We start from the raw sequence: 576,716 nt of genomic DNA on the forward strand, positions 1-576,716 counted from the left end.
TGTATGAACTACATGGACATTGTGTAGCGTTTCTTTCAGATCTGCTACTGGTGTTACCTTTTGAATGTCTGTTGTACAGTTTCATTTAAAAATATAATTTGAACAGGTATCAGGCATTCTCTAAATAGCTTCCTTTCCCATTATTTGCCAATTTTTAGTTCCCCATACACTTTTCAAGTCAATCGTCTTCGGCCAATGTCCATAGCCTTATATATCCAACCAGGAAACAAAGAAATCAGAACAATCAATTTTGTATCAGTTAATAAGATATGCAATTTAAAATAATATGACTCTGCATTTTTAAAATTGTGCCCAGAAAAATATGCCACCTTTTCAGAGTATGTTTTCCAACTCCCCAATGGCGGAGTTGGACAATGTTACCATTGTGTGTAATTTAAAATAGTCTTTGGGGTACTTGCTCTGTGAATGTAATTATGTCCATAATAATGACAAAAGAAAATATCTCCACAATTTTCTTTTGATTGATAAGCATCTTCACTTTCAAATACAGTAAAATATTCTAATTCAGATAGCATAGAATCAACTACTTTTACATCCAAATCATCAGAAACAACTCTAGGTGTTAGTACATCATTCATGGACAGTTTAAATACATATGTAATTTGAATAACCTCCGTTGGACCACATATATCAAAGGGCACTTTATCCTAATCAATCCCATTAGGAATTGGTATGGCTGAAATCTTTACTAGGGAGAAGTCTCTGGGGACCTTATGGGAGGAAAAATGTGGTTTTAGTACTTCATCCACCAGTTCAAGTGTAGACCGTTCAGGAAGGTAATGACCATGTATTAGTAGGAAAAGGACGATGAACCAATCCAAAGAAGGAAGGCAAGTACAGTTAATAAGAGCCACAGATAGTTCCATGGAAGAACAAAATAATTAATTTTGAACCAATTTATCAGCTTACATGCTCTTGACAGTCTTGTTGCAGAAAGGGCAGAGGAGTCGGTGTAAGAATAATTGACATAGGCAAAGTATCCAGAAGCAGTTTGTGCAAAAGGTGGAGCAGTGTTTAGAAGAGGACAACTAGCAGAAGTCTCTCTTGGGGGTTCATAGTAGAGTATTCCATCTGTTTGTGTAGAATTTGAATAAAATCTCTCAATATTGTTGATGCTGCTTGTCGCAGAAAAAAAATAATAGGACTAATGAAAGATCATTTTCCACCCTCCCCAAGCTCGGAGAGGTGTCAGCATTGCTGCTCAAAACCTGTACATGAACATCCTGGTCTGTAGTGAGAGGGAGTTGGGTACTACTCAGGAGTCATCTAGGTCTGCTGTGCAGGATCGGCCATATGGTATAGCTTGACATTGTCGATGGAGACAAAGCGATTTTCTTTAGAACCAGGCAGTGGAGGTAGAATAACAGTTCTGGGACCATGTATTCACAGGATTGGAACCAGTGCATGATAAGAAGGACCAAACTCTTTTTTCATAGCAATCTTTTCAGGCAATAGATACCCAACTTTTGGAATTCAGCCTGTTGGCGTTATTGGTGCATCCCCTATTCCCAAGGAGGTGGCACCGGCAGATGTGTTTTCATCACTGAACTGTTGTAAGTTCTGCAAGACAGTGACACGTTCATCTATGTCAAAAGGTGTGTCTGCTGCCTCCGCGTGAGGACCATCAAGATCTGGAGCATACATTTGTGTTCTGAACAGGCATTCATATGGGGTACGCCCACCCAGGGACCTTCTGGGCAGATTATTAAATGCTCTCTGAACTCCATACAGAGGACTAAGCCAACTACGACCCGTGTATAATACTCTAGCTGTTAAGGATTGCTTTAAAACCCAGTTTATTTGCTCCACAACACTATCTCCCTCAAGATGTTATGGAGACGAATAATACAGTTGGACCCCTAACAAAGTCATGGTTTCCTTGAATGCCCTTGAGGTGAAAGAAGGGCCCTGGTCCAAGCGGAAAGCCACAACTTCATATGTGCCAATAAAGATTTGCAAATCTTTAATAATAGTTCAAGCGTCAGCCGAGCATTGTGGCCATACCCATAGAAATCTGGAGCATGAGTCAACAGCAAATAAGATATATTTGTATGCACTATCCGGTGTCAGGAGACCACAATGGTCCAAGTACACACATTGTAAGGGGTTGTTGGAAATTAGGAGGGGTGTCTGCGGTGTGCGTTCAACGGTGGACCCTTTTATTTGCTGACAGATGTTACAGCAAAAGACATACTACTTGGTCTGTTTGTATACACCTGGCCACCAGTAGCGTGCTTGTAACAGTGAAATAATAGCCACCACAACAGCATGGGCAGAAGCAACTCCCTCATGGTCTGCTTTAATCAACTCAGGTCTTTGGTATTGGTTGGGATCACATGATCACCCACCCCTGGTATTGTTACTAGGGCAGTATTGAGGCTAGATATGCGGTATGAATATTTATCAGGATACGCCTTTGGCATGGGCTTGCCTTCAGCCGAAGCTTTCACAGCAGCCAGTGTTACATCATCCAACCTCGTCCGTGAATGAGTTATTGCAGCAACAGAAGCCGTAGCTATTACTGACTTGGCCGCTTTACCAGCCAAGGTATTGCCAGCAACGTGTACTCCAACACACTGAGGTCCCAATGTATGAGCTACATGGACATTGGGTAGCGTTTCTTTCAGATCCGCTACTGGTGTTACCTTTTAAATCTCTGAAGCCATTCTGGCATCAGTAATGCAGATATTCATTGAAGGGCTAGACACAGTAATGCGAATCACAGACTATTCATGTTAACTGCCCTGGATCTGTGTGTTCCAGTGCCATCAACACAGCCTTAAGCTCTGCTAATAGTGCAGTGCAGTCCCCTAGGGTCTGCGTGTAAGTGTGTTGTGGATGGAATTCACCATCCTTCATATAGCCACTCACGACTGCGAAGGTGGCTGAATATTGATGTTTAGTGCCTACTCCGGGTTGGCCTTAGCATTAGAAACGCTGGCTTTGGTGACAGCTTCAAGGGCTGGAATCGGAGATTAAACAATGATGCTTTTCCCCTGAGCCACAGGCCTCTCTTTAATGACAGCCATCCGAACATCAGTCAGTATTGTTTCTGTGGGAACAAAGCATTGTTCAGTTGTGGAATACAAATGTGATTTGTATGCAATAGGAACGGTATCACTCTCATTGAACATTACATAGGTAAAACTGATGGCACTAGCAACTACTCTGATGCCCAAATGTGTTTTGTTGTCTCTTTTGCATAAGTGTTTAGCTGCAAGCATATTTGTTCAATGCTCTGAGAATACATGTGTGTTCAACTGTCCAATATTTGCTTGAAAATTCAGGATGCATTAAGTCATATAAGAGTTTAATGCGTTGTGCATAATCTGGAATGTAAGTTCTGCCAAAGTTTAAAAAGTCCAACAGCAACTGGAGCTTTTTGATAGTGTTTGGTGGCTGTAGTTGTGTGCATTTTTCTAAAAATTGGGGCATTAGGCACTTGCCTTCATCAGAATATTCGTATCCCAAAAATAGGACAGCAAGGAAGGTTATTTTTGTTTATTTGAAATTGAATTTTAAGTCTACTTCGGCAAATCCCACAATGCGGCCCACCCGTCTTACATGTTGAATGAGATCATCATCCGTAAGGTCGACATTGTCTACGTAGGACAATGCCTCAGGGTCAATGTCATGTAAAATAGGAGTAATATGAGTTGAGGACAATCCTGGAGTGTTTTTATAACCTTGTGGGAGTCGGCAATTTTAATTTCTGTGAGCCTAAAGTGCTGAAACTTGTTAAGCCCCTACTTTCAGGCACTATTGGCCCACATTTATGAAAAATGGCACACAACTGCGCTAATGCAGTTGTGAGTCATTTGTTTTAACGCCAGCTAATGCCATTCCCTAACGCTATCCGTGCGCCATATTTATAAAATGACGCACGATGGCGCTAAGGAATGGGTAGCGTCTCAAAAAAAGACGCTAGCCGATGAGGGATGGCGTTAGGGGAAATGGCGCTAGTGGGTCAGAAATGACATTAGGCTGGTTAGCGGCAAAATAGCTGTCGCTAGTCAGCCTAGAGTCATTTTTGACGCACAAGCAGCCCAAAAATGACTCCTTTCTAAGGTTAGACAGGAGTCATTACCCCTAGCCCAATGCCCACCACAGAGGACCAGTGTCCCCTGGGCAAGCCCTACAAGCCCAGTGCCACGCAGGGGGCCCCATGTAAAGGGGCCCTCAATGGCACACCACACACATACACAAACACTTACCTGCAACTTACCTGGGATGGGCTCACCCCTCCTGTATTGTCCCTGTGGTGTGGGTGGTGGTGTTGCTGAGGCTTGGAGAAGGCATCTCTGTGCCTAATCCATTGTGTTTCCCCATGGAAATGGGCCTACTTGCAGTGTAGCGAGCTTAGCATCCTTATTTAGGCCCGCCTCCCAGTTGCGTGTCATTTCTACGTCAGGAGTTAAAAATGGCGCTGGGGGCCTAGCGTAATTTTTAGGAAAGGAATGCCCACCTTGCATCTCCTTGATGCAAGGTGGTTTGGCACATTCGAAAAATAGCGCTAACTCCAATATTGTGACACTAGACGGGTCGAGGTTCAAAATATAAATATGGAGCTAGGTTTGCGCCGCTTTAGCATATAAAAAAAAAAGACTAAGGCAGCGCAAACATTTCATAAATATGGGCCTATATTTTTGCAGACCAAACCATTGGAAATATCCAATGTTTTTTTGTATTTTATGCACACTATATTATTAATAAGTCCTGTACTGTGAGCATTTTGAATTGCAAATGTGCAGGTATGACTGTTTCAATGTCTGTAGTCTAAGACTATTCTGTATGAATGGTCCGTTTTAGCTACGGGGAACAATGGATTCTTCATTGATGAGACACAGGGTTCAATTACGTCCTGGTACTCTAGCTGTGTGAGGATTTCCCTCACAGGTGCTCTAGCTTCATGCTTTATTGTGTATTGGGGCTAAAGGTTGAGGTTGGGATTTATTTGGTATTGTATGGTAGGGGGAATCTTTATCCCAACCTACATGATTGCGATATTTAAGGTGCCTACTCCTTTGCCCAATCAATGGCGTAATCCTCCCTGAGCTCTGAGGGAACAAGGGGGAAGAAAGAGGCTTAAATCACCTCTTCCCCATATGGGGCATTACGGACAAATTAATTTCAGCCAGTGAGATATCATGAATGGTAATTACGTGATCACAAAAGATAGCGTCTATTGTGCATTCAATGTCTCCTTCTAATTGTAACTTTAGTTTATATACTCTATCGGGTGTGGAGGCGCGTATGTCCGCAGTCTCGACTTGTAAAAAGTCAGCAGTTGGTTTCACCTTCAGATGCTCTTGAAGATTCTGGCAGACTATTGTGACCTCTGCCAAGCTGTCTAGCAGTGCCAGTGTCCACTTCCTGTTCTTCAGTAAAGCACTCATCCTGAGAGGCATTTCGTATAGAAATCGCTGCCACTTTTTTCTTTTTTGAATTGAGGTTTTTGTTGGGAAAGTTTATTTTCTTTCTTAACAGAAACGTGTGACTAGCGTTCTGACTCCTTTCTCAGTGACTCCTGAAAGGAATGAGATGGCGTGTATTGTTATATTGATATTTATCAGGCATTTTTATATTATCTCTATTTCTAAGATTATAGCAATTTTGAGGGGGCTCCAGATGCGGAGATTCTCCCCTTTCTCTTTTGAGTGTTTGTTTTTGTTTGTCCCAGCGTTTTTTAGAACCCTCAGGCGCCTGCTTGGTAGAATCCTTATTAGATTTAGGCCCTCATTCCAACCCTGGTGGTCGGTGTTAAAGCGGCGGTAATACCGCCAATAGGCCTGTGGTAAAACAAATGGAATCACAACCACAGCGGAAACCGCCAACACAGACAGCCACAAACACCGCGGTGGTAAAAGCCAACAGACAGGCAGAAGTCAATGTACCGCCCACCACATCACAACCCGCCCATCCGCCAGCTTTTCCGGGGCGGCACAGCGGAAACAGTACACGGAAGGGAAACCACTCACCTCTCGACACTCAACAAAGAACCAGGACGCCATGGAGCCCGAACTACAAGTGTTACCGATGTTGGTGTATCTTCTCATCTACCAGGAGTACGAACGTCGGCGGCGACGACGACCACAGTGAGTACTGCACCTAGCACACAGGGGAGGGTGGGAGGAAAAAGAGAGTGACACACACACGCAACACCCCCAACACCATACACACAAACACATGCAACAACATTACATATACACCCCGTAACCCACTGGAATAACGCAAGGACAAAAGGAATTGAGTCAAATGAGTGTCATATTAGAAATCGTCAGATATACATTACAAATTCAAAAACAGTATTTACAATATATACAATATGTACATAATGCAGTGCATTGTCCACACAAAATGTCTGTGGGCCACAGGGCCATATCACATAGGCCAAGCCCACACTTGACTCCTGCCTCAATACTGAGAGAACACTGCAGGGGCATCAGGTCGAAAACACACAGGCACCTCAGGGGGACAGGAAAGGGGGGTGCACCTCAGCCGGAAGATGGGACAACGCCACTGCTCCTGGAGGGTGCTCCATGCCCACAGCGATGTCCTGGGGAATGCAAGGCCACAGTCTCTCAAGTGGGTGGTTTGCCCACTGCCTGGTCCTGGGGAGTGCAAAGCCACAGTCTCTCCAGTCTCTCCAATGGATGGTTTGCCCACTGCCTGGTCCTGGGGAGTTCAAAGCCACAGTCTCTCAAGTGGGTGGTTTACCCACTGCCTGGTCCTGGGGAGTTCAAAGCCACAGTCTCTCAAGTCTCTCAAGGGGTGGTTTTCCCACTGCCTGGTCCTGGGGAGTGCAAGGCCACAGTCTCTCAAGTGGGTGACTTGCCCACTGGCTCTGGAGGGGGCAACATGCCATGTGCCTGGTCCTGGGGAGTGCAAGGCCACAGTCTCTGAAGTGGATGCCTTTATCCACTGGTTCTGGAGGGGGATTTGTGCCCAGTGTGCTTCATCCTGCCAAGCATAGGGTGAGTGGATGCCTTTCCCCACTGGTTCTGGAGGGGGTTTTGTGCCCAGTGTGCTTCATCCTGCTAAGGATAGGGTGAGTGGATGCCTTTTTCCACTGGTTCTTAGGGGGCTTTGTGCCCAGTGATGCAACACTTGGGGTGTGGCAGTTCACAGTCCCTCACCTGGGTGTCTGAGCCACAAGATTTGCAGTGAGCAGGATGCATGATAGTCCATGGATGCAGGGCAAGAGTCCTTCCAGCGGCAGATACAGCTGCACACCGGTGGTAGTGCCGGTGCCGGTGGGGGTGCTGCCAGTGGTGGAGGGAGGCTTCAGCCCTTCTCCTGCAGCCTCGGACGGCTACCCACTGGGGCTGCTGCTGCTGGCATTGGTGCTACTTTCAGCGGTGCAGGTGGCGGTGCTTGCGGCAGTGCAGTCGGTGGTGGTGGCTGCAGTGCAGGTGCCGGTGCTGCCAGTGGTGGGGGGAGGCCCCAACCCTTCTCCTGCAGCCTCAGACGGCTGTTCACTGGGTCTGCTGTTGCTGACAGTAGTGGTGCTTGCGGCGGTGCAGGTCACAGTGCAGGTGACAGTGCTTGCGGCTGTGCTAGCGGCAGGGCTGCTGGTGGTGCTGGCTGTTGATCTGCAGCCTCAGACGGCTGAAGGGCCTTGCCTGATTTTTGTGCCCCTTCCTCACTTTGGCAGATGGTGGTGTCTCCTTGGGCCTGGCAGCTGGAGTCTTGCTGGGTGGTTGTGGCTCCTTTCCCTTGCTGGATGCTGTCCCCTTCTTCACCTTGCCAGGTGGCGGAATGGATTTAGCCTTGGCAGGGTGTGGTGGCACACTGGCTGGACTGACAGGTGCCCCCTTTGATCCAGTGACAGCTGAAGGAACCACAGCAGACTTGGACTTGGTGGCTGAGGTGCTGGGCTGGGTTTTGGCCATCCTGGCCCGAGGGGATTCGAGGGGTAGGGAAGAGGTCAATGTTTGCCAGGAAAATTTTCTTAGGGATACTGGGGCAGGAAGAGGGAGAAGGTCTGGGAGTGGTTGAAGGAGGTGTCTGTCTGCTTCGTTTGGGTGCAGGTGCATGGGCTGGATGCTGTTGGGAGGTAGATGGCTGTTGGGTGGGAGGGTGCTTGCGTTTGTATACTTTGGGAGGAGGGGTCACTGACACACTGGGAGAGGACACAGGGGACATGTGCATGGATGTGGGGGTGGTGACAGCCAGTGAGGGGTGTGTAGTGATGGGCGTGTTGGCGATGGAGGTAGTGGAGGAGGATGTAGTGCATGCAGGTGTGAGTGGAGACACTACTGGGAGGGAAGTGGACGAGGAGGAGGGGACACAGTGGAGGCAGAGAATGTTGGTGTGTCTGCATGGTGATGGTGCTTGTGTGAGTGCCTGTGAGATGAAGTGTGGTGCTTGTGTTTGCCTGAGCTACTTTTGTGTGTTGATTTGGGTGAATGCTGGTCTGAAGGTGTGCTTGGGATGGGTTTAGGTTGAGGGGGTTGGGACTGGGTAGAGGAAGTTGGAGGTGGAGGCTAGAGATAGGGACAATGGCTGCCATCAGTGCAGAAGTCAGAGCCTGAAATGCTCTCTATTGGGCCGCCACGCCATAGTGAATGCCCTCCAGGTATGCATTTGTTTGTTGCCAATGCCTCTTGACACCCTGGATGGCATTCAGAATGGTTTACTGCCCAACAGTGAGGGATCTCAGGAGGTCAATAGCCTCCTCACTGAGGGCAGCAGGGCTGACTGGGGCAGGACCTGAGGTGCCTGGGGTGAAGGAGATGCCCACCCTCCTGGGTGAGCGGCACGGGAAACAAGCTGAGGGGCTGCTGGGAGGGTGGTGCTGGTAGGGGGGGTGGCGGCTGTACCTGTTGTTGGGGTGGGCACAGAGGTGTCCGCCACCGCCAAGGAGGAGGAGTCGCTGTTTGTGGTGTCCCCTCCTGTCCCCGTCCTGGTGCTCTCCTCACCCTCCATCCCACTGGTGCCCTCACCGTCAGTGGATTCGGCCTCCAGGCCCATGATGGATGCAACTCCCTCCGTTGCCTCTGCTCCTCTGCCAGATGATGCTAATACACATAAGGACAGGGTGACAAAACAAAAAGGGGGGAGGGCCAGGGGATACACTTGGTCAATGCCAGCAACAACACTACCGTTGGCGTACACAACTCACAGGGAACAGCCTTATGCACTAGGCCATGCATTAACAGTTACCATTTGCGGCAGTGGTTGCTCCGCCTGTCAAAGATCCCCAGGGTCCGCACCTCCTTGGTGATGGCATGCCAAATACCCTTTTTCTGATGGGCACTGACCTGCAGAAAAAGATACAGCAGAAAAGGGAATTAGTTAACCGTCTGGACCGTCACACTCATGGCCCACCATATCCCTCCCATACCCTGACGCACATACATTGACCACCGTACATGCAGCATTCTGGTCAGGACGCCTCAGCCCCCCCTACATGCGGCTTACAGACACCCACACAAGTCCGCCACACCAAAGGTCAGTGCTAAACTATCGATTTCCCTATCTATTTTCTCTATCTATTTCTCTATCTCTCCCCCCTCCCTCACCCCCTCTATTACCTATCTTCCTATCCTCTCACTCTACCTCTCACCCTCACCCACCTCTACAACCCCCCCTCCCCTATCTTCTCAACCCTACTCCTATCTTTCTCCCTTATCTCCTAAACCTCCTAACACTCCCCCCCTCCCCCAGCTCTTCTCACTCTACCTGTCCCCCCCTCCCTCGCGCTTTCCTGCTGCAACCTCCTGCACGCCCCCGCCCCCCAGCTCCCATTTGCCCCCACCTGACCCCTCCCCCCCTCCTACCTCATATGGCAGCCGCTGCGCGTCCGCGCAGCGGGCGTGCCACTGGCACGCCAGAGGCAAGCCCGTCTGCGCCTGTCCGCGCCTGGCCCGCGCCCAGCGCCACAACCCCTGGTCCCCAGCTCTCTCAAGCCCCGCTGACCCGCTACGACCCCACCACCCTCCACGCCCTCAACCCAGGACGCTCCAACACCTGCTTCCAAGCTCACACCAAACGCACCCATGGACCCTTCGCCTGCAACTCCTGCAAACGCACCTTCCACCACGCAACAACCACGACCACAGCCCACGCACCATCAACCACCTCAAGTGCATCCTAGTCAACGCTCGCTCCGTCCACAAACACGCCATTGAACTCTGGGACCTCCTGGACTCCATAGCACCGGACGTCGCCTTCATCACGGAGACCTGGATGAACGCCTCCTCGGCCCCTGACATCGCCACTGCCATCCCCGAAGGCTACAAGATCTCCAGAAAAGACCGCACCAACCAGGTAGGAGGAGGTATCTCCATCGTCTTCAAAGACTCCATCAGTGTCACCACCTCCACCGAAGACACCCCTCTCGCCGCTGAACACCTGCATTTTCAGATTCGCACCGATCCGAGGACCACCCTCAGAGGATCCCTCGTCTACCGTCCTCCCGGGCCACGCGCCCCTTTCAGCTACGCTATCGCCGACTTCATCTCCCCGCACGCCCTCGCCTCGCCGGACTACATCCTCCTAGGTGACCTCAACTTCCATCTGGAACAAAACAACGACCCCAACACCACCACCCTGCTCGACAACCTCGCCAACCTTGGCCTCAAACAACTGATGAACACCGCCACCCACATTGCCGGACACACACTTGACCCCATCTTCTCCGCCAGCAAACACGTCTTCTTCAGCCACGCCTCCGCCCTACACTGGACCGACCACAGCTGCGTCCACTTCACATTCCGACGCGAGACCCGCCACCTCCGCACCCAACCCATCCCTCGTCGACAGTGGAACAAGATCCCCGAAGAGCAACTCTTCTCCGCACTCGCCGCCAACCAACCCACCCTCACCACCGACCCCAACGACGCAGCCCTCAACCTCACAAACTGGATCTCCAACTGCGCAGACATCCTTGCTCCCCTCAAACGCACGCATCGACAGACCAACACCAAAAAACCTCTCTGGTTCTCTGACACCCTCAAAGAATCAAAGAAAACTTGTCGCGCCCTTGAGAAAGCCTGGCGCAAGGACCGCACCGCTGACAACATGACCGCCCTCAAGAACGCTACCCGCGAACACCACCACCTGATCCGCGCTGCCAAAAGGAACTTTTTCACCGACAGACTGGACAAAAACAGACACAACAGCAGAGAACTCTTCAGCATCGTCAAGGAGTTCTCCAACCCCAGCGCCAACGCCAACGCCGTCACGCCCTCACAGGATCTGTGTGAATCCCTCGCCACTTTCTTCCATCGCAAGATTAGCGACCTCCACGACAGCTTCGGACACCAGACCCAACCATACACCACCGAACCGGCATCCACGACCATCACCCTCAACAACTGGTCCCACATCAACACGGAAGAAACCAAATCCATCATGAACTCTATCCACTCCGGCGCCCCTTCGGACCCCTGCCCGCACTTCATCTTTAACAAAGCCGACGACATCATCGCCCCGCACCTCCAGACCGTCATCAACTCTTCTTTTTCTTCTGCTACCTTCCCCGAATGCTGGAAACACGCCAAAGTCAACGCCCTACTAAAGAAACCTACGGCTGACCCGAGCGACCTAAAAAACTTCCGCCCCATCTCCCTTCTGCCTTTCCCAGCCAAAGTAATAGAGAAGACCGTCAACAAACAGCTGACCACCTTCCTGGAAGACAACAACCTGCTCGACCCCTCACAAACCGGATTCCGAACCAACCACAGCACTGAAACCGCCCTCATCTCAGTCACTGACGACATCAGAACCCTGATGGACAACGGTGAAACAGTCGCCCTCATTCTGCTCGACCTCTCGGCTGCCTTTGACACCGTCTGTCACCGCACCCTAATCACCCGCCTCCGCTCCACCGGGATCCAAGGCCAGGCCCTGGACTGGATCGCCTCCTTCCTCTCAAACCGTTCCCAAAGAGTTTACCTCCCTCCGTTTCGCTCAGAACCCACCGAGATCATCTGCGGCGTACCCCAAGGCTCATCACTCAGCCCGACACTCTTCAATGTCTACATGAGCCCCCTCGCCAACATCGTACGCAAGCACGACATCATCATCACCTCCTACGCCGACGACACCCAACTTATACTCTCCCTCACCAAGGACCCCGCCAGCGCCAAGACCAACCTACAAGAGGGTATGAAGGACGTCGCAGATTGGATGAGGCTCAGCTGCCTAAAGCTGAACTCTGAAAAAACGTAAGTCCTCATCCTCGGCAACACCCCGTCCGCCTGGGACGACTCCTGGTGGCCCACGGCCCTCGGCACCGCACCGACCCCCACAGACCACGCCCACAACCTCGGCTTCATCTTGGACCCTCTTCTCACCATGACCAAGCAAGTCAACGCCGTGTCCTCCGCCTGCTTCCTCACCCTCCGCATGCTCCGCAAGATCTTCCGCTGGATCCCCGCCGACACCAGAAAAACCGTGACCCACGCCCTCGTCACGAGCCGCCTGGACTACGGCAACACCCTCTACGCCGGGACCACAGCCAAACTCCAAAATCGCCTGCAACGCATTCAAAACACCTCGGCCCGCCTCATCCTCGACATACCCCGCAGCAGCCACATCTCCGCACACCTAAGACACCTGCATTGGCTCCCTGTCAGCAAAAGGATCACCTTCCGACTTCTCATCCACGCACACAAAGCCCTCTACGACAAGGGACCGGAATACCTCAACAGACGCCTCAGCTTCTACGTCCCCACCCGCCTCCTCCGCTCCTCTGGCCTCGCACTCGCTGCTGTCCCTCGCATCCGCCGCTCCACGGCGGGTGGGAGATCTTTCTCCTTCCTGGCGGCCAAGACCTGGAACTCCCTCCCCACCAGCCTCAGGACCACCCAGGACCACTCCGCTTTCCGGAGACTCCTAAAGACCTGGCTGTTTGAACATCGATAACCCCCCCCTTTTTCCCCTAGCGCCTTGTGACCCGCACGGGTGAGTAGCGCGCTTTATAAATGTTAATGATTTGATTTGATAAACTGGCGGTATCAAAACCCACACCGTTACGCCAACAGGAATACACCCACACTATCACGACCCACGAATCAACGCAGCGGTCATTCAACTGCGGTAATCCATTGGCGGTACACACCGCCGTGCTCAAAATACACACACATTTACAAAACACAACCAAATTGAGCAATTCAAAATACACACACCTGATACACATACACACACCACACCCACACACACACACCACTATAAAACACCCACCCACATTACCCACAACCCCTTACAATAATATTTTTGGAAGAAGCAGAGAGACAGAAAAGCAAAGACAACACCAGAATCCAGAGGCACACAACACCATCACTCATACACCATCCACGCACCTCAATGAACACACCCCAACACATCACCCCACACATCACATCAACCATTACGTCACACATCACCCACACCAAATCATGGCACCTCAAAGTCACCCCAGGTTTTCTGAGGCTGCCTTCGACACAGTCTGCCACCGAACCCTAATATCCCACCTTCACTCCACCGGGATCCAAGGACAGGCCCTGGACTGGATCACCTCCTTCCTCTCCAACCGCTCCCAAAGAGTCTACCTCCCACCTTTCCGCTCAGACCCCACCGAGATCATCTGCGGCGTCCCACAAGGCTCCTCGCTCAGCCCAACTCTCTTCAATGTCTACATGAGCCCCCTCGCCGACATCGTACGCAAACACAACATCAACATCACCTCCTACACCAACGACACTCAGCTGATACTTTCCCTCACCAAGGACCCCACCAGCGCCAAGACCAACTTGCAAGATGGAATGAAAGACGTCGCAGAATGGATGAAACTCAGCCGTCTGAAACTGAACTCAGACAAAACGGAAGTCCTCATCCTCGGAAACACCATGTCCGCCTGGGACGACTCCTGGTGGCCCATGGCCCTTGGCACCGCACCAACCCCCTCAGACCACGCACGCAACCTCGGTTTCATCCTGGACCCACTTCTCACCATGACCAAACAAGTCAACGCTGTATCATCCTCCTGCTTCCTCACCCTCCGCATGCTCCGAAAGATCTTCCGTTGGATCCCCGCCGACACCAGAAAGACCGTGACCCACGCCCTCGTCACGAGCCGCCTGGACTACGGCAACACCCTTTACGCAGGAACCACCGCTAAACTCCAGAAACGTCTGCAACGAATTCAAAACGCCTCCGCCCGCCTCATCCTCGACATACCCCGCAACAGCCACATCTCCGTCCACATGAGACACCTGCACTGGCTTCCCGTCAACAAAAGGATCACCTTCCGACTCCTCACCCACGCACACAAAGCCCTCCACAACAAGGGACCCGAATACCTCAACCGCCGCCTCAGCTTCTACACCCCCACCCGTCAACTTCGCTCCACCAACCTCGCTCTCGCCGCCGTCCCCTGCATCCGCCGCACCACGGCAGGTGGGAAATCCTTCTCCTACCTGGCGGCCAAGACATGGAATTCCCTCCCCACCAACCTCAGGACCACCCAGGACCACCTCGCATTCCGGAGGCAACTCAAGACCTGGCTCTTCGACCAGCAGTAACCCCATCCCCCTAGCGCCTTGAGACCCGCACGGGTGAGTAGCGCGCTTTATAAATGCTTATGATTATGAGGAGGAGCTCAGGGTCATGGTGGAGGAAATTATCCGGGTAGAGCCACAGCTATTCGGATCACAGGTGCAGCACACCTCCATTGCAAGGAAGATGGAGCTTTAGCGGAGAATTGTCGACAGGGTCAACGCAGTGGGACAGCATCCAAGAACACGGGATGACATCAGGAAGAGGTGGAACGACCTACGGGGGAAGGTACGTTCTGTGGTATCCAAACACCAGGTAGCCATACAGAGGACTGGCGGTGGACCCCCACAACAACATGGGAGGAGTAAGTCTTGGCGATCATGCATCATGAGGGCCTTGCAGGAGTAGCAAGAGGACTGGACTCTGGTAAGTCATATCTTTACTACTATAACCCCACCCTACCTGCATGCCATCACAAACATCTACCCCTACCCTCACATCCATCACCCCAACACCTCACACATACCCTACTATCACAGCCCACACATCCCAATACCAAGCCCTGCATGTGAAAACAATGCATGGACACCCATCACAGACCTGCATTGACACCCATCACCACAGCATGTCCAAGGGAGAGACACACCCAGGGCACACAATCACCACTCACACAAGGGCCAAGGCGATAATGCAAGCACAGTAGTAGAGGGAAACACACCCATTGCACAAGATGTCACACACAGATACAATAACAATGCATTTACACCCCAACAGAACCCCTACACAACATCACCGGATGGTACCAGCCATACCCAGTCCCCCCACAGAAGAGGCCCACAGTGATGACAGCAGCTCTGCACGCCTGGATCAAGATGACCAGCCCGGCCCATCAGGGACCTCTGGACAGTCGGTTCCCCTGCCACAGTCCCAACCCACCACAGAACCTCCCCCACACAGGAAACACCAGCACAGTACCCACCCAGCGGGCCCATGCCACTGTCCCCAGGACACGTCAATCAGCAGTGTGTCCACCACTACAGGGACCCCAGGCAAACCGACTAACACAGGCCAATCAGGGACCTCGGGTCAGTGGGCACACGGTTCAGGGGACAGAGGCACAGGACAACAGGGAAACTGGGAGGACTGCTGTGCGACAGGGGGAGGACAGGCCCAGGGAACCCACTCTCCACGAGGCACTCTCAAACATCATGGGAGCATACAACCATTCCCAGGAGACCATGGGCACGGTACTGGCCACGTTTCAGGAGACTCAGCGGCTGCAGGAGGAACAGTACCTGGGGATCAAGGAGGACTTGAAGTCCATTAACACCACCCTTGTCACCCTTGCAGGTGTGCTGGCAGATATGGCCAACACCATGAGGGAGACAGTGGCATACCACCGGGCCTCTGACACCAGCCCGAACGATGAACAGCCTTCCACGTCCACCGGTGCTAGTGGACAGGAGGTCCCGCCACAGGAACAACAGGCCACCAGCACCCCACCCCCTGCAGAAGGAGAACCACCCCGCAAACAGTCCCTGCGATCCAGGCAGAAGCCAGAGAACATTGCCAAGACCCCTGCCAGGAAATAAGACTCTCCTGATTGTCACCCTTCTGTCCCACTATGTCACACTGTCCACCTTGAACTGACATTGCTCCACTTCCTATGCCCCACTGGACAATGCACCTGTGATACAAAGAGACTGGACTCTACCCTGGATATTCCTCCACCATCACCCCAGCCCATTGCACATCCCCTTCTACTTATTAGCACTTAAATAAACACCTTTGAATCACAAAACAATCTGGAGTCAGTCTGTACTTTCACACATGTATTATTACAACCTCTTAGACAAATATCAATGTAAATGTTCATTTGCACATACCAAAGTATGACAGTTGATGGGCAGCAGTAAACATAGCAGAAGGCAGAATGTGGTACCCAGATCTGTGAACAGGAAAGCCAAAGTGAACTGTCAGGGTCCATACACAGAGGTAAAAGCAAACTTATAAAATGTCCTACAGTAGTCAGATATGAGATGAGAAGTGCCAGTCTCTTACCTGTGTGTCCCTGGAAGTACTGCATGATGATGTTGTTTCGGTTGTCAATATCTTCTTCCTCTGTGTCCTCTTCGTCCCTGTCCACAGACTCAACAGCTGCCACAAGACCAACATGAGAGCCATCCTCCTGCAGAAAAGGCACCTGGCGTTGCAAAGCCAGATTGTGCAACATACAGCATGCCACAAAGATCTGGCACACCTTCTTGGGTGAGTAGTATAGGGAGCCACCTGTTAGATGGAGGCACCGGATTCTGGCCTTCAGGAGGCCGAAAGTCTGCTAAATAATCCTCCTAGTTCGCCCATGTGCCTCATTGTAGCATTCCTCTGCCCTTGTCCTGGCATTCCTCACTGGGGTCAGTAGCCATAAGAGGTTGGGGTAACCAAAGTCACCTGTAAATGTCGAGGGATATCTGTTAGACATACACCAACCCTTAGGGACTACCCCATACCTAGACACTAATTCATACTGTGTGGGGACCTTGGTCTCACCTATTAGCCACGCATGGTGCCTCTGGAGTTGGCCCATCACATAAGGGATGCTGCTATTCCTCAAAATGTAAGCGTTATGCACAGAGCCAGGATACTTGGCATTCACATGAGAGATGTACTGGTCTGCCAAACACACCATCTACACATTCATTGAATGGTAGCTTTTATGATTTCTGTACACCTGTTCATTCCTGTAGGGGGGACAAATGCCACATATGTACCATCAATGGCACCAATGATGTTGGGGATATGACCCGGAGCATAGAAGTCAGCTTTCACTGTGGGCAAATCCTCCACCTGGGGGAAAACGATGTAGCTGCGCATGTGTTTCAGTAGGGCAGATAACACTCTGGACAACACGTTAGAGAACATTGGCTGAGACATCCCTGATGCCATGGCCACGGTTGTTTGAAAGGAACCACTGGCCAGGAAATGGAGCACTGACAGGACCTGCACTAGATGGGGGATACCTGTGGGATGGCGGATAGCTGACATCAGGTCTGGCTCCACTTGGGCACACAGTTTGTGGATTGTGGCACGATCAAGTCTGTAGGTGATAATGATGTGTCTGTCTTCCATTGTCGAGAGGTCCACTAGGGGTCTGTACACCGGAGGATGATGCAATCTCATCATCTGCCCCAGCAGATGTGCCCTATGAGGAGAATGGTGAGCAGAGGGTCATGTACCACATAGGTTGCACCAGGGTTTTTTGCACTAATGTGATTAAATCGGTGTGTGGCGTTGTCTGTCCGTATTTGTGCCCAACTGTGCTGTGACACAGTTAGGTGCCCTGCCATGTGCCACCCTGAAATGGCAGCAGCCTGACCTGTAAGGAGGGACAAGGGGAAATGAGGTAACTGCGCTGGCGATGAGGTAACTGGTAATTCAGCATTGGTTATCATTGGGCCCTATGGGTTCCAGGAGCCAATGACGATGTACGCCGGCGGTGACGGTACGCATCGCTGTGGACGTGACCGTCATTTTCTAGCTGTTCACTCACTTGATACCTGACCTTCAACAGGAGAGGACCTACACTGAAAGTGCTGCTGTGACCTCAGTCTGGAAGCGACAATGGCTCGAGTGTCTTGAGAAAGGGCCACTGCCTTCACTGTGGAGGAGTTGGAGAGACTAGTGGATGGGGTCCTACCCCAGTACACGCTACTCTACGGTCCTCCAGACAAACAGGTGAGTAAACTGTGAGCATGATGCGTGGGACATGAATGTATGGAGTGGTGTGGATGGAAGATACATGTTGGGGGGGGCTGAGGCCTGCATGTGAGGATGGTGAGTGTATGTGTGTCAGGGCATGGGTGGGAACTGGTGGCCAATGAGTGTGACGAACCGGACAGGGGAGTAAGTTCCTTTCATACTTTACCTTTCCTCTAGGTCAGAGCTCACCAGAAAAAGGGTATTTGGCGTGCCATCGCCAAGGAAGTACGGACCCTGGGGCCTATCATAGACGGAGCACCCACTGCCGCAAAAATTGGGAGGACCTGCGCCACTGGAGCAAGAAGACGGCGGAGGCCCAGCTGGGGATGGCCTCCCAACGTGGAAGGGGTACCCGTCGCACCATGACCCCCCTGATGTTCCGGATCCTGGCGGTGACATATCCGGAGTTGGATGGGCGCTTGAGGGCATCACAGCAGCCACAAGGGGGTGAGTACAGTCTCATTCAGCTGACTCTGCATGCTTTACGAGGTGTCTGGGTGGGCGATGTGGGCTGTGGGTTCCCCTAGGCCAGGGCGAACTTGCTTGGTTAGGTCCTTTGTTAGGCAGGCTCTGTGGCACTCCAACCCCAATAGTGGTAGTGGCCATCTACAACCAGTCAGGCTCCTGTGGGTTCCAGGTGTGCAGCAAATGGGGTTAGGCATAGTCCCCCATGGACAGGTGATTTTCCTATGCACAGTTAGTGCATGGCCTAGTGCACAGGGCTGTGTGTTGTGTCTGCCAACGGTAGTGGTGTTGCTGGCACTGACCATGTGTCTCCTCTGTCTTTCCCCCCTTTTTCTTTTGTCACCCTGTCCTTGTGTCTATTAGCATCATCTGGCAGAGGAGCAGTGGCACCGGAGCAGGAGGGAGCTGCAACCCACATGGCCAGGAGGGTGAATGTAGTCACCAGTGGGACGGAGGGCGAGGGGAGCTCCACGATGGGGATAGGAGGGGACACCAGCGACTCCTCCTCTGATGGGGGCTCCCTTGCGGTAGCAGGCACCTCTGTGCCACCACAACAGCAGGTACAGCCGCCACCCCCCCCCCCAGCACCGCCCTCCCAGGAGCCCCTCAGCGTGTTTCACGTCCCCGCTCACCCAGGAGGGTGGGCATCTCCTTCACCCCAGGCACCTCAGGCCCTGCCCCAGTCAGCCCTGCTGCCCTCAGTGAGGTGGCTATTGACCTCCTGATATCCTTCACTGTTGGGCAGTCAACCATTTTGAATTCCATCCAGGGTGTCGAGAGGCATTTGCAGCAAACAAATGCATACCTGGAGGGCATTCTTTCTGGCGTGGCAGCCCATCAGAGAGCATTTCAGGCTCTGGACTCAGCACTGATCGCAGCCATTGTCCCTGTGTCCAGCCTCCCCCTCCAACACCCACTACCCAGACCCAATCCCCTCTACCTCAGCCTATACCAAGCACACCATCAGACCAGCATGCACACATTTCAACACACAAAAGTGGCTCAGGCTAACGGTTTGGGGGGGTGGGGTAATTTTAGGGGCTGGGTGGGGAGTTGAGGTTTAGGGGCAGGGTGGGGGGCTCGGAGTAGTTTTAGGGGTGGGGGTTGGGATACTTTAGGTTTCAGGGGTGGGGGTTGGGGTTGTTTTAGGTTTTGGGGGTAGGGTGGGGGTCAGTTTTAGGGGCGGGGTGGGGGGTTGGGGTTTTAGGTGTGGGTTTTGGGGGTCAGGTAATTTTAGGGGCAGGGGTTGGGGGGGTTTAGGTTTAGTGGCAGGGTGGGGGGGCTCGGAGTAGTTTTAGTGGTGGGGGTACTTTAGGTTTCAGGGATGGTGGGTTCAGAGTAGCCATTATGTAGCTGGGAAACTCGTATTGACCAGTGTTCAGCACATATATTAAAATGGCTGCTCTGTTCACTTACCATGTACCAGGTCTGGCATGGACACAGTGGGGGCATATTGCTCATGCAATTAGCTGTGACTTACCCACAACATATGCCGTGTAGGGTGGACAGGGCACACAGAGAGTGTCATGTCGAGTTTGTATTTTAGGTTTGCACCAGGACACTCAGACTGCTATGGCAGTGCTGGGAGCATCTGGATGCATGGCCCTAGAGGGTGGCAGAATCAGTGCTGCTGCCCTCAGGGGCTTACCCCTAGTACCCCATGCCCTCGGTACCTAAGTACCTTTTACTAGGGGACTTATAGTGGTAGCTTATGGTGTATCCAATTACTTTTACCATGTTTTAGGGAAAGAACACGGACACTGGGAACCTGGTTAGCAGGATCCCAGTGCACCCCAGTCCAAGTTGCATTCAAAAACCAGGCAAAACGTGGGGGGGTACTGCCACAAGGAGCCAATCTCTCACATTAACCCCATTCCATTCCCCCCGCCAACAGGCCAGGAGATTCAGCCAATATCTGGTAGAGTCTTCCTAGTCTGTCAGGCGAAGAAAAGAAGGGAGACAGGCTGGTTAGTTGCAGGTCCTACTCCGCCTTACATCCTACTGTTCAGGTCATTCCCTCTGTGGAAATGACCTACCTCAACAGCTATAGGACCCACTCTGAAATGTCCTATACCTGTACCACTAGTGTCTGCACTTTTCCCTTCTATCTTGGGTTCAGAGGTGTCACCTCTGCTATCTCTATCTTAGCCAGGGCAACCACTACCTTACCCAAAGAGCCGACGCATTACTGGAGTAACCCCAACATGACCAACAGGGTCAGGGGGCCTAACTTACTATTTGGTATAAAGTCAGACCACAATGCCAAGGACAGTGCAGCCATAAAGGCTAACAGCCAGCAGAGGCCACTGACACCTGTCAGTACCAGAACCACACCTTTAGCTCTTCACCTGCAAGGTAAGGGGCTAAGTTACAGGCTTTTTGGGGTTCAGGGTGCCTGTCTCCTGTAAGGGAGTGGGGGATCTCTACATCCTGCAGTGAACACCCTCCTTCCACTCTCTTTTCTGTCAGCTGAGGAGCAACCAACTCAGGCTGAGCAGGTACCTGACTAGCCAGGCTGTCTTGGGGTCAAGCTGGACTTCACCAGTTCCAACAGTGGAGTTCTTCCCTAGCGGAGTAGAAACTCCTTGCCTTTCTGGTGCCTTAGTTTAAGGTTGCCCATCTTTCCTTTTCTTTTGTTTTCCCTTTTTCTTCTGGGGCCTACTTGCTCTTACTGCAGGGGCAGAACCTCCAGGACCCTTGGGAGAGGCCTGGCACTGAACCAGTTCCTCTTTTGTGATCTGACCAACCTCTGGGTGGTTATTTCCAAGGAGACAGTCAAGGGGGAGGTCTGTACTGGCTACCACCATTCTCCAGCTAAGGGACCCATCTATCTCTATAGGCACTACAGCTACTGGCCTGTCAGTGACTTTTCCTGGGATAACCCTTACCCTGGCAATCTCTCCGGGGATATACTGGTTTGAGAGCACCAGCCTGTCATGCACAATTGTGTGACTGGCACAGGTGTCTCTAGGGGCAGTGGTTGGGATTTAATTCACCATTAGGTGGTGGAAGTGTCTACTCCCCTCTGGAATCTCCATCTCAACTGTGGGGCCCACTTTCCAGTTGAAGGCTATGAGTACCTCATCATCTGAGGAGTCATCCCCAATGGCTACATTGGCTACCCTAAGGGGTTTACTAGTGGGTTTGGTTTTGGGACAAGAAGTTTCCATGGTGTGGTGCCCTGTCTTTTGACAGTTGTGGTACCATGCCTTATTGGCATCCTAATTTTTACCTTGGTACCCACTTTTGTTTTGTGAGGTGTCTTTGGGCTCACCCTCCTGAACAGATGTTTGGGGGCCTAAGGACTCCTTTTCTTTATCTCTAGTGTGCTCCATCTTTTTCTCTTCGGGGGACTTCCCTGCCTCTTTCTTTTGGTCAGCCCCTCCAGTTCTAGTTTTGGACACCCTAGTTCTTACCCAATGATCAGCCTTCCTCCCAAACTCTTGGGAGGAGACTGGTGCCAAATCTGCTAGGTACTGGTGCAACTTTTCATGAACACAATTACTCAAAATGTGTTCTTTCATCATTAAAGTGTACAGCCCTTCATATTCATGTACCTTGTTGCCTTCTAACCAACTGCCTAGCATCTTTACTGAGAAGTCCACAAATTCTACCCAGGACTGACTGGGATTTTTGAGTCCCCCTGAATTTTATGCAGTATTCCTCAGTGGTAAATCAAAAGCCCTCAATCAGGGTACCCTTCATGAGGTCATAGGAGTTAGCGTCTGTTTCACTCAGTGTCAGGAGCCTATCCCTGTACTTTCCTGAGAACAATTCCCATAATAGAGTGCTCCAGTGCATCTTTTGGACATCCCTCCCAATGCAGGCTCTTTCAATGGAAATGAACCATTTCTGAATATCATCTCCTTCCTGGTATGGGGGACAACTCCTTTTGGGAATCTTCGGTTGAAAGCTTTTTCTTCCTCCTTATTTATAAGTATGCTGCCACCAGAGATAGGTCCTATGCCAAACTATTTTATTTGTTTTTTATTTCTAAGAGCTGCCTCTCTAAGGCCAGTCTCTTAGTCATCCTGGCAGGTTCAAGGTCTGCGCCTGTGAGTGCTTTAGAGCTGCTGAGTGAGGAGGAGCTACCCTCATCCCCATTCTCCGCAGGACCTTCATCCACCTTAGATGTATCCTCATCATCTGGGGGAAGATTTATTTCATACTGGGACACCAGAAACCTAGGTTTCTCTGTTTTGGGGCTTTTTCCAGTTTTATATAGTCTGCAGAGTCCCCTTAATTGGTCATAGGTATATGCCTCATAAGGTTTCAGGTTGAGCTTCTGGGTTCTGGCCTCTTTGTCAGACATTTTTATATTACTAAAGTTGGGACCTTTTTGGAATTTAGAGTTCCCCTTTTTGGATAACCAACTAAAACAAAGACTTTTAAACTTTTTCTAAAGATGTAGGGACCTAGCCAGGGCCCTAACAATTACTTTAAAAAATTTGTAAAAAATGTTAGTCAATTAGAAAAATCGAAAACAATTATCTAGAAGACAATTTGGAGAGTTATACATGTGTTAACACAATTGTAAAAGTGGTATCAGCAAACACAAAGTCTTTATCCCACCGCTGATACACCAAATGTTGGAGGCTTGCCCTCTATGCAGTGTACAAAACCAAGTACACTATGCAGAGGGTCCGGACAACCACATGTGAGTTTTTAGGGGTAAAAATTAGACCACATAATGCTCTAATTTTTAAGGTAGTTGGTCGAGCAGTTAGGCTAATCCAGGAAATGTGCTAAGTATTTGCTGTACTCACAAATTCAATCATGTACCAAACACACTCAATGAATAATTCAAGACCAGGATTTATAAAAATACTTCAGACTTTTATATACATTTTGAGACCACAATCTTTAGAATACGTTAAGTACTTTTTGAGTTATCACTTTTTGAAGTTTTAGCAAAGTTAGTCTTCCTGGGCGTAATTACGCACCATATGAGTCAACAGGTAGTCACTTTTAAAAATGCATTAAAAATCACACAGTTGTGTTACCAGTCTCTTCCTTTGCAAGGTGGTCACAGTAGTCGGTGGGCACCTCGTGCCAGCTGGAGAACTTTGGGCAGCTCCCGGTTTCGTCTGGAGCAGTGTTGGGGAAGTTCTTGGCACAGGCAAAGGGCCACCTGGAGGGGTCACTTGAAGAAGGGACTGGTTTGAAGATTTAAAGTTGGTGCCTGGTGGTCCCCTTGGGCTGTTGAGGTCACAACGGGGTGGGCCCTGGGGCACCTAGCAGATGCTGCAATGCAAGGCCCAGCGTGGCCAGGGGCAGGGCGAGTTGGAGGACCAGGAGCTGTGCGCAACGGAGTCCTTCGGAGGTGGAGGTGAACCACTTTGAGGGCTGCTTACATTACAACGGGGCACTCTGGTCAGAGGTCCAGGGTGTTCTTGAAGTCCCTCGACTGGGGCTTCCTCCTGATCTGTTTTCAGCTCAGGGGGAGCTGGTTTTCTGGTTGTCCGATATCAGCTGACCAGTACCCAGGGTATCGCTGTATCTCAGCCACTAGAGGGCGCAGTTGTAGGTCACATCTGGGTGGTCGTCGGTGTTTCGTCGGGTCTGGCTGCGACTTCTGGTCGTGGAGATATCGGCGATTTAGTGCAGTGACCTTTACTGGTTTCTTGGTCCTTTGCAGTTTTCTTGTAGCCTGGAGGTCCCCTTGGTTTCTTGGGGTCAGTCCAGTGTTCAGCTCCTCCACAGCGTTGATTTTCGGGTCCTGGGTGCAGCAGGCAGGGTTTGGCGCCGTCTCTTATGCAGCAGGTCCTCAGTTCTCTTGCTGTGGTCTTCTTTTGGTGCTGGTCTTCCTTTCTCCTTGAAATCCTTTTCAAATCTAAATTCTTCATCTAGAGACACCCACTCAATACTGAATTTACTGGGCGTTTTAGGGGGAACCTGGTAGTGTCCAATGGGACACTTACCCTTGGGTGGCTACACCCACTACAGTCACCACTTCCAGTGGGAAAGGTCACTTCCCTAAACCTGATTGGCTATTTTTCTTCACTCCAAGATGGAGAAAAATGAAATGAAGGGCCCACTTTGCCTGCAAGCCACGAGGGATGGTGCAGGCTCAGTGAGGCCACTCTGCCTACCCTTTGTCTGGTTTCCTGCCTTTGCTCCCTCCAAGAGTGGGGGGTTTGCTAAGGGGGAGGCCATCGCTGCTTGCAGCAGGCCTGGGGGTCGAGTTTCAAGGGCGGTGGCCCTTTGAAGCTCACTGCCAGGGCAGTGCACATTCCTGAGGGAGGGGAGTTAGCTCCTCCACCCAGGAAGGGCTTTGTTTCACAAACCAGAGAGTCAGGGCTCTCCCCCAGGGTTTGTGTATTGGCTGTCTGGATGTGGCAGGCTGGATGGGACCAGTCAGCAACCATGCCAGGATAGTTAGCTTTTCGGGGGGCACCTCTAAGGTGACCCCTGGGTACTCTTCATCATAAATCCAGTACTGGTACCAGTTTGGACTTATTATTCTGAGTTGTTTGATACCAAACAACCCAGGGGTCAGAGTAGCCATTATGTAGCTGGGAAACTCGTATTGACCAGTGTCCAGCACATATATTAAAATGGCTGCTCTATTCACTCACCATGTCCCTGGTCTGCAAGGACACAGTGGGGGCATATTGCTCATGCAATTAGGCCGTCACATATACTATGGTGCACCCTGCCTTAGAGCTGGAAGGCCTGCTAGAGGGGTGACTTACCCAAACGATATGCAGTGTAGGTTGGACAGGGCACACAGGGAGTGTGCCATTTCGAGTTTGTATTTTAGGTTTGCACCAGGACACTCAGACTGCTATGGCAGTGCTGGGTGCATAGCTCTTGAGGGTGGCACAATCAGTGCTGCTGCCCTCAGTAGCCTACCCATAGTACCCCATGCCCTCGGTACCTAAGTACCTTTTACTAGGGACATGTAGTGGTAGATAAATGTCTATCCAATTACTTTTACCATGTTTTAGGGAAAGAACACTGGCACTGGGAAGCTGGTTAGCAGGATCCCAGTGCACTCCAGTCTAAGTTGCATTCAAAAACCAGGCAAAACGTGTGGGGGGGGGGGGGGGTACTGCAACAAGGAGCCAGTCTCTCACAGCCCCAGAACTGGCGGGCTGCTCTAGAGTGAGATTTCTGGAGAAAGTGTTTTCCAGACCAACTTGAAGCCTGGAAGGAGTATTCATAAAGTGAGAAAGCTGCAGGAAAAACATATCAATCATAAATCAAATAATTTACACCTGCTTCTGGGAAGATGCTTAGTTTGATATTGCAAAATGCAAACAAAGTGCTCGAAATGCAGAACTAACGATGGCCCCTGGTTTTTATATAAAGGAATCCTTTATTTGTGATACCAATTGCGATATAATAACCAGGGACCAGATTTACAAAGAGAAGAGAGATTTCCAAACAGTGATTTTATCACAGTTGCTGTTTGCAAATCGCTATTCCTTAGGTATGAAACATTTTATTTCATAGTTGCGATTCCTACTAGTTCTCAAATAGACTTATCTCATGAATATTAATGAGGTAGGTCACAGTTTGCGACCCATTAGTAATCACTGCCCTCACAGGAATGGTGGCCTTCTGGTGTCAGCTGACCACCATGTCTGTGACAGCTTTTTAATAAATCAATCATTTCTATTTTAAACACAGCATGAAAAGGGGATGTGTTTAAAAAGAAAACGACGACACTGAAGTTTCATTTTTAAGAGTAGGCAGTGGTATGTGGGACCAGCGCCTGCTCTTAAAATATGTTTTTCCAACATTCACAAAGTGGAAGGGATCCCCGGGAGACCCCTTCCCGTTTGCGAACGCATTGTCACCAACTCTGAGTTGGTGGTAAAATATCAAGGTTTTGCAGCGGCGTTTTGGTCTCAAAACCTTGAGACACAACACTAAAAATGGCTATCTGGAAGGGACGTACTAAACACGCCCCTTCAAACAGCGATTCCTACAGCCAAAGGCGTGTCTGGCGAATCGCAGCTTGGGGTTTGTACATTTGGAAAACGCCGGGCTGTTTGCGACGGGAGAAATGCTTCGTACATACGGCCCAGGTGCCTTCGTTCCATCTGAACGGGATGTGCAACTTCAACCTGAGAAACAAGAAATTAACAACCCAGGGAAGGAGGCAAATAAACACCCACAGTTCTGAAAATGGAACCGAGAAAAAGGCGAATCACATCAAAACCTCAACAGAACAAACTGAATGGGAGCAGACAGGACATTATAACACATCTGACCTTGAATTAATAAAATATTACTAAACCTTATAAAAACAATCAAACAATCTGCATAAATCAAGAGAAATGGCTGTGAGTCAATTGGATATAAACATTAAAGTATAATCTCTAAAATTAAAAAAGACAGCTGTTACATTCTCTTTACATTTTATACATTGAGAGAAAGTCATGGAAAGAGGATCAGTCTGGTGAGCTCTGCATGGCGAGCGCTGTCTGCTGTGCTGAGAGTCTGCAGAAGTGCTCTGAGGCCAGTGCGTGGTGCTGAGCAGCCAACACAGTAATAAATACTGTAATCTCAATCTGTGGAGGGCAACTCAGCCTTTCATCCCAGTGAGGTTGATAAAATGAGTACCTGGTAACTGTGTAACATCAGTTATTTACAGCTTCATGAAACAGCGAGTGCTGCATAAATACACACATTATTATTCCACATTAGTGAGATAAAAACATGCAAGGCTACCATACATTCCAGCTAGACATTCACACTTAGAACCAAAATGATTCTACTGGACAATTGTGCTACAGAGAAATGCAAGGAGAACCCTGGGAAGCTTGCAAAACAAGCAAATAATGGAAGCGAAAAATATATCTCTGGAAAAATTAAAAGCATGTACCCCACCAAAGACAGAAGACTGGATGGCAGAGCTCAGAAATACTGAAGTAGAAAAATCATTGTGGTAAACAAACAGGTAGCAGATGACCTTGTCAGTACACCGTGATTCTATTCTACTTACAAGACACTAGCTTTGCATAAAAGATGCATATTGAGCCCACATGCCTCAGTCCCATGGTACCTTCCACAAAGATGTGCCTCAGTCCCATGGTACCTTCCACAAAGATGTGCCTCAGTCCCATGGTACCTTCTACAAAGATGTGCCCTCAGTCCCATGGTACCTTCTACAAAGATGTGCCCTCAGTCTCATGGTACCTTCCACAAAGAGGTACCCTCAATCCAATGGTACCTTCCACAAAGATCTGCCTCAGTCCCATGGTACCTTCCACAAAGATGTGCCCTCAGTCCCATGGTACCTTCCACAAAGATGTGCCCTCAGTCCCATGGTACCTTCCACAAAGATCTGCCTCAGTCCCATGGTACCTTCCACAAAGATGTGCCCTCAGTCCCCTGGTCCTTCCACAAAGATGTGCCCTCAGTCCCATGGTACCTTCCACAAAGATGTGCCCTCAGTCCCATGGTCCTTCCACAAAGATGTGCCCTCAGTCTCATGGTACCTTCCACAAAGATGTGCCCTCAGCCCCATGGTCCTTCCACAAAGATGTGCCCTCAGTCCCATGGTACCTTCCACAAAGATGTGCCTCATTCCCATGGCCCTTCCAGAAAGATGTACCTCAGTCCCATGGTACCTTCCACAAAGATGTGCCCTCAGCCCCATGGTCCTTCTACAAAGATGTGCCTCAGTCCCATGGTACCTTCCACAAAGATGTGCCCTCAGTCCCATGGTACATTCCACAAAGATGTGCCCTCAGTCCCATGGTCCTTCTACAAAGATGTGCTCTCGGTCCCATGGTACCTTCCACAAAGATGTGCCTCTCGTCCCAAACCAACCACTTTCCCCCTCAGACACCTTCTGTGGTTGGAGAGGTGTCTGGGATAAACCATTTTAAAGAGGGCAAAGATTCCAGTTTATGTTATGTATATTCTAAAACCTCTGGAAGTGTTCAGAAGAAATATATAACATTCTGGGTGAACATGGCTGACCTAACATGTAGCTAACAACGTAATGCATTTTTTATTTTGTTCAGAATATTTTTCTTTGTGTTCAAAAGTGAGTGACTAACGTTACTTATCATGTGTTGCCTGCGGTGGAATTATTTCTGCCTGATTGTCGAGATCTATGTGGAGCCTCCGGGTCTGGGTTTCTTCCTCCTGCCTGAACACTTTTCTTTCTTGCATCTGTAGTTCATGTTTTCACTGGTTCTTTTCAGTTGCACTAACCCTCGCGCTCACATACACATGTCTGAGGCTGCTTTGCGTGTATCGTGCTTGGCTGACCTCGGATCCCTGTGGTCCTCAGAGGGTGTGGGTGACAACCTCTGTATGTTTCAGCTGATGCTCACCTAGTTCTACGGTATTAGTTGCCTGGTTGAGCTGGGGTACCCGTGGGCCTCAGAGGGTGTGGGTGACAACCGCCGTGTGTTTCGGCTGATGCTCACCTAGTTCTATGGTTTTAGTTGCTTTGCTGACCTTGGGTCCCCGTGGGCCTCAGAGGATATGGATGACAACCACTGTGTGTTTCAGCTGATGCTCACCTAGTTCTACAGTATTAGTTGCTTGGTTGAGCTGGGGTCCCCGTGGGCCTCAGAGGGCGTGGGTGACAACCTCCCTGTGTTGCAGCTGATGCTCACCTAGTTCTACGGTATTAGTTGTTGGCTGACCTTGGTCCCCTGGGCCTCAGAGGGTGTGGGTGACAACCTCTGTATGTTTCAACTGATGCGCACCTAGTTCTACGGTATTAGTTGCCTGGTTGAGCTGGGGTCCCCGTGGGCCTTAGAGGGTGTGGGTGACAACATCTGTGTGTTTCAGCTGATGCTCACCTAGTTCTACTGTACTAGTTGCTTGGCTGAGCTCGGGTCCCCTGGGCCTCAGAGGGTGTGGATGACAACCTCCGTGTGTTTCAGCTCATGCTCACCTAGTTCTACGGTATTAGTTGCTTGGTTGAGCTGGGGTCCTGTGGGCCTCAGAGGGTGTGGGTGACAACCCCCATGTGTTTCAGCTGATGCTCACCTAGTTCTACTGTACTAGTTGCTTGGCTGAGCTCGGGTCCCCTGGGCCTCAGAGGATATGGATGACAACCACTGTGTGTTTCAGCTGATGCTCACCTAGTTCTACAGTATTAGTTGCTTGGTTGAGCTGGGGTCCCCGTGGGCCTCAGAGGGTGTGGATGACAACCTCCGTGTGTTTCAGCTGATGCTCACCTAGTTCTACGGTATTAGTTGTTGGCTGACCTCGGGTCCTCTGGGCCTCAGAGGGTGTGGATGACAACCTCTGTATGTTTCAGCTGATGCTCACCTAGTTTTACGGTATTAGTTGCTTGGTTGAGCTGGGGTCCCCTGGGCCTCAGAGGGTGTGGGTGACAACCTCCGTGTGTTTCAGGTGGGCCTCAGAGGGTGTGGGTGACAACCTCCGTGTGTTTCAGCTGATGCTCACCTAGTTCTATGGTATTAGTTGCATGGTTGAGCTCGGGTCCCCTGGGACTCAGAGGGTTTGGGTGACAACCTCTGTGTGTTTCAGCTGATGCTCACCTAGTTATACGGTATTAGTTGCCTGGCTGACCTCAGGTTCCCTGGGCCTCAGAGGGTGTGGGTGACAACCTCCGTATGTTTCAGCTGATGCTCACCTTGTTCTACGGTATTAGTTGCCTGGTTGAGCTCGGGTTCCCGTGGGCCTCAGAGGGTGTGGGTGACAACCTCCGTGTGTTTCAGCTGATGCTCACCTAGTTCTACGGTATTAGTTGCTTGGTTGAGCTGGGGTCCCCGTGGGCCTCAGAGAGTGTCAGTGACAACCTCCGTGTGTTTCAGCTGATGCTCACCTAGTTCTACGGTATTAGTTGCTTGGTTGAGCTGGGTTCCCCGTGGGCCTCAGAGGGTGTGGGTGACAACCCCGTGTGTTTCAGATGATGCTCACCTAGTTCTACGGTATTAGTTGCTTGGCTGACCTCGGATCCCCCGTGGGCCTCATAGGGTGTGGGTGACAACCTCCGTGTGTTTCAGCTGATGCTCTCGTAGTTCTACGTTATTAGTTTCTTGGTTGAGCTGGGGTCCTCGTGGGCCTCAGAGGGTGTGGGTGACAACCTCCGTGTGTTTCAGCTGATGCTCACCTAGTTCTACAGTATTAGTTGCTTGGTTGAGCTGGGGTCCCCGTGGGGATCAGAGGGTGTGGGTGACAACCTCTGTGTGTTTCAGTTGATGCTCACCTAGTTCTACTGTACTAGTTGCTTGGTTGAGTTGGGGTCCCCGTGGGCCTCACAGGGTGTGGGTGACAACGTCCGTGTATTTCAGCTGATGCTCACCTAGTTCTACGGTACTAGTTGCTTGGTTGAGCTCGGGTCCCCGTGGGCCTCAGAGGGTGTGGGTGACTACTTCCGTGTGTTTCAGCTGATGCTCACCTAGTTCTACTGTACTAGTTGCTTGGCTGAGCTGGGGTCCCCGTGGGCCTATGAGGGTGTGGGTGACAACCTCAGTGTGTTTCAGCTGATGCTCACCTAGTTCTGCTGTATTAGTTGCTTGGCTGACCTCGGGTCCCCTGGGCCTCAGAGGGTGTGGGTGAGAACCTCTGTATGTTTCAGCTGATGCTCATCTAGTTCTACGGTATTAGTTGCTTGGTTGAGCTTGGGTCCCTGTGGGCCTCAGAGTGTGTGGGTGACAACCTCCGTGTGTTTCAGCTGATGCTCACCTAATTTTACGGTATAAGTTGCTTTGTTGAGCTCGGGTCCCCGTGGGCCTCAGAGGGTATGGGTGACAACCTCCATGTGTTTCAGCTGATGCTCACCTAGTTCTACTGTACTAGTTGCTTGGCTGAGCTGGGGTCCCCGTGGGCCTCAGAGGGTGTGGGTGACAACCTCCATGTGTTTCAGCTGATGCTGATGCTGATGCATCAGCATCAGCTGATGCTCACCTAGTTCTACGGTTTTAGTTGCTTGGCTGACCTTGGGTCCCCGTGGGCCTCAGAGGATATGGATGACAACCACTGCGTGTTTCAGCTGATGCTCACCTAGTTCTACAGTATTAGTTGCTTGGTTGAGCTGGGGTCCCCGTGGGCCTCAGAGGGTGTGGGTGACAACCTCCGTGTGTTTCACCTGATGCTCACCTAGTTCTAAGGTATTAGTTGTTGGCTGACCTCGGGTCCCCTGGGCCTCAGAGGGTGTGGGTGACAACATCTGTATGTTTCAGCTGATGCTCACCTAGTTTTATGGGATTAGTTGTTGGCTGACCTCGGGTCCCAGTGGGCCTCAGAGGGAGTGGGTGACAACCTCAGTGTGTTTCAGCTGATGCTCACCTAGTTCTACGGTATTAGTTACCTGGTTGAGCTCGGGTCCCCTGGGCCTCAGAGGGTGTGGGTGACAACCTCCGTGTGTTTCAGCTGATGCTCACCTAGTTCTACTGTACTAGTTGCTTGGCTGAGCTGGGGTCCCCGTGGGCTTCAGAGGGTGTGGGTGACAACCTCCATGTGTTTCAGCTGATGCTCACCTAGTTCTACAGTTTTAGTTGCTTGGCTGACCTTGGGTCCCTGTGGGCCTCAGAGGATATGGATGACAACCACTGTGGGTTTCAGCTGATGCTCACCTAGTTCTACGGTATTAGTTGCCTGGTTGAGCTCGGGTCCCCTGGGCCTCAGAGGGTGTGGGTGACAACCTCCGTGTGTTTCAGCTGATGCTCACCTAGTTCTACGTTATTAGTTGCTTGGTTGAGCTGTGGTCCTCGTGGGCCTCAGAGGGTGTGGGTGATAACCTCCGTGTGTTTCAGCTGATGCTCACCTAGTTCTACAGTATTAGTTGCTTGGTTGAGCTGGGGTCCCCGTGGGGCTCAGAGGGTGTGGGTGACAACCTCCGTGTGTTTCAGTTGATGCTTACCTAGTTCTACTGTACTAGTTGCTTGGTTGAGCTGGGGTCCCCGTGGGCCTCACAGGGTGTGGGTGCCAACGTCCGTGTGTTTCAGCTGATGCTCACCTAGTTCTACGGTACTAGTTGCTTGGTTGAGCTCGGGTCCCCGTGGGCCTCAGAGGGTGTGGGTGACTACCTCCGTGTGTTTCAGCTGATGCTCACCTAGTTCTACTGTACTAGTTGCTTGGCTGAGCTGGGGTCCCCGTGGGCCTCAGGAGGGTGTGGGTGACAACCTCAGTGTGTTTCAGCTGATGCTCACCTAGTTCTGCTGTATTAGTTGCTTGGCTGACCTCGGGTCCCCTGGGCCTCAGAGGGTGTGGGTGAGAACCTCTGTATGTTTCAGCTGATGCTCACCTAGTTCTACGGTATTAGTTGTTTGGTTGAGCTTGGGTCCCTGTGAGCCTCAGAGGGTGTGGGTGACAACCTCCGTGTGTTTCAGCTGATGCTCACCTAGTTTTACGGTATATGTTGCTTGGTTGAGCTCGGGTCCCCGTGGGCCTCAGAGGGTGTGGGTGACAACCTCCGTGTGTTTCAGCTGATGCTCACCTAGTTCTACTGTACTAGTTGCTTGACTGATCTGGGGTCCACGTGGGCCTCAGAGGGTGTGGGTGACAACCTCCATGTGTTTCAGCTGATGCTCACCTAGTTCTACGGTTTTAGTTGCTTGGCTGACCTTGGGTCCCCGTGGGCCTCAGAGGATATGGATGACAACCACTGCGTGTTTCAGCTGATGCTCACCTAGTTCTACAGTATTAGTTGCTTGGTTGAGCTGGGGTCCCTGTGGGCCTCAGAGTGTGTGGGTGACAACCTCCGTGTGTTTCACCTGATGCTCACCTAGTTCTAAGGTATTAGTTGTTGGCTGACCTCGGGTCCCCTGGGCCTCAGAGGGTGTGGGTGACAATCTCTGTATGTTTCAGCTGATGCTCACCTAGTTTTACGGGATTAGTTGATGGCTGACCTCGGGTCCCCGTGGGCCTCAGAGGGTGTGGGTGACAACCTCAGTATGTTTCAGCTGATGCTCACCTAGTTCTACGGTATTAGTTACCTGGTTGAGCTCGGGTCCCCTGGGCCTCAGAGGGTGTGGGTGACAACCTCCGTGTGTTTTAGCTGATGCTCACCTAGTTCTACTGTACTAGTTGCTTGGCTGAGCTGGGGTCCCCGTGGGCTTCAGAGGGTGTGGGTGACAACCTCCATGTGTTTCAGCTGATGCTCACCTAGTTCTACGGTTTTAGTTGCTTGGCTGACCTTGGGTCCCTGTGGGCCTCAGAGGATATGGATGACAACCACTGTGGGTTTCAGCTGATGCTCACCTAGTTCTACGGTATTAGTTGCCTGGTTGAGCTCGGATCCCCTGGGCCTCAGAGGGTGTGGGTGACAACCTCCGTGTGTTTCAGCTGATGCTCACCTAGTTCTACAGTATTAGTTGCTTGGTTGAGCTGGGGTCCTCGTGGGCCTCAGAGGGTGTGGGTGATAACCTCCGTGTGTTTCAGCTGATGCTCACCTAGTTCTACAGTATTAGTTGCTTGGTTGAGCTGGGGTCCCCGTGGGGCTCAGAGGGTGTGGGTGACAAACTCCGTGTGTTTCAGTTGATGCTCACCTAGTTCTACTGTACTAGTTGCTTGGTTGAGTTGGGGTCCCCGTGGGCCTCACAGGGTGTGGGTGACAACCTCTGTGTGTTTCAGCTGATGCTCACCTAGTTTTACGGTATAAGTTGCTTTGTTGAGCTCGGGTCCCCGTGGGCCTCAGAGGGTGTGGGTGACAACCTCCATGTGTTTCAGCTGATGCTCACCTAGTTCTACTGTACTAGTTGCTTGGCTGAGCTGGGGTCCCCGTGGGCCTCAGAGGGTGTGGGTGACAACCTCCATGTGTTTCAGCTGATGCTCACCTAGTTCTACGCTTTTAGTTGCTTGGCTGACCTTGGGTCCCCGTGGGCCTCAGAGGATATGGATGACAACCACTGCGTGTTTCAGCTGATGCTCACCTAGTTCTACAGTATTAGTTTCTTGGTTGAGCTGGGGTCCCCGTGGGCCTCAGAGGGTGTGGGTGACAACCTCCGTGTGTTTCACTTGATGCTCACCTAGTTCTAAGGTATTAGTTGTTGGCTGACCTCGGGTCCCCTGGGTCTCAGAGGGTGTGGGTGACAACCTCCGTGTGTTTCAGCTGATGCTCACCTAGTTCTACTGTACTAGTTGCTTGGCTGAGCTGGGGTCCCCGTGGGCTTCAGAGGGTGTGGGTGACAACCTCCATGTGTTTCAGCTGATGCTCACCTAGTTCTACGGTTTTAGTTGCTTGGCTGACCTTGGGTCCCTGTGGGCCTCAGAGGATATGGATGACAACCACTGTGGGTTTCAGCTGATGCTCACCTAGTTCTACGGTATTAGTTGCCTGGTTGAGCTCGGGTCCCCTGGGCCTCAGAGGGTGTGGGTGACAACCTCTGTGTGTTTCAGCTGATGCTCACCTAGTTCTACGTTATTAGTTGCTTGGTTGAGCTGTGGTCCTCGTGGGCCTCAGAGGGTGTGGGTGATAACCTTCGTGTGTTTCAGCTGATGCTCACCTAGTTCTACAGTATAAGTTGCTTGGTTGAGCTGGGGTCCCCGTGGGGCTCAGAGGGTGTGGGTGACAACCTCCGTGTGTTTCGGTTGATGCTTACCTAGTTCTACTGTACTAGTTGCTTGGTTGAGCTGGGGTCCCCGTGGGCCTCACAGGGTGTGGGTGACAACGTCCGTGTGTTTCAGCTGATGCTCACCTAGTTCTACGGTACTAGTTGCTTGGTTGAGCTCGGGTCCCCGTGGGCCTCAGAGGGTGTGGGTGACTACCTCAGTGTGTTTCAGCTGATGCTCACCTAGTTCTACTGTATTAGTTGCTTGGCTGAGCTGGGGTCCCCTGGGCCTCAGAGGGTGTGGGTGAGAACCTCTGTATGTTTCAGCTGATGCTCACCTAGTTCTACGGTATTAGTTGCTTGGTTGAGCTTGGGTCCCTGTGGGCCTCAGAGGGTGTGGGTGACAACCTCCATGTGTTTCAGCTGATGCTCACCTAGTTTTACGGTATATGTTGCTTGGTTGAGCTCGGGTCCCCGTGGGCCTCAGAGGGTGTGGGTGACAACCTCTGTGTGTTTCAGCTGATGCTCACCTAGTTCTACTGTACTAGTTGCTTGGCTGAGCTGGGGTCCCCGTGGGCCTCAGAGGTGTGTGGGTGACAACCTCCATGTGTTTCAGCTGATGCTCACCTAGTTCTACGGTTTTAGTTGCTTGGCTGACCTTGGGTCCCCGTGGGCCTCAGAGGATATGGATGACAACCACTGCATGTTTCAGCTGATGCTCACCTAGTTCCACAGTATTAGTTGCTTGGTTGAGCTGGGGTCCCCGTGGGCCTCAGAGTGTGTGGGTGACAACGTCCGTGTGTTTCACCTGATGCTCACCTAGTTCTAAGGTATTAGTTGTTGGCTGACCTCGGGTCCCCTGGGCCTCAGAGGGTGTGGGTGACAATCTTTGTATGTTTCAGCTGATGCTCACCTAGTTTTACAGGATTAGTTGATGGCTGACCTCGGGTCCCCGTGAGCCTCAGAGGGTGTGGGTGACAACCTCAGTGTGTTTCAGCTGATGCTCACCTAGTTCTACGGTATTAGTTACCTGGTTGAGCTCGGTTCCCCTGGGCCTCAGAGGATGTGGGTGACAACCTCCGTGTGTTTCAGCTGATGCTCACCTAGTTCTACTGTACTAGTTGCTTGGTTGAGCTGGGGTCCCCGTGGGCCTCACAGGGTGTGGGTGACAACGTCCGTGTGTTTCAGCTGATGCTCACCTAGTTCTACGGTACTAGTTGCTTGGTTGAGCTCGGGTCCCCGTGGGGCTCAGCGGGTGTGGGTGACAACCTCCGTGTGTTTCAGTTGATGCTTACCTAGTTCTACTGTACTAGTTGCTTGGTTGAGCTGGGGTCCCCGTGGGCCTCACAGGGTGTGGGTGACAACGTCCGTGTGTTTCAGCTGATGCTCACCTAGTTCTACGGTACTAGTTGCTTGGTTGAGCTCGGGTCCCCGTGGGCCTCAGAGGGTGTGGGTGACTACCTCCGTGTGTTTCAGCTGATGCTCACCTAGTTCTACTGTACTAGTTGCTTGGCTGAGCTGGGGTCCCCGTGGGCCTCGGGAGGGTGTGGGTGACAACCTCAGTGTGTTTCAGCTGATGCTCACCTAGTTCTGCTGTATTAGTTGCTTGGCTGACCTCGGGTCCCCTGGGCCTCAGAGGGTGTGGGTGAGAACCTCTGTATGTTTCAGCTGATGCTCACCTAGTTCTACGGTATTAGTTGCTTGGTTGAGCTTGGGTCCCTGTGGGCCTCAGAGGGTGTGGGTGACAACCTCCGTGTGCTTCAGCTGATGCTCACCTAGTTTTACGGTATATGTTGCTTGGTTGAGCTCGGGTCCCCGTGGGCCTCAGAGGGTGTGGGTGACAACCTCTGTGTGCTTCAGCTGATGCTCACCTAGTTCTACTGTACTAGTTGCTTGGCTGAGCTGGGGTCCCCGTGGGCCTCAGAGGGTGTGGGTGAAAACCTCCATGTGTTTCAGCTGATGCTCACCTAGTTCTACGGTTTTAGTTGCTTGGCTGACCTTGGGTCCCCGTGGGCCTCAGAGGATATGGATGACAACCACTGCGTGTTTCAGCTGATGCTCACCTAGTTCTACAGTATTAGTTGCTTGGTTGAGCTGGGGTCCCCGTGAGCCTCAGAGTGTGTGGGTGACAACCTCCGTGTGTTTCACCTGATGCTCACCTAGTTCTAAGGTATTAGTTGTTGGCTGACCTCGGGTCCCCTGGGCCTCAGAGGGTGTGGGTGACAATCTCTGTATGTTTCAGCTGATGCTCACCTAGTTTTACGGGATTAGTTGATGGCTGACCTCGGGTCCCCGTGAGCCTCAGAGGGTGTTGAGGAAATTCGATTTTTAATACGATCGTATCGACCCGCCATTTTGTGGCCCGCCGCCATTTTATGTTGCCTTCACTCAGGCAGCACAGCGAACGAAGTCCATTCTGCCTTTTCTGCTTATTCTGCAACATGGTGTTCAAAACAGCCTTCTGCCTCTATCTTTACAAGGCTGGTATTAAGGTCTGACCGAGTACACTAATCCCTGTCTGGTTTTCTAATCCTTGTTTCAACTATCTGTAGGCTCACACTATTCTCCGCCGATCTTATCTTATCGTCTGGCCTTCGCTGTCCTTTGCTAGTATTCTCTCATTTCACAACTGTCCTCCAAACGCACACAAACTTATCGCACCACATGCAACTTCGTTGTGGATCGGTTAATGAATTAGTTCAAGGGAGGGGTGACAAACACAGCTGGAGGGGCGGCAACCTTAAGTCACTTGATACTTTGTTTTCCAATTCCTTCTATTGGTGCTGTCTTGTTTTCCGACATTTCTATTGGCTCTGTTCTATCTTTACATTATTCTTACTGGCTCCTTTCTATGTGTTCTGGGAGTGTATGTAGTTAATAAATGGTTTTTATACGGTATATAAGATTGTGCGCCACAAAGTAAAGTGGCAGTCTCCTGAGAACATACCTTGTGTACTTCTTGGACAACTGTACTAGCTGCAGCTAATAAAATCTGATCTTTTACGCCTGACAGAGTGTCCCGTGTCTCTGTTAGTTGAGGCAGGTGAATCCAAGGAGATTTCAGGCGTACCCTGCGCCGCCAGGCCCATAAGGTTCTGGTTCTTCAACTGGCGCCCAACGTGGGGCGGCTTCAGCGGTACCGGTTCTGCCTGAAGGTCGTGAGGAACCCCGCAAGAAAATTCTGGAGGAATCGCGAGCCACGTCAAGCGACCCCTGTATGTCGAAGTGGTCCGAAGGTCTTTTTCAGCGCGGTTACTCCTTCCTGACGGCTACTGACGACTGCTGCCCTGACTGCCGCCCTGCCTTGGCCCTTTCTTTGATGATGTATGGTAAAGCGAGACGATAGACGGGCCTCTGTTGGTGTAAGAAGACATCCTTAGTTAAGTATTTGGTGGGTCGCGCCCACAAATTTTGGTCTTTGTTTTGTCCTTAGGTCCTTAGATTTGGCCATTGCAGTGGCCAAAGCCGAGGGGTAAGTGCATTTGTGCTGTGTAAACTGAAAGTTTTACCCCCTTGATGTTTGTGAACAGCCAGTAAAAATCGTGAGATGTCTGGTCTGACTAAGTTTGGAAAACTTTGTTGCTTTGGTTGTAATAGGGACTCCCAGCTTGAGGACTCCTGTCCGATTCCTTCGGTTGGAACTCCCACATATGAGCTCTATTCTAAACATGGTGTTGGTCCTATTGCCTTTAATAAGACATGGACCCGATATACAAAGAAAGATGGTGTTTTAAAATGGCCAGAAAATGGTAGTTTCGAAACTGATGTGCTAGATAATTTAGAAGCAACGTTATTTAAAAGAAAAGCCCGGCCGGCAATGTTTGACTCTTTTCGCCTTTGGCGTAAGGAAGCCAAACAGAGAGAAATTAAACAAGCGAAACGAGATAGGAAAACACAGGGAATGACGATTATACAGGCTGCTCAGCAATTCAAAGATGATGAAATAGATAATGCAATGGACAGACAGCATCGAATGGCAATAGATAAATGCTATCCGACGTTGCCTATCTCTTCCCTTGATAAGAGAAAAGATTTTGAGGAAGATTCCTTAATGTCCCACTTATTGAAATTGCCTCCGCCCTATGTACAAGGTGCTAATGCACCCCCGATGTTACAGCCTGTTCAGCCGCCAGTTGTGCTTCCGCCTGCTCCAGCTTTTCCACATTTGCCTCCTCAAGTATTGCCTATGCCAGCTTTGCCTTTAACTCCTTTGCCTTCTGCTCCTTTGGCAATTCCTAATGCTCCTTTAGTTAATTCACCTAATACCTTGTCCCCTATCCTTATGTCAAATTCTCCATCTATGCGTAAGCGATTTGCAGATACTGTCTCTGGTCTCTTATCACCTTTCTTTGAAGCTTTAAATGTGTCTCCAGCTTTTTCTCGAAGACAGTCTCGTAGTCAATTCCCAGACTCCGAAGAGCGAGAAAAATTGGACTCACTTGCTTGTAGATGGATCAAGAAGGGTCCCCAATATAGTACGTCTGATATTATGTCCACCTTTCTGCAATGGAATGCACCTACGCAGAGATATGTTTTTAAAGTTATGTGCGATACTCTCGCTAAAGAATGGGAGGATATGAATTTGGGTTCGGTCCCACAGGATCTGTTAGATGTTCAGGCTGACTTTGACAAAGGACTTATTGTGGGTCCTAAGGTTGAAAACGCTGTCAGAACACTTATTTCTTTCAGATCCCTATTGTTCTCACAGACTTTTCCTGATTCTGATCCTTCAGTTAGGACAGCACTGAAAAACTATCCCATGAGAGAGGTTTCTCCAATATGGAAGGAAGAAGTTGCAGCAGCAGGTGCTAATCCAGCTATTCCTGCGCATTTTCAGCGCATATGGATACATGTCCCCTGGAAAAGGTCTGAAGTTTTAGCACTTAAACAGTCACTACCAGATTTACGCAAAAATCCTGCTGGTTACTATAAAGAGTTGTCGCAAACAGTTGATGCATGTACTATGAATCTAGCAGATATTGACATGTTGATGGGAAATGTAGTTCCACAGACAATATGGGCTAAAATTCGTAGAGAGGATCACGCTCAAGAATTAGGCGGCGATTGGAACGCTATTATTGCCGCAGATAGAGGTCAAGTAGGTGGTGCAAAGCCCGACGCTTTGATCTCAGAACTCCCTGGTAGGATTATTACATTAATGAAAACAATGATGCCTGCTTTGAGAGTTAATTGGGATAAGCTAGCAGCATGTAAACAAAAGAAAGATGAAAGTGTTTCCGATTTCTTTACCCGATTCGAGGAGACATTCATTGATCACAGTGGTCAAGATATGGCTACAGAAGGGGGACAGCGATTATTTGTGGATAAGTTCGTATATAACTTGCTTCCTGAACTATCACACAAGCTAAAAGACTCCGAGAGTTCATGGGCAGTTTCTTCTTCCGCCCAGATATTGGCTACTGCACAATATTATGAAAATAGAGACAAAGAAGAAAGGGAAAAACAAGAGAAAAAGACGAAAGAATTAAAAACTAAAGTTCTCTTGCAACAGGCTTATCCTCCTCGTTATGTTCAGCCTCAGTTTCAACAGCCTCCGCAGTTTCAGAGGTTGTATCAAAAGCCTGAACCATTCATTCCAAGACCTTTGCTAGGTCCCAATCAATGTGCTTATTGTAGGGAGGAAGGTCATTTTAAGAACAGTTGTCCGGCATTGTTGCAGCGTAATGGAGCAACATCTGCTTCACGAGGTCGTGGTGGTCTTCAGTCAGCAAATAGAGGTAGAGGTCGAGGTGTGTTAACCCAAGAGCAGCGTTCTTTTGTTCCTCCAAATTCCGGAAATTACTTTGACCAGCAAAATGTTAGGTCTACACAGTATTACAGTGAGGATCAGTATATTGAAGGAGGGAATGAAAGTCTTCATTTTGAATAGGACAGCCATGGACAAAGTAAGGGGGTTACGTCAATTCCAGTGGATCAGAATGGACCTTATGTTAATGTCACTACAATGGGTGTTTCAGAGCCATTTCTTTTAGATACTGGTGCCATGAGAAGCTCTATCATTCATTCTAAACTCCCTGGCGCACCTTTGTCTGGCTTAACGAATGTATCTGTAGGATTTTCTGGCGCCCCTGTTCGCAATCCAGTTTCTTGCCCTTTGCCTGTTTCAATAGGCCCTTATGATTTAGAAGCTCCGCTTCTTCTGACGAATGGTTGTGGTGAAAATCTGTTGGGTTTAGATCTATTAAAAAGAATGCATGCTACGATATATTGTTCACCTTCTGGTGTATACCTCACTCTAGGACAGAAAATGACTAGTCCAATGTACTTATCAAAAGATCAATTCCCACCTGAATTGCTTTCTCTTCCCGAAACGCTTTGGGCTACGGGTCCGAATGACGTTGGTTGTCTTGAGATCCCACCTTATGTTGTTACTCTTAAGCCCAATGCTGAAATGCCACGTATTCCGCAATACAGAATCTCTACTGAAGGTGAGAAAGCACTTCTGGAAATTGTCCATGATTTGATTCAGAAGGGTGTGGTTGAGGAAACGAGAGGAAATACATGTAACAGTCCTGTTCTTCCGGTTCTTAAACGCACTGATCCTTCTCAGCCTCCTTTTTATCGTTTTGTAATTGATCTTCGGGAGGTAAACAAGATTGTCGTACCGCAGTTTCCTGTAGTCCCAGATATCACTGCTCTGTTGACGATGATACCTTCTACAGCGACTTGGTTTTCAGTTATTGATCTAAAGAATGCTTTCTTTAGTATTCCCATCGCCGAAGAGAGTAGAGATATTTTTGGTTTTTCCCTCGGAGGCCGAAGCTTCCGGTTTAAACGCGCACCTCAAGGTTATTGTGAAAGTCCCTCTATTTACAGTCAAGCTCTAAAATGTCATCTTGATGCCTTTTCCTTACCGTCCGGTGCCGCTCTCATTCAGTACATGGATGACTTATTAGTTGCAGCTGATTCAGAGGAGATTTGCAAAAACGTGACCGTTGCACTGTTGCGTCATTTGTTTGATCTAAATCACAAGGTTTCTCCTTCTAAATTACAATATGTCTGTCGCGAGGTGACTTATTTGGGTCATCTCTTGTCAAAGGAGGGACGACGATTGACCCCCGAACGAATTCAGGCAATTGCACAAATGTCAGTGCCATCCACACAAAGAGAGGTACGTGCTTTTTTGGGCATTACTTCTTATTGTAGACAGTGGATTCCGAGTTTCTCTTTATTGGCTAAACCGCTGTTGGCGCTAACTTTAAAAGATACGCCTCAGCCTCTTCCGTGGACTGACGAGTGTCAGAAGAGTTTTACTGATTTGCGTATTGCTTTGTGTTCTGCTCCTGTATTGGGTACTCCTGATTACAGTAAGCCCTTTACGCTCTATGTCCACGAAAGAGAGGGTTGTGCATTGTCAGTCTTAACGCAGCGTTTTGGAGATCAACAGCGACCATGCGCATATTTCTCAGCTACGTTAGATCCAGTAGCTAAAACATTGCCTAGTTGTCTTAAGGCGACAGCGGCAGCAGCAATTTCTATTCGACAGTCTGCTGGAGTAGTGCTAGATAATACTCTCATTGTTATGGTGCCACATGCAGTGGATACTTTACTAAATAGGACAAAAACGCAGCATCTTACGAGTGCTCGGTTGTCCGGATATGAGCTGACGCTTTTGGCTAGTCACATACACATCAAACGATGTAATACCCTGAATCCAGCTACTTTGTTGCCTCTTCCAGAAGAGAGAGATGTCTCTGAACAGCATGATTGTTTTCTCCGTACTGAAGAAGAGACTAAGGGTAGAATTGACCTAAAAGACACGCCATTAGTGAATCCAGATGGAACACTATGGGTAGATGGTTCTTGTTTCAAGCTCCCGAATGGAGATACAGTTTCAGCCTACGCTATTACTACTTTGCATACGATTGTGGAGACAGCACGCATTAGACATAATTCAGCTCAGGCAGCTGAATTGATAGCCTTAACTAGAGCGTGTGTGTTATCCAAAGGAAAAAGAGTAAACGTGTACACTGATAGCCAATACGCTTTTGGTGTAGCGTTTAACTTTGGGCGTTTATGGAAGGAAAGAGGATTCTTTACTTCCCATGGTACTAAGATACAACATGGTCCATTAGTGACTGAACTTCTTGAGTCACTTACAATGCCTACTCAGATAGCGATCGTGAAGTGTAGTGCACACAAAAAGATTGTGGACGATGTTGGTCGAGGAAATGCATTTGCAGATGAGGTAGCGAAAAAGACAGCCAGAGACAACACAAGTCGAATGTATGTTGCAGGTCCGCAAACTGCGTAAGAGAAAAGGGAATGTGTGAAGATACAGTAGAGAGTGTGAAATCAATTCAAGGAGAGGCTACGGAGAATGAGTTGAGAAAGTGGAAGGAAAGTACAGGAATGTTAGATGAGATGGGATGTTGGGTTGAATTATCAGAACATCAACGTTGGCTGTTACCAGATGCTTATGTACTACCTGTAGTTACTATGGCACATGGTCCAGCTCACCTAAGTGCAAAAGGAATATGTAAACTTCTGGCTCCAGTGTGGCAAAATGAGGGGATCCCAAAGTGTGCAAACAATGTAGTAAAACATTGTATTGTTTGCTTGATGTACAATCCGGGAAAGGGAACCCCAACTCCAGCAGGTCATTTTGCTCCTCCAACATATCCATTTGAGGTGTTGCAGATCGATTATATTCACATGGAACGATGCAACAACCTCAAATATGTTCTGGTGGTAGTATGTGCTTTTTCTAGATGGGTAGAAGCCTACCCTCTGAAGGACAATACTGCTTTATCAACTGCCAAAATACTTTTGAAAGAATTCTTCCCTAGGTTTGGTTTGCCGCGCATTGTCTGGAGTGACAATGGGAGCGAATTTGTGGGTCAAGTCATGCAAAAAGTTTGTGCAGGTCTTGGCATAAAACAGAAGTTCCACGCGGCGAATCACCCACAGTCGGCTGGTTTAGTAGAATGCTACAATGGAACCTTGAAGCTTAAAATTGCTAAGGTGCAAGCTAGCACAGGACTTAATTGGTCTGATGCTTTACCATTGGCTCTTCTGTCCACCAGAACAGCAGTACACTCTCGTTTGGGGCTTACCCCTTACGAAGTGATATTTGGTCGCCCAGCTAATGTATGGGGAGTTCTTCGCGCTAAGAAATACTCAGACTTGCCATACCCGATGTTGATTGACTACTTGCATGACCTTACAACTAAATTGCGTGTTCTTCATCAACAGGTTCAGAGTGCTCTACCAGAGGCTTCCACAGACCCAGGTCATTCCATCCGACCAGGTGACTGGGTCTGCACGAAAAATTTCCAACGACAGAGAAATTTGGAGCCCAGATGGAGAGAGCCACGCCTGGTTCTTTTGACCACAAGAACAGCAGTTAAAGTCGAAGGAAAGAAAAACTGGGTGCATGCCGTGCACTGCAAGAAAGTGCCTTTGCCCTTGCCTTTCGATCAGTGGGTCCGTAGAGGCATCAGTGACTCTGAAAGTGAGAAAGTTCCGCAATTTGTACCATTCAGTGATGCGCGTCTAATTGGAACACTTTCTGAGAAAGAGGACGACGACATCCTTCAAGAAGCAATACCATCGCATCGTCGCTTGAACACGACAAATCCAGGAACATTGTTTCAAAACCAGACTGCCTCTGGACAGGAACGCTATAATTTGAGACCAAGACCAAAGAACTTGTAAATTTCTCTCCTATGTAGTACTCTATCCCGGTTGCAGGGTCACGGTAGGAGTCTTAGTTACGACCTGAGTAAGTGGCAATAGGCCTGCAGGACCTCACAGTGTCATAGGACGGTAGATAATCGTGACTACAGTGATTGAGGAAGATTGCCGTGAGCATCCACTTAGAAAGATGGAGGCTACATTAGATAAAAGAGAAAGTAAAAATGTAAAGAATAATTGTAAAGAAATATATAGTCGTTGTAGTATTGCTCTATGCGTCATTATATTGTCGTGTATTCTTTTGGCATCTGTAAACTGGATCATTATTACTCTGCAGCAAAAAGTTGTCTCTTCTCCTACCTCTACATCTTCTTCTACTATCTCTCCGCACCTATTTCACACTCTTCCCCAGCATGAACTCATCAGAAGAACTGAATACTTTAACAATTCCTTCGTCCAGTTGTTACATCAACATCAGTTAGTGATCAATACAACTGACTGTTGGGTGTGTGGACTCATACCACATACGGTAGAAAAAGGAATGCCATATTTAGTTCTTCCATTCTCCTATGAAGGTTCCGCTTGGGCTTATTTTGTCATTTTCAATAATGCATATCAAAGTAAAATTAAACAACCTGTCAGTTCACATAGTGTTGGTTCAAATTTCAGTCATAGTTTATTGATAAAGGGAATGGTAGCTATGGCTAAAATCATGGAAAAAAGTGAAGCTTCCATAGATGAAAGAAAAGCATATACCAATTGGAACATAACTAATTACATTTCCAGCCTCAATGATAAGGTTAAGCAAGGAAAATCTCCTCCGATACGGGTCATACCCCAACAAGGAAATTTCTGTCTGCAAATAAATGGTAGAACTCCAAACACCGGACAAAGAGAAAGTTTATGTTCCCATACATATGTTTATTCAGCCCTGAATTCACTGCCGTTAGTACCATCTCAAGGTACATACTTCGTTTGCCACGATAGGGCTTATACATGGTTGCCAGCTGATTTCTCTGGTACTTGTTATATAGCCTTTCTTCTTCCCCCTACATACACCGCTCCTGCGAACCATCATAAAATAGATATGGCAGAGGGATTGTGGATTCGAAAGACACAGCAGGACAAGAGGGAGGAGATTTCCTCAAAGGATTTCTTCCCTTCTGGGGTCCAATGGCCAACAGCAGAAATATAAGGCAATTGGTTCGTGTCGTAGAAACCACCATAGACATCACTGTAGGAGCTTTAAGTAACATTACAGCTGAACTACAGGCTGATCGTCTTATGACCTTGCAGAACCGTGTTGCCTTAGACTTTGTTCTTGCGGACCGTGGTGGAGTATGCAAATTGATCGGATCAAGTTGCTGTATTTTCATACCTAATGACGCTCCGACAGTATACCAAGCTATCTCTAAGTTACACATAATCTCCGAGTCGATTCATCAGGACGAAGGAGATTGGTCCTTTTCAGAGTGGTTTTGGGGAATACTGTCCAAATGGGGTTGGAAGGTATTGACATTCTTTGGAGTAATTTTAGCTTTTATATTCTCTTGTTGTCTTTGTATGCACTGCGGTCCTGCCATCTGCAACCTATGTGCTACTGCATGTATTCCCAAACCCAAGTCACAAAGAGCAGAGAATATCAAAATGATGGTACAGCAACAGCTTGATGACCTCATAGCCATAGACATCGACTCAGATTAACATGAGTTTGTGTATCTTGCCTGAGTTCTGGCAAAAGGAGGGTCTGAGGAAATTCGATTTTTAATACGATCGTATCGACCCGCCATTTTGTGGCCCGCCGCCATTTTATGTTGCCTTCACTCAGGCAGCACAGCGAACGAAGTCCATTCTGCCTTTTCTGCTTATTCTGCAACATGGTGTTCAAAACAGCCTTCTGCCTCTATCTTTACAAGGCTGGTATTAAGGTCTGACCGAGTACACTAATCCCTGTCTGGTTTTCTAATCCTTGTTTCAACTATCTGTAGGCTCACACTATTCTCCGCCGATCTTATCTTATCGTCTGGCCTTCGCTGTCCTTTGCTAGTATTCTCTCATTTCACAACTGTCCTCCAAACGCACACAAACTTATCGCACCACATGCAACTTCGTTGTGGATCGGTTAATGAATTAGTTCAAGGGAGGGGTGACAAACACAGCTGGAGGGGAGGCAACCTTAAGTCACTTGATACTTTGTTTTCCAATTCCTTCTATTGGTGCTGTCTTGTTTTCCGACATTTCTATTGGCTCTGTTCTATCTTTACATTATTCTTACTGGCTCCTTTCTATGTGTTCTGGGAGTGTATGTAGTTAATAAATGGTTTTTATACGGTATATAAGATTGTGCGCCACAAAGTAAAGTGGCAGTCTCCTGAGAACATACCTTGTGTACTTCTTGGACAACTGTACTAGCTGCAGCTAATAAAATCTGATCTTTTACGCCTGACAGAGTGTCCCGTGTCTCTGTTAGTTGAGGCAGGTGAATCCAAGGAGATTTCAGGCGTACCCTGCGCCGCCAGGCCCATAAGGTTCTGGTTCTTCAGTGTGGGTGACAACCTCAGTGTGTTTCAGCTGATGCTCACCTAGTTCTACTGTACTAGTTGCTTGGCTGAGCTGGGGTCCCCGTGGGCTTCAGAGGGTGTGGGTGACCACCTCCATGTGTTTCAGCTGATGCTCACCTAGTTCTACGGTTTTAGTTGCTTTGCTGACCTTGGGTCCCCGTGGGCCTCAGAGGATATGGATGACAACCACTGTGGGTTTCAGCTGATGCTCACCTAGTTCTACGGTATTAGTTGCCTGGTTGAGCTCGGGTCCCCTGGGCCTCAGAGGGTGTGGGTGACAACCTCCGTGTGTTTCAGCTGATGCTCACCTAGTTCTACGATATTAGTTGCCTGGTTGAGCTCGGGTCCCCTGGGCCTCAGAGGGTGTGAGTGACAACCTCTGTATGTTTCAGCTGATGCTCACCTAGTTTTACGGGATTAGTTGATGGCTGACCTCGGGTCCCCGTGGGCCTCAGAGGGTGTGGGTGACAACCTCAGTGTGTTTCAGCTGATGCTCACCTAGTTCTACGGTATTAGTTACCTGGTTGAGCTCGGGTCCCCTGGGCCTCAGAGGGTGTGGGTGACAACCTCCGTGTGTTTCAGCTGATGCTCACCTAGTTCTACTGTACTAGTTGCTTGGCTGAGCTGGGGTCCCCGTGGGCTTCAGAGGGTGTGGGTGACAACCTCCATGTGTTTCAGCTGATGCTCACCTAGTTCTACGGTTTTAGTTGCTTGGCTGACCTTGGGTCCCCGTGGGCCTCAGAGGATATGGATGACAACCACTGTGGGTTTCAGCTGATGCTCACCTAGTTCTACGGTATTAGTTGCCTGGTTGAGCTCGGGTCCCCTGGGCCTCAGAGGGTGTGGGTGACAACCTCCGTGTGTTTCAGCTGATGCTCACCTAGTTCTACGGTATTAGTTGCTTGGTTGAGCTGGGGTCCCCATGGGCCTCAGAGGGTGTGGGTGACAACCTCCGTGTGTTTAAGCTGATGCTCACCTAGTTCTACGGTATTAGATGCCTGGTTGAGCTCGGGTCCCCTGGGCCTCAGAGGGTGTGCGTGACAACCTCCGTGTGTTTCAGCTGATGCTCACCTAGTTCTACGGTATTAGTTTGTTGGTTGAGCTTGGGCCCCCTGGACCTCAGAGGGTGTGGGTGACAACCAGAGGGTGTGGGTGACAACCTCTGTGTGTTTCAGCTGATGCTCAACTAGTTCTGCGGTATTAGTTGCTTGGCTGACCTCGGGTCCCCTTGGTCCTCAGAGGGTGTGGAAGGGGTTCCCGGTGGGCCTCAGAGGGTGTGGAAGGGGTCCCCGGTTGGCCTCAGATGGTGTGGGTGGGGTCCTCGGTGGGCCTCAGAGGGTGTGGGTGACAACCTCCGTGTGTTTCAGCTGATGCTCACCTAGTTCCACGGTATTAGTTGCTTGGTTGAGCTGGGTTCCCCGGTGGGCCTCAGAGGGTGTGGGTGACAACCTCCGTGTGTGTCAGCTGATGCTCACCTAGTTCTGCGGTATTAGTTGCTTGGCTGACCTCGGGTCCCCTGGGCCTCAGAGGGTGTGGGTGGGGTCCCCGGTGGGCCTCAGAGGGTGTGGGTGGGGTCCCCGGTGGGCCTCAGAGGGTGTGGGTGACAACCTCCGTGTGTTTCAGCTGATGCTCACCTAGTTCTACAGTATTAGTTGCTTGGTTGAGCTGGGGTCCCCGGTGGGCCTCAGAGGGTGTGGGTGACAACCTCCGTGTGTTTTAGCTGATGCTCACCTAGTTCTGCGGTATTAGTTGCTTGGCTGACCTCGGGTCCCCTGGGCCTCAGAGGGTGTGGGTGGGGTCCCCGGTGGGCCTCAGAGGGTGTGGGTGACAACCTCCGTGTGTTTCAGCTGATGCTCACCTAGTTCTACGGTATTAGTGAAAGTCAGGCCGCAGTCACACGTGTGTGAGTTCATCCCCATGTGCTGCATGTGGTGCTTCTTCAGGTAGACGGAGCGGCTGAAGCTGACCCCACACTCTCGGCACACGTAGGGCTTCTCCCCCGTGTGCACCCGCTGATGGATCTTCAAGGATGAGGCGTCCCGGAAGCTCTTCCTGCACTCGATGCACATGTAGGGCTTCTCTCCCGTGTGTATGCGCTGGTGCTTGTGTAGCGTGGACAGCGCCCCGAAGCGTCTCCCACACTCGTCACAGGGAAAGGGCTTCTCTCCTGTGTGTATCTGCTGGTGACGGTTCAAGTGAGACGAGCGGCCAAAGTTCTTGCCGCATAATTCGCAGGCGTAGGGCTTGGCGCCGGTGTGAGAGAGCCGGTGCTTGGTGAGGGAGGACGCGTCGGCGAAGCTCTGGCCGCATTCGCCGCACACGTAGGGCAGCTCCCCCGTGTGCATCTTCAGGTGCCGGATCAGGTGGCAGGAGCGGCCAAAGCTCTTCCCACACTCAGTGCATGAGAAGGGCTTCTCCCCTGTGTGCGTCAGCTGATGCTTCAGCACCGAGGACATGTCACTGAAGGCCTTCCCGCACTCCTCGCACTTGTGGGGCTTCAGGCCTGCGTGGGTCTGCTCGTGCTTGATGCGTGTGGATGCGTGGGTGAAGCCTCTGCCGCACACTTTACAGAGGTGTGGTTTCTTTCCTGTGTGGATTTTCTGGTGTCTGAAAAGATAGCCTTTCACACTAAAGGTCTTTCCACATTCACTACATGAATAGGGTTTTTCTTCTGTGTGGATGAGTTGGTGTTTCCTGAGCAGTATTGTGTCTCTGAATGTCTTTCCACACTCACTACATGTAAATGGCCTTTCACCTGTATGTATTTTCAAGTGACTTATCAGCTTTGATTTAAGTGTAAAGCGTTTGTCACATTCGGTGCACGCATGTGGTTTCCTCAGTTTGACCTCCTCTGCGCTGAGATTTCTTTTTTCAGAACCAGGGTTGGCCTCTTGGGTGGTAAGTGCCTTTTCTGCATGTTCCTGCTGATGCATCGTCAGGCTCTGCAAGTCACAGAAAGTTTGCTCACAGCTCTGGCACTGATGCACCTCCTTCAGTTGGATCATGCCCGTGTGGCCTTCCTGGTGTTCACTTGGATGTGACGCAGAGCCGTCCTTCACCCCACATGTGCTACACCCGAAGATCGCCTCTTCTTTGTGTGTTTGCAGGTGAGTGACCAGTGCTGAGTCAGGAGCATCGCTTTCACCACGGTGGCTGCACAGGTTCGCTGCTGCACTAGGGTTACATTCCTCAAAGTTGACATGATTCCTTTCGGGCCTGGCATCGCCTTCCAGGGCTGTTGCGTGTTCTTGCTCATGGATTGCTAAACTCAAAGAGTCAAAGAAAATCATCTCACACCTGCAACACTGAAACATTTCCTCCTTCAGCTTTAACCCTGTGCTTAGTGTCTCCAAACTGGTTTTTGTTTTAGTTAATCCAGTGTGGATCTTCTGGTGTTCGATTAGATGGGGCGCAGACACACATTTCTTTCCACATTCGATGCATGTAAAGGGTTTCTCGCCTGCATGGATTTTCAAGTGACTTATCAGTGTTGCTTCAAGTTTAAAGCTTTTACCACATTCAGTACACAAATGTGGTTTTATGCCAAGGTTTAATTCCTCAAAGTTTACATTCGTTCTGTGTGAGCGAGTCTCCGCAAGCTTGGCTGTAATCTCCATCCCTGTGTGTTCCCGCTGGTGTATCTGTAGGCTCCTGGAGTCACAGAAAAGGTTTTCACACTTGAGGCACTGAAACACCTCCTCCTTCTGACTTGAACCTGGGAAAGCTACTGCCTCCAGATTCAGTTTGATTTTGGTGAATATATTGTGCGTTTTCTGGTGTTCCAAGAGATGGGATGCGGACTCACATTTCAACCCACATTCAACACACGGATAAGGATTCTCTACTGTGTGTATTTTTAGGTGACTGATTAGTGTTGATTCAAGTTTGAAACGCTTTCCACACTCACTACATGAGTGCGGTTTTTCACTCAGATCTAAATCCTCCATACTGTGATTTTTCTGTTCAGGACCAGTATGGTCATCTTGGGTTAGCCCAGAGTGGATTTTCTGGTGTTTGATGAGATGCAACTCAGAGACACATTTTTTCCCACATTCAGTGCATGGAAAAAGCTTCTCTCCTGTGTGTGCTTTCAGGTGACTTCTCAGCCTAGATTCAAGTTTAAACGTTTTACCACATTCACAACACACATGCGGTTTTGTGCTAAGGGTTAATTCTTCCGAATTTAGATTCTCTCCTTCAGGGCCAGTACTGTTGTGTTGGCTTATGTTTTCCATTTCTGTGTGCTCCTGCTGGTGTATGGTTAGGGATCCTGAGTTACAGAATCTTTCCTCACACATAAGGCACTGAAACGTTTCCTCCTCCAGATTTAAGCCTGTTTTAGACAGGGTACTGTGTATTTTAAGGTGTTCGAGGAGCTGAGATGCAGAATCACATTTCAGCCCACATTCAATACACGGATATGAGTTCTCTACTGTGTGTTTTTTCAGGTGACTCATTAGTGTTGACTCAAGCTTGAAACGACTTCCACATTCACTGCAAGAATGTGGTTTCACACTCAGATTTAAATCCCCCAAGGTCAAACTCTTTCCTATTGGACTTGTGCCTCCATGCTGGGTTGTCATTTCCATACCTGCATGCTCTTGCTGGTGTATGGTTAAGCTCCATGAATCACAAAAACATTGTTCACACTTTGGGCACTGAAAGACCCGGTCTTCCAAGGTTAATCCACTGTGGGTTTCTTGGTGTTGCGTTAGCTGAAGCGCAGATGCACATGGAACTCCACATTCATCAGACTGATAGATCATCTCTCCAGAGTGTATCTTCAGATCATTCGTCATTGTTGAGTTAAAACCCTCACCACATTCACTGTTCGAGTTCAGTCTTGTTTTCAGGTTTAATTCCTCAATGCTGAGATTTGCTTGTTCAGGGCTAGCGTCTGTGTGCTGGTTTGAGGTTTCCATTTCTGCATGTTCTTGTTGGTGTAGTCGTAGACTCAATGAGTCATGAAAACCTTTCTCACCAGTAATGCAATGATGAACTCCCTCCTCCTTGTTTAATCTTTTGTGGGTCTTCTCGTGCGTCAAGAGCCGGAGTGCAGAGGCACATTTTATGCCACATTCACTACATATATACTGTTTGTCTTTTCTGTGTGTTCCTTGGTGTATGAGAAGTGCTGAGGAAACAAAAAAACTCTCAGGGCACTGATCACATTTGTATGGTTTGTCTCCTGTGTAACTTCTCCTGTACACGTGTTGGCACACATGGGAGGAGGCACTGTCGAAGCATTTGCCACATTTATTGCAGATGTAAGTCATCAAAGATGGATGTGCTCCTTGCTCTTCACTGGAGTTGACTGATTTGGGCACATATTCAGACAAAGCGGGTTGATATTCTGCGTTCATCGGCACCAGCTTCTGAGCATTGCTAGTTTCCTCGTTTTCACTTGATACTGCATAAACCATCTTATCTGATCCTTGGTCACCGGTGCATCTTTCAGGACTCTCCAATTTATGTTTCTTTCTTGACGAGTTGTCTGCGTGAGAAAGAACAGATAGAAATCATTAGTTCAAATCAGTAATTGGTATTGATTGTTAAAAAGTGAACTAGATGAGATACAGTACAATGCACAGCTAATGCTGGACTGTGTGTGACTCCTCATTATGAGGCAAGTCTCCAAAGCACTCAGGCCATCATTTTGACTTTGATGTTTTTTTGCGAAGACCGCAGTCGAAGCAGGCGCCAAAAGAACACCAGTGTTGGCGGTCCAAAGACCACCATATTACGTGTCACCTATGGATTTCCACCCATAAACAGGCAGAAATCCGACACCGTCGGCCTCACAGACGACGGGTGAGAGGCGGTTCCACCGCCAGCACTGCCACTCCAGAAGGACTCCGCCCGCCATATTACGAGCAGTAATATGGCATGGCGCTCCTTGAATGGCAGTGCAGCATTGGTGGTGGAATCGCCAACACCCACCCCCTCCCAGATGACCACCTCGACATGGGCTGCTGCGCGGCCCAGACAGGTAGGTGGACCGACTGGAAAGGGGGTGTGTGTGTATGTGTGTGGTAGATGCTTGTGCATGGTGTGTGTATGTAAGTGTGTGAGTGTCGGAATGGGTGTGCATGCATGTGTGTGTGACTGCATGTGGGCGTGGTGATGTCTGTGTATGAATGCAGAGGGTGGAGGCATGCGTGAATGCGTGCGTGGTAGTGTGTGTGCATGAATGCGGAGGGTGGTGGTGTGTGTGTGTGCATGAATGCGGAGTGTGGGGTTGTCTAGGAAAGCAGAGGGGGGTGCGTATGCGTGCGGGCGAGTGGGGGTGCGTGTCTGATTGTGTGCGGTTGGGGGCGGGTGCTTGGATGTATGCATGCGGTCGGGTGGGAGTGTGTGTCAGGAAGTGTGTGGGTGAGTGGGGGTGTGTGTGGACATGTGCCGGCAACAGGAATGGAGATTCCAGTCCCTGGATGCGTTACCGCCAGGGTTTTCGTGGCGGGGTGGTTTGCTGCCTCGTAATATGGAGGTCTTAGGCATACTGCCGGGCGTGCCAGTCCGACGGGACTGGCGGCATTGTGGAGGTTTGGCTTCGGCCAAACTGCGACCTCGTAATGTGGCGGTCTTTACCGCTGGGACTGCAGCGGTAAGACCGTCACCTCGAGTGTGCACAGTGAGGGTCTCAGTTTGTAACACTGGTTTAGAAGTCCTTTAAAATATTATCTAGAAATGGCATTAAATATCCCTCTTGCTGACGCACCCACATGCATGTATACATACATTTATATCCGCGGACACGTCCACATGCATATGCACAGTCCCTCGCACCCATTACAACAGTAGCAACAGCTGCTTTGTAGTTTTACAATGAAAGGGAAATTTTTAGACTACAAATTAGGTTGTGCTATTTGACGATGTAACAATAAAAAAAACATATGCTATACTTTGTGCAGACTCAGCAAATGCGATAAAGACTGGTGAGAGGTGTAGCAATAATGTCAGATGAGGAATCCAAAACATCTTTTCGCCACGTCAACTCCCACAGGAAGTTCTGGGATCAGCTATGGAAATATCTGGCAAAGGTTAGCATGCTCAAGGGTCACCTTCAGAGGATGTTCAGTTCCTCGTGACACCTTTAGTGCAGACCGGTCACACAGCTCAAATGTTTTATGGGAAGGGACGAGTTCAAAACTTGTGGCATTTCAGTCTAATATTTGTTTTGCCATCACGAACTTTGTTTGCACAAAACTCTGAGCCAGCAGGACTAACATCACCAAACTAGCAGTCTGGCGGTGCGTCCGTCCTCTGATGCCTTTTCTTGATTTGGTGAGGCCAGAAGAATGTAATTACATGCGCAAGTGCTGCAAACCATGTAACACGTGTGTGACTGACGGAAAGATACGGATCATGACTCGCGAACAACAATATACGAGCATTGTGATTGTGCAGTAGGCACCCATAACATGCTGGCTTCAAAACTTCAGGTACACAAGAAAAACAAACAGAATGGAGGTGGATGCCACCATGGGGGCTGGCACTATATAATACCTAAGTGGGCAGGCTAGATACTTCCCACACACAAACAAAAAGAAAGAACACAGACACCGTCAATGTGTGCGGATTTAATGCACTGACACGTGCGGTTAAGTACACTAAGGCCAGCAGATAAAAGGGGCTATGGTTGAACAGAAGCCCCTGCTGCAGGACAATGCTGGCATTTGAGTGGAGGTGGAAGGATACACATAGCCAATGGCAGTGAGTGCGGGAGATAAATACTCCGCTTGGCTGAACCGAGGAGTGATTGACAAAGTCTCCAGCAAATGGCTGAAAGAGGCGGGTCGAAGTAAACCAGTGATTTACAGGAGTGGAACAAGGGGGTGGTGCACAGTCACCCTGGCTGAACATAGGTGGGGTATCTTGAAATAAATGCTTCACGGTCTTGCTGAGTGGCAAAGACACATTTCTGGTCCTATCCCCGGCGAGTGAAATCCAATCCACCTTGACCAATGGTGGGGATTTTTCTATTTTATTATCGCCAAGCCTGGCATACAAGCCAGAGGGTTATTAATGTCCAACCCTCCCACTTTGCCTAAGGTTTAGGTGGGTTACAAAAAAGTAAATGCACAGAGCAGATTCCAGCTGCCCTGGTGCCCAGAACACCCTGCCCCCTTTGTGTCCAAGTGGGTGAAGAGTTGCACCCTGGCATCAAAACAGTGTAGGGTGTGTGTGCATTTGAGGCCCAACCACCCCACCTTGCCCAAGGGATGATGTTTGTATTCTTCCCACCGCCATGTCCAAATGATGAGGGGTGAAGCAAAGACTACAACTTAAGGGACAGCGGCCGATGACTGACACACACTTGTGGCCAGGTCAGCAGGAGAGCTGTGAGCTGTGAAAGGCCTCCTACCCCTTCACAAAAATGAGGGTAAGGTAGGGTGCCACAATTTACACCCATCTCATTGGACTGTTTCCAAATGATAATACAATAAAAAAACAAGGACTGCCAAGTTTGTTTTTCTATGACAGGAGTTATGGCAGACAGATAAAACTTTATTATAAAGTATAAAAAAAGACTCTCACCTCTCTGGCCATCGGCAATGCATGGGTGGCATTCAACCATGGGGGAAATGGGCACAATCGGAATATAGCTGCAATTTTGCAACAAAAAGTTTCGTATTAGAATTGGAATTTCGGTAAAAATGCCTGTATGGCCTTGCCGAATTTGATTTTTGTTTCACAAAACATGTAAACATAAGAAGGGATTAAAATTAAAAGGTTCCGCGTGTCCTCATCATTACATGCTCACACACATATATAGCATCAGACAATCAATCAATCAAAAAAAATTATAGAGCGCGCTACTCACCCGTGAGGGTCTCAAGGCGCTGGGGGGGGGATGAAAAGGCGGGGGAGGGGGGCAGGGAGGGTCACTGTTCGTACAGCCATGTCTTGAGGCCCTTTCTGAAGAGCAGGAGGTCTTTGGTTTTGCGAAAGTTGGTGGGGAGGGAGTTCCAGGTTTTGGGGGCGAGGTAGGAGAAGGACTTGCCTCCTGTGGTGGTGCGTTGGATGCGGGGAACTGTGGCTAGGGCAAGGTCGGCTGATCGGAGGTTGCGTGTGGGAGTGTGGAAGTTCACTCTTTCGTTGAGGTAGGTTGGGCCGGTGTTGTGGAGGGATTTGTGTGCCTGGATGAGGATCTTGAATGTGATTCTCTTGTCTATGGGGAGCCAGTGAAGGGATTTGAGGTGTGGTGAGATATGTTCGTGGCGGGGGAGGCCAAGGACGAGGCGCGCAGCTGTTTTCTGGATTCTCTGGAGTTTGCGTTTGAGTTTGAGTGTGGTGCCGGCGTAGAGGGTGTTAACATAGTCTAGTCTGCTGCTAATGAGTGCATGGGTGACTGTCTTTCTGGTCTCTGGTGGAATCCATTTGAAGGAACCCAACTAACCATACAACAACCCAAATTCAAATGCCAACCATCATAATCCCACACAACCAACATCATGTGGCAACACGCAAACCAAAATACACACAGAGCCATCAATTCACACCAACACAACAACTGTCACACATTACCACAACCAAGATCAGAACTCAACACATGCACCTTCATACACCAGCATACCATTCATCACACATCCGCACAAATATCAGATGCCAACAAACCCACCATCATGCATCCAAAAAATCCACCATCAACGTTATAGTTAAAAAAAAGCACCATCATACCCCACCATCGTACACCAGCCAATCAACCATCACAGGTCCACACAACCACCATCACATGACAACACAACACCATCATATGTTCACACAACTAGCATCAAGGGGGTCATTATGACCCTGGCGGAAGGCGGAGAACCGGCGGTAAGACAACAGGCTGGCGGTCTTACATTGTGGAATTATGACCATGGCGGTTACCGCCATGGTCATCCGCCAGTTATCCATTGTAGGAGGCTGGCCTGGCTTGTAGTGGATACCAAGGGGTACTTACACTCTGTACCAGGACCAGTTATCCCTTATTAGTGTAGAAGAGGTGTTTCTAGCAGCTTAGGCTGATAGAAGGTAGCTATGGAGAGCAGCTTAGGCTGAACTAGGAGACATGCAAAGCTCCTACTATACCACTAGTGCCATATGCACAATATCATAAGAAAACACAATACACAGACATACTAAAAATAAAGGTTCTTTTTTTTAATGACAATATGCCAAAGTATCTCAGGGAGTACCCTCAGTATGAGGATAGCAAATATACAAATGATATATGTACACAATACAAAAAATAGGCAGTAATAGCAAAAGGAAGTATTGCAAGCAATGTATAGTCACAATAGATTGCAATGAGAACACATAGGTATAGGGGCAACACAAACCATATACTCTAGAAGTGGAATGCGAACCACAAATGGACCCCAAACCTATGTGAGCTTGTAGAGGGTCGCTGGGACTAGAAGAAAACAGTGAGGGTTAGAAAAATAGCCCACCCCAAGACCCTGAAAAGTAGGTGTAAAGTGCACCTATATTCCCCAGAGAGCACAGAAGTCGTGATAGGGGAATTCTGCAAGGAAGACCAACACCAGCAATGCAACAACGATGGATTTCCGGACAAGAGTACCTGTGGAACAAGGGGACCAAGTCCAAGAGTCGTGACAAAGTCGAGATTGGGCAGATGCCCAGGAAATTCCAGCTGAGGGTGCAAAGAAGCTGCCACCGGATGGTAGAAGCTGTCGATTCTGCAAGAACGAAGAGGACTAGGAACTTCCCCTTTGGAGGATGGATGTCCCACGTCGTGAAGAAGCTTGCAGAGGAGTTCCCAAGCAGAAAGACCGCAAACAAGCCGTGCTAGCTGCAAAGGTCGCGGTTAGGGTTTTTGGATGCTGCTGTGGCCCAGGAGGGACCAGGATGTCGCCAATTGCGCGAGGAGACAGAGGGGGCGCCCAGCAAGATAGGGAGCCCTCACAGAAGCAGGCAGCACCCGCAGAAGTGCCGGAACAGGCACTACGAAGAAGAGTGAACCGGAGCTCACCCGAAGTCACAAAAGGAGATCCCACGACACCGGAGGACAACTCAGGAGGTTGTGCACTGCAGGTTAGAGTGTCAGGGACCCAGGCTTGGCTGTGCAAAAAGGAAATCCTGGAAGAGTGCACAGGAGCCGGAGCAGCTGCAAATCACGCGGTACCCAGCAATGCAGTCTAGCGTGGGGAGGCAAGGACTTACCTCCACCAAACTTGGACTGAAGAGTCACTGGACTGTGGGAGTCACAGTTGCTGAGTTCCAGGGACCACGCTCGTCGTGCTGAGAGGGGACCCAGAGGACCGGCGATGCAGTTCTTTTGGTGCCTGCGGTTGCAGGGGGAGGATTCCGTCGTCCCACGGGAGATTTCTTCAGAGCTTCTAGTGCAGAGAGGAGGCAGACTACCCCCACAGCATGCACCACCAGGAAAACAGTCGAGAAGGCGGCAGGATCAGCGATACAAGGTTGCAGTAGTCGTCTTTGCTACTTTGTTGCGGTTTTGCAGGCTTCCTGAGCAGTCAGCGGTCGATTCCTTGGCAGAAGGTGAAGAGAGAGATGCAGAGGAACTCTGATGAGCTCTTGCATTCGTTATCTAAAGAATTCCCCAAAGCAGAGACACTAAATAGCCAGAAAAGGAGGTTTGGCTAATTAGGAAGGAGGATAGGCTAGCAACAGCTATCAGAAGGAGTCTCTGACGTCACCTGATGGCACTGGCCACTCAGAGCAGTCCAGTGTGCAAGCAGCACCTCTGTTTCCAAGATGGCAGAGGTCTGGAGCACACTGGAGGAGCTCTGGGCACCTCCCCTCGGAGGTGCAGGTCAGGGGAGTGGTCACTCCCCTTTCCTTTGTCCAGTTTCGCATCAGAGCAGGGCTGGGGGATCCCTGAACCGGTGTAGACTGGCTTATGTAGAGATGGGCACCATCTGTGTCCATCAAAGCATTTCCAGAGGCTGGGGGAGGCTACTCCTCCCCAGCCCTGACACCTTTTTCCAAAGGGAGAGGGTGTAAAACACCCTCTCTCTGAGGAAGTCCTTTGTTCTGCCTTCCTGGGCCAAGCCTGGCTGGACCCCAGGAGGGCAGAAACCTGTCTGAAGGGTTGGCAGCAGCAGCAGCTGCAGTGAAACCCCGGGAAAGGCAGTTTGGCAGTACCCGGGTCTGTGCTAGAGACTCGGGGGATCATGGAATTGTCTCCCCAATGCCAGGATGCCATTGGGGTGACAATTCCATGATCTTAGACATGTTACATGGCCATGTTCGGAGTTACCATTGTGACGCTGTACATAGGTAGTGACCTACGTCCAGTACACGCGTGTAATGGTGTCTCTGCACTCACAAAGTCCGGGGAATTTGCCCTGAACGATGTGGGGGCACCTTGGCTAGTGCCAGGGTGCCCACACACTAAGTAACTTAGCACCCAACCTTTACCAGGTAAAAGTTAGACATATAGGTGACTTATAGGTTACTGAAGTGCAGTGGTAAATGGCTGTAAAATAACGTGGACGTTATTTCACTCAGGCTGCAGTGGCAGGCCTGTGTAAGAATTGTCAGAGCTCCCTATGGGTGGCAAAAGAAATGCGGCAGCCCATCTCCTGGAACCCCAATACCCTGGGTACCTCAGTACCATATACTAGGGAATTATAAGGGTGTTCCAGTATGCCAATGTGAATTGGTGAAATTGGTCACTAGCCTGTTAGTGACAATTTAGAAAGTAAAGAGAGAGCATAACCACTGAGGTTCTGGTTAGCAGAGCCTCAGTGAGACAGTTAGTCATCGCACAGGGAACACATACAGGGCACACTTATGAGCACTGGGGCCCTGGCTGGCAGGGTCCCAGTGACACATACACTAAAACAAAATATATACATTGAAATATGGGGGTAACATGCCAGGCAAGATGGTACTTTCCTACACAACCCCCCCCCCCAAACAAAGGACAATAAGACTAGCAATGACCTGATGAGTCTTCATTGTCTAAGTGGAAATATCTGGAGAGTCCATCTGCATTGGAGTGGGTACTCCCAGGTCTATTTTCCACTGTATAGTCCATTCCCTGTAGAGATATGGACCACCTCAACAATTTAGGGTTTTCACCTTTCATTTGTTTTAGCCAAAGTAGAGGTTTGTGGTCTGTCTGAACAATGAAGTGAGTGGCAAACAGGTATGGCCTCAACTTCTTCAGTGCCCAGACCACAGCAAAGGCCTCCCTCTCTATGGCAGACCACCGCTTTTCTCTAGGGGTCAACCTCCTGCTGATAAAAGCAACAGGTTGATCCTGGCCCTCAGAATTGAGTTGTGATAAGACTGCCCCTACCCCTAATTCAGATGCATCAGTTTGGACAATGAACTTTTTGGAGTAACGGGGGCTTTTTAGGACAGGTGCAGAGCACATGGCCTGTTTCAGCTCCTCAAAAGCTTTCTGACAGTTAGCTGTCCACAATACCTTTTTAGGCATTTTCTTTGAAGTGAGGTCATTAAGAGGGGCTGCAATGGAGCCATAGTTCTTTATGAACCTCCTGTAATACCCAGTGAGGCCTAAGAAGGCTCTCACCTGGGTCTGAGTTGTAGGGGGAACCCAATCTATAATAGTTTGGATTTTCCCCTGAAGTGGTGCAATCTGTTCTCCACCTACAAGGTGTCCCAGATAAACCACTTTCCCCTGCCCTATCTGGCACTTTGAAGCCTTGATAGTAAGGCCTGCCTTCTGCAGGGCCTCCAAAACTTTCCATAGGTGGACCAGGTGATCATACCAGGTGGAGCTAAAGACAGCTGTATCATCTAGATATGCTGCACTAAAAGCCTCCAACCCTTGCAGGACTGTATTCACCAACCTCTGAAAAGTGGCAGGTGCATTTTTCAAACCAAAGGGCATTACTGTGAATTGGTAGTGCCCTCCAATAGTCGAAAATGCAGTTTTTGCTTTAGCATCCTCTGATAACTTGATCTGCCAATACCCTGCAGTCAAATCAAAGGTGCTTAGATACTTGGCAGATGCCAGTGTATCTATTAGCTCATCTGCCCTGGGTATAGGGTGAGCATCAGTTTTAGTTACCTGGTTGAGACCTCTGTAGTCTACACAAAATCTCATTTCCCTTTTCCCATCTTTGGAATTAGGCTTTGGTACAAGTACCACAGGAGAGGCCCATGGACTTTCAGAGTGCTCAACCACTCCCAGTTGCAGCATTTTCTGAACCTCTTGTTTTATGCAGTCTCTGACATGGTCAGGCTGCCTATAGATCTTACTTTTGACAGGCATGCTGTCTCCAGTATCTATAGTGTGCTCACACCAAGAAGTGGTGCCTGGCACAGTAGAAAAGAGTTCAGAAAACTGACCCAGGAGATTTATGCAGTGGTCTTTCTGCTCAGCAGTAAGACAATCTGCCAGAACTACACCTTCCATTAGAGCATCTTGTTCGGTTGAAGAGAAGAGATCAGGGAGAGGGTCACTCTCTTCTTCCTGTCCTTCATCTGTTGCCATAAGCAGGGTGAGATCAGCCCTGTCATAGTAGGGTTTTAGGCAATTGACATGGAGCACCCTAAGGGGACTCCTGGCAGTGCCCAAGTCAACCAAGTAGGTGACTTCTCCCTTTTTCTCAACAATAATGTGGGGACCACTCCATTTATCTTGGAGTGCTCTTGGGGGCACAGGCTCCAAGACCCACACCTTCTGTCCTGGTTGGTACTGAATCAGAACAGCCTTCTGGTCATGCTTTTGCTGGCCTTTTTCATATACTCAGCCATTCTGGATCTAAGGCCAAGTACATAGTCCACTATGTCTTGCTTAGGAGCTTTTAAAGGTTGTTCCCAACCCTCCTTTACAAGCGTTAGAGGACCTCTTACAGGGTGCCCAAATAGGAGTTCAAAGGGGCTGAAGCCCACTCCTTTTTGGGGTACCTCCCTGTAAGCAAAAAGGAGGCAAGGTAACAGGACATCCCATCTCCTCCTGAGTTTTTCAGGGAGTCCCATTATCATTCCATTGAGAGTTTTGTTAAACCTCTCAACCAGTCCATTTGTTTGTGGATGATAAGGTGTGGTGAATGAATTTGTACACCACATTCCTTCCACATGGCCTTCAAGTATGCAGACATAAAGTTGCTACCTCTGTCTGATACCACCTCTTTTGGGAAACCCACCCTGGAAAAGATTCCCAGGAGGGCTTTTGCCACTGCAGGATCTGTAGTGGTCCTTAGAGGAATTGCTTCAGGAAATCTTGTGGCATGGTCCACTACCACCAAGATAAACCTATTGCCTGAAGCAATAGGAGGGTCAAGGGGGCCAACTATGTCAACCCCTACCCTTTCAAAGGGAACCCCAACCACAGGTAGTGGAATAAGGGGAGCCTTTGGAGTGCCACCAGTCTTGCCACTGGCTTGACAGGTGACACAGGACTTACAAAATTATTTTGTGTCCTCTGACATTCTAGGCCAATGAAACAGGGGGACAAACCTATCCCATGTTTTTATCTGCCCCAAATGTCCAGCCAAGGGAATGTCGTGGGCTAGAGTTAGGAGGAACTCTCTGTATTGCAGGGGAATAACCAATCTCCTGGCAGCTCCAGGTTTTGGGTCCCTTGCCTCTGTATACAAGAGGTTGTCCTCCCAGTAAACTCTGTGAGAGTCATTGACATCCCCATTTTGCTGTTTGACAGCTTGCTATCTTAGACCCTCTAGTGTGGGACAGGTCTGCTGTGCCACACTCAGCTTCTCCCTGGCAGGCCCCCCTCCACCCAAAAGCTCAGCAGTGTCTGCTTCCAGCTCCTCTGATGAAGGTTCTGCACAGGGGGGAAATTCTTCTTCCTCGGAAGTTGAATCATCTGTAGAGGGAGGGATAGTAGGTAGTGATTTACATTTACTAACCCTAGCTTTAGGAGCACTTGGTCCATTGTTCCAGGATCCAAGTCACCCTGTCCTTTTTTGCTTTTTGGCCTGAGCCCTGGTTAAAGCAAAAATATACCCAGGAATGCCAAGCATTGCTGCTTGAGCCTCCAACTCCACTTCTGCCCAAGCTGATGTCTCTAAATCGTTCCCTAGTAGACAGTCTACAGGTAAATCTGAGGCAACCACAACTTTCTTTGGACCAGTAACCTCCCCCCTAACCCCCCCCCCCACCCAGTTGAGATTCACAACAGCCATGGGGTGGCTAAGAGTGTTGTTATGAGCATCAGTCACTTGGTACTGGTGACCAAGTAGGTGTTGTTCAGGGTGGACCAGTTTCTCTATTACCATGGTAAAACTGGCACCTGTGTCCCTGTAGGCCTGAACCTCAACACCATTTATTAGGGGAAGTTGCTTGTACTTATCCATATTAAGGGGACAAGCAATCAAGGTGGCCAAATCAATGGCACCTTCAGAGACTAACACAGCCTCTGTGGTCTCCCTAACAAGACCAACCCCAACTAAATTACCAAAAGTGAGCCCAGCTACTCCCTTGGTTTGGCTATTAGTAGGTTTGCTCCCACCACCACTGCTATTACTAGGGGCACTAGGTGTAGCAGTCGGGGTTGTGGTGGTGGGAGGCTTGGTGCTTTTCTTGGGACAACTGGCATCAGTTGTCCAATGGCCTTTTACTTTACATAAATAGCACCATGGTTTCTTTACTTGATTAGAAGAGGATTTGGACCCACCACCCCCACCAGAGTGTTTTTGTGGGCCTGATGAAGACTCATTTTTAGATTTCTCCCCACCCTTGTCTGAAGACTTACCATCCTTCTTCTTGCCATCCTTGTCACCCCCTGTATGAACTTTTCTGTTCACTCTTGTTCTGACCCATTTGTCTGCCTTCTTTCCCAGTTCTTGGGGAGAGGTCAGATCTGAGTCCACTAGATATTGGTGTAACAAATCAGACACACAGTTATTAAGAATATGCTCTCTCAGGATCAGATTATACAGGCTTTCATAGTCAGAAACTTTACTGCCATGTAACCACCCCTCCAAGGCATTCACTGAATGGTCAACAAAGTCTACCCAGTCTTGTGAAGACTCCTTTTTGGTTTCTCTGAACTTAATCCTGTATTGTTCAGTGGTTAAGCCATAACCATCCAGGAGTGCATTCTTTAAAACTGTAAAATTATTGGCATCACTTTCCTTCACAGTAAGGAGCCTATCCCTACCCTTTCCACTGAAAGATAGCCATAGGATAGCAGCCCACTGCCTTTGAGGGACCCCCTGTACAACACAGGCCCTCTCAAGTGCAGCAAACCACTTGTTAATGTCATCCCCCTCCTTGTAAGGGAGAACTATCTTATGCAGATTCCTAGAATCATGCTCTTTTACAGGATTACTATCTGTAATACTGCTGCTGCCACCATGGGGTCCAAACCCCAACCTCTGTCTTTCTTTTTCTAAGTCTAAAGATTCCCTGTCTAGAGCCAGCTGCTGCTTTTTCAGCTTCAGCCTGGACTCTTCCACTCTCAATCTATTGAGCTCCCTTTCTAACATTCTGTCATCAGGGTGGGTGGGTTGGGCATGCTTTGACACAGAAGAATGATGTGAATGAACAGAGGGTGAAATGTCCCTTACAGTTGGCACTCTCACAACCTGGCCTGCAGGAAGACCATCCCTACTGTGATGAGAACTCACATTAGTACCAGTTATGCTAGGTGGTCTGCTAAGGGGCATATTGGAAAGAATACCATCTAACAGTCTTATTGGGGCTGCCCCAGAATCAGAGTGTGAACCATCTGCTAACTTCTCAACTGATGTGCCAACTAAGGCCTTATCATTTTCAATGAGCATGTTAATCAACAATTCTCTAGAGGGATTCTTCCCTACCCCTAAACCTCTATCAATGCAGAGACTCCTTACACCTTTCCAGCTAAGGTGGTCATAAGCAGTGCTGGCCAGATCAAGAGCAGGACCTGTACCAGACATGATAGAAAAAGGTTTAAGGGACAGAAAAAGAAAGAAAAAGTTTCAGAACTGTTTAAGAAAACAGAAGAAAAAAAAAATTCAACTTTTTAGAAACTTTGTGAAAGTTTAGAGTTACTTTTCAGCACTTAGCAAATAGAGTAAGAGAAGAAAAGCAAATCTTTTTGGTTAGGTGTACATACACTGAACTTGTTTTGTATATTTTTCTCTTATGAAAAGTACAAAATGACAAAGTGGTAAGTAGTTACAAGTACACATCCCACCGCTGCACAACCAATGTAGGAGGCTGGCCTGGCTTGTAGTGGGTACCAAGGGGTACTTACACTCTGTACCAGGACCAGTTATTCCTTGTTAGTGTAGAAGAGATGTTTCTAGCAGCTTAAGCTGATAGAAGGTAGCTATGGAGAGCAGCTTAGGCTGAACTAGGAGACATGCAAAGCTCCTACTATACCACTAGTGTCATATGCACAATATCATAAGAAAACACAATACACAGATATACTAAAAATAAAGGCACTTTATTTTTATGACAATATGCCCAAGTATCTCACCGAGTACCCTCAGTATGAGGATAGCAAATATACACAAGATATATGTACACAATACCAAAAATATGCAGTAACATCAAAAGGAAGTAATGCAAGCAATGTATAGTCACAATAGATTGCAATGAGAACACATAGGTATAGGGGCAACACAAACCATATACTCTAGAAGTGGAATGCGAACCTTGAATGGACCCCAAACCTATGTGAGCTTGTAGAGGGTCGCTGGGACTGTAAGAAAACAGTGAGGGTTAGAAAAATTGCCCACCCCAAGACCCTGAAAAGTAGGTGTAAAGTGCACCTATATTCCCCAGAGAGCACAGAAGTCGTGATGGGGAATTCTGCAAGGAAGACCAACACCAGCAATGCAACAACGATGGATTTCCGGACGAGAGTACCTGTGGAACAAGGGGACCAAGTCCAAGAGTCGCGAAAAAGTCGAGATTGGCCAGATGCCCAGGAAATGCCAGCTGAGGGTGCAAAGAAGCTGCCACCGGATGGTAGAAGCTGTGGATTCTGCAAGAACGAAGAGGACTAGGAACTTCCCCTTAAGAGGATGGATGTCCCACGTCGTGAAGAAGCTTGCAGAGGTGTTCCCACGCAGAAAGAACGCAAACGAGCCTTGCAAGCTGCAAGGGTCGCGGTTAGGGTTTTTGGATGCTGCTGTGGCCCAGGAGGGACCAGGATGTCACCAATTGCATGAGGAGACAGAGGGGTCGCCCAGCAAGATAGGGAGCCCTCACAGAAGCAGGCAGCACCCGCAGACGTGCCGGAACAGGCACTACGAAGAAGAGTGAATTGGAGCTCACCCGAAGTCACAAAAGGAGATCCCACAACGCCGGAGGACAAATCAGGAGGTTGTGCACTGCAGGTTAGAGTGTCGGGGACCCAGGCTTGGCTGTGCACAAAGGAAATCCTGGAAGAGTGCACAGGAGCCGGAGCAGCTGCAAATCACGCAGTACCCAGCAATGCAGTCTAGCGTGGGGAGGCAAGGACTTACCTCCACCAAACTTGGACTGAAGAGTCATTGGACTGTGGGAGTCACTTGGACAGAGTTGCTGAGTTCCAGGGACCACGCTCGTCATGCTGAGAGGGGACCCAGAGGACCGGTGATGCAGTTCTTTTGGTGCCTGCGGTTGCAGGGGGAGGATTCCGTCATCCCACGGGAGATTTCTTCGGAGCTTCTAGTGCAGAGAGGAGGCAGACTACCCCCACAGCATGCACCACCAGGAAAACAGTCGAGAAGGCGGCAGGATCAGCGATACAAGGTTGCAGTAGTCGTCTTTGCTACTTTGTTGCGGTTTTGCAGGCTTCCTGAGCAGTCAGCGGTCGATTCCTTGGCAGAAGGTGAAGAGAGTGATGCAGAGGAACTCTGATGAGCTCTTGCATTCGTTATCTAAAGAATTCCCCAAAGCAGAGACCCTAAATAGCCAGAAAAAGGAGGTTTGGCTATCTAGGAAGGAGGATAGGCTAGCAACACAGGTAAGAGCCTATCAGGAGGAGTCTCTGACGTCACCTGCTGGCACTGGCCACTCAGAGCAGTCCAGTGTGCCAGCAGCACCTCTGTTTCAAAGATGACAGAGGTCTGGAGCACACTGGAGGAGCTCTGGGCACCTCCCCTGGGAGGTGCAGGTCAGGGGAGTGGTCACTCCCCTTTCCTCTGTCCAGTTTCGCGCCAGAGCAGGGCTGGGGGATCCCTGAACCGATGTAGACTGGCTTATGCAGAGATGGTCACCATCTGTGCCCATCAAAGCCTTTCCAGAGGCTGGGGGAGGCTACTCCTCCCCAGCCCTGACACCTTTTTCCAAAGGGAGAGGGTGTAACACCCTCTCTCTGAGGAAGTCCTTTGTTCTGCTTTCCTGGGCCAAGCCTGGCTGGACCCCAGGAGGGCAGAAACCTGTCTGAGTGGTTGGCAGCAGCAGCAGCTGCAGTGAAACCCCGGGATAGGCAGTTTGGCAGTACCTGGGTCTGTGCTAGAGACTCGGGGGATCATGGAATTGTCTCCCCAATGCCAGGATGGCATTGGGGTGACAATTCCATGATCTTAGACATGTTACATGGCCATGTTCGGAGTTACCATTGTGACGCTGTACATAGGTAGTGACCTATGTCCAGTGCACGCGTGCAATGGTGTCCCCACACTCACAAAGTCCGGGGAATTTGCCCTGAACGATGTGGGGGCACCTTGGCTAGTGCCAGGGTGCCCACACACTAAGTAAATTAGCACCCAACCTTTACCAGGTAAAGGTTAGACATATAGGTGACTTATAAGTTACTTAAGTGCAGTGGTGAATGGCTGTGAAATAACGTGGTCGTTATTTCACTCAGGCTGCAGTGGCAGGCCTGTGTAAGAATTGTCAGAGCTCCCTATGGGTGGCAAAAGAAATGCTGCAGCCCATAGGGATCTCCTGGAACCCCAATACCCTGGGTACCTCAGTACCATATACTAGGGAATTATAAGGGGTATGTAAGGGACACATACACTAAAACAACATATATACAGTGAAATATGGGGGTAACATGCCAGGCAAGATGGTACTTTCCTACATCTGTTCCGCTCGCCAGGGCGGAGATGACCGCCGGGCTGGAGACCTGGGTCTCCAGCCCGGCGGCCGTCACTATACCACCGGCGGTATTTGGACCCGGCTTACCGCCGTGGATTTCCAGCGGTTTGAACTGCCATGAAATCCATGGCGGTAAGCACTATTAGTGCCAGGGAATTCCTTCCCTGGCACTGATAGGGGTCTCCCCCACCCCCACCCCGACTCCCTCCCCTACCCCCCCACCACCCCTGCCACCCCCCAAAGGTGGCAGGGCCCCCCTCCCCACCCTGACCCCCAACATCACTTCACCCATACCCACATCCACTCTACCAACAACATATGCCAACACACCATCATACAGCCACAAAGCATATATGACTAGCCAACATATCCACTTGCGGGTGGAGTTCCCACTCAAGGACTTGTTGCTGCATCCTGCTGAGCAGGTCTGCAAAATTGTCGTCCACTTCCAGTAAGTATTCTGCCAGAAGATAGACAATATGATGGAGTGCCCACCGCCAAATGTAAAAGATTGGTGCTTCTCTACCACTACAGAGAGTGATGGGTGCTGGCCAGTGAATGAGCAATAGATCGTCCCAGTGACCCTCCTCTTGTGACCACTGTGCCACTAGGCACTCTTGAGGAGGGTGCATGTGCAATCTGGCACGAGGGACAATGGCAATACATGATGCCAACATGCAGAGAAGACGCATGACGTTCCTGACCGTTATCTTGCGATCTGCCTGAAAATGGGGCAGTAACGAATGCAGGGTTTGGATTCTTGCTGGGATAAGCTTTTCTGGTGACGGAGTTGGGAACTGCCCCAAGAAAGGGCTGGACCTGAAGAAGTTACAGGTTGAACTTTATTGTACTTACTTCCTGTGGGAATGGTCACTTCCCTAAACCTGATTAGCTATTTTCCTTCCATCTAAGATGGAGGAAAATGAAAAGGAGTGTCCCCCATTGCAAGCAACACCTTAGGGGTGGTGCATGCCAGGTGGGGCCACTCCTCCAACCCTTTGTGTGGTTTCCCGCCTTTGCTCCTGCCAAAAGTGGGGGATTGCAAAGGGTCGGACCATCTGCTGCAGCATCAGGCCTAGGGGTCGAGTTTTAAAGGTGGTAAGCCCACTGAAGCTCACCGCCAGGGCAGTGCACATTCTTGAGAGAGGGGGTGTTAGCTGCTCCACCCAGGAAGGGCATTGTTTTACATACCAGAGAGACAGGGCTCTCCCCTAAGGCTTGTATATTGGTTGTCTGGAGATGGCAGCTGGATAGAACCAGTCAGCAACCATGCCAGGGTAGTTAGCTTTTGCAGGGGGCACCTCTAAGGTGACCCCTGGGTACATTTTGGGAAACATCCAATACTGGTACCAGTTTGGATTTATCATTCTGAGTTGTTTGATATCAAACAACCCAGGGTTCAGAGTGGCCATCATGTAGCTGGGAAACCTGTGTTAACCAGCGTCCAGCACATGTATTCACCTCTTCGCTGCAAGGCCTTTTTTTGGCTATTTGGGGCAGTTTGCACTGAGGCCCTCATAACTTTTTGTCCACATAAGCTACCCACGCCAAATTTGAGTCCTTTTTATCCAACACCCTAGGGATTCTAGAGGTACCCAGAGTTTGTGGGTTACCCTGGAGGAGACCAAAAAAATTAGCCAAAATACAGCAACAATTTCGTTTATTGGTAAAAAATTGAAAGAAAGGGCTGCAGAAGAAGGCTTGTGTTTTTTCCCCTGAAAATGGCATCAACATAGGGTTTGCGGTGCTAAAATCACCATCTTCCCAGCTTTCATGAACAGGCAGACTTGAATCAGAAAACCACATTTTTCAACAAAATGTTGGCATTTTACTGGGACATACCCTATTTTTAATATTATTTGTGCTTTCAGCCTCCTTCCAGTTAGTGAAAGAAATGGATCTGAAACCATTGCTGGATCTCGGACAGCTAAACATTTCTGAAAAGTAGACACAATTCTGAATTCCGCAAGGGGTCATTTGTGTAGCTCCTTCAAGGTTTTCCTACAAAAAGTAACAGCTAAAATAAAGGAATATTCACATTGAAGTGAAAAAAACAGACATTTCCCTTCATGTTTTACTCTATAACTTTTTCCAGCTATGGCAGATGTTTTAAAGCAATATACTGTTACGTCTGCTGGACTCTTATGGTTGCGGGGATATCATCAAGAAACCTAGGTACCCAGAGCCAATAAATGACCTGCACCCTGCAGTGGGTTTTCATTCTATACCGGGTATACAGCAATTAATTTGCTGAAATATAAAAAGTGAAAAAATCAAGGAAACCTTTGTATTTCCCAAATGGGCACAAGATAAAGTGTTGAAAAGCAGTGGTTATTTTGCACATCTCTGAATTCCGGGGTCCCCATACTAGCATGTGAATTACAGGGCATTTATCAAATAGACATCTGTTTTACAGACTGTCTTACATTTGGAAGGAAAAAATGTAGAGAAAGACAAGGGCAATTACACTTGTTCTTCCATTCTGTGTTCTCCCAATAAAAATTGTACCTCATTTGTGTTGGAAGGCCTGATGCTCGCGACAGGATATGCAACATAGACACATCACATTTTTACATTGAAATCTGACTCGTTTTTTGGAAAGTGCCTAGCTGTGGATTTTGGCCTCTAGCTCAGCTGGCACCTAAGGAAACCTACCAAACCTATACATTTTTTTAAACTAGAGACCTAGGGGAATCCAAGACGGGGTGACTTGTGGGGCTCTCACCAGGTTCTGTTACCCAGAATCCTTTACAAACCTCAAAATTTGGCAAAAAAAACACTTTTTCCTCACATTTCGGTGATAGAAAGTTCAGGAATCTGAGAGGAGCCACAAATTTCCTTCCACCCAGCGTTCCCTCAAGTCTCCTGATAAAAATGGTATCTCACTTGTGTGGGTAGGCCTACTGCGCGTGACAGGAAATGCCCTAATACACAACGTGGACACATCACATTTTTCCTCAAAGGAAACTGACCTGTCTTTTGCAAAGTGCCTAGCTGTGAATTTTGGCCTCTAGCTCATGCGGCACCTAGGAAAATCTACTGAACCTGGACATTTCTGAAAACTAGACACCTAGGGGAACTCAGAATAGGGTAACTTGGTGCGCTCTCACCAGGTTCTGTTACCCAGAATTGTTTGCAAACCTCAAAATTTGACAAAAAAAACACACTTTTTCCCCACATTTTGGCACTGCAAAGTTCTGTAATCTGAGGGAAGCCACAAACTTTTTTCTACCCAGCATTTCCACACATCTCCTGATAAAAATGGTACCTCACTTGTGTGGATAGGCCTAGTGCCCGCGACAGGAAATGCCCCAAAACTCTACGTGGACACATCAAAATTATCAAATACAAACTACCTATTTTGCGGGGGAGGCACTGGAGTTTTTGGCCTTAGGCTCGGGCTCAGCAGCCATCCAGGGAAACCTACCAAACCCAAACATTTCTGAAAACTAGACACCTGAGGGAGTCCAGGGAGGTGTGACTTGCGTGGATCCCCCAGTGTTTTCTTACACAGAATTCTCAGCAAACCTCAAATTTGGCACATTGTTCCCATATTTCTGTGTGGGATCACCACACCGGCACAAATTTCCCACCACCCAACGTTTCCCTCAGTCTCCTGGTAAAAATGATAACTCGCTTGTGTAGGTGGGCCAAGTGCCTGTGACAGGGAAGAGCCAAAAACATGTAAAAAATGAGGGGGGACCAAAGCAGGTCCAAAAAGGGCAGTTTGAAAAACAACATTTTTAGGCTGACAAGTGTGGCAGAATCTTTATCTGTATAGATGCGACAATGCTGGGTGGTAGGAATTTTGTGGATTCCTGCAGATTCCGGAATGTTCCATCACGAAAATGTGGGAAAAATGTGTGGTTTCAAGCAAAGTTGGAGGTTTGAGGGCATTGTGGGGGAAGAAAATGTTGCAGGTGCGTGTAAAGCACAACCCTGGAATCACCCAGATGTTTAGTTTTCAGATGTGTCTAGGTCTCGTAGATTTTTCTACATGGGAGCGTCCCAAAGTCCATAAAGTGCAGCCCTCACCATTCCAAGTGGGGCGATTTTGAGAGTTAGACAAGTTCTCATGGCCCAAATGTAAAACCAAAACCCCAAATAATCATATGTCCTCTTGCTTGCTGTGGGATAAGATGTTTTAGTGTGCGGGCGCAAAGCAGAAAGACTGTTAACCCCTTCAGTTGGAGTGGGGGCATAACCAGGCCCATACTGGTTGGTAGCCACCTCCCCACTATTTTTTTTTATTTATTTTAATTCCCTGGCATCTACTAGGCTTTCTGCCCCCCCCAGGGAGTGGCTCGGGGGTAATTGCCCCATCTGCCCACCGGTGGGCAGAACAACTTTGACGCCATTTATTTGGGGTGGGGGTATGGCCATACCACCACCCTCTTTTTATGAAAAAAAAATCTTCCCTGGTCTCTGGTGGGCTTTCTGCCTACTTGGGGGCAGATGGGCTTTACAAAAATAGGCCGATGTGCCCTCAAGGGAGGCAGAAATGACCAACATTAATGGGCCCCCATGGGGAGCGACCCTTGCCCAAGGGGCTGCCCCCCCAAAAAAGACACACATACACGCACACCAATCCCTGGTGCCTACGTGGTTTCTGCCCCCCCTGGGGGCAGGTCGGCTTAATGGAAATAGGACGATCTGCTCCACCATAGTTGATTCATGCTTCATGGTACATGCAGCTGTACACGCTACTTGTTTATATTACAATCTTAAAATGTACTCAATACATCATTATGCAAAATGTATTATAGAATATGAGAAATGTCAAAATGTTAATAAACAGATTTAAACAAAATGAGTCTTAAGTTTCCAGACTGGGGTCGAGGAAACTTTGAAAGGGGTGACTCTTTTGAGGCCCTCCATGAAGGCTTTAAGGAGTTGGATGCTGAAAAGGGAGGAATGCTCCCTGTTTTACATATAAGCGGCTATGGCTGCTAAGTGGGACTGTATCGAGGTGTAGGCGATACATGACTTCTGTAGACTGAGCAGGCAGCAGATAATGCTATGGACTGAGAAGTTTAGGAGATCCAGGTGTTTGGGGATGCAGTAGTGGACAACTCTTTTCCATTTCGCTTCACGGCAGGTGAGCATTGTGGGCCTGTGGACCTCCTGTAGGTTGTCAATGCATTCTTGTGGAAGACACTGGTAGCCAAACTGAGGGACATCAGGTGCCAATTCGCTGGGTTGAGCTGTTTGGGGTCTAGGTGTCTGATCTGGCATCCTGGTGAGGAAGCCCAGCCTACTGGGGAGCTTCTCTTGGGGGCTACTTGATATCTCGAGTAGTGATGAGTACAATGTTGCCTGGATCTAGTAGGGGGCTACTAGGGTGAGAGTCTGAAAGGTTTGCTACATTTTCCAAACCATAAACGGAAATCGTGGCAGAGGTGGAAAAGCGTAAGCAACAATCCTTCACCAGTTCATCCACAGTACATTGCCCTTGGATTGTGTGTGTCGGTAAGCTGGAGGCAAAGTTAGGGCATTTAGGTGTCTGAGTGGAATACCCTACTCACTGGAAGCAATGAAGCAGTATTTGTTGGTGGAGTTCCCTCTCGTGGACTTGTTCATGCACCCTTCTGACAGGATTGACCAGTTTGTTGTACTCCACATGAGGTGAATGTGATAGAAGGAGCGCCACATGTTTTGCGCTAGTAAAGAAAGGGAGCAAGTGAGTGCCACCCCCACTTTTCTTTAGGTGGTGCATGGCTATCATATTGTCTGTTCTGAGAAGAACTATCTTCTCCTGGAGGAGGGGAAGTAAGGCTTTGAGGGCGAGGTGTATGGCAAGGAGCCTGAGGTAGATGGTGTGGTGCCCCTGGTTGAGAGGCACACACAGCTTGTATGGTCCAGTGCTCCAGTTGCTGCTCCAGCCGGCCTGAAAGGTGTCCGTGGTAATGGTAACTTGCAGAATAAGGTCTGCAGCAGATTGCTGCTGTTCCACCACTGCCGACAGTGATGGGCGCTACCAACATTTAGATCTTTCCATTGACCCTTCATTTGTGATCATTAGGCCGAGAGGCAATGTTTAACTGGCCACGTGTGAAGCCGAGCGTGGGGCACCTGGCAATACAGGAAGCCATCATGCCCAGCAAACACATACAGGTTCTGACTGAGAGTTGACAGTTAGACAAAACTGAGGTAAGAGATGTCGGAAGGCTGGCACTATCTGTGGGTTTGGGTAGGCCTTGCCTGTGACATGTTTTGCACTGCCCCTAGAAAGGGCTGACTTTGAAGTGGTTAAAGGTGGGATTTTGTGGCATTTATTGTGAACCCCAGGCTGTGTAGGAGAGGATGGTACACTAGGTGCCTGCAATGCACTGGTGCTTGCTTAAGGTCTTGATCAGCCAACAGTTGAGGTAGAAGAAGACACGGATACTCCTCTTCTCAGACGGGTGGTTACTACCGACAGGCACTTTGTGAAACACTATGGACAGTCGTGATGCCAAAGGAGACCAACTTGAATTGGTGGTGGTAACCACGTACTAAGAAGCAGTGGCAGCGCCAGTGGGCGAGATGGATGGCAATGTGGAAGAAGACATCCCTGAGCGCTAACGCCGTCACGTAATCACCTTGTTGAAGCAGCCGAATGACATCCTGGCGAATGACCATATTCGGAGAGAATGTAGCGATTGAAGGGATTAATGTCCAGGATAGGTTTTAGAGAGACATCTTTCTTGGGGATGAGGAAGTAAAGAGAGAGGAGCCACTTGTCTCGTTGTGAGGAGCATCGGCTCCAAGCCTCCCTTTTAAAGGAGCACTTGTACCTCTTGAGTGGAGTCATACGTGAGGAAGGTAGTAAGAATTTCACTTACATTTTTAAAAAACGTATAAATTCACTAAGAAAGCACTACCATTTAAAAACAATTTAAAAACAAAAAATCAGGCTGACATACTGACATAAGTATAACTTGCAGCGGTGTGATGCTCTCCTTATGGCTTTACATATTTCTTACATTTTCTAATACCGATGAGATGTGAACTCTATGGCAGGTAGGCAAAATATATCAGCACTCCTGTACGCCAGTAAGTGACATAGGGAAGATCTGCTCCAGAAATCACAAGCGGGGGCACAAATAAGTGCCTCCAAGAAGTGCTGACGTCAGTTCCTTCATAGTCACGCCTTACGGTGTGGATCCAGAGCTCTACTCCTCTTGCCTCGGACAAGTTTTTTTTTTCCAGCATTCTCTTTTTTAACAGTGTGCAAGGGATTTAAAATTGCATGTACTGTTGGAAACCAATATCTGTCACAGAGTCCCCCCACCGCTTGCCCCCACAGGATTTGCCTGCGGTGCCTGGGGTCAGAAAATGACACATGGTGTCTCTAAACAGTGTGACTTCATTGCCCAGTACACACAGGGCCCCAGGAGGCGGTCCCTGCAAAGGTCCACAGATGCTTTCTGTCTGATCGGCGCTATACAGCGTGACCTGAAGGAACACCACACCCGGTTGAGGCCTGAGCAAAGGGCGGGCCCGTCCGGCACCCGTCAGCGACAGGAAGAGGCAGGGGATGGCCACCCCCTTGGCTCTTCATTGCTAAGCATTCCCCCTAGTAGCATCTGTAAGTATTGGATCCTATTTACCACTCCTCATTACGGACAGTAAATCGTTATAGGGAAAAGGAAAATGATGGATAATGTCACTTGGCCACGTGGGGAAGCACGCCAAAGACACGCTGCGGAAAACTGCACTCTGGATGCAATAAATGTGTTAATTGAGGAGGTGGGTGGTATCCTGGGCGAAGAGCCATCCTGGATTGAGAGAGTCAACGCTAGACCTAATATTACTAACTACTTCAAAGGAAACAGCAAGAACGTTCTGGCCTCCAAGGTGAGATGTTATAGCGCAGCTGTCACTGGAGCTGATCTGTCCGCTCCCCCCATTGATTCTAGCTCGCCAATGCTAGCCATGCAGCAACCCCTGCCCTTCTGACAACAGGTGTGGAACTCTCACCCAACATCTCTTGTTTACCCCCTGACCAGTCTGGGAGAGGAAAATGACAAATATAGCGGGGGACAAAGTGTCAGTAGAGGCTGAAGACCTGGAGCAAGCGTCTGCTCCTACAGAGACTAAAATCTGTAAGAGTGAGCGTGAAGCCCTGATGGAGACTGTGCAATCCTTGTGGACCATGTTAAGGAGCACCATAAAATCAACTAGGAAATATTAGAGAAACCAAAGGCCATTCCTAGCGTGCAGTAAGAGAGTCATGTAAGTCAACCATGGTGCCACCTGTGTGGTTGCCACTGTAGGCAAGAGGGACTGGGGGAACAAATTATCCAGTATCATCTACCCATCAAAACATTGCAAATCTCACTAAACCCCTCACCGACTTGGGTGACTGAAGCTCCTTGTCCACCCTTATAGGGGTGAATGGCGTTGATTGTCTTCTGGCCCCTAGTGGAGCAAACATGTCAATCTTTATCCCCCCCTCCAATTTAGAACATAGTAATCACCAGGGCTTGCTAACCAAGAGGAACTTTGAGCACTCACAGTCAATGGCATCTAGCTCCCATCTATCACCAACATCACACGCTAAATTAGAAGTCTGCCCTTAATGATCCTTCCTGGTATTCCAGGCGGCATACTGTGGGCCTGTCCAAACCCCACCAGGGAGGAACCATGTACATGAGCAAGGTCTCAAAACTAGCACCAGGCCAGTGAGAATCAACAGAATTCTTAATCAATAAAGCAACACATTGGATCTGCCATAAACACAACTGTCTCTTCCTCATCCGTTCAGACATCATTTTTACTCAATGCGTGCAATCAAGTGTATGCCCTTGTGACAGTACTGAGCTGGTTACAAGAGCTCAAACCATAATGTATGGACTCTTGGCTATGGAAACTCAGTTGTCCGCCCCCTCACCCCACGCCCTCCTCCGAGCTCACAATTTAAAGTGTCCTCAGAGCCAATGAGTAGCGAGGGTATCCTAGGAGATGCTAAAAGATTAATGCAAACTAAAAGGGGCAATGAATCACCTCAACCTGCAGCCCTGGGCAGAAGCTCTCTAAGTAATACTAGGAGCTGTGCACCAACCTTGCTCCAGGAACCTAGTAATCGACCAAACTGTTCTTCCGCAGGCCCCATAGGAGAAGGAAGTCAAGACTGACATGCCACATTACACCCCCCAATGCAGAGGTTCTTCTACCATCCCCGTTAAAGGATATTGATTGACTGTCCAGAAGCCGCCAGGGTGCATGGGCTGCCAATAATCCAAATAATGTGGGCAAGCCCGATTCCTACAAGGAGGAAGTAGTCAAATATAGCAAAGATCGGCAAGCAGTTAACACAAATCCATCTTTGAGGCCAGACCACAAGGGCATACGGAGCATTCTCTTCTGGAATTTATCTGGCCTCAAGACAAAACATATTGATCCACAGTGGGGGTTGTTTGCTGACAATCATGAAGTGTGTGTCTTTCAAGAAACACAGTGCACAGAACCTCATTTCAGATGTGGCTATTTGACCTTTTTTCCCTGCGTTGGTTCAAGCGAGAGGTCGGCCTGTTGGACATTCTTGGCCTCTTGCTAAGAAAAGTCAATATCTGTGTATACCTATATAATATTTACAATAGGCCCCTGCAATCAAATAGGGAATCCCCAACTCTTGCACACCTAGATGATCAGCTCAGTGCCCTCCCTGCTGAAACTCTAGTTGATGAGGACTTTAACTCAACGCTTGAACTGCTGGCTAATAGCGATTCAACTCTAACTGATGAGGAAGACGTGCAATGGCTAATTCCCAAGATGGGTATTTCCCAAACTAAGAAAGAAAGGCTCTGTATTAGTGCTCCAGTTATCGGGTATTACAATTAGATCTGGGCTTACAGCCTGCAATAGGAGGTCCATGCCTGACCAAGATGGTGCCCCAAAGTTTAATCGCCCTACTGCACGAGCAGAATTGATTATATTCCTTTCCCTGCATATGACTGTGGCAACTTAGGAAATATATGGCTGTATTAGAAAGGGGGGGCAGTGACCACAATGATTTAAAATTAGAATTTATCAGTTTGATTGCTCCTGGCCCTGTAGTGGTTAATCTTAGTCCTCTGGGGAATGTAACTCCATCAAACAATAGAAAGGCCCTAAAATGGTAATTTGAAGAGGCACATCCGGATCTCCTAAGTAAAGTATACTCAAAAGTGAGCGAGGCCCTAGAAAAGATGGGCCGGTTGTTGGCTGAAGGTGCAGCCCCTGACCTCATAATAAAGGCTTGTGACTATTTATTTGAAAACTTGAGGGAGATACTTTCTAAAGAATCCTGGAGAGCCCAAAAGAGAAGCTATAATCTTCATCCTTGGTACAATGCTCAATGTAGGACAGCAAAATCTTCACTCCTGGACCTCATTAAAGCTAAAGACCTGAAGTGCATTGCGTCGGCCCTCAGGAATTATAAAGTAGCGTTAATGCAAGAAAAATCCCACTGGGAAGATGAGACTTGCCAAGACTTGGTGCTAGCAGCTAAAACCAGAGACTCCAGAGCTTTCTGGGGTATGATAGCACATAGTAGTTGCTTCTCAGCCGCATAGGTAGGCAGACCACTTTGAAAAGTTGTATTCTACCACAAGTGTTGGGAAGGTAACAAGGCGGATGATGGACCCGGTCCTATTAGCACCCTTAATCAAAGTGAGGTCCTTGAGGTATTATTTCATAGACCCCTAGAGCAAATAAATCAAGCATAGCCAGAACAGCTCCAAGCCCAGATTGTATTCCAGGTGACTGTTATGTGTCAGAAACCAATAGTTGGGCTACCTACTTAAGCCTGCTATCGAGGGCAATTCTAAAAGGGGGCCCCATACCAAAGTATTGACGCAAGGCTGAGATTGTCCCGGTCTACACGAAAGAGTGGCAGGATGAACCAGGGAATTACAGAACAATAAACGTAATTGATGGGTACCGAAAATCTTTTGCAGGCAAGTCCTGGATAAATTGATTGATTAAGCAAACACAAATTCTATTTTCGTGGAACTGCAAGCAGGCTTTACAGTAAAAACCAGCACCCTGGACCAAATCGTGAGGTTCAGTATTACCTACTGGAAAACTGTAGTCATTGGAAAAGGCCATCTTTATGTAGCTTTTCTAGATTTAGAATCTGCAATTGATACTGTGCCTCGCAACAAACTGTGGGATGTCCTGGGTTCCATGGGAGTTCTAGTTAATTTTTAAACATTCTCGCATGACTCCATTAAAATAACCATGCTAGTGTCAGATACAGGAAAAGTGGGGAGCAGTCAGGTTCTTTTGGGATAGAGGGGGGTGCGGCAGGGCTGAGTCTTAGCCCGGACTCTCTTCTCCCTCTTCATCAATGACTTGGCGTAAGCCCTCTTCTTCTGTAACAACAATGCTCCCAAGATAGGCCCTAAGAAAGGACCTGCACTAATATATACTGACAATACTTTACTGATCTCGAAAACATCAGGCGACCTCCAGGCAATCCTAGACCACTTTTTGCTGTTTTGTGTGAACGTCGGCAAAATGAAATATATGGTGTTTAATCCCTAGAGGTCTACCAAGGTTAGAATTCAGCTTAACAACACCGCCCTCAAACTAGTAAATGATTCTGTCTACCTGGGGGTGACATTGTCTCATAATCTTAGCTGGAAGGCCAAAGTAAACAAGAGTCAGCTTTAACTGCAGCAGGAAATGGGGGAATTTTAAATATGGCTAAAAAGATAAAAGCTAGAAATATAACCCCTGCTCTAGAGCTCTATATAATAAAGGGAAGAAGTGGTGCCCTCTACGGTGCCCAACTCTGGTGCCACACAAATATTAACGAGCTGAACGTGGCAGAAAAAAGATTTCTTATACATCTAACTAGTCTCCTGCAGAGCACTCCTACCCTTCCCCTGCTTCAAGACGTGGGCCTGTATCCAACTCTCGTACAATCAGGCTAAGACCATCAGTGTTCTGGCATAGGCTGCAGTCACCTCCAGAGTTAGAACCCTACAGGCAGGCCCTCGGGGAGCTGATAAACACACCCAGCCATCAAACGATTCCCGAGCTGACATATAAAGAATATGCTCTATGCCTTGTCCCTCAAAACCTTGTGGGGGAACCCCGAGGAGGCTGCCCGGGTTCCGCCACAAATGATTAAGGACCCATGTAGGGACTGACTATGTGGTGAAATGATTAAACACTGCAACCCAGGTACCCTTACAGAAAACATTTGACCACAAGATTATGCCATTGTATGAACCCTCATTAGACGCCATGCAAGGCTCTTTCAAGAGGCAGCTTTATCTGAAGTTTAGCTACAGGATGTTTGTTGGAAGGTGGGTCATTAGTTGAGAGGCGTGCACAAGTAATGGGTCTGCACGTGACCACCACTGGGAACCAAACACCCCGTTGTAGCGCTTGACTCTCATAGGGTAGCGTTGCTGAGTAGTTCACGGCTCACTAAAGGGAGGTGGTGTGGGCTAATAATCCCCAGTCACAAGCACACAAGAATATTGTTCAATAAATGATTGTCCAGTCTGTGCTTTTCTTTTGATAAAGTAAAAGTACTTTTATTACACACACTACTCAATACTACACAACAATTTACAAATATACACAAGTTGATGGAATTGCTTTTGGATGACATGGCGTAATCATTCGAGTCTCCCCCTGAGGGGACATATAATCCAACCACCCACATGGCAAAACATTTACTTGTATCCCAATGCAATATTTGACTGTAACTTGGAGTGAGAGCACCTAAATCTTACAATAAAGCACATCTTATTTGATCAGTGGTGGCTGTCACTCTCATTACCCAAATACGCCTAAACAAGAACATGTAGAGGCATTTTGGAATGATTTGGCTGTTAGGAGTACTCTCAGATTACTTTCAGACTACTCACAGATTACTTTTAGATTACTCTTGATTATCATTGTGTAACACCATCCTACACCCCTAGAGAGTGGCTTGTCATATGACCTTTCCAAAGCCATACCATTGGCCCCAATACTAGGATCACACATTTTCAAAATACCTTTAGCATAACATTCTACTATTTCCACCATTGTTGTACAGACACTTGCAATTACAGCTCTTCCACCCCTGGAGGGTGCAGTTCTCCAAATGAAGAACAAAAGTTGTGCTTAACACATGCTTTGGAACCCTTGGAGGGTTATGCTTCTTTTGTCCCACCCAAACTATGGTGGGGACACAAACCTTTATATTGGGGGTAGATTGCACTGCTCCTGCAGCTCCCCCTGTCCATTTATTCTCTGTTGGTGGCAACCCCATCTTTCTGGGGCCACCACAAGCTGGTGAGTAGCCAAAAGCAATTGTGGTGCCCCGCAAGGCACTGAGGGGCAGAGTGCATACAAGATGAGCGGCTCTCCTGCTCCGCTGGGGACAGCTGCAATGCCGCTGCATTTCTTCTGCACCTCCGGTGGTTGGCCAGTCCCACCTGGACACCCCCACACCAGGTATGTGGTCCCACGTAGGGGAGAGGTGCAGGGAGCCCACCCCTCTCAGCTCCAGCCGGCTCCCCGCACGGCCAGCACCTCCTGGTGCTGCCGCTGGACCTTCATTTGGTGTCTTTCTGCTCCTGCGAGCAGACGCATGCTGCAGAGCTGTGGCCGGGTGGGCCGCCAGGTGGGAGTGCGACGGCACTCCCCCCATCTCTCTTGCCACATTTAGGCCCCTCCTCACCTTACTGGGGAGCGTGACGACGCTCCCCGCTCACCTCCTCTTCACAGGGTCCCGGGATCGGGTCCGGGGCCCCTCTGCGTGGCTTCATGGGGGAAAGGGGACGCAATGGCACCCTGATTCCATCTTCTGTGTGGGGTCCTGGGATAGGGCCAGGGCCCCGTGGGGTATTTTCACAGGGAGCGCGACGGTGCCCACGGCTTCACTTCTTTTTGGGGGCAGCCCCCGGGCCGTGGTCCTCCCCGGGGGCACAGTCTGGAGCAGCGGTGGAGCCCCACATGCTTCGCTGCTCACTCAGAAAAGGTCAAAGGTCACAGACCTTCTCCTAGTGATGTCTCCTCTGTGGGCCAATTTAGACAACCTTGGTGTCGTTTCACTCCTGGTGGCGAGCCCTTGCCACCAGGAGCCCTTTCGTTAGGCCTCCTGGCCTAGAAGGATTCCAGATTGTAGGGAGCCAGGTTCAATGATTCCCTGTGCCAGCCTTTTTTCTGGGGGCCTTCCTTTTTTCTGGGCAGCGCGCTCTCCTTGCAACAGCCCAGTTTTTCCCCCAATTAGTCCACAGTGGGAGTAAGGGAGCCAGCTTACCTGGCCCTGGTATGCGGCTCCCTGGGCCTTAAGTCCTTCAGCAGCACAGTCCCTGCCCCAGGGGGCTGTCAGGGGGTTCTTCCTTCCAGTTCTCCATGATGCCCAACTGCAGTCCCAGTGTCCAGCAGTGAAGCACAGCCAAGAGAGAGAGCTCTCCCCTGTGCAAGATCTTTTAAGTGGGGGCGGAAGTGTGCAGCAGGCCTGCACCTCTGGCCTATCCAGATGTGCGACATCTCTTCTGTGCCCCTGTCTCCTCCTTCCTGCACAGTCTTCTGGCATAGCTCTAAATGGCGTTGTGGAGCTAGTGCTCTGAAAGTCTCAGCCCCTCCTCCCTGACATTCCTTCCAGGGCCTCTACGCCCATTTTCTGGCACAGGATGACAGCTGGCTGAGTGATGCAAGGCCTTGCTCAGGCAGCTAGACAGGGCAGTAATTGGCCCTAATCCTGAGCTGAGTCAGAGAAAGATGACATTCCTGGATGACCCACAAGTTGTGGAACTATGGCTTTGTAACCTATTGCATTATTCTTTTCATACAAGTTACAATGTACAGTTGTATGACTCTGGTCCCTGTAGACCCTAGGGGGCCTGAGTTGCGCCCTAGGCCATCCATTCCCATTTAATGGAGTGTCCCCTCAGGGAAAAGACAGTAAGCACACTGACACTGACATTTAATGTAGTGTCCATACAATGAAAATACAGTAAGCACACAGACTATCCCTCACATCTGCACACCCATCTCACGAGGCCTACTCGTGGTCACCACCCACTCTGCATAGTTTCTTCTGCGCCAGGCTACCTAAGTTCAGTTCTTGGGCTGCGCACGCCAGCAATCCTCCACGCGCAGCCCTCACATTTGTAACCAGCCTGGGGCCTCCTACTCTTGCTGCGCCACAGCAGCCTTGCAGTCCAGACGCGCAGTCCATTTTACCGAGAGTTTACTGTGGGTGAGTCCCCAACTGTGAGGCTCCTTCACAGTAAAAGGTCAAAACATAGGTGACCAAAAAATCAGGGCGGACCAGATAGTCAGAACCGTCCTCTCACAACGTTACCAATCTTTGAGTACACCACCAATGGGCAGACCACGATAGGTCCAACAACCACTGTCCTGCGTGCAATTGCACCACTGAATCCACATCCCATCTCTTATTTTTTTGTGCTGCTTATTGATCGCGATGTAACAAGTGGTTTATTCCATTGTGTGAACTTCTAGGTCTTGGGCCCCTAGAGATAGCTCTTAGAATCTTGAAGTCAGACACATGGGAAGTGATCGTGGTTGGCATGGCCAAATGTTTCCATGCTGCCTGTCTCAACTGTAAGCGAGCGGGTGATCTGACAATGCCTGCTTGAGCCCCCGGAAATGGGCTTATAAAACTAACTAGACTACGCAACCAGCAGCTGTGCTCTTCCATTTGGCTATCAGTTAGCATTGCTATCACAAGTCCATCCTAGGGTGCTGGGCAAGCAGTACCAGGAATTTAATACACTCTAAACCGGCTTTTGTTGGAGCGGTTGTTGATTATTTCTCTTTAACCCGTTCTGTGCCGCAGACGTAATGGTTACGTCCTGCGGCACAGTGCTGCTGTGCCGAGGACGTAACCATTACGTCCTCGGCACACAGCCCAGAGGGAGCGCTCTCGCTCCCTCTGTGTGCTTCCCCCCACCCCCCAAAGTCAGGGATGGAAGGGGAAGCCCAGCGCGATTGCGCGCTGACTTCATTATGGGGATCTCGCCGCACAGGAAGCCATTTGCCCACTTTATTAGTCTAATGATTTTGACTTGCGGGGAGCGGCCCCTTGGGCAAGGGTCGCTCCCCTTGTGGGGGCAATTATTTACGGCCATTTATGCCCCCCTTGGGGGCAGATTGGCCTACTTTTTAGGCAGATCTGCCCCCAAGGGGGGCAGAAAACACTAGATCACCAGGGATTTTTATATATTTGTGTATTTATGTGGGGGGGGGTGCCCCCTTGGGCAAGGGGTGCCCCCCCCCAAGGGGGCATAGAACTGTTGGCCTTTTCTGCCCCCCTTGGGGGCAGATCGGCCTTCTTTTTTTTAGGTCCCTCTGCCCCCAAGGGGGGCAGAAGCCACTTAGGCACCAGGGATTGTGTGTGTAGTGGATGGGGGGGGCGGCCCCTTGGGCAAGGGTCGCTCCCCTTTGGGGCGCATGTCTTTTAGGGCCATTTCTGCCCCCCTTGGGGGCAGATCAGCCTATTATTTTTAGGCTGATCTCCCCCAACGGGGGCAGAAACCACTAGAACGCCAGGGATTTTTTTGATGTGTTGATTTTTGTGGGGGGGCGTCCCCTTGGGCACGGGGCACCCCCCCAAGGGCCTCTGGGGGCAGATGGGCCTATTGTTTTAGGCCCACCTGCCCCCAAGGGGGGCAGAAGCCACTTAGACACCAGGGATAGGGTGTGTGTGTGTTAGTGGATGGGGGGGAGGGCCTTGGGCAAGGGTCGCCCCCCACTTTGGGGGCACATGTACCGAGGCCATTTCTGCACCCCTTGGAGACAGATCAGCCTATTAGTTTTAGGCTGATCTGCCCCCAAGGGGGGCAGAAGCCACTTAGGCACCAGGGATAGTGTTGTGTGTGTTTTTTTGTTTGAGGGCTGTCCCCTTTGGCAAGGGTCGCTTTCAATGGGGACACACTAATAAAGGTATTTTCTGGCTTCCTTGGGGCATACAGGCCTATTTTTTTAGTAGGCCTATCTGCCCCTATGGCAGAATCCACTTAGGCACCAATTTCTAAATGTTTGATGGTGGGGTGTTTGTCAACTGATGAAGTCTTTGCATTTGTGATAAAAAATGTTTTCCTCCTTTTTGCTCTAGTTCAAAGCTTTTGCTTTATTTGCTGTGGCTCCTTGCGGTTTTGGCGGTGGTTGACCTGCAGTTTGCACAGTTGCATGTTTTAGGTAAGTAAAAACAATTTACTCCAAACAGAATTGTTGCCATGCATGAATGACATGTTTGTAGGGGGTGTACTAAATGCAGGATTGTGTGTGAAATTGTCCTTAGGTTTGTGCACAATGATATTTGTTTTGTCTTATTTCTAATTTGCCTTTCTTTCTTTCTTTTTAGTGTGATATCATTGGTGATTGCTGTGTAGTTGCTGGTGAATCAAGCTTTTTCAGGCAAGTGAGCGGTATAGTTTTTGAGTTTATAACTCTTACTAACAAAACTTACTTGTCTTACACAGTGCTGGTTGTTGGTGGTGAATTTGTCCAGTTAATTTTAGCAGGAGAGATCATGGCTAGCCGCAGGATGACCGCTCAGCAGGTGGTTGGTATGCTTTTTGAGTCACAGTCTGATCATGACTATGAGACGGACTCTGCATCTGAGGCAGAGGAGGAAGTCAGAGATTCTGGCAGTGATGTTTCTGTTGGAGGGGAATCTTCTGATGATGAAGCCACACTCAGTGCAGATGAAGGGCCTGTTTTAGAGGAGGACACTGATGTGCCAATAGTGCAGCAACCTGGGGCTGAAAGGTTTCCCCTTATAAGACCTGATGTCTGGGTTTCCCGTTATAAGACCAGATGTCTGGGTTGCCCCAAACATGTAGCAGCCAGAGTTGCCTGCCTTTACTGGTCTCCCAGGGTGTAACGCCAATACAGAGAACTTTTTGCCTATCAATTTCTTTGAGTTATTCATGGATGATATGTTTTTGGAAGAGATTGTTGAGCAGACTAATTTGTATGCGGAGCAGCATTTGAGGGACAACGCTGCTAGACTTAGGCCACACTCTAGAGCTGCCCAGTGGATTCCCACAAATTTGGAGGAGATAAAAAAGTTTTTGGGTTTGACTTTTTTGATGGGGTTGATAAGGAAGCCGTCACTGGCTTCTTATTGGTCTACTAGTCCCTTGATGGCAACAGCTATATTTCCTGCGACCATGAGTTGTAATCGGTATTTGCTTCTTCTTAGGATGCTGCATTTTGTTGACAATGCATTAGCCTTGCCACGAGATCACCCAGATTCTGACCGTCTTTTTAAGATTAGGCCTGTCCTTGATCATTTTGTAGATCGGTTTCCAGAGGTCTATGTTCCAGGCAAAGAGATAAGTGTGGACGAGTCTTTGGTCCTCTTCAAGGGTCGTTTGGTTTTTAGGCAGTACATTCCTAGCAAAAGGGCACGATATGGAAATAAATTGTATATGCTGTCTGAAAGTAGGACAGGATATGTGTATAGTTTCAGAGTGTACACTGGTAAGGATTCCAATATTGAACCCCCTGGTTGTCCTCCCACTTTTGGAGTTACTGAGAAAATTGTGTGGGATCTTGGTAGACGACTGTTCAACAAAGGTCACCATTTGTATGTAGATAACTTCTACACTGGTGTGCAGTTGTTCAAGGAATTGTTTAGAGTGGACACAGTTGCTTGTGGCACAATCTGTTCTAACCGGAAAGGCTATCCAAGGGAGCTTGTCTGTAAAAAACTTGAGAGGGGACAGTGCTGTGCCTTGCGGAACGAGGAGCTGCTAGCTTTGAAATTTTCAGACAAGAGGGATGTTTACATGCTAAGTACCATCCATGATGAGAGTACTTCCCCGTGACTGTTTGGGGCCAGGTTGCTGAAGTGCGCAAACCTGTGTGCATTTTAGATTATAATAAGCACATGGGAGGTCTAGATAGAGTTGACCAGAGGTTGGAACCTTATACTGCTATTCGTAAGTCTTACGTTTGGTATAAGAAGTTAGCACTTCACCTCTTCCACTTAGCAACCTTCAATGCTTTTATTGTGTTTAGGGATAGGTCTCCAGAGTCAAAGATGACATTTGTGAAATTTCAGGAGTCAGTGATAGAGAGCCTTATTGTGGTGGAACAGGCCAGAGTTCCTAGAGAAGCAGTGGTGGAGGATGTGGCTAGATTGAAAGATCGCCACTTTGCTGAGCACATTCCTCCCACACCCAAAAAATACTTTCCAGCTAAGAAATGTAGAGTGTGTTTTCGAAGAGGTATCCGGAGGGAGACTCGAATGTACTGCCCAGATTGTCCTTCAAAGCCTGGGCTGTGTGTCGGTGGTTGTTTTAAGAATTACCACACCCAGAAGAATTTCTGGGAACAACCATGAGTGTAAACTCATGTCTGTTTTGTATTTTCATGTATTCAGTTTCATGGTTAGCATTTCTGTCATGTTCTTAGTTAGAGCTTTTGTGTTTGTAGTTTTGTAATTCTTTCTACTTAGTTAGGGGTTCCTCGGTTTAAAAAAAAAGAAAATGATGCCATTGTGTGTAGAGTGGGGCTTGGCTGAGAGTGTACATATTGACTTGCTGTTGGCTACTGCAACACACTGCCAGCCAAACACCAATCCACACACTCCCATCAGCTGGTGTGATTGTTGTATCAGGCATGTGGGTGTATGTAAGTGATGGGCCCTTGAGTGGCGCTGTCTGTCGATGTGAGTGTTGTAATGTGCTGGGCCCGTGGCTGGAGGTGTGAATGGTCTTGTGTGTGTCATGTATGAAAGTTGTGTGAATGGACTGTAAAGCGGTTGGTGCCTTGTCGCGGCTTTACAGCTCACGAGCTGTGAGTCATTGGTTCAGTTTTTTGCCTTTCAGTTATTAACAGTGCATTCATTTCATTTTTGTGAAAGCTCTTGTTAGTAAAATTTGATCCATTGAACCATCACTCACCCTCGTGCCAAATCCAACCAGTATGTGTGGTAAAAATGACAAAACCTGCTCCGCTGTAATCAGGCGTCGCAGCACACCTGTGACACGCTAGGTGCCTCAGGTGGGACCCCGATGATGAAGCATGCCACCACTTGGTTGGTGGGTGAGGGGTCTTTTTCACATAACCTAAGTGCGTTTCTTTTCAAAACTTTTGTGTTTGGCACATCACGGACGTATGTGGACACATCAAAACGATATATTACAAAACTACCTGTGTTTGGGGGGGAGAGGGCACCTATGTTTTTGTCCTGTGTGCGGCCTTCATCTAGGGAAACCTACCAAACCCAGACATTTTTTAAAACTAGACACCCCAAGGAGTCCAGGGAGGTGTGGCTTGCGTGGATCCCCCAACATTTTCTTACCCAGACTCCTCTGTAAACCTCAAAATTTGCTTAAAAAAGCATATTTTCCTGACTTTTCTTCGTAGGATCACCACTCCAGCACAAAATTCCTACTCCCCAGTGTTCCCCTCAGTCTCCCAAGTAAAATGACACCTCACTTATGTGGGTCTCCAAAGCAGAGTCAGTCTAAAGATATATAAAAGAATATGTCCTTATAAACTCACTGTGCTATCCCCTCTATCTCTACAAGTTTTGGGCCTTATTCTGTTGCAGGCACCTGGCCCACCCACACAAGTGAGGTATCATTTTTATCGGGAGACTTGGGGGAACGCTGGGTGGAAGGAAATTTGTGGCTCCTCTCAGATTCCAGAACTTTCTGTCACCGAAATGTGTGGAAAATGCATTTTTTTAGCCAAAATTTGAGGTTTGCAAAGGATTCTGGGTAACAGAACCTGGTCAGAGCCCCGCAAGTCACCCCATCTTGGATTCCCCTAGGTCTCTAGTTTTCAAAAATGCACAGGTTTGGTAGGTTTCCCTAGGTGCCGGCTTAGCTAGAGGCCAAAATCTACAGGTAGGCACTGTTTTCAATGAAAAAATGTGATGTGTCCACGTTGTGTTTTGGGGCGTATCCTGTTGTGGCCGCTAGGCCTACCCACACAAGTGAGGTATCATTTTTATCGGGAGACTTGGGGGAACGTTGGGTGGAAGGAAATTTGTGGCTCCTCTCAGATTCCAGAACTTTCTGCCACAGAAATGTGAGGAACATGTGTTCTTTTAGCCAAATTTGGAGGTTTGCAAAGGATTCTGGGTAACAGAACCTGGTCCGAGCCACACAAGTCACCCCATCTTGGATTCCCCTAGGTCTCTAGTTTTCAGAAATGCACAGGTTTGGTAGGTTTCCCTAGGTGCCGGCTGAGCTACAGGCCAAAATCTACAGGTAGGCACTTTGCAAAAAACACCTCTGTTTTCTTTCAAAAATTTGGATGTGTCCACGTTGCACTTTGGGGCGTTTCCTGTAGCGGGCGCTAGGCCTACCCACACAAGTGAAGTATCATTTTTATCGGGAGACTTGGGGGAACGCCGGGTGGAAGGAAATTTGTGGCTCCTTTCAGATTCCAGAACTTTCTGCCACAGAAATGTGAGGAACATGTGTTTTTTTTAGCCAACTTTTGAGGTTTGCAAAGGATTCTGGGTAACAGAACCTGGTCCGAGCCACACAAGTCACCCCATCTTGTATTCCCCTAGGTCTCTAGTTTTCAGAAATGCACAGGTTTGGTAGGTTTCCCTAGGTGCCGGCTGAGCTAGAGGCCAAAATCTACAGGTAGGCACTTTGCAAAAAACACCTCTGTTTTCTTTCAAAAAATTGGATGTGTCCACGTTGCGCTTTGGGGCGTTTCCTGTCGCGGGCGCTAGGCCTACCCACACAAGTGAGGTATCATTTTTATCGGGAGACTTAGGGGAACGCTGAGTGGAAGGAAATTTGTGGCTCCTCTCAGATTCCAGAACTTTCTGCCACAGAAATGTGAGGAACATGTGTTTTTTTAGCCAAATTTTGAGGTTTGTAAAGGATTCTGGGTAACAGAACCTGGTCCGAGCCACACAAGTCACCCCATCTTGGATTCCCCTAGGTCTCTAGTTTTCAGAAATGCACAGGTTTGGTAGCTTTCCCTAGGTGCCGGCTGAGCTAGAGGCCAAAATCTACAGGTAGGCACTTTGCAAAAAACACCTCTGTTTTCTTTAAAAAAATTGGATGTGTCCACGTTGCGCTTTGGGGCGTTTCCTGTCGCGGGCCCTAGGCCTACCCACACAAGTGAGGTATCATTTTTATCAGGAGACTTGGGGGAACGCTGGGTGGAAGGAAATTTGTGGCTCCTCTCAGATTCCAGAACTTTCTGCCACAGAAATGTGAGGAACATGTGTTTTTTTAGACAACTTTTGAGGTTTGCAAAGGATTCTGGGTAACAGAACCTGGTCCGAGCCACACAAGTCACCCCATCTTGGATTCCCCTAGGTCTCTAGTTTTCAGAAATGCACAGGTTTGGTAGGTTTCCCTAGGTGCCGGCTGAGCTACAGGCCAAAATCTACAGGCAGGCACTTTGCAAAAAAAACCTCTGTTTTCTTTCAAAAATTTGGATGTGTCCACGTTGCGCTTTAGGGCGTTTCCTGTCGCGGGCCCTAGGCCTACCCACACAAGTGAGGTATCATTTTTATCAGGAGACTTGGGGGAACGCCGGGTGGAAGGAAATTTGTGGCTCCTCTCAGATTCCAGAACTTTCTGCCACAGAAATGTGAGGAACATGTGTTTTTTTAGACAACTTTTGAGGTTTGCAAAGGATTCTGGGTAACAGAACCTGGTCCGAGCCACACAAGTCACCCCATCTTGGATTCCCCTAGGTCTCTAGTTTTCAGAAATGCACAGGTTTGGTAGGTTTCCCTAGGTGCCGGCTGAGCTACAGGCCAAAATCTACAGGCAGGCACTTTGCAAAAAACACCTCTGTTTTCTTTCAAAAATTTGGATGTGTCCACGTTGCGCTTTGGGGCGTTTCGTGTCGCGGGCGCTAGCCCTACCCACACAAGTGAGGTATCATTTTTATCAGGAGACTTGGGGGAACGCTGGGTGGAAGGAAATTTGTGGTTCCTCACAGATTCCAGAACTTTCTGCCACAGAAATGTGAGGAACATGTGTTTTTTTTAGCCAAAATTTGAGGTTTGGAAAGGATTCTGTGTAACAGAACCTGGTCAGAGCCCCACAAGTCACCCCATCTTGGATTCCCCTAGGTCTCTAGTTTTCAGAAATGCACAGGTTTGGTAGGTTTCCCTAGCTGCCGGCTGAGCTAGAGGCCAAATTCTACAGGTAGGCACTTTGCAAAAAACAGCTCTGTTTTCTTTAAAAAAATGGGATGTGTCCACGTTGCGTTTTGGGGCGTCTCCTGTCGCGGCCGCTCGGCCTACCCACACAAGTGAGGTATCATTTTTATCGGGAGACTTGGGGGAACGCTGGGTGGAAGGAAATTTGTGGCTCCTCACAGATTCCAGAACTTTCTGCCACAGAAATGTGAGGAACATGTGTTTTTTTAGCCAAATTTTGAGGTTTGCAAAGGATTCTGGGTAACAGAACCTGGTCCGAGCCACACAAGTCACCCCATCTTGTATTCCCCTAGGTCTCTAGTTTTCAGAAATGCACAGGTTTGGTAGGTTTCCCTTCTGAGCTACAGGCCAAAATCTACAGGTAGGCACTTTGCAAAAAACAGCTCTGTTTTCTTTAAAAAAATGGGATGTGTCCACGTTGCGTTTTGGGCCACCTCCTGTCGCGGCCGCTAGGCCTACCCACACAAGTGAGGTATCATTTTTATCGGGAGACTTGGGGGAACGCTGGGTGGAAGGAAATTTGTGGCTCCTCACAGATTCCAGAACTTTCTGCCACAGAAATGTGAGGAACATGTGTTTTTTTAGCCAAATTTTGAGGTTTGCAAAGGATTCTGGGTAACAGAACCTGGTCCGAGCCACACAAGTCACCCCATCTTGGATTCCCCTAGGTCTCTAGTTTTCAGAAATGCACAGGTTTGGTAGGTTTCCCTAGGTGCCGGCTGAGCTACAGGCCAAAATCTACAGGTAGGCACTTTGCTAAAAACAGCTCTGTTTTCTGTGATGTGTCCACGTTGTGTTTTGCGGCATATCCTGTCGCGGGCGCTAGGCCTACCCACACAAGTGAGGTATCATTTTTATCGGGAGACTTGGGGGAACATAGAATAGCAAAACAAGTGTTATTGCCCCTTGTCTGTCTCTACATTTTTCCCTTCCAAATGTAAGACAGTGTGTAAAAAAAGACTTCTATTTGAGAAATACCCTGTAATTCACATGCTAGTATGGGCACCCCGTAATTCAGAGATGTGCAAATAACCACTGCTTCTCAACACCTTATCTTGTGCCCATTTTGGAAATACAAAGGTTTTCTTGATAGCTATTTTTTACTCTTTATATTTCAGCAAATGAATTGCTGTATACCCGGCATAGAATGAAAACCCACTGCAGGGTGCAGGTCATTTATTGGCTCTTGGTACCTAGAGTTCTTGATGAACCTACAAGCCCTATATGTCCCCGCAACCAGAAGAGTCCAGCAGACGTAACGGTATATTGCTTTCGAAAATCTGACATTGCAGGAAAAAGTTACAGAGTAAAATGTAGAGAAAAATTGATGTGTTTTTCACCTCAATTTCAATATTTTTCTTTTTCAGTTGTTAATTTCTGTAGGAAACCCTTGTAGGATCTACACGGTTTCTTGGATCCAGCGTTGGTTTCATGCCCATTTCTGTCGCTGACTGGAAAGAGGCTGAAAGCACAAAAAATCGTAAAAATGGGGTATGTCCCAGTAAAACGCCAAAATTGTGTTGAAAAATTGGGTTTTCTGATTCAAGTCTGCCTGTTCCTGAAAGCTAGGAAGATGGTGATTTTAGCACTGCAAACCCTTTGTTGATGCCCTTTTCAGGGAAAAAACCACAAGCCTTCTTCTGCAGCCCCTTTTCCAATTTTTTTGAAAAAAACGAAATTTCCACTGTATTTTGGCTAATTTCTTGGCCTCTTTCTGGGGAACCCACAAAGTCTGGGTACCTCTAGAATCCCTATGATGTTGGAAAAAAAGGACGCAAATTTGGCGTGGGTAGCGTATGTGAACAAAAAGTTATTAAGGCCTAAGCGCGAACTGCTCCAAATAGCTAAAAAAAGGCTCGGCACAGGAGGGGAAAAGGCCTGGCAGCAAAGGGGTTAATGGAACCCATTAACGCTGGATTTGCACTAAACAGAAAGGATTTAGCAGGATTTCTTGTATCTCTCCCCTTACAGCGCGTAGGGCACAATCAATATGACTCTGCTTGTAATTATTTTAGCACATAAGCAAACATCCCGATATTGCTGCTATGAGTTAAAACGTCACACTATATTGCTTGCTCTGAGGATCAGGACTGTCATCGAACAGAAAACACCTTGGCAAAAACTCTAGCTAATAGATGTATCTTTAACTTTACGTGTAGCTGATGTACAAATAATTGATTTAATCTAATTGTTTTTGGATGTTGTCTGTATTTTGTATTTTCATTGTTACTAGGCAATTCGCTGTATTTATTGTGTGTTTTATGGATATGTAATCCGAAACAAACCTTATTATTGATTGATTGACTGGGTGGCTTGCGACGACCGAGCCCAGATGAACCCGAAGGCCATATGGGACGTGGAGGTGAAACTCTTCTGTTAGAAGACCCCACTCTGTGACCAGTCTCAGTCTAGAGGGAGCTCCTAGTTAGGAAGGTCCCACTTTTGCTCCTGTAGTCACTTCTGTGGCGATCCTCATAGCAGCCGAAGTCTTTGGGTAAGTTGAAGAAAAAGCACTAGAAGTCCAAGGCAGACGAGGCCCCTCCCCGGCACTCCTGAACTTTAGAAAGGGTGCAACGGTGTCAACATGCCTTTCAGTTTTGCTCCTCAACTCCTGAAAATACTTTTTTGAATTTGGTCCTGATGAAACATCAATTTCCGGGTCAGCTGGTAATGTAGCAAATGAAGGCATTCCGGGAGGCCATGCTGTGGCACGTGGTACACTTCCGCTTCCTTGCGGCATGCCGTAGGTCACCAAGGATCTGAGGCTTCCAATCAAAGACAAGTCAGTGATTCACCTGCACTGTCCTCTGTGCCACTATCCCACTTTGGGTTCCACACCAGTTTAGGCTCCAGCGCCACTCTCTGACCTGGTTCTCTTAACATAAAAGCCATTGCCGATGCCACTAGAAGAGGACAGACCACCTTTAGTTGTTTTCAACTCCAGGCAGACCTCATCTCAACCTCAAGTAAGGCCACGTTCTGATCCCAACGGATCGTCTGACTTTTAGCTATGGGAGCCTTTACCACACAACTGAACTCCTAGTTTACACCAGCTATTTGGCTCTGTTTCTACCAATAACAACTATGATGAAGGAGACAAATTCAGTATGATGAGGACAACTGGTACGTAGAATTACAGGATGCCAGAGGCCTAGACACATCTACAGACACTCGACTTGTCTCTCCTTCAGTTCCTGCCACAGAAGAAAGTGCTTCTTTTACCATGGTCATGCACCAACTGTAGAGGTTGTTGACCTGCAGATTCCTACCATGGAGGAGGAGCCCTTGAGTGCCTCCTTCTTGGCCAGGACGTACCATAATTTGATGAAGAGAACAACACAGCAACACGCAGGCCTGTTCTGGCTGCCTTGCCATTCTTGTGTCCCAAAAATCCACGAAAGAGCAGGTCATCCAACCTGTGTTCCCTGATTCTCTCCAAGCAGAAGTTAAGAGCATACAGTGGCTCCCAACAAACTAGCCATAGTGGTCATGCAGCCAATAAGGATATGAATAGCTTTCTCTGAAGAAAAGGAGGGAAGCGTTGAGGGCCATTTGAATTACCTGCAGCTTAATTTGATAGATGGTACCTTCAGGGGACAAAAGGCTCTGAATCTTCACAAATCACCATGTCATCCAGGTGGAGAGTGAGGCGGTGTCATTCAAAACCTTTGCCCCTGCCAGAAGAGGACAGAATGGCCTAACACGGGTCAGATTATCTGGGACCAAGCACCACTGCAGAGAGCAGAATGTTGTCTCTGAGTTTGCTTCAGTTTGCCCCAGTTCTGCACCAACTGAAAGAGAAGGCATCTTTTAAGAACACAAGAAAGCCCTAACACATGCAAGAAGAGAAGAATGTAGAAGGCCAAAAGACACAATAGACTTAAGACCATAAGGGCTGGAAGACGAGACCCGCTCCAAAGCATGACATTATATTCCAGATGTCCTGGACTTGGCGTGGAATGGAAAGCCCTCAGAACAGTGGGCCCAAGGTCACCTGATATTCAGCAAGTTAGAGTATTTGACAGAAAACTCCAGGTTGAGAAGCTGAGAAATCTTGCTCTGGATTTGAAGTTGGGCTCCCTAAGGTGCAACACCTGTGGTGAGTTCAACTTCAAAAAACATTTGTCGAGGTATAGGAACATATGACAGGATGAGCTGGACTGCGTGCACTGTGGCACATCTGTTTAAAATGCTTCAGCATTGAGTCCACTTTGTTGGCAAAATAAATGAGCTGTCAGACAGCATGCCCAGAATGCACACATAGACATCACCAGAACAGCCAGGGCTGCTGAATGGCGATACCTGTGCCTGTGGACCAGGCCACGGAGTCGGCTTTATGCAGCCCAGCTTTCATTATTGCTTGGCTAGGTCTGACCATCTTTAACCTACTCCGCACACATTTCAGCACTCTACTTGTCTCATACTGCATTTAAGTAGTGTACTAACAAGCAAGTGGCATTGGTAGAAGGAGACCATTCCCCCAAAGCATCAACGAACATTGATAAAGTGAAAATTTCAGGAAGTCGTAAGCCCCAGCAGATGTAATGCCATCAAGGCTGGAAGACAAGCCTCCATTTGAAACACCAGTTATACCCTGAGTTGCATGGACTCACTCAGCAGGAGGAAGGCCTTAAAAGCAATGTTTGTCAAAACTGCCCCAGTGAAAGCATGACACTGAGCAGCCTGGAAGCGAAACCTGGTGTAGTTAACAGAAAACACCAGGTTGAATAGCAGAGAAAAATTAGCTACATGCCTTTGTTAATGATGCTTCTGCTGGGTAGTTTATTCAAACACAGATTCCTCAACTTTTGAACACTCCCCAGACACCAGACTGGATCTGGAAAACTTCACAGCAGTGCTCCTGAATGCCGCAGGTGATGCGATCTTGGCTCTACACCCCTCCGGAAGTGATGGAGCAGACCAGAAATAGTGTTACTGAAGGAAAGTAACTGGTTCTTCCAATTAATACTTCTAATTACAGATTGCTCACTTTTTTTAATAGATACCAAAGCAGTCCCTCCACAACGTGTCAGTTTTCTGGAGTGGGCTAAAACCAAAAGGTTCTGCAAGACTGAGAGGGCGATGCGACCTGGCTGTCCAGGCAAGAGTGCTTGGTGAACGCATGTACCGACACCCATGACGCAGTTTGGCTCTATGTCATGAGCGGGTATTCCCCATAGGGCTTGGGTGGATTGAGTTCTTAGGTCCTCTGGGGTTTGCATCTTGGCCAGGGTGCAGCAGAGTTTGACCCCAAGGACTATCCATGTTAACAAGGTACTCTTCTGCCCTACCCGTCTTTGCACCAGGACACCCAGGAAAGAGCCGCTTGTCCATCCGATGTTCCTTCATGCAATTCAAGTAAAAACTCAAACCTCACTTCAAGTCAAGGCGATGAAGTCTCTCCTCCCCTTTCGTGGGACGTAGCAACAAAAATAAAGCTGGTAATGTCATTGCCAACATGGAAGTGTCATGACTTCTGGAAGGAAGGTGCCATGATTCTCAACACCAACCTATTTGGAAAAAAGGTGGCATGAAGAGGAAAGGCCAACAATGCCTGCAATTCGCTTGCCCTGCACACTGACATAATGGCAACACCAAAAATATAATTGTGACCATCAGTTTTACGAAGCGGATGCACGTCATGAAAGTTAAGACAATGGTGAGGTCTCAATGTGGCATGGCAATATGTGTCAAACCTTTTATAAAACCCACCACCATTGGTGGCAAGTAACCTTTTACCATTGCAACTAAAAGGCTACACAAAAGTGCAAACAAAAGGACTTGAGAAAATCTAGCCTGCAAGGGACCAGGAAACAAATTTTTCTTGCGCCCAGAGTAGATGGACTTAGTCGAAGATCACCTGGCAGCAAGGACGACATCCCGCATTTTGGAAGGCAGGTCGAACACATTTAACTACCACCACTCAATCTCCACACGTGGAGCTGTAAGTTGGTGAGCCTCATACAGAGGAACCTCCTCTCTTTTTGAGGCAGGAAGTGCTCCCAATGAAAAAGCCTGACCGAAGAGTGAAACTCAGGCTCAGAAGCTCTGGTTACCACACTCTCCTGGCCCAGTTCGGGGCAACCTTTTCTGTGGAAGATGAGTTCATAGTTTCTACGCTCTATGCTTGTGTCACTGCAGGGGAGTAAGCAAAGATACATTTTTTGTAATTTTTATCTTAGAAACTCTAATAGACGTTACAAGAGGTGTAATACCTCATGCACTGACATATATGCAGACCATGAGCAACATAGTCTTCACACAAGGATCCCTTCTGGTCGTTGTAGGAAGCTGCCTCTCTATATAGTGTACGAAAATGATGTGCACTGTGCAGAGTCCAAGAAACCCTTCTTTGGTATCCACCTTATGCTCTGGTTTTGTGGTAGTGTGGGCTGATCCTGGAGATGTGGCAAGCATTTGTTGTACTCACAGTATCAATAAATGTGGACACACACTTACTAAGTCAACTTACTCAAGACCAATTTACAAAAATACTTCAGGTTTTTATTTTTACAAAATGTTGCAGACCATGATCATCAATATATGGTAAGTACTTCTTTTATTATGATTTTTCAAAGTTTAGATGCTTTTTGTGCATAATTACGCACCATAGGAATGAATGGGAAAATCGTAAAAAATGCATATGAAATCAGGCAATGCTCTTACAAGTATTACCTTCTATTTTTAGGTCGAGGTCGTCAAGAAGTCCTGTGGGCCAGCCAGAGACGTTCGAACAGATCCGGGTTTAAGTGGGAGCAGCGTCTGAAAGTCTTGGAGCTGGTGCACACGGAGAAGGGGACCACTTGGAAACACACTGCACAGGTGGACTTAAAGGTAAGCCCAGTGGGTTTCCTTCGAGGGTAAAGGTCACAAGGGGTTAGGGACCTCTAGAGCACCCTGATTTGACTTTGCAGGGGCCAGGGAGGCTCGGTGCAGTGCAGACAGGTTAGGCAGGAGTAGTGGTTCAGGGAGTCCTTGGAGCCAGTAGCAGGTCACTTGGAAGGCAGATTGCAGGTCAGCAGAGCCACTCTGGGTGGTTGTTCTTGGTGGCCCTGAAGTCTCTTGACTGGTGCTTGCTTCTGGGCTTTGGAGAGTCCAGAGTGAACTTTGCTTCTGGGTGTCCAACGTTGGACGTCTAGTATTCTGGGCAATAGGACATTCCAGGTCGTGAAAGTCACAGTGCCACCAAACGTGGCACCCTGGAAAGTTTTGTCCTTCTGGTCTGTCGTGTGGATTTTGGTCAGGCTGCTAGGATCTGGTTCATTGGTCAGCGGCTAGGCAGTAAACTTGACTTCACTGGTTCCTTGCTTGTGGGTTGCAGGAGAGTGACAACTTCACTCTGAGGGAGGTTCTTGGCAATTTTCAGAAGGCTGGAGGTGTGCTGGGGTTTTGAAGAGTCCTTCAGGTTTCCATGCAACACTTCATTGGCGATTGTTGAGTTCTAGGAGCAGCAGGCAGATGTTGGCACCTTTTTCATTGTGCAGCAGGACTTCTGTTCTCGTGTCTTGGGTCTTGTGTGTTCCTGGTATTCTTGTGTCCATCAAATTTGATCTGTTGGTCTAGGGATGCCCTCTAAATACTGCATTTAGCGGGCGATAGGGAGAGCACCTGGTAGTAGCCAATGGGCCACCTACCTTAGGGTGACTACACCCACTAAGTGACCACTTCTTGTGGGAAAGGGTCACATCCCTAACCCTGATTGGCTATTTTCCTACCATGAAAGATGGAGAAATATGCAATGGAGTGGTCACCTCGCTTGCCACACGTGAGGGGTGGTGCAGGCTGAGGGGAGTCATTCCTCCTACTCTGGCTAAGTTTACTCGCCGGTTATCCCTCTCAAAGTGGGAGAAAAAATGTTGGGTGACCATCTGCAGCAAGCAGCAGAGGCGAGGGTCAGATTTCAAAGGTGATAACGCCTTTGAAGCTGACTGCTGGGCCTGGGTGCCTGCCTGGGGAAGGAGGTTTACCACCTCCCCACCCAGGAAAGGCTTTGTGTTCTGGTTCCGGAAAGCAAAATGCTCTCACCTCAGGAGTCCATAATCATGTCTGGTTGTGGCATGGTACTGTAGGAGGCTGGCCTGGTTTGAAGTGGGTACCAGTGGTACTTACACCTTATACCAGGTCCAGTTATCCCTTATTAGTAGAGTGTAGAAGTGTTCTAGCAGCTTAGGCTGATAGAGATAGCTATAGCAGAGCATCCAAGGCTGAACTAGGAGACATGCAAAGCTCCTGCAATACCACTATATCATATAGGTATTACATCATAAAAACAACCATACTCAGAGTTACTAAAGATAAAGGTACTTTATTTTAGTGACAATGTGCCAAAAATATCTCAGGGGATATACTCCTTTGGGAGGTAAGTAACATACACAAAATATACACAAATAACCAAATCAGGTAAGTAAAACAGTCAGAAAGTAGTGCAAATACTGTAAAACACAATAGAATGCAGTAGGCCTAGGGGCAACACAAACCATATACTAAGTAAGTGGAATGCGTACCACGAATGCACCCCTAGGCAAGTGTAGTGCGCAAAGGGTTGCTGGGAGTGTAAGAAAACACCAAGGGTGTAGAGGAGACCCCACCCCAGGACCCAGGAAAGCAGGAGTAAAGTACTACTATTTCCCCAAAAACACACTAAAGTCGTGATAAAGGATTTTGCAAGGACCGCACCAGACTGCAAAGCACTGAAGACGGATTCCTGGACCTGAAGACCTGTAAAGCAAGGGGACTAAGTTCAAGAGTCGCTAAAGTGTCCAGGGGGGGCAGGAGCCCACTAAACCCCAGATGAAGGTGCAAACTGGCTGCCTCCGGATGGAAGAAGATGCTGGTATTGCACCAATGAAATGAGGTAAGAGGTTCTGCTTTGTGCAGAAGATGTCCCACTGCGTGCTGGTGGATGCAGGGTGGTTTCCTCGGCAAAATAACACAAACAAGCATTGCTACACTCAAGAGTCGCAGTTGAAGAAAAAGGTTGCTGCCCAGGTCCAGGAAGGACCAGGATGTCGCCAATCAGGAGGGGAGACAGAGGGGGCCCTCAGCAATGTAGAGAGCCCACTAAAAGGAGGGAAGCACCCACAGGAGTCCTTGAACACGGGTTCAAGAAGACTGAACACGGTAGTCGTCTCAACACTGCAAAGAGAGGTCCCACGACACCGGAGGTCAACTAAGGGAGATGAGCATCGCAGGACGGAGTGATGGGGACCTAGGCTCGCTGTGAATGCAGGATTTCTTGGAAATGTGCACTGAAGCCCTTGTAGCTGCAGATCATACGGTGCACAGGATTACTGTCTGGGGAGGGAAGGCAGGGACTTACCTCCTCCAAATTCAGACAGTTGGACCTCTGGACAGTCGGGGTCACTTGGGTCCACCACCTGTGTTCGAGGGGCCACACTCGTCAGGATGAGAGGGGACCCAGAGTACCAGTGAGGCTGTAGTTTGGTGCCTGCATGAGCAGGGGGAAGATTCTGTCAACCCACAGGAGATTTCTGTAGGAAGGTAGCCTCTTTCTAGCCTTGTTACTCCCACTTTTGGCCTGTTTGTGAGTATATGTCAGGGTGATTTTACTGTCTCACTGGGATCCTGCTAGCCAGGGCCCAGTGGTCATAGTGAAGACCCTATGTTGACAGTGTGTTTGATATGTGTCACTGGGATTCTGCTAGCCAGGACCCTAGTGCTCATAAGTTTGTGGCCCATATGTGTTCCATGTGTGGTGCCTAACTGTATAACTGAGGCTCTGCTAACCAGAACCTCAGTGTTTATGCTCTCTCTGCTTTTAAAATTGTCACTGCAGGCTAGTGACTAATTTTACCAATTCTGATTGGCACACTGGAACACCCTTATAATTCCCTAGTATATGGTACCTAGGAACCCAGGGTATTGGGGTTCCAGGAGATCCCTATGGGCTGCAGCATTTTTTTTGCCACCCATAGGGAGCTCAGACAATTCTTACACAGGACTGCCACTGCAGCCTGAGTGAAATAACGTCCACGTTATTTCACAGCCATTTTACACTGCACTTAAGTAACTTATAAGTCACCTATATGTCTAACCCTCACTTAGTGAAGGTTAGGTGCAAAGTTATTTAGGCCCTCATTACAACCCTGGCGGTCGGCGGAGAAGCGGCGGTCTTACCGACAACAGGCTGGCGGTAAAAAATTTGGAATTATGACCATGGCGGATACCACCATGGTCATCCGCCACTTCTCCGATCCGACCGCTGGGATGGAGACCTGGGTCTCCAGCCCGGCGGTCGTCACAACACCGCCAGCGGTATCATGACCCGGCGGACCGCCTTGGATTTCATGGAGTTTGGAACTGCCATGAAATCCATGGCGGTGAGCACTATCAGTGCCAGGGAATACCTTCCCTGGCACTGATAGGGGTCTCCCCCACCCCGAGTCCTTCCCCTACACCCCCCACCACCCCTGCCACCCCCAAAGGTGCATACAGACAGACACGCACTCATTTCCAAACACACAACACCCCCGCAAGCATACACGCACTCACACACCCCTCTACATACACACACAACACACAACACTCCCCCACACCCCTCCCCTAACGGACGATCAACTTACCTGGTCCGTTGATCCTCCGGGAGGGGACGGGATCCATGGGGGCTGCTCCGTCGCCACCACACCGTCAACAGAACACCGCCACGCCGAATCACAGAACGTAATTCAGTCGGCGGTGTTCTGTTGACGTGGCAGTGGAGGCGGAGCAACCACCACTTCCCCGCCGCCCGCCAGTATGGCTGCTGGCAGCTCTCCGTCCGAAAAAGGACGGAGGGCTGCCAGCAGTCATAATACGCCGAGCGGAAAAACGCCACCACTGGCGGTCTTCAGCACGGCGGTCCCTCAGCGGTCTTGTCAAAAGACCGCTGAGGTCGAAATGACCCCCTTAGTGTGTGGGCACCATGGCACTAGCCAAGGTGCCCCCACATTGTTCAGGGCAAATTCCCCGGACTTTGTGAGTGCGGGGGCACCATTACACATGTGCACTACATATAGGTCAATACCTATATGTAGCGTCACCATGGTAACTCCGAATATGGCCATGTAACATGTCTATGATCATGTAACATGTTTAGGTTCATGGAATTGTCACCCCAATACCATTCTGGTAGTGGGGGGACAATTCCATGCCTCCCCGGGTCTCCAGCATAGAGCCTGGGTACTGCCAAACTAACTTTCCGGGGTCTCCTTTGCAGCTACTACTGCTGCCAACCCCTCAGACAGGTTTCTGCCCCCCTGGAGCCTGATCAGCCCAGTCCCAGGAAGGCAGAACAAAGGATTTCCTCTGAGAGAGGGTGTTACACCCTCTCCCTTTGGAAATAGGTGTGAAGGGCCTGGGAGGAGTAGACTCTCCTGGCCTCTGGAAATGCTTTGAAGGGCACAGATGGTGCCCTCCTTGCATAAGCCAGTCCACACCGGTTCAGGGATCCCCCCATCCCTGCTCTGGCGCGAAACTGGACAAAAGAAAGGGGAGGGACCACTCCCCTGACCAGCACCTCCCAGCGGAGGTGCCCAGAGCTCCTCCAATGTGTCCCAGACCTCTGCCATCTTGGATGCAGAGGTGTGAGGGCACAATGGACAGCTCTGAGTGGCCAGTGCCAGCAGGTGACGTCAGAGACCCTTCCTGATAGGTGCTTACCTTTCTCAGTAGCTAATCCTCCTCTGTAGGCTATTTAGGGTCTCTCCTGTGGTTATCTCACCAGATAACGAATGCAAGAGCTCACCAGAGTTCCTCTGCACTTCCCTCTTCGACTTCTGCCAAGGTTCGACCGCTGACTGCCCCAGGACGCCTGCATAACCGCAACAAAGTAGCAAGAAGACTACCAGCAACATTGTAGCGCCTCATCCTGCCGGCTTTCTCGACTGTTTCCTGGTGGTGCATGCTCTGAGGGCTGTCTGCCTTCACCCTGCACTGGAAGCCAAGAAGAAATCTCCCATGGGTCAACTGAATCTTCCCCCTGCTAACGCAGGCACCAAACTTCTGCATCACCCGTCCTCTGGGTCCCCTCTCATACTGACGAGCATGGTCCCTGGAACACAGGAGCTGGGTCCAAGTGTCTTCGACAGTCCATTGGCCCTTCTGTCCAAATTTGTTGGAGGTAAGTCCTTGCCTCCCCACGCCAGACAGCAATCCTGTGTACTGCGTGAACTGCAGCTGCTCGGGCTTCTGTGCACTTCTGCAAGACTTCCTTTGTGCACAGCCTAGCCCAGGTCCCCAGCACTCCATCCTGCATTGCCCAACTCACTGAGGTGGACTCTGACATCGTGGGACCCTCCTTTGTTGCTCTGAGTCGACCGTCGTCCTCAGATCTTCTAAGTGTCTGTTCAGGTGTTTCTGCGGGTGCTGCCTGCTTCTGAGTGGGCTCTCCGTGTTGCTGAGCGCCCCCTTATGATATAGTGCTAAGTGATATAAGTGGTATAGTAGGAGTTTTGCATATCTCCTAGTTCAGCCCAAGCTGCTCTGCTATAGCTACCTCTATCAGCCTAAGCTGCTAGAACACCTCTATTCTACTAATAAGGGATACCTGGACCTGGCACAAGGTGTAAGTACCACAAGGTACCCACTATAAGTCAGGCCAGCCTCCTACAATTTCTTCATGGCTTCCAGTGCAGGGTGAAGGCAGGCAGCTCCCAGAGCATGCATCACCAGGAAACAGTTGAGAAAGACGGCAGGATTAGGCCCTACAATGTCGCTGGTAGTCTTCTGGCTACTTTGTTGCAGTTTTGCAGGTGCCCTGGAGCTGTCAGCGGTCGATCCTTGGCAGAAGTTGAAGAGAGAAGTGCAGAGGAGTCCTGGTGGATTTTTGCAAGTTGTAACCTGAAGAGAAGCCCACAGGAGAGACCCTAAATAGCACTGAGAGGAGGATTGTCTACCTACCCAGGTATGCACCTATCAGGAGGAGTCTCTGACGTCACCTGCTGGCACTGGCCACTCAGAGGCCTCCAGAGTGTCCCCACACCTCTGAAAACAAGATGGCAGAGGTCTGGGACACACTGGAGGAGCTCTGGGCACCACCCCTGGGGTGGTGATGGACAGGAGACTGGTCACTCCCCTTTCCTTTGTCCAGTTTCGTGCCAGAGCAGGGACTGGGGGTCCCTAAGCCAGTGCAGACTGGCTTATGCAAGGAGGGCACCATCTGTGCCCTTAAAACCATTTCCAGAGGCTGAGGGAGGCTATCCCTCCCCAGCCTGTAACACCTATTTCCAGAGGGAGAGGGTTTAACACCCTGCTCTCAGAGGAAATGCATTGTTCTGCCTTCCTGGGACTGAGCTGCTCAGACCCCAGGAGGGCAGAACCCTGTCTGTGAGGTGGCAGCAGCTGTAGCTGCAGTGCAAGCCTCAGAGAGCTGGTTTGGCAGTACTTAGGGTCCATAGTGGAGCCCCCAGGATGCATGGAATTGGCTCCCCAATACCAGATTTGGAACGGGGGGGACAATTCCACGATCTTAGACATGTTACATGGCCATATTCGGCCATATTCTGAGTTACCATTGTGAAGCTACATATAGGTATTGGCCTATATGTAGTGCACACGTGTAATGGTGTCCCCGCACTCACAAAGTCCGGGGAAATGGTCCTCAACTATGTGGGGGCACCTTTGCTAGTGCCAGGGGGCCCTCACACTTAGTAACTTTGCACCTAACCTTCAGCAAGTGAAGGTTAGACATGTAGGTGAGGTATAAATTACTTAAGTGCAGTGAACATGGCTGTGAAATAGTGTGTGCACTATTTCACTCAGGCTGTAGTCTCAGTCCTGTGTAAGGGTTTGTCTGAACTCTATGGGTGGCAGAACAAATGCTGCAGGCCATATGGATCTCCTGGAACCCCAATGCCCTGGGTACCTAGGTACCATATACTAGGGACGTATAAGGGGAGGTTCATTGTGGCAATTGAAAATGGTAAATGTAGTCACTAGCCTATAGTGACAAATTTAAAGGCAGAGAGAGCACGATCACTGAGGTTCTGATTAGCAGAGCCTCAGTGATACAGTTAGGCACCACACAGGGAACACATACAGGCCACAAACTATGAGCACTGGGTTCCTGGCTAGCAGGATCCCAGTGAGACAGGCAAAAACATACTGACATACATGTAAAATTGAGGGTAACATGCCAAGAAAGATGGTACTTTCCTACAGGTAGGTTTTATAATAAATCCAACACTGGCATCAGTGTGGGTTTATTATTCTAATTTGTTTGATGCCAAAAGACCTTGGGTTCAGACAGGCCATCATGTAGCTGGGGAACTCGTAATGACCAGTGTCCAGCATATGTATTTGTTATGGCTTCCCTGTAGACTTACTATTTCTAAGAATTAGCAAAGACACAGTAGGGGCATAGTTGCTCATGCACACGTTCCCTCACATGCATTATAGTGCACCCTGCCTTTAGGGCTGCAGGGCCTGGAAGAGGGGTGACTTACCTGTATTGCATGTTAGTGTGCATGGCACTCTTGGTGAGTGCCATGCCGAGTTTGTAACTTTGGATACACCTTGTCATGCACTTGCAATGGCAGTCTACATGAGGCTGGTAAGGGGCCTCTTGGAGTGGCAACATTGGTGCTGCAGTTCTGGGGGGCTCTCTTCAGTACCTATGCTCTAGGTACCAGGGGTACCATTTACTAGGGATTTACAAGGATGGCTGAAGGGCCAAACTTAGTACAGTTTTGGGGCAAGAGATCTGGCCTTGGGTACTTGTTTAGCAGGGGCCCAGGACACTTACTGTTTGAAACCACATCATTTTCCAAGCAACCAGCGGGGGCTACCATGTCAAAAAGAGGCCCTTTCTCAAACTCGTCACAGGATAAACCTCAAGTATAATGTAACAATCCTAAGGTTAAGAGAGTTTTGAATCTTCAAAAACAGCTCACGCTTATTTCCACCACACAACCTAGACTCTTCTAGAATACTTCTCTGAATTTCTAGTTACTTCAAATATTTCCAAAGGAGTCCTAGACCCATGTAACAAGGGCCGGGATGCAGCAACATCGTGTCACAACTTGTGAGAAGGTAGCCTCTTTCTAGCCTTGTTACCCCCACTTTTGGCCTGTTTGTGAGTGTATGTCAGGGTGTTTGTCACTGTTTTCACTGTCTCACTGAGATCCTGATAGCCAGGCCTCGGTGCTCATAGTGAAAACACTATGTTTTCAGTATGTTTGTTATGTGTCACTGGGATCCTGCCTGTCAGGACCCCAGTACTCATAGGTTTGTGGCCTATATGTATGTGTCACTGGGACCCTGTCACACAGGGCCCCAGTGCTCATAGGTGTGCATGTATATGTTCCCTGTGTGGTGCCTAACTGTCTCACTGAGGCTCTGCTAACCAGAACCTCAGTGGTTATGCTCTCTCATTACTTTCAAATTGTCACTAACAGGCTAGTGACCAATTTTACCAATTTACATTGGCTTACTGGAACACCCTTATAATTCCCTAGTATATGGTACTGAGGTACCCAGGGTATTGGGGTCCCAGGAGATCCCTATGGGCTGCAGCATTTCTTTTGCCACCCATAGGGAGCTCTGACAATTCTTACACAGGCCTGCCACTGCAGCCTGAGTGAAATAACGTCCACGTTATTTCACAGCCATTTTACACTGCACTTAAGTAACTTATAAGTCACCTATATGTCTAACCTTTACCTGGTAAAGGTTAGGTGCAAAGTTACTTAGTGTGAGGGCACCCTGGCACTAGCCAAGGTGCCCCCACATTGTTCAGAGCCAATTCCCTGAACTTTGTGAGTGCGGGGACACCATTACACGCGTGCACTACATATAGGTCACTACCTATATGTAGCTTCACCATGGTAACTCCGAATATGGCCATGTAACATGTCTATGATCATAGAATTGCCCCCTCTATACCATCCTGGCATAGTTGGCACAATCCCATGATCCCAGTGGTCTGTAGCACAAACCCTGGTACTGCCAAACTGCCCTTCCTGGGGTTTCACTGCAGCTGCTGCTGCTGCCAACCCCTCAGACAGGCAGCTGCCCTCCTGGGGTCCAGCCAGGCCTGGCCCAGGATGGCAGAACAAAGAACTTCCTCTGAGAGAGGGTGTGACACCCTCTCCCTTTGGAAAATGGTGTGAAGGCAGGGGAGGAGTAGCCTCCCCCAGCCTCTGGAAATGCTTTGTTGGGCACAGAGGTGCCCAATTCTGCATAAGCCAGTCTACACCAGTTCAGGGACCCCTTAGCCCCTGCTCTGGCGCGAAACTGGACAAAGGAAAGGGGAGTGACCACTCCCCTGACCTGCACCTCCCCTGGGAGGTGTCCAGAGCTCCACCAGTGTGCTCCAGACCTCTGCCATCTTGGAAACAGAGGTGCTGCTGGCACACTGGACTGCTCTGAGTGGCCAGTGCCACCAGGTGACGTCAGAGACTCCTTGTGATAGGCTCCTTCAGGTGTTAGTAGCCTTTCCTCTCTCCTAGGTAGCCAAACCCTCTTTTCTGGCTATTTAGGGTCTCTGTCTCTGGGGAAACTTTAGATAACGAATGCATGAGCTCAGCCGAGTTCCTCTGCATCTCCCTCTTCACCTTCTGATAAGGAATCGACCGCTGACCGCGCTGGAAGCCTGCAAACCTGCAACATAGTAGCAAAGACGACTACTGCAACTCTGTAACGCTGATCCTGCCGCCTTCTCGACTGTTTTCCTGCTTGTGCACGCTGTGGGGGTAGTCTGCCTCCTCTCTGCACCAGAAGCTCCGAAGAAATCTCCCGTGGGTCGACGGAATCTTCCCCCTGCAACCGCAGGCACCAAAAAGCTGCATTACCGGTCCCTTGGGTCTCCTCTCAGCACGACGAGCGAGGTCCCTCGAATCCAGCGACACCGTCCAAGTGACCCCCACAGTCCAGTGACTCTTCAGCCCAAGTTTGGTGGAGGTAAGTCCTTGCCTCACCTCGCTGGGCTGCATTGCTGGGAACCGCGACTTTGCAAGCTACTCCGGCCCCTGTGCACTTCCGGCGGAAATCCTTCGTGCACAGCCAAGCCTGGGTCCACGGCACTCTAACCTGCATTGCACGACTTTCTAAGTTGGTCTCCGGCGACGTGGGACTCCTTTGTGCAACTTCGGCGAGCACCGTTTCACGCATCCTCGTAGTGCCTGTTTCTGGCACTTCTCCGGGTGCTACCTGCTTCAGTGAGGGCTCTTTGTCTTGCTCGACGTCCCCTCTCTCTGCAGGTCCAATTTGCGACCTTCTGGTCCCTCCTGGGCCCCAGCAGCGTCCAAAAACGCCAAACGCACGATTTGCGTGTAGCAAGGCTTGTTGGCGTCCATCCGGCGGGAAAACACTTCTGCACGAATCTCCAAGGTGTGGGGGATCCATCCTCCAAAGGGGAAGTCTCTAGCCCTTGTCGTTCCTGCAGTATTCACAGTTCTTCAGCCTAGTAAGAGCTTCTTTGCACCAACCGCTGGCCTTTCCTGGGCATCTGCCCATCTCCGAGCTGCTTGTGACTTTTGGACTTGGTCCCCTTGTTCCACAGGTACCCTCAGACAGGAATCCATCGTTGTTGCATTGCTGATTTGTGTTTTCCTTGCATTCTCCCTCTAACACGACTATTTTGTCCTTAGGGGAACTTTGGTGCACTTTGCACTCACTTTTCAGGGTCTTGGGGAGGGTTATTTTGCTAACTCTCACTATTTTCTAATAGTCCCAGCGACCCTCTACAAGGTCACATAGGTTTGGGATCCATTCGTGGTTCGCATTCCACTTCTGGAGTATATGGTTTGTGTTGCCCCTATCCCTATGTTTCCCCATTGCATCCTATTGTAACTATACATTGTTTGCACTGTTTTCTAAGACTATACTGCATATTTTTGCTATTGTGTATATATATCTTGTGTATATTTCCTATCCTCTCACCGAGGGTACACTCTAAGATACTTTGGCATATTGTCATAAAAATAAAGTACCTTTATTTTTAGTATAACTGTGTATTGTGTTTTCTTATGATATTGTGCATATGACACTAAGTGGTACTGTAGTAGCTTCACACGTCTCCTAGTTCAGCCTGAGCTGCTTTGCTAAGCTACCATTATCTATCAGCCTAAGCTGCTAGACACCCTATACACTAATAAGGGATAACTGGGCCTGGTGCAAGGTGCAAGTACCCCTTGGTACTCACTACAAGCCAGTCCAGCCTCCTACATTGGTTGTGCAGCGGTGGGATAAGTGCTTTGAGACTACTTACCACTCTTGTCATTGTACTTTTCATAAGAGAAAAATATACAAAACAAGGTCAGTGTATATACACATAGCCAAAAAGTTTTGCATTTCCTCTTTTCACTCTTTTCTAAGTGCTGAAAAGTACTTCTAAACTATCAAAAAGTTCTTAAAAGTTTAAAAAGTTTTTTCTGTCTTTCCAAAAAGTTCTGAAAACTTTTTTCTCTTTTTCTATCACTTTAACTCTCTCTAAAAAATGTCTGGCACAGGAAAAAATGTTGAACTGTCCAAACTTGCATATGATCACCTTAGCTGGAAAGGAGCAAGAAGTCTCTGCATAGAGAGAGGTTTGAGTGTAGGGAAGAATCCTTCTTTAGAACTGTTAATTAATATGCTTAGAGTACAGGATAAGGCCATAAGTGCCCAATCTGTAGAAAAAGTAGCTAATGGTTCTCAATCTGATCCAGGGACTCCCCCAGGAAAAGGTTCAGGAAAGAAACTTCTCAGCCTGCCCATTACTAGACAGTCTAGCATAGTTGGTACAGAGGTTGAATCACATCATACTAATGGTGTGCTCTCACATTATACTGGTAGCCAAGCTGTTAGGGTGCCCTCTGTAAGGGACAGGTCTCCTTCTGTTCATTCCCATCATACCTCTGTATCTAGAAATGTCCCTCCCACCCACCCTGATGACAGATTGTTAGAAAGGGAGCTCAATAGATTGAGAGTGGAACAAACCAGACTGAAGCTCAAGAAGCAACAGCTGGATTTGGATAGACAGTCTTTAGAAATAGAGAGGGAAAGACAGAAGTTGGGTTTAGATACCCATGGTGGCAGCAGCAGTATTCCCCATAGTCATCCTGCAAAAGAGCATGATTCCAGGAATCTGCACAAGATAGTTCCCCCTTATAAGGAGGGGGATGACATTAACAAGTGGTTTGCTGCACTTGAGAGGGCCTGTGCTGTACAGGATGTCCCTCAAAAGCAGTGGGCTGCTATCCTATGGCTATCATTTAGTGGAAAAGGTAGGGATAGGCTCCTTACAGTGAAAGAAAATGATGCCAATAATTTCCAAGTTCTTAAGAATGCACTCCTGGATGGTTATGGCTTAACCACTGAACAGTACAGGATAAAGTTCAGAGAGACCAAAAAGGAGTCTTCACAAGACTGGGTTGATTTCATTGACCATTCAGTGAAGGCCTTGGAGGGGTGGTTACATGGCAGTAAAGTTACTGATTATGAAAGCCTGTATAACACAATCCTGAGAGAGCATATACTTAATAATTGTGTGTCTGATTTGTTGCACCAGTACCTGGTAGACTCTGATCTGACCTCTCCCCAAGAATTGGGAAAGAAGGCAGACAAATGGGTCAGAACAAGGGTGAACAGAAAAGTTCATACAGGGGGTGACAAAGATGGCAATAAGAAGAAAGATGGTGAAAAATCTCAAGATAAGCATGGGGATAAGGGTAAAACCAAAGATCCCACTTCAAATCTTAAACACTCTTCAGAGGGTGGGGATAAAACAAATTCTTCCTCTTCTTCCCAACCTGCACACATTAAAAAGCCTTGGTGCTTTGTGTGTAAAAATAGAGGCCATAGGCCAGGGGATAAGTCCTGTCCAGGTAAACCCCCTGAGCCTACCACCACTAATACATCAAGCTCTAGTGCCCCTAGCAGTAGTGGTACTAGTGGTGGGACTGCTGGCAACAGTCAAGCAAAGGGTGTAGTTGGGTTCACTTATGGGTCCATAGTGGAAACGGATGTAATCAGTCCCAAGACAGTTTCTGTCACACCTAGTGGCATTGGCCTTGCCACACTGGCTGCTTGTCCCCTTACAATGGATAAGTACAGGCAGACAGTTTCAATAAATGGTGTTGAGGCCTTGGCCTACAGGGACACAGGTGCCAGTTTCACTTTGGTGACTGAAAACCTAGTGCCTCCTGAACAACACATCATTGGACAACAGTATAAGATTATTGATGTCCATAACTCCACTAAGTTTCTTCCCTTAGCTATAATTCAGTTTAGTTGGGGTGGAGTTACTGGCCCTAAGCAGGTGGTGGTATCACCTAGCTTACCTGTAGACTGTCTCTTAGGTAATGACCTAGAGGCCTCAGGTTGGGCTGATGTAGAGTTTTATGCCCATGCAGCCATGCTGGGCATCCCTGAGGAATTGTTCCCTCTCATTTCAAGTGAAATGAAAAAGCAAAGGAGAGAAGGCCTGAAAACTCAGGATCCCTCTCCATCAACAGGTAAAAAGGGTATCACAGTATCCCCTAACCACCCTACCATTCAGGATACTATTCCTGTGGTGGGAGAAACCTCTCCTGGGGTGGCACCTGTTCCAAGGGAATCATCAGCTGGCAAAGCTGGACTCCCTGAGGTGGAAGTACCTCTCTGTGGGATAACTAACATTGGTGAGAAAAACAGCACCATTTTAGTTAACATGGAGCATCCCTCCAACCCTCCCAGAGAAACTTTTGTGCAGAAACCCTGCACTACCTCACAACACTTAGGACAGCATCCCTGCCCTAGTGTGGAGCTCATAGGACAGCATCCCTGCCCTGCTCCAACTCAAGAGAAACAGCATCCCTGTTCTCTCTTCCAGCCAGATGGACAAAGTTTTTGCCCAGCTATGGCTTTTCTGAGACAGCATCCCTGTCTGGCATTTCCATCACTACAAATAGGTTCAGTGGACAATTCCCACTGCTCTAAACTAAAACTTACTGATAGAAACTCTGAAAATACATCTTCACATTGTTGCTTAGCTAAAAAACTTCAAACAGGGTGGTTTACATCCCCACAGGGAAGTAACCATATAGTGGATGATAAAGGGAGTAACCAGTCTATTGCAGAGCTACTCTCTACTTATCACCACTTAGACAATAAAGTCTCAACTGGCCAAGGTTAGCCTTATTGTCCTTCGTTTGGGGGGGGGTTGTGTGAGAAGGTAGCCTCTTTCTAGCCTTGTTACCCCCACTTTTGGCCTGTTTGTGAGTGTATGTCAGGGTGTTTGTCACTGTTTTCACTGTCTCACTGAGATCCTGATAGCCAGGCCTCGGTGCTCATAGTGAAAACACTATGTTTTCAGTATGTTTGTTATGTGTCACTGGGATCCTGCCTGTCAGGACCCCAGTACTCATAGGTTTGTGGCCTATATGTATGTGTCACTGGGACCCTGTCACACAGGGCCCCAGTGCTCATAGGTGTGCATGTATATGTTCCCTGTGTGGTGCCTAACTGTCTCACTGAGGCTCTGCTAACCAGAACCTCAGTGGTTATGCTCTCTCATTACTTTCAAATTGTCACTAACAGGCTAGTGACCAATTTTACCAATTTACATTGGCTTACTGGAACACCCTTATAATTCCCTAGTATATGGTACTGAGGTACCCAGGGTATTGGGGTCCCAGGAGATCCCTATGGGCTGCAGCATTTCTTTTGCCACCCATAGGGAGCTCTGACAATTCTTACACAGGCCTGCCACTGCAGCCTGAGTGAAATAACGTCCACGTTATTTCACAGCCATTTTACACTGCACTTAAGTAACTTATAAGTCACCTATATGTCTAACCTTTACCTGGTAAAGGTTAGGTGCAAAGTTACTTAGTGTGAGGGCACCCTGGCACTAGCCAAGGTGCCCCCACATTGTTCAGAGCCAATTCCCTGAACTTTGTGAGTGCGGGGACACCATTACACGCGTGCACTACATATAGGTCACTACCTATATGTAGCTTCACCATGGTAACTCCGAATATGGCCATGTAACATGTCTATGATCATAGAATTGCCCCCTCTATACCATCCTGGCATAGTTGGCACAATCCCATGATCCCAGTGGTCTGTAGCACAAACCCTGGTACTGCCAAACTGCCCTTCCTGGGGTTTCACTGCAGCTGCTGCTGCTGCCAACCACTCAGACAGGCAGCTGCCCTCCTGGGGTCCAGCCAGGCCTTGCCCAGGATGGCAGAACAAAGAACTTCCTCTGAGAGAGGGTGTGACACCCTCTCCCTTTGGAAAATGTTGTGAAGGCAGGGGAGGAGTAGCCTCCCCCAGCCTCTGGAAATGCTTTGTTGGGCACAGAGGTGCACAATTCTGCATAAGCCAGTCTACACCAGTTCAGGGACCCCTTAGCCCCTGCTCTGGCGCGAAACTGGACAAAGGAAAGGGGAGTGACCACTCCCCTGACCTGCACCTCCCCTGGGAGGTGTCCAGAGCTCCTCCAGTGTGCTCCAGACCTCTGCCATCTTGGAAACAGAGGTGCTGCTGGCACACTGGACTGCTCTGAGTGGCCAGTGCCACCAGGTGACGTCAGAGACTCCTTGTGATAGGCTCCTTCAGGTGTTAGTAGCCTTTCCTCTCTCCTAGGTAGCCAAACCCTCTTTTCTGGCTATTTAGGGTCTCTGTCTCTGGGGAAACTTTAGATAACGAATGCATGAGCTCAGCCGAGTTCCTCTGCATCTCCCTCTTCACCTTCTGATAAGGAATCGACCGCTGACCGCGCTGGAAGCCTGCAAACCTGCAACATAGTAGCAAAGACGACTACTGCAACTCTGTAACGCTGATCCTGCCGCCTTCTCGACTGTTTTCCTGCTTGTGCACGCTGTGGGGGTAGTCTGCCTCCTCTCTGCACCAGAAGCTCCGAAGAAATCTCCCGTGGGTCGACGGAATCTTCCCCCTGCAACCGCAGGCACCAAAAAGCTGCATTACCGGTCCCTTGGGTCTCCTCTCAGCACGACGAGCGAGGTCCCTCGAATCCAGCGACACCGTCCAAGTGACCCCCACAGTCCAGTGACTCTTCAGCCCAAGTTTGGTGGAGGTAAGTCCTTGCCTCACCTCGCTGGGCTGCATTGCTGGGAACCGCGACTTTGCAAGCTACTCCGGCCCCTGTGCACTTCTGGCGGAAATCCTTCGTGCACAGCCAAGCCTGGGTCCACGGCACTCTAACCTGCATTGCACGACTTTCTAAGTTGGTCTCCGGCGACTCCTTTGTGCAACTTCGGCGAGCACCGTTTCACGCATCCTCATAGTGCCTGTTTCTGGCACTTCTCCGGGTGCTACCTGCTTCAGTGAGGGCTCTTTGTCTTGCTCGACGTCCCCTCTCTCTGCAGGTCCAATTTGCGACCTTCTGGTCCCTCCTGGGCCCCAGCAGCGTCCAAAAACGCCAAACGCACGATTTGCGTGTAGCAAGGCTTGTTGGCGTCCATCCGGCGGGAAAACACTTCTGCACGACTCTCCAAGGCGTGGGGGATCCATCCTCCAAAGGGGAAGTCTCTAGCCCTTGTCGTTCCTGCAGTATTCACAGTTCTTCAGCCTAGTAAGAGCTTCTTTGCACCAACCGCTGGCCTTTCCTGGGCATCTGCCCATCTCCGAGCTGCTTGTGACTTTTGGACTTGGTCCCCTTGTTCCACAGGTACCCTCAGACAGGAATCCATCGTTGTTGCATTGCTGATTTGTGTTTTCCTTGCATTCTCCCTCTAACACGACTATTTTGTCCTTAGGGGAACTTTGGTGCACTTTGCACTCACTTTTCAGGGTCTTGGGGAGGGTTATTTTGCTAACTCTCACTATTTTCTAATAGTCCCAGCGACCCTCTACAAGGTCACATAGGTTTGGGGTCCATTCGTGGTTTGCATTCCACTTCTGGAGTATATGGTTTGTGTTGCCCCTATCCCTATGTTTCCCCATTGCATCCTATTGTAACTATACATTGTTTGCACTGTTTTCTAAGACTATACTGCATATTTTTGCTATTGTGTATATATATCTTGTGTATATTTCCTATCCTCTCACCGAGGGTACACTCTAAGATACTTTGGCATATTGTCATAAAAATAAAGTACCTTTATTTTTAGTATAACTGTGTATTGTGTTTTCTTATGATATTGTGCATATGACACTAAGTGGTACTGTAGTAGCTTCACACGTCTCCTAGTTCAGCCTGAGCTGCTTTGCTAAGCTACCATTATCTATCAGCCTAAGCTGCTAGACACCCTATACACTAATAAGGGATAACTGGGCCTGGTGCAAGGTGCAAGTACCCCTTGGTACTCACTACAAGCCAGTCCAGCCTCCTACACAACTCCCTAGGAATAAGCCAAGGGCTATGAGGGAAATTACATCCAGAATTCTATAATAGCCATCTCTAAACCACATCAGTTCATGGCCTGCTGGGAAATGTAGTTTGTCACTGGGGACTGTCATGTAGTGCATTCCACACACAGGCAAAGTTTCCCTCCAGAAAAGCTTCTTCACTGCAAGGACTGCCAGCATTTTCTTTGCAAGCTGGTCTCGCAAGAAGTGGGTTTGATCTATTGCTTCCTAATCTCACTGTGTTATATGCAGTAACTTATACATCCAGTCTTGCTTTCTAAAAGAAGATGAGAACACATCATTATATGCTGAATATTCTGGAATTGTGGGGCAGGCTGAAGTCCATCAGTGCAATGATGTCCAGAAACAATCCAATAAGTCAGGCATTGAGCAGGCTGGAGGTGGGGACTGGAGAGTTGGCCGACACCCCAGACTGAAAAGAAGAGATCATGTTCGGACACATAGGATGGAGCTGATGACATGGAACACGGGATGAGAAAATATGTGATACATGGGAGAGGTGATTCCATGAGACACCAGGGACAGTGTTCATAGCACCAGACACATGGGGTGGTGAACAATGGGCCACCTGGGGATGGCAATGAAATGCAACACATGCACCCCATGCTACCATGACACCATGAGGCACATGGGGTGGCCCTCATGACATGAGACACAGAAGAGGGCGATGGTGATTAGGTGAGAACCAGGGAGGGTGACTGGCAATACATGGGTTGGCGATTATACCTTGAGGCATAGTGGACCGTTCTGGTGAAGTGCAACACACGGGATGGCAGTGAAGAAATGAGGCAGATAGACCTTCACTAGTCGAGAGATTAAAGAGAAAGTTCCTTACACACCTGAAGAATCCAGCCTCTCATCCTGCTCGTTGCCCCACCATCTCTTCCTAAAGTCTTCACAACCAATTTTAAGTGGATTATTATGCGCTTCAAAGACTGGGGTTTCCTCGGGCTCGAGCTTAACGATGGGCCGTGAGATTTCTCCTTCTCCTGGCACCATGACAGTGTTGGGCTTGCAAGAATCCAGCCCTGATTAAAAAACAGTACAAACAGCTTTCATATAATGTACATCAAGCTTGAAAACATAAAATCAGAACACGCCACAACTACTGTCCTACGGCCATTAAGAGGCAGCCCAGCCAATCAGGGCTTTTTGCAGCACTTAATCTGTGCTTCTGGAAAAAGCCTTTGTATAACTTACCTAGAGGCAAACAACAGACATCACTGCAACCCACGAGGGGACTTCCCAACGTAGCAAGGCAAAACCTGTTACTGCAGCTGAGCTTTACCTTCCGCTAGAACTGACAACTAATTAACTGAGGACATCAAGGCATTTGTTACGTGATCCAGAACTTTGGGAAGAGCAAGTTACTTACCTTTACTAAAGTCTTATGTGGTAGAGACTATGTAGTCACAGATTTCTTACCTTAGAATATTCCCCTGGCGTTTCAGCAATCTCCTTGCACATCATTCGGCTCATCGTGGCGGTGGTGCAGACGCCTGAAGTGACATGCGCAGTGCCTAAATAGGCACCCCCCCAGCGGACAGGCAGCAGTTCTTGATTGTTGTTCTGTGCCAGAAGCATGGAGCCAAGCTGAGGAGAAATGACTATTGTGCCAAAGTGAAGTTCTGAAGGATCTCTTTGATTGCAAATGACAATCAGTTCGCAGAACGGGGAGGACAGGACGGAAGGAACCTGTGGCTAAATTGTGTCTCTACCAGAAAAGGCGTTAAAGAAGGTAGGTGACTTGTTCACCTGATAGGGACTTCTAGCCGCAGAATCCTTAACTCCGAGGATACCAAAGCAATCTCTCCCCGGAGGTGGGTCAGCAGACTGTGCTAAGAAGTCCTAGAGGACAGCGAAGGGCAGAAATGCCCATCACGCAGCCCTGACTATCTAGGCAGTAGTGTTTGGCAAACGTGTGCAGTGATGCCCACATGGCTGCCTGCCACATTCCCAGACCTGGGACCCCTCTCGTCGATGCAGTAGTCGCAGCTTTAGCTTTGGTATAATGAGCTCTTAAACCTTCAGGTGGCTGCTCTTTAGCCACTGTGTAGTAGGTTTCATTACAAAAGATAATCCATCTGGAGATGGTCCTTTTGTGAACTGCTTTGCCTTTCTTCACAACCATAAAACCAACAAAGAGTTACTCATCCACCTGGAAATCTTTGGTGTGATCGATATAAAAAGACAGTGTTCTTTTTGGGCCCAGATGGTATACTCTCTCCTCTTCCTTGGTGGGACAGTGGTCGGGGGTTGGGATTACGCAGCGTGACTGTCTTCCCGACTTGAAAAGGTGTCACCTACTTTGGCAAAAAGGATGACAGCTTGTTGAGCAAACAGTTTGTTAGACCTGGCATTCTTAGGGTGGTCTGACCCCAGACTTTTTGTCTTAGCTCCAGTTTTTTGCAGTATCTTTTTGTTGGCCTTGGGACGCTGAGCACTTTACCACTGCTAACCAGTGCTGAAGTGCATGCACTTCTCCCCTAAACATGGTAACATTGGTGTATCCACAATTGGCATCTTTCATTTAGTTGTAAGTCCCTTGTAAAGTGGTATTCAATATACCCAGGGCCTGTAAATTAAATGCTGCTAGTGGGCCTGCAGCACTGATTGTGCCACCCAATTAAGTAGCCCTGTAAACATGTCTCAAACCTGCCACTGCAGAGCCTGTGTGTGCAGTTTCACTGCTGTAGGAAGCTGGATTTGTGTGTGGTGAGCACCTATTGTGTTAACACCTTATACTAGGTCCAGATATCTCTAGGGGTAGCTGTGGATGAGCAGCCAAGACATCTAGGAGACAGGCAAAGCTTATGCAATACCACTAGTCACACAGCACTTATACACATGAAAGAACCACTCAGTGTTACAAAAATAAAAGTACTTTATTATAGTAACACAAATACTAAAATACTGTATAGGCAATACCCCAACTGGAGGTAAATAAACACACTATTATACACATTATTAATCAGTAAATACCACAGAAAGCATTAGACATTGGTGAAAGCAACAGCAAATAGTGAGGGCCCTAGGGGAGGGCTAAACCATATACTAAAAAAGTGGAATTTGAAAGGGAGTCCCCGATCCAAGGAAGTGGAATCAGGAGAAGGGAGCTGGAGAAACTATGAACCCTAAGAGGTGAGTACCAGGGTGACCCCCCAGCGATCAGGAGAGCAGAGTTTAGTACCTGGTTTTCCCCACAACCAACAGGAGGACTTTGGAAGAGGATTGTGAAGACCCAGATAAGACGGAAGAACCCAGAGGTGGATCTTGACAGAAGAGGACCTGCAAAGGAAGAGGACCAAGTCCACTTCATGATGGAGTGTCCGGTTGTGGTAGTAGCCACTATCCAATCCTTTTGTGGATGCAGGACCAGATCGACGGTGGACGCAGAAGGTCAGCAGTGCAGCACAGGAGCAGAAAAGGAGTTCCAGGAGTGATGCAAGTGATGTACCATGTCGGTGGTTATGATGCAGTCGGTCAGTGGTGCTGGAAAACCACCATCAAGCCTAGGCAAATTCAAGGGTCGGAGAAGAAGGTTTTGCAAGGCTGATGAGCACCAGCACGGACCAGGGGACTACACCCCAGGAGGGGAGTCAGGGTGACACTCAGCAGCTGGGAGAGTCACAAGAAGTGGAGGCAGCCCCCACACGTGCCCCACAGGCAGCAGGCACAGGAGTCACAGTGAGGCCCACTTAGCACACCTGAAGAGGTGACCATTGTCGCTGGTGCAGCAGGCAGGAGACTGTGCATTGCAGGAAGAAGTGGTAGAGGCCAGGGCTACACAGACTCTGAAGATCCCTTGGAGGAGGAACAAACATGCCTCGGTAGATGCAAGAGTCAAGGTGCACAGGGGTTCTGTCCTGCAAGGAGAGGCAAGGGCTTACCGTCTCCCAAGTTGGGCAGCTGGTAGAGGGGACCACTCCAGACCACCACCTGTGATGCATGATCCACGCAGCTCCAGAGGAGAGAAGATCCATGCAGCTGGTCGTCATTGCAGTTGGTGCCTGCGGATGCAGGGGAGTGACTCCTTTACTCCAAGGGTGATTCCTTCTTACTTGTTGTGCAGGTTGAAGACTTGTCACCCTCAGAGGATGCATAGCTGGGGAAATGTTGCAATTGCTGGAGGGAGCCTGAGAAACAATGTTGCAGAGCAGAGTCGTTGCTGAAGTTGCAGATTGTCGGTTCCTGGAGGGTACAGTTGCAGTCCCTGTGGCCAGAAGATGAAGTAAACGATGCAGAGGAGTAATGTTGGAATCTTGCTCGTGGAATCTGAGGACCCGCCTAAGAGGGTGACTCTAAGTAGCCCAGGAAGGGGGATTGGTCACCTACCACAGTGACCACCTATCAGGAGGGGGCTGTGATGTCACCTACCTAAACTGGCCACTCAGATGCTACCAGGGGCCTCTGCCCACCTTGGATTCAAGATGGCAGAATCAAGTGGCCACCTGGAGCAGCTCTGGGTACCATCCCCAGGGTGGTGATCAACAGGGGAGTGGTCACTACCCTTTCCATTGTCCAGTTTCGTGCCAGGGCAGGAATCAGGAGTCCCTGCACTGGTGCAAACCAGTTTATGCAAGGAGGCTACCCCTCCCAAGCCATGTAACACCTACTTCCAAGGGATTTCCTCTCCCACAGGAAATCCTTTGTTCTGCCTTCCTCTGCCTGAACTGGTCAAGCAGAAGGAGGGCAGAAATCTCTCTGAGGAGTGGCAGCAGCACAGGCTGCCTGGAAAACCCTAGACGTCTAGTAGGAGCCGTGCTGGGTGTCCTCTCAGGAGCTCCCAGAGTGCATGGAATCATACAACCAATACTGGGAACAGTATTGGGGTATGATTCAGACATGTGTGATATCAAACATGCCCAGGTTCGGAGTTACCATTAAATGGCTGGACAGAGGTGGTGACCTGTGTCCAGTACACTGGTAAAATGGCTTCCCCGCACTTACGAAGTCCAGTGTAATGGAGCTGGAGTTCGTAGGGTCACCTCTGCTCATGCAGGGGCGCCCTCACACACAGGTACATGCACCCTGCTCTCTGGGCTAGGAGGGCCTAGCATAAGGGTGACTTACAGTGACCTGGTGCATGCACCTTTTCACGCAGGCTGCAATGGCAGGCCTGCAGACACAGTTTGCATGGGCTCCCATGGGTGGCACAATATATGCTGGTGCCCCAATGCCCTTGGTACCTAAGAACCATATACTAGGGACTTTTGTGGGGGCACCAGTATTCCAATTGTGGGGTGTGCAAAGTCCTAGGCAACCAAAGTTAGAGGGAGAGAGCACAGTCACTGGGGTCCTGGTTAGCAGGATCCCAGTGAACACTGACAACAGGCAATAAGTGGGGGCAACCATGCAAAAAAGAAAGTGTCGCAGTAGCCATAAGGATCCTCAGATATCTTCCATTCTTGTTCCTCAGTGGCCCCTTCAGGGACATAGAGCTTAATTTCCGATTTAGGCTGTGTAGGCCTTGTCAGCGCCTGAGCCAACATTGTGCGACGCAGATCCATCTTTGTATCTGAGTTGGAAATCGCAATGGGTTTGTCACCGTCGGTGAGATATACATCACAATATCATCCAGTGTGGATGGCCTCAACACATACAAGTCGATTCCCTCTATCAGTTAATTGCCGTCAAGGTCCTGCCACTGTTCACTGATATTGTTAATGACCTGTAACATCCCCTGCCATGTATGTCCTCTTCTGTGCAGAACATCCCTTATTCCTCTTTATGGAGCTCGGTGATGACAGTGGTTCAAGCTCTCCTTGATCTTCCTGCTCTCGATTCCTCTCTGTAGGAGGCTGGCTCAGTTTATCTGGTACACCTATGGTGTGGCACCCTATACTGACTCCAGGCAACCCTTAGTGATAGTGAATAGGTGCCCAGGTAGTAAAAGCTCTCTAGGGGTAGCTGAGGCGAGCAGCTAAAACTTATCCAGGAGGTATGTGAAGCACTTGCAATACCACAACAGTCAACAGTAACTCACACATAAGAAAGAACCACACAAGTGTTGCAAAAATAAAGGAATCTTTATTACAGCACTGCTACTAGACTAGCCTTGGTATATTTCCCTTTGGAGATATCCTAAAGACAGGAGTACCTGCACCAGAGGACCCAGAAACTTAGGAGTGAAAGGACCCTTGCTGCAGTCAGTGGAAGCCTCAGATGTCCAGCTGCTGTTGTGACCTGTGGACCAGGCCGGTGGAACCTAGGGACCGATTCCAGACGTAGATGACCTGAAAAGGAAGGGGACAAAGTCCAGCACCCTCGGAGGTGCCCACGTGGCAATGCCCACCCTCCTACAGGTGAAGTTCCTGCAGGTCGGTGATAGAAGAAGTCCAGCTGCAGGGTCCAGGAGCTGCAGAAGATCCCAGGAGTCACCTACGAGCTGTCCCGCAACGGTCGCTGGATTGCAGGAGGGTCAGTGACCAGCCAGGTCTGGCAAATGCAAGCAGGAGCTGAAGAAGTATTTGCAGGTTTCTGTGGACCAGCAAGGGTCAGGGGACTCTACCAGTGAGGGGGAGTCTGGGCTTGCCCTCAGCATGCAGAGAAGCCAGAGAAGTCTTTGGATCTCCCAAGAGTGACCCATAGGCGATGGACACAGGGAGTCATAAGAAGGCCTTAGCAGCACAACAAAACAGAAGTCCCACGTCGCAGAAGTTGCAGAACAGGCGCTGATCTTCGAGTGGCAAAGTGCAGGGGCTTCTTGGAGTCTGAAGATCTCCTGGAGGAAGAGTCAGCAAGCCTTGGCAAGTGCAACAGTCATGGTGCACAGGGGTTCCAGTCCAGTGGCAGGGGTACACAGTCTCCTAAGTTGGTCAGAAGACAAGCAGGACCAAGAGGAGGCCACAGACTCACCAACTGTGTTGCAGAGTCAATCAGTGTCCGTGGGACAGCAGACTCCACCAGCCGGTCGATGTTGTGTTGAGGTGCCTGCAGATGCAGAGGAGTGACTCCTTCACTCCAAGCGAGATTCCTTCATGGGCTTCCAGGTGCAAACGGAGTCCTTGTGAAACTTGAGGATGCACAGCTTTGGATGTTAAAGAGTTCTTGCAGGATCCAGAGAAACAATGTTGCAATGGGAGCCTTCCCACCAGGAGCAGATGTGTTTCAGTTCCAAAGCAGACCAGCAGCGGTTCAAGAGGCCAGGAGCAGAAGATGTCCCGCAGAGAGTTCCTTGTAGAGTCTTGTTACGAATCTGAGGACCCACCCATGGGGGAGCCTTTAAGTAATCCTAAAAGTAGGTTGGGCAATCTCTGGGGGGATCCACCTATCAGAGGGGGTCAGGGATGTCATCTACCTGGCCTAACCAATTGTGGGTGTCAAACATGTACCAACAACCACATTTAGAGAAGAAAGCACAGACAGTGGGGTCTTGGTTAGCAGGATCCCAGTGAACTACAGTCTAAACACACTGACATCAGGCAAAAAGTGGGGGTAACTATGCACCTTCCTACACTCTCCCCCGGTGGCTCTAAAGGGATTTTAAACACTTTGAGGGATGAGTGGAAATACTTCTTTTCTTCAGGGTCAGGGTGTTTTGCCTTGCCTCCTTTATCTTCCCTCGATCGCCTTTTGACAGCGAGGATTTGTTTGAGACACGTCATCCACCAGTCCTAGTGTTGGGACTCTTTGTCCTGCTTTCTTTCGGTCAATGTGGTGCTGAGGCAATTTTGTGAGGCTTCGAGTCTGAGGTGCGTTTCTCCATTTTGTGTTTTGGCAGTTGTTGTGGTTTGACATGAACTGCGTCATATTTGGACTCAGATGCCTCCCTCTGTGTCCCTTCTGTGTCTTTGACATTTCCCACATCATCGGTGGACAATCTGAGCTCCCTCAGGGGAGGACTTGCCTTCTTCTGTACCTGCATAATGGTGTAGTGTGCCCACCTCTGTTTTCCCCTGGTTCTGAGCATTTTTGGCTGGAACTGTGAACACACATCGCAGCCCCTGGCGCTGTGGTCCCTTGGTAGAAAGGTAAATTGGTGGTTACCTATCTGGCCGAATTTATGGTGGCGCTTGGGGCACAACCTAAAGGGTGTATTTTTCATCTCTCTTGATGATTCTGGGCCCTTCTAAATGCATTCTCTGACCGTGCGGATGGTTGCTCACATAGTACACCAATGTTTTATGTGTTCTTCTAGTGTTTCTCTAGATGTTCTCTCTTCACTGCTTTTCCAATAGGTCTGCTTAGTGATCTTCTGAATATTTTCAACTCCTTTTCGGTGTCACGTCTATAGAGCTTTAGCTGCATAAGGGCTTCCAGGATGCAGATCTCACGTCACAGGGTAACAGGCGCCACCATATGGCATACCAATGCCAAGCAAAAAAAACAAAAAACAAGCATTTGCAATACAATGGGTCCTGCGTTTTCTCGAGTTAGAGCTTTTGGTGTTGTAAATTCCTAACAGGACTTTTCTTGCTACATAATTTGAAATGAAAAGTAAAACAGTTGCCATATTTGAGCCGATCCAAGGTGCAACGGCCACCCTGCGCCTGAGCAAGAAGGAGAGACACAAAAAGAAAAAGAAGTTTGCTCACAGTCAAAAGTATAGGGAAAAGTGAAATTATCCATGTAACAGGGTTAGTGACAAAGGTGGTAACAAAACCGCCCCAAGGAGGGACAAACGTAAAGCATTTACCAATCATAACAAAGGATTTCTGAAAGGCAAGCCTACGAACAAGTGAAAGTGATGGGTGTGTGGTGGGCGTGGTTAAAAGCCCACAATACTTACAACAGGTCAAATCAATTGCGCGCTCGACCTAAAAAACAGACAAGAAAAAGAGGGCTCAAGAAGTTTTTCGGACCCAAACACTAGATGGCGGAATAAGGCACAGCATGTAATCCAGATAAGATTCATGATGCAAAATGCCTGACTGATTCAGAACCCCAAGAAAAGGTCTCTCATCCTCGAAGGTCTTCGCATGGCTAAGAGTTAGTTATTGGTCAGGTACATGTCTGGGTGTCATGTCCTGCTCAACAAACTAGGGTCAGATCTGGGATAGGGACTTTAGGTGGAATGATCAGTGCCAGCGGAGATGCTGGGAATGAGTATGTAGCTGGGGCTCATCCCCTGAGAATGGGGGCCATACCAAGAATAAAGGTGCTCGCCTTTGGCACCATAAGTTGAGGAGAAAGAGCTAAACTTTACTTTCACAGTCAGGGCATGTCAGATGTAATTGCTTCTGGAACACTGCTATGTATTTTTCTTTGCAGAGGTCTTTTTGCCACAAGCCTCTTACATGATTTTTATGTTGCTCATCAGCAGGATAATGATATACGACCCACCACATGTCGTGCTTCTCTTATATGGGTGTTTACCACCTCCATGACAGGCCATGTGCCAGGCTCCACTCTGAAGCCATGCTGCTGACTGTGGTCCTGTCCCTTTCCAGGTCTCCTTGCTCCAGGGTGCGCCTTGGCTCTATGCATGAATGAGGGTGCTGGTGGCTCCACTATCACCATTCCAGGCTGAGATGTTGTATGCTTCAGGGGCAGGACTGTGGTGCTGTTTGGGGTGTGTGCAGTCTTTTTCCCCTTGTTGGTGGTCTCAGTGTTGACCTTGTTGTTACAAAAGTGGGATCCTTCACTTCCTGCAGGTGTGAGAGGTTTCTATGGAGTGTGCGGTGTGCACATGATGGGTTAGAGTACTTCAGACTGGAGGCTCGTTGAATGTAATCCACCCCAAGTCGTGGTTGCCCCTGAGTTAGCTCCAGACCTTCCTAGTAGCTGTCTGCCCTTTGTTCCGATGCACGTCTCTACACTGCTCCTTCCTCTGCTCCAGGCAACGTACACCTCGAATGGTGCATGTCTAGATCCGATCAACGTCTTCAAAGGAGCAGACAGGGGCACTTTGTATTCACTTTCACTTGACACAGCACAGCTGAAGCTCTGATCTAAAGAAAGAGATGTGCTTCTCACCCATCATTTCATCATTTGACAATCCTGGTAAGAGAGACGAAACCCCAGCAACAGCCTTCTGCTGGTTGATGGACTGTCCAGAAGACAGGAACATTTCTTGGTGAAATGGGAGACCTATGGAATCACCATGGAATGGGAGCATGGGCATTATGGGAAGTCAGTCACCAAGAGACTGCCATGTGCACCTCATCGAGAGAGTATGGGTGGAAGAAGGAGGGGTCTAGAAGCTAGCAAGCTCATCGATGACAAGTAGTATTTTAGGGCTCTTTAAAGACGGGACCTGTGAGTCCCCCGGCCTCATGTTCCTCTGCAGATTACAATGAAGTCACTTGAAATGGAAAAGAGGGCTCTCCTTCTGCAAAATGCTTTTCATGTGATGTAGATGGCAATCCAGCTTGGTGGAGACAGAGCTTCTCTTTAGGTGTTCAGGTGAGCTGTCAAAATTACTTTTATGAGTAATTGCTGGAGCCTTACATTTCACCCCCCCTGTCCTAGGGAACAGCAGAATCTCCTAACAGCTGGAGAAAGGTTTATGTATGTTTGTCGCAGAGCTCACCGCAATGCTTAGAACAACTAGTGATTTTCTGATGCTACCGTTAACCGTCTCCAGCATTATTGACTTGCAATAGTGAGCCTGAAGCCTATTTCAAGCAGCTGAATCTCTATCTTCTTGCAGAGGGTGTGTGGAACTGAACGTTGGAGGCTGGTGGTGCACACACATTGCTGGGTCAAAGATTACACCCTGAGACTTTACCTTCTCCTCATGTTGGATGATTCCACTGGAAGAAAGAGATATAGGCCCTCATTCTGACCATGGCGGGCGGCGGAGGCCCCCCGCCAAAGTCCCGCCGTCAGGTTACCGTTCCGCGGTCAAAAGACCGCGGCGGTAATTCTGACATTCCCGCTGGGCTGGCGGGCGGCCGCCTTCAGGCCGCCCGCCAGCCCAGCGGGAAAGAGGCTTCCACGATGAAGCCGGCTCGGAATCGAGCCGGCAGAGTGAAAGCTGTGCGACGGGTGCAGTTGCACCCGTCGCGTATTTCACTGTCTGCGCAGCAGACAGTGAAATACATTTAGGGGCCCTCTTACGGGGGCCCCTGCAGTGCCCATGCCAGTGGCATGGGCACTGCAGGGGCCCCCAGGGGCCCCGCGACCCCCCCTACCGCCATCCGGTTCCCGGCGGGCGGACCGCCGGGAACTGGATGGCGGTAGGGGGGGTCGGAATCCCCTCGGCGGCGCAGCTAGCTGCGCCGCCTTGGAGGATTCCAATGGGCGGCGGTACACTGGCGGGTGACCGCCAGTGTTGCCGGTCCGACCGCGGCTTTACCGCCGCGGTCGGAATGCCCATTGGAGCACCGCCGGCCTGTCGGCGGTGCTCCCGCGGTCCTCCAACCCGGCGGTCATGGACCGCCAGGGTTGGAATGACCACCATATTCTCTTTACGGTCTTGATTTTAAGATGTAGTTAGCACAAACTGACATCCTTAAGAATTAGCCAACTTTTATCCATCAGTTTTATGTTTTTTTGTGAAGATGCCCGTAACCAATCTACAGACTTTTTCTGGATGAATTTTTTAGTAATTGGGAATACAAGTGTATCGTAGGTGCAATCATAACATGGGGTACCTTTTTTTATACAGTTACTGATGTAGGGCTTTGGCAGCACAATACTTTGATACTCAAGGTGGGGGTTACACTGATCGATACTCACTCCTGCTTCGTAATTACTTAGGAAGGATAGAAAGTAGCTTTCCACTGCCCTCGACATCCCCCACCGTTTCTCTGATAGGACCTGCATGGATGGTATGGCACAGGATGTCGCGGCAGCAGGTAGATCACATACCATCAGGGAAGCCGGACTTCCCACACCCAATATCTCACAGAGAGACAGACAGACACCAAGGAGTTCTCTCCTGAGAACCCCGAGCCTGTGGTGGCATCAGGGTGACCTGTGCTACCTCCTGCTCCTTTCAGACCTGAATCAGCTGGGAAGGCAGCACAGTTACAATCTAGTTTCAGTGGGTCCAAGGTACCGCGGTTTAGCTCCTGGCTGGAAGCCGTGTGATCAGGCATCTCTAAGGGCATTCACTTCTTCCTGCGCTGCTCGTTACAGGGGAGAGGGTGGTAGCAATGTCCCTGAATACTAGGAGGAACTTGTCCTCCGGTATACGTTCTCCACTTGCTGAGTGCGTATCCACCTCCTCTCTTTCACCCATGTGCACATCATGGAGAGTGGGTTCTAAAGTGCAAGGGTTGAAGAGAAGCCTGGAGAAGGACCTGCTTGATCAAGCTGGGCCCGCAACACAACCCAGAGGATAGTAAAATCTGCACCTGATTGGTGCTTATTTGACCTTCTGGTCCAGGAGGTCTGCAGCAGATACCCAGAAGAAAAGACAGGCTCAGTCCTATGGTGCAATCCAGGCTTAGGACCCTAACACCTAGATGGAAAGATGAATGGAATACAAAAGGCTCTTAGTTCCTGAAAACGCCTCTGCTCTCTGTGCTCTCTGTCTCTTCCCCAGGACTTAATAGCCAGATAAGACTGGAACCCAATGTCTGGTACTGGGGAAAGATCACTGCGTGGCTGGGTGCTTTCACCTTACTGGGACTTAATCACATCACTGGCATAGGGCCATTAGGGTGACCCCTCATGCAATGTCCATGTGCAGGGTGCCTCACTGGCAGAAAAGGTGCTCATGACCACCCCCCAGGGCTGAAACACTCCCCGATTGTTCTTCATGATGATGTAATTCAAGGTCTACTGTACCTTAAGTCCCAAACTCGCCAGTCCCAGAACTGGTCACCAATGACTGTTCACCAAACAAGTTCAATTATTGTAACTCCCCCCTGGTGGTATTAACAGGATTGGATGGAAGCTCAATACTGCAGCCCCAGGTAACAGCAACATCAGCTAGAAGCACTGTAACTTGGAACTGATGTTGAGATCATCGGATAAGTGAACTGTGTCTTAGCGCCTATAACATGCATATCGGATAGAAGAAATGTACCTTTGACCCGGCTGATCTGAAAGGAGAACTCTCTTTTAGACCCGATGCCGGGGTCATCTGACAGAAGCAATGTATATTAGATCCGATGCCAGAGTGATCTCATAGAAGAACTGTGTGTTCGACATGACCACAGGTTTACCTTATAGAAGCAGTGTATCCTACAACCTATGACAGGTTGGTTGGATAGAAGTAAAGTACCTTAGACTCGATCACAGGCTGATCTGATAGGAGAACGGTATCCTTTAACCCGATGCTGGGGCCATCTGATAGGAGAACTGTATCTTTGACCCAATGCCGGGATCACCTTATAGAAGCAGTGTATCTTAGGCACAACAGCAAGATCGACTTATAGAAGCAGTTTATCCTAGAACCTATGACAGGTTCATTGAATAGAAGCAATGTACCTTAGACTTGATCACAGGCTGATCTGACAGGAGAACTGCATTTACAATCTGAGACTGAGGTATTCTGATAGGAGAACTGTATCTTAGACCTGATGCCGAGATCACTTTATAGAATCAGTGCATCTTAGGCACAACAGCAGGATTGACTTATAGAAGCAGTGTATCCTAGAACCTATGATAAGTTAATCATATAGAAGCACAGTATCTCAGACCCAAAGGCAGGCTCATCAAACAGAAACAGTATGCTTCAGCCATCAATAATAGGCTCATCGGACAGAAGCAATGTATCTTAAATGCAATCACAGGATCACCTTAAAGAAGCACTGTATCCTAGAACCTATACCACGTTCATCTGATAGAAGGACTGTATCTTAGAACCTATACCACGTTCATCTGATAGAAGGACTGTATCTTAGAACCTGATGCTGGGATCATCTGATAGAAGGACTGTATCTTAGATCCTGATGCCTGGACCATCTGATAGAAGGACTGTATCTTAGATCCTGATGCCGGGACCATCTGATAGAAGGACTGTATCTTAGAACCTGATGCCGGGATCATCAGATAGAAGGACTGTATCTTAGAACCTGATGCTGGGATCATCTGATAGAAGGACTGTATCTTAGATCCTGATGCCGGGACCATCTGATAGAAGGACTGTATCTTAGAACCTGATGCCGGGACCATCTGATAGAAGGACTGTATCTTAGAACCTGATGCCTGGACCATCTGATAGAAGGACTGTATCTTAGATCCTGATGCCGGGATCATCAGATAGAAGGACTGTATCTTAGAACCTGATGCCGGGATCATCTGATAGAAGGACTGTATCTTAGATCCTGATGCCCGGACCATCTGATAGAAGGACTGTGTCTTAGATCCTGATGCCGGGACCATCTGATAGAAAGACTGTATCTTAGATCCTGATGCCGGGACCATCTGATAGAAGGACTGTATCTTAGATCCTGATGCCGGGACCATCTGATAGAAGGACTGTATCTTAGATCCTGATGCCGGGATCATCAGATAGAAGGACTGTAGCATAGAGCCTGATGTCGGGATCATCTGATAAAAAGACTGTATCTTAGATCCTGATGCCGGGACCATCTGATAGAAGGACTGTATCTTAGAACCTGATGCCGGGATCATCTGATAGAAGGACTGTATCTTAGATCCTGATGCCTGGACCATCTGATAGAAGGACTGTGTCTTAGATCCTGATGCCGGGACCATCTGATAGAAAGACTGTATCTTAGATCCTGATGCCGGGACCATCTGATAGAAGGACTGTATCTTAGATCCTGATGCCGGGACCATCTGATAGAAGGACTGTATCTTAGATCCTGATGCCGGGATCATCAGATAGAAGGACTGTAGCATAGAGCCTGATGTCGGGATCATCTGATAAAAAGACTGTATCTTAGATCCTGATGCCGGGACCATCTGATAGAAGGACTGTATCTTAGAACCTGATGCCGGGATCATCTGATAGAAGGACTGTATCTTAGATCCTGATGCCTGGACCATCTGATAGAAGGACTGTGTCTTAGATCCTGATGCCGGGACCATCTGATAGAAAGACTGTATCTTAGATCTTGATGCCGGGACCATCTGATAGAAGGACTGTATCTTAGATCCTGGTGCCGGGATCATCTGATAGAAGGACTGTATCTTAGATCCTGATGCCGGGATTATCTGATAGAAGGACTGTATCTTAGATCCTGATGCCGGGACCATCAGATAGAAAGACTGTATCTTAGATCCTGATGCCTGGATCATCAGATAGAAAGACTGTATCTTAGATCCTGATGCCGGGATCATCTGACAGAAGGAATGTCTCTTAGATCCTGATGCCGGGACCATCTGACAGAAGGACTGTATCTTAGATCCTGATGCCGGGATTATCTGATAGAAGGACTGTATCTTAGATCCTGATGCCGGGATCATCAGATAGAAAGACTGTATCTTAGATCCTGATGCCGGGATCATCTGACAGAAGGACTGTATCTTAGATCCTGATGCCAGGATCATCTGATAGAAGGACTGTATCTTAGATCCTGATGCCGGGACCATCTGATAGAAGGACTGTGTCTTAGAACCTGATGCCAAGATCATCTGATAGAAGGACTGTATCTTAGATCCTGATGCCGGGATAATCAGATAGAAAGACTGTATCTTATCTTAGAACCTGATGCCGGGATCATCAGATAGAAAGACTGTGTCTTAGATCCTGATGCCGGGATCATCTGATAGAAGGACTGTATCTTGAATCCTGATGCCGGGATCATCAGATAGAAAGACTGTCTCTTAGATCCTGATGCCGGGACCATCTGATAGAAGCACTATATGTTGGTGTTGTGACTCTTTGACAAAGTCAGGAAGCCTCCTTGAGTGCAGCCAGGGCCTTTCAAGACCAACCACACACTGTGCATGCCAGCAGGCCGTGCATGGTGCAGGGATGGCTGTTTGCAAGGGGCTGCATGCAGGGCTTGGCCGTAGGCCTTTGGCCATGTGCAGCACGGGGTTGCGTGTCTTCAGCCATGCCCTGAGGCCAACCCCACTCCACTGCCCTGGCATGGCGGGAGTTTGGCTTTACGTATGGTAATAAAATATTACCTCACATTAAAAAAAAACTAGAAATTCACTGGAAAAAAAACAATGGTTAAAGTCATGTTAGAGTGAAGAATTCTAAATAAATCTTACTTTATATTTAAAAAAAAACTTACAAATCCACAAAAAAATAAAGGTTAAAGCAACATTATAGTTGCAGTGACAACGTAACGTTCTAAGCTAAAAGAAAACACTGAAATTCACCAGTTCTAGTTCTATACTTCTAGTAACGCCCCCACCATTCACTGCTAATTACCTCAAACATTGAATGACCGATGACATGTTCAATGTCTAGTGATGACATCACTGCAACATCTGGGATGACAACACTGTGCAGGTGGGGCCTGAGTACAGCAGACAACATCACTGCACCTCAGTCCCTGCCAATCATATCAGACAAAAGCGGTATTTCCCAGCCTTGGGTGAAAGGGACATCAGAAAGAAGTACTACGCTCTGACACCCCAAAAATTATACTTGAGACATAAGTACTACACCTCAGGCCCTCAACCCACACAAAAAACTATACCTGAGTCCCTGATAAAAGGTACATCAGACAGAAATAATACATTCTGAACCTGCATGAAACATCAGAAAAAGTAGCTGCACCTCAGTCCCCAATGAAAAGGTGTAAAAGACAGAAGTTCCTCGGTGGATGGTATGTCAGACACAGGCAATGTACCTGGGAATCCTTTTAAAGATACATGAGGCAAAAGCACTACACCTCAGTCTCCGAAGAAAGGTACATCAGACAAAGGAACTATACCTCACCCCCGCTGAAAGGTACATCGAGGAAACTACTATACCATGACCTCCCAAAGATACATCAAACAAAAGCACAATACCTAGATCCCTGAGGAAGGGTACCCCAATAAAAGCACTATTTACTTCAGCCACCGCTTAAAAGCCACAGACAAAAGCACTATACCTCTGCCACTGATTAAAAGTACACCAGACAAAAGCACTATACTTCAGCCACTGATTAAAGGTACAAGAGACAAAAGCACAATACCTCCGCCACTGATTAAAAGTACACCAGACAAAAGCACTATACTTCAGCCATGGATTAAAAGTACACCAGACAAAAGCACTATACTTCAGCCATGGGTTAAAAGTACACCAGACAAAAGAACTGTACTTCAGCCACTGATTAAAAATCAGACAAAAGCACTGTACCTCAGCAACTGATTAGAAGTACATCAGACAAAAGCACTATACTTCAGCCACTGATACATTATACAAAAGCACTATACTTCAGCCACCGATTAAAAGTACATCAGACAAAAGCAATATACCTCCGCCACTGATTAAAAGTACACCAGACAGAAGCACTATAGCTCCGCCACTGACTTAAAGTACACCAGACAAAGGCACTATACTTCAGCCATGGATTCAAAGTACATCAGACAAAAGCACTATACCTCCACCACTGATTAAAAGTACACCAGACAAAAGCACTATAACTCCACCACTGATTAAATGTACACCAGATAAAAGCACTATACTTCAGCCACTGATTAAAAGTACACTAGACAAAAGCACTATACTTCAGCCCCTGATTAAGAGTACATCAGACAAAAGCATCATACTTGAGACATGGATTAAAAGTACATCAGACAAAAGCACTGTACTTCAGCCACTGTTTAAAAGTACACCAGACAAAAGCACTATAGCTCCGCCACTGATTAAAGGTACACCAGATAAAAGCACTATACTTCAGCCACTGAATAAAAGTACACTAGACAAAAGCACTATACTTCAGCCATGGATTAAAAGTACATCAGACAAAAGCACTATACTTCAGACATGGATTAAAAGGACATCAGACAAAAGCACTGTACTTCAGCCACTGTTTAAAAGTACACCAGACAAAAGCACTATAGCTCCGCCACTGATTAAAGGTACACCAGATAAAAGCACTGTACTTCAGCCACTAAATAAAAGTACACCAGACAAAAGCACTATACCTCCGCCACTGAATAAAAGTACATCAGTCAAAAGCACTATACCTCTGCCACTGATCAAAAGTACACCAGACAAAAGCACTATACTTCAGCCATGGATTAAAAGTACATCAGACAAAAGCACTATACCTCCGCCACTGATTAAAAGTACACCAGTCAAAAGCACTATACCTCCACCACTGATTAAAAGTACATCAGACAAAAGCACTATACCTCCGTCACTGATTAAAAGTCAGACAAAAGCACTATACTTCAACCACTGATTAAAAGTACATCAGACAAAAGCACAATACTTTGGGCACTGATTAAAAGTACACCAGACAAAAGCACTATACTTCAGCCATGGATTAAAAGTACACCAGACAAAAGAACTGTACTTCAGCCACTGATTAAAAGTACATCAGACAAAAGTACAATACTTCAGCCACTGATACATTATACAAAAGCTCATTCTTGAGCAACTGCTTAAAAGTACACCAGAGAAAAGCACTATACTTCAGCCATATATTAAAAGTCCATCAGACAAAAGAACTGTACCTCATCCCCCAAGAAAGGTATATTGAGGCAGAAGCGCAATCCCTTGTTCCTCCCTGAACACTATGGGCCTCATTACGACCCTGGCGGCCGGCGGAACACTGGCAGTAATACCGACAACAGGCTGGCGGTGTTCCGCCAGTTATTATGACCATGGTGCATTAGCCACGGCCATACCGCCGGCCCCTCCACTATACCGCTAGGCCTCCGCCGGGTGGTATCGCTTCCCTGGGGATTATGAGTCCCCAACCGCCAGCCTTTCCATGGCGGTAAACACCGCCATGGAAATGCTGGTGGTAAGGGGAACTCGGGGTGCCCCTGGGGGCCCCTGCACTGCCCATGCACTCGGCATGGGCAGTGCAGGGTCCCCCAGGCACAGCCCTATCGCGCATTTCACTGCCTGAATTTCGGGCAGTGAAATGCGCGACGGGTGCTGCTGCACATCAACATTACCGTTGGCTCTATTATGAGCCGGCTTCAATGTTGATGTGACTTTTCCGCTGGCCCAGTGTAGGAGGCTGGACTGGCTTGTAGTGGGTACCAAGAGGTACTTACACCTTGCACCAGGCCCAGGTATCCCTTATTAGAGTAGAGGGGTGTCTAGCAGCTTAGGCTGATAGAAAAGGTAGCTTAGCAGATCAGCTTAGGCTGAACTAGGAGACGAGTGAAGCTCCTACAGTACCACTAGTGTCACTTGCACAATATCATAAGAAAACACAATACACAGATATACTAAAAATAAAGGTACTTTATTTTTATGACAATATGCCAAAGTATCTCAGTGAGTACCCTCAGTATGAGGATAGCAAATATACACAAGATATATGTACACAATACCAAAATATGCAGTAATAGCAATAGAAAACAGTGCAAACAATGTGTAGTTACAATAGGATGCAATGGGGGCACATAGGTATAGGGGCAACACAAACCATATACTCTAGAAGTGGAATGCGAACCACGAATGGACCCCAAACCTATGTGACCTTGTAGAGGGTCGCTGGGACTGTAAGAAAACAGTGAGGGTTAGAAAAATAGCCCACCCCAAGACCCTGAAAAGTGGGTGCAAAGTGCACCTAAGTTCCCCAAAGAGCACAGAAGTCGTGATAGGGCAATTCTGCAAGGAACACCAACACCAGCAATGCAACAACAATGGATTTCCTGACGAGAGTACCTGTGGAACAAGGGGACCAAGTCCAAAAGTCACGATCAAGTCGGGAGTGGGCAGATGCCCAGGAAATGCCAGCTGTGGGTGCAAAGAAGCTGCCACCGATTGGTAGAAGCTGTGGATTCTGCAAGAACGACAAGGGCTAGAAACTTCCCCTTTGGAGGATGGATGTCCCATGTCGTGAAGAGTCGTGCAGAGGTGTTTCCATGCAGAAAGACCGCAAACAAACCTTGCTAGCTGCAAAGTTCGTGGTTAGGGTTTTTGGATGCTGCTGTGGCCCAGGAGGGACCAGGATGTCGCCAGTTGCGTGAGGGGACAGAGGGGGCGTCCAGCAAGACAAAGAGCCCACTCAGAAGCAAGCAGCACCCGGAGAAGTGCCGGAACAGGCACTACGAAGTGGAGTGAACCGGAGCTCACCCGAAGTTGCACAAGAGAGTCCCACGACGCTGGAGGACAACTCAGGAGGTTGTGCAAAGCAGGTTAGAGTGCCGGGGACCCAGGCTTGGCTGTGCACAAAGGAAATCCTGGAAGAGTGCACAGGAGCCGGAGTAGCTGAAAAACACGCGGTTCCCAGCAATGCAGTCTAGCGTGGTGTAGGAGGCTGGACTGGCTTGTAGTGAGTACCAAGGGGTACTTGCACCTTGCACCAGGCCCAGTTATCCCTTATTAGTGTATAGGGTGTCTAGCAGCTTAGGCTGATAGATAATGGTAGCTTAGCAGAGCAGCTTAGGCTGAACTAGGAGACGTGTGAAGCTACTACAGTACCACTTAGTGTCATATGCACAATATCATAAGAAAACACAATACACAGTTATACTAAAAATAAAGGTACTTTATTTTTATGACAATATGCCAAAGTATCTTAGAGTGTACCCTCAGTGAGAGGATAGGAAATATACACAAGATATATATACACAATAGCAAAAATATGCAGTATAGTCTTAGAAAACAGTGCAAACAATGTATAGTTACAATTGGATGCAATGGGGAAACATAGGGATAGGGGCAACACAAACCATATACTCCAAAAGTGGAATGCGAACCACGAATGGACCCCAAACCTATGTGACCTTGTAGAGGGTCGCTGGGACTATTAGAAAATAGTGAGAGTTAGAAAAATAACCCTCCCCAAGACCCTGAAAAGTGAGTGCAAAGTGCACTAAAGTTCCCCTAAGGACAAAGTAGTCGTGTTAGAGGAATAATGCAGGAAAGACACAAACCAGCAATGCAACAACTGTGGATTTCCAATCTAGGGTACCTGTGGAACAAGGGGACCAAGTCCAAAAGTCACAAGCAAGTCGGAGATGGGCAGATGCCCAGGAAATGCCAGCTGCGGGTGCAAAGAAGCTTCGACTGGACAGAAGAAGCTGAGGTTTCTGCAGGAACGAAAAGGGCTAGAGACTTCCCCTTTGGTGGACGGATCCCTCTCGCCTTGGAGAGTCGTGCAGAAGTGTTTTCCCGCCGAAAGGACGCCAACAAGCCTTGCTAGTCGCAAATCGTGCGTTTGGCGTTTTTGGACGCTGCTGGGGCCCAGGAGGGACCAGGAGGTCGCAAATTGGACCTGAAGAGAGAGGGGACGTCGAGCAAGACAAAGAGCCCTCACTGAAGCAGGTAGCACCCGGAGAAGTGCCAGAAACAGGCACTACGAGGATGCGTGAAACGGTGCTCGCCGAAGTTGCACAAAGGAGTCCCACGTCGCCGGAGACCAACTTAGAAAGTCGTGCAATGCAGGTTAGAGTGCCGTGGACCCAGGCTTGGCTGTGCACAAAGGATTTCCGCCGGAAGTGCACAGGGGCCGGAGTAGCTGCAAAGTCGCGGTTCCCAGCAATGCAGCCCAGCGAGGTGAGGCAAGGACTTACCTCCACCAAACTTGGGCTGAAGAGTCACTGGACTGTGGGGGTCACTTGGACAGAGTCGCTGGATTCGAGGGACTTCGCTCGTCGTGCTGAGAGGAGACCCAAGGGACCGGTAATGCAGCTTTTTGGTGCCTGCGGTTGCAGGGGGAAGATTCCGTCGACCCACGGGAGATTTCTTCGGAGCATCTGGTGCAGAGAGGAGGCAGACTACCCCCACAGCATGCACAAGCAGGAAAACAGTCGAGAAGGCGGCAGGATCAGCGTTACAGAGTTGCAGTAGTCGTCTTTGCTACTATGTTGCAGGTTTGCAGGCTTCCAGCGCGGTCAGCAGTCGGTTCCTTATCAGAAGGTGAAGAGAGAGATGCAGAGGAACTCGGATGAGCTCTTGCATTCGTTATCTAAAGTTTCCCCAGAGACAGAGACCCTAAATAGCCAGAAAAGAGGGTTTGGCTACCTAGGAGAGAGGATAGGCTACTAACACCTGAAGGAGCCTATCAGCAGGAGTCTCTGACGTCACCTGGTGGCACTGGCCACTCAGAGCAGTCCAGTGTGCCAGCAGCACCTCTGTTTCCAAGATGGCAGAGGTCTGGAGCACACTGGAGGAGCTCTGGACACCGCCCAGGGGCGGTGCAGGTCAGGGGAGTGGTCACTCCCCTTTCCTTTGTCCAGTTTCGCGCCAGAGCAGGGGCTAAGGGGTCCCTGAACCGGTGTAGACTGGCTTATGCAGAATTGGGCACATCTGTGCCCAAGAAAGCATTTCCAGAGGCTGGGGGAGGCTACTCCTCCCCTGCCTTCACACCATTTTCCAAAGGGAGAGGGTGTCACACCCTCTCTCAGAGGAAGTTCTTTGTTCTGCCATCCTGGGCCAGGCCTGGCTGGACCCCAGGAGGGCAGATGCCTGTCTGAGGGGTTGGCAGCAGCAGCAGCTGCAGTGAAACCCCAGGAAGGGCAGTTTGGCAGTACCAGGGTCTGTGCTACAGACCACTGGGACCATGGGATTGTGCCAACTATGCCAGGATGGCATAGAGGGGGCAATTCCATGATCATAGACATGTTACATGGCCATATTCGGAGTTACCATTGTGAAGCTACATATAGGTAGTGACCTATATGTAGTGCACGCGTGTGATGGTGTCCCCGCACTCACAAAGTTCAGGGAATTGGCTCTGAACAATGTGGGGGCACCTTGGCTAGTGCCAGGGTGCCCTCACACTAAGTAACTTTGCACCTAACCTTTACTAGGTAAAGGTTAGACATATAGGTGACTTATAAGTTACTTAAGTGCAGTGTAAAATGGCTGTGAAATAACGTGGACGTTATTTCACTCAGGCTGCAGTGGCAGGCCTGTGTAAGAATTGTCAGAGCTCCCTATGGGTGGCACAAGAAATGCTGCAGCCCATAGGGATCTCCTGGAACCCCAATACCCTGGGTACCTTAGTACCATATACTAGGGAATTATAAGGGTGTTTCAGTAAGCCAATGTAAATTGGTAAAATTGGTCACTAGCCTGTTAGTGACAATTTGGAAAGAAATGAGAGAGCATAACCACTGAGGTTCTGGTTAGCAGAGCCTCAGTGAGACAGTTAGTCACTACACAGGTAACACATTCAGGCACACTTATGAGCACTGGGGCCCTGGGTTACCAGGGTCCCAGTGACACATACAACTAAAACAACATATATACAGTGAAAAATGGGGGTAACATGCCAGGCAAGATGGTACTTTCCTACACAACCCCCCCCCAAACGAAGGACAATAAGACTAGCCATGACCTGATGAGTCTTCATTGTCTAAGTGGAAATATCTGGAGAGTCCATCTGCATTGGAGTGGCTACTCCCAGGTCTATGTTCCACTGTATAGTCCATTCCCTGTAGGGATATGGACCACCTCAACAATGTAGGATTTTCACCTTTCATTTATTTTAGCCAAAGTAGAGGTTTGTGGTCTGTCTGAACAATGAAGTGAGTGCCAAACAGGTATGGCCTCAACTTCTTCAGAGCCCAGACCACAGCAAAGGCCTCCCTCTCAATGGCAGACCAACGCTTTTCTCTAGGGGTCAACCTTCTACTAATAAAAGCAACAGGTTGATCCTGGCCCTCAGAATTAAGTTGTGATAGGACTGCCCCTACTCCTAATTCAGATGCATCAGTTTGGACATAGAATTTTTTAGAGTAACAAGGGCTTTTCAGGACAGGTGCAGAGCACATGGCCTGCTTCAGCTCCTCAAAAGCTTTCTGACAGCTTGCTGTCCATAATACCTTTTTAGGCATTTTCTTGGATGTGAGGTCATTAAGAGGGGCTGCAATGGAGCCATAGTTCTTAATGAACCTCCTGTAATACCCAGTGAGGCCTAGGAAGGCTCTCACCTGAGTCTGAGTGGTAGGGGGAACCCAATCAATAATAGTTTGGATTTTCCCCTGAAGTGGTGCAATCTGTTCCCCACCAACAAGGTGTCCCAGATAAACCACCTTACCCTGCCCTATCTGGCACTTTGAAGCCTTGATAGTGAGGCCTGCCTTTTGCAGGGCCTCCAAAACTTTCCATAGGTGGACCAGGTGATCATCCCAGCTGGAGCTAAAGACAGCTATATCGTCCAAATATGCTGCACTGAAAGCTTCCAGCCCTTGCAGGACTGTGTTCACCAACCTCTGAAAAGTGGCAGGTGCATTTTTCAAACCAAAAGGCATTACAGTAAACTGGTAATGTCCTCCAATGGTAGAAAATGCAGTCTTAGGTTTAGCATCTTCTGACAATTTGATCTGCCAATACCCTGCAGTCAAATCAAAAGTGCTTAGATACTTGGCAGATGCCAGTGTATCTATGAGCTCATCTGCCCTGGGTATAGGGTGAGCATCAGTTTTGGTTACCAAGTTGAGACCTCTATAGTCTACACAAAACCGCATTTCCTTCTTTCCATCTTTAGAATTGGGTTTTGGTACCAGTACCACAGGAGAAGCCCATGGACTGTCAGAGTGCTCAACCACTCCTAGTTCCAACATTTTCTGAACTTCTTGCTTTATGCAGTCCCTGACATGGTCAGGCTGCCTATAGATCTTACTTTTGACAGGTAAACTGTCTCCAGTATCTATAGTGTGCTCACACCAAGAAGTGGTGCCTGGCACAGTAGAGAAGAGTTCTGAAAATTGTCCTAGGAGATTTATGCAATTATCTTTCTGCTCAGCAGTAAGACAATCAGCCAAAACTACACCTTCCACAAGAGCATCTTGTTCTGTGGAAGAGAAGAGATCAGGTAGAGGATCACTGTCTTCTTCCTGTCCCTCATCAGTTGCCATGAGCAGGGTGAGATCAGCCCTGTCATAGTAGGGTTTCAGGCGGTTGACATGGAGCACCCTAAGGGGACTCCTGGCAGTGCCTAAGTCAACCAAGTAGGTGACTTCACCCTTCTTTTCAACAATTGTGTGGGGTCCACTCCATTTATCTTGGAGTGCTCTTGGGGCCACAGGCTCCAAGACCCACACTTTCTGCCCTGGTTGGTACTGAACCAAAACAGCCTTCTGATCATGCCATTGCTTCTGGAGCTCTTGGCTGGCCTGAAGGTTTTTACTGGCCTTTTTCATGTACTCAGCCATCCTTGATCTGAGGCCAAGTACATAGTCCACAATATCCTGCTTAGGAGCTTTTAAAGGTTGTTCCCAACCCTCCTTTACAAGTGTGAGTGGACCCCTAACAGGGTGTCCAAAAAGAAGTTCAAAGGGGCTGAAGCCCACTCCTTTCTGGGGTACCTCCCTGTAGGCAAAAAGGAGGCATGGTAGAAGGATATCCCATCTCCTGCGGAGTTTTTCAGGGAGACCCATAATCATGCCTTTGAGAGTTTTATTAAATCTCTCCACCAGTCCATTTGTTTGTGGATGATAGGGTGTTGTGAACTTGTACGTTACACCACACTCCTTCCACATGGCCTTTAAGTATGCAGACATGAAATTGCTTCCTCTGTCTGATACTACTTCCTTTGGGAAGCCCACCCTGGAAAATATTCCCAGGAGGGCCTTTGCCACTGCAGGAGCTGTAGTGGTCCTTAAAGGAATTGCTTCAGGATATCTTGTGGCATGGTCCACTACCACCAATATAAACCTATTGCCTGAAGCAGTAGGAGGGTCAAGGGGGCCAACTATGTCAACCCCTACCCTTTCAAAGGGAACCCCAACCACAGGCAGTGGGATAAGGGGTGCCTTTGGGGTGCCACCTGTCTTGCCACTGGCTTGACAGGTTTCACAGGACTTACAAAATTATTTTGTGTCCTCAGACATCCTAGGCCAATGAAACAGGGGAACAAGCCTGTCCCAAGTTTTCATTTGTCCTAGGTGCCCAGCTAAGGGAATGTCATGTGTCAGTGTTAGGAGGAACTTTCTGTACTCCTGAGGAATCACTAATCTCCTGGCAGCTCCAGGTTTAGGATCCCTATGCTCAGTGTACAAGAGGTTGTCCTCCCAGTAAACTCTGTGAGAGTCACTGACATCCCCATTAGCCTGTTTGACAGCTTGCTGTCTGAGACCCTCTAATGTGGGACAGGTTTGCTGTGCCACACTCAGCTCCTCTCTGGCAGGCCCCCCTTCACCCAAAAGCTCAGCAGTGTCTGCTTCCAGCTCCTCTGGTGTAGGTTCTGCACAGGGAGGGAATTCTTCTTCCTCAGAATTAGAATCCACTGTAGAGGGAGGGATAGTAGGAAGTGGTTTGCTTCTACTAGCCCTAGCTTTAGGGAGCACTTGGTCCATTGTTCCAGGATCCAAGCTTCCCTGTCCTTTTTGCTTTTTGGCCTGAGCCCTTGTCAAAGCAAAAATATGCCCTGGGATGCCCAGCATTGCTGCATGGGCCTCCAACTCCACATCTGACCAAGCTGATGTCTCCAAATCATTCCCTAATAGACAGTCTACAGGTAAATCTGAAGCTACCACAACTTTCTTTGGACCAGTTACCCCCCCCCCAGTTGAGATTTACAACAGCCATGGGGTGGCTTTGTGTTATGTTGTGAGCATCGGTTATTTGGTACTGGTGTCCAAGTATGTGTTGTTCAGGGTGCACCAGTTTCTCAATCACCATTGTGACACTGGCACCTGTGTCCCTGTAGGCCTGGACCTCAACACCATTTATTAAGGTTAGTTGCTTGTACTTATCCAAGTTATGGGGGCAAGCAACCAAAGTGGCTAAATCAATAGCCCCTTCAGAGACTAAAGTAGCCTCTGTGGTCTCCCTAATCAGACCAACCCCAACTAAATTACCAAAAGTGAGCCCAGCTACTCCCTTGGATTGGCTATTAGTAGGTTTGCTCCCACCACCACTGCTATTAGTAGGGACACTAGGTGTAGCAGTAGGGGTTGTAGTGGTAGGAGCTGTGGTGCCTTTCTTTGGACAACTGGGATCTGTTGTCCAATGGCCTTTTATTTTACATAAATAGCACCATGGTTTCTTTTCCTTGTTCTGATTAAAGGAGGATTTGGACCCACCACCCCCACCAGAGTGTTTTTGTGGGCCTGATGAAGACTCATTTTTAGATTTGTCCCCACCCTTGTCAGAAGACTTACCATCCTTCTTTTTGTTGCCATCTTTGTCACCCCCTGTATGAACTTTTCTGTTCACTCTTGTTCTGACCCATTTGTCTGCCTTCTTTCCCAATTCTTGGGGAGAGGTCAGATCAGAGTCCACCAAGTACTGGTGCAACAAATCAGACACACAATTATTAAGAATATGCTCTCTCAGGATCAAGTTATACAGGCTGTCATAATCAGTAACTTTACTGCCATGTAACCACCCCTCCAAGGCCTTTACTGAATGGTCAATAAAATCAACCCAGTCTTGTGAAGACTCCTTTTTGGTCTCTCTGAACTTTATCCTGTACTGTTCAGTGGTTAAGCCATAACCATCCAGGAGTGCATTCTTAAGAACTTGGAAATTATTAGCATCATTTTCTTTCACAGTAAGGAGCCTATCCCTACCTTTTCAACTAAATGATAGCCATAGGATAGCAGCCCACTGCCTTTGAGGGACATCCTGTACAACACAGGCCCTCTCAAGTGCAGCAAACCACTTGTTAATGTCATCCCCCTCCTTATAAGGGGGAACTATCTTGTGCAGATTCCTGGAATCATGCTCTTTTGCAGGATGACTATGGGGAATACTGCTGCTGCCACCATGGGTATCTAAACCCAACTTCTGTCTTTCCTTCTCTAATTCAAAAGACTGTCTATCCAAATCCAGCTGTTGCTTTTTAAGCTTCAGTCTGGTTTGTTCCACCCTCAACTTATTGAGTTCCCTCTCTAACATTCTGTCATCAGGGTTGGTGGGAGGGACATTTCTAGAAACAGAGCTATGATGGGAATGAACAGAAGGGGACCTGTCCCTTACAGAAGCCACCCTAACAGCTTGGTTTACAGAACCATTACTACCAGTATGGTGAGAATAAATGCTTTTGCTATGATGTGAGACAACACTATTTATATAGTGTGGCTCATCATCATTACCATCTATGCTAGACTGTCTAGTAATGGGCAGGCTAGGAATTTTCTTTCCTGAATCTTTTCCTGGGGGAGTCCCTGAATCAGATTGAGAACTATTAGGTACTTTTTCAACAGATGGGGCACCTATGGCCTTATCCTGTTCTCTAAGCATGTTAAGTAACAGTTCCAAGGAAGGATTCTTCCCTACACTCAAACCTCTCTCTATACAGAGACTCCTTGCTCTTTTCCAGCTAAGGTTGTCATATGCAAGTTTGGACAGATCAACACTTAGGCCTGTGCCAGACATTTTTTAGAGAGAGTTAAAGTGATAGAAAAAGAGAAAAAAGTTTTCAGAACTTTTTGGAAAGACAGAAAAAAACTTTTAAAACTTTTAAGAACTTTTTGAAAGTTTAGAGGTACTTTTCAGCACTTAGAAAAGAGTGAAAAGAGGAAATGCAAAACTTTTTGGCTATGTGTATATACACTGACCTTGTTTTGTATATTTTTCTCTTATGAAAAGTACAATGACAAGAGTGGTAAGTAGTCTCAAGCACTTATCCCACCACTGCACAACCAATGTAGGAGGCTGGACTGGCTTGTAGTGAGTACCAAGGGGTACTTGCACCTTGCACCAGGCCCAGTTATCCCTTATTAGTGTATAGGGTGTCTAGCAGCTTAGGCTGATAGATAATGGTAGCTTAGCAGAGCAGCTTAGGCTGAACTAGGAGACGTGTGAAGCTACTACAGTACCACTTAGTGTCATATGCACAATATCATAAGAAAACACAATACACAGTTATACTAAAAATAAAGGTACTTTATTTTTATGACAATATGCCAAAGTATCTTAGAGTGTACCCTCAGTGAGAGGATAGGAAATATACACAAGATATATATACACAATAGCAAAAATATGCAGTATAGTCTTAGAAAACAGTGCAAACAATGTATAGTTACAATAGGATGCAATGGGGAAACATAGGGATAGGGGCAACACAAACCATATACTCCAAAAGTGGAATGCGAACCACGAATGGACCCCAAACCTATGTGACCTTGTAGAGGGTCGCTGGGACTATTAGAAAATAGTGAGAGTTAGAAAAATAACCCTCCCCAAGACCCTGAAAAGTGAGTGCAAAGTGCACTAAAGTTCCCCTAAGGACAAAGTACGTCGTGTTAGAGGAATAATGCAGGAAAGACACAAACCAGCAATGCAACAACTGTAGATTTCCAATCTAGGGTACCTGTGGAACAAGGGGACCAAGTCCAAAAGTCACAAGCAAGTCGGAGATGGGCAGATGCCCAGGAAATGCCAGCTGCGGGTGCAAAGAAGCTTCGACTGGACAGAAGAAGCTGAGGTTTCTGCAGGAACGAAAAGGGCTAGAGACTTCCCCTTCGGTGGACGGATCCCTCTCGCCTTGGAGAGTCGTGCAGAAGTGTTTTCCCGCCGAAAGGACGCCAACAAGCCTTGCTAGTCGCAAATCGTGCGTTTGGCGTTTTTGGACGCTGCTGGGGCCCAGGAGGGACCAGGAGGTCGCAAATTGGATCTGAAGAGAGAGGGGACGTCGAGCAAGACAAAGAGCCCTCACTGAAGCAGGTAGCACCGGGAGAAGTGCCAGAAACAGGCACTACGAGGATGCGTGAAACGGTGCTCGCCGAAGTTGCACAAAGGAGTCCCACGTCGCCGGAGACCAACTTAGAAAGTCGTGCAATGCAGGTTAGAGTGCCGTGGACCCAGGCTTGGCTGTGCACAAAGGATTTCCGCCGGAAGTGCACAGGGGCCGGAGTAGCTGCAAAGTCGCGGTTCCCAGCAATGCAGCCCAGCGAGGTGAGGCAAGGACTTACCTCCACCAAACTTGGGCTGAAGAGTCACTGGACTGTGGGGGTCACTTGGACAGAGTCGCTGGATTCGAGGGACCTCGCTCGTCGTGCTGAGAGGAGACCCAAGGGACCGGTAATGCAGCTTTTTGGTGCCTGCGGTTGCAGGGGGAAGATTCCGTCGACCCACGGGAGATTTCTTCGGAGCATCTGGTGCAGAGAGGAGGCAGACTACCCCCACAGCATGCACAAGCAGGAAAACAGTCGAGAAGGCGGCAGGATCAGCGTTACAGAGTTGCAGTAGTCGTCTTTGCTACTATGTTGCAGGTTTGCAGGCTTCCAGCGCGGTCAGCAGTCGGTTCCTTATCAGAAGGTGAAGAGAGAGATGCAGAGGAACTCGGATGAGCTCTTGCATTCGTTATCTAAAGTTTCCCCAGAGACAGTCCAGTGTGCCAGCAGCACCTCTGTTTCCAAGATGGCAGAGGTCTGGAGCACACTGGAGGAGCTCTGGACACCTCCCAGGGGAGGTGCAGGTCAGGGGAGTGGTCACTCCCCTTTCCTTTGTCCAGTTTCGCGCCAGAGCAGGGGCTAAGGGGTCCCTGAACCGGTGTAGACTGGCTTATGCAGAATTGGGCACATCTGTGCCCAACAAAGCATTTCCAGAGGCTGGGGGAGGCTACTCCTCCCCTGCCTTCACACCATTTTCCAAAGGGAGAGGGTGTCACACCCTCTCTCAGAGGAAGTTCTTTGTTCTGCCATCCTGGGCCAGGCCTGGCTGGACCCCAGGAGGGCAGATGCCTGTCTGAGGGGTTGGCAGCAGCAGCAGCTGCAGTGAAACCCCAGGAAGGGCAGTTTGGCAGTACCAGGGTCTGTGCTACAGACCACTGGGATCATGGGATTGTGCCAACTATGCCAGGATGGCATAGAGGGGGCAATTCCATGATCATAGACATGTTACATGGCCATATTCGGAGTTACCATTGTGAAGCTACATATAGGTAGTGACCTATATGTAGTGCAGGCGTGTAATGGTGTCCCCGCACTCACAAAGTTCAGGGAATTGGCTCTGAACAATGTGGGGGCACCTTGGCTAGTGCCAGGGTGCCCTCACACTAAGTAACTTTGCACCTAACCTTTACTAGGTAAAGGTTAGACATATAGGTGACTTATAAGTTACTTAAGTGCAGTGTAAAATGGCTGTGAAATAACGTGGACGTTATTTCACTCAGGCTGCAGTGGCAGGCCTGTGTAAGAATTGTCAGAGCTCCCTATGGGTGGCAAAAGAAATGCTGCAGCCCATAGGGATCTCCTGGAACCCCAATACCCTGGGTACCTTAGTACCATATACTAGGGAATTATAAGGGTGTTCCAGTAAGCCAATGTAAATTGGTAAAAATGGTCACTAGCCTGTCAGTGACAATTTGGAAAGAAATGAGAGAGCATAACCACTGAGGTTCTGGTTAGCAGAGCCTCAGTGAGACAGTTAGTCACTACACAGGTAACACATTCAGGCACACTTATGAGCACTGGGGCCCTGGGTTACCAGGGTCCCAGTGACACATACAACTAAAACAACATATATACAGTGAAAAATGGGGGTAACATGCCAGGCAAGATGGTACTTTCCTACACGTGGGGAGGCAAGGACTATCTCCACCAAATTTGGACTGAAGAGTCACTGGACTGTGGGAGTCACTTGGACAGAGTTGCTGAGTTCAAGGGACCTCGCTCGTCGTACTGAGAGGAGACCCAGAGGACCGGTGATGCAGTTCTTTGGTGCCTGCGGTTGCAGGGGGAAGATTCCGTCGACCCACAGGAGATTTCTTCGGAGCTTCTAGTGCAGAGAGGAGGCAGACTACCCCCACAGCATGCTCCACCAGGAAAACAATCGAGAAGGCGGCAGGATCAGCGTTACAAGGTCGCAGTAGTCGTCTTTGCTACTTTGTTGCAGTTTTGCAGGCTTCCAGCGTGGTCAGCAGTCGATTCCTTGGCAGAAGGTGAAGAGAGAGATGCAGAGGAACTCTGATGAGCTCTTGCATTCGTTATCTAAGGAATTCCCAAAAGCAGAGACCCTACATAGCCAGAAAAGGAGGTTTGGCTACCTAGGAGAGAGGATAGGCTAGCAACACCTGGAGGAGCCTATCAGAAGGAGTCTCTGACGTCACCTGCTGGCCCTGGCCACTCAGAGCAGTCCAGTGTGCCAGCAGTACCTCTGTTTCCAAAATGGCAGAGGTCTGGAGCACACTGGAGGAGCTCTGGGCACCTCCCAGGGGAGGTGCAGGTCAGGGGAGTGGTCACTCCCCTTTCCTTTGTCCAGTTTCGCGCCAGAGCAGGGCTGAGGGATCCCTGAACCGGTGCAGACTGGCTTATGCAGAGATGGGCCCCAGTGCTCATAAGTGTGCCCTGAATGTGTTACCTGTGTTATGACTAACTGTCTCACTGAGGCTCTGCTATCCAGAACCTCAGTGGTTATTGTAGGAGGCTGGACTGGCTTGTAGTGAGTACCAAGGGGTACTTGCACCTTGCACCAGGCCCAGTTATCCCTTATTAGTGTATAGGGTGTCTAGCAGCATAGGCTGATAGATAATGGTAGCTTAGCAGAGCAGCTTAGGCTGAACTAGGAGACGAGTGAAGCTCCTACAGTACCACTTAGTGTCATATGCACAATATCATAAGAAAACACAATACACAGTTATACTAAAAATAAAGGTACTTTATTTTTATGACAATATGCCAAAGTATCTTAGAGTGTACCCTCAGTGAGAGGATAGGAAATATACACAAGATATATATACACAATACCAAAATATGCAGTAATAGTATTAGAAAACAGTGCAAACAATGTATAGTTACAATAGGATGCAATGGGGACACATAAGGATAGGGGCAACACAAACCATATACTCCAAAAGTGGAATGCGAACCACGAATGGACCCCAAACCTATGTGCCCTTGTAGAGGGTCGCTGGGACTATTAGAAAATAGTAAGGGTTAGAAAAATAGCCCACCCCAAGACCCTGAAAAGTGAGTGCAAAGTGCACTAAAGTTCCCCAAAGGACATAGAAGTCGTGATAGGGGAAATCTGCAGGAAAGACACAAACCAGCAATGCAACAACAATGGATTTCCAGTCGAGGGTACCTGTGGAACAAGGGGACCAAGTCCAAAAGTCACAAGCAAGTCGGAGATGGGCAGATGCCCAGGAAATGCCAGCTGTGGGTGCAAAGAAGCTGCTACTGGACTGTAGAAGCTTAGGTTTCTGCAGGAACGACAAGGGCTAGAGACTTCCCCTTTGGAGGACGGATGCCTCACGCCGTGGAGAGTCGTGCAGAAGTGTTTTCCCGCCGAAAGACCGCCAACAAGCCTTGCTAGCTGCAAATCATACGGTAAGGATTTTTGGACGCTGCTGTGGCCCAGGAGGGACCAGGATGTCGCAAATTGCGTCAGAAGACAGAGGGGATGTCGAGCAAGACAAGGAGCCCTCTCAGCAGCAGGTAGCACCCGGAGAAGTGCCAGAAACAGGCACAAAGAGGATGCGTGAAACGGTGCTCACCCGAAGTCGCACAAAGGAGTCCCACGTCGCCGGAGAACAACTTAGGAGGTCGTGCAATGCAGGTTAGAGTGCCGTGGACCCAGGCTGGACTGTGCACAAAGGATTTCCGCCGGAAGTGCACGGAGGCCGGAGTAGCTGCAAAAGTCGCGGTTCCCAGCAATGCAGTCTGGCGTGGGGAGGCAAGGACTTACCTCCACCAAACTTGGACTGAAGAGTCACTGGACTGTGGGAGTCACTTGGACAGAGTTGCTGGATTCAAGGGACCTCGCTCGTCGTGCTGAGAGGAGACCCAGGGGACCGGTGATGCAGTTCTTTGGTGCCTGCGGTTGCAGGGGGACGATTCCGTCGACCCACGGGAGATTTCTTTAGAGCTTCTAGTGCAGAGAGGAGGCAGACTACCCCCACAGCATGCACCACCAGGAAAACAGTCGAGAAGGCGGCAGGATCAGCGTTACAGAGTTGCAGTAGTCGTCTTTGCTACTATGTTGCAGTTTTGCAGGCTGCCAGCGCGGTCAGCAGTCGATTCCTTGGCAGAAGGTGAAGAGAGAGATGCAGAGGAACTCGGATGAGCTCTTGCATTCGTTATCTAAGGAATCCCAAGAGACAGAGACCCTAAATAGCCAGAAAAGAGGGTTTGGCTACCTAGGAGAGAGGATAGGCTAGCAACACCTGAAGGAGCCTATCAGAAGGAGTCTCTGATGTCACCTGATGGCACTGGCCACTCAGAGCAGTCCAGTGTGCCAGCAGCACCTCTGTTTCCAAGATGGCAGAGGTCTGGAGCACACTGGAGGAGCTCTGGGCACCTCCCAGGGGAGGTACAGGTCAGGGGAGTGGTCACTCCCCTTTCCTTTGTCCAGTTTCGCGCCAGAACAGGGCTAAGGGGTCCCTGAACCGGTGTAGACTGGCTTATGCAGAAATGGGCACCAAATGTGCCCATGAAAGCATTTCCAGAGGCTGGGGGAGGCTACTCCTCCCCTGCCTTCACACCATTTTCCAAAGGGAGAGGGTGTAACACCCTCTCTCAGAGGAAGTCCTTTGTTCTGCCATCCTGGGCCAGGCCTGGCTGGACCCCAGGAGGGCAGAAGCCTGTCTGATGGGTTGGCAGCAGCAGCAGCTGCAGTGAAACCCCAGGAAAGGCAGTTTGGCAGTACCAGGGTCTGTGCTACAGACCACTGGGATCATGGGATTGTTCCAACTATGCCAGGATGGCATAGAGGGGGCAATTCCATGATCATAGACATGTTACATGGCCATATTCGGAGTTACCATTGTGAAGCTACATATAGGTAGTGACCTATATGTAGTGCACGCGTGTAATGGTGTCCCCGCACTCACAAAGTCCGGGGAATTGGCCCTGAACAATGTGGGGGCACCTTGGCTAGTGCCAGGGTGCCCTCACACTAAGTAACTTTGCACCTAACCTTTACCAGGTAAAGGTTAGACATATAGGTGACTTATAAGTTACTTAAGTGCAGTGTAAAATGGCTGTGAAATAACGTGTGCGTTATTTCACTCAGGCTGCAGTGGCAGGCCTGTGTAAGAATTGTCAGAGCTCCCTATGGGTGGCAAAAGAAATGCTGCAGCCCATAGGGATCTCCTGGAACCCCAATACCCTGGGTACCTCAGTACCATATACTAGGGAATTATAAGGGTGTTCCAGTAAGCCAATGTAAATTGGTAAAATTGGTCACTAGCCTGTTAGTGACAATTTGGAAAGAAATGAGAGAGCATGACCACTGAGGTTCTGGTTAGCAGAGCCTCAGTGAGACAGTTAGTCACTACACAGGTAACACATTCAGGCACACTTATGAGCACTGGGGCCCTGGCTGGCAGGGTCCCAGTGACATATACAACTAAAACAACATATATACAGTGAAAAATGGGGGTAACATGCCAGGCAAGATGGTACTTTTCTACACAACCCCCCCCCCCAAACGAAGGACAATAAGACTAGCCATGACCTGATGAGTCTTCATTGTCTAAGTGGAAATATCTGGAGAGTCCATCTGCATTGGAGTGGCTACTCCCAGGTCTATGTTCCACTGTATAGTCCATTCCCTGTAGGGATATGGACCACCTCAATAATTTAGGATTTTCACCTTTCATTTGTTTTAGCCAAAGTAGAGGTTTGTGGTCTGTCTGAACAATGAAGTGAGTGCCAAACAGGTATGGCCTCAACTTCTTCAGAGCCCAGCCCACAGCAAAGGCCTCCCTCTCTATGGCAGACCAACGCTTTTCTGTAGGGGTCAACCTCCTACTAATAAAAGCAACAGGTTGATCCTGGCCCTCAGAATTAAGTTGTGATAGGACTGCCCCTACTCCTAATTCAGATGCATCAGTTTGGACATAGAATTTTTTAGAGTAACAAGGGCTTTTCAGGACAGGTGCAGAGCACATGGTCTGCTTCAGCTCCTCAAAAGCTTTCTGACAGTTTGCTGTCCATAATACCTTTTTAGGCATTTTCTTGGATGTGAGGTCATTAAGAGGGGCTGCAATGGAGCCATAGTTCTTAATGAACCTCCTGTAATACCCAGTGAGGCCTAGGAAGGCTCTCACCTGAGTCTGAGTGGTAGGGGGAACCCAATCAATAATTGTTTGGATTTTCCCCTGAAGTGGTGCAATCTGTTCCCCACCAACAAGGTGTCCCAGATAAACCACCTTTCCCTGCCCTATCTGGCACTTTGAAGCCTTGATAGTGAGGCCTGCCTTTTGCAGGGCCTCCAAAACTTTCCATAGGTGGACCAGGTGATCATCCCAGCTGGAGCTAAAGACAGCTATATCGTCCAAATATGCTGCACTAAAAGCTTCCAGCCCTTGCAGGACTGTGTTCACCAACCTTTGAAAAGTGGCAGGTGCATTTTTCAATCCAAAAGGCATTACTGTGAACTGGTAATGGCCTCCAATGTTTGAAAATGCAGTTTTAGGTTTAGCATCTTCTGATAATTTGATCTGCCAATACCCTGCAGTCAAATCAAAAGTGCTTAGATACTTGGCAGATGCCAGTGTATCTATGAGCTCATCTGCCCTGGGTATAGGGTGAGCATCAGTTTTGGTTACCTGGTTGAGACCTCTGTAGTCTACACAAAACCGCATTTCCTTCTTTCCATCCTTGGAATGAGGTTTTGGTACAAGTACCACAGGAGAAGCCCATGGACTTTCAGAGTGCTCAACCACTCCCAGTTCTAACATTTTCTGCACCTCTTGATTTATGCAGTCCCTGACATGGTGAGGCTGCCTATAGATCTTACTTTTGACAGGCAAGCTGTCTCCAGTATCTATAGTGTGCTCACACCAAGAAGTGGTACCTGGCACAGTAGAGAAGAGTTCAAAAAATTGACCCAGGAGATTTATGCAATGGTCTTTCTGCTCAGCAGTAAGACAATCAGCCAAAACTACACCTTCCACTAGAGCATCTTGTTCTGTGGAAGAGAAGAGATCAGGTAGAGGATCACTGTCTTCTTCCTGTCCCTCATCAGTTGCCATGAGCAGGGTGAGATCAGCCCTGTCATAGTAGGGTTTAAGGCGATTGACATGGAGCACCCTAAGGGGACTCCTGGCAGTGCCTAAGTCAACTAAGTAGGTGACTTCACCCTTTTCCTCAACAATTGTGTGGGGTCCACTCCATTTATCTTGGAGTGCTCTTGGGGCCACAGGCTCCAAGACCCACACTTTCTGCCCTGGTTGGTACTGAACCAAAACAGCCTTCTGGTCATGCCATTGCTTCTGGAGCTCTTGGCTGGCCTGAAGGTTTTTACTGGCCTTTTTCATATACTCAGCCATCCTTGATCTGAGGCCAAGTACATAATCCACAATATCTTGTTTTGGAGCTTTTAAAGGTTGTTCCCAACCCTCCTTGACAAGTGTTAGTGGACCCCTAACAGGGTGTCCAAAGAGGAGTTCAAAGGGGCTGAAGCCCACTCCTTTCTGGGGTACCTCCCTGTAGGCAAAAAGGAGGCATGGTAACAGGATATCCCATCTCCTGCAGAGTTTTTCAGGGAGACCCATAATCATGCCTTTGAGAGTTTTGTTAAATCTCTCCACCAGTCCATTTGTTTGTGGATGATAGGGTGTAGTGAACTTGTAAGTCACACCACACTCCTTCCACATGGCCTTTAAGTATGCAGACATGAAATTGCTTCCCCTGTCTGATACTACTTCCTTTGGGAAGCCCACCCTGGAAAATATTCCCAGGAGGGCCTTTGCCACTGCAGGTGCTGTAGTGGTCCTTAAAGGAATTGCTTCAGGGTATCTTGTGGCATGGTCCACTACCACCAAGATAAACCTATTGCCTGAAGCAGTAGGAGGGTCAAGGGGGCCAACTATGTCAACCCCTACCCTTTCAAAGGGAACCCCAACCACAGGCAGTGGAATAAGGGGTGCCTTTGGAGTACCACCTGTCTTGCCACTGGCTTGACAGGTTTCACAGGAATTACAAAATTCCTTTGTGTCCTCAGACATTCTAGGCCAATGAAACAAGGGAACAAGCCTGTCCCAAGTTTTCATTTGTCCCAGATGTCCAGCTAGGGGAATGTCGTGGGCTAGAGTTAGGAGGAACTTTCTGTACTCCTGAGGAATCACTAACCTCCTGGCAGTTCCAGGTTTAGGATCCCTTGCTTCAGTGTACAAGAGGTTGTCCTCCCAGTAAACTCTGTGAGAGTCACTGACATCCCCATTAGCCTGTTTGACAGCTTGCTGTTTTAGACCCTCTAGTGTGGGACAGGTTTGCTGTGCCACACTCAGCTCCTCCCTGGCAGGCCCCCCTTCACCCAAAAGCTCAGCAGTGTCTGCTTCCAGCTCCTCTGGTGTAGGTTCTACACAGGGTGGAAATTCTTCTTCCTCAGAATTAGAATCCACTGTAGAGGGAGGGATAGTAGGAAGTGCTTTACTTCTGCTAGCCCTAGCTTTAGGGAGCACTTGGTCCATTGTTCCAGGATCCAAGCTTCTCTGTCCTTTTTGCTTTTTGGCCTGAGCCTTGGTTAAAGCAAAGATATGCCCTGGGATGCCCAGCATTGCTGCATGGGCCTCCAACTCCACATCTGACCAAGCTGATGTCTCCAAATCATTTCCTAGTAGACAGTCTACAGGTAAATCTGTGGCTACCACAACTTTCTTTGGACCAGTAACCCCCCCCCCCCAGTTGAGATTTACAACAGCCATGGGGTGGCTAAGTGTGTTGTTGTGAGCATCGGTTACTTGGTACTGGTGACCAAGTAGGTGTTGTTCAGGGTGGACCAGTTTCTCTATGACCATAGTCACACTGGCACCAGTGTCCCTGTAGGCCTGAACCTCAACACCATTTATTAGGGGCTGCTGCTTGTACTTATCCATATTAAGGGGACAAGCAACTAAGGTGGCTAAATCAATAGCCCCCTCAGAGACTAACACAGCCTCTGCGGTCTCCCTAACAAGACCAACCCCAACTAAGTTACCAAAAGTGAGCCCAGCTACTCCCTTGGATTGGCTATTAGTAGGTTTGCTCCCACCACCACTGCTATTAGTAGGGACACTAGGTGTAGGAGTAGGGGTTGTAGTGGTAGGAGGCTTGGTGCTTTTCTTTGGACAACTGGGATCTGTTGTCGAATGGCCTTTTATTTTACATAAATAGCACCATGGTTTCTTTTCCTTGTTTTGATTAGAAGAGGATTTGGGCCCACCACCCGCACCAGAGTGTTTTTGTGGGCCTGATGAAGACTAATTTTTAGATTTGTCCCCACCCTTGTCAGAAGACTTACCATCCTTCTTCTTTTGATGCCATCTTTGTCACCCCCTGTATGAACTTTTCTGTTCACCCTTGTTCTGACACATTTGTCTGCCTTCTTTCCCAATTCTTAGGGAGAGGTCAGATCAGAGTCCACCAAGTACTGGTGCAACAAATCAGACACACAATTATTAAGAATATGCTCTCTCAGGATCAAGTTATACAGGCTGTCATAATCAGTAACTTTACTGCCATGTAACCACCCCTCCAAGGCCTTCACTGAATGGTCAATGAAATCAACCCAGTCTTGTGAAGACTCCTTTTTGGTCTCTCTGAACTTTATCCTGTATTGTTCAGTGGTTAAGCCATAACCATCCAGGAGTGCATTCTTAAGAACTTTGTAATCATTGGCTTCATTTTCTTTCACAGTAAGGAGCCTATCCCTACCTTTTCCACTAAATGATAGCCATAGGATAGCAGCCCACGGCCTTTGAGGGACATCCTGTACAGCACAGACCCTCTCAAGTGCAGCAAACCACTTGTTAATGTCATCCCCCTCCTTATAAGGGGGAACTATCTTGTGCAGATTCCTGGAATCATGCTCTTTTGCAGGATGACTAAGGGGAATACTGCTGCTGCCACCATGGGTTTCTAAACCCAGTTTCTGTCTCTCCTTCTCTACTTCTAAAGTCTGTCTCTCCAAATCCAGCTGTTGCTTCTTGAGCTTCAGTCTGGTTTGTTCCACTCTCAATCTATTGAGCTCCCTTTCTAACAATCTGTCATCAGGGTGGGTGGGAGGTACATGTCTTGAAACAAAAGTATGATGAGAATGGACAGAAGGAGACCTGTCCCTTACAGAGGGCACCCTAACAGCTTGGCTAACAGAAACATCAATTCTACTGTGGTGAGAAGCAATGCTCTTGCTATGATGTGAGATAACACTATCTGTATGGTGTACCTCTACATCAGTACCAACTATGGTAGACTGTCTAGTAATGGGCAGGCTGGGAAGTTTCTTTCCTGAATCTTTTCCTGGGGGAGTACCTAGATCAGATTGGGAACCATTAGCTACTTTTTCAACAGATGTGGCCCCTTTGGCCTTATCTTGTTCTCTAAGCATGTTAAGCAACAATTCCAAGGAAGGATTCTTCCCTACACTCAAACCTCTCTCTATGCAGAGACTCCTTGCTCCTTTCCAGCTAAGTTGATCATATGCAAGTTTGGACAGATCAACATTTTGGCCTGTGCCAGACATTTTTAGAGAGAGTTAGAGTGATAGAAAAAGAAAAAAAAGTTTTCAGAACTTTTAGGAAGACAGAAAAAAACTTTTAAAAACTTTTTAGAACTTTTTAGAAAGTTTAGATGTACTTTTCAGCACTTAGAAAAGAGTGAAAAGAGGAAATGCAAAACTTTTTGGTTATGTGTATATACACTGAACTTGTTTTGTATATTTTTCTCTTATGAAAAGTACAATGACAAGAGTGGTAAGTAGTCTCAAAGCACTTATCCCACCGCTGCACAACCAATGTAGGAGGCTGGACTGGCTTGTAGTGAGTACCAAGGGGTACTTGCACCTTGCACCAGGCCCAGTTATCCCTTATTAGTGTATAGGGTGTCTAGCAGCATAGGCTGATAGATAATGGTAGCTTAGCAGAGCAGCTTAGGCTGAACTAGGAGACGAGTGAAGCTCCTACAGTACCACTTAGTGTCATATGCACAATATCATAAGAAAACACAATACACAGTTATACTAAAAATAAAGGTACTTTATTTTTATGACAATATGCCAAAGTATCCTAGAGTGTACCCTCAGTGAGAGGACAGGATATATACACAAGATATATATACACAATACCAAAATATGCAGTAATAGTATTAGAAAACAGTGCAAACAATGTATAGTTACAATAGGATGCAATGGGGACACATAGGGATAGGGGCAACACAAACCATATACTCCAAAAGTGGAATGCGAACCACGAATGGACCCCAAACCTATGTGACCTTGTAGAGGGTCGCTGGGACTATTAGAAAATAGTAAGGGTTAGAAAAATAGCCCACCCCAAGACCCTGAAAAGTGAGTGCAAAGTGCACTAAAGTTCCCCAAAGGACATAGAAGTCGTGATAGGGGAATTCTGCAGGAAAGACACAAACCAGCAATGCAACAACGATGGATTTCCAGTCGAGGGTACCTGTGGAACAAGGGGACCAAGTCCAAAAGTCACAAGAAAGTCGGAGATGGGCAGATGCCCAGGAAATTCCAGCTGTGGGTGCAAAGAAGCTGCTACTGGACTGTAGAAGCTTAGGTTTCTGCAGGAACGACAAGGGCTAGAGACTTCCCCTTTGGAGGACGGATCCCTCACGCCGTGGAGAGTCGTGCAGAAGTGTTTTCCCGCCGAAAGACCGCCAACAAGCCTTGCTAGCTGCAAATCGTGCGGTAAGGGTTTTTGGACGCTGCTGTGGCCCAGGAGGGACCAGGATGTCGCAAATTGCGTCAGGAGACAGAGGGGACGTCGAGCAAGACAAGGAGCCCTCTCAGCAGCAGGTAGCACCCGGAGAAGTGCCAGAAACAGGCACTACGAGGATGCGTGAAATGGTGCTCACCCGAAGTCGCACAAAGGAGTCCCACGTCGCCGGAGAACAACTTAGGAGGTCGTGCAATGCAGGTTAGAGTGCCGTGAACCCAGGCTGGACTGTGCACAAAGGATTTCCGCCGGAAGTGCACGGAGGCCGGAGTAGCTGCAAAAGTCGCGGTTCCCAGCAATGCAGTCTGGCGTGGGGAGGCAAGGACTTACCTCCACCAAACTTGGACTGAAGAGTCACTGGACTGTGGGAGTCACTTGGACAGAGTTGCTGGATTCAAGGGACCTCGCTCGTCGTGCTGAGAGGAGACCCAGGGGACCGGTGATGCAGTTCTTTGGTGCCTGCGGTAGCAGGGGGACGATTCCGTCGAACCACAGGAGATTTCTTCAGAGCTTCTAGTGCAGAGAGGAGGCAGACTACCCCCACAGCATGCACCACCAGGAAAACAGTCGAGAAGGCGGCAGGATCAGCGTTACAGAGTTGCAGTAGTCGTCTTTGCTACTGTGTTGCAGTTTTGCAGGCTTCCAGCGCGGTCAGCAGTCGATTACTTGGCAGAAGGTGAAGAGAGAGATGCAGAGGAACTCGGATGAGCTCTTGCATTCGTTATCTAAGGAATCCCAAGAGACAGAGACCCTAAATAGCCAGAAAAGAGGGTTTGGCTACCTAGGAGAGAGGATAGGCTAGCAACACCTGAAGGAGCCTATCAGAAGGAGTCTCTGACGTCACCTGATGGCACTGGCCACTCAGAGCAGTCCAGTGTGCCAGCAGCACCTCTGTTTCCAAGATGGCAGAGGTCTGGAGCACACTGGAGGAGCTCTGGGACCTCCCAGGGGAGGTACAGGTCAGGGGAGTGGTCACTCCCCTTTCCTTTGTCCAGTTTCGCGCCAGAGCAGGGCTGAGGGATCTCCTGGAACCCCAATACCCTGGGTACCTCAGTACCATATACTAGGGAATTATAAGGGTGTTCCAGTAAGCCAATGTAAATTGGTAAAATTGGTCACTAGCCTGTTAGTGACAGTTTGGAAAGAAATGAGAGAGCATAACCACTGAGGTCCTGGTTAGCAGAGCCTCAGTGAGACAGTTAGTCACTACACAGGTAACACATTCAGGCACACTTATGAGCACTGGGGCCCTGGCTGGCAGGGTTCCAGTGACACATACAACTAAAACAACATATATACAGTGAAAAATGGGGGTAACATGCCAGGCAAGATGGTACTTTCCTACAGTTATGCTCTCTCATTTCTTTCCAAATTGTCACTAACAGGCTGGTGACCAATTTCACCAATTCACATTGGCATACTGGAACACCCTTATAATTCCCTAGTATATGGTACTGAGGTAACCAGGGTATTGGGGTTCCAGGAGATCCCTATGGGCTGCAGCATTTCTTTTGCCACCCATAGGGCGATCTGACAATTCTTACACAGGCCTGCCACTGCAGCCTGAGTGAAATAACGTCCACGTTATTTCACAGCCATTTACCACTGCACTTAAGTAACTTATAAGTCACCTATATGTCTAACCTTTACCTGGTAAAGGTTAGGTGCTAAGTTACTTAGTGTGTGGGCACCCTGGCACTAGCCAAGGTGCCCCCACATTGTTCAGGGCAAATTCCCCGGACTTTGTGAGTGCGGGGACACCATTACACGCGTGCACTACACATAGGTCACTACCTATGTGTAGCTTCACAATGGTAACTCCGAATATGGCCATGTAACATGTCTATGATCATGGAATTGCCCCCTCTATGCCATCCTGGCATTGTTGGCACAATCCCATGATCCCACGGGTCTCTAGCACAGACCCGGGTACTGCCAAATAGCCTTTTCAGGGGTTTCACTGCAGCTGCTGCCAACCCCTCAGACAGGTTTCTGCCCTCCTGGGGCCCAGCCAGGCTTGGCCCAGGAAGGCAGATCAAAGGACTTCCTCAGAGAGAGGGTGTTACACCCTCTCCCTTTGGAAAAAGGTGTTAAGGCAGGGGAGGAGTAGCCTCCCCCAGCCTCTGGAAATGCTTTCATGGGCACAGATGGTGCCCATTTCTGCATAAGCCAGTCTACACCGGTTCAGGGACCCCTCAGCCCTGCTCTGGCGCGAAACTGGACAAAGGAAAGGGGAGGGACCACTCCCCTGACCTGCACCTCCCCTGGGAGGTGCCCAGAGCTCCTCCAGTGTGCTCCAGACCTCTGCCCTCTTGGAAACAGAGGTGCTGCTGGCACACTGGACTGCTCTGAGTGGCCAGTGCCAGCAGGTGACGTCAGAGACTCCTTCTGATAGGCTCCTTCAGGTGTTGCTAGCCTATCCTCTCTCCTAAGTAGCCAAACCCTCTTTTCTGGCTATTTAGGGTCTCTGCTTTGGGGAATTCCTTAGATAACGAATGCAAGAGCTCATCAGAGTTCCTCTGCATCTCTCTCTTCACCTTCTGCCAAGGAATCGACTGCTGACCGTGCTGGAAGCCTGCAAAACTGCAACAAAGTAGCGAAGATGACTACTGCAGCTCTGTAACGCTGATCCTGCTGCCTTCTCGACTGTTTTCCTGGTGGTGCATGCTGTGGGGGTAGTCTCCCTCCTCTCTGCACTAGAAGCTCCGAAGAAATTTCCCGTGGGTCGACGGAATCGTCCCCCTGCAACCGCAGGCACCAAAGAACTGCATCACCGGTCCCCTGGGTCTCCTCTCAGTACGATGAGCGAGGTCCCTTGAATCCAGCAACTCTGTCCAAGTGACTCCTACTGTCCAGTGACTCTTCAGTCCAAGTTTGGTGGAGGTAAGTCCTTGCCTCCCCACGCCAGACTGCATTGCTGGGAACCGCGTCTTTTGCAGCTACTCCGGCCTGTGTGCACTTCCGGCAGAAATCCTTTGTGCACAGCGAAGCCTGGGTCCACGGCACTCTAACCTGCATTGCACGACCTCCTGAGTTGTCCTCTGGCGGCGTGGGACTCTCTTGTGCAACTTCGGGTGAGCACCGTTTCACTCCACTTCGTAGTGCCTGTTCCGGCACTTCTCCGGGTGCTGCTTGCTTCTGAGAGGGCTCCTTGTCTTGCTGGGCGCCCCCTCTGTCCCCTCACGCAATTGGTGACATCCTGGCCCTTCCTGGGCCACAGCAGCATCCAAAAACCCTAACTGCACGATTTGCAGCTAGCAAGGCTTGTTTGCGGTCTTTCTTCAGGAAAACACTTCTGCACGACTCTTCACGACGTGGGACATCCATCCTCCAAAAGGGAAGTTTCTAGCCCTTGTCGTTCTTGCAGAATCCTCAGCTTCTACTGTCCAGTAGCAGCTTCTTTGCACCCACAGCTGGCATTTCCTGGGCATCTGCCCACTCTCGACTTGATCGTGACTTTTGGACTTGGTCCCCTTGTTCCACAGGTACTCTAGTCTGGAAATCCATTGTTGTTGCATTGCTGGTGTTGGTCTTTCCTGCAGAATTTCCCTATCACGACTTCTGTGCTCTTTGGGGAACTTTAGTGCACTTTGCACTCACTTTTCAGGGTCTTGGGGTGGGCTATTTTTCTAACCCTCACTGTTTTCTTACAGTCCAAGCGACCCTCTACAAGGTCACATAGGTTTGGGGTCCATTCGTGGTTCGCATTCCACTTTTGGAGTATATGGTTTGTGTTGCCCCTATCCCTATGTGTCCCCATTGCATCCTATTGTAACTATACATTGTTTGCACTGTTTTCTATTACTATACTGCATATTTTTGGTATTGTGTACATAGATCTTGTGTATATTTGCTATCCTCATACTGAGGGTACTCACTGAGATACTTTGGCATATTGTCGTAAAAATAAAGTACCTTTATTTTTAGTATATCTGTGTATTGTGTTTTCTTATGATATTGTGCAAGTGACACTAGTGGTACTGTAGGAGCTTCACTCGTCTCCTAGTTCAGCCTAAGCTGCTCTGCTAAGCTACCATTATCTATCAGCCTAAGCTGCTAGAAACACCTCTTCTACACTAATAAGGGATAACTGGGCCTGGTGCAAGGTGTAAGTACCCCTTGGTACTCACTACAAGCCAGTCCAGCCTCCTACACATTACACCCCAGCTCCTGATGAAAGGTCAGTCAGAAGCATTACACCTTATCCCTCAATGAAAGGTTAGTCAGTTAGAAGCATCACACTCCAGCTCCTGATGAAAGGTCAATCAGTCAGAAGCATTACACCCCAGCTCATGATGAAAGGTCAGTCAGTCAGAAGCATTACACTTCATCCCTCAATGAAAGGTCAGTCAGAAACATTACACCCGAGCTCCTGATGAAAGGTCAGTCAGTTGGAAGCATTATACCCCAGCTCCTGATGAAAGGTCAATCAGTCAGTCAGAAGCATTACACCTCATCCCAAATGAAAGGTCAGTCAGAAGCATTACACCCCAGCTCGTGATGAAAGGTTCGTCAGACAGAAGTACTCCCTATAAGTCATCCTCAAAGGCTGGTTCATCAGACAGAAGCACGATATGTCAGCCCTCAGTGAAAGGTCAGTCAGTCAGAAGCATTCCACCCCAGCTCCTGATGAAAGGTCAGTCAGTCAGAAGCATTACACCTCATCCCTCAATGAAAGGTCAGTCAGTCAGAAGCATTATACCCCAGCTCCTGGTCAAAGGTCAGTCAGTCAGAAGCATTACACCCCAGCTCCTGATGAAAGGTCAGTTAGTCAGAAGCATTAAACCCCAGCTCCTGATGAAAGGTCAGTCAGTCAGTCAGAAGCACTATATCCCAGCTCGTGATGAAAGGTTCGCCAGACAGAAGTACTCACTATAAGTCATCATCAATGGCCGGTTCATCAGACAGAAGCACGATATGTCAGCCCTCAGTGAAAGGTCAGTCAGAAGCATTACACCCCAGCTCCTGATGAAAGGTCAGTCAATCAGAAGCATTACACCTCATCCCCCAATGAAAGGTCAGTCAGAAGCATTACACTCCAGCTTGTGATGAAAGGTTAGTCAGTCAGAAGCATTACACACCAGCTCGTGATGAAAGTTTGGCCAGCCAGAAGTACTCACTATAAGTCATCCTCAATGGCCGGTTCATCATACAGAAGCACGATAAGTCAGCCATCAGTGAGAGGTCAGTCAGTCAGAAGCATAACACTACAGCTCCTGATGAAATCAGTCAGAAGCATTACACCCCAGATCCTGATGAAAGGTCAATCCGTCAAAAGCAAAACACCCCAGCTCCTGATGAAAGGTCGGTCAGTCAGTCAGTCAGAAGCATTACACCTCATCCCTCAATGAAAGTTCAGTCAGTCAGAAGCATTACATCCCAGCTCCCGAAGAAATGTCAGTCAGTCAGAAACATTACACCCGAGCTCCTGATGAAAGGTCAGTCAGTCAGAAGCATTACACCTCATCCCTCAATAAAAGGTCAGTCAGTCAGAAGCATAACACCTCATCCCCCGATGAAAGGTCAGTCAGTCAGAAGCATTACACCTCAGCTTGTGATGAAATGTTTGTCAGACAGAAGTACTCACTATATGTCATGCTCAATGGCCGGTTCATCAGACAGAAGCACGATAAGTCAGCCCTCAGTGAAAGGTCAGTCAGTCAGAAGCATTACACTCCAGCGCCTGATGAAAGGTCAGTAAGTCAGAAGCATTACACCTCATCCCTCAATGAAAGGTTAGTCAGAGGCATTACACCTCAGCCCCTGATGAAAGGTCAGTCAGACAGAAGTACTCCCTATAGGTCACCCCCAGTGGCCGGTTCATCAGACAGAAGCACAATAAGTCAGCCCTCAGTGAAAGGTCAGAAGCATTACACCTCATACCCCGATGAAAGGTCAGTCAGTGAGAAGCATTACACTCCAGCACCTGATGAAAGGTCAGTCAGTCAGAAGCATTACACCTCATCCCTCAATGAAAGGTCAGTCAGAGGCATTACACCTCATCCCCCAATGAAAGGTCAGTCAGTCAGAAGCATTACACCTCATCCCTCAATGAAAGGTCAGTCAGTCAGAAGCATTACACCCCAGCTCCTGATGAAAGGTCAGTCAGCCAGAAGCATTACACCTCATCCCTCAATGAAAGGTCAGTCAGTCAGAAGCATTACACCCCAGCTCCTGATGAAAGGTCAGTCAGTAAGAAGCATTACACCCCAGCTCCTGATGAAAGGTCAGTCAGTCAGAAGCATTACACCTCATCCTCCGATGCACGGTCAGTCAGTCAGAAGCATTACACCCCAGCTTGTGATGAAAGGTCAGTCAGTCAGAAGCATTATACCTCATCCCCCCATGAAAGGTCAGTCAGTCCGAAGCATTACACCTCATCCAACGATGCAAGGTTAGTCAGTCAGAAGCATTACACCTCATCCCCCGATGAAAGGTCAGTCAGTCAGAAGCATTACATCCGAGCTCCCGATGAAAGGCCAGTCAGACAGAAGTACTCCCTATAGGTCACCCCCAGTGGCTGGTTCGTCAGACAGGAGCAATGCAGCGCTACGCCTCAGGATGCTGAGACATGAGACATGAGCTGGATGGAGCTGCCTCAGAAATGAAAGGAGCTGTTGACAGGTTCCTCACCTGCTGGATCCTGGATCACAGACTGAGGGCCCTTGTGCTCTTCGTCAGACCGCCAGCTCCTGGTGAAGTCTTGGCAGCTAGCACCCGTTGGATTGTGGGGTCCGCCACAGAATACTGCAGCTTCCTCGGGCTCCAACTTCACTTTCACAGCTGAGATTTTTCCTTCACTTGACACCATGATCCCTTTAGGTCTGAAAGTGTCCACTCCTGAAAGAAAAGAAAGCCAAGTTTCACCTGCTTGACTTATAACAGACATTCATTTTAACTCAGAAAATCACAACTCCGCACTAGGACTTGAGCCGATAACGCATCGATGTACCTGTGCACGGTTAGAATAATGAGAGCCTACGCGACATGGCGCCGCCAACGTTTGGTCAGGCTCTAATTTTCAGGTCCACCGGAGTATCTCAGTCTCATTTTATATAATGACACCCTATTGCCGTGTACGAAGATGTCAGTGGCACTGAGGATTTCCACCACAGCTGTATAGGTAATCCTATTACAGCTGGCGGCTGTTCAGGCTTGAACTTGATAAGGAAAACCCCATCTTGGTGTGCCTTCTCTGAACTCATAGTGCTTCTATCATGGCGAATCCCCAAATTGTACAAATAGCTGTTAACATGAGACAATCTCTCACAGCACACTTACTAGCAAATGGCCTAACGGCCCAGGGAGGTCAAGTCACGTTTGTGGTGGACGCCCATGCAGCTTATAGAACAGAGCTTTTTTACTCTTGGATCACATTTCCAGCAGTTGATGGGAACACAAATACATTTCACACATACAGTTGCGAACACGCCTGGACAATACAGAGCGTAAGCATATTTAGAGATAACTCTATCTTATCAAGAACATAATAATTGGCTTGATGGCACCCTACCCCATACAATATTACCAGTTAGGTTAGGTCCACTAAGTAATGACGGTCCTACCTGGTCTTTATTGGCCACTTATACACCACATCCTGCGGTTGGGAATTTAGCAGTAGCTGAGGTTCGTCGCTTATATATTGAATTAATAGCAATATACAGACGATTAGTGCAATTTGTGATGCAAACTTTAAATACAAACCCAGCACGTGCTGCACCAGCACATCCACATGCAGTAACACCATGTATAAATCCGGCGACTGTACATTCGATTATGGGTAAAGTAGCGGCCAAATGAGAGGAAACTCCGTTTTGGCTAGCACAAAAAATAAATATGCTGGAGGCAGTATTTCCCCATATGGGACCTCAGGATAAACATAGAATATTAACGATGTGCTTGCCCTTTGGGATGGTCCCTACAGTAGAAAACTGTAATACATGGGGCAAGGTATTTGCCGCGCTCTATACAACTGCACATGGTACACGACACTTGCCAACCTACCGGAAGTGCTCAAACAAATTCAAGATGAATACGGGGCTGCCCCGGCCCTAGATTTGGGGATGCAACTGATGGGCAACTTTGCCACAGTATCCTCAATCATTTTAAGTAATCTTAAAGGGGAATCAGTTGCACTCGCAGTGGGCATGTGGCTCCGTGACGTTCCGCAACAAGATCAGGAAAGTGAGCTGCCTAAAATAATAGCGGAAACATATTCAAGTATCGGTTGAGATATCCTAGGGGCTAGACGACAAAAACCTCAATTTCAGGGTAAAACAAATAAAGATACTTCTAAACAACAGCCTGAGGGTAATAAGAAACGCTGGGATAAAAAACAACAAACGCCTAAAAAAGAAAGGGGAGAATCTCCGCGTATGAAGACCCTACAGAATAGGTATAATCTCAGAAATCGAGATAATATCAAAATGCCTGATATCAATATACTGATACACGCCAATCTCGTTCCTTTCAGGACTCATCGAAAAAGAGAAATGTAAGAGGTGGGCAATCAGAGCGAAGAACAGAGTACGTGAAACTGAGACAGGAATCACAACCCTCTTCAGAGATTTCTGTTAAAAAGGAAGAGAAACCTGTCCAACAAAAACAACAATTTAAAAAGAAAAAGGTGGCAGCAGTCTCAGTTCGACATGCCACACAGGAAGACGGTCCTCTTGAAGAACAAGAACTGGGCTCTAGCATTGCTAGACAGCGCGGCAGAGGTCACAATAGTTTGCTGGAATCTTCTGGAGCATCTGGAGGGTAAAGCAACTGATGACTTCATACAAGTAGAAACAGCGGACATGCATGTCTCCGAGCCTGATAGGGTGTACAAAGTAACACTGCAATTAGAAGGAGACATTGAACGCACAATACAGGCAATCTTTTGGGATCGCATAGTCAAAGTGTATGACATCTTGTTGGCCGAACAAGACTGGCCGTCTGACTTTGTCTGTACCTGCCTATATGGAGAAGATGTAATTAAACCTTCTTTCTTGCCCCTTGTTCCAGAGGAACTCGCTGAATCCTATTGTATTGAAAGGGCTCTAGCACAGGCACCCGCGTTATGCAGAAATCACGTAGGGTGGGATAGGGACTCCCCCTACCATGTCATCCCCATTAAAAGTGAATCTCAGCCACAACCGCAGTATCCCATAAAACAAGAAGCAAGGGCATTGGTGAGAGAAATACTAATGCAATTAGAGTACCAGGGTGTGATTGAACCCTGTGTCTTGCCGATGAATAACCCTTTGTTTCCTGTAGCTAAACCAGACCATTCATACAGAATAGTCTTAGAATACAGACATTTAAACAGTCATACACGCACATATGCTAAAGAAAATTCACATAGCACTGCACTAACAACTTTAGACATTTCAAATGTGTTCTTCTGCCAGAATATAGCACCTGAAAGTAGGGACTTAACAAGCTTTAGCGCACTAGGCTCTCAGGAAAAATTCTGTTGTTTGCCTTAGGGGTATAAGAACAGCCCAGGACTGTTTGCGGCTCGAGTGACTGCCATTTTACACAAGATTGACTCTGAAGCATTGTCATATGTAGATGATATATATCTCACAAATGATGAGTCACTACAACATTTAAGACGGGTAGCCCGCATTGTTGTAGGGTTTGCCGAACTTGGCTACAAATTTAACTTTAAAAAAACTAAAATTGCCTTCCTCAGCGTCCTGTTCCTGGGATATTAGCTGTCGAGTGAAGGGAAGAGCCTAACACCACAATTTGTAGAAATATTTGCACAATTACAACCACCGAATACGATTAAAAAACTCCAATCGTTGTTAGATTTCCTAAATTTTGGCAGAACCTACATTCCCGATTATGCTACGCGCATAAAACCTTTATATGACTTAATACGTCCCAATTTTTCAAGTAAATTCTGGACAGTTGAACATACACGCACTCTTCGAGAGTTGCAAACAGACATGCTAGCAGCAAAACACTTACACACAAGGGACAACAAAACACATTTGGTCATCAGGGTAATAGCTGGGGCCATCGGTTTCACCTATGTGACATTTAATGAAGGTGAGACAGTCCCAATTGCATACAAATCACATTTGTATTCAGCAGCTGAACAACGATTTGCTCCCACAGAAAAAATACTCACTGCTGTGCAGATGGCTGTCATTAAAGAAAGACCTCTTGCCCAAGGAAAATGCATTATTGTTGTTTCCCCGATTCCAGCCCTAGAGGCTGTTACAAAAGCCAGTGTCCCAAACCAAAAAGCACTTAATCCACGATGGATACAATAGGCTACGTCTTTAACAGCCATTGATGTAGACTACATTTTTGACCCCAAGTTACAAACTCAGGAATTTCTACAATATGAAGTAGAATATCCAGTTCCAGCAAATAAATTGCCCATCGATCAATATCATAGAGTCATGTACACTGATGGCTCTGCACAACCGGCGATTGGAACTAAGCATCAATATTCTGCTTACGCAGTTGTAAGTGGCTATATGTCCCCTATACACCTTTACACAGACCTTAGGGGATTGTACAGCACAATTGGCTGAGCTAAAAGCTCTGCTGATGGCACTAGAACATACGGATCCGGCACAGCCTGCGCTGATTGTTTGTGATTCATATTACTGTGTCCAGTCCTTTAATGAATATTTGCATTATTGGTGCCAGAATGGGTGCAGAGATTCCAAAGGCAACACCATAAAACACAGACTTCTGTGGGGGAAGGTAGCAGATCTGAAAGAGACGCTGCCGAAAGTCCATGTTGTGCATAGACTTGGACACCAGCGCGTTGGAATACACGTAATACTTTGGCTGATGAAGCCGCAAAGTCAGCAGTGGCAGTAGCCACTGTAGCTGCAGTGACTCGTTCGAGTTCCAAACCAGACACAGACACTTTGGCTGCCATAAAAGCTACGGTTGATGGTACGCCCCATCCTAAAGGATTCCCTAACAAATATCAATACTATATGGGAAGTATGCTGAACGTTGAAGTTAAAATTCCAGGCGTAGGCGTATGTGACATCCCCAACAAAGATAGAAGACCACAATTGATCAAAGCAGCACATGAGGGGATGGCATCTGCACATGCTGGTGTGGCGGCTACAATTTCATTCTTACAGGCCCGTTATTGGTGGCCCGGTCTCTACAAAGAGACTAAGCAGAATGTCCTTTGTTGTGACATCTGTCAACAAATTAAAGTTTCTACAGCTAAGCGCCCGCTGCAGACACCCCTCTTGATTTCAAACAAACAATTACAGTGTGTGTACTTGGACCACTGCGGTCCACTAACACCGGATAGTGCATACAAATACATATTAGTCGCTGTTGATTCATGCTCCAGATTTGTATGGGTGTAGCCACAACGCTCGACTGACGCTCGCACTGTTATTAAAGATTTGCGAGTCTTTATTGGTGCATATGCTTTTGCGGCTTTCCATTCGGACCAGGGCCCTGCTTTCGCCTCAAGGACATTCAGGGACACCATGGTTTTGTTGGGGGTCCAACTGTAGTACTCATCTCCATTTCATCCTGAGGGAAATTGTGTAGTGGATCGATTAAACCGTGATTTAAAGCAATCCCTAACAGCCAGAGTCTTAGGTACGGGTTGTAGTTGGCTTACCCACCTGTACGGAGTTCAGAGAGCACTAAATAACCTGCATAGAAGGTCCCTGGGGGGGTCGTACTTCATATGAGTGCCTGATCGGAACTCAAATGTTTGTTCCGGATCTTGATGGTCCTGTCGTGTAGGCAACAGAAACACCTTTTGACATGTGTCACTGTTTTACAGGAATTACAACAGTTCCATGAAGATAATTCTTCGAAAAGTGCTGCCTCCACAGGAATTAAGGATGTGCCTCTAACATCTACCAGCTGGATTCCCAGAGTTGGGGATCTTGTACGTGAAAAGGTTGCTGTGAAAAAGGAATATGGCCCTTCTTATCAAGCACCAGTCCCTGTACTGGGGATACACAGTACCAGAACTGTTATTCTACCAGAGTTGCCAGCTGCCAAAAAAAATTGTTTTATTTCAATTGACATTGTCAAATTACACCATGTGACCGATCCTGCACAGCCGACCAAGAGGAATATCCAGTAGTTTCCGAATCCCTCTCACTACTGGAGAAGAAGTTCCGCTACAAGTTGTTTATACCAACACTGATACCTCTCCAAGCTTGGGGAGGGTGGATGATGATCTTGCATTAGTTCCACTAACAAAAAAACAATTTAGAAACATTTGATCAAGTAAACACGACTACAAACCAGACGGATAGTGCTGTCTACAGTGTGCCACCACAGGAAACACCAACTCCACCACTGACATCGGCTACGCCATTTGCACAACCTGCCTCTGGTTATTTTGCCGACTTCAACGACGATTTATCAGACTCATTCGCCTCTTCGACAGCTGACCTGTCAGGTGCACGTAAGCTAATACATTGGCTTAAAGAAACATACTTCATTTTTCCATGGAACTATGTATGGCTTCTTTGACTGTTTTAGCATTTCTACTTTGGATTGGTTTCGTTATAACATTTTTCCTGTTAATACATGGTCATTTTCTTCCCGAAAGATAGGCGGTCGAACAGGTGGAGGAGGTGTGGAAACCACATTTTTCATCACATAAGGTCCAAAGAAACTTGTCTTTTGTGAACATTTCCGCAGTGCCAATTCCTGATGGGATTGTTTGGGACAAAGTAATGTTCGATATATAGGGTCCCACGGAAATTATTCAAATACCGTATGTGTTAAAATTATCAATGAATGATATAGTTATACCAGGAATTGTATCTGATTATTGGGATGTGAAAACAGTTGATTCTATGATGACAGAATTACAATATTATACTGTCTTTAAAAACGAAGATGTTTACCAATTCAAAGAAAATTATGGTGATATGTTTTGCTAAAATTATTATGGACACCACTTCATACATAGAGCGAGTATTCCCAAAACAATATTTAATTACATGCAAGGGGAACAGTGTCCAACTCCACCGCAAGGGAGTTATAAAACTTATACTGAAAAGTTTGCGTATTTTTCTGGGCATCATCAAAGAATGCTGAGTCATATTATTTTAAAGTAACTCCTACTAAGGATATGCATATGTTATTGACCAACACGAAATTTATATATTCGGAATCCTTTGTTTCCCGGTTATCAATAGAAGGTTATGAATATTGGTCCAAATCTATTGATTTGAAAAGTGTTTGGGGAACGAAAAATTGGCAGATCAGGGAAAGGAAACATTGATTAGAGCATGTCTCATCCTTGTTCAAATGATCTTTGTGAATGAAACAGTCCAACAAACAAGTTGTTTAGGCTTAGCAACAATTAGAGACTTAAACATGCCCAGTGTACCTGCCCCTGCAAAATTTGACAACTGGCAAAAGTATACAAATGCAACAAAAGATGAGCTCAATGAGTGGGTCCAGAATGGTACGTTTAATGCTTCACTGACACGTCTAGGCGGGTGGTTATTGTGGCTCATAGATACCAACGGGTGTCATCAATGTTTTATTAACTCCACGGGGGGTTTTAGGACGAGTAGGCCAGACCCTTGCTATATATCACCAGAACATGCAGATATAGTTACAACATATAGTGTGGGAACATTGTGCCAACAATGGTTAAAATTATCCTCACTAGAAGCGGTTAAAGCACACCTCAGTCTCCTGTCTAACGCCACTGACTTACAAGATTTCTTCTCAGGCCACAGGATACCACGTAGGAAGCGTTTCTTATATGCAGTATACAATGAAATATGGAAGCTATCCTAACATGATGCTGCAGCACGGTTATGCAAATAGATCAGGAAAATTTGGAAAAGGCATTAGCTGTTGTAGATAATGGGATAAATATCTTGTTTGACCGGATATACACAATAAACAACATTGTATCTTCTGCTATAGACATTATACAATCTGATATGTCTTCTTTATACCATGGGCAGAGTCAGACCAGGTCCATTATGCAGTTGGGTTGGACAATTCAAACATTGAAAGCGGGTCGTGTTCCGAGGCAGCACATCAGTGCCAGGGAAATATTTTTTTCCTTTAATTTAACGCGGCAACAACAACTAGTGGCTAAGAAAGAAGCAACTTATGTCATGCTTAACATCGAAAAAATAGAAAGATTGCCTTTCACCCTGGCCGAGATACCTTTGGCAGAGTGGTTAATATACGGGGTTATTAATCTGCCTATTTCAACACAACAATTCAACTCTTGTTTGAAACACATTCCAGAGGGCAGATATGAAAAGTTGGGAGATAGTTACATCCATGAGGTGTGGGAGCTTCCCTTCTCGTACAAATGCTTCAATGGGATGAAGGAGGTCTTTCTTAGCGGTAGCGAATGCAAGACTTCAGTCAGCCATTCGATGATTTGTGAAAAGCTGTCCTTGCATGGGGCGTGTAACGCCTCGGTTTCAAACTTGGCTTGTTATCTGAAGGGAGTTCCAGCCCCCTTGATTAGACTCACCTTCCAGGTGCTTTCAAACGGCAGCTACGTCCTTCTCAATAGTGAAGACTGTTGTGGCATGCGGGCCGGAATAGTTTACGTTGTTTCGGTTTCTAAGGTCATTACATGCTGCAGTAACGTGCTGTTTCCCCCTACTAAATTAAAGGAGGTAGCTGATATCTGGCCTCACATTGCTACTTCAAAGGTGAATTTTGATAAGTTGAGTAGACTCAAGGCTTTATTGTTTCAAAAGCATGTGGCCCTTACATCTGCACACGAGACCTACGCACTTCAAGTGGCAAGGTCGTCAGCAGAAATACAGTCCCTGTTAAATACAAACTTTCTGAGACACTTTGGTGAACTCGTGGGACATATATTTAATGCGTCCAGCATGGCTGGATTAGCACATTTTTTTAAAGCTGTTGATTCTGGTTTTGTTTACACCTTCACCTCCATATTCGGTTTGATACCTTCAGCTATCCACTCAATTTTCGGTAGTATTTTGGGGGGATTTCCGATAACTTTGGCTTTATTAGCCGGCATCTTGCTGTTGCTGTTGTTTTTCCGCAATGGCTGTCCCGCCGCAACAAGGACAAATGAAGGCACTCCCATCAGCGCAGCTGTGTCGTGAACGTATGATGCAGCATTTTGGAGCAACACTCCTGGAACATTTGGGGTGTGACTGGTCTTTGACATTCAGACCAGTTTTGGATTGTGTGCAGCCCGTGTTTCGGTGCCTTTGGTGCTCTTTTGAACATGCACTGGAACTTTGTCTTTCACAGCAACGCCCCCCAGCAATTGATCCTGATCTGTTGATGTTCTCGTTGAGGGTTCATTACCAGACATGTGCACTGAGGTTGCGTTTGCTACGTGAAGCTGATTACAAGCTACCCTTCCTGGAGGAAGTTGCCCTCGACTCGTCAATGGCACTGCTCGGAATGCCGCCTTGGTTGATACTAGGGCTATGGAACACACCTGCTCCTTGGTCGTTTTTGGCGTGGATTTTCCGGTTTTGTCATCTGCCGAAGTGGAAGATCTCTTGCTTACCATGACTCAGTCTTGATTCGGTAGTACTCTAAATTAAAAATTTTCTTTGAATTTGGTTCTAAGCCGCATGCTCATTTGTTAAATTGTCAAGTATTATGCTTGTGTGTCCTCGTACCTTGTCAAAATTGAGTAGGGTTTTAAATATATTTTAGGTTGAGTAATTTTATTTTTGGCATGAACCACTTTATACCGATAGGGGGTGGGTGTTGTGTAGCCATTTTAAGTATAGCTCTATGCACGTTAGTTTAATACACTAGGCCGCCGTGCACCGTGACCTAGATATATTTTATTCAGCTTTGCATTGTCATTTTTACAATAACCAGTTTTATGGTCTTGTTTTAATTTCTTCTATCAAACTGTTTTGCTTACTTCAGCACTGTGCTCTCAAACAACGCATTCTTGATCACCCTGTGCTTCAGTCAAGGCTACAGACTGGTACATTGCCGGTAAACGTGGTAGAAGTTTAATCTCCAACGTTCGTAGAAAACACACATCCTTACGTAGGGACATTTTCTTAGAACATTTGCTGTGTTAATTATAAAAACACTTTCTAGTCCCATTACATGTCAAGAGGGAGATTCCAGCCAGGGAACCACAACTGTATGCTGAATGCTCCGTTGCAGATGCTGATGCAGATTACAGGCCTTTGCTCAGGTATGAGGGTTGATGTCCTCTCGGGGAACCTGAAAGGCAGGATTAGAGCTTAACATGGTGTGCTCGAAACATGATTTAGATAGGGAATAGTCCATCAATTCTAGTGGCACTATGATAGCATTATTCTTATGCTTCACTCTCATCGTCACCATTTTAATACTGTTGTGTTGTATAGTTCTGGTTATTGCAGCTCACGCTTTTTTATCCAAAATGCAGTTGTTTTATTAAATCAATCTTTAAAACTTATACTGCTTTCATTGTCATTTTTATATGAGACCGCACTGTGTATGAGAGAACCGGTTGTGACCTGAGTGACCACGACTTCCCTGAGAAGTACCAATATGTCATGCGCTCGGCTGCCCAATAGTCTCTACCTTTCGGAAGAGATAAGGCACTGCTAGTTAGCCGGAGCAAAGCCTGGATTTGGAGCGACAAGTGTCATCCACCGTGGGTCAGACTCAGTCTCCCACACTGTGGACGATCTTGCTGCTCAAAATCCAGTAGTCTCATTAGAATAATGAGAGCCTACGCGACAAAAGGTCAGTCAGTCAGAAGCATTACACCCCAGATCCTGATGAAAGGTCAGTCAGTCCAAAGCATTATACCCCAGCTCCTGATGAAAGGTCAGTCAGTCAGAAGCATTACACCTTATCCCTCAATGAAAGGTCAGTCCTAAACATTACACCCGAGCTCCTGATGAAAGGTCAGTCAGTCAGAAGCATTACACCTTATCCCTCAATGAAAGGTCAGTCAGTCAGAAGCATTACACCCCAGCTCCTGAAGAAAGGTCAGTAAGTCAGAAGCATTACACCTCATCCCTCTATGAAAGGTCAGTCAGTCAGAAGCATTACACCACATCCCTCAATGAAAGGTCAGTCAGTCAGAAGCATTACACCCCAGCTCCTGATGAAAGGTCAGTGAGTCAGAAGCATTACACCCCAGCTCCTGATGAAAGGTCAGTCAGAAGCATTACACCCCAGCTCCTGATGAAAGGTCAGTCAGTCAGAAGCATTACACCTCATCCCTCAATGAAAGGTCAGTCAGTCAGAAGCATTACACCCCAGCTCCTGATGAAAGGTCAGTCAGTCAGAAGCATTACACCCCAGCTTCTGATGAAAGGTCAGTCAGTCAGAAGCATTACACCCCAGCTCCTGATGAAAGGTCAGTCAGTCAGAAGCATTACACCTCATCCCCCGATGCAAAGTCAGTCAGTCAGAAGCATTACACCCCAGCTTGTGATGAAAGGTCAGTCAGTCCGAAGCATTAAACCTTATCCCCCGATGCAAGCTCAGTCAGTCAGAAGCATTACACCTCATCCCCCGATGAAAGGACAGTCAGTCAGAAGCATTACATCCGAGCTCCCGATGAAAGGCCAGTCAGTGAGAAGCATTACATCCGAGCTCCCGATGAAAGGCCAGTCAGACAGAAGTACTCCCTGTAGGTCACCCCCAGTGGCCGCTTCGTCAGACAGAAGCAAAGCAGCGCTACGCCTCAGGATGCTGAGACATGAGACATGAGCTGGATGGAGCTGCCTCAGAAACGAAAGGAGCTGTTGACAGGTTCCTCACCTGCTGGATCCTGGATCACAGACTGAGGGCCCTTGTGCTCTTCGTCAGACCGCCAGCTCCTGGTGAAGTCTTGGCAGCTAGCACCGGGTGGATTGTGGGGTCCGCCACAGAATACTGGAGCTTCCTCGGGCTCCAACTTCACTTTCACAGCTGAGATTTGTCCTTCACTTGACACCATGATCCCTTTAGGTCTGAAAGTGTCCACTCCTGAAAGAAAAGAAAGCCAAGTTTCACCTGCTTGACTTATAACAGACATTCATTTTAACTCAGAAAACCACAACTCCGCACTAGGACTTGAGCCGATAACTCATCGATGTACCTGTGCACGGTGAGCTTCGGGGCTGGAACCAGACTCAGCGTGTGACCCACAAGGGAACGTTTACTCACCTCTGTCTGTAGTTCTGCACCATAAAGGATATTCAGGATTCAGAGGCGTTAGGGTAGTCTGCCATCAGTAGTTGGGGCAGGAATACTTTTCTTTTTGTGAGACATGGTCTTTCACCATTGGCTGGCATCTTCACCCCTCCATGCATGGTATTCTTCTTGTAGGTGGCTCATTAGCTCATGGATTCCTTCCCCCTGTTCTACGGACACAGCAGATCTTGAGCTCGCAATTCTTCATTGCATGGCAGATGCTCTGTCGACTATGCACTTCTGCTCTTCTTTTGAGGTCCATTGCTGTTGGGCATTACCTCTTCCTGGAGGAGGCCACTACTGTTGACCCTGCCGCTGTGTTGCCCTTAATGTATAAGGGTTTCTCAGAGCAGTTCTTATACTGTTTCTCCACCCTTGGAGGTACATCTTTGCATGTTGGCTGTTCTCCCAACGCCTCCTTTCCTGATTCAGCATGCATGGCAGCATAGTGGGACTGTGTTATGTTGATATGTAAGTATAGAACTACTGTATTAGCGCGTGGTTTATGCGAGTTAGAACTATTGTATTAGCACGTGGTTGTTGCGTGTGGGGCATTCCGATTTGAAGGAGGTTGGAGATCGGAGTTGGAGAGATACACGCAGCAACTACGATAGTTTTGGCAAGCCTTTATTAATTTGTATCCTACAATAAAGCAAGATTTAAAAACACGAAGTCTCCGACGTTACAATATTGGCGACGAGCTACTACGAGGAACCTACGGAGGAAAAGGTGTGCGCGGTACCAGTAAGATCTTTTTCAACATGGGAATTTGAGCGCAAGATCTTACACTACGCTGGAATTTAAGCGCACCGCACCGGTAAGGCTTGCCGAGACGTGTACTTTATGTATGGACTATATTTTAAATTAATACAAGGAAAAAATATTGAAGAAGCGTTACCATTACGCAGAGCGACCTTCAAGCTGTGCTCTCCATTCCACACCTCGAGCGTCTGGATTCGCATGTAATAAGTGTTCGGGCGTATTCACGTCGATTAAAGGAATGAACCTTGGCAACACCTTGTTTATCCGGAAGAGTGTTTAAGCTGCAAAACTGAACTTTTTTTTTTCAGAAGCAGTGCAGAGGAAAGTGCGTGTCACCTGATATGGAGCAGAGGAACTAGGACAGTTATTCACCTACAATTTACAGATTATTGGTATACTGGTGTTTTACAGGTTTGGGAACTGAATGAAAAAAAAAATCATTATTTGTGACATTTTCATACGGTACTGCGTATTCGTCATTGAATAAATTCCTTTATACACAGTTTTTACATAATAATATTTTCAGATGACCACACAACAATTTTCCCTTCAACCCCCACAAGCATTTTGGCCAGCAGGAGCGAGTCCATGTATGAAATGGACAGAATGGAAATCGAACTTTCTAAATTTCTTGGAGACTATTGACAAGGAAGGAAAAATGAGTTCGGAGAGGAAGAAAAAGATTTTTCTACATTCTGTGGGACCTGAAGGACTAAAAGTATATGAATCTATGACAAAGATTAGTGGCAGTGGGGACACCAATGTATTTGAGAACGTGTTGAAGGAATTAGATAATTATTTCGCTCCTAAAGTGTGTATAGGCATTCTAAGATAGAAATTTTTTCTAAGGAAACAAGAGTGTGGTGAGACTGTGGATGAGTATTTAGCTGCGCTCAAAATATTGGCTAATGATTGTAAATGTAATCATTTGCAAAGTCAGTTAATTAGAGACCAAGTAGTAATGCTTATCCCGCAATTCAAGAAAGATTGTGGATAAATGGAGATGCTGAATTGGATGATATCTTAGCGATAGTTAGGAAAGCTGAATTGTCTAGTCGTAGTGCGAAAGCAGTTAAAACAGAGTATAACGATATTAAGGAAGATACAGTTAACAAAATAAAGTATAAAGGAACAGGCAGAACAAAGAATGAAAGTGAGAGGAACCAACAAGCATTTAAGTATAATGGTCAAAGGTGTTACCGTTGTGATAGCACTTCACATTTAGCTCCTCACAAATATTGTCCTGCGTTGAAGCAGAAGTGTGCAGCGTGTGGAGTTATAGGGCATTTTGCTTGGGTGTGTAAAAAGAAAAAGAGGAATAATAATGTGAAGTATGTGGATGGAGTAAGGGATAATTAAAGCGAGGATGAGAGTAAGGTCAATAGAATTAAGCAGGACAGCAAGAGTATAAGTAAAGATCAAATGTTTGTATTTAATGTTCAGGAAGAGTCTGTCGGTAACAAAAAGAAACCAGTATGTTTAATGTGCATAGGAGGGGTTGAGATTCAAGTTTATGTTGACTCAGGCTCTCCTTTTACTATCATTAATGAGGAAGTCTGGAAGTTGAAATTTGTGGGAAAACTAGGTAGTAATTTACAAAAACCAGATGTTAGCCCAGAAGGATTTTCTGGAGAGAAGATAGAGTTGTTGGGTTTCAGAGAACTTACATTTGTTTTTAAAAACAGAAAATTATATGTAGCAAAGAAGGGACCTTCAGTTTTAGGTTGGAAGGATCAGGGAGACTTGCATATAACCCTTGATCCGAATAGTCCTGAACCAGTTATGGTTGTGGACGAGGGAGAATGCATTGCAAATGAAATGTTTAAAAAAATTCCTAAAGTTTTTAGTGGTAACATTGGTGTTTTGGAAGGTTTTGAACACAGTATTGTTCTTAAAACTAATGCCAGTCCAAAGATACACAAAGTAAGGAACATTCCCATTCTAGTTAGGAGTGAAGTGGAGAGAGAATTAGATAAATTAGTGGAAGCTGATATCATCAAACCAATTAAGTCTTCCGAATGGATTTCTCCTGTCGTAGTAGCTAAACGCGCGAATGGAAAGATCTGTTTATGCATAGATGTGCGCCATCTGAATAAAAATATTGTAGTGGATACATTTCCTCTACCTAGAATTTCAGAGATGTTAACATTAATTAAGGGAGCGAAATGGTTTTCCACCATAGATTTATCTGCAGCATACCACCAGATCAAATTAAGTGAAGCAAGTAAGAAGTATACTGCGTTTATTACTCCAGTGGGATGTTTCCAATATAAAAGACTACCATTTGGTTTAGCTTCGGCAGCTGCCATCTTCCAGAGGTTAATGTATCAGTTATTTGGGAAACATTCTAATGTGAGATGTTTTCAAGACGATATTTTACTATTTGGCAAAGATAGAAGGAAACATGACACAGTTTTGAGGGAGGTTTTAAGTATTTTCGAAAAAAAAGGTTTGACTGTAGAACATTCGAAGTGTAAGTTCGGGGTACAATCTGTAACTTATCTTGGCCATGTGTTATGTGGGGATGGTGTAACCATGAAACCTAAGCTGGTGGACGCCATTCTGAATTCTCCACATCCTACGTGTAAAGAGGATATTAAGTCATTTTTAGGAATGGTTGAGTTCTATGCGAAATTTGTGAAGGGATTTTCTGGCATGGTGTACAACATCAGACAATTGCTGAAAAACCATGTCAAATTTGTTTGGTCATGTGAATGTGAAATGGAGTTAAATGATGTAAAAAAAAAAAGCAATGGCACAGACTCCTATTTTGAGTAGCTTTGATCCTGAATGTACAAATGTGGTAACTGTGGATGCCAGCAATAAAGGTTTAGGGGGTGTGTTGACACAAATTGATGCTTCAGGAAAGGAAGTTATAATTGCTTTTGCTTCTCATGCATTATCACTGAAGGAAGAAAATTTTCGGTAATAGAGAAGGAGACACTTGCATGTATTTGGGCACTGGCGCATTATAGACCTTTTGTGAGGGGTAAGGAATATATATTACGAACTGATCATAAACCGCTAGTGAAATTACTGACCACTGAAGGAATGTGTAAAGCATCAGCGAGGATTGCTAGAATGTCTATGCGTTTGCAAGATTTTATTTATGAAATCGAATATGTTCCTGGAAGAAGTAATGTGTTGGCAGATTACTTGTCCAGAATGCCTACTGAGATTTTAGAATGTGATGTTGGTGAAGGAGAGGAGTTACAAGTGGCATTAGTTCATGATGACAATGGCATAAGCATAAAGGAGGAGGTGTGGAAAGAAGAATATTCTAGGGATAAGGATTTACAATCATTGTCGGAGTGTGTGATGAAAGGTTGGCCTGACAAGTCCAAAATTTCCAAGGTGCTTAAACAGTTTTGGGAGGTGAGGTGTGAGCTTTCACTTGTTCAGGGAACTATTTTTAGAGGTGATAGAGCTATACCACCAAAAGTACTTAGGAATACAATTTTAAAGTTATGTCATGAAACTCACTGTGGTATAGTTAAAACTAAACAAAGGGTGAAGAGATGGTATTGGTGGCCTGGAATAGATGTTCAAGCTGAAAGGGTTGTAAGGGAATGTATTGTTTGTGCTAATTCAGATAAGACTTTGAATACTTTAAAACCGAATATGTGTGAACCTATTGTTCCGAGTAAGCCGTGGCATACTGTTGCTATTGACATCATGAGTCCCATTGGGAATCCTGGAAGGTATATTATTGCCATGATTGATATTTTTTCCAGGTGGCCGGTTGTGAAAATTGTGGACAAGGTGGACTCTTCGGAGGTTTTAACATTTATGGACAGTACTTTTGTGGAGGAAGGTTTACCTGTACAGCTTATTAGTGACAATGGAGTGCAATTTAAGTCTGCTTTGACGAAAAAGTATTTTGAAAGAATTAGGATTAGGCATAGAACTACATCCTTATACAATCCAAGTGGCAATGGAATGATCAAAAGATTTAATAGAGTTCTGAAGAATGCTATTCAGATTGCGTGTAGGAATGGGGACGATTGGTCGGTTCAAATTTATAAAACATTGTGGTCTTATAGAACTTGTTATCATGAGGCTCTGGGTTTATCTCCTTTTGAGTTAATGAGAGGCAGGGTACCAAGGACAAAATGCAACCCAGAGTGGTTGTTGGAGGTTTCTGAAAGTAAAGTGCCTTTTGGGAAAGTGAGAGATCAAATCATGAAGAAACATATGGTTTATAAACAGACTTTTGACAAGAGTAGAGGTTCAAAAAAAGATGTAGAAATTTGTTTAGGCAGCTGGGTCAAAGTGAAGAAACCATGGAGAGTAAGAAAGGGTGAGAGTCAATATTCAGAACCTATTTAAGTAAGCAAAGTTTTACGTAATGTGGTCCTTCTGAGTGATGGAAAGGTATGGAACCTTGAAAGAATAGCGGTGTTTAAAGGTCAGCCTACAAAAGGAGTAAATATAAGTGATTCTCTAGATGATATTGGAGTGGGGAAGAATAAATTGAATGACAATTTGGAAAAGGAGTTGTGTATGAGTGACAATGTTGAGAATGATGTGTATAGAAGGAATATGGAGCAAGTTGTGGAGGAAGAAGCTTCGGAAGATGTTCCGACATGTAATGCTAGTGATGTAGGAGATTGTGCTGAATCTATGGAAATAGGTAATACTTCCAACATAGATAGTAACAATGAAGGGACAACTTGTATTGGCAAAAGAATTGTTTCAAAACCAAAATGGTTGGATGATTATATTGTGTAATTTTATTATTATGTTTCCTTTACCTGTTATTAATTGTTCTTTTTGTTTGTGTTCCAATAGTTTTTTTCATTTTGTTTTAAGGGAGGAGATGTGTTATGTTGATATGTAAGTATAGAACTATTGTATTAGCGCGTGGTTTATGCGAGTTAGAACTATTGTACTAGTGAGTGGTTGTTGCGTGTGGGGCATTCCGATTCCAGGGAGGTTGGAGATCGGAGTTGGAGAGATACACGCAGCAACCACGATAGTTTTGGCAAGCCTTTATTAATTTGTATCCTACAATAAAGCAAGATTTAAAAGCACGAAGTCTCCGACGTTACAGACTGGCTCTTTCTTTGCAAAGGCAAAGGGGTCTCCAGGAGAAAGCAAATTTGGGATTTTTCTTCTAATTGGATCCCATATTTGTCTGTGGCTCTTTTAATCACTGCATTTGCAATGTCATCGGGGGTCATGGCCTCAAAGAGATGTATTTGATGTCTTCTTCTGGAGAATGCGTGTCGAGGAGCCGTTCTCCTTCTGTGCTTCCTAGTTCTTGGAACACCCCCTCTGCATATATTCCTCAAATAATACTACTCTTGCTCCTGCAGCTTGGGCGTGGTCACCCTGCTCCTCCTCCTCCTCCTCCTCATGTGCTTTACTCCCAACGGCCTTCAAAGGGATTCAAAATCCTTTGTGTGATGTACTGAAATCCCTTTTCTGGACGATCACTGCCATTTTGGTCTAAGGGAGCCTCTTCTTTCTCTCGACCTCGAGCGCCCTTCGTTTGGCATCGAGGGTGGGCACCACCTTTCTCTTTGTGGTCAGAGGGTCCGTTTTTGGTTCTTTCCCCTTCTCTCGGTCTCTATCGCTTCTTGTGTCAGGGATGTATTCGATGGACGTCCTCCAGCAGTGTTGGGAGCCGTGAGGCTCTTTAGTTTCCACCTGCCTTTGCTCCACAAAGATTTGAGCGTCAAGGGGTGTCTTTTGGGTACCTGAGTCCAAACACTTCGGTGCAGCACCACTATGCTTCTGCGGTGTTACCTGAATGTGCCTTTGTGGTCTCTACTCTAACAACTTTTTCAGCTGTTGTTCCTTTTCTGGTCGACAATGTCCCACTCAACCTCAGATCCTTCTTTTCTGCCAGCTCCATGTCCTTGACATTGTCCTCCTGTTCGCTCAAAAAACCAAGGGCCTGATGTAGATCTTGGCGGAGGGGAACACAAATGTGACGGAAATCACGTTGCCTTAGTACGATCCCTTGATATCCTAAGGAAATCGTAATAAGGACGTTTGTGGCTGAGGATTCCTTCGGCCAAGATCTAAATCAGGACCTAAGGTCTCTCAGGGAAAGCTCTGGTGTATTTGATGGCACTGTGGTGTAATCAGCCCACCTATTTTTCTTTCCTAGCTCTATTTTCAGCTGAAACTTGGCACAAGCATTGCAACCTCAGGTGCTGTGGTCCCTTGATAAGCAGAATTTGCAGACCTTGTGACAGTCCTTTTGGGCGACATCATGCAGGGACTTTGGGCAGAATCTAACAGGCGTGTTTTCCATTTCCCTTGACGAGTCCACACCCACCCGCACATTGTTTAAGCATGTGGTTGATCAACCAAGTTGTGCACCTACTTCTTTTTCTCTGATCCATGGTGCTTTCCAGTTGTCTTAGGAGTTATTCTCTTTATTTTGTTTTCACTGATGTTTCACTGTTCAACTCAATGGTTTCTAGAAGTCTCTAGAGCTCTGGCTTCTGCCTCCAGACGCAACGCCACAAAAAAGAATCTGAAGACGGTGACCATGCACTGGGGCTGCTAGGGAGCACGTCTGACGGCCTAGGGAGACTGACATGCCACCAAATGGTCACTGATGCAGCCCAAAAAACAAGCAAAGTATTGGCAAAGTCAACAGGTCTGGCCTTTGCGATTTTGTTTTGTTTGTATCTGTCCTATAGTAGTGTGGGAATAGTAAGTGTTAATTGTATGTATTTTTGATAGTAAAATAACTTCTAATGTTTTGCATTTTTTGATGCATGCTGGATGTTATGACGTTGTTAATAAAATGTGAATTGTATGGGCTGTTGTGATTTGAATAACATTAGTATTTTAAAAGCAGTGTGCTATATTGTTTTTTAGGTTGAGAGCACAAGCGCTTTTCGACCTGTTGTAAGTATTGTGGGCTTTTAACCATGCCCACCCCATGCCCATCACTTTCATTCATTCATGGGCTTGCCTTTCAGAAATCTCTTGATGTTATTGGTAACTGCTTTACATTTGTCATGGCTTGCGGGGGTTTGTTACTGCCTTGCAGACTGACCATGTTACATAGATTATTGCACAATTGCCGATTTACTTCAGTGTGGGCAAACTACTTGTTAGGTTGAGCATAGCAGCATGCAAGCGCTGCTTTTCTGACGTGTTGGTATGTATCTGACCTTTTACCTACGCTCATTGCACACCCATCACTATCACTCTTTCATGGGCTTGCCTTACAAAAATCCTTTGGTATCGTTGGTAATTTCTTTACGTTTGTCCCGCCTTGGGGCAGTTTTGTTACCGCCTCGGAGACCGGCCCTGTTACATGGATAATTGCACTTTTGCCGATAACTTTGACTGTGAGCGAACTTACTTTTTATTTTTGTGTCTCTCCTAGCACTCATGCTCATGGTGGCCATGGCGCTTTGAATTGGCTCGCTTATGTCAACTGTTTTACTTTTTATTTTCAGTTTGTGTGGCAAGAAAAGTCCAGTTAGCAATCTATTACTTTAGTGACTAGCAGCAGCCTGGGCGCCAGTGCTCCATGGAAGCAAAGGCTGGTTCTGCTCTCAGTGATAACACGATGGCTGCACACACACTCCCTGCCCGCTGGATACATTGGGCCTTCGCGCAGTGACACGTCAGAAAGAATCGATCTCCCGGATAACTCACTAAAGGGAAACGGCACCGGACGTCAGAAGTGTGGGGACAGAGGAACCAGAAGTTACAGCTAACTGAGTTAGGGGTCGGGCGTGGGGGTGGTAAAGAGGGTAGGACAATAATGTCAGCTCCAATACAAAGACTAGAAACAACGCACTATTTGCTCACTGCATAAAGCATTATTTTACCTACATTCGACTGCAAACTTGCTTTCGTGGTGTAAAAGGGCAGAGAGCTCTATATACGAATGTCCACTCACCCCAAGAACCGATGACCACGTAGTGTTTATAACTGAAGAAACGGCGTTGTCTCCAGGGTCCTTGCAATGTGTCCGTAGATGTTTGGAAAGGCAGAAAGAGATGCTTTCAGAGGATGGTGACACTCAAACCACAGTAGGTTTCATTTGGTGCCGGATCCAGGCTGTTTTATAATGAAGGCCTTGATTCAATTAGAATGTAACTATATTGCCTCTTTCCCTATAAATTGCCTTTCCCTTCGTATACAGGCACTGACGTTCCTGGGGACTATACAGTAGCACTCTGATGATTTCCCAGACAATCTTGAAAAAGGATAATTTTGATAGAATTACATGTTGCAGTCATTGTGCTTTTAAAGCAGGTGAATTAGAAACCTCAGTCAGTTTTACTGCTGTACGGAAGAAATACTGGTTCCTAAAGATTAAAATCACTAATCGCGGTGTGTATGGGCTTGGGAAGTAATTCTGGACAGGATTTTATTGTTAACAGTTCTGGCCTTTGTGGTTTCAGTTAATTCTCTGTTCACAAGCTGCAGATAGCATTACTCTTTCGCCCTCCACAACATGACATTCACAGTGCATCATCACCCCTCCTCTTCTTCATGAAAGCATTAAGAAATTGTATGCAGCTGATAAAAGAGCATGTCAAACGCACGTGCCTTAGACCTAGCCCTTTAGATATAAGCAGGGCCACTGGAATTATGTGGCAGAAGGGACCTAAATACGCAGCAGGGTTGATCAATTAATGTGGCAAACAAATGTCCAGCTATGCCTTTACAGTGCCAATAGCTTCAACTCAAGTAAATTGAAGACCTATTGCATTGCAAATGCTTGTTTCTTTTGTCTGCACTCCGTGGCTGCCGTGGCGCTCACAGCACAAACTCGATCAGCGGTATTGGAGGGCTGCTCATATTGCTTATACTGTTATCTAATAAGAATCATTTCATTTTTGCTTTTGGCTTTTATTCATGTGATCTATAGGTCACCAGATTACCTTCTCGGATAATGCTTGGAGAGACAAAAGAAAAAAATAGTTAGTCGGCAATCTAACAATAATCCAAGTAATGGGGCAGTCTGCAAGGTGTGTCAAAAACAGCCCCAAGGTGGGACAAACATAAAGCACTTACCCATGACATTAAGTGATTTTTAAAAGGCAAGCTCAGGAACGAATGAAAGTGATGGGCGTGGTTAAAAACCCATAATACTTACAACAGGTCAAAGCACTTGCGCGCTGGACCTAAAAACGTCTCAAATGGAAAAAAAAAACTGCTGTAAAAGTAAGCTGAAGGTGCCGGGAGTGGCTGGACATGGAATGTATAGGCCCGATATAGCATTAACATGATGTTGCCTCAGTATTTAGTGCTTCAACATTTACATGCAGCAGTCGTGTTACTGAATAGCAATTTAAAGATATTTTCTGCTTTGAAGGTGTTTGTAGTTTTGGACCTCAGAGTTATTTGTTTGAGCGTAATATTACAGCTTTACTGACCTCCTTAATAAATACCTTTGAGATCTGAGCACTGCGGTCACTTCCACACCCGGTGCCGGCAGCCAACCCCAGCTCATGAGCTGCAGCTGTATTCCATGATAAAAACAGTCAGGTAAGGTGCCGAAATGCTTTGCGTTCTGGGACTTGTAGTTTTATTTTCATAACGTGATACAAGTTGGAAACCAGCCCTTGGAATAGTATTCCTAGAGTTGCCCAGCTCCCTAGCTCGATGCATGACTCGCTCATTTAGTTTATGTCTCTGCTTTGCATTCTGGGACTTGTAGTTTTATTTTTATAACGTGAAACAAGCTACAAGTACAAAGTGGAAACCTGACTAGATGAACTACACATGTTTGAGTCTGTGAAACTTGAGCTGTGTGTGCGTATATTTAGAAAACTAACCTCGAGGAGCACTTACAGTTGATTATACTGTACAATGGTCAATATTTTAGAACTAATATTTCAGTTCAAGACTGAAGATCATTAATATCATGTAAGGTGGCTCTCCTCAAGCGTGTGAAAAATCATGAGCGTTTTGTTCAGCTCCCCAGACTGCAGTAAAGGGACAGTGATCCAGTAAGCAGGCCTTCTGGGAGTACAATTATTTATTCATTGTTAGCCGGGCAATGTCGCCTGTACCAACTGCCTAGTAAAAATGTTTTCCACCTGGGTGTAGTTTGTGTTTTAAGGGCCCTGTTCAAAAAATATTCCAGGAGGCCTACTAGCCCTTTTGTTGTATTCAGGGCCACTGGAATTATGTGGCAGAAAGGGCCAAAATATGTGGCAGCTTTGACCAATTAAGATGGCAAAAAAGTCCAGTTATGCATTTACAATGGCAATAGCTCCAACTCAAGTAAATGTGAGACCTACTGCATTGCAAATGCTTGTTGTATTTTGTTAAGGGTGGGTGGTAGTGCTTAATAGTGGTGCTTTATTAAGTGTTGTTTGCATGTGGTGGTGTTGATTTTGTTAGTGTGGAGTGCAGTAGAATGGTGTAGATTGTAGTGGGTTGTATTTTGTAGGGAGCTGGCTTGGTGTGTGGTGAGCACCTATGGTGTTGGCACCTTATAGCAGGTCCAGTTATCCCTTGTTAGTAAGGTGTAGACGGGGTCTAGAAGCCAGGCTGTCTAGAGGTGGCTGTGGATGAGCAGCCAAGGCTTATCTAGGAGACATACAATGCTTATGAAAGACATTAGTGACACAGCACTTATCACACATGAAAGGAACCACACAGTGTTACAAAAATAAAGGTACTTTATTACATTAACACTATATTAGATTACTTATAGGCAATCCCCCCAACTGGAAGTAAGTACACTATAAATATATCAAAAACCTGTTTGAAAAAATATGCTGAATGTAACTGATGCACGTATTCCTTTTAACATGATGTACGAATAATATTGGATTGAACTAGCAATGACTATAATCCAATTATTGAATTAAGGAATCATGTTAACAGCAATCACGTTTGAATATCTTACAGGTGAGAGACATGTGACTATTACTCCCAGAATGCAATATAAATAGTGTGATGGCAGGAAGGAACAGACAATGCCACTTGAGAAAGACATGGTTGTCGAAACGCGTCGTGGGGTCTGAAATTATGTCTGAATAAATGGAACCCCCAGGAGTGCAGTGCTTTTTTTTGTGTGATGATTTTTATGGGTTATGGTCTAAAACCCTCCACACGTGCACCAGCAGCTCAGTGCCTCGCTATTTTAGACCATTTGGGTTGTGTATATATATATATATATATATATATATATATATATATATATATATATATATGGAAAATGTCACTTACACTGTACATCTGTTCGTGGCATGTTCCGCTGCAGATTCACATGCTGTGCATTATTCCTGCAATCTAGTGTTGGGCTCAGAGTGTTACAAGTTGTTTTTCTTTGAAGAAGTGTTTTCGAGTCACGAGATCAAGTGACTCCTCTTCGGCTCCATTGCGCATGGGCATTGACTCCTTTGTTAGATTGTTTTCCCGCAGAGGGTAAGGAAGGAGTGATAGAGTATATAGGTGAAAGATGAAAGATGTCCATGCTAATGCAAATTTATATATACATATGTACAAATGTTTGTAACTTAAAGGGCTACAGGCTCCGGGGAGGTGGGAGGGCGCATGTGAATCTGCAGCGGAACATGCCACGAACAGATGTACACTGGGTAAGTGACATTTTCCGTTTAATGGCATGTGTAGCTGCAGATACACATGCTGTGCATAGACTAGAAAGCAGTTATTCCTCCCATAAAAGCGGTGGTTAGCCTGTAGGAGTTGAAGTTGTTTGAAATAATGTTCTGAGTACTGCTTGGCCTACTGTGGCTTGTTGTCATGATAAAACGCCTACACAGTAGTGTTTAGTGAATGTATGTGGTGTTGACCAAGTGGCTGCTTTACATATTTCAGCCATTGGTATATTCCTGAAGAAAGCCATTGTAGCACCTTTTTTCCTTGTGGAATGTCCTTTAGGAGTAACTAAGAGTTGTCTTTTGGCTTTAATGTAGCATGTTTGGATGCATCTTACAATCCATCTTGCTAAACCTTGTTTTGATAAGGGATTGCCTGTATGAGGTTGTTGGAAGGCCACAAAGAGTTGTTTAGTCTTTCTAAATGGCTTAGTTCTGTCTATATAGTTAATGAAAGCTCTTTTGATGTCTAATGTATGTAGAGCTCTTTCTGCCACAGAATCTGGCTGTGGGAAGAAGACTGGCAGTTCCACTGTTTGATTTATATGAAATGGTGATATAACCTTTGGAAGAAATTTTGGGTTTGTTCTTAGTACCACTTTATGCTTGTGTACTTGGAAGAACGGCTCTTCAATAGTAAAGGCTTGGATTTCACTTACTCTTCTTGAAGAAGTAATTGCCACTAGGAAGTCAACTTTCCATGTTAAGAATTGCATTTGGCAAGAGTGCATGGGCTCAAATGGTGGTCCCATAAGCCGCATAAGCACTATATTTAAATTCCAAGAAGGGACTGGTGGTGTTCTGGGTGGAATGATTCGTTTCAAACCTTCCATGAAAGCTTTAATGACAGGAACTCTAAATAAAGAGCTGTGCTGTATATTTGGTAAATATGCTGAAATTGCAGTAAGAGGAATTTTTATTGAAGAGAATGCTAAATGTGATTTTTGCAAATGAAGTAAATAGCATACAATGTCTTGTATGGATGCTGTAAGAGTGTCAATATGTTTAGATTGACAGTTATATACAAATCGTTTCCATTTGTTTGCATAGCACTGTCTGGTAGTGGGTTTTCTTGCTTGTTTAATAATTTCCATACATTCTGATGGGAGTTGTAAATATCCAAACTCTATGACTTCAGGAGCCAAATTGCTAGATTGAGTGATTTGGGATTTGAGTGCCTGATTTGGCCTTTGTTTTGTGTCAACAAATCTGGTCTGGTTGGGAGTTTGGTTCTACTGACAGGTCTAACAATGTTGTGTACCACGGTTGACGTGCCCATGTTGGTGCTTTGAGTATCATGTTGAGTGAAGTTTGTCACAACTTGTTGACTAGAAACGGAAAGAGTGGGAGAGGGGGAAAAGCGTAAGCAAATCTCCCTGACTAATTGATCCACAGAGCTTTGCCCTCGGATAGGGGATGTGGATGTCTGGATGCAAAGTTTTGGCATTTTGTGTTTTCCCTTGTGGCGAACAGATCTATGTTTGGCGTTCCCCATTGTTGAAAGTATTTTTGAAGTACTTGAGGATGAATCTCCCATTCGTGTGTTTGTTGGTGATTTCTGTTGAGGATATCCGCTAATTGATTGTCTATCCCTGAAATGTATTGTGCTAAAAGGTGAATTTGGTTGTGGATTGCCCATTTCCAAATTTTCTGGGCTAGAAGGGAGAGTTGGGATAAATATGTCCCTCCCTGTTTGTTTAGGTAATACATGGTTGTCATGTTGTCTGTTTTGATAAGGACATTCTTCTGTGTGAGAAGAGGTTGAAAGGCTTTGAGTGCTAGGAAGACAGCTAACAACTCCAAGTGATTTATATGTAGCTGTCTGTGTTTGACATCCCATTGCCCTTGAATGTTGTGATTGTTTAGGTGAGCTCCCCAACCAATCATTGATGCATCTGTTGTAGTTGTGGTCTGAGGCACAGGGTCTTGAAATGGCCGCCCTTTGCAATTCCACCACTGAAGGGACATGCATGTTTGGCGGTCTATCAACACTAGATCTTGAAGTTGACCGTGTGCCTATGACCATTGTTGTGCAAGGCACTGTTGTAAGGGCTGCATGTTTAGTCTTGCGTGTGGAACAATTGCAATACATGATGCCATAATTCCTAAAATTTTCATGACAAATCTGACAGTGTATCGTTGATTTGTTTGTATTTGTGTGATTACATTTTGGAATGCTTGTATCCTTTGTGTATTTGGACATGCTAGCGCTTGCTGAGTATTTGGTATTGCACCCAAATACTGTTGTATTTGTGTCGGTTGTAGATGTGATTTTTGGTCGTTTCTTGAGAACCCTAGTGTGTGCAAGGTTTGTATTATGTAATGCGTATGATTTGTGTGTGACTGTTTGATTTTATTAGCCAATCATCTAGATATGGAAAGACATGTATATGTTGTCTTGTTGGGTAGGCTGCGACTAATGCTGGGCACTTTGTGAATACCCTTGGGGCTGTTGTTATTCCAAAGGGCAACACTTTGAACTGATAGTGCTTTCCTTGAATGACAAACCTGAGATATTTTCTATGTGCAGGATGGATGGGTATGTGGAAATACGCATCTTTGAGGTCTAGAGCTGTCATGAAATCATGTTTTTGGAGTAGTGGGATAACATCCTGTAGAGTTAACATGTAAAAATGTTCTGACAGGATGTAAAGATTGAGGTTCCTGAGATCTAATATTGGCCTTAGGGTGCCATCCTTTTTGGGAATTAGGAAATATAGTGAGTAAACTCCTTTCCCTATTTGAGATTGTGGTACCAATTCTATTGCTTGTTTGAGTAGTAGAGATTGGACTTCTTCTTGTAACAGACTGATGTGTTCTGTGGATAATTTGTGTGCCCTTGGTGGTATATTTGGAGGAGTGTGTATCAATTCTAGGCAATAGCCATTGTGGATAATTAATAGTCCCCAATTGTCAGTGGTAATGTTTTGCCAATTTGTGTGGAACTGTTGTAGTCTTCCCCCCACAAGAGGGGCGTGGAGTGGAAAGGATTGAGAGAAGTCACTGTTTAGCGTGCTGTGGAGGTTGCTTAGGTTTGAAATTTCCCTCTATTTCTGGGGTACTGTCCTCTATACGTGCCCCTAAAACCACCTCATTGGTATTGTGGTTGGTAGATTGGTTTTGCTTGTGATGTGGATTTCTCTGTTGTCTGAACCCACCTCGAAACTGAGGTTTCTGAAAGAATCCTCTGTATGGTGTGGAGTATAGTGCGCCCATTGCTTTTGTCATGTCTGAATCCTTTCTTAATTTTTCTATGGCTGTGTCAACTTCTGGCCCAAAAAGATGCTTTTTGTCGAATGGCATGTTTAACACAGCATGCTGTATTTCTGGTTTGAATCCAGAGGATCAACGCCATGCATGCCTGTGTATTGTGACTGCAGTATAGACGCTTCTAGTAGCGGTGTCTGCTGCCTCTAGGGCACATCAAATTTGATTATTAGTAATGGCTTGCCCTTCTTCCACTACTTGTTGTGCCCTCTTTTGGTGTTCTTTGGGAAGATGCTGGATTATGTCTTGCATCTCGTCCCAATGGGCTCTGTGATAGGGAGCTAACAGTGCTTGTGAGTTGGCTAGCCTCCACTGATTTGCTGCCTGGGATGCCACTCGTTTCCCTGCAGCATCAAATTTCCTGCTCTCCTTATCAGGTGGTGGCGCATCTCCTGATGAGTACTGACTGCTCTTTTTCTGGCAGCGCTGGAATCTGGTAATGTAATGATGGGTAGTGTAATCAGGATCAGAGGGTGGAGGTTTATATTTTTTCTCTATCCTGGGTGTTATTATACGTGCCTTAACAGGTTCACTAAATTTCTGATCTGCGTGTTTTAACATGCCCGGGAGCATGGGAAGGCATTGATATTTAGAGTGTGTTGAGGATAGGGTGTTAAACAAGAAATCCTCTTCTAGGGTTTCTGTATGCATGGTGACCCCATGGTATGCTGGAGCCCTAGCTATAACTTGATTGTAGACCGTGCTATCCTCAGGTGGTGAAGGTTTAGAGGGATAGCTGTCTGGGTCATTACTAGGAATGGGATCTGGATCCTAAAGGTCCCATGGATCCACATTGTCCTGTTGTGAGTCAAAAGAGTGAGTGGGTGACTGCACTGGTGTAGGACAAGTAGGAGGAGAGGTAGGCAGGTGTGGAGAGTGAGGAGGAGAAGATTAAGGAGGTGGTGGCTTCTCCTTCTGCTTTAGCACTTTGCTGGAGGCTGCATAGTGTCCAATTCCTCCTGAAAGGCTAGCTTTCTTTTTGGTTTCAGAGGAGCTGCTGTCGGAATTCTGCCTGTTTCTTTATGGATGTGGATCCTGGACTGCCTTTCATCCATAACTTCAAGTATTGGTTGTACTTGATACTCCTCTTTAGAGGTTTTGTGGCTTTCTTTAAGTCTTTTTGAAAGTCCATGCTCCTCTGTGTATGCTGGTCTTTTCGGCTCCGAAGTAGGCTTTTCGGGATCGAAAAAGATGATGCTGTCGATGCTCTTGGCTACGAAACTGATTTTCTAATTTTCGACTCCGAAAAATGATGTTTGCTGGAGTCGGACACGGAGCTCTTTGTTGCCTCCGATGTTTTAGGAGGAGTGGCCTTTTTCGGTGCCGAACTGGTAAGTTGGTCACCCGTAGTCTTTTTTTGGGTCGAGCCATGGCCTTCCGGCAGTGGCGTAACCAAGGCCTTATGTTTTTGCTTTTGTGAGGGTACAGGGGCAGGCGTACTCACATGTTGTCCTGCTGTGATCGGTCTGTCTTCTTCTGATTCTTGTTCGGATTCAGAATCTCGAACCAAGACCGTTGTTTGCATCATTTGTTCCTCCTCCATGTCGAGATGTTCGTTGCTTCTTGACAGCATTTTGAGTCGTCGTGCCCTCCTGTCTCGAAGAGTCTTTTTCGATCGGAAGGATCGACAGGCCTCGCAATTTTCTTCCCGATGATCCGGGGAAAGGCAAAGATTGCAAACCAGATGTATACGGGTATTTCACGTGGCACCGAGGACAGAACCGGAATGGAGTCCGATCCACGAGGCTTCCACGCAGTCAGCCCGGATAGGCCCGAGTTGGGCACGCGCGCCCTGAGGGGTGAGTAAAGTTGTTTTTTCCCGACTGTACCGCTGTGTCGATGGAAGATATAAACCCGATCGATACAATACCGACAAAAAAAAGAGTTTTTCAAAGTTTTCCGAATCGAAATGTCGGAGCGAGAGGAAACACGTCCGAAGTCGACGGCGGAAAGAAAACAATCTAACAATGGAGTCGATGCCCATGCGCAATGGAACCGAAGAGGAGGAGTCACTCGATCTCGTGACTCGAAAACACTTCTTCGAAGAAAAACAACTTGTAACACTCCAAGCCCAACACTAGATGGCAGGAATAATGCACAGCATGTGTATCTGCAGCTACACATGCCACTGAACATAAATATAAATATATATATATATATATATATATATATATATATATATATATATATATATATATATATATATTTATCCATACAATAATAATTGGGAATTAGCATAGGAAACAACAAGCATTGGCAAGAATTGTAGAAAAATAGTCAGGGCCCTAGGGGAGGACCAAACCATATACTAAAGTAGTAGAATGTGAAGTGAGGTCCCCCACCCAAGGATATGGAGTAGTTAGAGGGGAGCTGGAAGAACTTGGGACCCCAAGAAGTGAGTACCTAAGTGACCCCCAGCGACCAGGAGAGCAGAGGTAAGTACATCGTCTTCCCTAGAACTAACAAAAGAAATTAGAAAATGGATTGTGCAAGAACAGGACCAGACCAGAGGAAACCAAAGGTGGATTCTGGAAGAAGAGGACCTGCAAAGGAAGGGGACAGAGTCCAGTCCACAATGGCGTGTCCAGACGGGGCAGGAGCCACTACCCACCCTTCTGTGGACGAAGATCTGGGGCAATGAGGGAAGGAGAAGATCAGTTGTGGAGGGAAGGAGAAGATCAGTTGTGGAGCCCAGGAGTTGCAGAGAAGTCCTTGGAGTGGTGCAGATGATGTCCCACTTTCGTCGCCAGGTCGCAGATGGTCAGTGGATTAGGAGAACCACCAACAAGCGTTGGCAAATGCAAGAGCAAGCAGAAGAAGAGTTGCAAGGCTGAAGAGGACCAGCAAGGCACAGGGGACTCGACCCTTGGAGAGCAGTTCAGGCTCACCCTCAGCAGTCAGAAGAGCCAGCAGAAGCAGTTGAAGCCCCCACAGGCAACCCACTGGCAGCAGGCAGAGTAAGTTGCAGTGAGGCCCAATCACCACACCTGGAGTTGGGTACCACGACCCTGGAGCAGCAGAGGAAAGACTGTCCTTGCCAGGGAGAAGTGCCGGAGGCTGGGGCTACTAGGAGCCTGAAGATCCCTCAGAGCAGGAGTCAACAAGTCTTGGTTGCTGCAAGAAATGCAGTGCCCAGGGGTACTGTCCTGCAAGGACAGGAAAGGGCTCACTGTCTCCCAAAGGTGACAGAGGACGAAGTGGACCACTCCAGACCACCACCTGTGTTGCTGGAGCCACGCAGTTCCAGAGGACAGCAGACCCACGCAACCGGACACCACTGCTTTAGGTGCCTGCAGATGCAGGGGAATGACTCCTTCACTCCAAGGGAGATTCCTTCTTACTTCTTGGTGCAGCTGAAGTCTTACCAACCCCAGAGGATGCACAGCCAAGGAAATGTTGCAGTTGTTGGAAGGAGCAGGGGAAACAATGTTGCAATGCGAGGTCGTCTCAGGAGTTGCAGTCTTGCTGGTTCCTCAAGTGTCCAGTTGCGGTTCCGGTGGCCAGAAGCAGAAGTAGATGATGCAGAGGAGTCCTGGTCGAGTCTTGCACGACCAATCTGGGGACCCACCCGCAAGGGAGTCCCTTAATTGCCCTAAAAGGGGGTTTGGTCACCTTGCACGGCGACCACCTATCAGGAGGGGCCTCTGAACCCACCTGCCTGACCTGGCCATTCAAATGCTACCAGGGGCCTCTGCACTTCTTGTTTCCAAGATGGTAGAAGCAAGTGGCCACCTGGAGGAGTTCTGGTCACCACACCTGGGGTGGTGATGTACAGGGCAGTAGTCACTCCCCTTTCCTTTGTCCAGTTTCGTGCCAGAGCAGGGACCGGGGTTCCCTGGACTGGTGTAAACTGGTTTATGAAAGGAGAACCCCAAATGTGTCCTTCAAAGCAAAATAGTGGCTTGGGGAGGCTACCCCTCCCCAGTCTTGGAACACCTATTTTAAAGGGAGAAGGTGTTTGCTCACTCTCCCACAGAAAATCATTTCTTCTGCCTTTCCCTGCCTCAGCTGGTCAAGCAGTAGGAGGGCTGAAAGCTGTTGTAGGGGTGGTAGCAGCGTGGGCTGCTCGAAAAACCTTGGAAGACTGGGAGGAACAATAATGGGGGGTCTTCTAAGGAGCCACCAGAGTGCATGAAATCATACAACCAATACTGGCATTAGTTTTGGGGTATTATTCCGACATGTTTGATACTAAACATACCCAGGTTTGGGGTTACCATTATGTAGCTGGACATCAGTAGTGACCTGTGGCCAGTACACGGGTAAATGGCTTCCCTGTACTTACGAAGTCCAGTGCATTGGAACTGGAGTTTGTAGGAGCACGTCTGCTCATGCAGGGGTGCCCTGAAACCCAGGGACCTGCACCCTGTCCTCTGGGCTAGGCAGCCCAACCATAGGGGTGACTTACAGTGACCTGGTGTAGTGACCGGTGGTGAAAAGGTGCATGCACCTTTTCACGCAGGCTGCAATGGCGGGCCGGCAGACAGAGTTTGCATGGGCTCCCATGGGTGGCATAATACATGCTGCAGCCCATGGGGGACCCCTGGTGTCCCAGTGCCTTGGGAACCGAAGTACCATCTAGCAGGGGCTTACAGGGGTACACCAGTATGCCAATTGTGGAGCACACAAGGGTCCTACGTAACCACATTTGGAGGGAGAGAGCACAATCACTGGGGTCCTGGTTAGCAGGATCCCAGTGAAAACAGTCTAAGAACACTGAAAGCAGGCAGAAAGTGAGAGTAACCATGCCAACAAGAGGGTACTTTCCTACATATTGGTTAGAGTGAGTCTGTCTGTATTGGGGTAGTTTGCAGTGTTTAGTAGATTATGTGGAGAAATAACAGACAGAACCCAAGCCATGAGTGTGGCATGCCTCTGGGAGCACATGCACAAGCCGAGCCGCAAAAATGTTTGGTAATTAAAATGTGCCAAAGACATCATGTATAAATATGATCAATTCTATTAAACAATAAAATAATATATATACCTTTAACATGAGGAAGTGTTTCACTTTAGTACGTCAGATTACATCACTCCATTGTGTGTTATCTAATAAAAGTGATAGTTTTTAAACACAAACGATTTAGCCACTAGATGGGTGTACATAGCTCTCTCCTGTTTTACATCGAGGCCACTGATTTAGAGGCAAGCGCCATGTGGGGAGACAGTGTGTGAGACTCTCGAAAAACCGTGTGAACTACAGGCCTAGACCACTAGTAGGGCTCTGGCACCACCGCACTCCAGAAAAGAACTACCAGAAATCAGATCAAAAATTAAAATAAGAACTAAAAGAAATATTAACCAAATGACAACAAAGAAACCTAATTGTTGCAAACATAAATAGAGACAGGCGACAGCGTATGTGTGCGGTTTTAGGCGAGAACTAAAAAAAAGGCTACTCAGCCAACATTCCTCTTGAACTCAAGGACTCGAACTGCTCACTATTCAAGCTCTGCAGCTTATTGATACTGAACTTAAAGTTAATAAATGAACGAAGCCTGCTTCCTTGTATGGACGGAGGAAGGGAGCACCGCAAGAAGAGATGGAGGAAAGGGGTGGCTGTGCAGGGAGGACACGCTGCTCCTTAATACTTGGCTCTGCTTCCAGGACATCTGAGATTAGCATCTCAGCACACACAGCATTGGGGAATGACAAATGGAGCCAAGAGGCTGGGGGGGATATTACCTGTAGCAACAGAGGAGGGGCCACATCTGGCTGCCCTGGGCCATTACCTAAAGCAAAAGGAGAGCGATAGGGGGTGAGAGGGGGAATCACCTGAAGGACCAGGGGGCGCGGTGACATAGCAGTAGCAGACGGCACTGCGAGGCAAGAGGGGTTCACCTGTAGGACCATGGGGCGCGGTGCCAGCAGTAGCAGATGGCACTGTGAGGCGAGAGGGGGTGAGGGGGATCACCTGTAGGACCAGGGGGCGCGGTGACATAGCAGTAGCAGACGGCACTGTGAGGCGAGAGGGGGAATCACCTGTAGGAGCAGGGAGCGCGGTGACATAGCAGTAGCAGACGGCACTGCGAGGCGAGAGGGGTGAGGAGGGATCACCTGTAGGACCAGGGGGCGCAGTGACATAGCAGTAGCAGACGGCACTGCGAGGCGAGAGGGGTGAGGAGGGATCACCTGTAGGACCAGGGGGCGCAGTGACATAGCAGTAGCAGACGGCACTGCGAGGCGAGAGGGGTGAGGAGGGATCACCTGTAGGACCAGGGGGCGCAGTGACATAGCAGTAGCAGACGGCACTGCGAGGCGAGAGGGGTGAGGAGGGATCACCTGTAGGACCAGGGGGCGCAGTGACATAGCAGTAGCAGACGGCACTGCGAGGCGAGAGGGGTGAGGAGGGATCACCTGTAGGACCAGGGGGTGCGGTGACATAGTAGTAGCAGATGGCACTGTGAGGTGAGAGGGGTGAGGAGGGATCACCTGTAGGAGCAGGGGGCGCGGTGACATAGCAGTAGCAGACGGCACTGCGAGGTGAGAGGGGGTGAAGAGGAATCACCCGTAGGAGCAGGGGGCGTGGTGATATAGCAGTAGTAGACAGCACTGTGAGGCGAGAGGGGCTGAGGGGGAATCACCTGTAGGAGCAGGGGGTGTGGTGATATAGCAGTAGCAGATGGTACTGCGAGGCGAGAGGGGGTGAGGGGGATCACCTGTAGGAGAAGGGGGCACGGTGACATAGCAGTAGCAGACGGCACTGCGAGGCTAGAGGGGGTGAGAAGGGTTCACCTGTAGGAGCAGGCGCGCAGTGACATAGCAGTAGCAGATGGCACTGCGAGGCAAGAGAGGGTGAGGGGGAATCACCTGTAGGAGCAGGGGGCGCGGTGACATAGCAGTAGCAGACGGCACTGCGAGGCAAGAGGGAGTGAGAGGGATCACCTGTAGGAGCAGGGGGTGTGGTGACAGCAGTAGCAGACGGCACTGCGAGGCGAGAGGGGGTGGGGAGGTTCACCTGTAGGAACGGGGGCGCAATGAAATAGCAGTAGCAGACGCAGTGCAAGGCGAGAGGGGGTGAAGAGGGATCACCTGTAGGAGCAGGGGGTGTTGTGACATAGCAGTAGCAGACGGCACTGCGAGGCGAGAGGAGGTGAGGGGGAATCACCTGTAGGAGCAGGGAGTGCAGTGACAGCAGTAGCAGACGGCACTGCAAGGTGAGGGGGGTGAAGAGGGATCACCTGTAGGAACAGGGGGCGCAGTGACATAGCAGTAGCAGACGCAGTGCAAGGCGAGAGGGGGTGACGAGGGATCACCTGTAGGAGCAGAGGGTGCGGTGACATAGCAGTAGCATATGGCACTGTGAGGCGAGAGGGGGTGAAGAGGGATCACCTGTAGGAGCAGGGAGCGCGGTGACATAGCAGTAGCAGATGGCATTGCGAGGCGAGAGGGGGTGAGGGGGGATCACCTGTAGGACCAGGGAGCACGGTGACATAGCAGTAACAGACGACAATGCGAGGCGAGAGGGGGTGAGGGGGGTTCACCTGTAGGACCAGGGGGCGCGGTGACATAGCAGTAGCAGACGGCACTGCGAGGTGAGAGGGGGTGAGGGGGGTTCACCTGTAGGAGCAGGGGGCGCAATGACATAGCAGTAGCAGACTGTAGGAAAGTACCATCTTGCCTGGCATGTTACCCCCATTTTTCACTGTATATATGTTGTTTTAGTTGTATGTGTCACTGGGACCCTGCCAGCCAGAGGCCCAGTGCTCATAAGTGTGCCTGAATGTGTTACCTGTGTTATGACTAACTGTCTCACTGAGGCTCTGCTATCCAGAACCTCAGTGGTTATGCTCTCTCATTTCTTTCCAAATTGTCACTAACAGGCTAGTGACCAATTTCACCAATTCACATTGGCATACTGGAACACCCTTATAATTCCCTAGTATATGGTACTGAGGTACCCAGGATATTGGGGTTCCAGGAGATCCCTATGGGCTGCAGCATTTCTTTTGCCACCCATAGGGAGCTCTGACAATTCTTACACAGGCCTGCCACTGCAGCCTGAGTGAAATAATGCACACATTATTTCACAGCCATTTTCACTGCACTTAAGTAACTTATAAGTCACCTATATGTCTAACCTTTACCTGGTAAAGGTTAGGTGCAAAGTTACTTAGTGTGTGGGCACCCTGGCACTAGCCAAGGTGCTCCCACATAGTTCAGGGCAATTCCCCGGACTTTGTGAGTGCGGGGACACCATTACATGCGTGCACTACATATAGGTCACTACCTATGTGTAGCTTCACAATGGTAACTCCGAATATGGCCATGTAACATGTCTAAGATCATGGAATTGCCCCCTCTATGCCATCCTGGCATTGTTGGCACAATCCCATGATCCCACGGGTCTGTAGCTCAGACCCGGGTACTGCCAAACTGCCTTTTCTGGGGTTTCACTGCAGCTGCTGCCAACCCCTCAGACAGGTTTCTGCCCTCCTGGGGTCCAGCCAGGCTTGGCCCAGGAAGGCAGAACAAAGGACTTCCTCAGAGAGAGGGTGTTACACCCTCTCCCTTTGGAAAAAGGTGTTAAGGCAGGGGAGGAGTAGCCTCCCCCAGCCTCTGGATATGCTTTCATGGGTACAGATGGTGCCCATTTCTGCATAATGCCAGTCTACACCGGTTCAGGGACCCCTCAGCCCTGCTCTGGCGCGAAACTGGACAAAGGAAAGGGGAGTGACCACTCCCCTGACCTGCACCTCCCCTGGGAGGTGCACAGAGCTCCTCCAGTGTGCTCCAGACCTCTGCCATCTTGGAAACAGAGGTGCTGCTGGCACACTGGACTGCTCTGAGTGGCCAGTGCCACCAGGTGACGTCAGAGACTCCTTCTGATAGGCTCCTTCAGGTGTTGCTAGCCTATCCTCTCTCCTAAGTAGCCAAACCCTCTTTTCTGGCTATTTAGGGTCTCTGCTTTGGGGAATTCCTTAGATAACGAATGCAAGAGCTCATCAGAGTTCCTCTGCATCTCTCTCTTCACCTTCTGCCAAGTAATCGACTGCTGACCGCGCTGGAAGCCTGCAAAACTGCAACAAAGTAGCAAAGACGACTACTGCAACTCTGTAACGCTGATCCTGCCGCCTTCTCGACTGTTTTCCTGGTGGTGCATGCTGTGGGGGTAGTCTGCCTCCTCTCTGCACTAGAAGCTCCGAAGAAATCTCCAGTGGGTCGACGGAATCTTCCCCCTACTACCGCAGACACCAAAGAACTGCATCACCGGTCCCCTGGGTCTCCTCTCAGCACGACGAGCGAGGTCCCTTGAATCCAGCAACTCTGTCCAAGTGACTCCCACAGTCCAGTGACTCTTCAGTCCAAGTTTGGTGGAGGTAAGTCCTTGCCTACCCACGCCAGACTGCATTGCTGTGAACCGCGTCTTTAGCAGCTACTCCGGCCTCTGTGCACTTCCGGCGGAAATCCTTTGTGCACAGCCAAGCCTGGGTCCACGGCACTCTAACCTGCATTGCACGACTTTCTAAGTTGTCCTCCGGCGGCGTGGGACTCCTTTGTGCAACTTCGGGTGAGCACCATTTCACTCCTCTTCGTAGTGCCTGTTCCGGCACTTCTGCGGGTGCTGCCTGCTTCTGAGAGGGCTCCTTGTCTTGCTGGGTGCCCCCTCTGTCCCCTGACGCAATTGGCGACATCCTGGTTCCTCCTGGCCCACAGCAGCATCCAAAAACCCTAACCGCACGATTTGCAGCTAGCAAGGCTTGTTGGCGGTCTTTCGGCGGGAAAACACTTCTGCACGACTCTTCACGACGTGGGACATCCATCCTCCAAAGGGGAAGTTTCTAGCCCTTGTCGTTCCTGCAGAATCCTCAGCTTCTACTGCCTAGTAGCAGCTTCTTTGCACCCACAGCTGGCATTTCCTGGGCATCTGCCCATCTCCGACTTGCTTGTGACTTTTGGACTCGGTCCCCTTGTTCCACAGGTACCCTCGTTTGGAAATCCATTGTTGTTGCATTGCTGGTTTGTGTCTTTCCTGCAGAATTCCCCTATCACGACTTCTGTGCTCTTTGGGGAACTTTAGTGGTCTTTGCACTCACTTTTCAGGGTCTTGGGGTGGGCTATTTTTCTAACCCTCACTATTTTCTTACAGTCCCAGCGACCCTCTACAAGGTCACATAGGTTTGGGGTCCATTCGTGGTTCGCATTCCACTTTTGGAGTATATGGTTTGTGTTGCCCCTATCCCTATGTGTCCCCATTGCATCCTATTGTAACTATACATTGTTTGCACTGTTTTCTAAGACTATACTGCATATTTTTGGTATTGTGTACATATATCTTGTGTATATTTGCTATCCTCATACTGAGGGTACTCACTGAGATACTTTGGCATATTGTCATACAATTAAAGTACCTTTATTTTTAGTATATCTGTGTATTGTGTTTTCTTATGATATTGTGCAAGTGACACTAGTGGTACTGTAGGAGCTTCACTTGTCTCCTAGTTCAGCCTAAGCTGCTCTGCTAAGCTACCATTATCTATCAGCCTAAGCTGCTAGACACCCTATACACTAATAAGGGATACCTGGGCCTGGTGCAAGGTGTAAGTACCCCCTGGTACTCACTACAAGTCAGTCCAGCCTCCTACACAGACGCACTGCAAGGAGAGAGAGGGTGAGGGGGAATTACCTGTAATAGCAGGGGGTGCGGTGAGATAAAAGTAGCAGACAGCACTGCGAGTTGAGAGGGGGAATCACTGTAGGAGCAGGGAGCGCAGTGACATAGCAGTAGCAGACGACAATGCGAGGCGAGGGGGAGTGAGGGGGATCACCGGTAGGACCAGGGGGCACGGTGACATAGCAGTAGCAGACGGCACTGCGAGGCGAGAGGGGGTGAGAAGGGATCACCTGTAGGACCAGGGGTGCGGTGACATAGCAGTAGCTGACGACACTGCGAGGCGAGAGGGGGTGAGGAGGAATCACCTGTAGGAGCAGGGGGCGCAGTGACATAGCAGTAGAAGACGGCACTGCGAGGAGAGAGAGGATGAGGGGGGTTCACCTTTAGGAGCAGGGGGCGCGTGACATAGCAGTAGCAGACGGCAGTGCGAGGCGAGAGGGGGTGAGGAGGAAACACATGCAGGAGCAGGTGGCGCAGTGACATAGCAGTAGCAGACAGCACTGCGAGGCGAGAGGGAGTGAGGGGGATCAGATGTAGGAGCAGGGGGCGCGGTGACATAGCAGTAGCAGATGGCACTGTGAGGGGAGAGGGGGTGAGGAGGAATCGCCTGTAGGAGCAGGGGACGTGATGACATAGCAGACAGCACTGTGAGGCGAGAGGGCGTGAGGAGGAATCACCTGTAGGAGCAGGGGGCGCGGTGACATAGCAGTAGAAGATGGCACTGTGCGGCGAGAGGATGTGAGGAGGAATCACATGTAGGAGCAGGGGGTGCAGTGACATAGCAGTAGCAGACGGCACTGTGAGGCGAGCGGGGGTGAAGATGGATCACCTGTAGGAGCAGGGGGCGTGGTGACATAGCAGTAGCAGATGGCACTGCAAGGCAAGAGGGAGTGAGGGGGATCACCTTTAGGAGGAGGGGGCTCAGTGACATAGCAGTAGCAGATGGCAGTGCGAGGCGAGAGAGGGGGAGGAGGAATCACCTGTAAGAGCAGGGGGCGCGGTGACATAGCAGTAGAAGATGACACTGCGAGGTGAGAGGGGGTGAGGACGAATCACCTGTAGGAGCAGGGGGCGTGATGACATAGCAGTAGCAGACGACACTGCGAGGCGAGAGGCTGTTCACCTGTAGGAGCAGGGGGCGCGGTGACATAGCAGTAGCAGACAGCACTGTGAGGCGAGAGGGGGTGAGGAGGAATCACCTGTAGGAGCAGGGGGCGCGGTGACATAGCAGTAGCAGGCGGCACTGCGAGGCGAGAGGGAGTAAGGGGGGGATCACCTGTAGGAGCAGGGAGCGCAGTGACATAGCAGTCGCAGACAGCACTGCGAGGCGAGAGAGGGTGAGTGGGAATCAACTCTAGGATCAGGGGGTGCGTTGACATAGCACTAGCTGATGGCACTGCGAGGCGAGAGGAGGTGAGGGGGGATCACCTGTAGGAGCAGGGGGGTGGTAAGATAGCAGTAGCAGACGGCACTGTGAGGTGAGAGGGGGTGAAGAGGTATCACCTGTAGGACCAGGGGGCGTGGAGAAATAGCAGTAGCAGACGGCACTGCGAGGTGAGAGGGGGAATCACCTGTAGAAGCAGGGGGTGCGGTGACATAGCAGTAGCAGACGGCACTGCGAGGCGAGAGGGGGTGAAGAGGAATCACCTGTAGGAGTAGGGGGTGTTGTGACATAGCAGTAGCAGACGGCACTGTGAGGCAAGAGGTGGTGAGGGGGGATCACCTGTAGGAGCAGGGGGCATGGTGACATAGCAGTAGCAGATGTCACTGCGAGGCGAGAGGGGCTGAGGGGGAATCACCTGTAGGAGTAGGGGGTGCGGTGACATAGCAGTAGCAGATGGCAGTGCGAGGCGAGAGAGGGGGAGGAGGAATCACCTGTAAGAGCAGGGGGCGCGGTGACATAGCAGTAGAAGATGACACTGCGAGGTGAGAGGGGGTGAGGACGAATCACCTGTAGGAGCAGGGGGCGTGATGACATAGCAGTAGCAGACGACACTGCGAGGCGAGAGGGTGTTCACCTGTAGGAGCAGGGGGCGCGGTGACATAGCAGTAGCAGACGGCACTGTGAGGCGAGAGGGGGTGAGGAGGAATCATCTGTAGGAGCAGGGGGCGCGGTGACATAGCAGTAGCAGGCGCCACTGCGAGGCGAGAGGGAGTAAGGGGGGGATCACCTGTAGGAGCAGGGAGCGCGGTGACATAGCAGTCGCAGACAGCACTGCGAGGCGAGAGAGGGTGAGTAGGAATCAACTCTAGGATCAGGGGGTGCGTTGACATAGCACTAGCTGATGGCACTGCGAGGCGAGAGGAGGTGAGGGGGGATCACCTGTAGGAGCAGGGGGGTGGTAAGATAGCAGTAGCAGACGGCACTGTGAGGTGAGAAGGGGTGAAGAGGTATCACCTGTAGGACCAGGGGGCGTGGTGAAATAGCAGTAGCAGACGGCACTGCGAGGTGAGAGGGGGAATCACCTGTAGAAGCAGGGGGTGCTGTGACATAGCAGTAGCAGACGGCACTGTGAGGCAAGAGGTGGTGAGGGGGGATCACCTGTAGTAGCAGGGGGCATGGTGACATAGCAGTAGCAGATGGCACTGCGAGGCGAGAGGGGCTGAGGGGGAATCACCTGTAGGAGTAGGGGGTGCGGTGACATAGCAGTAGCAGACGGCACTGCGAGGTGAGAGGAGGAATCACATATAGGAGCAGGGGGCGCAGTGACATAGCAGTAGCAGACGGCACTGCGAGGTGAGAGGGGGGAATCACCTGTAGGATCAGGGTGCGCAGTGATATAGCAGTAGCAGACGGCACTACGAGGCGAGAGTGGGTGAGGGGGATCACCTGTAGGAGGAGGGGGCGCAGTGACATAGCAGTAGCAGACGGCACTGCGAGATGAGAGAGGGGGAGGAGGAATCACTTATTGGAGCAGGGGGCACGGTGACATAGACGTAACAGACGGCACCTCGAGGCGAGAGGGGGTGAGAAGGGATCACTTGTAGGACCAGGGGGCACGATGACATAGCAGTAGCAGACGGCACTGTGAGGAGAAAGGGGGTGAAGAGGGATCACATGTAGGACTAGGGGGCATGGTGACATAGCAGTAGCAGACGGCAATGTGAGGCGAGAAGGGGTGAGGGGGAATCACCTGTAGGAGCAGGAGGCGCGGTGACATAGCAGTAGCAGACGGCACTGCAAGGCGAGAGGGGCTGAGGGGGTTCACCTGTAGGAACAGGGGGCATGTTGACATAGCAGTAGGAGACGGTATTGTGAGGCGAGAGGGGGTGAAGAAGGATCACCTGTAGGAGCAGGGGGCGCGGTGACATAGCAGTAGCAGACGGTACTGCGAGGTGAGAGGGGGAGTCGCCTGTAGGAGCAGGGAGCGCAGTGACAGCAGTAGCAGATGGCACTGCAAGGTGAGAGCGGGTTGAAGAGGGATCACCTGTAGGACCAGTGGGCGCGGTGACATAGCAGTAGCAGATGCAGTGCAAGGCGTGAGGGGGTGAAGAGGGATCACTTGTAGGAGCAGGGGCACGGTGACATAGCAGTAGCAGACGGCACTGCGAGGCGAGAGGGGGTGAGGGGGATCACCTGTAGGATCAGGGGGCACTGTGATATAGCAGTAGCAGACGGCACTGCGAGGCGAGAGGGGGTGAGGGAGATCACATGTAGGAGGAGGGGGCGCAGTGACATAGCAGTAGCAGACGGCACTGCGAGGCGAAAGAGGGGGAGGAGAAATCACCTGCAGGAGCAGGGGGTGCGGTGACATAGCAGTAGCAGACGGCACTGCGAGGCGAGAGGGGGGGAGGGGGAATCACCTGTAGGAGCAGGGTGCGCGATTACATAGCAGTAGCAGACGGCACTGTGAGGCCAGAGAGGTTCACCTGTAGGAGCAGTGGGCGCCGTGAAATAGCAGTAGCAGACGGCACTGCGAGGCGTGAGGGGGTGAGAGAAATCACCTGTAGGAGCAGGGGGCGGTGACATAGCAATCGCAGACGGCACTGTGAATCGAGAGGGGGTGAGGGGATCACCTGTAGGAGCAGGGGGGCGGTGACATAGCAGTAGCAGATGGCACTGTGAATCGAGAGGGGAAGAGGGGGATCAGCTGTAGGAGCAGGGAGCGTGGTGACATAGCAGTAGCAGACGGCACTGAGAGGCCAGAGGACATAGCAGTAGCAGACGGCACTGTGAGGCGAGAGAGGGTGAGGAGGGATCACCTATAGGAGCAGGGGGCGCGGTGACATAGCAGTAGCAGACGGCACTGTGAGGCGAGAGGGGGTGAGGAGGAATCACCTGTAGGAGCAGGGGGCGCAATGACATAGCAGTAGCAGACGGCACTGTGAATCGAGAAGGGGTGAGAGGGATCACCTATAGGAGCAGGGGGCGCGGTGACATAGCAGTAGCAGACGGCACTGTGAATCGACAGAGGGTGAGGAGGGATCACCTGTAGGAGCAGGGGGTGTGGTGACATAGCAGTATCTGACGGCACTGCGAGGCGAGAGGGGGTGAGGAGGAATCACCTGTAGGAGCAGGGGGCGCAATGACATAGCAGTAGCAGACGGCACTGCGAGGCGAGAGGGGGTGAGGGGGCTCACCTGTAGGAGCAGGGGGCGCGATGACACAGCAGTAGCAGATGCACTGCAAGGCGAGAGGGGGTGAGGGGGAAATCACCTGTAGGACCAGGAGGCGCGGCAAAAAAGCAGTAGCAGACGGCACTGTGAGGTGAGAGGGGGTGAAGAAGGATCACCTGTAGGACCAGGGGGCGTGGTGACATAGCAGTAGTAGACAGCACTACGAGGTGAGAGGGGGAATCACATGTAGGAGCGGGGCGCAGTGACATGGCAGTAGGAGACGGCACTGTGAGGCGAGAGGGGGTGAGGGGGATCACCTGTAGGAGAGGGGGCGCGGTGACATAGCAGTAGCAGATGGCACTGTGAGGAGAGGGGGGGTGAAAAGGGATGACCTGTAGGAGCAGGGGGCATGGTGAAATAGCAGTAGCAGACACACTGCAAGGTGAGAAGGGGTGGAGGGGGGCTCAGGGGGCGCGGTGACATAGCAGTAGCAGACGGTACTGCAAGGCGAGAGGAGGTGAGAGGGATCACCTGTAGGAGCAGGGGGCGCGGTGACATAGCAGTAGCAGACGGCACTGCAAGGCGAGAGGGGGTGAGGGGGGTTCACCTGTAGGAGTAGGGGACACAATGACATAGCAGTAGCAGACGCACTGCAAGGCGAGAGGGGGTGAGGGGGAATCACCTGTAGGAGCAGGGGGCGCGGTGACATAGCAGTAGCAGAAGGGACTGCGAGGTGAGAGGGGGTGACAGGGTTCACCTGTAGGAGCAGGGGGCGCGGTGACATAGCAGTAGCAGACGGGACTGCGAGATGAGAGGGGGTGACAGGGTTCACATGTAGGAGCAGGAGGTGCGGTGACATAGCAGTAGCAGACGGCACTGTGAGGCGAGAGGGGGTGAAGAGGGATCACCTGTAGGACCAGGGGGCGCGGTGACATAGCAGTAGCAGACGGCACTGTGAGGTGAGAGGGGGTGAAGAGGGATCACCTGTAGGACTAGGGGGCATGGTGAAATAGCAGTAGCAGATGGCACTGCGAGGTGAGAGGGGGAATCACCTGTAGAAGCAGGGGGGTGCGGTGACATAGCAGTAGCAGACTGCACTGCGAGGCGAGAGGGGGTGAAGAGGGATCACCTGTAGGAGCAGGAGGTGTGGTGACATAGCAGTAGCAGACGGCACTGTGAGGCGAGAGGGGCTGAGGGGGAATCACCTGTAGGAGGAGGGGGCGCAGTGCCAGTAGCAGACGGCACTGCGAGACGAGACAGGGGGAGGAGGAATCACCTGTAGGAGCAGGGGGCGCGGTGACATAGCAGTAGCAGACGGCACTGCGAGGCGAGTGGGGGTGAGAAGGGATCACCTGTAGGAACAAGGGGCGCGATGACATAGCAGTAGCAGACGGCACTGTGAGGCGAGAGGGGGTGAAGAGGGATCACATGTAGGACCAGGGGGCATTGTGACATAGCAGTAGCAGACAGCACTGTGAGGTGAGAGGGGGTGAGGGGGAATCACCTGTAGGAGCAGGAGGCGCGGTGACACAGCAGAAGCAGACAGCACTGCGAGGCGAGAGGGAGTGAGGGGGGATCACCTGTAGGAGCAGGGGGTGCGGTGACATAGCAGTAGCAGACAGCACTGCGAGGCGAGAGGGGGTGAAGGGGGTTCACCTGTAGGAGCACGGGCGCGATGACATAGCAGTAGCAGACGCACTGCAAGGCGAGAGGGGGTGAGGGGGATCACCTGCAGGACCAGGGGACATGGTGACATAGCAGTAGCAGACAGCACTGCGAGGTGAGAGGGGGAATCACCTGTAGGAGCAGGGAGCGCGGTGACATAGCAGTAACAGACGGCACTGCGAGGTGAGAGGGGGAATCACATGTAGGAGCAGGGGCCACGGTGATAGCAGTAGCAGACGGCACTGCGAGGCGAAAGGGGGTGACGGGGATCACCTGTAGGACCAGGGGGCGTGGTGACATAGCAGTAGCAGATAGCACTGCGAGGTGAGAGGGGGAATCACGTGTAGGAGCAGGGAGCGCGGTGGCATAGCAGTAGCAGACGGCACTGCGAGGCGAGAGGGGGTGAGAATGAATCACCTGTAGGAGCAGGGGGCGCGGTGACATAGCAGTACCAGGCAGCACTGCGAGGCAAGAGGGGGAATCACCTGTAGGAGCAGGGGGCGCGGTGACATAGCAGTAGCAGACGGCACTGCGAGGCGAGAGGGGGTGAGGAGGAATCAACTGTAGGAGCAGGGGGCGCGGTGACATAGCAGTAGCAGACAGCACTGCGAGGCGAGAGGGGCTGAGGGGGAATCACCTGTAGGAGCAGGAGGCGCGGTGACATAGCAGAAGCAGACTGCACTGCGAGGCGAGAGGGAGTGAGGGGGGATCACCTGTAGGAGCAGGGGGTGCGGTCACATAGCAGTAGCAGACAGCACTGCGAGGCGAGAGGGAGTGAAGGGGGTTCACCTGTAGGAGCACGGGCGCGATGACATAGCAGTAGCAGACGCACTGCAATGTGAGAGGGGGTGAGGGGGATCACCTGCAGGACCGGGGGACATGGTGACATAGCAGTAGCAGACAGCACTGCGAGGTGAGAGGGGGAATCACCTGTAGGAGCAGGGAGCGCGGTGACATAGCAGTAGCAGACGGCACTGCGAGGTGAGAGGGGGAATCACATGTAGGAGCAGGGGCCACGGTGACATAGCAGTAGCAGACGGCACTGCGAGGCGAAAGGGGGTGACGGGGATCACCTGTAGGACCAGGGGGTGTGGTGACATAGCAGTAGCAGATAGCACTGCGAGGTGAGAGGGGGAATCACGTGTAGGAGCAGGGAGCGCGGTGGCATAGCAGTAGCAGACGGCACTGCGAGGCGAGAGGGGGTGAGAATGAATCACCTGTAGGAGCAGGGGGTCGCGGTGACATAGCAGTACCAGACAGCACTGCGAGGCAAGAGGGGGAATCACCTGTAGGAGCAGGGGGCGCGGTGACATAGCAGTAGCAGACGGCACTGCGAGGCGAGAGGAAGTGAGGAGGAATCAACTGTAGGAGCAGGGGGCGCGTGACATAGCAGTAGCAGACGGCACTGCGAGGCGAGAGGGGCTGAGGGGGATCACCTGTAGGAGTAGGGGGCGCTGTGACTTAGCAGTAGCAGACGCACTGCCAGGCAAGAGGGGGTGAGGGGGGTTCAGGAGGTGCAGTGACATAGCAGTAGTAGACGGCACTGTGAGGCGAGAGGGGGTGAAGAGGGATCATCTGTAGGACCAGGGGGCGCGGTGACATAGCAGTAGCAGACGGCACTGTGAGGTGAGAGGGGGTGAAGAGGGATCACCTGTAGGACCAGGGGGCATGGTGAAATAGCAGTAGCAGACGGCACTGCGAGGCAAGAGTGGGTGACGGGGATCACCTGAAGGAGGAGGGGGCGCAGTGACATAGCAGTAGCAGACTGCACTGCGAGACGAGAGAGGGGGAGGAGGAATCACCTGTAGGAGCAGGGGGCGCGGTGACATAGCAATAGCAGACGGCACTGCAAGGCGAGTGGGGGTGAGAATGGATCACCTGTAGGAACAGGGGGCGCAATGACATAGCAGTAGCAGACGGCACTGTGAGGCGAGAGAGAGTGAGGAGGGATCACCTGTAGGAGCAGGGGGCGCAGTGACATAGCAGTAGCAGACGGCACTGCGAAGCGAGAGGGGGTGAGGCGGAATCACCTGTAGGAGCAGGGGGCGCGATGACACAGCAGTAGCAGACGCATTGGAAGGCGAGAGGGGGTGAGGGGGAATCACCTGTAGGAGCAGGAGGCGCGGTGACATAGCAGTAGCAGACGGCACTGCAAGGCGAGAGGGGCTGAGGGTGTTCACCTGTAGGAGCAGGGGGCATGTTGACATAGCAATAGGAGACGGTATTGTGAGGCGAGAGGGGGTGAAGAAGGATCACCTGTAGGAGCAGGGTGCGCGGTGACATAGCAGTAGCAGACGGCACTGCGAGGTGAGAGGGGGAATCACCTGTAGGAGCAGGGAGCACGGTGACATAGCAGTATCAGACGGCACTGCGAGGTGAGAGGGGGAATCACATGTAGGAGCGGGGGCGCGGTGACATGGCAGTAGGAGACGGCACTGTGAGGCGAGAGGGGGTGAGGGGGATCACCTGTAGGAGCAGGGGGCGCGGTGATATAGCAGTAGCAGATGGCACTGTGAGGCGAGGGGGGTGAAAAGGGATGACCTGTAGGAGCAGGGGGCAGGGTATCATAGCAGTGGCAGACACACTGCAAGGTGAGAAGGGGTGGAGGGGGGCTCAGGGGGCGCGGTGACATAGCAGTAGCAGACGGTACTGGAAGGCGAGAGGAGGTGAGAGGGATCACCTGTAGGAGCAGGGGGCGCGGTGACATAGCAGTAGCAGACGGCACTGCAAGGCGAGAGGGGGTGAGGGGGGTTCACCTGTAGGAGTAGGGGACACAATGACATAGCAGTAGCAGACGCACTGCAAGGCGAGAGGGGGTGAGGGGGAATCACCTGTAGGAGCAGGGGGCATGGAGACATAGCAGTAGCAGATGGCACTGCGAGGCGAGTGGGGCTGAGGGGGAATCACCTGTAGGAGCAGGGGGCGCGGTGACATAGCAGTAGCAGACGGCACTGCGAGGTGAGAGGAGGAATCACATATAAGAGCAGGGGGCGCAGTGACATAGCAGTAGCAGACGGCACTACGAGATGAGAGAGGGGGAGGAGGAATCACCTGTAGGAGCAGGGGGCGCGGTGACATAGACGTAGCAGACGGCACTGCAAGACGAGAGGGGGTGAGAAGGGATCACTTGTAGGACCAGGGGGCGCGATGACATAGCAGTAGCAGACGGCACTGTGAGGAGAGAGGGGGTGAAGAGGGATCACATGTAGGACTAGGGGGCATGGTGACATAGCAGTAGCAGACGGCAATGTGAGGTGAGAAGGGGTGAGGGGGAATCACCTGTAGGAGCAGGAGGCGCGGTGACATAGCAGTAGCAGACGGCACTGCAAGGCGAGAGGGGCTGAGGGGGTTCACCTGTAGGAACAGGGGGCATGTTGACATAGCAGTAGGAGACGGTATTGTGAGGCGAGAGGGGGTGAAGAAGGATCACCTGTAGGAGCAGGGGGCGCGGTGACATAGCAGTAGCAGACGGTACTGCGAGGTGAGAGGGGGAGTCGCCTGTAGGAGCAGGGAGCGCAGTGACAGCAGTAGCAGATGGCACTGCAAGGTGAGAGGGGGTGAAGAGGGATCACCTGTAGGACCAGTGGGCGCGGTGACATAGCAGTAGCAGATGCAGTGCAAGGCGTGAGGGGGTGAAGAGGGATCACCTGTAGGAGCAGGGGCGCGGTGACATAGCAGTAGCAGACGGCACTGCGAGGCGAGAGGGGGTGAGGGGGATCACCTGTAGGATCAGGGGGCACTGTGATATAGCAGTAGCAGACGGCACTGCGAGGCGAGAGGGGGTGAGGGAGATCACATGTAGGAGGAGGGGGCGCAGTGACATAGCAGTAGCAGACGGCACTGCGAGGCGAAAGAGGGGGAGGAGAAATCACCTGCAGGAGCAGGGGGTGCGGTGACATAGCAGTAGCAGACGGCACTGCGAGGCGAGAGGGGGTGAGGGGGAATCACCTGTAGGAGCAGGGTGCGCGATTACATAGCAGTAGCAGACGGCACTGTGAGGCCAGAGAGGTTCACCTGTAGGAGCAGTGGGCGCCGTGAAATAGCAGTAGCAGACGGCACTGCGAGGCGTGAGGGGGTGAGAGAAATCACCTGTAGGAGCAGGGGGCGGTGACATAGCAATCGCAGACGGCACTGTGAATCGAGAGGGGGTGAGGGGATCACCTGTAGGAGCAGGGGGGCGGTGACATAGCAGTAGCAGATGGCACTGTGAATCGAGAGGGGAAGAGGGGGATCAGCTGTAGGAGCAGGGAGCGTGGTGACATAGCAGTAGCAGACGGCACTGAGAGGCCAGAGGACATAGCAGTAGCAGACGGCACTGTGAGGCGAGAGAGGGTGAGGAGGGATCACCTATAGGAGCAGGGGGCGCGGTGACATAGCAGTAGCAGGCGGCACTGTGAGGCGAGAGGGGGTGAGGAGGAATCACCTGTAGGAGCAGGGGGCGCAATGACATAGCAGTAGCAGACGGCATTGTGAATCGAGAAGGGGTGAGAGGGATCACCTATAGGAGCAGGGGGCGCGGTGACATAGCAGTAGCAGACGGCACTGTGAATCGACAGAGGGTGAGGAGGGATCACCTGTAGGAGCAGGGGGTGTGGTGACATAGCAGTATCTGACGGCACTGCGAGGCGAGAGGGGGTGAGGAGGAATCACCTGTAGGAGCAGGGGGCGCAATGACATAGCAGTAGCAGACGGCACTGCGAGGCGAGAGGGGGTGAGGGGGCTCACCTGTAGGAGCAGGGGGCGCGATGACACAGCAGTAGCAGATGCACTGCAAGGCGAGAGGGGGTGAGGGGGAAAACACCTGTAGGACCAGGAGGCGCGGCAAAAAAGCAGTAGCAGACGGCACTGTGAGGTGAGAGGGGGTGAAGAAGGATCACCTGTAGGACCAGGGGGCGTGGTGACATAGCAGTAGTAGACAGCACTACGAGGTGAGAGGGGGAATCACCTGTAGGAGCAGGGAGCGCAGTGACATAGCAGTAGCAGACGGCACTGCGAGGTGAGAGGGGGAATCACATGTAGGAGCGGGGCGCAGTGACATGGCAGTAGGAGACGGCACTGTGAGGCGAGAGGGGGTGAGGGGGATCACCTGTAGGAGAGGGGCGCGGTGACATAGCAGTAGCAGATGGCACTGTGAGGAGAGGGGGCGTGAAAAGGGATGACCTGTAGGAGCAGGGGGCATGGTGAAATAGCAGTAGCAGACACACTGCAAGGTGAGAAGGGGTGGAGGGGGGCTCAGGGGGCGCGGTGACATAGCAGTAGCAGACGGTACTGCAAGGCGAGAGGAGGTGAGAGGGATCACCTGTAGGAGCAGGGGGCGCGGTGACATAGCAGTAGCAGACGGCACTGCAAGGCGAGAGGGGGTGAGGGGGGTTCACCTGTAGGAGTAGGGGACACAATGACATAGCAGTAGCAGACGCACTGCAAGGCGAGAGGGGGTGAGGGGGAATCACCTGTAGGAGCAGGGGGCGCGGTGACATAGCAGTAGCAGATGGGACTGCGAGGTGAGAGGGGGTGACAGGGTTCACCTGTAGGAGCAGGGGGCGCGGTGACATAGCAGTAGCAGACGGGACTGCGAGATGAGAGGGGGTGACAGGGTTCACATGTAGGAGCAGGAGGTGCGGTGACATAGCAGTAGCAGACGGCACTGTGAGGCGAGAGGGGGTGAAGAGGGATCACCTGTAGGACCAGGGGGCGCGGTGACATAGCAGTAGCAGACGGCACTGTGAGGTGAGAGGGGGTGAAGAGGGATCACCTGTAGGACTAGGGGGCATGGTGAAATAGCAGTAGCAGATGGCACTGCGAGGTGAGAGGGGGAATCACCTGTAGAAGCAGGGGGGTGCGGTGACATAGCAGTAGCAGACTGCACTGCGAGGCGAGAGGGGGTGAAGAGGGATCACCTGTAGGAGCAGGGGGCGTGGTGACATAGCAGTAGCAGACGGCACTGTGAGGCGAGAGGGGCTGAGGGGGAATCACCTGTAGGAGGAGGGGGCGCAGTGCCAGTAGCAGACGGCACTGCGAGACGAGACAGGGGGAGGAGGAATCACCTGTAGGAGCAGGGGGCGCGGTGACATAGCAGTAGCAGACGGCACTGCGAGGCGAGTGGGGGTGAGAAGGGATCACCTGTAGGAACAAGGGGCGCGATGACTTAGCAGTAGCAGACGGCACTGTGAGGCGAGAGGGGGTGAAGAGGGATCACATGTAGGACCAGGGGGCATTGTGACATAGCAGTAGCAGACAGCACTGTGAGGTGAGAGGGGGTGAGGGGGAATCACCTGTAGGAGCAGGAGGCGCGGTGACACAGCAGAAGCAGACAGCACTGCGAGGCGAGAGGGAGTGAGGGGGGATCACCTGTAGGAGCAGGGGGTGCGGTGACATAGCAGTAGCAGACAGCACTGCGAGGCGAGAGGGGGTGAAGGGGGTTCACCTGTAGGAGCACGGGCGCGATGACATAGCAGTAGCAGACGCACTGCAAGGCGAGAGGGGGTGAGGGGGATCACCTGCAGGACCAGGGGACATGGTGACATAGCAGTAGCAGACAGCACTGCGAGGTGAGAGGGGGAATCACCTGTAGGAGCAGGGAGCCGGGTGACATAGCAGTAACAGACGGCACTGCGAGGTGAGAGGGGGAATCACATGTAGGAGCAGGGGCCACGGTGACATAGCAGTAGCAGACGGCACTGCGAGGCGAAAGGGGGTGACGGGGATCACCTGTAGGACCAGGGGGCGTGGTGACATAGCAGTAGCAGATAGCACTGCGAGGTGAGAGGGGGAATCACGTGTAGGAGCTGGGAGCGCGGTGGCATAGCAGTAGCAGACGGCACTGCGAGGCGAGAGGGGGTGAGAATGAATCACCTGTAGGAGCAGGGGGCGCGGTGACATAGCAGTACCAGGCAGCACTGCGAGGCAAGAGGGGGAATCACTTGTAGGAGCAGGGGGCGCGGTGACATAGCAGTAGCAGACGGCACTGCGAGGCGAGAGGGGGTGAGGAGGAATCAACTGTAGGAGCAGGGGGCGCGGTGACATAGCAGTAGCAGACAGCACTGCGAGGCGAGAGGGGCTGAGGGGGAATCACCTGTAGGAGCAGGAGGCGCGGTGACATAGCAGTAGCAGACGGCACTGAGAGGTGAGAGGGGGAATCACATGTAGGAGCGGGGGTGCAGTGACATGGAGGTAGGAGACGGCACTGTGAGGCGAGAGGGGGTGAGGGGGATCACCTGTAGGAGCAGGGGGCGCGGTGACATAGCAGTAGCAGATGGCACTGTGAGGCGAGGGGGGGTGAAAAGGGATGACCTGTAGGAGCAGGGGGCATGGTGACATAGCAGTAGCAGACACACTGCAAGGTGAGAAGGGGTGGAGGGGGGCTCAGGGGGCGCGGTGACATAGCAGTAGCAGACGGTACTGCAAGGCGAGAGGAGGTGAGAAGGATCACCTGTAGGAGCAGGGGGCACGGTGACATAGCAGTAGCAGACGGCACTGCAAGGCGAGAGGGGGTGAGGGGGGCTCACCTGTAGGAGTAGGGGACACAATGACATAGCAGTAGCAGACGCACTGCAAGGTGAGAGGGGGTGAGGGGTGTAGGAAAGTACCATCTTGCCTGGCATGTTCCCCCTACCACTCAGACTCAGGTGAGAGCCTTCCTAGGCCTCACTGGGTATTACAGGAGGTTCATTAAGAACTATGGCTCCATTGCAGCCCCTCTTAATGACCTCACATCCAAGAAAATGCCTAAAAAGGTATTATGGACAGCAAACTGTCAGAAAGCTTTTGAGGAGCTGAAGCAGGCCATGTGCTCTGCACCTGTCCTGAAAAGCTCTTGTTACTCTAAAAAATTCTATGTCCAAACTGATGCATCTGAATTAGGAGTAGGGGCAGTCCTATCACAACTTAATTCTGAGGGCCAGGATCAACCTGTTGCTTTTATTAGTAGAAGGTTGACCCCTAGAGAAAAGCGTTGGTCTGCCATTGAGAGGGAGGCCTTTGCTGTGGTCTGGGCTCTGAAGAAGTTGAGGCCATACCTGTTTGGCACTCACTTCATTGTTCAGACAGACCACAAACCTCTACTTTGGCTAAAACAAATGAAAGGTGAAAATCCTAAATTGTTGAGGTGGTCCATATCCCTACAGGGAATGGACTATACAGTGGAACATAGACCTGGGAGTAGCCACTCCAATGCAGATGGACTCTCCAGATATTTCCACTTAGACAATGAAGACTCATCAGGTCATGGCTAGTCTTATTGTCCTTCGTTTGGGGGGGGGGTTGTGTAGGAAAGTACCATCTTGCCTGGCATGTTACCCCCATTTTTCACTGTATATATGTTGTTTTAGTTGTATGTGTCACTGGGACCCTGGTAACCCAGGGCCCCAGTGCTCATAAGTGTGCCTGAATGTGTTACCTGTGTAGTGACTAACTGTCTCACTGAGGCTCTGCTAATCAGAACCTCAGTGGTTATGCTCTCTCATTTCTTTCCAAATTGTCACTAACAGGCTAGTGACCATTTTTACCAATTTACATTGGCTTACTGGAACACCCTTATAATTCCCTAGTATATGGTACTGAGGTACCCAGGGTATTGGGGTTCCAGGAGATCCCTATGGGCTGCAGCATTTCTTGTGCCACCCATAAGGAGCTCTGACAATTCTTACACAGGCCTGCCACTGCAGCCTGGGTGAAATAACGTCCACGTTATTTCACAGCCATTTTACACTGCACTTAAGTAACTTATAAGTCACCTATATGTCTAACCTTTACCTGGTAAAGGTTAGGTGCAAAGTTACTTAGTGTGAGGGCACCCTGGCACTAGCCAAGGTGCCCCCACATTGTTCAGAGCCAATTCCCTGAACTTTGTGAGTGCGGGGACACCATTACACGCGTGCACTACATATAGGTCACTACCTATATGTAGCTTCACAATGGTAACTCCGAATATGGCCATGTAACATGTCTATGATCATGGAATTGCCCCCTCTATGCCATCCTGGCATAGTTGGCACAATCCCATGATCCCAGTGGTCTGTAGCACAGACCCTGGTACTGCCAAACTGCCCTTCCTGAGGTTTCACTGCAGCTGCTGCTGCTGCCAACCCCTCAGACAGGCATCTGCCCTCCTGGGGTCCAGCCAGGCCTGGCCCAGGATGGCAGAACAAAGAACTTCCTCTGAGAGAGGGTGTGACACCCTCTCCCTTTGGAAAATGGTGTGAAGGCAGGGGAGGAGTAGCCTCCCCCAGCCTCTGGAAATGCTTTGTTGGGCACAGATGTGCCCAATTCTGCATAAGCCAGTCTACACCGGTTCAGGGACCCCTTAGCCCTGCTCTGGCGCGAAACTGGACAAAGGAAAGGGGAGTGACCACTCCCCTGACCTGCACCTCCCCTGGGAGGTGTCCAGAGCTCCTCCAGTGTGCTCCAGACCTCTGCCATCTTGGAAACAGAGGTGCTGCTGGCACACTGGACTGCTCTGAGTGGCCAGTGCCACCAGGTGACGTCAGAGACTCCTTCTGATAGGCTCCTTCAGGTGTTAGTAGCCTATCCTCTCTCCTAAGTAGCCAAACCCTCTTTTCTGGCTATTTAGGGTCTCTGTCTCTGGGGAAACTTTAGATAACGAATGCAAGAGCTCATCCGAGTTCCTCTGCATCTCTCTCTTCACCTTCTGCCAAGGAATCGACTGCTGACCGCGCTGGAAGCCTGCAAACCTGCAACATAGTAGCAAAGACGACTACTGCAACTCTGTAACGCTGATCCTGCTGCCTTCTCGACTGTTTTCCTGCTTGTGCATGCTGTGGGGGTAGCCTGCCTCCTCTCTGCACCAGAAGCTCCGAAGAAATCTCCCGTGGGTCAACGGAATCTTCCCCCTGCAACCGCAGGCACCAAAAAGCTGCATTACCGGTCCCTTGGGTCTCCTCTCAGCACGACGAGCGAGGTCCCTCGAATCCAGCGACTCTGTCCAAGTGACCCCCACAGTCCAGTGACTCTTCAGTCCAAGTTTGGTGGAGGTAAGTCCTTCCCTCACCTCGCTGGGCTGCATTGCTGGGAACCGCAACTTTGCAGCTACTCCGGCCCCTGTGCACTTCCGGCGGAAATCCTTTGTGCACAGCCAAGCCTGGGTCCACGGCACTCTAACCTGCATTGCACGACTTTCTAAGTTGGTCTCCGGCGACGTGGGACTCCTTTGTGCAACTTCGGCGAGCACCGTTTCACGCATCCTCGTAGTGCCTGTTTCTGGCACTTCTCCGGGTGCTACCGGCTTCAGAGAGGGCTCCTTGTCTTGCTCGACGTCCCCTCTCCCTGCTGGGCCAATTTGCGACCTCCTGGTCCCTCCTGGGCCTCAGCAGCGTCCAAAAACGCTAACCGCACGATTTGCAGCTAGCAAGGCTTGTTGGCGTTCTTTCGGCGGGAAAACACTTCTGCACGACTCTCCACGGCGAGAGGGATCCGTCCACCAAAGGGGAAGTCTCTAGCCCTTTTCGTTCCTGCAGAAACCTCAGCTTCTTCTGTCCAGTAGAAGCTTCTTTGCACCCGCAGCTGGCATTTCCTGGGCATTTGCCCATCTCCGACTTGCTTGTGACTTTTGGACTTGGTCCCCTTGTTCCACAGGTACCCTAGATTGGAAATCCACAGTTGTTGCATTGCTGGTTTGTGTCTTTCCTGCATTATTCCTCTAACACAACTTCTTTGTCCTTAGGGGAACTTTAGTGCACTTTGCACTCACTTTTCAGGGTCTTGGGGAGGGTTATTTTTCTAACTCTCACTATTTTCTAATAGTCCCAGCGACCCTCTACAAGGTCACATAGGTTTGGGGTCCATTTGTGGTTCGCATTCCACTTTTGGAGTATATGGTTTGTGTTGCCCCTATCCCTATGTTTCCCCATTGCATCCTATTGTAACTATACATTGTTTGCACTGTTTTCTAAGACTATACTGCATATTTTTGCTATTGTGTATATATATCTTGTGTATATTTCCTATCCTCTCACTGAGGGTACACTCTAAGATACTTTGGCATATTGTCATAAAAATAAAGTACCTTTATTTTTAGTATAACTGTGTATTGTGTTTTCTTATGATATTGTGCATATGACACTAGGTGGTACTGTAGTAGCTTCACACGTCTCCTAGTTCAGCCTAAGCTGCTCTGCTAAGCTACCATTATCTATCAGCCTAAGCTGCTAGACACCCTATACACTAATAAGGGATAACTGGGCCTGGTGCAAGGTGCAAGTACCCCTTGGTACTCACTACAAGCCAGTCCAGCCTCCTACATTGGTTGTGCAGCGGTGGGATAAGTGCTTTGAGACTACTTACCACTCTTGTCATTGTACTTTTCATAAGAGAAAAATATACAAAACAAGGTCAGTGTATATACACATAGCCAAAAAGTTTTGCATTTCCTCTTTTCACTCTTTTCTAAGTGCTGAAAAGTACTTCTAACTTTCTAAAAAGTTCTAAAAAGTTTTTAAAGTTTTTTTTCTCTGTCTTTCTAAAAGCTCTGACAAACTTTTTATCTTTTACTATCACTTTAACTCTCTCTAAAAATGTCTGGCACAGGCCAAAATGTTGATCTGTCCAAACTTGCATATGATCACCTTAGCTGGAAAGGAGCAAGGAATCTCTGCATAGAGAGAGGTTTGAGTGTAGGGAAGAATCCTTCCTTAGAACTGTTAATTAACATGCTTACAGGATAAGGCCATAAGTGCCCAATCTGTAGAAAAAGTAGCTAATGGTTCTCAATCAGATCCAGGGACTCCCCCAGGAAAAGATTCAGGAAAGAAACTTCCTAGCCTGCCCATTACTAGACAGTCTAGCATAGTTGGTAATGATGATGAGCCACACCATATAAATAGTGTTGTCTCACATCATAGCAAAAGCATTTATTCTCACCATACTGGTAGTGATGTTTCTGTTAACCAAGCTGTTAGGGTGGCTTCTGTAAGGGACAGGTCCCCTTCTGTCCATTCTCACCATACTTCTGTTTCAAGGCATGTCCCTCCCACCCACCCTGATGACAGATTGTTAGAAAGGGAGCTCAATAGATTGAGAGTGGAACAAACCAGACTGAAGCTCAAGAAGCAACAGCTGGATTTGGATAGACAGACTTTAGAAGTAGAGAAGGAGAGACAGAAACTGGGTTTAGAAACCCATGGTGGCAGCAGCAGTATTCCCCATAGTCATCCTGCAAAAGAGCATGATTCCAGGAATCTGCACAAGATAGTTCCCCCTTACAAGGAGGGGGATGACATTAACAAGTGGTTTGCTGCACTTGAGAGGGCCTGTGTTGTACAGGATGTCCCTCAAAGGCAGTGGGCTGCTATCCTATGGCTATCATTTAGTGGAAAAGGTAGGGATAGGCTCCTTACTGTGAAAGAAAATGATGCTAATAATTTCCAAGTTCTTAAGAATGCACTCCTGGATGGTTATGGCTTAACCACTGAACAATACAGGATAAAGTTCAGAGAGACCAAAAAGGAGTCTTCACAAGACTGGGTTGATTTCATTGACCATTCAGTGAAGGCCTTGGAGGGGTGGTTACATGGCAGTAAAGTTACTGATTATGACAGCCTGTATAACTTGATCCTGAGAGAGCATATTCTTAATAATTGTGTGTCTGATTTGTTGCACTAGTACTTGGTGGACTCTGATCTGACCTCTCCCCAAGAATTGGGAAAGAAGGCAGACAAATGGGTCAGAACAAGGGTGAACAGAAAAGTTCATACAGGGGGTGACAAAGATGGCAACAAAAAGAAGGATGGTAAGTCTTCTGACAAGGGTGGGGACAAATCTAAAAATGAGTCTTCATCAGGCCCACAAAAACACTCTGGTGGGGGTGGTGGGCCCAAATCCTCTTTTAATCAGAACAAGGAAAAGAAACCATGGTGCTATTTATGTAAAATAAAAGGCCATTGGACAACAGATCCCAGTTGTCCAAAGAAAGGCACCAAGCCTCCTACCACTACAACCCCTACTGCTACACCTAGTGTCCCTACTAATAGCAGTGGTGGTGGGAGCAAACCTACTAATAGCCAATCCAAGGGAGTAGCTGGGCTCACTATTGGTAACTTAGTTGGGGTTGGCCTTGTTAGGGAGGCCACAGAGGCTGTGTTAGTCTCTGAGGGGGCTATTGATTTAGCCACCTTAGTTGCTTGTCCCCTTAATATGGATAAGTACAAGCAACTACCCCTAATAAATGGTGTTGAGGTTCAGGCCTACAGGGACACTGGAGCCAGTGTGACTATGGTCATAGAGAAACTGGTCCACCCTGAACAACACCTACTTGGTCACCAGTACCAAGTAACCGATGCTCACAACAACACACTTAGCCACCCCATGGCTGTTGTTAATCTCAACTGGGGGGGGGTTACTGGTCCAAAGAAAGTTGTGGTAGCTTCAGATTTACCTGTAGACTGTCTATTAGGGAATGATTTGGAGACATCAGCTTGGTCAGATGTGGAGTTGGAGGCCCATGCAGCAATGCTGGGCATCCCAGGGCATATTTTTGCTTTGACAAGGGCTCAGGCCAAAAAGCAAAAAGGACAGGGAAACTTGGATCCTGGAACAATGGACCAAGTGCTCCCTAAAGCTAGGGCTAGTAGAAGCAAACCACTTCCTACTATCCCTCCCTCTACAGTGGATTCTACTTCTGAGGAAGAAGAATTCCCTCCCTGTGCAGAACCTGCACCAGAGGAGCTGGAAGCAGACACTGCTGAGCTTTTGGATGAAGGGGGGCCTGCCAGAGAGGAGCTGAGTGTGGCACAGCAAACCTGTCCCACATTAGAGGGTCTCAGACAGCAAGCTGTCAAACAGGCTAATGGGGATGTCAGTGACTCTCACAGAGTTTACTGGGAGGACAACCTCTTGTACACTGAGCATAGGGATCCTAAACCTGGAGCTGCCAGGAGATTAGTGATTCCTCAGGAGTACAGAAAGTTCCTCCTAACACTGGCACATGACATTCCCCTAGCTGGGCACCTGGGTCAAATGAAAACTTGGGACAGACTGGTTCCATTGTTTCATTGGCCTAGGATGTCTGAGGACACAAAGGAATTTTGTAAGTCCTGTGAAACCTGTCAAGCCAGTGGCAAGACAGGTGGCACCCCAAAGGCACCCCTTATTCCACTGCCTGTGGTTGGGGTTCCCTTTGAAAGGGTAGGGGTTGACATAGTTGGCCCCCTTGACCCTCCTACTGCTTCAGGCAATAGGTTTATCTTGGTGGTAGTGGACCATGCCACAAGATATCCTGAAGCTATTCCTTTAAGGACCACTACAGCACCTGCAGTGGCAAAGGCCCTCCTGGGAATATTTTCCAGGGTGGGCTTCCCAAAGGAAGTGGTATCAGACAGGGGAAGCAATTTCATGTCTGCATACTTAAAGGCCATGTGGAAGGAGTGTGGTGTAACGTACAAGTTCACAACACCCTATCATCCACAAACAAATGGACTGGTGGAGAGATTTAATAAAACTCTCAAAGGCATGATTATGGGTCTCCCTGAAAAACTCCGCAGGAGATGGGATATCCTACTACCATGCCTCCTTTTTGCCTACAGGGAGGTACCCCAGAAAGGAGTGGGCTTCAGCCCCTTTGAACTTCTTTTTGGACACCCTGTTAGGGGTGCACTCACACTTGTAAAGGAGGGTTGGGAACAACCTTTAAAAGCTCCTAAACAGGATATTGTGGATTATGTACTTGGCCTCAGATCAAGGATGGCTGAGTACATGAAAAAGGCCAGTAAAAACCTTCAGGCCAGCCAAGAGCTCCAGAAGCAATGGCATGATCAGAAGGCTGTTTTGGTTCAGTACCAACCAGGGCAGAAAGTGTGGGTCTTGGAGCCTGTGGCCCCAAGAGCACTCCAAGATAAATGGAGTGGTCCCCACACAATTGTTGAAAAGAAGGGAGAAGTCACCTATTTAGTTGACTTAGGCACTGCCAGGAGTCCCCTTAGGGTGCTCCATGTCAACCGCCTGAAACCCTACTATGACAGGGCTGATCTCACCCTGCTCATGGCAACTGATGAGGGACAGGAAGAAGACAGTGATCCTCTACCTGATCTCTTCTCTTCCACAGAACAAGATGCTCTTGTGGAAGGTGTAGTTTTGGCTGATTGTCTTACTGCTGAGCAGAAAGATAATTGCATAAATCTCCTAGATCAATTCTCTGAACTCTTCTCTACTGTGCCAGGTACCACTTCTTGGTGTGAGCACACTATAGATACTGGAGACAGTTTACCTGTCAAAAGTAAGATCTATAGGCAGCCTGACCATGTCAGGGACTGCATAAAGCAAGAGGTCCAGAAAATGTTAGAACTAGGAGTGGTTGAGCACTCTGACATTCCATGGGCTTCTCCTGTGGTACTGGTACCAAAACCCCATTCCAAAGATGGAAAGAAGGAAATGTGGTTTTGTGTAGACTATAGAGGTCTCAACTTGGTAACCAAAACTGATGCTCACCCTATACCCAGGGCAGATGAGCTCATAGATACACTGGCATCTGCCAAGTATCTAAGCACTTTTGACTTGACTGCAGGGTATTGGCAGATCAAATTGTCAGAAGATGCTAAACCTAAGACTGCATTTTCAACCATTGGAGGACATTACCAGTTTACTGTAATGCCTTTTGGTTTGAAAAATGCACCTGCCACTTTTCAGAGGTTGGTGAACACAGTCCTGAAAGGGCTGGAAGCTTTCAGTGCAGCATATTTGGACGATATAGCTGTCTTTAGCTCCAGCTGGGATGATCACCTGGTCCACCTATGGAAAGTTTTGGAGGCCCTGCAAAAGACAGGCCTCACTATCAAGGCTTCAAAGTGCCAGATAGGGCAGGGTAAGGTGGTTTATCTGGGACACCTTGTTGGTGGGGAACAGATTGCACCACTTCAGGGGAAAATCCAAACAATTATTGATTGGGTTCCCCCTACCACTCAGACTCAGGTGAGAGCCTTCCTAGGCCTCACTGGGTATTACAGGAGGTTCATTAAGAACTATGGCTCCATTGCAGCCCCTCTTAATGACCTCACATCCAAGAAAATGCCTAAAAAGGTATTATGGACAGCAAACTGTCAGAAAGCTTTTGAGGAGCTGAAGCAGGCCATGTGCTCTGCACCTGTCCTGAAAAGCCCTTGTTACTCTAAAAAATTCTATGTCCAAACTGATGCATCTGAATTAGGAGTAGGGGCAGTCCTATCACAACTTAATTCTGAGGGCCAGGATCAACCTGTTGCTTTTATTAGTAGAAGGTTGACCCCTAGAGAAAAGCGTTGGTCTGCCATTGAGAGGGAGGCCTTTGCTGTGGTCTGGGCTCTGAAGAAGTTGAGGCCATACCTGTTTGGCACTCACTTCATTGTTCAGACAGACCACAAACCTCTACTTTGGCTAAAACAAATGAAAGGTGAAAATCCTAAATTGTTGAGGTGGTCCATATCCCTACAGGGAATGGACTATACAGTGGAACATAGACCTGGGAGTAGCCACTCCAATGCAGATGGACTCTCCAGATATTTCCACTTAGACAATGAAGACTCATCAGGTCATGGCTAGTCTTATTGTCCTTCGTTTGGGGGGGGGTTGTGTAGGAAAGTACCATCTTGCCTGGCATGTTACCCCCATTTTTCACTGTATATATGTTGTTTTAGTTGTATGTGTCACTGGGACCCTGGTAACCCAGGGCCCCAGTGCTCATAAGTGTGCCTGAATGTGTTACCTGTGTAGTGACTAACTGTCTCACTGAGGCTCTGCTAATCAGAACCTCAGTGGTTATGCTCTCTCATTTCTTTCCAAATTGTCACTAACAGGCTAGTGACCATTTTTACCAATTTACATTGGCTTACTGGAACACCCTTATAATTCCCTAGTATATGGTACTGAGGTACCCAGGGTATTGGGGTTCCAGGAGATCCCTATGGGCTGCAGCATTTCTTGTGCCACCCATAAGGAGCTCTGACAATTCTTACACAGGCCTGCCACTGCAGCCTGGGTGAAATAACGTCCACGTTATTTCACAGCCATTTTACACTGCACTTAAGTAACTTATAAGTCACCTATATGTCTAACCTTTACCTGGTAAAGGTTAGGTGCAAAGTTACTTAGTGTGAGGGCACCCTGGCACTAGCCAAGGTGCCCCCACATTGTTCAGAGCCAATTCCCTGAACTTTGTGAGTGCGGGGACACCATTACACGCGTGCACTACATATAGGTCACTACCTATATGTAGCTTCACAATGGTAACTCCGAATATAGCCATGTAACATGTCTATGATCATGGAATTGCCCCCTCTATGCCATCCTGGCATAGTTGGCACAATCCCATGATCCCAGTGGTCTGTAGCACAGACCCTGGTACTGCCAAACTGCCCTTCCTGGGGTTTCACTGCAGCTGCTGCTGCTGCCAACCCCTCAGACAGGCATCTGCCCTCCTGGGGTCCAGCCAGGCCTGGCCCAGGATGGCAGAACAAAGAACTTCCTCTGAGAGAGGGTGTGACACCCTCTCCCTTTGGAAAATGGTGTGAAGGCAGGGGAGGAGTAGCCTCCCCCAGCCTCTGGAAATGCTTTGTTGGGCACAGATGTGCCCAATTCTGCATAAGCCAGTCTACACCGGTTCAGGGACCCCTTAGCCCTGCTCTGGCGCGAAACTGGACAAAGGAAAGGGGAGTGACCACTCCCCTGACCTGCACCTCCCCTGGGAGGTGTCCAGAGCTCCTCCAGTGTGCTCCAGACCTCTGCCATCTTGGAAACAGAGGTGCTGCTGGCACACTGGACTGCTCTGAGTGGCCAGTGCCACCAGGTGACGTCAGAGACTCCTTCTGATAGGCTCCTTCAGGTGTTAGTAGCCTATCCTCTCTCCTAAGTAGCCAAACCCTCTTTTCTGGCTATTTAGGGTCTCTGTCTCTGGGGAAACTTTAGATAACGAATGCAAGAGCTCATCCGAGTTCCTCTGCATCTCTCTCTTCACCTTCTGCCAAGGAATCGACTGCTGACCGCGCTGGAAGCCTGCAAACCTGCAACATAGTAGCAAAGACGACTACTGCAACTCTGTAACGCTGATCCTGCCGCCTTCTCGACTGTTTTCCTGCTTGTGCATGCTGTGGGGGTAGCCTGCCTCCTCTCTGCACCAGAAGCTCCAAAGAAATCTCCTGTGGGTCGACGGAATCTTCCCCCTGCAACCGCAGGCACCAAAAAGCTGCATTACCGGTCCCTTGGGTCTCCTCTCAGCACGACGAGCGAGGTCCCTCGAATCCAGCGACTCTGTCCAAGTGACCCCCACAGTCCAGTGACTCTTCAGTCCAAGTTTGGTGGAGGTAAGTCCTTGCCTCACCTCGCTGGGCTGCATTGCTGGGAACCGCGACTTTGCAGCTACTCCGGCCCCTGTGCACTTCCGGCGGAAATCCTTTGTGCACAGCCAAGCCTGGGTCCACGGCACTCTAACCTGCATTGCACGACTTTCTAAGTTGGTCTCCGGCGACGTGGGACTCCTTTGTGCAACTTCGGCGAGCACCGTTTCACGCATCCTCGTAGTGCCTGTTTCTGGCACTTCTCCGGGTGCTACCGGCTTCAGAGAGGGCTCCTTGTCTTGCTCGACGTCCCCTCTCCCTGCTGGTCCAATTTGCGACCTCCTGGTCCCTCCTGGGCCTCAGCAGCGTCCAAAAACGCTAACCGCACGATTTGCAGCTAGCAAGGCTTGTTGGCGTTGTTTTGGCGGGAAAACACTTCTGCACGACTCTCCACGGCGAGAGGGATCCGTCCACCAAAGGGCAAGTCTCTAGCCCTTTTCGTTCCTGCAGAAACCTCAGCTTCTTCTGTCCAGTAGAAGCTTCTTTGCACCCGCAGCTGGCATTTCCTGGGCATCTGCCCATCTCCGACTTGCTTGTGACTTTTGGACTTGGTCCCCTTGTTCCACAGGTACCCTAGATTGGAAATCCACAGTTGTTGCATTGCTGGTTTGTGTCTTTCCTGCATTATTCCTCTAACACGACTTCTTTATCCTTAGGGGAACTTTAGTGCACTTTGCACTCACTTTTCAGGGTCTTGGGGAGGGTTATTTTTCTAACTCTCACTATTTTCTAATAGTCCCAGCGACCCTCTACAAGGTCACATAGGTTTGGGGTCCATTCGTGGTTCGCATTCCACTTTTGGAGTATATGGTTTGTGTTGCCCCTATCCCTATGTTTCCCCATTGCATCCTATTGTAACTATACATTGTTTGCACTGTTTTCTAAGACTATACTGCATATTTTTGCTATTGTGTATATATATCTTGTGTATATTTCCTATCCTCTCACTGAGGGTACACTCTAAGATACTTTGGCATATTGTCATAAAAATAAAGTACCTTTATTTTTAGTATAACTGTGTATTGTGTTTTCTTATGATATTGTGCATATGACACTAGGTGGTACTGTAGTAGCTTCACACGTCTCCTAGTTCAGCCTAAGCTGCTCTGCTAAGCTACCATTATCTATCAGCCTAAGCTGCTAGACACCCTATACACTAATAAGGGATAACTGGGCCTGGTGCAAGGTGCAAGTACCCCTTGGTACTCACTACAAGCCAGTCCAGCCTCCTACAAGGGGGAATCACCTGTAGGAGCAGGGGGCATGGTGACATAGCAGTAGCAGATGGCACTGCGAGGCGAGAGGGGCTGAGGGGGAATCACCTGTAGGAGCACGGGGCGCGGTGACATAGCAGTAGCAGACGGCACTGCGAGGTGAGAGGAGGAATCACATATAGGAGCAGGGGGCGCAGTGACATAGCAGTAGCAGACGGCACTGCGAGGTGAGAGGAGGAATCACATATAGGAGCAGGGGGTACAGTGATATAGCCGTAGCAGACGGCACTACGAGGCGAGAGTGGGTGAGCGGGATCACCTGTAGGAGGAGGGGGCGCAGTGACATAGCAGTAGCAGACGGCACTGCGAGATGAGAGAGGGGGAGGAGGAATCACCTGTAGGAGCAGGGGGCGCGGTGACATAGACGTAGCAGACGGCACTGCGAGGCGAGAGGGGGTGAGAAGGGATCACTTGTAGGACCAGGGGGCGCGATGACATAGCAGTAGCAGACGGCACTGTGAGGAGAGAGGGGGTGAAGAGGGATCACATGTAGGACTAGGGGGCATGGTGACATAGCAGTAGCAGACGGCACTGCAAGGCGAGAGGGGCTGAGGGGGTTGACCTGTAGGAGCAGGGGGCATGTTGACATAGCAGTAGGAGACAGTATTGTGAGGCGAGAGGGGATGAAGAAGGATCACCTGTAGGAGCAGGGGGCGCGGTGACATAGCAGTAGCAGACGGTACTGCGAGGTGAGAGGGGGAATCACCTGTAGGAGCAGGGAGCGCAGTGACAGCAGTAGCACATGGCACTGCAAGGTGAGAGGGGGTGAAGAGGGATCACCTGTAGGACCAGGGGGCGCGGTGACATAGCAGTAGCAGATGCAGTGCAAGGCGTGAGGGGGTGAAGAGGGATCACCTGTAGGACCAGGGGGCGCGGTGACATAGCAGTAGCAGATGCAGTGCAAGGCGTGAGGGGGTGAAGAGGGATCACCTGTAGGAGCAGGGGGCGTGGTGATATAGCAGTAGCAGATGCACTGCAAGGCGAGAGGGGGTGAGGGGGAATCATCTGTAGGACCAGGGGGCGCGGCAAAAAAGCAGTAGCAGACGGCACTGTGAGGTGAGAGGGGGTGAAGAGGGATCACCTGTAGGACCAGGGGGCATGGTGACATAGCAGTAGTAGACAGCACTGCGAGGTGAGAGGGGGAATCACCTGTAGGAGCAGGGAGCGCGGTGACATAGTAGTAGCAGACGGCACTGCGAGGTGAGAGGGGGAATCACATGTAGGAGCGGGGGCGCAGTGACATGGCAATAGGAGACAGCACTGTGAGGCGAGAGGGGGTGAGGGGGATCACCTGTAGGAGCAGGGGGCGCGGTGACATAGCAGTAGCAGATGGCACTGTGAGGCGAGGGGGGGTTAAAGGGATGACCTGTAGGAGCAGGGGGCATGGTGACATAGCAGTAGCAGACACACTGCAAGGTGAGAAGGGGTGGAGGGGGGCTCAGGGGGCGCGGTGACATAGCAGTAGCAGACGGTACTGCAAGGCGAGAGGGGGTGAGAGGGATCACCTGTAGGAGCAGGGGGCGCAGTGACATAGCAGTAGCAGACGGCACTGCAAGGACAGAGGGGGTGAGGGGGGTTCACCTGTAGGAGTAGGGGACACAATGACATAGCAGTAGCAGACGCACTGCAAGGCGAGAGGGGCTGAGGGGGAATCACCTGTAGGAGCAGGGGGCGCGGTGACATAGCAGTAGCAGATGGGACTGCGAGGTGAGAGGGGGTGACAGCGTTCACCTGTAGGAGCTACTGCTATGTCACCGCGCCCCCTGGTCCTATAGGTGATCCCTCTTCACCCCCTCTCACCTTGCAGTGCCATCTGCTACTGCTGTCACTGCGCTCCCTGCTCCTACAGGTGATTCCCCCTCTCACCTCGCAGTACCGTCTGCTACTGCTTTGTCACCGCGCCCCCTGCTCCTACAGGTGATCCTTCTTCATCCCCTCTCGCCTCACAATACTGTCTCCTACTGCTATGTCAACATGCCCCCTGCTCCTACAGGTCAACCCCCTCAGCCCCTCTCGCCTTGCAGTGCCGTCTGCTACTGCTATGTCACCATGCCCCCTAGTCCTACATGTGATCCCTCTTCACCCCCTCTCTCCTCACAGTGCCGTCTGCTACTGCTATGTCATCGCGCCCCCTGGTCCTACAAGTGATCCCTTCTCACCCCCTCTCGCCTCGCAGTGCCATCTGCTACGTCTATGTCACTGCGCCCCCTGCTCCTACAGGTGATTCCTCCTCCCCCTCTCTCATCTCGCAGTGCCGTCTGCTACTGCTATGTCACTGCGCCCCCTCCTCCTACAGGTGATCCCGCTCACCCACTCTCGCCTCGTAGTGCCGTCTGCTACGGCTATATCACCGCGCACCCTGATCCTACAGGTGATTCCCCCCTCTCACCTCGCAGTGCCGTCTGCTATTGCTATGTCACTGCGCCCCCTGCTCCTATATGTGATTCCTCCTCTCACCTCGCAGTGCCGTCTGCTACTGCTATGTCACCGCGCCCCGTGCTCCTACAGGTGATTCCCCCTCAGCCCCTCTCGCCTCGCAGTGCCATCTGCTACTGCTATGTCACCATGCCCCCTGCTCCTACAGGTGATTCCCCCTCACCCCCTCTCACCTTGCAGTGCGTCTGCTACTGCTATGTCATTGTGTCCCCTACTCCTACAGGTGAGCCCCCCTCACCCCCTCTCGCCTTGCAGTGCCGTCTGCTACGGCTATGTCACCGTGCCCCCTGCTCCTACAGGTGATCCTTCTCACCTCCTCTCGCCTTGCAGTACCGTCTGCTACTACTATGTCACCGCGCCCCCTGAGCCCCCCTCCACCCCTTCTCACCTTGCAGTGTGTCTGCTACTGCTATGTCACCATGCCCCCTGCTCCTACAGGTCATCCCTTTTCACCCCCCCTCGCCTCACAGTGCCATCTGCTACTGCTATGTCACCGCGCCCCCTGCTCCTACAGGTGATCCCCCTCTCGCCTCACAGTGCCGTCTCCTACCTCCATGTCACTGCGCCCCCGCTTCTGCACATAGTAGGAGCAGGGGGCGCGGTGACATAGCAGTAGCAGACGGCACTGCAAGGCGAGAGGGGGTGAGGGGGGTTCACCTGTAGGAGTAGGGGACACAATGACATAGCAGAAGCAGACGCACTGCAAGGCGAGAGGGGGTGAGGGGGAATCACCTGTAGGAGCAGGGGGCATGGTGACATAGCAGTAGCAGATGGCACTGCGAGGCGAGTGGGGCTGAGGGGGAATCACCTGTAGGAGCAGGGGGCGCGGTGACATAGCAGTAGCAGACGGCACTGCGAGGTGAGAGGAGGAATCACATATAGGAGCAGGGGGCGCAGTGACATAGCAGTAGCAGACGGCATTGCGAGATGAGAGAGGGAGAGGAGGAATCACATGTAGGAGCAGGGGCGCGGTGACATAGACGTAGCAGACGGCACTGCAAGACGAGAGGGGGTGAGAAGGGATCACTTGTAGGACCAGGGGGCGCGATGACATAGCAGTAGCAGACGGCACTGTGAGGAGAGAGGGGGTGAAGAGGGATCACATGTAGGACTAGGGGGCATGGTGACATAGCAGTAGCAGACGGCAATGTGAGGTGAGAAGGGGTGAGGGGGAATCACCTGTAGGAGCAGGAGGTGCAGTGACATAGCAGTAGCAGACGGCACTGCAAGGCGAGAGGGGCTGAGGGGGTTCACCTGGAGGAGCAGGGGGCATGTTGACATAGCAATAGGAGACGGTATTGTGAGGCGAGAGGGGGTGAAGAAGGATCACCTGTAGGAGCAGGGGGCGCGGTGACATAGCAGTAGCAGACGGTACTGCGAGGTGAGAGGGGGAATCACCTGTAGGAGCAGGGAGCGCAGTGACAGCAGTAGCAGATGGCACTGCAAGGTGAGAGGGGGTGAAGAGGGATCACCTGTAGGACCAGGGGGCGAGGTGACATAGCAGTAGCAGACGGCACTGTGAGGTGAGAGGGGGTGAAGAGGGATCACCTGTAGGACCAGGGGGCATGGTGAAATAGCAGTAGCAGACGGCACTGCGAGGTGAGAGGGGGAATCACATATAGGAGTAGGGGTCGCAGTGACATAGCAGTAGCAGACAGCAGTGTGAGGTGAGAGAGGGTGAGGTGGGGGTGAGGGGAAGAGGAGGAATCACCTGTAGGATCAGGGGGTACAGTGATATAGCAGTAGTAGACGCCACTGCGAGGCAAGAGTGGGTGACGGGGATCACCTGAAGGAGGAGGGGGCGCAGTGACATAGCAGTACCAGACGGCACTGCGAGACGAGAGAGGGGGAGGAGGAATCACCTGTAGGAGCAGGGGGCGCGGTGACATAGCAGTAGCAGACGGCACTGCGAGGCGAGTGGGGGTGAGAAGGGATCACCTGTAGGAACAGGGGGCGCGATGACATAGCAGTAGCAGACGGCACTGTGAGGCGAGAGAGGGTGAGGAGGGATCACCTGTAGGAGCAGGGGGCGCGGTGACATAGCAGTAGCAGAAGGCACTGCGAGGTGAGAGGGGGTGAGGAGGAATCACCTGCAGGAGCAGGGGGCGCAATGACATAGCAGTAGCAGACGGCACTGCGAGGCGAGAGGGGGTGAGGGGGCTCACCTGTAGGATCAGGGGGCGCGATGACACAGCAGTAGAAGACGCACTGCAAGGCGAGAGGGGGTGAGGGGGAATCACCTGTAGGACCAGGGGGCTCGGCAAAAAAGCAGTAGCAGACGGCACTGTGAGGTGAGAGGGGGTGAAGAGGGATCACCTGTAGGACCAGGGGGCGTGGTGACATAGCAGTAGTAGACAGCACTGCGAGGTAAGAGGGGGAATCACCTGTAGGAGCAGGGAGTGCGGTGACATAGCAGTAGCAGACGGCACTGCGAGGTGAGAGGGGGAATCACACGTAGGAGCGGGGGGCGCGGTGACATGGCAGTAGGAGACGGCACTGTGAGGCGAGAGGGGTTGAGGGGGATCACCTGTAGGAGCAGGGGGCGCGGTGACATAGCAGTAGCAGATGGCACTGTGAGGCGAGGGGGGGTGAAAAGGGATGACCTGTAGAAGCAGGGGGCATGGTGACATAGCAGTAGCAGACACACTGCAAGGTGAGAAGGGGTGGAGGGGGGCTTAGGGGGCGCGGTGACATAGCAGTAGCAGACGGTACTGGAAGGCGAGAGGAGGTGAGAGGGATCACCTGTAGAAGCAGGGGGTGCGGTGACATAGCAGTAGCAGACGGCACTGCAAGGTGAGAGAGGGTGAGGGGGGTTCACCTGTAGGAGTAGGGGACACAATGACATAGCAGTAGCAGACGCACTACAAGGCGAGAGGGGGTGAGGGGAATCACCTGTAGGAGCAGGGGGCGCGGTGACATAGCAGTAGCAGATGGGACTGCGAGGTGAGAGGGGTTGACAGGGTTCACCTGTAGGAGCAGGGGGCGCGGTGACATAGCAGTAGCAGACGGGACTGCGAGGTGAGAGGGGGTGACAGGGTTCACATGTAGGAGCAGGAGGTGCGGTGACATAGCAGTAGCAGACGCACTGCCAGGCAAGAGGGGGTGAGGGGGGTTCAGGAGGCGCAGTGACATAGCAGTAGTAGACGGCACTGTGAGGCGAGAGGGGGTGAAGAGGGATCACCTGTAGGACCAGGGGGCGCAGTGACATAGCAGTAGCAGACGGCACTGTGAGGTGAGAGGGGGTGAAGAGGGATTACCTGTAGGACCAGGGGGCATGGTGAAATAGCAGTAGCAGACGGCACTGCGAGGTGAGAGGGGGAATCACCTGTAGAAGCAGGGGGGTGCGGTGACATAGCAGTAGCAGACGGCACTGCGAGGCGAGAGGGGGTGAAGAGGGATCACATGTAAGAGCAGGGGGCGTGGTGACACAGCAGTAGCAGACGGCACAGTGAGGCGAGAGGGGCTGAGGGGGAATCACCTGTAGGAGGAGGGGGAGCAGTGGCAGTAGCAGACGGCACTGCGAGATGAGAGAGGGGGAGGAGGAATCACCTGTAGGAGCAGGAGGCGCGGTGACATAGCAGTAGCAGACGGCACTGCGAGGCGAGTGGGGGTGAGAAGGGATCACCTGTAGGAACAGGGGGTGCGATGGCATAGTAGTAGCAGACGGCACTGTGAGGCGAGAGGGGGTGAAGAGGGATCACATGTAGGACCAGGGGGCATGGTGACATAGCAGTAGCAGACAGCACTGTGAGGTGAGAGGGGGTGAAGGGGAATCACCTGTAGGAGCAGGAGGCGCGGTGACATAGCACAAGCAGACAGCACTGCGAGGCGAGAGGGAGTGAGGGGGGATCACCTGTAGGAGCAGGGGGTGCGGTGACATAGCAGTAGCAGACAGCACTGAGAGGTGAGAGGGGGTGAAGGGGGTTCACCTGTAGGAGCACGGGCGCGATGACATAGCAGTGGTAGACGGCACTGTGAGGCGAAAGGGGGTGACGGGGATCACCTGTAGGACCAGGGGGCGCGGTGACATAACAGTACCAGACAGCACTGCGAGGCAAGAGGGGGAATCACCTGTAGGAGCAGGGGGCGCGGTGACATAGCAGTAGCAGACGGCACTGCGAGGCGAGAGGGGGTGAGGAGGAATCAACTGTAGGAGCAGGGGGCGCGGTGACATAGCAGTAGCAGATGGCACTGCGAGGTGAGAGGGGCTGAGGGGGATCACCTGTAGGAGGAGGGGGCGCTGTGACTTAGCAGTAGCAGACACACTGCCAGGCAAGAGGGGGTGAGGGGGGTTCAGGAGGCGCAGTGACATAGCAGTAGTAGACGGCACTGTGAGGCGAGAGGGGGTGAAGAGGGATCACCTGTAGGACCAGGGGGCGCGGTGACATAGCAGTAGCAGACGGCACTGCGAGGCGAGTGGGGGTGAGAAGGGATCACCTGTAGGAACAGGGGGCATGGTAAAATAGCAGTAGCAGACGGCACTGCGAGGTGAGAGGGGGAATCACATATAGGAGTAGGGGGCGCAGTGACATAGCAGTAGCAGACAGCACTGTGAGGTGAGAGAGGGTGAGGTGGGGGTGAGGGGAAGAGGGGGAATCACCTGTAGGATCAGGGGGTACAGTGATATAGCAGTAGCAGACGGCACTGCGAGGCAAGAGTGGGTGACGGGGATCTCCTGCAGGAGGAGGGGGCGCAGTGACATAGCAGTAGCAGACGCACTGCAAGGCGAGAGGGGGTGAGGGGGAATCACCTGTAGGACCAGGGGGCTCGGCAAAAAAGCAGTAGCAGACGGCACTGTGAGGTGAGAGGGGGTGAAGAGGGATCACCTGTAGGACCAGGGGGCGTGGTGACATAGCAGTAGCAGACGGCACTGCGAGACGAGAGAGGGGGAGGAGGAATCACCTGTAGGAGCAGGGGGCGCGGTGACATAGTAGCAGACGGCACTGCGAGGCGAGTGGGGGTGAGAATGGATCACCTGTAGGAACAGGGGGCGCGATGACATAGCAGTAGCAGACGGCACTGCGAGGCGAGAGTGGGTGAGGAGGAATCACCTGTAGGAGCAGGGGGCGCAATGACATAGCAGTAGCAGACGGCACTGCGAGGCGAGAGGGGGTGAGGGGGCTCACCTGTAGGAGCAGGGGGCGCGATGACACAGCAGTAGCAGACGCACTGCAAGGCCAGAGGGGGTGAGGGGGAATCACCTGTAGGACCAGGGGGCTCGGCAAAAAAGCAGTAGCAGACGGCACTGTGAGGTGAGAGGGGGTGAAGAGGGATCACCTGTAGGACCAGGGGGCGTGGTGACATAGCAGTAGTAGAAAGCACTGCGAGGTGATAGGGGGAATCACCTGTAGGAGCAGGGAGTGCGGTGACATAGCAGTAGCAGACGGCACTGCGAGGTGAGAGGGGGAATCACATGTAGGAGCGGGGGCGCGGTGACATAGCAGTAGGAGACGGCACTGTGAGGCGAGGGGGGTGAGGGGGATCACATGTAGGAGCAGGGGGCGCGGTGACATAGCAGTAGCAGATGGCACTGTGAGGCGAGGGGGGGTGAAAAGGGATGACCTGTAGAAGCAGGGGGTATGGTGACATAGCAGTAGCAGACACACTGCAAGGTGAGAGGGGGTGGAGGGGGGCTCAGGGGGCGCGGTGACATAGCAGTAGCAGACGGTACTGCAAGGCGAGAGGAGGTGAGAGGGATCACCTGTAGGAGCAGGGGGCGCGGTGACATAGCAGTAGCAGACGGCACTGCAAGGCGAGAGGGGGTGAGGGGGGTTCACCTGTAGGAGTAGGGGACACAATGACATAGCAGTAGCAGACGCACTGCAAGGCGAGAGGGGGTGAGGGGGAATCACCTGTAGGAGCAGGGGGCGCGGTGACATAGCAGTAGCAGATGGGACTGCGAGGTGAGAGGGGGTGACAGGGTTCACCTCTAGGAGCAGGGGGCGCGGTGACATAGCAGTAGCAGACGGGACTGCGAGGTGAGAGGGGGTGACAGGGTTAACATGTAGGAGCAGGAGGTGCGGTGACATAGCAGTAGCAGACGCACTGCCAGGCAAGAGGGGGTGAGGGGGGTTCAGGAGGCGCAGTGACATAGCAGTAGTAGACGGCACTGTGAGGTGAGAGGGGGTGAAGAGGGATCACCTGTAGGACCAGGGGGCGCGGTGACATAGCAGTAGCAGAGGGCACTGTGAGGTGAGAGGGGGTGAAGAGGGATTACCTGTAGGACCAGGGGGCATGGTGAAATAGCAGTAGCAGACGGCACTGCGAGGTGAGAGGGGGAATCACCTGTAGGAGCAGGGGGCGCAGTGACATAGCAGTAGCAGACGGCACTGCGAGGCGAGAGGGGGTGAGGAGGAATCAACTGTTGGAGCAGGGGGCGAGGTGACATAGCAGTAGCAGACGGCACTGCGAGTTGAGAGGGGCTGAGGGGCATCACCTGTAGGAGGAGGGGGCGCTGTGACTTAGCAGTAGCAGACGCACTGCCAGGCAAGAGGGGGTGAGGGGGGTTCAGGAGGCGCAGTGACATAGCAGTAGTAGACGGCACTCTGAGGTGAGAGGGGGTGAAGAGGGATCACCTGTAGGACCAGGGGGCATGGTGAAATAGCAGTAGCAGACGGCACTGCGAGGTGAGAGGGGGAATCACATATAGGAGTAGGGGGCGCAGTGACATAGCAGTAGCAGACAGCACTGTGAGGTGAGAGAGGGTGAGGTGGGGGTGAGGGGAAGAGGGGGAATCACCTGTAGGATCAGGGGGTACAGTGATATAGCAGTAGCAGACGGCACTGCGAGGCAAGAGTGGGTGACGGGGATCACCTGAAGGAGGAGGGGGCGCAGTGACGTAGCAGTAGCAGATGGCACTGCGAGATGAGAGAGGGGGAGGAGGAATCACCTGTAGGAGAAGGGGGCGCGGTGACATAGCAGTAGCAGACGGCACTGCGAGGCGAGTGGGGGTGAGAAGGGATCACCTGTAGGAACAGGGGGCGCGATGACATAGCAGTAGCAGAAGGCACTGTGAGGCGAGAGAGGGTGAGGAGGGATCACCTGTAGGAGCAGGGGGCGCGGTGACATAGCAGTAGCAGACAGCACTGCGAGGCGAGAGGGGGTGAGGAGGAATCACCTGTAGGAGCAGGGGGCGCAATGACATAGCAGTAGCAGATGGCACTGCGAGGCGAGAGGGGGTGAGGGGGCTCACCTGTAGGAGCAGGGGGCGCGATGACACAGCAGTAGCAGACGCACTGCAAGGCGAGAGGGGGTGAGGGGGAATCACCTGTAGGACCAGGGGCGCGATGACATAGCAGTAGCAGACGGCACTGTGAGGCGAGAGGGGGTGAAGAGGGATCACCTGCAGGACCAGGGGGCGTGGTGACATAGCAGTAGTAGACAGCACTGCAAGGTGAGAGGGGGAATCACCTGTAGGAGCAGGGAGCGCAGTGACATAGCAGTAGCAAACACACTGCAAGGTGAGAAGGGGTGGGGGGGCTCAGGGGGTGCGGTGACATAGCAGTAGCAGACGGTACTGCAAGGCGAGAGGAGGTGAGAGGGATCACCTGTAGGAGCAGGGGGCGCGGTGACATAGCAGTAGCAGACGGCACTGTAAGGCGAGAGGGGGTGAGGGGGTTCACCTGTAGGAGTAGGGGACACAATGACATAGCAGTAGCAGACGCACTGCAAGGCGAGAGGGGGTGAGGGGGAATCACCTGGTGGAGCAGGGGACGCGGTGACATAGCAGTAGCAGATGGGACTGCGAGGAGAGAGGGGGTGGCAGGGTTCACCTGTAGGAGCAGGGGGCGCGGTGACATAGCAGTAGCAGACGGGACTGCGAGGTGAGAGGGGGTGACAGGGTTCACATGTAGGAGTAGGAGGTGCGGTGACATAGCAGTAGTAGACGGCACTGTGAGGCGAGAGGGGGTGAAGAGGGATCACCTGTAGGACCAGGGGGCGCGGTGACATAGCAGTAGCAGACGGCACTGTGAGGTGAGAGAGGGTGAGGTGGGGGTGAGGGGGAGAGGGGGAATCACCGATAGGATCAGGGGATACAGTGATATAGCAGTAGCAGACGGCACTGCGAGGCAAGAGTGGGTGACGGGGATCACCTGTAGGAGGAGGGGGTGCAGTGACATAGCAGTAGCAGACGGCACTGCGAGACGAGAGAGGGGGAGGAGGGATCACCTGTAGGAGCAGGGGGCGCGGTGACATAGCAGTAGCAGACGGCACTGTAAGGCGAAAGGGGGTGAGGGGGGTTCACCTGTAGGAGTAGGGGACACAATGACATAGCAGTAGCAGACGCACTGCAAGGCGAGAGGGGGTGAGGGGGAATCACCTGGTGGAGCAGGGGGCGCAGTGACATAGCAGTAGCAGACGGGACTGCGAGGTGAGAGGGGGTGACAGGGTTCACATGTAGGAGTAGGAGGTGCGGTGACATAGCAGTAGTGACGGCACTGTGAGGCGAGAGGGGGTGAAGAGGGATCACCTGTAGGACCAGGGGGCGCGGTGACATAGCAGTAGCAGACGGCACTGTGAGGTGAGAGGGGGTGAAGAGGGATTACCTGTAGGACCAGGGGGCATGGTGAAATAGCAGTAGCAGACGGCACTGCGAGGTGAGAGGGGGAATCACCTGTAGAAGCAGGGGGGTGCGGTGACATAGCAGTGGCAGACGGCACTGCGAGGCGAGAGGGGGTGAAGAGGGATCACCTGTAGGAGCAGGGGGCGTGGTGACATAGCAGTAGCAGACGGCACTGTGAGGCGAGAGGGGCTGAGGGGGAATCACCTGAAGGAGCAGGGGGCGCAGTGACATAGCAGTAACAGACGGCAGTGCGAGGTGAGAGGGGGAATCACATATAGGAGTAGGGGGCGCAGTGACATAGCAGTAGCAGACAGCACTGTGAGGTGAGAGAGGGTGAGGTGGGGGAGAGGGGGAATCACCGATAGGATCAGGGGATACAGTGATATAGCAGTAGCAGACGGCACTGCGAGGCAAGAGTGGGTGACGGGGATCACCTGTAGGAGGAGGGGGCGCAGTGACATAGCAGTAGCAGACGGCACTGCGAGGCGAGAGGGGCTGAGGGGGATCATCTGTAGGAGGAGGGGGCGCTGTGACTTAGCAGTAGCAGACGCACCGTCAGGCAAGAGGGGGTGAGGGGGATTCAGGAGGCGCAGTGACATAGTAGTAGTAGACGGCACTGTGAGGCGAGAGGGGGTGAAGAGGGATCACCTGTAGGACCAGGGGGCGCGGTGACAGAGCAGTAGCAGACGGCACTGTGAGGTGAGAGGGGGTGAAGAGGGATCACCTGTAGGACCAGGGGGCATGGTGAAATAGCAGTAGCAGACGGCACTGCGAGGTGAGAGGGGGAATAACCTGTAGAAGCAGGGGGGTGTGGTGACATAGCAGTAGCAGACGGCACTGCGAGGCGAGAGGGGGTGAAGAGGGATCACCTGTAGGAGCAGGGGGCGTGGTGACATAGCAGAAGCAGATGGCACTGTGAGGCGAGAGGGGCTGAGGGGGAATCACCTGTAGGAGCAGGGGGCGCAGTGATGTAGCAGTAACAGACGGCACTGCGAGGTGAGAGGGGGAATCACACATAGGAGTAGGGGGCGCAGTGACATAGCAGTAGCAGACAGCACTGTGAGGGGAGAGAGGGTGAGGTGGGGGTGAGGGGGAGAGGGGGAATCACCTGTAGGATCAGGGGGTACAGTGATATAGCAGTAGCAGACGGCACTGCGAGGCAAGAGTGGGTGACGGGGATCACCTGTAGGAGGAGGGGGCGCAGTGACATAGCAGTAGCAGACGGCACTGCGAGACGAGAGAGGGGGAGGAGGAATCACCTGTAGGAGCAGGGGGGGCGCTGACATTGCAGAAGCAGATGGCACTGCGAGGCGAGTGGGGGTGAGAAGGGATCACCTGTAGGTACAGGGGGCGCGATGACATAGCAGTAGCAGACGGCACTGCAAGGTGAGAAGGGCTGACGGTGGTTCACTTGTAGGAGCAGGGGGCGCAATGACATAGCAGTAGCAGACAGCACTGCGAGGCGAGAGGAGGTGAGGGTGAATCACATGTAGGAGCAGGGGGCGCGGTGACAGCAGTAGCAGATGGCACTGTGAGGCGAGAGAGGGTGAGGAGGGATCACCTGTGGGAGCAGGGGGTGAGGTGACATAGCAGTAGAAGACGGCACTGCGAGGCGAAAGGGGGTGAGGGGGATCACCTGTAGGAGCAGGGGGTGCGGTGACATAGCAGTAGCAGACGGCACTGCGACGTGAGAGGAGGTGAGGGGAAATCACCTGTAGGAGCAGGGGGCGCGGTGACATAGCAGTAGCAGACAGCAGTGCGAGGCGAGACGGGGTGAGGGGGCATCACCTGTAGGAGCAGGGTACGCGGTGACATAGCAGTAGCAGACTGCACTGCGAGGCAAAAGGGGGTGAGGGGGCTCACCTGTAGGAGCAGGGGGCGCGGTGACATAGCAGTAGCAGACGGCACTGCGAGGCAAGCGGGGGTGAGGAGGAATCACCTGTAGGAGCAAGGGGCTCGGTGACATAGTAGTAGCAGACGGCACTGCGAGGCGAGAGGAGGTGAGGGGGATCACCTGTAGGAGGAGGGGGCGCGGTGACATAGCAGTAGCAGATGGCACTGCGAGACGAGAGAGGGGGAGGAGGAATCACCTGTAGGAGCAGTGTGGCGCGGTGACATAGCAGTAGCAGACGGCACTGCGAGGCGAGTTGGGGTGAGAAGGGATCACCTGTAGGAACAGCGGGAGCGATGACATAGCAGTAGCAGACGGCACTGTGAGGCGAGAGAGGGTGAGGAGGGATCACCTGTAGGAGCAGGGGGCGCGGTGACATAGCAGTAGCAGACGGCACTGCGAGGTGAGAGGGGGTGAGGAGGAATCACCTGTAGGAGCAGGGGGCGCGGTAACATAGCAGTAGCAGACGGCACTGCGAGGAGAGAGGGGCTGAGGAGGATCATCTGTAGGAGGAGGGGGCGCTGTGACTTAGCAGTAGCAGACGCACCGTCAGGCAAGAGGGGGTGAGGGGGATTCAGGAGGCGCAGTGACGTAGTAGTAGACGGCACTGTGAGGCGAGAGGGAGTGAAGAGGGATCACCTGTAGGACCAGGGGGCGCGGTGACATAGCAGTAGCAGACGGCACTGTGAGGTGAGAGGGGGTGAAGAGGGATCACCTGTAGGACCAGGGGGCATGGTGAAATAGCAGTAGCAGACGGCACTGCGATGTGAGAGGGGGAATCACCTGTAGAAGTAGGGGGGTGTGGTGACATAGCAGTAGCAGACGGCACTGCGAGGCGAGAGAGGGTGAGGGGGAATCACCTGTAGGAGCAGGGGGCGCAGTGATATAGCAGTAACAGACGGCACTGCGAGGTGAGAGGGGGAATCACATATAGGAGTAGGGGGCGCAGTGACACAGCAGTAGCAGACAGCACTGTGAGGTGAGAGAGGGTGAGGTGGGGGTGAGGGGGAGAGGGGGAATCACCTGTAGGATCAGGGGGTACAGTGATATAGCAGTAGCAGACGGCACTGCGAGGCAAGAGTGGGTGACGGGGATCACCTGTAGGAGGAGGGGGCGCAGTGACATAGCAGTAGCAGACGGCACTGCGAGGCGAGAGGGAGTGAGGGGGGATCACCTGTAGGAGCAGGGTGTGCGGTGACATAGCAGTAGCAGACAGCACTGCGAGGCAAGAGGGGGTGAAGGGGGTTCACCTGTAGGAGCACGGGCGCGATGACATAGCAGTAGCAGACGCACTGCAAGGCGAGAGGGGGTAAGGGGGATCACCTGCAGGACCAGGGGACATGGTGACATAGCAGTAGCAGACAGCACTGCGAGGTGAGAGGGGGAATCACCTGTAGGAGCAGGGAGCGCAGTGACATAGCAGTAGCAGACAGCACTGTGAGGTGAGAGGGGGAATCACATGTAGGAGCAGGGGCCACGGTGACATAGCAGTAGCAGATGGCACTGCGAGGCGAAAGGGAGTGACGGGGATCACCTGTAGGACCAGGGGGCGTGGTGACATACCAGTAGCAGATAGCACTGCGAGGTGAGAGGGGGAATCACGTGTAGGAGCAGGGAGCGCAGTGGCATAGCAGTAGCAGACAGCACTGCGAGGCGAGAGGGGGTGAGAATGAATCACCTGTAGGAGCAGGGGGCGCGGTGACATAGCAGTACCAGCCAGCACTGCGAGGCAAGAGGGGGAATCACCTGTAGGAGCAGGGGGCGCGGTGACATAGCCGTAGCAGAGGGCACTGCGAGGCGAGAGGGGGTGAGGAGGAATCAACTGTAGGAGCAGGGGGCGCGGTGACATAGCAGTACTAGACGGCATTGCGAGGCGAGAGGGGCTGAGGGGGATCACCTGTAGGAGGAGGGGGCGCTGTGACTTAGCAGTAGAAGACGGCACTGCGAGGAGAGAGGGGGTGACGGTGGTTCACCTGTAGGAGCAGGGGGCGCGATGACATAGCAGTAGCAGACGGCACTGCGAGGCGAGAGGAGGTGAGGGGGAATCACATGTAGGAGCAGGGGGTGCGGTGACAGCAGTAGCAGACGGCACTGTGAGGCGAGAGAGGGTGAGGAGGGATCACCTTTAGGAGCAGGGGGCGCGCTGACATAGCAGTAGCAGACAGCACTGCGACGTGAGAGGAGGTGAGGGGAAATCACCTGTAGGAGCAGGGGGCGCGGTGACACTGCAGTAGCAGACGGCTCTGCGAGGAAAGAGGGGTGAGGGGGAATCACCTGTAGGAGCAGGGGGCTCAGTGACATAGCAGTAGCAGACGACACAGTGAGGTAAGAACGGGTGAGGAGGAATCACCTGTAGGAGCAGGGGGCATGGTGATATAGCAGTAGCAGACGGCACTGCAAGGCGAGAAGGGCTGACGGTGGTTCACTTGTAGGAGCAGGGGGCGCAATGACATAGCAGTAGCAGACAGCACTGCGAGGCGAGAGGAGGTGAGGGGGAATCACATGTAGGAGCAGGGGGCGCGGTGACAGCAGTAGCAGACGGCACTGTGAGGCGAGAGAGGGTGAGGAGGGATCACCTGTAGGAGCAGGGGGCGAGGTGACATAGCAGTAGCAGACGGCACTGCGAGGCGAAAGGGGGTGAGGGGGATCACCTGTAGGAGCAGGGGGCGCGGTGACATAGCAGTAGCAGACGGCACTGCGAGGCGAGTTGGGGTGAGAAGGGATCACCTGTAGGAACAGCGGGAGCGATGACATAGCAGTAGCAGACGGCACTGTGAGGCGAGAGAGGGTGAGGAGGGATCACCTGTAGGAGCAGGGGGCGCGGTGACATAGCAGTAGCAGACGGCACTGCGAGGTGAGAGGGGGTGAGGAGGAATCACCTGTAGGAGCAGGGGGCGCGGTGACATAGCAGTAGCAGACGGCACTGCGAGGTGAGAGGGGGTGAGGAGGAATCACATGTAGGAGCAGGGGGCGCGGTGACAGCAGTAGCAGACGGCACTGTGAGGCGAGAGAGGGTGAGGAGGGATCACCTGTAGGAGCAGGGGGCGCGGTGACATAGCAGTAGCAGACGGCACTGCGAGGTGAGAGGGGGTGAGGAGGAATCACATGTAGGAGCAGGGGGCGCGGTGACAGCAGTAGCAGACGGCACTGTGAGGCGAGAGAGGGTGAGGAGGGATCACCTGTGGGAGCAGGGGGTGAGGTGACATAGCAGTAGAAGACGGCACTGCGAGGCGAAAGGGGGTGAGGGGGATCACCTGTAGGAGCAGGGGGTGCGGTGACATAGCAGTAGCAGACGGCACTGCGACGTGAGAGGAGGTGAGGGGAAATCACCTGTAGGAGCAGGGGGCGCGGTGACATAGCAGTAGCAGACAGCAGTGCGAGGCGAGACGGGGTGAGGGGGCATCACCTGTAGGAGCAGGGTACGCGGTGACATAGCAGTAGCAGACTGCACTGCGAGGCAAAAGGGGGTGAGGGGGCTCACCTGTAGGAGCAGGGGGCGCGGTGACATAGCAGTAGCAGACGGCACTGCGAGGCAAGCGGGGGTGAGGAGGAATCACCTGTAGGAGCAAGGGGCTCGGTGACATAGTAGTAGCAGACGGCACTGCGAGGCGAGAGGAGGTGAGGGGGATCACCTGTAGGAGGAGGGGGCGCGGTGACATAGCAGTAGCAGATGGCACTGCGAGACGAGAGAGGGGGAGGAGGAATCACCTGTAGGAGCAGTGTGGCGCGGTGACATAGCAGTAGCAGACGGCACTGCGAGGCGAGTTGGGGTGAGAAGGGATCACCTGTAGGAACAGCGGGAGCGATGACATAGCAGTAGCAGACGGCACTGTGAGGCGAGAGAGGGTGAGGAGGGATCACCTGTAGGAGCAGGGGGCGCGGTGACATAGCAGTAGCAGACGGCACTGCGAGGTGAGAGGGGGTGAGGAGGAATCACCTGTAGGAGCAGGGGGCGCGGTAACATAGCAGTAGCAGACGGCACTGCGAGGAGAGAGGGGCTGAGGAGGATCATCTGTAGGAGGAGGGGGCGCTGTGACTTAGCAGTAGCAGACGCACCGTCAGGCAAGAGGGGGTGAGGGGGATTCAGGAGGCGCAGTGACGTAGTAGTAGACGGCACTGTGAGGCGAGAGGGAGTGAAGAGGGATCACCTGTAGGACCAGGGGGCGCGGTGACATAGCAGTAGCAGACGGCACTGTGAGGTGAGAGGGGGTGAAGAGGGATCACCTGTAGGACCAGGGGGCATGGTGAAATAGCAGTAGCAGACGGCACTGCGATGTGAGAGGGGGAATCACCTGTAGAAGTAGGGGGGTGTGGTGACATAGCAGTAGCAGACGGCACTGCGAGGCGAGAGAGGGTGAGGGGGAATCACCTGTAGGAGCAGGGGGCGCAGTGATATAGCAGTAACAGACGGCACTGCGAGGTGAGAGGGGGAATCACATATAGGAGTAGGGGGCGCAGTGACACAGCAGTAGCAGACAGCACTGTGAGGTGAGAGAGGGTGAGGTGGGGGTGAGGGGGAGAGGGGGAATCACCTGTAGGATCAGGGGGTACAGTGATATAGCAGTAGCAGACGGCACTGCGAGGCAAGAGTGGGTGACGGGGATCACCTGTAGGAGGAGGGGGCGCAGTGACATAGCAGTAGCAGACGGCACTGCGAGGCGAGAGGGAGTGAGGGGGGATCACCTGTAGGAGCAGGGTGTGCGGTGACATAGCAGTAGCAGACAGCACTGCGAGGCAAGAGGGGGTGAAGGGGGTTCACCTGTAGGAGCACGGGCGCGATGACATAGCAGTAGCAGACGCACTGCAAGGCGAGAGGGGGTAAGGGGGATCACCTGCAGGACCAGGGGACATGGTGACATAGCAGTAGCAGACAGCACTGCGAGGTGAGAGGGGGAATCACCTGTAGGAGCAGGGAGCGCAGTGACATAGCAGTAGCAGACAGCACTGTGAGGTGAGAGGGGGAATCACATGTAGGAGCAGGGGCCACGGTGACATAGCAGTAGCAGATGGCACTGCGAGGCGAAAGGGAGTGACGGGGATCACCTGTAGGACCAGGGGGCGTGGTGACATACCAGTAGCAGATAGCACTGCGAGGTGAGAGGGGGAATCACGTGTAGGAGCAGGGAGCGCAGTGGCATAGCAGTAGCAGACAGCACTGCGAGGCGAGAGGGGGTGAGAATGAATCACCTGTAGGAGCAGGGGGCGCGGTGACATAGCAGTACCAGCCAGCACTGCGAGGCAAGAGGGGGAATCACCTGTAGGAGCAGGGGGCGCGGTGACATAGCCGTAGCAGAGGGCACTGCGAGGCGAGAGGGGGTGAGGAGGAATCAACTGTAGGAGCAGGGGGCGCGGTGACATAGCAGTACTAGACGGCATTGCGAGGCGAGAGGGGCTGAGGGGGATCACCTGTAGGAGGAGGGGGCGCTGTGACTTAGCAGTAGAAGACGGCACTGCGAGGAGAGAGGGGGTGACGGTGGTTCACCTGTAGGAGCAGGGGGCGCGATGACATAGCAGTAGCAGACGGCACTGCGAGGCGAGAGGAGGTGAGGGGGAATCACATGTAGGAGCAGGGGGTGCGGTGACAGCAGTAGCAGACGGCACTGTGAGGCGAGAGAGGGTGAGGAGGGATCACCTTTAGGAGCAGGGGGCGCGCTGACATAGCAGTAGCAGACAGCACTGCGACGTGAGAGGAGGTGAGGGGAAATCACCTGTAGGAGCAGGGGGCGCGGTGACACTGCAGTAGCAGACGGCACTGCGAGGCAAGCGGGGGTGAGGAGGAATCACCTGTAGGAGCAAGGGGTTCGGTGACATAGTAGTAGCAGACGGCTCTGCGAGGAAAGAGGGGTGAGGGGGAATCACCTGTAGGAGCAGGGGGCTCAGTGACATAGCAGTAGCAGACGACACAGTGAGGTAAGAACGGGTGAGGAGGAATCACCTGTAGGAGCAGGGGGCATGGTGATATAGCAGTAGCAGACGGCACTGCAAGGCGAGAAGGGCTGACGGTGGTTCACTTGTAGGAGCAGGGGGCGCAATGACATAGCAGTAGCAGACAGCACTGCGAGGCGAGAGGAGGTGAGGGGGAATCACATGTAGGAGCAGGGGGCGCGGTGACAGCAGTAGCAGACGGCACTGTGAGGCGAGAGAGGGTGAGGAGGGATCACCTGTAGGAGCAGGGGGCGAGGTGACATAGCAGTAGCAGACGGCACTGCGAGGCGAAAGGGGGTGAGGGGGATCACCTGTAGGAGCAGGGGGCGCGGTGACATAGCAGTAGCAGACGGCACTGCGAGGCGAGTTGGGGTGAGAAGGGATCACCTGTAGGAACAGCGGGAGCGATGACATAGCAGTAGCAGACGGCACTGTGAGGCGAGAGAGGGTGAGGAGGGATCACCTGTAGGAGCAGGGGGCGCGGTGACATAGCAGTAGCAGACGGCACTGCGAGGTGAGAGGGGGTGAGGAGGAATCACCTGTAGGAGCAGGGGGCGCGGTGACATAGCAGTAGCAGACGGCATTGCGAGGAGAGAGGGGCTGAGGGGGATCATCTGTAGGAGGAGGGGGCGCTGTGACTTAGCAGTAGCAGACGCACCGTCAGGCAAGAGGGGGTGAGGGGGATTCAGGAGGCGCAGTGACATAGTAGTAGTAGACGGCACTGTGAGGCGAGAGGGGGTGAAGAGGGATCACCTGTAGGACCAGGGGGCGCGGTGACATAGCAGTAGCAGACGGCACTGTGAGGTGAGAGGGGGTGAAGAGGGATCACCTGTAGGACCAGGGGGCATGGTGAAATAGCAGTAGCAGACGGCACTGCGAGGTGAGAGGGGGAATCACCTGTAGAAGTAGGGGGGTGTGGTGACATAGCAGTAGCAGACGGCACTGCGAGGCGAGAGGGGGTGAGGGGGAATCACCTGTAGGAGCAGGGGGCGCAGTGATATAGCAGTAACAGACGGCACTGCGAGGTGAGAGGGGGAATCACATATAGGAGTAGGGGGCGCAGTGACACAGCAGTAGCAGACAGCACTGTGAGGTGAGAGAGGGTGAGGTGGGGGTGAGGGGGAGAGGGGGAATCACCTGTAGGATCAGGGGGTACAGTGATATAGCAGTAGCAGACGGCACTGCGAGGCAAGAGTGGGTGACGGGGATCACCTGTAGGAGGAGGGGGCGCAGTGACATAGCAGTAGCAGACGGCACTGCGAGACGAGAGAGGGGGAGGAGGAATCACCTGTAGGAGCAGGGGGCGCGCTGACATTGCAGTAGCAGACGGCACTGCGGGGCGAGTGGGGGTGAGAAGGGATCACCTGTAGGAACAGGGGGCGCGATGACATAGCAGTAGCAGACGGCACTGTGAGGTGAGAGGGGGTGAGGGGGAATCACCTGTAGGAGCAGGAGGCGCGGTGACATAGCAGAAGCAGACAGCACTGCGAGGCGAGAGGGAGTGAGGGGGGATCACCTGTAGGAGCAGGGTGTGCGGTGACATAGCAGTAGCAGACAGCACTGCGAGGCAAGAGGGGGTGAAGGGGGTTCACCTGTAGGAGCACGGGCGCGATGACATAGCAGTAGCAGACGCACTGCAAGGCGAGAGGGGGTAAGGGGGATCACCTGCAGGACCAGGGGACATGGTGACATAGCAGTAGCAGACAGCACTGCGAGGTGAGAGGGGGAATCACCTGTAGGAGCAGGGAGCGCAGTGACATAGCAGTAGCAGACAGCACTGCGAGGTGAGAGGGGGAATCACATGTAGGAGCAGGGGCCACGGTGACATAGCAGTAGCAGATGGCACTGCAAGGCGAAAGGGAGTGACGGGGATCACCTGTAGGACCAGGGGGCGTGGTGACATACCAGTAGCAGATAGCACTGCGAGGTGAGAGGGGGAATCACGTGTAGGAGCAGGGAGCGCAGTGGCATAGCAGTAGCAGACAGCACTGCGAGGCGAGAGGGGGTGAGAATGAATCACCTGTAGGAGCAGGGGGCGCGGTGACATAGCAGTACCAGCCAGCACTGCGAGGCAAGAGGGGGAATCACCTGTAGGAGCAGGGGGCGCGGTGACATAGCCGTAGCAGAGGGCACTGCGAGGCGAGAGGGGGTGAGGAGGAATCAACTGTAGGAGCAGGGGGCGCGGTGACATAGCAGTACTAGAAGGCATTGCGAGGCGAGAGGGGCTGAGGGGGATCACCTGTAGGAGGAGGGGGCGCTGTGACTTAGCAGTAGAAGACGGCACTGCGAGGAGAGAGGGGGTGACGGTGGTTCACCTGTAGGAGCAGGGGGCGCGATGACATAGCAGTAGCAGACGGCACTGCGAGGCGAGAGGAGGTGAGGGGGAATCACATGTAGGAGCAGGGGGTGCGGTGACAGCAGTAGCAGACGGCACTGTGAGGCGAGAGAGGGTGAGGAGGGATCACCTTTAGGAGCAGGGGGCGCGCTGACATAGCAGTAGCAGACAGCACTGCGACGTGAGAGGAGGTGAGGGGAAATCACCTGTAGGAGCAGGGGGCACGGTGACACTGCAGTAGCAGACGGCACTGCGAGGCAAGCGGGGGTGAGGAGGAATCACCTGTAGGAGCAAGGGGTTCGGTGACATAGTAGTAGCAGACGGCTCTGCGAGGAAAGAGGGGTGAGGGGGAATCACCTGTAGGAGCAGGGGGCTCAGTGACATAGCAGTAGCAGACGACACAGTGAGGTAAGAACGGGTGAGGAGGAATCACCTGTAGGAGCAGGGGGCATGGTGATATAGCAGTAGCAGACGGCACTGCAAGGCGAGAAGGGCTGACGGTGGTTCACTTGTAGGAGCAGGGGGCGCAATGACATAGCAGTAGCAGACAGCACTGCGAGGCGAGAGGAGGTGAGGGGGAATCACATGTAGGAGCAGGGGGCGCGGTGACAGCAGTAGCAGACGGCACTGTGAGGCGAGAGAGGGTGAGGAGGGATCACCTGTAGGAGCAGGGGGCGAGGTGACATAGCAGTAGCAGACGGCACTGCGAGGCGAAAGGGGGTGAGGGGGATCACCTGTAGGAGCAGGGGGCGCGGTGACATAGCAGTAGCAGACGGCACTACGACGTGAGAGGAGGTGAGGGGAAATCACCTGTAGGAGCAGGGGGCGCGGTGACATAGCAGTAGCAGACAGCAGTGCGAGGCGAGACGGGGTGAGGGGGCATCACCTGTAGGAGCAGGGGGCGCGGTGACATAGCAGTAGCAGACGGCACTGCGAGGCAAAAGGGGGTGAGGGGGCTCACCTGTAGGAGCAGGGGGCGCGGTGACATAGCAGTAGCAGACGGCACTGCGAGGCAAGGGGGGGTGAGGAGGAATCATCTGTAGGAGCAAGGGGCTCGGTGACATAGTAGTAGCAGACGGCACTGTGAGGCGAGAGGGGGTGAGGGGGATCACCTGTAGGAGGAGGGGGCGCGGTGACATAGCAGTAGCAGACGGCACTGCGAGACGAGAGAGGGGAGGAGGAATCACCTGTAGGAGCAGGGGGGCACGGTGACATAGCAGTAGCAGACGGCACTGCGAGGCGAGTGGGGGTGAGAAGGGATCACCTGTAGGAACAGCGGGAGCGATGACATAGCAGTAGCAGACGGCACTGTGAGGCGAGAGAGGGTGAGGAGGGATCACCTGTAGGAGCAGGGGGCGCGGTGACATAGCAGTAGCAGACGGCACTGCGAGGCGAGAGGGGGTGAGGGGGCTCACCTGTAGGAGCAGGGGGCGCGATGACACAGCAGTAGCAGACGCACTGCAAGGCGAGAGGGGATGAGGGAGAATCACCTGTAGGACCAGGGGGCTCGGCAAAAATGCAGTAGCATAAGGCACTGTGAGGCGAGAGGGGGTGAAGGGGGTTCACCTGTAGGAGCACGGGCGCGATGACATAGCAGTAGCAGACGCACTGCAAGGCGAGAGGGGGTAAGGGGGATCACCTGCAGGACCAGGGGACATGGTGACATAGCAGTAGCAGACAGCACTGCGAGGTGAGAGGGGGAATCACCTGTAGGAGCAGGGAGCGCAGTGACATAGCAGTAGCAGACAGCACTGCGAGGTGAGAGGGGGAATCACATGTAGGAGCAGGGGCCACGGTGACATAGCAGTAGCAGACGGCACTGCGAGGCGAAAGGGAGTGACGGGGATCACCTGTAGGATCAGGGGGCGTGGTGACATACCAGTAGCAGATAGCACTGCGAGGTGAGAGGGGGAATCACGTGTAGGAGCAGGGAGCGCAGTGGCATAGCAGTAGCAGACAGCACTGCGAGGCGAGAGGGGGTGAGAATGAATCACCTGTAGGAGCAGGGGGCGCGGTGACATAGCAGTACCAGACAGCACTGCGAGGCAAGAGGGGGAATCACCCGTAGGAGCAGGGGGCGCGGTGACATAGCCGTAGCAGAGGGCACTGCGAGGCGAGAGGGGGTGAGGAGGAATCAACTGTAGGAGCAGGGGGCGCGGTGACATAGCAGTACTAGACGGCATTGCGAGGCGAGAGGGGCTGAGGGGGATCACCTGTAGGAGGAGGGGGCGCTGTGACTTAGCAGTAGAAGACGGCACTGCGAGGAGAGAGGGGGTGACGGTGGTTCACCTGTAGGAGCAGGGGGCGCGATGACATAGCAGTAGCAGACGGCACTGCGAGGCGAGAGGAGGTGAGGGGGAATCACATGTAGGAGCAGGGGGTGCGGTGACAGCAGTAGCAGACGGCACTGTGAGGCGAGAGAGGGTGAGGAGGGATCACCTTTAGGAGCAGGGGGCGCGCTGACATAGCAGTAGCAGACAGCACTGCGATGTGAGAGGAGGTGAGGGGAAATCACCTGTAGGAGCAGGGGGCGCGGTGACACTGCAGTAGCAGACGGCACTGCGAGGCAAGCGGGGGTGAGGAGGAATCACCTGTAGGAGCAAGGGGTTCGGTGACATAGTAGTAGCAGACGGCTCTGTGAGGAAAGAGGGGTGAGGGGGAATCACCTGTAGGAGCAGGGGGCTCGGTGACATAGCAGTAGCAGACGACACAGTGAGGTAAGAACGGGTGAGGAGGAATCACCTGTAGGAGCAGGGGGCATGGTGATATAGCAGTAGCAGACGGCACTGCAAGGCGAGAAGGGCTGACGGTGGTTCACTTGTAGGAGCAGGGGGCGCAATGACATAGCAGTAGCAGACAGCACTGCGAGGCGAGAGGAGGTGAGGGGGAATCACATGTAGGAGCAGGGGGCGCGGTGACAGCAGTAGCAGACGGCACTGTGAGGCGAGAGAGGGTGAGGAGGGATCACCTGTAGGAGCAGGGGGCGAGGTGACATAGCAGTAGCAGACGGCACTGCGAGGCGAAAGGGGGGTGAGGGGGATCACCTGTAGGAGCAGGGGGCGCGGTGACATAGCAGTAGCAGACGGCACTGCGACGTGAGAGGAGGTGAGGGGAAATCACCTGTAGGAGCAGGGGGCGCGGTGACATAGCAGTAGCAGACAGCAGTGCGAGGCGAGACGGGGTGAGGGGGCATCACCTGTAGGAGCAGGGGGCGCAGTGACATAGCAGTAGCAGACGGCACTGCGAGGCAAAAGGGGGTGAGGGGGCTCACCTGTAGGAGCAGGGGGCGCGGTGACATAGCAGTAGCAGACGGCACTGCGAGGCAAGGGGGGGTGAGGAGGAATCATCTGTAGGAGCAAGGGGCTCGGTGACATAGTAGTAGCAGACGGCACTGTGAGGCGAGAGGGGGTGAGGGGGATCACCTGTAGGAGGAGGGGGTGCGGTGACATAGCAGTAGCAGACGGCACTGCGAGACGAGAGAGGGGGAGGAGGAATCACCTGTAGGAGCAGGGGGGCGCGGTGACATAGCAGTAGCAGACGGCACTGCGAGGCGAGTGGGGGTGAGAAGGGATCACCTGTAGGAACAGCGGGAGCGATGACATAGCAGTAGCAGACGGCACTGTGAGGCGAGAGAGGGTGAGGAGGGATCACCTGTAGGAGCAGGGGGCGCGGTGACATAGCAGTAGCAGACGGCACTGCGAGGCGAGAGGGGGTGAGGGGGCTCACCTGTAGGAGCAGGGGGCGCGATGACACAGCAGTAGCAGACGCACTGCAAGGCGAGAGGGGATGAGGGGGAATCACCTGTAGGACCAGGGGGCTCGGCAAAAAAGCAGTAGCAGAAGGCACTGTGAGGCGAGAGGGGGTGAAGGGGGTTCACCTGTAGGAGCACGGGCGCGATGACATAGCAGTAGCAGACGCACTGCAAGGCGAGAGGGGGTGAGGGGGATCACCTGCAGGACCAGGGGACATGGTGACATAGCAGTAGCAGACAGCACTGCGAGGTGAGAGGGGGAATCAACTGTAGGAGCAGACAGCGCGGTGACATAGCAGTAGCAGACAGCACTGCGAGGTGAGAGGGGGAATCACATGTAGGAGCAGGGGCCACGGTGACATAGCAGTAGCAGACAGCACTGCGAGGCGAAAGGGAGTGACGGGGATCACCTGTAGGACCAGGGGGCGTGGTGACATAGCAGTAGCAGATAGCACTGCGAGATGAGAGGGGGAATCACGTGTAGGAGCAGGGAGCGCAGTGGCATAGCAGTAGCAGACAGCACTGCGATGCGAGAGGGGGTGAGAATGAATCACCTGTAGGAGCAGGGGGCGCGGTGACATAGCAGTACCAGACAGCACTGCGAGGCAAGAGGGGGAATCACCTGTAGGAGCAGGGGGCGCGGTGACATAGCCGTAGCAGAGGGCACTGTGAGGCGAGAGGGGGTGAGGAGGAATCAACTGTAGGAGCAGGGGGCGCGGTGACATAGCAGTACTAGACGGCACTGCGAGGCGAGAGGGGCTGAGGGGGATCACCTGTAGGAGGAGGGGGCGCTGTGACTTAGCAGTAGAAGACGGCACTGCGAGGAGAGAGGGGGTGACGGTGGTTCACCTGTAGGAGCAGGGGGCGCGATGACATAGCAGTAGCAGACAGCACTGCGAGGCGAGAGGAGGTGAGGGGGAATCACATGCAGGAGCAGGGGGCGCGGTGACAGCAGTAGCAGACGGCACTGTGAGGCGAGAGAGGGTGAGGAGGGATCACCTTTAGGAGCAGGGGGCGCGCTGACATAGCAGGAGCAGACGGCACTGCAAGGCGAGAGGGGGTGAGGGGGGTTCACCTGTAGTAGTAGGGGACACAATGACATAGCAGTAGCAGACGCACTGCAAGGCGAGAGGGGGTGAGGGGGAATCACCTGTAGGAGCAGGGGGCGCTGTGACATAGCAGTAGCAGATGGGACTGCGAGGTGAGAGGGGGTGACAGGGTTCACCTGTAGGAGCAGGGGGCGCGGTGACATAGCAGTAGCAGACGGGACTGCGAGGTGAGAGGGGGTGACAGGGTTCACATGTAGGAGCAGGAGGTGCGGTGACATAGCAGTAGCAGACGCACTGCCAGGCAAGAGGGGGTGAGGGGGGTTCAGGAGGGGCAGTGAGATAGCAGTAGTAGACGGCACTGCGAGATGAGAGGGGGTGACAGGGTTCACATGTAGGAGCAGGAGGTGCGGTGACATAGCAGTAGCAGACGGCACTGTGAGGTGAGAGGGGGTGAAGAGGGATTACCTGTAGGACCAAGGGGCATGGTGAAATAGCAGTAGCAGACGGCACTGCGAGGTGAGAGGGGGAATCACCTGTAGAAGCAGGGGGGTGCGGTGACATAGCAGTAGCAGACGGCACTGCGAGGCGAGAGGGGGTGAAGAGGGATCACCTGTAGGAGCAGGGGGCGTGGTGACATAGCAGTAGCAGACGGCACTGTGAGGCGAGAGGGGCTGAGGGGGAATCACCTGTAGGAGCAGGGGGCGCAGTGACATAGCAGTAACAGACGGCACTGCGAGGTGAGAGGGGGAATCACATATAGGAGTAGGGGGCGCAGTGACATAGCAGTAGCAGACAGCACTGTGAGAGAGGGTGAGGTGGGGGTGAGGCGGAGAGGGGGAATCACCTGTAGGATCAGGGGGTACAGTGATATAGCAGTAGCAGACGGCACTGCGAGGCAAGAGTGGGTGACGGGGATCACCTGTAGGGGGAGGGGGCGCAGTGACATAGCAGTAGCAGACGGCACTGCGAGACGAGAGGGGGAGGAGGAATCACCTGTAGGAGCAGGGGGGGCGGTGACATAGCAGTAGCAGACGGCACTGCGAGACGAGTGGGGGTGAGGGGGGTTCACCTGTAGGAGTAGGGGACACAATGACATAGCAGTAGCAGACGCACTGCAAGGCGAAAGGGGGTGAGGGGGAATCACCTGTAGGAGCAGGGGGCGCTGTGACATAGCAGTAGCAGATGGCACTGCGAGGCGAAAGGGGGTGAGGAGGAATCAACTGTAGGAGCAGAGGGCGCGGTGACATAGCAGTAGCAGACGGCACTGCGAGGCGAGAGGGGCTGAGGGGGATCATCTGTAGGAGGAGGGGGCACTGTGACTTAGCAGTTGCAGACGCACCGTCAGGCAAGAGGGGGTGAGGGGGATTCAGGAGGCGCAGTGACATAGTAGTAGTAGACGGCACTGTGAGGCGAGAGGGGCTGAAGAGGGATCACCTGTAGGACCAGGGGCCGCGGTGACATAGCAGTAGCAGACGGCACTGTGAGGTGAGAGGGGGTGAAGAGGGATCACCTGTAGGACCAGGGGGCATGGTGAAATAGCAGTAGCAGACGGCACTGCGAGGTGAGAGGGGGAATCACCTGTAGAAGCAGGGGGGTGTGGTGACATAGCAGTAGCAGACGGCACTGCGAGGCGAGAGGGGGTGAGGGGGAATCACCTGTAGGAGCAGGGGGCGCAGTGATATAGCAGTAACAGACGGCACTGCGAGGTGAGAGGGGGAATCACATATAGGAGTAGGGGGCGCAGTGACATAGCAGTAGCAGACAGCACTGTGAGGTGAGAGAGGGTGAGGTGGGGGTGAGGGGGAGTGGGGGAATCACCTGTAGGATCAGGGGGTACAGTGATATAGCAGTAGCAGACGGCACTGCGAGGCAAGAGTGGGTGACGGGGATCACCTGTAGGAGGAGGGGGCGCAGTGACATAGCAGTAGCAGACGGCACTGCGAGACGAGAGAGGGGGAGGAGGAATCACCTGTAGGAGCAGGGGGCGCGCTGACATTGCAGTAGCAGACGGCACTGCGAGGCGAGTGGGGGTGAGAAGGGATCACCTGTAGGAACAGGGGGCGCGATGACATAGCAGTAGCAGACGGCACTGTGAGGTGAGAGGGGGAGAGGGGGAATCACCTGTAGGAGCAGGAGGCGCGGTGACATAGCAGAAGCAGACAGCACTGCGAGGCGAGAGGGAGTGAGGGGGGATCACCTGTAGGAGCAGGGTGTGCGGTGACATAGCAGTAGCAGACAGCACTGCGAGGCGAGAGGGGGTGAAGGGGGTTCACCTGTAGGAGCACAGGCGCGATGACATAGCAGTAGTAGACGCACTGCAAGGCGAGAGGGGGTGAGGGGGATCACCTGCAGGACCAGGGGACATGGTGACATAGCAGTAGCAGACAGCACTGCGAGGTGAGAGGGGGAATCACCTGTAGGAGCAGGGAGCGCGGTGACATAGCAGTAGCAGACAGCACTGCGAGGTGAGAGGGGGAATCATATGTAGGAGCAGGGGCCACGGTGACATAGGAGTAGCAGACGGCACTGCGAGGCGAAAGGGAGTGACGGGGATCACCTGTAGGACCAGGGGGCGTGGTGACATAGCAGTAGCAGATAGCACTGCGAGGTGAGAGGGGGAATCACGTGTAGGAGCAGGGAGCGCAGTGGCATAGCAGTAGCAGACAGCACTGCGAGGCGAGAGGGGGTGAGAATGAATCACCTGTAGGAGCAGGGGGCGCGGTGACATAGCAGTACCAGACAGCACTGCGAGGCAAGAGGGGGAATCACCTGTAGGAGCAGGGGGCGCGGTGACATAGCCGTAGCAGAGGGCACTGCGAGGCGAGAGGGGGTGAGGAGGAATCAACTGTAGGAGCAGGGGGCGCGGTGACATAGCAGTACTAGATGGCATTGCGAGGCGAGACGGGCTGAGGGGATCACCTGTAGGAGGAGGGGGCGCTGTGACTTAGCAGTAGAAGACGGCACTGCGAGGAGAGAGGGGGTGACGGTGGTTCACCTGTAGGAGCAGGGGGCGCGATGACATAGCAGTAGCAGACGGCACTGCGAGGCGAGAGGAGGTGAGGGGGAATCACATGTAGGAGCAGGGGGTGCGGTGACAGCAGTAGCAGACGGCACTGTGAGGTGAGAGAGGGTGAGGAGGGATCACCTTTAGGAGCAGGGGGCGCGCTGACATAGCAGTAGCAGACAGCACTGCGACGTGAGAGGAGGTGAGGGGAAATCACCTGTAGGAGCAGGGGGCGCTGTGACATAGCAGTAGCAGACGGCACTGCGAGGCAAGCGGGGGTGAGGAGGAATCACCTGTAGGAGCAAGGGGTTCGGTGACATAGTAGTAGCAGACGGCTCTGCGAGGAAAGAGGGGTGAGGGGGAATCACCTGTAGGAGCAGGGGGCGCGGTGACAGCAGTAGCAGACGGCACTGTGAGGCGAGAGAGGGTGAGGAGGGATCACCTGTAGGAGCAGGGGGCGAGGTGACATAGCAGTAGCAGACGGCACTGCGAGGCGAAAGGGGGTGAGGGGGATCACCTGTAGGAGCAGGGGGCGCGGTGACATAGCAGTAGCAGACGGCACTGCGACGTGAGAGGAGGTGAGGGGAAATCACCTGTAGGAGCAGGGGGCGCGGTGACATAGCAGTAGCATACAGCAGTGCGAGGCGAGACGCGGTGAGGGGGCATCACCTGTAGGAGCAGGGGGCGCGGTGACATAGCAGTAGCAGACGGCACTGCGAGGCAAAAGGGGGTGAGGGGGCTCACCTGTAGGAGCAGGGGGCGCGGTGACATAGCAGTAGCAGACGGCACTGCGAGGCAAGGGGGGGTGAGGAGGAATCACCTGTAGTAGCAAGGGGCTCGGTGACATAGTAGTAGCAGACGGCACTGTGAGGCGAGAGGGGGTGAGGGGGATCACCTGTAGGAGGAGGGGGCGCGGTGACATAGCAGTAGCAGACGGCACTGCGAGACGAGAGAGGGGGAGGAGGAATCACCTGTAGGAGCAGGGGGGCGCGGTGACATAGCAGTACCAGACGGCACTGCGAGGCGAGTGGGGGTGAGAAGGGATCACCTGTAGGAACAGCGGGAGCGATGACATAGCAGTAGCAGACGGCACTGTGAGGCGAGAGAGGGTGAGGGATCACCTGTAGGAGCAGGGGGCGCGGTGACATAGCAGTAGCAGACGGCACTGCGAGGCGAGAGGGGGTGAGGGGGCTCACCTGTAGGAGCAGGGGGCGCGATGACACAGCAGTAGCAGACGCACTGCAAGGCGAGAGGGGATGAGGGCGAATCACCTGTAGGACCAGGGGGCTCGGCAAAAAAGCAGTAGCAGAAGGCACTGTGAGGCGAGAGGGGGTGAAGGGGGTTCACCTGTAGGAGCACAGGCGCGATGACATAGCAGTAGCAGACGCACTGCAAGGCGAGAGGGGGTGAGGGGGATCACCTGCAGGACCAGGGGACATGGTGACATAGCAGTAGCAGACAGCACTGCGAGGTGAGAGGGGGAATCACATGTAGGAGCAGGGGCCACGGTGACATAGCAGTAGCAGACGGCACTGCGAGGCGAAAGGGAGTGACGGGGATCACCTGTAGGACCAGGGGGCGTGGTGACATAGCAGTAGCAGATAGCACTGCGAGATGAGAGGGGGAATCACGTGTAGGAGCAGGGAGCGCAGTGGCATAGCAGTAGCAGACAGCACTGCGAGGCGAGAGGGGGTGAGAATGAATCACCTGTAGGAGCAGGGGGCGCGGTGACATAGCAGTACCAGACAGCACTGCGAGGCAAGAGGGGGAATCACCTGTAGGAGCAGGGGGCGCGGTGACATAGCCGTAGCAGAGGGCACTGCGAGGCGAGAGGGGGTGAGGAGGAATCAACTGTAGGAGCAGGGGGCGCGGTGACATAGCAGTACTAGACGGCACTGCGAGGCGAGAGGGGCTGAGGGGGATCACCTGTAGGAGGAGGGGGCGCTGTGACTTAGCAGTAGAAGACGGCACTGCGAGGAGAGAGGGGGTGACGGTGGTTCACCTGTAGGAGCAGGGGGCGCGATGACATAGCAGTAGCAGACAGCACTGCAAGGCGAGAGGAGGTGAGGGGGAATCACATGCTGGAGCAGGGGGCGCGGTGACAGCAGTAGCAGACGGCACTGTGAGGCGAGAGAGGGTGAGGAGGGATCACCTTTAGGAGCAGGGGGCGCGCTGACATAGTAGTAGCAGACAGCACTGCGACGTGAGAGGAGGTGAGGGGAAATCACCTGTAGGAGCAGGGGGCGCGGTGACATAGCAGTAGCAGACGGCACTGCGAGGCAAGCGGGGGTGAGGAGGAATCACCTGTAGGAGCAAGGGGTTCGGTGACATAGTAGTAGCAGACGGCTCTGCGAGGAAAGAGGGGTGAGGGGGAATCACCTGTAGGAGCAGGGGGCTCGGTGACATAGCAGTAGCAGACGACACAGTGAGGCAAGAACGGGTGAGGAGGAATCACCTGTAGGAGCAGGGGGCATGGTGATATAGCAGTAGCAGATGGCACTGCAAGGCGAGAAGGGCTGACGGTGGTTCACTTGTAGGAGCAGGGGGCGCAATGACATAGCAGTAGCAGACAGCACTGTGAGGCGAGAGGAGGTGAGGAGGAATCACATGTAGGAGCAGGGGGCGCGGTGACAGTAGTAGCAGACGGCACTGTGAGGCGAGAGAGGGTGAGGAGGGATCACCTGTAGGAGCAGGGAGCGAGGTGACATAGCAGTAGCAGACGGCACTGCGAGGCGAAAGGGGGATCACCTGTAGGAGCAGGGGGCGCGGTGACATAGCAGTAGCAGACGGCACTGCGACGTGAGAGGAGGTGAGGGGAAATCACCTGTAGGAGCAGGGGGCGCGGTGACATAGCAGTAGCAGACAGCAGTGCGAGGCGAGACGGGGTGTGGGGGCATCACCTGTAGGAGCAGGGGGCGCGGTGACATAGCAGTAGCAGACGGCACTGCGAGGCAAAAGGGGGTGAGGGGGCTCACCTGCAGGAGCAGGGGGCGCGGTGACATAGCAGTAGCAGACGGCACTGCGAGGCAAGCGGGGGTGAGGAGGAATCACCTGTAGGAGCAAGGGGCTCGGTGACATAGTAGAAGCAGACGGCACTGTGAGGCGAGAGGGGGTGAGGGGGATCACCTGTAGGAGGAGGGGGCGCGGTGACATAGCAGTAGCAGACGGCACTGTGAGGCGAGAGGGGGTGAGAAGGGATCACCTGTAGGAACAGCGGGAGCGATGACATAGCAGTAGCAGACGGCTCTGTGAGGCGAGAGAGGGTGAGGAGGGATCACCTGTAGGAGCAGGGGGCGCGGTGACATAGCAGTAGCAGACGGCACTGCGAGGCGAGAGGGGGTGAGGAGGAATCACCTGTAGGAGCAGGGGGCACAATGACATAGCAGTAGCAGACGGCACTGCGAGGCGAGAGGGGGTGAGAATGAATCACCTGTAGGAGCAGGGGGCGCGGTGACATAGCAGTACCAGACAGCACTGCGAGGCAAGAGGGGGAATCACCTGTAGGAGCAGGGGGCGCGGTGACATAGCCGTAGCAGAGGGCACTGCGAGGCGAGAGGGGGTGAGGAGGAATCAACTTTTAGGAGCAGGGGGCGCGGTGACATAGCAGTACTAGACGGCACTGCGAGGCGAGAGGGGCTGAGGGGGATCACCTGTAGGAGGAGGGGGCGCTGTGACTTAGCAGTAGAAGACGGCACTGCGAGGAGAGAGGGGGTGACGGTGGTTCACCTGTAGGAGCAGGGGGCGCGATGACATAGCAGTAGCAGACGGCACTGCGAGGCGAGAGGAGGTGAGGGGGAATCACATGTAGGAGCAGGGGGCGCGGTGACAGCAGTAGCAGACAGCACTGTGAGGCGAGAGAGGGTGAGGAGGGATCACCTTTAGGAGCAGGGGGCGCGCTGACATAGTAGTAGCAGACAGCACTGCGACGTGAGAGGAGGTGAGGGGAAATCACCTGTAGGAGCAGGGGGCGCGGTGACATAGCAGTAGCAGACGGCACTGCGAGGCAAGCGGGGGTGAGGAGGAATCACCTGTAGGAGCAAGGGGTTCGGTGACATAGTAGTAGCAGACGGCTCTGCGAGGAAAGAGGGGTGAGGGGGAATCACCTGTAGGAGCAGGGGGCACAATGACATAGCAGTAGCAGACGGCACTGCGAGGCGAGAGGGGGTGAGAATGAATCACCTGTAGGAGCAGGGGGCGCGGTGACATAGCAGTACCAGACAGCACTGCGAGGGAAGAGGGGGAATCACCTGTAGGAGCAGGGGGCGCGGTGACATAGCCGTAGCAGAGGGCACTGCGAGGCGAGAGGGGGTGAGGAGGAATCAACTGTAGGAGCAGGGGGCGCGGTGACATAGCAGTAGCAGACGGCTCTGTGAGGCGAGAGAGGGTGAGGAGGGATCACCTGTAGGAGCAGGGGGCGCGGTGACATAGCAGTAGCAGACGGCACTGCGAGGCGAGAGGGGGTGAGGAGGAATCACCTGTAGGAGCAGGGGGCACAATGACATAGCAGTAGCAGACGGCACTGCGAGGCGAGAGGGGGTGAGAATGAATCACCTGTAGGAGCAGGGGGCGCGGTGACATAGCAGTACCAGACAGCACTGCGAGGCAAGAGGGGGAATCACCTGTAGGAGCAGGGGGCGCGGTGACATAGCCGTAGCAGAGGGCACTGCGAGGCGAGAGGGGGTGAGGAGGAATCAACTGTAGGAGCAGGGGGCGCGGTGACATAGCAGTACTAGACGGCATTGCGAGGCGAGAGGGGCTGAGGGGGATCACCTGTAGGAGGAGGGGGCGCTGTGACTTAGCAGTAGAAGACGGCACTGCGAGGAGAGAGGGGGTGACGGTGGTTCACCTGTAGGAGCAGGGGGCGCGATGACATAGCAGTAGCAGACGGCACTGCGAGGCGAGAGGAGGTGAGGGGGAATCACATGTAGGAGCAGGGGGTGCGGTGACAGCAGTAGCAGACGGCACTGTGAGGCGAGAGAGGGTGAGGAGGGATCACCTTTAGGAGCAGGGGGCGCGCTGACATAGCAGTAGCAGACAGCACTGCGACGTGAGAGGAGGTGAGGGGAAATCACCTGTAGGAGCAGGGGGCACGGTGACACTGCAGTAGCAGACGGCACTGCGAGGCAAGCGGGGGTGAGGAGGAATCACCTGTAGGAGCAAGGGGTTCGGTGACATAGTAGTAGCAGACGACACAGTGAGGCAAGAACAGGTGAGGAGGAATCACCTGTAGGAGCAGGGGGCTCGGTGACATAGCAGTAGCAGACGACACAGTGAGGCAAGAACAGGTGAGGAGGAATCACCTGTAGGAGCAGGGGGCATGGTGATATAGCAGTAGCAGACGGCACTGCAAGGTGAGAAGGGCTGACGGTGGTTCACTTGTAGGAGCAGGGGGCGCAATGACATAGCAGTAGCAGACAGCACTGCGAGGCGAGAGGAGGTGAGGGGGAATCACATGTAGGAGCAGGGGGCACGGTGACAGCAGTAGCAGACGGCACTGTGAGGCGAGAGAGGGTGAGGAGGGATCACCTGTAGGAGCAGGGAGCGAGGTGACATAGCAGTAGCAGACGGCACTGCGAGGCGAAAAGGGGTGAGGGGGATCACCAGTAGGAGCAGGGGGCGCGGTGACATAGCAGTAGCAGACGGCACTGCGACGTGAGAGGAGGTGAGGGGAAATCACCTGTAGGAGCAGGGGGCGTGGTGACATAGCAGTAGCAGACAGCAGTGCGAGGCGAGACGGGGTGAGGGGGCATCACCTGTAGGAGCAGGGAGCGAGGTGACATAGCAGTAGCAGACGGCACTGCGAGGCGAAAGGGGGATCACCTGTAGGAGCAGGGGGCGCGGTGACATAGCAGTAGCAGACGGCACTGCGACGTGAGAGGAGGTGAGGGGAAATCACCTGTAGGAGCAGGGGGCGCGGTGACATAGCAGTAGCAGACAGCAGTGCGAGGCGAGACGGGGTGTGGGGGCATCACCTGTAGGAGCAGGGGGCGCGGTGACATAGCAGTAGCAGACGGCACTGCGAGGCAAAAGGGGGTGAGGGGGCTCACCTGCAGGAGCAGGGGGCGCGGTGACATAGCAGTAGCAGACGGCACTGCGAGGCAAGGGGGCGCGGTGACATAGCAGTAGCAGACGGCACTGCGAGGCAAGGAGGGGTGAGGAGGAATCACCTGTAGGAGCAAGGGGCTCGGTGACATAGTAGTAGCAGACGGCACTGTGAGGCGAGAGGGGGTGAGGGGGATCACCTGTAGGAGGAGGGGGCACGGTGACATAGCAGTAGCAGACGGCACTGTGAGGCGAGAGGGGGTGAGAAGGGATCACCTGTAGGAACAGCGGGAGCGATGACATAGCAGTAGCAGACGGCACTGTGAGGCGAGAGAGGGTGAGGAGGGATCACCTGTAGGAGCAGGGGGCGCGATGACATAGCAGTAGCAGACGGCACTGCGAGGCGAGAGGGGGTGAGGAGGAATCACCTGTAGGAGCAGGGGGCGCAATGACATAGCAGTAGCAGACGGCACTGCGAGGCGAGAGGGGGTAAGGGGGCTCACCTGTAGGAGCAGGGGGCTCGATGACACAGCAGTAGCAGACGCACTGCAAGGCGAGAGGGGATGAGGGGGAATCACCTGTAGGACCAGGGGGCTCGGCAAAAAAGCAGTAGCAGAAGGCACTGTGAGGTGAGAGGGGGTGAAGAGGGATCACCTGTAGGACCAGGGGGCGTGGTGACATAGCAGTAGTAGACAGCACTGCGAGGTGAGAGGGGGAATCACCTGTAGGAGCAGGGAGTGCGGTGATATAGCAGTAGCAGACGGCACTGCGAGGTGAGAGGGATAATCACATGTAGGAGCGGGGACGCGGTGACATGGCAATAGGAGACGGCACTGTGAGGCGTGAGGGGGTGAGGGGGATCACCTGTAGGAGCAGGGGCGTGGTGACATAGCAGTAGCAGATGGCACTGTTAGGCGAGGGGGGGGTGAAAAGGGATGACCTGTAGAAGCAGGGGGCATGGTGACATAGCAGTAGCAGACACACTGCAAGGTGAGAAGGGGTGGAGGGGGGCTCAGGGGGCGCAGTGACATAGCAGTAGCAGACGGTACTGCAAGGCGAGAGGAGGTGAGAGGGATCACCTGTAGGAGCAGGGGGCGCAGTGACATAGCAGTAGCAGACGGCACTGCAAGGCGAGAGGGGGTGAGGGGGGTTCACCTGTAGGAGTAGGGGACACAATGACATAGCAGTAGCAGACGCACTGCAAGGCGAGAGGGGGTGAGGGGGAATCACCTGTAGGAGCAGGGGGCGCGGTGACATAGCAGTAGCAGATGGGACTGCAAGGTGAGAGGGGGTGACAGGGTTCACCTGTAGGATCAGGGGGCGCGGTAACATAGCAGTAGCAGACGGGACTGCGAGGAGAGAGGGGGTGACAGGGTTCACATGTAGGAGCAGGAGGTGCGGTGACATAGCAGTAGCAGACGCACTGCCAGGCAAGAGGGGGTGAGGGGGGTTCAGGAGGGGCAGTGAGATAGCAGTAGTAGACGGCACTGCGAGATGAGAGGGGGTGACAGGGTTCACATGTAGGAGCAGGAGGTGCGGTGACATAGCAGTAGCAGACGGCACTGTGAGGTGAGAGGGGGTGAAGAGGGATTACCTGTAGGACCAAGGGGCATGGTGAAATAGCAGTAGCAGACGGCACTGCGAGGTGAGAGGGGGAATCACCTGTAGAAGCAGGGGGGTGCGGTGACATAGCAGTAGCAGACAGCACTGCGAGGCGAGAGGGGGTGAAGAGGGATCACCTGTAGGAGCAGGGGGCGTGGTGACATAGCAGTAGCAGACGGCACTGTGAGGCGAGAGGGGCTGAGGGGGAATCACCTGTAGGAGCAGGGGGCGCAGTGACATAGCAGTAACAGACGGCACTGCGAGGTGAGAGGGGGAATCACATATAGGAGTAGGGGGCGCAGTGACATAGCAGTAGCAGACAGCACTGTGAGAGAGGGTGAGGTGGGGGTGAGGCGGAGAGGGGGAATCACCTGTAGGATCAGGGGGTACAGTGATATAGCAGTAGCAGACGGCACTGCGAGGCAAGAGTGGGTGACGGGGATCAGCTGTAGGGGGAGGGGGCGCAGTGACATAGCAGTAGCAGACGGCACTGCGAGACGAGAGGGGGAGGAGGAATCACCTGTAGGAGCAGGGGGGGCGGTGACATAGCAGTAGCAGACGGCACTGCAAGACGAGTGGGGGTGAGGGGGGTTCACCTGTAGGAGTAGGGGACACAATGACATAGCAGTAGCAGACGCACTGCAAGGCGAGAGGGGGTGAGGGGGAATCACCTGTAGGAGCAGGGGGCGCTGTGACATAGCAGTAGCAGATGGCACTGCGAGGCGAAAGGGGGTGAGGAGGAATCAACTGTAGGAGCAGAGGGCGCGGTGACATAGCAGTAGCAGACGGCACTGCGAGGCGAGAGGGGCTGAGGGGGATCATCTGTAGGAGGAGGGGGCGCTGTGACTTAGCAGTTGCAGACGCACCGTCAGGCAAGAGGGGGTGAGGGGGATTCAGGAGGCGCAGTGACATAGTAGTAGTAGACGGCACTGTGAGGCGAGAGGGGCTGAAGAGGGATCACCTGTAGGACCAGGGGCCGCGGTGACATAGCAGTAGCAGATGGCACTGTGAGGTGAGAGGGGGTGAAGAGGGATCACCTGTAGGACCAGGGGGCATGGTGAAATAGCAGTAGCAGACGGCACTGCGAGGTGAGAGGGGGAATCACCTGTAGAAGCAGGGGGGTGTGGTGACATAGCAGTAGCAGACGGCACTGCGAGGCGAGAGGGGGTGAGGGGGAATCACCTGTAGGAGCAGGGGGCGCAGTGATATAGCAGTAACAGACGGCACTGCGAGGTGAGAGGGGGAATCACATATAGGAGTAGGGGGCGCAGTGACATAGCAGTAGCAGACAGCACTGTGAGGTGAGAGAGGGTGAGGTGGGGGTGAGGGGGAGTGGGGGAATCACCTGTAGGATCAGGGGGTACAGTGATATAGCAGTAGCAGACGGCACTGCGAGGCAAGAGTGGGTGACGGGGATCACCTGTAGGAGGAGGGGGCGCAGTGACATAGCAGTAGCAGACAGCACTGCGAGACGAGAGAGGGGGAGGAGGAATCACCTGTAGGAGCAGGGGGCGCGCTGACATTGCAGTAGCAGACGGCACTGCGAGGCGAGTGGGGGTGAGAAGGGATCACCTGTAGGAACAGGGGGCGCGATGACATAGCAGTAGCAGACGGCACTGTGAGGTGAGAGGGGGAGAGGGGGAATCACCTGTAGGAGCAGGAGGCGCGGTGACATAGCAGAAGCAGACAGCACTGCGAGGCGAGAGGGAGTGAGGGGGGATCACCTGTAGGAGCAGGGTGTGCGGTGACATAGCAGTAGCAGACAGCACTGTGAGGCGAGAGGGGGTGAAGGGGGTTCACCTGTAGGAGCACGGGCGCGATGACATAGCAGTAGTAGACGCACTGCAAGGCGAGAGGGGGTGAGGGGGATCACCTGCAGGACCAGGGGACATGGTGACATAGCAGTAGCAGACAGCACTGCGAGGTGAGAGGGGGAATCATATGTAGGAGCAGGGGCCACGGTGACATAGCAGTAGCAGACGGCACTGCGAGGCGAAAGGGAGTGACGGGGATCACCTGTAGGACCAGGGGGCGTGGTGACATAGCAGTAGCAGATAGCACTGCGAGGTGAGAGGGGGAATCACGTGTAGGAGCAGGGAGCGCAGTGGCATAGCAGTAGCAGACAGCACTGCGAGGCGAGAGGGGGTGAGAATGAATCACCTGTAGGAGCAGGGGGCGCGGTGACATAGCAGTACCAGACAGCACTGCGAGGCAAGAGGGGGAATCACCTGTAGGAGCAGGGGGCGCGGTGACATAGCCGTAGCAGAGGGCACTGCGAGGCGAGAGGGGGTGAGGAGGAATCAACTGTAGGAGCAGGGGGCGCGGTGACATAGCAGTACTAGATGGCATTGCGAGGCGAGACGGGCTGAGGGGATCACCTGTAGGAGGAGGGGGCGCTGTGACTTAGCAGTAGAAGACGGCACTGCGAGGCGAGAGGAGGTGAGGGGGAATCACATGTAGGAGCAGGGGGTGCGGTGACAGCAGTAGCAGACGGCACTGTGAGGCGAGAGAGGGTGAGGAGGGATCACCTTTAGGAGCAGGGGGCGCGCTGACATAGCAGTAGCAGACGGCACTGCGAGGCGAGAGGAGGTGAGGGGGAATCACATGTAGGAGCAGGGGGTGCGGTGACAGCAGTAGCAGACGGCACTGTGAGGCGAGAGAGGGTGAGGAGGGATCACCTTTAGGAGCAGGGGGCGCGCTGACATAGCAGTAGCAGACAGCACTGCGACGTGAGAGGAGGTGAGGGGAAATCACCTGTAGGAGCAGGGGGCGCTGTGACATAGCAGTAGCAGACGGCACTGCGAGGCAAGCGTGGGTGCGGAGGAATCACCTGTAGGAGCAAGGTGTTCGGTGACATAGTAGTAGCAGACGGCTCTGCGAGGAAAGAGGGGTGAGGGGGAATCACCTGTAGGAGCAGGGGGCGCGGTGACAGCAGTAGCAGACGGCACTGTGAGGCGAGAGAGGGTGAGGAGGGATCACCTGTAGGAGCAGGGGGCGAGGTGACATAGCAGTAGCAGACGGCACTGCGAGGCGAAAGGGGGTGAGGGGGATCACCTGTAGGAGCAGGGGGCGCGGTGACATAGCAGTAGCAGACGGCACTGCGACGTGAGAGGAGGTGAGGGGAAATCACCTGTAGGAGCAGGGGGCGCGGTGACATAGCAGTAGCATACAGCAGTGCGAGGCGAGACGCGGTGAGGGGGCATCACCTGTAGGAGCAGGGGGCGCGGTGACATAGCAGTAGCAGACGGCACTGCGAGGCAAAAGGGGGTGAGGGGGCTCACCTGTAGGAGCAGGGGGCGCGGTGACATAGCAGTAGCAGACGGCACTGCGAGGCAAGGGGGGGTGAGGAGGAATCACCTGTAGTAGCAAGGGGCTCGGTGACATAGTAGTAGCAGACGGCACTGTGAGGCGAGAGGGGGTGAAGGGGATCACCTGTAGGAGGAGGGGGCGCGGTGATATAGCAGTAGCAGACGGCACTGCGAGACGAGAGAGGGGGAGGAGGAATCACCTGTAGGAGCAGGGGGGCGCGGTGACATAGCAGTACCAGACGGCACTGCGAGGCGAGTGGGGGTGAGAAGGGATCACCTGTAGGAACAGCGGGAGCGATGACATAGCAGTAGCAGACGGCACTGTGAGGCGAGAGAGGGTGAGGGATCACCTGTAGGAGCAGGGGGCGCGGTGACATAGCAGTAGCAGACGGCACTGCGAGGCGAGAGGGGGTGAGGGGGCTCACCTGTAGGAGCAGGGGGCGCGATGACACAGCAGTAGCAGACGCACTGCAAGGCGAGAGGGGATGAGGGCGAATCACCTGTAGGACCAGGGGGCTCGGCAAAAAAGCAGTAGCAGAAGGCACTGTGAGGCGAGAGGGGGTGAAGGGGGTTCACCTGTAGGAGCACAGGCGCGATGACATAGCAGTAGCAGACGCACTGCAAGGCGAGAGGGGGTGAGGGGGATCACCTGCAGGACCAGGGGACATGGTGACATAGCAGTAGCAGACAGCACTGCGAGGTGAGAGGGGGAATCACATGTAGGAGCAGGGGCCACGGTGACATAGCAGTAGCAGACGGCACTGCGAGGCGAAAGGGAGTGACGGGGATCACCTGTAGGACCAGGGGGCGTGGTGACATAGCAGTAGCAGATAGCACTGCGAGATGAGAGGGGGAATCACGTGTAGGAGCAGGGAGCGCAGTGGCATAGCAGTAGCAGACAGCACTGCGAGGCGAGAGGGGGTGAGAATGAATCACCTGTAGGAGCAGGGGGCGCGGTGACATAGCAGTACCAGACAGCACTGCAAGGCAAGAGGGGGAATCACCTGTAGGAGCAGGGGGCGCGGTGACATAGCCGTAGCAGAGGGCACTGCGAGGCGAGAGGGGGTGAGGAGGAATCAACTGTAGGAGCAGGGGGCGCGGTGACATAGCAGTACTAGACGGCACTGCGAGGCGAGAGGGGCTGAGGGGGATCACCTGTAGGAGGAGGGGGCGCTGTGACAGCAGTAGAAGACGGCACTGCGAGGAGAGAGGGGGTGACGGTGGTTCACCTGTAGGAGCAGGGGGCGCGATGACATAGCAGTAGCAGACGGCACTGTGAGGCGAGAGAGGGTGAGGAGGGATCACCTTTAGGAGCAGGGGGCGCGCTGACATAGTAGTAGCAGACAGCACTGCGACGTGAGAGGAGGTGAGGGGAAATCACCTGTAGGAGCAGGGGGCGCGGTGACATAGCAGTAGCAGACGGCACTGCGAGGCAAGCGGGGGTGAGGAGGAATCACCTGTAGGAGCAAGGGGTTCGGTGACATAGTAGTAGCAGACGGCTCTGCGAGGAAAGAGGGGTGAGGGGGAATCACCTGTAGGAGCAGGGGGCTCGGTGACATAGCAGTAGCAGACGACACAGTGAGGCAAGAACGGGTGAGGAGGAATCACCTGTAGGAGCAGGGGGCATGGTGATATAGCAGTAGCAGATGGCACTGCAAGGCGAGAAGGGCTGACGGTGGTTCACTTGTAGGAGCAGGGGCCGCAATGACATAGCAGTAGCAGACAGCACTGTGAGGCGAGAGGAGGTGAGGAGGAATCACATGTAGGAGCAGGGGGCGCGGTGACAGTAGTAGCAGACGGCACTGTGAGGCGAGAGAGGGTGAGGAGGGATCACCTGTAGGAGCAGGGAGCGAGGTGACATAGCAGTAGCAGACGGCACTGCGAGGCGAAAGGGGGATCACCTGTAGGAGCAGGGGGCGCGGTGACATAGCAGTAGCAGACGGCACTGCGACGTGAGAGGAGGTGAGGGGAAATCACCTGTAGGAGCAGGGGGCGCGGTGACATAGCAGTAGCAGACAGCAGTGCGAGGCGAGACAGGGTGTGGGGGCATCACCTGTAGGAGCAGGGGGCGCGGTGACATAGCAGTAGCAGACGGCACTGCGAGGCAAAAGGGGGTGAGGGGGCTCACCTGCAGGAGCAGGGGGCGCGGTGACATAGCAGTAGCAGACGGCACTGCGAGGCAAGCGGGGGTGAGGAGGAATCACCTGTAGGAGCAAGGGGCTCGGTGACATAGTAGAAGCAGACGGCACTGTGAGGCGAGAGGGGGTGAGGGGGATCACCTGTAGGAGGAGGGGGCGCGGTGACATAGCAGTAGCAGACGGCACAGTGAGGCGAGAGGGGGTGAGAAGGGATCACCTGTAGGAACAGCGGGAGCGATGACATAGCAGTAGCAGACGGCTCTGTGAGGCGAGAGAGGGTGAGGAGGGATCACCTGTAGGAGCAGGGGGCGCGGTGACATAGCAGTAGCAGACGGCACTGCGAGGCGAGAGGGGGTGAGGAGGAATCACCTGTAGGAGCAGGGGGCACAATGACATAGCAGTAGCAGACGGCACTGCGAGGCGAGAGGGGGTGAGAATGAATCACCTGTAGGAGCAGGGGGCGCGGTGACATAGCAGTACCAGACAGCACTGCGAGGCAAGAGGGGGAATCACCTGTAGGAGCAGGGGGCGCGGTGACATAGCCGTAGCAGAGGGCACTGCGAAGCGAGAGGGGGTGAGTAGGAATCAACTTTTAGGAGCAGGGGGCGCGGTGACATAGCAGTACTAGACGGCACTGCGAGGCGAGAGGGGCTGAGGGGGATCACCTGTAGGAGGAGGGGGCGCTGTGACTTAGCAGTAGAAGACGGCACTGCGAGGAGAGAGGGGGTGACGGTGGTTCACCTGTAGGAGCAGGGGGCGCGATGACATAGCAGTAGCAGACGGCACTGCGAGGCGAGAGGAGGTGAGGGGGAATCACATGTAGGAGCAGGGGGCGCGGTGACAGCAGTAGCAGACAGCACTGTGAGGCGAGAGAGGGTGAGGAGGGATCACCTTTAGGAGCAGGGGGCGCGCTGACATAGTAGTAGCAGACAGCACTGCGACGTGAGAGGAGGTGAGGGGAAATCACCTGTAGGAGCAGGGGGCGCGGTGACATAGCAGTAGCAGACGGCACTGCGAGGCAAGCGGGGGTGAGGAGGAATCACCTGTAGGAGCAAGGGGTTCGGTGACATAGTAGTAGCAGACGGCTCTGCGAGGAAAGAGGGGTGAGGGGGAATCACCTGTAGGAGCAGGGGGCACAATGACATAGCAGTAGCAGACGGCACTGCGAGGCGAGAGGGGGTGAGAATGAATCACCTGTAGGAGCAGGGGGCGCGGTGACATAGCAGTACCAGACAGCACTGCGAGGGAAGAGGGGGAATCACCTGTAGGAGCAGGGGGCGCGGTGACATAGCCGTAGCAGAGGGCACTGCGAGGCGAGAGGGGGTGAGGAGGAATCAACTGTAGGAGCAGGGGGCGCGTGACATAGCAGTAGCAGACGGCTCTGTGAGGCGAGAGAGGGTGAGGAGGGATCACCTGTAGGAGCAGGGGGCGCGGTGACATAGCAGTAGCAGACGGCACTGCGAGGCGAGAGGGGGTGAGGAGGAATCACCTGTAGGAGCAGGGGGCACAATGACATAGCAGTAGCAGACGGCACTGCGAGGCGAGAGGGGGTGAGAATGAATCACCTGTAGGAGCAGGGGGCGCGGTGACATAGCAGTACCAGACAGCACTGCGAGGCAAGAGGGGGAATCACCTGTAGGAGCAGGGGGCGCGGTGACATAGCCGTAGCAGAGGGCACTGCGAGGCGAGAGGGGGTGAGGAGGAATCAACTGTAGGAGCAGGGGGCGCGGTGACATAGCAGTACTAGACGGCATTGCGAGGCGAGAGGGGCTGAGGGGGATCACCTGTAGGAGGAGGGGGCGCTGTGACTTAGCAGTAGAAGACGGCACTGCAAGGAGAGAGGGGGTGACGGTGGTTCACCTGTAGGAGCAGGGGGCGCGATGACATAGCAGTAGCAGACGGCACTGCGAGGCGAGAGGAGGTGAGGGGGAATCACATGTAGGAGCAGGGGGTGCGGTGACAGCAGTAGCAGACGGCACTGTGAGGCGAGAGAGGGTGAGGAGGGATCACCTTTAGGAGCAGGGGGCGCGCTGACATAGCAGTAGCAGACAGCACTGCGACGTGAGAGGAGGTGAGGGGAAATCACCTGTAGGAGCAGGGGGCACGGTGACACTGCAGTAGCAGACGGCACTGCGAGGCAAGCGGGGGTGAGGAGGAATCACCTGTAGGAGCAAGGGGTTCGGTGACATAGTAGTAGCAGACGACACAGTGAGGCAAGAACAGGTGAGGAGGAATCACCTGTAGGAGCAGGGGGCTCGGTGACATAGCAGTAGCAGACGACACAGTGAGGCAAGAACAGGTGAGGAGGAATCACCTGTAGGAGCAGGGGGCATGGTGATATAGCAGTAGCAGACGGCACTGCAAGGTGAGAAGGGCTGACGGTGGTTCACTTGTAGGAGCAGGGGGCGCAATGACATAGCAGTAGCAGACAGCACTGCGAGGCGAGAGGAGGTGAGGGGGAATCACATGTAGGAGCAGGGGGCACGGTGACAGCAGTAGCAGACGGCACTGTGAGGCGAGAGAGGGTGAGGAGGGATCACCTGTAGGAGCAGGGAGCGAGGTGACATAGCAGTAGCAGACGGCACTGCGAGGCGAAAAGGGGTGAGGGGGATCACCAGTAGGAGCAGGGGGCGCGGTGACATAGCAGTAGCAGACGGCACTGCGACGTGAGAGGAGGTGAGGGGAAATCACCTGTAGGAGCAGGGGGCGTGGTGACATAGCAGTAGCAGACAGCAGTGCGAGGCGAGACGGGGTGAGGGGGCATCACCTGTAGGAGCAGGGAGCGAGGTGACATAGCAGTAGCAGACGGCACTGCGAGGCGAAAGGGGGATCACCTGTAGGAGCAGGGGGCGCGGTGACATAGCAGTAGCAGACGGCACTGCGACGTGAGAGGAGGTGAGGGGAAATCACCTGTAGGAGCAGGGGGCGCGGTGACATAGCAGTAGCAGACAGCAGTGCGAGGCGAGACGGGGTGTGGGGGCATCACCTGTAGGAGCAGGGGGCGCGGTGACATAGCAGTAGCAGACGGCACTGCGAGGCAAAAGGGGGTGAGGGGGCTCACCTGCAGGAGCAGGGGGCGCGGTGACATAGCAGTAGCAGACGGCACTGCGAGGCAAGGGGGCGCGGTGACATAGCAGTAGCAGACGGCACTGCGAGGCAAGGAGGGGTGAGGAGGAATCACCTGTAGGAGCAAGGGGCTCGGTGACATAGTAGTAGCAGACGGCACTGTGAGGCGAGAGGGGGTGAGGGGGATCACCTGTAGGAGGAGGGGGCACGGTGACATAGCAGTAGCAGACGGCACTGTGAGGCGAGAGGGGGTGAGAAGGGATCACCTGTAGGAACAGCGGGAGCGATGACATAGCAGTAGCAGACGGCACTGTGAGGCGAGAGAGGGTGAGGAGGGATCACCTGTAGGAGCAGGGGGCGCGATGACATAGCAGTAGCAGACGGCACTGCGAGGCGAGAGGGGGTGAGGAGGAATCACCTGTAGGAGCAGGGGGCGCAATGACATAGCAGTAGCAGACGGCACTGCGAGGCGAGAGGGGGTAAGGGGGCTCACCTGTAGGAGCAGGGGGCTCGATGACACAGCAGTAGCAGACGCACTGCAAGGCGAGAGGGGATGAGGGGGAATCACCTGTAGGACCAGGGGGCTCGGCAAAAAAGCAGTAGCAGAAGGCACTGTGAGGTGAGAGGGGGTGAAGAGGGATCACCTGTAGGACCAGGGGGCGTGGTGACATAGCAGTAGTAGACAGCACTGCGAGGTGAGAGGGGGAATCACCTGTAGGAGCAGGGAGTGCGGTGATATAGCAGTAGCAGACGGCACTGCGAGGTGAGAGGGATAATCACATGTAGGAGCGGGGACGCGGTGACATGGCAATAGGAGACGGCACTGTGAGGCGTGAGGGGGTGAGGGGGATCACCTGTAGGAGCAGGGGCGTGGTGACATAGCAGTAGCAGATGGCACTGTTAGGCGAGGGGGGGGTGAAAAGGGATGACCTGTAGAAGCAGGGGGCATGGTGACATAGCAGTAGCAGACACACTGCAAGGTGAGAAGGGGTGGAGGGGGGCTCAGGGGGCGCAGTGACATAGCAGTAGCAGACGGTACTGCAAGGCGAGAGGAGGTGAGAGGGATCACCTGTAGGAGCAGGGGGCGCAGTGACATAGCAGTAGCAGACGGCACTGCAAGGCGAGAGGGGGTGAGGGGGGTTCACCTGTAGGAGTAGGGGACACAATGACATAGCAGTAGCAGACGCACTGCAAGGCGAGAGGGGGTGAGGGGGAATCACCTGTAGGAGCAGGGGGCGCGGTGACATAGCAGTAGCAGATGGGACTGCGAGGTGAGAGGGGGTGACAGGGTTCACCTGTAGGATCAGGGGGCGCGGTAACATAGCAGTAGCAGACGGGACTGCGAGGAGAGAGGGGGTGACAGGGTTCACATGTAGGAGCAGGAGGTGCGGTGACATAGCAGTAGCAGACGCACTGCCAGGCAAGAGGGGGTGAGGGGGGTTCAGGAGGGGCAGTGAGATAGCAGTAGTAGACGGCACTGCGAGATGAGAGGGGGTGACAGGGTTCACATGTAGGAGCAGGAGGTGCGGTGACATAGCAGTAGCAGACGGCACTGTGAGGTGAGAGGGGGTGAAGAGGGATTACCTGTAGGACCAAGGGGCATGGTGAAATAGCAGTAGCAGACGGCACTGCGAGGTGAGAGGGGGAATCACCTGTAGAAGCAGGGGGGTGCGGTGACATAGCAGTAGCAGACGGCACTGCGAGGCGAGAGGGGGTGAAGAGGGATCACCTGTAGGAGCAGGGGGCGTGGTGACATAGCAGTAGCAGACGGCACTGTGAGGCGAGAGGGGCTGAGGGGGAATCACCTGTAGGAGCAGGGGGCGCAGTGACATAGCAGTAACAGACGGCACTGCGAGGTGAGAGGGGGAATCACATATAGGAGTAGGGGGCGCAGTGACATAGCAGTAGCAGACAGCACTGTGAGAGAGGGTGAGGTGGGGGTGAGGCGGAGAGGGGGAATCACCTGTAGGATCAGGGGGTACAGTGATATAGCAGTAGCAGACGGCACTGCGAGGCAAGAGTGGGTGACGGGGATCACCTGTAGGGGGAGGGGGCGCAGTGACATAGCAGTAGCAGACGGCACTGCGAGACGAGAGGGGGAGGAGGAATCACCTGTAGGAGCAGGGGGGCGGTGACATAGCAGTAGCAGACGGCACTGCGAGACGAGTGGGGGTGAGGGGGGTTCACCTGTAGGAGTAGGGGACACAATGACATAGCAGTAGCAGATGCACTGCAAGGCGAGAGGGGGTGAGGGGGAATCACCTGTAGGAGCAGGGGGCGCTGTGACATAGCAGTAGCAGATGGCACTGCGAGGCGAAAGGGGGTGAGGAGGAATCAACTGTAGGAGCAGAGGGCGCGGTGACATAGCAGTAGCAGACGGCACTGCGAGGCGAGAGGGGCTGAGGGGGATCATCTGTAGGAGGAGGGGGCGCTGTGACTTAGCAGTTGCAGACGCACCGTCAGGCAAGAGGGGGTGAGGGGGATTCAGGAGGCGCAGTGACATAGTAGTAGTAGACGGCACTGTGAGGCGAGAGGGGCTGAAGAGGGATCACCTGTAGGACCAGGGGCCGCGGTGACATAGCAGTAGCAGATGGCACTGTGAGGTGAGAGGGGGTGAAGAGGGATCACCTGTAGGACCAGGGGGCATGGTGAAATAGCAGTAGCAGACGGCACTGCGAGGTGAGAGGGGGAATCACCTGTAGAAGCACGGGGGTGTGGTGACATAGCAGTAGCAGACGGCACTGCGAGGCGAGAGGGGGTGAGGGGGAATCACCTGTAGGAGCAGGGGGCGCAGTGATATAGCAGTAACAGACGGCACTGCGAGGTGAGAGGGGGAATCACATATAGGAGTAGGGGGTGCAGTGACATAGCAGTAGCAGACAGCACTGTGAGGTGAGAGAGGGTGAGGTGGGGGTGAGGGGGAGTGGGGGAATCACCTGTAGGATCAGGGGGTACAGTGATATAGCAGTAGCAGACGGCACTGCGAGGCAAGAGTGGGTGACGGGGATCACCTGTAGGAGGAGGGGGCGCAGTGACATAGCAGTAGCAGACGGCACTGCGAGACGAGAGAGGGGGAGGAGGAATCACCTGTAGGAGCAGGGGGCGCGCTGACATTGCAGTAGCAGACGGCACTGCGAGGCGAGTGGGGGTGAGAAGGGATCACCTGTAGGAACAGGGGGCGCGATGACATAGCAGTAGCAGACGGCACTGTGAGGTGAGAGGGGGAGAGGGGGAATCACCTGTAGGAGCAGGAGGCGCGGTGACATAGCAGAAGCAGACAGCACTGCGAGGCGAGAGGGAGTGAGGGGGGATCACCTGTAGGAGCAGGGTGTGCGGTGACATAGCAGTAGCAGACAGCACTGCGAGGCGAGAGGGGGTGAAGGGGGTTCACCTGTAGGAGCACGGGCGCGATGACATAGCAGTAGTAGACGCACTGCAAGGCGAGAGGGGGTGAGGGGGATCACCTGCAGGACCAGGGGACATGGTGACATAGCAGTAGCAGACAGCACTGCGAGGTGAGAGGGGGAATCATATGTAGGAGCAGGGGCCACGGTGACATAGCAGTAGCAGACGGCACTGCGAGGCGAAAGGGAGTGACGGGGATCACCTGTAGGACCAGGGGGCGTGGTGACATAGCAGTAGCAGATAGCACTGCGAGGTGAGAGGGGGAATCACGTGTAGGAGCAGGGAGCGCAGTGGCATAGCAGTAGCAGACAGCACTGCGAGGCGAGAGGGGGTGAGAATGAATCACCTGTAGGAGCAGGGGGCGCGGTGACATAGCAGTACCAGACAGCACTGCGAGGCAAGAGGGGGAATCACCTGTAGGAGCAGGGGGCGCGGTGACATAGCCGTAGCAGAGGGCACTGTGAGGCGAGAGGGGGTGAGGAGGAATCAACTGTAGGAGCAGGGGGCGCGGTGACATAGCAGTACTAGATGGCATTGCGAGGCGAGACGGGCTGAGGGGATCACCTGTAGGAGGAGGGGGCGCTGTGACTTAGCAGTAGAAGACGGCACTGCGAGGAGAGAGGGGGTGACGGTGGTTCACCTGTAGGAGCAGGGGGCGCGATGACATAGCAGTAGCAGACGGCACTGCGAGGCGAGAGGAGGTGAGGGGGAATCACATGTAGGAGCAGGGGGTGCGGTGACAGCAGTAGCAGACGGCACTGTGAGGCGAGAGAGGGTGAGGAGGGATCACCTTTAGGAGCAGGGGGCGCGCTGACATAGCAGTAGCAGACAGCACTGCGACGTGAGAGGAGGTGAGGGGAAATCACCTGTAGGAGCAGGGGGCGCTGTGACATAGCAGTAGCAGACGGCACTGCGAGGCAAGCGGGGGTGAGGAGGAATCACCTGTAGGAGCAAGGGGTTCGGTGACATAGTAGTAGCAGACGGCTCTGCGAGGAAAGAGGGGTGAGGGGGAATCACCTGTAGGAGCAGGGGGCGCGGTGACAGCAGTAGCAGACGGCACTGTGAGGCGAGAGAGGGTGAGGAGGGATCACCTGTAGGAGCAGGGGGCGAGGTGACATAGCAGTAGCAGACGGCACTGCGAGGCGAAAGGGGGTGAGGGGGATCACCTGTAGGAGCAGGGGGCGCGGTGACATAGCAGTAGCAGACGGCACTGCGACGTGAGAGGAGGTGAGGGGAAATCACCTGTAGGAGCAGGGGGCGCGGTGACATAGCAGTAGCATACAGCAGTGCGAGGCGAGACGCGGTGAGGGGGCATCACCTGTAGGAGCAGGGGGCGCGGTGACATAGCAGTAGCAGACGGCACTGCAAGGCAAAAGGGGGTGAGGGGGCTCACCTGTAGGAGCAGGGGGCGCGGTGACATAGCAGTAGCAGACGGCACTGCGAGGCAAGGGGGGGTGAGGAGGAATCACCTGTAGTAGCAAGGGGCTCGGTGACATAGTAGTAGCAGACGCCACTGTGAGGCGAGAGGGGGTGAGGGGGATCACCTGTAGGAGGAGGGGGCGCGGTGACATAGCAGTAGCAGACGGCACTGCGAGACGAGAGAGGGGGAGGAGGAATCACCTGTAGGAGCAGGGGGGCGCGGTGACATAGCAGTACCAGACGGCACTGCGAGGCGAGTGGGGGTGAGAAGGGATCACCTGTAGGAACAGCGGGAGCGATGACATAGCAGTAGCAGACGGCACTGTGAGGCGAGAGAGGGTGAGGGATCACCTGTAGGAGCAGGGGGCGCGGTGACATAGCAGAAGCAGACGGCACTGCGAGGCGAGAGGGGGTGAGGGGGCTCACCTGTAGGAGCAGGGGGCGCGATGACACAGCAGTAGCAGACGCACTGCAAGGCGAGAGGGGATGAGGGCGAATCACCTGTAGGACCAGGGGGCTCGGCAAAAAAGCAGTAGCAGAAGGCACTGTGAGGCGAGAGGGGGTGAAGGGGGTTCACCTGTAGGAGCACAGGCGCGATGACATAGCAGTAGCAGACGCACTGCAAGGCGAGAGGGGGTGAGGGGGATCACCTGCAGGACCAGGGGACATGGTGACATAGCAGTAGCAGACAGCACTGCGAGGTGAGAGGGGGAATCACATGTAGGAGCAGGGGCCACGGTGACATAGCAGTAGCAGACGGCACTGCGAGGCGAAAGGGAGTGACGGGGATCACCTGTAGGACCAGGGGGCGTGGTGACATAGCAGTAGCAGATAGCACTGCGAGATGAGAGGGGGAATCACGTGTAGGAGCAGGGAGCGCAGTGGCATAGCAGTAGCAGACAGCACTGCGAGGCGAGAGGGGGTGAGAATGAATCACCTGTAGGAGCAGGGGGCGCGGTGACATAGCAGTACCAGACAGCACTGCGAGGCAAGAGGGGGAATCACCTGTAGGAGCAGGGGGCGCGGTGACATAGCCGTAGCAGAGGGCACTGCGAGGCGAGAGGGGGTGAGGAGGAATCAACTGTAGGAGCAGGGGGCGCGGTGACATAGCAGTACTAGACGGCACTGCGAGGCGAGAGGGGCTGAGGGGGATCACCTGTAGGAGGAGGGGGCGCTGTGACTTAGCAGTAGAAGACGGCACTGCGAGGAGAGAGGGGGTGACGGTGGTTCACCTGTAGGAACAGGGGGCGCGATGACATAGCAGTAGCAGACGGCACTGTGAGGCGAGAGAGGGTGAGGAGGGATCACCTTTAGGAGCAGGGGGCGCGCTGACATAGTAGTAGCAGACAGCACTGCGACGTGAGAGGAGGTGAGGGGAAATCACCTGTAGGAGCAGGGGGCGCGGTGACATAGCAGTAGCAGACGGCACTGCGAGGCAAGCGGGGGTGAGGAGGAATCACCTGTAGGAGCAAGGGGTTCGGTGACATAGTAGTAGCAGACGGCTCTGCGAGGAAAGAGGGGTGAGGGGGAATCACCTGTAGGAGCAGGGGGCTCGGTGACATAGCAGTAGCAGACGACACAGTGAGGCAAGAACGGGTGAGGAGGAATCACCTGTAGGAGCAGGGGGCATGGTGATATAGCAGTAGCAGATGGCACTGCAAGGCGAGAAGGGCTGACGGTGGTTCACTTGTAGGAGCAGGGGCCGCAATGACATAGCAGTAGCAGACAGCACTGTGAGGCGAGAGGAGGTGAGGAGGAATCACATGTAGGAGCAGGGGGCGCGGTGACAGTAGTAGCAGACGGCACTGTGAGGCGAGAGAGGGTGAGGAGGGATCACCTGTAGGAGCAGGGAGCGAGGTGACATAGCAGTAGCAGACGGCACTGCGAGGCGAAAGGGGGATCACCTGTAGGAGCAGGGGGCGCGGTGACATAGCAGTAGCAGACGGCACTGCGACGTGAGAGGAGGTGAGGGGAAATCACCTGTAGGAGCAGGGGGCGCGGTGACATAGCAGTAGCAGACAGCAGTGCGAGGCGAGACAGGGTGTGGGGGCATCACCTGTAGGAGCAGGGGGCGCGGTGACATAGCAGTAGCAGACGGCACTGCGAGGCAAAAGGGGGTGAGGGGGCTCACCTGCAGGAGCAGGGGGCGCGGTGACATAGCAGTAGCAGACGGCACTGCGAGGCAAGCGGGGGTGAGGAGGAATCACCTGTAGGAGCAAGGGGCTCGGTGACATAGTAGAAGCAGACGGCACTGTGAGGCGAGAGGGGGTGAGGGGGATCACCTGTAGGAGGAGGGGGCGCGGTGACATAGCAGTAGCAGACGGCACAGTGAGGCGAGAGGGGGTGAGAAGGGATCACCTGTAGGAACAGCGGGAGCGATGACATAGCAGTAGCAGACGGCTCTGTGAGGCGAGAGAGGGTGAGGAGGGATCACCTGTAGGAGCAGGGGGCGCGGTGACATAGCAGTAGCAGACGGCACTGCGAGGCGAGATGGGGTGAGGAGGAATCACCTGTAGGAGCAGGGGGCACAATGACATAGCAGTAGCAGACGGCACTGCGAGGCGAGAGGGGGTGAGAATGAATCACCTGTAGGAGCAGGGGGAGCGGTGACATAGCAGTACCAGACAGCACTGCGAGGCAAGAGGGGGAATCACCTGTAGGAGCAGGGGGCGCGGTGACATAGCCGTAGCAGAGGGCACTGCGAGGCGAGAGGGGGTGAGGAGGAATCAACTTTTAGGAGCAGGGGGCGCGGTGACATAGCAGTACTAGACGGCACTGCGAGGCGAGAGGGGCTGAGGGGGATCACCTGTAGGAGGAGGGGGCGCTGTGACTTAGCAGTAGAAGACGGCACTGCGAGGAGAGAGGGGGTGACGGTGGTTCACCTGTAGGAGCAGGGGGCGCGATGACATAGCAGTAGCAGACGGCACTGCGAGGCGAGAGGAGGTGAGGGGGAATCACATGTAGGAGCAGGGGGCGCGGTGACAGCAGTAGCAGACAGCACTGTGAGGCGAGAGAGGGTGAGGAGGGATCACCTTTAGGAGCAGGGGGCGCGCTGACATAGTAGTAGCAGACAGCACTGCGACGTGAGAGGAGGTGAGGGGAAATCACCTGTAGGAGCAGGGGGCGCGGTGACATAGCAGTAGCAGACGGCACTGCGAGGCAAGCGGGGGTGAGGAGGAATCACCTGTAGGAGCAAGGGGTTCGGTGACATAGTAGTAGCAGACGGCTCTGCGAGGAAAGAGGGGTGAGGGGGAATCACCTGTAGGAGCAGGGGGCACAATGACATAGCAGTAGCAGACGGCACTGCGAGGCGAGAGGGGGTGAGAATGAATCACCTGTAGGAGCAGGGGGCGCGGTGACATAGCAGTACCAGACAGCACTGCGAGGGAAGAGGGGGAATCACCTGTAGGAGCAGGGGGCGCGGTGACATAGCCGTAGCAGAGGGCACTGCGAGGCGAGAGGGGGTGAGGAGGAATCAACTGTAGGAGCAGGGGGCGCGGTGACATAGCAGTAGCAGACGGCTCTGTGAGGCGAGAGAGGGTGAGGAGGGATCACCTGTAGGAGCAGGGGGCGCGGTGACATAGCAGTAGCAGACGGCACTGCGAGGCGAGAGGGGGTGAGGAGGAATCACCTGTAGGAGCAGGGGGCACAATGACATAGCAGTAGCAGACGGCACTGCGAGGCGAGAGGGGGTGAGAATGAATCACCTGTAGGAGCAGGGGGCGCGGTGACATAGCAGTACCAGACAGCACTGCGAGGCAAGAGGGGGAATCACCTGTAGGAGCAGGGGGCGCGGTGACATAGCCGTAGCAGAGGGCACTGCGAGGCGAGAGGGGGTGAGGAGGAATCAACTGTAGGAGCAGGGGGCGCGGTGACATAGCAGTACTAGACGGCATTGCGAGGCGAGAGGGGCTGAGGGGGATCACCTGTAGGAGGAGGGGGCGCTGTGACTTAGCAGTAGAAGACGGCACTGCGAGGAGAGAGGGGGTGACGGTGGTTCACCTGTAGGAGCAGGGGGCGCGATGACATAGCAGTAGCAGACGGCACTGCGAGGCGAGAGGAGGTGAGGGGGAATCACATGTAGGAGCAGGGGGTGCGGTGACAGCAGTAGCAGACGGCACTGTGAGGCGAGAGAGGGTGAGGAGGGATCACCTTTAGGAGCAGGGGGCGCGCTTACATAGCAGTAGCAGACAGCACTGCGACGTGAGAGGAGGTGAGGGGAAATCACCTGTAGGAGCAGGGGGCACGGTGACACTGCAGTAGCAGACGGCACTGCGAGGCAAGCGGGGGTGAGGAGGAATCACCTGTAGGAGCAAGGGGTTCGGTGACATAGTAGTAGCAGACGACACAGTGAGGCAAGAACAGGTGAGGAGGAATCACCTGTAGGAGCAGGGGGCTCGGAGACATAGCAGTAGCAGACGACACAGTGAGGCAAGAACAGGTGAGGAGGAATCACCTGTAGGAGCAGGGGGCATGGTGATATAGCAGTAGCAGACGGCACTGCAAGGTGAGAAGGGCTGACGGTGGTTCACTTGTAGGAGCAGGGGGCGCAATGACATAGCAGTAGCAGACAGCACTGCGAGGCGAGAGGAGGTGAGGGGGAATCACATGTAGGAGCAGGGGGCGCGGTGACAGCAGTAGCAGACGGCACTGTGAGGCGAGAGAAGGTGAGGAGGGATCACCTGTAGGAGCAGGGAGCGAGGTGACATAGCAGTAGCAGACGGCACTGCGAGGCGAAAAGGGGTGAGGGGGATCACCAGTAGGAGCAGGGGGCGCGGTGACATAGCAGTAGCAGACGGCACTGCGACGTGAGAGGAGGTGAGGGGAAATCACCTGTAGGAGCAGGGGGCGTGGTGACATAGCAGTAGCAGACAGCAGTGCGAGGCGAGACGGGGTGAGGGGGCATCACCTGTAGGAGCAGGGAGCGAGGTGACATAGCAGTAGCAGACGGCACTGCGAGGCGAAAGGGGGATCACCTGTAGGAGCAGGGGGCGCGGTGACATAGCAGTAGCAGACGGCACTGCGACGTGAGAGGAGGTGAGGGGAAATCACCTGTAGGAGCAGGGGGCGCGGTGACATAGCAGTAGCAGACAGCAGTGCGAGGCGAGACGGGGTGTGGGGGCATCACCTGTAGGAGCAGGGGGCGCGGTGACATAGCAGTAGCAGACGGCACTGCGAGGCAAAAGGGGGTGAGGGGGCTCACCTGCAGGAGCAGGGGGCGCGGTGACATAGCAGTAGCAGACGGCACTGCGAGGCAAGGGGGCGCGGTGACATAGCAGTAGCAGACGGCACTGCGAGGCAAGGGGGGGTGAGGAGGAATCACCTGTAGGAGCAAGGGGCTCGGTGACATAGTAGTAGCAGACGGCACTGTGAGGCGAGAGGGGGTGAGGGGGATCACCTGTAGGAGGAGGGGGCACGGTGACATAGCAGTAGCAGACGGCACTGTGAGGCGAGAGGGGGTGAGAAGGGATCACCTGTAGGAACAGCGGGAGCGATGACATAGCAGTAGCAGACGGCACTGTGAGGCGAGAGAGGGTGAGGAGGGATCACCTGTAGGAGCAGGGGGCGCGATGACATAGCAGTAGCAGACGGCACTGCGAGGCGAGAGGGGGTGAGGAGGAATCACCTGTAGGAGCAGGGGGCGCAATGACATAGCAGTAGCAGACGGCACTGCGAGGCGAGAGGGGGTAAGGGGGCTCACCTGTAGGAGCAGGGGGCTCGATGACACAGCAGTAGCAGACGCACTGCAAGGCGAGAGGGGATGAGGGGGAATCACCTGGAGGACCAGGGGGCTCGGCAAAAAAGCAGTAGCAGAAGGCACTGTGAGGTGAGAGGGGGTGAAGAGGGATCACCTGTAGGACCAGGGGGCGTGGTGACATAGCAGTAGTAGACAGCACTGCAAGGTGAGAGGGGGAATCACCTGTAGGAGCAGGGAGTGCGGTGATATAGCAGTAGCAGACGGCACTGCGAGGTGAGAGGGATAATCACATGTAGGAGCGGGGACGCGGTGACATGGCAATAGGAGACGGCACTGTGAGGCGTGAGGGGGTGAGGGGGATCACCTGTAGGAGCAGGGGCGTGGTGACATAGCAGTAGCAGATGGCACTGTTAGGCGAGGGGGGGTGAAAAGGGATGACCTGTAGAAGCAGGGGGCATGGTGACATAGCAGTAGCAGACACACTGCAAGGTGAGAAGGGGTGGAGGGGGGCTCAGGGGGCGCAGTGACATAGCAGTAGCAGACGGTACTGCAAGGCGAGAGGAGGTGAGAGGGATCACCTGTAGGAGCAGGGGGCGCAGTGACATAGCAGTAGCAGACGGCACTGCAAGGCGAGAGGGGGTGAGGGGGGTTCACCTGTAGGAGTAGGGGACACAATGACATAGCAGTAGCAGACGCACTGCAAGGCGAGAGGGGGTGAGGGGGAATCACCTGTAGGAGCAGGGGGCGCGGTGACATAGCAGTAGCAGATGGGACTGCGAGGTGAGAGGGGGTGACAGGGTTCACCTGTAGGATCAGGGGGCGCGGTAACATAGCAGTAGCAGACGGGACTGCGAGGAGAGAGGGGGTGACAGGGATCACATGTAGGAGCAGGAGGTGCGGTGACATAGCAGTAGCAGATGCACTGCCAGGCAAGAGGGGGTGAGGTGGGTTCAGGAGGCGCAGTGACATAGCAGTAGTAGACGGCACTGTGAGGCGAGAGGGGGTGAAGAGGGATCACCTGTAGGACCAGGGGGCGCGATGACATAGCAGTAGCAGACGGCACTGTGAGGTGAGAGGGGGTGAAGAGGGATTACCTGTAGGACCAGGGGGCATGGTGAAATAGCAGTAGCAGACGGCACTGCGAGGTGAGAGGGGGAATCACCTGTAGAAGCAGGGGGGTGCGGTGACATAGCAGTAGCAGACGGCACTGTGAGGCGAGAGGGGGTGAGGGGGATCACATGTAGGAGCAGGGGGCGCGGTGACATAGCAGTAGCAGATGGCACTGTGAGGCGAGGGGGGGTGAAAAGGGATGACCTGTAGAAGCAGGGGGCATGGTGACATAGCAGTAGCAGACACACTGCAAGGTGAGAAGGGGTGGAGGGGGGCTCAGGGGGCGCGGTGACATAGCAGTAGCAGACGGTACTGCAAGGCGAGAGGAGGTGAGAGGGATCACCTGTAGGAGCAGGGGGCGCGGTGACATAGCAGTAGCAGACGGCACTGCAAGGCGAGAGGGGGTGAGGGGGGTTCACCTGTAGGAGTAGGGGACACAATGACATAGCAGTAGCAGACGCACTGCAAGGCGAGAGGGGTGAGGGGGAATCACCTGTAGGAGCAGGGGGCGCAGTGACATAGCAGTAGCAGATGGGACGGCGAGGTGAGAGGGGGTGACAGGGTTCACATGTAGGAGCAGGAGGTGTGGTGACATAGCAGTAGCAGATGCACTGCCAGGCAAGAGGGGGCGAGGGGGGTTCAGGAGGCGCAGTGACATAGCAGTAGTAGACGGCACTGTGAGGCGAGAGGGGGTGAAGAGGGATTACGTGTAGGACCAGGGGGCATGGTGAAATAGCAGTAGCAGACGGCACTGCGAGGTGAGAGGGGGAATCACCTGCAGGAGCAGGGGGCGCGGTGACATAGCAGTAGCAGACGGCACTGCGAGGCGAGAGGGGGTGAGGAGGAATCAACTGTAGGAGCAGGGGGCGTGGTGACATAGCAGTAGCAGACGGCACTGCGAGGCGAGAGGGGCTGAGGGGGATCACCTGTAGGAGGAGGGGGCACTGTGACTTAGCAGTAGCAGACGCACTGCCAGGCAAGAGGGGGTGAGGGGGGTTCAGGAGGCGCAGTGACATAGCAGTAGTAGACGGCACTGTGAGGCGAGAGGGGGTGAAGAGGGATCACCTGTAGGACCAGGGGGCGCGGTGACATAGCAGTAGCAGACGGCACTGTGAGGTGAGAGGGGGTGAAGAGGGATCACCTGTAGGACCAGGGGGCATGGTGAAATAGCAGTAGCAGACGGCACTGCGAGGTGAGAGGGGGAATCACATATAGGAGTAGGGGGCGCAGTGACATAGCAGTAGCAGACAGCACTGTGAGATGAGAGAGGGTGAGGTGGGGGTGAGGGGGTGAGGGGGAGAGGGGGAATCACCTGTAGGATCAGGGGGTACAGTGATATAGCAGTAGCAGACGGCACTGCGAGGCAAGAGTGGGTGACGGGGATCACCTGAAGGAGGAGGGGGCATAGTGACATAGCAGTAGCAGACGGCACTGCGAGACGAGAGAGGGGGAGGAGGAATCACCTCTAGGAGCAGGGGGCGCGGTGACATAGCAGTAGCAGACGGCACTGCGAGTCGAGTGGGGGTGAGAAGGGTTCACCTGTAGGAACAGGGGTCGCGATGACAGAGCAGTAGCAGACGGCACTGTGAGGCGAGAGAGGGTGAGGAGGGATCACCTGTAGGAGCAGGAGGCGCGGTGACATAGCAGTAGCAGACGGCACTGCGAGGCGAGAGGGGGTGAGGAGGAATCACCTGTAGGAGCAGGGGGCGCAATGACATAGCAGTAGCAGACAGCACTGCGAGAGGGGGTGAGGGGGCTCACCTGTAGGAGCAGGGGGCGCGATGACACAGCAGTAGCAGACGCACTGCAAGGCGAGAGGGGGTGAGGGGGAAATCACCTGTAGGACCAGGGGGCTCGGCAAAAAAGCAGTAGCAGACGGCACTGTGAGGTGAGAGGGGGTGAAGAGGGATCACCTGTAGGACCAGGGGGCGTGGTGACATAGCAGTAGTAGACAGCACTGCGAGGTGAGAGGGGGAATCACCTGTAGGAGCGCGGTGACATAGCAGTAGCAGACGGCACTGCGAGGTGAGAGGGGGAATCACATGTAGGAGCGGGGGCGCGGTGACATGGCAGGAGGAGACGGCACTGTGAGGCGAGAGGGGTGAGGGGGATCACCTGTAGGAACAGGGGCCGCAGTGACATAGCAGTAGCAGATGGCACTGTGAGGCGAGGGGGGGTGAAAAGGGATGACCTGTAGGAGCAGGGGGCATGGTGACATAGCAGTAGCAGACACACTGCAAGGTGAGAAGGGGTGGAGGGGGGCTCAGGGGGTGCGGTGACATAGCAGTAGCAGACGGTACTGCAAGGCGAGAGGAGGTGAGAGGGATCACCTGTAGGAGCAGGGGGCGCGGTGACATTACAGTAGCAGACGGCACTGTAAGGCGAGAGGGGGTGAGGGGGGTTCACCTGTAGGAGTAGGGGACACAATGACATAGCAGTAGCAGACGCACTGCAAGGCGAGAGGGGGTGAGGGGGAATCACCTGTAGGAGCAGGGGGCGCGGTGACATAGCAGTAGCAGATGGGACTGCGAGGTGAGAGGGGCTGACAGGGTTCACCTGTAGGAGCAGGGGGCGCGGTGACATAGCAGTAGCAGACGGGACTGCGAGGTGAGAGGGGGTGACAGGGTTCACATGTAGGAGTAGGAGGTGCGGTGACATAGCAGTAGTAGACGGCACTGTGAGGCGAAAGGGAGTGAAGAGGGATCACCTGTAGGACCAGGGGGCGCGGTGACATAGCAGTAGCAGACGGCACTGTGAGGTGAGAGGGGGTGAAGAGGTATTACCTGTAGGACCAGGGGTCATGGTGAAATAGCAGTAGCAGACGGCACTGCGAGGTGAGAGGGGGAATCACCTGTAGAAGCAGGGGGTTGCGGTGACATAGAAGTAGCAGACGGCACTGCGAGGCGAGAGGGGGTGAAGAGGGATCACCTGTAGGAGCAGGGGGCGTGGTGACATAGCAGTAGCAGACGGCACTGTGAGGCGAGACGGGCTGAGGGGGAATCACCTGTAGGAGCAGGGGGCGCAGTGACATAGCAGTAACAGACGGCACTGCGAGGTGAGAGGGGGAATCACATATAGGAGTAGGGGGCGCAGTGACATAGCATTAGCAGACAGCACTGTGAGGTGAGAGAGGGTGAGGTGGGGGTGAGGGGGAATCACCGATAGGATCAGGGGGTACAGTGATATAGCAGTAGCAGACGGCACTGCGAGGCAAGAGTGGGTGACGGTGATCACCTGTAGGAGGAGGGGGCGCAGTGACATAGCAGTAGCAGACGGCACTGCGAGACGAGAGAGGGGGAGGAGGAATCACCTGTAGGAGCAGGGGGCGCGGTGACATAGCAGTAGCAGACGGCACTGCGAGGCGAGTGGGGGTGAGAAGGGATCACCTGTAGGAACAGGGGGCGCGATGACATAGCAGTAGCAGACGACACTGTGAGGCGAGAGGGGGTGAAGAGGGATCACATGTAGGACCAGGGGGTATGGTGACATAGCAGTAGCAGATGGCACTGTGAGGTGAGAGGGGGTGAGGGGGAATCACCTGTAGGAGCAGGAGGCGCGGTGACATAGCAGAAGCAGACAGAACTGCGAGGCGAGAGGGAGTAAGGGGGGATCACCTGTAGGAGCAGGGTGTGCGGTGACATAGCAGTAGCAGACAGCACTGCGAGGCGAGAGGGGGTGAAGGGGGTTCACCTGTAGGAGCACTGGTGCGATGACATAGCAGTAGCAGACGCCGTGCAAGGCGAGAGGGGGTGAGGGGGATCACCTGCAGGACCAGGGGACATGGTGACATAGCAGTAGCAGACAGCACTGCAAGGTGAGAGGGGGAATCACCTGTAGGAGCAGGGAGCGCGGTGACATAGCAGTAGCAGACAGCACTGCGAGTTGAGAGGGGGAATCACATGTAGGAGCAGGGGCCACGGTGACATAGCAGTAGCAGGCGGCACTGCGAGGCGAAAGGGGGTGACGGGGATCACCTGTAGGACCAGGGGGCGTGGTGACATAGCAGTAGCAGATAGCACTGCGAGGTGAGAGGGGGAATCACGTGTAGGAGCAGGGAGCGCGGTGGCATAGCAGTAGCAGACGGCACTGCGAGGCAAGAGGGGGTGAGAATGAATCACCTGTAGGAGCAGGGGGCACGGTGACATAGCAGTACCAGACAGCACTGCGAGGCAAGAGGGGGTGAGGAGGAATCACCTGTAGGAGCAAGGGGTTCGGTGACATAGTAGTAGCAGACGGCTCTGCGAGGAAAGAGGGGTGAGGGGGAATCACCTGTAGGAGCAGGGGGCTCGGTGACATAGCAGTAGCAGACGACACAGTGAGGCAAGAACAGGTGAGGAGGAATCACCTGTAGGAGCAGGGGGCATGGTGATATAGCAGTAGCAGACGGCACTGCAAGGTGAGAAGGGCTGACGGTGGTTCACTTGTAGGAGCAGGGGGCGCAATGACATAGCAGTAGCAGACAGCACTGCGAGGCGAGAGGAGGTGAGGGGGAATCACATGTAGGAGCAGGGGGCGCGGTGACAGCAGTAGCAGACGGCACTGTGAGGCGAGAGAGGGTGAGGAGGGATCACCTGTAGGAGCAGGGAGCGAGGTGACATAGCAGTAGCAGACGGCACTGCGAGGCGAAAAGGGGTGAGGGGGATCACCAGTAGGAGCAGGGGGCGCGGTGACATAGCAGTAGCAGACGGCACTGCGACGTGAGAGGAGGTGAGGGGAAATCACCTGTAGGAGCAGGGGGCGTGGTGACATAGCAGTAGCAGACAGCAGTGCGAGGCGAGACGGGGTGAGGGGGAATCACATGTAGGAGCAGGGGGCGCGGTGACATAGCAGTAGCAGACGGCACTGCGACGTGAGAGGAGGTGAGGGGAAATCACCTGTAGGAGCAGGGGGCGCGGTGACATAGCAGTAGCAGACGGCACTGCGAGGCAAAAGGGGGTGAGGTGGCTCACCTGTAGGAGCAGGGGGCGCGGTGACATAGCAGTAGCAGACGGCACTGCGAGGCAAGGGGGGGTGAGGAGGAATCACCTGTAGGAGCAAGGGGCTCAGTGACATAGTAGTAGCAGACGGCACTGTGAGGCGAGAGGGGGTGAGGGGGATCACCTGTAGGAGGAGGGGGCGCGGTGACATAGCAGTAGCAGACGGCACTGTGAGGCGAGAGGGGGTGAGAAGGGATCACCTGTAGGAACAGCGGGAGCGATGACATAGCAGTAGCAGACGGCACTGTGAGGCGAGAGAGGGTGAGGAGGGATCACCTGTAGGAGCAGGGGGCGCGATGACATAGCAGTAGCAGACGGCACTGCGAGGCGAGAGGGGGTGAGGAGGAATCACCTGTAGGAGCAGGGGGCGCAATGACATAGCAGTAGCAGACGGCACCGCGAGGCGAGAGGGGTTAAGGGGGCTCACCTGTAGGAGGAGGGGGCGCGGTGACATAGCAGTAGCAGACGGCACTGTGAGGCGAGAGGGGGTGAGAAGGGATCACCTGTAGGACCAGGGGGCTCGGCAAAAAAGCAGTAGGAGACGGCACTGTGAGGTGAGAGGGGGTGAAGAGGGATCACCTGTAGGACCAGGGGGCGTGGTGACATAGCAGTAGTAGACAGCACTGCGAGGTGAGAGGGGGAATCACCTGTAGGAGCGCGGTGACATAGCAGTAGCAGACGGCACTGCGAGGTGAGAGGGGGAATCACATGTAGGAGCGGGGGCGCGGTGACATGGCAGGAGGAGACGGCACTGTGAGGCGAGAGGGGTGAGGGGGATCACCTGTAGGAACAGGGGCCGCAGTGACATAGCAGTAGCAGATGGCACTGTGAGGCGAGGGGGGGTGAAAAGGGATGACCTGTAGGAGCAGGGGGCATGGTGACATAGCAGTAGCAGACACACTGCAAGGTGAGAAGGGGTGGAGGGGGGCTCAGGGGGCGCGGTGACATAGCAGTAGCAGACGGTACTGCAAGGCGAGAGGAGGTGAGAGGGATCACCTGTAGGAGCAGGGGGCGCGGTGACATTACAGTAGCAGACGGCACTGTAAGGCGAGAGGGGGTGAGGGGGGTTCACCTGTAGGAGTAGGGGACACAATGACATAGCAGTAGCAGACGCACTGCAAGGCGAGAGGGGGTGAGGGGGAATCACCTGTAGGAGCAGGGGGCGCGGTGACATAGCAGTAGCAGATGGGACTGCGAGGTGAGAGGGGCTGACAGGGTTCACCTGTAGGAGCAGGGGGCGCGGTGACATAGCAGTAGCAGACAGGACTGCGAGGTGAGAGGAGGTGACAGGGTTCACATGTAGGAGTAGGAGGTGCGGTGACATAGCAGTAGTAGACGGCACTGTGAGGCGAAAGGGAGTGAAGAGGGATCACCTGTAGGACCAGGGGGCGCGGTGACATAGCAGTAGCAGACGGCACTGTGAGGTGAGAGGGGGTGAAGAGGTATTACCTGTAGGACCAGGGGGCATGGTGAAATAGCAGTAGCAGACGGCACTGCGAGGTGAGAGGGGGAATCACCTGTAGAAGCAGGGGGTTGCGGTGACATAGCAGTAGCAGACGGCACTGCGAGGCGAGAGGGGGTGAAGAGGGATCACCTGTAGGAGCAGGGTGCGTGGTGACATAGCAGTAGCAGACGGGACTGCGAGGTGAGAGGGGGTGACAGGGTTCACATGTAGGAGTAGGAGGTGCGGTGACATAGCAGTAGTAGACGGCACTGTGAGGCGAAAGGGAGTGAAGAGGGATCACCTGTAGGACCAGGGGGCGCGGTGACATAGCAGTAGCAGACGGCACTGTGAGGTGAGAGGGGGTGAAGAGGTATTACCTGTAGGACCAGGGGGCATGGTGAAATAGCAGTAGCAGACGGCACTGCGAGGTGAGAGGGGGAATCACCTGTAGAAGCAGGGGGTTGCGGTGACATAGCAGTAGCAGACGGCACTGCGAGGCGAGAGGGGGTGAAGAGGGATCACCTGTAGGAGCAGGGGGCGTGGTGACATAGCAGTAGCAGACGGCACTGTGAGGCGAGACGGGCTGAGGGGGAATCACCTGTAGGAGCAGGGGGCGCAGTGACATAGCAGTAACAGACGGCACTGCGAGGTGAGAGGGGGAATCACATATAGGAGTAGGGGGCGCAGTGACATAGCATTAGCAGACAGCACTGTGAGGTGAGAGAGGGTGAGGTGGGGGTGAGGGGGAATCACCGATAGGATCAGGGGGTACAGTGATATAGCAGTAGCAGACGGCACTGCGAGGCAAGAGTGGGTGACGGTGATCACCTGTAGGAGGAGGGGGCGCAGTGACATAGCAGTAGCAGACGGCACTGCGAGACGAGAGAGGGGGAGGAGGAATCACCTGTAGGAGCAGGGGGCGCGGTGACATAGCAGTAGCAGACGGCACTGCGAGGCGAGTGGGGGTGAGAAGGGATCACCTGTAGGAACAGGGGGCGCGATGACATAGCAGTAGCAGACGACACTGTGAGGCGAGAGGGGGTGAAGAGGGATCACATGTAGGACCAGGGGGTATGGTGACATAGCAGTAGCAGATGGCACTGTGAGGTGAGAGGGGGTGAGGGGGAATCACCTGTAGGAGCAGGAGGCGCGGTGACATAGCAGAAGCAGACAGAACTGCGAGGCGAGAGGGAGTAAGGGGGGATCACCTGTAGGAGCAGGGTGTGCGGTGACATAGCAGTAGCAGACAGCACTGCGAGGCGAGAGGGGGTGAAGGGGGTTCACCTGTAGGAGCACTGGTGCGATGACATAGCAGTAGCAGACACCGTGCAAGGCGAGAGGGGGTGAGGGGGATCACCTGCAGGACCAGGGGACATGGTGACATAGCAGTAGCAGACAGCACTGCAAGGTGAGAGGGGGAATCACCTGTAGGAGCAGGGAGCGCGGTGACATAGCAGTAGCAGACGGCACTGCGAATTGAGAGGGGGAATCACATGTAGGAGCAGGGGCCACGGTGACATAGCAGTAGCAGACGGCACTGCGAGGCGAAAGGGGGTGACGGGGATCACCTGTAGGACCAGGGGGCGTGGTGACATAGCAGTAGCAGATAGCACTGCGAGGTGAGAGGGGGAATCACGTGTAGGAGCAGGGAGCGCGGTGGCATAGCAGTAGCAGACGGCACTGCGAGGCAAGAGGGGGTGAGAATGAATCACCTGTAGGAGCAGGGGGCACGGTGACATAGCAGTACCAGACAGCACTGCGAGGCAAGAGGGGGTGAGGAGGAATCACCTGTAGGAGCAAGGGGTTCGGTGACATAGTAGTAGCAGACGGCTCTGCGAGGAAAGAGGGGTGAGGGGGAATCACCTGTAGGAGCAGGGGGCTCGGTGACATAGCAGTAGCAGACGACACAGTGAGGCAAGAACAGGTGAGGAGGAATCACCTGTAGGAGCAGGGGGCATGGTGATATAGCAGTAGCAGACGGCACTGCAAGGTGAGAAGGGCTGACGGTGGTTCACTTGTAGGAGCAGGGGGCGCAATGACATAGCAGTAGCAGGCAGCACTGCGAGGCGAGAGGAGGTGAGGGGGAATCACATGTAGGAGCAGGGGGCGCGGTGACAGCAGTAGCAGACGGCACTGTGAGGCGAGAGAGGGTGAGGAGGGATCACCTGTAGGAGCAGGGAGCGAGGTGACATAGCAGTAGCAGACGGCACTGCGAGGCGAAAAGGGGTGAGGGGGATCACCAGTAGGAGCAGGGGGCGCGGTGACATAGCAGTAGCAGACGGCACTGCGACGTGAGAGGAGGTGAGGCGAAATCACCTGTAGGAGCAGGGGGCGTGGTGACATAGCAGTAGCAGACAGCAGTGCGAGGCGAGACGGGGTGAGGGGGCATCACCTGTAGGAGCAGGGGGCGCGGTGACATAGCAGTAGCAGACGGCACTGCGAGGCAAAAGGGGGTGAGGTGGCTCACCTGTAGGAGCAGGGGGCGCGGTGACATAGCAGTAGCAGACGGCACTGCGAGGCAAGGGGGGGTGAGGAGGAATCACCTGTAGGAGCAAGGGGCTCAGTGACATAGTAGTAGCAGACGGCACTGTGAGGCGAGAGGGGGTGAGGGGGATCACCTGTAGGAGGAGGGGGCGCGGTGACATAGCAGTAGCAGACAGCACTGTGAGGCGACAGGGGGTGAGAAGGGATCACCTGTAGGAACAGCGGGAGCGATGACATAGCAGTAGCAGACGGCACTGTGAGGCGAGAGAGGGTGAGGAGGGATCACCTGTAGGAGCAGGGGGCGCGATGACATAGCAGTAGCAGACGGCACTGCGAGGCGAGAGGGGGTGAGGAGGAATCACCTGTAGGAGCAGGGGGCGCAATGACATAGCAGTAGCAGACGGCACCGCGAGGCGAGAGGGGTTAAGGGGGCTCACCTGTAGGAGCAGGGGGCTCGATGACACAGCAGTAGCAGACGCACTGCAAGGCGAGAGGGGATGAGGGGGAATCACCTGGAGGACCAGGGGGCTCGGCAAAAAAGCAGTAGCAGAAGGCACTGTGAGGTGAGAGGGGGTGAAGAGGGATCACCTGTAGGACCAGGGGGCGTGGTGACATAGCAGTAGTAGACAGCACTGCGAGGTGAGAGGGGGAATCACCTGTAGGAGCAGGGAGTGCGGTGATATAGCAGTAGCAGACGGCACTGCGAGGTGAGAGGGATAATCACATGTAGGAGCGGGGACGCGGTGACATGGCAATAGGAGACGGCACTGTGAGGCGAGAGGGGGTGAGGAGGAATCACCTGTAGGAGCAGGGGGCGCAATGACATAGCAGTAGCAGACGGCACCGCGAGGCGAGAGGGGTTAAGGGGGCTCACCTGTAGGAGCAGGGGGCGTGGTGACATAGCAGTAGCAGATGGCACTGTGAGGCGAGGGGGGGGTGAAAAGGGATGACCTGTAGAAGCAGGGGGCATGGTGACATAGCAGTAGCAGACACACTGCAAGGTGAGAAGGGGTGAGAAGGGGTGGAGGGGGGCTCAGGGGGCGCGGTGACATAGCAGTAGCAGACGGTACTGCAAGGCGAGAGGAGGTGAGAGGGATCACCTGTAGGAGCAGGGGGCGCAGTGACATAGCAGTAGCAGACGGCACTGCAAGGCGAGAGGGGGTGAGGGGGGTTCACCTGTAGGAGTAGGGGACACAATGACATAGCAGTAGCAGATGCACTGCAAGGCGAGAGAGGGTGAGGGGGAATCACCTGTAGGAGCAGGGGGCGCGGTAACATAGCAGTAGCAGACGGGACTGCGAGGAGAGAGGGGGTGACAGGGTTCACATGTAGGAGCAGGAGGTGCGGTGACATAGCAGTAGCAGATGCACTGCCAGGCAAGAGGGGGTGAGGGGGGTTCAGGAGGCGCAGTGACATAGCAGTAATAGACGGCACTGTGAGGCGAGAGGGGGTGAAGAGGGATCACCTGTAGGACCAGGGGGCGCGATGACATAGCAGTAGCAGACGGCACTGTGAGGTGAGAGGGGGTGAAGAGGGATTACCTGTAGGACCAGGGGGCATGGTGAAATAGCAGTAGCAGACGGCACTGCGAGGTGAGAGGGGGAATCACCTGTAGAAGCAGGGGGGTGCGGTGACATAGCAGTAGCAGACGGCACTGTGAGGTGAGAGGGGGTGAGGGGGATCACATGTAGGAGCAGGGGGCCCGGTGACATAGCAGTAGCAGATGGCACTGTGAGGCGAGGGGGGGTGAAAAGGGATGACCTGTAGAAGCAGGGGGCATGGTGACATAGCAGTAGCAGACACACTGCAAGGTGAGAAGGGGTGGAGGGGGGCTCAGGGGGCGCGGTGACATAGCAGTAGCAGACGGTACTGCAAGGCGAGAGGAGGTGAGAGGGATCACCTGTAGGAGCAGGGGGCGCGGTGACATAGCAGTAGCAGACGGCACTGCAAGGCGAGAGGGGGTGAGGGGGGTTCACCTGTAGGAGTAGGGGACACAATGACATAGCAGTAGCAGACGCACTGCAAGGCGAGAGGGGTGAGGGGGAATCACCTGTAGGAGCAGGGGGCGCAGTGACATAGCAGTAGCAGATGGGACTGCGAGGTGAGAGGGGGTGACAGGGTTCACATGTAGGAGCAGGAGGTGTGGTGACATAGCAGTAGCAGATTCACTGCCAGGCAAGAGGGGGTGAGGGGGGTTCAGGAGGCGCAGTGACATAGCAGTAGTAGACGGCACTGTGAGGCGAGAGGGGGTGAAGAGGGATTACCTGTAGGACCAGGGGGCATGGTGAAATAGCAGTAGCAGACGGCACTGCGAGGTGAGAGGGGGAATCACCTGCAGGAGCAGGGGGCGCGGTGACATAGCAGTAGCAGACGGCACTGCGAGGCGAGAGGGGGTGAGGAGGAATCAACTGTAGGAGCAGGGGGCGTGGTGACATAGCAGTAGCAGACGGCACTGCGAGGCGAGAGGGGCTGAGGGGGATCACCTGTAGGAGGAGGGGGCACTGTGACTTAGCAGTAGCAGACGCACTGCCAGGCAAGAGGGGGTGAGGGGGGTTCAGGAGGCGCAGTGACATAGCAGTAGTAGACGGCACTGTGAGGCGAGAGGGGGTGAAGAGGGATCACCTGTAGGACCAGGGGGCGCGGTGACATAGCAGTAGCAGACGGCACTGTGAGGTGAGAGGGGGTGAAGAGGGATCACCTGTAGGACCAGGGGGCATGGTGAAATAGCAGTAGCAGACGGCACTGCGAGGTGAGAGGGGGAATCACATATAGGAGTAGGGGGCGCAGTGACATAGCAGTAGCAGACAGCACTGTGAGATGAGAGAGGGTGAGGTGGGGGTGAGGGGGAGAGGGGGAATCACCTGTAGGATCAGGGGGTACAGTGATATAGCAGTAGCAGACGGCACTGCGAGGTGAGAGGGGGTGACAGGGTTCACATGTAGGAGTAGGAGGTGCGGTGACATAGCAGTAGTAGACGGCACTGTGAGGCGAAAGGGAGTGAAGAGGGATCACCTGTAGGACCAGGGGGCGCGGTGACATAGCAGTAGTAGACGGCACTGTGAGGCGAAAGGGAGTGAAGAGGGATCACCTGTAGGACCAGGGGGCGCGGTGACATAGCAGTAGCAGACGGCACTGTGAGGTGAGAGGGGGTGAAGAGGTATTACCTGTAGGACCAGGGGGCATGGTGAAATAGCAGTAGCAGACGGCACTGCGAGGTGAGAGGGGGAATCACCTGTAGAAGCAGGGGGTTGCGGTGACATAGCAGTAGCAGACGGCACTGCGAGGCGAGAGGGGGTGAAGAGGGATCACCTGTAGGAGCAGGGGGCGTGGTGACATAGCAGTAGCAGACGGCACTGTGAGGCGAGACGGGCTGAGGGGGAATCACCTGTAGGAGCTGGGGGCGCAGTGACATAGCAGTAACAGACGGCACTGCGAGGTGAGAGGGGGAATCACATATAGGAGTAGGGGGCGCAGTGACATAGCATTAGCAGACAGCACTGTGAGGTGAGAGAGGGTGAGGTGGGGATGAGGGGGAATCACCGATAGGATCAGGGGGTACAGTGATATAGCAGTAGCAGACGGCACTGCGAGGCAAGAGTGGGTGACGGGGATCACCTGTAGGAGGAGGGGGCGCAGTGACATAGCAGTAGCAGACGGCACTGCGAGACGAGAGAGGGGGAGGAGGAATCACCTGTAGGAGCAGGGGGCGCGGTGACATAGCAGTAGCAGACGGCTCTGTGATGCGAGAGAGGGTGAGGGGGATGACCTGTAGGAGCAGGGGGCGCGGAGACATAGCAGTAGCAGACGGCACTGCGAGGCGAGTGGGGGTGAGAAGGGATCACCTGTAGGAACAGGGGGCGCGATGACATAGCAGTAGCAGACGACACTGTGAGGCGAGAGGGGGTGAAGAGGGATCACATGTAGGACCAGGGGGTATGGTGACATAGCAGTAGCAGATGGCACTGTGAGGTGAGAGGGGGTGAGGGGGAATCACCTGTAGGAGCAGGAGGCGCGGTGACATAGCAGAAGCAGACAGAACTGCGAGGCGAGAGGGAGTAAGGGGGGATCACCTGTAGGAGCAGGGTGTGCGGTGACATAGCAGTAGCAGACAGCACTGCGAGGCGAGAGGGGGTGAAGGGGGTTCACCTGTAGGAGCACGGGTGCGATGACATAGCAGTAGCAGACGCCGTGCAAGGCGAGAGGGGGTGAGGGGGATCACCTGCAGGACCAGGGGACATGGTGACATAGCAGTAGCAGACAGCACTGCAAGGTGAGAGGGGGAATCACCTGTAGGAGCAGGGAGCGCGGTGACATAGCAGTAGCAGACGGCACTGCGAGTTGAGAGGGGGAATCACATGTAGGAGCAGGGGCCACGGTGACATAGCAGTAGCAGACGGCACTGCGAGGCGAAAGGGGGTGACGGGGATCACCTGTAGGACCAGGGGGCGTGGTGACATAGCAGTAGCAGATAGCACTGCGAGGTGAGAGGGGGAATCACCTGTAGGAGCAGGGGGCGCGGTGACATAGCAGTAGCAGACGGCACTGCAAGGCGAGAGGGGGTGAGGAGGAATCAACTGTAGGAGCAGGGGGCGCGGTGACATAGCAGTAGCAGACGGCACTGTGAGGCGAGAGAGGGCGAGGGGGATGACCTGTAGGAGCAGGGGGCGTGGTGACATAGCAGTAGCAGACGGCACTGCGAGGCGAGAGAGGGCGAGGGGGATGACCTGTAGGAGCAGGGGGCGCGGTGACATAGCAGTAGCAGACGGCACTGCGAGGCGAGAGAGGGCGAGGGGGATGACCTGTAGGAGCAGGGGGCGCGGTGACATAGCAGTAGCAGACGGCACTGCGAGGCGAGAGAGGGCGAGGGGGATGACCTGTAGGAGCAGGGGGCGTGGTGACATAGCAGCAGCAGACGGCACTGCGAGGGGGGAGGGAGTGAGGGGGATGACCTGTAGGAGCAGGGGGCGCGGTGACATAGCAGTAGCAGACGGCACTGCGAGGCGAGAGGGGGTGAGGGGGATGACCTGTAGGAGCAGGGGGCGTGGTGACATAGCAGTAGCAGACGGCACTGCGAGGCGAGAGAGGGTGAGGGGGATGACCTGTAGGAGCAGGGGGCGCGGTGACATAGCAGTAGCAGACGGCACTGCGAGGCGAGAGAGGGTGAGGGGGATGACCTGTAGGAGCAGGGGGCGTGGTGACATAGCAGTAGCAGACAGCACTGCGAGGCGAGAGAGGGTGAGGGGGAATCACCTGTAGGAGCAGGGGGCGCGGTGACATAGCAGTAGCAGACGGCACTGCGAGGCGAGAGGGGGTGAGGGGGATGACCTGTAGGAGCAGGGGGCGTGGTGACATAGCAGTAGCAGACGGCACTGCGAGGGGAGAGGGGGTGAGGGGGATGACCTGTAGGAGCAGGGGGCGCGGTGACATAGCAGTAGCAGACGGCACTGCGAGGCGAGAGGGGGTGAGGGGGATGACCTGTAGGAGCAGGGGGCGTGGTGACATAGCAGTAGCAGACGGCACTGCGAGGGGAGAGGGGGTGAGGGGGATGACCTGTAGGAGCAGGGGGCGCGGTGACATAGCAGTAGCAGACGGCACTGCGAGGCGAGAGGGGGTGAAGAGGGATCACCTGTAGGAGCAGGGGGAGCGGTGACAGCAGTAGCAGACGGCACTGCGAGGCGAGACAGGGCGAGGGGGATGACCTGTAGGAGCAGGGGGCGCGGTGACATAGCAGTAACAGACGGCACTGCGAGGCGAGAGGGGGCGAGGGGGAATCACCTTGAGGACTGGGGGCGCGGTGACATAGCAGTAGCAGACGGCACTGCGAGGCGAGAGAGGGCGAGGGGGATGACCTGTAGGAGCAGGGGGCGTGGTGACATAGCAGTAGCAGACGGCACTGCGAGGCGAGAGAGGGCGAGGGGGATGACCTGTAGGAGCAGGGGGCGCGGTGACATAGCAGTAGCAGACGGCACTGCGAGGCGAGAGAGGGCGAGGGGGATGACCTGTAGGAGCAGGGGGCGCGGTGACATAGCAGTAGCAGACGGCACTGCGAGGCGAGAGAGGGCGAGGGGGATGACCTGTAGGAGCAGGGGGCGTGGTGACATAGCAGCAGCAGACGGCACTGCGAGGGGAGAGGGGGTGAGGGGGATGACCTGTAGGAGCAGGGGGCGCGGTGACATAGCAGTAGCAGACGGCACTGCGAGGCGAGAGGGGGTGAGGGGGATGACCTGTAGGAGCAGGGGGCGCGGTGACATAGCAGTAGCAGACGGCACTGCGAGGGGAGAGGGGGTGAGGGGGATGACCTGTAGGAGCAGGGGGCGCGGTGACATAGCAGTAGCAGACGGCACTGCGAGGCGAGAGGGGGTGAGGGGGATGACCTGTAGGAGCAGGGGGCGTGGTGACATAGCAGTAGCAGACGGCACTGCGAGGGGAGAGGGGGTGAGGGGGATGACCTGTAGGAGCAGGGGGCGCGGTGACATAGCAGTAGCAGACGGCACTGCGAGGCGAGAGAGGGCGAGGGGGATGACCTGTAGGAGCAGGGGGCGTGGTGACATAGCAGCAGCAGACGGCACTGCGAGGGGAGAGGGGGTGAGGGGGATGACCTGTAGGAGCAGGGGGCGTGGTGACATAGCAGCAGCAGACGGCACTGCGAGGCGAGAGAGGGTGAGGGGGATGACCTGTAGGAGCAGGGGGCGTGGTGACATAGCAGTAGCAGACGGCACTGCGAGGGGAGAGGGGGTGAGGGGGATGACCTGTAGGAGCAGGGGGCGCGGTGACATAGCAGTAGCAGAGAGGGCGAGGGGGATGACCTGTAGGAGCAGGGGGCGCGGTGACATAGCAGTAGCAGACAGCACTGCGAGGCGAGAGAGGGTGAGGGGGATGACCTGTAGGAGCAGGGGGCGCGGTGACATAGCAGTAGCAGACGGCACTGCGAGGGGAGAGGGGGTGAGGGGGATGACCTGTAGGAGCAGGGGGCGCGGTGACATAGCAGTAGTAGACGGCACTGCGAGGCGAGAGAGGGTGAGGGGGATGACCTGTAGGAGCAGGGGGCGCGGTGACATAGCAGTAGCAGACGGCACTGCGAGGGGAGAGGGGGTGAGGGGGATGACCTGTAGGAGCAGGGGGCGCGGTGACATAGCAGTAGTAGACGGCACTGCGAGGCGAGAGAGGGTGAGGGGGATGACCTGTAGGAGCAGGGGGCGCGGTGACATAGCAGTAGCAGACGGCACTGCGAGGCGAGAGGGGGTGAGGGGGATGACCTGTAGGAGCAGGGGGCACGGTGACATAGCAGTAGTAGACGGCACTGCGAGGCGAGAGAGGGTGAGGGGGATGACCTGTAGGAGCAGGGGGCGTGGTGACATAGCAGCAGCAGACGGCACTGCGAGGCGAGAGAGGGTGAGGGGGATGACCTGTAGGAGCAGGGGGCGTGGTGACATAGCAGTAGCAGACGGCACTGCGAGGGGAGAGGGGGTGAGGGGGATGACCTGTAGGAGCAGGGGGCGCGGTGACATAGCAGTAGCAGAGAGGGCGAGGGGGATGACCTGTAGGAGCAGGGGGCGCGGTGACATAGCAGTAGCAGACAGCACTGCGAGGCGAGAGAGGGTGAGGGGGATGACCTGTAGGAGCAGGGGGCGTGGTGACATAGCAGTAGCAGACGGCACTGCGAGGGGAGAGGGGGTGAGGGGGATGACCTGTAGGAGCAGGGGGCGCGGTGACATAGCAGTAGCAGACGGCACTGCGAGGCGAGAGAGGGTGAGGGGGATGACCTGTAGGAGCAGGGGGCGCGGTGACATAGCAGTAGCAGACGGCACTGCGAGGGGAGAGGGGGTGAGGGGGATGACCTGTAGGAGCAGGGGGCGCGGTGACATAGCAGTAGTAGACGGCACTGCGAGGCGAGAGAGGGTGAGGGGGATGACCTGTAGGAGCAGGGGGCGCGGTGACATAGCAGTAGCAGACAGCACTGCAAGGCGAGAGGGGGTGAGGGGGATGACCTGTAGGAGCAGGGGGCGCGGTGACATAGCAGTAGTAGACGGCACTGCGAGGCGAGAGAGGGTGAGGGGGATGACCTGTAGGAGCAGGGGGCGCGGTGACATAGCAGTAGCAGACAGCACTGCGAGGCGAGAGAGGGTGAGGGGGATGACCTGTAGGAGCAGGGGGCGCGGTGACATAGCAGTAGCAGACAGCACTGCAAGGCGAGAGGGGGTGAGGGGGATGACCTGTAGGAGCAGGGGGCGCGGTGACATAGCAGTAGCAGACGGCACTGCGAGGAGAGAGGGGGTGAGGGGGATCACCTGTAGGAGCAGGGGGCGTGGTGACATAGCAGTAGCAGACGGCACTGCGAGACGAAAGGGGCTGAGGGGGATGACCTGTAGGAGCAGGGGGCGCGGTGACATAGCAGTAGCAGACGGCACTGCGAGGCGAGAGAGGGTGAGGGGGATGACCTGTAGGAGCAGGGGGCGCGGTGACATAGCAGTAGCAGACGGCACTGCGAGGGGAGAGGGGGAGAGGGGGATGACCTGTAGGAGCAGGGGGCGCGGTGACATAGCAGTAGCAGAGAGGGCGAGGGGGATGACCTGTAGGAGCAGGGGGCGCGGTGACATAGCAGTAGCAGACGGCACTGCGAGGAGAGAGGGGCTGAGGGGGATGACCTGTAGGAGCAGGGGGCGCGGTGACATAGCAGTAGCAGAGAGGGCGAGGGGGATGACCTGTAGGAGCAGGGGGCGCGGTGACATAGCAGTAGCAGACGGCACTGCGAGGAGAGAGGGCGAGGGGGATGACCTGTAGGAGCAGGGGGCGTGGTGACATAGCAGCAGCAGACGGCACTGCGAGGCGAGAGAGGGTGAGGGGGATGACCTGTAGGACCAGGGGGCGCGGTGACATAGCAGTAGCAGACGGCACTGCGAGGCGAGAGAGGGTGAGGGGGATGACCTGTAGGACCAGGGGGCGCGGTGACATAGCAGTAGCAGACGGCACTGCGAGGCGAGAGAGGGTGAGGGGGATGACCTGTAGGAGCAGGGGGCGCGGTGACATAGCAGTAGCAGACGGCACTGCGAGGGGAGAGGGGGTGAGGGGGATGACCTGTAGGAGCAGGGGGCGCGGTGACATAGCAGTAGCAGACGGCACTGCGAGGCGAGAGGGGGTGAGGAGGGATCACCTGTAGGAGCAGGGGACACAATGACATAGCAGTAGCAGACGGCACTGCGAGGCGAGAGGGGGTGAGGGGGATGACCTGTAGGAGCAGGGGGCGTGGTGACATAGCAGCAGCAGACGGCACTGCGAGGGGTGAGGGGGTGAGGGGGATGACCTGTAGGAGCAGGGGGCGTGGTGACATAGCAGTAGCAGACGGCACTGCGAGGGGGGAGGGGGTGAGGGGGATGACCTGTAGGAGCAGGGGGCGCGGTGACATAGCAGTAGCAGACGGCACTGCGAGGCGAGAGGGGGTGAGGGGGATGACCTGTAGGAGCAGGGGGCGCGGTGACATAGCAGTAGCAGACGGCACTGCGAGGCGAGAGAGGGTGAGGGGGATGACCTGTAGGACCAGGGGGCGCGGTGACATAGCAGTAGCAGACGGCACTGCGAGGCGAGAGGGGGTGAGGGGGATGACCTGTAGGAGCAGGGGGCGCGGTGACATAGCAGTAGCAGACGCCACTGCGAGGCGAGAGAGGGTGAGGGGGATGACCAGTAGGACCAGGGGGCGCGGTGACATAGCAGTAGCAGACGGCACTGTGAGGCGAGAGGGGGTGAGGGGGATGACCTGTAGGAGCAGGGGGCGCGGTGACATAGCAGTAGCAGACAGCACTGCAAGGCGAGAGGGGGTGAGGGGGATGACCTGTAGGAGCAGGGGGCGCGGTGACATAGCAGTAGCAGACGGCACTGCGAGGAGAGAGGGGCTGAGGGGGATGACCTGTAGGAGCAGGGGGCGCGGTGACATAGCAGTAGCAGAGAGGGCGAGGGGGATGACCTGTAGGAGCAGGGGGCGCGGTGACATAGCAGTAGCAGACGGCACTGCGAGGAGAGAGGGCGAGGGGGATGACCTGTAGGAGCAGGGGGCGTGGTGACATAGCAGCAGCAGACGGCACTGCGAGGCGAGAGAGGGTGAGGGGGATGACCTGTAGGACCAGGGGGCGCGGTGACATAGCAGTAGCAGACGGCACTGCGAGGCGAGAGAGGGTGAGGGGGATGACCTGTAGGACCAGGGGGCGCGGTGACATAGCAGTAGCAGACGGCACTGCGAGGCGAGAGAGGGTGAGGGGGATGACCTGTAGGAGCAGAGGGCGCGGTGACATAGCAGTAGCAGACGGCACTGCGAGGGGAGAGGGGGTGAGGGGGATGACCTGTAGGAGCAGGGGGCGCGGTGACATAGCAGTAGCAGACGGCACTGCGAGGCGAGAGGGGGTGAGGAGGGATCACCTGTAGGAGCAGGGGACACAATGACATAGCAGTAGCAGACGGCACTGCGAGGCGAGAGGGGGTGAGGGGGATGACCTGTAGGAGCAGGGGGCGTGGTGACATAGCAGCAGCAGACGGCACTGCGAGGGGTGAGGGGGTGAGGGGGATGACCTGTAGGAGCAGGGGGCGTGGTGACATAGCAGTAGCAGACGGCACTGCGAGGGGGGAGGGGGTGAGGGGGATGACCTGTAGGAGCAGGGGGCGCGGTGACATAGCAGTAGCAGACGGCACTGCGAGGCGAGAGGGGGTGAGGGGGATGACCTGTAGGAGCAGGGGGCGCGGTGACATAGCAGTAGCAGACGGCACTGCGAGGCGAGAGAGGGTGAGGGGGATGACCTGTAGGACCAGGGGGCGCGGTGACATAGCAGTAGCAGACGGCACTGCGAGGCGAGAGGGGGTGAGGGGGATGACCTGTAGGAGCAGGGGGCGCGGTGACATAGCAGTAGCAGACGGCACTGCGAGGCGAGGGAGGGTGAGGGGGATGACCTGTAGGAGCAGGGGGCGCGGTGACATAGCAGGAGCAGACGGCACTGCGAGGGGAGAGGGGGTGAGGGGGATGACCTGTAGGAGCAGGGGGCGCGGTGACATAGCAGTAGCAGACAGCACTGCAAGGCGAGAGGGGGTGAGGGGGATGACCTGTAGGATCAGGGGGCGCGGTGACATAGCAGCAGCAGACGGCACTGCGAGGGGAGAGGGGGTGAGGGGGATGACCTGTAGGAGCAGGGGGCGCGGTGACATAGCAGTAGCAGACGGCACTGCGAGGGGAGAGGGGGTGAGGGGGATGACCTGTAGGAGCAGGGGGCGCGGTGACATAGCAGTAGCAGACGGCACTGCGAGGCGAGAGGGGGTGAGGGGGATGACCTGTAGGAGCAGGGGGCGTGGTGACATAGCAGTAGCAGACGGCACTGCGAGGGGAGAGGGGGTGAGGGGGATGACCTGTAGGAGCAGGGGGCGCGGTGACATAGCAGTAGCAGACGGCACTGCGAGGCGAGAGAGGGTGAGGGGGATGACCTGTAGGAGCAGGGGGCGCGGTGACATAGCAGTAGCAGACGGCACTGCGAGGCGAGAGGGGGTGAGGGGGATGACCTGTAGGAGCAGGGGGCGCGGTGACATAGCAGTAGCAGACGGCACTGCGAGGGGAGAGGGGGTGAGGGGGATGACCTGTAGGAGCAGGGGGCGTGGTGACATAGCAGTAGCAGACGCACTGCGAGGGGAGAGGGGGCGAGGGGGATGACCTGTAGGAGCAGGGGGCGTGGTGACATAGCAGTAGCAGACACACTGCAAGGTGAGAAGGGGTGGAGGGGGGCTCAGGGGGCGCGGTGACATAGCAGCAGCAGACGGCACTGCGAGGGGTGAGGGGGTGAGGGGGATGACCTGTAGGAGCAGGGGGCGCGGTGACATAGCAGTAGCAGACGGCACTGCGAGGCGAGAGAGGGTGAGGGGGATGACCTGTAGGAGCAGGGGGCGCGGTGACATAGCAGTAGCAGACGGCACTGCGAGGCGAGAGAGGGTGAGGGGGATGACCTGTAGGAGCAGGGGGCGTGGTGACATAGCAGTAGCAGACGGCACTGCGAGGGGAGAGAGGGTGAGGGGGATGACCTGTAGGAGCAGGGGGCGCGGTGACATAGCAGTACCAGACGGCACTGCGAGGGGAGAGAGGGTGAGGGGGAATCACCTGTAGGAGCAGGGGGCGTGGTGACATAGCAGTAGCAGACGGCACTGCGAGGGGAGAGAGGGTGAGGGGGATGACCTGTAGGAGCAGGGGGCGCGGTGACATAGCAGTAGCAGACGGCACTGCGAGGGGAGAGGGGGTGAGGGGGATGACCTGTAGGAGCAGGGGGCGTGGTGACATAGCAGTAGCAGACGCACTGCGAGGGGAGAGGGGGCGAGGGGGATGACCTGTAGGAGCAGGGGGCGTGGTGACATAGCAGTAGCAGACGGCACTGCGAGGGGGGAGGGGGTGAGGGGGATGACCTGTAGGAGCAGGGGGCGTGGTGACATAGCAGTAGCAGACGGCACTGCGAGGCGAGAGAGGGTGAGGGGGATGACCTGTAGGAGCAGGGGGCGTGGTGACATAGCAGTAGCAGACGGCACTGCGAGGGGAGAGAGGGTGAGGGGGATGACCTGTAGGAGCAGGGGGCGCGGTGACATACAGGGAGTGCAGAATTATTAGGCAAATGAGTATTTTGACCACATCATCCTCTTTATGCATGTTGTCTTACTCCAAGCTGTATAGGCTCGAAAGCCTACTACCAATTAAGCATATTAGGTGATGTGCATCTCTGTAATGAGAAGGGGTGTGGTCTAATGACATCAACACCCTATATCAGGTGTGCATAATTATTAGGCAACTTCCTTTCCTTTGGCAAAATGGGTCAAAAGAAGGACTTGACAGGCTCAGAAAAGTCAAAAATAGTGAGATATCTTGCCAAGGGATGCAGCACTCTTAAAATTGCAAAGCTTCTGAAGCGTGATCATCAAACAATCAAGCGTTTCATTCAAAATAGTCAACAGGGTCGCAAGAAGCGTGTGGAAAAACCAAGGCGCAAAATAACTGCCCATGATCTGAGAAAAGTCAAGCGTGCAGCTGCCACGATGCCACTTGCCACCAGTTTGGCCATATTTCAGAGCTGCAACATCACTGGAGTGCCCAAAAGCACAAGGTGTGCAATACTCAGAGACATGGCCAAGGTAAGAAAGGCTGAAAGACGACCACCACTGAACAAGACACACAAGCTGAAACGTCAAGACTGGGCCAAGAAATATCTCAAGACTGATTTTTCTAAGGTTTTATGGACTGATGAAATGAGAGTGAGTCTTGATGGGCCAGATGGATGGGCCCGTGGCTGGATTGGTAAAGGGCAGAGAGCTCCAGTCCGACTCAGATGCCAGCAAGGTGGAGGTGGAGTACTGGTTTGGGCTGGTATCATCAAAGATGAGCTTGTGGGGCCTTTTCGGGTTGAGGATGGAGTCAAGCTCAACTCCCAGTCCTACTGCCAGTTCCTGGAAGACACCTTCTTTAAGCAGTGGTACAGGAAGAAGTCTGCATCCTTCAAGAAAAACATGATTTTCATGCAGGACAATGCTCCATCACACGCGTCCAAGTACTCCACAGCGTGGCTGGCAAGAAAGGGTATAAAAGAAGGAAATCTAATGACATGGCCTCCTTGTTCACCTGATCTGAACCCCATTGAGAACCTGTGGTCCATCATCAAATGTGAGATTTACAAGGAGGGAAAACAGTACACCTCTCTGAACAGTGTCTGGGAGGCTGTGGTTGCTGCTGCACTCAATGTTGATGGTGAACAGATCAAAACACTGACAGAATCCATGGATGGCAGGCTTTTGAGTGTCCTTGGAAAGAAAGGTGGCTATATTGGTCACTGATTTGTTTTTGTTTTGTTTTTGAATGTCAGAAATGTATATTTGTGAATGTTGAGATGTTATATTGGTTTCACTGGTAATGATAAATAATTGAAATGGGTATATATTTTTTTTTGTTAAGTTGCCTAATAATTATGCAAAGTGATAGTCACCTGCACACACAGATATCCCCCTAACATAGATAAAACTAAAAACAAACTAAAAACTACTTCCAAAAATATTCAGTTTTGATATTAATGAGTTTTTGGGGTTCATTGAGAACATGGTTGTTGTTCAATAATAAAATTAATCCTCAAAAATACAACTTGCCTAATAATTCTGCACTCCCTGTAGCAGTAGCAGACGGCACTGCGAGGGGAGAGAGGGTGAGGGGGAATCACCTGTAGGAGCAGGGGGCGTGGTGACATAGCAGTAGCAGACGGCACTGCGAGGGGAGAGAGGGTGAGGGGGATGACCTGTAGGAGTAGGGGGCGTGGTGACATAGCAGTAGCAGACGGCACTGCGAGGCGAGAGAGGGTGAGGGGGATGACCTGTAGGACCAGGGGGCGCGGTGACATAGCAGTAGCAGACGGCACTGCGAGGGGTGAGAGGGTGAGGGGGATGACCTGTAGGACCAGGGGGCGCGGTGACATAGCAGTAGCAGACGGCACTGCGAGGGGTGAGGGGGTGAGGGGGCTCACCTGCAGGAGCAGGGGGCGCGGTGACATAGCAGTAGTAGATGGCACTGTGAGGCGAGAGAGGGCGAGGGGGATGACCTGTAGGAGCAGGGGGCGTGGTGACATAGCAGTAGCAGACGGCACTGCGAGGGGAGAGAGGGGGTGAGGGGGATGACCTGTAGGAGCAGGGGGCGCGGTGACATAGCAGTAACAGACGGCACTGCGAGGCGAGAGGGGGCGAGGGGGAATCACCTTGAGGACTGGGGGCGCGGTGACATAGCAGTAGCAGACGGCACTGCGAGGCGAGAGAGGGTGAGGGGGATGACCTGTAGGAGCAGGGGGCGCGGTGACATAGCAGTAGCAGACGGCACTGCGAGGGGAGAGAGGGTGAGGGGGATGACCTGTAGGAGCAGGGGGCGCGGTGACATAGCAGTAACAGACGGCACTGCGAGGCGAGAGGGGGCGAGGGGGAATCACCTTGAGGACTGGGGGCGCGGTGACAGCAGTAGCAGACGGCACTGCGAGGCGAGAGGGGGTGAGGGGGATGACCTGTAGGAGCAGGGGGCGCGGTGACATAGCAGTAGCAGACGGCACTGCGAGGGGAGAGAGGGTGAGGGGGATGACCTGTAGGAGCAGGGGGCGCGGTGACATAGCAGTAACAGACGGCACTGCGAGGCGAGAGGGGGCGAGGGGGAATCACCTTGAGGACTGGGGGCGCGGTGACAGCAGTAGCAGACGGCACTGCGAGGCGAGAGGGGGTGAGGGGGATGACCTGTAGGAGCAGGGGGCGTGGTGACATAGCAGTAGCAGACGGCACTGCGAGGGGAGAGAGGGTGAGGGGGATGACCTGTAGGAGCAGGGGGCGTGGTGACATAGCAGTAGCAGACGGCACTGCGAGGCGAGAGAGGGTGAGGGGGATGACCTGTAGGAGCAGGGGGCGTGGTGACATAGCAGTAGCAGACGGCACTGCGAGGCGAGAGGGGGCGAGGGGGAATCACCTTGAGGACTGGGGGCGCGGTGACATAGCAGTAGCAGACGGCACTGCGAGGCGAGAGAGGGCGAGGGGGATGACCTGTAGGAGCAGGGGGCGTGGTGACATAGCAGTAGCAGACGGCACTGCGAGGCGAGAGAGGGCGAGGGGGATGACCTGTAGGAGCAGGGGGCGCGGTGACATAGCAGTAGCAGACGGCACTGCGAGGCGAGAGAGGGCGAGGGGGATGACCTGTAGGAGCAGGGGGCGTGGTGACATAGCAGCAGCAGACGGCACTGCGAGGGGAGAGGGGGTGAGGGGGATGACCTGTAGGAGCAGGGGGCGTGGTGACATAGCAGCAGCAGACGGCACTGCGAGGCGAGAGAGGGTGAGGGGGATGACCTGTAGGAGCAGGGTGCGCGGTGACATAGCAGCAGCAGACGGCACTGCGAGGCGAGAGGGGGTGAGGGGGATGACCTGTAGGAGCAGGGGGCGTGGTGACATAGCAGCAGCAGACGGCACTGCGAGGCGAGAGGGGGTGAGGGGGATGACCTGTAGGAGCAGGGGGCGTGGTGACATAGCAGAAGCAGACGGCACTGCGAGGGGAGAGGGGGTGAGGGGGATGACCTGTAGGAGCAGGGGGCGTGGTGACATAGCAGCAGCAGACGGCACTGCGAGGGGAGAGGGGGTGAGGGGGATGACCTGTAGGAGCAGGGGGCGTGGTGACATAGCAGCAGCAGACGGCACTGCGAGGCGAGAGAGGGTGAGGGGGATGACCTGTAGGAGCAGGGTGCGCGGTGACATAGCAGCAGCAGACGGCACTGCGAGGCGAGAGGGGGTGAGGGGGATGACCTGTAGGAGCAGGGGGCGTGGTGACATAGCAGCAGCAGACGGCACTGCGAGGCGAGAGGGGGTGAGGGGGATGACCTGTAGGAGCAGGGGGCGTGGTGACATAGCAGCAGCAGACGGCACTGCGAGGCGAAAGGGGGTGAGGGGGATGACCTGTAGGAGCAGGGGGCGCGGTGACAGCAGTAGCAGACGGCACTGCGAAGGGAGAGAGGGTGAGGGGGATGACCTGTAGGAGCAGGGGGCGCGGTGACATAGCAGTAGCAGACGGCACTGCGAGGCGAGAGGGGGTGAGGGGGATGACCTGTAGGAGCAGGGGGCGTGGTGACACAGCAGTAGCAGACGGCACTGCGAGGCGAGAGAGGGTGAGGGGGATGACCTGTAGGAGCAGGGGGCGCGGTGACATAGCAGTAGCAGACGGCACTGCGAGGGGTGAGGGGGTGAGGGGGCTCACCTGTAGGAGCAGGGGGCGTGGTGACACAGCAGTAGCAGACGGCACTGCGAGGCGAGAGAGGGTGAGGGGGAATCACCTGTAGGAGCAGGGGGCGCGGTGACATAGCAGTAGCAGACGGCACTGCGAGGGGAGAGAGGGTGAGGGGGATGACCTGTAGGAGCAGGGGGCGCGGTGACATAGCAGTAGCAGACGGCACTGCGAGGAGAGAGGGGGTGACGGTGGTTCACCTGTAGGAGCAGGGGGCGTGGTGACATAGCAGTAGCAGACGGCACTGCGAGGCGAGAGGGGGTGAGGGGGATGACCTGTAGGAGCAGGGGGCGTGGTGACATAGCAGTAGCAGACGCACTGCGAGGGGAGAGGGGGTGAGGGGGATGACCTGTAGGAGCAGGGGGCGTGGTGACATAGCAGTAGCAGACGCACTGCGAGGGGAGAGGGGGCGAGGGGGATGACCTGTAGGAGCAGGGGGCGCGGTGACATAGCAGTAGCAGACGGCACTGCGAGGCGAGAGGGGGTGAGGGGGATGACCTGTAGGAGCAGGGGGCGTGGTGACACAGCAGTAGCAGACGGCACTGCGAGGCGAGAGAGGGTGAGGGGGATGACCTGTAGGAGCAGGGGGCGCGGTGACATAGCAGTAGCAGACGGCACTGCGAGGGGTGAGGGGGTGAGGGGGCTCACCTGTAGGAGCAGGGGGCGTGGTGACACAGCAGTAGCAGACGGCACTGCGAGGCGAGAGAGGGTGAGGGGGAATCACCTGTAGGAGCAGGGGGCGCGGTGACATAGCAGTAGCAGACGGCACTGCGAGGGGAGAGAGGGTGAGGGGGATGACCTGTAGGAGCAGGGGGCGCGGTGACATAGCAGTAGCAGACGGCACTGCGAGGAGAGAGGGGGTGACGGTGGTTCACCTGTAGGAGCAGGGGGCGTGGTGACATAGCAGTAGCAGACGGCACTGCGAGGCGAGAGGGGGTGAGGGGGATGACCTGTAGGAGCAGGGGGCGTGGTGACATAGCAGTAGCAGACGCACTGCGAGGGGAGAGGGGGTGAGGGGGATGACCTGTAGGAGCAGGGGGCGTGGTGACATAGCAGTAGCAGACGCACTGCGAGGGGAGAGGGGGCGAGGGGGATGACCTGTAGGAGCAGGGGGCGTGGTGACATAGCAGTAGCAGACAGCACTGCGAGGGGAGAGGGGGTGAGGGGGATGACCTGTAGGAGCAGGGGGCGCGGTGACATAGCAGTAGCAGACGGCACTGCGAGGCGAGAGAGGGTGAGGGGGATGACCTGTAGGAGCAGGGGGCGTGGTGACATAGCAGTAGCAGACAGCACTGCGAGGGGAGAGGGGGTGAGGGGGATGACCTGTAGGAGCAGGGGGCGTGGTGACATAGCAGTAGCAGACGCACTGCGAGGGGAGAGGGGGCGAGGGGGATGACCTGTAGGAGCAGGGGGCGTGGTGACATAGCAGTAGCAGACGCACTGCGAGGCGAGAGAGGGTGAGGGGGATGACCTGTAGGAGCAGGGGGCGTGGTGACATAGCAGTAGCAGACAGCACTGCGAGGCGAGAGGGGGTGAAGAGGGATCACATGTAGGACTAGGGGGCATGGTGACATAGCAGTAGCAGACGACACTGCGAGGCGAGAGAGGGTGAGGGGGATGACCTGTAGGACCAGGGGGCGTGGTGACATAGCAGTAGCAGACGGCACTGCGAGGCGAGAGAGGGTGAGGGGGATGACCTGTAGGACCAGGGGGCGCGGTGACATAGCAGCAGCAGACGGCACTGCGAGGCGAGAGAGGGTGAGGGGGATGACCTGTAGGAGCAGGGGGCGTGGTGACATAGCAGTAGCAGACAGCACTGCATGCATGAATCGCAGCATACCTTTTCCCACTGTCCATTACCGGAACTGCCTGTGGTGGCGGCACCTGCTGCACGTAACAAGCCACGCACAGAGAGCATGTGCACTTTGTACATTGTCAGCCCACGGGCGTTACCAGGATAAAAACAAACACACGCTGACCAACATAAAAAAAAAAATAAGAGTAGGAAAGAAGAACGGGAATGCAGTGACATGGGAGGAAGTTGGAGGGAGGGAGGAAGTGTGCAATAAAATGCAAGCAGCAAGCTAAGGACGAGAGAAGCGCAATGTCTTTTTAGGCTGAAAACATCAAACTGCTCCAACTGTGAAGATGTCTGCACACAGACTCGGATCTGATCCCGGGGGACGGCCAGTTCGAAACACTGATAACAATGATTCACAGGACATCAAAGGCCAATGGGGGTTTAAAGTAGTGATGAGGGAGGGAGTGATTTGTGGACAGAGCAAAAATAAAAACGAAGCTTGCAAAATCACAAGCAGGAAAGAAAATAATAGTCCCCAAAAACGAACACTTAAGCCCTAAAGTGTAGAGATACCAGAAGTGCTGCGTGGCAGGAAACAATGCACAAAAGGAAGGTGCAAAGTAGCAGAATTCACCAATAGCAAGAACGTATTTTTAAAGGACAATGGAAGAGATTAATAAAAAGGTAATGGGCGGGATGTAAGCCCACAAAGTATAAACAATATGTCTCAAAGAGACTGCACAAGTGCTGTGTAGGCTTGATCTAAAAAGAGGAAAAAAAGAGAAAAGGGGCACAGCATGTGAATTTAGGAAAGATTAATGCTGTAAAACAATAGATGCCTGTTTTTCGTTAGGGTACGAGTGCTTTCATAAATTAACTTTTCAAAAGTCTTTTCTGAGTGTTTAGGAACTCACTGAGGAGTTCAGGCTTTTTCTGATGTCTAGCCATCCTGTTGGTATAGAGGTGGCCTGCCAGATGCTCCATTTAAAGAAGTGAAGTTACAGCCAGCAGCGTGCGGTCTTTTAGTGCTGCGTGCAGACCAACTGATGTTAGACTAGCTTCCGGCAACATATCAGAACTTTAAAGTGCAGCTGGTAAAGAGTTGTGCGGATGTCGGTGAAGGTCATTAATGTGCAAAGGGATATGGCATTTTCTTTAAAGCTTTTGATCCATGCTTTGGGAAACCGGCTCTCAGTACAGGATGGCTTGCAGAGGAGTTCATGGGGCTAAAGGGCCACCACATGGGGCTGATACTTTCAGGGTATCAGGCTGGCCTCACCTCTGTGGGGTGCAGGGGCTCAGAAAACGGTCTGTCCACATTGCAACGTGTCAAATGTCAGCCTCAATGGCTGCAGCGCTTTGTTGAAGAGATTTCTCTGATTTTCAGCTTTGGGTCACAATGGCATGCAGAGCTTGGTGCCTAGTCCTCGTGGAACTAAGAAGCGCTAAGTATCTGACACAAGGTCACAATCATCTCAGACTCTGGTGCTGCAGGGCAGATTCTCAGCATGTACCAGGTCTACGTCCTCATCATCAAGGTTATCTCCTCATCACCACGGCTACCTCATCGTCACCATGGCTAACTCCTCCTCACCAGGACAGGTTCTTAGCATGCACCAGGGCTACCCCCTCGTTATCACCAGGGCTACCTCCAAGTCACCAGGGCTACCTCCTTGTCCCCAGGGCAAGGTCTCAGCATACACCAGGGCTACATGCTCATCACCAAGGCAACCTCCTCATCACCAGGGCTCACGAGTGTACATGTGATCTCAGAGCTAGAGTATCGGTGCAACTCCGTTAAAAGGTATCTGTGGCTTCAGACAGAGCAACACTTCTTCTTTCAGTCATGTATTAAAAGCAGACATTCTGCTTGGTGCTTTGATGCACTCTTGGGGGAAGTAGAATCTACAGGGGGCATCGGAACAAGACATACTAGAAAGTGAAAGTGAGGGGCTTGGGCAGTCAGTGGTAAGTGCTCTTTGGTGCATGGGCCGTCAATGCTCAGTGTAGTCTGGGACACAGGCAGGAGGATGGCAGTCTGGTTTGCGTCGCTGGAGTCCGCCAACAAGCCTTGGAACACGCAAAGCTCGTGGATAGCAGAAAATGGCATTGCCCGGGACCAGGTGAACTCTACCCAGGAGGGTGTGTCGAAGGGGGCTCTCAGAAACTCAGAGAGACCGCAGAAGACCAGGCAGCGCACACAGGAGTCCCACAGCACGGGAACAAGGAAGGTGCAAAAGGAGGCTCATGCAGCACTATGACAAAGGCTCCAACACCGCCAGAGAACCAGTCAGGAAGCTGTGCGTCGCAGGACAGAGTGCTGGGGGCCGGAGCTGCAAGATGCACGAAGAACTTCGTGGAAGGATGCCAACAAGCCTTCTGTCCACCATCCGTGATGCAGGATCCACGTAGCTCAGCAGGAGAGGGGATCAACTCAGGCGGTCATCGTTGCAGTAGGTGCCTGCAGAAGCAGGTGAGTGACTTCTTCACCCCAAGGGAGATTCCTTCGCTCTTCTGGTGCAGGCTAAAGACGGGCTGTCCTCACAGGATGCACAACAGAGAACGGTGTTGCAGAAGGCGTCTTGCTTCTTTGTTGCAGTTTGTAGAGTTCCTGGAGGGTCCAGATGCAGTTTCATTGGTGAGAAGTTGAAGTGGAGGATGCAGAGGATTCCTGCTGGAGTCTTTCAATCCGAATCTGACGCACCACCCAAAGGAGAGACCCCAAATAGCCCTGAAAGGGGGATTGGTCAGCTAACCAGGTAAGCACCTATCAGGGGAGGGCTCTGACGTCACCTGCTGGCACTGGCCACTCAGATGCTCTCAGAGTTCCCTGACAACTTGGAATCCAAGATGGCTAATGCCTTGGACGCTCCGGAGGAGCTCTGAGCAGCACCCCTGGGGTGGTGACAGAAAAGAGGAGTGGTCACTCTACTTTCCTTTGTCCAGTTTCGCGCCAGAGCAGGGACTGGGGGTCCCTGAACCGGTGTAGACTGGATTATGCAAGGAGGGCACCAAATGTGCCCTTCAGAGCATTTCCGGTGGCTTGGGTAGGCTACTCTTACCAAGCCTGTAGCACCTATTTCCAAAGGGAGAGGGTGTAACACCCCTCTCCCAAAGGAAATCCTTTGTTCTGCCTTCCTGGGCTTGAGGTTTTCAAGCAACATGAGGGCAGAAACTTGTCAATGAGGTGGCAGCAGCTGGGGATGCCTGGAAAACCTCAGACAGCTGTAATGGCAGTACTGGAGGGTCTCCAAGGAGCCCCCTAAGTGACTGGGAGCATACAATCAATGCTTGCAAAAGCATGGGGGTATTATTCCTACATGATTGATACCAAACATGCCTATGTTCAGAGTTACCATTATGTAGCTGGACATAGGCAGTGACCTACATCCAGTATACGCTTAAAATGGCGTCCCCGAGCTCACGAACTCTGGAAAAATGGTCCTGGAGGTCGTGGGGGCACCTCTGTTAGTGCAGGGGTGCACTCACACACAGGTACTTTGCACCCTGCCCACAGGGCTGGAGGGCCCGCTATAGGGGTGACTTATAAGTGACCTGGTGCAGTGTAAAGTGGCAGTGAAAGGGTGCATGCACCTTTTCACACAGGCTGCAATGGCAGTCCTGCAGAACCCTTTGTGTGGGCTCCCTATGGGTGGCAGCATATATGTTGCAGCCCATAGGGATACCCTGAACCCCAAAGCCCTGGGTACCTAGGTAACATATACTAGGGACTTATAAGGGGGCACCAGTATGCCACCTGTGCATGAAATATTGTGTTAACAGTAACCAACAACCAATGTTAAAGGGAGACAGCATATCTACTGGGGTCCTGATTAGCAGGATCCCAGTAGACACAGTCAAGCACACTGACATCAGGCAGAATATGGGGTTAACCATGCCAAGAAAGAGGGTACTTTCCTACAAGCAGGCACTGAGAGAGCGTGCAGCAGCCGCTGAAAGAGACTGCCTCTACCAGAGACACCAGGCGCTGAGTGAGACGGTAGCAGGCGCTGAGTGAGACTGCCTCAACCAAAAACAGCAGATAATGAGGTGGTGCCTGTATCAGAAAGGCCAGATAACGAGGAAAAGAGCCTGGATCAGAGGGAGCAAATGAGGAGAGAGACAGTCTAGGAATCTGAAAGAGTGCATATGATGACTAATGAGAGAACATATGGTGCAGTGGAAAGTTTGCATCATCTGGAGGCATCTGCATCAGTTAAAATGTGGAACAGAGGGCGAACAGACTAAAATCTCTGATTTTTGATGCTGAAAATGGCAGGAGGTACATGTGCAGTGTTATTGACATGAGATACATGGGACGAACTAATGCCATGAGACGGGAGCAGAGGACATGAGACATAGAAAGATGGTGATGAGGTGCGCATGATACATCTGTGATGACATGACATGCAAGGCACTCTTTGCTGCTGCAGAGACTGACGCTTGCTTACCTGTGGTAGAGATTGTCACATGCTCAGTGTCTGAAGAGTTCAGTCGGTCCCTGAGATGTCCCTCCTGCTTTTCGTTGGACCACCAATGCTTCCTGAAGTCCATGGGAAGATTATCGGGCGACCCCTGCTCTTCACAGCGCTGTGAGTCCTGTGGCTCCTGCTTAAGCTGGACGGATGGACCTGAATCATCACTGGTCATTAGGAAGGCCTCAGATTTGAAGGTCACCAGCCCTGGGACAACCAAAAATGTATGAGAAAACACTCAATTCAATTTGCTTAATCATAAATCTCACAAGACGACTGCACGCCGTGTTCTCTGGGGCATGGACAGTCAGTGCTTAGTGTTCTCTTAGGCACAGGCAGTCAGTACTCTGTGTTCTCTGGGGTATAGCCAGTCAGTGGTTAATGTTCTCTGGGTCATGGAAAGTCAGTGCTCTGTGTTCTCTTGAGCATGGGCAGTCAGTGCTCAGTGTTCTCTGGGGCATGGCCAGTCAGTGCCCCAACGCACCCAGCCACACCAACCTTTTGCTCACCTGGACCCACACCAATGACGAGGACACCACCAATACCATGAGCACCATCCACTCCGGATCACCCTCTGACCCCTGCCCCTACCATGTCTTCAACAAAGCAAGCCACATCATAGCCCCCCAACTCCGTATGATCATCAACAGCTCCTTCGAGACCGCCACCTTCCCGGAAAGTTGGAAACACGCCAAAATCAAAGCCCTGCTAAAAAAAAACACAAAGCAGACCCCGGAAACCTCAAGAACTACCGGCCCATCTCCCTCTTTCCATTCCTGGCGGTCATCGAGAAGATCGGCAACAGTAAACTTACCCGCTTCCTGGAGGACAACAACACGCTAGACATCTCCCAATCCCGATTCCGCGGGAACCACAGCACCGAGACCGCACTCATCGCCGCAACCGGCGACATCAGGACCATGCTGGACAAAGGCGAAACCGCTGCCCTCATCCTCCTAGACCTCTCCGCAGCCTTCAACACCGTCTGTCACCACACCCTCCGCACACGCCTCTACGATGTTGGAATCCGCCACAAGGCCCTGGACTGGATCACATCTTTCTTCTCCAGTAGAACTCAGAGAGTCCGCCTCCCTCCTTTCCTGTCTGAAGCCATCAAGACCATCTGCGGCATTCCCCAAGGATCCTCTCTCAGCCCAACTCTTTTTAACATCTCCATGGCTCCGCTCGCCAACATCGTCCCATCTCACAGCCTCAACATCGTCTCCTATGCAGACGACACCCAGCTGATGCTCTCACTCACCAGGGACCCCACCACTGCAGAGACCAATCTCCATGACGGATTGCATGCTATCGCCAACTGGATGGAGAAGAGCCACCTCAAACTGAACTCGGACAAGGCTGAGATCCTCATCCTCGGCTCCAACCACTCCGCATTGGATGACTCCTGGTGGCCAGCCACCCTAGGAACCGCACCAACTCCCACCACCCACGCATGCAACCTAGGTTTCATCCTAAACTCATTGTACACCATGACCCAGCAAGTCAACGCCGTCTCATCTTCCTGCTTCAGCACCTTCCGCATGCTCCGCAAGATCTTCAGATGGATCCCCATCGAAACCAGAAGGACGGTTACCCACGCCCTCGTCAGCAGCAGACTGGACTACGGCAACCTGCTCTACGCGGGAACAACGGAACAAGCTCCAGAAGAAACTGCAACGTATACAGAACGCCTCCGCACGCCTCATCATCAACATCCCACGCCACAACCACATCTTAGCCCACCTCAGAGACCTACACTGGCTCCGAGTCACCTTCAAACTCCTCATCCACGCCCACAAAGCTCTCCACAACGCAGGCCCTGCCTACCTCAATGATAGACTCACCTTCCAAGTGCCCATCCACCAACTCAGATCCGTCAACCTCGCCCTTGCCACCGTTTCCCGCATCCATCGAACTACAGCTGGCGGCAGATCGTTTTCCCACCTTGCTGCCAAAACCTGGAACTCCCTACCTGTCCACCTATGACAGACCCAGGACCTCCTAACCTTCAGGAAACGCCTCAAGACCTGGTTATTCAAGCAGTAGCAACCCTCCCCCCCAGCGCCTTGAGACCCTAACGGGTGAGTAGCGCGCTTTACAAGTGATTGATTGATTGATTAATTGTTTTCTGGGGCATGCGCAGTCAGTGGTTAGTGTTCTCTGTGCCATGGCCAGTCAGTGCTCAGTGTTTTCTGGGGCATGGACAGTCAGGTCTCTGGTGTTCTCTGTGGCATGGACAGTCAGGGCGCTGGTGTTCTCTGGGGCACCAGCAGTCAGTGCTCAGTGTTAGGCAGTCAGTGGTCAACAGCAACCAAAGCTGTTGCAGTATGCAACCAGGAATTGCCTACGCAATTTAGACTCTAAGGTCGTTATGTGTTGTGGACATGTTTTATTCCTCCCCCCACACGAGAGATAAAAGTATCAGAAATGTGGCCTCACGTTGATACTGCTAAAGTAAATTATGACAAGCTGAGCAGACTAAAGGTGCTCCTGTTCCAAAAGAAGTCACGTTGACATCAGCTAGAGAGACGTATATTCTCCAGATTGCGAGATCATCAGCCCAGATACAATCCCTGTAAGATACCATCTTCCCAAAGCACCTTTGAGAGCTGGTATCTAGAATGTTCAATGCTTCAAGCACTGCGGGGATTGTCCATTTCTTTAAGGCTGTTGGGTCTGGACTTGTGTTCATCTTGCAGACTGTCTTCAGAGTCATTTCATTGGCCATCCACTAACTCTTTTCAAGTGCGTTTAGCGGCTTGATTGGCGGAATACTGCTGCTATTTCTTCTGATTCGCAGTGGTTGTGTCTTTCCAGATACGCGAAGCAATGAAGCCACTGACACCAGCTCCGCTGTGTTGTGAACGCATGGTTCAGGTGTTTAATGCTCCGTTGCTGGAGGAAGTGGAGCGTGATTAGTCACTGTCATTTCAACCACTCCTATGGTGCGTGCAACCAGTCTATCGCGGCGTATGGTGCCTCTTTGAACATTTGCCTACAGTGTGTCTTGCTGTTACGCCAGTGCCCCGTACGGACCAAGCACTGCTGATGTCCCCGATGAGGGTTCATTCACAGTCGTGCCTCTTGAGACTAAGGCTGATTCGCGAGGATCAGGCTCTTTTTGGGACTGTGGAGAGTGCCACTCCTGCAGGTGGACCCGCACAAGAGACTGCCACGCACGACTGCTCCGTGGACCTGTCTGTCTATCCTGTCTTCGATCTAACATCTGACGATGTGGCCTCTTTGCTGAGGTCCTTTCCATTCGATGGCTTCAAAGATGCTCTGCAAGATCATGACTCTGTTAAATGGATTTGATGATTGGCTTATTGTACCAAATTCTAATTTTACCCTTACTCTGGCTTGCTGTGCTTGTCCATGGTCAACATTGTATCTTTTTGTATGTTGTTTAGCTATTGATTTTTTAACGCGTTTTTAAATGTGATTTTGTACCTGGCTTTATGCTTTTAGTTTTTAGTCCAGAGCACCTTTAGCAATGGATTCATTTACCTTCGCTGGCGTCAACTTATGACGTCAGACTTGTTACGGCAATGGGGAGGGTGTAGTGAAACCTATCTTGTTTCAATGGGAAACAGGGGTTAGATCAGCCTCTGGCTTGCAGACTCGTGCCCCCGTCACCTAGTGACTTTTACCCTACTTAGTTTGCTCTGTTTTAGGCAATTATTTAATTGTATGTTTTCAAGATGGCTGCATTGTTTCTAATTAGGCCAATGTTTTAGTTTCACGTTATCAGTGCCACAGCGCTAAGGCATCAATATCAAGCGACAAAGATAAACACACTGTAGGTGTTCACATTAGGTACTTTCCCACTTCACGCCTTCAAGGGATTGTGTACATAAATTACAGTCCCAAGCCTGTCTTGTTGTCTATTGTTTGGGAACAGACCTACGTCAGGGGTCCAAGCAGATCTTTATAAATGCACCTCAGATAGTCAGAGGGATTCCGACCAGATGCCATGGCTGCTATTGATGCTGCACGTCGCCTTGACGCTGACCCAGTCTTCGGGTCCTTAGGAGTCTGAGCTAGAGACCTCATTCCAAGGTAATGAGGGTTGGGGGGCTCTTCTCACGGACATGGCATTGGCAGATTGTTGGAAAATGGGTTATTGGTAGGGCAGGTAGGTACCTACACCTAGCAACAAGCCACTAACCTCCACATAGGTACAGTTAGGTCTCAGTAAATTAATCCCAGCTCTACCCTTGGTAGCTTGGCATCGAGCGTCAAGGCTTAACTTAGGAGACAAAGTGTAAAGCATTCAAATATCACAAAACAGTAATTAAATAAAACACAAGAAACAGTTTAAAAATCCAAAACCAATTTATAAAAATAGCTTATATTTTTATCTTTAAAATGACACAAAAACGATTAAAATCGGTTCAGGGGAACCGGAGATATGAATTTTTAAAGTATTATTATTTTCTAGCGCTTAGAAACAAAAAGCGCCAATCGGGTCATCTGGTTGCACCAGGACCGGGGCAAAGTCAAACTTTCAGGCCGACCGCGATGGAGCCCTGCTCGGCTACAAGTCGCGGGAGGCCTCGGTTAAAAAGTTACCTTCTGACTTAGTCTCTTTTTTGATGTTTTTCTTCCCCGGGACGAACCTGCCAGTTGAATCCGACCTCCTGGAGCCCTTGTCCGGATACGCAAAGTCGGTTTCCTCGGTGGTGATTTTTACCTTCGGACTTAAGTCGTTTTTTCGAGATGAAAATCCTTCGACCGGGGTAAACCTGGATCTTGATCCGACGTCCATGGAGCCCTTCTCGGATACGATGGCTGGGAGGTCCCGGTCAACTTTTTACGTTCGGACTTAGGGCCTGATTATAACCTTGGCGGACGGCGGAGGCCGTCCGCCAAGGTTCCGCCGCCAAATGACCGCACCGCGGTCACAAGACCGCGGCGGCCATTCTAACATTTCCTCTGGGCCGGCGGGCGCTCTCCAAAAGAGCACCCGCCGGGCCAGAGGAAATGCCCCTGCAACGAGGACGCCGGCTCAGAATTGAGCCGGCGTAGTTGCAGGGGTGCGACGGGTGCAGTTTGCACCCGTCGCGTATTTCATTGTCTGCATGGCAGACACTGAAATACTTTGCGGGGCCCTCTTACGGGGGCCCCTGCCGTGCCCATGCCATTGGCATGGGCACGGCAGGGGCCCCCAGGGGCCCCGCGGCACCCCCTACCGCCATCCTGTTCATGGCGGGATTCCCGCCATGAACAGGATGGCGGTAGGGGCTGTCAGAATCCTCATGGCGGCGGAGCGCGCTCCGCCGCCATGAAGGATTCCCCCGAGCAGCGGTAAGTCGGCGGGAGCCCGCCGACTTGCCGCTTCTGACCGCGGCTGAACCGCCGCGGTCAGAATGCTCGTGGGAGCACCGCCAGCCTGTTGGCGGTGCTCCCGTGGTCGGTGGCTTGGCCGCCAGGGTCAGAATGACCCCCTTAGTCTCTTTTTTGGATGTTTTTCTTTACCGGGATGAACCACGAAGTCAGGCCGGGTCGCGGTTGAGGCAAGCCGGCTAGAATTTCCGCGTCGGGTCGGTCCCTCTCTGGAGCTTTTTTCCAAAAATTCTCAAATCTTTTCCAAACTTCTGGGGCTTCACCCAGATGTTCTTTTAAGGTTCTTTTGGGGTCCACAGCTCACCCCAATGGTTCAGAAGTTCTGTGATGGTCCTTGGGGGGTGCGGACTTCAACTCCCAGAATGCACCTGGCGCAAACTCCTTTTTGGCCACTGGACAGTGGTCAGCTGGTCGCTTTCTTCAGGAGTTGGTGCAGGGGACTCTGGTTAGCAATTTTTCACCTGTAGCAAACAGGGAGTCCCTCCTTGAACCAGTTGAAGCCAGGCAAAGTCCTTCTTGTGGTGAAGCCCAAGTGTGCAGCAGGTGCAGTCCTTCTGAGTGCAGGTTCCAGGTGCAGGCCAGGGGTCCAGCAGGGCAGTCCTTCTTCTCCTTTAGTTCCTTTCTTGTTGAAATCTGGTAGGGATCTGAGGTGTGGGTGCAGGTCTGCCAGTTTTATCCTTGCTCCTGGGTGAAAAGCAGGGGGCCCTGGTTCTCCAATCAGGGACAGGGTCGTCCCCCTGTGATGACCACTTCCTGGGAAGTGTGGCAAAAATCCATCCCAGAAGGCAACAGTCTCTAAAAATCCAACATGGATGAATCTGATTTTTGGAGGTTACATCTGGCTGAGCCCACCCACTGGTGTGGCTAAAAATCATAAACACACCCCTCTCCTGCCCTCTCCTAATCTAATCAAGGGGGCACCTAATTGTCTGGGGTTGCAGGATGTGGGGGTGTTGCTGGGTGCTGCAAATGTCCTTCTCTGCCTTTGAAGACCAGTTTGGCAGCCCTCCCCCTTCCTGCCTCACCATCTGCTGAGGGGAGATTCTCTCCCCCAAGCACATTCCTTTGTGTGAAGTCAGGCCACTTCACACCTAATCAAGGCAGCTTGGCCAAGCTGCTGCAGGCTGGCCAATCAGAGCACAGCAGCAAAAACAATGCAGAGCTGAAATTGGCAACTTTTTAGGTAAAGTCTAAACTTTTTACCTGGACAAGTTATATTAAATCCAACAACTGGAAGTTGTGGGATTTATTACAACAATCAATTTGATACCAAATTCTTGGTATGTAACATTTAAGGAGACTTTAAAATTTAAAATAAAGTCTGCCCATTCTAGCCTATGAAGGCCATTTACTTCAATGAGGGAAACACGAATTTGGCTGTTTTTACCTCACCAGGGCTTATAAATCTATTTTTATAAAGTCCCTGCTTATAGTTACATGGCACCCAGCCCTAGGGGCACATAGGGCACACCTTAGGGGTGACTTATATGTAAAAATAAGGTAGTTTAAGACTTTGGAAGTACCTTTAATTCCAAAGTCGAATTTGCATATAACTTTAATTTAAAAGCAGCCAGCAAGGCAGGCTTGCTTTTAAAATGACACTGGGCACCTCAGCAATGCACCTAGGTGTGCACCACCTATGCTGTGGTCCCTAAACCTACATGCCCTACCATATACTAGGGACTTATAGGTAGGTTAACTTAGCCAATTATAATTAGCCTAATTTGCATATCCATTTTACACAGAGCACAGGCCCTGGGACTGGTTAGCAGTACCCAGGGCACCATCAGAGTCAGGAAAACACCAGCATAAAGTGGAAAATGGGGGCAAAAAGTTATGGGGCCTCTGCAATCAGCCCTGTTTTCTCACACAACCCCCCCCCCCAGCCCAAACGCCCAGGAGACTCAGCCCAACCCTGGGAGAGTCTTCCTGGCTTGTTAGGCGAGGAAGACAGTGAAGAAAACTGGCTGTCCCTTTGCAGGGCCTACTCTGCCTTATATCCTCCTGTCAGGGTCACTCCCTCTGGGTAGTGAACCCACCCCAACAATGAAAGGACCCATTTCAAACTGAAACTTCCCGCTAGGGGGGTCTTCCTCCTCTCTCTCTGCCAACTTGGGTAGTGAGGTGCCCACCTCCCCTACTCCTAACTTTGCTAGGGCAACACCTAGCTTACACAAAGAGGTCACCCAACACTTGAGCAACCCCACCATGACCAATAGGGTCAGGGGGCCTACTTTGCTATTGGCCCTGGGGTCTGCCTCCCAGGCCAAGTACAGTGCTGCCAGGAAGGCTAGCACCCAGCAGAGGCTACTGACAGCTGTCAGTACCCAGAACCACACCCTAAGCTCTCCACTGACAGGTGGCTGAGCTGCTTTAGGGGCATCGTTGGGGTCCTGGCACCCCTCTTGCTGTCTAGAGTGGGGGGCTACCACCTCCTGTGGCAGACACCCTCCTTCCACTCTCCCTTCTGTCAGTGCAGGGGCAACACCCTGCATCTGGACAGCTGCCTGACTACTCAGGACTTCCTTGGGGTCAGGGGAGGCCTCACCAGTGCCAACTCTGGGCTCCCCCCCAACTGGGGCAGAAGGCCTTTGGCTCCCTGGAACTCTCTTTAAGAGTGGCCTACCCTTCCTTTTCTTCTTTCCTTTTCTTGGGGACCCCTGTCTCCTAACTGTAGGGACTGACTCCCCAGGACTTTGGGTTGGGGGGGCGCCCTGGGCGACCACCCCATCTGTGACCAGACTCACCTCTGGGAGGTCATTGCCCAGGATACAATCTAGGGGAAGGTCAGCACTGACTACCACCCTAATCCAGTCAAGGATACCCTCCCTCTCTAGGGGCACTATGGCTACAGGTTTGGAGGTGACCTCCCCTGTGGCTATCCTGACTTTCTTTGTCTTTCCTGGGACATACATGTCTGGGGTCACTAACCGGTCACTCACTATAGTGTGACTGGCACAGGTGTCTCTCAGGCCAGTGGTAGGGATCCCATTCACTTGAATGTGGTGGAAGTGCCTACTCCCACCCTCAGGGATCACCAGCTTACCATCTGGTCCTGTCTCCCAGCACAATGCTAGGAGGACTTCATCATCTGAGGAATCCTCCTCTATGGCTACACTGGACAGCCCAGTGCTAACCACCTTCCTTGGACAGGATGCATCTCCTCTGAAGTGACCTGTCTGCTGACAGTCAAAGCAAGCCCTACTGTCCAAGAGTTTTTTTAACCCTGGGTCTCCCTGTCTCTGCTTGTCAGAGTGGGAGTGGGATTTACTCTCCTCCTTCTTAGGGTTCTGGGGTACAGAGGGAGTCTCTGTGGTGGGCTTACCACCTCCCTCCTTAGGTTTTTGGGGACCTGTCCCCCCCTTCTTGGAGTCTCCCCCCTGGGACTTGACAACCACCCTGGTTCTCAACCACTCATCAGCTGCCTCCCCTAGCTCTCTAGGGTTGGTCTGCTTAGAGTCCACTAGATGCTGGCGTAACCTTTCTTGGATACAATTGGTCAAGATGTGCTCTCTCATGATCAGATTGTATAACCCCTCATAAGTATCTACTTCGTTACCAATAATCCAGCCCTCTAGTGCCTTTAGTGAAATGTCCACAAAGTCAACCCAAGACTGGGAACTGACCTTCTGGGTGTCCCTGAACTTCATTCTATATTGCTCTGGGGTCAGACCAAACTTCTTGGCTAAGCACCTCTTCATACTAGGGTATGAATCTGCCTCCTCCCCCCTTAAGGTCAGAAGCCTATCCCTCCCTGAGTTGGGAACTAACTCCCAAAGAAGTGAACCCCAGTACTGAGGCTTGACTCTCCTCATCTGGAGTGCCCTCTCAAAGGCCCCCAGCCACTTATCTATGTCATCCCCCTCTACATAAGCAGGAACTACCCCCTTGGGTAATCTGGGGCAAACTCCCCCACCCATGGACACCTCAGCTTCTTTATCGCTGCTTCCATCTCTTTTCTCTTTGTATGCCCACTTTTTCTTTTCTAGGGCCAGCTTCTCTGCTTCCAAAGCTATGTATGCTAGCTGGGCCTCCAGCTCTCTTTCTCTGATGGATGGGTTCTCTCCTCCTGAAAGGACCCCCTTCCCACCACTAGCTTTGGGTCTGCCCCTAGTGACTGTATCTACTGAGGACCGTTCTTCCTCATCCTCACTTAGGCTCAGATGCCTTCCCTCCCCTGAGTGGTTAGAGCTTGCATCCTCCCTACTTTCTCCCTCCACTGGAGCTTCTTCTGACTCTACCTCTTGGGCCTCAGCCCATGCTGTCAGGGATGTGATCAGGATTTGCTTCCTGAGATCAGTGGTTGCAGGCAACCCTCTTTCAATACACAACCCCCTAAGCTGGACTACTGTCAGTGTGGGTAGGCTAGCCAGATCAAGCTCCATGGTTCCCTAGTTTTGTGTCAACAAAAACTTTTTGCAAAAATTGGAAACAAGAATTTAGAAAAATTAAAAAAATTCAATAATTGAAATTAATCCAAATTAAAAATTAAAAACAATTTTTGCACTAGGACAATTTAAAGGATTTTTAATTTGTTTTACCTAAAACTGTAACGTGATATTGAACACAAGTACAGGATCCCGTTGCTGCCTCCAATTATGTTGGAAAATGGGTTATTGGTAGGGCAGGTAGGTACCTACACCTAGCAACAAGCCACTAACCTCCACATAGGTACAGTTAGGTCTCAGTAAATTAATCCCAGCTCTACCCTTGGTAGCTTGGCATCGAGCATCAAGGCTTAACTTAGGAGACAAAGTGTAAAGCATTCAAATATCACAAAACAGTAATTAAATAAAACACAAGAAACAGTTTAAAAATCCAAAACCAATTTATAAAAATAGCTTATATTTTTATCTTTAAAATGACACAAAAACGATTAAAATCGGTTCAGGGGAACCGGAGATATGAATTTTTAAAGTATTATTATTTTCTAGCGCTTAGAAACAAAAAGCGCCAATCGGGTCATCTGGTTGCACCAGGACCGGGGCAAAGTCAAACTTTCAGGCCGACCGCGATGGAGCCCTGCTCGGCTACAACTCGCGGGAGGCCTCGGTTAAAAAGTTACCTTCTGACTTAGTCTCTTTTTTGATGTTTTTCTTCCCCGGGACGAACCTGCCAGTTGAATCCGACCTCCTGGAGCCCTTGTCCGGATACGCAAAGTCGGTTTCCTCGGTGGTGATTTTTACCTTCGGACTTAAGTCGTTTTTTCGAGATGAAAATCCTTCGACCGGGGTAAACCTGGATCTTGATCCGACGTCCATGGAGCCCTTCTCGGATACGATGGCTGGGAGGTCCCGGTCAACTTTTTACGTTCGGACTTAGGGCCTGATTATAACCTTGGCAGACGGCGGAGGCCGTTCGCCAAGGTTCCGCCGCCAAATGACCGCACCGCGGTCACAAGACCGCGGCGGCCATTCTAACATTTCCTCTGGGCCGGTGGGCGCTCTCCAAAAGAGCACCCGCCGGCCCAGAGGAAATGCCCCTGCAACGAGGACGCCGGCTCAGAATTGAGCCGGCGTAGTTGCAGGGGTGCGACGGGTGCAGTTTGCACCCGTCACGTATTTCATTGTCTGCATGGCAGACACTGAAATACTTTGCGGGGCCCTCTTACGGGGGCCCCTGCCGTGCCCATGCCATTGGCATGGGCACGGCAGGGGCCCCCAGGGGCCCCGCGGCACCCCCTACCGCCATCCTGTTCATGGCGGGTTTCCCGCCATGAACAGGATGGCGGTAGGGGCTGTCAGAATCCTTATGGCGGCGGAGCGCGCTCCGCCGCCATGAAGGATTCCCCCGAGCAGCGGTAAGTCGGCGGGAGCCCGCCGACTTGCCGCTTCTGACCGCGGCTGAACCGCCGCGGTCAGAATGCTCGTGGGAGCACCGCCAGCCTGTTGGCGGTGCTCCCGTGGTCGGTGGCTTGGCCGCCAGGGTCAGAATGACCCCCTTAGTCTCTTTTTTGGATGTTTTTCTTTACCGGGATGAACCACGAAGTCAGGCCGGGTCGCGGTTGAGGCAAGCCGGCTAGAATTTCCGCGTCGGGTCGGTCCCTCTCTGGAGCTTTTTTCCAAAAATTCTCAAATCTTTTCCAAACTTCTGGGGCTTCACCCAGATGTTCTTTTAAGGTTCTTTTGGGGTCCACAGCTCACCCCAAGGGTCCAGAAGTTCTGTGATGGTCCTTGGGGGGTGCGGACTTCAACTCCCAGAATGCACCTGGCGCAAACTCCTTTTTGGCCACTGGACAGTGGTCAGCTGGTCGCTTTCTCCAGGAGTTGGTGCAGGGGACTCTGGTTAGCAATTTTTCACCTGTAGCAAACAGGGAGTCCCTCCTTGAACCAGTTGAAGCCAGGCAAAGTCCTTCTTGTGGTGAAGCCCAAGTGTGCAGCAGGTGCAGTCCTTCTGAGTGCAGGTTCCAGGTGCAGGCCAGGGGTCCAGCAGGGCAGTCCTTCTTCTCCTTTAGTTCCTTTCTTGTTGAAATCTGGTAGGGATCTGAGGTGTGGGTGCAGGTCTGCCAGTTTTATCCTTGCTCCTGGGTGAAAAGCAGGGGGGCCCTGGTTCTCCAATCAGGGACAGGGTCGTCCCCCTGTGATGACCACTTCCTGGGAAGTGTGGCAAAAATCCATCCCAGAAGGCAACAGTCTCTAAAAATCCAACATGGATGAATCTGATTTTTGGAGGTTACATCTGGCTGAGCCCACCCACTGGTGTGGCTAAAAATCATAAACACACCCCTCTCCTGCCCTCTCCTAATCTAATCAAGGGGGCACCTAATTGTCTGGGGTTGCAGGATGTGGGGGTGTTGCTGGGTGCTGCAAATGTCCTTCTCTGCCTTTGAAGACCAGTTTGGCAGCCCTCCCCCTTCCTGCCTCACCATCTGCTGAGGGGAGATTCTCTCCCCCAAGCACATTCCTTTGTGTGAAGCCAGGCCACTTCACACCTAATCAAGGCAGCCTGGCAGAAGCTGCTGCAGGCTGGCCAATCAGAGCACAGCAGCAAAAACAATGCAGAGCTGAAATTGGCAACTTTTTAGGTAAAGTCTAAACTTTTTACCTGGACAAGTTATATTAAATCCAACAACTGGAAGTTGTGGGATTTATTACAACAATTAATTTGATACCAAATTCTTGGTATGTAACATTTAAGGAGACTTTAAAATTTAAAATAAAGTCTGCCCATTCTAGCCTATGAAGGCCATTTACTTCAATGAGGGAAAAACGAATTTGGCTGTTTTTACCTCACCAGGGCTTATAAATCTATTTTTATAAAGTCCCTGCTTATAGTTACATGGCACCCAGCCCTAGGGGCACATAGGGCACACCTTAGGGGTGACTTATATGTAAAAATAAGGTAGTTTAAGACTTTGGAAGTACCTTTAATTCCAAAGTCGAATTTGCATATAACTTTAATTTAAAAGCAGCCAGCAAGGCAGGCTTGCTTTTAAAATGACACTGGGCACCTCAGCAGTGCACCTAGGTGTGCACCACCTATGCTGTGGTCCCTAAACCTACATGCCCTACCATATACTAGGGACTTATAGGTAGGTTAACTTAGCCAATTATAATTAGCCTAATTTGCATATCCATTTTACACAGAGCACAGGCCCTGGGACTGGTTAGAAGTACCCAGGGCACCATCAGAGTCAGGAAAACACCAGCATAAAGTGGAAAATGGGGGCAAAAAGTTATGGGGCCTCTGCAATCAGCCCTGTTTTCTCACAAGGTTTAACACACCTAGCTCTCTTTTAGGTTAGAGATTTGGTACATGACATTAGGGTTTTAGGACATATTACATATCTCATGTCACTTCATGTCATTGCAAGATGGTGGGGGTCTTTGTATTAATGACTCTTGTCTTTACCATTCTGTTTCTTGCATTATCCGTTATCCTTATCATTGCAGCCCATGCCACTTATCGCAGATTGCAGTTTTTTTAAATAAAACCTATTGAAACCTTACTGCATCTTCTTGATTGCCTGTGTTTGATCGAGACATGTAAATTTGAGAAAGGGGTAATCTCCGTTTAACCACGACAGTCCCTGAGATGTCACACTCTTGAGTCCATGCGTAACGGCTGCCACAAATCACCTTTTACTGTTTGGGTTTTGGTGAGGTGCTGCTTGTGAGCCGGGAGGGTTGGGACGACAGTTGCGACTTGTTGTGGGATTAGCATAGTCGCCTACAAACATAAGTACTGTCATCCTTAAACCAGCAGTCTTGCCTAGAGCAAGAGTCAAACTACGACAGGGGCATGGGCAGTCAGTACTCAGTGTTGTCCTGGGTACGGGCAGTCAGTGTTGTCCGGGCAGTCAGTGTTGTCCGGGGCATGGCCAGTCAGTGCTCTGTGTTCTCTGGTGCATGGACAGTCAGTGCTCAGTGTTCTCTGGGGCATGGGCAGTCAGTGCTCGATGTTCTCTGGGGCATGGGCAGGCAGTGCTCAGTGTTCTCTGGAGAATGGGTAGTCAGTACTCAGTGTTGTCCGGGGTACGGGCAGTCAGTGGTCAGTGTTGTCTGGAGCATGGCCAGTCAGTGCTCCTTGTTCTCTGTTGCATAGACAGTCAGTGCTCAGTGTTCTCTGGGGCCTGCGAAGTCAGTGCTCAATGTTCTCTGAGGCATGGGCAGTCAGTACTCAGTGTTCTCTGGAGAATGGGCAGTCAGTACTCAGTGTTGTCCGAGGTACGGGCAGTCAGTGGTCAGTGTTGTCCGGGGCATGGCCAGTCAGTGCTCCGTGTTCTCTGTTGCATGGAAAGTCAGTGCTCAGTGTTCTCTGGGGCCTGGGCAGTCAGTGCTTAGTGTTCTCTGGGGCCTGGGCAGTCAGTGCTCGATGTTCTCTGAGGCATGGGCAGTCAGTACTCAGTGTTCTCTGGAGAATGGGCAGACAGTGCTCAGTGTTCGCTGCAGAATGGGCTGTCCACATAAGGTAAATGGGACAGTACAGATGACGTTATGCACATGTGACAACGCTGGTGACATGGACGCGAAGGATGGTGCTAAGGATGTGACACACATGGGATGGTTGTGATTACGTAAGATAAATGGGACGGAGCTGATGGCATGAGATAAATGGGACGGAGCTGATGGCATGAGATAAATGGGACCGTGCTGATGGCATGAGATAAATGGGACAGTGCTGATGGCATGAGATAAATGGGACAGTGCTGATGGCATGAGATAAATAGGACAGAGCTGATGACATGAGATGAATGGGACAGTGCTGATGGCATGAGATAAATAGGACAGAGCAGATGACATGACAAGAGACAGTGCTGGTGACATGAGGCACAAGGGACAGTGCTGGTGACATGAGGTACAAGAGACAGTGCTGATTGCATCGCACATAGGACAGTGCTGATGACATGAGGTACAAGGGACAGTGCTGATGACATGAGGCACAAGGGACAGTGCTAATGACATGAGGCACAGTGCTAATGACATGAGGCACAAGGGACAGTGCTGGTGACATGAGGTACAAGGGACAGTGCTGGTGACATGAGGTACAAAGGACAGCGCTGGTGACATGAGCTACAAGGGACAGTGCTGGTGACATGAGGTACAGGGGACGGCGCTGGTGACATGAGGTACAAGGGACGGCGCTAGTGACATGAGGTACAAGGGACAGTGCTGGTGACATGAGGTACAGGGGACAGTGCTGGTGAGATGAGGTATAAGGGACGGTGCTGATGACATGAGGTACAAGGGACAGTGCTGGTGACATGAGGTACAGGGGACGGAGCTGGTGACACGAGGTACAGGGGACAGTGCTGGTGACATGAGGTACAAGGGACGGTGCTGATGACATGAGGTACAAGGGACGGAGCTGGTGACATGAGGTACAGGGGACGGCGCTGGTGACACGAGGTACAGGGGACGGCGCTGGTGACATGAGGTACAGGGGACAGTGCTGGTGACATGAGGTACAAGGGACAGTGCTGGTGACATGAGGTACAGGAGACAGTGCTGGTGACATGAGGTACAGGGGACGCCGCTGGAGACAGTTACAAGGGACGGCGCTGGTGACATGAGGTACAAGGGACGGCGCTGGTGACATGAGGTACAAGGGACAGTGCTGATGACATGAGGTACAAGGGACAGCTCTGGTGACATGAGGTACAAAGGACGGTGCTGGTGACATGAGGTACAAGGGACGGTGCTGGTGACGAGGTACAAGAGACGGCGCTGGTGACATGAGGTACAAGGGACGGCGCTGGTGACATGAGGTACAGGGGACAGTGCTGGTGACATGAGGTACAGGGGACAGTGCTGGTGACATGAGGTACAAGGGACGGCGCTGGTGACATGAGGTACAAGGGACACTGCTGACGACATGAGGTACAAGGGACGGTGCTGGTGACATGAGGTACAAGGGACGGCGCTGGTGACATGAGGTACAAGGGACGGTGCTGGTGACATGAGGTACAAGGGACGGTGCTGGTGACATGAGGTACAGGGGACGGCGCTGGTGACATGAGGTACAGGGGACGGTGCTGGTGACATGAGGTACAAGGGACAGTGCTGGTGACATGAGGTACAGGAGACAGTGCTGGTGACATGAGGTACAGGGGACGCCGCTGGTGACAGGTACAAGGGACGGCGCTGGTGACAGGTACAAGGGACGGCGCTGGTGACATGAGGTACAAGGGACAGTGCAGATGACATGAGGTACAAGGGACAGTTCTGGTGACATGAGGTACAAGGGACGGTGCTGGTGATATGAGGTACAAGGGACGGTGCTGGTGACGAGGTATAAGAGACGGCGCTGGTGACATGAGGTACAGGGGACAGTGATGGTGACATGAGGTACAAGGGACGGCGCTGGTGACATGAGGTACAAGGGACGGCGCTGGTGACATGAGGTACAAGGGACACTGCTGACAACATGAGGTACAAGGGACGGTGCTGGTGACATGAGGTACAAGGGACGGCGCTGGTGACATGAGGTACAAGGGACAGTGCTGGTGACATGAGGTACAGGGGACAGCACTGGTAACATGAGGTACAAGGGACAGTGCTGATGACATGAGGTACAAGGGACAGTGCTGGTGACATGAGGTACAGGGGGCAGTGCTGGTGACATGAGGTACAAGGGACAGTGCTGACAACATGAGGTACAAGGGACGGTGCTGGTGACATGAGGTACAAGGGACGGCGCTGGTGACATGAGGTACAGGGGACAGCGCTGGTAACATTAGGTACAAGGGACAGTGCTGATGACATGAGGTACAAGGGACAGTGCTGGTGACATGAGGTACAAGGGACTGCGCTGGTGACATGAGGTACAGGGGACAGTGCTGGTGACATGAGGTACAAGGGACGGCGCTGGTGACATGAGATACAAGGGGCACTGCTGACAACATGAGGTACAAGGGACGGTGCTGGTGACATGAGGTAGAAGGGACGGCGCTGGTGACATGAGGTACAAGGGACAGCACTGGTAACATGAGGTACAAGGGACAGTGCTGATGACATGAGGTACAAGGGACAGTGCTGGTGACATGAGGTACAGGGGACAGTGCTGGTGACATGAGGTACAAGGGATGGCGCTGGTGACATGAGGTACAGGGGACAGTGCTGGTGACATGAGGTACATGGGACAGTGCTGGTGACATGAGGTACAGGGGACGGCGCTGGTGACATGAGGTACAAGGGACGGCGCTGGTGACATGAGGTACAAGGAACAGTGCTGATGACATGAGGTACAGGGGACAGTGCTGGTGACATGAGGTACAAGGGACGGCGCTGATGACATGAGGTACAGGGGACAGTGCTGGTGACATGAGGTACAGGAGACAGTGCTGGTGACATGAGGTACAAGGGACGGTGCTGATGACATGAGGTACAAGGGACGGTGCTGGTGACATGAGGTACAGGGGACAGTGCTGGTGACATGAGGTACAAGGGACGGTGCTGGTGACATGAGGTACAAGGGACGGTGCTGATGACATGAGGTACAAGGGACAGTGCTGATGACATGAGGTACAAGGGACAGTGCTGGTGACATGAGGTACAAGGGATGGTGCTGATGATATGAGGTACAAGGGACGGTGCTGGTGACATGAGGTACAGGGGACGGTGCTGGTGACATGAGGTACAAGGGACGGCGCTGGTGACATGAGGTACAAGGGTCAGTGCTGGTGACATGAGGTACAGGGGACAGCGCTGGTAACATGAGGTACAAGGGTCAGTGCGGGTGACATGAGGTACAAGGGTCAGTGTTGGTGACATGTGGTACAAGGGACAGTGCTGATGACATGAGGTACAAGGGTCAGTGCTGGTGACATGAGGTACAAGGGTCAGTGCTGGTGACATGTGGTACAAGGGACAGTGCTGGTGACATGAGGTACAGGGGACAGCGCTGGTAACATGAGGTACAAGGGTCAGTGCTGGTGACATGAGGTACAAGGGTCAGTGTTGGTGAGGGCACTACAAAGGATAGTGCGGAGGACACCTCATCACAATGGACACAGGGCACTGTTGCTCCAGAAACAATTAGAACATGGGCGACTTCCTCACTCACCTCTGGTGGAGTTTGTTACAGGTACAAGGTCCGCGGAGTCCTGGCTGTCGCTGGTGTCCTCCTCATCTTCCTCGTCTGACCACCACTGCGCCTTAAAGTCTTGGGGACCACTAATAGGCGCCCCCTGCTGTTCTTCATAGTGCTGTGGGTTCTGTGGCTCCTGCTTAATCTGCAGGGGGGAGCCTACAACATCGTTGATCAAGAAGAAGTCTTCATGTCTTGAAGAATCCAGCCCTGGCCAACCAAAAAAGGGAAAACCATCTCAATTCAACCCGATGCATAGTACATTTGAAGGCAAGACTGCAGTACCCGCTCTCCGAGTCCTGGGGCAGTCAGCACATGGTGCCCACATGGTGCCATCCTGTTTCCCAGTGCCCTGTCTTACCCAAAGCCAGGAGAAGTCAGCACAAGGTGCCCACATGGTGCCATCCTGTTACGGCATACCCCATGGCACCCTAAGCCTGCGGCAGTCAGCAGTTAGTGCTGTCTTTTACCATCGGATGCCAGTCTCGAGGTGCCCTCCTGTTACTCAGTACTCTACCCTAAGCCTTGGGTAGTCAGCAAACGGTGACCACGAGGTGCCATCCTGTTACCCAGTACCCTGTGGTACCCTAAGCCTGGATCACTCAGCACAAGGTACCCACAAGGTGCCATCCTGTTACCCAGTACCCTGTGGTACCCTAAGCCTGGATCACTCAGCACAAGGTACCCACAAGGTGCCATCCTGTTACCCAGTGGCACTCTAAGCCTGGGACAGCCTGCACAAGGTGCCACCCTGTTACCCAGTACCCTTGTGGCACCCTAAACCTGGGCAGTCTGCAGTTAGTGCTGTCTTTTACCACTGGATGCCAATCATGAGGTGCCATCCTGTTACCCAGTACTCTGTGGCACCCTAAGCCTGGGGCAGTCAGCACAAGGTGAGATCTTGTTACCCAGTACCCTGTGGCACCCAGACACTTGGCAGTCAGCACAAGGTGACCACAAGGTGAAATCCTGTTACCCAGTACTCTGTGGCACCCTCAGCATGGGGCAGTCAGCACAAGGTGAGCACAAGTGCAATTATGTTACCAAGGACCCTGTGGTACCCTAAGCCTGGGGCGGTCAGCTGTTGGTGAGCACAAGCTGCCATCCTCTATCCAGTACCCTGTGGCACCCTAAGTCTGGGGCACTCAGCACTGGGTGCCATCCTGTTTCCATGGCACCCTAAGCCTAGGGCAGTCAGCACAAGGTGACCACAAGGTGCCATCCTGTTACCCAGTACCTTGTGGCACCCAAAGCCTGGGGCAGTTAGCAATAGGTGTCCACAAGGTGCCATCTTCTTACCAAGTACCTTGTGGCACCCTAAATATGGGCAGTCAGCTGCCTGTGAGCACAAGCTGCTATCCTCTGTCCAGTACCGTGTGGCACCCTAAGCCTGGGGCACTCAGCACAAGGTGACCACAAGATGCCATCCTGTTACCCAGAAATCTGTGGCACCTTCAGCCTGGGGCGATCAGCACAAGGTGACCACAAGGTGCCATTATGTTACCCAGTACCCTGTGATACCCAAAGCCTGGGGCAGTGTAGGAGGATGGCCTGGTTTGTAGTGGGTACCTTGGGTACTTACACCAGGTCCATATATCCCTTGCTAGTGAATGTAGTATTGTTCTAGCAGCTTAGGCTGATAGAGGTATCTATAGCAGAGCAGCATAGGCTGAACTAGGAGACATGCAAAGCTCCTGCAATACCACTTATAGTTACACAGTACTTATACACAAGTAAAGACAATACTCAGTGTTACCAAAAATAAAGGTATTTATTTGGGTGACACAAGGCCAAAAATATCTTAGAGGCAATACTCCTTCTGGAGGTAAGTATTATACATAATATATACACTAGACACCAACATAAGGTAAGTAATTAGACATAGGATAGTGCAAACAATAGGAAATGCTATAGAATGCAATGGGAGAAAATAGTTCTAGGGGCAACACAAACCATATACTAAGAAAGTGGAATGCGAACCACGAATTCCCCCCTAGACAAGTGTAGTGTGTGCAGAACCGCTGGGAGAGTAGGAAAACCACAAAGGTGAGTAAAGTATCCCACCCCAGAGCCCAGAAAAGCAGGAGTAAAGTACTGCAAGTTTCCTTAGGACACACTACACCTCGTAATATGGATTATTGCAGTAACCAACCAAGTCTGCAAAGAACAAATGCTAGATTCCTGGACCTGAAGACCTGCAAAGGAAGGGGACCAAGTCCAGAAGTCAAAAGAAGTTCCAGGAAGGACAGGAGCCCCTGCCAACTCAGAAGAGGGTGCAAAAGAATAGTCGCCGGTTGGATGAAGACTGCAGAAATGCACCCTAGGAAGATGCCAGCGGGTTCCTGTGTGATGCAAAAGATGTCCCACGATGTGAAGATGGATGCAGATGTGATTTTGTGTTGGAAGTCGCCAACAAGCCTTGGTTATGACAAATGTGCGTTTTGCATCAAAATGGCGCTGGCTGGACCCAGGAGGGCCCTGGGGCCTCAACTCTGTGAGGAGGAAGAGGGGGCTCTCACCACTTTAGAGAGCCCTCAGGATGCCAGGCAGCACCCACAGGAGTCCCAGGACACAGGGACAAAGGAGGTGCAAATCGCAGTTGGTGCAGCACTGCAAAGAAGGGTCCCAAGCCGCCGGAGAACAACTCAGCGAGTTGAGCATTGCAGGATAGAGTGCTAGGGATCTGGGCCAGGCTGTGCACAAAGGGATTTTGCAAATAGTGCACAGAGGCCTCAGGAGGTGAAGAAGATGCGGTTCACAGGGGTACTGTCGCTCTCAGGGAAGGCAAGATCTTACCTCCTCCAAATTGTGTCAGCAGGACCTCAGGACAGTCTGTCCTGATGGGGTCCTCCCTCTGTGTTCCAAGGAGCACGCTCATTGCTGTGAAAGGAGTCCAAGGGTATTGGTCGTCGTCTTGGAAGGTGCCTGCGTGAGCAGGGGAATGACTCAGTTACCCCACGGGCGATTTCTTCGGTCCTTCTAGTGCAGGATGAAGACAGGGAGTCCTCAAAGCGTGCACAAAGTGGAAACTGTTGCAGCTGCTGACTGGAGCTGAAGTTGCAGAAGAAAAGTATCCCTTGAGGATACTTTGTTGCTGTTACTACGGTTCCTGGAGCAGGCAGCGGTTGATCCGAGATCAGAGGATGAAGTAGTGGTTGCAGAGGATTCCTGATGGAAACTTGCAAGCAGAATCTGAAGAGAACCCAGAGGAGAGACCCTAAATAGCCCTGAGAGGGGGATTGGCTACCTTATCATGTAAGGACTTATCAGGAGGGGGCTCTGACGTCACCTGCTAGCACTGGCCACTCAGAGGCCTCCAAAGCCTCCCCACACCTTGTAAAGCAAGATGGCTAAAGTCTGGAACACACTGGAGGAGCTTTGGGCACCACCCCTGGGGTGGTGATGGACAGGGGAGTGGTCACTACCCTTTGCTTTGTCCAGTTTCGTGACAGAGAAGGGGACAAGGGGTCCCTGAACAGGTGTAGACTGGCTTATGCAAGGAGGGCACCATCTGTGCCCTTCAAAGCATTTCTAGAGGCTGGGGGAGGCTACCCCTCCCCAGCCTGTAACACCTATTTCCAAAGGGAGAGGGTGTAACACCCTGCTCTCAGAGGAAATGGTTTGTTCTGCCTTCCTGGGACTGAGCTGCTCAGACCCCAGGAGGGCAGAACCCTGTCTGTGAGGCGGCAGCAGCTGTAGCTGCAGTGCAAGCCTCAGAGAGCTGGTTTGGCAGTACTGGGGATCCATAGTGGAGCCCCCAGGATGCATGGGATTGGCTCCCCAATACCAGATTTGGAAAGGGGGAACAATTCCATGATCTTAGACACCTTACATGGCCATATTCGGAGTTACCATTGTGAAGCTACATTTAGGTATTGACCTATATGTAGTGCACACGTGTAATGGCGTCCCCGCACTCACAAAGTCCCGGGAAATGACCCTGAACTATGAGGGTGCACCTTTGCTAGTGCAAGTGTGCCCTCACACTTAGTAACTTTGCACCTAACCTTCAGCAAGTGAACGTTAGACATATAGGTGACTTATAAGTTACTTAAGTGCAGTGAAATAGTGTGTGCACTATTTCGGGCAGGCTGCCATGGATGGCCTGTGGAAGGGTTTGTCTGAGCTCCTTCTGGGTGGCAAAAGAAATGCTGCAGCCCATAAGGAGCTCCTGGTACCCCAATGCCCTGGGTACCTAGGTACCATTTACTAGGAACTTATAAGGGGGGTCCAGTGTGCCAATTGAAATTGGTAAATGAAGTCACTAGCCTGCAGTGATAAATTTAAAAGCAGAGAGCATAAGCACTGAGGTTCTGGTTAGCAGAGCCTCAGTGACACAGTCAAGCACTACTGCCAACACACACATTAGGCCACAAACTATGAGCACTGGGGTCCTGGCTAGCAGGATTCCAGTGAGACAGCAAAACACAAAGACATATAGGTTTTTATCTATGAGCACTGGGGTCCTGGCCAGCAGGATCCCAGTGACGCATTAAAAACACACTGACACATACACACACAGGAACAGGCCAAAAGTGGGGGTAACCATGCTAGAAAGAGGCTACTTTATCACAGGCAGTCAGCACAAGATGTCCACAAGGTGCCATCTTGATACCTAGGACTCTGTGGCACACTAAGCCTGGGGCATGGAGCACAAGGTGCCCACAAGGTGCTATCCTCTTACCCAGTACCCTGTGGCACCCTAAGTCTGGAGCAGCCAGCACTAGGTGTCCACAAGGTGCCATTGTGTTACCTAGGATTCTGTGGCACCCTAAGCCTAGGGCAGTCAGCACAAGGTGACCACAAGGTGCCATCCTGTTACCCAGTACCTTGTGCTACCCAAAATCTGGGGCAGAAGACGCATTACAGAACACCAGGGCTTGGTTCACCCTCCACAGAGATGACACCAGGGCTTGCATCAGCATCCACAGGATGCCACACTGCAGAACCTGAGGGCTTGTTTCAGGCTCCATAGGAAGACAACAGGGCTGGCACCAGCATCCACAGGATGACGCACTGCAGAACCTGAGGGCTTGTTTCAGCCTCCATAGGAAGACGCTAGGGCTTGCATCAGCATCCACAGGATGCCACACTGCAAGACCCCAGGGCTTGTTTCAGGCTCCATAGGAAGACACCGGGGCTTGCATCAGCATCCACAGAATGACGCACTGCAAGACATAAGGGCTTGTTTCAGGCTCCATAGGAAGACACCAGGGCTTGCACCAGCATCCACAGGATGATACTTTGCAAGACCCCATGGCTTGTTTCAGGCTCCATAGGAAGACACCAGGGTATGCACCAGAATCCACACAATGACACACTGCAAGGCCCCAGGGCTTGGCTCAGGCTCCATAGGAAGACAACTGGGCTTGCACCAGCATCCACAGAATGAGGCACTGCAAGATCCAACAGCTTGTTTCAGGCTCCATAGGAAGACACCAGGACTTGCACCAGCATCCAAAGGATGACGCACTGCAAGATCGCAGGGCTTGTTTCAGACTCCAAAGGAAGACACCGGGGCGTGCACCAGCATCCACAGGATGACGCACTGCAAGACCCCACGGCTTGGCTCAGGCTCCCTAGGAAGACACCAGGGCTTGCACCAGCATCAACAGGATGATACACTGCAAGACCCCAGGGCTTGGCTCAGGCTCCATAGAAAGACACCAGGGCTTGGCTCAGGCTGCATAGGAAGACACCAGGGCTTGGGTAAGGCTCCATAGGAAGACACCAGGGCTTGCATTAGCATCCACAGAATGACGCACTGCAAGACCCCACGGCTTGGCTCAGGCTCCATAGGAAGACACCAGCTTGCACCAACATCCACAGGATGACGCACTGCAAGACCCCAGGGCTTGGCTCAGGCTCTTTAGGAAGACACCGGGGCTTGCACCAGCATCCACAGAATGACGCACTGCAAGACCCCACGGCTTGGCTCAGGCTCCTTAGGAAGACGCCAGGGCTTGAAACAGCATCAACAGGATGATACATTGCAAGACCCCAGGGCTTGGCTAAGGCTCCTTAGGAAGACACCAGGGCTTGCATCAGCATCCACAGAATGACGCACTGCAAGACCCCACGGCTTGGCTCAGGCTCCATAGGAAGACACCAGGGCTTGGCTAAGGCTCCATAGAAAGACACCAGGGCTTGCATCAGCATCCACAGTATGACACACTGCAAGACCCCAGGACTTGGCTTAGGCTCCATAGGAAGACACCCGCTTGCATCAGCATCCATAGGATGACGCACTGCAAGACCCCAGGGCTTGGCTCAGGCTCCATAGGAAGACACCAGCATGCACCAGCATCCACAGGATGACGTACTGCAAGACCCCAGGGCTTGGCTAAGGCTCCATAGGAAGACACCAGGGCTTGCATCAGCATCCACAGAATGACGCACTGCAAGCCCAGGGCTTGGCTCAGGCTCCATAGGAAGACACCCGCTTGCACCAGCATCCACAGGATGACGCACTGCAAGACCCAAGTGCTTGGCTAAGGCTCCATAGGAAGACACCAGTGCTTGCATCAGCATCCACAGAATGACACACTGGAAGACCCCAGGGCTTTGCTCAGGCTCCATAGGAAGACACCCGCTTGCACCAGCATCCACAGGATGACGCACTGCAAGACCCAAGTGCTTGGCTAAGGTTCCATAGGAAGACACCAGTGCTTGCATCAGCATCCACAGAATGATGCACTGCAAGACCCCAGGGCTTGGCTCAGGCTCCATAGGAAGACACCAGGGCTTGCCTCAGCATCCACAGAATGACGCACTGCAAGACACCAGGGCTTGGCTCAGACTCCATAGGAAGACACCAGCTTGCACCAGCATCCACAGGATTACGCACTGCAAGACCCCAGGGCTTGGCTAAGGCTCCATAGGAAAACACCAGGGCTTGCATCAGCATCCACAGAATGACGCACTGCAAGACCCCAGGGCTTGGCTCAGGCTCCATAGGAAGACACCAGCTTGCACCAGCATCCACAGGATGGTGCACTGCAAGACCCCAAAGCTTGGCTAAGGCTCCATAGGAAGACACCAGGGCTTGCATCAGCATCCACAGGATGACGTACTGCAAGACCCTACGGCTTGTTTCAGGCTCCATAGGAAGACACCAGGGCTTGCATCAGCATCCACAGGATGATGCACTGCAAGACCCCAGGTCTTGTCTAAGGCTCCATAGGAAGACACCAGGGCTTACATCAGCATCCACAGGATGACACATTGCAGAACCTGAGGGCTTGTTTCAGACTCCATAGGAAGACACCAGGGCTTGCATCAGCATCCACAGAATGATGCACTGCAAGACCCCAGGGCTTGGCTCAGGCTCCATAGGAAGACACCAGCTTGCACCAACATCCACAGGATGACACACTGCAAGACCCCAGGGATTGGCTCAGGCTCCATAGGAAGACACCAGCTTGCACCAGCATCCACAGGATGACGCACTGTAAGACCCCAGGGCTTGGCTAAGGCTCCATAGGAAGACACCAGGGCTTGCATCAGCATCCACAGGATGACCACTGCAAGACCCCAGGGCTTGGCTCAGGCTCTTTAGGAAGACACCGGGGCTTGCACCAGCATCCACAGAATGACGCACTGCAAGACCCCACGGCTTGGCTCAGGCTCCCTAGGAAGACACCAGGGCTTGAACCAGCATCAACAGGATGATACATTGCAAGACCCCAGGGCTTGGCTAAGGCTCCATAGGAAGACACCAGGGCTTGCATCAGCATCCACAGAATGACCACTGCAAGACCCCACGGCTTGGCTCAGGCTCCATAGGAAGACACCAGGGCTTGGCTAAGGCTCCATAGAAAGACACCAGGGCTTGCATCAGCATCCACAGAATGACACACTGCAAGACCCCAGGGCTTGGCTTAGGCTCCATAGGAAGACACCCGCTTGCATCAGCATCCACAGGATGACGCACTGCAAGACCCCAGGGCTTGGCTCAGGCTCCATAGGAAGACACCAGGGCTTGCATCAGCATCCACAGGATGGCGTACTGCAAGACCCCAGGGCTTGGCTAAGGCTCCATAGGAAGACACCAGGGCTTGCATCAGCATCCACAGAATAACTCACTGCAAGCCCAGGGCTTGGCTCAGGCTCCATAGGAAGACACCCGCTTGCACCAGCATCCACAGGATGACGCACTGCAAGACCCAAGTGCTTGGCTAAGGCTCCATAGGAAGACACCAGGGCTTGCATCAGCATCCACAGAATGACACACTGGAAGACCCCAGGACTTGGCTCAGGCTCCATAGGAAGACACCAGCTTGTACCAGCATCCACAGGATGACGCACTGCAAGACCCCAGGGCTTGGCTCAGGCTCCATAGGAAGACACCAGGGCTTGCCTCAGCATCCACAGAATGACGCACTGCAAGACACCAGGGCTTGGCTCAGACTCCATAGGAAGACACCAGCTTGCACCAGCATCCACAGGATGACGCACTGCAAGACCCCAGGGCTTGGCTAAGGCTCCATAGGAAAACACCAGGGCTTGCATCAGCATCCACAGAATGACGCACTGCAAGACCCCAGGGCTTGGCTCAGGCTCCATAGGAAGACACCAGCTTGCACCAGCATCCACAGGATGGTGCACTGCAAGACGCCAAAGCTTGGCTAAGGCTCCATAGGAAGACACCAGGGCTTGCATCAGCATCCACAGGATGACGTACTGCAAGACCCTACGGCTTGTTTCAGGCTCCATAGGAAGACACCAGGGCTTGCATCAGCATCCACAGGATGATGCACTGCAAGACCCCAGGGCTTGGCTCAGGCTCCATAGGAAGACACCAGGGCTTGCATCAGCATCCACAGAATGATACACTGCAAGACCCCAGGGCTTGGCTCAGGCTCCATAGGAAGACACCAGGGCTTGCATCAGCATCCACAGGATGACGTACTGCAAGACCCTACGGCTTGTTTCAGGCTCCATAGGAAGACACCAGGGCTTGCATCAGCATCCACAGGATGATGCACTGCAAGACCCCAGGGCTTGGCTCAGGCTCCATAGGAAGACACCAGGGCATGCATCAGCATCCACAGAATGATGCACTGCAAGACCCCAGGGCTTGGCTCAGGCTCCATAGGAAGACACCAGGGCTTGCATCAGCATCCACAGGATGACGCACTGCAAGACCCCATGGTTTGGCTCAGGCTCCATAGGAAGACACCAGGGCTTGCATCAGCATCCACAAAATGACGCACTGCAAGACCCCACAGGTTGTTTCAGGTTCCATAGGAAGACACCAGGACTTGCACCAGCATCCACAGGATGATGCACTGCAGAACCTGAGGGCTTGTTTCAGGCTCCATAGGAAGACAACAGGGCTTGCACCAGCATCCACAGGATGACGCACTGCAGAACCTGAGGGCTTGTTTCAGGCTCCATAGCAAGACACCAGGGCTTGCACCAGCATCCGCAGGATGACGCACTGCAAGACCCCACAGCTTGTTTCAGGCTCCATAGGAAGACACCAGGGCTTGCATCAGCATCCACAGGATGATGCACTGCAAGACCCCAAGGCTTGGTCCGGAGTACATGGGATAGACACACTACAGGACCAAAGGTCTGGTTCATCCTCCATAGTGAGGGCATACTGTGGAACCGCAGGGCTTGGTTCACCTTCCACAGTTAAGACTGCATGCTTAGGTCACCCTCAAGAGGGAATACACATTGTGTGGCTCCAGTGTTTAACCATCCACAGGGAAGACAAACTGTGGAACCCGAGTGCTCGGTTCACTGTCCATTTCTTATTCTTGTAAATATTCATCCTCCTGGTCTTCTATCACTTCATCTTTGGGCTTCCAATGCCATCTCTATCCTCCCAGTTTCCTGTTAATTTGTTGTTTTACTCAGTATCTTTGTAACTGCCTTTCAGCTATGGGTGTCCTTCCAGTCCCTCCACCTAACACTTCCTGCTACTTCGTATCTTTCTTTCCTACTCTCGTTCCCATGCCCTTAACTTCTTGGGTGGAGCAAAGGTCTGGGGATGGCGACTGATCTCAGGGCAGTTCAGACCAGAGTGAGGTGCAAGTGCTGTCACCACTAGTGCAGACTGCACATGTCTGCTTGGGTTTTATCCACTCCCACCTCTGGCACCTCCTCTCCGCCCCAGCTGTGTGTTACAGGTTCCTGGTCTGCTCTCCTTCCTTTGCCAGGTTTCTTCCCCACCACCCCGGGTATGATGGGACACGGCTAGTCTCTACTGTATAGAGGTGGACGCCAATGACCCCTTCTACCCTCCCAGTTGGGTTTTATCCACTTCCATCTCTAGCACCGTCTCTCCTCCCCAGCTGTGTGTTAAAAGGTTCCTGGTCTCCTCTCCTTCCTTTGCCAGGTTTCTTCCCCACGACCCTGGATATGATGGGACAGGGCTAGTATCTGTGTAGAGGTGGACACCAATGACCCCGTCTGTCCACTGCCCTCCACCTCACTGCCCTTCAGGCTTCAGTGTATCAAGAATATAAAAATACTGGGTGCGTGGGACTGGTGGATTGCGGGCGGCTGTTGATCAGACACATGCCAGCTGTCCATTACCAGCTGCTCTGAAGTGCAGGGACGCTGTGCAGTCTCTTCTGTGTGTTGCACTATGTCTGTTTTCCGCAAGGACACAAGGCACGGGCGCTGCTTCCTCCTAGCACTGGCACTGCTTACACCTGGCACTGTCACTGCTTCCCCCTAACACTTGCACCTCTTACACAGGGCACTGGCGCCACTTATACCTGGCACTGGCACTGCTTCCACGTAGCACTGGAACTGCTTCCCCCTACCACTGGCACTTCTTACACAGGGCACTGGCACTGCTTCCACCTAGCACTGGCACCACTTCCCCCTAGCACTGGCACTGCTTCCCCGTACCACTGGTAATCCTTCCCCCTACCACTGGCACTCCCTCCTACCGCTGGCAATGCGCTCCCCTAGCACTGGCACTGCTTACACCTGCCACTGTCACTGCTTCCCCCTAACACTGGCACCTCTTACACAGGGCACTGGCACCACTTATACCTGGCACTGCTTCCCCCTAGCACTGGCACGGCTTCCTCCTACCACTGGCAATGCTTCCACCTAGCCCTGGCACTGCTTCCACCTAGCACTGGCACTGCTTCCTCCAACCACTGGCAATGCTTCCTCCTACCACTGGCACTGCTTCCTCCTACCACTGGCAATGCTTCCACCTAGCCCTGGCACTGCTTCCACCCAGAACTTTCAATGCTTCCACCTAGCCCTGGCATTGCTTCCTCCTACCACTGGTAATGCTTTCTCCTACCACTGGCACTGCTTCCCACTACCACTGGCACTGCTTCCTCCTACCACAGGCATTGCTTCCACCTAGCACTGGCACTGCTTTCCACTACCACAGGCACTGCTTCCACCTAGCACTGACAGCACTTCCAGCTGGCACTGGCAACTCTTACACATAGCATTGGCACAGCTTTCATCTGGCACTGGCACCGCTCCCACCTAGCATTGGCACCTCTTACACCTGGCACTGGTGCTGCTTTCACTTAGCGTTGGCACCGCTTCTCCCAGCACTGGCACTGCTTACACCTGGCACCGCTTCCACATAGCACTGGCACTGCTTACACCTGGCACTGGCGCTGCTTCCACTTAGCGCTGGCACCGCTTCCTCCCAGCACTGGCACTGCTTACACCTGGCACTGCTTACAACTGGCACTGGCACCGCTTCCACATAGAACTGGCACTGCTTACACCTGGCACTGGCACTGCCTCCACATAGCACCGGCACCTCTTACGCAGGGCACTGGCACCGCTTACACCTAGCACTGGCACCGCTTACACCTAGTACTGGCATCGCTTCCTACTGGCACTGCTTACCCCTACCACTGGTAATGCTTCCCCCTAGCACTGGCAATGCTCCTCCCTAGCACTGGCACTACTTCCACCTACCGCTGGCAATGCTTCCCCCTAGCACTGGCACTGCTTCCCCCTAGCGCTGGCACTGCTTTCACCTACCGCTGGCAATGCTTCCCCCTAGCACTGGCACTGCTTCCCCCTAGCACTGGCACTGCTTCCCCCTACCACTGGCAATGCTTCCCCCTACCACTGGCACTGCTTCCACCTACCGCTGGCAATGCTTCCCCCTAGCACTGCTTCCCCCTACCACTGGCACTGCTTCCACCTACCGCTGGCACTGCTTCCCCCTACCACTGGCACTGCTTCCCCCTACCACTGGCACTGCTTCCACCTACCACTGGCACTGCTTCCCCCTACCACTGGCACTGCTTCCTCCTACCACTGGCACTGCCTTCTACCACTGGAAATGCTTCCCCCTAGCACTGGCACTGCTTCCCCCTACCACTGGCACTGCCTTCTACCACTGGAAATGCTTCCCCCTACCACTGGCACTGCTTCCCCCTACCACTGGTACTGCTTCCACCTACCGCTGGCAATGCTTCCCCCTAGCACTGGCACTGCTGCCCCCTACCACTGGCACTGCTTCCCCCTACCACTGGCACTGCCTTCTACCACTGGAAATGCTTCCCCCTACCACTGGCACTGCTTCCCCCTACCACTGGCAATGCTTCCTCCTACCACTGGCACTGCTTCCTCCTACCACTGGCACTGCTTCCTCCTACCACTGGCAATGCTTCCCCCTAGCACTGGCACTGCTTCCTCCTACAACTAGCACTGCTTCCACCTACCACTGGCAATGCCTTCTACCACTGGAAATGCTTCCCCCTAGCACTGGCACTGCTTCCCCCTACCACTGGCACTGCCTTCTACCACTGGAAATGCTTCCCCCTACCACTGGCACTGCTTCCCCCTACCACTGGCAATGCTTCCCCCTACCACTGGCAATGCTTCCTCCTACCACTGGCACTGCTTCCTCCTACCACTGGCAATGCTTCCCCCTAGCACTGGCACAGCTTCCCCCTACCACTGGCACTGCTTCCTCCTACCACTGGCAATGCTTCCCCCTAGCACCGGCACTGCTTCCTCCTACCACTGGCAGTGCTTCCCCCTAGCACTGGCACTGCTTCCTCCTACAACTAGCACTGCTTCCACCTAGCACTGACAGCACTTCCAGCTGGCACTGGCAACTCTTCCACCTAGCATTGGCACAGCTTTCATCTGGCACTGGCACCGCTTCCACCTGGCACTGGCACCGCTTACACCTGGTACTGGTGCTGCTTTCACTTAGCGCTGGCACCGCTTCCTCCTAGCACTGGCACTGCTTACACCTGGCACTGGCACTGCCTCCACATAGCACTGGCACCTCTTACACAGGGCACTGGCACCACTTATACCTGGCACTGCTTCCCCCTAGCACTGGCACAGCTTCCTCCTACCACTGGCAATGCTTCCACCTAGCCCTGGCACTGCTTCCACCTAGCACTGGCACTGCTTCCTCCAACCACTGGCAATGCTTCCTCCTACCACTAGCAATGCTTCCACCTAGCCCTGGCACTGCTTCCACCCAGAACTGGCAATGCTTCCACCTGGCACTGGCACCGCTTACACCTGGTACTGGTGCTGCTTCCACTTAGCGCTGGCACCGCTTCCTCCTAGCACTGGCACTGCTTACACCTGGCACTGGCACTGCCTCCACATAGCACTGGCACCTCTTACACAGGGCACTGGCACCGCTTGCACCTAGTACTGGCATCGCTTGCACCTAGTACTGGCATCGCTTCCTACTGGCACTGCTTCCACCTGGCACTAGCACCGCTTACACCTGGCACTGGCACTACTTCCCCGTACCACTGCCACTGCTTCCCCCCACCGCTGGCACTGCTTCCCCCTAGCACTGGTACTGCTTCCACCTAGCACTGGCACCGCTTCCCCCTACCACTGGCACTGCTTCCACTTAGCACTAGCACTGCTTACACCTGGCACTGGAACTGCTTCCCCCTATCACTGGCAATGCTTCCCCTTAGCACTGGCAATGCTTCCCCTTAGCACTGGCACTGCTTACACCTGGCACTGGTACTGCTTCCACCTAGCACTGGTACTGCTTCCACCTAGCACTGACAGCGTTTCCACCTGGCACTGGCACCTCTTCTACCGAGCATTGGCACGGCTTCCACCTGGCACTGGCACGTCTTCCACCTGGCACTGGCACTCCTTCCCCCACCACTGGCACCGCTTCACCCTATCACTGACACTGCTTTTACCTGGCACTGCTTCCACCTACGCTGCTTCGCAGACATCAGACCACGAATGTGGCATCACCTCCCTGAGGGCACTTAGGTGTCACCTAAAGTGTGCTTTAAGTATCCTGTAGAGAAACAGCCAAGAGACTTTACCCCTTGTCTTGGAGGCTTCTTCCTTCATGTGCAGCGTGCTTCTGTGGAGCCCCTTCTGCAGGTCTTGGAGATCCGGCTTCTCCTCGTAGGTCCAGGCCTCCACACTGGTGCTGGTGCTCAACATCTGCAACATGCAACAGACTGAGTTAGAAACCTGTGACACAAACAAGTATTCAGGGGTAACAGACATAGTTTGAAAAACACTACACCACACAGACTGTGAGCACCAAGAACAAATGAACAGATCTGACAGAAAACACAAAAATCAAAACAGAAATAACTTCAAGGGGGTTTTGTCTTTTAAAATAGGGACCACGGAGCCACCGCTTCATTGAGGATCAGATTTCTACAACACCAAAGCCACACAAATCGAATGACAACATTTAATGGTCACACTCTGTCCTCTTCAGGACACACTATAACTTCAGAGCCGTAGACAATCAATCAATCAGTCACTTGTAAAGTGACTTATCACCTGTGGGATCTCAAGGTGCTGTTCACTCGAAACGCCAGGTCTTGAGATCCTTCTTGAACCGCTTCAGGGCGGCCTGTCTGAGGTTGAGTGGGAGTGTGTTCCATGTCCAGGCTGTAAGATAAGAGAAGGATCTGCCTCCAGCTGTGCTCTTCCTGATTCTGGGGATGGCGGAGAGGGCGAGTTGGGAGGATCGGAGCTGCCTGGCGAGTTTGTTGACTGGGAGCCAGTTTAGGTCTCTGAGGTGGGTGGCAAAGTGGCTGTGACAGGGGATGTCCAGGATAAGTCTGGCTGTTGCATTCTGGATTCTCTGTAGTCTTGTTTGGAGCTTCTTTGTGATGCCGGCATAGGGTGTGTTGCCGTAGTCTACTTTGCTGCTGACAAGCGCATGGGTGACCATCCTTCCAGTCTCAGTGTGGATCCACGTGAACATTTTCCAAAGTAGGCGCAGGTTGTGGAAGCAAGACGATGAGACGGTGTTTACTTGGCGGGTCACGGAGATATTGGAGTCCAGGATGATGCCCATGTTGCATGCTTGGTCGGTGGGGGCATTTCCCAAGGCAGTTGGCCACCAGGAGACCTCCCAAGCAGAACGGGTGAAGCCTATTACGAGGATCTCTGTCTTGTCTGAGTTGAGTTTGAGGCAGCTGGTTTCCATGCAGGCAGCACCGGCCCTCATTCAGACATGGAAATTGTGTCTTGGCTGTTGATGAGTCGTCGGTCAGGGAGGAATCAGCTGTGTATAATCGGCAGAGGATATGATGTTTAGGCTGTGCTGTCTGACGATTATAGCGAATGGGGTCATGTACATTTTGAAGAAGGCCGGGCTAAGTGAGGATCCCTTTGGTACTCCAAAGCATGTTTCTTTGGGTGCTGAGGTGAACAACGGGAGTCTGACACTCTGGGTTCTTCCGGTGAGGAAGGATCAAATCCATTCCTGTGCTATACCACGGATGCTGGCTTCATGGAGTCTGCTGCAGAGGGTGGAGTGGGAGACTGTGTCAAATGCGGCAGAGAGATTGAGGAGGATGAGGGCAGCTGTGCCTCCGTGGTAAAGTACGGCACGGATGTTGTCGGTGGCTGCGAGGAGAGCTCTGGTGCGATGGAGGCCCTGGCCAGGTTGAAAATATGATGTTGGCACGGGTCTGAGGGTGCCCCTTAGTGGATGGACTTCATGAGTTTCCAGGTATCTTCTTTGGAGATAGGGGCCCAATGATTCAGGGTCTGGTTAAGCGTGGGGTCTGTGGTTGTGCTGGTGAACGGGCTTTGGTTCTTCAATCCTCTGCATATGTCCTGGATTTTCTGGTGAAAAAAGGTGTCAAGGTCCTCGCAGAGGTCTTGAGGGGGTGTTTTGCTTTACACTTCAGAATAACAGAACTATGCACTTCAGGACAATTTAGGGCACAACGTGAAACAATCACTCCTTTAACTTGTTAAACATTTTTTCCCCTTCGAATCCTGCAATCGACTACACCAAATGTTTTGCTTTCACTAATGACCGAGCTGAAAACAATCTCTGGAATGCACTTCTTAGTTTAAAGAAGACATTTATTATTACTTCACCACGCACGAGGTTGCTGAGAGAGGAGATTAGTAGGTTGGAGGCACACGTTTAAAAGTAGTCACAGCAAATGAAAGGAAAATATATCAAAGTGATTCTCAATTGTAATGTACACAGCAAATACATGTGATTATATTATAGCATAACTTCAAAGCAAAGAATAAAAGTCAAAATTCATCACCGTAGGGCCTATTACTGCTCATCATCTTTCTCATGCCTGCAAGTTGATGACTCCTGTTCAACTGCGAGAAAGAGATTTTCCACCCTTACAGGACAGGTCAGGCAGCTGACGTCTGCTTCTGACTGAAGTCTCAGAAAATTCCCCTCGCTGCTGCCCAGGGACACCTTTTATAGATTAAAAGGCCCTTCCCTTTAATAGTCAAAACATGGTGGCTACTGTAGGTCAGAGTTGGAAGAAAACAAGCCCTGAAAGTTGGCCAAGTTTTCAAAGCTGTCTTTCCCAAGGCTGCACTAGAGAAAAACACAAAATGTGTGCTTCCTTATCATGCTAGTGTTCGGTGAGAGAATCTACGAAAAACACAGCTTGGTTTACCATGTGGAAAATCACAGCTCATCTGCAATGTCTCAACTGCAATGTCTAACGCCACGATAAAGCCAATAGGCAGCTAAACTGAATACAAAATGTCTAATGCCACGTTAAAGCCAATAGGCAGCTAAACTGAATACAAAATGTAAAGTGCTACTGCTGAACATTGAACAACTAATATGCACAGTGGTGAAACACAAAGTCACTGGTCAAACATACCTAATGTCATTACGGGGGGGGTGTCTGAGGTGTCAGTTCCGGGGTTCGTAAATTCCTTGACTATAGTGAAGAGATCCTTGCTGCTGTGTGCGTTGGTGCTGATGCGTTCTTGAATGGCAGTTTTCTTGGAGGCTCTGATGAGCTGGTGGTACATGGTGACTGCGATTTGTAGACTGTGCGGTCTTCAGTTGCTTTGCTGTTTCTCCACTTTCGTTCCAGTCTTCTGCAGGTTTGTTTAGACTCTTGGAGTTCTGTTGTGAGCCAGGTTGGTTTCTTGTGGTGCTGGTTTCTGGTGGGTTTTCTGAGGTGGCTATGCGGTTAGCGCATTCTGTGATCCAGTGGTGCAGGTTGCGTGCTGAGTAGCTCGCAGCGTCCAGTGGTGGGGGGAGGAGGGGGTGGCATTGGGTGAGCTGCGCTTTGGTGACTTTGCCCCAGCTTCGGCCTGGGAGATGAGGGACCGGGTGGCGTGCAGTGGTCTTCGTGAAAGTTAAATGGATGCATCGGTGGTCGGTCCACTGGTGTTCAGAGGTGTGAGAGATAGCGATGTTGTTTCCTGCTGAGAAAATGGGGTTGAGGGTGTGAAATGCTGCATGAGTGGGGAGGTTCACTCGTTGCTTGAGCCTGAGGGTTGCAAGGTTGTCTAAGACTGTTGTGGTCTTTGAGTGGTCGTGGTTGTCGAGGTGGCAGTTGAGGTCACTGAATAGGATTTGGTCGGTGGAGGCAAGCACATGGGGGGGCAACAAGATCGGCGATGGTTTAGCTGAACTGGGGTCAGGAGCTGTGGGGTCTGTATGTGAGTTTGCCATGGAGGGAGTTGTTTGGATTGGTCTGGGATCTGGAAGTGTAGGTGTTCTAGGGTGGTTGGTGGGTTCTATGTCTCAATGGTCTCGACAGGCAGAGGGTGTTCCTGTATACTATGGCGATGCCTCATCCTGGCCGACTGGCTCGGTCTTTGTGGACAATTTTGTAGCCTTCGGATGGCGGTGACGATGGCGGTAGCTGAGGTGGGTGAGACCCAGGTCTGTGTGAGGAAGGCGACGTCAGGGGTGATCGAGTGGAGGAGGTTCCAAACCTCTAATGCGTGTTTGATGAGGGAGCGGGTGTTGAGAAGTATGCACCTGACGTGTCTGTCTGGGCTTGGTGCAGGGTCGTGTGGCGGTTAGGGGCAGATGCAGGAGCAGAAGCGGCAGGAGACTGGTCCATGAGTGTTCTTCAGGTCGCCTAGGTGGCAGGCTGGGGATCTTCCTGGGTTGAGGGCATGCAGAGCTTTGGTGGCACGGGAACCAGGGTCCGTGGTGCTGAGGGCGGTCCAGGTACGGAGAGGCGAAGACGGGCTTGCCTTTGGTGCAGCGGCCATCATTAAGAAAGGGGTCAGCTGAGAGGATGGGAAAGCGCTTCACAGAGAGGGGAGTGGGGCCGCAGTGGCAGGGCGGGACGTGGGGAATGGCGCCACACGAGTGTGCAAAAAGAGAAAGGAGAAAAAAACAGACAACCAGACAAAAAGAGTGAAAAAAGAGGAAAAGACAGAGACAGACAGAAGCAGAAGGCCACTAGGCCACCAGGGAAGAGGTGCAGGCGGGTGCCTGCAGGTGGAGGCAGGCCTTGATCTCAGAGCTAGTAGGCTCTCTAGGAGATCGGTCACAGAGGCAGCAGCAGGTGGAGATGGCCAGGAAGGAGCAGACACTGACTGGATAGACAGAGTGCTTTGGCTCTTTCTCAATGTCATCAATGAGAAACCAACAGCTCTGACACACCAAGAGAATCCTACCAATCCAAGACCTCACAACCAACATAGCAATACTGACAAATCAACAACATTATATCACTCTTGACACATCAATGCAGGCTCTTCGACAACAACACATCACTGTGATCAGGTTGATACTTACACATCAAACCCAACACACAAACACAACACTAGCACATCAGCATTAGCAAGGCACATCCCCTGAATGTTCGAACTGTTGGGGAAAAACACATGACCCTTGCCAACCGGACAGAAAGGAACACACCAGACACCAATGTGTAAGAACAGCTGAAATATATTTGTAGGTACCAATGCTCGTTGGCTAGCCAAGGAATAAGAGCAGCAGCACACATGTTCGGTGCATACAGTGGGCCTTATATACGGTACAGAGCAAGGAAGGCGCAGAGCCACATATTACCATATATATAGGAATACAGTGTAAGAGCCTTATATACGATATAGAACAAGGAAGGAGCCGAGCCAGATATTACCATATATATAGGAATACAGTGTAGGAGCCTTAAATACGGTACAGAACAAGGAAGGCGCCGAGCCAGATATTAACATATATATAGGAATACAGTGTGAGAGCCTTATATACGGTACAGAACAAGGAAGGCGCCGAGCCAGATATTACCATATATATTGGAATACAGTGTAAGAGCCTTATATACGGTACAGAACAAGGAAGGAGCCGAGCAGGATATTACAATATATATAGGAATACAGTGTAAGAGCCTTATATACAGTACAGAACAAGGAAGGCGCCGAGCCAGATATTACCATATATATAGGAATACAGTGTAAGAGCCTTATATACGGTACAGAACAAGGAAGGCGCCGAGCCAGATATTACCATATATATAGGAATACAGTGTAAGAGCCTTATATACGGTACAGAACAAGGAAGGAGCCGAGCCAGATATTACCATACCTATAGGAATACAGTGTAAGAGCCTTATATACGGTACAGAGCAAGGAAGGCGCCGAGCCAGATATTACCATATATATAGGAATACAGTGTAGGAGCCTTATATACGGTACAGAAAAAGGAAGGGGCTGAGCCAGATATTACCATATATATAGGAATACAGTGTAGGAGCCTTATATACAGTAGAGAACAAGGAAGGAGCTGAGCCAGATATTACCTATAGGAATACAGTGCAAGAGCCTTATATACGATATAGAACAAGGAAGGAGCCGAGCCAGATATTACCATATCTATAGGAATACAGTGTAAGAGCCTTATATACGGTACAGAAAAAGGAAGGCGCCGAGCCAGATATTACCATATATATAGGAATACAGTGTAGGAGGCTTATATACAGTACAGAACAAGGAAGGAGTCGAGCCAGATATTGCCATATCCATAGGAATACAGTGTAAGAGCCTTATATACGATATAGAACAAGGAAGGAGCCGAGCCAGATATTACCATATCTATAGGAATACAGTGTAAGAGCCTTATATACAGTACAGAACAAGGAAGGATCCGAGCCAGATATTACCATTTCTGTAGGAATACAGTGTAAGAGCCTTATATACAGTACAGAACAAGGAAGGCGCCGAGCCAGATATTAACATATATATAGGAATACAGTGTAGGAGCCTTAAATACGGTACAGAACAAGGAAGGCGCCGAGCCAGATATTAACATATATATAGGAATACAGTGTGAGAGTCTTATATACGGTACAGAACAAGGAAGGCGCCGAGCCAGATATTACCATATATATTGCAATACAGTGTAAGAGCCTTATATACGGTACAGAACAAGGAAGGAGCCGAGCAGGATATTACAATATATATAGGAATACAGTGTAAGAGCCTTATATACAGTACAGAACAAGGAAGGCGCCGAGCCAGATATTACCATATATATAGGAATACAGTGTAAGAGCCTTATATACGGTACAGAACAAGGAAGGAGCCGAGCCAGATATTACCATACCTATAGGAATACAGTGTAAGAGCCTTATATACGGTACAGAGCAAGGAAGGCGCCGAGCCAGATATTACCATACCTATAGGAATACAGTGTAAGAGCCTTATATACGGTACAGAGCAAGGAAGGCGCCGAGCCAGATATTACCGTATCTATAGGAATACAGTGTAAGAGCCTTATATACGGTACAGAGCAAGGAAGGAGCCGAGCCAGATATTACCGTATCTATAGGAATACAGTGTAGGAGCCTTATACACGGTACAGAGCAAGGAAGGCGCTGAGCCAGATATTACCATATATATAGGAATACATTGTAAGAGCCTTATATACGGTACAGAACAAGGAAGGCGCTGAGCCAGATATTACCATATATATAGGAATACCGTGTAAGAGCCTTATATACGGTACAGAACAAGGAAGGCGCTGAGCCAGATATTACCATATCTATAGGAATACAGTGTAAGAGCCTTATATACGGTACATAACAAGAAGGATCCGAGCCAGATATTACCGTATCTATAGGAATACAGTGTAAGAGCCTTATATACTGTACAGAACAAGGAAGGCGCTGAGCCAGATATTACCGTATGTGTAAGAATATAGCCAGATATTACCATACATATAGGAATAGAGTGTAAGAGCCTTATATATGATATAGAACAAGGAAGGCGCTGAGCCAGATATTACCATATATATAGGAATACAGTGTAAGAGCCTTATATACGGTACAGAACAAGGAAGGCGCCGAATATTACCATACATACAGGAATACAGTGTAAGACCCTTATATACCGTACAGAACAAGGAAGGCGCTGAGCCAGATATTACCATATCTATAGGAATACATTGAAGGAGCATATATACGGTACAGAGCAAGGAAGGCGCCGAACCAGATATTACCATACATATAGGAATACAGTGTAAGAGCCTTATATACGGTACAGAGCAAGGAAGACGCAGAGCCAGATATTACCATACTTATAGGAATACAGTGTAAGAGCCTTATATACGGTACAGAGCAAGGAAGGCGCCGAGCCAGATATTACCATATATATAGGAATACAGTGTAAGAGCCTTATATACGATATAGAACAAGGAAGGCGCCGAGCCAGATATTATCGTATCTATAGGAATACAGTGTAAGAGCCTTATACACGGTACAGAACAAGGAAGGAGCCGAGCCAGATATTATCGTATCCATAGGAATACAGTGTAAGAGCCTTATATACGGTACAGAACAAGGAAGGCGCTGAGCCAGATATTATCGTATCTATAGGAATACAGTGTAAGAGCCTTATATACGGTACAGAACAAGGAAGGAGCCGATCCAGATATTACCGTATCCATAGGAATACAGTGTAAGAGCCTTATATACGGTACAGAACAAGGAAGGAGCCGATCCATATATTACCGTATCTATAGGAATACAGTGTAAAAGCCTTATATACGGTACAGAGCAAGGAAGGAGCTGAGCCAGATATTACCGTATCTATAGGAATACAGTGTAGGAGCCTTCTATACGGTACAGAGCAAGGAAGGCGCTGAGCCAGATATTACCATATATATAGGAATACAGCGTAAGAGCCTTGTATAAGGTACAGAACAAGGAAGGCGCTGAGCCAGATATTACCATATATATAGGAATACAGTGTAAGAGCCTTATATACGGTACAGAACAAGGAAGGCGCTGAGCCAGATATTACCATATCTATAGGTATACAGTGTAAGAGCCTTATATACGGTACATAACAAGAAGGATCCGAGCCAGATATTACTGTATCTATAGGAATACAGTGTAAGAGCCTTATATACGGTACAGAACAAGGAAGGCGCTGAGCCAGATATTACCGTATGTATAAGAATATAGCCAGATATTACCATATATATAGGAATAGAGTGTAAGAGCCTTATATATGATATAGAACAAGGAAGGCGCTGAGCCAGATATTACCATATATATAGGAATAAAGTGTAAGAGCCTTATATACGGTACAGAACAAGGAAGGCGCCGAATATTACCATACATATAGGAATACAGTGTAAGAGCCTTATATATCGTACAGAACAAGGAAGGCGCTGAGCCAGATACTACCATATCTATAGGAATACAGTGTAGGAGCCTTATATACGGTACAGAGCAAGGAAGGCGCCGAGCCAGAATTTACCATATATATAGGAATACAGTGTAGGAGCCTTATATACGGTACTGAACAAGGAAGGAGCTGAGCCATATATTACCATATCTATATGAATACAGTGTAAGAGCCTTATATACGGTACAGAACAAGGAAGGAGCCGAGACAGATATTACCATATATAGGAATACAGTGTAAGAGCCTTATATACGGTACAGAGCAAGGAAGGCGCCGAGCCAGATATTACCATATATATAGGAATACAGTGTAAGAGCCGTATATACGGTACAGAACAAGGAAGGCACAGAGCCAGATATTACCATATATATAGGAATACAGTGTAAGAGTCTTATATACGGTACAGAAGAAGGAAGGCGCTGAGCCAGATATTACCATAGCTATAGGAATACAGTGTAAGAGCCTTATATACGGTACAGAACAAGGAAGGAGCCGAGCCAGATATTACCATATGTATAGGAATACAGTGTAAGAGCCTTCTATACGGTACAGAGCAAGGAAGGAGCCGAGAAAGATATTACTATATATATAGGAATACAGAGTAAGAGCCTTATATACGGTACAGAACAAGGAAGGCGCTGAGCCAGATATTATTACCATATATATAGGAATACAGTGTAGGAACCTTATAAACGGTACAGAACAAGGAAGGCGCAGAGCCAGATATTACCATACATATAGGAATACAGTGTAAGAGCCATCTATACGGTACAGAGCAAGGAAGGAGCCAAGACAGATATTACCATATATACAGGAATACAGTGTAGGAACCTTATATACGGTACAGAACAAAGAAGGAGTTGAGCCAGATATTACCATATATATAGGAATACAGTGTAAGAGCCGTAAATATGGTACAGAACAAGGAAGGCGCTGAGCCAGATATTACCATATATAAAGAAATACGGTGTAAGAGCCTTATATACGGTACAGAACAAAGAAGGTGTTGAGCCAGATATTACCATATATATAGGAATACAGTGTAAGAGCCTTATATACGGTACAGAGCAAGGAAGGCGCAGAGCCAGATATTACCATATATATAGGAATACAGTGTAAGAGCCTTATATACGGTACAGAGCAAGGAAGGCGCCGAGCCAGATATTACCATATATATAGGAATACATTGTAGGAGCCTTATATACAGTACAGAGCAAGGAAGGCGCCGAGCCAGATATCACCATATATATAGGAATACAGTGTAAGAGCCTTATATACGGTACAGAACAAGGAAGGAGCCGAGCCAGATATTACAGGAATACAGTGTAGGAGCCTTATATACGGTACAGAACAAGGAAGGCGCCGAGCCAGATATTACCATATCTATAGGAATACAGACTCAGAGCCTTATACAGTATACGGTAGAGAACAAGGAAGGAGCCGAGCCAGATATTACAGAGCGTCATATACTGTACAGAACAAGGAAGGCGCTGAGACAGATATTACCGTATGTGTAAGAATATAGCCAGATATTACCATACATATAGGAATAGAGTGTAAGAGCCTTAAATATGATATAGAACAAGGAAGGCGCTGAGCCAGATATTACCATATATATAGGAATACAGTGTAAGAGCCTTATATACGGTACAGAACAAGGAAGGCGCTGAATATTACCATACATATAGGAATACAGTGTAAGAGCCTTATATACCGTACAGAACAAGGAAGGCGCTGAGCCAGATATTACCATATCTATAGGAATACATTGAAGGAGCATATATACGGTACAGAGCAAGGAAGGCGCCGAACCAGATATTACCATACATATAGGAATACAGTGTAAGAGCCTTATATACGGTACAGAGCAAGGAAGGCGCAGAGCCAGATATTACCATACTTATAGGAATACAGTGTAAGAGCCTTATATACGGTACAGAGCAAGGAAGGAGCCGAGCCAGATATTACCATATATATAGGAATACAGTGTAAGAGCCTTATATACGATATAGAACAAGGAAGGCGCCGAGCCAGATATTATCGTATCTATAGGAATACAGTGTAAGAGCCTTATACACGGTACAGAACAAGGAAGGAGCCGAGCCAGATATTATCGTATCCATAGGAATACAGTGTAAGAGCCTTATATACGGTACAGAACAAGGAAGGCGCTGAGCCAGATATTATCGTATCTATAGGAATACAGTGTAAGAGCCTTATATACGGTACAGAACAAGGAAGGAGCCGATCCAGATATTACCGTATCTATAGGAATACAGTGTAAGAGCCTTATATATGGTACAGAACAAGGAAGGAGCCGATCCATATATTACCGTATCTATAGGAATACAGTGTAAGAGCCTTATATACGGTACAGAGCAAGGAAGGAGCTGAGCCAGATATTACCGTATCTATAGGAATACAGTGTAGGAGCCTTCTATACGGTACAGAGCAAGGAAGGCGCTGAGCCAGATATTACCATATATATAGGAATACAGTGTAAGAGCCTTGTATAAGGTACAGAACAAGGAAGGCGCTGAGCCAGATATTACCATATATATAGGAATACAGTGTAAGAGCCTTATATACGGTACAGAACAAGGAAGGCGCTGAGCCAGATATTACCATATCTATAGGTATACAGTGTAAGAGCCTTATATACGGTACATAACAAGAAGGATCCGAGCCAGATATTACCGTATCTATAGGAATACAGTGTAAGAGCCTTATATACGGTACAGAACAAGGAAGGCGCTGAGCCAGATATTACCGTATGTATAAGAATATAGCCAGATATTATCATACATATAGGAATAGAGTGTAAGAGCCTTATATATGATATAGAACAAGGAAGGCGCTGAGCCAGATATTACCATATATATAGGAATAAAGTGTAAGAGCCTTATATACGGTACAGAACAAGGAAGGCGCCGAATATTACCATACATATAGGAATACAGTGTAAGAGCCTTATATATCGTACAGAACAAGGAAGGCGCTGAGCCAGATATTACCATATCTATAGGAATACAGTGTAGGAGCCTTATATACGGTACAGAGCAAGGAAGGCGCCGAGCCAGAATTTACCATATATATAGGAATACAGTGTAGGAGCCTTATATACGGTACAGAACAAGGAAGGAGCTGAGCCAGATATTACCATATCTATATGAATACAGTGTAAGAGCCTTATATACGGTACAGAACAAGGAAGGAGCCGAGACAGATATTACCATATATAGGAATACAGTGTAAGAGCCTTATATACGGTACAGAGCAAGGAAGGCGCCGAGCCAGATATTACCATATATATAGGAATACAGTGTAAGAGCCGTGTACAGAACAAGGAAGGCGCCGAGACAGATATTACCATATATATAGGAATACAGTGTAAGAGTCTTATATACGGTACAGAAGAAGGAAGGCGCCGAGCCAGATATTACCATAGCTATAGGAATACAGTGTAAGAGCCTTATATACGGTAGAGAACAAGGAAGGAGCCGAGCCAGATATTACCATATTGTAGGAAAGTACCATCTTGCCTGGCATGTTACCCCCATTTTTCACTGTATATATGTTGTTTTAGTTGTATGTGTCACTGGGACCCTGGTAACCCAGGGCCCCAGTGCTCATAAGTGTGCCTGAATGTGTTACCTGTGTAGTGACTAACTGTCTCACTGAGGCTCTGCTAATCAGAACCTCAGTGGTTATGCTCTCTCATTTCTTTCCAAATTGTCACTGACAGGCTAGTGACCATTTTTTACCAATTTACATTGGCTTACTGGAACACCCTTATAATTCCCTAGTATATGGTACTGAGGTACCCAGGGTATTGGGGTTCCAGGAGATCCCTATGGGCTGCAGCATTTCTTTTGCCACCCATAGGGAGCTCTGACAATTCTTACACAGGCCTGCCACTGCAGCCTGAGTGAAATAACGTCCACGTTATTTCACAGCCATTTTACACTGCACTTAAGTAACTTATAAGTCACCTATATGTTTAACCTTTACCTGGTAAAGGTTAGGTTCAAAGTTACTTAGTGTGAGGGCACCCTGGCACTAGCCAAGGTGCCCCCACATTGTTCAGAGCCAATTCCCTGAACTTTGTGAGTGCGGGGACACCATTACACGCGTGCACTACATATAGGTCACTACCTATATGTAGCTTCACAATGGTAACTCCGAATATGGCCATGTAACATGTCTAAGATCATGGAATTGCCCCCTCTATGCCATCCTGGCATTGTTGGCACAATCCCATGATCCCAGTGGTCTGTAGCACAGACCCTGGTACTGCCAAACTGCCTTTCCTGGGGTTTCACTGCAGCTGCTGCTGCTGCCAACCCCTCAGACAGGCATCTGCCCTCCTGGGGTCCAGCCAGGCCTGGCCCAGGATGGCAGAACAAAGAACTTCCTCTGAGAGAGGGTGCGACACCCTCTCCCTTTGGAAAATGGTGTGAAGGCAGGGGAGGAGTAGCCTCCCCCAGCCTCTGGAAATGCTTTGTTGGGCACAGATGTGCCCAATTCTGCATAAGCCAGTCTACACCGGTTCAGGGACCCCTTAGCCCCTGCTCTGGCGCGAAACTGGACAAAGGAAAGGGGAGTGACCACTCCCCTGACCTGCACCTCCCCTGGGAGGTGTCCAGAGCTCCTCCAGTGTGCTCCAGACCTCTGCCATCTTGGAAACAGAGGTGCTGCTGGCACACTGGACTGCTCTGAGTGGCCAGTGCCACCAGGTGACGTCAGAGACTCCTTCTGATAGGCTCCTTCAGGTGTTAGTAGCCTATCCTCTCTCCTAGGTAGCCAAACCCTCTTTTCTGGCTATTTAGGGTCTCTGTCTCTGGGGAAACTTTAGATAACGAATGCATGAGCTCAGCCGAGTTCCTCTGCATCTCTCTCTTCACCTTCTGATAAGGAAACGACCGCTGACCGCGCTGGAAGCCTGCAAACCTGCAACATAGTAGCAAAGACGACTACTGCAACTCTGTAACGCTGATCCTGCCGCCTTCTCGACTGTTTTCCTGCTTGTGCATGCTGTGGGGGTAGCCTGCCTCCTCTCTGCACCAGAAGCTCCGAAGAAATCTCCCGTGGGTCGACGGAATCTTCCCCCTGCAACCGCAGGCACCAAAAAGCTGCATTACCGGTCCCTTGGGTCTCCTCTCAGCACGACGAGCGAGGTCCCTCGAATCCAGCGACGCTGTCCAAGTGACCCCCACAGTCCAGTGACTCTTCAGCCCAAGTTTGGTGGAGGTAAGTCCTTGCCTCACCTCGCTGGGCTGCATTGCTGGGAACCGTGACTTTGCAGCTACTCCGGCCCCTGTGCACTTCCGGCGGAAATCCTTTGTGCACAGCCAAGCCTGGGTCCACGGCACTCTAACCTGCATTGCACGACTTTCTAAGTTGGTCTCCGGCGACGTGGGACTCCTTTGTGCAACTTCGGCGAGCACCGTTTCACGCATCATCGTAGTGCCTGTTTCTGGCACTTCTCCGGGTGCTACCTGCTTCAGTGAGGGCTCTTTGTCTTGCTCGACGTCCCCTCTCTCTTCAGGTCCAATTTGCGACCTCCTGGTCCCTCCTGGGCCCCAGCAGCGTCCAAAAACGCCAAACGTACGATTTGCGTGTAGCAAGGCTTGTTGGCGTCCTTCCGGCGGGAAAACACTTCTGCACGACTCTCCAAGGCGAGAGGGATCCGTCCACCAAAGGGGAAGTCTCTAGCCCTTTTCGTTCCTGCAGAAACCTCAGCTTCTTCTGTCCAGTCGAAGCTTCTTTGCACCCGCAGCTGGCATTTCCTGGGCATCTGCCCATCTCCGACTTGCTTGTGACTTTTGGACTTGGTCCCCTTGTTCCACAGGTACCCTAGATTGGAAATCCACAGTTGTTGCATTGCTGGTTTGTGTCTTTCCTGCATTATTCCTCTAACACGACTATTTTGTCCTTAGGGGAACTTTAGTGCACTTTGCACTCACTTTTCAGGGTCTTGGGGAGGGTTATTTTTCTAACTCTCACTATTTTCTAATAGTCCCAGCGACCCTCTACAAGGTCACATAGGTTTGGGGTCCATGCGTGGTTCGCATTCCACTTTTGGAGTATATGGTTTGTGTTGCCCCTATCCCTATGTTTCCCCATTGCATCCTATTGTAACTATACATTGTTTGCACTGTTTTCTAAGACTATACTGCATATTTTTGCTATTGTGTATATATATCTTGTGTATATGTCCTATCCTCTCACTGAGGGTACACTCTAAGATACTTTGGCATATTGTCATAAAAATAAAGTACCTTTATTTTTAGTATAACTGTGTATTGTGTTTTCTTATGATATTGTGCATATGACACTAAGTGGTACTGTAGTAGCTTCACACGTCTCCTAGTTCAGCCTAAGCTGCTCTGCTAAGCTACCATTATCTATCAGCCTAAGCTGCTAGACACCCTATACACTAATAAGGGATAACTGGGCCTGGTGCAAGGTGCAAGTACCCCTTGGTACTCACTACAAGCCAGTCCAGCCTCCTACATTGGTTGTGCAGTGGTGGGATAAGTGCTTGAGACTACTTACCACTCTTGTCATTGTACTTTTCATAAGAGAAAAATATACAAAACAAGGTCAGTGTATATACACATAGCCAAAAAGTTTTGCATTTCCTCTTTTCACTCTTTTCTAAGTGCTGAAAAGTACTCCTAAACTTTCAAAAAGTTCTTAAAAGTTTAAAAAGTTTTTTTCTGTCTTTCCAAAAAGTTCTGAAAACTTTTTTCTCTTTTTCTATCACTTTAACTCTCTCTAAAAAATGTCTGGTACAGGCCAAAATGTTGAACTGTCCAAAATTGCATATGATCACCTTAGCTGGAAAGGAGCAAGGAGTCTCTGCATAGAGAGAGGTTTGAGTGTAGGGAAGAATCCTTCCTTAGAACTGTTAATTAATATGCTTAGAGTACAGGATAAGGCCATAAGTGCCCAATCTGGTGAAAAAGTAGCTAATGGTTCTCAATCTGATCCAGGGACTCCCCCAGGAAAAGGTTCAGGAAAGAAACTTCTCAGCCTGCCCATTACTAGACAGTCTAGCATAGTTGGTACAGAGGTTGAATCACACCATACTGATGGTGTGCTCTCACATTATGCTGGTAGCCAAGCTGTTAGGGTGCCCTCTGTAAGGGACAGGTCTCCTTCTGTTCATTCCCATCATACCTCTGTATCTAGAAATGTCCCTCCCACCCACCCTGATGACAGATTGTTAGAAAGGGAGCTCAATAGATTGAGAGTGGAACAAACCAGACTGAAGCTCAAGAAGCAACAGCTGGATTTGGATAGACAGTCTTTAGAATTAGAGAAGGAAAGACAGAAGTTGGGTTTAGATACCCATGGTGGCAGCAGCAGTATTCCCCATAGTCATCCTGCAAAAGAGCATGATTCCAGGAATCTGCACAAGATAGTTCCCCCTTATAAGGAGGGAGATGACATTAACAAGTGGTTTGCTGCACTTGAGAGGGCCTGTGCTGTACAGGATGTCCCTCAAAAGCAGTGGGCTGCTATCCTATGGCTATCATTTAGTGGAAAAGGTAGGGATAGGCTCCTTACAGTGAAAGAAAATGATGCCAATAATTTCCAAGTTCTTAAGAATGCACTCCTGGATGGTTATGGCTTAACCACTGAACAGTACAGGATAAAGTTCAGAGAGACCAAAAAGGAGTCTTCACAAGACTGGGTTGATTTCATTGACCATTCAGTGAAGGCCTTGGAGGGGTGGTTACATGGCAGTAAAGTTACTGATTATGACAGCCTGTATAACTTAATCCTGAGAGAGCATATTCTTAATAATTGTGTGTCTGATTTGTTGCACCAGTACTTGGTGGACTCTGATCTGACCTCTCCCCAAGAATTGGGAAAGAAAGCAGACAAATGGGTCAGAACAAGAGTGAACAGAAAAGTTCATACAGGGGGTGACAAAGATGGCAACAAAAAGAAGGATGGTAAGTCTTCTGACAAGGGTGGGGACAAATCTAAAAATGAGTCTTCATCAGGCCCACAAAAACACTCGGTGGGGGTGGTGGGCCCAAATCCTCCTTTAATCAGAACAAGGAAAAGAAACCATGGTGCTATTTATGTAAAATAAAAGGCCATTGGACAACAGATCCCAGTTGTCCAAAGAAAGGCACCACAGCTCCTACCACTACAACCCCTACTGCTACACCTAGTGTCCCTACTAATAGCAGTGGTGGTGGGAGCAAACCTACTAATAGCCAATCCAAGGGAGTAGCTGGGCTCACTTTTGGTAATTTAGTTGGGGTTGGTCTTGTCTCTGTCCAGTCGAAGCTTCTTTGCACCCGCAGCTGGCATTTCCTGGGCATCTGCCCATCTCCGACTTGCTTGTGACTTTTGGACTTGGTCCCCTTGTTCCACAGGTACCCTAGATTGGAAATCCACAGTTGTTGCATTGCTGGTTTGTGTCTTTCCTGCATTATTCCTCTAACACGACTATTTTGTCCTTAGGGGAACTTTAGTGCACTTTGCACTCACTTTTCAGGGTCTTGGGGAGGGTTATTTTTCTAACTCTCACTATTTTCTAATAGTCCCAGCGACCCTCTACAAGGTCACATAGGTTTGGGGTCCATGCGTGGTTCGCATTCCACTTTTGGAGTATATGGTTTGTGTTGCCCCTATCCCTATGTTTCCCCATTGCATCCTATTGTAACTATACATTGTTTGCACTGTTTTCTAAGACTATACTGCATATTTTTGCTATTGTGTATATATATCTTGTGTATATGTCCTATCCTCTCACTGAGGGTACACTCTAAGATACTTTGGCATATTGTCATAAAAATAAAGTACCTTTATTTTTAGTATAACTGTGTATTGTGTTTTCTTATGATATTGTGCATATGACACTAAGTGGTACTGTAGTAGCTTCACACGTCTCCTAGTTCAGCCTAAGCTGCTCTGCTAAGCTACCATTATCTATCAGCCTAAGCTGCTAGACACCCTATACACTAATAAGGGATAACTGGGCCTGGTGCAAGGTGCAAGTACCCCTTGGTACTCACTACAAGCCAGTCCAGCCTCCTACATTGGTTGTGCAGTGGTGGGATAAGTGCTTGAGACTACTTACCACTCTTGTCATTGTACTTTTCATAAGAGAAAAATATACAAAACAAGGTCAGTGTATATACACATAGCCAAAAAGTTTTGCATTTCCTCTTTTCACTCTTTTCTAAGTGCTGAAAAGTACTCCTAAACTTTCAAAAAGTTCTTAAAAGTTTAAAAAGTTTTTTTCTGTCTTTCCAAAAAGTTCTGAAAACTTTTTTCTCTTTTTCTATCACTTTAACTCTCTCTAAAAAATGTCTGGTACAGGCCAAAATGTTGAACTGTCCAAAATTGCATATGATCACCTTAGCTGGAAAGGAGCAAGGAGTCTCTGCATAGAGAGAGGTTTGAGTGTAGGGAAGAATCCTTCCTTAGAACTGTTAATTAATATGCTTAGAGTACAGGATAAGGCCATAAGTGCCCAATCTGGTGAAAAAGTAGCTAATGGTTCTCAATCTGATCCAGGGACTCCCCCAGGAAAAGGTTCAGGAAAGAAACTTCTCAGCCTGCCCATTACTAGACAGTCTAGCATAGTTGGTACAGAGGTTGAATCACACCATACTGATGGTGTGCTCTCACATTATGCTGGTAGCCAAGCTGTTAGGGTGCCCTCTGTAAGGGACAGGTCTCCTTCTGTTCATTCCCATCATACCTCTGTATCTAGAAATGTCCCTCCCACCCACCCTGATGACAGATTGTTAGAAAGGGAGCTCAATAGATTGAGAGTGGAACAAACCAGACTGAAGCTCAAGAAGCAACAGCTGGATTTGGATAGACAGTCTTTAGAATTAGAGAAGGAAAGACAGAAGTTGGGTTTAGATACCCATGGTGGCAGCAGCAGTATTCCCCATAGTCATCCTGCAAAAGAGCATGATTCCAGGAATCTGCACAAGATAGTTCCCCCTTATAAGGAGGGGGATGACATTAACAAGTGGTTTGCTGCACTTGAGAGGGCCTGTGCTGTACAGGATGTCCCTCAAAAGCAGTGGGCTGCTATCCTATGGCTATCATTTAGTGGAAAAGGTAGGGATAGGCTCCTTACAGTGAAAGAAAATGATGCCAATAATTTCCAAGTTCTTAAGAATGCACTCCTGGATGGTTATGGCTTAACCACTGAACAGTACAGGATAAAGTTCAGAGAGACCAAAAAGGAGTCTTCACAAGACTGGGTTGATTTCATTGACCATTCAGTGAAGGCCTTGGAGGGGTGGTTACATGGCAGTAAAGTTACTGATTATGACAGCCTGTATAACTTAATCCTGAGAGAGCATATTCTTAATAATTGTGTGTCTGATTTGTTGCACCAGTACTTGGTGGACTCTGATCTGACCTCTCCCCAAGAATTGGGAAAGAAGGCAGACAAATGGGTCAGAACAAGAGTGAACAGAAAAGTTCATACAGGGGGTGACAAAGATGGCAACAAAAAGAAGGATGGTAAGTCTTCTGACAAGGGTGGGGACAAATCTAAAAATGAGTCTTCATCAGGCCCACAAAAACACTCGGTGGGGGTGGTGGGCCCAAATCCTCCTTTAATCAGAACAAGGAAAAGAAACCATGGTGCTATTTATGTAAAATAAAAGGCCATTGGACAACAGATCCCAGTTGTCCAAAGAAAGGCACCACAGCTCCTACCACTACAACCCCTACTGCTACACCTAGTGTCCCTACTAATAGCAGTGGTGGTGGGAGCAAACCTACTAATAGCCAATCCAAGGGAGTAGCTGGGCTCACTTTTGGTAATTTAGTTGGGGTTGGTCTGATTAGGGAGACCACAGAGGCTACTTTAGTCTCTGAAGGGGCTATTGATTTAGCCACTTTGGTTGCTTGCCCCCATAACTTGGAGAAGTACAAGCAACTAACCCTAATAAATGGTGTTGAGGTCCAGGCCTACAGGGACACAGGTGCCAGTGTCACAATGGTGATTGAGAAACTGGTGCACCCTGAACAACACATACTTGGACACCAGTACGAAGTAACCGATGCTCACAACATAACACAAAGCCACCCCATGGCTGTTGTAAATCTCAACTGGGGGGGGGTAACTGGTCCAAAGAAAGTTGTGGTAGCTTCAGATTTACCTGTAGACTGTCTATTAGGGAATGATTTGGAGACATCAGCTTGGTCAGATGTGGAGTTGGAGGCCCATGCAGCAATGCTGGGCATTCCAGGGCATATTTTTGCTTTGACAAGGGCTCAGGCCAAAAAGCAAAAAGGACAGGGAAGCTTGGATCCTGGAACAATGGACCAAGTGCTCCCTAAAGCTAGGGCTAGTAGAAGCAAACCACTTCCTACTATCCCTCCCTCTACAGTGGATTCAACTTCTGAGGAAGAAGAATTCCCTCCCTGTGCAGAACCTACACCAGAGGAGCTGGAAGCAGACACTGCTGAGCTTTTGGGTGAAGGGGGGCCTGCCAGGGAGGAGCTGAGTGTGGCACAGCAAACCTGTCCCACATTAGAGGGTCTCAGACAGCAAGCTGTCAAACAGGCTAATGGGGATGTCAGTGACTCTCACAGAGTTTACTGGGAGGACAACCTCTTGTACACTGAGCATAGGGATCCTAAACCTGGAGCTGCCAGGAGATTAGTGATTCCTCAGGAGTACAGAAAGTTCCTCCTAACACTGGCACATGACATTCCCCTACCTGGGCACCTGGGTCAAATGAAAACTTGGGACAGATTGGTTCCCTTGTTTCATTGGCCTAGGATGTCTGAGGACACAAAGGAATTTTGTAAGTCCTGTGAAACCTGTCAAGCCAGTGGCAAGACAGGTGGCACTCCAAAGGCACCCCTTATCCCACTGCCTGTGGTTGGGGTTCCCTTTGAAAGGGTAGGGGTTGACATAGTTGGCCCCCTTGACCCTCCTACTGCTTCAGGCAATAGGTTTATCTTAGTGGTAGTGGACCATGCCACAAGATATCCTGAAGCTATTCCTTTAAGGACCACTACAGCTCCTGCAGTGGCAAAGGCCCTCCTGGGAATATTTTCCAGGGTGGGCTTCCCAAAGGAAGTAGTATCAGACAGAGGAAGCAATTTCATGTCTGCATACTTAAAGGCCATGTGGAAGGAGTGTGGTGTAACTTACAAGTTCACAACACCCTATCATCCACAAACAAATGGACTGGTGGAGAGATTTAATAAAACTCTCAAAGGCATGATTATGGGTCTCCCTGAAAAACTCCGCAGGAGATGGGATATCCTTCTACCATGCCTCCTTTTTGCCTACAGGGAGGTACCCCAGAAAGGAGTGGGCTTCAGCCCCTTTGAACTTCTTTTTGGACACCCTGTTAGGGGTCGACTCACACTTGTAAAGGAGGGTTGGGAACAACCTTTAAAAGCTCCTAAGCAGGATATTGTGGATTATGTACTTGGCCTCAGATCAAGGATGGCTGAGTACATGAAAAAGGCCAGTAAAAACCTTCAGGCCAGCCAAGAGCTCCAGAAGCAATGGCATGATCAGAAGGCTGTTTTGGTTCAGTACCAACCAGGGCAGAAAGTGTGGGTTTTGGAGCCTGTGGCCCCAAGAGCACTCCAAGATAAATGGAGTGGGACCCCACACAATTGTTGAAAAGAAGGGTGAAGTCACCTACTTGGTTGACTTAGGCACTGCCAGGAGTCCCCTTAGGGTGCTCCATGTCAACCGCCTGAAACCCTACTATGACAGGGCTGATCTCACCCTGCTCATGGCAACAGATGAGGGACAGGAAGAAGACAGTGATCCTCTACCTGATCTCTTCTCTTCCACAGATCAAGATGCTCTTGTGGAAGGTGTAGTTTTGGCTGATTGTCTTACTGCTGAGCAGAAAGACAATTGCATAAATCTCCTAGGACACTTTTCAGAACTCTTCTCTATTGTGCCAGGCACCACTTCTTGGTGTGAGCACACTATAGATACTGGAGACAGTTTACCTGTCAAAAGTAAGATCTATAGGCAGCCTGACCATGTCAGGGACTGCATAAAGCAAGAAGTTCAGAAAATGTTGGAACTAGGAGTGGTTGAGCACTCTGACAGTCCATGGGCTTCTCCTGTGGTACTGGTACCAAAACCCAATTCTAAAGATGGAAAGAAGGAAATGAGGTTTTGTGTAGACTATAGAGGTCTCAACTTGGTAACCAAAACTGATGCCTCACCCTATACCCAGGGCAGATGAGCTCATAGATACACTGGCATCTGACAAGTATCTAAGCACTTTTGATTTGACTGCAGGGTATTGGCAGATCAAATTGTCAGAAGATGCTAAACCTAAGACTGTATTTTCTACCATTGGAGGACATTACCAGTTTACTGTAATGCCTTTTGGTTTGAAAAATGCACCTGCCACTTTTCAGAGGTTGGTGAACACAGTCCTGCAAGGGCTGGAAGCTTTCAGTGCAGCATATTTGGACGATATAGCTGTCTTTAGCTCCAGCTGGGATGATCACCTGGTCCACCTTTGGAAAGTTTTGGAGGCCCTACAAAAGGCAGGCCTCACTATCAAGGCTTCAAAGTGCCAGATAGGGCAGGGTAAGGTGGTTTATCTGGGACACCTTGTTGGTGGGGAACAGATTGCACCACTTCAGGGGAAAATCCAAACAATTATTGATTGGGTTCCCCCTACCACTCAGACTCAGGTGAGAGCCTTCCTAGGCCTCACTGGGTATTACAGGAGGTTCATTAAGAACTATGGCTCCATTGCAGCCCCTCTTAATGACCTCACTTCCAAGAAAATGCCTAAAAAGGTATTATGGACAGCAAGCTGTCAGAAAGCTTTTGAGGAGCTAAAGCAGGCCATGTGCTCTGCACCTGTCCTGAAAAGCCCTTGTTACTCTAAAAAATTCTATGTCCAAACTGATGCATCTGAATTAGGAGTAGGGGCAGTCCTATCACAACTTAATTCTGAGGGCCAGGATCAACCTGTTGCTTTTATTAGTAGAAGGTTGACCCCTAGAGAAAAGCGTTGGTCTGCCATTGAGAGGGAGGCCTTTGCTGTGGTCTGGGCTCTGAAGAAGTTGAGGCCATACCTATTTGGCACTCACTTCATTGTTCAGACAGACCACAAACCTCTACTTTGGCTAAAACAAATGAAAGGTGAAAATCCTAAATTGTTGAGGTGGTCCATATCCCTACAGGGAATGGACTATACAGTGGAACATAGACCTGGGAGTAGCCACTCCAATGCAGATGGACTCTCCAGATATTTCCACTTAGACAATGAAGACTCATCAGGTAATGGCTAGTCTTATTGTCCTTCGTTTGGGGGGGGGGTTGTGTAGGAAAGTACCATCTTGCCTGGCATGTTACCCCCATTTTTCACTGTATATATGTTGTTTTAGTTGTATGTGTCACTGGGACCCTGGTAACCCAGGGCCCCAGTGCTCATAAGTGTGCCTGAATGTATTACCTGTGTAGTGACTAACTGTCTCACTGAGGCTCTGCTAATCAGAACCTCAGTGGTTATGCTCTCTCATTTCTTTCCAAATTGTCACTGACAGGCTAGTGACCATTTTTTACCAATTTACATTGGCTTACTGGAACACCCTTATAATTCCCTAGTATATGGTACTGAGGTACCCAGGGTATTGGGGTTCCAGGAGATCCCTATGGGCTGCAGCATTTCTTTTGCCACCCATAGGGAGCTCTGACAATTCTTACACAGGCCTGCCACTGCAGCCTGAGTGAAATAACGTCCACGTTATTTCACAGCCATTTTACACTGCACTTAAGTAACTTATAAGTCACCTATATGTTTAACCTTTACCTGGTAAAGGTTAGGTGCAAAGTTACTTAGTGTGAGGGCACCCTGGCACTAGCCAAGGTGCCCCCACATTGTTCAGAGCTAATTCCCTGAACTTTGTTAGTGCGGGGACACCATTACACGCGTGCACTACATATAGGTCACTACCTATATGTAGCTTCACAATGGTAACTCCGAATATGGCCATGTAACATGTCTAAGATCATGGAATTGCCCCCTCTATGCCATCCTGGCATTGTTGGCACAATCCCATGATCCCAGTGGTCTGTAGCACAGACCCTGGTACTGCCAAACTGCCTTTCCTGGGGTTTCACTGCAGCTGCTGCTGCTGCCAACCCCTCAGACAGGCATCTGCCCTCCTGGGGTCCAGCCAGGCCTGGCCCAGGATGGCAGAACAAAGAACTTCCTCTGAGAGAGGGTGCGACACCCTCTCCCTTTGGAAAATGGTGTGAAGGCAGGGGAGGAGTAGCCTCCCCCAGCCTCTGGAAATGCTTTGTTGGGCACAGATGTGCCCAATTCTGCATAAGCCAGTCTACACCGGTTCAGGGACCCCTTAGCCCCTGCTCTGGCGCAAAACTGGACAAAGGAAAGGGGAGTGACCACTCCCCTGACCTGCACCTCCCCTGGGAGGTGTCCAGAGCTCCTCCAGTGTGCTCCAGACCTCTGCCATCTTGGAAACAGAGGTGCTGCTGGCACACTGGACTGCTCTGAGTGGCCAGTGCCACCAGGTGACGTCAGAGACTCCTTCTAATAGGCTCCTTCAGGTGTTAGTAGCCTATCCTCTCTCCTAGGTAGCCAAACCCTCTTTTCTGGCTATTTAGGGTCTCTGTCTCTGGGGAAACTTTAGATAACGAATGCATGAGCTCAGCCGAGTTCCTCTGCATCTCTCTCTTCACCTTCTGATAAGGAAACGACCGCTGACCGCGCTGGAAGCCTGCAAACCTGCAACATAGTAGCAAAGACGACTACTGCAACTCTGTAACGCTGATCCTGCCGCCTTCTCGACTGTTTTCCTGCTTGTGCATGCTGTGGGGGTAGCCTGCCTCCTCTCTGCACCAGAAGCTCCGAAGAAATCTCCCGTGGGTCGACGGAATCTTCCCCCTGCAACCGCAGGCACCAAAAAGCTGCATTACCGGTCCCTTGGGTCTCCTCTCAGCACGACGAGCGAGGTCCCTCGAATCCAGCGACGCTGTCCAAGTGACCCCCACAGTCCAGTGACTCTTCAGCCCAAGTTTGGTGGAGGTAAGTCCTTGCCTCACCTCGCTGGGCTGCATTGCTGGGAACCGCGACTTTGCAGCTACTCCGGCCCCTGTGCACTTCCGGCGGAAATCCTTTGTGCACAGCCAAGCCTGGGTCCACGGCACTCTAACCTGCATTGCACGACTTTCTAAGTTGGTCTCCGGCGACGTGGGACTCCTTTGTGCAACTTCGGCGAGCACCGTTTCACGCATCCTCGTAGTGCCTGTTTCTGGCACTTCTCCGGGTGCTACCTGCTTCAGTGAGGGCTCTTTGTCTTGCTCGACGTCCCCTCTCTCTTCAGGTCCAATTTGCGACCTCCTGGTCCCTCCTGGGCCCCAGCAGCGTCCAAAAACGCCAAACGCACGATTTGCGTGTAGCAAGGCTTGTTGGCGTCCTTCCGGCGGGAAAACACTTCTGCACGACTCTCCAAGGCGAGAGGGATCCGTCCACCAAAGGGGAAGTCTCTAGCCCATTTCGTTCCTGCAGAAACCTCAGCTTCTTCTGTCCAGTCGAAGCTTCTTTGCACCCGCAGCTGGCATTTCCTGTGCATCTGCCCATCTCCGACTTGCTTGTGACTTTTGGACTTGGTCCCCTTGTTCCACAGGTACCCTAGATTGGAAATCCACAGTTGTTGCATTGCTGGTTTGTGTCTTTCCTGCATTATTCCTCTAACACGACTATTTTGTCCTTAGGGGAACTTTAGTGCACTTTGCACTCACTTTTCAGGGTCTTGGGGAGGGTTATTTTTCTAACTCTCACTATTTTCTAATAGTCCCAGCGACCCTCTACAAGGTCACATAGGTTTGGGGTCCATTCGTGGTTCGCATTCCACTTTTGGAGTATATGGTTTGTGTTGCCCCTATCCCTATGTTTCCCCATTGCATCCTATTGTAACTATACATTGTTTGCACTGTTTTCTAAGACTATACTGCATATTTTTGCTATTGTGTATATATATCTTGTGTATATGTCCTATCCTCTCACTGAGGGTACACTCTAAGATACTTTGGCATATTGTCATAAAAATAAAGTACCTTTATTTTTAGTATAACTGTGTATTGTGTTTTCTTATGATATTGTGCATATGACACTAAGTGGTACTGTAGTAGCTTCACACGTCTCCTAGTTCAGCCTAAGCTGCTCTGCTAAGCTACCATTATCTATCAGCCTAAGCTGCTAGACACCCTATACACTAAAAAGGGATAACTGGGCGTGGTGCAAGGTGCAAGTACCCCATGGTACTCACTATAAGCCATGTCCAGCCTCCTACACATATGTATAGGAATACAGTGTAAGAGCCTTCTATACGGTACAGAGCAAGGAAGGAGCCGAGACAGATATTACTATATATATAGGAATACAGAGTAAGAGCCTTATATACGGTACAGAACAAGGAAGGCGCTGAGCCAGATATTATTACCATATATATAGGAATACAGTGTAGGAACCTTATATACGGTACAGAACAAGGAAGGCGCAGAGCCAGATATTACCATACATATAGGAATACAGTGTAAGAGCCTTCTATACGGTACAGAGCAAGGAAGGAGCCGAGACAGATATTACCATATATACAGGAATACAGTGTAGGAACCTTATATACGGTACAGAACAAAGAAGGAGTTGAGCCAGATATTACCATATATATAGGAATACAGTGTAAGAGCCGTAAATATGGTACAGAACAAGGAAGGCGCTGAGCCAGATATTACCATATATAAAGAAATACGGTGTAAGAGCCTTATATACGGTACAGAACAAAGAAGGCGTTGAGCAAGATATTACCATATATATAGGAATACAGTGTAAGAGCCTTATATACGGTACAGAGCAAAGAAGGCGCAGAGCCAGATATTACCATATATATAGGAATACAGTGTAAGAGCCTTATATACGGTACAGAGCAAGGAAGGCGCCGAGCCAGATATTACCATATATATAGGAATACATTGTAGGAGCCTTATATACAGTACAGAACAAGGAAGGCACCGAGCCAGATATCACCATATATATAGGAATACAGTGTAAGAGCCTTATATACGGTACAGAACAAGGAAGGAGCCGAGCCAGATATTACAGGAATACAGTGTAGGAGCCTTATATACGGTACAGAACAAGGAAGGCGCCGAGCCAGATATTAACATATATATAGGAATACAGTGTGAGAGCCTTATATACGGTACAGAACAAGGAAGGCGCCGAGCCAGATATTACCATATCTATAGGAATACAGACTCAGAGCCTTATATACGGTAGAGAACAAGGAAGGAGCCGAGCCAGATATTACAGAGCGTCATATACGGTACAGAACAAGGAAGGCGCTGAGACAGATATTACCGTATGTATAAGAATATAGCCAGATATTACCATACATATAGGAATACAGTGTAAGAACCTTATATACGATACAGAACAAGGAAGGCACCAAGCCAGATATGACCATTTATATAGGAATACAGTGTAAGAGCCTTATATACGGTACAGAGCAAGGAAGGCGCAGAGCCAGATATTACCATATATATAGGAATACAGTGTAAGAGCCTTATATACGATACAGAACAAGGAAGGCGCTGAGCCAGATATTACAATATATATAGGAATACAGTGTAAGAGCCTTATATACGGCACAGAACAAGGAAGGCGCCGAGCCAGATATTACCATATATATAGGAATACAGTGTAAGAGTGTAGGAGGCTGGCCTGCCTTGTAGTGGGTACCAAGGGGTACTTACACTCTGTACCAGGTCCAGTTATCCCTTATTAGTGTAGAAGAGGTGTTTCTAGCAGCTAAGGCTGATAGAAGGTAGCTATAGCAGAGCAGCTTTGGCTGAACTAGGAGACATGCAAAGCTCCTACTATACCACTGGTGTCATATGCACAATATCATAAGAAAACACAATACACAGATATACTAAAAATAAAGGTACTTTATTTTTATGAAAATATGCCAAAAGTATCTCAGTGAGTACCCTCAGTATGAGGATGCCAAATATACACAAGATATATGTACACAATACCAAACATATGCAGTGATAGCAAAATGAAGTAATGCAAGCAGTGTAAAGTTACAATAGATTGCAATAGGAGCACATAGGTATAGGGGCAACACAAACCTTACACTCCAAAAGTGGAATGCGAACCACGAATGGACCCCAAACCTATGTGAGCTTGTAGAGGGTCGCTGGGACTGTAAGAAAACAGTGAGGGTTATTAAAATAGCCCACACCAAGACCCTGAAAAGTAGGTGTAAAGTGCACCTATAACCCCACAAGTCGTGATAGGGGGTTTCTGCAAGGAAGACCAACACCAGCAAAGCAACAACAGTGGATTTCCGGACCTGAGTACCTGTGAAACAAGGGGACCAAGTCCAAGAGTCGCGACAATGTCGAGAGTGGGCAGATGCCCAGGAAATGCCAGCTGAGGGTGCAAAGAAGCTGCCACCGGATGGTAGAAGCTGTGGATTCTGCAAGTACGAAGAGGGCTAGAAACTTCCCCTTTGGAGGATGGATGTCTCACGTCGTGAAGAAGCTTGCAGAGGTGTTCCCACGCAGAAAGACCACAAACAAGCCTTGCTAGCTGCAAGGGTCGCGGTTAGGGTTATTGGGTGCTGCTGTGGCCCAGGAGGGACCAGGATGTCGCCACTTGGATGAGGAGACAGAGGGGGCGCCCAGCAAGTCAGAGAGCCCTCACAGAAGCAGGCAGCACCCGCACAAGTACCGGAACAGGCACTTAGAAGTGGAGTGAACCGGAGTCCACCCGAAGTCAGAAAAGGGAGTCCCACGACGCCGGAGGACAACTCAGAAGGTTGTGCACTGCAGGTTAGAGTGTCGGGACCCAGGCTTGGCTGTGCACAAAGGAAATCCTGGAAGATTGCACAGGAGGCGGAGCAGCTGCAAATCATGCGGTACCCAGCAATGCAGTCTAGCGTGGGGAGGCAAGGACTTACCTCCACCAAACTTGGACTGAAGAGTCACTGGACTGTGGGAGTCACTTGGACAGAGTTCCAGGGACAACGCTCGTCGTGCTGAGAGGGGACCCAGAGGACCGGTGATGCAGTCTTTTGTTGCCTGCGGTTCCAGGGGGAGGATTCCGTCGCCCCACGGGAGATTTCTTCAGAGCTCCTGGTGCAGAAAGGAGGCAGGCTACCCCCAGAGCATGCACCACCAGGAAACAGGCGAGAAAGCGGCAGGAGAAGCGATACAAGGTTGCAGTAGTCATCTTTGCTACTTTGTTGCGGTTTTGCAGGCGTCCTGAGCAGTCAGAGGTCGATCCTTTGGCAGAAGGTGAAGAGAGAGATGCAGAGGAACTCTGGTGAGCTCTTGCATTCGGTATCTGAAGAATTCCCCAAAGCAGAGACCCTAAATAGCCAGAAAAGGAGGTTTGGCTACCTAGGAAGGAGGAAAGGCTAGTAACACAGGTAAGAGCCTATCAGAAGGAGTCTCTGACGTCACCTGCTGGCACTGGCCACTCAGAGCAGCCCACTGTGCCAGCAACACCTCTGTTTCCAAGATGGCAGAGGTCTGGAGCACACTGGAGGAGCTCTGAGCACCTCCCCTGGGAGGTGCAGGTCAGGGGAGTGGTCACTCCCCTTTCCTTTGTCCAGTTTCGCGCCAGAGCAGGGCTGGGGGATCCCTGAACCGGTGTAGACTGGCTTTTGCAGAGATGGGCACCATCTGTGCCCATCAAAGCATTTCCAGAGGCTGGGGGAGGCTACGCCTCTCCAGCCCTGACACCTTTTTCCAAAGGGAGAGGGTGTAACACCCTCTCTCTGAGGAAGTCCTTTGTCCTGCCTTCCTAGGCTAGGCCTGGCTGGACCCCAGGAGGGCAGAAATCTGTCTGAGGGATTGGCAGCAGTAGCAGCTGCAGTGAAACCCCGGGAAAGGCAGTTTGGCAGTACCCGGGTCTGTGCTAGAGACTCGGGGATCATGGAATTGTCTCCCCAATGCCAGAATGGCATTGGGGTGACAATTCCATGATCTTAGACATGTTACATGGCCATGTTCGGAGTTACCATTGTGACGCTATACATAGGTAGTGACCTATGTATAGTGCACGCGTGAAATGGTGTCCCCGCACTCACAAAGTCCGGGGGAATTGCCCTGAACGATGTGGGGACACCTTGGCTAGTGCCAGGGGGCCCACACACTAAGTAACTTAGCACCCAACCTTCACCAGGTGAAGGTTAGACATATAGGTGACTTATAAGTTACTTAAGTGCAGTGGTAAATGGCTGTGAAATAATGTGGACGTTATTTCACTCAGGCTGCAGTGGCAGGCCTGTGTAAGAATTGTCAGAGCTCCCTATGGGTGGCAAAAGAAATGCTGCAGCCCATAGGGATCTCCTGGAACCCAAATACCCTGGGTACCTCAGTACCATATACTAGGGAATTATCAGGGTGTTCCAGTATGCCAATGTGAATTGGTGAAATTGGTTGTAGGAGGCTGGACTGGCTTGTAGTGAGTACCAAGGGTACTTGCACCTTGCACCAGGCCCAGTTATCCCTTATTAGTGTATAGGGTGTCTAGCAGCTTAGGCTGATAGATAATGGTAGCTTAGCAGAGCAGCTTAGGCTGAACTAGGAGACGGGTGAAGCTACTACAGTACCACTTAGTGTCATATGCACAATATCATAAGAAAACACAATACACAGTTATACTAAAAATAAAGGTACTTTATTTTTATGACAATATGCCAAAGTATCTTAGAGTGTACCCTCAGTGAGAGGATAGGAAATATACACAAGATATATATACACAATAGCAAAAATATGCAGTATAGTCTTAGAAAACAGTGCAAACAATGTATAGTTACAATAGGATGCAATGGGGAAACATAGGGATAGGGGCAACACAAACCATATACTCCAAAAGTGGAATGCGAACCACGAATGGACCCCAAACCTATGTGACCTTGTAGAGGGTCGCTGGGACTATTAGAAAATAGTGAGAGTTAGAAAAATAACCCTCCCCAAGACCCTGAAAAGTGAGTGCAAAGTGCACTAAAGTTCCCCTAGGGACAAAGAAGTCGTGTTAGAGGAATAATGCAGGAAAGACACAAACCAGCAATGCAACAACTGTGGATTTCCAATCTAGGGTACCTGTGGAACAAGGGGACCAAGTCCAAAAGTCACAAGCAAGTCGGAGATGGGCAGATGCCCAGGAAATGCCAGCTGCGGGTGCAAAGAAGCTTATACTGGACAGAAGAAGCTGAGGTTTCTGCAGGAACGAAAAGGGCTAGAGACTTCCCCTTTGGTGGACGGATCCCTCTCGCCTTGGAGAGTCGTGCAGAAGTGTTTTCCCGCCGAAAGGACGCCAACAAGCCTTGCTAGTCGCAAATCGTGCGTTTGGCGTTTTTGAACGCTGCTGGGGCCCAGGAGGGACCAGGAGGTCACAAATTGGACCTGAAGAGAGAGGGGACGTCGAGCAAGACAAAGAGCCCTCACTGAAGCAGGTAGCACCCGGAGAAGTGCCAGAAACAGGCACTACGAGGATGCGTGAAACGGTGCTCGCCGAAGTTGCACAAAGGAGTCCCACGTCGCCGGAGACCAACTTAGAACGTCGTGCAATGCAGGTTAGAGTGCCGTGGACCCAGGCTTGGCTGTGCACAAAGGATTTCCGCCGGAAGTGCACAGGGGCCGGAGTAGCTGCAAAGTCGCGGTTCCCAGCAATGCAGCCCAGCGAGGTGAGGCAAGGACTTACCTCCACCAAACTTGGACTGAAGAGTCACTGGACTGTGGGGGTCACTTGGACAGAGTCACTGGATTCGAGGGACCTCGCTCGTCGTGCTGAGAGGAGACCCAAGGGACCGGTAATGCGGCTTTTTGGTGCCTGCGGTTGCAGGGGGAAGATTCCGTCGACCCACGGGAGATTTCTTCGGAGCTTCTGGTGCAGAGAGGAGGCAGACTACCCCCACAGCATGCACAAGCAGGAAAACAGTCGAGAAGGCGGCAGGATCAGCGTTACAGAGTTGCAGTAGTCGTCTTTGCTACTATGTTGCAGGTTTGCAGGCTTCCAGCGCGGTCAGCAGTCGATTCCTTATCAGAAGGTGAAGAGAGAGATGCAGAGGAACTCGGATGAGCTCTTGCATTCGTTATCTGAAGTTTCCCCAGAGACAGAGACCCTAAATAGCCAGAAAAGAGGGTTTGGCTACTTAGGAGAGAGGATAGGCTAGCAACACCTGAAGGAGCCTATCACAAGGAGTCTCTGACGTCACCTGGTGGCACTGGCCACTCAGAGCAGTCCAGTGTGCCAGCAGCACCTCTGTTTCCAAGATGGCAGAGGTCTGGAGCACACTGGAGGAGCTCTGGACACCTCCCAGGGGAGGTGCAGGTCAGGGGAGTGGTCACTCCCCTTTCCTTTGTCTAGTTTCGCGCCAGAGCAGGGCTAAGGGGTCCCCTGAACCGGTGTAGACTGGCTTATGCAGAATTGGGCACATCTGTGCCCAACAAAGCATTTCCAGAGGCTGGGGGAGGCTACTCCTCCCCTGCCTTCACACCATTTTCCAAAGGGAGAGGGTGTAACACCCTCTCTCAGAGGAAGTTCTTTGTTCTGCCATCCTGGGCCAGGCCTGGCTGGACCCCAGGAGGGCAGATGCCTGTCTGAGGGGTTGGCAGCAGCAGCAGCTGCAGTGAAACCCCAGGAAGGGCAGTTTGGCAGTACCAGGGTCTGTGCTACAGACCACTGGGATCATTGGATTGTGACAACTATGCCAGGATGGCATAGAGGGGGCAATTCTATGATCATAGACATGTTACATGGCCATATTCGGAGTTACCATTGTGAAGCTACATATAGGTAGTGACCTATATGTAGTGCACACGTGTAATGGTGTCCCCGCACTCACAAAGTTCAGGGAATTGGCTCTGAACAATGTGGGGGCACCTTGGCTAGTGCCAGGGTGCCCTCACGCTAAGTAACTTTGCACCTAACCTTTACCAGGTAAAGGTTAGACATATAGGTGACTTATAAGTTACTTAAGTGCAGTGTAAAATGGCTGTGAAATAACGTGGACGTTATTTCACTCAGGCTGCAGTGGCAGGCCTGTGTAAGAATTGTCAGAGCTCCCTATGGGTGGCAAAAGAAATGCTGCAGCCCATAGGGATCTCCTGGAACCCCAATACCCTGGGTACCTCAGTACCATATACTAGGGAATTATAAGGGTGTTCCAGTAAGCCAATGTAAATTGGTAAAAATGGTCAATAGCCTGTTAGTGACAATTTGGAAAGAAATGAGAGAGCATAACCACTGAGGTTCTGATTAGCAGAGCCTCAGTGAGACAGTTAGTCACTACACAGGTAACACATTCAGGCACACTTATGAGCACTGGGGTCCTGGGTTACCAGGGTCCCAGTGACACATACAACTAAAACAACATATATACAGTGAAAAATGGGGGTAACATGCCAGGCAAGATGGTACTTTCCTACACAACCCCCCCCCCAAACGAAGGACAATAAGACTAGCCATGACCTGATGAGTCTTCATTGTCTAAGTGGAAATATCTGGAGAGTCCATCTGCATTGGAGTGGCTACTCCCAGGTCTATGTTCCACTGTATAGTCCATTCCCTGTAGGGATATGGACCACCTCAACAATTTAGGATTTTCACCTTTCATTTGTTTTAGCCAAAGTAGAGGTTTGTGGTCTGTCTGAACAATGAAGTGAGTGCCAAACAGGTATGGCCTCAACTTCTTCAGAGCCCAGACCACAGCAAAGGCCTCCCTCTCTATGGCAGACCAACGCTTTTCTCTAGGGGTCAACCTTCTACTAATAAAAGCAACAGGTTGATCCTGGCCCTCAGAATTAAGTTGTGATAGGACTGCCCCTACTCCTAATTCAGATGCATCAGTTTGGACATAGAATTTTTTAGAGTAACAAGGGCTTTTCAGGACAGGTGCAGAGCACATGGCCTGCTTCAGCTCCTCAAAAGCTTTCTGACAGTTTGCTGTCCATAATACCTTTTTAGGCATTTTCTTGGATGTGAGGTCATTAAGAGGGGCTGCAATGGAGCCATAGTTCTTAATGAACCTCCTGTAATACCCAGTGAGGCCTAGGAAGGCTCTCACCTGAGTCTGAGTGGTAGGGGGAACCCAATCAATAATTGTTTGGATTTTCCCCTGAAGTGGTGCAATCTGTTCCCCACCAACAAGGTGTCCCAGATAAACCACCTTACCCTGCCCTATCTGGCACTTTGAAGCCTTGATAGTGAGGCCTGCCTTTTGCAGGGCCTCCAAAACTTTCCATAGGTGGACCAGGTGATCATCCCAGCTGGAGCTAAAGACAGCTATATCGTCCAAATATGCTGCACTGAAAGCTTCCAGCCCTTGCAGGACTGTGTTCACCAACCTCTGAAAAGTGGCAGGTGCATTTTTCAAACCAAAAGGCATTACAGTAAACTGGTAATGTCCTCCAATGGTAGAAAATGCAGTCTTAGGTTTAGCATCTTCTGATAATTTGATCTGCCAATACCCTGCAGTCAAATCAAAAGTGCTTAGATACTTGGCAGATGCCAGTGTATCTATGAGCTCATCTGCCCTGGGTATAGGGTGAGCATCAGTTTTGGTTACCAAGTTGAGACCTCTATAGTCTACACAAAACCGCATTTCCTTCTTTCCATCTTTGGAATGGGGTTTTGGTACCAGTACCACAGGAGAAGCCCATGGACTGTCAGAGTGCTCAACTACTCCTAGTTCTAACATTTTCTGGACCTCTTGCTTTATGCAGTCCCTGACATGGTCAGGCTGCCTATAGATCTTACTTTTGACAGGTAAACTGTCTCCAGTATCTATAGTGTGCTCACACCAAGAAGTGGTACCTGGCACAGTAGAGAAGAGTTCAGAGAATTGATCTAGGAGATTTATGCAATTATCTTTCTGCTCAGCAGTAAGACAATCAGCCAAAACTACACCTTCCACAAGAGCATCTTGATCTGTGGAAGAGAAGAGATCAGGTAGAGGATCACTGTCTTCTTCCTGTCCCTCATCTGTTGCCATGAGCAGGGTGAGATCAGCCCTGTCATAGTAGGGTTTCAGGCGGTTGACATGGAGCACCCTAAGGGGACTCCTGGCAGTGCCTAAGTCAACTAAATAGGTGACTTCTCCCTTCTTTTCAACAATTGTGTGGGGACCACTCCATTTATCTTGGAGTGCTCTTGGGGCCACAGGCTCCAAGACCCACACTTTCTGCCCTGGTTGGTACTGAACCAAAACAGCCTTCTGATCATGCCATTGCTTCTGGAGCTCTTGGCTGGCCTGAAGGTTTTTACTGGCCTTTTTCATGTACTCAGCCATCCTTGATCTGAGGCCAAGTACATAATCCACAATATCCTGCTTAGGAGCTTTTAAAGGTTGTTCCCAACCCTCCTTTACAAGTGTGAGTGGACCCCTAACAGGGTGTCCAAAAAGAAGTTCAAAGGGGCTGAAGCCCACTCCTTTCTGGGGTACCTCCCTGTAGGCAAAAAGGAGGCATGGTAGAAGGATATCCCATCTCCTGCGGAGTTTTTCAGGGAGACCCATAATCATGCCTTTGAGAGTTTTATTAAATCTCTCCACCAGTCCATTTGTTTGTGGATGATAGGGTGTTGTGAACTTGTACGTTACACCACACTCCTTCCACATGGCCTTTAAGTATGCAGACATGAAATTGCTTCCTCTGTCTGATACCACTTCCTTTGGGAAGCCCACCCTGGAAAATATTCCCAGGAGGGCCTTTGCCACTGCAGGTGCTGTAGTGGTCCTTAAAGGAATAGCTTCAGGATATCTTGTGGCATGGTCCACTACCACCAAGATAAACCTATTGCCTGAAGCAGTAGGAGGGTCAAGGGGGCCAACTATGTCAACCCCTACCCTTTCAAAGGCAACCCCAACCACAGGCAGTGGAATAAGGGGTGCCTTTGGGGTGCCACCTGTCTTGCCACTGGCTTGACAGGTTTCACAGGACTTACAAAATTCCTTTGTGTCCTCAGACATCCTAGGCCAATGAAACAGGGGAACACGCCTGTCCCAAGTTTTCATTTGTCCTAGATGCCCAGCTAAGGGAATGTCATGTGCCAGTGTTAGGAGGAACTTTCTGTACTCCTGAGGAATCACTAATCTCCTGGCAGCTCCAGGTTTAGGATCCCTATGCTCAGTGTACAAGAGGTTGTCCTCCCAGTAAACTCTGTGAGAGTCACTGACATCCCCATTAGCCTGTTTGACAGCTTGCTGTCTGAGACCCTCTAATGTGGGACAGGTTTGCTGTGCCACACTCAGCTCCTCTCTGGCAGCCCCCCCCTCACCCAAAAGCTCAGCAGTGTCTGCTTCCAGCTCCTCTGGTGTAGGTTCTGCACAGGGAGGGAATTCTTCTTCCTCAGAAGTAGAATCCACTGTAAAGGGAGGGATAGTAGGAAGTGGTTTGCTTCTACTAGCCCTAGCTTTAGGGAGCGCTTGGTCCATTCTTCAAGGATCCAAGCTTCCCTGTCCTTTTTGCTTTTTGGCCTGAGCCCTTGTCAAAGCAAAAATATGCCCTGGGATGCCCAGCATTGCTGCATGGGCCTCCAACTCCACATCTGACCAAGCTGATGTCTCCAAATCGTTCCCTAATAGACAGTCTACAGGTAAATCTGAAGCTACCACAACTTTCTTTGGACCAGTAACCCCCCCCAGTTGAGATTAACAACAGCCATGGGGTGGCTAAGTGTGTTGTTGTGAGCATCGGTTACTTGGTACTGGTGACCAAGTAGGTGTTGTTCAGGGTGGACCAGTTTCTCTATGACCATAGTCACACTGGCACCAGTGTCCCTGTAGGCCTGAACCTCAACACCATTTATTAGGGGTAGCTGCTTGTACTTATCCATATTAAGGGGACAAGCAACTAAGGTGGCTAAATCAATAGCCCCCTCAGAGACTAACACAGCCTCTGTGGCCTCCCTAACAAGGCCAACCCCAACTAAGTTACCAAAAGTGAGCCCAGCTACTCCCTTGGATTGGCTATTAGTAGGTTTGCTCCCACCACCACTGCTATTAGTAGGGACACTAGGTGTAGCAGTAGGGGTTGTAGTGGTAGGAGGCTTGGTGCCTTTCTTTGGACAACTGGGATCTGTTGTCCAATGGCCTTTTATTTTACATAAATAGCACCATGGTTTCTTTTCCTTGTTCTGATTAAAAGAGGATTTGGGCCCACCACCCCCACCAGAGTGTTTTTGTGGGCCTGATGAAGACTCATTTTTAGATTTGTCCCCACCCTTGTCAGAAGACTTACCATCCTTCTTTTTGTTGCCATCTTTGTCACCCCCTGTATGAACTTTTCTGTTCACTCTTGTTCTGACCCATTTGTCTGCCTTCTTTCCCAATTCTTGGGGAGAGGTCAGATCAGAGTCCACCAAGTACTGGTGCAACAAATCAGACACACAATTATTAAGAATATGCTCTCTCAGGGTCAAGTTATACAGGCTTTCAAAGTCAGTAACCTTACTGCCATGTAACCACCCCTCCAAGGCCTTCACTGAATGGTCAATGAAATCAACCCAGTCTTGTGAAGACTCCTTTTTGGTCTCTCTGAACTTTATCCTGTACTGTTCAGTGGTTAAGCCATAACCATCCAGGAGTGCATTCTTAAGAACTTGGAAATTATTAGCATCATTTTATTTCACAGTAAGGAGCCTAACCCTACCTTTTCCACTAAATGATAGCCATAGGATAGCAGCCCACTGCCTTTGAGGGACATCCTGTACAACACAGGCCCTCTCAAGTGCAGCAAACCACTTGTTAATGTCATCCCCCTCCTTATAAGGGGGAACTATCTTGTGCAGATTCCTGGAATCATGCTCTTTTGCAGGATGACTATGGGGAATACTGCTGCTGCCACCGTGGGTTTCTAAACCCAGTTTCTGTCTCTCCTTCTCTACTTCTAAAGTCTGTCTATCCAAATCCAGCTGTTGCTTCTTGAGCTTCAGTCTGGTTTGTTCCACTCTCAATCTATTGAGCTCCCTTTCTAACAATCTGTCATCAGGGTGGGTGGGAGGGACATGCCTTGACACAGAAGTATGGTGAGAATGGACAGAAGGAGACCTGTCCCTTACAGAAGCCACCCTAACAGCTTGGTTAACAGAAACATCACTACCAGTATGGTGAGAATAAATGCTTTTGCTATGATGTGAGACAACACTATTTATATGGTGTGGCTCATCATCATTACCAACTATGCTAGACTGTCTAGTAATGGGCAGGCTGAGAAGTTTCTTTCCTGAATCTTTTCCTGGGGGAGTCCCTGGATCAGATTGAGAACCATTAGCTACTTTTTCCACAGATTGGGCACTTATGGCCTTATCCTGTACTCTAAGCATGTTAATTAACAGTTCTAAGGAAGGATTCTTACCTACACTCAAACCTCTCTCTATGCAGAGACTCCTTGCTCCTTTCCAGCTAAGGTGATCATATGCAAGTTTGGACAGCTCAACATTTTGGCCTGTGCCAGACATTTTTTTAGAGAGAGTTAAAGTGATAGTAAAAGATAAAAAGTTTGTCAGAGCTTTTAGAAAGACAGAAAAAAAACTTTTAAAACTTTTTAGAACTTTTTAGAAAGTTAGAAGTACTTTTCAGCACTTAGAAAAGAGTGAAAAGAGGAAATGCAAAACTTTTTGGCTATGTGTATATACACTGACCTTGTTTTGTATATTTTTCTCTTATGAAAAGTACAATGACAAGAGTGGTAAGTAGTCTCAAAGCACTTATCCCACCACTGCACAACCAATGTAGGAGGCTGGGCTGGCTTGTAGTGAGTACCAAGGGGTACTTGCACCTTGCACCAGGCCCAGTTATCCCTTATTAGTGTATAGGGTGTCTAGCAGCTTAGGCTGATAGATAATGGTAGCTTAGCAGAGCAGCTTAGGCTGAACTAGGAGACGGGTGAAGCTACTACAGTACCACTTAGTGTCATATGCACAATATCATAAGAAAACACAATACACAGTTATACTAAAAATAAAGGTACTTTATTTTTATGACAATATGCCAAAGTATCTTAGAGTGTACCCTCAGTGAGAGGATAGGAAATATACACAAGATATATATACAAAATAGCAAAAATATGCAGTATAGTCTTAGAAAACAGTGCAAACAATGTATAGTTACAATAGGATGCAATGTGGAAACATAAGGATAGGGGCAACACAAACCATATACTCCAAAAGTGGAATGCGAACCACGAATGGACCCCAAACCTATGTGACCTTGTAGAGGGTCGCTGGGACTATTAGAAAATAGTGAGAGTTAGAAAAATAACCCTCCCCAAGACCCTGAAAAGTGAGTGCAAAGTGCACTAAAGTTCCCCTAGGGACAAAGAAGTCGTGTTAGAGGAATAATGCAGGAAAGACACAAACCAGCAATGCAACAACTGTGGATTTCCAATCTAGGGTACCTGTGGAACAAGGGGACCAAGTCCAAAAGTCACAAGCAAGTCGGAGAGGGGCAGATGCCCAGGAAATGCCAGCTGCGGGTGCAAAGAAGCTTCTACTGGACAGAAGAAGCTGAGGTTTCTGCAGGAACGAAAAGGGCTAGAGACTTCCCCTTTGGTGGACGGATCCCTCTCGCCTTGGAGAGTCGTGCAGAAGTGTTTTCCCGCCGAAAGGACGCCAACAAGCCTTGCTAGTCGCAAATCGTGCGTTTGGCGTTTTTGGACGCTGCTGGGGCCCAGGAGGGACCAGGAGGTCGCAAATTGGACCTGAAGAGAGAGGGGACGTCGAGCAAGACAAAGAGCCCTCACTGAAGCAGGTAGCACCCGGAGAAGTGCCAGAAACAGGCACTACGAGGATGCGTGAAACGGTGCTCGCCGAAGTTGCACAAAGGAGTCCTACGTCGCCGGAGACCAACTTAGAACGTCGTGCAATGCAGGTTAGAGTGCCGTGGACCCAGGCTTGGCTGTGCACAAAGGATTTCCGCCGGAAGTGCACAGGGGCCGGAGTAGCTGCAAAGTCGCGGTTCCCAGCAATGCAGCCCAGCGAGGTGAGGCAAGGACTTACCTCCACCAAACTTGGACTGAAGAGTCACTGGACTGTGGGGGTCACCTGGATAGAGTCGCTGGATTCGAGGGACCTCGCTCGTCGTGCTGAGAGGAGACCCAAGGGACCGGTAATGCGGCTTTTTGGTGCCTGCGGTTGCAGGGGGAAGATTCCGTCGACCCACGGGAGATTTCTTCGGAGCTTCTGGTGCAGAGAGGAGGCAGACTACCCCCACAGCATGCACAAGCAGGAAAACAGTCAAGAAGGCGGCAGGATCAGCGTTACAGAGTTGCAGTAGTCGTCTTTGCTACTATGTTGCAGGTTTGCAGGCTTCCAGCGCGGTCAGCGTCGATTCCTTATCAGAAGGTGAAGAGAGAGATGCAGAGGAACTCGGATGAGCTCTTGCATTCGTTATCTGAAGTTTCCCCAGAGACAGAGACCCTAAATAGCCAGAAAAGAGGGTTTGGCTACTTAGGAGAGAGGATAGGCTAGCAACACCTGAAGGAGCCTATCACAAGGAGTCTCTGACGTCACCTGGTGGCACTGGCCACTCAGAGCAGTCCAGTGTGCCAGCAGCACCTCTGTTTCCAAGATGGCAGAGGTCTGGAGCACACTGGAGGAGCTCTGGACACCTCCCAGGGGAGGTGCAGGTCAGGGGAGTGGTCACTCCCCTTTCCTTTGTCCAGTTTCACGCCAGAGCAGGGCTAAGGGGTCCCCTGAACCGGTGTAGACTGGCTTATGCAGAATTGGGCACATCTGTGCCCAACAAAGCATTTCCAGAGGCTGGGGGAGGCTACTCCTCCCCTGCCTTCACACCATTTTCCAAAGGGAGAGGGTGTAACACCCTCTCTCAGAGGAAGTTCTTTGTTCTGCCATCCTGGGCCAGGCCTGGCTGGACCCCAGGAGGGCAGATGCCTGTCTGAGGGGTTGGCAGCAGCAGCAGCTGCAGTGAAACCCCAGGAAGGGCAGTTTGGTAGTACCAGGGTCTGTGCTACAGACCACTGGGATCATGGGATTGTGCCAACTATGCCAGGATGGCATAGAGGGGGCAATTCTATGATCATAGACATGTTACATGGCCATATTCGGAGTTACCATTGTGAATCTACATATAGGTAGTGACCTATATGTAGTGCACGCGTGTAATGGTGTCCCCGCACTCACAAAGTTCAGGGAATTGGCTCTGAACAATGTGGGGGCACCTTGGCTAGTGCCAGGGTGCCCTCACACTAAGTAACTTTGCACCTAACCTTTACCAGGTAAAGGTTAGACATATAGGTGACTTATAAGTTACTTAAGTGCAGTGTAAAATGGCTGTGAAATAACGTGGACGTTATTTCACTCAGGCTGCAGTGGCAGGCCTGTGTAAGAATTGTCAGAGCTCCCTATGGGTTGCAAAAGAAATGCTGCAGCCCATAGGGATCTCCTGGAGCCCCAATACCCTGGGTACCTAGGTACCATATACTAGGGAATTATAAGGGTGTTCCAGTGTGCCAATTAGAAAGGGTGAAAATGGTCACTAGCCTGCAGTGAAAAATGTTAAACGCAGAGAGAGCATAAGCACTAAGGTTCTGATTAGCAGAGCCTCAGTGACACAGTTAGGCACCACACAGGGAACACATTTAGGCCACAGACTATGAGCACTGGGGTCCTGGCTACCAGGATCCCAGTGACACAGGCAAAAACAAACTGACACACAAGTAAAAATGCGGGTAACATGTCAGGCAAGATGGTACTTCCTACAGCAGGACAGGGGAAGGAGAGGAGGTAGGACAGGAGAAGGGGGCAGGGGGGTGTAGGAGGCTGTCCCTCTATGTAGTGTGCAAAGCTAGACGAACTGTGCAGGGATTTCAGACAGCCACATGTTGGTTTACAGGGGTAAAACGAGACCACCTAATGCTCTAATTGTCAAGGTAGCTTGGTCAAGCAGTTAGGCCAGTCTTGGAGACGTGTAAAGCATTTCATGTACTCTCAGCATCAACCCTGCAACTCACACATTCAAAGGAATAACTCGAGACCAGTTTATAAAAGTACTTAATCAGAATTGGGTAAGTACTTTTCGAGATATGAATTTGTGAAGTTTAATAGAGATAGGCCCTCTGTGCATAGTTACGGACCATAGGAATCAATGGAGGATCACCTTCAAAAATACATATAAAATCTTAAGTTAGTTTACCAAGTTCTTCTTTAGCAGGTTGGTTAAGGTCGTCGGTGGGCACGCTTTGCCACCTGGAGCAGTTTAGGCTGCTCCCAGTTCCGGCGGGAGCAACAGGAGAAGGTTTCTGGAGCTGGTGTAGGGACATTGCGGGGCACCACTTGGAAAAGCGCTGCACAGGTAAGTTTAAAGATGGATCTTTGGGGTCCCCTTGGAGTGTCAAGGTCGGTAGGGGTGAAGGACCCTTAGGGCACAGCAGGTTCTTCGGTGCAGGGCACAGGTCGGCTGGGTGCAGAGCGCATCGGTGAATCAGGAGCTGAGCGCAAGGATGCCCTCAGGAGAAGAAGGTAAGTTGGTTCCAGGGTTGTTCACAGGACAACGGGGGTACTCTGGCGGGAGGCTGGGTTGCTTCTGGAGTCCCTCGACTGGGGCTTCCTTCCAGTCCTTTTTCAGTCCCGGGCGGTCTGTTTTTCTTGATGTCTGATTTGGGCTGAGTAATACCTCTGGTATTGTCACGGTTTGGGCACTGGAGGTCACAGTGCCGTGAAACTTGGCACACTGGCAGGGCTGTCCTCGCGGTTGTCGGGTTGCAGTTAGGTCCAGCTGCGGCATCCGGTTCGGGAGTTAGGAGTTAGTGGTCAGTGAAGTGACCCTCACTGGCTCTCTGGCTCCTTGTAGGTTTAGAGTGGAACCTCCACTCTGGAGGGAGTTCTCTGGTGATTGGTGGAGCCTGGAGGTCCTCTGGGGTTTTCGAAGAGTTGTCCAGTTGTCCAGCAGCTCCTCAGCAGTGATTGTCAGGTTCTGGGTGCAGCAGGCAGGGTTTGATGCCTTTTGTTTGGTGCAGCAGGTTCAGTGTTCTCATACTTTGGATCTTCATGGTGCTGGTTCTCTTTTGTCAGATGAATCTGATTTCCTGGTCTACGGATGCCCTCTAAATACGAAATGTAGGGAGCATTTTAGGGGGACCCTAGTACAGACCAATGCGTCAACTATTTTAGAGCGGCTACACCCACTAAATGACCACTTCCTGAGGGGACGGGTCGCTTTCCTATACCTGGCTGGCTATTTTCCTTCCATCTAATATGGAGGAAAATGAAATGGAGTGTCCTCATCACAGGCAACACCTCGGGGTGGTGGATGCCAGGTCGGGTCACTCCCCCTATCCTTTGTGTAGTTTTCCCGTTGTTGCTCCCGCCAAAAGTGAAGGTTTGCAATGGGATTGGCCATGGGTTTGAGTTTTAAAGGTGGTAAGCCCTTTGAAGCTCGCCGCCAAGGCAGTGCACGTTCCTGAGGGAGGGGGTGTTAGCTCCTCCACCCAGGAAGGGCATTGCTTTAGAAACCAGAGAGCCAGGGCTCTCCCTCAGGTTTGTATATTGGCTGTCTGAAGGTGGCATGCTGGATAGAACCAGTCAGCAACCATGCCAGGGTAGTTAGCTTTTGCAGGTGACCCCCTGGGTACATTTAGTAACATTGCCAATAGTGGTACCAGTTTGCATTTATCATTCTGAGTTGTTTGATACCAAACAACCCAGGGTTCAGAGCGGCCATCATGGGGCTGTGAAACTCATGTTGAACAGTGTCCAGCACAAGTATTAAAATGGCTGCTCTGTTCACTCATTATTCCCCAGGTTTGGCACGGACACAGTGGGGGCATATTGCTCATGCAGCTATGCCCTCACATACAGTATGATGCACCCTGCCGTAGGGCTGGAAGGCCTGCCAGAGGGGTGACTTACCATAGTGTATGCAGTGTGTAGTTGGCAGGGCACACAGGCAGGGTGGGTGCCATGTCAAGTTTACTTTTTTAATTTGTGTCAGGGCACTCAGCCTGCAATGGCAGCACTGGGTGCAGCAGGAAGCATGGCCCTAGAGGGTGGCACGATCAGTGCTGCTGCCCTCGGGGGCCTACCCTTAGTACCCCATGCTCTGGGTACCTGTAGTGATATTTACATTTTGACCACTGACACCACGTTGCACTTAGCCTAGCACTACACTGTCACATTAGTGAATACCAACTTAATTTTGCCTATTGACTTTATTTTAGCATTAGCCACCGCCACGTTAAAAGCTGCAAGTAGTTTTCCACGTTGTCATGTTTTTATTTTTCGTGTTCTTTCCCACCAAGGGCTTAGGCTGATAAGAATGCACTAAGACGGGACGGAACGGACTTGTTTTGAATTATCACCTTTGGATTGTGGCCAAGTTATTTTCAAAGCTGGCCTAAAGCAATCAGCATTTTTTTGAATAAATAAACTTCTGCAGTGAGAGGGAGGTTCTAGAGTTTTCCTCTCTTGTTTGTTCAAAGTATAAGAGGCCGAGACCAGATGGACCGGGGACTGAGTGTTTGCAGATCTCAGGCAAATCCAGGATGCTGGAGTGTGCCATGCTTCCCGTGAGGATAATTGATTTCTCTCTCCTCAATCGATTCTGGTATCTAGCGATCTGAGGCTGAATAGGAGGGAGATGAAGCATTTTTGCCTGTGCCTCACTGTGATGCATATTTTTTAATTCATTATTTGCTTTGCATTATAATATAGATACATACATTTGCTGTGCATATTGCAGTGGAGAATCATTTGAACATGTTTTAATTTCATTTCATTGCTGTGACCATTTGTAAATGTGTGCTTTCAGCATGCTAATCTCCTTTTAGGAACCTTGCGAAGTGAAGTAATAAATGTCTTCTTTAGACTAAGAAGCGCATTCCAGAGAATTTTGTCAGTGCATGAGTGTTTCAGCTCGGTCATTAGCAAAGCAAACCAGTACCTAAGTACCATTTACTAGGGACTTATAGTGGTAGCCAAAGGTGTCTCTAATTCTGCCAAGGCATCATAACAGTTTTAGGGAAAGAGCTGTGGCCCAGAGAACCTGGTTAACAGGGGCACTGGGCACTACAGTTTCTAGGCTACAACATACATCAGGCAGAAAGTGGGAGCAAAGTGAGAGGTGAGGGGGTAGGACAGGAGAGGGGAAGGGAGGGCAGGAGAGGAGAATGGACAAGGATAGGAGAAGAGAATGGAGAAGGATAGGAGAAGGGAACGGGCAGAAGAGAAAGAGAGGAGAGGGCAGGACAGGAGAAGGGGAGGGGGCTATGTGAGGGGAGGGGCAGGGAAGGGGAGTGGCAGGAGAGGAGAAAGGGAGAAGGGGAGGACAGGAGATAAGGAGGGGGCAGAAGAGGAGAAGGGGAGGGGGCAGGACAGGAGATGGGGAAGGACAGGAGATGGGGAGGGGGCAGGACAGGAGAAGGGGAGAGGGGCAGGGCAGGAGATGGGGAGGGGGATGGGGCAGGACAGGAGAAGTGGAGGGGGCAGTGTGAGGGGAGGGGCAGGAGAAGGGGAGGGGCAGGAGAGGAAAAAGGGAGAAAGGGAGAAGGGGAGGACAGGAGATAGGGAGGGGCAGGACAGGAGATGGGGAGGGCGATGACGGGCGAACCTCTTTATCAACGGTGTGGTAGATCACCTGATGTACTGTAATCATGATGTCCCAAAGCTAGCAGGAGTCCCTGTCCCCATTTTAATGTTTGTGGACGATACCTTATTGATTTCAAGAACCCCAATGGGTTTACAAAATGAACTTGACGGTTTTTCAAATTTTTGTACCATGAGGGGCCTTGAAATAAATCCAACGAAGACAAAGTTTATGGTTTTTAATCCGCATAAGTCGTTTAGGGGGGAAATGTCCATAGCAGGACAACTGGTAGAGAGAGTCAGTCAGTTTGACTATCTGGGGATCAGACTAGCACAGATCGGGAAGAGTTTGTCTGTCCTTCGGCAGAGGTCAGTAGCAATAGGGATGAAAATTGCTAACATCTCGGAAGGGGAAATTTCACCTGCTATCACAGTATACAAAGCAGCAGCAGTGGGTGCTTTAACTTATGGTGCTGAGTTATGGGGGTACTGTACTGAGTTATGGGGCTACTGTAATTCTAGAAGTCTGACGACGATAGAAAACTGTTTTATTCGTAACCCCTCTCATTCCCCTTAGATTTGATTTAGCTTTAAACGGGGTCCACAATGAAATTGCCCTAAGACCTCTTATGTATTGGGTCCGCCTTTGGACTTCCGAACAGCTGTCCACCTACCAAACAGCAACAGCTGAGCTTCTAATGGACGGTGGTGTACTAAAAATTCCTTGGTTTAAACATATTAGAGATATGAGTAAATTCCTCAAAATGGAGGAGATATGGAGAGATCCTTGTAATTTGACCAAGGAAGCAAATGCACGTATAAGGAAGTGCTACTGGGAGACTATTTTAGTGCAAATTTGGTAAAAAAAAAACCTCAAGGCAGCAGGACATTACAGTTTTTAGATCACAAATGCCGTCCTAAATTTGAAGCCTATATGGACAATATAAACCCCCCTCACACTAAAACCCTTTTTCTCAAATTTAGGTTAGGGATCTTGCCACTTAAGACATTCACTGCTAGGTGGAGTAAGGAGGACCACAATCTGAGTTGTTGCCATTTCTGTCATGAGCAACCAGAGTCACTCGCACACTTTATGTTCTTTTGTCCCAGATATCTGGCATCTAGGAGGAAGTGGATTATTCCTTTATGCAGATCAATGGGGATAAGGAAATGCAATACATGCTTACGAATTCTGGCAAGTAATACAAGTGACAAGGTAGTTTTTGTAGTCACAAGGTACCTACAAACTGCTTGGGCTATAAGAACTAGAGAATTGCCATAATTGTGTGTTTTAATCATTTATTTTAGATTAAAATTATTTTAGGCTGAAGTAGACTACTAAATGGAACCAAGATGCAAAGGTTTATAGGGTTCTAACATTTGCTGTCTGTCTGTATCATTTTTATGTTTGTATTTTAATAACTTATTTATGAAGGAATTTTTTGAGGGCTTTCTAGTGTACTATGTGCCATTTCTTGTTTTATCTTTCATTGTTTTATTGTATAACTATGGTACGTTGTTATTGGATACTTTTATGGCTTTTAGCCGAAATAAAGTTATTTATTGATATTGATTGATTGAGATGGGGAGAGGGCAGGACAGGAGAAGGGGAGAGGGGCAGGACAGGAGAAGGGGAGAGGGGCAGGACAGGAGAAGGGGAGGGGGCAGGACAGGAGATGGGGAGGGGGAAGGACAGGAGAAGGGGAGAGGGCAGGACAGGAGATGGGGAGGGGAAGGACAGGAGATGGGGAGGGGGCAGGACAGGAGAAGGGGAGAGGGGGAGGACAGGAGATAGGGAGGGGGCGGGAGGGGGCAGGACCGGGCAGAAGAGAAAGAGAGGAGAGGGCAGGACAGGAGAAGGGGAGGGGGCAGGAGAGGAGATGGGGAGAGGGCAGGACAGGAGATAGGGAGGGGCAGGACAGGAGATGGAGAGGGGGCAGGACAGGAGAAGGGGAGGGGGCAGGACAGGAGATAGGGCGGGAGCACGACAGGAGAAGGGGAGGGGGCAGGAGAGGAGATAGGGCGGGGCAGGACAGGAGATGGGGAGGGGGCAGGACAGGAGAAGGGGAAGGGGGAGGACAGGAGATAGGGAGGGGCAGGAGATGGGGAGGGGGCAGGACAGGAGAAGGGGAGGGGGCACAACAGGAGATGGGGAGGGGGCAGGACAGGACAGGAGATAGGGCGGGAGCACGAAAGGAGAAGGGGAGGGGGCAGGAGAGGAGATGGGGCGGGGCAGGACAGGAGATGGGGAGAGGGCAGGACAGGAGAAGGGGAAGGGGGAGGACAGGAGATAGGGAGGGGCAGGAGATGGGGAGGGGGCAGGACAGGAGAAGGGGAGGGGGCACGACAGGAGATGGGGAGGGGGCAGGACAATAGAAGGTGAGGGGGCGGGAGGGGCAGGACAGGAGATGGGAAGGGGGCAGGACAGGAGACAGGGAGGGTCAGGACAGGAGATGGGGAGGGGGCAGGAGAAGGGGAGGGGCAGGACAGGAGAAGGGGAGAGGGGCAGGACAGTAGAAGGGGAGGGGACAGGACAGGAGATGGGGAGGGGACAGGAGAAGGGGAGGGGGCAGGAGAGGAGAAGGGGAGGGGACAGGATAGGAGAAGGGGAGGGTCAGGAGAAGAGAAGGGGAGAGGGGCAGGACAGGAGATGGGGAGGGGGCAGGACAGGAGATGGGGAGGGGGCAGAACAGGAGAAGGGGAGGGGGCAGGACAGGAGAAGGAGGGGGAGCACTGAGAGCTTTGGTCCCTGGACTGGAGCACAAGTTGAAGAGCTGCAAGTCCTGCAGCGAGAGGCAAGATAGCTCTGTAGGTTGGGATGGTGCGGATGAGAACTGGAAATAGATAGTACAAACATATGGATACATATATTTTTCTTATCACAAACCATATTGTATACCAGGGCTCATGGAGACTCAAGAGGGGCTGCAATTTCATACACCTAAACTTAATGCAGGCTGAAATTCTGTAGGAAAATACCCTTTATTTGCTTGGTTACCCCCACTTTTTGCCTGCTATCAGTGTGCTTAGGCTGTTTTTACTGTGATACTGCTAACCAGCATCCCAGTGATTGTCCTCTCTCCCTCCAAATTTGTTTACCTAGGACATTTGTGCACTCCACATTTGGCATACTGGTGCCCTCTTATAAGTCCCTAGCATATGGTACTTCAGTACCCAGGGCACGAGGGCACCAGAGGTCCCCCATGGGCTGCAGCATGTAAACTCTGTCTGCCGGCCCGCCATTGCAGCCTGTGTGAAAAGGTGCCTGCACCCTTTCACCACAGGTCACTATACCAGGTCACCGTACGTCACCCCTATGGTAGGCCCTCCTAGCCCAGAGAGCAGGCTGCAGGACCCTGTGTGTGAGGGCACCCCTGCATGAGCAGACGTGCCCCTACAAACTCCAGCTCCATTGCACTGGACTTCGTAAGTGCAGGGAAGTCGTTTACCTGTGTACTGGACACAGGTCATTCACTACCCGTGTCCAGCTACAAAATGGCAACTCCGAACCTGGACAAGTTTGGTATCAAACATGTCGGACTCATACCCCAATACTGTTGCCATTGTTGGTTGTATGATTCTCTCCACTCTGGGGGCTCCTTAGAGGACACCCCACACTGCTGGAGCCTTTCAGACAGGTTTCTGCCCTCCTGCTGCTTGACCAGCTCAAGCAGGGGACGGCATAACAAAGGATTTCCTGTGGAGAGGGGAGGCAACACCCTCTCCCTTCGAAAGAGATGTAACAAAGCTGGGGAGGGGTAGCCTCCACGAAGCCACAGGTTTGCTTTGGTGCCCTCCTTGCATAAACCGGTTTGCACCAGCGCAGGGACGGGGGACCGCCCGGTCCCTGCTGTGCAACAAAACTGGACAAAGGAAAGGGGAGTGACCACTCCCCTGTCCATACCAACCCAGGGGTGGTGCCTAGAGTTCCTCCAGGAAGCCCCTGGGAGCATGTGAGTGACCAGGTCAGGCAGGTGACGTTGGAGACTCCTGATAGGTGGTCATCGTGCAAGGTGACCAAATCCCCTTTTATGGCTATTTAGGGACCCCCTTGAGGGTGGGTCCCTAGATTCGACATGCAAGACTCCACCAGGGCTCCACTTCATCATTTACTTCTGCTCCTGGCCACTGGAACAACAACTGGACACTTCAAGAACCGACAAGACTGCAATTCCTGAGATGATCTTGCCTTGCAACATTGTTTCCTCTGACCCTTCCAGGAGCTGCAACATTTCCCTGGCTGTGCATCCTCTGGGGTCGGCACGATTTCAGCTGCACTAGGAAGCAAGAAGAAATTTCCCTTGGAGTGAAGGAGTCACTCCCCTGCATCTGGAGGTACCTACAGCAACGACATCCGGCTGAGTGGATCTGCTCTCCTCTGGAACTGCTTAGATCCTGCATCACAGATGGTGGTCTGGAGTGGTCCCCTGGATCCTCTCTGACTGCTGTCCAACTTTGGAGACAGTGAGCCCTTGCATCTCTTTGCAGGACAGTACCCTTGGGCATGGCAATGCTTGCAACAACCAAGGCTTGTTTTCTCCTCCTCCAAGGGATCTTCATGATCCGAGTAGACGGCCCCCAGCACTTCATCTTTGCAAGGACAGTCTTTCCTCTGGTGCTCCAGTGACGTGGGGCTCCTCTCCAGGTGTGCTGAGTGGGCCTCAATGCAACTTACTGTGCCTGCTGCCAGTGGGCTGCCTGTGGTGGCTGCGACTGCTTCTGCTGGCTCTTCTGACTGCTGAGGGTCAGCTCCAACTCCCTTCCAGGACCTTGCTGGTCCTCTTCAGCCTTGCAACTCTTATTTTGCCTCTTCTTGCATTTGCCAAGGCTTGTTGTTTCTATGCTAATGTCTGATTGCTATTGTGTGTGTGTTTGTATATATATATATATATATATATTATACTTACCTTACCTCCGTCTGGTTGGGAGGGTCTGCCTATAAGTAATCTTTTGTAGTGTTATTATGATAAAGTACCTTTATTTGTGAAACACTGTGTGGTTCCTTTCATGTGTGATAAGTTGCTGTGTGGCTAGAGTGGTATTGCATGAGCTTTGCATGTCTCCTAGATAAGTCTTGGCTGCTCATCCACAGCTACCTCTAGAGAGCCTGGCTTCTAGACACTGTCTTCATTCACTACAATGGGTTGCCCGGACATGGAATAAGGTGCCACCACCATAGGTGTCCACCACACGCCAGGCCAGCTTCCTACAAATGCTCTCCATAGTTTAAGAATATATTAATGTCCAGACCTGGGGCAGTAGCTGCTTCAATGGATGGAATTTGCAATGAACCACCATCATCAGGATGTTCTCAGCTATCACAAGGAGAAGCCGGAGCAGACGTCCAATCCAGGGGCGCAGACCCGGGCACATACTCCTCTACCCACCCGACAGCAGCCAGGTCACCATGTACTCCTTACGAGCAGAAGGCACACACCACCGCAGGAAAGAGATGTACTGCATGAGGGCTGGGACTCAGCAGAGAAGTCCTTTCTATGGTTTATTAATACACACCTCGTTCTCCCAACTCTCATCCTTTGCAGGCTGTCTCATGCCCTACAAAGCCCTGTTGATGTTAACTTTGGAGTGACCCCCTCCGTACTTTCCATTTGCACCCCTCCTCTCCCTGAGCAGACGCACACTCTTGCGCTCATCTTTATAGCATTTCTGGAAATCTACACTCATTCCATTTCAAACTTTCAATCATTACAACCTCTCCTCCTTTGAACATCACCCCCAGCAACCCAAGGATATCCAATGTCTTCTGTTTCATCTATAAATCTCACCAGCCGTCTGCATGAATTCACATACCTGCCCTCGCCCCCCAACTCCTGATCAGTTAATGCACCACAAAGACACTGGAGTAACCGCCTGGCACGGTCTCCTTGAGAGCACAAGACTAATCCCAATAACCATCAATAACAAATAATCACTGGATTAACCACTAACTATGGGGCACAGTGCCTGCACAAAGCGCTTCAACGCCTTGTCAAGGGTGGTAAGCGCTATTTGAATGCAAATTGAATAACTTTATATTAAAATATGGACTTCCCTGCTCCTTCACGCTTCAATGCCTTGGGGATCACTTTTTAATTCTTTTAAAGCTCGTCACCAATTCACACCCCCTCACTCCAGGCCCTCCCCACGTCTGCGAAAACTTCATCACATTTTTTTCCCACAGAAAAGGGTCTCACAGACGTATTTGCGTCTTTCTCCCAATTGCTGGGCATTGTAAGGGGAGCCAGGATTTGTCGGCTTCCTAGAGTGAGGTGGGAGAATTGCTAAAATACAGCATGTGGGTGGCGGGAGACGGGAAAAAGGAGTTATGAAGAGAGTGCAGGCCTACTTTTCTAAAAATAGCACCAACTAAAGGCCTGTTGTTCCAAGATCACCATCTGCGCTGCTTTTAGGAAGAGGCCGCACAGTAAAATAACCATGTCCGGGCCAGACTTTTTGCCTTTTTCTGAGTGGTAATTGTGTTTTCCTATTTTTGTAGCTTTCTACCTATATTCTTTTGCTGGTTGTCCAAAAACACGCCCACCCCCAAACCAACCACTGACACACTGCTTGGGATGACACTTCACTGTGCACAGCCTTGCAGCAATGCTTATGCTAAAATCTAATGAATGGAAAATGGGAGTGAAGGAAACGTGCATTTTTTTAATGTGGCCAATGTACTTAGTAAGCAAAGGTGAGAATTTGTAGGTCTCTGATTGGCCACAGTATCAAGTAATTCAGGAGCCCCTGAAATGCTTACGGGTGCTTTTTAACCCTGATTTGAATTGATTTCAGGCGGTATTTTAACCAGTGTGTAATTTCTTGCACACTGAGTTACACTTGGAAGCCAAAAAAGGAGTGAAATTCAGTGGATAATAATAAATATTCTACTATTCTTTGTTCTGACGTGTCTCACAATAAAAATAGAACCCCACTTCTGAGCATGTCACACGGAAGAGAAAAGGCCCAAAAGTGCAACATGGAGACAAGATTTCATCTTGCAAACGCTCTTTTTGGCGGTGTGGAAAGCTGACGCATCAACAGCTCAGGTGGCCACTTACCACGAACAAAATACCAAATTCAAACATTTCTGAAAGCTAGACACCCAGGAGAGTCCATGACAGTGTGACCTGCGTCGACCCCACAATGTCATTCTACCCAAAATGCCCAGCAAATGTCTAACTTAGGCTGAAATCACACATTTTCTCACATTTCCGGAAGAGTTTGAGATAAAAAAATTCCTACCACCCAGGGTTTTCATAGTTTACCGTGATAAAACCAGTACCCCACTTGTGTGGCACGGCCTACCACCGGTAACTGGAAAAGCCAAAGACTTATGTTTGCAGGGCATTCAGGGTAAGAAGACAAGTCACACCACTTTGCATTCACCTGGGTCTTTAGGTCTCATAAATAAATGCAGGACAGGTTGAACAGGTTTCAGGGATCAATGCATGCATCCATGAAACCAACATAGTACCCAGTGACCTGCTCCTCGGAATCGCAAAGGGTGACCTACCCATACTGGGATTCACCGTGGTGCGATGGGGCCACAACATCTTTGATGGGATTCTGCACATTTAAACCTGACATACCTGCCCCTTCCACGGTTCCCATCATCAACCTCTTGATTCTCTCAACTTGATAATTTCTCGCGGGCTGCAAAGGGAGGTACAAATGTGCTTAACCCAATGTTCTGTAAAAACTCACACATTTCTGATGGCAGCGGTTGTATACCAGTCAGTGACCAGGAGAGACAGAATGCCCTACAGCCTGAAGATCTCACCTCGAGCCTGATGGTGGCTGCGACAATGTTTTGTTTCACTAATGACCGAGCTGAAACACTCATGCACTGACAACAATCTCTGGAATGTGCTTCTTAGTCCAAGGAAGACATTTATTATTTCACTACGCAAGGTTCCTAAAGGAAGATTAGCATGCTGAAAGCACACGTTCAAAAATGGTCACAATAATGAAAGAACATACAAATGATTCTCCAATGCAATATACACATCAAATATATGTACCTCTATTACAATGCAAAGCAAATAATGAATTTAAAAATATGCATCACCATGAGAAAAGGGCATCACTGCTTCATCTCCCTCCTATTCAGCATCAGAACGTCAGATCCCATAATCGATTGAGGAGAGATCAATTATCCTCACAGGAAGGATGACGCACTCCAGGGTCCTGGATGCCTGAGATCTGCAAACACATTCTGTCCCCGGTCCATCTGGTCTCCGCCTCTTATACCTTGAACAAACAAGAAAGGAAAATTCTAGAACATCCCTCTCACTGCATAAGTGTATTTATTAAAAAATGCTGATAGCTTTAAAAATAACATGTAAGGACTTGGCCACAATCCCAAGGTGCCAATTCAAAACAAGTCTGTTCCCTGCCAACTGAGTACAGTCTTATCAGCCTAAGCCCTTGGTGGGGAAAAACACGAAGAATAAAAATATGTGCACATTGTACAATGTGGAAAACTACTTGCAGCCTTTGGCAGTGACTAATGCTAAAATAAAGTCAATGGGCATAATGAAGCTGGTGGTCACTAATGTGACGGTGTGCTGCTAGGCTAAGTGCAACGTGGAGTCAGCGGTCAAAACTCACATATCATTACAGATGTGAGATACTTAGATGTACATATGGTTTCTTGTCAATACAGAATGTGGCTCAGAAGCAGGATGAGGAGGGTAGTGCTTACAAGCGAGTTAATCGGTTAATTGGCAGGTAGCTTGAAAGAAGGTACCCTGCTTAGGGCTGTCACAGTACAGTCTGAGCTGCCCATCTGACTCATCGACACAATAAGTTGTGAAGAAATCCCAATGCCAGGAGAGTTTTGAATGAAGATTTTGGTTTAGACAGGGGCAACACTGTGACACCCTCAGGCAGGGACCACAACCCTGTGACATCCTCAGACAGGGACCACAACCCTGTGACGCCTTCAGACAGGGACCACAACCCTGTGACGCCCTCAGACAGGGACCACAACCCTGTGACGCCTTCAGACAGGGACCACAACCCTGTGACGCCCTCAGACAGGGACCACAACCCTGTGACGCCCTCAGACAGGGACCACAACCTGTGACGCCCTCAGGCGGGACCCACAACCCGTGACGCCCTCAGTCAGGGCCCACAACCCTGTGACGCCCTTAGAAAGAGTATATGCAAGTATAAGGTACACTGTTCCAGTTAGAAGCAGAAAGAAGACACAGGATAACCCTACTGTTAGAAGCACAAGCCCTCACTCATCCAATTGGATGTCATGCTTCATCATTGGGCATGCTCCTCGTCAGACCGGCGCTGCAATGTCTGACGGGCTCCCCATGAAGGAGGCTCTTTGCCGGAGGTCTTTTACAATGTCAATGTGCCTTAGAAGATAGTAAGCCGGACAATGCCGCCTAACAAGGTCAACAAGGAAAGGAAAGCAGAAAAGAATAAATTTGGCTCAGAACCCTTCTATTCATCATAAATTTATTGTGTCAGGAAAAGTTTGAGGCCAAAGTTAAAAGAACAAGTGGAGTGTATTAAGATAATGCTCAACCACTCTCTCAATCAGAATCATGGGGGGGGGGGAACATTACCTAACCCCCTCTCTAGTGAGTCAACATATTTCGCCTCTCACAGGTTTACAAGGATCCAACGATGCTTCTTCAGGACCAAAACAAAACAAAGTACTTCTCCTATACAAAAAACATGGAGACCTTAATGTGCCTGTGAACGTCAGTCTACTCGGCTACGGTCAATTACTTTATCGACAATGTACAACTGGCTAGTTTAGCAAGTAGGGGTCACCCTGTGAACAAAAAGGTACACATTGATAAACGTCACTTAAGTAATGTCGCAACTTTTCATGCACACACAAATGTGAGTGACGTTCACTGAGCAAAAAGGTGAAAATGTGATAAGTGTACTGTGGCAAGGTGTTAACCAACTGGCTTACCGTCCCAGATTATGTAAATGTTTCCCTAGGAATTACTTGCCAGGAGATGGGTGCACTAGATAAAACAATATAAAACACAGTCAAGAGAATGTTAGTGCAAATACTGAAATCAGAGGTCCAGCATCTACCCAGTGTAATGTACTCGAGGGACCTCAGATCTAATAGGTATCTGAAAAATAGGCCCAGCACATGTAAGGGAGTCTGATCAATCCAGACCTCATAAACCAAGAGTACCCAATCTCACCTAGTCTGTAAGCTCGGGAATAGTTAAATAACTCAATGACAATAGGGAAAAACGGGGGAGCGAGTGAAGGACCGCAGGAAAAAAAGAGGTAAACAACCACAGGATAACTCTGGGTATCGTCCGTAGGTGGTTTATCGGTGTACAAAGAGCTCTAAGACCTACGCTGAAAATTAATGTTAAAAGTAGTCATTTAGAAACTAAAAATGTCTGCACATGACCAAGAAACTGATATCTGCAAGCGATTCACTTAATCGTACTGAGTTATGTAATATTACCAGTCGCGTCTGAGTTGCAGAGGAAAGACAGTCTGTGAATAAAGTGAATAACCTGGAGCACACCACCAAGGAGGAAAGATGCCCTCGCTTAAAACTGGAACCTTCGTATTTGTCAGAATATTCCTGGGAAGTCGTGTATAGTAAAAAGTCTGGAGACGCAAAAAGGACCTCTCAGAACCGGACTGTCGACATTCTTAAAGAAGTACAGTACTTACTAATAAGCAGCCGGTCCTCCATTGGGGACCTAGCCTGTGGCAGCGTTCCTGAAGATAGCTTCAGAGCGCGGTCGGCCCCGTATAGAGAACGACAGAACCTGTGACAGCACCAGCACTGGACCATATATCACTGGGAGACCCTGTGACGGCACCAGCACTGGTCCATTTATCACTGGGGTGAACTTGTGATGGCACCAGCACTGGTCCATATATCACTGGGAGACCCTGTGACGGCACCAGCACTGGCCCATATATCACTGGGAGACCCTGTGACGGCACCAGCACTGGCCCATATATCACTGGGAGACCCTGTGACGGCACCAGCACTGGCCCATATATCACTGGGAGGCCCAGTGACGGCACCAGCACTGGCCCATATATCAATGAGTGACCCTGTGACGGCACCAGCTCTGGTCCATATATCAATGGGGTGACCCTGTGACGGCACCAGCACTGGCCCATATATCACTGGGAGACCCTGTGATGGCACCAGCTCTGGTCCAAATATCACTGGGGTGAACTTGTGATGGCACCAGCACTGCCCCATGTATCACTGGGAGACCCTGTGACAGCACCAGCACTGGTCCATATATCACTGTGGTGACCCTGTGACGGCACCAGCACTGCCCCATATATCACTGGGGTGACCCTGTGACGGCACCAGCACTGGTCCATATATCACTGGGGTGAACTTGTGACGGCACCAGCACTGCTCCATGTATCACTGGGAAACCCTGTGACGGCACCAGCACTGGTCCATATATCACTGGGAGACCATGAGAAGGAACCAGCTCTGGTCCAGATATCACTGGGGTGAACTTGTGACGGCACCAGCACTGCCCCATATATCACTGGGGTGACCCTGTGACGGCACAAGCTCTGGTCCATATATCACTGGGAGACCCTGTGACGGCACCAGCACTGGCCCATATATCACTGGAGTGACCCTGTGACGGCACCAGCTCTGGTCCATATATCACTGGGAGACCCTGTGACGGCACCAGCACTGGTCCATATATCACTGGGAGACCCTGTGACGGCACCAGCACTGGTCCATATATCACTGGGGTGACCCTGTGACGGCACCAGCACTGGTCCATATATCACTGGGAGACCCTGTGACGGCACCAGCACTGGTCCATATATCACTGGGGTGAACTTGTGATGGCACCAGCTCTGGTCCATATATCACTGGGAGAACCTGTGACAGCACCAGCACTGGTCCATATATCACTGGGAGACCCTGTGATGGCACCAGCAATCGCCCATGTATCACTGGGAGACCCTGTGACGGAACCAGCACTGGCCCATATATCACTGGGAGGCCCACTGACGGCACCAGCACTGGTCCATATATCACTAAGTGACCCTGTGACGGCACCAGCTCTGGTCCATATATCACTGGGAGACCCTGTGACGGCACCAGCTCTGGTCCATATATCACTGGGGTGAACTTGTGATGGCACCAGCACTGCTCCATGTATCACTGGGAGACCCTGTGACGGCACCAGCACTGGTCCATATATCACTGTGGTGACCCTGTGACGGCACCAGCACTGCCCCATATATCACTGGGGTGACCCTGTGACGGCACCAGCACTGGTCCATATATCACTGGGGTGAACTTGTGACGGCACCAGCACTGCTCCATATATCACTGGGAAACCCTGTGACGGCACCAGCACTGGCCCATATATCACTGGGAGACCCTGAGAAGGAACCAGCTCTGGTCCAGATATCACTGGGGTGAACTTGTGACGGCACCAGCACTGGTCCATATATCACTGGGATGAACTTGTGATGGCACCAGCACTGCCCCATATATCACTGGGGTGACCCTGTGATGGCACCAGCTCTGGTCCATATATCACTGGGAGACCCTGTGACGGCACCAGCACTGGCCCATATATCACTGGGGTGACCCTGTGACGGCACCAGCTCTGGTCCATATATCACTGGGAGACCCTGTGACGGCACCAGCACTGGTCCATATATCACTGGGAGACCCTGTGACGGCACCAGCACTGGTCCATATATCACTGGGGTGACCCTGTGACGGCACCAGCACTGGTCCATATATCACTGGGAGACCCTGTGACGGCACCAGCACTGGTCCATATATCACTGGGGTGAACTTGTGATGGCACCAGCTCTGGTCCATATATCACTGGGAGAACCTGTGACAGCACCAGCACTGGTCCATATATCACTGGGAGACCCTGTGATGGCACCAGCAATCGCCCATGTATCACTGGGAGACCCTGTGACGGAACCAGCACTGGCCCATATATCACTGGGAGGCCCACTGACGGCACCAGCACTGGTCCATATATCACTAAGTGACCCTGTGACGGCACCAGCTCTGGTCCATATATCACTGGGAGACCCTGTGACGGCACCAGCTCTGGTCCATATATCACTGGGGTGAACTTGTGATGGCACCAGCACTGCTCCATGTATCACTGGGAGACCCTGTGACGGCACCAGCACTGGTCCATATATCACTGTGGTGACCCTGTGACGGCACCAGCACTGCCCCATATATCACTGGGGTGACCCTGTGACGGCACCAGCACTGGTCCATATATCACTGGGGTGAACTTGTGACGGCACCAGCACTGCTCCATATATCACTGGGAAACCCTGTGACGGCACCAGCACTGGCCCATATATCACTGGGAGACCCTGAGAAGGAACCAGCTCTGGTCCAGATATCACTGGGGTGAACTTGTGACGGCACCAGCACTGGTCCATATATCACTGGGATGAACTTGTGATGGCACCAGCACTGCCCCATATATCACTGGGGTGACCCTGTGATGGCACCAGCTCTGGTCCATATATCACTGGGAGACCTTGTGACGGCACCAGCACTGGCCCATATATCACTGGGGTGACCCTGTGACGGCACCAGCTCTGGTCCATATATCACTGGGAGACCCTGTGACGGCACCAGCACTGGTCCCTATATCACTGGCAGACCCTGTGACGGCACCAGCACTGGTCCATATATCACTGGGGTGACCCTGTGACGGCACCAGCACTGGTCCATATATCACTGGGAGACCCTGTGACGGCACCATCACTGGCCCATATATCACTGGGGTGAACTTGTGACGGCACCAGCTCTGGTCTATATATCACTGGGAGACCCTGTAAAGGCACCAGCACTGGTCCATATTTCACTGGGGTGACCCTGTGACGGCACCAGAACTGGTCCATATATCACTGAGTGACCCTGTGACGGCACCAGCTCTGGTCCATATATCACTGGGGTGACCCTGTGACGGCACCAGCACTGGTTCATATATCACTGGGGTGACCCTGTGACGGCACCAGCACTGGCCCATATATCACTGGGAGACCCGGTGACGGCACCACCTCTGGTCCATGTATCACTGGGAGGCACTGTGATGGCACCAGCACTGGTCCATATGTCACTGCAGTGACCCTGTGATGGCACCAGCACAGGCCCATACATCACTGGGAGACCCTGTGATGGGACCAGCACTGGCCCATGTATAACTGAGGTGACCCTGTGACGGCACCAGCACTGGTCCATATATCACTGGGGTGAACTTGTGATGGCATCAGCACTGGTCCATATATCACTGGGAGACCCTGTGACGGCACCAGCTCTGGTCCATATATCACTGGGAGACACTGTGATGGCACAAGCTCTGGTCTATATATCAGTGGGGTGAACTTGTGACGGCAGCAGCACTGGTCCATATATCAGTGAGTGACCCTGTGACGGCACCAGCACTGGTTCATATATCACTGGGAGACCCTGTGACAGCACCAGCTCTGGTCCATATATCACTGGGATGAATTTGTGACGGCACCAGCACTGGTCCATATATCACTGGGAGACCCTGTGACAGCACCAGCAAGGGCCCATATATCACTGGGAGACCCTGTGTCCGCACCAGCACTGGCCCATATATCACTGTGAGACCCTGTGATGGCACCAGCTCTGGTCCATATATCACTGGGGTGAACTTGTGAAGGCGCCAGCACTGGTCCATATATCACTGGGGTGACCCTGTGACGGCACCAGCACTGGCCCATATATCACTGGGAGACCCTGTGACAGCACCAGCACTGGTCCATATATCACTGGGAGACCCTGTGATGGCACCAGCTCTGGTCCATATATCACTGGGGTGAACTTGTGACGGCACCAGACCTGGCCCATATATCACTGGGGTGAACTTGGCACCAGCACTGGTCCATATATCACTGGGTGACCCTATGACGGCACCAGCATTGGTCCATATATCACTGGGAGACCCGGTGACGGCACCAGCACTGGTCCATATATCACTGGGGTGAACTTGTGATGGCACCAGCACTGGTCCATATATCACTGGGGTGAACTTGTGATGGCACCAGCTCTGATCCATATATCACTGGGAGACCCTGTGACGGCACCAGCACTGGTCCATATATCACTGGGTGACCCTGTAATGGCATCAGCACTGCTTCATATATCACTAGGAGGCCCTGTGACAGCACCAGCACTGGCCCATATATCACTGGGAGACCCTGTGACGGCACCAGCTCTGGTCCATATATCACTGGGGTGAAACTGTGACGGCACCAGCATTGGTCCATATATCACTGGGTGACCCTGTGACGGCACCAGCACTGGTCCATATATCACTGGGGAGACCCTTTGACGGTACCAACACTGGTCTATATAACACTGGGGTGACATTGGCACTAGCACATATATCACTGAGGTGTCACTGGGGTGAACTTGTGACGGCACCAGCTCTGGTCCATATATCACTGGGGTGACCCTGTGACGGCACCAACACTGGTCTATATAACAATGGGGTGACATTCGCACTAGCACATATATCACTGAGGTGTCACTGGGGTGACCCTGTGACGGCACCAGCAATGGCCCATATATATCACTTGGAGACCCTGTGACGGCACCAGCAATGGCCCATATATATCACTTGGAGACCCTGTGACGGCACCAGCACTGGCCCATATATCACTGAATTGACCCTGTGTCGGCCCCAGCTCTGGTCCATATATCACTGAATTAACCCTGTGACGGCAGCAGCACTGGTCCATATTTCACTGGGAGACCCTGTGACGGCACCAGCACTGGTCCATATATCATTAGGGTGAACTTGTGATGGCACCAGCACTGGTCCATATATCACTAGGGTGACCCTGTGACGGCACCAACACTGGTCCATATATCACTGGGGTGACCCTGTGATGGCACCAGCTCTGGTACATATATCACTGGGGTGACCCTGTGACGGCACCAGCACTGGTTCATATATCACTGGGGTGACCCTGTAACAGCACCAGCTCTGGTCCATATATCACTGGGGTAAACTTGAGATGGCACCAGCACTGGTCCATATATCACTGGAAGACCCTGAGACGGCACCAGCTCTTGTCCATATATCACTGGGGTAAACTTGTGATGGCACCAGCACTGGTCCATAAATCACTGGAAGACCCTGTGACGGCACCAGCTCTGGTCCATATATCACTGGGAGTCCCGGTGACGGCACCAGCTCTGGTCCAGATATAACTGGGAGACCCTGTGACGGCACCAACACTGGTGTATATAACACTGGGGTGACATTAGCACTAGCAAATATATCACTGAGGTGTCACTGGGGTGAACTTGTGACGGCACCAGCACTGGCCCATATATCACTGAATTGACACTGTGACGGCACCAGCACTGGTCCATATATCACTGGGAGACCCAGTGACGGCACCAGCACTGGTCCATATATCACTGGGAGACCCTGTGACGGCACCAGCACTGGTCCAATTATCACTGGGGTGAACTTGTGATGGCACCAGCACTGGTCCATATATCGCTGGGAGACCCTGTGACGGCACCAGCACTGGTCCATATATCACTGGGGTGAACTTGTGATGGCACCAGCACTGGTCCATATATCGCTGGGAGACCCTGTGACGGCACCAGCACTGGTCCATATATCACTGGGGTGACCCTGTGACGGCACCAGCACTGGTCCATATATCGCTGGGAGACCATGTGACGGCACCAGCACTGGTCCATATATCACTGGGGTGAACTTATGATGGCACCAGCACTGTTCCATATAACACTGGGAGACCCTGTGACGGAACCAGCACTGGTCCATATATCACTGGCGTGACCCTGTGACGGCACCAGCACTGGTCCATATATCACTGGGAGACCCTGTGACGGCACCAGCACTGGCCCATATATATCACTGAATTGACCCTGTGTCGGCCCCAGCTCTGGTCCATATATCACTGAATTAACCCTGTGACGGCACCAGCTCTGGCCCATATTTCACTGGGGGACCCTGTGACGGCACCAGCTCTGGTCCATATATCAGTAGGGTGAACTTGTGATGGCACCAGCACTGGTCCATATATCACTGGGAGACCCTGTGACGGCACCAGCACTGGTCCATATATCACTGGGGTGACCCTGTAATGGCACCAACACTGGTCCATATATCACTGGGGTGACCCTGTGACGGCACCAGCTCATATATCACTGGGGTGACCCTGTGACGGCACCAGCACTGGTTCATATATCACTGGGGTGACCCTGTAACGGCACCAGCACTGGCCCATATATCACTGGGAGACCCTGTGACGGCACCAGCACTTGTCCATATATCACTGGGGTAAACTTGTGATGGCACCAGCTCTTGTCCATATATCACTGGGGTAAACTTGTGATGGCACCAGCTCTTGTCCATATATCACTGGGGTGAACTTGTGACGGCACCAGCACTGGCCCATATATCACTGGGAGACCCTGTGACGGCACCAGCACTGGCCCATATATCACTGTGAAACCCTGTGATGGCACCAGCTCTGGTCCATATATCACTGGGGTGAACTTGTGATGGCACCAGCACTGGTCCATATATCACTGGGATGAACTTGTGATGGCACCAGCACCGGCCCATATATCCCTGGGAGACCCTGTGACGGCAAAAGCACTGTCCATATATCACTAGGAAACCCTGTGACGGCACCAGCACTGGTCCATATATCACTGGGAGACTCTGTGACGGCACCAGCACTGGCCCATATATCACTGGAAAACCCTGTGACGGCACCAGCACTGGTCCATATGTCACTGGGAGACCCTGTGTTGGCACCAGCTCTGGTCCATATATCACTGGGGTGAACTTGTGATGGTACCAGCACTGGTCCATATATCACTGGGATGAACTTGTGATGGCACCAGCACCGGCCCAGATATCCCTAGGAGACCCTGTGACGGCAACAGCACTGGTCCATATATCACTGGGAGTCCCAGTGACGGCACCAGCACTGGTCCATATATCAATGGGAGTCCCGGTGACGGCACCAGCTCTGGTCCAGATATAACTGGGAGACCCTGTCACTTCACCACCACTGGTGTATATAACACTGGGGTGACATTAGCACTAGCAAATATATCACTGAGGTGTCACTGGGGTGAACTTGTGACGGCACCGGCACTGGCCCATATATCACTGAATTGACCCTGTGACGGCACCAGCTCTGGTCCATATATCACTGGGAGACCCGGTGACGGCACCAGCACTGGTCCATTTATCACTGGGAGACCCTGTGACGGCACCAGCACTGGTCCATTTATCACTAGGGTGAACTTGTGATGGCACCAGTACTGGTCCATATATCACTGGGAGACCCTGTGACGGCACCAGCACTGGTCCATATATCACTGGGGTGAACTTGTGATGGCACCAGCACTGGTCCATATATCACTGGGTGACCCTGTGACGGCACCAACACTGGTCCATATATCACTGGGGTGACCCTGTGACGGCACCAACACTGGTCCATATATCACTGGGGTGACCCTGTGACGGCACCATGACTGGTACATATATCACTGGGTGACCCTGTGACGGCACCAACACTGGTCCATATATCACTGGGGTGACCCTGTGACGGCACCAGGACTGGTCCATATATCACTGGGAGACCCTGTGTCCGCACCAGCACTGGTGCATATATCACTAGGGTGACCCTGTGATGGCACCAGCTCTGGTACATATATCACTGGGGTGACCCTGTGACGGCACCAGCACTGGTTCATATATCACTGGGGTGACCCTGTAACGGCACCAGCACTGGCCCATATATCACTGGGAGACCCTGTGACGGCACCAGCTATTGTCCATATATCACTGGGGTGAACTTGTGATGGCACCAGCACTGGTCCATATATCACTGGGATGAACTTGTGATGGCACCAGCACCGGCCCATATATCCCTGGGGTGACCTTGTGACGGCACCAGCACTGGTCCATATATCACTGGGACACCCTGTGACGGCACCAGCTCTGGTCCATATATCACTGGGAGACCCAGTGACGGCACCAGCACTGGTCCATATATCACTAGGAGACCCTGTGACGGCACCAGCACTGGCCCATATATCACTGGGGTGAACTTGTGATAGCACCAGCACTGGTCCATATATCACTGGGGTGAACTTGTGATGGCACCAGCATTGGTCCATATATCACTGGGATGACCTTGTGACGGCACCAGCACTGGCCCATATATCACTGGAGACCCTGTGACGGCACCAGCACTGGCCCATATATCACTGGGGTGAACTTGTGATGGACCAGCACTGGTGCAGATATCACTGGGGTGAACTTGTGATGGCACCAGCACTGGTCCATATATCACTGGGGTGAACTTGTGACGGCACCAGCACTGGCCCATATATCACTGGGAGACCCTGTGACGGCACCACCACTGGTCCAAATAACACCGGGGTGAACTTGTGATGGCACCAGCACTGGTCCATATATCACTGGGAGACCCTGTGACGGCACCAGCATTGGTCCATATATCACTGGGGTGACCCTGTGATGGCACCAGCACTGGTCCATATATCACTGGGGGACCCTGTGACTGCACCAGCACTGGCCCATATATCACTGTGGTGACCCTGTGACAGCACCAGCACTGCCCCATATATCACTGGGAGACCCTGTGACGGCACCAGCACTGGTCCATATATAACTGGGGTGAACTTGTGACGGCACCAGCACTGCTCCATGTATCACTGGGGTGAACTTGTGACGGCACCAGCACTGTCCATATATCACTGGGGTGACCCTGTGACGGCACCAGCACTGGCCCATGTATCACTGGGAGACCCTGTGACGGCACCAGTACTGGTCCCTATATCACTGAGTGACCCTGTGACGGCACCAGCTCTGGTCCATATATCACTGGGGTGACCCTGTGACGACACCAGCACTGGTCCATATATCACTGGGAGACCCTGTGACGGCACCAGCACTGGTCCATGTATCACTGGGGTGACCCTGTGACGGCACCAGCACTGGCCCATGTATCACTGGGAGACCCTGTGACGGCACCAGCACTGGTCTATATATCACTGGGGTGACCCTGTGACGGCACCAGCACTGGCCCATATATCACTCTGGTGACCCTGTGACAGCACCAGCACTGGTCCATATATCACTGGGAGAACCTGTGACAGCACCAGCACTGGTCCATATATCACTGGGGTGACCCTGTGACGGCACCAACACTGCTCTATATAACAATGGGGTGACATTCGCACTAGCACATATATCACTGAGGTGCCACTTGAGTGACCCTGTGATGGCACCAGCACTGGCCCATATATATCACTTGGAGAACCTGTGACGGCGCCAGCACTGGCCCATATATCACTGAATTGACCCTGTGTCGGCCCCAGCGCTGGTCCATATATCACTGAATTAACCCTGTGACGGCACCAGCACTGGCCCATGTATCACTGAGGTGACCCTGTGACAGCACCAGAACTGGTCCATATATCACTGGGGTGACCCTGTGACGGCACCAACACTGGTCCATATATCACTGGGGTGACCCTGTGATGGCACCAGCTCTGGTACATATATCACTGGGGTTACCCTGTGACGGCACCAGCACTGGCCCATATATCACTGGGAGACCCTGTGACGGCACCAGCACTGGCCCATGTATCACTAAGGTGACCCTGTGACGGCACCAGCACTGGTCCATATATCACTGGGAGACCCTGTGACGGCACCAGCACTGGTCCATATATCACTAGGAAACCCTGTGACGGCACCAGCACTGGTCCATATGTCACTGGGAGACCCTGTGACGGCACCAGCACTGGTCCATATATCACTAGGAAACCCTGTGACGGCACCAGCACTGGTCCATATGTCACTGGGAGACCCTGTGATGGCACCAGCTCTGGTCCATATATCACTGGGGTGAACTTGTGATGGCACCATCACTGGTCCATATATCACTGGGATGAACTTGTGATGGCACCAGCACTGGCCCATATATCACTGGGAGACCCTGTGACGGCACCACCACTGGTCCAAATAACACCGGGGTGAACTTGTGATGGCACCAGCACTGGTCCATATATCACTGGGAGACCCTGTGACGGCACCAGCATTGATCCATATATCACTGGGGTGACCCTGTGATGGCACCAGCACTGGTCCATATATCACTGGGGGACCCTGTGACTGCACCAGCACTGGCCCATATATCACTGTGGTGACCCTGTGACAGCACCAGCACTGCCCCATATATCACTGGGAGACCCTGTGACGGCACCAGCACTGGTCCATATATAACTGGGGTGAACTTGTGACGGCACCAGCACTGCTCCATGTATCACTGGGGTGAACTTGTGACGGCACCAGCACTGTCCATATATCACTGGGGTGACCCTGTGACGGCACCAGCACTGGCCCATGTATCACTGGGAGACCCTGTGACGGCACCAGTACTGGTCCCTATATCACTGAGTGACCCTGTGACGGCACCAGCTCTGGTCCATATATCACTGGGGTGACCCTGTGACGACACCAGCACTGGTCCATATATCACTGGGAGACCCTGTGACGGCACCAGCACTGGTCCATGTATCACTGGGGTGACCCTGTGACGGCACCAGCACTGGCCCATGTATCACTGGGAGACCCTGTGACGGCACCAGCACTGGTCTATATATCACTGGGGTGACCCTGTGACGGCACCAGCACTGGCCCATATATCACTCTGGTGACCCTGTGACAGCACCAGCACTGGTCCATATATCACTGGGAGAACCTGTGACAGCACCAGCACTGGTCCATATATCACTGCGGTGACCCTGTGACGGCACCAACACTGCTCTATATAACAATGGGGTGACATTCGCACTAGCACATATATCACTGAGGTGCCACTTGAGTGACCCTGTGATGGCACCAGCACTGGCCCATATATATCACTTGGAGACCCTGTGACGGCGCCAGCACTGGCCCATATATCACTGAATTGACCCTGTGTCGGCCCCAGCGCTGGTCCATATATCACTGAATTAACCCTGTGACGGCACCAGCACTGGCCCATGTATCACTGAGGTGACCCTGTGACAGCACCAGAACTGGTCCATATATCACTGGGGTGACCCTGTGACGGCACCAACACTGGTCCATATATCACTGGGGTGACCCTGTGATGGCACCAGCTCTGGTACATATATCACTGGGGTTACCCTGTGACGGCACCAGCACTGGCCCATATATCACTGGGAGACCCTGTGACGGCACCAGCACTGGCCCATGTATCACTAAGGTGACCCTGTGACGGCACCAGCACTGGTCCATATATCACTGGGAGACCCTGTGACGGCACCAGCACTGGTCCATATATCACTAGGAAACCCTGTGACGGCACCAGCACTGGTCCATATGTCACTGGGAGACCCTGTGATGGCACCAGCTCTGGTCCATATATCACTGGGGTGAACTTGTGATGGCACCATCACTGGTCCATATATCACTGGGATGAACTTGTGATGGCACCAGCACCGGCCCATATATCCCTGGGAGACCCTGTGACGGCACCAGCACTGGTCCATATATCACTGGGAGTCCCGGTGACGGCACCAGCTCTGGTCCAGATATAACTGGGCGACCCTGTGACGGCACCAACACTGATGTATATAACACTGGGTGACTTTAGCACTAGCAAATATATCACTGAGGTGTCACTGGGGTGAACTTGTGACTGCACCAGCACTGGCCCATATATCACTGAATTGACCCTGTGACGGCACCAGCACTGGTCCATTTATCACTGGGAGACCCGGTGACGGCACCAGCACTGGTCCATTTATCACTGGGAGACCCTGTGACGGCACCAGCACTGGTCCATTTATCACTGGGGTGAACTTGTGATGGCACCAGCACTGGTCCATATATCACTGGGAGATCCTGTGATGGCACCAGCACTGCTCCATATATCACTGGGGTGACCCTGTGACGGCACCAGCACTGGCCCATGTATCACTGGGAGACCCTGTGACGGCACCAGCACTGGTCCCTATATCACTGAGTGACCCTGTGACGGCACCAGCTCTGGTCCATATATCACTGGGGTGACCCTGTGACGACACCAGCACTGGTCCATATATCACTGGGAGACCCTGTGACGGCACCAGCACTGGTCCATGTATCACTGGGGTGACCCTGTGACGGCATCAGCACTGGCCCATGTATCACTGGGAGACCCTGTGACGGCACCAGCACTGGTCTATATATCACTGGGGTGACCCTGTGACGGCACCAGCACTGGCCCATATATCACTGTGGTGACCCTGTGACAGCACCAGCACTGGTCCATATATCACTGGGAGAACCTGTGACAGCACCAGCACTGGTCCGTATATCACTGGGGTGACCCTGTGACGGCACCAACACTGCTCTATATAACAATGGGGTGACATTCGCACTAGCACATATATCACTGAGGTGCCACTGGAGTGACCCTGTGATGGCACCAGCACTGGCCCATATATATCACTTGGAGACCCTGTGACGGCACCAGCGCTGGTCCATATATCACTGAATTAACCCTGTGACGGCACCAGCACTGGCCCATGTATCACTGAGGTGACCCTGTGACAGCACCAGAACTGATCCATATATCACTGGGGTGACCCTGTAACGGCACCAACACTGGTCCATATATCACTGGGGTGACACTGTGATGGCACCAGCTCTGGTACATATATCACTGGGGTTACCCTGTGACCGCACCAGCACTGGCCCATATATCACTGGGAGACCCTGTGACGGCACCAGCACTGGCCCATGTATCACTAAGGTGACCCTGTGACGGCACCAGCACTGGTCCATATATCACTAGGAAACCCTGTGACGGCACCAGCACTGGTCCATATGTCACTGGGAGACCCTGTGAGGGCACCAGCTCTGGTCCATATATCACTGGGGTGAACTTGTGATGGCACCAGCACTGGTCCATATATCACTGGGATGAACTTGTGATGGCACCAGCACCGGCCCATGTATCCCTGGGAGACCCTGTGACGGCACCAGCACTGGTCCATATATCACTGGGAGTCCCGGTGACGGCACCAGCTCTGGTCCAGATATAACTGGGAGACCCTGTGACGGCACCAACACTGGTGTATATAACACTGGGGTGACATTAGCACTAGCAAATATATCACTGAGGTGTCACTGGGGTGAACTTGTGACGGCACCAGCACTGGCCCATATATCACTGAATTGACGCTGTGACGGCACCAGCACTGGTCCATATATCACTGGGAGACCCAGTGACGGCACCAGCACTGGTCCATATATCACTGGGAGACCCTGTGACGGCACCAGCACTGGTCCAATTATCACTGGGGTGAACTTGTGATGGCACCAGCACTGGTCCATATATCGCTGGGAGACCCTGTGACGGCACCAGCACTGGTCCATATATCACTGGGGTGAACTTGTGATGGCACCAGCACTGGTCCATATATCGCTGGGAGACCCTGTGACGGCACCAGCACTGGTCCATATATCACTGGGGTGACCCTGTGACGGCACCAGCACTGGTCCATATATCGCTGGGAGACCATGTGACGGCACCAGCACTGGTCCATATATCACTGGGGTGAACTTATGATGGCACCAGCACTGTTCCATATAACACTGGGAGACCCTGTGACGGAACCAGCACTGGTCCATATATCACTGGCGTGACCCTGTGACGGCACCAGCACTGGTCCATATATCACTGGGAGACCCTGTGACGGCACCAGCACTGGCCCATATATATCACTGAATTGACCCTGTGTCGGCCCCAGCTCTGGTCCATATATCACTGAATTAACCCTGTGACGGCACCAGCTCTGGCCCATATTTCACTGGGGGACCCTGTGACGGCACCAGCTCTGGTCCATATATCAGTAGGGTGAACTTGTGATGGCACCAGCACTGGTCCATATATCACTGGGAGACCCTGTGACGGCACCAGCACTGGTCCATATATCACTGGGGTGACCCTGTAATGGCACCAACACTGGTCCATATATCACTGGGGTGACCCTGTGACGGCACCAGCTCATATATCACTGGGGTGACCCTGTGACGGCACCAGCACTGGTTCATATATCACTGGGGTGACCCTGTAACGGCACCAGCACTGGCCCATATATCACTGGGAGACCCTGTGACGGCACCAGCACTTGTCCATATATCACTGGGGTAAACTTGTGATGGCACCAGCTCTTGTCCATATATCACTGGGGTAAACTTGTGATGGCACCAGCTCTTGTCCATATATCACTGGGGTGAACTTGTGACGGCACCAGCACTGGCCCATATATCACTGGGAGACCCTGTGACGGCACCAGCACTGGCCCATATATCACTGTGAAACCCTGTGATGGCACCAGCTCTGGTCCATATATCACTGGGGTGAACTTGTGATGGCACCAGCACTGGTCCATATATCACTGGGATGAACTTGTGATGGCACCAGCACCGGCCCATATATCCCTGGGAGACCCTGTGACGGCAAAAGCACTGTCCATATATCACTAGGAAACCCTGTGACGGCACCAGCACTGGTCCATATATCACTGGGAGACTCTGTGACGGCACCAGCACTGGCCCATATATCACTGGAAAACCCTGTGACGGCACCAGCACTGGTCCATATGTCACTGGGAGACCCTGTGTTGGCACCAGCTCTGGTCCATATATCACTGGGGTGAACTTGTGATGGTACCAGCACTGGTCCATATATCACTGGGATGAACTTGTGATGGCACCAGCACCGGCCCAGATATCCCTAGGAGACCCTGTGACGGCACCAGCACTGGTCCATATATCACTGGGAGTCCCAGTGACGGCACCAGCACTGGTCCATATATCAATGGGAGTCCCGGTGACGGCACCAGCTCTGGTCCAGATATAACTGGGAGACCCTGTCACTTCACCACCACTGGTGTATATAACACTGGGGTGACATTAGCACTAGCAAATATATCACTGAGGTGTCACTGGGGTGAACTTGTGACGGCACCGGCACTGGCCCATATATCACTGAATTGACCCTGTGACGGCACCAGCTCTGGTCCATATATCACTGGGAGACCCGGTGACGGCACCAGCACTGGTCCATTTATCACTGGGAGACCCTGTGACGGCACCAGCACTGGTCCATTTATCACTAGGGTGAACTTGTGATGGCACCAGTACTGGTCCATATATCACTGGGAGACCCTGTGACGGCACCAGCACTGGTCCATATATCACTGGGGTGAACTTGTGATGGCACCAGCACTGGTCCATATATCACTGGGTGACCCTGTGACGGCACCAACACTGGTCCATATATCACTGGGGTGACCCTGTGACGGCACCAACACTGGTCCATATATCACTGGGGTGACCCTGTGACGGCAACATGACTGGTACATATATCACTGGGTGACCCTGTGACGGCACCAACACTGGTCCATATATCACTGGGGTGACCCTGTGACGGCACCAGGACTGGTCCATATATCACTGGGAGACCCTGTGTCCGCACCAGCACTGGTGCATATATCACTAGGGTGACCCTGTGATGGCACCAGCTCTGGTACATATATCACTGGGGTGACCCTGTGACGGCACCAGCACTGGTTCATATATCACTGGGGTGACCCTGTAACGGCACCAGCACTGGCCCATATATCACTGGGAGACCCTGTGACGGCACCAGCTATTGTCCATATATCACTGGGGTGAACTTGTGATGGCACCAGCACTGGTCCATATATCACTGGGATGAACTTGTGATGGCACCAGCACCGGCCCATATATCCCTGGGGTGACCTTGTGACGGCACCAGCACTGGTCCATATATCACTGGGACACCCTGTGACGGCACCAGCTCTGGTCCATATATCACTGGGAGACCCAGTGACGGCACCAGCACTGGTCCATATATCACTAGGAGACCCTGTGACGGCACCAGCACTGGCCCATATATCACTGGGGTGAACTTGTGATAGCACCAGCACTGGTCCATATATCACTGGGGTGAACTTGTGATGGCACCAGCATTGGTCCATATATCACTGGGATGACCTTGTGACGGCACCAGCACTGGCCCATATATCACTGGAGACCCTGTGACGGCACCAGCACTGGCCCATATATCACTGGGGTGAACTTGTGATGGACCAGCACTGGTGCAGATATCACTGGGGTGAACTTGTGATGGCACCAGCACTGGTCCATATATCACTGGGGTGAACTTGTGACGGCACCAGCACTGGCCCATATATCACTGGGAGACCCTGTGACGGCACCACCACTGGTCCAAATAACACCGGGGTGAACTTGTGATGGCACCAGCACTGGTCCATATATCACTGGGAGACCCTGTGACGGCACCAGCATTGGTCCATATATCACTGGGGTGACCCTGTGATGGCACCAGCACTGGTCCATATATCACTGGGGGACCCTGTGACTGCACCAGCACTGGCCCATATATCACTGTGGTGACCCTGTGACAGCACCAGCACTGCCCCATATATCACTGGGAGACCCTGTGACGGCACCAGCACTGGTCCATATATAACTGGGGTGAACTTGTGACGGCACCAGCACTGCTCCATGTATCACTGGGGTGAACTTGTGACGGCACCAGCACTGTCCATATATCACTGGGGTGACCCTGTGACGGCACCAGCACTGGCCCATGTATCACTGGGAGACCCTGTGACGGCACCAGTACTGGTCCCTATATCACTGAGTGACCCTGTGACGGCACCAGCTCTGGTCCATATATCACTGGGGTGACCCTGTGACGACACCAGCACTGGTCCATATATCACTGGGAGACCCTGTGACGGCACCAGCACTGGTCCATGTATCACTGGGGTGACCCTGTGACGGCACCAGCACTGGCCCATGTATCACTGGGAGACCCTGTGACGGCACCAGCACTGGTCTATATATCACTGGGGTGACCCTGTGACGGCACCAGCACTGGCCCATATATCACTCTGGTGACCCTGTGACAGCACCAGCACTGGTCCATATATCACTGGGAGAACCTGTGACAGCACCAGCACTGGTCCATATATCACTGGGGTGACCCTGTGACGGCACCAACACTGCTCTATATAACAATGGGGTGACATTCGCACTAGCACATATATCACTGAGGTGCCACTTGAGTGACCCTGTGATGGCACCAGCACTGGCCCATATATATCACTTGGAGACCCTGTGACGGCGCCAGCACTGGCCCATATATCACTGAATTGACCCTGTGTCGGCCCCAGCGCTGGTCCATATATCACTGAATTAACCCTGTGACGGCACCAGCACTGGCCCATGTATCACTGAGGTGACCCTGTGACAGCACCAGAACTGGTCCATATATCACTGGGGTGACCCTGTGACGGCACCAACACTGGTCCATATATCACTGGGGTGACCCTGTGATGGCACCAGCTCTGGTCCATATATCACTGGGGTTACCCTGTGACGGCACCAGCACTGGCCCATATATCACTGGGAGACCCTGTGACGGCACCAGCACTGGCCCATGTATCACTAAGGTGACCCTGTGACGGCACCAGCACTGGTCCATATATCACTGGGAGACCCTGTGACGGCACCAGCACTGGTCCATATATCACTAGGAAACCCTGTGACGGCACCAGCACTGGTCCATATGTCACTGGGAGACCCTGTAACGGCACCAGCACTGGTCCATATATCACTAGGAAACCCTGTGACGGCACCAGCACTGGTCCATATGTCACTGGGAGACCCTGTGATGGCACCAGCTCTGGTCCATATATCACTGGGGTGAACTTGTGATGGCACCATCACTGGTCCATATATCACTGGGATGAACTTGTGATGGCACCAGCACTGGCCCATATATCACTGGGAGACCCTGTGACGGCACCACCACTGGTCCAAATAACACCGGGGTGAACTTGTGATGGCACCAGCACTGGTCCATATATCACTGGGAGACCCTGTGACGGCACCAGCATTGATCCATATATCACTGGGGTGACCCTGTGATGGCACCAGCACTGGTCCATATATCACTGGGGGACCCTGTTACTGCACCAGCACTGGCCCATATATCACTGTGGTGACCCTGTGACAGCACCAGCACTGCCCCATATATCACTGGGAGACCCTGTGACGGCACCAGCACTGGTCCATATATAACTGGGGTGAACTTGTGACGGCACCAGCACTGCTCCATGTATCACTGGGGTGAACTTGTGACGGCACCAGCACTGTCCATATATCACTGGGGTGACCCTGTGACGGCACCAGCACTGGCCCATGTATCACTGGGAGACCCTGTGACGGCACCAGTACTGGTCCCTATATCACTGAGTGACCCTGTGACGGCACCAGCTCTGGTCCATATATCACTGGGGTGACCCTGTGACGACACCAGCACTGGTCCATATATCACTGGGAGACCCTGTGACGGCACCAGCACTGGTCCATGTATCACTGGGGTGACCCTGTGACGGCACCAGCACTGGCCCATGTATCACTGGGAGACCCTGTGACGGCACCAGCACTGGTCTATATATCACTGGGGTGACCCTGTGACGGCACCAGCACTGGCCCATATATCACTCTGGTGACCCTGTGACAGCACCAGCACTGGTCCATATATCACTGGGAGAACCTGTGACAGCACCAGCACTGGTCCATATATCACTGCGGTGACCCTGTGACGGCACCAACACTGCTCTATATAACAATGGGGTGACATTCGCACTAGCACATATATCACTGAGGTGCCACTTGAGTGACCCTGTGATGGCACCAGCACTGGCCCATATATATCACTTGGAGACCCTGTGACGGCGCCAGCACTGGCCCATATATCACTGAATTGACCCTGTGTCGGCCCCAGCGCTGGTCCATATATCACTGAATTAACCCTGTGACGGCACCAGCACTGGCCCATGTATCACTGAGGTGACCCTGTGACAGCACCAGAACTGGTCCATATATCACTGGGGTGACCCTGTGACGGCACCAACACTGGTCCATATATCACTGGGGTGACCCTGTGATGGCACCAGCTCTGGTACATATATCACTGGGGTTACCCTGTGACGGCACCAGCACTGGCCCATATATCACTGGGAGACCCTGTGACGGCACCAGCACTGGCCCATGTATCACTAAGGTGACCCTGTGACGGCACCAGCACTGGTCCATATATCACTGGGAGACCCTGTGACGGCACCAGCACTGGTCCATATATCACTAGGAAACCCTGTGACGGCACCAGCACTGGTCCATATGTCACTGGGAGACCCTGTGATGGCACCAGCTCTGGTCCATATATCACTGGGGTGAACTTGTGATGGCACCATCACTGGTCCATATATCACTGGGATGAACTTGTGATGGCACCAGCACCGGCCCATATATCCCTGGGAGACCCTGTGACGGCACCAGCACTGGTCCATATATCACTGGGAGTCCCGGTGACGGCACCAGCTCTGGTCCAGATATAACTGGGCGACCCTGTGACGGCACCAACACTGATGTATATAACACTGGGTGACTTTAGCACTAGCAAATATATCACTGAGGTGTCACTGGGGTGAACTTGTGACTGCACCAGCACTGGCCCATATATCACTGAATTGACCCTGTGACGGCACCAGCACTGGTCCATTTATCACTGGGAGACCCGGTGACGGCACCAGCACTGGTCCATTTATCACTGGGAGACCCTGTGACGGCACCAGCACTGGTCCATTTATCACTGGGGTGAACTTGTGATGGCACCAGCACTGGTCCATATATCACTGGGAGATCCTGTGATGGCACCAGCACTGCTCCATATATCACTGGGGTGACCCTGTGACGGCACCAGCACTGGCCCATGTATCACTGGGAGACCCTGTGACGGCACCAGCACTGGTCCCTATATCACTGAGTGACCCTGTGACGGCACCAGCTCTGGTCCATATATCACTGGGGTGACCCTGTGACGACACCAGCACTGGTCCATATATCACTGGGAGACCCTGTGACGGCACCAGCACTGGTCCATGTATCACTGGGGTGACCCTGTGACGGCATCAGCACTGGCCCATGTATCACTGGGAGACCCTGTGACGGCACCAGCACTGGTCTATATATCACTGGGGTGACCCTGTGACGGCACCAGCACTGGCCCATATATCACTGTGGTGACCCTGTGACAGCACCAGCACTGGTCCATATATCACTGGGAGAACCTGTGACAGCACCAGCACTGGTCCGTATATCACTGGGGTGACCCTGTGACGGCACCAACACTGCTCTATATAACAATGGGGTGACATTCGCACTAGCACATATATCACTGAGGTGCCACTGGAGTGACCCTGTGATGGCACCAGCACTGGCCCATATATATCACTTGGAGACCCTGTGACGGCACCAGCGCTGGTCCATATATCACTGAATTAACCCTGTGACGGCACCAGCACTGGCCCATGTATCACTGAGGTGACCCTGTGACAGCACCAGAACTGATCCATATATCACTGGGGTGACCCTGTAACGGCACCAACACTGGTCCATATATCACTGGGGTGACACTGTGATGGCACCAGCTCTGGTACATATATCACTGGGGTTACCCTGTGACCGCACCAGCACTGGCCCATATATCACTGGGAGACCCTGTGACGGCACCAGCACTGGCCCATGTATCACTAAGGTGACCCTGTGACGGCACCAGCACTGGTCCATATATCACTAGGAAACCCTGTGACGGCACCAGCACTGGTCCATATGTCACTGGGAGACCCTGTGAGGGCACCAGCTCTGGTCCATATATCACTGGGGTGAACTTGTGATGGCACCAGCACTGGTCCATATATCACTGGGATGAACTTGTGATGGCACCAGCACCGGCCCATGTATCCCTGGGAGACCCTGTGACGGCACCAGCACTGGTCCATATATCACTGGGAGTCCCGGTGACGGCACCAGCTCTGGTCCAGATATAACTGGGAGACCCTGTGACGGCACCAACACTGGTGTATATAACACTGGGGTGACATTAGCACTAGCAAATATATCACTGAGGTGTCACTGGGGTGAACTTGTGACGGCACCAGCACTGGCCCATATATCACTGAATTGACGCTGTGACGGCACCAGCACTGGTCCATATATCACTGGGAGACCCAGTGACGGCACCAGCACTGGTCCATATATCACTGGGAGACCCTGTGACGGCACCAGCACTGGTCCAATTATCACTGGGGTGAACTTGTGATGGCACCAGCACTGGTCCATATATCGCTGGGAGACCCTGTGACGGCACCAGCACTGGTCCATATATCACTGGGGTGAACTTGTGATGGCACCAGCACTGGTCCATATATCGCTGGGAGACCCTGTGACGGCACCAGCACTGGTCCATATATCACTGGGGTGACCCTGTGACGGCACCAGCACTGGTCCATATATCGCTGGGAGACCATGTGACGGCACCAGCACTGGTCCATATATCACTGGGGTGAACTTATGATGGCACCAGCACTGTTCCATATAACACTGGGAGACCCTGTGACGGAACCAGCACTGGTCCATATATCACTGGCGTGACCCTGTGACGGCACCAGCACTGGTCCATATATCACTGGGAGACCCTGTGACGGCACCAGCACTGGCCCATATATATCACTGAATTGACCCTGTGTCGGCCCCAGCTCTGGTCCATATATCACTGAATTAACCCTGTGACGGCACCAGCTCTGGCCCATATTTCACTGGGGGACCCTGTGACGGCACCAGCTCTGGTCCATATATCAGTAGGGTGAACTTGTGATGGCACCAGCACTGGTCCATATATCACTGGGAGACCCTGTGACGGCACCAGCACTGGTCCATATATCACTGGGGTGACCCTGTAATGGCACCAACACTGGTCCATATATCACTGGGGTGACCCTGTGACGGCACCAGCTCAAATATCACTGGGGTGACCCTGTGACGGCACCAGCACTGGTTCATATATCACTGGGGTGACCCTGTAACGGCACCAGCACTGGCCCATATATCACTGGGAGACCCTGTGACGGCACCAGCACTTGTCCATATATCACTGGGGTAAACTTGTGATGGCACCAGCTCTTGTCCATATATCACTGGGGTAAACTTGTGATGGCACCAGCTCTTGTCCATATATCACTGGGGTGAACTTGTGACGGCACCAGCACTGGCCCATATATCACTGGGAGACCCTGTGACGGCACCAGCACTGGCCCATATATCACTGTGAAACCCTGTGATGGCACCAGCTCTGGTCCATATATCACTGGGGTGAACTTGTGATGGCACCAGCACTGGTCCATATATCACTGGGATGAACTTGTGATGGCACCAGCACCGGCCCATATATCCCTGGGAGACCCTGTGACGGCAAAAGCACTGTCCATATATCACTAGGAAACCCTGTGACGGCACCAGCACTGGTCCATATATCACTGGGAGACTCTGTGACGGCACCAGCACTGGCCCATATATCACTGGAAAACCCTGTGACGGCACCAGCACTGGTCCATATGTCACTGGGAGACCCTGTGTTGGCACCAGCTCTGGTCCATATATCACTGGGGTGAACTTGTGATGGTACCAGCACTGGTCCATATATCACTGGGATGAACTTGTGATGGCACCAGCACCGGCCCAGATATCCCTAGGAGACCCTGTGACGGCACCAGCACTGGTCCATATATCACTGGGAGTCCCAGTGACGGCACCAGCACTGGTCCATATATCAATGGGAGTCCCGGTGACGGCACCAGCTCTGGTCCAGATATAACTGGGAGACCCTGTCACTTCACCACCACTGGTGTATATAACACTGGGGTGACATTAGCACTAGCAAATATATCACTGAGGTGTCACTGGGGTGAACTTGTGACGGCACCGGGACTGGTCCATATATCACTGGGAGACCCTGTGTCCGCACCAGCACTGGTGCATATATCACTAGGGTGACCCTGTGATGGCACCAGCTCTGGTACATATATCACTGGGGTGACCCTGTGACGGCACCAGCACTGGTTCATATATCACTGGGGTGACCCTGTAACGGCACCAGCACTGGCCCATATATCACTGGGAGACCCTGTGACGGCACCAGCTATTGTCCATATATCACTGGGGTGAACTTGTGATGGCACCAGCACTGGTCCATATATCACTGGGATGAACTTGTGATGGCACCAGCACCGGCCCATATATCCCTGGGGTGACCTTGTGACGGCACCAGCACTGGTCCATATATCACTGGGACACCCTGTGACGGCACCAGCTCTGGTCCATATATCACTGGGAGACCCAGTGACGGCACCAGCACTGGTCCATATATCACTAGGAGACCCTGTGACGGCACCAGCACTGGCCCATATATCACTGGGGTGAACTTGTGATAGCACCAGCACTGGTCCATATATCACTGGGGTGAACTTGTGATGGCACCAGCATTGGTCCATATATCACTGGGATGACCTTGTGACGGCACCAGCACTGGCCCATATATCACTGGAGACCCTGTGACGGCACCAGCACTGGCCCATATATCACTGGGGTGAACTTGTGATGGACCAGCACTGGTGCAGATATCACTGGGGTGAACTTGTGATGGCACCAGCACTGGTCCATATATCACTGGGGTGAACTTGTGACGGCACCAGCACTGGCCCATATATCACTGGGAGACCCTGTGACGGCACCACCACTGGTCCAAATAACACCGGGGTGAACTTGTGATGGCACCAGCACTGGTCCATATATCACTGGGAGACCCTGTGACGGCACCAGCATTGGTCCATATATCACTGGGGTGACCCTGTGATGGCACCAGCACTGGTCCATATATCACTGGGGGACCCTGTGACTGCACCAGCACTGGCCCATATATCACTGTGGTGACCCTGTGACAGCACCAGCACTGCCCCTATATCACTGGGAGACCCTGTGACGGCACCAGCACTGGTCCATATATAACTGGGGTGAACTTGTGACGGCACCAGCACTGCTCCATGTATCACTGGGGTGAACTTGTGACGGCACCAGCACTGTCCATATATCACTGGGGTGACCCTGTGACGGCACCAGCACTGGCCCATGTATCACTGGGAGACCCTGTGACGGCACCAGTACTGGTCCCTATATCACTGAGTGACCCTGTGACGGCACCAGCTCTGGTCCATATATCACTGGGGTGACCCTGTGACGACACCAGCACTGGTCCATATATCACTGGGAGACCCTGTGACGGCACCAGCACTGGTCCATATATCACTAGGAGACCCTGTGACGGCACCAGCACTGGCCCATATATCACTGGGGTGAACTTGTGATAGCACCAGCACTGGTCCATATATCACTGGGGTGAACTTGTGATGGCACCAGCATTGGTCCATATATCACTGGGATGACCTTGTGACGGCACCAGCACTGGCCCATATATCACTGGAGACCCTGTGACGGCACCAGCACTGGCCCATATATCACTGGGGTGAACTTGTGATGGACCAGCACTGGTGCAGATATCACTGGGGTGAACTTGTGATGGCACCAGCACTGGTCCATATATCACTGGGGTGAACTTGTGACGGCACCAGCACTGGCCCATATATCACTGGGAGACCCTGTGACGGCACCACCACTGGTCCAAATAACACCGGGGTGAACTTGTGATGGCACCAGCACTGGTCCATATATCACTGGGAGACCCTGTGACGGCACCAGCATTGGTCCATATATCACTGGGGTGACCCTGTGATGGCACCAGCACTGGTCCATATATCACTGGGGGACCCTGTGACTGCACCAGCACTGGCCCATATATCACTGTGGTGACCCTGTGACAGCACCAGCACTGCCCCATATATCACTGGGAGACCCTGTGACGGCACCAGCACTGGTCCATATATAACTGGGGTGAACTTGTGACGGCACCAGCACTGCTCCATGTATCACTGGGGTGAACTTGTGACGGCACCAGCACTGTCCATATATCACTGGGGTGACCCTGTGACGGCACCAGCACTGGCCCATGTATCACTGGGAGACCCTGTGACGGCACCAGTACTGGTCCCTATATCACTGAGTGACCCTGTGACGGCACCAGCTCTGGTCCATATATCACTGGGGTGACCCTGTGACGACACCAGCACTGGTCCATATATCACTGGGAGACCCTGTGACGGCACCAGCACTGGTCCATGTATCACTGGGGTGACCCTGTGACGGCACCAGCACTGGCCCATGTATCACTGGGAGACCCTGTGACGGCACCAGCACTGGTCTATATATCACTGGGGTGACCCTGTGACGGCACCAGCACTGGCCCATATATCACTCTGGTGACCCTGTGACAGCACCAGCACTGGTCCATATATCACTGGGAGAACCTGTGACAGCACCAGCACTGGTCCATATATCACTGGGGTGACCCTGTGACGGCACCAACACTGCTCTATATAACAATGGGGTGACATTCGCACTAGCACATATATCACTGAGGTGCCACTTGAGTTACCCTGTGATGGCACCAGCACTGGCCCATATATATCACTTGGAGACCCTGTGACGGCGCCAGCACTGGCCCATATATCACTGAATTGACCCTGTGTCGGCCCCAGCGCTGGTCCATATATCACTGAATTAACCCTGTGACGGCACCAGCACTGGCCCATGTATCACTGAGGTGACCCTGTGACAGCACCAGAACTGGTCCATATATCACTGGGGTGACCCTGTGACGGCACCAACACTGGTCCATATATCACTGGGGTGACCCTGTGATGGCACCAGCTCTGGTACATATATCACTGGGGTTACCCTGTGACGGCACCAGCACTGGCCCATATATCACTGGGAGACCCTGTGACGGCACCAGCACTGGCCCATGTATCACTAAGGTGACCCTGTGACGGCACCAGCACTGGTCCATATATCACTGGGAGACCCTGTGACGGCACCAGCACTGGTCCATATATCACTAGGAAACCCTGTGACGGCACCAGCACTGGTCCATATGTCACTGGGAGACCCTGTGATGGCACCAGCTCTGGTCCATATATCACTGGGGTGAACTTGTGATGGCACCATCACTGGTCCATATATCACTGGGATGAACTTGTGATGGCACCAGCACCGGCCCATATATCCCTGGGAGACCCTGTGACGGCACCAGCACTGGTCCATATATCACTGGGAGTCCCGGTGACGGCACCAGCTCTGGTCCAGATATAACTGGGCGACCCTGTGACGGCACCAACACTGATGTATATAACACTGGGTGACTTTAGCACTAGCAAATATATCACTGAGGTGTCACTGGGGTGAACTTGTGACTGCACCAGCACTGGCCCATATATCACTGAATTGACCCTGTGACGGCACCAGCACTGGTCCATTTATCACTGGGAGACCCGGTGACGGCACCAGCACTGGTCCATTTATCACTGGGAGACCCTGTGACGGCACCAGCACTGGTCCATTTATCACTGGGGTGAAAATTGTGATGGCACCAGCACTGGTCCATTTATCACTGGGAGACCCTGTGACGGCACCAGCACTGGTCCATTTATCACTGGGGTGAACTTGTGATGGCACCAGCACTGGTCCATATATCACTGGGAGATCCTGTGATGGCACCAGCACTGCTCCATATATCACTGGGGTGACCCTGTGACTGCACCAGCACTGGCCCATGTATCACTGGGAGACCCTGTGACGGCATCAGCACTGGTCCCTATATCACTGAGTGACCCTGTGACGGCACCAGCTCTGGTCCATATATCACTGGGGTGACCCTGTGACGACACCAGCACTGGTCCATGTATCACTGGGGTGACCCTGTGACGGCATCAGCACTGGCCCATGTATCACTGGGAGACCCTGTGACGGCACCAGCACTGGTCTATATATCACTGGGGTGACCCTGTGACGGCACCAGCACTGGCCCATATATCACTGTGGTGACCCTGTGACAGCACCAGCACTGGTCCATATATCACTGGGAGAACCTGTGACAGCACCAGCACTGGCCCATATATCACTGAATTGACCCTGTGACGGCACCAGCTCTGGTCCATATATCACTGGGAGACCCGGTGACGGCACCAGCACTGGTCCATTTATCACTGGGAGACCCTGTGACGGCACCAGCACTGGTCCATTTATCACTAGGGTGAACTTGTGATGGCACCAGTACTGGTCCATATATCACTGGGAGACCCTGTGACGGCACCAGCACTGGTCCATATATCACTGGGGTGAACTTGTGATGGCACCAGCACTGGTCCATATATCACTGGGTGACCCTGTGACGGCACCAACACTGGTCCATATATCACTGGGGTGACCCTGTGACGGCACCAACACTGGTCCATATATCACTGGGGTGACCCTGTGACGGCACCATGACTGGTACATATATCACTGGGTGACCCTGTGACGGCACCAACACTGGTCCATATATCACTGGGGTGACCCTGTGACGGCACCAGGACTGGTCCATATATCACTGGGAGACCCTGTGTCCGCACCAGCACTGGTGCATATATCACTAGGGTGACCCTGTGATGGCACCAGCTCTGGTACATATATCACTGGGGTGACCCTGTGACGGCACCAGCACTGGTTCATATATCACTGGGGTGACCCTGTAACGGCACCAGCACTGGCCCATATATCACTCGGAGACCCTGTGACGGCACCAGCTATTGTCCATATATCACTGGGGTGAACTTGTGATGGCACCAGCACTGGTCCATATATCACTGGGATGAACTTGTGATGGCACCAGCACCGGCCCATATATCCCTGGGGTGACCTTGTGACGGCACCAGCACTGGTCCATATATCACTGGGACACCCTGTGACGGCACCAGCTCTGGTCCATATATCACTGGGAGACCCAGTGACGGCACCAGCACTGGTCCATATATCACTAGGAGACCCTGTGACGGCACCAGCACTGGCCCATATATCACTGGGGTGAACTTGTGATAGCACCAGCACTGGTCCATATATCACTGGGGTGAACTTGTGATGGCACCAGCATTGGTCCATATATCACTGGGATGACCTTGTGACGGCACCAGCACTGGCCCATATATCACTGGAGACCCTGTGACGGCACCAGCACTGGCCCATATATCACTGGGGTGAACTTGTGATGGACCAGCACTGGTGCAGATATCACTGGGGTGAACTTGTGATGGCACCAGCACTGGTCCATATATCACTGGGGTGAACTTGTGACGGCACCAGCACTGGCCCATATATCACTGGGAGACCCTGTGACGGCACCACCACTGGTCCAAATAACACCGGGGTGAACTTGTGATGGCACCAGCACTGGTCCATATATCACTGGGAGACCCTGTGACGGCACCAGCATTGGTCCATATATCACTGGGGTGACCCTGTGATGGCACCAGCACTGGTCCATATATCACTGGGGGACCCTGTGACTGCACCAGCACTGGCCCATATATCACTGTGGTGACCCTGTGACAGCACCAGCACTGCCCCATATATCACTGGGAGACCCTGTGACGGCACCAGCACTGGTCCATATATAACTGGGGTGAACTTGTGACGGCACCAGCACTGCTCCATGTATCACTGGGGTGAACTTGTGACGGCACCAGCACTGTCCATATATCACTGGGGTGACCCTGTGACGGCACCAGCACTGGCCCATGTATCACTGGGAGACCCTGTGACGGCACCAGTACTGGTCCCTATATCACTGAGTGACCCTGTGACGGCACCAGCTCTGGTCCATATATCACTGGGGTGACCCTGTGACGACACCAGCACTGGTCCATATATCACTGGGAGACCCTGTGACGGCACCAGCACTGGTCCATATATCACTAGGAGACCCTGTGACGGCACCAGCACTGGCCCATATATCACTGGGGTGAACTTGTGATAGCACCAGCACTGGTCCATATATCACTGGGGTGAACTTGTGATGGCACCAGCATTGGTCCATATATCACTGGGATGACCTTGTGACGGCACCAGCACTGGCCCATATATCACTGGAGACCCTGTGACGGCACCAGCACTGGCCCATATATCACTGGGGTGAACTTGTGATGGACCAGCACTGGTGCAGATATCACTGGGGTGAACTTGTGATGGCACCAGCACTGGTCCATATATCACTGGGGTGAACTTGTGACGGCACCAGCACTGGCCCATATATCACTGGGAGACCCTGTGACGGCACCACCACTGGTCCAAATAACACCGGGGTGAACTTGTGATGGCACCAGCACTGGTCCATATATCACTGGGAGACCCTGTGACGGCACCAGCATTGGTCCATATATCACTGGGGTGACCCTGTGATGGCACCAGCACTGGTCCATATATCACTGGGGGACCCTGTGACTGCACCAGCACTGGCCCATATATCACTGTGGTGACCCTGTGACAGCACCAGCACTGCCCCATATATCACTGGGAGACCCTGTGACGGCACCAGCACTGGTCCATATATAACTGGGGTGAACTTGTGACGGCACCAGCACTGCTCCATGTATCACTGGGGTGAACTTGTGACGGCACCAGCACTGTCCATATATCACTGGGGTGACCCTGTGACGGCACCAGCACTGGCCCATGTATCACTGGGAGACCCTGTGACGGCACCAGTACTGGTCCCTATATCACTGAGTGACCCTGTGACGGCACCAGCTCTGGTCCATATATCACTGGGGTGACCCTGTGACGACACCAGCACTGGTCCATATATCACTGGGAGACCCTGTGACGGCACCAGCACTGGTCCATGTATCACTGGGGTGACCCTGTGACGGCACCAGCACTGGCCCATGTATCACTGGGAGACCCTGTGACGGCACCAGCACTGGTCTATATATCACTGGGGTGACCCTGTGACGGCACCAGCACTGGCCCATATATCACTCTGGTGACCCTGTGACAGCACCAGCACTGGTCCATATATCACTGGGAGAACCTGTGACAGCACCAGCACTGGTCCATATATCACTGGGGTGACCCTGTGACGGCACCAACACTGCTCTATATAACAATGGGGTGACATTCGCACTAGCACATATATCACTGAGGTGCCACTTGAGTTACCCTGTGATGGCACCAGCACTGGCCCATATATATCACTTGGAGACCCTGTGACGGCGCCAGCACTGGCCCATATATCACTGAATTGACCCTGTGTCGGCCCCAGCGCTGGTCCATATATCACTGAATTAACCCTGTGACGGCACCAGCACTGGCCCATGTATCACTGAGGTGACCCTGTGACAGCACCAGAACTGGTCCATATATCACTGGGGTGACCCTGTGACGGCACCAACACTGGTCCATATATCACTGGGGTGACCCTGTGATGGCACCAGCTCTGGTACATATATCACTGGGGTTACCCTGTGACGGCACCAGCACTGGCCCATATATCACTGGGAGACCCTGTGACGGCACCAGCACTGGCCCATGTATCACTAAGGTGACCCTGTGACGGCACCAGCACTGGTCCATATATCACTGGGAGACCCTGTGACGGCACCAGCACTGGTCCATATATCACTAGGAAACCCTGTGACGGCACCAGCACTGGTCCATATGTCACTGGGAGACCCTGTGATGGCACCAGCTCTGGTCCATATATCACTGGGGTGAACTTGTGATGGCACCATCACTGGTCCATATATCACTGGGATGAACTTGTGATGGCACCAGCACCGGCCCATATATCCCTGGGAGACCCTGTGACGGCACCAGCACTGGTCCATATATCACTGGGAGTCCCGGTGACGGCACCAGCTCTGGTCCAGATATAACTGGGCGACCCTGTGACGGCACCAACACTGATGTATATAACACTGGGTGACTTTAGCACTAGCAAATATATCACTGAGGTGTCACTGGGGTGAACTTGTGACTGCACCAGCACTGGCCCATATATCACTGAATTGACCCTGTGACGGCACCAGCACTGGTCCATTTATCACTGGGAGACCCGGTGACGGCACCAGCACTGGTCCATTTATCACTGGGAGACCCTGTGACGGCACCAGCACTGGTCCATTTATCACTGGGGTGAAAATTGTGATGGCACCAGCACTGGTCCATTTATCACTGGGAGACCCTGTGACGGCACCAGCACTGGTCCATTTATCAGTGGGGTGAACTTGTGATGGCACCAGCACTGGTCCATATATCACTGGGAGATCCTGTGATGGCACCAGCACTGCTCCATATATCACTGGGGTGACCCTGTGACTGCACCAGCACTGGCCCATGTATCACTGGGAGACCCTGTGACGGCATCAGCACTGGTCCCTATATCACTGAGTGACCCTGTGACGGCACCAGCTCTGGTCCATATATCACTGGGGTGACCCTGTGACGACACCAGCACTGGTCCATGTATCACTGGGGTGACCCTGTGACGGCATCAGCACTGGCCCATGTATCACTGGGAGACCCTGTGACGGCACCAGCACTGGTCTATATATCACTGGGGTGACCCTGTGACGGCACCAGCACTGGCCCATATATCACTGTGGTGACCCTGTGACAGCACCAGCACTGGTCCATATATCACTGGGAGAACCTGTGACAGCACCAGCACTGGTCCGTATATCACTGGGGTGACCCTGTGACGGCACCAACACTGCTCTATATAACAATGGGGTGACATTCGCACTAGCACATATATCACTGAGGTGCCACTGGAGTGACCCTGTGATGGCACCAGCACTGGCCCATATATATCACTTGGAGACCCTGTGACGGCACCAGCGCTGGTCCATATATCACTGAATTAACCCTGTGACGGCACCAGCACTGGCCCATGTATCACTGAGGTGACCCTGTGACAGCACCAGAACTGATCCATATATCACTGGGGTGACCCTGTAACGGCACCAACACTGGTCCATATATCACTGGGGTGACACTGTGATGGCACCAGCTCTGGTACATATATCACTGGGGTTACCCTGTGACCGCACCAGCACTGGCCCATATATCACTGGGAGACCCTGTGACGGCACCAGCACTGGCCCATGTATCACTAAGGTGACCCTGTGACGGCACCAGCACTGGTCCATATATCACTAGGAAACCCTGTGACGGCACCAGCACTGGTCCATATGTCACTGGGAGACCCTGTGAGGGCACCAGCTCTGGTCCATATATCACTGGGGTGAACTTGTGATGGCACCAGCACTGGTCCATATATCACTGGGATGAACTTGTGATGGCACCAGCACCGGCCCATGTATCCCTGGGAGACCCTGTGACGGCACCAGCACTGGTCCATATATCACTGGGAGTCCCGGTGACGGCACCAGCTCTGGTCCAGATATAACTGGGAGACCCTGTGACGGCACCAACACTGATGTATATAACACTGGGGTGACATTAGCACTAGCAAATATATCACTGAGGTTTCACTGGGGTGAACTTGTGACTGCACCAGCACTGGCCCATATATCACTGAATTGACCCTGTGACGGCACCAGCACTGGTCCATATATCACTGGGAGACCCGGTGACGGCACCAGCACTGGTCCATTTATCACTGGGGTGAAAATTGTGATGGCACCAGCATTGGTCCATTTATCACTGGGAGACCCTGTGACGGCACCAGCACTGGTCCATTTATCACTGGGGTGAACTTGTGATGGCACCAGCACTAGTCCATATATCACTGGGAGATCCTGTGATGGCACCAGCACTGCTCCATATATCACTGGGGTGAACTTGTGATGGCACCAGCACTGGTCCAGATATCACTGGGAGACCCTGTGACGGCACCAGCACTGGTCCATATATCACTGGGGTGAACTTGTGATGGCACCAGCACTGGTCCATTTATCACTGGGAGACCCTGTGACGGCACCAGGGAGACCCTGTGACGGCACCAGCACTGGTCCATATATCACTGGGAGACCCGGTGACGGCACCAGCTCTGGTCCAGATATCACTGGGAGTCCCGGTGACGGCACCAGCTCTGGTCCAGATATAACTGGGCGACCCTGTGACGGCACCAACACTGATGTATATAACACTGGGTGACTTTAGCACTAGCAAATATATCACTGAGGTGTCACTGGGGTGAACTTGTGACTGCACCAGCACTGGCCCATATATCACTGAATTGACCCTGTGACGGCACCAGCACTGGTCCATTTATCACTGGGAGACCCGGTGACGGCACCAGCACTGGTCCATTTATCACTGGGAGACCCTGTGACGGCACCAGCACTGGTCCATTTATCACTGGGGTGAAAATTGTGATGGCACCAGCACTGGTCCATTTATCACTGGGAGACCCTGTGACGGCACCAGCACTGGTCCATTTATCACTGGGGTGAACTTGTGATGGCACCAGCACTGGTCCATATATCACTGGGAGATCCTGTGATGGCACCAGCACTGCTCCATATATCACTGGGGTGACCCTGTGACTGCACCAGCACTGGCCCATGTATCACTGGGAGACCCTGTGACGGCACCAGCACTGGTCCCTATATCACTGAGTGACCCTGTGACGGCACCAGCTCTGGTCCATATATCACTGGGGTGACCCTGTGACGACACCAGCACTGGTCCATGTATCACTGGGGTGACCCTGTGACGGCATCAGCACTGGCCCATGTATCACTGGGAGACCCTGTGACGGCACCAGCACTGGTCTATATATCACTGGGGTGACCCTGTGACGGCACCAGCACTGGCCCATATATCACTGTGGTGACCCTGTGACAGCACCAGCACTGGTCCATATATCACTGGGAGAACCTGTGACAGCACCAGCACTGGTCCGTATATCACTGGGGTGACCCTGTGACGGCACCAACACTGCTCTATATAACAATGGGGTGACATTCGCACTAGCACATATATCACTGAGGTGCCACTGGAGTGACCCTGTGATGGCACCAGCACTGGCCCATATATATCACTTGGAGACCCTGTGACGGCACCAGCGCTGGTCCATATATCACTGAATTAACCCTGTGACGGCACCAGCACTGGCCCATGTATCACTGAGGTGACCCTGTGACAGCACCAGAACTGATCCATATATCACTGGGGTGACCCTGTAACGGCACCAACACTGGTCCATATATCACTGGGGTGACACTGTGATGGCACCAGCTCTGGTACATATATCACTGGGGTTACCCTGTGACCGCACCAGCACTGGCCCATATATCACTGGGAGACCCTGTGACGGCACCAGCACTGGCCCATGTATCACTAAGGTGACCCTGTGACGGCACCAGCACTGGTCCATATATCACTAGGAAACCCTGTGACGGCACCAGCACTGGTCCATATGTCACTGGGAGACCCTGTGAGGGCACCAGCACTGGCCCATATATCACTGGGAGACCCGGTGACGGCACCAGCTCTGGTCCATATATCTCTAGGGTGAACTTGTGATGGCACCAGCACTGGTCCATATATCACTGGGGGACCCTGTGACGGTACCAGCACTGGCCCATGTATCACTGAGGTGACCCTGTGACGGCACCAACACTGGTCCATATATCACTGGGGTGACCCTGTGACGGCACCAACACTGCTCTATATAACAATGGGGTGACATTCGCACTAGCACATATATCACTGAGGTGCCACTGGAGTGACCCTGTGATGGCACCAGCACTGGCCCATATATATCACTTGGAGACCCTGTGACGGCACCAGCGCTGGTCCATATATCACTGAATTAACCCTGTGACGGCACCAGCACTGGCCCATGTATCACTGAGGTGACCCTGTGACAGCACCAGAACTGATCCATATATCACTGGGGTGACCCTGTAACGGCACCAACACTGGTCCATATATCACTGGGGTGACACTGTGATGGCACCAGCTCTGGTACATATATCACTGGGGTTACCCTGTGACCGCACCAGCACTGGCCCATATATCACTGGGAGACCCTGTGACGGCACCAGCACTGGCCCATGTATCACTAAGGTGACCCTGTGACGGCACCAGCACTGGTCCATATATCACTAGGAAACCCTGTGACGGCACCAGCACTGGTCCATATGTCACTGGGAGACCCTGTGAGGGCACCAGCTCTGGTCCATATATCACTGGGGTGAACTTGTGATGGCACCAGCACTGGTCCATATATCACTGGGATGAACTTGTGATGGCACCAGCACCGGCCCATGTATCCCTGGGAGACCCTGTGACGGCACCAGCACTGGTCCATATATCACTGGGAGTCCCGGTGACGGCACCAGCTCTGGTCCAGATATAACTGGGAGACCCTGTGACGGCACCAACACTGATGTATATAACACTGGGGTGACATTAGCACTAGCAAATATATCACTGAGGTTTCACTGGGGTGAACTTGTGACTGCACCAGCACTGGCCCATATATCACTGAATTGACCCTGTGACGGCACCAGCACTGGTCCATATATCACTGGGAGACCCGGTGACGGCACCAGCACTGGTCCATTTATCACTGGGGTGAAAATTGTGATGGCACCAGCATTGGTCCATTTATCACTGGGAGACCCTGTGACGGCACCAGCACTGGTCCATTTATCACTGGGGTGAACTTGTGATGGCACCAGCACTAGTCCATATATCACTGGGAGATCCTGTGATGGCACCAGCACTGCTCCATATATCACTGGGGTGAACTTGTGATGGCACCAGCACTGGTCCAGATATCACTGGGAGACCCTGTGACGGCACCAGCACTGGTCCATATATCACTGGGGTGAACTTGTGATGGCACCAGCACTGGTCCATTTATCACTGGGAGACCCTGTGACGGCACCAGGGAGACCCTGTGACGGCACCAGCACTGGTCCATATATCACTGGGAGACCCGGTGACGGCACCAGCTCTGGTCCAGATATCACTGGGAGTCCCGGTGACGGCACCAGCTCTGGTCCAGATATAACTGGGCGACCCTGTGACGGCACCAACACTGATGTATATAACACTGGGTGACTTTAGCACTAGCAAATATATCACTGAGGTGTCACTGGGGTGAACTTGTGACTGCACCAGCACTGGCCCATATATCACTGAATTGACCCTGTGACGGCACCAGCACTGGTCCATTTATCACTGGGAGACCCGGTGACGGCACCAGCACTGGTCCATTTATCACTGGGAGACCCTGTGACGGCACCAGCACTGGTCCATTTATCACTGGGGTGAAAATTGTGATGGCACCAGCACTGGTCCATTTATCACTGGGAGACCCTGTGACGGCACCAGCACTGGTCCATTTATCACTGGGGTGAACTTGTGATGGCACCAGCACTGGTCCATATATCACTGGGAGATCCTGTGATGGCACCAGCACTGCTCCATATATCACTGGGGTGACCCTGTGACTGCACCAGCACTGGCCCATGTATCACTGGGAGACCCTGTGACGGCACCAGCACTGGTCCCTATATCACTGAGTGACCCTGTGACGGCACCAGCTCTGGTCCATATATCACTGGGGTGACCCTGTGACGACACCAGCACTGGTCCATGTATCACTGGGGTGACCCTGTGACGGCATCAGCACTGGCCCATGTATCACTGGGAGACCCTGTGACGGCACCAGCACTGGTCTATATATCACTGGGGTGACCCTGTGACGGCACCAGCACTGGCCCATATATCACTGTGGTGACCCTGTGACAGCACCAGCACTGGTCCATATATCACTGGGAGAACCTGTGACAGCACCAGCACTGGTCCGTATATCACTGGGGTGACCCTGTGACGGCACCAACACTGCTCTATATAACAATGGGGTGACATTCGCACTAGCACATATATCACTGAGGTGCCACTGGAGTGACCCTGTGATGGCACCAGCACTGGCCCATATATATCACTTGGAGACCCTGTGACGGCACCAGCGCTGGTCCATATATCACTGAATTAACCCTGTGACGGCACCAGCACTGGCCCATGTATCACTGAGGTGACCCTGTGACAGCACCAGAACTGATCCATATATCACTGGGGTGACCCTGTAACGGCACCAACACTGGTCCATATATTACTGGGGTGACACTGTGATGGCACCAGCTCTGGTACATATATCACTGGGGTTACCCTGTGACCGCACCAGCACTGGCCCATATATCACTGGGAGACCCTGTGACGGCACCAGCACTGGCCCATGTATCACTAAGGTGACCCTGTGACGGCACCAGCACTGGTCCATATATCACTAGGAAACCCTGTGACGGCACCAGCACTGGTCCATATGTCACTGGGAGACCCTGTGAGGGCACCAGCACTGGCCCATATATCACTGGGAGACCCGGTGACGGCACCAGCTCTGGTCCATATATCTCTAGGGTGAACTTGTGATGGCACCAGCACTGGTCCATATATCACTGGGGGACCCTGTGACGGTACCAGCACTGGCCCATGTATCACTGAGGTGACCCTGTGACGGCACCAACACTGGTCCATATATCACTGGGGTGACCCTGTGACGACACCAGCACTGGTCCATATATCACTGGGGTGAACTTGTGATGGCACCAGCACTGGTTCATATATCACTGGGGTGACGCTGTAACGGCACCAGCAGTGGCCCATATATCACTGGGAGACCCTGTGACAGTACCTGCTCTTGTTCATATATCACTGGGAAACCCTGTGATGGCACCAGCACTGGTCCATATATCACTTGGAGACCCTATGACGGCACCAGCACTGGTCCATATGTCACTGGGAGATCCTGTGACGGCATCAGCTCTGGTCCATATATCACTGGGGTGAACTTGTGATGGAACTAGCACCGGCCCATATATCCCTGGGAGACCCTGTGACGGCACCAGCACTGGTCCATATATCATTGGGAGTCCCGGTGACTGCACCAGCTCTGGTCCAGATATAACTGGGAGACCCTGTGACGGCACCAACACTGGTGTATATAACACTAGGGTGACATTAGCACTAGAAAATATATCACTGAGGTGTCACTGGGGTGAACTTGTAACGGCACCAGCACTGGCCCATATATCACTGAATTGACCCTGTGACGGCACCAGCACTGGTCCATATATCACTGGGAGACCCGGTGACGGCACCAGCACTGGTCCATTTATCACTGGGGTGAACTTGTGATGGCACAAGCACTGGTCCATATATCACTGGGAGACCCTGTGACGGCACCAGCACTGGTCAATATATCACTGGGGTGACCCTGTGACGGCACCAGCACTGGTCAATATATCACTGGGAGACCCTGTGACGGCACCAGCTCTGGTCCATATAACACTGGGAGACCCTGTGACGGCACCAGCACTGGTCCATATATCACTAGGAGACCCTGTGATGGCACCAGCACTGGCCCATATACCACTGGGGTGAACTTGTGATGGCACCAGCACTGGTCCATATATCACTGGGGTGACCTTGTGATGGCGCCAGCACTGGTCCGTATATCACTGGGATGAACTTGTGATGGCACCAGCACTGGCCCATATATCACTAGCAGACCCTGTGACGGCACCAGCACTGGCCCATATATCACTGGGGTGAACTTGTGATGGCACCAGCATTGGTCCATATATCACTGGGGTGAACTTGTGATGGCACCAGCACTGGTCCATATATCACTGGGGTGAACTTGTGACGGCACCAGCACTGGCCCATATATCACTGGGAGACCCTGTGACGGCACCAGCACTGGTCCATATATCACTGGGGTGAACTTGTGATGGCACCAGCACTGGTCCATATATCACTGGGAGACCCTGTGACGGCACCAGCACTGGTCCATATATCACTGGGGTGACCCTGTGACGACACCAGCAGTGGTCCATATATCACTGGAAGACCCTGTGACGGCAAAAGCACTGGTCCATATATCACTGGGGTGAACTTGTGACGTCACCAGCACTGGTCCATATATCACTGGGAGACCCTGTGACGGAACCAGCAATGGTCCATATATCACTGAGTGACCTTGTGACGGCACCAGCACTGGTCCATATATCACTGAGAGACCCTGTGACGGCACCAGCACTCGTCCAAATGTCACTGCAGTGACCCTGTGATGGCACCAGCACTGGCCCATATATCACTGGGAGACTCTGTGACGGCACCAGCACTGGGCCATATATCTCTGGAAGACCCTGTGATGGCACCAGCTCTGGTCCATATATCACTGGTGTGAACTTGTGATGGCACCAGCACTGGTCCATATATCACTGGGAGATACTGTGATGGCACCAGCTCTGGTCTACATATCAGTGGGGTGAACTTGTGACGGCAGCAGCACTGGTCCATATATCAGTGAGTGAAACTGTGACGGCACCAGCACGAATTCATATATCACTGGGAGACCCTGTGACGGGCCCAGCTCTGGTCCATATATCACTGGGATGAACTTGTGACGGCACCAGCACTGGTCCATATATCACTGGGAGACCCTGTGTCCGCACCAGCACTGGCCCATATATCACTGGGAGACCCTGTGACGGCACCAGCACTGGTTCATATATCACTGGGAGACCCTGTGACGGCACCAGCACTGGCCCATATATCCCTGGGAGACCCTGTGACGGCACCAGCACTGGTCCATATATCACTGGGAGACCCTGTTACGGCACCAGCACTGGTCCATATATCACTGGGGTGAACTTGTGATGGCACCAGCTCTGGTCCATATATCACTGGGAGACCCTGTGACGGCACCAGCACTGGTCCATATATCACTGGGTGACCCTATGACGGCACCAGCATTGGTCCATATATCACTGGGAGACCCTGTGACGGCACCATCACTGGTCCATATATCACTGGGGTGAACTTGTGATGGCACCAGCTCTGGTCCATATATCACTGGGAGACCCTGTGACGGCACCAGCTCTGGTCCATATATCACTGGGAGACCCTGTGACGGCACCACCTCTGGTCCATATATCACTGGGTGACCCTGTGACAACACCAGCATTGGTCCATATATCACAGGGAGACCCTGTGACAGCACCACCACTGGCCCATATATCACTGGGTGACCTTGTGACGGCACCAGCACTGGTCCATATATCACTGGGTGACCCTGTGACGGCACCAGCACTGGTCCATATATCACTAGGAGACCCTGTGACGGCACCAGCACTAGCCCATATATCACTGGGAGACCCTGTGACGTCACCAGCTCTGGTCTATATATCACTGGGGTGAACCTGTGACGGCACCAGCAGTTGTCCATATATCACTGGGGTGAACTTGTGAAGGCACCAGCTCTGGTCCATATATCACTGGGAGACCCTGTGACAGCACCAGCACTGGTCTATATAACACTGGGGTGACTTTAGCACTAGCACATATATCACTGAGGTGTCAATGGGGGGACCCTGTGACGGCACCAGTACTGGCCCATATATCACTGGGAGACTCTGTGACAGCACCAGCACTGGTCCATATATCACTGGGAGACTCTGTGACAGCACCAGCAATGTCCATATACCATTAGGAGACCCTGTGACTGCACCAGCACTGGTCCATATATCACTGGGAGACCCTGTGACGACACCAGCACTGGCCCATGTATCAATGAGGTGACCCTGTGACGGCACCAGCACTGGTCCATATATCACTGGGGTGAACTTGTGATGGCACCAGCATTGTTCCATATATCACTAGGGGACCCTGTGACGGCACCAGCACTGGTCCATATATCACTGTGGTGAACTTGTGATGGCACCAGCATTGTTCCATATATCACTGGGAGACCCTGTGATGGCACCAGCACTGGTCCATATATCACTGGGGTGACCCTGTGACGGCACCAGCACTGGTTCATATATCACTGGGGTGACCCTGTGACGGCACCAGCACTGGTTCATGTATCACTGGGGTGACCCTGTGACGGCACCAACACTGGTCCATATATCACTGGGGTGACCCTGTGACGGCACCAGCTCTGGGACATATATCACTGGGGTGACCCTGTGACGGCACCAGCTCTGGGACATAGATCACTAGGGTGACCCTGTGACGGCACCAGCACTGGCCCATGTATCATTGGGGTGACCCTGTGACGACACCAGCACTGGCCCATGTATCAATGAGGTGACCCTGTGACGGCACCAGCACTGGTCCATATATCACTGGGAGACCCTGTGACGACACCAGCACTAGCCCATGTATCAATGAGGTGACCCTGTGACGGCACCAGCACTGGTCCATATATCACTGGGGTGAACTTGTGATGGCACCAGCATTGTTCCATATATCACTAGGGGACCCTGTGACGGCACCAGCACTGGTCCATATATCACTGGGAGACCCTGTGACGGCACCAGCTCTGGTACATATATCACTGGGGTGACCCTGTGACGGCACCAGCACTGGTTCATATATCACTGGGGTGACCCTGTGACGGCACCAACACTGGTCCATATATCACTGGGGTGACCCTGTGACGGCACCAGCTCTTGTCCATATATCACTGAGTGACCCTGTGACGGCACCAGCACTGGTCCATTTATCACTGAGTGACCCTGTGACGGCACCGGCTCTGTTCCATATATCACTGGGGTGAACTTGTGATGGCACCAGCACTGTCCATATATCACTGGGAGACCCTGTGACGGCACCAGCACCGGCCTATATATCACTGGGGTGACCCTGTGATGGCACCAGCACTGGTCCATATATCACTGAGAGACCCTGTGACGGCACCAGCACTGGTCCATATATCCCTGGGAGACCCTGTGACGGCACCAGCACCGGCCCATATATCATTGGGAGTCCCGGTGACTGCACCAGCTCTGGTCCAGATATAACTGGGAGACCCTGTGACGGCACCAACACTGGTGTATATAACACTAGGGTGACATTAGCACTAGCAAATATATCACTGAGGTGTCACTGGGGTGAACTTGTAACGGCACCAGCACTGGCCCATATATCACTGAATTGACGCTGTGACGGCACCAGCAATGGTCCATATATCACTGGGAGACCCTGTAACGGCACCAACACTGGTGTATATAACACTGGGGTGACATTAGCACTAGCAAATATATCACTGAGGTGTCACTGGGGTGAACTTGTAACGGCACCAGCACTGGCCCATATATCACTGAATTGACCCTGTGACGGCACCAGCACTGGTCCATATATCACTGGGAGACCCGGTGACGGCACCAGCACTGGTCCATATATCACTGGGAGACCCTGTAACGGCACCAACACTGGTGTATATAACACTGGGGTGACATTAGCACTAGCAAATATATCACTGAGGTGTCACTGGGGTGAACTTGTAACGGCACCAGCACTGGCCCATATATCACTGAATTGACCCTGTGACGGCACCAGCACTGGTCCATATATCACTGGGAGACCCGGTGATGGCACCAGCACTGGTCCATTTATCACTGGGAGACCCTGTGACGGCACCAGCACTGGTTCATATATCACTGGGGTGACCCTGTGACGGCACCAGCACTGGTTCATGTATCACTGGGGTGACCCTGTGACGGCACCAGCACTGGTCCATATATCACTAGGAGACCCTGTGACGGCACCAGCACTAGCCCATATATCACTGGGAGACCCTGTGACGTCACCAGCTCTGGTCTATATATCACTGGGGTGAACCTGTGACGGCACCAGCAGTTGTCCATATATCACTGGGGTGAACTTGTGAAGGCACCAGCTCTGGTCCATATATCACTGGGAGACCCTGTGACAGCACCAGCACTGGTCTATATAACACTGGGGTGACTTTAGCACTAGCACATATATCACTGAGGTGTCAATGGGGGGACCCTGTGACGGCACCAGTACTGGCCCATATATCACTGGGAGACTCTGTGACAGCACCAGCACTGGTCCATATATCACTGGGAGACTCTGTGACAGCACCAGCAATGTCCATATACCATTAGGAGACCCTGTGACTGCACCAGCACTGGTCCATATATCACTGGGAGACCCTGTGACGACACCAGCACTGGCCCATGTATCAATGAGGTGACCCTGTGACGGCACCAGCACTGGTCCATATATCACTGGGGTGAACTTGTGATGGCACCAGCATTGTTCCATATATCACTAGGGGACCCTGTGACGGCACCAGCACTGGTCCATATATCACTGTGGTGAACTTGTGATGGCACCAGCATTGTTCCATATATCACTGGGAGACCCTGTGATGGCACCAGCACTGGTCCATATATCACTGGGGTGACCCTGTGACGGCACCAGCACTGGTTCATATATCACTGGGGTGACCCTGTGACGGCACCAGCACTGGTTCATGTATCACTGGGGTGACCCTGTGACGGCACCAACACTGGTCCATATATCACTGGGGTGACCCTGTGACGGCACCAGCTCTGGGATATATATCACTGGGGTGACCCTGTGACGGCACCAGCTCTGGGACATAGATCACTAGGGTGACCCTGTGACGGCACCAGCACTGGCCCATGTATCATTGGGGTGACCCTGTGACGACACCAGCACTGGCCCATGTATCAATGAGGTGACCCTGTGACGGCACCAGCACTGGTCCATATATCACTGGGAGACCCTGTGACGACACCAGCACTAGCCCATGTATCAATGAGGTGACCCTGTGACGGCACCAGCACTGGTCCATATATCACTGGGGTGAACTTGTGATGGCACCAGCATTGTTCCATATATCACTAGGGGACCCTGTGACGGCACCAGCACTGGTCCATATATCACTGGGAGACCCTGTGACGGCACCAGCTCTGGTACATATATCACTGGGGTGACCCTGTGACGGCACCAGCACTGGTTCATATATCACTGGGGTGACCCTGTGACGGCACCAACACTGGTCCATATATCACTGGGGTGACCCTGTGACGGCACCAGCTCTTGTCCATATATCACTGAGTGACCCTGTGACGGCACCAGCACTGGTCCATTTATCACTGAGTGACCCTGTGACGGCACCGGCTCTGTTCCATATATCACTGGGGTGAACTTGTGATGGCACCAGCACTGTCCATATATCACTGGGAGACCCTGTGACGGCACCAGCACCGGCCTATATATCACTGGGGTGACCCTGTGATGGCACCAGCACTGGTCCATATATCACTGAGAGACCCTGTGACGGCACCAGCACTGGTCCATATATCCCTGGGAGACCCTGTGACGGCACCAGCACCGGCCCATATATCATTGGGAGTCCCGGTGACTGCACCAGCTCTGGTCCAGATATAACTGGGAGACCCTGTGACGGCACCAACACTGGTGTATATAACACTAGGGTGACATTAGCACTAGCAAATATATCACTGAGGTGTCACTGGGGTGAACTTGTAACGGCACCAGCACTGGCCCATATATCACTGAATTGACGCTGTGACGGCACCAGCAATGGTCCATATATCACTGGGAGACCCTGTAACGGCACCAACACTGGTGTATATAACACTGGGGTGACATTAGCACTAGCAAATATATCACTGAGGTGTCACTGGGGTGAACTTGTAACGGCACCAGCACTGGCCCATATATCACTGAATTGACCCTGTGACGGCACCAGCACTGGTCCATATATCACTGGGAGACCCGGTGACGGCACCAGCACTGGTCCATATATCACTGGGAGACCCTGTAACGGCACCAACACTGGTGTATATAACACTGGGGTGACATTAGCACTAGCAAATATATCACTGAGGTGTCACTGGGGTGAACTTGTAACGGCACCAGCACTGGCCCATATATCACTGAATTGACCCTGTGACGGCACCAGCACTGGTCCATATATCACTGGGAGACCCGGTGATGGCACCAGCACTGGTCCATTTATCACTGGGAGACCCTGTGACGGCACCAGCACTGGTTCATATATCACTGGGGTGACCCTGTGACGGCACCAGCACTGGTTCATGTATCACTGGGGTGACCCTGTGACGGCACCAACACTGGTCCATATATCACTGGGGTGACCCTGTGACGGCACCAGCTCTGGTACATATATCACTGGGGTGACCCTGTAACGGCACCAGCTCTGGTACATATATCACTGGGAGACCCTGTGACGGCACCAGCACTGGTTCATATATCACTAGGGTGACCCTGTGACGGCACCAGCACTGGCCCATGTATCATTGGGGTGACGCTGTGACGACACCAGCACTGGCCCATGTATCAATGAGGTGACCCTGTGATGGCACCAGCACTGGTCCATATATCACTGGGAGACCCTGTGACGACACCAGCACTGGCCCATGTATCAATGAGGTGACCCTGTGACGGCACCAGCACTGGTCAATATATCACTGGGGTGAACTTGTGATGGCACCAGCATTGTTCCATATATCACTAGGGGACCCTGTGACGGCACCAGCACTGGTCCATATATCACTGGGAGACCCTGTGACGGCACCAGCTCTGGTACATATATCACTGGGGTGACCCTGTGACGGCACCAGCACTGGTTCATATATCACTGGGGTGACCCTGTGACGGCACCAACACTGGTCCATATATCACTGGGGTGACCCTGTCACGGCACCAGCTCTTGTCCATATATCACTGAGTGACCCTGTGACGGCACCAGCACTGGTCCATTTATCACTGAGTGACCCTGTGACGGCACCGGCTCTGGTCCATATATCACTGGGGTGAACTTGTGATGGCACCAGCACTGTCCATATATCACTGGGAAACCCTGTGACGGCACCAGCACCGGCCTATATATCACTGGGGTGACCCTGTGATGGCACCAGCACTGGTCCATATATCACTGAGAGACCCTGTGACGGCACCAGCACTGGTCCATATATCCCTGAGAGACCCTGTGACGGCACCAGCACCGGCTCATATATCATTGGGAGTCCCGGTGACTGCACCAGCTCTGGTCCAGATATAACTGGGAGACCCTGTGACGGCACCAACACTGGTGTATATAACACTGGGGTGACATTAGCACTAGCAAATATATCACTGAGGTGTCACTGGGGTGAACTTGTAACGGCACCAGCACTGGCCCATATATCACTGAATTGACCCTGTGACGGCACCAGCACTGGTCCATATATCACTGGGAGACCCGGTGATCGCACCAGCACTGGTCCATTTATCACTGGGAGACCCTGTGACGGCACCAGCACTGGTCCATTTATCACTGGGGTGAAAATTGTGATGGCACCAGCACTGGTCCATATATCACTGGGTGACCCTGTGACGGCGCCAGCACTGGTCCATATATCACTGGGGTGAACTTGTGATGGCACAAGCACTGGTTCATATATCACTGGGAGACCCTTTGACAGCACCAGCACTGGTCCATATATCACTGGGGTGACCCTGTGAAGGCACCAGCACTGGCCCATATATCACTGGGAGACCCTGTGACGGCACCAGCACTGGTCCATTTATCACTCGGGTGAACTTGTGATGGCACCAGCAATGGTCCATATATCACTGGGTGACCCTGTGACGGCGCCAGCACTGGTCCATATATCACTGGGGTGAACTTGTGATGGCACAAGCACTGGTCCATATATCACTGGGAGACCCTGTGACGGCACCAGCACTGGTCCATGTATCACTGGGGTGACCCTGTGACGGCACCAGCACTGGTCGATATATCACTGGGAGACCCTGTGACGGCACCAGCTCTGGTCCATATAACACTGGGAGACCCTGTGACGGCACCAGCACTGGTCCATATATCACTAGGAGACCCTGTGATGGCACCAGCACTGGCCCATATATCACTGGGGTGAACTTGTGATGGCACCAGCACTGGCCCATATATCACTAGGGTGAACTTGTGATGGCACCAGCACTGGTCCGTATATCACTGGGATGAACTTGTGACGGCACCAGCACTGGCCCATATATCACTAGGAGACCCTGTGACGGCACCATCACTGGCCCATATATCACTGGGGTGAACTTGTGATGGCACCAGCATTGGTCCATATATCACTGGGGTGAACTTGTGATGGCACCAGCACTGGTCCATATATCACTGGGGTGAACTTGTGACGGCACCAGCACTGGCCCATATATCACTGGGAGACCCTGTGACGGCACCAGCACTGGTCCATATATCAATGGGGTGAACTTGTGATGGCACCAGCACTGGTCCATATATCACTGGGAGACCCTGTGACGGCACCAGCACTGGTCCATATATCACTGAGGTGACCCTGTGACGACACCAGCACTGGTCCATATATCACTGGAAGACCCTGTGACGGCAAAAGCACTGGTCCATATATCACTGGGGTGAACTTGTGACGTCACCAGCACTGGTCCATATATCACTGGGAGACCCTGTGACGGAACCAGCACTGGTCCATATATCACTGAGTGACCTTGTGACGGCACCAGCACTGGTCCATATATCACTGGGAGACCCTGTGACGGCACCAGCACTCGTCCAAATGTCACTGCAGTGACCCTGTGATGGCACCAGCACTGGCCCATATATCACTGGGAGACTCTGTGACGGCACCAGCACTGGGCCATATATCTCTGGGAGACCCTGTGATGGCACCGGCTCTGGTCCATATATCACTGGTGTGAACTTGTGATGGCACCAGCACTGGTCCATATATCACTGGGAGATACTGTGATGGCACCAGCTCTGGTCTACATATCAGTGGGGTGAACTTGTGACGGCAGCAGCACTGGTCTATATATCAGTGAGTGACCCTGTGACGGCACCAGCACTGATTCATATATCACTGGGAGACCCTGTGACGGGCCCAGCTCTGGTCCATATATCACTGGGATGAACTTGTGACGGCACCAGCACTGGTCCATATATCACTGGGAGACCCTGTGTCCGCACCAGCACTGGCCCATATATCACTGGGAGACCCTGTGACGGCACCAGCACTGGTCCATATATCACTGGGAGACCCTGTGACGGCACCAGCACTGGCCCATATATCCCTGGGAGACCCTGTGACGGCACCAGCACTGGTCCATATATCACTGGGAGACCCTGTGATGGCACCAGCTCTGGTCCATATATCACTGGGGTGAACTTGTGATGGCACCAGCTCTGGTCCATATATCACTGGGTGACCCTAAGACGGCACCAGCATTGGTCCATATATCACTGGGAGACCCTGTGACGGCACCAGCACTGGTCCATATATCACTGGGGTGAACTTGTGATGGCACCAGCTCTGGTCCATATATCACTGGGAGACCCTGTGACGGCACCAGCTCTGGTCCATATATCACTGGGAGACCCTGTGACGGCACCACCTCTGGTCCATATATCACTGGGTGACCCTGTGACAACACCAGCATTGGTCCATATATCACTGGGAGACCCTGTGACAGCACCACCACCTGCCCATATATCACTGGGTGACCTTGTGACGGCACCAGCACTGGTCCATATATCACTGGGTGACCCTGTGACGGCACCAGCACTGGTCCATATATCACTAGGAGACCCTGTGACTGCACCAGCACTAGCCCATATATCACTGGGAGACCCTGTGACGTCACCAGCTCTGGTCTATATATCACTGGGGTGAACCTGTGACGGCACCAGCACTGGTTCATATATCACTAGGGTGTCACTGGGGTGAACTTGTGAAGGCACCAGCTCTGGTCCATATATCAATGGGAGACCCTGTGACAGCACCAGCACTGGTCTATATAACACTGGGGTGACTTTAGCACTAGCACATATATCACTGAGGTGTCAATGGGGGGACCCTGTGACGGCACCAGCACTGGCCCATATATCACTGGGAGACTCTGTGACAGCACCAGCACTGGTCCATATATCACTGGGAGACTCTGTGACAGCACCAGCAATGTCCATATACCACTAGGAGACCCTGTGACTGCACCAGCACTGGTCCATATATCACTGGGAGACCCTGTGACGACACCAGCACTGGCCCATGTATCAATGAGGTGACCCTGTGACCGCACCAGCACTGGTCCATATATCATTGGGGTGAATTTGTGATGGCACCAGCATTGTTCCATATATCACTAGGGGACCCTGTGACGGCACCAGCACTGGTCCATATATCACTGGGGTGAACTTGTGATGGCACCAGCATTGTTCCATATATCACTGGGAGACCCTGTGATGGCACCAGCACTGGTCCATATATCACTGGGGTGACCCTGTGACGGCACCAGCACTGGTTCATATATCACTGGGGTGACCCTGTGACGGCACCAGCACTGGTTCATGTATCACTGGGGTGACCCTGTGACGGCACCAACACTGGTCCATATATCACTGGGGTGACCCTGTGACGGCACCAGCTCTGGTACACATATCACTGGGGTGACCCTGTGACGGCACCAGCTCTGGTACATATATCACTGGGAGACCCTGTGACGGCACCAGCACTGGTTCATATATCACTAGGGTGACCCTGTGACGGCACCAGCACTGGCCCATGTATCACTGGGAGACCCTGTGACGGCACCAGCTCTGGTCCATATATCACTGGGGTGACCCTGTGACGACACCAGCACTGGCCCATGTATCACTGGGAGACCCTGTGACGACACCAGCACTGGCCCATGTATCAATGAGGTGACCCTGTGACGGCACCAGCACTGGTCCATATATCACTGGGGTGAACTTGTGATGGCACCAGCATTGTTCCATATATCACTAGGGGACCCTGTGACGGCACCAGCACTGGTCCATATATCACTGGGAGACCATGTGACGGCACCAGCTCTGGTACATATATCACTGGGGTGACCCTGTGACGGCACCAGCACTGGTTCATATATCACTGGGGTGACCCTGTGACGGCACCAACACTGGTCCATATATCACTGGGGTGACCCTGTGACGGCACCAGCTCTTGTCCATATATCACTGAGTGACCCTGTGACGGCACCAGCACTGGTCCATTTATCACTGAGTGACCCTGTGACTGCACCGGGTCTGGTCCATATATCACTGGGGTGAACTTGTGATGGCACCAGCACTGTCCATATATCACTGGGAGACCCTGTGACGGCACCAGCACCGGCCTATATATCACTGGGGTGACCCTGTGATGGCACCAGCACTGGTCCATATATCACTGAGAGACCCTGTGACGGCACCAGCACTGGTCCATATATCCCTGGGAGACCCTGTGACGGCACCAGCACCGGCCCATATATCATTGGGAGTCCCGGTGACTGCACCAGCTCTGGTCCAGATATAACTGGGAGACCCTGTGACGCCACCAACACTGGTGAATATAACACTGGGGTGACATTAGCACTAGCAAATATATCACTGAGGTGTCACTGGGGTGAACTTGTAACGGCACCCGCACTGGCCCATATATCACTGAATTGACGCTGTGACGGCACCAGCACTGGTCCATATATCACTGGGAGACCCTGTAACGGCACCAACACTGGTGTATATAACACTGGGGTGACATTAGCACTAGCAAATATATCACTGAGGTGTCACTGGGGTGAACTTGTAACGGCACCAGCACTGGCCCATATATCACTGAATTGACCCTGTGACGGCACCAGCACTGGTCCATATATCACTGGGAGACCCGGTGACGGCACCAGCACTGGTCCATTTATCACTGGGAGACCCTGTGACGGCACCAGCACTGGTCCATTTAACACTGGGGTGAAAATTGTGATGGCACCAGCACTGGTCCATATATCACTAGGTGACCCTGTGACGGCGCCAGCACTGGTCCATATATCACTGGGGTGACCTGTGACGGCACCAGCACTGGCCCATATATCACTGGGAGACTCTGTGACGGCACCAGCACTGGTCCATATATCACTGGGAGACCCTGTGACGGCACCAGCTTTGGTCCATATATCACTGGGAGACCCTGTGACGGCACCAGCACTGGTCCATATATCACTAGGAGACCCTGTGACGGCACCAGCACCGGCCTATATATCACTGGGGTGACCCTGTGATGGCACCAGCACTGGTCCATATATCACTGAGAGACCCTGTGACGGCACCAGCACTGGTCCATATATCCCTGGGAGACCCTGTGACGGCACCAGCACCGGCCCATATATCATTGGGAGTCCCGGTGACTGCACCAGCTCTGGTCCAGATATAACTGGGAGACCCTGTGACGCCACCAACACTGGTGTATATAACACTGGGGTGACATTAGCACTAGCAAATATATCACTGAGGTGTCACTGGGGTGAACTTGTAACGGCACCCGCACTGGCCCATATATCACTGAATTGACGCTGTGACGGCACCAGCACTGGTCCATATATCACTGGGAGACCCTGTAACGGCACCAACACCGGTGTATATAACACTGGGGTGACATTAGCACTAGCAAATATATCACTGAGGTGTCACTGGGGTGAACTTGTAACGGCACCAGCACTGGCCCATATATCACTGAATTGACCCTGTGACGGCACCAGCACTGGTCCATATATCACTGGGAGACCCGGTGACGGCACCAGCACTGGTCCATTTATCACTGGGAGACCCTGTGACGGCACCAGCACTGGTCCATTTAACACTGGGGTGAAAATTGTGATGGCACCAGCACTGGTCCATATATCACTAGGTGACCCTGTGACGGCGCCAGCACTGGTCCATATATCACTGGGGTGACCTGTGACGGCACCAGCACTGGCCCATATATCACTGGGAGACTCTGTGACGGCACCAGCACTGGTCCATATATCACTGGGAGACCCTGTGACGGCACCAGCTTTGGTCCATATATCACTGGGAGACCCTGTGACGGCACCAGCACTGGTCCATATATCACTAGGAGACCCTGTGACGGCACCAGCACTGGCCCATATATCACTGGGGTGAACTTGTGATGGCACCAGCACTGGTCCATATATCACTGGGGTGAACTTGTGATGCCACCAGCACTGGTCCGTATATCACTGGGATGAACTTGTGACGGCACCAGCACTGGCCCATATATCACTAGGAGACCCTGTGACGGCACCAGCACTGGCCCATGTATCACTGGGGTGAACTTGTGATGGCACCAGCATTGGTCCATATATCACTGGGGTGAACTTGTGATGGCACCAGCACTGGTCCATATATCACAGGGGTGAACTTGTGACGGCACCAGCACTGGCCCATATATCACTGGGAGACCCTGTGACGGCACCAGCACTGGTCCATATATCACTGGGGTGAACTTGTGATGGCACCAGCACTGGTCCATATATCACTGGGAGACCCTGTGACGGCACCAGCACTGGTCCATATATCACTGGGGTGACCCTGTGACGACACCAGCACTGGTCCATATATCACTGGAAGACCCTGTGACGGCAAAAGCACTGGTCCATATATCACTGGGGTGAACTTGTGACATCACCAGCACTGGCCCATATGTCACTGGGAGACTCTGTGACGCCACCAGCACTGCTCCATATATCACTGGGAGACCCTGTGACGGAACCAGCACTGGTCCATATATCACTGAGTGACCTTGTGACGGCACCAGCACTGGTCCATATATCACTGGGAGACCCTGTGACGGCACCAGCACTCGTCCAAATGTCACTGCAGTGACCCTGTGATGGCACCAGCACTCGTCCAAATGTCACTGCAGTGACCCTGTGATGGCACCAGCACTGGCCCATATATCACTGGGAGACTCTGTGACGGCACCAGCACTGGGCCATATATCTCTGGGAGACCCTGTGATGGCACCAGCTCTGGTCCATATATCACTGGTGTGAACTTGTGATGGCACCAGCACTGGTCCATATATCACTGGGAGATACTGTGATGGCACCAGCTCTGGTCTACATATCAGTGGGGTGAACTTGTGACGGCAGCAGCACTGGTCTATATATCAGTGAGTGACCCTGTGACGGCACCAGCACTGGTTCATATATCACTGGGAGACCCTGTGACGGGCCCAGCTCTGGTCCATATATCACTGGGATGAACTTGTGACGGCACCAGCACTGGTCCATATATCACTGGGAGACCCTGTTTCCGCAGCAGCACTGGTCCATATATCACTGGAAGACCCTGTGATGGCACCAGCTCTGGTCCATATATCACTGGGGTGAACTTGTGATGGTACCAGCTCTGGTCCATATATCACTAGGTGACCCTATGACGGCACCAGCATTGGTCCATATATCACTGGGAGACCCTGTGACGGCACCACCTCTGGTCCATATATCACTGGGTGACCCTGTGACTACACCAGCATTGGTCCATATATCACTGGGAGACCCTGTACCGGCACCACCACTGGCCCATATATCACTGGGTGACCTTGTGACGGCACCAGCACTGGTCCATATATCACTGGGTGACCCTGTGACGGCACCAGCACTGGTCCATATATCACTAGGAGACCCTGTGACGGCACCAGCACTAGCCCATATATCACTGGGAGACTCTGTGACGTCACCAGCTCTGTTCCATATATCACTGGGGTGAACCTGTGACGGCACCAGCAGTTGTCCATATATCACTGGGGTGACCCTGTGACGGCACTACCACTGGTCTATATAACACTGGGGTGACATTAGCACTAGCACATATATCACTGAGGTGTCACTGGGGTGAACTTGTGAAGGCACCAGCTCTGGTCCATATATCACTGGGAGACCCTGTGACAGCACCAGCACTGGTCCATATATCACTGGGAGACCCTGTGATGGCACCAACACTGGTCTATATAACACTGGGGTGACATTAGCATTAGCACATATATCACTGAGGTGTCAATGGGGGGACCCTATGACGGCACCAGCACTGGCCCATATATATCACTTGGAGACCCTGTGACGGCACCAGCACTGGTCCATATATCACTGGGAGACTCTGTGACGGCACCAGCACTGTCCATATATCACTAGGAGACCCTGTGACTGCACCAGCACTGGCCCATGTATCAATGAGGTGACCCTGTGACGGCACCAGCACTGGTCCATATATCACTGGGGTGAACTTGTGATGGGACCAGCATTGTTCCATATATCACTAGGGGACCCTGTGACGGCACCAGCACTGGTCCATATATCACTGGGAGACCCTGTGACGGCACCAGCACTGGTCCATATATCACTGGGGTGACCCTGTGACGGCACCAGCACTGGTTCATATATCACTGGGGTGACCCTGTGACGGCACCAACACTGGTCCATATATCACTGGGGTGACCCTGTGATGGCACCAGCTCTGGTACATATATCACTGGGGTGACCCTGTGACGGCACCAGAACTGGTTCATATATCACTGGGGTGACCCTGTGACGGCACCAGCACTGGTCCATATATCACTGGGAGACCCTGTGACGGCACCAGCACTGGCCCATGTATCACTAAGATGACCCTGTGACGGCACCAGCACTGGTCCATATATCACTGGGAGACCCTGTGACGGCACCAGCACTGGTCCATGTATCATTAAGGTGACCCTGTGACGGCACCAGCACTGGTCCATATATCACTGGGAGACCCTGTGATGGCACCAGCTCTTGTCCATATATCACTGGGGTGAACCTGTGATAGCACTGGCCCATATATCACTGGGAGACCCTATGACGGCACCAGCACTGGTCCATATATCACTGGGGTGACCCTGTGACGGCACCAGCACTGGCCCATATATCACTGGGAGACCCTGTGACGGCACCACCACTGGCCCATGTATCACTAAGGTGACCCTGTGACGGCACCAGCACTGGTCCATATATCACTGGGAGACCCTGTGATGGCACCAGCTCTTGTCCATATATCACTGGGGTGAACCTGTGATAGCACTGGCCCATATATCACTGGGAGACCCTGTGATGGCACCAGCACTGGTCCATATATCACTGGGAGACCCTGTGACAGCACCAGCACTGGTCCATTTATCACTGAGTGACCCTTTGACGGCACCAGCACTGGCCCATATATCACTGGGAGACCCTGTGACGGCACCAGCACTGGCCCATGTATCACTAAGGTGACCCTGTGACGGCACCAGCACTGGTCCATATATCACTGGGAGACCCTGTGGCGGCACCAGCACTGGTCCATGTATCACTGGGGTGAACTTGTGATGGCACCACCACTGGTCCATATATCACTGGGGGACCCTATGACTGCACCAGCTCTGGCCCATGTATCAATGAGGTGACCCTGTGACGGCACCAGCACTGGTCCATATATCACTGGGGTGAACTTGTGATGGCACGAGCACTATTCCATATATCACTAGGGGACCCTGTGACGGCACCAGCACTGGTCCATATATCACTGGGGTGACCCTGTGACGGCACCAGCTCTGGTACATATATCACTGGGAGACCCTGTGATGGCACCAGCTCTTGTCCATATATCACTGGGGTGAACCTGTGATAGCACTGGCCCATATATCACTGGGAGACCCTATGACGGCACCAGCACTGGTCCATATATCACTGGGGTGACCCTGTGACGGCACCAGCACTGGCCCATATATCACTGGGAGACCCTGTGACGGCACCACCACTGGCCCATGTATCACTAAGGTGACCCTGTGACGGCACCAGCACTGGTCCATATATCACTTGGAGACCCTGTGATGGCACCAGCTCTTGTCCATATATCACTGGGGTGAACCTGTGATAGCACTGGCCCATATATCACTGGGAGACCCTGTGATGGCACCAGCACTGGTCCATATATCACTGGGAGACCCTGTGACGGCACCAGCACTGGTCCATTTATCACTGAGTGACCCTTTGACGGCACCAGCACTGGCCCATATATCACTGGGAGACCCTGTGACGGCACCAGCACTGGCCCATGTATCACTAAGGTGACCCTGTGACGGCAACAGCACTGGTCCATATATCACTGGGAGACCCTGTGACGGCACCAGCACTGGTCCATGTATCACTGGGGTGAACTTGTGATGGCACCACCACTGGTCCATATATCACTGGGGGACCCTATGACTGCACCAGCTCTGGCCCATGTATCAATGAGGTGACCCTGTGACGGCACCAGCACTGGTCCATATATCACTGGGGTGAACTTGTGATGGCACCAGCACTGTTCCATATATCACTAGGGGACCCTGTGACGGCACCAGCACTGGTCCATATATCACTGGGGTGACCCTGTGACGGCACCAGCTCTGGTACATATATCACTGGGGTGAACCTGAGATAGCACTGGCCCATATATCACTGGGAGACCCTGTGATGGCACCAGCACTGGTCCATATATCACTGAGTGACCCTGTGATGGCACCAGCACTGGTCCATATATCACTGGGAGACCCTGTGACGGCACCAGCACTTGTCCATTTATCACTGAGTGACCCTGTGACGGCACCAGCACTGGCCCATATATCACTGGGAGACACTGTGACGGCACCAGCTCTGGTCCATATATCACTGAATTGACCCTGTGACGGCACCAGCACTGGCCCATATATCACTGGGAGACCCTGTGACGGCACTAGCACTGGCCCATATATCACTGGGAGACCCTGTGACGGCACCAGCACTGGCCCATATATCACTGGGGTGAACTTGTGATGGCACCACCACTGGTCCATATATCACTGGGGGACCCTGTGACTGCACCAGCAGTGGCCCATGTATCAATGAGGTGACCCTGTGACGGCACCAGCACTGGTCCATATATCACTGGGGTGAACTTGTGATGGCACCAGCACTGTTCCATATATCACTAGGGGACGCTGTGACGGCACCAACACTGGTCCATATATCACTGGGAGACCCTGTGACGGCACCAACACTGGTCCATATATCACTGGGGTGACCCTGTGACGGCACCAGCTCTGGTACATATATCACTGGGGTGACCCTGTGACGGCACCAGCACTGGTTCATATATCACTGGGGTGACCCTGTGACGGCACCAACACTGGTCCATATATCACTGGGGTGACCCTGTGACGGCACCAGCTCTGGTACATATATCACTGGGGTAACCCTGTGAAGCCACCAGCACTGCTTCATATATCACTGGGGTGACCCTGTGACGGCACCAGCACTGGCCCATATATCATTGGGAGACCCTGTGACGGCACCAGCACTTGCCCATGTATCACTAAGGTGACCCTGTGACGGCACCAGCACTGGTCCATATATCACTGGGAGACCCGGTGATGGCACCAGCTCTTGTCCATATATCACTGGGGTGAACCTGTGATAGCACTGGCCCATATATCACTGGGAGACCCTGTGACGGCACAAGCACTGGTCCATATATCACTGAGTGACCCTGTGATGGCACCAGCACTGGTCCATATATCACTGGGAGACCCTGTGACGGCACCAGCACTGGTCCATTTATCACTGAGTGACCCTGTGACGGCACCAGCACTGGCCCATATATCACTGGGAGACCCTGTGACGGCACCAGCACTGGCCCATGTATCACTAAGGTGACCCTGTGACGGCACCAGCACTGGTACATATATCACTGGGAGACCCTGTGATGGCACCAGCACTGGTCCGTATATCACTGGGAGACCCTGTGATGGCACCAGCACTGGTCCGTATATCACTGGGAGACCCTGTGATGGCACCAGCTCTGGTGCATATATCACTGGGGTGAACTTGTGTTGGCTCCAGCACTGATCCATATATAACTGGGATGAACTTGTGACGGCACCAGCACTGGTCCATTTATCACTAGGAAACCCTGTGATGGCACCAGCACTGGTCCATATATCACTGGGAGACCCTGTGACGGCACCAGCACTGGCCCATATATCACTGGGAGACCCTGTGACGGTACCAGCACTGGTCCACATGTCACTGGGAGACCCTGTGATGGCACCAGCTCTGGTCCATATGTCACTGGGGTGAACTTGTGATGGCACCAGCACTGGTCCATATATCACTGGGAGAGTCTATGACGGCACCAGCACTGGTCCATATATCACTGAGTGACCCTGTGACGGCACCAGCACTGGTCCATATATCACTGGGAGACCCTGTGACGGCACCAGTACTGGCCCACATATCACTGGGAATCCCTGTGACGGCACCAGCACTGTCCATATATCACTGGGGTGAACTTGTGATGGCATCAGCACTGGTCCATATATCGCTGGGAGACCCTATGACGGCACCAGCACTGGTCCATATATCACTGGGGTGACCCTGTGATGGCACCAGCTCTGGTCCATATATCACTGGGGTGAACTTGTGATGGCACCAGCATTGTTCCATATATCACTAGGGGACCCTGTGACGGCACCAGCACTGGTCCATATATCACTGGGGTGACCCTGTGACGGCACCAGCTCTGGTACATATATCACTGGGGTGACCCTGTGACGGCACCAGCACTGGTTCATATATCACTGGGGTGACCCTGTGACGGCACCAACACTGGTCCATATATCACTGGGGTGACCGTGTGACGGCACCAGCTCTGGTACATATATCACTGGGGTGACCCTGTGACGGCACCAGCACTGGTTCATATATCACTGGGGTGACCCTGTGACGGCACCAGCTCTGGTCCATATATCACTGGGAGACCCTGTGACGGCACTAGCACTGGCCCATGTATCACTAAGGTGACCCTGTGACGGCACCAGCACTGGTCCATATATCACTGGGAGACCCTGTGACGGCACCAGCCCTGGCCCATATATCACTGGGAGACCCTGTGACAGCACCAGCACTGGCCTATGTATCACTAAGGTGACCCTGTGACGGCACCAGCACTGGTCCATATATCACTGGGAGACCCTGTGATGGCACCAGCTCTTGTCCATATATCACTGGGGTGAATCTGTGATAGCACTGGCCCATATATCACTGGGAGACCCTGTGATGGCACCAGCACTGGTCCATATATCACTGGGAGACCCTGTGACGGCACCAGCACTGGTCCATTTATCACTGAGTGACCCTTTGATGGCACCAGCACTGGCCCATATATCACTGGGAGACCCTGTGACGGCACCAGCATGGGCCCATGTATCACTAAGGTGACCCTGTGACGGCACCAGCACTGGTCCATATATCACTGGGAGACCCTGTGACGGCACCAGCACTGGTCCATATATCACTGGGGTGAACTTGTGATGGCACCACCACTGGTCCATATATCACTGGGGGACCCTGTGACTGCACCAGCACTGGCCCATGTATCAATGAGGTGACCCTGTGACGGCACCAGCACTGGTCCATATATCACTGGGGTGAACTTGTGATGGCACCAGCACTGTTCCATATATCACTAGGGGACCCTGTGACGGCACCAGCACTGGTCCATATATCACTGGGGTGACCCTGTGACGGCACCATCTTAGTACATATATCACTGGGGTGAACCTGTGATAGCACTGGCCCATATATCGCTGGGAGACCCTGTGATGGCACCAGCACTGGTCCATATATAACTGAGTGACCCTGTGATGGCACCAGCACTGGTCCATATATCACTGGGAGACCCTGTGACGGCACCAGCACTTGTCCATTTATCACTGAGTGACCCTGTGACGGCACCAGCACTGGCCCATATATCACTGGGAGACCCTGTGACGGCACCAGCACTTGTCCATTTATCACTGAGTGACCCTGTGACGGCACCAGCACTGGCCCATATATCACTGGGAGACCCTGTGACGGCACCAGCACTGGTCCATATATCACTGGGAGACCCTGTGACGGCACCAGCACTGGCCCATATATCCCTGGGGTGAACTTGTGATGGCACCACCACTGGTCCATATATCACTGGGGGACCCTGTGACTGCACCAGCACTGGCCCATGTATCAATGAGGTGACCCTGTGACGGCACCAGCACTGGTCCATATATCACTGGGGTGAACTTGTGATGGCACCAGCACTGTTCCATATATCACTAGGGGACCCTGTGACGGCACCAACACTGGTCCATATATCACTGGGAGACCCTGTGACGCCACCAACACTGGTCCATATATCTCTGGGGTGACCCTGTGACGGCACCAGCTCTGGTACATATATCACTGGGGTGACCCTGTGACGGCACCAGCACTGGTTCATATATCACTGGGGTGACCCTGTGACGGCACCAACACTGGTCCATATATCACTGGGGTGACCCTGTGACGGCACCAGCTCTGGTACATATATCACTGGGGTGACCCTGTGACGGCACCAGCACTGGTTCATATATCACTGGGGTGACCCTGTGACGGCACCAGCACTGGCCCATATATCACTGGGAGACCCTGTGACGGCACCAGCACTGGCCCATGTATCACTAAGGTGACCCTGTGACGGCACCAGCACTGGTCCATATATCACTGGGAGACCCTGTGATGGGACCAGCTCTGGTCCATATGTCACTGGGGTGAACTTGTGATGGCACCAGCACTGGTCCATATATCACTGGGAGAGTCTATGACGGCACCAGCACTGGTCCATATATCACTGAGTGACCCTGTGACGGCACCAGCACTGGTCCATATATCACTGGGAGACCCTGTGACGGCACCAGTACTGGCCCACATATCACTGGGAATCCCTGTGACGGCACCAGCACTGTCCATATATCACTGGGGTGAACTTGTGATGGCATCAGCACTGGTCCATATATCGCTGGGAGACCCTATGACGGCACCAGCACTGGTCCATATATCACTGGGGTGACCCTGTGATGGCACCAGCTCTGGTCCATATATCACTGGGGTGAACTTGTGATGGCACCAGCATTGTTCCATATATCACTAGGGGACCCTGTGACGGCACCAGCACTGGTCCATATATCACTGGGGTGACCCTGTGACGGCACCAGCTCTGGTACATATATCACTGGGGTGACCCTGTGACGGCACCAGCACTGGTTCATATATCACTGGGGTGACCCTGTGACGGCACCAACACTGGTCCATATATCACTGGGGTGACCGTGTGACGGCACCAGCTCTGGTACATATATCACTGGGGTGACCCTGTGACGGCACCAGCACTGGTTCATATATCACTGGGGTGACCCTGTGACGGCACCAGCTCTGGTCCATATATCACTGGGAGACCCTGTGACGGCACTAGCACTGGCCCATGTATCACTAAGGTGACCCTGTGACGGCACCAGCACTGGTCCATATATCACTGGGAGACCCTGTGACGGCACCAGCCCTGGCCCATATATCACTGGGAGACCCTGTGACAGCACCAGCACTGGCCTATGTATCACTAAGGTGACCCTGTGACGGCACCAGCACTGGTCCATATATCACTGGGAGACCCTGTGATGGCACCAGCTCTTGTCCATATATCACTGGGGTGAATCTGTGATAGCACTGGCCCATATATCACTGGGAGACCCTGTGATGGCACCAGCACTGGTCCATATATCACTGGGAGACCCTGTGACGGCACCAGCACTGGTCCATTTATCACTGAGTGACCCTTTGATGGCACCAGCACTGGCCCATATATCACTGGGAGACCCTGTGACGGCACCAGCATGGGCCCATGTATCACTAAGGTGACCCTGTGACGGCACCAGCACTGGTCCATATATCACTGGGAGACCCTGTGACGGCACCAGCACTGGTCCATATATCACTGGGGTGAACTTGTGATGGCACCACCACTGGTCCATATATCACTGGGGGACCCTGTGACTGCACCAGCACTGGCCCATGTATCAATGAGGTGACCCTGTGACGGCACCAGCACTGGTCCATATATCACTGGGGTGAACTTGTGATGGCACCAGCACTGTTCCATATATCACTAGGGGACCCTGTGACGGCACCAGCACTGGTCCATATATCACTGGGGTGACCCTGTGACGGCACCATCTTAGTACATATATCACTGGGGTGAACCTGTGATAGCACTGGCCCATATATCGCTGGGAGACCCTGTGATGGCACCAGCACTGGTCCATATATAACTGAGTGACCCTGTGATGGCACCAGCACTGGTCCATATATCACTGGGAGACCCTGTGACGGCACCAGCACTTGTCCATTTATCACTGAGTGACCCTGTGACGGCACCAGCACTGGCCCATATATCACTGGGAGACCCTGTGACGGCACCAGCACTGGTCCATATATCACTGGGAGACCCTGTGACGGCACCAGCACTGGCCCATATATCCCTGGGGTGAACTTGTGATGGCACCACCACTGGTCCATATATCACTGGGGGACCCTGTGACTGCACCAGCACTGGCCCATGTATCAATGAGGTGACCCTGTGACGGCACCAGCACTGGTCCATATATCACTGGGGTGAACTTGTGATGGCACCAGCACTGTTCCATATATCACTAGGGGACCCTGTGACGGCACCAACACTGGTCCATATATCACTGGGAGACCCTGTGACGCCACCAACACTGGTCCATATATCTCTGGGGTGACCCTGTGACGGCACCAGCTCTGGTACATATATCACTGGGGTGACCCTGTGACGGCACCAGCACTGGTTCATATATCACTGGGGTGACCCTGTGACGGCACCAACACTGGTCCATATATCACTGGGGTGACCCTGTGACGGCACCAGCTCTGGTACATATATCACTGGGGTGACCCTGTGACGGCACCAGCACTGGTTCATATATCACTGGGGTGACCCTGTGACGGCACCAGCACTGGCCCATATATCACTGGGAGACCCTGTGACGGCACCAGCACTGGCCCATGTATCACTAAGGTGACCCTGTGACGGCACCAGCACTGGTCCATATATCACTGGGAGACCCTGTGATGGGACCAGCTCTTGTCCATATATCACTGGGGTGAACCTGTGATAGCACTGGCCCATATATCACTGGGAGACCCTGTGACGGCACCAGCACTGGTCCATATATCACTGAGTGACCCTGTGATGGCACCAGCACTGGTCCATATATCACTGGGAGACCCTGTGACGGCACCATCACTGGTCCATTTATCACTGAGTGACCCTGTGACGGCACCAGCACTGGCCCATATATCACTGGGAGACCCTGTGACGGCACCAGCACTGGCCCATGTATCACTAAGGTGACCCTGTGACGGCACCAGCACTGGTCCATATATCACTGGGAGACCCTGTGACGGCACCAGCACTGGTCCATTTATCACTGAGTGACCCTTTGATGGCACCAGCACTGGCCCATATATCACTGGGAGACCCTGTGACGGCACCAGCAAGGGCCCATGTATCACTAAGGTGACCCTGTGACGGCACCAGCACTGGTCCATATATCACTGGGAGACCCTGTGACGGCACCAGCACTGGTCCATATATCACTGGGGTGAACTTGTGATGGCACCACCACTGGTCCATATATCACTGGGGGACCCTGTGACTGCACCAGCACTGGCCCATGTATCAATGAGGTGACCCTGTGACGGCACCAGCACTGGTCCATATATCACTGGGGTGAACTTGTGATGGCACCAGCACTGTTCCATATATCACTAGGGGACCCTGTGACGGCACCAGCACTGGTCCATATATCACTGGGGTGACCCTGTGACGGCACCATCTTAGTACATATATCACTGGGGTGAACCTGTGATAGCACTGGCCCATATATCGCTGGGAGACCCTGTGATGGCACCAGCACTGGTCCATATATCACTGAGTGACCCTGTGATGGCACCAGCACTGGTCCATATATCACTGGGAGACCCTGTGACGGCACCAGCACTTGTCCATTTATCACTGAGTGACCCTGTGACGGCACCAGCACTGGCCCATATATCACTGGGAGACCCTGTGACGGCACCAGCACTTGTCCATTTATCACTGAGTGACCCTGTGACGGCACCAGCACTGGCCCATATATCACTGGGAGACCCTGTGACGGCACCAGCACTGGTCCATATATCACTGGGAGACCCTGTGACGGCACCAGCACTGGCCCATATATCACTGGGGTGAACTTGTGATGGCACCACCACTGGTCCATATATCACTGGGGGACCCTGTGACTGCACCAGCACTGGCCCATGTATCAATGAGGTGACCCTGTGACGGCACCAGCACTGGTCCATATATCACTGGGGTGAACTTGTGATGGCACCAGCACTGTTCCATATATCACTAGGGGACCCTGTGACGGCACCAACACTGGTCCTTATATCACTGGGAGACCCTGTGACGCCTCCAACACTGGTCCATATATCTCTGGGGTGACCCTGTGACGGCACCAGCTCTGGTACATATATCACTGGGGTGACCCTGTGACGGCACCAGCACTGGTTCATATATCACTGGGGTGACCCTGTGACGGCACCAACACTGGTCCATATATCACTGGGGTGACCCTGTGACGGCACCAGCTCTGGTACATATATCACTGGGGTGACCCTGTGACGGCACCAGCACTGGTTCATATATCACTGGGGTGACCCTGTGACGGCACCAGCACTGGCCCATATATCACTGGCAGACCCTGTGACGGCACCAGCACTGGCCCATGTATCACTAAGGTGACCCTGTGACGGCACCAGCACTGGTCCATATATCACTGGGAGACCCTGTGATGGGACCAGCTCTTGTCCATATATCACTGGGGTGAACCTGTGATAGCACTGGCCCATATATCACTGGGAGACCCTGTGACGGCACCAGCACTGGTCCATATATCACTGAGTGACCCTGTGATGGCACCAGCACTGGTCCATATATCACTGGGAGACCCTGTGACGGCACCATCACTGGTCCATTTATCACTGAGTGACCCTGTGACGGCACCAGCACTGGCCCATATATCACTGGGAGACCCTGTGACGGCACCAGCACTGGCCCATGTATCACTAAGGTGACCCTGTGACGGCACCAGCACTGGTCCATATATCACTGGGAGACCCTGTGATGGCACCAGCTCTGGTCCATATATCACTGGGGTGAACTTGTGATGGCACCAGCACTGGTCCGTATATCACTGGGAGACCCTGTGATGGCACCAGCTCTGGTGCATATATCACTGGGGTGAACTTGTGTTGGCTCCAGCACTGATCCATATATAACTGGGATGAACTTGTGACGGCACCAGCACTGGTCCATATATCACTAGGAAACCCTGTGATGGCACCAGCACTGGTCCATATATCACTGGGAGACCCTGTGACGGCACCAGCACTGGCCCATATATCACTGGGAGACCCTGTGACGGTACCAGCACTGGTCCATATGTCACTGGGAGACCCTGTGATGGCACCAGCTCTGGTCCATATATCACTGGGGTGAACTTGTGATGGCACCAGCACTGGTCCATATATCACTGGGATGAACTTGTGATGGCACCAGCCCGGCCCATATATCCCTGGGAGACCCTGTGACGGCACCAGCACTGGTCCATATATCACTGGGAGTCCCAGTGACGGCACCAGCACTGGTCCATATATCACTGGGGTGAACTTGTGACGGCACCAGCCCTGGCCCATATATCACTGGGAGACTCTGTGATGGCACCAGCACTGGCCCATATATCACTGGGAGAGTCTATGACGGCATCAGCACTGGTCCATATATCACTGGGTGACCCTGTGACGGCACCAGCACTGGTCCATATATCACTGGGAGACCGTGTGACGGCACCAGTACTGGCCCACATATCACTGGGAATCCCTGTGACGGCACCAGCACTGTCCATATATCACTGGGGTGAACTTGTGATGGCACTAACACTGGGGTGACATTAGCACTAGCACATATATCACTGAGGTGTCACTAGGGTGACATAAGCACTACCAGTGGCCCATGACTCACAAGGCCTGGCCCTTGTCAATGTGATGGACCAGAGCTGTGTGAACAATAGCATTGGTCGGGTTGATATCCACCGGCCTTTGTGTGTCGGTAGCACTGGTACTGTCTATGTATCATAGGTGGCCTCACGATGGAGCTGTCACTGATATAATATTCAAAGCGTTCAACTGACTCTGAACTTGGTATACTTTAGCATTAGTGAGGTCCCTTAATCACTGCGATGAGCCTGCGGACACACCAGCCTCAGTTTAATCCAGACCCCTCTGTGCTGGTCATGTACCTACCTTAGCCATTAGGAATCTGGCAAAGGTACAAGCCACCAGCCGTCCAGTGTTCTGTTATGAGGCTATTCTAATATGCTGAGCCTTCAATAAACATTACAACCGATTTTTGGAAAGAGCTCTAGCCCAGAGAACCTGGTTAGCAGCGGGCTACAGGCACTACAACTTCTAGGACACATCCACATCAGGCAAAATGTTGGGGGCTAACCATGCAAAAAGAGGCCCCTCTCACACTATTCCCCCCTCCAAACGAAAGAGGAAGAGGCTACCCTTCCCCTAGTGAGTCTTCATCTTCTAAGTGGAATAACCTGGAGAAGCCATCTGCATTTACATGGGCAGTCCCAGGTCAGTGTTCCACATTAAAGTCCATTCCCTGTACAGAAATGGATCACCTAAGCAGTTTAGGGTTATCACCTTTCATTTGTTATAGCCATCTCATAGGCCTGTGGTCAGTCTGAACTGTGAAGTGAAAGCCAAACAAGTATGGCCTCAACTTCCTCTGAGCCTCAACCATGGCGCAGGCTTCCCTCTCTGTGGCACTTCATTTTTGTTCCCTGGTGAGTAGCTTCTTGCTAATAAAAGCAACTGGCTGGTCATGTCCATCATCATTCCTTTGGGAGAGGACCGCTCCTATCCCCATTTCTGAAGCATCTGTCTGGACTATGAATTCCCTAGGGTAGTCTTGTGCTTTTAGAACTGGAGCAGAGCATGTGCCTTTCTTCAGAGTGTCAAAGGCCTTTTGACAACACACTGTCCAGTTGATTTTTTCTGGGCATCTTCTTGGTGGTAAGCTCTGTGAGGGGGGCAACTATGGTGCCATAGCCCTTCACAAACCGGCTGTAGTATCCAGTTAAGCCAAGGAATGCCCTAACTTGTGTCTGGGTTGATGGAGCTTCCCAAGTCAAAATAATCTGAATCTTGGGTTGGAGAGGTTGCACTTGGCCTCCACCAACCAGGTGGCCCAAGTACACAACTTTTCCCTGCCGTATCTGGCACTTACTGGCCTTGATAGTGAGGCCTGCCTTTTAGTGGGCCTCTCAAGGACCTTTCCGAGGTGGATCAGGTGATCCTGCCCGTTGGAACTATAGACAGCTATGTCATCAAGGTAAGCTGCACTAAACGTTTCCAGTCCAGCAAGGACTTGATTCAACAACCTCTGGAAGGTGGCAGGTGCATTCTTTAGTCCAAGAGCAGAACAGTGAACTGATAATGCCCACTATGAGTCGCAAATGCTGGCATCTATTTTGCTCCTGGGGTCAGACCAATCTGCTAGTACCCTGATGTTAAATCAAAAGTACTCAGATATTTGGCTACCCCTAGTCTGTCTATGAGATAATCAGCTCTTGGAATTGGGTGTGCATCAGTTTTGGTGACTGAGTTGAGACCCCTGTAGTCCACACAAAACCTAATTTCTTTCTTGTCACCCTTGGAGTGAGGTTTAGGGACTGACACTGCTGGACTGGCCCAGGGGCTCTCTGATGGTTCAATGACACCCAAAACCAACATTTCCTTTACTTCAGCTTCTATGCTTTATCTGACATGGTCATGCTGTCTGTAAATGTGGTCCTTGACAGGCATGCTGTCACCAGTGTCCACATCATGGGTACACCAGTTTGTCTTCCCAGGGGGTCAGAGAAAATAACCCAGAATACTGGTTGAGGACTTGCCTGCAATCAGTCTGCTGTTGTTTTGAGAGGGTGTATGACAAGACCACTCCATCTACAGAACCATCTTCGGGGTTGCTGGAGAGGAGATCAGGGAGAGGCTCACCCTCATCCTCCTAACCCTCATCTGTAACCATAAGCATGGTCACATCAGCTCTGTCATAAAAGGGTTTTGGGCAGTTGACATGTATAATTCTTTTGGGGTTCTTGCAACTGCCTAGGTCTACTAGATATGTGACGTCCCCTTTCTTTTTAAGAATGGGATAGGGCCCAGACCATTTGTCTTGGAGAGCCCTTGGAGCAACAGGCTCCAACACCCACATTTTCTGCCCTGGTTGGGACTCTACCATAGCAGCTTTTTGGTCATACCAAAACTTTTGAAGCTCTTGGCTAGCCTGATGATTTTGCTGGCTTTCTCCATGTACTCAGCCATCCCAGAATGTAGGCCAAGCACATAGTCCACAATATCCTGTTTGGGCTCTTTGAGAGGTCTCTACCAACCTTCCCTTACAAGACTTAGTAGTCCCCTAACAGGGTGCCCAAACAAACATTTAGCTGGAGAGAAACCTACTCCCTTTTGTGGCACCTTCCTGTAGGCAAACAACAGGCAAGGAAGTAGGACATCCCATCTCCTTCTAAGTTTTTCAGGGAGTCCTCCAATCATGCCTTTTAGGGTCTGGTTAAACCTTTCCACCAGCTCATTGGTTTGTGGATGGTATGGGGTAGTGAACTTATAAGTCACTCCACATTCCTGCCACGTGTTTTAAGTATGCAGGCATGAAGTCTGACCCCCGTCTGATACTACCTCCTTAGGGAACCCAACCCCGGTAAAGATACACAGGAGGGCTTTTGCAACTCCAGGTACAGTGATTGTCCTAAGGAGAATAGCCACAGGATACCTAGTGGCATGATCCACTACCACTAAGTTATATCTACACCCTGATACTTTTGGGGGGTCAAGGGGGACAACAATATCAACCCCTACACTTTCAAAGGGTACCCCAACCACAGGTAGTGGCATTAAGGGGGCCTTTAAGTGCCCAACTGCCTTGCCACTGGCTTGGCAGGAGGAACAGGACTGACAAATGTCCTTCACTTCACTTTTGGGACATACATGGCCAGAAGAAGTGGTTAACCAACCTACTCCAAGTCTTACTCTGGCCCAGATGCCCTGCTAGGAGGATGTCATGGGCTAAAGTGAGAAGGAAGTCTCTGAACTTCTGTGGCAATACCACCCTCCTGGTTGTACCAGGCTTGTGGTCTCTGGCCCCAGTGTACAGGAGCCCCTCCTCCCAGTAGACCGGGTGGGTACCATTGTCATTTCCTAGCTCTTCCTGAGCAGCTTGCTGTCTCAGGCCTCCAAGAGTGGGACACTCTCTTTGTCCCTGGCAGAGATCTTCCCTGGAGTGTCTCCCTGGATGCAAGAGCTTTAGGTGGTAAAGCCCAAGCTCTTCAGGCTCAGTTCCTTCCAAGGTGGGTGACTCCTCCTCCTTAAAAGAGGGGTCCTGTCTTGGGATCTGTTTGGGAGCTGGTCCCCCGGTCTTCCTGCCTTTTCTCTTGGGAGGCTGGTCCACTATTTCAGGACCCAGCTCTCCTTTTTCTGTCTGTAATTTGCTCTGTGCCCTAGTCTTAAAACATGCCCACTCAGGGATCCCTAGCATTGCTGCATGGGTCTTTAGCTCTACCTCAGTCCAGGGGAAATGCTCCAGGTCATTTCCAAGCAGGCAATCTACTAGGATGGATGAGGACACAACCACGTTTTTCTGCCCTGCTACTCCTCCCCATTTAAAGTTTGCCATAGCCATGGACTGGAACTTGGTCTCACTGTCAGCACTAGTGACAGGATAACACCTCCCTACCAGGAACTGAGTTGAGGGAACCAGGTGCTGAGATACCATAGTGATACTAGCCCCTGTATCCCTCAAGGCTTCTGTTTTCTACCCATTAATCACCGGGTGCTGCCTGTATTTTTTCCTGTTACGTGGCCAGGCAGCACAGGATAAATCTACCCCACCCTCAGTGACTAATGTTGCCTCTGTGGGGACACCGACATGGTCAGGCCACACCTCTGACCCCATCTGGATATTGGCAACTGCATTTACTGCAGGTTGACTAGAGGCATTCTTTTTGTTTTTACAGGCAGTGTCTCCAGTCCGGTGCCCTTTGGCTCTACAATCTTGGCACCAAGCCTTGCTGGGGTCAAAGTGTTTCCCTTTGTACCCAACCCTGGACTGTAAGGAGTCTCTAGGCCCACCCTCCTGTGCAGATGTTTGGGGGCCTTGAGAAGACTATTGTTTTCACCCTTACTCCCATCTTTCCCTTGGGGGGAGGGGGCTTTTTGGCCTCTTTCTTTTGGTTTCCCCCACCAATGGTAGTTTTGATCACCCTTGTTTTGACACAGTGGTCTGCCCTCCTCCCCAATTCTTGAGGTGAAAGTGGACCCAGGTCTACCAGATGTTGTTGTAGCCTCCCATTGGAACACTCACCCAACAGATGCTCTTTCATAAATACATTATACAGCCCATCATAATATTGTACCTTGCTCCCAGCTAACCAACCGCCCAGCATTCTTACTATATAGTCCACAAGTCAACCCAGGTCTGGCTCTAGAATTTTCTATCCTCCTTGAACTTTAACCTATACTTTTCAGTTGTAAATCCAAAGCCCTCAATCAGGGTACCGTTCATGAGGTCATAGGATTTAGAGTCTGCCTCATTCAGTGTCAGGAGCCTATCCCTGCACTTTCCTGAGAATAACTCCCACATAAGTGTGCCCCAATGTTTCTTATCACTTTTCCACTCAGTGCAGGCTCAAAAAAGGCACAAAACCATGTCACTATATCATCCCCTTCAGTGAAGGGAGGGACAACTCCTTTTGGGAGTTTGATGTTTAAAATGTTTTCTTTAAATACGTGAATACTGCTACCAGAGATGGGTGCCAAGCCCAACTCTTTTCCTTGCTTCTCATCTCCAAAAGCTGATTCTCTAAAGCCAGTCTTTTGGTCAGCCTGGCATGATCCAGGTCTGTGCCTGTGGGTGCTCTAGAGCTTCTGAGGGAAGAGGAGCTACCCTCATCCCCATTATCCACAGGATCTTCATCCACCTCAGATGTATCATCATCATTTTCAGCTGGGGATGATCTCTCTCGTGCTGGGCCACCAGAAACCTACATTTCTCTGTTTTGGGGCTTTTTCCAGTTTGAATTTTTTACAGTCTGCAGAGCTTCCTTAATTGATCATAACTATGTGCCTCATAAGGTTCCAGGGTGAGCTCTTGGGTTCTGACCTCTGTATCGGACATTTTTATCTTACTAAAGCTCGTAATATGAAATCGTGGTGTTTATTGCATTACGTGGATTGCTTTAGATAAAGCAAGCTGCAAATGCAGTCAATCCTTCTTCGAAGACTGCTTGTGTGGGCTTTCCTCGTGTTTGTGTTTCCCCTGGTGTACGACCTCATTACTTGTGTCCTTCCACTGCTTACTTTTCAGATGGTCCTTTTTCTTTTCAATTAAGAACTCCATGAGAGCCCAAGTGTTTTCCAAATGTCTCGCTTGTGTACTTCTCTTCACCCCTCCTCCGCGCTCCATGTTGAAATCACCCGTGCGCTTCTCCCACACGCCCCTCCGTGTTGTACTTGCACTTCTGTGCTTCTCCCCTGCATTGCTTTTTCTCCATTGTGATACACCCTGTTCCACATGTTGTCTCTCTCACCTGCATGCTTCTGTTCCTCTTTGCTCAATGTTGCTCTTTTGCCCGTGATGTGTACTTCTCCCACGGCCTCCATTTTGCTTCCGACCCTGACCTCTGTGGTCCTTCCCCCTCCAGTGACCTTCATGTTGCTTCGACCCTCGCTCTCCTCATTGCTTGTCTCCCTGCATATTTTGTAGTTCTGTGTATGTGTGGTGCACGCTCCTACACAATGACACAGCTGTTTTTTTTGGCTTCCTCTTTAGCCGTGCTGCATAGCATCGCTAAAAACCAATGGCAAAATCATAAGTTTGAAAAGGTGGGACTTATTGGCTTTGCCATTGCTTGTTAACTTTGGCATTCTGAAAAGAGTGGCCAAAAACCCAGCACTGACTATGCTCTGCACCCCTATCAGGGGTGTGAATCTCTATATAACTACTTCAATACATAACATACAACACAAAGTAACCGACACCAGCAATGGTCTGGCCCATAAATCACTGGAATGACCCTGTGTGTACATGAATTATAAATCACTGATGACCATGAATGTAGGTGAGCAATGATACAGGTCTATTAATCACTGGCTGACCCCAGCTCCCCCTTCCAGCCCCCACACGTGGGGACACAAGCAGAGGTGCAGTCATTAGCACTGGGGTCCTCTGTGTGCCCCTGCACATAAATCACTAGGATGGCCCAGTGTGTCCATTCACTATAAATCACTGGGGTTCCCCTGTGATTGCACTAGCTCAGGTATTCTCCATAAAACACTTTGTGCACTTTAGCACTGAACCATAACTCACTGTGGGTCCTCTATGTGCACTTGCAAAGTTACACTAGGCGGCCCTGTGGGAACATTCACTATGGTGGTGACTGGGGTGGGAAGGCAAACTCATAGAGCAGACACCACTGAGGGAAGGCTCACTACTGCCATAAGTAACATTCCGGGAGTAGGACGTGATATGTATTTATGTCCTGGTGCACCTAATGGATCCTTAAATCATACCAAACGTTACAGACTGAATATGATTTACATCACAGTCGATCTCATCGATATGTCCATGCTGGGGCCCTGCACCATGGACTTAGAAAACTTGTGTAGTATAACTTCCTGGAGGCAAAACTGCTTATGGGAGGCCTGGGAGACCATAAAGTGACGCAAATATACCGTTCGCTCATACACCACATGCCAGGCACGTTTACTGAACTGTGACTCACATGTGAAGAGACCTGGCTGCCCTAACCCACAAAAAATGGACTAAGGCTCTGTCCCTCCACCACACACAGCAATCACAACCCGACCCCCCCCCTCATCCAACTGAAATATCCTCATAGAACATACTGTACAAGACATACACTTTGGCGGACTGGGGTGGTGACCTGTCCTACCTGCCTCCAGTGTGAGGCTCAGGAGGGGGATCATCTACATACTACATGGTGGTGTTTTGAGGTGTAACCATCCTACCTACCTCTGGTGTGGGGCTCAGGAGGGGGATCGTCTACGTTACGTGGGAGATGGTACCATCCTACTACATGCTACATGGTGGTGTGGGAGGTGGAACCATCCTACCTCCCTACGAAGTGGGGCTCAGCAGGGGGATTGTTTGCATGCTGCAGGGTTGTGTGGGACGTGGAACCATCCTACCTGCCTCCGGTGTGGAGCTCAGTTGGGGGATCGTCTACATAGTACATGGCCATTGGAAGGTTGAACCATCCCACTCGCCTCCAGTGTGGGGCCTTAGGAGGCGGATCGTCTACTTACTACATGGTGGTGTGTGAAGTGGACCCAACCTACCTCCCTTATGATGTGGGACTCAAGAGGGGAATGGTCTACATACTACATGGTGGTGTGGGAGGTGGAACCATTCTACCTGCCTACTGTGTGGGGCTCAAGAGGGAGATCGTCTACATACTAAATATTTGCTTGGGAGGTGGAACCGTCCTACATGCCTCCAGTGTGGGGCTCAGGAGGAGGATTGTCTTTCTGCTACATGGTGGTGTGGGAGGTGGTACCATCCTACCTGCCTCTGTTGTAGGGGTCAGGAGGGGGATTGTCTACATGCTACATGGCCACCTGGAAGGTGGAACCATCCTACCTGCCTCCGGTGCGGGAGTCAGTAGGGGGATCATCTACATACTACATGTGTTGATTTGAGGTGGAATCATCCTACCTGCCTACGGTGTGGGGGATCACCTACATGGTCGTGTGGGAGGTGGAACCATCCTACCTGCCTCCAGTGTGAGGTTCAGGAGGGGGATAGCCTACATGCTACATGTCGTGTGGGAGGTGGAACCATCCTATCTGCCTATAGTGTGAGGTTCAGGAGGGGATCCCCTACATGCTACACGGTTGCCTGGGAGGTGGAGCCATCCTACCTGCCTCCGGTGTCGGGCTCAGGAGGCTGATCATCTACATACTACATACTGGTGTGGGAGGTGTTACCATCCTACCTCCCTACAGCGTGGGACTCAGGAGGGGGATCATCTACATGCTGCATGGTGGTGTGGGAGGTGGAACCATCCTACCTGCCTCCGGTGTCGGGCTCAGGTGGGGGATCGTCTACAGACCACATGGTCGCGTGGGAGGTGGAACCATCCTCCCTGCCTCCAGTGTGGGACTCAGGAGGCGGATCGTCTACTTACTACATGGTGGTGTGGAAGGTGGGCCCATTCTACCTCCCTATGGTGTGGGGCTGAGGAGGGGAATCATCTACATACCACATGGTGGTGTGGGAGGTGGAACCATTCTATCTGCCTACGGTGTGGGGCTCAGGAGGGGGTTCGTCTACATGCAACATGGTTGTGTGGGAGGTAGTAACATCCTCCCTGCTTTCGGAGTGGGGCTCAGGAGGGGATTGTCTACATGCTAGATGGTTACGTGGCAGTTGGAACCATCCTACCTGCCTTCGGTGTGGGGCTCAGGAGAGGGATTGTCTACCTTCTACATGGTGGTGTTTTGAGGTGGAACCATCTTACCTGCCTATGATGTAGGGGATCATCTACATGATCACGTGGGTGGTGGAACTATCCTACATGCCTCCGGTGTAGGGCTCAGGAGGGGGATCGTCTACATGCTACACGGTGGTGTGGGAGTTGGAACTATCCTACCTGCATTTGGTGTGGGGCTCAGGAGGGGGATTGTCTACATGCTACATGGTGGTGTGGGAGGTGGAACCATCCTACCTGCCTCCAGTGTGGGGCTCAGGAGGGGGATCATCTACATACTACATGACGGTGTGAGGGGTGGAACCATTCTACCTGCCTACGGTGTGGGGTTCAGGATGCGGATCGTCTACATGGTGGTGTGGGAGGTGGAACCATTCTACCTGCCTACGGTGTGGGGTTCAGGATGGGGATCGTCTACATGCTACATGGTGGTGTGGGAGGTGGAATCATCCTGGAGGAGGGTATGCTCCTCTTTGGGAGGGGGTCTGGGGAAGACTGTCCTCTCCAATCCAAAGTTAGTCCTCCTCCACATCACCACTGACTTCGATGAGGATCAGTGTAGCTATCACTGGGCCTTAGTGTGGCCAAGCGAGACACTGCTCGTAAATGGAAAGCCAGCGACCCTTATTTCATGGACGACTGGACCAATAGCCTTTATACTCCATTATTATTTCGTTTATTTGCTTGATTAATAAATACCATTGCAAATCTTATATGTAAAACAAAAGCACAGAACACTCTATTACAACAATAACATATTTTCCAAAACAATACTATTCAAGATATATACAGTAAGGAGGGTAAAAAGAGAACAGAGAGGTGCAAGAGGCTTGACTGGTGCATGAGTAGGGAACTCTCCATTCCCAAGGCGAGGGGATGTCCCCTGAAACACACTAAGATCTGGAAGAAAAGGACAGAGTGTACAGGTGTCAACACTGATCTCAGACCCTCACCGGCCACCACCATGGAAGGGGAAGTAAGAACATTCAGGGAAACTACTGGACAGCCTGCTGTCGGGGAAACTGCCCGGTGGAAGCGACGGGGGAAGGAATGGGCCACTGGTGTTGTTGCATACAGTGTTTCATGCCTTGCTGTAGCGACATATCTATGTTAAATCAACAAAATGTTATTAAAAAACTATGGTGGTGATTTATAAATCACTGTGCTAACCATGAATGTGCAGTACCAATGGTACTGGTTATAAACCACTAGGCTCCCCCTTGCCTTACACTAGCACAGGTATTCCCCATAAACCACTAGAAAGGAACTTTATGGACATTAGTGCTGAACCATAAACCACTTGGGGTCCTCTGCACAAGCAGTCACACATCAATCACTAGGATGGCCCAGTGTGTGAATATGTATTTGTCCTCTTTGGCCCGCAAAGAAATAGGAGTACCCTGGGATCACACTGGTCAACAGATAAGTAGGTTGGCCTTCTGAGTGAATATTAGCAGTGGTATAAACCACACAGATGTCCCTGTGTGTGCACCTTAGCACTTGTGCCGCCCACAGACCACTGCGGTGACACTAACACTGGCACTAACCTGTAAATCACTGGGATGGGTCGGTGTGTGTGTGTGCATTTGTGCTGGTGTGCCCACAAATCACTAGGAGAAGGGCTGAGGGAGAGCGTATGTCTGCTTACCAGTTCTAGTGTGACCCATAAGTCACTGAGATGTCTCTCTATTAATAAGGATGTCCCTCGTAAGTCACAAGGGTGACCTTGTAGTGACACCAGCTCTAGCAATGATTTGTAAGTCACTAGGATGACCCTGTGGTGACACCAGCTTTGGCACTGATCTATAGGTCACGGGGGTGTCTGCGATGACACTAGATCTGGCACTGACCTATAAGTCACTGGGGTTGTGACCCTAGCTCTGGCACTGATCTATAAGTCACTGGGGGGTGACCCTGTGGTGACCCTAGGTCTGGCACTGATCTATAAGTCACTGGGGTGGTGACACTAGCTCTGGCACTGATTTATAAGTCACTGGGTGGTGACCCTAGGTCTGGCAGTGATCTATAAGTCACTAGGATGACACTGCAGTGACCCTAGCTCTGGCACTGATCTATAAGTCACTGGGGTGGTGACCCTAGCTCTGGCACTGATCTATAAGTCACTATGAGGTGACACTGTGGTGACCCTGCAGTGACCCTAGCTCTGGTACTGATGTATAAGTCACTGGGGCGGTGACTCTAGGTCTGACACGGATCTATAAGTCACTGGGTGCTGACCCTGCTGTGACCCTAGCTCTGGCACTGATCTATAAGTGACTGGGGTGGTGACCCTAGCTCTGGCACTGATCTATAAGTCACTAGGGGGGTGACACTGTGGTGACCCTGCAGTGTTCCTAGCTCTGGCACTGATGTATAAGTCACTGGGGCGGTGACCCCGTAGTGACTCTAGGTCTGGCACTGATCTATAAGCCACTGGGGTGGTGAGCCTAGGTCTGGCACTGATCTATAAGTCACTGAGGTGGTGACACTAGCTGTGGCACAGATCTATAAGTCACTGGGTGGTGACCCTGCAATGACCCTAGGTCTGGCACTGATCTATAACTCACTTGGGTGGTGACCCTAGGTCTGGCACTGATCTTTAAGTCACTAGGGTGGTGAGCCTAGGTCTGGCACTGATCTATAAGTCACTGGAATGGTGACTCTAGGTCTGGCACTGATCTATAAGTCACTGGGGCGGTGACCCTAGGTCTGGCACTGATCTATAAGTCACTGGGGTGGTAACACCTGGGGTGGTAACACTAGGTCTAGCACTGATCTATAGGTCACTGGGGTGGTAACACTAGCTCTGGCACTGATCTATAAGTCACTGGTGAGCCTAGCTCTGGCACTGATCTATAAGTCACTGGGGGGTGACCCTGCAGTGACCCTAGCTCTGGCACTGGGCTATAAGTCACTGGGGAGGTGACCCTGTAGTGACCCTAGCTCTGGCACTGATCTATAAGTCACTGGGGTGGTAACACCTGGGGTGGTAACACTAGGTCTAGCACTGATCTATAGGTCACTGGGGTGGTAACACTAGCTCTGGCACTGATCTATAAGTCACTGGGGGGTGACCCTGCAGTGACCCTAGCTCTGGCACTGGTCTATAAGTCACTGGGGAGGTGACCCTGTAGTGACCCTAGCTCTGGCACTGATTTATAAGTCACTGGTGAGCCTAGCTCTGGCACTGATCTATAAGTCACTGGTGACCCTAGGTCTGGCACTGATCTATAAGTCACTGGGGGGTGACCCTGCAGTGACCCTAGCTCTGGCACTGATCTATAAGTCACTGGGGAGGTGACCCTAGGTCTGGCACTGATCTATAAGTCACTGTTGACCCTAGGTCTGGCACTGATCTATAAGTCACTGGGGGGTGACCCTGCAGTGACCCTAGCTCTGGCACTGATCTATAAGTCACTGAGGTGGTGACCCTAGGTCTGGCACTGATCTATAAGTCACTGGGGGGTGACCCTGCAGTGACCCTAGCTCTGGCACTGATCTATAAGTCACTGAGGTGGTGAGCCTAGGTCTGGCACTGATCTATAAGTCACTGGGGTGGTGAGCCTAGGTCTGGCACTGATCTATAAGTCACTGGGGGGTGACCCTAGGTCTGGCACTGATCTATAAGTCACTGGTGACCCTAGGTCTGGCACTGATCTATAAGTCACTGGGGGGTGACCCTGCAGTGACCCTAGCTCTGGCACTGATCTATAAGTCACTGAGGTGGTGACCCTAGGTCTGGCACTGATCTATAAGTCACTGGGGGTTGACCCTGCAGTGACCCTAGCTCTGGCACTGATCTATAAGTCACTGAGGTGGTGAGCCTAGGTCTGGCACTGATCTATAAGTCACTGGGGTGGTGAGCCTAGGTCTGGCACTGATCTATAAGTCACTGGGGTGGTGAGCCTAGGTCTGGCACTGATCTATAAGTCACTGGGGGGTGACCCTGCAGTGACCCTAGCTCTGGCACTGATCTATAAGTCACTGAGGTGGTGACACTAGGTCTGGCACTGATCTATAAGTCACTGGGGGGTGACCCTGCAGTAACCCTAGCTCTGGCACTGATCTATAAGTCACTGAGGTGGTGAGCCTAGGTCTGGCACTGATCTATAAGTCACTGGGGTGGTGAACCTAGGTCTGGCACTGATCTATAAGTCACTGGGGTGGTGAGCCTAGGTCTGGCACTGATCTATAAGTCACTGGGGGGTGACCCTGCAGTGACCCTAGCTCTGGCACTGATCTATAAGTCACTGAGGTGGTGACCCTAGCTCTGGCACTGATTTATAAGTCACTGGTGACCCTAGGTCTGGCACTGATCTATAAGTCACTGAGGTGGTGAGCCTAGGTCTGGCACTGATCTATAAGTCACTGGGGGGTGACCCTGCAGTGACCCTAGCTCTGGAACTGATCTATAAGTCACTGAGGTGGTGACCCTAGCTCTGGCACTGATTTATAAGTCACTGGTGACCCTAGGTCTGGCACTGATCTATAAGTCACTGGGGGGTGACCCTGCAGTGACCCTAGCTCTGGCACTGATCTATAAGTCACTGAGGTGGTGACCCTAGGTCTGGCACTGATCTATAAGTCACTGGGGGGTGACCCAAGCTCTGGCACTGATTTATAAGTCACTGGTGACCCTAGGTCTGGCACTGATCTATAAGTCACTGGGGGGTGACCCTAGGTCTGGCACTGATCTATAAGTCACTGGTGACCCTAGCTCTGGCACTGATCTATAAGTCACTGGTGACCCTAGCTCTGGCACTGATCTATAAGTCACTGGTGACCCTAGCTCTGGCACTGATCTATAAGTCACTGGTGACCCTAGCTCTGGCACTGATCTATAAGTCACTGGGGGGTGACCCCGCAGTGACCCCGGGGTGCGAGGGCCCCACATGTCACTACTAAGGGGCAGTCTGTACATCTGCCCTCGTGCACCCCATAACCTCGGGGGGCTCTGGATGCCAGAGAGTGGGGGGGGGGGGGGTACTCTGTGTACAGTAACCCAGGGAGGGGGTGCAGACACCTCTGTGGTCACTCTGGGGGGCTGTAGTATCTCATGGGGTGTCATGCGATATGGGGGGGTGCAGACACCTCTCTGTCTCTCTGGGGGGGGTCCTACCTCCGCGGGGGGGGGTGCAGACATCGCCCCCTCTCTCCGGGTTGGGGGGGCTGCAGGGGACCCCGGTCCGGGGGGGTCAGAGCGGTGCACGGGGCCGGGCTCAGCAGACAGGAAGGCCCCGGACCCCCCTCTCCGGCCGCGTCACTTCCGGCTCCGGGTCACGGGCGGCGGCGGCAGCACAGGCCGCGGGGGGGGCGGGAGAGTGATGGGGAGCCCCCCCCCCACGCCTCCCTGGGACCCGCACCCTCCAGCTCTGACGCGCCCCTCGGCCCGGTGCATGCTGGGACTTGTAGTTCCAAGGTTTAAAGATCCCGCGGGAGGAGCAGAGACCGAGCTGGGGGGGCCGGGTTTGGGGGCCACAGGCCCCCCCGTGTGTGTCATTCAGGAGACATCACACATGTCTACACCATGCAACACGTGTGTCATACAGGAGACATCACACATGTCTACACCATGCAACATGTGTGTCATACAGGAGACATCATACATGTCTACACCATGCAACATGTGTGTCATACAGGAGACATCATACATGTCTACACCATGCAACATGTGTGTCATACAGGAGACATCATACATGTGCCATACTACACCATGCAACATGTGTGTCATACTACAGGACAGAACCTGTGTGTGATATACAGGAGACATCATACATGTCATACTACACCATGCAACATGTGTGTCATACAGGAGACATCATTCATGTCATACTACACCATGCAGCATATGTGTCACATATTACAGGACAGAACCTGTATGTCTCATACCACTGGTCCGAATCTGTATGTGGCCTGCATCACCTCTATGTGTTATACATCACCTGTGTCTCATTGTAGGAGGCTGGCCTGGCTTATAGTGGGTACCTGATGGTACTTACACCTTGTGCCAGGTCCAGTTATCACTTATTAGTAGTGCTAACGCGTCCCTCTATATTAATTTATACACATTAGGACTCGTTTTAGGTCGATGAATCTTGGGACCCGGTGGTGAGACACCGTAAGACGAGATAGCTGATCAATAAGTCAATCAATACATCAATGATATTATCAATGTATATTACCACAATATATTTCTTTTCAGACATCAATTAAGCCTTCGACGCAATCATGACTTCTTCAGTCATAAATAACCACACCTTGATTGAAGTTTAGTGATTTTATTCCCTATTGATTACAATCTAATATAAGCATATTCATCATAAACCAAACGAAGAAGCATAGAGAATTCAATTAGTATCAGTGAATAGATCGCATTCATATGAATAAAACACGAAGATTTGATGTTCTAATACACGAACCTTAATATATATTCAGTTCAGCATAGTATAATGTCAGTCACGTCAGTTATGTCAGTCAAGATGAGTACCTTGTCTATCCACTAATTAGCATCAGCATGTTGGGCTTCATGCGAAAACAATTTAGAACATCAATTTGGAAAACATCTAACTAAGTCTCTAATCGAATTACACAGCAGTTGGTACCTAGAAAGAAAAGCAAATAAATGCATTTCAATAGCAACTAATAATTCCCTCCTCGGAATGAGTCAGCATACAGGTTCAGACTTCGTCTTCAGGATATCAGTTGGATCGTCGTCAGGCTATCTATTCTAAGGGCAGGGGCACTTCCCTCATAAGGAAGAAAGTGAGATGGGGCAACTAAGGGTGAGGATGGTTTTATTAAGTCTCAGATCACCAAACAGAGTGACAGAGTTTCTGGATGCAATCAATATCATTCCCTACCTAGGTTCTCTCGTATGTCTGTGTCACGGGTTTTTATCCCTTTTTCATAATCCATACCCCCAAATCTCTATTGGATGATCACTTCACCCCACTATCTATAACCTATCAAATTATACATTAAGTAATGCACTTGTCATGTTGCGATAGTTTTCTTGACTTTGATTGGTCTTCATAATTGACGTTTTTCGTAGGTGGCACATCCGGGGTTACTTCATTTTCTGGCACATTTCTTCAGGTCAAAAGTTCTCTTTACCGCGATTCAATGTCCTTGGAAGGATCTGTATTCTTGTTACAAGCCTACGATATTATACCAAAAGCAACTAACATGCGGATGAGAATGGACTCGTTAAAGATACTTTAGACGGAGAAAAGGAACAAATGCTGGGTCATGGCCTTTACGAATCAGCACACTGAAGAAACAAAAAATATGCTTTAATATGAGAGTTACACAGCCAGTTTTCAACTCACGCTAACTTAAGACTTATGAATTCTAATAAATGGAAATTTTCGTACGCGTTAGCATATTAGATTCAAACAATTATTCTTATATTCTCATTAGTCTATGCATACATTTTACTTTGTGTTAATCATGATTCTATGAATAATGTTTTAATATAACGTTGATAATATGAACATTTCACATCTAAATAGGTAAAGTTTAAACTACACTCTCTCAGTAGAATAGACGTGTTTCTAGCAGCTTAGGCTGATAGAAGGTAGCTATAGCAGAGCAGCTTAGGCTGAACTAGGAGACATGCAAAGCTCCTACTATACCACTTATATCATATAGCACAATATCATAAGAAAACACAATACTCAGAGTTACCAAAAATAAAGGCAATTTATTTTAGTGAAAATGTGTCAGAAATATCTCAGAGGATATACTCCCTTAGGAGGTAAGTAATATACACAAAATATACACACAAACCAAAATCAGGTAAGTAAACAGTTAGAAAAGTAGTGCAAACACTGTAGAATACAATAGGATGCAATAGGCCTAGGGGCAAATTAAAACCATATACTAAGAAAGTGGGATGCGAACCACTTAGGGACCCCTGGCCTAGTGTAGTGTGTAGAGGGTCGCTGGGAGTGTAAGAAAACACTAAGGGTGTCCAAGATACCCCAACCCAAGACCCTGAACAGTAGGAGTAAAGTGATACTACTTCCCCAGAAACACACTAAAGCCGTGATAGGAGATTCTGCAAAGACCACAACAGACTGCAAAGCACTGAAGACGGAATTCTGGACCTGAGGACCTGTAAAGGAAGGGGACCAAGTCCAAGAGTCATGAAAGTGTCCAGGGGGGCAGGAGCCCACTAAACCCCAGATGAAGGAGTAAAATAGTTGCCTCTGGGTGGAAAAAGCTGAAGATTCTGCAACAATGGAAGGTGCCAGGAACTTCTCCTTTGCACAGAAGATGTCCCACAAAGAGCTGGAGGATGCAGAGTTGTTTCTTTGGAGAAAGACCGCAAACAAGCCTTGCTAGCTGCAAAGGTCGCAGTTGAAGAAAAAGGGTGCTGCCCGGGCCCAGGAAGGACCAGGAGGTCGCCACTTGGAAGAGCAGACAGAGGGGGTCCTCAGCAACACAGAGAGCCCACGCACAAGAAGGCAGCACCCGCAGAAGTACTTGAACATGAGTTCAAGAAAACTGAGCACCGCGGTCGTCTCAACACTACAAAAGAGGGTCCCACGAAGCCGGTGGTCAACTCAGCGAGATGAGCAAAGCAGGACGGAGTGCTGAGGGCCCTGGGCTAGGCTGTGCACGAAGGATTCGTTGCAAAAGTGCACAGAAGCCCTAGCAGCTGCAGTTCACGCAGTACACAGCATTACTGTCTGGAGAGGGGAGACAAGGACTTACCTCCTCCAAATTTGGACAGTTGGACCACTGAAAAGTCTGGGTCACCTGGGTCCACCACCTGTGTTCCAGGGGCCACGTTTGTCAGTATGAGAGGGGCCCTGGAGTACCGGAGGTGCTGAAGTTTGGAGCCTGCTGGAACAGGGGGAAGATTCTGTCGACCCACAGGAGATTTCTTCTTGGCTTCCAGTGCAGGGTGAAGGCAGACAGCCCTCAGAGCATGCACCACCAGGAAACAGTCGAGAAAGCCGGCAGGATTAGGCACTACACTGTCGCTGGTAGTCTTCTTGCTACTTTGTTGCAGTTTTGCAGGCATCCTGGAACAATCAGCGGTCGATCCTTGGCAGAAGTCAAAGAGGGAGAGGCAGAGGAACTCTGGTGAATTCTTGCAAGTTGTTATCTGAGGAAAAGCCCACAGGAGAGACCCTAAATATCCCTCACAGGAGGATTGGCCACCTAGTGAGGTAAACACCAATCAGGAGGCCTCTCTGACACTCAGAGTCCTCCATTGTGCCTCCACACCTCTGAAAGCAAGATGGCAGGTCTGGGACACACTGGAGGAGCTCTGGGCACCACCCCTGGGGTGGTGATGGACAGGGGAGTAGTCACTCCCATTTCCTTTGTCCAGTTTCGCGCCAGAGCAGGGACTGGGGGGTTCCCTAAACCAGTGTAGACTGGCTTATGGAAGGAGGGCACCATCTGTGCCCTTCAAAGCCTTTCCAGAGGCTGGGAGAGGCTACTCCTCTCGAGCCCTTAACACCTATTTCCAAAGGGAGAGGGTGTAACACCCTCTCTCAGAGGAAATTATTTGTTCGGCCTTCCTGGGTCTGGGCTGCACAGACCCCAGAAGGGCAGAAGCCTGTGTGTGGGTTGGCAGCAGCGGTAGCTGCAGAGAAAATCCCAGAGAGCTGGTTTGGCAATACCCAGGGTCCATGGTGGAGCCCTGGGAAAACATGGGATTGGCACCCCAATACCAGATTTGGCATGGGGGGACAATGCCATGATCTTAGACATGTTACATGGTCCTATTCAGAGTTACCATTGTGAAGCTACATATAGGTATTGACCTATATGTAGTGCATGCTTGTAATGGTGTCCCCCCACTCACAAAGTCTGGGGAAATTGCCCTGAACTATGTGGGGGCACCTTGGCTAGTGCCAGGGTGCCCTCACATTTTGTAACTTTGCACCTAACCTTCACCAAGTGAGGGTTAGACATATAGGTGACTTATAAGTTACTTAAGTGTAGTGTAAAATGGCTGTGAAATAACGTGGACGTTATTTCACTCAGGCTGCAGTGGCAGTGCTGTGTAAGATTTGTCTGAGCTCCCTATGGGTGGCAAAATAAATGCTGCAGTCCACAGGGATCTCTTGGAACCCCAATACCGTGTGTACCTAGGTACCATGTACTAGGGAATTATAAAGGTGTTCCAGTGTGCCAATTAAAATTGGTGAAAATGGTCACTAGCCTATAGTGACAATTCTAAAGGCAGAGAGAGCATGAGCACTGAGGTTCTGATTAGCAGAGCCTCAGTGACACAGCTAGTTACTACACAGGGACACACATTCAGGCCACAAACTATGAGCACTGGGGTCCTGGCTAGCAGGATCTCAGTGAGACAGGCAAAAACAAACTGACATACATATAAAAAATGGGGGTAACATGCCAGGCAAGATGGTACTTCCCTACATAACCCCGCACCCCCCCAAACGAAGGACAATAAGGCTAACCTTGCCCAGATGAGTCTTCATTGTCTAAGTGGAAATATCTGGAGAGTCCATCTGCATTGGAGTGGGTACTTCCAGGTCTATGATCCACTGTATAGTCCATTCCCTGTTGGGAGATGGACCACCTCAACAATTTAGGGTTTTCACCTTTCATTTCTTTAAGCCATAATAGAGGTTTGTGGTCTGTCTGAACAATGAAGTGAGTACCAAAGATGTATGGTCTCAACGTTTTCCAGTGCCCAGACCACAGCAAAGGCCTCCCTCTCTATGGCAGACCAACGTTTTTCTCGAGGGGTCAACCTCCTGCTCATAAAAGCAACAGGTTGATCTTGGCCCTCTGATTCAGAAGCATCTGTCTGGACTATGAATTTCTTGGAGTAACAAGGGCTTTTTAGGACAGGTGCAAAGCACATGGCCTGTTTTAGCTCATCAAAAGCCTTTTGACAGCTAGCTGTCCACAATACCTTTTTAGGCATCGTCTTGCTGGTGAGGTCATTAAGAGGATATGCAATGGAGCCATAGTTCTTAATGAACCTCCTATAGTACCCTGTGAGGCCTAAGAAGGCTCTCACCTGGGTTTGAGTTGTAGGGGGAGCCCATTCCATAATGGTCTGGATCTTCCTCTGCAGTGGTGCAATCTGTTCCCCACCTAACAGGTGGGCCAGACAAACCACTTTCCCCTGCCCTATCTGGCACTTTGAAGCCTTGATAGTGAGGCCTGCCTTTTGCAGGGCCTCCAAAACTTTCCATAGGTGGACCAGGTGATCATCCCAGGTGGAGCTAAAGACAGCTATATCATCTAGATATGCTGCACTAAAAGCTTCCAACCCTTGCAGGACTGTGTTCACCAACCTCTGAAAAAAGTGGCAGGTGCATTCTTCAGACCAAAGAGCATAACAGTGAACTGATAGTGCCCTCCAATGGTAGAAAATGCTGTTTTAGGTTTAGCATCTTCTGACAACTTAATCTGCCAATGCCCTGCAGTTAAGTCAAAAGTGCGGAGATACTTAACGAAGCCAGTGTATCTATGAGCCCATCTGCCCTGGGTATAGGGTGAGCATCAATTTTGGTTACCTGACTTAGTCCTCTATAGTCAACAAAAAAACTAATTTCCATTTTTACCATCTTTAGTGTGAGGTTTTGGGACAAGCACCACTGGGCTAGCCCATGGGCTCTCAGAAGGCTCAATCACTCCTAGGTCCAGCATTTTCAGGACCTCTTGCTTTATGCAATCTCCGATATGGTCAGGCTGTCTATAAATCTTACTTTTAACAGGTAAACTGTCTCCAGTGTTGATTGTGTGATCACACCAGGTATTGGTACCTGGGATCAATGAGAAAAGGTCAGAGAATTGGCCTAGGAGATTTATACAGTTGTCCTTCTGCTCAGCAGTAAGGCAATCTGCAAGCACCACTCCCTCTAGTAAGCCATCAGCTTCAGTGGTGGAAAAGTGATCAGGTAGAGGGTCGCTCTCTTCCTCCTGCCCCCCATCAGTTGCCATGAGCAGGGTTAAGTCAGCCCTGTCATAATAAGGTTTCAGGCAATTGATATGGAGCACCCTAAGGGGACTCCTGGCAGTGCCCAGGTCTACCAAATAGGTGACCTCACTCTTTTTCTCAACAATTGGATTGGGTCCACTCCATTTGTCTTGGAGTGCTCTTGGGGCCACAGGCTCCAATACCCACACCTTCTGTCCTGGGTGATACTGGGTCAGGACAGCCTTCTGGTCATGCCACTACTTTTGCAGCTCCTGGCTGGCATAAAGGTTTTTACTGGCCTTTTTCACGTACTCAGCCATCTTTGATCTTACACCAAGTACATAGTCCAATATGTCCTGTTTAGGAGCTTTTAAAGGTTGTTCCCAACCCTCCTTAACAAGTGTAAGGGGACCTCTCACAGGGTGCCCAAATAGGAGTTCAAAGCGGCTAAAGCCCACTCCTTTTTGGGGTACCTCCCTGTAAGCAAAAAGGAGGCATGGCAACAGGACATCCCATCTCCTTCTGAGTTTTTCATGGAGTCCCAGAATCATACCTTTGAGAGGTTTATTAAACCTCTCAACCAGACCGTTTGTCTGTGGGTGATAAGGAGTAATGAACTTATAAATTACACCACACTCCTTCTACATAGCTTTGAGGTATGCAGACATGAAGTTACTACTTCTGTCTGACACCACTTCCTCAGGGAAACCCACTCTTGAAAATATTCCCAGGAGGGCTTTTGCCTCTGCAGGACTGTAGTGGTCCTTAAGGGTATGGCTTCAGGATACCTAGTGGCATGGTCCACTACCACAAGGATAAACCTATTGCCTGAAGCTGTTGGAGGGTCAAGGGGGGCAACTATGTCAACCCCTACCCTTTCAAAGGGCACCCCAACCACTGGGAGTGGAATTAAGGGGGCCTTAGGTGTACCACCAGTCTTGCCACTGGATTGGCAGGTCACACAGAAGAGGCAAAACTCCTTAGTGTCCTCTGACGCAAGGCCAGTGAAACAATGGAACAAGTCTGTCCCAAGTTTTACTCTGGCCCAAATGCCCAGCCAAAGGAATATCATGTGCCAAGGTCAGAAGAAACTCCCTATACTGCAAAGAGATGACCAATCTCCTGGCAGCTCCAGGTTTAGGGTCCCTTGACTCAGTGTAGAGAAGGTTATCTTCCCAATAGACCTTATGGCTATCAATGATGTCCCCATTCTGCTGTTTGACAGCTTGCTGTCTTAACCCCTCTAGTGTGGGACAGGTCTGCTGTGCCACACTCAGCTCTTCCCTAGCAGGCCCCCCTGCATCCAAAAGCTCAGCAGTGTCTGCTGCCAGCTCATCTGGTGTAGGTTCTCCACAGGGAGAGGATTCCTCTTCCTCAAAAGGGGAATCTTCTGGAGAGGAAGGGATAGTGGGCAAGGATTTACCCTTTCTACCCCTAGCATTTGGGAGCACTTGGTCCATTGTTTCAGGATCCAAGCTTCCCTGTCCTTTTTGCTTCTGGGCCTGAGCCCTTGTGAGAGCAAAGATATGCCCTGGAATGCCCAGCATTGCTGCATAAGCCTCCATCTCCACTTCAGCCCAAGCTGATGTCTCCAAATCATTGCCTAGTAAGCAGTCTACAGGTAAATCAGTGGGTACCACAACTTTCTTTGGACCACTAACCCCCCTAGTTGAGATTCACAACAGCCATGGGGAGGCTAAGAGTGTTGTTATGAACATCAGTCACTTGGTACTGCTGACCAAGTAGGTGTTGATCAGGGTGAACCAGTTTCTCAATCACCATAAAGACACTGGCTCCTGTATCCCTGTAGGCCTCAACCTCAACACAATTTATTAGGGGAAGTTGCTTGTACTTACCCATATTAAGGGGACAAGCAACCAAAGTGGCAAAGTCAATACCACCATCAGAGACTAAAGTAGCCTCTGTGGTCTCCCTAACAAGACCAACCCCAACTACATTACCAATGGTGAGCCCAGCTACAACCTTTGATTGGCTACTTGTAGTAGACTTCCCACCACCACTATTACTAGGGGCACTAGAGGTTGCAGTTGGGGTTGAAGTAGTGGGAGCCTTGGTGTTTTTCTTTGGACAAATGGAGTCACTTGCCCAATGGCCTTTACTTTTACATAAATAACAACATGGCTTCTTTTGATTGTTTGAAGAGGATTTGGACCCACCTCCACCAGAGGATTTTTGTGGGCCTGATGAAAACTCTGAATGTTTTTTATCTTTGTCCCCACACTTGTCAGAAGACTTACTATCCTTCTTCTTGCCATCCTTGTTACCGCCTGTATGAACTTTTCTGTTCACTCTTGTTCTGACCCATTTGTCTGCCTTCTTTCCCAATTCTTGGGGAGAGGACAGATCTGAGTCTACCAAGTACTGATGAAAGAAGTCAAACACACAATTATTCAAAATATGTTCTCTCAGGATAAGATTATATAGGCTTTCATAGTCAGTCACCTTACTGCCATGTAACCATCCCTCCATGGCCTTCACTGAACAGTCTGTCCAGGCTTCAGAGGACTCTTTTCTGGTATCTCTGAACTTTATCCTGTATTGTTCAGTGGTTAAGCCAAATCGATCTAAGAGTGCATCTTTCAAGATTTTGTAGTTTTTGGCATCACTTTCTCTGACAGTAAGGAGCCGATCCCTACCCTTACCAGTAAATGATAACCACAAGATAGCAGCCCACTGCCTTTGAGGGACCAACTGTACCATACAGGCCCTCTCAAGTGCAGCAAACCACTTGTTGATGTCATCCACCTCCTTGTAAGGGGGGACAATTTTGTGCAGATTTCCTGAATCTTGTTCTCTTACAGGATTACTATTAAGAATATTGCTGCTGCCACCATGGGGAACTAACCCAAACTTCTGTCTCTCCCTCTCTACCTCTAGAGATTCCCTAAGGCCAACTGCTGCTATCTCAACTTCACTCTGGCCTCTTCTAACCTCAGCTTTCTGAGTTCCCTTTCTAGGGTGTTATCCTCAGGGTGGGAGGCTTGGGAATTCTGAGACACAAAGGAAATGTGAGAATTGGCAGAAGTGGACCTGTCTCTAACTGTCTGGACTCTAGTTACCTGGACTTTTGGAGTGAAGGGCGCCCTACTAGTGTGTGACCCCCCCACTACCAGTTTCACTAGCTGGCCTGTCAGCTGGAAGGTCTTTGGAGGAACCCTCCCCAGAGTCCTTAGTGCCCTCCCCTGAATCCTGCTGGGTACCCTCCTCCTCTACCTCCTGATCCTGGGATGGGCCAGACTGGTTCTGGTCACTTTCTGGGAGAAGGCTAAGGAGAAGATCTTTGGTAGGGTTCTTGCCAATGCTTAAACCTCTTTCTGTGCAGAGACCCCTTAAACATTTAAAGTTTAAACTACCATAGGTTGCCTGAACAACTATGGGAGTGAGCTCTACTGCAGACATAGTTGTAAGAAAAGAGTTTAAGATAGAGAGAAAAACATTTTAGAAACTTTTAAAGAAAAGAGAAAAACTTTTTCCAAACTTTTGAAAACGTTTTAGAAAGTTTTTAGAAAGAGAGTTAAACTGTTTAGGTTAACTGTGTATATTTGTAAGTATTTGGAATATGTTTTTCTTATGAAAAGCACCAATGACAAAGTGGTAAAGCAGTTACAAGTACTTATCCCACCGCTGCACCACCAATGTAGGAGGCTGGCCTGGCTTATAGTGGGTACCTTTTGGTACTTACACCCTGTGCCAAGTCCAGTTATCCCTTATTAGTAGAATAGAGGTGTTCTAGCAGCTTAGGCTGACAGAGGTAGCTATAGAAGAGCAGCTTAAGCTGAACTAGGAGACATGCAAAGCTCCTACTATACCACTTATATCATATAGCATTATATCTCAATTCTCAGAGTTACCAAAAATAAAGGTACTTTATTTTAGTGACAATGTGCCAAAAGTATCTCAGAGGACATACTCCCTTAGGAGGTAAGTAAAATACACAAAATATACACACAAACCAAAACCAGGTAAGTAAACAGTTAGAAAAGTAGTGCAAACACTGTAGAATACAATAGGCCTAGGGGCAACACAAACCATATACTAAGAAAGTAGAATGCGAACCACTTAGGGACACCTGGCCTAGTGTAGTGTCTACAGGGAAGCTGTGAGTCTAAGGAAACACTAAGGGTGTCCAAGACATCCCACCCCAAGACCCTGAAAAGTAGGAGTAAAGTGATACTACTTCCCCAGAAACACACTAAAGTTGTGAAAGGAGATTCTGCAAAGATCACAACAGACTGCAAAGCACTGAAGACGGATTCCTGGACCTGAGGACCTGTAAAGGAAGGGTACCAAGTCCAAGAGTCATGAAAGTGTCGGTGGCAGGAGCCCACTAAAGCCCGGATGAAGGTGCAAAATGGCTGCCTCAGGTGGAAGAAGCTGAAGATTCTGCAACAACGGAAGGTGCCAGGAACTTCTCCTTTGCGCAGATGTCGTCCCACAAAGTCCTGGAGGATGCAGAGTTGTTTCTTTGTAGAAAGACCGCAAACAAGCCTTGCTAGATGGCAAAGGTCACAGTTGAAGGAAAAGGGTGCTGCCCTGGCCTAGGAAGGACCAGGAGGTCGCCACTTGGAAGAGGAGACAGAGGGGGCCCTCAGCAACACAGAGAGCCCACGCACAAGAAGGCAGCACCCGCAGAAGTACTTGAACACGGGTTCAAGAAAACACTAGAAAAGAGGGTCCTACAAAGCTGGTGGTCAACTCAGCGAGTTGAGCAATGCAGGACGGAGTGCTGGGGACCTGGGCTAGACTGTGCACGAAGGATGCCTTGCAAAAGTGCACAGAAGCCCTAGCAGCTGCAGTTCACGCAGTACACAGCATTACTGTCTGGAGAGGGAAGACAAGGACTTACCTCCTCCAAATTTGGACAGTTGGACCACTGGACAGTCTGGGTCACTTGGGTCCACCACCTGTGTTCCAGGGGCCATGCTCGTCAGGATGAGAGGGGTCCCAGAGTACCAGTGTTGCTGAAGTTTGGTGCCTGCTGGAGCAGGGGGAAGATTCCGTTGACCCACAGGAGATTTCTTCTTGGCTTCAAGTGCAGGGTGAAGGCAGACAGCCCCCAGAGGATGCACCACCAGGAAACAGTCGAGAAAGCCAGCAGGATTAGGCGCTACAATGTCGCTGGAAGTCTTCTTGCTACTTTGTTGCAGTTTTGCAGGCGACCTGGAACAGTCAGCAGTCGATCCTTGGCAAAAGTCGAAGGAGATGCAGAGGAACTCTGGTGAATTCTTGCAGGCTGTTATCTGAGGAAAAGCCCACAGGAGACCCTAAATAGCCCTCAGAGGAGGATTGGCCACCTAGTGAGGTAAGCACCTATCAGGAGGGGTATCTGACATCACCTGCTGGCACTGGCCACTCAGAGGTCTCCATTGTGCCAGCACACCTCTGGATTCAAGATGGCAGAGATCTGGGACACACTGGAGGAGCTCTGGGCACCACCCCTGGCGTGGTCACTCCCCTTTCCTTTGTCCGGTTTTGCACTAGAGCAGGGTATGGGGGTTCCCATAACCTGTGTAGACTGGCTTATGCAAGGAGGGCACCATCAGTGCCCTTCAAAGCATTTCCAGAGGCTGGGAGAGGCTACTCCTCCCCAGCCCTTAACACATATTTCCAAAGGGAGAGGGTGTAACACCCTCTCTCACAGGAAATTCTTTGTCCTGCCTTCCTGGGACTGGGTTGCTCAGACCCTAGGAGGGCAGAAGCCTGTCTGTGGGTTGGCAGCAGCGGCAGTTACAGAGGAAACCCCAGATAGCTGATTTGTCAGTACCCGGGGTCCATTATGGAGCCCCGGGGATGCATGGGATTGGCACCCCAATACCAGCTTTGGCATGGGAGGACAATTCCATGATCTTACACATGTTACATGGCCATATTCGGAGTTACCATTGTGAAGCTAAATATAGGTATTGACCTATATGTAGTGCACGCGTGTAATGGTGTCCCCGCACTCACTAAGTCCAGGGGAAATTGCCCTGAACTATGTGAGGGTACCTTGGCTAGTGCCAGGGTGCCCTCCCACTTAGTAACTTTGCACCTAACCTTCTCCAAGTGAGGGTTAGACATATAGGTGACTTATAAGTTACTCAAGTGCAGTGTAAAATGGCTGTGAAATAATGTGTGCGCTATTTCACACAGGCTCAATGGCAGGCCTGTGCAAGGGTTTGTCTGAGCTCCCTATGGGCAAAAGAAATCACGTCTGTATCCAGCTTCGCGTTGTGGGACATCTTTTGCCTCATGCAGGAACCAGCTGACGTCCAACCAGGGACTCTTCTTTTGCACCCTCTTCTGAGTTGGCAGGGGCTCCTGTCCTTCCTGGAACTTATTTCGACTTCTGGACTTGGTCCCCTTCTTTTGCAGGTCTTTAGGTCCAGGAATCCAGCAGTTGTTGTTTGCAGACTTGGTTGGTTACTGCAATAATCCATATCACAAGGTGTAGTGTGTCCTAAGGAAAACTTGCAGTACTTTACTCCTGCTTTTCTGGGCTCTGGGGTGTGGCAATTTACTTACCTTTACTGTATTCTTCCTCTCCCAGCGACTCTGCACACACTACACTTTGAGAGGGGAATTTGTGATTCGCATTCCACTTTCTTAGTATATGGTTTGTGTTGCCCCTAGACCTATTTTCTCTCATTGCATTCTATAGCATTTCATTTTGTTTGCACTATTCTATGACTAATTAATTGTCTAATTTTGGTGTCTAGTGTACATACTGAGTATAATACTTACCTCCAGAAGGAGTATTGTCTCGAAGATATTTTTGGTACTGTGTCACCCAAATAAATACCTTTATTTTTGGTAACACTCAGTATTGTCTTTACTTGTGTATAAGTACTGTGTAACTATAAGTGGTATTGCATGAACATTGCATGTCTCCTTGTTCAGCCTAAGCTGCTCCGCTACAGCTACCTCTATCAGCCTAAGCTGATAGAACACTGCTACTTCACTAATAAGGGATAACTGGACCTGGTATAAGGTGTAAGTACCCAAGGTACACACTACAAACCAGGCCAGCCCCCTACACCACACTCCTTCCTCATAGCTTTTAGGTATGCAGACATGAAGTTACTACCTCCGTCTGACACCACTTCCTTACGGAAACCCACCCTGGAAAAGATTCCCAGGAGGGCCTTTGCCACTGCAGGAGCTGTAGTGGTCCTTAAAGGGATAGCTTCTGGATACCTTGTGCATTGTCCACCACCACAAGGATAAATCTATTGCCAGAAGCTGTTGGAGGGTCAACGGTGCCAACAATATCAACCCCTACCCTTTCAAGGGACACCCCAACCACTGGCAGTGGAATTAAGGAGGCCTTTGTGGTGCCACCAGTCTTGCCACTGGCTTGCCAGGTAACACAGGAGTGACAAAACATCCTAACTGGATGACAGCAAGCCACCTCAAGCTGAACTCAGAAAAAACCCCAAAATCATCATCTTCGGACCCAACAAATCAGCATGGGACGATTCCTGGTGGCCAGCCACCCTGGGGCCGCTCCCTAAACCCACCAACCACGCATGCAATCTCGGCTTCATACTAGACTCTTCTATCTCCATGACCTAGCAAGTCAACGCCATATCATCCTCTTGCTTCAACACCCTCCGCAAGACTTTCACACAGAAATTGCACTAATATTTGAAAGCCCATTGTAATTATAGTCATGTGCCACATGCCAATGCCTTGCAGCCAAAGAACAGTGGATTCGAAGAAATTACTTCAAAACAAAACATCAAAAACTGAACTATCAGCTGGTGGTAAATAAACACCTTCCGGGCCCCCGAGCAAACAGCCCCATCCACGACATGGTCAAATGAGCGACCTCCTAACCAAACACTGTGATATTATATATAAAAATCATTATGGCACCTCAATTCAACTAGGCTACAAAGGGATCAATTTAAAGGATGAGATGCCTACCTTAAATATCATATTATTTAAAATTCCATCAAAAAGTGTCAATCCCCATGAGACTGGGGCTCTCCTAATTAGACTACATCAATGACAAAGCTTGGAGCAGGGCACCTAGCAATGAGGAAGATATAGGATCCGAAATGCAGCTCCAAATCTTCATACTTCTCTTCTATCCTCTAAGCTCCATGATGGTTGCTAGATGCTTCACTTTCAGGGGAAGCCTACAGGTGTTCTTGCTGTTCAAGGCTAACAACCCACATCCTTTAACAAAAGCTCAATTTTTAAATCTACCTAGAGCACTTCCTTCCAGGCTGGCTATAGTTGTTTGTGTTTCAGCTTGCAATAAATCCCAAACAATAGAAACTTCTGTCAGTCCAAATGGCTCAGTAATTGAACTCACATTAGGTAGGAAATAAGAGTAGGTATACATTGCCCAACTCATGCTATGGCTGTTTGGTTCATTGTTCCACCTCCTATGAAGCAGCTCTAATGCAGTGCACAAGGGACTGTTTTGTAGCGAAAAGTAAACCCAATTATCACAAGTTAGGTCTAATTAAGTTCTTTGTGGTCTACATGAATTGCGTACAAAAAGCAATCATGTTTTCTCAGCTAGACATTTTGGTTTACTTTTTGGCAAAATATAAATTTCTAGGCATAACAAAGGAGCCAGTTCTAGTGTTATTTCCATTAAAACAAACAACCTTTGATGTCCAGCAACCAAGATACAACACATCCGGCTTCTCTGCTGTAGCTGGGTCTCAGCTGTAATTCAAATTCAGTGCAAATGATTACTTTGGAAAACCCAATATTTCTTGCTTATAAAATGCAGACATATTAGCTTTGACACTGCATGTTTACTGCATTTCTTCATCATATATAACTATTAATACAATAATCTTAGTGCACAAGTTATAAATCAGATGAATGCAGGGCCGAGGCTGTCCTGCCAGAGTATGACACTGTGACCTGCAGCTCACATACAGATCTCAGTAATTTGACATAGTTCATTTACTGTGGGTCGCCTGGTGTATATGCAATGACGCTGGCCTACTGAAACTCTTGTCACATTCAGTGCAATTATATGGTTTTTCACCAGTATGCCTCCATTGGTGTAGCTGTAATGATTCTTTCAATCTAAAAGCCTTCCCACATTGTGAACAGCTGTATGGTTTCTCCCCTGTGTGAATGTGTTGATGTTTCTGAAAAGAACCTTTTAATCTGAATGCCTTCCCACATTCTGAACATGTGTACAGTTTCTTGCCTGTGTGCATTTGTTGGTGTTTCCGAAAGGAGTCTTTTAACCTGAAACCCTTCCCACAGTCTGAACATGCAAACAGTTTCACACCTTTGTGAATTTTCTGGTGTTGCTGGAATGATCTTTGAAATCTGAACATGTTTCCACACTCAATACATGTATATGCCATTTCACCACTATGTCTCCACTGGTGATGCCGTAATGATACTTTCAATCTGAAAGCTTTCCCACATTCTGCACATCCATAAGGTTTTTCACCTGTGTGTATTTGTTGGTGCTGCATAAAACATGCTTTTAATCTAAAAGATTTCCCACAATCAGAACAGGAGTATGGTTTTTCACCTGTGTGAATTTGTTTATGTTGCTGAAAAGAAGTCTTTAATCTGAAAGCCTTCCCACACTCACTGCAATGAAATGGCTTTTCACCTGTGTGTATTAATTGGTGATTATACAGCGACGACAGGTCACTCAAACCTTTCCCACACTCAGTACACTTATAAGGTTTTTCACCGGTATGTTTCCACTGGTGTCGCTGCAATGTTGCTTTTAATCGGAAAGCCTTGCCACATTCAGTGCAGGCAAATGGGGTCTCACCGGTGTGTATACTTTGGTGCGTATACAGAGATGACAGTTCCCTAAAACTTTTCCAGCACACGGTGCACTCAAATGGTCTCTCACCAGTGTGTTTTCGCTGGTGCCGGCTCAAAGATGTTAAAGAATTGAAATTCTTCCCACATTCACTACATTTGTAGGGCTTCTCACCAGTGTGTCTTCTTTCATGTTGAGTTAGTCCTGAGAGGTGAGTAAAGCACCTTCCACACTCCTTACATGAATATGGCTTCTCTCCAGTGTGTATTCGTTGATGTGTATCAAACGACCACCTGGTTCTAAAACTCTTCCCACACTCCGAACATGTATATGGTTTCTCTCCAGTGTGAATTTGAAAGTGCTGAATCAATGCTTCTGGTAACTTAAAAGCCTTTCCACATTCTGAGCACAAATGTGTTTTTTCACCCATGTGTTTATGTGTGTGCCGCGTTAATTTAATTTTTTGACTAAATTTCATTCCGCATTCATCACATGAATATGATTTCTCACCTTTGTGTATCTGCTGATGCCTATACAATAACGATGGGAAACTAAAACTTTTCTCACACTCAGAACATGTGTGTGGTTTATCACCTGTGTGTTTTTGCTGATGCCTGTACATTAATGATGGGTACTTAAAGCATTTCCCACATTCTGTACACGCATAAGGTTTATCAGTAGGTTTTTTCTGGTGCGTACTCATTGCTGATAGGTCACTTAAACCATTTCCATACTTGGGCACAGTTTCTCACTAGGGTGTGTTCTTTGATTTGTTTCTAGCCAATATGAAAAAATTAAACATTTGTGTACACCATTAGTTCATTCTCGATTTGTGTTGTTTGCCGATAGATTCTGCTGGCTGCCAACCGATTATTTCTTTATGTTTTGTTGTTGCTGACGTTTTCTGCTCAGAGCAATTGGTGTCACACTGATTTGAGAGCATCTCAGATGGTACCAGTTGAATCTAAATGTCTGTTCCATTACTTGATGTCCATGCCCTGTAGAATAGAAAGAACACAAATTACTTCATGATTTTATGCTTAATACATTCTATTTTCAGAGCAGGGGTACCCATGTAGGTCGGGAGGGACAAGCCCCGCACATATTCTCAGGATAACCACTGACTCTTAATTTTCTTTTAGATTCAGTGTATGCAAATGTATTTGATGTGGATATCCTGAAAATATGGATTCTGGATCTACTTTGGCTCCCTCTGATTTAGAGGTGTGGGCACGCCCCTCCTCCACCAACTCAGGCCACCCCCCAAACCTGAACAGTCACATCTCCTTCTACCAACCATGCAGACACCTATATTCAGCTGGACTCCTACTTGCAACCATCCCACACATACACACAACCAGATCAGGAGGACAAGCATTCTCTTACATCGTTCGTAAAGTGTGGAACGCCCGCCTCCTCTCTTCTTGAATTGCACAAAAAGCTAAGAACTGGCTTTTCAATTAACCAACCCACCACAGGTAGGGCTAGGTACACACACCTATTCAGCCCCAGTATAACAACAGAACACCAGCACTATTTATAAAACCTGCTCATTCTGCAGTGTCCTTTTTTTCTTTTTTTTTGAGAATCTTTAACTCAATACTGAAATATCCACAGTGACAGATTTTTTTTTTTTTCTCAAACACACAAAAAGTAATCTCACCGGTCCACTCAAGAAATTCTGAGCTAAAATACAAAACCCAACCTGGTTGACCCTCTAGAGAAGGGGAGAGGATGTGAATAGCATAAAGGTGGGGCAGGGATTAGGGTAGAGTAAAAGGATGGCATGCTTGCTGCAGAAAAGGAGAAGCATATGAACCATGGTCCAATTATTTTGCAAGATGGAAGGGAAAAATGGGATCAAAAGAGGGAAGGAAAAGGAAGCTGGAGAACAGCGAGGGTCAATAGAAGGATAAGGAGGACTGAAGAGGCACAAACGTGGTGGAAAGTCCAGTCCTTAAGTGTGCCATGCCACCTTAATTCTAGCATCCATTTGTACCACAGACTCCAATTATTCCCTATGGAGACGGAATGGGTCCTCCTGCATAGCTCTCGTGTAGCCTCTTCAACACATGGACAACGCTCTTTCTGTGGAAGCGGAGGAAGATGGACAAATGTATCTCTTCTTGCTTCCTCCCAAAATAATTCTTTACCAGGAAGGATGACTTTGCACTGTAAACACTGCTGGCAGCCCTGCAGCTTTAGGGGAGCAAATACTCTCAAGTTCTCTGCTTTGTTAATGAGGTACTGTCTAAATGGAGTTCTATTAGCATTACCATTCAAAGCGAATTAGCTTCCTCTGCTCTAAGCCTGCCACAGACACTCTCTAATGAACATGTATGTTCATGTTGGCATACAATCGGTCCTGACATGTATGTAACGTGTATATTACTAAGAAAGCCTTGCCACACAGGACAGTAATGTTCAGAGGGTGGAGGGGCTAAGTGCAGAGGGAGCTTGGAATTTTTCAAACCCTTACTGGCATCCCCCATGTAGGTGCTAAAGTAATTGTGGCATAAAATGATGCGGCTAGAATATTTTCCAATGTTTGATTTGTTATCATGGTAGGGAGCGGGCAAGATTTACCCTCCTAATGACCCAGAGAAGAAAGTCCCTAGGAATGGTTAGAGCAATTGAGAATTAGCACACAAGCTTCAGTACGATGGCCACAATTTTATGAGGCGACATATCACATGGTTGAAGGTCTGTTAACAGCAAAGGATTCAGAGCTGGACTATGACCTGGCTTTCAGGCTGCATAAGTAGGAGCATTCTGGGTGCCAGTGGGCTGAAGTGAACACCAACCTCATGAGGCAGACTAGGGATAGGCCAGTTTACAGGTCGTGCGCACACACTTGTGGGTGAGGATCACTATCTTTCCAGGAAGGGGGCAGAGACTGAGGTGCTCAGAGTTGGAAAACCCACAGGTGACAGCTTATCATTCACGATGCAGGAGGAACTAAAAGCCATTCAATTCCTGGACAAAGTAGTGAAAAATCTCAGACTGCGGCTCGATTCTAAAGTATCCTTTGGCTACCAGACCATCACACCGCTTTAAAGGAAAATGTTACCCTGAAAGCATCTGTTTGTGGCATGGAGTGCTGTAGATTCACATGTGTTCCATACTCCTATCATCTAGTGTTGGGCCCGGATGTGTGCAAGTTGTTTTTCTTTGAAGAAGTCCTTCAAGTCATGAGGTAGAACGACCGACTCCTCCTCTGGGTGAAAATGTGCATTGGCATTGACTCCGTTGTTAGTTTCATTTTGCGCACAGCGGGAGAGGATGGAGTGTGAAATGAAATGATAAGTAAAGAGATGTCCATGCATAAGAGGAAAAAGTGATATTAGAAGATGCTTCAATGGTCACAGGCCTCCGGGGAGTAGAGTTGGTGCATGTTAATCTACAGCACTACATGCCACAAACAGGTGCTTATAGGGTAAATAACATTTTCGGTTTGAGGCATGAGCAGTTGTAGATACACATGCTGTGCACAGAATGTAAAGCAGGCCTCCCCAAATGTGGTGGCTAGCCCATGGCTGCAGTGGTTTGGAAAAGTATATGGAGAACTGCCTGACCAACGGAAACTTGTTGGCAGGCTACAACATCCACACAGTAGTGTTTAGTGAAAGTGTGTGATGTAGACCAGGTAGCTACTTTGCATATGCCAGCTACTGGGATGTTCCCCAGGAAGGCCATAGAGGCTCCTTTCTTTCAAGTAAAGTGTTGTCTAGGAGGAGTGGGTAGAATCCTTTTGGCTTTAGCATAACATGTCTGAATGCACTTAACTATCCATTTGGCAATGCCTGACTTAGATAGCCTTCCCTTTAGGGGGGTGGGAGAAAGCAACAAAAAGTTGTTGAGTCTTTCTAAGTTTTAGTCCTATCAATCTAGTACCCGAGGGCTGGCTTTACATCTAAAGCATGGACTGCTTGTTCCCCATAGTCTGGTTAAGGGAAGAAACAGGTAAGTTGATTGACTGATTAAGGTGGAATTGAGTCACTACTGTAGGGAGGAATTTGAGGTTTGTGCAGAGGACAACCCTGTCCATATGTATTTAGAAGAAGGGTTTTTCCAGGGTTATGGCTTGAAGCTCACTGACACGCCTGGGTGACGTAATAGCATTTAGAAATGCCACCTTACAAGAAAGGAATTGAAGAGTCTCAAATTGAGGGCCCATGAGTCGTATGAATGCAGTATTATGATTCCATGAGGGTGCTGGTGGAACCCCCAGGAGGAAACATCCTTTTGAGACCTTCCATGAAGGCTTTAATAATTGGTATCTTCAGGGGAGAGGTGTGTTGTCTATTCTGAGGATGGGCAGCTACTACACCTAGATGTAAGCATATGGAAGTGAAGGCTAGCCCAGAAAGTTGCATGTGAAGTAGGTAACAAACAATGTTTTGTAATGTAAGTTTAAAAAGGGTAAATTTGTTTTGATTGGCAGTAGCAGACAAACCTCTTCCATTTGGCCCCGTAGCAGGAACAGAAGATAGGTCTGCGGGCTTCCTTGAGAACATTCATACATTCAGGTGGAAGATTGAGGTATCCAAATTCTATGACTTCAGGAGTCAGATCGCCAGGTTGAGGGACCTGGGTGCCTGATGTCTCAGTGCTTTTGAGTGAAAAGATCGTGCCTGTTGGGGAACCTCCTGTGCAGGAACAGAGAGAGTTTGAGCAGAGTTGTGAACCATGGCTGGGGAGCCCATTTGAGAGCTACTAGGATAAGCATGAAGGACGTCTGCCAAAGCTTCCGAACCACAAATGGAAGAAGAGGGAGAGGACGAAAAGCATAGGCAAACGTCCCTGACCAATTCATCCATAGTGCATTGTCACTGGACTGTGGTTGTGGAAACCTGGAGGCAAAGCTTGTGCATTTAGATTGGTCTATGGTTTCAAACATATCTATTTGAGGGAACCCCCATTCGTAAAAGTAACAGAGGAGGACATGCGGGTGGGATTCCCACTTGTGGACTTGGTGCTGCATACTACTGAGGACGTCGGCAAAATCCTTCTCCATCCATGGAAGGTAGTCCCATAACAAATTAATGTTGTGGTAGAGAGCCCAATGCCAAATGGTCTGAGATAAGTGAGACAGCTGTGGAGACTGTGTCACCCTTGTTTCTGTCTGCACACGGACAACCTTGCCTATCAGGTGAAGCAGGAAGGCTTTCAACGTTAGGTGAACAGCTAGAAGCTCCATGTAGTTGATGTGGAGACCCTAGTATTTGGTCTCCCACAGACCCTGCACAGATAGATCCTGCAAGTGTGCACCCTACCCGAGAGTGAGATGTCCGTTGTAACTATAGTCTGCGGAACAAGGTCGAGGAAGGGCTGCCCTTGCAACAGGTTGTTGGTGTTCCACCACTGCAGAGAGGGATGACTGCAATGGCCGATCAACACTAGATCATCCGTATGACCTTCTGAGACCACTGTTGCCCGAAAAATTCCTGCAACGGACGCAAGTGAAGCCTTGCATGAGGTATTATGGGTATGCAGGAGGCCATCTTGCCTAAGAGACACACGACTGTCCTGACTGAGTTGTTCATCTGGGTGGAACAAGGAAATTGGTGCTTGAAAAGACTGGATCCATGCAGAATTAGGACAGGCTAAGCCTACCTCTTTTGAGGACAGAAGCATCTATGAGTTTGCTCTCTATCTGGTGACGGGGCATTATCGCTGGACTGGGAGTTTGCTCATTTATGGGCAGTGGTGATGACTAGTGAGTCGGGCGGAAGTGGACATGAATATAAATAGGGTCTCATGGGGAGGCCTTATATTTTTTTTTATCCTCCTTAGGCGTTATAACCCTAGCTCTGACAGGATCTTTAAACAGTCAGTCACGTGACGAAGCATGTCTTTGAACACAGAGATACTGGGTGTAGTGGTGAGTGGAGGAAAGAATTTCGAAAAGAAAGTCTTTGTCTCAGGGCTCCCAGTGAAGTTCAACTGTATGGAAGAGGCAGCTCTACTATCAGTTCTTCGAATGATGTAGAGTCATCAGGAAGGGGGAAGGTATCAGTTCTTCGAATGATGTAGAGTCATCAGGAGGGGGGCAGGGTCCCTTGGTGGATCTATAACGTAGGAGTCCCATGGATCACCCTGTGGAGGAATGTCACAACACCCACCAGTGTCAGAATGTGGAAACCCCGGAGGTGTAATGTCCGGGGGGTGGGGTCCCCTGCAGAAGGAGGTGGGGAAGGCAAAGGTGGGGAAATGGGTGGCAGTGATCGTGGTGCAAGAGGTAAGGGGCTAGTAGCCTTATCTACCTTCTTGCACATTTTTGCAGGAACTTGAGTCTCCAAAGTTTCCTGGGAGAATAGCTCCCATTTAGAGGATGGAGCAGCGGGTCCTGAAAGGCAGGAAAACATGAGGACCACGTGAGGGTGGATAACCAGTTGTTTTTGCCTTGAACCGAGCTGTTCCTGGAACTTATGGAGGAAGGACTTGACTGCTGTGCGTGTGTTGGACTTAGAGGTCAATGCCGAAGTCTTTGGTTCCGAAAAATTGTCTTTTGTTTCAGCACCGATGGTCAGCTCAGTGCGGAGGCTGCTGAAGTTGATGCCAAAGGTTGGCTCGGTGCCAGGGTGGTTGGAGCTGAAGCGTTCGGTCTGGAAGGTTTCTTCAGTGCCGAGTCAGAGCTGGGTGTCCAAAGCAGTTGCTCGATGTGGACCATAGCCCAAAGACAGTGGGGGTCCAAAAGCTGGTCTATGATGTTCCATAAGGGCTGCATGCTTCTTGGCTGCTCTGGATGGTGTAGAGGCGGAAGGGGTGTCATACTCTCAGACTGCTGAGCAGGTGAACGGTCCTTAATCTCCAGGTTGGAGATAGCGCGGTCTTCAAGGGAGAAAGCCTCTTCATCTGCAGCTGATGGCTATGCGTGTTGTTCTCCATCAATGTTGCCAGGACTGTAGGAGGTGGACTCTCTATGTAGTGTGCAAAACCAGGCACACTGTGCAGAGAGTCTGGGCAAACACACGTTGGTTTACAGAGATAACAAATAGACACTTAACGCTTTAATTTTTAGGATAGCTTGGCCGAGTAGTTAGGCCAGTCTTGGAGAAGTGCAAAGCATTTGTTGTACTCACAGTATCAATAAATGAAGTCACACACTCAAAGGAATAACTCAAGACCAATTTACCAAAATACTTCAAGTTTTTTATACAATGTTTAAGACCAAGAGCATGAAAATCGGGTAAGTACTTTTTAAGTTATGATTTTTCAAAGTTCAGCAAAAATAGTCTTTTTGTGAGTAATTATGCAAAGGAATCAATGATAGAAAACTTTAAAAATGCATATAAAATCAGGCAATGTATTTACCAATCTCTCCTTTTGTGCTTAGGTCTAGGTCGTCAAGAAGTCCTGTGGGCCAGCCAGCGGAGTTCGGGCGGTTCCCACTTCTGTCGGGAAGAGCTCCTCTAAAGTCTCTGGAGCTGGTGCAGGACCACTGCCAGCGACCACTTGAAAAAGCAATGCACTGATGAACTTCAAGGTGAGTCTGGTGGGTCCCCTTGGAATGTAGAGGTCGCAAGGGGTGGGGGACCCTTAGGGTACAGTTGGTTCTCCGGTGCAGCGGCCAGGGAGGCTGGGTGCTGAGTAGATAGGTGAGCCAGGAGCTGTACTCAAAGGTGCCCTTGGAAGCAGGAGACAGGTCACTTTGAGGGTTGATTGCAGGTCAGCAGGGCCACTCTGGGGGCTGGTTTTCACATTTACTGAAGTCCCTCAACTGGGGTTGCTCCTCATCCTTTTTCGAGTCCAGAGTGGACTTTTCTTCTTGGTGTCTGACGTTGAATGACCAATACCCTGGGCTATAGCATGGTTCAGCCACTGGAGGTCCCAGTGCCACCAAACTTGGCACACTTGCAGGATCTGTCCACTGGGTCCATTGGATGAAATCTGGTCTAGCTGCGGCGTCCGGTTCCTTGGTCAGCAGCCAGTCCGTGAACTGGTCTTTGGGTCTTTTGTTTTAGAGCGATGCCTTCACTCTGGAGGGAGATCTTTGGCGATTTTCAGAAGAGTGGAGGTCCTCTGGGGATTTGTAGTCCTTCTATTATCCGAGCAACCCCTCTGGGGCAATTTTCGAGACCTGGCTGCAGCAGGCAGGGTTTGGCACCTTTTTCTTTGTCCAACAGGAATGCATTTCTCAAGCCTTGGGTCTTCTTGTGTCCTTGGAATCTGATCTGCAGGTCTAGGGGTGCCTACTAAATACTGCATTTAGTGGGTGTAGGAAAGTGCCCCGTTTTGGCATGGTTGCCTACTCCTCCCCCACACTTCTTGCCTGACAGTGATGCTGACTTGACAGTGTGTGCTGGGATCCTGCTAACCAGGCCCCAGCACCAATGTTCTTTCCCCAAAACTGTACCATTGTTCCAACATCTGGCACACAATTATGCCCCTTGTAAAAAGTATCCATGGAACCAACAGCCCTGTGGCCAGGGAAGGCCTCCAAGGGCTGCAGCGTGTATTATGCCACCATGACGGACCCCTCACCAAGCACATGCACACTGCCATTGCAGCTTGTGTGAGCTGGTGGGGAGAAAAAGGGTGCCATGCCCACCAACCAGTGCCTGTGGCATAAGTAAGTCACCCTTCTAGCAGGCCTTACAGCCCTAAGGGAGGGTACACTGTACCACAGGGAGGGCATAGCTGTATGAGCAATAGGCCCCTACAGTGTCTAAGTCTATTCTTAGACACTAAGTGCAGTGTGGCCATACTGAGTACATGGGCTGGGAGGTTGTCATTACGAACTCCACAGCTCCATGATGGCTTCACTAAAGTCTGGGAGTGTTTGGTATCAAACGTCTCAGCATAATAAACCCACACTGATTCCAGTGTTGGATTTACTGAAAAATGCACCCAGTGGGCACCTTAGAGATGCCCCCTGTAATTTAGCCAAACTTCTAGTGCTGGGCTGACCTATCTGTGCCAGCCTGCCACTTCCAGACAAGTTTCTGACCCCATGGGGTGAGAAACTTTGTGCTCTCTGTGCCCAGACACAAAGCCTGCTTCACAACTCCCCTCTGCAAGAACTGTAACACCTGGCAGTGAGCCTTAAAGGCTCAGCCCTCTTGTTACAGTGCCCCCCGGCACTCCAGCTAGTGGAGATGCCCACCCCCCAGACAAAGCCCCTCTTCTGGCAGCAAGCCCGGCAGAAGAATTAGAAAAGACAAGAAGGAGTGACCACTTCAGCTTGAACTACCCTTAAGGTGTCCAGAGCTGAAGTGACCCTCTGCTTGCAGAATCCTCCATCTTGGTTTGGCGGAAAGGGACCAACAGGGTTAAGTTTGAGTCTTCCTCCCCAACAGGAGTGAACACCAGAAGGGTGTAGTCACCCTCAGGGAAAGTAGCCATTGGCCACTGCCCCCTGTAAAGCCCCTTGATTTAAGGGCCTCCCTGAACCAAGCTCACCAGATTCCTGGCGTCCTCAAGAAGTAAGAAGAAGGGCTGCTAAGCTGACCTCCCAGCAGAGAAGACTGAAGACACCAACTAATTTGGCCCTAGCCCTAACAGCCTGTCTCCAGCTTCTGAGGCCCCTGCTACAAAAAGGCGATGCATTCTGCAGGACCAGTGACCTCTTAAAAGCCACCAGAGGACCAAGATCTCCCGTGGACAGTGGCCCTGTCCAGAAAGAAACTCCAGCAAAAGGACTCCAGAACCTCCCAGGATCCGCGAGACCGGCCCACTCTGCACCCAACACCCACGGCTGGTATCCAAGTGGCCGAACAGTCTAGAGCAGTTCCCCTGGTGATTCTGACCTAGTGGCCACCCTGGGATAACCCCTCCTAACTAACACAACAATGCCTGCAGACTAAACCTAGAGGAAGGATCCGGCCGAAGATACCTGACGCCAAAAGGTACCCTGCACCCGCAGCCCCCTGGCCTTGGGGAACCTGACATTCGGTGCAGCAACAAGCAGCAGGCGGTCCCCTTCCTTGTCCAGTCTGTGGTTTCGCTGAACTGACCCCCTTGACCGAGCCTGCAGCCTACTTGTGACCCCCGGGGTCCTCCTATTGGAAAGCACTGGTAGCACCACGCTGAGTTTGTGCCCTGCACCTGGCCGCACCCATGCCGTTGAGGGTGTGCGTTACATCCCCTATGTGACCACTTCCTGCGGCAGAGTTCACTTCCCCATCCTTAATAGTCTATTTTTCTACCATGCAAGAGGGAGGAAAATGAACTGGAGGGGTCACCTCGCATGCAACACCTTAGGAGTGGTCAAGCAGGGGTGGCCACTCCTCCTGTCCTTTGTGCGTTTCCTGCTGTTTGTCCCGCCAAAAGTGGGGGTTCACAATGGGAGCAGCCATCTGCTGCTAGCAGCAGGGCTGGGGGGGTCGAGTTTCAGGGCCGCAAGCCCTTGGATGCTCATAGGCAAGACTGTGCACATTGCTGGGGGAGGAGGTGTAGCACCTCTGCCCAGGAAGGGCTTTGTTCTGTGGACAAAGAGCACAGGCTCTCACCCCAGGGTTCCAGAATCTTGTCGGTGGCACAATATTTGTGACCAGCCAGCAACCATGACAGGGTAGTTTGCTTTATCAGGGACACCTCTAAGGTGCCAAACCGCCACATCTCCACTCATACCGCCATGGCGGAATGAACTGCTGGACCAGAGATGTACATCTACGACCCAGCGGTCCACAGCAGACCACCAGCGGCATTATGAACTGGCCTACCGCCATGGTTTCCGCGGCGGTAGCACCACATGAAAACCACGGTGGTAGGGCTACCGGTGACAGGGAATTCGTTCCCTGTCACCGGTAGAAGGCTCCCCCAGCCCCATCAAGCACCTGACCCCCCACCTCCCTACACAAATAGCGCCCCCTCCATGCAGACATGCGCACACACACCACGCATACACCCATTCACCTCCACTTTCAGACACGCATCCACTCACACTCATCCATACCCGAATTCACTCATCCATAAACGCATTCACTCACATACTGACACGCATACTCACACACATATACACTGACATGCAGAAACGCACTCACTGCAACATTCATACACGCATTCACTCACACGCGTGTACCATAACACTCAGATGCATTCACATGCACACATTCATACAGAGGCAGACACCACACATAACACCCCCCTCCCCTGTCGGACGCCCGACTTACCTTGTCCGGCAGGGAACAGGAAGGGTCTTAATATGGCTGGCGGCATACTTCTGGTGGGCGGTGCAGGTGGTAGCAGCACCCAGGTGCCTCCGACCGTCAGCACAGATACTGCCGGATTTTCACCCACAGGGTTGTGGAAATTCTGCAGTACCCATTGTATGGCGGAGGAAGACCGCCAGCACTAGCGGTCTTCTGGCGCCCATGGCTTCAGTGGCCTTAAAAAAAGACTGCCAAAGTCATAATGAGGGCCTTTGTCTTCATATGATTGTTGCTTCCACAGGGAGCTTGTGAGGTGCATTCAGTGCTGGTTTAACAATGTCATGTTTTCACAGAATCAAGCACAGCAGAGACTTTATGCTTAAAATATGGCAGACGGTCTGATGTGGGCCATCAGTCTAAGTTTTCTGTCAGCAGAGCCAGTAGGGCCACTGCGGTCAGAAACCTGATGGTCTGTCTGACTCCAAGTAGAGCAGGCTCTCAACTTGGTGTGAAGGGAACTCTTCCACTTTTTGCGGTGGAGAACCCTGCCCAGAAAACTTCAAGTCAGACCCTTTGTTTCTCTTAGAATTATTTTCAGAAGTGGACCCCCCCCCCACATGCAATTCAATGGAGAAAATGCCTAGAAGGAGAAATCATGCACCAAAGAGCCAGTAACCTGAGGTGCGAGCTTTTACTCCTCTGAAGCCCACTGCATGGATACTCTTTAGCAGACAAGCGGCAAACCTCTAGCAGACATCTGTGGTGTGAAGCCTGACCACTAAATGATAGGGTGGCACAAAGTAGGTTTATGCCCAGCCAGTGATGCTAGGTGCCCATGTTAAGAAATGGGTCTCTCTCTGTTCATTAACACAGTGTCATGTCACGCTGCCACAATAGTTTCTGCATGAATCTGAACAACCTTCTTGCCTTGAAGAGCAAGGGTCACATTTATATAGTTGGACGGCCTACCGTCCGACCATGGGAATAGAGTAAATTACTCTGTCCCCATGACGGAGGTTCTGCCTGTCAAATTTACAAATGACCAAGCAGATGATCATTTATAAAAAAATTGGCAGGTACTGCTGTCACAGCAGTTCCTGACAATGCATCTGCTGCTGGTATAGGGCAGTGTCAGCTTGGTGCAACCCTGCAGCAAATAGTTTTATTTTTTTATTTTTAAAAAGAAAATCCCAAAAGAGAATTTTCTTCTTGAAAATAAAAACGGCAATGCCCCCCCTCACCATGGGAGTCATCTCTCATGGCTGGAGGGGCTTTATTTGCTTTTAACTGTCCCTCACTGTCTGGGTTTGCCCGAAAGTGATGGACAGTAAAAAATAAATAAAAAAATAAAAAAACACATTGCAATGCAATAGGTCTCGCATTTGCTTTAATTTGGCCTTTTCCTGCCACATAATTCCAATGGCCCTGCATATAACTAAAGCACTTCCATTTACCTTCTTCCACTGTCTGCAGCAAAAAATGAAAATGTTGCCATTTTGTATCCTAATTTAAATCTGCCATGCTTGTTCAAACCGAATACCACGTTCACCACACCACCATCAGAGTTGTTGGCTGGCTAACGCAACTACCCCCCCCCCGAAAAGACACAAAACACTCACTGAGTAACAAGAGAAATAAACTAAAAGGGTCGCCCAAACATATCAAGAATGTTCCAATTATCATATAAACCTAATAAAAACCTCTCAGAAATAAACCTTTGGCATGAGACTGCTAATATAAAGTATGCACTGCACGCTATAGGGGTTAAAAGTGATTGTACATATATTAAAAATGGCTGAGGTGGCTTTAGAATAATGGTGCCTCAGTATTCACAATGAACTGCAAAAGTTGCGTTTTGGAAAGGAACGCTTTAGGCACCTGCACATGACTACTTACAAATTAAGGTCTGAGTGAGCTAAAGGCGTTAAAAATGGCCGTATATTTATAAAAAATGCCCGAGATGGCTTTAGAATAATGGTGCTCTAGTATCCACATTGAACTGCAACAGACGTGCATTGCAAAGAAAAGCTTTAGCCACGGGCATGTGATTATTTACAAATTAAGCACTGCAAGAGTGAGCTAAAGGGGTTAAAAATGGCTGAGATGGCTTCAGAATCATGGTGCCTCACTATTCACATTGAACTGCAACAGCCGCGCAATGGAAAAGAAAGCTTTAGGGACCAGCACGTGATTATTTACAAATTAAGCACTCCGCTAAAGGGCTTAAAAGTAGATGTACAGATATACAAAATGCCTGAGATGGCTTCACAATAATGGTGCCTTAGTATTCACATTGAACTGCAACAGCAGCATGTTGCAAAGGAAGGCTTTAGGCACCGGCATGTGATTATTTACAAATTAAGCATTGCGCTAAAGGGGGTTAAGAGTGGCTGTACATATATTGAAAATGCAGAAATGGCTTTAGAATAACGCTGCCTCGGTATTCACATTAAACTGTAGCAACCACGAGTTGTAATGGAAAGCTTTAGGCACCAGCACTTGGTTGTTTACAAACCAAGCACTGCAAGCTAAAGGGGTTAAAAGTGGCTGTACATATATCAAAAATGCCCGAGATGGCATTAGAATAATGGTGCCTCAGTATTCACATTGTAATGCAACAGCCACGCTTTGCAAAGGAAAGCTTTAAGCACTGGCACGTGATTAGTTACAAATTAAGCACTGCAAAAGTGAGATAAAAGGGGTTAAAAATGGCTGATGGCTTCAGAATAATGGTGCCTTGGTATTCACATTGAAATGCAACAGCTGCGCGTTGCAAAGAAAAGCTTTAGGCACCTACACGTGATTATTCACAAATTAAGCACTCCGCTAAAAGGCTTAAGAGGGTTAAAAGTGGCCTGCGATGGCTTTAGAATAATGGTGCCTAAGCATTCACATTGAACTGCAACAGCCACATGTTGCAAAGGAAAGCTTTAGGCACGGAACATGACTATTTACGAATTAAGCACTGCGCTAAAGGGGTTAAAAGTGGTTGTACTACTATTACAAATGTCCAAGATGGCTTTAGAATAACCGTACCTCAGTATTCACATTGAACTGCAAAAGCCGCGCTTCGTAAAGGAAAGGAAAGCTTTAGGCACCGGCGTGTGATTATTTACAAATTAAACACTCCGCTAAAGAGGTTAAAAGTGGCTGCACCTATATATTTAAAATGCCAGAGGTGTCTTTAGAATAATGGTGCCCCAGTATTCACATTGAACTGCAACAGCCGCGCATTGCAAAGGAAAGCTTTAGGCACCAGCATGTGATTACTTACAAATTAAGATCTACTGTCACAAATTATGGACACGAGTAATATTATAAAAAACAAAAAGCCAATCCTACGATTAATGGTAATAATTTGAATTATAATAAAAAATATATAATCAATTAACACAGATCATTTAAACTAGAACTGAATTTATTTTGCGTAAATGTGTTAATTCAAAGATCGTTGTTAAAACAAGATATACCACACCACTATCACAAAATTACTCACCAACTGAAAAACTAACTAGGCTGCCACAAAATGCCAGCCCATCAGACCATAAAGTGCTATAATGTAGCAGCACTTTCTCGCGCTTACAAAACCAATCTAAAAAGAACGCATTGCTACATTATTGCGGATTTTTCGCCCGTTGCTTCAATATAACATATATGTTGTTTGATTTAATGTTCCACGTAAATGCCGTTTTAAAAGCAACCTTTTAAGTGTTTATCTGCTCATTTTGTCACTACGCAGCTCCAGTTACTGTATAAACACACAAAAATGTGTTGTTTAAAATGTATTTAAACACAACCGCGACATGTAGCGCTTTATTACTTGTACTACTACCTGGACAAAACCAGTGTTTATATTCAGCATTGTGAGTGCAAAACATGGAAAAGTATATGTTCCAAAGTAACCTCAAAAGAAAGCGCTGCTACATTATAGCGCTTCACTACAGTTGCTACATTATAACATTAGATTTTGTTTGATGTCTAGTTTGCGTAAATGTATTTTTAAAAGCAACCGCTTGTGTGTTTATCTGATTATTTTGTCAACACACAAGTCCGTTTAACGTATAATCACACAAAAAGTTGGTTTTTAAAATATATTTACACACAACTGCGACAAACAACCGTGAAATAAAAAAAAATTTAAAAAACACTACGTAAAAACAATGTACTTCCAACAAAAAACACAAGCGAAGACATGAGCAATTATATGCTTTTAAAAAAATGCATTTACGTTCATCTGTCACAGAAACAACAAAAACCAGGAATAAACAATGGAAGTAAACTGGTCGGCATGCAAATAGCTCCAATACTGCTGCTCGCGAGCGTGCCGTGTAGGGAATAAAAAGAACTAGTAGGCAAGTGCTTGCTAGCAGGCAGCTCTCTACTAACTTCAACCACTAGCAGCCTATCACTTCACTAAAAGTCAGCTACCCACTAACAGGCAGCACATCACCAGCAGCCAGTCATGCACTAGCATATTAGAGTCTACTAAGAGCCAGTGGTGCAGCAGCAGGTAGACACCAGTTGGAAAGGGCCATCTTATGTGCGGTATTTCCTCTGAGTTTCTGGCTGATCTGTTTTGCTGGTCATAGAACTCTGTACATATTACACTTGCTAACCAGTGGTAAAGTGCTTGTGCTCCCCCTTTCAACATGATGAAAATGTTATTTACTCGATTGCCACATTTAACTTACCTATAAGTCTCAACTATATGCCACCAAGGGTACCAGGGCTTGTAAGTCAAACGTCACCTGTGGGCTGCAGCACACGCTGTGCTACCCACTGCAATGACACAACAAACCCGACTCCAGGCCTCCTACTGCAGCCTGGCTAGGCCGTTTTAAAAATGCATGTTTGACCTGCTAAAAATGAGCCCTTTTGACTTCCTCTTTTGTACTAAGTCACCCTACGTGCCCATAAAGGCAATGTGCATAGTATTTAAAAGTAAGGCATGTACAAATTTAATGTTGCATATGTCTTGACAGTGAACAGGACTATACAATATTTTCACTCCGGCAAGGCCAGCTGCTGCCATACGGAAACAGTGGATAACATTATTACACCTTATAATGCTAATTCCAATTTGACAACAGCTAGAGAAATCATTCAAGGACTCTTTTAAAGTTAGACAAAATCCAATTTAATTGTAAATTTGAATCTGACTTATCAAAAAGGGGGATTGTTAGGAAAAAAAAAAACATTTTCTCTGCCTAAAACCTCTAAGCCTTTTTGCCAGTATTCAACTGTCACCTAACTGCTGAAGGCTCCCCTGTGGTGAGGGATGGATTGCTCTCAGACAGAGGACAAAAGGTGTGGATGTAGGAAAATGCTGGCCTTCCCTTGACAGGATGGCCTGGGGCTGTTAACAAGGACTAGTTACACTTCGAAGAGGCCTACCTTCTCAGAAGCAGATAAACATGGCACCAGGCCTGCCCCTGACTTTGTCCCTCTGGCCACCTGGGCTCCAAAGCCATTGCGAGAGGGAGCTGCTACAGTACTCGTTCAGAGTGACTACAGGGGAGGGTTTGCTCATTTCGGAAGACACATCTCAGAGGGACAGTGATAGGTAGTTCTGACCAGGAAAAGAATGGTTCTGCCATATTGGATTTAGGGAGAAATGGGCACTGTGGGATAGATTACAATAAAACACATGAGTACTGCAACAGTGGGTATGTTAGGACTCGCACTCACACACCCACGCTTCTTGCTGCACCTTCACAAAATAAATCAGCATGTATGAAGAACGACGCAACATGTCATGAAGCGCTAATGATTATTGTTATTTTGCTGAAAGACTCTTGTGATATTTGTAGTTTTTTTGTTTTCGGCCTTAGAAATTCCTGCACCAAACACCAAGGCAACTTTCTTAGAACAACAGTGACACTCCTTTGTGACTCAGTGTTTTTGTTTCTCTTCCCTTCCCAAATCCCTGTCCCTTTCCAGCAAAGACTATTTGCTTGTTCCCTGTTCAGTTACGAAAGAATAGTGCTTAGGGGTGAGAGTTTTATTCTCTTCGCTCCCGCGGAACCTGGAGTTCAGGTGAGTGGGCATGGTTTTGTCAGGGTACAGTTACCTTTGGAAACTGTTACCTCATTGGCAAAGAGTGGCCAGGATTTGCCCTCAGCCTCTTGCTGGCACTGGACATAAATATGGCACCCCAGCACTCTTTTCAGAACACTCCTGGACCTGAGAAGAATTGGAAGGAGGTCTTCCCTGCTGTCTGAAGAACCTGACGCAAGACTGGACCTGCCTGCCTTGAACCCAGGGCCCAGAAGTGACTTCAAGGTTAATTTGGCTAACTTCCTCTTTGAGCTACAGGGAAGTAAAAAGGTTAAAAATCAAATCAAATCAAATCAAATCATTAACATTTATAAAGCGCGTTACTCACCCGTGCGGGTCTCAAGGCGCTAGGGGGGAAAGGGGGGTTATCGCTGCTCGAACAGCCAAGTCTTTAGGAGTCTCCGGAAAGCGGAGTGGTCCTGGGTGGTCCTGAGGCTGGTGGGGAGGGAGTTCCAGGTCTTGGCCGCCAGGAAGGAGAAAGATCTCCCACCCGCCGTGGAGCGGCGGGTGCGAGGGACGGCAGCAAGTGCGAGGCCAGCGGAGCGGAGGGGGCGGGTGGGGACGTAGAAGCTGAGGCGTCTGTTGAGGTATTCCGGTCCCTTGTTGTGGAGGGCTTTGTGTGCGTGGGTGAGAAGACGGAAGGTGATCCTTTTGCTGACTGGGAGCCAATGCAGGTGTCTCAGGTGTGCGGAGATGTGGCTGTTGCGGGGTACGTCGAGGATGAGGCGGGCCGAGGCGTTTTGGATGCGTTGCAGGCGGTTTTGGAGTTTGGCTGTGGTCCCGGCGAAGAGGGTGTTGCCGTAGTCCAGGCGGCTCGTGACGAGGGCGTGGGTCACGGTTTTTCTGGTGTCGGCGGGGATCCAGCGGAAGATCTTACGGAGCATGCGGAGAGTGAGGAAGCAGGCGGAGGACACGGCGTTGACTTGCTTGGTCATGGTGAGAAGAGGGTCCAAGATGAAGCCGAGGTTGCGGGCGTGGTCTGCGGGGGTCGGTGCGGTGCCGAGGGCCGTGGGCCACCAGGAGTCGTCCCAGGCGGACGGGGTGTTGCCGAGGATGAGGACTTCCGTTTTTTCAGAGTTCAGCTTTAGGCGGCTGAGCCTCATCCAATCTGCGACGTCCTTCATACCCTCTTGTAGGTTGGTCTTGGCGCTGGCGGGGTCCTTGGTGAGGGAGAGTACAAGTTGGGTGTCGTCGGCGTAGGAGGTGATGATGATGTCGTGCTTGCGTACGATGTCGGCGAGGGGGCTCATGTAGACATTGAAGAGTGTCGGGCTGAGCGATGAGCCTTGAGGTACGCCGCAGATGATCTTGGTGGGTTCTGAGCGAAACGGAGGGAGGTAAACTCTTTGGGAGCGGTTAGCGAGGAAGGAGGCGATCCAGTCCAGGGCCTGGCCTTGGATCCCGGTGGAGCGTAGGCGGGTGATTAGGGTGCGGTGACAGACGGTGTCAAAGGCAGCCGAGAGGTCGAGGAGAATGAGGGCGACTGTTTCACCGTTGTCCATCAGGGTTCTGATGTCGTCTGTGACTGAGATGAGGGCGGTTTCCGTGCTGTGGTTGGTTCGGAATCCGGTTTGTGAAGGGTCGAGCAGGTTGTTGTCTTCCAGGAAGGTGGTCAGCTGTTTGTTGACGGTCTTTTCTATTACCTTGGCTGGGAAAGGTAGAAGAGAGATGGGGCGGAAGTTTTTCAGGTCGCTTGGGTCAGCCGTAGGTTTCTTTAGTAGGGCGTTGACTTCAGCGTGCTGCACTGCCACTGACCAGTTCCAGCGGGACCTGCACAGGTCCCTGCAGCTGGCCTTTGTGGGAGTGAGTTCAGCACCAGAGTACCATTCCCAAGACCCTTGGATGTGGTCTAAGTGTACTCCAACGTGTCTACCTGAGAGCTTCACCGGACTATGCGTTGACAACCTTCATCAATAGCTCTATTGGATTCTGCACCAAGCAGTACCATATTGACGGATGATGCCAAGTAGCACTTGATGAACAGCTTCACTGGATTCGACACCGAGCAGCATCATTGCCACACAGACCTCAGGTGACAGCTTTAAGGAGCTCGACTGACACAGATTTCATGTGTGGGCTCCCTCTCATCATAGAGCCCTCCCTCAGATCCAGTCAGTTGTATGGCCCGCTGAAGACTTACTTCCTCAATTAGAAACTTTTATGGCTGTAGAAACTTGAGAGGGGCAAATGTGGTCTACATATCCGACCTGCAGTCTGTCGTGCTCGGCCAAGCACATCATGTTGCCTGCAGTTAGCGCTTAGTACTTTCTGGGGATATTTTTAAATACAAACTTTAAAAAAATATATTTTTCATGTGTTGTATTACTTCACTCCTGTGCGAATACTGCATAAATACTTCACACATTGACTAAGTTAAGCCTGGCTGCTCTGTGCCATAGTTACCAGGGGTTAAGCGCAAGTTTATTTACTGACAGTTGTGGTTCACCCTGACAAGGATTGTGATTCTTATTTGAGGAGGGCTCTCATCCATAACTAACAGTGCTATATCTTACAACCCAAAAGCAGGGAGCACTCACTAGAAGTGAATACCCTACAAGCAGGCACCTTCTCATTTAGCAGGCAGCTCCATAATAGCTAGCAGTGATAGGAATCTGCCCCCTTGCCGACCATACTCACTGACAGACAGCACCGCAGTGATAGGCACGAGCTCTACCGAAGTAGTTACCAGTGTTGTTTATCCCTGAAATGACCTTCCATGAGCGGCTTGCGAGAGAGATGTCATAACACCCTTAAAAGGTCACTGTCTGGATGTGTCCACAATGGTAGGGTTATTCTTATGTACTTCACACAACTGAAGGTATCAATTGTAAGTACTACTGAAAGTTTAGCAGGTGCTGAGTTTTACCATGAAAGAAGGGGCTACATCATATCACTATTTCTTTTTCCAGTAACCAAAGTAAATGTTTAACCTGAGACGTTCACATGGTTATCCATATCATGTCCAACGTACGTCGCTGATTTCGCGTTTCTTGCAGAACGGACTCTTCTCATTCACAGGGACAGCAGAATCTTCTCTTGTGAGGAGCACCTGAAACACAAACGGGACATAATGTGCTCCAAGGACATCGGTTGAATGTAAACAGCCTGAAGTGGGAAGAAATGAGGCGAGATCTCATGCGACTCTCTCAAAACCCTCTGGGCACCTGATACTGTCTGCATGGGCTACGAGCAGGAGTGTGACAAACGATGTCATTCAAGCCCCTCTGGAGACTTGCCCTTCACTGGAGGGGTTGAAAGCATGAACATTTCATTCACCCCCTCTCACATGCCCTGGGTACCAGCTCCAGCCTTTATGAACTGTGAGAAGGTTTGGAGAGATATCATTCAGTACACTCTCAAACCTCCCCCCTGCACACACAGATTGTGAGCTGGAGTGTGAAGGAGATGTCATTCATCACTCTCAAACCCCTCCTGCCCGAATACACTGTAAGCAGGAGTACGAAAGGTACCTCATTCGGTGCTCTCTCGCAACCCCCTCCTGCCTGGACTGTTAGCAGGAGTGTGATGGAGACCTCATTCGGTGCTCTCTCGCAACCCCCTCCTGCCTAGGCTGTTAGCAGGAGTGTGACTGAGACCTCACTCAGCGCTGTCTCAAATGCCCTCTGTACCAGCCCCTGCCTTTATGAACTGTCAGCATGAGTGTTACAGATCTCATTCAGTGTGGTCTCAAACTCCTCCAGCCCGCATAGACTGTAAGCAGGAGTGTGACTGAGACCTCATTCAGTGCGCTCTCAAACCCCTCGTCTGGACTGGCGGAAATCTCATTCAGCGCTCTCTGGAACCCCATCTGCCCAGACAGACTATAAGCAGGATGTCAATCTCTTGATTAAAGAGCTTTCTAATGTATGAGGCAAATGTGTGTTAAAAGAACTCCAGATGACATTACCTCACTGCGCCCCTTGAGACTTCTAGTTACACTCAATGCACAACGAGGGATATTTAACAAACATGTTTGCAGTTTAGTGAAACAATGATTTTTTTGCTTTTATGCAGAGATCTCCCTGCAGGTGACTGCATCGGTCTGCAATGGGATGCCTGGGGGGACCTTGAGACCCCTGTGCTCATCCCCAATGCAGGGCCATTAGTGTCACAATGACTATACAGACGTAAAAAAAATCATAAAAGTGTTACTAGAGCTGCAGATCTAATAACTTAAATAATCTACTCGAGTTAATTGTAATGTACTTGACCCATAAATTGCTCTCATGTCATCCTAGGCAGATATTATATTATGTAGAGGCCCCTTGTTCTTCATTATCACGTAAGAGAGCACTTTCTAATAAATTAGCGCAATGTTTCTGCTGCACAAAAAAAATTGTTTAGTTCGATTTCATGGACTAGACGTTTGCTCTATACATAAAAATATAGTCCACGTGACTTGTCTTTTAGTTCACTAATAGCATCGTCATTGGGCGGGGGCAGGAATGTGTTCGTTCATCTTTAAAAACTGACTTTAAAGAAATAGATTAGTAAGGAATTGTGTGGTAGTGCATTGTCATTTATAGACCTTGTAATGTATATTGAAACGGCTATAAATGTTCAAGAACATGCACTTTTATTTACAAAAACTATATAGTGCAGAAACGTTCTTTTGAAACTGGGTTTCAGCAAAAATATGTATTATTTGCACATCCCTTAATACAGTTCTGATTTGTTTGCAGCCTACGGTTCTTTTCCATAACAGAGCCACAAAACAGCGAGGCTGCGACCCCCCCCGGCGGAGAGCCGCGCCCCCCCCCCCCCGCGGAGAGCTGCGGGCCCCCCCCCCCCGGCGGAGAGCCGCGCCCCCCCCGCGGAGAGCTGCGGGCCCCCCCCCCCGGCGGAGAGCCGCGCCCCCCCCCGCGGAGAGCTGCGGGCCCCCCCCCCCGGCGGAGAGCCGCGCCCCCCCCCCGACGGAGAGCTGCGGCCCCCCCCCCCCCCCGGCGGAGAGCTGCGGGCCCCCCCCCCGACGGAGAGCTGCGGGCCCCCCCCGGCGGAGCTGCGGGCCCCCCCCCCGCGGAGAGCTGCGCCCCCCCCCCCCCCCGGCGGAGCTGCGGGCCCCCCCGGGAGAGCGGCGGGGCCCCCCGGCGGAGAGCCGCGGGGCCCCCCCCCCGGCGGAGAACCGCGGCCCCCTCCCCCCGACGGAGAGCCGCGGGCCCCCCCCCCCGGCGGACACGTAGAGTACGAGGAGGTGAACGAGCCTCGTGCGCCCCCTCCCGGGGACCCCGCCGCCCTTCACCCCGGGGAGAGCTCCCGCCGCGGAGCCCACGCACTCACCTCCGACCCGCCCCTTCCGGCGCCGCTCACCGCCTCTTCCGCTCCCCCGTGCGTACGTGTCCCCCTACGTCACAGGGGGGCTCTCTCATTCAGCAGCTTCCCGCAGGTTCCAGCCCCTGCGTCCGTCTCTGCCCCCCGAGCGCGGTGCTGCGCATGCGCGCGCGGTCACAGCACCACAGATCCAAGCCACGTGTTTCACCCCTTCGCTGCCGGGCCTTCCCCCTCCTGTCCTCGCCCAGGGATTTATTGTCTATTTGGGGCTCTTCGCTTTTAGCCCCTCATAACTTTTTGGCCACATAAGCTACACACGCCAAATTTCAGTCCTTTTTTCCCCACATCCCAGGGAGTCTACAGGTACCCAGACTTTCTGGGTTCCCCTGAAGCAGACCAAGAAATCTGCGAAAATGCAGCAAAAATTCAATTTTTTCAAATAATGGAAAAAAGAGCTGCAGAAGAACAGCTGTGTTTTTTTCCTTCAAAATGGCATCAACAAAGGGTTTGAGGTGCTAAAATCACCATCTTCCCACCTTTCAACAACAAGCAGACTTCAATCAAAAAACGCAATTTTTCAACTCAATTTTTGGAATTTTACAATTACCATTACCATTTTATTTGTTGTCAGCCTATCCAGCCATAACAATGACACACAATAAATACCAATCCATCGTAACACTATAAAAATCACATTAGATAAAACATCTCAATAAAAAACTACACTTGAAATCTTTGGTTTGACGTGTGCATAACTGCACCCAATTTACCCTGCATTGTCATAAAACATGATCTATAACAATGATTTACATAGCACTCTTAACTTATTCTAAAAAGACATTATAAACCTAAAATTTAAAATTTAGATATCTTATTCTGACACTATTCATTTGGGGCCTTACGGTGCCAACCACCAGTTTAATAGGAACCCAGGACCTGGTCCCATTTTACAGCAACCTGCACAAGCTTCCCAAGCTAGTAACAGCTATGGCACAACGCGAGCAGTTATACTTGTGCCAGCTGCAGGTGCATTGGTAGACATAACTTCCAAGCCTCCAGTATGTAAGTTGAGACCTTCGTCACAATATGTTTTTCATCTGATCACATAAATAACACTTCTCCTTCTTTGCACTTCCTGACTCCATATGATCTGAAAAGTGGACGTAAGTACAATTTGCGGAGTTTGAGCGTGAAGTGACATAATAAAAGGAAGTGGGATAATATTTCTTGGCCACCATGAAGACATGAACAGCATTCTAGTCTACCCGGAGGGACGGGTTGCCATCTATTGGTCACCGCTGTCACTGGTAGTGTGCCCATACGAAATTTAAAATAGAGAGCCCTTTTTTGTTCCGGATAAATACTATCTATAAAAAAAGCTGGTATGAGCTCTTGATTAAACAAAATGTAACGCTTAAATAAAGGACTGTCTCACACATGCTCTGTGTCTTTTGGTCCCAGTATGCCTTTTTTATAACAGATAGACTAGGCCTTCTGATTTTTTCTGGATGGAGCCAGAGATCTTCCTGGCCTATAGCAGCCAGGATGTTTGAAATGTGTTTGAACCAGGGCAATTTCCGATGACTTTGTAGCTTCATAATGTCCATCAATGCATCTTTATATGGTTTAAGTTCCTCTTTTGCCCAAATACGGATCCAGTATCTTATTGGAGCCAATGCAATGTAGTCCTCGATCTTCCTCATTTGTAGATCTATTCATATTGCGTTCATTTGTGTAGCATTGCCTAAGCAAAGTACTCGACGTAAAAATGTATTCTCGGTTACTTGTATTGATGGAGTCTTTCTAAATCCCCAGATCTCTGCGCCATATAGTGCTGCAGCCCTTGCTTTTGTTTTGTATGCAAGCAGTGCAGAACTCACAGAGTGATTGCCTGTAGCTTTTGCAAATATGAGCACAGCTCCTGCTTGTTGGGCCAAGGAGATGTTGCTTTTATAAATTTGTGGTTTCCATGTCAATTTTTCATCCAGCCTGCAGCCCAGGTAGTCATAAGTAGCCACTTGGGCCAAAGGCTTATTATTTACCTGACGCAAGACTGGACCTGCCTGCCTTGAACCCAGGGCCCAGAAGTGACTTCAAGGTTAATTTGGCTAACTTCCTCTTTGAGCTACAGGGAAGTAAAAAGGTTAAAAATCAAATCAAATCAAATCAAATCATTAACATTTATAAAGCGCGCTACTCACCCGTGCGGGTCTCAAGGAGCTAGGGGGGAAAGGGGGGGTTATCGCTGCTCGAACAGCCAAGTCTTTAGGAGTCTCCGGAAAGCGGAGCCTGAGTGAAATAACGTCCACGTTATCTCACAGCCATTTACCACTGCACTTAAGTAACTTATAAGTCACCTATATGTCTAACCTTTACCTGGTAAAGGTTGGGTGCTAAGTTACTTAGGGGGTCATTCTGACCCTGGCGGTAATTACCGCCATGGCGGAGGTCGGCGGTAGCACCGCCAACAGGCTGGCGGTGCACCGCTGGGCATTCTGACCGTGGCGGTTCAGCCGCGGCCAGAAACGGAAAGTCGGCGGTGTCCCGCCGACTTTCCGCTGCCCTTGAGAATCCTCCATGGCGGCGGAGCGCGCTCCGCCGCCATGGGGATTCTGACACCCCCTACCGCCATCCAGTTCCTGGCGGTTCTCCCACCGGGAACAGGATGGCGGTAGGGGGTGCCGCGGGGCCCCTGGGGGCCCCTGCAGTGCCCATGCCAATGGCATGGGCACTGCAGGGGCCCCCGTAAGAGGGCCCCAAAAAGAATTTCAGTGTCTGCCTAGCAGACACTGAAATTCGCGACGGGTGCAACTGCACCCGTCGCACCTTCCCACACCGCCGGCTCAATTCTGAGCCGGCGTCCTCGTGGGAAGGGTGTTTCCCACTGGGCTGGCGGGCGGACTTTCGGCGGTCGCCCGCCAGCCCAGTGGGAAAGCCAGAATGACCGCCGCGGTCTTTTGACCGCGGAGCGGTCTTTCGGCGGGAACCGCGTGGCGGGCGGCGACCGCCATCCGTCGCGGTCAGAATGACCCCCTTAGTGTGTGGGCACCCTGGCACTAGCCAAGGTGCTCCCACATTGTTCAGGGCAAATTCCCCGGACTTTTTGAGTGCGGGGACACCATTACACGCGTGCACCATACATATGTCATGACATATGTATAGCGTCACAATGGTAACTCCGAACAACAATCCTGGCATTGGGGAGACAATTCCATGATCCCCCGAGTCTCTAGCTCAGACCCGGGTACTGCCTAACTACCTTTCCCGGGGTTTCACTGCAGCTGCTGCTGCTGCCAACCCCTCAGACAGGTTTCTGCCCTCCTGGGGTCCAGCCAGGCTTGGCCCAGGAAGGCAGAACAAAGGACTTCCTCGGAGAGAGGGGGTTACACCCTCTCCCTTTGGAAAAAGGTGTCAGGGCTGGGGAGGAGTAGCCTCCCCCAGCCTCTGGAAATGCTTTGATGGGCACAGATGGTGCCCATCTCTTCATAAGCCAGTCTGCACCGGTTCAGGGATCCCTCAGCCCTGCTCTGGCGCGAAACTGGACAAAGAAAAGGGGAGTGACCACTCCCCTGACCTGCACCTCCCCTGGGAGGTGCCCAGAGCTCCTCCACTGTGCTCCAGACCTCTGCCATCTTGGAAACAGAGGTGCTGCTGGCACACTGGACTGCTCTGAGTGGCCAGTGCCACCAGGTGACGTCAGAGACTCCTTCTGATAGGCTCCTTCAGGTGTTGCTAGCCTATCCTCTCTCCTAGGTAGCCAAACCCTCTTTTCTGGCTATTTAGGGTCTCTGTCTCTGGGGATTCCTTAGATAACGAATGCAAGAGCTCATCAGAGTTCCTCTGCATCTCTCTCTTCACCTTCTGCCAAGGAATCGACTGCTGACTGCGCTGGAAGCCTGCAAAACTGCAACAAAGTAGCATAGACGACTACTGCGACCTTGTAACGCTGATCCTGCCGCCTTCTCGACTGTTTTCCTGGTGGTGCATGCTGTGGGGGTAGTCTGCCTCCTTTCTGCACTAGAAGTTCCGAAGAAATCTCCAGTGGGTCGATGGAATCTTCCCTCTGCAACCGCAGGCACCAAAGAACTGCATCACCGGTCCTCTGGGTCTCCTCTCAGCATGACGAGCGAGGTCCCTTGAACTCAGCAACTCTGTCCAAGTGACTCCCACAGTCCAGTGACTCTTCAGTCCAAGTTTGGTGGAGGTAAGTCCTTGCCTCCCCACGCTAGACTGCATTGCTGGGAACCGCGTGTTTTGCAGCTACTCCGGCTCCTGTGCACTCTCCAAGGATTTCCTTTGTGCACAGCCAAGCCTGGGTCCCCGGCACTCTAACCTGCATTGCACAACCTCCTGAGTTGTCCTCCGGCGTCGTGGGACCTTCCTTTGTGACTTCGGGTGAGCTCCGGTTCATTCTACTTCGTAGTGCCTGTTCCGGCACTTCTGCGGGTGCTGCTTGCTTCTGAGTGGGCTCTTGTCGTGCCCTTGAGAAGGCCTGGCGCAAGGACCACACCGCTGACAACATGACCGCCCTCAAGGACGCTACACGCGAACACCACCACCTGATCCGCACTGCCAAAAGGAACTTTTTCACCGACAGACTAGACAAAAACAGCCACAACAGCAGAGAACTCTTCAGCATCGTCAAAGAGTTCTCCAACCCCAGCGCCAGCGCCAACGCCGTCACGCCCTCACAGGATTTGTGCGAATCCCTCGCCACTTTCTTCCATCGCAAGATCAGCGACCTCCACGACAGCTTCGGACACCAGACCCAACCATACACCACTGAACCCGCTTCCCCGGACATCACCCTCAACAACTGGACCCACATCAACACGGAAGAAACCAAATCCATCATGAACTCTATCCACTCCGGCGCCCCTTCGGACCCCTGCCCGCACTTCATCTTTAACAAAGCCGACGACATCATCGCCCCGCACCTCCAGACCGTCATCAACTCTTCTTTTTCTTCTGCTACCTTCCCCGAATGCTGGAAGCACGCTGAAGTCAACGCCCTACTAAAGAAACCTACGGCTGACCCAAGCGACCTGAAAAACTTCCGCCCCATCTCTCTTCTACCTTTCCCAGCCAAGGTAATAGAAAAGACCGTCAACAAACAGCTGACCACCTTCCTGGAAGACAACAACCTGCTCGACCCTTCACAAACCGGATTCCGAACCAACCACAGCACGGAAACCGCCCTCATCTCAGTCACAGACGACATCAGAACCCTGATGGACAACGGTGAAACAGTCGCCCTCATTCTCCTCGACCTCTCGGCTGCCTTTGACACCGTCTGTCACCGCACCCTAATCACCCGCCTACGCTCCACCGGGATCCAAGGCCAGGCCCTGGACTGGATCGCCTCCTTCCTCGCTAACCGCTCCCAAAGAGTTTACCTCCCTCCGTTTCGCTCAGAACCCACCAAGATCATCTGCGGCGTACCTCAAGGCTCATCGCTCAGCCCGACACTCTTCAATGTCTACATGAGCCCCCTCGCCGACATCGTACGCAAGCACGACATCATCATCACCTCCTACGCCGACGACACCCAACTTGTACTCTCCCTCACCAAGGACCCCGCCAGCGCCAAGACCAACCTACAAGAGGGTATGAAGGACGTCGCAGATTGGATGAGGCTCAGCCGCCTAAAGCTGAACTCTGAAAAAACGGAAGTCCTCATCCTCGGCAACACCCCGTCCGCCTGGGACGACTCCTGGTGGCCCACGGCCCTCGGCACCGCACCGACCCCCGCAGACCACGCCCGCAACCTCGGCTTCATCTTGGACCCTCTTCTCACCATGACCAAGCAAGTCAACGCCGTGTCCTCCGCCTGCTTCCTCACTCTCCGCATGCTCCGCAAGATCTTCCGCTGGATCCCCGCCGTCACCAGAAAAACCGTGACCCACGCCCTTGTCACGAGTCGCCTGGACTACGGCAACACCCTCTACGCCGGGAACACCGCCAAACTCCAAAACCGCCTGCAACGCATCCAAAACGCCTCGGCCCGCCTCATCCTCGACGTACCCCGCAACAGCCACATCTCCGCACACCTGAGACACCTGCATTGGCTCCCAGTCAGCAAAAGGATCACCTTCCGTCTTCTCACCCACGCACACAAAGCCCTCCACAACAAGGGACCGGAATACCTCAACAGATGCCTCAGCTTCTACGTCCCCACCCGCCCCCTCCGCTCCGCTGGCCTCGCACTTGCTGCCGTCCCTCGCACCCGCCGCTCCACGGCGGGTGGGAGATCTTTCTCCTTCCTGGCAGCCAAGACCTGGAACTCCCTCCCCACCAGCCTCAGGACCACCCAGGACCACTCCGCTTTCCGGAGACTCCTAAAGACTTGGCTGTTCGAGCAGCGATAACCCCCCCTTTCCCCCCTTGCGCCTTGAGACCCGCACGGGTGAGTAGCGCGCTTTATAAATGTTAATGATTTGATTTGATTTGATTTGTCTTGCTGGACACCCCCTCTGTCCCCTCACGCAATTGGTGACATCCTGGTCCCTCCTGGGCCACAGCAGCATCCAAAAACCCTAACCGCAAGCTTTGCAGCTAGCAAGGCTTGTTTGCGGTCTTTCTGCGGGAAAACACTTCTGCACGACTCTTCACGACGTGGGACATCCATCCTCCAAAGGGGAAGTTTCTAGCCCTTGTCGTTCTTGCAGAAATCCTCAGCTTCTACCATCCGGTGGCAGCTTCTTTGCACCCACAGCTGGCATTTCCTGGGCATCTGCCCACTCCCGACTTGTCCCCTTGTTCCACAGGTACTCTCGTCTGGAAATCCATCGTTGTTGCATTGCTGGTGTTGGTCTTTCCTGCAGAATTCCCCTATCACGACTTCTGTGCTCTTTGGGGAACTTAGGTGCACTTTGCACCCACTTTTCAGGGTCTTGGGGTGGGCTATTTTTCTAACCCTCACTGTTTCCTTACAGTCCCAGCGACCCTCTACAAGGTCACATAGGTTTGGGGTCCATTCGTGGTTCGCATTCCACTTCTAGAGTATATGGTTTGTGTTGCCCCTATGCCTAGGTGCCCCCATTGCATTCTATTGTGACTATACACTGTTTGCACTGTTTTCTATTGCTATTACTGCATATTTTGGTATTGTATACATATATCTTGTGTATATTTGATATCCTCATACTGAGGGTACTCACTGAGATACTTTTGGCATATTGTCATAAAAATAAAGTACCTTTATTTTTAGTATATCTGTGTATTGTGTTTTCTTATGATATTGTGCATATGACACTAGTGGTACTGTAGGAGCTTCACTCGTCTCCTAGTTCAGCCTAAGCTGCTCTGCTAAGCTACCTTTTCTATCAGCCTAAGCTGCTAGACACCCCTATACACTAATAAGGGATACCTGGGCCTGGTACAAGGTGTAAGTACCCCTTGGTACTCACTACAAGCCAGTCCAGCCTCCTACATTGGTTGTGCAGCAGTGGGATAAGTACTTTGCAACTACTTACCACTTTTGTCATTGTACTTTTCATGAGAAAAATATACAAAACAAGTTCAGTGTATGTACACCTAACCAAAAAGTTTTGCTTTTCTTCTCTCACTTCTTTACTACGTGCTGAAAAGTACCTCTAAACTTTCAAAAAGTTCTTTAAAAGTTTTAAAAGTTTTTTTTTCTGTCTTTTAAAAAGTTCTGAAAAACTTTTTTCTCACTTTTTCTATCCCTTAAACACTTTCTAAAATGTCTGGTACAGGCCAAACTGTTGATCTGTCCAAACTTGCTTATGATCACCTTAGCTGGAAAGGAGCAAGGAGTCTCTGCATTGATAGAGGTTTAGGGGTAGGGAAGAATCCCTCTAGAGAACTATTGGTTAATATGCTCATTGAACAAGATAAGACCAGAGTTGGCACTTCTGTTGAGAAATTAGCTGATGGTTCCCAATCTGACCCTGGGGCACCCCTAGCAAAGGATTTAGAAGGGAGTCTTCTCAACCTGCCCATTAGCAGACCAGCTAGCATAGCTGGTACTGATGTGAATTCACACCACAGTAATGGTGTTGCCTCACATCACAGTAAGAGTGTTCCTTCTCATCACAGTAGGAGTGTTACTTCTGTTAGCCAGGTTGTTAGAGTGCCATCTGTTAGGGCCAGGTCTCCTTCTGTTCATTCTCACCATACTTCTGTTTCAAGATATGCCTCACCCACCCACCCTGATGACAAAGTGTTAGAAAGGGAGCTCAATAGATTGAGAGTGGAAGAATCCAGGCTGAAGCTCAAGAAGCAACAGCTGGATTTAGATAGGCAGTCCTTGGAGATAGAAAGAGAGAGACAGAAATTGGGATGTGAACCCCATGGTGGCAGCAGCAGTATTCCCAATAGTCATCCTGCAAGAGAGCATGATTCTAGGAATCTGCACAAGATAGTTCCCCCTTACAAGGAGGGGGATGACATTAACAAGTGATTTGCTGCACTTGAGAGGGCCTGTGTTGTACAGGAGGTCCCTCAAAGGCAGTGGGCTGCTATCCTATGGCTATCTTTCAGTGAAAAGGGTAGGGATAGGCTCCTTACTGTTAAAGAAAGTGATGCAAATAATTTTACAGTTCTTAAGAATGCACTCCTAGATGGTTATGGCTTAACCACTGAACAGTACAAGATGAAGTTCAGAAAAACCAAAAAGGAGTCTTCAAAAGATTGGGTAGACTTTGTTGACCATTCAGTGAAGGCCTTGGAGGGGTGGTTACATGGCAGTAACGTTTCTGACTATGAAAGCCTGTATAACTTAATCCTGAGAGAGCATATTCTTAATAATTGTTTGTCTGATTTGTTACACAAGTACCTGGTAGACTCTGATCTGACCTCTCCCCAAGAATTGGGAAATAAGGCAGACAAATGGGTCAGAACAAGGGTGAACAGAAAAGTTCATACAGGGGGTGACAAGGATGGCAAGAAGAAAGATGGTGAGAAATCTCAGGATAAGCATGGGGATACGGGTAAAACCAAAGATCCTTCTTCAAATCCTAAACACTCTTCAGGGGGTGGGGATAAAACAAATTCTTCCTCTTCTTCTCAACCCACACACATTAAAAAGCCTTGGTGCTTTGTGTGTAAAAACAGAGGCCATAGGCCAGCGGATAAGTCCTGTCCAGGTAAACCCCCTGAGCCTACCACCACTAATACATCAAGCTCTAGTGCCCCTAGCAGTAGTGGTACTGGTGGTGGGACTGCTGGCAACAGTCAAGTTAAGGGTGTAGTTGGGTTCACTTATGGGTCCATAATAGAAACTGGGGTAGTCAGTCCCAAGACAGTTTCTGTCACACCTAGTGGCATTGGCCTTGCCACACTGGCTGCTTGTCCCCTTACAATGGATAAGTACAGGCAGACAGTTTCAATAAATGGTGTTGAGGCCTTGGCCTACAGGGACACAGGTGCCAGTATCACTTTGGTGACTGAAAACCTAGTGGCTCCTGAACAACACATCATTGGACAACAGTATAAGATTATTGATGTCCATAACTCCACTAAGTTTCTTCCCTTAGCTATAATTCAGTTTAGTTGGGGTGGAGTTACTGGTCCTAAGCAGGTGGTAGTATCACCTAGCTTACCTGTAGACTGTCTCTTAGGTAATGACCTAGAGGCCTCAGGTTGGGCTGATGTAGAGTTTTATGCCCATGCAGCCATGCTGGGCATCCCTGAGGAATTGTTCCCTCTCATTTCAAGTGAAATGAAAAAGCAAAGGAGAGAAGGCCTGAAAACTCAGGATCCCTCTCCATCAACAGGTAAAAAGGGTATCACAGTGTCCCCTAACCACCCTACCATTCAGGATACTATTCCTGTGGTGGGAGAAACCTCTCCTGGGGTGGCACCTGTTCCAAGGGAATCATCAGCTGGCAAAGCTGGACTCCCTGAGGTGGAAGTACCTCTCTGTGGGATAACTAACATTGGTGAGAAAAAGAGCACCATTTTGGTTAACATGGAGCATCCCTCTAACCCTCCCAGAGAAACTTTAGTGCAGAAACTCTGCACTGCCTCACAACACTTAGGACAGCATCCCTGCCCTAGTGTGGAGCTCATATGACAGCATCCCTGCCCTGCTCCAACTCAAGAGAAACAGCATCCCTGTTCTCTCTTCCAGCCATATGGACAAAGTTTTTGCCCAGCTATGGCTTTACTGAGACAGCATCCCTGTCTGGCATTTCCATCACTACAAATAGCTTCAGTGGAGAATTCCCACTGCTCTAAACAAACACTTACTGATAGAAACTCTGAAAATACATCTTCACATTGTTGCTTAGCTAAAAAACTTCAAACAGGGTGGTTTACATCCCCACAAGGAAGTAACCATATAGTGGATGATAAAGGTAGTAACCAGTCTATTGCAGAGCTACTCTCTACTTATCACCACTTAGACAGTAAAGTCTCAACTGGCCAAGGTTAGCCTTAATGTCCTTCGTTTGGGGGGGGGGGGAGGTGTTGTGTGAGAAAGTAGCCTCTTTCTAGCCTTGTTACCCCTACTTTTGGCCTGTTTGTGAGTGTATGTCAGGGTGTTTTCACTGTCTCACTGGGATCCTGCCAGCCAGGGCCCAGTGCTCATAGTGAAAACCCTATGTTTTCAGTATGTTTGTTATGTGTCACTAGGACCCTGCTAGCCAGGACCCCAGTGCTCATAAGTTTGTGACCTATCTGTATGTGTTCCCTTGTGTGATGCCTAACTGTCTCACTGAGGCTCTGCTATTCAGAACCTCAGTGGTTATGCTCTCTCATTTCTTTCCAAATTGTCACTAACAGGCTAGTGACCAATTTCACCAATTTACATTGGCATACTGGAACACCATTATAATTCCCTAGTATATGGTACTGAGGTACCCAGGGTATTGGGGTTCCAGGAGATCCCTATGGGCTGCCGCATTTCTTGGGCCACCCATAGGGAGATCTGATAATTCTTACACAGGCCTGCCAGTGCAGCCTGAGTGAAATAACGTCCACGTTATCTCACAGCCATTTACCACTGCACTTAAGTAACTTATAAGTCACCTATATGTCTAACCTTTACCTGGTAAAGGTTGGGTGCTAAGTTACTTAGGGGGTCATTCTGACCCTGGCGGTAATTACCGCCATGGCGGAGGTCGGTGGTAGCACCGCCAACAGGCTGGCGGTGCACCGCTGGGCATTCTGACCGCGGCGGTTCAGCAGCGGCCAGAAACGGAAAGTCGGCGGTGTCCCGCCGACTTTCCGCTGCCCTTGAGAATCCTCCATGGCGGCGGAGCGCGCTCCGCCGCCATGGGGATTCTGACACCCCCTACCGCCATCCAGTTCCTGGCGGTTCTCCCACCGGGAACAGGATGGAGGTAGGGGGTGCCGCGGGGCCCCTGGGGGCCCCTGCAGTGCCCATGCCAATGGCATGGGCACTGCAGGGGCCCCCGTAAGAGGGCCCCAAAAAGAATTTCAGTGTCTGCCTAGCAGACACTGAAATTCGCGACGGGTGCAACTGCACCCGTCGCACCTTCCCACACCGCCGGCTCAATTCTGAGCCGGCGTCCTCGTGGGAAGGGTGTTTCCCACTGGGCTGGCGGGCGGACTTTCGGCGGTCGCCCGCCAGCCCAGTGGGAAAGCCAGAATGACCGCCGCGGTCTTTTGACCGCGGAGCGGTCTTTCGGCGGGAACCGCGTGGCGGGCGGCGACCGTCGTCCGCCGCGGTCAGAATGACCCCCTTAGTGTGTGGGCACCCTGGCACTAGCCAAGGTGCTCCCACATTGTTCAGGGCAAATTCCCCGGACTTTGTGAGTGCGGGGACACCATTACACGCGTGCACCATACATATGTCATGACATATGTATAGCGTCACAATGGTAACTCCGAACAACAATCCTGGCATTGGGGAGACAATTCCATGATCCCCCGAGTCTCTAGCTCAGACCCGGGTACTGCCTAACTACCTTTCCCGGGGTTTCACTGCAGCTGCTGCTGCTGCCAACCCCTCAGACAGGTTTCTGCCCTCCTGGGGTCCAGCCAGGCTTGGCCCAGGAAGGCAGAACAAAGGACTTCCTCGGAGAGAGGGGGTTACACCCTCTCCCTTTGGAAAAAGGTGTCAGGGCTGGGGAGGAGTAGCCTCCCCCAGCCTCTGGAAATGCTTTGATGGGCACACATGGTGCCCATCTCTGCATAAGCCAGTCTACACCAGTTCAGGGATCCCCCAGCCCTGCTCTGGCGTGAAATTGGACAAAGGAAAGGGGAGTGACCACTCCCCTGACCTGCACCTCCCCTGGGAGGTGCCCAGAGCTCCTCCAGTGTGCTCCAGACCTCTGCCATCTTGGAAACGGAGGTGCTGCTGGCACACTGGATTGCTCTGAGTGGCCAGTGCCAGCAGGTGACGTCAGAGACTCCTTCTGATACGCTCCTTCAGGTGTTGCTAGCCTATCCTCTCTCCTAAGTAGCCAATCCTCCTTTTCTGGCTATTTAGGGTCTCTGCTTTGGGGAATTCTTTAGATAACGAATGCAAGAGCTCATCAGAATTCCTCTGCATCTCCCTCTTCGACTTCTGCCAAGGAATCGACTGCTGACCGCGCTGGAAGCCTGCAAAACTGCAACAAAGTAGCAAAGGGCGAGGCAAGGGTGGCCAAATGCCAGTAGCTGAAGACCAACCAGGACTGGAGCTAGAGTGGAGCAGGGAACAGGGAGCAGCCAAGTGCCTCAAAAGCAGCACAGCGCAGCAGGATCCGGCGCAGGAACCGGGGACTGCCTCAGGGCACAGCAATGGCTGGCAGCGGGAGTGGCTCACTCCATCCAGTAGGACTCCACAGCAGGACTCCTCAGAGCGCCGCAGCGTGGGAGAATGGGAGCCGGGAGCTGCCTCAGCCAGGAACAACAGAACCGGCGACAAGAGCAGCCCGACCTAACCAGCGAAACTCCCCAAAAACGCAGCAGCGGCACGCCTCCGTGGCACAATTTTGGCATTTTACTGGGACATACCCCATTTTAATGTAGACAAAATTTATAATTCACCAAGGGGTCATTTGTGTAGATCCTATAGTGTTTTCCTACAGAAATAACAGCATAAATAAAAAATAATAAAATTGACGTCCAAAAAAACAACTGTTTTTTTCTCCACGTTTCACTCTGTAACTGAAAGCTATATACCGTTACGTCTGCTAGACTCTTCTGGTTGCGGGGATATATTGGGCTTGTCGGTTCATGAATAACTCTAGGTACCCAGAGCCAATAAATGAGCTGCACCTTGCAATGGGTTTTCATTCTATACCGGGTATACATCAATTCATTTGCTGAATATAAAGATTGAAAAATAGCTATCAAGAAAACCTTTGTATTTCCAAAATGGGCCACGACAAGGTGTTGAGAAGCAGTGGTTATTTGCACATCTCTGAATTCCGGGGTCCCATACTAGCATGTGAATTACAGGGCATTTCTCAAATAGATGTCTTTTTTACACACTGTCTTATACAGTATTTGGAAAGAAAAAAATGTTGAATAAGACAAAGGAAGGCCAATAACACTTGTTCTTCTATTCTGTTTTCCCACAAGTCTCCTGATAAAAATGGTACCTCACTTGTGTGGGTAGGCCTAGTGCCTGCAACAGGAAACGTAACATGGACACATCACATTTTTACATTGAAATTTGACGTGTTTTTTGCGAAGTGCCTACCTGTGGATTTGGGCCCCTAGCTCATTCAGCACCTGAGAAAACCTAGCAAACCAGGAAATTTCTGAAAACTAGACACCTATGGGATTACAGAATGTGTTGGCTTGTGGGGCACTCACCAAGTTCCTTTACCCAGAATCCTTTGCAAACCTCAAACTTTGTCCAAAAAAAAACAGTTTCCTCTCATTTCAGTGACAGAAAGTTCTGTAATCTGAGAGGAGACACACATTTCCTTCCGCCCAGCGTTCCCCCAATTGTCCTGATAAAAATGGTACCTCACTTGTGTGGGTAGGCCTAGCGCCCACGACAGGAAATGCCCCAAAACACAACGTGGACAATTCACATTTTCCTAAAGCAAACAGAGCTTTTTTTTTGCAAAGTGCCTAGCTGTGGATTTTGGCTTCAAGCTCAGCCGGCACCTAGGGACACCTACCAAACCTGTGCATTTCCCCCAAGTCTCCCAATAAAAATGGTACCTCACTTGTGTGGGTACGCCTAGGTCTCGTGACAGAAAATGCCCCAAAACACTATCTGGACACATCAATATTATCAAATACAAAACTACCTGTTTTGGTGGGGCGGGGGGGCTCCTGCGTTTTTGTTCCTGGATTCAGCAGCCATCTAGGAAAACCTACCAAACCCAGTGATTTCTGAAAACTAGACACTAGAGGGAGTGCAGGGAGGTTTGACTTGCGTGGATCCTCCAATGTTTTCTTATCCAGAATCCTCAGCAAACCTCACATTTAGCTAAAAAATCTATATTTTCCCACATTTCAGTTTGGGATCACCGCACCGCAATGAATTTCCTATCACCCAATGTTTCCCTCAGTTTCTCGGTAAAAATGATACCTCACTTGTGTACGTGGGCCAAGTGCCTGTGATAGGGAAGAGCCAAAAACAGGTGGAAATCGAGGGGGAAACAAAGCGGGTCCAAAAGGGCAGTTTAAATAAAAAAAATGTAGTCTGACAAGTGCAGCATAATTTTTATCGGTATAGATGAGACAATGTTGAGAGGTAGGAAGTTTGTGTATTCCTGCAGATTCCGGAAGGTTCCATCACAAAAATGTAGTAGAAATGTGTGATTCCCAGCAAAGTTGGAGGTTTGCAAGGCGTTGTGGGAAAGAAAATGGTGTGGGGTGTATGTGAAGCACACTATCCTGGAATCAACCAGATGTTTAGTTTTCAGATGTGTCTAGGTGTTGTGGATGTTTCTAAATGGCAGCGTCCCAAAGTCCAAAAAGCGCAGCCCTCAACATTCCAAGTGGCACACTTTTGAGAGTTACCAAGCTCTCATGGACCAAACGTAAAACCAAGACCCAAAATAATTAAATGTCCTCTTGCTTGCCACGGGATAAGATGTTTTAGTGTGCGGGGGAGAGCTGAAAGACTGTTACCCACTTCATTTGGGGTGGGGGTATAACCAGGGCCATACTGGTTGGTAGCCAACACCCCATTATTATATTTTTTTTTATTCCCTGTCATCTAGTAGACTCTCTGCCCCCCTGGGGTGTGTATCAGGGGTAATTGCCCCATATGCCCACTGGTGGGCAGAACAACTTTGACCCCATTTATTTGGGGTGGGGGTATAGCCATACCCCCACCCTCTTATTTTGAAAAAACATTCTTCACTGGTAGGCTTTCTGCCCCCCTTGGGGACAGATGGGCATTCGAAAAATAGGCCGGTCTGCCCCCATGGGGGGCGGATACAGCCAACAGTAATATGCCCCCCACATGGAGCGACCCTTGCCCAAGGGGCTGCCCCCCCAAACAAAACACACACATACACACACACCAATTCCTGATGTTTAGTGGTTTCTCCCCCCCGTGGCCATATTGGCCCTAAAAAAATGATCTGATCTGCTCCCAAAGGGGGCAGAAATGGCCTAAATACAATTTGCCCCCCAGGGGAGCGACCCTTTCCTAAGGGGTCGCTCCCATACATAAAAACATAAAGTAAATGAAAAAAAAGATATATATCCCTGGTGTCTAGAGGTTTCTGACCCAAGGGGGGGCATAAAAAGCCTAAAAATATTTTGCCCCCCTCTGGGGAGCGGCCTTTACCCTTTACCTTTATGCGTAAGTATGATAAAAAAAAATCCCTGGTGTCTAGTGGTTTCTGCAACTGAGGGGGGCTGAAATGTCCTAAAAATAATTTCACCCCCCCCCCGGGAGCGACCCTTGCCTAAGGGGTCACTCCCCACATATAAAAATAAAATTACCCCAAAAATGTTTTATCCATGGTGTTTAGGGGTTTTTCTGCCCCCGGTGGGGAGGGGGGCAGAAATGGCCTAAAAGTAATTAGGCCCCACCGGGAGTGACCCTTGCCTAAGGGGTGGCTCCCCACATATAAAAAATAAACAAAAAAGTTATCCCTGGTCTCTAGGGGTTTTCTGCCCACCCTGGGGGCAGATCGTCCTAATTATATTAGGCCGATCTGCCACCGTGGGGGCAGAAATGGCTGAAAAATGTTTTGCCCCTCCTTGGGAGCGGCTCTTGCCCAAGGGGCCACTCCCCTTATGAGTAACTATAAAAACAATAAAAATTCCCTGGTGTCTAGTGGTTTCTGCCCCCCTGTGGGCAGTACTGGCCTAAAAATAATTTGGCCCCCCGGGGGGGTGACCCTTGCCTAAGGAGTCGCTCCCCACATATAAAAAAATAAAAATAAACCCAAAAATATATATATCCCTGGTGTCTAGGGACTTATATTAGGCCGATCTGCCCCCATTGGGTTGGTGGGGCCAGGCAGAAATGGCCTAAAAATATTATGGGCCCCTAGGGAGCGACCCTTGCCCAAGGGGCCGCTCCCCTTATGTGTCAGCATGATAAAAAAATAAAATTCCCTGGTGTCTAGTGGTTTCTGCCCCCAGGTGGGGCAGAATGGGCCTAAAAATAATTTGGCTCCCCAGGGAGTGACCCTTGCCTAAGGGGTCGCTCCCCACACATAAAAAAGAAAAAAAAAAAAAGAAAATTATCCCTGGTGTCTAGGGGCTTTCTGCCCCCCGGGGGCAGATCGGCCTAATTATATTAGACCAATCTGCCACCAAGGGCGTCAGAAATGGCCTAAAAATAATATGGACCCATAGGGTGCGATCCTTGCCCAAGGGGCTTCTCCCCTTATTGACAGTACCTAAAACAAAAATTCCCTGGTGTCTATTGGCCATTTCGGCTGCCCAATCGCATTGCGATCGAACAGCAGAAATGCTGTGAGAGACAAGAAAGGTAAGGTCTTTCCTTTCCTTTCTTGTCCCTCCCCCCCACCTCCCTGTCGGAAGAGAAATGGAAAAGCATTTCTCTTCCGGTGTTCTAGCTGTCTGCGCATTCCCGTCTGTCTGCGCATCCCCGTCTGTCTGCTCTCCCACTGATGTCAGAGGGTGCCCAGAAATACAGTTGCTGCTTGTATGTTTGAGCTTGTACGTCTGTCGGTGCCTCCCCAAACGTGATGTTATACAGGCATATCGCTGGATGAAATACTTATCCTTGCAAGGTCACACAAACTGTCCAATAGTCGCAGAGTACATGGATGCTGCCCTAGCGCGATCTGCTCCGGCACCAGGCCAGGCCAAATTGGGCCCAGTAAATGAAGAACGGGTTGACGCCGTCCAAGGATGCTACAATCAGCCGCATGTGGCTCGACCACCGAGACTGGAGGAAAAGGGGTATGGTAGCTGCAGTCTAGAGCACAGGATACCAGGAGTATGCCCTGCCAAGGGAAAGAACTGCTCCAAATGTGATAAGCCCAACGATTTTGCCAAAGTTTTCCGAGGGAGGTGGCCCAGATCCGTGACCACGTTGGCCCAGAAGGCGGCAATAAAGCAAGTTACGCCAGACAATGGCACTGGGATGGTGGCGGTGGACGCATACCCAAGCAACAAACCCTACGAGGATGATGAAGACAAGGAGATATTTGTTGTTTCGTTTGCTGACAGGTTGGACCAGAGGTGGAGGCCACCACCCATGTGTACCATAACGGTAAATGGCACGACAGTGACTGTGCTCATAGACACTGGGGCGTCGGTAAACGTTATGGATGTGGAACAATTCAGCGGTGCTTGCTCTGTTCAGCGGTGCTTGACTGTGCTGTCTCTGACCTGTGCAGCGGTGTTTGCCATGGCGGTCCCTCATTGCCCAGCGGGGCTGTGGCTGCCGGGGCCCTCCTGGGCACTGACTCTGGCGGTGGCCTCCTGGCCAATGACGATGGGACTGCCCTCCTGGGCACTAACTCTGGCGGTGGCCTCCTGGCCAGTGACGATGGGGCTGGCAGTGGCCTCCTGGGCAGCGGGGATGATGGCGGGCTTCTCCGCCGTGCTGCTCTTCCCAGACTTTGGCGCTTTCTTCTACCCCTTCCCTACCTTGGGAGGAGTCACAGCTGAGTGGACAGTCCCCCCGGGACCCTTGTGAGCGGCTTTGCAGGCTGTAGTCTTCCCCCTATCCCGTCGGGCACTGTCCAACTTCTGGTGCTTCACAGGGGGGGACTGGCTGTATTGTGGCTCCGTGTCACACTGGCTGCCCTGGTGCCTGGTGCACTCCACATACCTCTAACAGGCACCACTGGTACCGGAGATTTTGTGGCTGAGGTGCTAGTACGGGACCTATGAATTGGAGGGGGGGGGTGGTGGGAAAAAGGTCAAGGTTGCTCAGGAAAATTTTCTGACGAACACTGGGATGGGTACCTGGAGGGGGTCTGGGAGTGGAGGAAGAGGAGGTGGTTGTAGGAGATGTAACTTTTGTTGATTTGGGTGCAGGTGCATGCGCTGGAGGCCGTCGTGAGGTGGATGGATGTTTTGTGTGTGTTTGTGCCCGCGTTTGTGTACTTTGGGAGGGGGCGTCACAGACACACTGGGAGAGGACACAGGGGACGTGTAAATGGTAGTGGGGGTGGTGAGTGCAGGTGAGCGGGGTGTGGTGGTGGGTGTGCTGGTGCGGGACCTAGTGGCTGTAGTGGTAGTGCATGTAGGTGTGAGTGTAGACGAGACTGGGAGGGAGGAGGTCAATGGCCTCCTCACTGAGGGCAGCAGAGGTGACAGGGGCAGGGGCTGAGGTGCCTGGGGCGAAGGTGATGCCCACCCTCCTGGGTGAGCGGGCATGGGGCGAAGGCTGAGGGGCTGCTGGGAGGGCGGTGCTGTTGGGGGGGGGTGACGGCTGTACCTGTAGAAGTGGGGGGCACAGATTTTGCCGCCACCACAAGGGAGCTCCCATCGGAGGACGAGTCTGTGTCACTGGTTGCTGATCCTGTCCCCGCCGTGAAGCTCCCCTCGCCCTCCGTCCCACTGGTGTATTCAGAGTCTGTGGTGTGGCCCTCCATGGCCATGTGGGATGCAGCTCCCTCGCGCTCCGGTGCCACTGTACCTCCGCCTGATGATTCTGATGCACAAAAGAACAGGGAGAGCACAAAAAGGGGGGGGACAGAAGAAAGACAGGTTGAGTGCATGGCTTACCGCTACCGTTGGCGGACAATACAGACACAGCAGCCCCCTGCACTACGCCGCGCTGTTGGGCTCTACTGATGCAGTTCCTGGGATATGGCCTACATGGCTATGGTGGACATCAGCACACATAGATGACACAGGGGCATGTATGCCTGTACTTGGCACTCTACAGAGGTGGGGTGGAGTGGCACATGGCCTGCATTACGGAGGGGCCTAGCCTACGGAACTCGCCCTGGCCTAGGGAAACCCACAGCCCTCCTCCCCCACCCAGACACCTTCGCGCAAAGTCCACTGAATGATGTTGTACTCACCCCCTTGTGTCTGCTGTGATGGCCTCAAGCGCCCATCCAACTCAGGGTAGGCCGCCGCCAGGATCCGGAACTTCAGGGAGGTCATAGTGCGACGGGCACCCCTCCCAAGTTGGGAGGCCATCCCCAGCTGAGCCTCCGCCATCTACTTGCTCCAGCAGCGAATGTACTCCCATCTTTTACGGCAGTGGGTGCTCCGTCTCTGTTGGACCCCCAGGGTCCGGACGTCATTGGCGATGGACCGCCAAATATCCTTCTTCTGGTGGGCGCTGGTGGGCGCTGACCTGCATGACATGTACAGGGGAAGAAGAAAAGTCATTACCAACTGCACCGTCGAAGTGAGTGGCCCACATCCCTACCCTTGCCATGTGGCACATGCATTCACAGTCCTTCATGCTCGCAGAACCCTGCCCCCTTCCTTCTTACAACCAGCCCTCTCCACCCAGGCGTAGCCCATACAACTTGCTCCCTGTGTACTCACCTGTTGGTCTGGAGGACCGTAGAGTAGCGTGTACTGGGGGAGGACCCCGTCCACAAGCTTCTCCAACTCCTGTGCAGTGAAGGCAGGGGCCCTTTCCCCAGACGCACGAGCCATTGTCTCTTCCAGACCGCGGTCACAGCAGCACTTGCAGTATAGGTCCTCTCCTGTTGAAGATCAGGTATCGAGTGATTCAACAGATAGAAAATGGCGGTGACGTCCGCGGCGGTGACGTCCGCGGCGGTGCGTATTATCACCGCCGGCGCACTTCGTCATTGGCTCCTGGGACCCATAGGGTCCAATGTTAACCATTGCAGCATTGCTCAGCGGTCTTCGACCGCCTACCGCGACGGTGTACAACGCCAGCGCAGTTACCTCACATCCCATTGTCCCAGTTTAGAGGTCAGGCAGCTGCCATTTCAGGGGCCTACATGGCTTCATTTTCAACTGCGTCATTCATACCTAGGCCTAGCCTCAACACACATACAGGTCACCTTTTGTGTATGATTGCTGTTCTGGGCAAACTGTGGCTACACACATTCAGACAACTTTTTGGATTATGTTTCGTGTTCTGTGTAGCTGTGGGTACATACCTCTGAGTTTCTTGACTCTGTGGTCGCTGTTGTCCTTCCTAGGCACCGTCAGCTGGGACATGTGAGGAGATGGCGGAATCATCACGTGTACTGACCGCTGGTGGACCTGTTGACAATGGAGGAGCGACATTTAATCCTTACCTACAGGTTTGACCGTGCCAGAATCCAGGAACTGTGTACCCAGTTGAAGCCTGACCTGATGTCAGCTATCTGCCATCCCACAGGGATCCCCCCTCAAGTGCAGGTGCTATCAGTGCTCCATTTCCTAGCAAGTGGGTCTTTTCAAACAACAGTGGCCATGGCATCAGGGATGTCCCAGCCTATGTTTTCCAACGTGTTGTCCAGAGTGTTGTCTGCTCTGTTGAAACACATGAGGAGCTACATCGTTTTACCTCAGGTGGAGGATTTGGCTACTGTTAAAGGTGACTTCTATGCCCTTGGACATATCCCTAACATCATAGGTGCCATTGATGGGACCCATGTGGCTTTGGTCTCCCCCCCCCCACAGGAGTGAACAGGTGTACAGGAACCGGAAGAGTTATCATTCCATGAATGTACAGATGGTATGTTTGGCAGACCAGTACATCTCCCAGGTAAATGCTATGATCCCTGGCTCAGTAAATGACGCCTACATCCTGCGGAATAGCAGCATCCCTTATGTGATGGGTCAACTACAGAGGCACCGTGTGTGGCTATTAGGGGATTCTGGTTACCCCAACCTGTCATGGCTACTGACCCCAGTGAGGAATCCCAGGACCAGGGCAGAGGAACGCTACAATGAGGCCCAAGGGCAGACTAGGAGGGTGATCGAACGCACCTTTGGCCTCCTGAAGGCCAGGTTACGGTGCCTCCATATGACAGGTGGTTCCCTATTCTACTCACCAAGGAAGGTGTGCCAGATCATTATCGCCTGCTGTATGCTTCACAATCTTGCTTTGCAACGCCAGGTGCATTTTCTGCAGGAGGATGGTCCAGATGACGGTGTTGTGGCAGCTGTGGAGCCTGTGGACAGTGATGAGGAGGAAGCAGAGGAAGAAGACATTGACAACAGGGACTCAGTCATCCAGCAATATTTCCAGTGACACACAGGTGAGAACACTTTCTTGCCTAATACAAGTACTTTCACACTTCTACCTCTATCCTGTCCGTCAATTTCAAGCAGTATTTGGTAACTGAGTTGTACATTTCCATTACGGTTTCACAGGTGTGGTTACCAACGTGTGTCATCTGCTTGCATTCTTCATGGACTTGTGATGTGTGACATAGGTATGTTGACATTACATTTGAGAACCGATTTTGTCACTGTCATAGCTAATACACATTTTCAAAATCACAGACTGACTCCAGATTGTTTTGTGCTTCAAGGGTGTTTATTGAAGTGCTAAATATTGGAGGGGGTGGTAAAATGGTGAGGGGTGATGGTGGAGGAATGTCCATGGCAGAGTCCAGTCTATTAGTCTCACAGGTGCACTGCCCATATGGGCATAGGAAGTGGAGCTGGGGCAGTTCCAATATGGACAGGGTTACAAAGTGGGACAGTGGGATGACAATCAGGGTGGTCTCATTTCTTGGCGGGGGTCTTGCCATCGTGCTCTGTCCTGTTCCTGGATCTCAGGGACCGCTTGCAGGGTGGTTCTCCGTCTGCAGGGGGTGGGGTGCTGGTGTGGTGGTCCTGTGGCGGGGCGTCCTGTCCAATAGCGCCGGCGGAGGTGGTGGGCAGTTCATCGTCCATGCTAGTGTCAGGGGCCCCTTAGAGTGCCACGGTGTCCCTCATGGTGTTCATTATGTCCTTCAGCACCCCTACGATGGTGCCCAGGGCGGAGCTGATGGTTCTGAGTTCCTCCCTGAACCACAAATACTGTTCCTCCTGCAGGCTCTGGGTCTCCTGAAACTTGGCCAGGACCGTAGCCATCGTCTCCTGGGAGTGGTGGTAGGCTCCCATGATGGAGGAGAGGGCCTCGTGGAGAGTGGGTTTCCTTGGCCTGTCCGCCCCCTGTCGCACGGCAGCCCTCCCAGTTCCCCTGTGTTCCTGGGCCTCCGTCCCCTGGACCGTGTGCCCACTACCACTGCCCCCAGGTCCCTGTTGTTGTAGGGGTGGTGGGTTATCCTGGGTTCCCTGTAGTGGTGGACACACAGCTGATTGACGTGTCCTGGGTACGGAGGTATGGGCCTGCTGGGTGGGTACTGTGCTGGTGTTTCCAGAGGGTGGAAGGTCTGTGTTGGGCTGTGCCTGTGCGAGGGGAACCGACTGTCCCGAGGCCCACAATGGTACGGGCTGGTCATCTGGATCCAGTTGGCCAGAGCTGCTGTCATCACTGTGGGCCTCTTCTGTGGGTGGGGTAGAGATGTCTGGACCCTCCTGTCTGGTGACGTTGGGTAGTGGTCCTGCAGGGGTGTAAAAGCATGATTATTGCATCTGTGTGTGTCATGGTGTGCAATGGGTGGGTGAGCGTGTACCCCAGTGCTAGCATTCCTGTGTGGGGGCTTGTGTGATGATGGTTGGGGGGGTGTTATGGGTATGTGCAGTGGGCATGCTTTAGTGAGGGGTGTCCATGCTTTGTTGTGTCATGCAGGGCTTGGTGTTGGGATGTGTGGTTTGTGTTATTAGTGAGGAGTTAGAGTGATAGGGGAGGGGGTGAGGGTGGGGGTCTGTGATTGCATGCAGGTAGGGTGGGGGATATGATAGTTAAGATTTGACTTACCAGAGTCCATTCCTCCACCGACTCCTCCGAGGCCGTCAGGATGCATAATGGTCAAGACCTGCTCCTCCCATCTTGTTAGTTGTGGGGGAGGAGGTGCGGGTCCGCCGCCAGTCCGCTGTACCGCGATGTTGTGTCTTGAGACCACGGAACGCACCTTCCCCCGTAGGTCGTTCCACCTCTTCCTGATGTCCTCCCTAATTCTTGGGTGCTGTCCCACTGCGTTGACCCTGTTGACTATTCTTCGCCATAGCTCCATCTTCCTAGCTATAGAGGTATGCTGCATCTGTGATCCAAATGGCTGTGGCTCTACCCGTACGATTTCCTCCACCATGACCCTGAGCTCCTCCTCGGAGAACCTGGGGTGTCTTTGCCGTGCCATGGGGTGGTGTAGGTGATGTGTGGGGTGGTGTATGTGGTGATGAGTGTGGTGATGTGTAGTGGTGTGTGGTGTTTTGTGCGTGGATGTTGTGTGGGTGATGGTGTTGTGTGCCTCTGTGTGGTGGGGTTGTCTATGCTGTGCAGTCTCTCTGGCCTTCGTCAATAATTTTTGGTCATTGGGGTTTGTGGGTGATGTGGGTGTGCGTTTTATATTGTGTTGGGTGTGTGGGAGTGGTGTTTGTATGTGTATCAGGTGTGTGTATTTGGAATTGTCCAATGTGGCAGTGTTTTGGAGATGTGTGTGTATTTTGAGCGCGGCGGTGTGTACCGCCATTGGAATACCGCGGTTGAAAGACTGCTGCGTGGATTCGTGGGTTGTGATAGCATGGGCGTGTTTCTGTTGGCGTGACGGTGGAGGATTTGTTTTCGCCAGTTTATCACTGACCTTTGGTGTGGCGGACTTGTATGGGTGTCTGAATTTCGGCGGATTCCGAGATGTGGGTCATAATAGCTGTGGCGGATTTCCGCGGCGGTGTATTGGCGGTCTTCTGCACGGCGGTAAGCGGGTTTTACCACCAATGTTGTAATGACCCCCTTTGTGTCTAGTTTCGTCTGTAAGGATTTACCATAGGGAGTCCATTGAGGCAGTAGGCATCAATATGTGATGAATTGTCCTGGGAGATGGCATAGTCCTGGTCAAAAGTTAAAAGCTGGCCATCCCGGAAGAGGTCTTCCACTGTGTCAAATGAGTGTGCCTGCCAGTCTGGTAGCTGCTCTCTTGTCAATGAGCCCTACACACTGGTGAGGCCCTGTATTGCAATGTTAGGGGCATATGGAGCAATCTGGTTTGTTTGTTAGGCGAAAGTTTCTGGTTAGACATTTCCATGGCAACCATCCAGGAAAGGAGCAGGGCATCATCAGTGGTGATCTTGAATGTGTTTTTGCCCACCAGCCATCGAGCCACCCAATCAAGCTGTGCCACCAGGTAGTAAGACTCGAAAAAGGGGGCCCCTCAAACCTCCCTGAACCACTGTCAACTCATCATTCCAGATTGTATCCCCCATCAAGTTATCTAGATCACAGAAGAAGTGGCATGGTGGAAAGCCTGGTACGTTGACAAAATAATACTGCAATTGGGGAAGGATTATCATCTTTGAAAATGCAATCTTGCCGGTGAGGGCTCTGGGGAGCTGCTGACAGTCAAATTAGTCTTCCTGCAAGTGGTGAAATGGAACCCCAGGTAACGGGAGGCTGTGGACTTCCAAGCTAAGGGTGTAGGGGCAATGCTGGTGGTGTGGGGTTTCACCTCGGAACAAGAAAGTATAGAATTTTCCCTAGTGAACTTGGAGCCCAGTCACTGCTTCGAAGTCCTGAAAGGCAGATGTCGAACAGGAGGTGTCGATTTTCATGTCTCGGATGCAAAGTAGAACATAATTTGCGTAAAGGAACACTGAGTTCCTCCGTGCAGCTGTATCCCCCCCCAAACGGGGCTCTTCCAACTGAGGCAGTGCGCCATTGGCTACATGGATATGGAGGACAGGATTGGGGAGATGGGCCAACTCTGTTTAACCACGACCAACAGGAAAGGGGGGCAATATTAGGCAGCCCACTTGGACCCTTGAAGAGGGGTTTATGTTTAATAGTTTGTTGTAGGCTAGGAGGCATGGACCTAGAACGAAGGATGATAGGGTCGCAAACAGGTACTCCATAAGAGTCAATCAATACAGACTATTAGGGTGATCTAGTATATAGTGTGGAGGCCTGGTCTATTACACTGAATAGGGGACAGATATTATAGGGGTGGCCAGTTAGCTGTGTAGGTCAGAGTGATGCATACTGAAGAATGGCAGATTGCAAATGTAATATCCGGCCTGTAGGCAGGGTGATTTCTGTTCTTGTAGGGGACCGCCACACCAGCAGTTAGCCAGGTTTGTCCCCTTATGAGTGGATTCGAGCTGTGTATTTGCTAGAGTTAGGCTGGCGATCTGAGAGATACTGCAGTACGGTGCCTCAGGAAGCCCTCGTTAATAGTGTGGAGCAGACTGATTAAAAAGCCGCCTACAGTGTTGAAGAAAGGAGTGGATGGGCCCCCTTGACCCGTGGTCTATGGTTTTTACAGGTAGTCTGCTAATGGCAGGGTCACAACCTGGTCATGAGTTCCATTGGCATGCTTCACCTGGCTTTAGCCTGGCATGACTCAGCATGTACCTAACAAGTGCACTTTGTCCAGAAGGTCTTGGGTGGTCTGTTTTTGGGTCTTCAGCTGTGGTACCATTTCTGTGATATTACGTTCTGTGTTGGTGAACCGGGAAGCCAGTTTTCGCAGGTCCTTCTGAAGGAGACCAAATTCCACACATATCTCCTTTATATGCGCTTCTACTGAGGAGCAAGAGGATTTATTGGTAAGTAGGAAGGTGGCCTGTTTTTCACCCAAGTCCCGTGGAGAGCTGGAGGTCTTTGCCCTGTGTCAAGGCTCCTCCCCATGATGAAGTGTGGGGTAGGGTGGACGGGGGTGAGGTTTTGGTGATTTCGGTTTACCCATGGTGTGTTCCCAGTCTACTGCGCCAGTACGTTGCTGGATCACTGTATGCAGGATGACTCCAATCATGTTCCGTGGGGTAAAAGTCTGCTAGTGTCAGCTGTGGTCTTTGTAGTAGCCAGCCTCCCTACACCCTCCCCCTCCCACCTGTGCCGGGCATGCCCCGGTATTGTATGCAAGGTTGGTTCTGGCCAGTCGACAATCTGATGCAGCACTGTCTTAGTCCTTGTGTGTGTGTGTCTGTGTGTGTGGGGGGGGGGGTTATGGCAGGATTAATGTTGATTGCGGCATTCAGGTCCTGGAGCAAAGTTACTCCACGGCTGCCATCTTTGGCTCCATGGCAACCCCATAAGCACCCTCTCATACACACACTGTATATATTGGGTTGAGGCTGTAGACTTGTAACCTGGTTTGTTTGTGCACTAGCATACACCGCACACAACCTGTTAAATGTAGTCCTTAGGGAGAGGGGCTTAGGTGGCGAGTCGACAAGGAAATACTGGAAACAGTACTTACATACCCCAGTATGATGCAGAATACCAAGTTAAGTAGATCCTGCATAATATATTTCATATAGCTTACCTCACTCCTGCAACTCTGTCCTAAATGTTTGGGTCCTCCTCTGTTTGCCCGAGATGCCAACATGCAGGTGCTGACACGATGCACGTATTCTGGAGTTGCTCAGTCTGTAACCTTATGGGTGTCAGTGTCCAACTTGCTGAGAGGTGACTGGATGTGTTCACAATGGAAGTTGCACTGTTGGGATTGTTCAGGTGCTCAAAAACAGATAAAGCTGCGAACCGGTTTATAAACCAAGCATTGCTGATAGCATGCAGACTAATCGCCATGCACTGGAAAGCCCAGGTATTGTTAGATATAGCCCACTGGTGTGCGGCAATACTGAAGTGGGGACAGGGAGAGGAGCTCAGGAGGCAAGAAATATGAGGACTACGCAAATACCCCAGAAATGTGGAATGGGAAGCACTATTACTTGACTTGCACACATTCAAGAGTTGGTGGCCCGTACTTAAACCTACCCTGGCGGGGACATAACCCCCTCCTCCCCCATCCCCTTTTATCCACATTCCCACACCTCCATCATAACCCCTTCCAGGCTGTCCATGGGTGAGTGACAACACCCTTCTGTTACACCCTTTGATGTCCCCGAATAGCTTCCTAGTGGCCATTATAGCTTCATGGATGTCACTGTTGATTTTCAATGTTTGCAGTACCTGCTTGAGATAGGAAGATTGAATAGCACTTATGGTAATGGCAGAATGTGAGTTAACATCGACAAATGACTTGTTTTTTCCAATGTTGCTGTTAAAGGACTGAACCAAGGACTCCTGCTGATACTGATGTGAAACTATTTTATTAATGACGATGTAGCTGAATTGCGGATTTTACTAATGATAATGTAACTTTCATAGATGTAATTTATTCAAGATTGTGATATTGAAAATGCAATTAAAACTGGTTAAAAAAAGTTATTGGAGATGCAGTTGGGTAGTTAGCTTTCACAAAAAAATACTAAAGGTAGGTCAGCACTAATGAGGGACACATTAGCAAAGCACATTTACTTTTGATAATTATTGAAATGATTAACTATGATTCAATCTCAAGACCAGAGCCATGGATTATGCATTTCCTTTGTCCATTTTATTAATCAGCAGCCTTTACAATTAGAAAAAAACTTTATTTCACAGAAATCTTAGGGAGGGGGTATTCAAACTCTAAATTCATAACATAGTCCATGTTTATGTCCCCTCTTTCTTCGTGAGATAAAAACGGTCAGTTCCTTCATGTTCATTTCTGTTTGGAGCCGTCATTCCCTAGAAGAGAAAATACACCTTGTAACTATTCCATGCAGAACCAATATGACGTTCAAGTGGAGGGCAAGCAAATAGCAATGTCACCTTAAATCTCGAATACAGTATTCAAAAGCCTGATAATGGCAAAATAGTCATACTACTATCATAGGAAAGTCCCAATTGTATCCTGCATCAACTTTGTCACCGGGACAACAGAAATCTCTTGCTAAAGCGGATGTTGCCTTCATGTCCTTAACCCCTTCACTGCCATGGACATAATGCTATATTAAATAGGCCGATCTGCCCCCAAGGAGGGCAGAAGACATTAGGCACCAGGGATGTTTTTATTTTTTATTTTTATTTATATTGAGAAGAGGAGCGACCCCTTAGGCAAGGGTTGTTCCCCCTCCTCCCCTCCCAGGGGGGGGGAATCAAGCAATTTTTTTAAAGACCTTTTCTGCCCCCCAGGGGGCAGATTGCCCTATATTAATTAGGCCGATCTGCCCCTTTTGGCAGGGAGGTGGGGTGCAGAATCCACTAGAAACCAGTTTTTTAAAAGTTTTTTTCTAACCTTTATATTGATAAGGGGAGCGACCCCTTATGCAAGCTCCCAAATGGCCTAAAGTACAAATTACTTACCTTCGGTAACAAAATATCTGGTAGAGACATATTCTAGTTGCAGATTGCTTACCTTAGAATTTCCCCCCAGATGTCAGACTGGATCCGGAGATTTTTCTTCGAGCAATGATACCCTTGGGCGTCGGTAGGTGGCGTTGGTCGACTCCGCAGGTGTCGACTGACGCCGTGATGACGTTGAGAGTAGTACATAGACACCGCCCTCGCGCAGTGATGTCAGTTTCTTTTAACGACTTTCCATGCCAGAGCGCAAAGCCGCTAAGAACACTGAGATTGGTGCGCCAGAGCTAAGGACCTGAAAGGGGGAACACCTGTCCCTAGAAATCATTTCGCAAAGCAGGGAGGATGGGTGGGCGGTAAGGAAGCTGCAACTAGAATGTGTCTCTACCAGATATTTCAAATACTGAAGGTAACTAACCTGTACATCTGATAGAGACTTCTAGTTGCAGATTCCTTACCTTAGAATTGATACCCAAGCAATGCCATCCTCTGTGGTGGGCTGCGAACAAAGATCATACTAGAAAGTCTTGCAGGACTGAACAACCAAAGTAGCCGTCTCGACAGACCTGACTATCCAGGCAGTAATGCTTATCAAACGTGTGCAGGGATGCCCATGTAGCTGCCTGACAGATATCCAAGATATCCGTGTGCTAACGCAGTGGAAGCCGCAGTTTCTCTGGTGGAATGAGCACGCAAGCCTTCAGGAGGTTGCTTTTTAGCCAAAGTGTAGCACATTTTGATGCAAAGAAGCACCCATCGAGAGATGATATGCTTTTGCACCGCCTTCCCTTTCTTAGCACCCACATAGCCAAAGAGTTGGTCGTCCACCTGGAAATCTTTAGTACAATGAAGGTAGAACACCAACAATCTTTTTGGGTCCAGACAGTGGAGTCTCTCCCCTCCTCATGGGAAGGGTGTGGTGGTGTGTAGAAGGTAGGCAAAGTGATGGACTGGCCTACATAAAATGGTGTAAACACCTTAGGAAGGAAGGAAGCTCTAGTGCGTAACATCACTTTGTCAGGGTGTACAGACAAGTATGGAGGCTTTGAAGAAAGCGCCTGGAGCTCACTCACCCTGCGAGCAGAGGTGATAGCGACCAGAAAGACAGTTTGAATGTGAGGATCCGCAAGGGACAATTATGCATTGGCTCAAAGGGGGTACACATTAAATAAGTAAGTACAAGATTAAGATCCCACTGAGACATAATAAATGGAGTGGGAGGAAATAAGTGGGTGAGCCCTTTTAAGAACCTACTAACAATAGGAGATTTAAAGAGTGAGGACTGATCAGGTAGCCTAAGAAAGGCGGAAACAGCAGACAAATACCCTTTAAGGGTGCCGAAAGCAGAGCCCTGCTGGGTTAAAGAATGAACAGAAGAACCTCTGATAGAGGGGCAGAAATGGGATCAACAGATTTGTTGGTACACCATGCCACAAGTTTTATTCCAACGACAGGCATATACAGTTTTAGTCGATGGATGCCTGGCTGCCAAGAAACATTGCAGACTTAGGGTGGAAGGGCAAATGCAGTCAACTGTTGCAGCTCAATCTCCACGCATGAAGGCGGAGGTTGGACAGGTGCCGGTGGAGAACCGTCCCCTGCTGCTGTGACAGAAGATCCGCCCGAAGAGGCAGTCTGAGTGGAGGATAGATGGACATGCTCAATAGCTCTGTATACCACACTCTTCGAGCCCAGTCCGGAGCCACCAAGATAACTTGGGCCCAGTCGTACTTGATTTTCTTGAGAACTCTGGGTAGAAGAGGGCTAGACGGGAATGTGTACAGGAGGCCGGAGCGCCACTCAAGACAAAAAGCGCCTCCGAGCGAGTGCCGCCTTGGAAAATTCCAACGCGCAAAACAGCTGACATTGCGTGTTCTCTGCGGAGGCAAACATATCTAACCAAGGCTCTCCCCACTTGAAAGAGAGACCTTGCGTCACCTCCGGATAGAGACGCCATTCATGATCGACTGTGCGTCGGCGGCTGAGTTTGTCTGCTCTGGCGTTGAGAGCCTGCCAGATGTTCAACCATCAGCGTAATGCCTTGATATTCCATCCATGTCCAGAGGCATAGTGCTTCCTGACAAAGGGTCCAGGACGGTAGTGTTGTCCGTGAACACATGCACCACTTTCCCTTTGAGAGAGGGAAGGAATGCTTTTGACCTAAGCCTGATCGCCCGGAGCCCAGAGCTCCAGCATTTTTAGGTGGAGCCTCGACTCCGCCGGAGACCAGAGGCCTCTGATCTCTGCCTCTCCCATGTGGCCACCCCAACCCAGAAGTGACGCATCTGTCACTATAGAGAGATCTGGTTGGGGAAGGGAGAGGGATCTGCTGTTGACCCAATTTGGATTCTAAAGCCACCACTGCAGGTCTTTCGCAGTCCCCTCCGAGATCTGGACCATGTCCGAGCAATTTCCCTGATGCTGCGCCCACTGGAATTTCAGGTCCCACTGCAGAGTGCGCATATGCCATCTGGCATGTGTACTAGCAGGATGCAGGAGGCCATGAGGCCCAGCAGCCTCAGAGTCAGTCTCACCGAAACCCAAGACTGAGGCTGAAAGATCGGAATCATAGCCTGAAGGTCTTGGACTCGCTTGTCGGGAGAATAAGAGAGAAGTTGCACTGTATCCAGAACAGCTCCAATGAAAGTGAGTATCTGAGAGGGAGTCAGGTGTGACTTCGGCACGTTTATAGTGAACCCCAGCTTGTGAAGGAGATTTGCCTTAGTCTGAAGGTGGGAGACGACTGTCTGGGGCGAAGGTGCACTCAACAGCCAGTCATTGAGGTAGGGGAAGACTGAGACCCCTAACCTGTGCAGATGAGCTGCAACCACCGCCATCATTTTGTGAACACCAGAGGGGCGCTCGTAAGGCCGAAAGGGAGCACGGTAAACTGAAATTGCTCGTGACCTACCATGAATCGTACATAACGTCTGTGGGCAGGCAGGATGGGGATGTGAAAATAAGCGTCCTTCAAGTCCAACGCTACCATCCAGTCTCATGGGTCTAAGGCATTCAGAACCTGAGCCAGGGTGAGGATTTTTAATTTCTCCTTTTTGAGGAAGTAGTTCAGGTCCCGAAAGTCTAGGATAGGACGTAAGCCCTTGTCCTTCGTTGGTATTAGAAAGTAGCGGGAACAACAACCACAACCCACTTCTGGCACAGGGACTCTTTATATAGCTCCCTTGGCCAAGAGAGCCACGACTTCCTAGCGGAGAAGCACAAAATGATCCTCCTGAAGATGATGGAAGGATGGTGGCATGTGTGGTGCTTTAGATTCGAAAGGAGGGTGGGGAGGAGTAGACCTTCCGAATGATCTGCAAAACCCATCCGTCAGTGGTGATAAGTTCCCAGCGGGGCAGGTGATGTCGGATCCTGCCCCTAACTGGGTGGGAGTGAGGGGACGGACTAGGAGGGTTTGGAGACTGCAGTGGGGGGGGGGTTGGGGGATGGGGGTATAGAGGTGGACTGGACAGACCTATGGCTCCTTGTCTCACGACCACGTGGAATTCCGCGACCTCGGCCATGCATAGGCTGGCCAGCGTGCGTGGCACGGTGGCTGGGTTGAGGACATGACAGGGTGCCCCTTCCGTGTCCGTGAAAGGGACGAAAAGCGGACTGCGGTGGGCGAGTGGCGAAGGAAAGACCAAGGGGCCGAGCCGTAGACTGGGAATCATTGAATCTCTCCAAGGCCGAATCTGCTTTGGCTCCGAAGAGACGGGTGCCATCAAAGGGCATGTCCATGAGTGACTGTTGGACATCCCCCGAGAAGCCACAAGTGCGTAACCAGGCGTGGCACCGTAAGACCACTGTCGTTGCAACCAATCTGTCCAGAAAGTCAGTTGTATCCTACCCACAACGGATAGTGAACTTTTCTGCGTCTCTCCCATCTTTCACTGCTTGGGAGACTATAGCACGGGGCCTCCTCCGGTATCTGCGGCAGGACTTGCGCAACCGTAACCCACAGGGAGTGGGTATAACGTCACAAAAGACATGCGGTGTTCACAGACCGCAGTGCGAGGCTGCAGGAAGAAAACAACTTCTTGGCAAATTGTTCCAGCCTTTTGGATTCCCTATCCTGGGGTGCGGAAGGGAACGCGCCTGAAGAAGTGGAAGCCTGGATAACAAGACTCTCAGGAGTGGGGTGCTGGGACAGGAATTTTGGGCCATTCGGTGTGGGCCAATGGCGGCGAGCAATAGTCCTGTTCACAGGAACCCCTGTGTTGAGTTTGGACCATGTACCCGAAAGGACATCGGTGAGGGCCTCATTGAATGGGAGAAGGGGTTCTGAAGTAGAAGCCCCAGGCTGAAGCACCTCAGTCAGAAGATTAGACCTGACTTCCACAGTAGGTAGCTCAAGGCAGAGGACCTCAGCTGCCCTACTGACCACCATACTGTAAGTTGCTCCCTCCGCCGTAGCCACGGTAGGAGACAGCATGCCAGCCTCAGAAGTATCCAGACCACTGGCTTCGCCCAAATCCTGTTCCCAGTCCATAGCAGGGTCATCCTTGTATTTATAATGGTCCAGGGACCCATCCAATTCCTCCCCATATTCGTACCCATAGGAAAAAGTGTCCGAATCCGACCTTTGGTAAATAGACCCCACCAAAACCGATGGCGCCCTCGGCTGATGCCTCTCTGAGTTGTCTGGGATAAGAATTGTGTCAACGTCAATAGTGGGCACTACTGACATCGGGAGCGTTAATAATCGACCCGGTGCCAGGGAAGGTCTCAAAGGTGCGACCAGCGTCGGTGCGGATCTGGAGGTGACCTCAGTGGCCGAGGACGAATCTGCCGGCACGGAACCCAAAGCCCCCTCAGCCTAACCCCTTGGACCCAAAAGCACCATATCGGTGTTGGCGCACCCAAAGAGGAGGCGCATGGCCTCGTAAAACTCCTTTAGTTGGGCAGGGGTGGCTCCGGCAAACTCGGGGAAGCGCGGAGTCGACCCAGGTGCAGGCTCCGAGGATGGAGACCTAGTGCGTGGACGCTCGTCCCACGTCGGCCAAGCAACAGGGTGAAGTTGGAGAGCGATGGGACTTAGACTTCTTCTTCTTACATTGACCCGAGGATTTTGAAGAAGACTAGTGGTGATGACTCCGCGACCGATCTCGAGACCTTCCTGTCAAGCGAGACCAGGACCTACGCAGAGTCGAGTGCTGGGCTGGCATTAGCTTTAGGGAACGCTCACTCATAGCTTTCGGGTGCATGGCCCGACACTTGGAGCACGACTTCGGGTCGTGGTCGCGCTTGAGGCACCACAGACCAACGCGATGAGGATCCGTCACCAACATCGCCCAATGGCAGTCCTCACAAGGCTTAAACCCGGTCTTCGGGGACATCTCGACGCACCAAAGTCATACACAAAAACTTCAACAAAAAGGTCGAATTCGGCCCGCCCCCAAAAAAAATAACCAGGGTAGCTATCTATGGAACAGCGCGAGGCGCAGAAAGAAAAGAACTGACGTCCCTGCGCGAGGGTAGCGTCTATGTACTACTCCAGATGTCATCACAGCGACCACGCGCTACCTACCGACGCGCAAGCGTATTCAAAGAAAAAATATCTGGATCCAGTCTGACGCCTGGGGAAAAATTCTAAGGTAAGGAATCTGCAACTAGAAGTCTCTATCTGATATTATTTTTAGGCCATTTCTGCCTATTTTGTGAAGGCCCACCTGCCCCCAAGAAGGTGCAGAAAGCCCACCAGAGACGAGCGGAGAAATTTATTTTCTAAAATAAGAGGGTGGGGGTATGTCCGTACCCCCACCCCAAATAAATGGTGCCAAATTTGTTCTGCCCACCAGTGGGCAGATGGGACTATTACCCTCAATCCCCAACCATGGGGGTAGTTGTAGGGGGACAGAAAAACTGCTAAATGCCAGGGAGTTAAAAAAAAATAAAAAAAAGGAAAAGAAAAGAAAGTGTGGTGGTGGCTACCAACTAGTACAGGCATGGTTATGCCCCCACCCCAACTGAGGGGGGTAACAGACTTTCAGCTCTTACCCTGCACACTAAAACATCTTAAGCCACGGCAAGCAAGAGGAAATTTGATTATTTGGTGTTTTGGTTTTACATTTGGGCCATGAGAGCTTGGCTAACAAAAAATCGTCCCACTTGGAAGGGTGAGGGCTGCACTTTTAGGACTGTGGGATGCTGCCATGTAGAAAAATCCACAAGACCTAGACACATTTCAAAAGTAAACATCTGGGTGAGTCCAGGGTGGTGTGCTTCACATGCATCCTGCACCATTTTCTTACCCACAATGCCCTTTAAAACACCAAATTTGCTGGAATATTTCCCCATTTTTATGAGGGAACCTTCTGGAACCTGCAGGAATACACAAAATTACCACCCAGCATTGTCTCATCTATACAGATAAAAATTCTGCCCCACTTGTCAGCCTAATTTTTTTTCTTCTTTTTTAAACTGCTGTTTTGGACCTGCTTTGGTTTCCCCTCAATTTTAACATGCTTTTGGGTGTTAGGAAATTGGCCCTGGTGCAGTGATCCCACACATAAATGTGTTTTTTTTTTTTTTTTTTAGCTAAATTTGAGGTTTGCTGAGGACTCTGGGTAAGGAAACACTGGGGGATCCACGCAAGACGCACCTCCCTGGACTCCTTCGGGTGTCTAGTTTTCAGAAATTTCTGGGTTTGGTAGGTTTCCCTGTATGGCTGCTGAGCCCAGGAACAAAAACGCAGGTGCCCCCCGCCCTGCCACAAAAACAGGCAGTTTTGAAGTTGATAATTTTGATGTGTCCAGATAGAGTTTTGGAGCATTTCCTATCGTGTGAACTAGGCCTACCCACACAAGTGAGGCACCATTTTTATCAGGAGACTTGGGGGAACGCTGGGTGGAAGGAAATTTGTGGCTCCTCTGACATTCCAGAGCCTGGTCACCGAAATGTGAGGAAAAAGTGCTTTTTGGCTAAATTTTGAGGTTTGCGAAGGATTCTGGGTAACAGAACCTGGTGAGAGTCCTACAAGTCACCCCATCCGGGATACCCCTAAGTGTCTAGTTTTCAAAAATGCACAGGTTTGGTAGGTTTTCCTAGCTGCTAGCTGAGCTAGAGGCCAAAATCCACAGCTTGGCACTTTACAAAAAACAGCTGTTTTCTTTGAGAAAATGTGTTGTGTCCATGTTGTGTTTTGGGGCATTTCCTGTCACGAGTAATAGGCCTATCCACGCAAGTGAGGTATCATTCTTATTGGGAGACTTGGGGGGAGCGCTTGGTGGAAGGACATTTGTGGCTTGTCTCAGATTCAAGAATTTTCTGTAACCAAAATGTGAGGAAAAATTGTTTTTTTGGCTATATTTTGAGGTTTACAAAGGATTCGGGGAAACAGAACCTCGGGAGAGCCCCACAAGTCACCCCATCTTGGATTCCCCTAGGTGTCTAGTTTTAAAAAATGCACAGGTTTGGTAGGTTTCCCTATGTGCCGCCTGAGCTAGAGATCAAAATACACAGTTAGGCACTTTCCAAAAAACACGTCAGATTTCAATCTAAAAAGGTGATGTGTACATGTTGCATTTACTGTCGTGCGTTTTAGGACTATGCACACAAGTGAGGTATTATTTTTATTGGGAGACTTGGAGGGGAACACAGAATAGCAGAGCAAGTGTTATTTCCTCTTGTGTTTCTCTAAATTTTTTACTTCGAAATATAAGACAGTGTGTAAAAAAGACGTCTATTAGAGAAATGCCCTGTAATTCACATGCTAGTGAGGGGAACCTGGAATTCAGAGATGTGAAAATCACTGCTTCTCAACACCCTATCTCGTGCCCATTTTGGAAATACAAAGGTTTCCGTGATACCTATTTGTCACTCTTTATATTTCAGCAAATGAATTGCTGTATACTCGGAATAGAATGAAAACCCATTGCGAGGTGCAGCTCATTTATTGTCTCTGGTTAGCTAGGGTTCTTGCTGAACCCACAAGCCCTATATATCCCCGCAACCAGAAGAGTCCAGCAGAGGTAACAGTATATTGCTTTAAAAAAAAAAAAACACGGGCATGGCAGGAAAAAGTTACAGAGTAAAATGTGGAGAGAAATGGCTGTTTTTTTCACCTTAATTTCAATATTTTTTATTTTAGCTGTTATTTTCTGTAGGAAAACCTTGTAGGATCTACACAAAAAAAACCATTGGTGAATTCAGAATTTTGTCTACTTTTCAGAAATGTTTAGCTTTCCGGGGTCCAGCACTGGTTTCACACCCATTTCTATCAGTTGAAAAATGTGGTTTTCAGATTCAAGTCTGCCTGTTCTGAAAGCTGGGAAGATGGTGATTTTAGCACTGCAGACCCTTTGTTGATGCCATTTTCAGGGAAAAAACCACAAGCCTTCTTCTGCAGCCCTTTTTCACATTTTTTTGGAAAAATAAGGACATTTTTGCTGTATTCTGGATAAATTCTTGTTCTCCTCCAGGGGAACCCACAAACTATGGGTACCTCTCGAATCCCTATGATGTTGGAAAAAGAAAAAGAAAAAATAAATAAAAAAATAAAAAACGCAAATTTGGCATGGGTAGCTTATGTGGCCAAAAAGTAATGAAAGCCTAAGCGTGAACTGCCCCGAATAGCCAAGAAAAGGCCTGGCAGCGAAGCGGTTAGTAAAATTTAAACTTTGCTATTAAAGCTGGGAAATGTTATATTCTGTGTCAGGACCAGAGGTGAGGATCATGCTAGCCGCAGACACCTAACCTTAGAATCGATACCCAAGCAATACCATCTCCGGTTGTGTGTTTGCTGACCAATTTCAAAGGAGGAAGTCTTGATGGGCCAAAGGGGCAAAATTCTCATTTTTAGGACCTGGCCTACCTGGCAGTAGAGTCTGATAAACGTGTGCAGGAAGCAGACGCTGCTGACTGGCAGAGGTCCAGTAATAGAACTCTTCATGCCAACGCAGGTGTCGCATCTTGAGATCTGTTGACATGAGCCTGCAAACCTTCACATGCATCAAAAATTCATAAAAATCTTACCCGGCCTGCAGATCGATTAAACTAAATAATCTACTTGGCCTATCTGTAATATACTTGACCCTCACACTGTTGTTAAGTTGTGTGATCCTAGGCAATATTTTATTTAGCTGTCATTTTTTCATTTTCATATATGAGAGCACCTTCAAATATGAAAGTTCAGCATTTCTGCTGTACAAAAAAACCTTTTTGATTTAATAGGCTAAATGTTTACTTCATGCATATTACAAATCTAGCCCCCATTAGGCTACACATGAACCCTGACTTACCTCTTAGTTCACTAATATCATTGTCATCAGGGTGGGGGAAGAAATATTTATAAATTTTTGGTAAGGATCTCAGTTTAAAAAAATATATTGCTAAAAAGTGATATGGTTGTGCACTGTCATTTTCAAACATTTTCCATTGACATGATAATAAACTTTCAGAATAACCTTCAGTAATAATTTATAATATAATTTATATTTATTAATACATATTGTAATTGCAAATTCCTTACCTTAGGATTTCTCCCAGGCGTCAGACTGGATCTGGAGATTTTTATTATCGCAGTACCCTTGTGCACAGTCAAGTGGTGGCAGTCGTCTCCGCGTCTGTCGTTGGCGTCGTGGTCGCCGTGATGATGTAGGAGGTCGTATATAGGCGCCACCTCGGCGTAGTGACGTCAAGTTTCTTTTCACAACTTTGACGCCAAAGCGCAGAGCCATGAAGAACACCAAGAACGGTGAGCCAAAACTAAGGCCCTGTAATGGTTATCCCTGTCCAATGAAATCAGTTCGCAAGCAGGAAAGATGGGTGGGTTGGTAAAGAAACTGCAACTAGAATGTCTCTACCAGATACATTTTTTATTGATGATAAGTAACTAGTTCATCTGATAGAGACTTCTAGTTGCAGAAATGGGTAAGACAGTTAAGTAATCTACCCACAAGAGGAGACTTAAAAAGAGAATGTTGGTCCGGCAACATTAGGAAGGCTGAGATAGCCGCCAAGTAACCTTTAAACAGTGCCAATGCAGAACCCTACTGCGTGAAAGATATGATGAACAGAAGAACTGCAGAGAAAGAAGCAGGGAGGGGATCAAGAGACTTGTTTGAACACCATGACACAAATTGATGCCGACAAGCGTATACCGTTTTGGTGGAGGGACTCCTGGTTGCCAAGATAACCTCACAGACTTCGGGTGGGAGGTCAAAAGCCATCAACTGCCGCCGCTCTATCTCCACATGGAAGGCGAAGATTGGACAGCTTTGGATGGAGAACCATCCCCTGCTCATGCGCCAGAAGTGCCTCCTGAAAATGCAGTCTGACTGGAAGATCGGTGGCCATGCTCAATAGCTCTGGATACCGTACTCTCCGTGCCCAGCCTGGAGCCACAAGGATTACTTGGGCCGGTCTTTCTTGATCTTCTTCAGAACTCCGACCAGAAGTGGTATTGGCGGGAAGGCGTAAGGAGGCCTGAGATCCACTCAAGACTAAAAGTGTTGTAGAGCGAGTGCCGTCATGAAAACTCCAACATGCAAAACAGCTGACATTGAGTGTTCTCTACAGAGCCGAACAGATCTAACCAGGGCGCTCCTCATTTGTGAAAGAGACCTTGCACCTTTTTCTGGATGTAGACACCATTTGTGATCGACTGACTCCATGGCTGTGTTTCTCTGCTCTGGCGCTTAGGGATCCCACCAGATGTTGAACCACGAGTGATATGCCCTGATGTGCCAGGCATGTACAGAATCACAGAGCCTCTTTATAAAGGGTCCAGGACCCTACTCTGCCCTGTTTGTTGCAGTACCACATGGCGGTAGTGCTGTCTGAACACCTGCACTACTTTCCCTTTGAGAGAGGGAAGGAATGCTTTCAATGCAACCCTTATTCCCCGGAGCTCCAGAACGTTGATGTGGGGCCCAGAATCTGCATGAGACCAGAGGCCTATGATCTACGCCTCTCCTATGTGGCCGCCCCATCCCAGGAGTGAGGCATCTGTCACTACTGAGATATCTGGTTGGGGAAGCAAGAGATCCAGATTCCAAAGCCACCACAGCAGATCTTTCACAGTCCCCTCCGAGATCTGGACCATGTCAGAGAGATTCCACTGATGCTGTGCCCTGGAACTTCAAGTCCCATTGAAGAGCCGGCATATGCCATCTGGCATGTGTCACTAGCAGGATGCAGGATGCCATGAGGCCCTGCAGCCTCAGAGTTGTTTTCACCGAAAGCCAGGATAGAGGCTGAAACATCAGAATCATAGCATGAATATTCTTGATTCGCTTTTTGGGAGGATAGGTCCGAAACTGCACTGTGTCCAGAACAGCCCCGGTTAAACGGAGCATCTGAGAGGAAGTCAGGTGAGACTTTGGCATGTTTATAGTGAACCTCAATGTATGCAGGAGGTTCGCCTTAGTCTGAAGGTGGGAGACGACTTTCTGGGGCATGTCTGCCTTCATCAGCCAGTCGTCGATATAGGGGTTTCGGTCTTCCCCTAACCTGCGCAGATGAGCTGCAACCACTGCCATCACTTTCGTGAACACCGGAGGGATGCTGGTAAGGCCCAAAGGGATCACGATAAATTGAAAGTGCTCGTGACCTACTAGGAATCGTAGACAGTACCCGTGGGCAGGAAGGACGGGAATATGGAAACAAGCACCCTGCAAGTGTAATGCTACCATCCAGTCTCCTGGGTCTAAGGCAAACAAGACGTGAGCCAGAGTGAGCATTTTGAACTTCTTGCAGAAGAGAATGAGGGCCCGAAGGCCTAGGATAGGACATAAGTCTTTGTCTTTTTTGGGCACCAGAAAGTAGCAGGAACAACAACTACAACCTACTTCTGGCACACGGACCCTCTCTGTGGCCCCTTTGGCGAAGAGAGCCGCGACTTCCTAGCAGAGAATTGCCAGATGATCCTCTGGTAAGGGGCCGTAAGATGGAGGCATGGCTGGTGGGGATTACCCCCTTCAGATGATCTGCAAAACCCACCTGTCTGTCGTGATGTCTCCTTGTGGGGCAGGTGAATGCGAATCCTGCCACCAACTGGTATATGAGGGTGGGTACGGACTAGGAAGGTTTGGAGGCTGCACCAGGGTGGAGTGGGCAAACCTCTGTTTTCCTGTCCCATGAGCCCGCAGGATTCTGCATCCCCGGTAGCTGTAAAAGGGACACAACAGGGAGCCCGTTCCGTGGCCATGAAAGGGGCAAAATATGGACTATTTGTGGTGAGTTGAAACAGAGAGGCCAAGGGATCGAGCCATAGCCCGGCACTCCTTAAACCTCTCATGCGCCGAGTCCGCCTTGTCCCCAAAGAGACAGGTGCCATCAAAGGGCATGTCCATGAGGGTCTGTTGGACATTTCCTGGAAAAACAGATGTCCTCAACCAGGCATGGCTCCTCAAGGTCACCGTCAACGCAACTGATTTACCTGGAGAATTGGTTGTGTCCATTTCACAGGGAATGGTGAACTTAGCTGCATCTCTCCCATCAGCAACGGCTTGGGAGATGTTAGCCCGGGCCTTCTCCAGGATCTGCGGCAGAACTTGCACGACCGTATCCCACAAGCAGTGGTTAAAGCATACTCCATCCTAGCACGGGCGCTCACTCCACATACTCCATCCTAGCACAGGCACTCACTCCACCCTCACACGGGTGCTCACTCCACATACTCTATCCTAGCACTGACACTTACTCCACCCTCACACGGGCGCTCACTCCACATACACCATCCTAGCACAGGCACTCAATCCACATATTCCATCCTCACATTGGTGCTCACTCCACATACTCCATCCTGGCACAGGCACTCGCTCCACCCTCACACGGGCGCTCACTCCACATACTCCATCCTGTCACAGGCACTCGCTCCACCCTCACACGGGCGCTCACTCCACATACTCCATCCTGTCACAGGCACTCGCTCCACCCTCACACGGGGGCTCACTCCACATACTCCATCCTGGCACAGGCATTTGCTCTACCCTCACACGGGCGCTCACTCTGCATACTCCATCCTCACACGGGCGCTCACTCCACATACTCCATCCTCACACAGGCACTCGCTCCACTCTCACACGGGCGCTCACTCCACATACTCTATCCTCACACGGGCACTCACTCCACATACTCCATCCTCACACAGGCACTTACTCCACCCTCACACAAACACTCACTCCACATACTCCATCCTCACACGGGCGCTCACTCCACATACTCCATCCTCACACGGGCGCTCAATCCACATACTCCACCCTCACATGGGCACTCACTCTACATACTCCATCCTCACACGGGCGCTCACTCCACATACTCCATCCTAGCACAGGCACTCGCTCCACCCTCACACGGGTGCTCACTCCACATACTCCATCCTCACACCGGCGCTCACTCCACATACTCCATCCTAGCACAGGCACTCGCTCCACCCTCACACGGGTGCTCACTCCACATACTCCATCCTCACACCGGCGCTCACTCCACATACTCCATCCTCACATGGGCGCTCATTCCACATACTCCATCCTAGCACAGGCACTCGCTCCACCCTCACACGAGCGCTCACTCCACATACTCCATCCTCACACAGGCACTTGCTCCACCCTCACATGGGCGCTCACTCCACATGCTCCATCCTCACACGGGCGCTCACTCCACGTACTCCACCCTCCACTCCACCCTCACTCCACATACTCCATCCTAGCACAGGCGCTCACTCCACATATTACATCCTCACACAGGTGCACACTCCACATACTCCATCCTAGCACAGGCACTCGCTCCACCCTGCAATCACTCCATCCTCACACGAGCGCTCACTCCACATACTCCATCCTAGCACAGGCACTCGCACCACCCTGCACTCACTCCATCCTCACTCAGGCGCTCACTCCACATACTCCATCCTCACAAAGCCGCTCACTCCACATACTCCATCCTCACACGGCCGCTCACTCCACATACTCCACCCTCACACGGGCGCTCACTCTACATACTCCATCCTAGCACAGGCACTCGCTCCACCCTCACACGGGCGCTCACTCCACATACTCCATCCTCACACGGGTGCTCACTCCACATACTCCATCCTCACACAGGCACTCGCACCACCCTGCACTCACTCCATCCTCACACGGGCGCTCACTCCACATACTCCATCCTCACACGGGTGCTCACTCCACATACTCCATCCTCACACAGCCGCTCACTCCACATACTCCACCCTCACACGGGCGCTCACTCCACATACTCCATCCTAGCACAGGCTCTCGCTCCACCCTCACATGGGCGCTCACTCCGCATACTCCATCCTAGCATGGCGCTCACTCCACATACTCCATCCTAGCACAGACACTCGCTCCACCCTCACAAGGGTGCTCACTCCACATACTCCATCCTAGCACAGGCACTCGCTCCACCCTCACACGGGTGCTCACTCCACATACTCCATCCTAGCACAGGCACTCGCTCCACCCTCACACGGGCGCTCACTCCACATACTCCATCCTCACACGGGCGCTCACTCCACATACTCCATCCTCACACAGGCACTCACTCCACCCTGCACTCACTCCATCCTCACACAAGCACTCACTCTCCAGCCTCACACAGGCGCTCACTCCACATACTCCATCCTAGCATGGGCACTCACTCCACATTCTCCATCCTCACACAGGCACTCACTCCAACCCCATGATTGGTATCTGTGGCCCGTGCTTTGTGAGTGGTTTCTGTCCCCCCATTTCCGGTCGCTTTCCCTCGTCCTGAGCAGCACATGCCCTGGTAATGGCAGGGGGAATAAAAGGAGGAGTGGTCTTTGTGCCACTATCTACCATTACCATTATACTACTGTGTCCGAGTGTTTGTACTGTTCCATAAGCAGAGCAGCCCTCACCTGGTAATAGTGCCCACCCCCCCTCAGGTCACAACACATGAGCTACCTTTGTCCTGCATCACAGTGGCACTCACTCAATCCTTACACAGGCACTCAGTCCCATCCACATTCCTCCCTCACCTCAGGCACTCACTCATCCACACTGCTCCCCACCTCACCACTCCCATCTGCACTCCTCACCTGAGGCACTCTCACCACAGTCTTCCCTCACCTCAGGAACTCAGTCACCACAGTCCTCCCTCACGTCAGCAACTCACCACTCTCCTCAGGCCCTAATTCACCCACGCTCCTCCCACACCTCACTCCCATCTACACTCCTCCCTCAGCTCAGGCACTCACCACACTCCTCCCTCACAGCAGCACTCACCAACACTCCTCCCTCACCTCAGGTACTCACTCCCATCCACACTCCTTCCTCACAGCAGCACTCACTCCCATCCACAATCCTTACAGCTGCACTCACTCCCATCCACACTCCTCCCTCACCTCAAGCACCCACTCCCATCCACACTCCTTCACAGCAGCACTCCTATCTGCACTCCTTCCTCACAGCAGCACTTACTCCATCCACACACCTTCCTCACAGCAGCACTCACTCCCACCCACACTCCTCCCGCACCTTAGGCCCCCACTCCCCTCCACACTCCTCCCTCACCTCAGGCATTCACTCATCCACCCTCACACCGGCACTCACTCCCACCCACACTCCTCCCTCACCTCAACCACTCACTCCCACTCCTCCCTCACACCAGCAGTCACTCCCATCCACACTCCTTCCTTACAGCAGCACTCACGCCATCCACACTCCTTACGCAGCACTCATTCACACTCCTCCCTCACCTCATGCACTCACTCCCACCAACACCCCTCCCTCACTTCAAGCACTCACTCCCTAACACTCCTCCCTCATCTCAGGTACTTCCTCCCCCACCTCAGAAACTCACTCACCTACACTCCTCCCTTACCTCAGGCAACACCCACGCTCCTCTCACCTCAGGCACTCACGTATCCACACTCCTCCTTCACCTCAAGCACTCACCATACTCCTCCCTCACCTGAGGGCACTCATCCACACTCCTCCCTCACCTCAGGCACTTATTCACACTCCTGTAGGAGGCTCGCCATTTAAGTGGTGTGCAAAGCTAGGCGCACTGTGCAGGGGGTCCAGGCAACCACAAGTTAGTTCACAAGGGCAAAAACTAGATCACCTAATGCTCTTAATTTTCATAACTCCACAGGTAAGTTTAAAGTTGACTCTTGGGGGTCACCTTGGAGTCTTGAGGTCACAGGGGTGGGGAACCCTTAGGGCACAGCAGGTCCTGCAGTGCACGGCACAGGGCGGCCATGTGCAGAGAGAATCAGTAAGCCAGGAGCTGTGCGCAAGGATGCCCTCTGGAACAGGATGTAAGTTCGTTCAAGGGTCGTTTGCAGGACAATGTGGGCACTCTGGTGGGAGGTCCGTGGTGTTCCTGAAGTCCCTTGACTGGGGCTTCCTCCTCGTCCGGTTGCAGCCCCGGGCGGGCTGTTTTTCTCATTGTCCGATGTTAGCTGACCAATACGCAGGGTTTTGGCACGGTTTGGGTGCTAGGGGTTGCAGTGCCACCACACTTGTCACACTGTCAGGGTTTGTCTTTGCGGTCGTCGGGATGAAGTTTGGTTCAGCTTTGGCATCCGGCTCGGGAGTTAGCGACTGGTCAGTGAAGTGACACTCATTGGCTTGCTGGTTTCTTGTTGTTGCAAAGTGGTACCTCCACTCTGGAGGGAGTTTTTGGGTGATTTGTGAAGCCTGGATGACCTCTTGGGGTTCTTGTAGAGTTGTCCAGCAGCTCCTCAGCGGTGAATGTCGGGTCCCGGGTGCAGCAGGCAATGTTTTGCGCCTTGTCTTGGATGCAGCAAGTCCACAGTTCTTGTGGTTCGGATCTTTTTGGTACTGGTCTTCTTTTGTCTGTCGAATCTAATTTTCTGGTCTAGGGATGCCCACTAAATACAGCATTTAGTGGGCGTTTTAGGGGGACCTTGGTAGTGACTAATTAGTCACCTACCAATCGGTGGCTATATCTACTAAAGTGACCACTTCCTGTGGGGAGGGTCACTTTCCTATCCCTGATTGGGTATTTTCCTTCCATCCAAGATAGAGGAAAATGAAACGGAGTGCCCACCTCGCAGGCAACGCCTTACGGGTGGTGCATGCTAGGTGGGTCCACTCCTCCTAACCTTTGAGTCTCCCGCCGTTGCGCTCACCAAAAGGGGAGGTTTGCACAGAGAGTTACCATCTGCTGTTAACAGCAACCTGGGGGTCGAGTTTCAAAGGCAATTAGCCCTTTGAAGCTCACAGCCAGGGCAGTGCACATTCCTGAGGGAGGGTGTGTTGCCACCTCCAGCCAAGACTGACTTTGTTCTACAAACCAGAGAGACCGCTCTCTCCCCCGAGGTTTGTAGAGTGGATGTCTGGAGGTGGTAGGCTATATAGAACCAGTCAGCAACCATGCCAGGTTAGTTAGCTTTTGCAGCCGGCACCTCTAAGGTGACCCCCGGGTACCTTTTATAATAAATCCGACACTGGCACCAGTGGGGATTTATCATTCTGAGCTGTTTGATTTCAAACCACCCAGGGTTCAGAATGGTCATCATGTTGCTGTGAAACTTGTACTGACCAGTGTCCAACACATGTATTTTAAAATGGCTGCTCTGTTCACTCACTATGCCCCAAGTTTAGCAAGGACACAGTGGGGGCATATTGCTCATGCAGCTATGTCCTCACATACAATATAGTGACCCTGCCTTGGGGCTGAAGACCTGCCAGAGTGGTGACTTACCTATATGGTATGCAGTGTGGAGTGGACAGGGCACACAGGCAGTGTGCAATGTCGAGTTTTTACTTTAGGATTGCATCAGGGCACTCAGCCTGCAATGGCAATGCTGGGTGCACCTGGATTCAGGGCCCCAGAGGGTGGCACAATCAGTTCTGCTGCCCTCAAGGACCAACCCTTAGTACCTCCTACCATGGGCACATAAGTGTAGAAGGCTGGCCTTGTGTGTATTGGGTACCTATGGTACTTACACCTTATACCAGGTCCAGTTATCCTTTATTAGTGTGGTGTAGGCAGTGTCTAGAAGCCAGGCTCTCTAGAGGTAGCTGCGGATGAGCAGGCAAGGCATATCTAGGAGAAATGCAAAGCTCATGCAATACCACTGTAGTCACACTTAGTACTTACACACATGAAAGAAACCACTCAGTGTTACAAAAATAAAGGTACTTTATTTTGGTGACACAAATACCATAGAGACTATACTACCTTAGAAGGTAAGAAATACACAAATTATATACACTAGTATGCAGAAATAGGCATAAAACAGAAAACCGTGCAGTTAGTGAAAATCACAATAGTTAGACAGAGGCCTAGGGGAGCACAAACCATATACTAAGAAAGTGGAATGCAAACGTCGATCTCCCACCTAGGCAAGTGTAGTGTGTAGATGGGAGCTTGGAGTACTAGAAAGACCCACAGGTAAGTACCACAACCCACCCCAGTGCCCAGGAAAGCAGGAGTAAATCACAGTAACTTTCCCAGAACAGACACAGAACTGAGAAGAAGAATTATGAAACACCCAGAAGTGATTGCAATGCACCAACAGTGGATTCCTGAACAAGAAGAGCTGTGGAAGAAGGGGGCCAAGTCCAAGAATCACAGAAGAGTCCAGGAAGAGCAGGAGCCCCTGCTAACCTGGATGAAGGTGCAAAAGGTGAACCACCGGTGGAGAAGGAAAGTCAGCACTGCACCCAAGAAGACGAAGACGGGTTCCTGGAGGGTGCAAATGATGTCCCACGCCGGATGGAGGATTGCAGTTGGGTTTGCGTCGTCGGAGTCCACCAACAAGCCTTGGTACACGCAAAGCTCACGGTTAGCGGAAAATGGCGCTTCCCGGGACCAGGTGGTCTCTACCTATGAGGGGCAGTTGGGGGAAAGTGGGGGATGTCAGCAACTCAGAGAGCCCACAGAAGACCAGGGAGCGCACACAGGAGTCCCACAGTATGGTGACAATAAAGTTGCAGAAGAGGCCCACGCAATACTACGACAGGCTCCCACGTCGCTGGAGAACCAGTCAGGAAGCTGTGCATCGCAGGATAGAGTGCTGGGGGCCAGAGTGACCTATGTCCAGTACACGTGTAAAATGGAGTCCCCGCACTCACGAAGTCGTAGAAAATGGTCCTGGAGGTCGCGGGGGCACATCTGGTAGTGCAGAGGTTCCCTCACACAGAGGCACTTTGCACCCTGCCCTCAAGGCTGGAGGACCTGCTATGGGGTGACTTATAAGTGACCTGGTGCAGTGAAAATAGCAGTGAAAGGGTGCTTGCACCTTTTCACGCAGGCTGCAATGGCAGTCCTGCAGAAGCTTTTGCATGGGCTCCCTATGGGTGGCAAAATATATGCTGCAGCCCATAGGGATCCCCTGGAACCCCAAAGCCCTGGGTACCTAGGTACCACATACTAGGGACTTATAAGGGGGCACCAGTATGCCAATTGTGGGTGAAATACAGACTTTTGGGAGAGACAGCATAATCACTGAGGTCCTGGTTAGCAGGATCCCAGTGAACACAGTCAAACACACTGACCTCAGGCATAAATTGGGGGCAACCACGCCAAGAAAGGGGGTATTTTTCCTACACTAAGTACCATTTACCAGGGGCTTATGTTGGCTGCCAAGGATGTCTCCAATTGTGTTAATGTATCACAAAAGGTTAGGGAAAGAGCTCTGGCCCAGAGAACCTGGTTAGTAGGGACCCTGGGCAATATCAATTTCTAGGCTACATCAGGCAAAAAGTGGGGGGCTCATCATGTCAAAGGGAGGCCTTTTCTCACAACTCCTCCTTCATCTCAGGCACTCACTCACCACACTCCTCCCTCACCTCAGACACACACTCACCACGCTCCTCCCTCACCTCAGGCACTCACCATACTCCTCCCTTACCTCAGGTACTCACTCACCAGACTCTCCCTCAAAGCAGCGCTCACTGTCATCTACACTTTTCCCTCACCTCAAGCACTAGCTCACCCACACTCCACCCTCACAGCAGTACTCACTCACCCACCCACTCTTCTCCCTCGCCTCAGGCACTCATTCATCCACATTCCTCTCTCAGCTCAGGTACTCACTACACTTTTCCCTCACCTCAGGCACTCACCATACTCCTCCCTCACCTCAGGCACTCACTCACATCCACACTCCTCCCTCACCTCAGGCGCTCACTCACCCACACTTCTCCTTCACCTCAGGCACTCACCATACTCCTCCCTCACCTCAGGCACTCACTCATCCACACTCCTCCTTCACCTCAGGCACTCACCACACTCCTCCTGCACCTCAGACACACTCACCACATGCCTCCCTCGCCTCAGACACACACCACACTTCTCCCTCTCAGCAGCACTCACATATCCACACTCCTCCCTCACCTCAGGCACTCACACTCCTCCCTCACCTCAGGCACTCACTCATCCACACGGTTACTTCAGGAGGTTTGTTAAGGGGCATGGCACAATTGTTGCTCCCTTAACAGAGTTAACTTCCAAGAAAGAACCAAAGAAAGTGATCTGGACCGAGTCTTGCCAGACAGCTTTTGATGCCCTGAAGACAGCCATGTGCACGGGACCCATGCTGAAGGCACCTGACTTCTCTCAATAATTTGTTGTGCAGACTGATGCTTCAGAGCATGGTGTAGTAGCAGTGTTGTCACAGCTAAACGAAGAAGGCCTAGATCAACCTGTAGCCTTCATCAGTAGGAGGTTACTTCCCCGGAAACGTAGGTGGTGTGCAATTGAGCGTGAAGCTTTTGCTGTGGTATGGGAGCTGAAGAAGCTAAGACCCTACCTCTTTGGCACTCACTTCTGGGTTCAGACCAACCATAGGCCACTCAGATGGTTAATGCAGATGAGGGGTGAGAATCCAAAACTGTTAAGGGGGTCCATTTCCCTATAGGGAATGGACATTACGGTGGAACACAACACACCAATGCTGATGGTCTGTCCAGATTCTTCTGCCTTAGTGATGAGAACTCCCATTAAGTTGGGTAGTTTTCCCCACTTTCATCTGGGGGACACGTGTTAGACCTGGCATCCTTGGCGTGGTCTCCCCTAACTTTTTGCCTCTACTTCCCAGGTTGTTGCTGTGTGCTGGAATTTGTTTTTGTTACTCTGGGCACTTTACCACTGCTTACCAGTGCTAACGTGCAGGTGCTCCGTATGTGAACTTGTATGTGCAATTGGCTTTTCTATAATTGTCATATTTGATTTACCAGTAAGCCCCTAGAAAAGTATACTAGAGGTGCCTAGGGCCTGTAAATCAAATGCTGCTACAGATAGAAATATGGAGTTTGAACCCACAATTTAAAAATACATCTTTTAGTGAAGTTGGTTTTTGGATTGTTAGTTTGAAAATGCCACTTTTAGGAAGTAGGCATTTTCTTGCTTAAACAATTCTGTGACTCTGCCTGTTTGTGGATTCCTTCTCTGGGTCAGACTGACTGTTAAGCTGTTTGTGCACTCCCACTAGAGAGTGACACGAAGGGTGCCGGGGTGTAACCTGCCTATCCTGATGGGCCATCTGAGCTAGAGTGGAGGGAGGAGTGGTCACTTACACGTGAATAGGCTGTGCCTGCCCTCACACAATGAAGTCTCCGCCCCGCTGCTGTGTGTCTGGGGCAAGGCCTGTGCAAGGCAGGATCCTGTAAACAACAGAGACTTTTCTTTGAAGTTGGGCAACTTCAAGGGCAGAAAAGGTACAAGTAGTGGACCCAAAACCCCAGACCTTAGATCACTTCAAGAGGAACCTCTGCCAGGAGAAGATCTGAGGAGAAGTGATGCCCCTGCCTGTGACTGTGCTTTGTTGGGCTATCCTGTAGTTGCTGCTTCTGCCCGAGAAAGGGGACAAAGACTGGATTTTGTGGTATATTCCTGCTTGAGAGGTATCGCCAAGGGCTTGGACTGAGCTTGTCCCCTGTTCTGAAGTCTCAGGGCTATCAAAGACTTCCTTTGCCAGCACCTGGAGTCTCTGCTGAGACTCCGGCCCTGCCAAGTGGTGCCTAATCCAGACAATGGGCCCTTGAAAGGAGAAGCTGGTGGAAAACCAAGAAGAACCAAGTGCAGCGACTTCGTACGACCCTGGACTGATGACGCTGCTGGATTCTGCTATGCCGTCTGCAACTGAAGCCGTGGTCCTCGCTGGAGTGCAATGACCCCGCAGGCCTGATGCCGCAGTAGCCTCACCAAAGTCCGCGACTCTGTGAGTCCCGAAGTGCGGTGTCACCAATGTCCGTGACACCCGACTTCGCCACACCACACTGTGAGCGCTGGATATTCTCTGCCGGATGTGCGCAGATACAATGCTTCACACCACCGCCGTCTCACTTGCACCACTCCGCAGCAAGGACCAGATGCCTCTTCGTGACTCCTTCGCTCAGCAGCACCGGAACCAACGCTGCACCAAATCCAACAACACTGCAAAACCCGACTCTGTCCACCATCTTGTTTTCTCATTTTCATAATGTACTATACCTGGGGATGAATGTGAATCCGTGACCGGCGCCATTAGCGTCTGATTCTTGGGAACGACTCTGTCGCGACGCCGTGATATCACCAATTTGAAGCATTTGTGTTTCTAAATACTATATTGGGGTTTATCTTTTAAAAATTCATAACTTTGCTTGTGTATGTCGGATATTTGTTGTTTGTCTTCTTTTGTTCCGATAAATATTGGCTATTTTTCTAACCTGGTGTTGAATCATTTTGCAGTGTTTTCACTGTTTTATTGTGGGTGTTGGTACAAATACTTTGCACATTGTCTCTGAGTTAAGCCTTTCTGCTCTTGCCAAGCTACAAAGAGGGTGAGCAGGGGCTAACCGGGTGTGTTCTTCCTTTACCCTGACTAGAGTGAGGGTCCTTGCTTGGGCAGTGGGCAACCTGACTGACAACCAAGGACCCCATTTCTAACATCGAGTTAGAGCTTTTAATATTGTAAATTCCTAACCGGACTTTTCTTGTCACATAAATTGAAAATAAAAAGTAAAACAGTTGACATAAGTGATCTGATCGAGAGCGCCACGGCTGCCATGAGCGCAAAGGGGAGACACAAAAGGAACAAGAAGTTCACTCGCAGTCGAACGTATCGGCAAAATTGCAATTATTCATGTAACGGGGCAATGGCCAAGGTGGTAGCAAAAGTGCTCCAATGAGAGACATTTAAAGCATTTACCAATGATGAAGGATTGTTGAAAGGTAAGCCCACAAACGAGTGATAGTGTTGGGCGTGGTTAAAAGCCCACAGATGGATTACAACACGTCAGAGAGCTTGCGCGCACAACCTAAAAACAAATCCAGGACAAACAGTCAGCACTATGAATAATTACAATGGGCGATAGAATATACCCAAAACGTCTTCCCTTCTTCAACTTACCTTTTTTCAACCTGCAATTGCCTGTTCATTAAAACATCATTGGTGTGCGGCGTCTGTCTGAAAAAGTAAACACAATAAACAAAGCTCTGTAACAAAACGTTTTTCTAAAGAGGGAAGACAATGACAAGTGAGTAATCTCAACTGGAGGGCACTTACTTGAAATATGGACGCCGAACATTGCCCCGAGTCCGCATCGCCAGGCGGAGCCATTTAAGCATTTGTGTTACAAGGAAGAGCTGCGCGGTGCGGTGGGAACATTGCAACGCATTGTGTTAGTTGTCAGCTGTGGTAGAAAGGGCCCCATATGGTGACTAGAATGTAAACTAACTTATCATTAAACAACCACTGGAGAAGGTCTTGTGGCCAGACTGAAAGACGACTTAGCCAAAAATATACTAATTATGATTGGGTGCCCAGGTAGCAGGATCTACTTCCAGAGAGCTGGAAGTAAAAATGTCCCCCTGGCAACGCATCTAGTTCTCTTTCTGGAAACCACTAACAGGCAGAGAAGAAGCGCCCGAGCCAGAACTGCAAGACCAGTGAACGCAACAGCTGGAACACTGGTGTATGCCACCAAGAAGACGTCTTCACTCACTGCACACCATGGGAAGATCTCCACTGACAGGCTGAGCATCAAAGAAACAATTAACAGACAAAAGATCTCCACTGACAGGCTGAGTATCAAAGTAACAATTAACAGACAAAGGATCTCCACTGACAGGCTGAGCATCAAAGTAACAATTACAGACAAAAGATCTCTACTGACAGGCTGAGCATCAAAGTAACAATTAACAGACAAAAGATCTCCACTGACAGGCTGAGTATCAAAGTAACAATTAACAGAGAAAAGATCTCCACTGACAGGCTGAGCATCAAAGTAACAATTAACAGACAAAAGATCTCCACTGACAGGCTGAGTATCAAAGTAACAATTAACAGACAAAAGATCTCCACTGACAGGCTGAGCATCAAAGTAACAATTACAGACAAAAGATCTCTACTGACAGGCTGAGCATCAAAGTAACAATCACAGACAAAAGATCTCCACTGACAGGCTGAGTATCAAAGTAACAATTAACAGACAAAAGATCTCCACTGACAGGCTGAGCATCAAAGTAACAATTACAGATAAAAGATCTCCATTGACAGGCTGAGTATCAAAGTAACAATTAACAGACAAAAGATCTCCACTGACAGGCTGAGCATCAAAGTAACAATTACAGACAAAAGATCTCCACTGACAGGCTGAGCATCAAAGTAACAATTACAGACAAAAGATCTCCACTGACAGGCTGAGTATCAAAGTAACAATTAACAGAGAAAAGATCTCCACTGACAGGCTGAGCATCAAAGTAACAATTAACAGACAAAAGATCTCCACTGACAGGCTGAGTATCAAAGTAACAATTAACAGACAAAAGATCTCCACTGACAGGCTGAGCATCAAAGTAACAATTACAGACAAAAGATCTCCTCGGGGATCGAGTAACACTTAGAGCCGGTGGTGGGGGTCTTACGCTGTCTTCTGTGTTGGAGAACCTGGACATGTTGTCTCGCCTCTGGAATCTGCTGAAATTGTGGGCCGGTGGGGAGACGGGAGCCCCATTGGGACGCAATGTTTATTTGTATTGTGCTGCTACACTCTTACCAAAATCAATACAATCTGTTTAAAAATAAAGATATCCTTTTAGAATCATCTCCAAATTCCCCACAGAGGCAGGTGAAGGGAAAAGCCCTCTGTTCCCTTAAATGTTCCTTCGGACTTCAGCACCTCAAGATCAGCTGAAGAGACGCCATCACCCCTCATCCTTTGATTGGATGACGTCCATTGCGGGGTTCAATATCGGGGGATTAGTTTGTTTTTTCTTGCAGCCCTCCATGGGAGTGCATGGTGTTCTTGCCCTGATACTCTCCTCCCGACATCCCTATCCCCGTCCTCTCTATGTTGCTCCTCCTGTCCTCTTACCACTCAAGTATTTCTTAAAATCTTAGAGCATGTTAGAAGCATAAATGAGAAGGTACAGATGGCAGCCTTGGCATCACAGTGCACCCCTGCTGATGTCTGCAGGCTTGTAAATCATGAAGCTGGTGCCTTGTCGGCCATGCAATTCTATGCATACGTCATCACCCTGGAG

The 576,716-nt window shown here is 51.4% G+C and overlaps 2 protein-coding genes across 3 annotated transcripts; both read right to left on the reverse strand.

The window, feature by feature from the left end:
• Positions 1-45,688: 45,688 nt before the first annotated feature.
• Positions 45,689-483,942, reverse strand: LOC138249653 (zinc finger protein 850-like). Its single transcript, XM_069203611.1, has 8 exons — positions 483,809-483,942; positions 348,168-348,291; positions 333,865-334,098; positions 315,991-316,221; positions 174,881-175,087; positions 163,799-164,005; positions 116,564-116,752; positions 45,689-52,880 (listed from the first exon to the last, which is right to left on the reverse strand). Exons 1-8 carry the CDS (start codon positions 483,830-483,832, stop codon positions 49,198-49,200), a joined length of 4,899 nt encoding a protein of 1,632 aa, XP_069059712.1. The 5' UTR covers positions 483,833-483,942; the 3' UTR covers positions 45,689-49,197.
• A 15,429-nt stretch (positions 483,943-499,371) lies between these two features.
• Positions 499,372-522,930, reverse strand: LOC138249655 (zinc finger protein 850-like). 2 transcript variants are annotated; one of them, XM_069203613.1, is made up of 3 exons: positions 522,806-522,930; positions 520,500-520,577; positions 499,372-501,373 (listed from the first exon to the last, which is right to left on the reverse strand). In XM_069203613.1, the coding sequence occupies exon 3, from the start codon at positions 501,076-501,078 to the stop codon at positions 499,537-499,539; it is 1,542 nt and encodes a 513-aa protein (XP_069059714.1). In that variant the 5' UTR covers positions 501,079-501,373; positions 520,500-520,577; positions 522,806-522,930; the 3' UTR covers positions 499,372-499,536. The 2 variants fall into 2 exon arrangements, with proteins under 2 accessions (XP_069059714.1, XP_069059713.1); XM_069203612.1 differs by having other exon boundaries at positions 520,459-520,577.
• Between the last annotated feature and the right edge of the window lie 53,786 nt (positions 522,931-576,716).

Source organism: Pleurodeles waltl, chromosome 8 (assembly GCF_031143425.1).
Source record: "Pleurodeles waltl isolate 20211129_DDA chromosome 8, aPleWal1.hap1.20221129, whole genome shotgun sequence".
Taxonomy (NCBI): Eukaryota; Metazoa; Chordata; class Amphibia; order Caudata; family Salamandridae; genus Pleurodeles; species Pleurodeles waltl.

Coding starts and splice junctions, on each gene's coding strand:
- LOC138249653 (XM_069203611.1), bottom strand. CDS start 483,832: ATGTCTGCACCCCCCCCCGCGGAG. Junction 316,222..333,864: donor TGTAACAAACTCCACCAGAG/GTGAGTGAGGAA, acceptor TGGTTGTCCCAG/GGCTGGTGACCTTCAAATCT. Junction 164,006..174,880: donor TGTGATCCAGGATCCAGCAG/GTGAGGAACCTG, acceptor CTTTTCTTTCAG/GAGTGGACACTTTCAGACCT.
- LOC138249655 (XM_069203613.1), bottom strand. CDS start 501,078: ATGAGTACGCACCAGAAAAAACCTACTGATAAACCTTATGCGTGTACA.